Source organism: Leptodactylus fuscus, chromosome 1 (genome assembly GCF_031893055.1).
Source record: "Leptodactylus fuscus isolate aLepFus1 chromosome 1, aLepFus1.hap2, whole genome shotgun sequence".
NCBI lineage: Eukaryota > Metazoa > Chordata > Amphibia > Anura > Leptodactylidae > Leptodactylus > Leptodactylus fuscus.
This window is the reverse complement of record NC_134265.1, coordinates 248,870,611-249,447,326: the sequence shown is the minus strand read 5'-3', so window position 1 is coordinate 249,447,326 and position 576,716 is coordinate 248,870,611. Positions and strand designations below refer to the sequence as shown.

General features: G+C 40.8%; 1 protein-coding gene across 2 annotated transcripts; it reads left to right on the top strand.

The window, feature by feature from the left end:
• Nucleotides 1-248,313: 248,313 nt before the first annotated feature.
• On the top strand, nucleotides 248,314-573,478 carry UNC5C (unc-5 netrin receptor C). Of its 2 annotated transcripts, XM_075285559.1 has the most exons (18): nucleotides 248,314-248,898; nucleotides 317,126-317,161; nucleotides 452,907-453,128; nucleotides 474,698-474,841; nucleotides 482,933-483,036; nucleotides 510,238-510,418; nucleotides 512,863-513,030; nucleotides 516,150-516,314; nucleotides 532,062-532,127; nucleotides 537,455-537,646; nucleotides 539,909-540,253; nucleotides 543,420-543,507; nucleotides 557,889-558,057; nucleotides 561,181-561,414; nucleotides 563,898-564,047; nucleotides 566,314-566,478; nucleotides 568,478-568,659; nucleotides 571,989-573,478. In XM_075285559.1, the coding sequence occupies exons 1-18, from the start codon at nucleotides 248,784-248,786 to the stop codon at nucleotides 572,152-572,154; spliced, it is 2,892 nt and encodes a 963-aa protein (XP_075141660.1). In that variant the 5' UTR covers nucleotides 248,314-248,783; the 3' UTR covers nucleotides 572,155-573,478. The 2 variants fall into 2 exon arrangements, with proteins under 2 accessions (XP_075141660.1, XP_075141668.1); XM_075285567.1 differs by lacking the exon at nucleotides 317,126-317,161.
• Nucleotides 573,479-576,716: the final 3,238 nt, after the last annotated feature.

Here is a 576,716-nt window from a genome sequence, read left to right as displayed (position 1 = left end):
AAACCTGGGAAACGGAGGCTAACCCATACTGTAGTGTCATAGAGCATGTAGCTCAAATGCAGGATCGCATTTCAACAGTCATGCCAATTGTAAAAGAGCATCTGCAAAGAGCACAAGAGGCCCAAAGCAGAATTTACAATCATTCTGCCAGAGTACGAGAGTTTAATCCAGGGGACAGAGTCCTTATTTTGGTGCCTACTGTGGAGAGCAAGTTCTTAGCAAAATGCCAAGGCCGATATGAAATTGTGGAAAAAGTAGGGCCAGTCCACTATAAGGTTCACCAACCAGGGAAAAGGAAGCCTTTTCAAATCTACCATGTGAACGTGATTAAGCCCTGGAACCAAAGGGAATCCTTGGTGGCCTCAAATACAGAGGTGGGTGATTCGTTGCCACAAATCCCTCCAGTCCATGTGAATGAGACCCTTTCAGTGCCCCAACAACAAGAGGCAAAAGAGATCCTGCAGAAAAATAGAGTTTTTCTCTGATCTACCTGGGTGTACACACCATGTAGAGACAGAACCTGAGAGGAAAGTAAACCTTAAATCCTACAGAATACCACAGGCACGTAGGGAGGTAGTGTCAGCTGAGGTTAAACACATGCTGGAGTTAGGTGTAATTGAGGAATCCAAAAGTGAGTGGTCTAACCCAATTGTATTCATACCAAAGCCCAATGGTACTTGGTGGTTCTGCAATGATTTTGGAAAATTGAATGAGATTTCCAAGTTCCCATGCCCAGGGTTGATGAGCTGATTGAGAAGTTGGGTAATGCCAGGTACATAACCACACTGGACCTGAGAAAAGGTTACTGGCAAATGCATTTGTCTAAAGAAGCCAAGGAGAAAACTGCCTTTGTTGTTCCGGAAGGTCTGTTATAGTACAGGGTTATGCCATTTGGTTTGCATGGAGCTCCTGCTACCTTTCAGAGGCTGATGGACCAGATCTTGTGGCCACATCGTGACTACGCAGTGGCTTACATGGATGATGTGGTTGTTCATAGCCCAGACTGGGGAAGTCACCTCTGCAAGGTGCAGGCAGTACTGGACTACATAAGTGAGGCAGGCCTTACTATCAACCCTGAGAAATGTGCTTTAGGGCTGGAGGAAGCCAACTACCTGGGCTATGTCATTAGCAAAGAGGTAATAAAGCCCCAAATCAATAAGGTGGAGGCAATACAAAATTGGACAAGACCACCGACCAAGAAGCAAGTCAGGGCATTTCTTGGCATTGAGGGCTACTTTCGGAGGTTTGTGCCAAACTTTGCCTCTATTTCAGCTCCTCTCACTGACCTGACAAAAGGTGGGAAGTCAGTGATGATCCACTGGACAACAGAGGCAGAAAAGGCATTCCAGAGGTTAAAGCAAGCTCTATGCCATCAGCCAGTGCTGATAGCCCCTGACTTTAGGAAGGAGTTCCTGGTGCAGACAGATGCCTCAAATGCAGGTCTAGGAGCAGTGCTGCCCAAGGTTGTAAATGGTGCGGAGCATCCAGTGATGTACCTGAGCAGGAAGCTGTCCCCCACTGAGAAAAATTACGCCATTGTAGAGAGGGGATGTTTGGCCATTAAGTGGGTGCTGGATGCTCTGAGGTACTACCTCCTGGGGAGAAAGTTTAAATTGATCACTGACCATGCTCCTGTTACATGGATGAAAATCAATAAGAACAGAGATGCTAGGGTTACCCGATGGTTCCTGTCTCTGCAAAATTTTGTGTTTGATGTAGAACACAGGCCAGGGAAATTATTGGGAAACGCTGATGCCCTGTCAAGGGTGTATTGTATGATGGCCACAAATGCCCAGCCCTCCGGTCTGGAGAAGAGGGGGGGAATATGTAAGCCGATGGCTGGTCAGGTAATGGAGGGGGTGTACATCTCACCCAGACTACTCAGGTGGGTGAGATGAGAAAACTCCAGGAATGTCTGTTCTCAGCAGACAACTCTCGTCTGCTGAGCATTTTGGTAAATGCTCAGTACTGGGCTGGATTTTTGGGAATGACGGGTAGGATTGGTAGTGGGACCTGTCATTCCACCCCCTCCAGTCCACACTTTGGGGATGTTCTGGCAGTGACTCAGCTGCAGAAAGTCTCCTCGTCAAGGAGGCTTAAGAAGTCAGCTCCAGCAGCAACACTTTGGCAGAGCTTGGCTGGAGAGCTGATAGAGAGGTCATACTTTTGGAGCTGTGTCCTGAATGATTCTACTGGCTTTTGGATTTCTGTTATTCTAGGTGAGGTAACCTATTCTATGTTTAGTTAGAGCCTAGACGGGCAGGTATTTATTGTTGTGTTGTTTCCTTTTGTTGCTGCACTACCTTTTTTGAGTGAAAATAAAACTCTACTATTGTTTTGGACTAAAGAAACTGGACTTGTGTGTCTATGCGACCCCACCTAGCAACCCCAGACCCTGCCATAAGATAATAAAAAATGAGCTTTAATAAATTTTCTACATTTATTAACTTGAGTGGGTCAGTACTAGCCACTGACATATACGGAAATAGACATATATAGCAGTGGATGACATGTAAATACAGATAAAAGAATAATACAATACATAAAATAAAATGGGAACAAATGATAGACAGGAAACAAAACCAACATGAGTCTCAATGGGCCCTCATGGCGTCCAGGCTCAGAAATCCTTTTGTCGTCCCTCCTTTCCACCATGGGAGACTAGTCAAAGAGTATGTATCTCCTACATACTAGCCAGCACAAAGAGACTTTTGTCATCAAGTAAGAACCATTTAACTCTCCCAGTCTCCTTCCAGAGTGATATCAGGAGGTAGGGAAATCCAGCCCTCCCCCCCCCCCCATCGTGAAACCAAATAACTATGCACAGTCATAAGTCCTAACCAATTCATTCAGTCATTCCTGACTGTAGTGTCAGGCAAAGTGTATGATGGGGTTCGTGGCAAGATCCCCATCGTGTAGACACCAAGGATGACACCCCAATCCCTTTTGGGCAATAGGTTCAGTGTCTGGACCTTTTTCCTGCACCCAACAATACCGAGTCTAGATTTGGGGTGCTCATCTCCACCTTGCACACCCAAGTATTTTATCAGTATAATGATAGGTAGTTCCACTGAGGAATTATCAGAAAAACATATTTCCTACATTACTGATGGTCTCTTTATCATAACCGCTAAACCTCTAAAGTAGTTCTAAGTGCATTGCATCTTTAGGACAAACCATTTCTATATGCCTTGTCAGGCTAGAAACAGTTAATAAAGTGCTCTTTGCATAGCCAAGTAGAAGACATTGTTGGAATTGCGAATGGACATTTATTCATTTTGCCCCTTAGCATCAATTTCACTTGTTATTTAAATAAGAATATATTATTCATTTTATAAAGTATCTGCAAAATATACAGTTTATTCTAACAATGAAATTATTTGTGCTGCTACCTTTTCTTTGCTACAGACATCATCCTTGTTTGTTGCAACCGTACAAACACATTGATTTGTAGGAGATATTGTCTGTCAGAGTCAACATTTCTGTAAATAATATTTCTATAAATACCACATTCTGTCAGAGCTGCTGATAGTACAGGGATGAGTAGTGCTACATAGGCGTTGCTCATCTTTTACTACAAAATGAGCCTGTCACAGATCTACTGTGTCAGCCACTGATTGACTGACATGAAGAATAAGTTCATTGGCTGTGTATTATACTGTTTTATGCCCCAGATGTTGCAAGACAACATACACAAATCAGAACATCATGCTACATACCTCAAATGCTGGAGAATACCATACAACACAATTCATATGCTGCAGAACATCACAGTACATATCTCAGATGCTGCAAAGGGTCATAAACACACTTCAGATGCTTCAGAACATCATACAACACCTCCAAGAGGCTGCAAACCTGTTTGTGAAAGATGAAGGTGTTTCTTATCAATCACACTATTGCAGTATAAGAAATAGTGAACCCCTGCTATAAGTAATAGAATATTAGATGTTAATTTAAAGTTTAGTGTCTTTTATGATTGCACCTTTAGCATATAAAGTATAATATGGATCATTATAAATGATAATTGTAAAACATGAGCCCTCTCCATGTACCTTTTCACGCCTAATCACATACATGTACGTCATTTTGCGTGAAAGGATTTAATCACAAAATGCAATGCTGATAACAGTGACATATATTGCAACACGCAAGAGATGTCATAAGCTTAAGGAATCATAAACAACTAGGGTTGAGCAATCGGGATCGGAAAAGATCGGATTCCGATCGGCGATTGAGTAAATTTCACAATCTCGATCGGAATTCCGATCTCGATCTTTTACGCGGGATCGAGGTCAGAGGTTATTTCTCACAATGCTTTTCTACTGGCCAAGCATTGTGGGAAAAGCTAACAATGTTAGCTAGGTCCCATAGGAATGAATGGATGCAGCTGGCACACAGCCTGTGCCGGCGTCCGGCCGCTTAACCCCCTGTGTACCAGCTGCATCCATTCATTTTAATGGGAGACTAGCTAACATCTCTAGTAGCTAACACTTACCTCCACAGGTTTGGAAGGACTTGGAGGGGAGCACTCACGTCTCCCCACCCTGTACCCGCTCACACTCTCCTAAACCACAAGCCCCGCCTTCTGCCTAGGTCTGTAACACTAACCTGGGAGGCAGGGGCAGCGAGACGAGAAGAGCAGCGAGAACAGCGGGGACTGGACCAGCGGTAGCGCTTCTGTGCAGGTAAGTGGACACTAAGTGGAACTAAGTAGCCAGAGGATTTTACTACATAGCGTGGAGTCTAACAATTAAAGCGTTCAATTTTTAGACTCCATGCTGTGTAGTGAATAGGATCGTTTTTAAAATACGATCTTCGATTATTAAAAAAATACCATTGACTTGCATTGGGATCGGAATTGGGATCAGGTTCAAATGGAAAATGATCGGAAATAGGATTTTAAAAACGATCCTGAAATCTCAAGATCGGATCAACCCTATAAACAACGTAAGGTAAGTGTCACCAAAGTTTTTCACAAAGAGATATATAGAATTGCATCTCATAATATGAAAAGTAATGTCATTATACATTAAAGTCGTTACAGGACAAATAAATGCAGATAAGAAGGGAGATAAGAAGGGTGGATGAGGGGTAGGGAGGGCAGAGTGAAGGTAGGGGGGCAGTAAATGTGTGTAGGAAATACGTGAGAAACCTTTGGTTCTAGTGAGACAAAATGGGCTATAAAGTCAGGCAAAGGGTATAGAGTATATATATAGTCAGGGTTATTAGTTAGGAGATGGCACAATTTCTCAGCCAGGGGACCACACTCTCAGAGAACGTTGGGTTTCCTATTGGCCCAGCTCATCATCTCTTCAACTCTCGTTATCTGGTTTACTTTGTCCTTCCAAACTTGCAAAGATGGCATAGTTGTCTGTACAATGGGAATAATTACTTTAGCCTCTCGAATAGAGTGCAGAGATCCATCCTGGAAGGACAGTGTCGAGATTATGGCCAAGATAAAATGATCATTGCTGAGGACAAAGTAAACTTGTTTGCCTATGATTTTCTTTATCAGATCTTGAATCTAATCCAAAAAAGCTGTATCACCTCAGAGGAAATGTGTATGAGAATCTTTGTGTTTGTAAAGTCTCCAACAAAGATTTGAGTCTGCCAACTTGTATGCTTGTAACCAATCTGGGGATTTGTACAATATGTAGAGGAGTTTATATTGAGATTTTTGAAGTTTCCAACAGAGAATTCATAATCCAGTTTTGAGTTTGTCTTCTTCTCTTTTCTTGATCAGTAGCTTATAGGTCAATCTATATAGTTTATATTTCAAAATATAAATTCGAGAACAGACTGCAAAGAGACTTAAATAATCCCAGAGGTAGGTAGATAGGTTGAATTTGCATCATGTAGATGATTTTGATTTCCACATAAGACTGTAGTAGGCTCTTACTGCTGAACCAGGATAGGTAGGTCAGGTCTTAGGACTTAAGCCTTTAATTTCTTGCAGAAGAGGGTAAAAAATTCCTGGAGTACACTTTGTCAAGGTCACTGGCTTTTCCAGAGTTATGGAGAGTTGCATTTTAGGTCTTTTGCAATTGCAAGTGATATAGAGATGTTCAAGACTTGCGACTTACATACACTGAATGTATATTTGGATAGTTCCCCATAAAGAAACAACAAGATGTTAGTTCCGACGGCGTGGTTTGTAGCAACAAAGAGGGCTTCTTCAGCAAAGGCTTTGGATTGAAGTGTGTGTTTACCTACTCGAACACTGTGTATACGTGGCTGTTTGCAGTGTTCAAGTGTAAGGACAAAAAGGGTGAGAGATAGAGGACACCCCTCGCGGTTGGCTTAGGTGATGGATAAATACTTTGAGAGGGTATGATACCTTTCTTATGTTTCAGAGCCTGAGGGATACGGAGCAAAAGCACTTTTAATCTTTATTCAAATGAGGATCTTGTGGCAAAGAAGGTGTTTTATTCGGACACTTAGCACTGCTGCATCATCACTAAACACAACCATCGTACATTTAGCTTGTCCTCTTGGGCAGTGGGAATTGATCCTCCCACTGCTTTAATGTAATGGACAGCCGTAATGGAGAGCTAAGGTGAAATTATTTTAAATGTAAAGTTTTTTTCATGTAGTCCTGAGTGTGCTTGAACATACTGAACATGCACCATCTCTAGGTCACACCCTATACCCAGAAGAGATGGAGAAGCTTCTTCTCATCCAAGTATAAGAAAGAACTAAGACAGCTTGGTGCTTCTTTGCTCTTCGAGACTTTTTCTTTGCCGCCATGGCATGACTGCATGGTGTCAATGTCGGGAGTTCTAGAACTGTGATGCAGACAGTATTTCTAGGGATTCCATGTCTAGGTGAGACCAAGGAAAACGTTTGTTTTTGTACTGTGTTAGCCAGTTCTTTATGTGTTTAGGATGAAAGCTATCCCATCTTAGGTAGGTAGGGTGGTTAATTGGTTTCTTATACAGTGATGTCTCAATTTTGTTGTCCTGTATTTAAATCAATTGACTGCCCTACCTACCTAAGATGGGATAGCTTTCATCCTAAACACATAAAGAACTCCATTGTCTACAGCCAGGCTATCAGATACCATCGCATATGTTCAGACCCTGCAGATAGAGACAAACACCTTGGGGACCTAAAAAACACCTTCTTGAAGCAGGGTTACCATCCAAGAACAATTGAAAACCAAATCACCAGAGCCACCAGGATACCAAGATCGGAGTTATTAAAATACAATACCAAACAGGAAAACAATTGGGTGCCCTGGTTGTCACATATAACCCACACCTGGAGATGCTGAGAGGAATCGCACACAAATTACATCCACTACTGCAAAAAGACAACCGTTTAAAATCCATGTTTCCAGACCCCCCTCTCCTGTGCTATAGACAGCCACCAAATCTCAGGAATATGGTGATTAGCAGCTCACTGTCACCTCCAACTAACACAGGAACATTTCCATGCAGACAGAAAAATTGCAAAACCTGCCCTCACATCATGACCACCGACAAGATAAAGATACCAAATTCTAACAGGGACTATAAAATCCCAGGTACCTTCACCTGTAACACACCTAATGCTGTGTATTTAATAATATGCACCAAGTGTTCCACTGAAAATCTGTATGTCGGAGAGACTGGGCAGAAACTTAGAATGCGGATGAACTCACATCACCATACTATTAGAGAACAAAGAATGGACCTTTCCGTGTCAAAACATTTCTGTAATGAAGATCATAATATCACCAATGACATGGAATTTTTGGTTTTAAGAGGAAATTTTAAATCAAGGAAAGAGAGAAGTAATTATGAGTACAAGCTGATGACCTTGTTCCACACTCTCCAAGAAGGGATGAATCTGTCACATGGGTTATGGCATCCTACAGAAATCACTGAACTGAAACTGCCATAAAAGACGACTCTTTGAACTGATAAGAACATTGCGAACTGAGGAATTGTTTACTTGTATGTACCAATAACCAATAACCTCCTTCCACCCTCCCTCCTAAAATTCTATTCCTAAGTATCCCTCTGTACTTAAATATGCATCCTTCAGAAATTGTTTTTAAATCTACTTGCGGAAGAAGTCGAGAGCTTCGAAAGCTTGTAATCTGTCATCATTATTATTAGTTAGCCATTAAAAAGGTATCAACTACTGAAGACTCTCAAGTTTTTTGTTTTTTAGGTGAGTCTAGACAACTTAAAAATCTTTAGATGTATGCAAAACTAGCCTTCTACCCCCCAAAGATTCACTAAACCGAAGGGGTACAACTACACGCATTGAATGTTTCTGGAGCATAGCTCCTCCAGGAAAGGTTTCCTAATCCTCAGAGGGGGGCTACATCTAAGGGAGAGGGAGATACAGAGAGAGTTCAGCATCTCTCAAGACAATCACTGGTTTGTTTCTTGCTTCTAGCATGATGACCGCCGTGTTGATATAGGAAATTAGACTGCAGATGACATCTCATGGCGGATTACCCTGCTTAGATCTCGGTCTCAGGGCTTTATGAACTCTTTTAATGACCACATTTTTGCCCTTCAGAGCCCAACAGGTTGGAAAAGAGTGGTTCTGCCACTTTGGGAAGATCTGCTGACAGGCAGGACTCTGGGAGTTCTTTCAGCTGAATATTTCTTCTGCGGCTTCTATTCTCCTGATATTCAATCAGGTTAAATGAACATTCAATAAGTTCTTTATGTGGTTGGAGATGTTCTAATATGGACTTAGGATGGGCTTTCACACAGGAGTAAGCATCTTCCAAGTGACCTACTGACTGAATTTCGGCCTTAATGTCAGCCAATTCTCACAGAATAGGGGTCAATGCTCTGGTCACTGCTTTTTGCAGGAAGGGGCAAGAGTTATGTGAGGGACTGCTGTCCAACTGATCATAGTGTGCTGCACTGTCAGCTTCTGGTTCTTTACCTGTCTCTTGTTCCTGTCTGAGATTCAGCACCATTTTGAATTCTCCTTACTGTTTTGATGCCCTCAGCATTCCAGATAGATAATGTCATAATGTCACTACTTGAGGAGAGACCACCTTCTCAGGTGTGTGGAGTCTTACAAATAGCCCTTTTAGCTCCACTGGAGGATTATGGGAAGAATATGCAAATCTGTGTCCCAAATTGGAAATAGGGAAACAGTGCCTCTGTTTGCTGCCCTCTAGGGAGCTTCACATATATATATATATATATATATATATATATATATATATATATATATATATATATATATTTCATTCTAATAGGTTTCTCAAGACCTGAAAGGTAAAAATGTCAAACTAAAATCAGGCCACCATGTATAGCAAAGGGACTAAACCCTAAGACATACAGAAAGTCATCTTCCAGCATTCAGAAGACAAAAACAACCTGTGAAGGAAACCTTTAGCGAACCATGGCTGATGAATTGTTCTTTCCCTAGGCTTAGGATAAAACTTCCATAGATATAATCAGATGTATTAAATTATAAATCAAACAGGATAAGCAGCTTTATAAGGTATCAAATATGTGTAAGCAAAACAAGGTAACACGGGGGGGGGGGGGGGTAGGAAATGTTTATGCCATTTCTTCTGGTGGGAAAAAGTGAATCTCACTCTCCAGACAGTAATAAAACCTTCCATACAATAACACACTCCTACTGTGAAGGTAGACCATGTCTATTCTTATTTTTATACATGCGTTATACTGCTTAAGAAATTATATTTTTCTTTGTGCAACGTTTATACATTAAGATGGCGCCTGTATCCAGTACCGCACCCAGATGCTGACGCACATGATCGTCATGTGGTTTACAAGAAAGACAGTATCATTTCCTGGGAACTCGAAAGCTAAGAGATGTTGAAATTTAACAGCCAATGACTGATCGCCAGTGTATTCGGATACAAGACGTATATGCTTACAGCCTGCCTTTTTCTTATCTTTCTTGCATTCCTGTATAAAAACTGTAACTTCCTCAATAAACCTCAGTTCTGTGTGAATAGGCATCACGCTCATTGCATGGACTGAGATTGAAACTGCATCAATGTCAGTGTTTATCTTTGTCAGCGCGCACATGCATGATTGATTTGGAGCAGGTGACTGACCACTGTAAGTGACCCGTATTCTGGCGGGGGTTCTCCCTCAACAAGTGGTGCCGAAACCCGGGAGCATGGCCATAGGACCACCGCGGATGACCGACCCGCGCCAGACCCTGGACGTCGGACGGCGTCTCACCGACCCGAGGCCTGATCACCCTCATTAGAGTCACGGTAAGTGTATGCATATTCATATGAATATGTGTCATTTGCTTGTGACTGTCGGTGTGTCGTTGTCTGGCTAACAGGTGATCCAGTTGGATCGATTGTCCAGTCCGAGTGATACGGATGGGTGGGTCCTAGAGCCGTAGTCTGAACTTGTTTTTCCTCACGGTATATATATATCACCGAGTGTTCAGTCACCTGTGGTGCTGCAGATTCCAGGAAGTGAATTTCTTGCCCTCCTTGATATAGAGTAGTATATGTGATCTTTTTGGACGGTTGCAACTAGTGGTCCCTGGCACTAAGCCTTGCTGTTGTGTGATTTGACTGTTGATCCACTGCATGAGGCCGTCAGGGAGGAGGACGGGTGCAGTGGTGTGATTTGACTGGTGATCCACTGCATGAGGCCGTCAGGGAGGAGGACGGGTGCGGTGGTGGGTGTGATTTGACTGTTGATCCACTGCATGAGGCCGTCAGGGAGGAGGACGGGTGCTGTTGGATTGTTTTAGGCTTTTCATATTGCCCAGTGACTGCAACCTGTGGTCAGGGACCTGACAACAAGAGTCAGAAACCGGTAAAGGTGACTTTGTTGGTGGTGAGGTTGTGGGGTCACATATCCGTCAGTGCACAGGCGGATAAGCAATATCGGGACTTTGACAATGTTGCGGCTGTTCAAGAAGAAACATGTCTTGCCTGATGGGGATTTGATTTAGTTCGAATCAGGGAAGGCAAGAAATACGTGAAAGAAGCTTTGAGAATGTATAAACTGGCTGAGGTGCCTCCTACGGGCCGATTGCAACCTAGTATGTGGAGAAAAATGTTAGAAGAGTCACGGGGAGTGTTAGAAGATAAAGGTTTGCTGGAAGCTGCCCAAGCTCATTACAGGGTCGCAAGGACTCTAGAACGTGAGGGATATGAAATTGCTGAACCTTTGTTTCTTCATTTGGTTATCTGAAACTTGATGATAAAAAGAATATGCCGAGTATAATTGCTTGTGCGCCACTGCCCTAAAATGGCGCCGAGAGTAGTGGAGATGGGTGGATCTGTGACGTCCGTAGGCAGCTGAATCCTGAATTGCAAGATGTCTGTGTAGCCTGTGGATCTCCCCGCCCATCCCCTGTTGTCTCTTCTTCCGGACCAATGCCCAGGGATGGCGGAAGTGAGGTTATGGCTGTTTCCACTGGCAGCCATGTTAGTACACCCAGACCAACATCTCCGGCCCCCACCGTCCCTCAGATCACGCCCCCTTTATCCGGTGATTCCAGTGATAGCCACATCCAGTTCCTATCACAAACCCTCAAGCCCGGAAGAGGTCAAACCCCCGGTAGCCCCCTTTCCGAGTGTCTATGCCCAGTTCAGCTATAAAAGACCTCACTGTATACCACTATTATGATGTTTAGAGGATTATACGTTCAAAACTTTGGTTGGGATCTAGTAAAGAAAAGGAAAATTGGGAAGGTCTGGTAAATTTCTCTTAACTTCAAGTATAGTTTAAGAGATTCTGAACACTTGTGGTAATTACTAGAGTGAGGTTTGCTATGAAAATAAAAAATTGCGCAAAAATATTAATGTGTAACTTTGGTGTCAGTATACTAACTGCTGTTTGAGTTTTATTCCTATTTTATTTCTGTAGAGGGCAATCAAAGCATTTCAATTGACTGCCAAGAGCTTCAAGGTCGTTTTATCTCATAGACTGCCAGATGCTGGAGGACGCGCAGAGAAGACGAAACTTGGCTTTGTGCCAGCACCACAGTCCACAGTCTATGTATTATATCCAAAGAAGTGATTTAGTACAAAAAAAAAAGGGAGAAAAAAAAAAAAAAAAAAAAGGGTTAACCTGAGTAACGTATAATGACAATGGGTATACAGGGATATCCAAGCATATGATGTAAGGGTTATGTTTTGAATTATTGTTTGTCTGTTATTGTCTTTTAAACTGTTGTATCCACAAAAGAGCAAAAAGGTGATAGTGAAAAGTTTTGAATCTTCACAGCGTGGGTATGGGAGGTCACGGAGGGGGAGACGGCCACTCACCCTCTGTCGCCTCGCCAACCTACAAGTTGGGGTTTTACCTCAAGTGAAAATCTTTGTGCAAGAGTTCAAGGCATACAGAGATTGAATTTGTGGTATCATCTATGTATTACAGAGAATATTCTGATTTTTACTTGTTTGTTTATATATCTATGTGTTTATGTTTTATTTATGGGAGTGGGAAATAATGAGGTGAAACTTCTTCTTTGTGTCTTATCCCATAGTTATGTGTTAAAACCTATGTTGGAATTTTATATCCCGTTGTGTTCTGCTAATTATTCTAACGTGTCTTCTTCTTGTCTAAAAATTTACCATAAGAGACCAGAATCCTTTTCCTGAGCTTACTCAGATCACGGTTATGAGGGAAGGTAACTCATCTGGTCTGTGCCGTATTTTCATCTTTGTATATTATTCTTTATAATTTGTATCATACAGAAGTGTGCACAATATCACACTAGCTTCCGTTCTCTTCTTATGTAGTCACTGATCCCACATAGAATTGTCTTAGTAAAGCATTTGGTGATGCCTTCTTTAAAGCCGTACCCGACCCCTTAAGATAGTTGGAAAAACATATAGTGCTATAAGAGGGGTACGGTAGAAGGTTTTTCTTGTTAGGACTGTGTTGTTAGCAACACTTTGATCTTAAAAGTAAAATTTTAGGAAAATTCTGATAATCTGGAATTTTGAGACGTCCATCCAATAATCCGGAATATAGTGTGAAATTGTGTTAAACATGTATCTTAGTCAATGAGTGGTCACAATGTGTTAGATTATGTGAATCATGAAATGAATGGTTGAAAAATGTTGATGTAATGAAGAGGTGCCAGAAAGTGGCATGAAACAGGAGGTTTAAGTATGTTGCCTAAGTTTAGGATGTCAAAGAGATGGAACTTGGAATGTTGAAACATAAAGTGATGTGATAATATGCACATAATAGGATGGGTATCGGATTTTAGGGTGAAGCAAGTGGAAAGATTGCTCCAGCAAGTGAAGAGATTGCGCAAGAAAGTGAACATAGGTTGAGATAAGCTGATTGAAACCAGGATTGTCCCCATTGTAGGAAAACCGTTATTAAAACGTAGAAACTTAGTAAGGTGTCCGAATTTGAAAACGTGTATGTGTATGTTGATTGATAAAAAGACGTAGCACAGATTATATTTGTCATGATGTTTGATTTTAGGAAAAAGGAAAAAGAGAGAGAAAAATTCCTTTGTGTCTATACTAAGAGAGTTAGAAGTCACTCCCATACCTGTTGTGTAGTGTTCTATGTGTATGATTGTGTTGTGTGAACAGGAGATTGATTTGATCCCTCAGTTAATGTTTCTGCTTTCTTTGCTGATATATATATGTTCTGAATATGTACCTAACTTTATTGTATTGATATTATGAGATTGTACAAATGTGTTTCTGTTTCTTTAAGAGAGATTGCTGAAGTCTGTAGTCCTACACAAGACACAGCTATGAGATACAGGGGGGGGATACCCAGCCGCAGCTATGAGTGGGATGAGCAGCTATGTGAGCTGCAGCATGATAAGATCATACTGGCTCTTCTTGTATTGTCTAGCTTTGACCTTGCAGAGACTCCTGTGCCCCGTCAGACATGTATTTCTCTCACAGAACATGAAGTACTTTTGGAAAAAAAAAAAAAAAAGGTCCAGTCCACGTACATTAAGATTGTGTTAAAGTTCATTTCTCTGACAAGTCACATTTGCTTGCTGCATTAGAAGGTTTTTGTTTTGGTTTTGTTTTTTTTTTTTTTTTTTTTTTTTTTTCCAGGGGGGAAAGACAGCACAGCCATTGTTGTTTGTTTTCCAGCACGCCCCATCCTATTTGTTACCGTTGGCAGCTGCACCTATTCTTTCATTAGGGGTGACCATCTTTAGTATCCCAGTCCCTAGCCTCTTTCAGCTCTCACCCCACCTGTCTGTTAGGTCTTCGTGTTTAGAGAGCCAGAAGTTGTCGGGGCCAAGCTTAGCTTGGGAACAGCTGACCAACACCCGCAGGCAGGGCCTAGTCAGCCAGTAGCGCCAGGGAGAGTTTTCCTACCCCATTCCCATAGAGGTGCATGCAGCATTCAGTATATGGTTGTTTGGGCATTGACACAACCGAACCGTGATGTTATCAATACCTTAAAGGGGGGCGGGGGTGAAGAAGCCTAAGATAACTTTTAAAATTTTGCTGATATGAATCTATTGATAACTTTTTTGATTGAGCTCTATTATAGATGGTCTTATATTTGGGAAAGATGGTGAATCCTGCATCAGATATGCCACAGTCACCGTATATGAGGTAAACCAAGCGTAAGGAGACCTATTATGGGACTCCAAGGGTCTCAGCTGAACTTGAAGCCATCGCTTGAACATGGTACAATGTCTGAGGGTAGGTGTTGGATATAGTAGAATTATGGTCCGATCTGGAGGGCAAGAACTTTTGTGTGATGGAGACCCTGTGGCTGCTCATAGGTTGGTATAGTCAGAAGTCATGGCACACACCAAGGCTGATACGAAAGAAAGTAGAGGTAGCATGTGGGCAGACACTGCCACTAGCCCAGCTGCATAGGCCTAGGGGATATGTTTTACTGGTAAGACCCAAACCTTTTAGCTCTCTTTTCAGGTTTTATGACACTGATGCACCGAAGATGGTCCAGGAGGAAAGGAGACTTGGAAAGAGGATGTACAAGTCCTGGTGTCTGGTGGTAAGAGAGTATGTACTGAGAACATTGTTCCCACTTATGGCATAAGCAGCTTCTTACTAAGTGTACTGTTTAGAAGTAGCCATGTGTGACCTGGTGAGCGGAGGATGGGCAGCTGCAGGATTTAGCATCACTAGTCAGATATATATGTGAGCCCGCATGGCATGTGCTAGGCCAAAGAGCCAGGCCTGAAGCCCTTGTACCTGTTCCAGAGATTGCAGGTTGAGTATATACAGTGAGACGGTATGAGTACGTGCTTGTGTGTAGTTGTCTCCCTTCAGGATGGCTTGGGGCATATCTGGTGAGGAAAAACCATCACAAACAGTCCGTGTACAATGTCCACTAGTTCTGGGGCAGACGTGTCTACGCGTGTCATTATTGGTTACCTGAATCTATTGTCCATAAGTATGCAGTGTGTTGCACACTAAGTTGAAAAGAGGAAAATTGATATTTAGCCCTGTCTTTGGATTGTATTCTTTTATAAATGTTCCAGATGTAATATGTTGTGCTGACTGACTATGTGACGAATCATCAAAGACATATGATTAATGTATATTCTCGAGTTTTCCCCCTTTTCCCTCCAGATTCTAAGTCAGTGGAAGAAACCTATAAACTAAAACCCAAAGATTGGATGTTGATAAAGAGATGTATGAGATTCAATGGTCACTTCCGATTCCTGTTGATCGCCAGTACAGCTGTGAGAGTACAAGGAAAACCTTAAACCTTTGCCCACTTGATGATGTTCTTAAAAATAAATGGGACAATAAACTGTTAGAGGATATGGGCCTTGAGAAGAGAAAATTTGAAGACTGTTGGATCCATCTGAAATTATATTCCTGTTATGTTTCTATAGTTATTATATTCATATTGTTTATAGGTCTGACAATAGTCAATGTATATGCTTTTTATAAGATCTGAAGGGTATTTCCTTACGGTCCGGCAGTGAGAGATAGGGACAGACATCCCACCCTGCATTCCCTTTGTCTGGAGCTGTTTCAAGGGGGGACTATTAAGGTCATGTGTATATACATGTTGGTAACTATACCTGTTTTACTGCCAATGAAACATCTGGAGTCAAACTAGGCATATTTGGCTCTGACTTCTGCATGAAAAACTCTACCACACCCTCCTCCTCTCTCCAAAACCGACTAGCTATAGATATGATCACAGCAGAAAGAGGTGGAGTCTGCTCCATGATTGGTGAAGAATGTTGTACTCACATTCCAGATAACACTGTGTAGAAATTTCAGGGAAAGAAAAATATAATTTAGGGGGGAATGTGAAGGTAGACCATGTCTATTCTTATTTTTATACATGCGTTATACTGCTTAAGAAATTATATTTTTCTTTGTGCAACGTTTATACATTAAGATGGCGCCTGTATCCAGTACCGCACCCAGATGCTGACGCACATGATCGTCATGTGGTTTACAAGAAAGACAGTATCATTTCCTGGGAACTCGAAAGCTAAGAGATGTTGAAATTTAACAGCCAATGACTGATCGCCAGTGTATTCGGATACAAGACGTATATGCTTACAGCCTGCCTTTTTCTTATCTTTCTTGCATTCCTGTATAAAAACTGTAACTTCCTCAATAAACCTCAGTTCTGTGTGAATAGGCATCACGCTCATTGCATGGACTGAGATTGAAACTGCATCAATGTCAGTGTTTATCTTTGTCAGCGCGCACATGCATGATTGATTTGGAGCAGGTGACTGACCACTGTAAGTGACCCGTATTCTGGCGGGGGTTCTCCCTCAACACTACTTCTAAAAAGGGAACCAACCCAGCCTGTGATGTTAACATGGACAATGACTACTAGAGAAGCTTAGCCCCCACCATGTCGCCCCCTACACTTACCTCTCTGAGGCTTCTATTCAGAGAACATAAACTAAGCTGTGATGGAGAGGATATAAGAGCATATTCAGCAATATATTCAGACGTCTATTTAATTTACGAAATGAAATTCATTGCGGTGTAATTTCAAGTATATTCACAGTAAGATATATTTTTAGCATCCATGCATATGTTCATGTTGTTTACAATAAATCCAATAATGACTTCCCTAGTGTTAATCTGGAACATTTTCTATATTTTGACTGTATATAGCTCCAAGTCTACTGCAAGTCTCCAAAAACAGAATTAAAAAAAAGTCAGGCAGATTAAACTTTAAAATTTTTTCCATGACAGCAAATTAATTTTGAAGACTTTAGATAGACTCGGTGTAAGGCAAAGAAGTCATGGAGCGAAAAGTGGCAGTCTCAGTAAAAATCATCCATGTGTGACATGTTAATTTTACATGCTGGTAAAACAAGCAAAATTACGGACTTTCTACGTCTGAGAAATAACAAGTGGAAACTGTTTTCTTTCATACTCAGAATCTGATGTAATTAACTGCCGTGGTTACAATACTGTATGTGTGCACCGGGGAATGACCAGCATTGTGCTCATATAATGGGCTACTTTATTGTCAACCAATGTTATAGCTACTTCTGCTTATCATGAAAACAGCGAAAAATACTCCTCAAGTGTAAAATACTGATAGATTGTCACTTTCTAATATTGTCCTTTGTCCTCTGCAGTTCATTGAGGAACTCTGAAATCTATGGAGAGGAACACAAGACTTCCTTCTACAGAATTTTACATTTTAAATGGAATGTATCATAATTTTTTCTTTTATTTCTTGAAAACATATAGTAAATTATATTATCTTTTTTTCTGATCTGTTTTATTTTGAGATTGTAGATTTTTATTCACTTTTCTCTATGTGATTTATTTTTATTTGAAATCTAGGGAAAGGGGGTCATTTAACTCATATATATATATATATATCTACATGGTCAGTGGGGACTGACCCTGGGGGACTCTTTCTTGCTTATGGCAACTATAGGAAAGTACAATGCTCCGGATTCGGGCTGTACAATATCTTTAAAGACCCAGAATCTGTTGTAATATCACGTTGGATGTCAGAAAGGGGTTAAAACCTCGTATTGTCCTTCCCATAATTGCTGCTCCATATGCCATGGGTGGCATACAGCTTTCTGAATACTGATATACCCAAGGAAAGTCCCATATTCTCTGACACATTATAAATCATGGCCAAGTTTATTAGAAATATAATGAAGGCTAGGTGTCCTCTGAGCACATGCCATCAGGTGGTAAAATACAGGGGAATCCAAAAAGTGGAACGGCAGTGATTGTACTGCCAAGTTGGCAAGGTGTGATGTAAGGGTTGGTTCACACTAGCGCTTGTATTCCATGCGGAAGGAGTCCGCATGGAGACCCCCCCCGGACAGAATATAATCGCAATTGCAAGCGATGTGCTGTCAAAGCACATGGACCCCTTAGACTATAATGGAGTCCGTGCATGGAAAGCACATGGAGCCCATTATAGTCTAAGGGGTCTGTGTACTTTGACAGCACATCGCTTGTAATTGCAATTATATTCCATCCGGGGGGTGTCCATGCGGACTCCTTCCACACAGAATACAAGCGCTAGTGTGAACCAACCCTAAGTTGCAGAACTGCCGGATGCATATTGCTTTTTCCTTGACACACATTTCCTTAGGATTGACTGATGCTGGCATGGAAGTGGAAAAGTAGGAGAGACAGATGGCGATGATGATGAAAGCCACAACTATGTGCTAGGTGTGGATGCAGCCTGCCTACAAGGAAGATCATTTTCCCAGATATAAAAACATTCAAAAATAAAAACAATATAAAAATAAAGCTCTACATGTCACCTAAAAAAATACACACAAATTAATTGAATAACCCAAATGATAAAAATGTTATAGTCCTCAAACCTCACATACAAAAACATGAAAATATGTCTGGTCCTGACCCAGAAATTGGCCTGGTACGGAAGTGGTTTAAAAAAAAAAAAAAAAAGAATTAAAAAAAAAAAAAAAAAAAAAAAAAACCTTTTTGAAAATCCAGGTTGAAATTGGTTTGTTGTGAACTGGATCACTCATCTCTATTGCCAGTGATTCTGCTTCCCCTCAGCACCCCCCCCCCCCCCCACACACACACACACTTTAGTAGCTTTGGTAATGCCAAATATCTATTCGGACGTGCCAATAAAGCTTCTTTTATTTGATTTGATATAGTTTACAATATGGTCAAGGCCATAGGCAGCAATAGTCTGGAGCCAACTCGTTAAGATCTATGGGATAGTTTTCAACATATGAATTTGTTTTTAAACATTTTTTTTTTTCTGATGACACATTCCCGTTATATGTGGATTTCTGCCTCAGGAAACTGCTGCCAATACAGGAATAACTGCTCTATGTATGTATTGCTCTATGTTCTTCCCATAACTACTATAAAGATGAATGGGAGATATCAAAACTACGGTACATTTAACTAGACTATTTCCATAACAGTGAAGCTGCAGAAACAAAGAGTACTCAAACTTGTGTTTAGTTTCTATCATTGGGACAATTGTTGTGTTTATTTTTTTTTAGTTTTTTTTTTTTATTATTATTAAACTGTATTATGAAGAAATTAGCATATTATAAAAATGCAAACAGTCCCTGCAACTGTCGTAGCAAAATATTTGTTGGACTCAAGGGTAAAAATAGCTTGTAATAAATATTGTTAATGAAAAAAAAATGCCCATATTTTTACAGCAAGCTTTCATAAAACATTAAAAGAAGCTTAGCTCACGACAGGATTCATTTCAAGTATTAAAGAAGAAAGCTGCAAGGCTTGTAACTATGACATTATTATATGTGTGAGAAATATTTTCTGTTCTCAGACACAAAGCAACGAAACCTGGAATCATCTTAGCTACAGTACAAACAGCTGCCCTTTTGTAGTATATCACTTGTAATTGTACACACAGCTTTTTGTGTTGTTATCTCCACACATGTTACCATATAGACTGACTCTCTATTGATTATTTTAAGTTTATGCTGTGGTTTGCCCAGTTTGTTATGTCATTGTGAATCCCCTTTCTAGCAATAGATTCCTTATTTCTGTGATGGTGGTTAATGGCGAAGAACAGAATCATAAAATCAGTTACTACTTGTCTTGTAGACTCCAATCATTCTTTTCCATTTGTAGTATATCCTTTTAACTAAAAAAATATATATATATATATATATATATCTTAGTAATTCTTCAGTGGCCAACACCATAACTGCCAAAAACAGGAAGAAGCTTTCTTCCGCCATGTTTGTTTACTGTTCTGATGGAAGAAAAAGTTATTAAGGGCATTTCCTTCCCTTATTAATGTAAGCAAACACGAAGGAAGAAAGTCTTCATCTTGTGTGAATGGAAACAGATGTCAGACAGGGGAACTTATTTTGCATCTGTCACTCTATCGCTGATAATATCCATTGCTCTCATCCTAAGATGGATGAAAGCAACAGACATTTGTAACGGTATTGTGAATGTCCCCTAAGTCACATGCATCTATAAAAAGATGGATGGGCATAAACAGCAAAACACAACACTTTGACCCTCAAGTTAATGTAGAGCTAAACACAAGTTTAAAAAGGACTTTTCATGACCATCAACTACAGTTCATTTAATAGGTGCTGCTCCACTGATTCTGGAGCACTTGGATTTTTTGTCTGCAGCCTGTCACTGTACCCGAGCAATCAGTATGTTAGTTCTGGTTCCTAATATGCTATTTAGGCTCTGTACTGTCAGGTGGGCGGTGTCAGTAGGTGTGATTCTGAACTCTGACACTGTCCAACTCTGATTGGAGCTCAGAATAATCACACCCCTTGCCTGCTCCCATCTGACATTGCCCACCTGACATTACAGAGTGCAAGTCGTACGTGTACCAGTGTCAGTGAAAAACAATAGACTTACCCTTGAGAAAGATTACTTCAATGGCAGGGCTAAAATACCAAATCAAAGTTAAGTGTTGTCTTTTGTAGGCTGACCAAGGGACAATAAGGGCAGAAAAGAAGCCACTTCTCTCCAAGAAAAAAATCAAAGACAGACTGACATTTTGCAGGAAGTACAGAGATTGGACTGCAAAGGATTGGAGTAAAGTTGTTTTCTTTGATAAAATCCCTTTCTGTATGGGACATCTGGAAGAATGATTGTCCGTGGAAGGAATGGTGAGAGCTACCATGAGTCCTGAGTTATACCAATAGTAAAGCATCCTGAGACTATTCATATGTGGTATTGCTTTTCATCCAAGGGAAGGGGCCCACACACTTTTTTTTTATTGATTCTCTAGATGAATTGGAGAAGTCTTGAAAAATAAGTGTCAACACTGTAAATATTGAGCCTCTAGCATAAACTTGATGTACAGTGGGTACCTAAAGTATTAAGACCTCCCTGAGTCTTTTCAGGAATGATGCAATAAGTTTTTTATATCTGGATTTGGGGGTCTGCTGCCATTTTTCCTTCCAGATCGTCTCCAGTTCCATCAGTTTGGATGGTGAACATTGGTGGACATCCATTTTCAGGTTTCTCCAGAGATGCTCAATTCGGTTTAGGTCTGTACTCTGGCTGGGCCAGTCAAGAATGGTCACAGAGTTGTTCTGAACCCACTGCTTTGTTATTTTAGCTGTGTGCTTAGGGTCATTGTCTTGTTGGAAGGTGAACTTTCGGCCCAGTCTGAGGTCCAGAACACTCTGGAAGAGGTTTTCTTCCAGGATATCTCTGTACTTGGCCATATTCCTCTTTCCTTCAAATTGCAACCAGTCATCCTGTCCCTGCAGCTGAAAAACACCTCCATAGTATGATGCTGCCACCACCATGTTTCATTGTTGGGATTGTATTAGGCAGGTGGAGAGCAGTGCCTAGTTTTCTCCACAAATACAAGTTAGAATTAATGCCAAAAAGTTCAATCTTCATCTCATCAGACCAGAGAATCTTATTTCTCATAGTCTGGGAGTCCTTCATGTGTTTTTTGGCAAACTCTATATGGGTTTTATTATGTCTTGCACTGAGGAGAGGCTTCCTTTGGGATACTCTGCCATAAAGCCTGACTGATGGAGGGCTGCAGTGATAGTTGACTTTGTTGAACTTTCTCCCATCTACCTACTGCATCTCTGGTGTTCAACCACAGTGATCTTTGGGTTCTTCTTTACCTCTCTCATCAAGGCTCCTCTTCCATGATTGCTCAGTTTGGCTGGATGGCCAGGTCTTGGAAGAGTTCTGGTCATCCCAAACTTCTTCCATTTAAGGATTATGGAGGCCACTGTGCTCTTAAGAACCTTGAGTGCTGCAGAAATTCTTTTGTAACCTTGGCCAGATCTGTGCCTTGCCACAATTCTGTCTCTGAGCTCCTTGGGCAGTTCCTTTGACCTCATGATTAATATTTGCTCTGACATACACTGTGAGCTGAAAGGTCTTACTATATATAGAAAGGTGCTTGCCTTTCCTAATCAAGTCCAATAAGATTAATTAAACACAACTGGACTCCAATGAAGGAGTAGAACCATCTCAAGAAGAGTCAGAAGGAAATAGACAGCATGTGAGTTTAATATGAGTGTCCCAGCAAATGTGATATGTATACTGAGTGTACAGTAATGAGAAATAAAATGAACTTTTTTTCTTTTAGCAAATGGATGCAATGAAACAAAGAGTGAAACATTTAAAGGTGTCTGAATTCTTTCCATACCCACTGTATTTGTCAATAAATGAATAAATGTTTAAAAACTTATCAAATGCTTGTAATTGTATATCAGTATACCATAGAAACCTAAAAGATCGAAAAACAATGAACCTGTGATTTTTTTTTGAATATCAATATTTGTATCGGATTCATAACTTTTTAATATCTTTAAATTGAATATAACATTCTTTTTGTAGTTAAATGAAGTGATAAGAGAGACTTCAAAATGGATTTGTAAACTTCAGATCAATATATATATTAAAGTGAATTCTAATTCCTTGTGTTTTCCATATTATAAAACTGGATAACCATTGTAGAAGGATTGATGTGAATGCTGTTATTTCTAATGCCTATTTCTTTTCATTTCTAATAGTGAATATTCCTAATATTTATAATGAAAGTAATTTTAAAATTAAAGATAAGTTTGAAATGCAAAAGTCTACAGATCTCTGTGACATATTCTGATCTGCATGAATAACCCTTATATATTCACAGGATGTGAAATATTTGACAATGCATTTACATTTGCTAAGAGAAAGCTATTCTTGTCTGACAATAGCTATTGTATTCAAGGGTAAACAAAAAGTCATTTTATGAGGATGCAGATTTATAACAAATTTGTGCATTTCTGTAAACCTCTTTTTAAACTTACCTGATCTTTGAAGAAGTAGTTTAGGGATGGGCCAAGCAATATGCTCTATATCACATCTATTGCAATGCATTAGAAATGAACGTGCTCTGAACTGTACAAATTACTTCTGTCATAGAAATCTATCATATGCCACACAAAGACAGGTGTAATATAGAGAAAAGTATTGGGGCATTTGCATATTACACCCACCACAGCTTTTATGACATCTCATTCTAAATCCATAGGCATTAATATGGAGTCTTATGGGAAGATTTTCTACATGTTTTTGGAGTGAGTCTTTGGCAATTTTTGACAATTCATCCAACACAACTTTTGTTTCAGACTTTCCACTGCTCAAGAGTCCAGTGGCATTGTGCTTACCTCTCCATAAGATGCTTGGTGAGGTGAGGTTTGCCAAAATACTCTCTCTGCATCTGCAAAATTTTGTGCTGATGTCAATGACACAGGAAGTTTGGAGTTTGGATTTTTATTTATTTTTTACTGCATTATTTTTATTAATTTTTGCCTTAGTCACTTAGCATCTTTTTTTTTTTTTTTTTTTTAAATCCCAGTGAGAACATGACCCCTTTATTGTGTAACTTTGGCTGCGGGGGGGGGGGGGGGGGGGTACATTTCCTCCTGCAGTTGGGGTCAGCTTGTTATCAGTCATATGAATACATGGAGCTATTAACTACCGTGTAAACTCTATGATGATGTCTTCTACTAGAGGTGGAGTGCAAGAAAGGGGATGGCTGCACAGTAGATCTGCAAAGTAGAATCTGCAAAGTAGAATCTGCAAAAAAAGTAGAATCTGCAAAAAAATCTCTGCTTGTGGCCTGAAGCAACAGAATGGGGCTGAGACTGTAAACGCTGCTGTGGCAAGTCACAATTGAAAAGAGGGGTGAAAGAATGACTACTGGGGCTGGCAGGGCTGAATTGGCACTGAGGGGCACAAGAAAAAAAAATTCTGCTTGTGGCCTAATGCAAAAGAATGGGGTTGAGACTGTAAATGCTGCTGTGGTAAGTCACAATTGAAAAGAGGGGTGGAAGAATGACTACTGGGGTGGCAGGGCTGAACTGGCACAGAGGGGCACAAGAAAAAAAGGCTAACCGGGGGGCCTACTTGCACCCCCTCGCCAAGCTTCAGCTGGGGGAAGCCTCCACTCACACCAAGGGCCACAGGTCCAACTTCTACACCCAATACATGTAAGTCGCAGAGGGATCAGAGAGGACAGGGCTGTGGTTGGCCAGGTACTCACGCAACATGTGCCTATACTTTCCATCCTGGTGACACTAGGCCCCTCAGTGGTGGTAGTTTGGCCAGGTGGGGGGCATTAACGTGTCCCGAACCTTGGAGAGTGTTCCCCTGTTCCCAATTTTTCCCTATCAGTATGTCTTTGGAATATGGGATGGAAATCCATGCAAACATGGGGAGAACATACAAACTCCATGCAGATGGTTTTATGCCCTTGGAAGGATTTGATCACCAGGACTCCAGCGCTGCAAGGCTGTAGTGCTAACCACTGAGCCACCATGTGGCCCCTTCTCCTGGTGATTGTGAACCGGATGGCAGTTGTTAGCCTCTTTGAGGAAATCTAGGCGAGAAAGACATTTTCGTTTCATCTAGGATGGCATCCCTCACCTCGGACAGCACACCAAGGGAAGTAGTGACAGCTAGGGGCAGCATAGCGAGGTGCTGCAGCTGCCATCAAGCCTGGGTCTCCACAAGCAGAAACGCCAACATCTCCAGGGCCAGCAGTTTTGAGATGTGGCCATTTAAGGCTTGGGCTTGTGGGTGGGTTGCGCTGTACTTCTGTCTGCGATTAAACACCTGGGAGATAGAGATTTGCTGGGAAGAGGCACATGATGGTGCAGGCAAAAGGAGCAGAGGCAGGAAAAGGGGAGGGTGAGGGTGAAGTCCCCAAAGTGTCAGAGGTAGATGTGGAGGTGTCCTGGCTGGTGGTCTGGACTGCATCTCCAGCACTGGAAACAGCGGAAGAGTCAGTGTCGGCAACGCCGGCCGACAATTGTCCTGTGATTGCTCTCTCCCACTGAGTCCAGTGCTTGCCTTACAAATGATGGCGCTTGGCTGAGGTGCTCAGGTTGCTTTTCTCAGAGACCCTATTCAGTTTTGAGTTGCACAGTGTGCAAATTGCACTCAGTTTGTCCTCTGCACATATGTTGAAAAATCTACACAACATCGAGGGACATGGCCTCGATGGGTGACTTTTGGGTGAGTGGCTAGGACAGGGAACATCTTGGACCTTGCTGGCTCTGGCCTGGCTTCTGGGAAGCAGCTGTCCTGTGCCTCTGGACAGGCCTCTGCCTCTAGCCACCTTTTTGGTGCTGCACTTGCCACATATACACTGCTTTCCACGCTACACATCACCCCTGTCCAGGTTGGGTCGGTGGCCTCGTCGTCCACCACCTCCTCTTCCAATTGCTCACTCTCCGCTTACTGAAAACCGCACATAACCACAGCCTGCCCTGATGGCAACTGTGACTCGTCATCATCACTGAGGCCAAGAAACGCCGGTTGCGGGTCCACAATCACAAAATCGGCACATGGCAGATGCTCCAGTGTTTGGGCATCAGGACAGAGAAATTTGTCTGTTAGCTCCTTGGATTCATGAAGTGGTTGAACAGAGTCGAAGAGTGGAAAAGGACCCAAAAACTGCTTCTGGGAGGGGGCAAGGGTGGGATGACTCTGCTGGGAAGATTGGGCATGTTGGGAGGAAGGAGGACCAAACTGTTGGGTAGGAGGAGGAGTTGAGGTAGAGGCTGACTGGCTGGTGGAGAATGTGCTGGAAGCAACATCCGCTAGCCCTTGTAACACATGTTCCTGGTGCTCGGGCCTGGTCTGCATTGTACCCTGCACTCTGCTTAACGCAGCTGTCAAGTCAGGAATTGTGATGAGCGCATGCTAATGTTTGTTTAGGTTTAAATTTGTGTTTCTGTCCATATTAATGTACTGGAAAGAAGGTTTCCAAGTATTTTTCCACTTTCCTTAGAGGTTCTATTGAGTGTGGAAAGTGTCTACTTGATAGGCTGTGATAGTGGGGTAATACTGGGACTTGGGCATGTTAGATGCACCTAGGCATGCTTCCCAGTTGCATTCCAGAGGTGTTGGCATCATTTCTTGGGGTGTCATTGTGGACTTGTAGACCCTCCTTCGTCGAATTGTGGTTTCCCCTGAAACAAGCATTTTTTCCCCATATACTATAATGGGATTCGATATTTGGTTGAATGATTGAATATTGAGGGGCTGTTCAAAACGAATATCGAATATTTCACTACTCGCTCATCTCTAGATATCACCCATGTCTTTGTAAACTCTCCACTGATTGCTTTGACTGTACATGTTGTGTACTTTATGCTGCTTGCTTTTGCTGTAAAACATAATTGCTGTATTATATACCTTGTCTACCTATACAAAAATTTAGATAAAGAAAGTCCTACAAAAAAGTTGACATATTCGCATTATGTGTATGGGTCATAAAATCATTAGTCTATACTCTATAGCATAATATGGATTTCTAGTTCCACAATGCATTACCTAAAGTGACTTTTTATTATATCTGTCAAGGTCATAATTAAGATTGATTTTACTGGAAACAGAAATTACTAGTATTGTAATAATCTTGCAATGAGCAATTTGCACGGCAGCAATCTGCAGTTATAGTCAATATATACAAAATATCTATAGTTTTTAAATATTTTATGAAGCACTTCCGCTTAAAGACATACCATACAGGCAAACTATATAGCTGCTATGAGGTGCTTAGAGAAAGACGACCTAGTGTTTGTTGTGCCTATCCATATGACTGTAATGTCTTCTGTAACAAGGTAGTGGTATTTGAATATGCTTGAAAAAAAAATTGTGTTTTTTTTCTCAGAAACAGCACTATGTCTGTTCATGAATAGAGATGAGCGAACACTAAAATGTTCGAGGTTCGAAATTCGATTCGAACAGCCGCTCAATGTTCGTGTGTTCGAACGGGTTTCGAACCCCATTATAGTCTATGGGGAACAGATACTCGTTAAGGGGGAAACCCAAATCCGTGTCTGGAGGGTCACCAAGTCCACTATGACACCCCAGGAAATGATGCCAACACCTCTGGAATGACACTGGGACAGCAGGGGAAGCATGTCTGGGGGCATCTAACACACCAAAGACCCTCTATTACCCCAACATCACTGCCTAACAACTACACACTTTCCACATTCAAAAAAACCTCTATCAAAGTGGGAAAATACCTGGAAACCTTCTTTACTCCCCAAATGGATGGACACAAACCCCAATTTAAGCTCAACAAACAGTAACAACCACCCCTTTAAATCACGTTCCCCATGACAACCACAAATGGAATAGGCAATGGGAATTCCAAAAGCCCTCACCCTTAACTGTCATTTTGAGTGTGTGTGTGTGTGTGTGTGTGTGTGTGTGTGTGTGTGTGTGTGTGTGTGTGTGATGTGGTAAGACCTTCCAAAATTCACTTTTCTAGCCCTTAACATGAGCCCTTCCAAACAAAGTTACATGACCTTAAGCTGAGCTACCAGCAGAGATTGAGGCCCTTGGCATGAGTAGAGCCTTGCACCAGCAGTGTTTTTGGCACTTAGGGTGAGTTGAGCCTTGTACCAGCGTGTGTCCCTTAACATCAGGCGGGCCCTAAGTTCTGCGCTTTGCACAAAAGTTCCACATTAACTAGGCTGAATGGTACAAAGATTAGTAGGCCCGAGAACCAGGAACAGGTCTTGCAATGGCTGTCGGATAACGCTTAAAGCACATTGTCCACCAGCCAGTCAGCCTCTACCTCCTCTTACCCAACAGTCTTGTCCTCCTTCCACCCAAAATTCCCAATCTTCTCAGAACAATAACCCCAACTGTCCCTGCTCCCCAGAGCTGTTCTCCCTTCCTTTGACTGTACCGCAACCTGCCCCTCCATTTCGCGATTCCACGGACCTAACAGACGAGTATCTGTGTCCAGATGCTCAAACACTAGAGTCTCCTCCATTCCATCTCCGGTCGATTTGGTGGCGGATGACCAGCAACCCACCCTCATCGACGACGATGAGACGCAGTTGCTGTCAGGGCAGCCAGTTGACATGCGCATTGTGCAGGAGGAGGAGGCGAGACAGGAGTTGGAAGAGGAGGTGGTGGACGACGAGGACACCGACCCCACCTGGACAAGGCAGATGTCAAGCTGGGAAAGTAGTGTGGATGTTGAGGCAGGTGCAGCACCAAAAAGGGTAGCTAGAGGCAGAGACATGTCCAGAGGCAGAGGTCAGCTGCTTTGCCGAAGCCAGGCCAGACCCGGAATGTCCGAAGATGTTCCCTTTTGTACCCAGCCCAGAAAAACTCCCCCATCGAGGGCACGTTTCTTGAAGGTGTAGAGTTTTTTCAAGGAATGCGCCGAGGACAGATATAGTGTCGTCTACACAATTTGCCTCTCGAAATCGAGTAGGGGCCCTGAGAAGAGCAACCTGTCCACCACTTCAATGCACCGTCATTTGGAATCCAAGCAATGGAATCAGTGGCAGGCAGCAACGGCAGGACAAACGTCGCCCGCCGTTCATGCCACTGCCTCTGCTCACAGTGCTGGCGATGCACTCCAGAGGACGAGCCAGGACATCACTTCATCTGCCTCCGCCACTTTGTTGACTTCTCCCTCATCCTCCCCTGTTTCTGTCTTATCTCCTTCTCCTGCACCATCAAAGGCACCATCAGGCGCTTCTTTACAACAACCCACCATCTCTCAGACATTGGAGCGCCGGCAGAAATACACCGCTAACCACCCACCCACGCAAGCCTAGAACGCCAACATCGCTAAACTGCTGGCCCAGGAGAGGTTGGCGTTCCGGCTTGTTGAAACTCCCGCCTTCCCGGACCTGATGGCAACTGTGGCACCTCACTATGCCGTCCCTAGCCGTCTCAACTTCTCCCGGTGTGGCGTCCCCGCCTTGCACCAGCACGTGTCACTCAACATCAGGTGGGCCCTTAGTTCCGCGCTTTGCTGCAAGGTCCACTTGACCACCGACACTTGGACAAGCGCCTGTGGTCAGGGATGCTGCAGTGCTTATCTTTAATGACAGGCAGGGTGAATGTGGTGGAGTCTGTTCCCCGGGTGCAAACTGGGGTGGCCTATCTCCTCTCCCAGGCCAAAATTCATGGCAGGAGTAGACTGAAACCCTACGACGCTGCAACCTCCACCACAGCTACTAGCGGCAAACGCTAAAACACTGGTGTGGGGAGACGTCAGCAGGCGGTGCTGAAGCTCATCAGCTTGGGGGACAGACAGCACAGTGCCTCCGAGGTCAGGGATGCCATCCTGGCTGAGATGGCATTTTTTTTTCCCTGCTACACCTGGGGCCTGGCATTTTTACGCCTGTGATAATGGCTGGAACCTGGTAGCGGCTCTGGAGCTTGCCAGCCTCCAACACGTTCCATGTTTGGCCCACGTCTAACCTAGTGGTGCAAAGTTTTTTAAAAACATACCCAAATGTACCGAAGCTACTGTTGAAAATGCGGCGCTTGTGCGCCCACTTTTGCAAGTGCACAGGAGTCGCTGCTAGCCTAAAAACACTCTAGCAAGGCCTACATCTGTCCAAACACAGGCTGTTGTCCGTCATTCACACACGCTGAAACCCTACAATACCATATCTTGAGCAGGGTGTGTGAGCTGCACAGACCTTTGATGGAGTTCCATCTACAAAACCCAAGGGTTCCTCAAAGTCAGCAACCAAAGTTTCTGCACCATGAGTTTCCAGGGGTGGCAGAGTTATGGCTAGGGGAAGAGGCATGGATAGGGATGATGTCTAGGGGCAAAAGCAGTGTGGATGTGGAGGCAAGCTAAGCAGGAAAAACTGGGGGTACAAGCTAAGGCATGGACTGGGGTGATGTCTAGGGGCAAAAGCAGTGTGGATGTGGAGGCAAGCTAAGCAGGAAAAACTGGGGATACAAGCTAAGGCATGGACTGGGGTGATGTCTAGGGGCAAAAGCAGTGTGGATGTGGAGGCAAGCTAAGCAGGAAAAACTGGGGGTACAAGCTAAGGCATGGACTGGGGTGATGTCTAGGGGCAAAAGCAGTGTGGATGTGGAGGCAAGCTAAGCAGGAAAAACTGGGGGTACAAGCTAAGGCATGGACTGGGGTGATGTCTAGGGGCAAAAGCAGTGTGGATGTGGAGGCAAGCTAAGCAGGAAAAACTGGGGGTACAAGCTAAGGCATGGACTGGGGTGATGTCTAGGGGCAAAAGCAGTGTGGATGTGGAGGCAAGCAAAGCAGGGAAAATGGTGGCTAGAGGCAAAGGGATGTCCATAGGCAGCAAGGGCAAAGATGCAAAACTCTCCCGTTTCAAGAATTTTCCTGACTTGTTTCCCCACAAAACATTCCTGGGAGGAGGGCTGAAACACCACCCTCCTCCTCCTCCGCTGTTAGATTTACCCCAGCTACGAGCTGAAAACGCTGCAACACTGGTGTGGGGAGACGTCAGCAGGCTGGGCTGAAGCTCATCAGCTTGGGAGACGGACAGCACACTGCCTCTGAGGTCAGGGATGCCATCCTGGATGAGATGGCAATTTGTTTATCCCCGCTGCCCCTGGGGCCAGGTTTTTTAGCTTGTTGGAGGGCTCTGGAGCTTGCCAGCCTCCAACACGTTCCATGCCTGGCCCACATGTTCAATGTAGTGGTGCAATGATTTTTAAAAACATACCCCAAATTAGCTGAGCTAAGGGTGAAAGTGCGGCACTTGGACACCCACTTTCCCAAGTCTACAGTACCTGGAGCTAGCCGCAATACACTCCAGCAAGGCCTACATCTGCCTGAAGCACCTACTGTTGTGCGAGGTCACCACACGCTCTAACCCTAGATACCGTATGTTCAGCAGGGTGTGTGAGCAGCAGAGACCTTTGATGGAGTACCAGCTACAAAACCCAAGGGTTCCTCAGAGTCAGCTCCCTCACTTTCTGCACCATGAGTTTCCATGGGTGGCAGACTTATGGCTAGAGGCACAGGCATGGATAGGGGTGATGTGTAGGGGCAAAAGCAGTGTGGATGTGGAGGCAAGCTAAGCAGCAAAAACTGGGGGTACAAGCAGCCGGTGACATCATCACTGACAAGCACAGCTGTCTGTCAGCTGACAGGCTGACTTTCACCAAAATGAACAGACAATGGATAGACTCATCATATACATGTCAGTTACATGACAAATTTAGTGCAATTTGCAAGTCCAAGATGGTTTGGAGATCTGCAGAGAGGAATCTCACCACCTCTTGCGGGTGCCATCATTTGGAAGGCAAGCCCTGGGCTCAGTGGGTGAGAGCAAGCGCAGGATAATCGTCGTTTGGCCTGGCGGCCACTGCCTCTTCCACTGTTGACAGGGCTGGCGCTGCAGTCCAGACCAGGAGCCAGGACACCTCCACATCTGCCTCTGACACTTTGGGGAGTTCACCCTTATCCTCACCTTTTCCTGCCATTTCTCCTTTTGCCCGCGCCATCATGCGCCTCTTCCCAGCAACTCCCCATCTCCCAAGCCTTTCATTTCATGCTAAAGTACAGCGCAACCCACCCACATGCCCAAGGCTTCAACGGCCTCATCTCAAGAAATCTGGCCCAGGAGATGTTGGAATCCCGGCTGGGGGACACTCTGCCCTTTTTGGGCAGAGTGTCTACTGCGCCACCGCACTGTGCCGTCCACACCAGCACTTTCCCCCAAACATGAGGCGGTCCCTAAATTCAGCGCTTAGCCCTAAAGTTCCATGTGACCAGTTACGAATGGACAAGTGCATGCGGACAGGGACGCTACCTTTCAATTTGGGCACAGTGGTTGAATGTAGTTGAGGCGTGGACCGGGTCGCAAAATGTGGTGGCCTGACTTGTCTCCCCACACAACATTCCTGGGAGGAGGGCTGAAACACCACCCTCCTCCGCTGTTAAATTGACCCCAGCTACGAGCTGGAAACGCTGCAACACTGGTGTGGGGAGACGTCAGCGGGCCGTGCTGAAGCTCATCAGCTTGGGGGCCAGACAGCACACTGCCTACAAAGTGAGTCATGCCATCCTCGATGAGACGGCAATGTGGTTTTTGCCACTGCACCTGGGCCCAGGCATGTTGTCATGTGTGATAATGGCCGTAACCTGGGATTGGCTCTGTAGCTTGGCAGCCTGCAACATATTCCATGCCTGGGCCACGTTTTTAACTCATTGCTGCTAATCTTTTTAAAAAGGTACCCCAATGTTCCTGAGCTACTGGTGAAAGTGTGGCGCTTGTGCGGATAGTTTAAAGTGTATAGTTGCCGCTGCTAGCCTCTATGCACTCCTACAACGCCTGTACCTGCTGGAACAACGGCTGTTGTGCGACGTCTCCACACTGCTGGCACTAAACATATCATGTGTTGAGCAGAGTGTGTGAGCAGCACAGACCTTTGATGTAGTTCCAACTCCAAAACCCTCGGGTTCGTCAAAGTCAACTCCCTCAGTTGCTCAACCATGAGTGGCCATGGGTGGCAGACTTATGTGAAATCCCATCCCATCCATTGCACTGGACACGAAACATTAGCATGCGCTCAGCACAACTTCGGATATGGCAGATGCGTTAAGCAGGGTGCAGGGTACAACACAGACCAGGCCCGAGCACCAGGAACAGGTGTTAGAAATACTGCAGCATCTGCCATTTCCTTCCAATTTTGGGGTTTTGGACCCGCCACCGACTTGTCTGGACCTAAGTGGGGATCATGAGACACAGTTGCCATCAAGGCAAGCTGTGGTCATGTGCGGTTTTCAGTAAGGGGGCAGTGCGCAATTGGAAGAGGAGTTGGTGGATGACGAGGCCACCGACCCCACATGGACAGGGGTGATGTCTAGGGGCTAAAGCAGTGTAGATGTAGAGGGAAGCTAAATCAACAAAAAACCTGGGTAGAAGCAAAGGCATAAACTGGGGTGATGTTTAGGGGTGAAAGCAGAGTAGATGTGGAGGGAAGCTAAGCAGCAAAAACAGTGGGTAGAAGCAAAGGCATGCAAAACTCTACCCTGTTGGAAGACTTATTCCTAGGTCTGGAACACGTTAATGGCCCCCCTGGACAAATTACTGCCACTCAGGGGCCTAGTGTTACCAGGAGGGACAAGTATAGGCGCATGTTGTGGGAATACCTGGCCGACACCAGCTCTGTCCTCTCCGATCCCTCTGTGCTCTACAGCCTAAACTTATTTTCTCATCTTTTTTTCTGAACTGCACATCTCTTGCCTGCTTCCTTTGGGATCTTAGAAATGGTGGTCCACTTCCACAGATGGTAACTTCAATAGACAGTGTAACGGGAGTAGCTGAGGGATCGCTGTCTTAACCACTTTTTGGCACAAAATTAACTTCCAAAGCCAAATATGGTGCAAGTATATGATGCAAGGACACCTACACACCTATCTCTGACACATTGGGGAGTTCACCCTCATGCGCCCTTTTGGCCTGCACCATCATGCGCCTCTTCCCAGCCACTCCACATTTCCCAAGCTTTTCATTGCAGGCAGAAGTACAATACAACCCACCCCCATGCCCAAGCCTGTAACAGCCTCATCGATAAACTGCTGGCCCTGGAGATGTTGGTGTTTGTTTATGCTTCTGGAGACCCAGGCCTTCCGTCAGCAGATGGCAGCTGGGGCACCTCCCTATGCTGGGCCTAGCCGTTACTACTTCTCTTGGTGTGCTGTCTCTGCCTTGCGCCTGCATGTGTCCCATAACATCAGTCGGGCCCAGAGCTCTGCGCTTTGCTGCAAGGTCCACTTGACCACCGACACATGGACAAGCGCCTGTGGTCAGGGATGCTGCAGTGCTTATCTTTAATGACAGGCAGGGTGAATGTGGTGGAGTCTGTTCCCCGGGTGCAAACTGGGGTGGCCTATCTCCTCTCCCAGGCCAAAATTCATGGCAGGAGTAGACTGAAACCCTACGAAGCTGCAACCTCCACCCCAGCTACTAGCGGAAAACACTGTAACACTGGCATGGGGAGATGTCAGTAGGCCGTGCTGAAACTGATCAGCTTGGGGGACAGACAGCACAGTGCCTCCGAGGTCAGGGATGCCATCCTGGCTGAGATGGCATTTTTTTTTCCCTGCTACACCTGGGGCCTGGCATTTTTGCGCCTGTGATAATGGCTGGAACCTGGTAGCAGATCTGGAGCTTGCCAGACTCAAACACGGTCCACGCATGGCCCACGTTTTCCAACTTGTTGGTGCCATGTTTCTTTGAAACCTACACCATTGTGCCTGATATACAGGTCAAAGTGGGGCCATTTTCGTAAGTGAGAACTAGCCTCTGCTAGGCAGAAAACATTCAGAGCACACTCCTCTCATCTTCGCACCGTTGGCTGGCGGAGGAAGACGAGGGGGTTGGAGTGGCATCTGATGTCCCTATCCCACACGAGGCTAGAGGGTGCACTTCAGTGCATCCCATTGCTTCACCACAAATGGTGTGAAGGGGAGTGGAAAATGGAGGAAATGGAGAGTGACCCTTACAGTTGGGGCCAGCAAAGGCATGCCAAGTAACACACTGGCACACATGGCTGACTTCATCTTGGGTTGCTTTTCAACACATATTTCACATCATGAAGAACAAATAATACTGGATTTTTTCAAGCCTCGAACCCCGGTCTAGGTCTAATGTCTGTTCCTTTCTTATATTAGGGGAGAGGGAAAAAAAATTACTTCAGTGATACGTTTAGCGTACATAGACTGACTATTAATGTGTATCCCACTTAGTGTTGTTAGGGTTACACACCGTCACAACCTGGCTAAAGCTTCTATAGCTGTTAATAAAGTCAACATAACTTTACGGTATCCAAAAAGACAGCTGGTACCGACAGAGAGCAAGACAAATGTCACCCAAAGCTGTGAGCTCTGAACACCCACAGTGACTTTGGCGTCATCATCATTATAAGGGAGCGGGTGGTAATAAATAACTTGGCAGTGCCTAAAACCCAAAAAGCTTATACAACTATATTTACATTAAGATACACAAATGAAACTTTTCAGTAGCATGTCATGAGACAAGCTGATAAGCTCTTCCTTTGTGCAGTGCTATTTGAAAGTTAAACGCTGCCTTTATTTTAATTCTGGAGAAGGTGCAGACATTAGATTTAGAACATGTTGTCTTCATTGTCCAAATCCTCTATATAGGTAACGTGTTTTTCGGGCCGAGCTGTCTGGGAACGAGCTGGTGCAGCACTGACAACCTGGGTGAATATGGCAAGAGCCTGAGATGTAGGGTGAATGAATCCCCAAATTATTTGTGGAATTCCCAGTGAGACAATGGCACTGTATACCAGTATTAAAAATTGTGGGTGCACATAACCCCCATATATTCTTTGAATTCCCAGTCAGACAATGGCACTGTATACCAGTATTAAAAATTGTGGGTGCACATAACCCCCATATATTCTTTGAATTCCCAGTGAGACAAAGGAACTGTATAGCAGTATTAAAAATTGTGGGTGCACATAACCCCAATATATTCTTTGAATTCCCAGTCAGACAATGGCACTGTATACCAGTATTAAAAATTGTGGGTGCACATAACCCCCATATATTCTTTGAATTCCCAGTGAGACAAAGGAACTGTATAGCAGTATTAAAAATTGTGGGTGCACGTAACCCCCATATATTCTTTGAATTCCCAGTCAGACAATGGCACTGTATACCAGTAGTAAAAATTGTGGGTGCACATAACCCCAATATATTCTTTGAATTCCCAGTCAGACAATGGCACTGTATACCAGTAGTAAAAATTGTGGGTGCACATAACCCCCATATATTCTTTGAATTCCCAGTGAGACAAAGGAACTGTATAGCAGTATTAAAAATTGTGGGTGCACGTAACCCCCATATATTCTTTGAATTCCCAGTCAGACAATGGCACTGTATACCAGTAGTAAAAATTGTGGGTGCACATAACCCCAATATATTCTTTGAATTCCCAGTCAGACAATGGCACTGTATACCAGTAGTAAAAATTGTGGGTGCACATAACCCCCATATATTCTTTGAATTCCCAGTGAGACAAAGGAACTGTATAGCAGTATTAAAAATTGTGGGTGCACGTAACCCCCATATATTCTTTGAATTCCCAGTCAGACAATGGCACTGTATACCAGTAGTAAAAATTGTGGGTGCACATAACCCCAATATATTCTTTGAATTCCCAGTCAGACAATGGCACTGTATACCAGTATTAAAAATTGTGGGTGCACATAACCCCCATATATTCTTTGAATTCCCAGTCAGACAATGGCACTATATACCAGTAGTAAAAATTGTGGGTGCACATAACCCCAATATATTCTTTGAATTCCCAGTCAGACAATGGCACTGTATACCAGTATTAAAAATTGTGGGTGCACATAACCCCCATATATTCTTTGAATTCCCAGTCAGACAATGGCACTATATACCAGTAGTAAAAATTGTGGGTGCACATAACCCCAATATATTCTTTGAATTCCCAGTCAGACAATGGCACTGTATACCAGTAGTAAAAATTGTGGGTGCACATAACCCCCATATATTCTTTGAATTCCCAGTGAGACAAAGGAACTGTATAGCAGTATTAAAAATTGTGGGTGCACGTAACCCCCATATATTCTTTGAATTCCCAGTCAGACAATGGCACTGTATACCAGTAGTAAAAATTGTGGGTGCACATAACCCCAATATATTCTTTGAATTCCCAGTCAGACAATGGCACTGTATACCAGTATTAAAAATTGTGGGTGCACATAACCCCCATATATTCTTTGAATTCCCAGTCAGACAATGGCACTATATACCAGTAGTAAAAATTGTGGGTGCACATAACCCCAATATATTCTTTGAATTCCCAGTCAGACAATGGCACTGTATACCAGTATTAAAAATTGTGGGTGCACATAACCCCCATATATTCTTTGAATTCCCAGTCAGACAATGGCACTATATACCAGTAGTAAAAATTGTGGGTGCACATAACCCCAATATATTCTTTGAATTCCCAGTCAGACAATGGCACTGTATACCAGTATTAAAAATTGTGGGTGCACATAACCCCCATATATTCTTTGAATTCCCAGTCAGACAATGGCACTGTATACCAGTATTAAAAATTGTGGGTGCACATAACCCCCATATATTCTTTGAATTCCCAGTCAGACAATGGCACTGTATACCAGTATTAAAAATTGTGGGTGCACATAACCCCCATATATTCTTTGAATTCCCAGTGAGACAAAGGAACTGTATAGCAGTATTAAAAATTGTGGGTGCACGTAACCCCCATATATTCTTTGAATTCCCAGTCAGACAATGGCACTGTATACCAGTATTAAAAATTGTGGGTGCACATAACCCCCATATATTCTTTGAATTCCCAGTCAGACAATGGCACTGTATACCAGTATTAAAAATTGTGGGTGCACATAACCCCCATATATTCTTTGAATTCCCAGTGAGACAAAGGAACTGTATAGCAGTATTAAAAATTGTGGGTGCACGTAACCCCCATATATTCTTTGAATTCCCAGTCAGACAATGGCACTGTATACCAGTATTAAAAATTGTGGGTGCACATAACCCCCATATATTCTTTGAATTCCCAGTCAGACAATGGCACTGTATACCAGTATTAAAAATTGTGGGTGCACATAACCCCCATATATTCTTTGAATTCCCAGTGAGACAAAGGAACTGTATAGCAGTATTAAAAATTGTGGGTGCACGTAACCCCCATATATTCTTTGAATTCCCAGTCAGACAATGGCACTGTATACCAGTATTAAAAATTGTGGGTGCACATAACCCCCATATATTCTTTGAATTCCCAGTGAGACAAAGGAACTGTATAGCAGTATTAAAAATTGTGGGTGCACGTAACCCCCATATATTCTTTGAATTCCCAGTCAGACAATGGCACTGTATACCAGTATTAAAAATTGTGGGTGCACATAACCCCCATATATTCTTTGAATTCCCAGTCAGACAATGGCACTGTATACCAGTATTAAAAATTGTGGGTGCACATAACCCCCATATATTCTTTGAATTCCCAGTGAGACAAAGGAACTGTATAGCAGTATTAAAAATTGTGGGTGCACGTAACCCCCATATATTCTTTGAATTCCCAGTCAGACAATGGCACTGTATACCAGTATTAAAAATTGTGGGTGCACATAACCCCCATATATTCTTTGAATTCCCAGTGAGACAAAGGAACTGTATAGCAGTATTAAAAATTGTGGGTGCACGTAACCCCCATATATTCTTTGAATTCCCAGTCAGACAATGGCACTGTATACCAGTATTAAAAATTGTGGGTGCACATAACCCCCATATATTCTTTGAATTCCCAGTCAGACAATGGCACTGTATACCAGTATTAAAAATTGTGGGTGCACATAACCCCCATATATTCTTTGAATTCCCAGTGAGACAAAGGAACTGTATAGCAGTATTAAAAATTGTGGGTGCACGTAACCCCCATATATTCTTTGAATTCCCAGTCAGACAATGGCACTGTATACCAGTATTAAAAATTGTGGGTGCACATAACCCCCATATATTCTTTGAATTCCCAGTGAGACAAAGGAACTGTATAGCAGTATTAAAAATTGTGGGTGCACGTAACCCCCATATATTCTTTGAATTCCCAGTCAGACAATGGCACTGTATACCAGTATTAAAAATTGTGGGTGCACGTCACCCCAATATATTCTTTGAATTCCCAGTCAGACAATGGCACTGTATACCAGTATTAAAAATTGTGGGTGCACATAACCCCCATATATTCTTTGAATTCCCAGTCAGACAATGGCACTGTATACCAGTATTAAAAATTGTGGGTGCACATAACCCCCATATATTCTTTGAATTCCCAGTCAGACAATGGCACTGTATACCAGTATTAAAAATTGTGGGTGCACATAACCCCCATATATTCTTTGAATTCCCAGTGAGACAAAGGAACTGTATAGCAGTATTAAAAATTGTGGGTGCACGTAACCCCCATATATTCTTTGAATTCCCAGTCAGACAATGGCACTGTATACCAGTATTAAAAATTGTGGGTGCACATAACCCCCATATATTCTTTGAATTCCCAGTGAGACAATGGAACTGTATAGCAGTATTAAAAATTGTGGGTGCACGTAACCCCCATATATTCTTTGAATTCCCAGTCAGACAATGGCACTGTATACCAGTATTAAAAATTGTGGGTGCACATAACCCCCATATATTCTTTGAATTCCCAGTGAGACAATGGAACTGTATAGCAGTATTAAAAATTGTGGGTGCACGTAACCCCCATATATTCTTTGAATTCCCAGTCAGACAATGGCACTGTATACCAGTAGTAAAAATTGTGGGTGCACGTAACCCCCATATATTCTTTGAATTCCCAGTCAGACAATGGCACTATATACCAGTATTAAAAATTGTGGGTGCACATAACCCCCATATATTCTTTGAATTCCCAGTCAGACAATGGCACTGTATACCAGTATTAAAAATTGTGGGTGCACATAACCCCCATATATTCTTTGAATTCCCAGTCAGACAATGGCACTGTATACCAGTAGTAAAAATTGTGGGTGCACGTAACCCCCATATATTCTTTGAATTCCCAGTCAGACAATGGCACTGTATACCAGTAGTAAAAATTGTGGGTGCACATAACCCCCATATATTCTTTGAATTCCCAGTCAGACAATGGCACTGTATACCAGTATTAAAAATTGTGGGTGCACATAACCCCCATATATTCTTTGAATTCCCAGTCAGACAAAGGAACTGTATAGCAGTATTAAAAATTGTGGGTGCACGTAACCCCCATATATTCTTTGAATTCCCAGTCAGACAATGGCACTGTATACCAGTATTAAAAATTGTGGGTGCACATAACCCCCATATATTCTTTGAATTCCCAGTGAGACAATGGAACTGTATAGCAGTATTAAAAATTGTGGGTGCACGTAACCCCCATATATTCTTTGAATTCCCAGTCAGACAATGGCACTGTATACCAGTATTAAAAATTGTGGGTGCACATAACCCCCATATATTCTTTGAATTCCCAGTGAGACAATGGAACTGTATAGCAGTATTAAAAATTGTGGGTGCACGTAACCCCCATATATTCTTTGAATTCCCAGTCAGACAATGGCACTGTATACCAGTAGTAAAAATTGTGGGTGCACGTAACCCCCATATATTCTTTGAATTCCCAGTCAGACAATGGCACTATATACCAGTATTAAAAATTGTGGGTGCACATAACCCCCATATATTCTTTGAATTCCCAGTCAGACAATGGCACTGTATACCAGTATTAAAAATTGTGGGTGCACATAACCCCCATATATTCTTTGAATTCCCAGTCAGACAATGGCACTGTATACCAGTAGTAAAAATTGTGGGTGCACGTAACCCCCATATATTCTTTGAATTCCCAGTCAGACAATGGCACTGTATACCAGTAGTAAAAATTGTGGGTGCACATAACCCCCATATATTCTTTGAATTCCCAGTCAGACAATGGCACTGTATACCAGTATTAAAAATTGTGGGTGCACATAACCCCCATATATTCTTTGAATTCCCAGTGAGACAAAGGAACTGTATAGCAGTATTAAAAATTGTGGGTGCACATAACCCCCATATATTCTTTGAATTCCCAGTGAGACAATGGCACTGTATAGCAGTAGCAAAAATTGTGGGTGCACGTCACCCCAATATATTCTTTGAATTCCCAGTCAGACAATGGCACTATATACCAGTAGCAAAAATTGTGGGTGTATATAGCCCCAATTCTATTGCTAGGGGACTTGCAGGGTATTTCTGAGGTGAAGGTGGGGGGGCACACCGTTGGAACGGGGATTTGGGGTGTATATATGGGGTATACGGGAATACACTGTCAGTGTGTTCCATTTAGGATCCTGGGAAAGCTGGGTTGCGGCGATTGAGCCCGTCAGTGCCACGTTACACTGACAAGCTTCTCCCTGGAATTGAAGTTATATGTAAGCCCAATATATTCTTTGAATTCCCAGTGAGACAATGGCACTATATGGCAGTAGCAAAAATAGTGGGTGTATATAGCCCCAATTCTATTGCTAGGGGACTTGCAGGGTATTTCTGGGGTGAAGGTGGGGGGGCACACCGTTGGAACGGGTATCGGGGGTATATATCGGGTATACGGGAATACACTGACAGTGTATTCCATTCAGGATCCTGGGAAAGCTGGGTTGCGGCGATTGAGCCCGTCAGTGCCACGTTACACTGACAAGCTTCTCCCTGGAATTGAAGTTATATGTAAGCCCAATATATTCTTTGAATTCCCAGTCAGACAATGGCACTGTATACCAGTAGTAAAAATTGTGGGTGTATATAGCCCCAATTCTATTGCTAGGGGACTTGCAGGGTATTTCTGGGGTGAAGGTGGGGGGGCACACCGTTGGAACGGGTATCGGGGGTATATATCGGGTATACGGGAATACACTGACAGTGTATTCCATTCAGGATCCTGGGAAAGCTGGGTTGCGGCGATTGAGCCCGTCAGTGCCACGTTACACTGACAAGCTTCTCCCTGGAATTTAGCTCTTATAAGAGCTGTTGGTTGTCTTCTCCTTCCTATCCTAGCCTGTCCCTGCCTACCCAGAATCTAAGCCATAGCTAACTGGACGGAAACCTCCGTCCTCGGTGAATTGCAAGCTCAGAATGACGCGAACCTGGGCGGCGCTGTTCTTTTAAATTAGAGGTCACATGTTTTCGGCAGCCAATGGGTTTTGCCTACTTTTTTCAACGTCACCGGTGTCGTAGTTCCTGTCCCACCTACCCTGTGCTGTTATTGGAGCAAAAAAGGCGCCAGGGAAGGTGGGAGGGGAATCGAGTAATGGCGCACTTTACCACGCGGTGTTCGATTCGATTCGAACATGCCGAACAGCCTAATATCCGATCGAACATGAGTTCGATAGAACACTGTTCGCTCATCTCTATTCATGAACTGTGTTTGTTATTGCAGTTTAACGCCATTCACTTTAATGAAGAGGAATTGCAATAGCAGGTATAGCCTATAGGCAGACATGGTACAATTTATGGAAACATTACATATTTAACATATTTATGTTCAAAACCAGAATTCATTCCTGTTGAAATGCAAGAAGTGAAATGCAAGAAAAGGTCTTTCCTTTATAACATTTGTTTTTACTGCTGATACTGACTGTGAAAAAAAGCATTTAGGAGGCACACTGGCACAAATTTACAATGAAAAAAACATTATTCTGGTGTAATTTTCCCCAAAGTACTAACATAAATGCCATATACCTCTTCATAACTGACTTAGACCAGTTGCAGATGACCATGCTGCAACCAGCCTGCTATGAATTAAAAGGACGGGCTGTACATGGGTGACATGGGGATGCCCCCATCTGCCGCTTGTGCACAGGCCATGCTTCCGCAGCTCCTTTCATTAAATGAATAGGAGCCATGGAATCACAAACTGCAAAATAGTAGAGGAACAGGACCTGTCCTATCTGATGCGGCCCAGACTGTCGGCTGCATATTGGACTGTGAAGATAACAGTCGTGTGTATGAGGCTATAGAAAAGAATGGGTCAATGTGCTATCCGTAAAATACACTGATAGCACACTGACCCAAACTATGGTTGTCTGCAAGAGACCTCAGGCTCACACAGGAAAACACAGCTAAAAAACTGCACCGAAAAAATTAAGCAAAAATGCATTGAATTTTTCCACAGCATTTTTCATTGAGTTTTTGCTGCGTTTTTCTCAAGACTTTTATTTCCCCTATTAAATATTGTGGGGAATCGCTCAGGTAGATGCTTGTAACAGTGCAGGAAACAGGGACACAGACACTGGATTGCACACAAGTTCAGGCTTTTTTCACTTGTAGTGCATTAACTGCCTTTGCAAAGGCACAAATAACCAAAACAAAAATCTTCTCGGCTGAGAACTAACTTAAACATAAGGAAACTTTTCCCTGACTATACAGGAGACTGGCTACTAGACTCCCATCTTGGAGGCAACAACAATGGGTGGCACAGCACCTGCTTTGTAAGTTTGGTCTGAACAGATCAGCACTGTCAGTGTGGTGCCACAGTGCTAGTCCTCACACAGACTATTATCAGGCCTTAATTAGTTAGCTGACCTCCCTGGTGTGGGCCTTACCAAACACCCTTTAGCTGCCTGGCTGGGACATACCTGTCTTCCCAGACCATGCCCTTCACTCTCTCACATACCCCCCCACCTCAGTTCTGACCCCTCGGGGCGAACTCCATACACCAAACAATAAGCCCGGGACAAGGCATCCGGATTGCCTTGCAGTTTCCCGACTCTGTGCTCCACTGTGAACCTAAATTTCTGAAGTGACAAGAACCACCTGGTCACCCTGGCCCTTGTCCTGAGTCCTGCTCATCCAAGTGAGGGGTGAGTGGTTGGTCACCAGACGGAACTGCCTCCCAAACAGGTAATACCTCAGGGCCTCTTCTCCACTATGCTGTAGTTCTTTTCTGCTGGCGTGAGTTTCCTGCTCAGGTAGGTGACTGGATGCTCTTCTCCATTTACCTCCTGAGACAGGACAGCTCCCAGCCCTACATCTGACACATCCGTCTGAGCCACAAACTCCCTCCTAAAGTTGGGCGTAATGAGGATAGGAGATCCACACAGGGCCACCTTTAGTGCCTAAAAAGCACTTTTGGTCTGGTCATTCCACTGCACCATAATGTATCTTTTACCCTTTAGAAGTTCCGTCAGGGGAGCAGATACCATGGCAAAGTTGGGTATAAACCGCCTGTAATACCCAACTTGTTTGGTGCTCAGAGGTTGAGACTATTCCCGGATAGCGTCGACCTTGTTGACCTGGGTTTTGATTATACAACGGCCGATCACATACCCCAAATAGTGTGTCTCCTCCATCCCCAAAGCACGCTTTTTGGGGTTGGCAATCAGGCCGGCTGCTTTCAAAGAATCCACTACAGCTTGTACCTTGGCCAAATGACTCTCCCAGACATTGCTGAAAATTATGATGTCATCCAGATATGCTGAGGCGTATTTTCTATGAGGTTTCAACACTATGTCCATTAACCATTGGAATGTAGCTGGGGCCAGAACGGTCACACAACATAGTGAAAAAGTCTCTCAGGGGTGATAAAGGCAGTCTTTTCTTTGGTGCTATCTGTCAGGGGTACCTGCCAATATCCCTTAGTGAGATCAAGCATAGAGAAGTACCGGGGCCCTCCCAGTCACTCAATAAGTTCGTCCACCCGAGCAATGGGGTAAGCATCAAACTTAGACACCTCGTTTAGTTTCCTGTAGTCATTGCAGAAACACAACATCCCATGTGGTTTGGGAATTAGAACAATAGGACAGGCCCATTCACTGTTGGACTCCTCAATGATTCCCAATTTCAACATTTTCTGCATCTCCCCTGAAATGGCTTGTCGGTGAGCCTTGGAGACCCAGTACGGCCTCATCCGTACTTTCACATGGGGCTCAGTAACAATATCATGTTTAATTAGGCATGTACGCCCGGGTTGCTCAGAGAACACATCTGTATTCCTAGCTGCAAAGTCCTTGCACTCTTGTTGCTGTTTTTTGGTGAGGGTCTCTGATATTTCTACCCCTGCTGCTACCTCTGTAGTCCCAACTACAGCCTGTGGGGGTTTTACAGGAGACAATTTAGTTGGAGACCTTTTTGTAAGCAGACTTTCTTGGTTCCCTGTAAGGAGACTCTCTCTGTCTTTCCATGCTTTTTTTTTTACATGATAAACTTGTTCAGGTTTTCTCCTACCTGGCTGATGAACCTTGTAGTTCACTTACCCTATCTTTTCCATTACCTCATAGGGGCCTTGCCATTTGGCAAGAAACTTACTCTCCACTGTGGGAACGAGTAGAAGTACCCGGTCACTGGGTTTAAAAGTCCTTACCCTCGCTGACCTATTGTAAACACGGCTTTGAGTCTTTTCCCTGACTATACAGGAGACTGGCTACCAGACTCCCATCTTGGCAACAACAACCTGCATCCTCGGTCATGTGACGTCCCGGACGTCATTGAGGATGGCCGACACCACCGAGGACTGCAGGGGAGCTGGGGATAGGTAAGTAACATAGTTTTTTTATGTTGGTACCCCCCTTCAGTCTCCAATTATACTCTGGGGTCTTAAAAGACCCCAGAGTATAATAATTGTTCATGGGTGTCTACAGTGGGGCATAATACTGTATATAGGGGCCACTATGGGGCATAATACTGTGTGTAGGGATCACTATGGGGCATAATACTGTGTGTAGCGGCCACTATGGGACATAATGCTGTGTGTAGAGGCCATTATGGGGCATAATAGGGAGAGCAGGAATGCAGGGGGGTTGGTCGGGGTCTTCGGCGGGCGTCAGAATGGATGCAGGATGCGGGCCCATGTTAAAAGTTCGCCACTGAGCAGTATATAAAACCACATGTGCCCGAGGACATGAAAGGTCCTCTTTAAGATCACTAACTATAAGCACTAGGCATACAGAATGTGTCAATTTTACATTCATTAATAAAAAGTTCAATGATAGATTCAATTTACATGTTTATAGTAGGGATATATATACAATGTTTACACTGTTTATGGATTTTTTTATTGTGTTTATTTTAGCTCATTGATTACCTAATTGATGACTCTTGGCTTGTGAATAACATATTGAAGGTCCATTTATGCTACATAGTTGAACAAACACATTTTGTTGTAAAGACCATTGCTGTAGATTTGCTCTTTAGAGTTAAAATCTTTAATCAGTGATACTTCACAAACAGCAAATATCAGTAATAAAAAATATACTGACTCACCCTCCCTCGGAAAACAAACAAATAAAGTAATGTTAATGCTAGTAAATTAAAACATACATTTACTCTGCTTCTTTCATTCCAATTACTTGTGTTATTTATGAGCGCCATGAATTTGTATCCATTTTACAATTAAATCCCAAGACCAGTTACTAATGCCTTTAATACCTGTTTTTCATTAGTTCATATTAAACGAGTCATTGCCGCGGTTTTCACTCGAACAGCCTTCTCATAAAATCTGGTTAGGCATGATAGTGATATTGCATAATAAATTAAAAGTATTAAATCATGCAGAAAAAATCTGTCCATATCCGACCGCATTGTACATTATAGTTATTTATGGAGCTTACTTACCATTACCATTTCAATTTCTATACATTTAAATGTAAAAAAACGGCAATAGATGAAGTGGCAACCATACAGAAACCTTCTAGAAAGTCAATTTTCCTACTTAAAATGTAAAATACCCTTACCTATTTTACTTCCTGTAAAAAAGATAACAAGCAGTCAAGAAATATAACTTTACTTGCCATACTTGCAGTCTTACTTTGCTATTTGTAAGTTTATGATGACACATACTGTATTAGATATCTTATTCTGTGACAGTTTATTCTCAGACTTAAAAAACAATAAATATTTCACAGAATATTATCAATGTTATAAAATAGGCCCAGACAAGCAGCCTCCAGGGTTATTTTATGGCTTCTGCTGTTTACCTTCAAGTGCTCTCAGTGACCCCATCCACCAAGACAGTTTATGATTAGAGATGAGCAAACACTAAAATGTCCGAGGTTTGAAATCCGATTTGAACAGCCGCACACTGTTCGACTGTTCGAACGGATTTCGAACCTCATTATAGTCTATGGGGGGAAATGCTCGTTTCAGTCACACGCAAAATTCGATAAAATGATACTTACCAAGTCCACGAGTGATGGTCGGGCTGGATTCTTCTTGAAGTCTTCTCCCGGCGCAATGCCCCCGCGGCGTCTTCCGGCTGGAATTCACTCTGCCTAGGCATCGGGGCCTAGGCAGAGCCGACTGCGCATGCGAGGGCATGCCTGCACATGCGCAGTCGGCTCTGCCTAGGCCGGATGCCTAGGCAGAGTGAATTCCAGCCGGAAGACACCGCGGGGACGCTGCACGGAGAAGACTTCTAAAGGTAAGAGAAGAACCAGCGTTGATTGGCAGAATGTATAGCATTCTGTCAATCAACGCTGGTTCTGCATCAAACCTTAAACTTCGAACAGCTAGTAGTGTTCGATCGAGTACGAGTATTTTGAATGCCGTAGTATTCGATCGAACACCTACTCGATCGAACACTACTCGCTCATCTCTGTTTATGATAACTTCAAGCTTCAAACTTCAAATTGATCTTTATCCCTTTTTCATAAAGAACTATTAACCGGTTAAGGACCGCTGGCCGTAAATTTACGGCCAGCAGTCCTGGTCTCTAAGACCAGCCGATTGTAAATTTACGGCCGGTCTTCAGAGACGCTCTAGGCAGGGGGTGGGGCGGGGGGAGGGCAGGGGTTAGGTGTTACTGACACCTAACCACCCCCTCAACAACGTTCAGTCGGACTCAGTTCCGACTGAACGTTTTAACCCTTTCGATCGTGCCGTGAAACATCACGGCGCGATCGAAAGGGATCCGCCGCAGATTGAAGCTGATCGGCACCCCCCGCGGCGAGATCGGGGGGTGCCGATGTCAGTAAAATGTAGTCTGGGGTCTGGCCAGTGACCCCAGACTACCGGAGCCCCCACATACCTGGTTGATCCTGCCGACCAATGGAGGAAGTGAGCGATGTGTCTCACTTCCTCTGCAGCTTGCAGGACACGAGCAGGCTCATGTCCTTCTCGTGTCTTGCAAGCTACTATACAGAATCAGTTGGTGCTTTCATCATCAAAGTAAAAAAAAAAAAAAAAGTTTTAAAAAAAATAAAGTGTATGAAAAAAGTAATAAAGTTATAAAGCCCAAAAATCCCTTTTTTCTATACAAAATGAATTATATAAAAAAAGTACTAAAAGTTAATAAAAACAATGCATATTTGGCATCGCCGCGTCCGTAACAACCTGTACAATAAAACTGAAATAATATTTAATGTATACGGTGTACATCTGAAAAAAAAAAAAACGGAAAAAACCCGCCGGAAGTAATGATTTTTCACCATATCACCTTACAAAATATGCTATAAAAAGTGATCAAAAAATCATATGCACCCCACAACAGTGCCAATAAAAAGCGCAGGTTGTCCCGCAAAAAATAAGCCCTCAACCAACACTGTCAACCGAAAAATAAAAATGTTACGCCTCTCAGAAGATGGCGATGCAAAAATCACTGATTTATGTCCCCAAATGTGTTTTTGTTCTGCAGAATTAGTATCGCATAAAAATATAATATATGAGGTATCGCCGTTACCGTAACGACCCGCAGAATAAAGGGAACATGTTACTTTTACTGTGCGCTGCATGGCGAAAAATTTAAAGGGTACAACTCAATTCCAGGATTGATTTTTTTTTTTTTTTTTAAATCCAGCAAGAAAGAGTTAATAAAATGTATTCAGTATGTTGTAGGCACCCAAAAATGGTGTCATTACAAAATATATCACATCCCGCAAACAACAAGTCCTTATATGGCCGCGTCACCAAAAGAATAAAGAAAATATAGCATCTACCAATGTGAAGACAAAAAAAACCAAAATCGCCAAATTATTAGAACACGACTGGCTGCATCAGGAAGGGAATATATAAGCTGTGTCAGTGTACTTCAGGAGACACCCCAGATTTACAGCTTACAAGGGAAAGACACCAGAAGTGACCCCCAAAATGACCCCAGAGTGACTCCCCCAATCATAGGAGCTACTGGGACATAGTAGGCAATTTGGTGTTCCCAATGTCATCCGCACAGCTTATATATTCCCTCTTCGCCATCCGCTGTGCAGTCACGTCTGGGATACTAATACTCACTACACCCCCTGAGAAATTCTTTGAGGGGTGCAGTTTTCAAAATGGGTTCACTCCTTTGGGGAATCCACTTTTCTGGTACCTTACAGGCTCTACAAACATGACATGGCGTCCAGATACCAAACATCTGAATCTGTACTCCAAAAGCCTCATCGCGCTCCTTCCCTTCTGCGCCCTGCTGTGCGCCCAAACTGCAGTTTATGCCACAGGTATGACACATGTATGATACTGGTGTACCCGGGATAATGGACGTAATGTCATATGTGGAAATAAACTGATATTAGGGCACAGCCGGACACAGAAGGGAAGAAGGGTTATTGGGTTTTTGGAGCACAGACGGTTTGGTTTTTGGATGCCATGACACTTTTGCAGAGCTGAAACGCAAGTAAAGTGGAATCCCCTGATATGAGACCCTATTTTGGAAACTACGCCCCTGAAGGATTTATCCAGGGGTACAGACAGCATTTTTAACCCCCAAGTGTTGCTATAACTTATTATCCATAAATGAATACAAAGCCGATTGTGAGAGGTGAAAATGACAATTTTTCCAGGAATACGTCATTTCTGTGCATAATATGTGGTGCCCTACTTGTATCAGAGATAAACGCTCTAAAAGCTGTTGTGCCTGGGATACCACCCGCTTACCAGTTTTTGGAGTGTGTATCTCTGCTGACATAAGTTGGGCACAACATATCGGGTACTGAAATGGCGAATCTCTGGAAATTTTTCATTTTTAACTTCTCATTGTCAGTTGCGATTTCATTTCTGGAAACTAAATAAGTGCAACACTCAAGGGTGAAAAATGCTTGCTACGCCACTTGATAAATCCCATCAATCAGTGGGCTAGTGTCCAAAATAGGGTGACATGTCTGCGGATTCCACTTTATTGACAATTCAGGGGCTTTGCAAAAGTGACGTCCAAAAACCAAACTGTGCTCCAGAAACCAAAATAGCGCTCCTTCCCTTCTGCGCCCTGCTGTGTGCCCAAACTACAGTTTATGCCACATGTATGACACTGGTGTACCCGGGATAACGGACGTAATGTCATATGTGGGTATAAACTGATATTAGGGCACATGTATGACACTGGTGTACCCGGGATAACGTACGTAATGTCATATGTGGTTATAAACTGATATTAGGGCACAGACGGACACAGAAGGGTTATTGGGCTTTTGGAGCACAGATGGTTTGGTTTTTGGATGCCATGACACTTTTGCAGAGACCCTAAACTTGCCCCTACAAAATGGGGTTTACAGTTACCTCCAGGTCTCTCCAAAAGGAACATGGCCCCCAGAAAGTCCCTCTAAATCTGTGCCACAAAAGCTAAAAAGCGCAGTGCTCCTTCCCTTCTGAGCCCTGCTGTGTGCCAAAGCAGCAGTTTACACCCACATATACATTTTTTTGCCCCTCGGGATGGCCCCTCAATAGTTTTAGGAGTGCAGGTCTCTGACAACACAAAGTGGGTGCAATGTATTGGGCACCGAAATGGCAGATTTCTTTCAAAATTTAAATTTTCATTTTGGACATTCATTTTTTGGAAGCATTTTAGGCACAAAATGATAATACCCCTTGATTCATTCCTTGACAGGTGTAGTTTCTAAAATGGGGTCACTTTTGAGGGGTTTCCATTGTATTGGTACTTTAGGGGCTCAGCAAATGCGACATGGCACCTGAAAACTATTCCAGCCACATCTGCACTCCAAAATCCAAATAGCTCTCTTTCCATTCTGAGCCCCACCATGTACCCATACAGCAGATTATGGCCACATATGGGGTATTGCCGTGTTCAGGAGAAATTTTGTAACAAACTGGGGGGCTTTTAATTCTTTAACTACTTGCAAAATTAAAAATATGGCGCTAAATGGACGATTTATTGGGTAAAAAAAGTAATTTTTCATTTTTACGTCCCAATGTTAATAAAATCTGTGAAACAGCTGTGAGGCCAAAATGCTCACTATACCCCTAGATAAATCCTATGAGTGGTGTAGTTTCCAAAATGGGGTCACTTTTAGGGGGTTTCCACTGTATTGGTACTTTAGGGGCTCTGCAAATGCGACATGGGACTTGAAAAATATTCAAGCAAAATCTGTCCTTCAAAAGCCAAATAGCGCTCTTTCCATTCTGAGCCCCACCATGTTCCCATACAGCAGATTATGACCACATATGGGGCATTTCTATGTTCAGGAGAAATTGTTTAACAAACTTTATGGAGCTTTTTCCCCTTTATCCTCTTGTGAAAATGAAAAATTTGGGGCTAAATTGACAGTTTATTGGAAAAAAAGTAATTTTTCATTTTCATGCCCCAATGTTAATAAAATCCGTGAAACATTTGTAGGGTCAAAATGCTCACTATACCCTTTCATATGTTCTGTGGGGGGTGTAGTTTCCAAAATGGGGTCACTTTTAGGGGGTTTCCACTGTATTGGTACTCTAGGGGCTTTGCAAATGAGACATGGCACCTAAAATTATTCCAGCAAAATCTGCCATCCAAAAGCCAAATAGTGCACTTTCCATTCCAAGCCCCGCCATGTACCCATACAGCAGAATATGGCCACACATGGGGTATTGCCGTGTTCAGGAGAAAATGTTTAACAAACTGTGGGGGGCTTTTACTCCTTTATCCCCTTGTGAAAATTAAAACTTTGGGGATAAAGTGACATTTTAGTAATTTTTCATTTACACATCCCAATGTTAGTAAAATCTGTGAAACAACTGTAGGGTCAAAATGCTGACTATACCCCTTGATGAATTCTGTGAGGGGTGTAGATTCTAAAATGGGGTCACTTTTGGGGGGTTTCCATTGTTTTGGTACTCTAGGGGCTCTGCAAATGAGGCATGGTGCCTGAAAATTATTCCAGCAAAATCTGCTGTTCACACACCCAGTGTCACTCCTTCCCTTCCATGCACTGTTGTGTACCCAAAAATCAGTTTATGTCCACATGTGGGGTATTTCTGTGCACGGGAGAAATTGCATAACAAAATGTGAGATGCATTTTCTCCTTCAACCCTTTGTGAATGTGTTAATTTTAGGTCTAAATGAATGTATTAATGAAAAAAAATGAAATGTCTAAATTTCACTGCCATATTATTTTTATTCTTATGAAAAACTTAAAGGGTTAACAAACATCCCAAATGCTGTTTTGAATAATTTGAGGGGTGTAGTTTTGAAAATGGGGTGATTTATGGGGGTTTCTATTATACAGGCCTTTATAATTCCTTATAGAACTGAAGCGGTCCCTAAATAATTGGTTTGGGGAATTTTCTTGCAAATCTAGAAAATCGCTGTTACACTTGTAAGCCTTGTAACGTCCAAAATAAATTAAAAGACAATCAAAAGATGATGCCAATATAAAGCAGAGATATGGGAGATAATATTTATTCATGTATTTGGGTGGTATGACTATCTGCCTGAAAAGCAGAGAATTCCACATTTTGAAAATTGCAATTTTTTCCAAATTTCCATCAAATTTCCTAGTTTTTTTTATAAATAAATACAAAAATATTGATTAATATTTACCACTAACATGAAGTATAATGTGTTACGAAAAAAACAGTCTCAAAACCACTTGTGTAAGTTAAACCGTCTCAAAGTTATTGCCATTTAAAGTGACACATGTCAGTTTTGAAAAAAAAGGCCTGGTCTTTAACATACTTTTGGGCCTGGTCCTTAACCGGTTAATTTGTTCTAAAAATACCAATGCACCTCTAACAGCTATTATTTCTGACACCATAACACACATAAATGCTCAATTTCATCAAGCCTGTCTTCTTCATGGGGAGATGAGGGTAAGCTGTTGACAGCCTCCTTCTATACTAGTATACATATGTGCCCTTCCTTACTTTTCTTCTTGTTTGGATATGTCCAGGTATGTGTATCACATGTTAAACTTATTTCATGATGATTTCTCAAAAGTGTTATGGTAACTATCCTATGTGTATGCGTGTCCACTTCGGAGCATGTAATCTGTCCCAATATTGTTTACATGCCGGGTGCCGCTCTGCTCACTCACCATATTCTTGATAACTGCAGTTGTAGGGTACTGAAGCTGTATCCCTTTCAAGTATCTGACATATTGCTTCAGCACCCGTAACCGCCACTATGAAGAATTTGCTCTAGGAAGGGGATAGGGGACCCCAGAATAAAGATTGCACCCGGGCCCACAAGACTTTAGTAATGCCACTGAAAGTATTTATATATGTAAGTGATCAGGACAGGATAATTTTATTGGATTAAATTGAATAGAGGCTCTTGTACCTTGTTGAGATACCTCTACCCTGGATATACAATCCTGGTATATACCTGGTATCCTGCAGAACATTTGTCCACAAATGCTGCAGATAAACATTTAGATTCTGTACATTTGTAGGTTGCAATTCGGGCATGCCAGCCGGTCCCATAAAATCGCGATTGATGATAAATCTGGTGAATAGGCATGCCAAGGAAGTTGTGTAATTTTGCTGATACATTTTTGAGAAACCATGTGTGTGGGCAAGCATTAAAGAGGACCTTTCACCTCCTGGGGCACATGCGGTTTTATACACCGCTAGAAAGAAACAATGCACTGAATTCAGCGCACTATTGGCTTTCCCATCCTGTGCCCCAGGTAAAGAGCTATCGTTGCTGGTACCGTAGCTCTTCACTGTAAGAAAGGCGTTTCTGACAGTCAGTCAGGAATGGCCATCCGCACAGCAGCATCTATTGCGCTGTACTGTGAGAGCGGTGAGGAACGCCCCCCTCCCCTCCTCCTAATAGTACTCGTCCATAGACAAGTATTGGGGGGGGGGGGGGCATTCCTTACCGCTCAGCGTCATTGCCCCTTCTCACAGTACAGCGCAATAGACGCAGATGTGAGGAAGTGCGTTCCTACCGGAACCAATAGCTCTTCACCACACTGTCGGCTTTCTAGCAGTGTATTACACTGCATGTGCACCAGGTGGTGAAAGGTTCTCTTTAGCTGAAAAACACCAGTTGGAAGCCACGCCATGACAGGCAACATATGCAGCTGCAGGATGTCCAGCAAATATTGTTGAGCTGTTACTGTTGCTAAAATCAATACTAAGGGTTACTAAATGCTGTATGTGATGGCATCCCATATCATCACACCAGCATTTGGGACAGTATGTTACTTCACCACAAGAACTCCATACTGTAACCGTCATCGGTCCCAAAAAGAACATGGATTTGTTGCAAAAAAAAAACAATGTATTTCCAGTCTGTAGTTGTCCATGTGTTAAGAATCTGAGTGTGTAGAACTGTTCACTGTGGTTGTCTTTTTTAAGCTTGTTATGCCAACACATGCAGTTTTATGTACCTGTCAGAGCTCTGTTATGCTGAACCTATCAGAAGTTGAGGAGGGATATTTAATGTTTGTTCTTAATGCCCCATTGTCTACTATTAGTTTAATCATACTAGTTATATGCTTAAGCTCCGTCAGTGGCGTAACTAGGAATGGCGGGGCCCCGTGGCGAACCTTTGACAAGGACCCCCCCTCAAAGACCCCGACTGACCGACCGCTCCCTTTTCCCCCGCATTCGCTCACACACTATTATGCCCCATAATGGCCCCTGTACACAGTATTATACCCTATAGTGGCCCCTGTACTCAGTATTATACCCTATAATGGCTCCTGTACACAGTATTATACCCTATAGTGGCCCCTTTACACAGTATTATACCCTATAGTGGCCCCTAAACACAGTATTATACCCTATAGTGGCCCCTAAACACAGTATTATGTACTGTAATACATAATACTGTAATGTTTGCTGCTTGGGAAAGAAGGGGTTACAAGTGCCACATTCAGTGTCATTGAAGAGTGTTCTCACAGTTCTCACTTAAAACACTCTTCACAGACACTGAATGTGGCACTTGTAACTCCTTCTTCCCCAGGCAGCAGAAAGAGCAGCAGGCAGCTGCCAGCAAAGTACTGTGTGCTGACAGCCTGCCCTGCACACATGGGTTAAACTCACCAGTCTGATCTCACGTACAGGTTCATCTTCTTCCTGCAGGATGTCTCCGACCCTCCCCCATTGTCTGGATGCACACTGAGGCTCTCCCCTGTCTGGAACCCAACACCTTAGGTGGCCTCAGGCCTCAAAAAGTAAAATGTATTGTTTATTTCTTTTTTTGGCATATTAACTAGTGAGGGGGCCCGGGATCGCTAAAGTGTCGGGCCCTGTGGCAGCTGCTACCACTGCTACTGTGGTAGTTACACCACTGAGCTCTGTGTTTACTTATTTGTTTTGCTGTTATACTGACCTCGGCTTGTTTTTCTGGATAGCCCCTTGACTTCTGAATTTATTGTTGACTGTGAACTCTCGGATTGATCCTGGCCTAGATATGTTTACTTTTTAGATTGTGCTTTCCTGTTTTGATCTGCCTAGTGAGTATTGCTGTGAGTTCTGGTCTGATTTCAGATTTCAAAGCATCTATTTCTTTCATTAATTTTTCTAGGATGATTACCTGGTGTTACAATTCTGATGATACACAACTGGAATCTGTGGGCTGGGAGGAGCAGCAGGAAACAACACAGTAGAAGGCTTGGTCAGTGAGTAGCCGGGGTAAGTACACAGAGGTGGGTATTCAGACAGAGCCAAGGTCGATGCACAAGGTGGGTAGTCAGATGGAGCCGATGCACAAGCGGGTAAGCAGTAAGGAGAAGCAATATGGAAAGGGTATACCTCTGAGCTAGAGACTGGAGTTAATACAAAACTCAAGCGTGGGACTGAATGTGCTCTGGGTTTAAATAGGTCCCAAAAAGGAAGCAAGATGGCCGCAAACAGGAAACAATATGGCCTCTGATCTGAGACAATACTGGCCATCTTGTTTGTGCGCAAGGCTAGAGAATGGTGGCCTCTAGTGGTGAAAGTATAAAGTCCTTGAAAACAGTGGCCATTAGTGGAGATACTTGAAACAGCACTTTCACCAGATAATAAACACAGCTACTGACACCTGGGTCCAAATCCAGTACAAATTCAACTGGCTTTGTAGCAGGCTCTGATGAAGGATATTCTTAGCCCTATCTCCAGGCAGCATGGGATATTTTAATAGCTTGTTCTACTGCTCTCTGACATCTGTCAGTTACTGGGTTTTTTTTTTTACCTAACACCAGGTTTCCTGCTCAAAATTTTGTTCTGCTAGGCACCTATGTCCAGATAGTAGAAAAGAAAACTATGGGAGTTGCTTGTGCTTGTTGGAAGATTGAACAATCATCTCTACTGGTGGTCTGTCTGTACCATCCAAAGCCTGTTCACTATTTGTGTATGCCATCACATACCTACAGCTCCCAAGCTCCTAATAGCTAGGTCAGAATAGCCTTGGATAGTGGATGATTCATCAATACAACCAGCCTACTTTTCTCAGTCCAATAATGTACCACCTCTTAAAGTCTGTCAGTTGTGCAAAATTTCTTCAAGTGCATTGAAGAGGCAAGTCTAGCAGCCAACAATCTTTCACCAAGCAGTACACTACCCAAAAGTAACCACTGAGAGTATTTCATGGAGAAACAGGGAAAGCCCTTTTACTCGCTCTTGTCACAAGAGTAATTTACATATCTGAATGAGTCACAACTGTATGCAGGAATCCAACATTTCTATCTGGGTTCATTATTTTTGTCATTGAGTGTATATTTATGTCTATGTCTACACATATTCCATAATTGTATTGTTTGGTCCGTTAAGTGGATACTGCATGTGAGTATCTAAAATAAATTTTCCTGGTCAGCATTTCCTTTAGTTAAGCAGAATTTAAGCTCACTTTGCATTTCCAGCTGTCAATGTTTTTATTAAATTTCAGTATGTTTCATATGCAAATTGTTGTTGGCTGTCATGAGTCGTGCACACTGCTGAGTGCTAACTGTTTTTATTACTGATTGTTAGATATACCACAGATATCTAAATGAGCACATAGGAAAAGCATAAAAAGTTCAAGGTCTTCTATCTTTGTGGGAATGGGTATTTCTAGTGTTTTTAATACATTACCTAAATAATAAATTAGAACAGACATTTAACTGTTAACCTGAATTTGTTGTGACATATTATAACGAATTTAACATAGAGTATATCTGTTAGCTAACGAAAAAGATTAGAATGAATTGCTGAAAATAGAAAAGTAAAGTATGCAGAGGGATATATATGGATTGGACAAGTAGCATTTACTGTCAGGCCTTGAAGTCTATGGGTATGTTCACTCAGTAGAAGCTGGCACCAATTCAACCCCAAAATCAACACTACACACATTCTGCCTTGATTCTGCTTCCAATTATTTTCAATGGGAACCAGAGATTATAGTAGGAAGCTAGAAAAATAAGCATACTGCTCGATCATACAGCATGAGGCTCATGCTCCGCTTCTCTTTTCCCCTGCAGGGAGCCTTACAACTGGAGAATAAAGAGGAATCTTAGGAGGATGTCCACCTCAAATACTTCTTAATAGTCAGCTGTGGACTGAAGGGCCAGAGAATAAATAGGAATCTGAGGCAAATGTGACAATTGCAATTTTTCCAAAGATACGTAATTTCAGAGCCCAATATGTTGCGCCCAGATTGTGTCAGCAGAGGCACAGTTCAAACACTGTTAAGTAGCTAATCCTGATTACAACAGCTTTTGCAGTGTTCGTCTCTGATACAAGCTGGGCAAAACATATTGCAAACTGAAATTAAGTTTATCTGGAAAAATTGCTGTTCTAACTTTTAGCTGTACATTAATTTCTGGAAATAAATGAATGCAACACTTTGGAGTAAAAAATGTTCATTGAAACCCTGGATAAATTTTTTCATGGGTGTCGTTTCCAAAATGGGGTCATGCGTTAAGGGATTCAGCTTTACTGGTATTTCAGGGGCTCTGAAAAGGAGCATGGCATCTAAAGACGAAACCATTTAAATCTGTGCTCCAAAACACAAATAACTCCTTCCCTTCTGTGCCCAAACAATTTATACTCTCATATAACATTGCTAAGTATTATGCATACTGCATCCTGGTATCCTAGTGACCAACATAGTGGCCGAATAAGGAAGACATTGCTGCAGCAACTATGCTAAATTCAGCACCACAGAAAATGGCCCAATGGCAGCTACACTGCATAGGCTATAGGGAGAATTGCTTAGCAATCTATTAGCTGATTGAGACATGATATTTTATCAAGACAATATTTTCTCAAATTCACTATAGGGGGCTCTCTATTGAAATATCATTGTTCATCAAAAGTGCACAATTTAAATTCCATGACCAGAAGATTAGCTAATTTTTATGGAGATTTATTAAAAGTTATATTTTAGTATACCCATTGTTACTTAGTACACACACTTCTTTATCTTTCCTGTTGGGAGTGATTGTTTTAAATGTTATTAGTGGGTAAAATCTCCTTAGTCCTCGTTCACATCTGTCTTCGTATTTCGTTCAGGACCCCCAAATGGAATACCAAATGCATTTGCAAGCGGTGTGCAGTGAAAGCACATGGATCCCCATAGTGGGGTCCGTGTGCTTGCCGCCAGATCTCCGCAAGGAACATGCAGACAGGAAAGTAGCTCACAATCTACTTTCCTGTCTGCTTGATTCGTGCGGGCAGCATGGACCTCAACAGCCCGGGATAGGTCCAATTGCTGTCCTATTTTGCAGCCCGTGTTTCCACAGCTCCTATTTATTTAATGAAAGGAGCTGTGGAAGCATGGCCTGTGCATGGGTGGCACATGGGGACAGCCTAAGTGCTATATAAATGCCTTGTCTGACTCCAGAAGTAATGCTATGCCAATGGCTGGTCAGGTAATAGAGGGGGTATACATCTCACCCAGACTACTAAGGTAATGAGACTACTAAGGCTAATGAGAAAACTCCAGAAAGAATGTTTCTTTCTTTATTTCTTTATTTCAAAGTTCTGGTTACTGGGCTGGATTTTTAGGAATGGCAGGTAGGTTTGGTAGTGGGACCTGTCATTCCACCCCCCTCCAGTCCACACTTTGGCGATGTTCCGGCAACAATTCAGCTGCAGAGAGTCTCCTCAAGGAGGCTTAAGAAGTCGATTCCAGCAGCAGACCTTGGGCAGAGTTTGGCTGGAGCTATGTCCTTTTTGGAGCTGTGTCTTGAGTGATTCAACTGGCTGTTTGATTATTGTGATTCTTGGTGAGGTAACCTATTCTATGTTTAATTAGAGCCTAGCCCGGCAGGTATTTATTTTTGAATTGTTTCCTTTTGTTGCTGCACTACCTTTTTGAGTGAAAAGAAAACTCTACCTTTGTTTTGGACTGAAAGAAACTGGACTTTAGTGTCTATGCCACCCCACCTAGCAACCCCAGACTCCTGACAATATACTGTATATATATATATATATATATATATATATATATATATATACAGTATATTGTCAGGAGTCTGGGGTTGCTAGGTGGGGTGGCATAGACACTAAAGTCCAGTTTCTTTATATATGTGTATATACAGTCCTATGAAAAAGTTTGGGCACCCCTATTAATCTTAATCATTTTTAGTTCTAAATATTTTGGTATTTGCAACAGCCATTTCAGTTTGATATATCTAATAACTGATGGACACAGTAATATTTCAGGATTGAAATGAGGTTTATTGTACTAACAGAAAATGCGCAATATGCATTAAACCAAAATTTGACCGGTGCAAAAGTATGGGCACCTCAACAGAAAAGTGACATTAATATTTAGTACATCCTCCTTTTGCAAAGCTAACAGCCTCTAGTCGCTTCCTGTAGCTTTTAATCAGTTCCTGGATCCTGGATAAAGGTATTTTGGACAAACAATTCAAGTTCAGTTAAGTTAGATGGTCGCCGAGCATGGACAGCCCGCTTCAAATCATCCCACAGATGTTCAATGATATTCAGGTCTGGGGACTGGGATGGCCATTCCAGAACATTGTAATTGTTCCTCTGCATGAATGCCTGAGGATTTGGAGCGGTGTTTTGGATCATTGTCTTGCTGAAATATCCATCCCCGGCGTAACTTCAACTTCGTCACTGATTCTTGAACATTATTCTCAAGAATCTGCTGATAATGAGTGGAATCCATGCGACTCTCAACTTTAACAAGATTCCCGATGCCGGCATTGGCCACACAGCCCCAAAGCATGATGGAACCTCCACCAAATTTTACAGTGGGTAGCATGTGTTTTTCTTGGAATGCTGTTTCTTTTTGGACGCCATGCATAACGCCTTTTTTTTATAACCAAACAACTCAAGCGCTGGAGTCCTGGTGTTCAAATCCCGCCAAGGGCAAAAAACCATCTGTAAGGAGTTTGTATGTTCTCCCCGTGTTTGCGTGGATTTCCATCCCATATTACAAAGACATACTGATAGGAAAAAATGTACGTTGTGGACTCTATGTAGGGCTCACAATCTACACTTAAACAAAATAAATAAATAGAAACAGAGCAAGAGACAGAAAGCTGCAGGACTCTTTCAAACCCATTCATTTGAGTCTGGCCGTGAGCGTTTTATGCTCGCTGCGGCAAAACCGTTTTTTTTTTTTTTTTTTAAACGGACACAGACTCGGACATGCAGTACTCTGTGTCCGGTTTTAAAAAACATGGTTTCACCGTGGAGAGCATTAAATGCTCACCAGCGCTCACAGTCGGACTCGGCATGACAGGTTTCCGTCTTCTGCATGCAGAAGACGGAAACCTGAGAACGGACTGCCGAACGCTAGTGTGAACCCAGCATAAGGTTAAATATGGTCACAACCTTTCCTGCCTCTCTTAGGCCTGAGTGGGCCTAGAAGTGACAGAGATTTGTTAAGTCATACACCTGGCCTGGTCTGTATTAGTTCAAAGAGTGTGCTGCCAGACCAGGTCATAAAATGACAGGGAGTCTGGTCCTGGGATCTCATGAAGTCCCATTCTTGACCAGTTCCAGGCCCTTATAACACATGTTCCAATATAATATATTGATGACACATTAATAAGCAATATAGCCAGTAATGATAGATACTCAAGTGAGCTCTTTTCATTGTATGTTGGAGTGCCACTGGATTGAAACTGTTTGCTGGGATATCAGTTTGCGTGAACATTTACACTGGGCTGCAGTTGCAGGTAGCATGCAAGTAGGAGTGTCACTGAGTGATAAAGGGCCATTTCTGTGGTAGATAGATAGTGGGGCTGACAGTAAGTCACATCTGCCAGCTTGAATATGCATTTTAGAGTAATTTATACAGGGAAATTTTGATGATATATCATGCGAATAGATCTTCAGTATCAGAATTAGCCAAGGTATCAAGAAATCCCCAGAAATTTGGATCACAACACTTTTCAAACAATATATTAGTAAAGCATAACAATTAAATAACATGATTATTTATATATTTTCCACAGCGCTAACATACTCTGCGCCACTTTAAAGACTCAGTACTTGCAATCTACATTCCCTATCAGGATGTCTGTGGAGTGTGAGAGGAACCTAGAAAAATCCCACACAAACTCCTTGCATATGTTGCCCTGGGTCAGATTCAAACCTAGGACTCCAGGAAGCAAGAGCATAATGTTAACCACTGACCCACTATGTTACTGCGTATGTCTGTTTTAATGTTTTTAAACGACCACCCATTGCAAGATCAACAAATGTCAGGCATGTTTAATACAGCAATAAAGCCGCACAGAGTAGTGTACAGTGCACATTACTAGAGAGTACAAGCTATTGCGCATGTGAGATGTGGATGACTTGAATGGGCACACAACCACTACTGTCTCTTCTACCTGCCACTTCCTGGTTTTCAGCTTAGTCCACTAGAGATTTCTATGGATGTTGTACTTTCATTTCAATTATAGTTTGAAATGGATGCTTTAAAGGCTAGACTGAATAAATCTTTAAGATAGTTGTGCCACCCCATGACTCTTCAATCCTAGTTAGCAAACAGAGTTAGTGCAATATACATAGATGTAGACAAAGAAGGTCCAAGCACTCTTAGTAGATTGTGTATGCATATACAAAACAAATATATATATATATATATATATATATATATATATATATATATATATATGCATGCATAGACACGCAAGTCCAGTTTCTGTAGTCCAAAACAAAGGTAGAGTTTCATTTTCACTCAAAAGTATAGTGCAGCAACAAAAGGAAACAATACAAAAATAAATACCTGCCTGGCTAGGCTCTAACTAAACATAGAATAGGTCACCTCACCTAGAATAACAGAAATCAAAAAGCCAGTTGAATCACTCAGGACAGAGCTCCAAAAATATGACCTCTTTCTTTGGCTCTCCAGCCAAGCTCTGCCCAAAGTCTGCTGCTGGAGCTGACTTCTTAAGAATCCTTGATGAGCAGACTCTCAACAGCTGAGTCGCTGCTGGAACATCCCCAAAGTGTGGACTGCAGGGGGGATGGAATCACAGGTTCCACTACCAACCTACCTGCCATTCCTAAAAATCCAGCCCAGAAACCAGATCTCTGAAATAACCCTCAGCAGATAACTACATAGAGAAGATAGAGAGGGCACGGGGCTACTGCCACACAAACTGTTTAGAGAGAAAGTGCCAGTAAGTCTGTTTAAGAGCCACTGACAAGGCAGCATCAATTGAGAATGTAAATTAGGGTAACTAATAGGGTTGAGCCAATCTTGAGATTTCAGGATCATTTTTAAAATCTGATTTCCAATGATTTTCCATTCGAACCCAATCCCAATTCCGATCCTAATGCAAGTCAATGGGATTTTTTAATGATTGAACATCAGATTTTAAAAACAATCCTATTCACTACACAGCGTGGAGTCCAAAAATTGAACGCTTCAGAGGAGTGGACTGAGCACAACGGGGAGCGGCAGCAGTTCTGTGCAGGTAAGTTGAGCGATCAGGATCGAAATTACGTTCCCGATCTTTTTCAGGCGGGATTGGAACCCGATCGCGATTGTGAAATTTACTCGTAACTAACCTTAACCACTTTATGAGATTTGTCCAGAGCAAATCAGAAAAGATTCTGATTTGCTACGGTATATGAAAAATAAGACCTACCTTTTTTATCTTTTTATAAAAAAAGATAATATAAGACCCTGTCTTATTTTCAGAGAAAAATGGATTGAAACTATATGTATCACACTGATTGTGTAAGAGAAGTACCTTATGCTATAACTAAGGGGCACATTGCCCTGAAAAACGTAAGTGACGTATTACACCTCTATTTGAGTAGGATTTTTTTCCTTTTGTGATACATTATAAGCTCTAAGTAAACTGTTTGACCTTTGGATTCATTTGCACCTTCAAATGAAGACTTGTTTTCCGTGCATCAGGAGTCAGAGGTGGACTGAACCTGGATTTCATTAAATGCGAGTAGGCTGTGCTTTTATTATATATAAAAATATATACACATTTTATTTCCTGCTGTTTATATTTACATAATACAATGTACGTATTGCCATACATTTATACCTTCTCTGCCTCCCTGTACAGTTTTGGCAGTTACAGGACATGCTATTTTGCAAATGTAAAACTCTTTTGCTTTTATAAAGAATGGGTCAAGCATGCCTTCAGGGGCACAACCAGACCAAGCCTCATCTGTCACAGCTGTTCTCTGAGCAGAATGACCATATGGGGCTCAGCACTTTAGCTAGGAATTGAGATGGAAGAAACTAGTGATGTGCACTGAGTGTATCTTGAAATGAATATTGTAAGGATTCAAGCTATATGCTGCATATCTCTACAATGTCAAATCACAGAAAGGTGAATGTAGACACTTTTCTGGGAGATTGTATCCTTATTGGTTCGGAATGTAATCAGTACATACAGAACTAAAATTAGATGGTTTATCATTAACTAACATTCTTTTCATTTATTTATTTTTAGTAAATCACTTTTTATTGAGTTTTTACATTTTATATACAAACAAAAATAAGACAGTAAATAATAGAATCAGAATTGAACAGGTAATCCGTAAACACAAGGTTGTCACTGTTTTACACAAACCAGATAGATAATGAGTTTGAATAAAAGGGGAGTTTTGGGTCAGGGAAAAGGGGAAGGAGGGAAAAAGGGCAGGAGGGAAGCGCTAGAGAAATTAGAGAGAGTGAAGAAAGAGGGGGGAAGGAGGAGAAGGGGAGGTGAGAGGGAAAGAATGGGGGATAGAGGGAGAAAGAGAGAAAGAGAGAGAGAGAGAGAGAAAGAGAAGAGGGAAAAAAGGTCAGATAGAGAAGGCATGATAAGATAAGATGACCCTCTGCCAGAGTGGAGATTCCAGAAGCTCAGGAGATTGCAAGGAGTTGAAAGATGGTCCGAACTGATGTCGGAATTGCGAAACTGTAGCCAGGGCAACCAGAACATGAGAAATTTATCAAGGCAAAAATAGGACCAGATGAGGAGTTCCTCAAACCTGCCAATCTGGTCAACTTTTCCTATCCATGTGGAGATAAGGGGAGTAGAGGACTGCAACCAATACAAGGGTACAATCGACTTAGCTTATTCCAGGCGGGGTGTAGCGAAGTCTGTTTTAGATGGAGGAAGCCAGGTTGCGAGCAAGTGAGAATAATCATGGCTGGAGTCAGCAAAAGATGTGACTTTTCTGATGATAGATTGAATCTCTGACAAGAACGGGGCGATCAAACTACACTGTCACCAGATGTGCAAGTAGGAGCCTTTGTCTGAGTGGCATCTACAGCAGATGTTTGTGTCTGAGAGCTTGTAGACATGGAGATACTCAGGGGTTTTGTACCCCTAGATGATAACTTAAAGTGCATTTCTTGGAGCTGAGTACATGTGGAGAATCCATGGGGGTGGTTAAGTGCAAAGGAAATTTCGACTTCTGTTAAAGTTTTGCCTAGTTCTTGCTCCCATGAGGAAATACAAGTTGGTAAAGAGGGGACAGAACCAATAGCTAAGAGTCTTTTACAAAAGGGGAGTTTCCTGGTGAGGCAGGATCTAGAGAGGTACATTTTCTCAAATTGAGTTAAATCTCTGTTCAACTTGGAAGCATTTGAGAGGGAAGTTGCACACAATGAAAGTGATGGTAGTGGAGCTACGTGATCTTGGCATAAGTCAGTAGGGTCTGCAGAGAGTCAATAGATAGTGGCTTGTCTCCAATGAGAAGGTTGCTCAATGAATTGTGTTTAAGATGTAACCAGAAGTCTTCTTAAACCAATCCATCGTTAGGAGATAAGTGTAGGAGGAGGTCTGCTGGTACTACTTTGGAAAGCCTATGGAATAAAGCCTGTTGGAATTCTTTCCAGACTGTGCAGGGGCCTCTCAACAGAGAGGTAAAGAAGGGACTTTTGATCAGATCAGGTAGCCATAGCAAACGATTCCAGTCCCGGCCCTGCAAGATTTCAATCATGTGTCAGATAACAGTTCATTTAGTTGTGGATACAAACGTCAGCCAGGTTTGCAGAAGATTTGCCTTGTATGGGTTAGTAACATGTGGCACAGAGATGCCTCCTCTCTTTCTTTGCTGGGAAAGTACTCAATGTGAAATTCTCTCTGGTTTCTCTTGCCATACAATGTGATTGAACATGGGTCTAATGGTAAAGAGGAAGGTAGAAGACAGGTACATCAGTAGCATTAGTAAGATATATAACAATTTTGGCACCACATACATCTTCAGAAGGTTTTTCCTACAGAACCATGAAATATATGGGAGGTCATAGGATCAGAGTAGTTCAGATATTTTTTTCTTCAAGATAGAGAGTTAGAGTTAGAAGTTTCCTTCACTTTCTGTAAGAGAGAAGGCAGCAGATATATACAGAAGATTTCCGATTTGGAGATATTCACTTTGTAGTTAGAGATTCAGCCAAATTCAATTTGGTTGGTGACGGCTGGCAAACCCTGTACTGGGTTTGACACCAGGAATAGGACATCGCCCGAGAATGCAACTACCTGGAGCAATGTATGCCCCACCCCATGAATTCTGGGAAGTTGGTGGACCTTCTAAAGCATGGTCTCCAGAGTGAGAATAAAGAGTGTGGGGGACAAGGGGTGCCCCTGTTGTGTCCTATTTGTGATGTCAAAACTTGGAGACAACTTGCCATTCACCTTAAGTCTGGCAAGCAGCTGGGTATACAGAGGAAACTCTACATCCTACTGGGAGAAGAAGAGGCCACTGTGGAGATTGCTGTCCAATACGTGTCCAGCTGTCACCAAATAAGAGGAAGATGAGATGCATGGACTCAAACCACCCATCCCCCATGGACTATTAAACCCCCCTAAGCCCCCCATCACCTGTCTACCCCATACCCACCGACGCCCAAATGCCCCAAACAATAACGAGGAGACACTCAAACCCACGAACCCCGTACCCATCCCCCTCCACCACCCCCAACCTTCTTTCTGCTTTGGCAACACCAAACGTTCTATTCTTTGGTAATGCTAATAAAGCTCATTTGTATCTTGTATCTTGAGTTAAGATAGCCTTTATTAATAGATCGGGTATTCCAAAGGCAGATAGGGTATCTGCCATATAGTCCCATAACACCCTGTCCAAAGCCTTCTCAGCATCTCCACTGAGGACTAGTGGACTGTTGGTTTTGTGGGTCATCTCAATGGCATGTAAAAATCAATAGTCATTGTCCTTGCCCTCATGGACTTTTATGAACCCAAAATGCTTCTCATGTACAAGATTGGGTAAAGACAATTGCAATCTTTAGGCGAGTAGCTTGGTCCAGGTTTTGAGCTCCAAGTTTAGTAGCGATAAAGGGCGTTAACTGCTGAAAAACTATGGGTCCTTTCTTGGTTGGCAATAAGAGTGATATGTGCTTCTTGGGTCTGTTTGGGTAGAAAGCCACCTGTGAGAAGACTGTTACACAATATGAAGAGGTGCAGCAGAAGAACAGCAACAACCTCTTATAATAGGACAGAGGAAGTCTGTCAGCACCAGGACTTTTGCCCTGGAAAAGTAGCCAAGACCTTTTGAAATTCCGATACTGTGACTGGTTTAGTCAGCTTTTTGGCTTCCTCTATGGTCAACTGTGGGAGGGTAATTGACTGGAAGAAGGATGAAATCTGCGAGGAGCAAGAGAGGCAATCTTGGTTGGTTTAATTCTGCCAAAGGTTATAGAGATCTGTATAGAAACACTGGAAAGCTTCAGCTATTTTCAGAGTGGAGTCCTCATTAGTGCCAGAGGAGGTTTTTTTTTTTTTACCACTGAAATATAAGTTCTAGCTTTGGCCTTCTTAATCAGATGGGAGATCAGGCATCCGCCTTTACCTCCATGAACATAAAGTCGTAGCTTGTAAAAAAAAAAGAAGGTGCTTAGAGGCTTGCTGGTTGAAGATCCATTTCAATTTCTCCTTTAAAGAGGGGTTAATTCAGTTTGAAACATGTCTAGCCATTGGCATTTTCTCTCTATCGCAGCAAAGAATCTATTTCCTTTCGTCTAGCTCTCTTAGCAGCCGAAGCTTTAGCAATTAGTAAGCCCCTGACATAAGAATTATGGGTCTCCCAGATCGTGCCCACCAAAACATTAGGGGTGTTATTTAGCTGGAAGAACTACTGTAGCTTGGATGTAATTTCCTGGAGCAAGGAAGTACCATCTAACAATCGCTCTTTAAGGCACCGGGACCACTCATGGGGGGGGGGGGGGGTATTTCAGGGACCTTTAGGACACACTCATAAAGTCTATATTAGCGCTGTCTGATAACTGAGTAATCTTTCATTGTTGGGTGCAACAGGTGCTACACATCTAACAGTCTTGGAGACTCTTTGGAAAGCTACTTAGGGCTTTCTGTGAAACTGTAGATCTTCCTGTTGATGAATTGATATTGGGGTCCAGAGTGAGATTTAGACCCCTTCCCAGAATTATGTCACCTATGGCAAATAATTTAAGGTCGTGGAGGGCCAACTTAACTTTATAGATCTTAAGATCTTGATAGATCCTGATGGTGAGTGAGAGGTCTTTTTTCTCAGGAACTTCTCAAGGTCCTCCTGGTGTTTGTTCATTCTAGGGGTGTTGGGGGTCTCAAGCCCTCTGTCTCTTTTTTGTTTTAAACATGTCTGGGTCGAGTGATGTAATGAAGGAGTGAAAAATAGACTTGCAGCCATGGAGCTCTAGTGAAGCCATTTCAGTTTGTGGTCAAACTCCGCCCCCTAACATTCTTTAAGGTGACAGAAGAGTTATACAAGGAATGGAAGCCCAAAGTTTGTCATATTTGCAGAATCTTCAAATGGACAAGTGTAGTGTAGACATGCACCTGTCTTTTATTTTTTGTACTATTTTTAATAAATGTTTATATTATAATTGTTTATATCCTCTCAGTATCCAGCACTCTCATGGATCCTCTTCTGACCTCCTGGGTGATGTCATGAACCACCATATCAGTCAGGGTGCCCAATCACAAGCCTCAGCGGTAACCCTGGGGTACATGATGTCATTCAAGAGGCCAGCAGAGGACCCAGAGAGAGCACTGGATGCTAAGGAAAGGCTCAGAAGAAGTACATGAAAGGGAGTAAATCTGTTTGTTACATTTTTACACTTGCCCGGTTTGTAGGTGATGCACCTCCAAAGTTTTTGTTTCAGGTTGAACCCAAATATTTTGGAAAATTTAGGTTGAATCTTGTTTAATCTGAATGGTTCACTCATCTCTACCTTTAACTAAGACTAAAGCTGTTCTACACATTGTGGTTTGTATTTTCTCCTAGTGACATTCGTAGATCAAACCTGTATACTGTTATGGACTTCCTCTCTCTCTCTCTCTCTCTCTCTCTCTCTCTCTCTCTCTCTCTCTCTCTCTATATATATATATATATATATATATATATATATGTATATATATCTCCCTATATTATAAAAATGAATTTCTGTCTGTCTGTCTGTCTGTCTGTCTGTGCTCTAATGCGAACCAAACGACTGGACCGATCTTCACCAAATTTGGTACAGAGATACTTCAGGTATCCGGGAAGGTTTAAGACGAGACTCCAACTCGCTCGGACGTACCGTTGCTGAGATACAGCATTCCAAACACAGTGCCCCCCCCCCCATACCCAATACAAACCTGCAAGACTTTCACTCATATTCCAACTGCAATACACAAGGTCACTCCACATGCCCAATACAACACTGATATCCAAACTGAGATACACGCATCAGAGGATTAGATACACAGATCAGCACACAGTATCACACGCCAGAGAATTAGATACACGGGTGTGCACACAGTCCCACAAACCAGAGAATTAAATACGCGCTTCTGCACACAGTTCCACACACTGAAGGATTTGATACGTACGTCTGCACATGGTTCCACCTACCGAAGGATTAGATACAGGCGTCTACACACAGTTCCACACTCCAGAGGATTAGATACGCGCGTCTGCACACATTTGTACACGCCATAGGATTAGATACACGCATCTGCACAGAGTACCACATGCCTTAGGATTAGATACACGCGTCTACACACAGTTCCACACTCCAGAGGATTAGATACACGCGTCTGCACACAGTTGTACACGCCATAGGATTAGATACACGCGTCTTCACACAGTACCACATGCAGTAGGATTAGATACGTGCGTCTACACACAGTTCCACACGCCGAAGGATTAGATACGTGCCTCTTCACACAATACCACACAGGGGAAGATTAGATACACGTGTCTTCACACAGTTGTACACGCCATAGGATTAGATACACGCGTCTGCACACAGTACCACATGCCGTAGGATTAGAAACGCGCGTCTACACACAGTACCACATGGGGAGGATTAGATACGCGCGTCTGCACACAGTACCACATGCCGTAGAATTAGATACGCGCGTCTACACACAGTTCCACACTCCAGAGGATTAGATACGCGCGTCTGCACACAGTTGTACACGCCATAGGATTAGATACACACGTCTGCACAGAGTACCACATGCCGTAGGATTAGATACACACGTCTACACACAGTATCACACTTTGGAGGATTAGATACGCGCGTCTGCACACAGTACCACATGCTGGGGGATTGGATACATGCGTCTACACACAGTTCCACACACTGTAGGATTAGATACGCACCTCTTCACACAATACCACACAGGGGAGGATTAGATACGTGTGTGCACACAGTATCACACTTTGGAGGATTAGATACATGCCTCTGCACACAGTACCACAAGCCAGAGAATTAGATACGCGTCTCAGCACACAGTATCACACGGGGGAGGATTAGATACGTGCCTCTTCACACAATACCACACAGGGGAGGATTAGATATGTGCATCTGAACACAGTACCACACAGGGGAGGATTAGATACAGGACTCTGCATACAGTACCACATGCCAGAGAATTAGATACACGTCTCAGCACACAGTTCCACATGGGGGAGGATTAGATATGCGCATCTGCACACAATATCACATGGGGAGGATTAGATATGTGCATCTGCACACGGTACCACACCAACAAGGATTAGACACTTGCATCTAAACACAGTACTACACGGGGAAGGATTAGATACAGCTTTACTCCAGGTATCCATAACAACTGATCATAGGTTTTTCACTGACATCCAAAATGAGATACACATAATCACATTACGCTTATGGACATACACACAAACCACATACAAAATACACCAGTGCAAAATTGGACAATTCTTATGGGGCCAGTACACAAACATAAATTGTAATATACCCGTGCGAAGCCGGGTCCTCCCTCTAGTATATATATATATATATATATATATATATATATATATATATATATATATATTTTAGATATATATATCCTAATGTATTTTGCCAACCTAATATGATTCTGCTTACATTTCAATTTTGATCTGTCAACAGATTCAGTCAAGTAGATATCCTGTAGTCCTATTATAACATCTTAAATGGAAAATGTTTTGTAATAAATCATTGTGCATTTATTACCATAGCAATAAAATTAGTGAGCTCACTTGTTGATTACAGATTATTACTGTGAAGATAGATACAAAGGAACAATGTAATGTTTTCTAAGAAGTCTAGTGACATTGGTTGAAATAAGGCTAAGGTGCCAGGAGATGTCCAGCAACTAAAAAGCTCTGTGGGCCTCCAATCATTATACTCAGGGGTCGGAAAAGACCCCCCAAGTAAATTGATAGTGTTTGTGGGGTTCGTGGGCCCACAGCCTCACTTAACGATCTTGGCTCCTGCTCACCGTGGCCTCCGCAGAAGAAGCAGCACTGGCAACCGTGAGCAGGATTCAGGCTTGGTAATTACATAGGGCCATTACCTGCTGGATTTACTCCAGTAGGTAATGGACTATTTAAAAAAAAAAAGAAATCTGCAGCGATAGTGATCCCCTAATGTCCTGGGCCTTGTGGCAGCCACTACCGCTGCTACCCCGGTAGTTACACCCCTGCCTGGAAGTTAAATTATTATACTCTGATGTGTCTTGAGATACACTAGCATAATAAGTGGAGGCCCACGAGAGGTTTTGAAAAAAAAAAAAGTTATACTCACATTCCTTCACCTCTCATGGGCATCCTCATGGCATCTGGGCTCCCACAGGGTCCTCTTTTGGCCTCCTAGGTGACATGATGTGCCCCAAGCTCACTGCTGAGACTCAGTCACATATGACCTGCCGATGTCATGACGCTTTCATTTTTAGTTTTGTGACAAAATTATACGAACCAAAATGAATCTTCGAGCCAAACCACCCAAACATGACAGGAAACAAATCTTCAGAGGTTCACATATCTCTAGTCTTAGAGTATGTTTACAACAGTCAGATTTGTTGCAGAAATGTCTACCTATTCATCAACTTCTGAAAACCCCATTCAGATGATTGAAACAGACACAGCATTTATGCAAGTAATACTCTGTGTGTGAATATATCTTTATGTAGATACAATGTAAAATTTACTACCAAAGCTCAAATCTTTATAAAAAAAAAAAAATAAATAAAAAACCATTAGATGAAAGGCTTATTTATTGTCATCAAATTCTGCAATTTTTACAGAATATTCTCAAAGTACTACAGGAGCTCATCAGAATATAATACACCTATAATACACCTCTCTGTATGCTCACTCTTTAGATTCTCAAATTGCCATATAACTTTGCATAAATATAAAAAATTATCTCCCTGAAAAATTGCTGGATTTTGAAAACAATATTGAAAAATAAACTGCATCTTTTAACCAATGGATGAAGATCTTTTTCTTTAAATACCTTGTTTTCTGATATTTATTATCACCCAAATCCCTACAATGGTGATTCCCTGACCACTACATATAGAGAGCTACAAAAAATGAATGCATATATTTGCATGTAGTGTTTTGTGGCTAATTCTCACTTTCATACATGCATATATTTATATACTCACCCCACATAATGCTTAACAGCATGAGTTGTATGAACGATACTGAGAAATGTAGGCTCACAGCTGCGTTCAGTGGTATTGGCTGCATTCCTGCTGGATTCAGAATTAGCTTTGCATTAACTCAAATTGCTTTTCAGATTTGTTTCCTTTCTTTTTATATTTTTGAAAGCCATAGCTAACACTCCTATTTTTAAAGCTGTGATATTGTAAATAACAACAGGGTACATTTTTGTGCAGCAATTTCCTATTAATTTCAATTCATGAAGATGAAACAAGCATATTGATTTAGTAGAAGTCTATTTATTATAAGCCGACAGCATAACAGTTGACACTACAATGATGAAATAAGAAAAGTTACACAGGATCAAGTGGATTTACATTTCAGTACAGCTGATACTATGTCTGCTTCTGCTGAGTATTCTATATTCTTAGGAATAATAGACAAGCCAAGGATACTGTAATTTCTCACTAACACCTACAATCAGTAAGACATCTTTAAAGGGGTTTGTGCTGTTAGGAAAACAAGCCGAATGCTGGGTTCGCCAGTGTTCAGCATGACGGGGCACCAAAGGTCCCCCAAAAGCCTCCTTATAAATTGAGTGCCAGTGCACATGCATGACCAGCGCTCCATTCACTTTTATAGGGTTGCAGGGTTATGTTTTCAGCAGCACCATAGAAGTGAATAGAGCGCAGGGCAACATAGTGGCTCAGTGGTTAGCCTTGCAGCGCTGGAGTTCTGGGTTCAAATCCCGCCAGCAACATCATCTGCAAGGAGTTTATATGGGGCTCACAATCTACATTAAACAAAAGTGAATGGAGCGTCAGTCATACAAGTGCACTGGAACTCTATTCACAAGAAGACTTTAGGAGGACTTTTGGCCCTCCATCGTCCTGATTACTGGGGGATCTGGCAGTTGGACCCTCCAGTGATTGAACATTCATCCCCTGTCCTCTAGTTTGGGGATAAGCATCCACAATGGCACAGCCCCTCAGCGTCCAATATTTCCTGCAAACTTAGCTAGGACTGTACTCTTCATATTTCTAGTATGTTCTGGATTTATTGTGAATCAAGACACCTCTACCAGCAGTGCTGACAATTCAATCATTGGATGTAGAAGGTAGGTTAATGCTAAAAGATCCTTTATTACTATAGTTTAGAAATAAGCATTTCAGCTCCAGACCAGACCCATCATCAGTTTATACAGTCCTGACATAAAGTGAGATGGAAAATCTCCCTGTGCAATTTATATTCTAGAACTGATACTTGATTTAGTATTTTTCAAGTGGACTTCTCTGCAATTCCTCAATTCTATATATTTATTTATTTATTTATTTATTTATTTTTGCATATATGTATGGATCATTGGAGCTTCATTCTCAAAATATGCTCTTTCCTCACAGAAACCCAGGACACATAGGGGACTGAATGGTCAAGATTCTGCCTAACTGGCACTCTAATAAGCATCCTTATCATCCTGTAGCTCTCACAAAATGTTTCTGACTACAAATTCATTTGTTTTCATGTGCTGCATGCAGATTTTGACTACAACATGCTAGACTTGAAAGTAATATTCTGTTTTCCCTTTTGGCCTATTTGTACCCTATATACTCTCTGCAATGTATACTATATTCAAAGAATCAACTAATTTCAAGTAAAGATGGTCATAGACATTAGATTATGGTTAGCCAAACCCAACGATAAAGCAATTCAAAGATAAACTTCCTTTAATGCAAATCAGCCAGGCACTGTACTGGGAGTTGAAAAGGAGAAAAAAAATGAAAGAAATGTGACCACTCCAATATTTTAGTAAAAAAGACATGGAATGCACATCATAATATTGTACACTGATGTTTATTTCTCAGCAAAATCTACAAAAATGAAGATGAGGTTCCTAGTATACATATTGATCAAGGTGTATAAGTCCACTAGAAACTTCACGGAGACTTCTGTATAGCAGGTTCCTACTCTATTGAGTGTGGAGCTGCATGACGACCACCACTAGAGTAGCACAGTAGCTACAGGTTGCCAACCAGGCTCTGGCACAGCACTACAACATGGGTGTTTAAATTAAAGGGGTATTCCCATCTCAAGGATCCTATCTATACTGATAGCTTATGTAATTTGAAGACTTTTCCTACATATATTGTTTTAGCATTGCTGCTTTGTTTGCCTGCTATGTGAAACTATTCTTCCCATTGTTTCCACAGCGTTTCCATGGAGCCGTACCTGTCTGATAAGTAGGACAAATGTCATCAGTCACTGCTCTGTGGGTGGGGGCTGAGCTCTCACTGTTATATACAGCTGTGTCATCAAGAAAATCAGTTCAGCTAATTGCAATTTGCTAATTAAGCTGTGTCTATTATTTCTATGTAAAGACACAGATAACACTGAGTCCTTTCTCTAGAAGCATGTGCATTTATATTAGAGTTCTAGAAATCATTATAAGTATTGTGATGCTTCATAGTGTCCTGTTCAGCAAGCTGGGTTAAGTGGATTTGACTGTTTGATACAGGAATACAGGAAGTGAGAAGAAGAGATGGCAGGCAAAGCTGCTGAAACAGGGAGATGGAAAAACCCCTTTGACTAACTTCCTCCAGGGATTTATTCAACCTGAACCTTGGGAACTCATGTTCGATCGGATATTAGACTGTTCGGCATGTTCGAATCGAATCGAACACCGCGTGGTAAAGTGCGCCATTACTCGATTCCCCTCCCACCTTCCCTGGCGCCTTTTTTGCTCCAATAACAGCGCAGGGTAGGTGGGACAGGAACTACGACACCGGTGACGTTGAAAAAAGTAGGCAAAACCCATTGGCTGCCGAAAACATGTGACCTCTAATTTAAAAGAACAGTGACGCCCAGCTTCGCATCATTCTGAGCTTGCAATTCACCGAGGACGGAGGTTTCCGTCCAGTTAGCTAGGGGTTAGATTCTGGGTAGGCAGGGACAGGCTAGGATAGGAAGGAGAAGACAACCAACAGCTCTTATCAGAGCTAAATTCCAGGGAGAAGCTTGTCAGTGCGAATCGTCAGTGCGATTGAGCACTGACGGGCTCAATCGCCGCAACCCAGCTTTCCCAGGATCCTGAATGGAATACACTGACAGTGTATTCCCGTATACCCTATATATACCCCCGATCCCCGTTCCAACGGTGTGCCCCCCCACCTTCACCCCAGAAATACACTGCAAGTCCCATAGCAATAGAATTGGGGCTATATACACCCACTATTTATGCTACTGCCATATAGTGCCATTGTCTGACTGGGAATTCAAAGAATATATTGGGGTTACATATCACTTCAATTCCAGGGAGAAGCTTGTCAGTGTAACATGGCACTGACGGGCTCAATCGCCGCAACCCAGCTTTCCCAGGATCCTGAATGGAACACACTGACAGTGTATTCCCGTATACCCCATATATACACCCCAAATCCCCGTTCCAACGGTGTGCCCCCCCACCTTCACCTCAGAAATACCCTGCAAGTCCCCTAGCAATAGAATTGGGGCTATATACACCCACAATTTTTGCTACTGGTATATAGTGCCATTGTCTCACTGGGAATTCAAAGAATATATTGGGGTTACGTGCACCCACAATTTTTGCTACTGGTATATAGTGCCATTGTCTGACTGGGAATTCAAAGAATATATTGGGGTTACGTGCACCCACAATTTTTGCTACTGGTATATAGTGCCATTGTCTCACTGGGAATTCAAAGAATATATTGAGGTTACGTGCACCCACAATTTTTGCTACTGGTATATAGTGCCATTGTCTCACTGGGAATTCAAAGAATATATTGGGGTTACAAATACCCTCATTTCTTGCTACTGCCATATAGTGCCAGTTTCTGACTGGGAATTCAAAGAATATATTGGGGTTACGTGCACCCACAATTTTTGCTACTGCTATATAGTGCCATTGTCTCACTGGGAATTCAAAGAATATATTGGGGTTATGTGCACCCACAATTTTTGCTACTGCTATATAGTGCCAGTTTCTGACTGGGAATTCAAAGAATATATTGGGGTTATGTGCACCCACAATTTTTGCTACTGGTATATAGTGCCATTGTCTCACTGGGAATTCAAAGAATATATTGGGGTTACGTGCACCCACAATTTTTGCTACTGGTATATAGTGCCATTGTCTGACTGGGAATTCAAAGAATATATTGGGGTTACGTGCACCCACAATTTTTGCTACTGGTATATAGTGCCATTGTCTCACTGGGAATTCAAAGAATATATTGGGGTTACATGCACCCACAATTTTTGCTACTGGTATATAGTGCCATTGTCTGACTGCGAATTCAAAGAATATATTGGGGTTACGTGCACCCACAATTTTTGCTACTGGTATATAGTGCCATTGTCTCACTGGGAATTCAAAGAATATATTGGGGTTACATGCACCCACAATTTTTGCTACTGGTATATAGTGCCATTGTCTCACTGGGAATTCAAAGAATATATTGGGGTTACAAATACCCTCATTTCTTGCTACTGCCATATAGTGCCAGTTTCTGACTGGGAATTCAAAGAATATATTGGGGTTACGTGCACCCACAATTTTTTCTACTGCTATATAGTGCCATTGTCTCACTGGGAATTCAAAGAATATATTGGGGTTATGTGCACCCACAATTTTTGCTACTGCTATATAGTGCCAGTTTCTGACTGGGAATTCAAAGAATATATTGGGGTTATGTGCACCCACAGTTTTTGCTACTAGTATATAGTGCCATTGTCTCACTGGGAATTCAAAGAATATATTGGGGTTACGTGCACCCACAATTTTTGCTACTGGTATACAGTGCCATTGTCTGACTGGGAATTCAAAGAATATATTGGGGTTACGTGCACCCACAATTTTTGCTACTGGTATATAGTGCCATTGTCTCACTGGGAATTCAAAGAATATATTGGGGTTACGTGCACCCACAATTTTTGCTACTGGTATATAGTGCCATTGTCTCACTGGGAATTCAAAGAATATATTGGGGTTACGTGCACCCACAATTTTTGCTACTGGTATATAGTGCCATTGTCTCACTGGGAATTCAAAGAATATATTGGGGTTACGTGCACCCACAATTTTTGCTACTGGTATATAGTGCCATTGTCTCACTGGGAATTCAAAGAATATATTGGGGTTACGTGCACCCACAATTTTTGCTACTGGTATATAGTGCCATTGTCTCACTGGGAATTCAAAGAATATATTGGGGTTACGTGCACCCACAATTTTTGCTACTGCTATATAGTGCCATTGTCTCACTGGGAATTCAAAGAATATATTGGGGTTCCGTGCACCCACAATTTTTGCTACTGGTATATAGTGCCATTGTCTGACTGGGAATTCAAAGAATATATTGGGGTTACGTGCACCCACAATTTTTGCTACTGGTATATAGTGCCATTGTCTCACTGGGAATTCAAAGAATATATTGGGGTTACGTGCACCCACAATTTTTGCTACTGCTATATAGTGCCAGTTTCTGAGTGGAAATTCCCCAAATAATTTGGGGATTCATTCACCCTACATCTCAGGCTCTTGCCATATTCACCCAGGTTGTCAGTGCTGCACCAGCTCATTCCCAGACAGCTCGGCCCGAAAAACACATTACCTATATAGAGGATTTGGACAATGAAGACAACATGTTCTAAATCTAATGTCTGCACCTTCTCCAGAATTAAAATAAAGGCAGCGTTTAACTTTCAAATAGCACTGCACAAAGGAAGATCTTATCAGCTTGTCTCATGACATGCTACTAAAAAGTGTCATTTGTGTATCTTAATGTAAATATAGTTGTATAAGCTTTTTGGGTTTTAGGCACTGCCAAGTTATTTATTACCACCCGCTCCCTTATAATGATGATGACGCCAAAGTCACTGTGGGTGTTCAGAGCTCACAGCTTTGGTTGACATTTGTCTTGCTCTCTGTCGGTACCAGCTGTCTTTTTGGATACCGTAAAGTTATGTTGACTTTATTACCAGCTATAGAAGCTTTAGCCAGGTTGTGACGGTGTGTAACCCTAACAACACTAAGTGGGATGCACATTAATAGTCAGTCTATGTACGCTAAACGTATCACTGAAGTAATTTTTTTTCCCTCTCCCCTAATATAAGAAAGGAACAGACATTAGACCTAGACCGGGGTTCGAGGCTTGTAAAAATCCAGTATTATTTGTTCTTCATGATGTGAAATATGTGTTGAAAAGCAACCCAAGATGAAGTCAGCCATGTGTGCCAGTGTGTTACTTGGCATTCCTTTGCTGGCCCCAACTGTAAGGGTCACTCTCCATTTCCTCCATTTTCCACTCCCCTTCACACCATTTGTGGTGAAGCAATGGGATGCACTGAAGTGCACCCTCTAGCCTCGTGTGGGACAGGGACATCAGATGCCACTCCAACCCCCTCGTCTTCCTCCGCCAGCCAACGGTGCAAAGATGAGAGGAGTGTGCTCTGAATGTTTTCTGCCTAGCAGAGGCTAGTTCTCACTTACGAAAATGGCCCCACTTTGACCTGTATATCAGGCACAATGGTGTAGGTTTCAAAGAAACATGGCACCAACAAGTTGAAAAACGTGGGCCATGCGTGGACCGTGTTTGAGTCTGGCAAGCTCCAGATCTGCTACCAGGTTCCAGCCATTATCACAGGCGCAAAAATGCCAGGCCCCAGGTGTAGCAGGGAAAAAAAAATGCCATCTCAGCCAGGATGGCATCCCTGACCTCGGAGGCACTGTGCTGTCTGTCCCCCAAGCTGATCAGTTTCAGCACGGCCTGCTGACATCTCCCCACGCCAGTGTTACAGTGTTTGCCGCTAGTAGCTGGGGTGGAGGTTGCAGCATCGTAGGGTTTCAGTCTACTCCTGCCATGAATTTTGGCCTGGGAGAGGAGATAGGCCACCCCAGTTTGCACCCGGGGACCAGACTCCACCACATTCACCCTGCCTGTCATTAAAGATAAGCACTGCAGCATCCCTGACCACAGGCGCTTGTCCATGTGTCAGTGGTCAAGTGGACCTTGCAGCAAAGCGCAGAGCTCTGGGCCCGACTGATGTTATGGGACACATGCAGGCGCAAGGCAGGGACAGCACACCAAGAGAAGTAGTAACGGCTAGGCCCAGCATAGGGAGGTGCCCCAGCTGCCATCTGCTGACGGAAGGCCTGGGTATCCAGAAGCATTCTAAGATCCCAAAGGAAGCAGGCAAGAGATGTGCAGTGCAGAAAAAAAGATGAGAAAATAAGTGTAGGCTGTAGAGCACAGAGGGATCGGAGAGGACAGAGCTGGTGTCGGCCAGGTATTCCCACAACATGCGCCTATACTTGTCCCTCCTGGTGACACTAGGCCCCTGAGTGGCAGTAATTTGTCCAGGGGGGCCATTAACGTGTTCCAGACCTAGGAATAAGTCTTCCAACAGGGTAGAGTTTTGCATGCCTTTGCTTCTACCCACTGTTTTTGCTGCTTAGCTTCCCTCCACATCTACACTGCTTTCACCCCTAAACATCACCCCAGTTTATGCGTTTGCTTCTACCCTGTTTTTTTGTTGAATTAGCTTCCCTCAACATCTACACTGCTTTAGCCCCTAGACATCACCCCTGTCCATGTGGGGTCGGTGGCCTCGTCATCCACCAACTCCTCTTCCAATTGCGCACTGCCCCCTTACTGCAAACCGCACATGACCACAGCTTGCCCTGATGGCAACTGTGTCTCATTATCCCCACTTAGGTCCAGACAAGTCGGTGGCGGGTCCAAAACCCCAAAATTGGAAGGAAATGGCGGATGCTGCAGTATTTCTAACACCTGTTCCTGGTGCTCGGGCCTGGTCTGTGTTGTAACCTGCACCCTGCTTAACGCAGCTGCCATATCCGGAGTTGTGATGAGCGCATGCTGATGTTTCGTGTCCAGTGCAATGGATGGGATGGGATTTCACATAAGTCTGCCACCCATGGCCACTCATGGTTGAGCAACTGAGGGAGTTGACTTTGACGAACCCGAGGGTTTTGGAGTTGGAACTACATCAAAGGTCTGTGCTGCTCACACACTCTGCTCAACACATGATATGTTTAGTGCCAGCAGTGTGGAGACGTCGCACAACAGCCGTTGTTCCAGCAGGTACAGGCGTTGTAGGAGTGCATAGAGGCTAGCAGCAGCAACTATACACTTTAAAAACTATCCGCACAAGTGCCACACTTTCACCAGTAGCTCAGGAACATTGGGGTACCTTTTTAAAAAGATTAGCAGCAATGAGTTAAAAACGTGGCCCAGGCATGGAATATGTTGCAGGCTGCCAAGCTACAGAGCCGATCCCAGGTTACGGCCATTATTACACATGACAACATGCCTGGGCCCAGGTGCAGTGGCAAAAACCACATTGCCGTCTCATCGAGGATGGCATGACTCACTTTGTAGGCAGTGTGCTGTCTGGCCCCCAAGCTGATGAGCTTCAGCACGGCCCGCTGACGTCTCCCCACACCAGTGTTGCAGCGTTTCCAGCTCGTAGCTGGGGTCAATTTAACAGCGGAGGAGGGTGGTGTTTCAGCCCTTCTCCCAGGAATGTTGTGTGGGGAGACAAGTCAGGCCACCACATTTTGCGACCCGGTCCACGCCTCAACTACATTCAACCACTGTGCCAAAATTGAAAGGTAGTGTCCCTGTCCGCATGCACTTGTCCATTCGTAACTGGTCACGTGGAACTTTAGGGCTAAGCGCTGAATTTAGGGACCGCCTCATGTTTGGGGGAAAGTGCTGGTGTGGACGGCACAGTGCGGTGGCGCAGTAGACACTCTGCCCAAAAAGGGCAGAGTGTCCCCCAGCCGGGATTCCAACATCTCCTGGGCCAGATTTCTTGAGATGAGGCCGTTGAAGCCTTGGGCATGTGGGTGGGTTGCGCTGTACTTTAGCATGAAATGAAAGGCTTGGGAGATGGGGAGTTGCTGGGAAGAGGCGCATGATGGCGCGGGCAAAAGGAGAAATGGCAGGAAAAGGTGAGGATGAGGGTGAACTCCCCAAAGTGTCAGAGGCAGATGTGGAGGTGTCCTGGCTGCTGGTCTGGACTGCAGCGCCAGCCCTGTCAACAGTGGGAGAGGCAGTGGCCGCCAGGCCAAACGACGATTATCCTTCGCTTGCTCTCACCCACTGAGCCCAGGGCTTGCCTTCCAAATGATGGCACCCGCAAGAGGTGGTGAGATTCCTCTCTGCAGATCTCCAACCCATCTTGCACTTGCAAATTGCACTAAATTTGTCATGTAACTGACATGTATATGATGAGTCTATCCATTGTCTGTTCATTTTGGTGAAAGTCAGCCTGTCAGCTGACAGACAGCTGTGCTTGTCAGTGATGATGCCACCGGCTGCTTGTACCCCCAGTTTTTGCTGCTTAGCTTGCCTCCACATCCACACTGCTTTTGCCCCTACACATCACCCCTATCCATGCCTGTGCCTCTAGCTATAAGTCTGCCACCCATGGAAACTCATGGTGCAGAAAGTGAGGGAGCTGACTCTGAGGAACCCTTGGGTTTTGTAGCTGGTACTCCATCAAAGATCTCTGCTGCTCACACACCCTGCTCAACATACGGTATCTAGGGTTTGAGCGTGTGGTGACCTCGCACAACAGTAGGTGCTTCAGGCAGATGTAGGCCTTGCTGGAGTGTATTGCGGCTAGCTCCAGGTACTGTAGACTTGGGAAAGTGGGTGTCCAAGTGCCGCACTTTCATCCTTAGCTCAGCTAATTTGGGGTATGTTTTTAAAAATCGTTGCACCACTGCATTGAACTCGTGGGCCAGGCATGGAACGTGTTGGAGGCTGGCAAGCTCCAGAGCCCTCCAACAAGACAAAAAAGCCTGGCCCCAGGGGCAGCGGGGATAAACAAATTGCCATCTCATCCAGGATGGCATCCCTGACCTCAGTGGCAGTGTGCTGTCCGTCCCCCAAGCTGATGAGCTTCAGCCCAGCCTGCTGACGTCTCCCCACACCAGTGTTGCAGCGTTTCCAGCTCGTAGCTGGGGTCAATCTAACAGCGGAGGAGGAGGGTGGTGTTTCAGCCCTCCTCCCAGGAATGTTGTGTGGGGAGACAAGTCAGTCCACCACATTTTGCGACCTGGTCCATGCCTCAAGTACATTCAACCACTGTGCCAAGATTGAAAGGTAGCGTCCCTGACCGCATGCACTTGTCCATTCGTAGCTGGTCACGTGGATCTTTTGGGCAAAGCGCTGAACTTAGGGACCGCCTCATGTTTGGGGAAAAGTGCTGGTGTGGACGGCACAGTGAGGTGGCGCAGTAGCCAGCAGGCCCAAAAAGGGCAGAGTGTCCACAAGCTGGGACCCCAACATCTCCTGGACCAGAATTTTTGAGATGAGGCCGTTGAAGCCTTGGGCATGTGGGTGGGTTGTGCTGTACTTTAGCCTGGAATGAAAGGCCTGGGAGATGGGGAGTCGCATTGCAAAGTGTGTAAACCACACTCAGTTTGTCCTCGACCTATACATTTAGAAATTATCTCCCCCAGCGAGGAACGTGGCCTCGATGGGGGAATTTTTCTAAGGAAGCTAGAAAAGAGGGCATCTTGGGCCTTGCTGGCTCAGGTCTAGCTTCTGTCATGCAGCTGTCTTCTGCCTCTGGACATCCCTTTGCCTCTAGCCACCTTTTTCCCTGCTTAGCTTGCCTCCACATCCACACTGCTTTTGCCCCTAGACATCACCCCAGTCCATGCCTTAGCTTGTACCCCCAGTTTTTGCTGCTTAGCTTGCCTCCACATCCACACTGCTTTTGCCCCTAGACATCACCCCAGTCCATGCCTTAGCTTGTACCCCCAGTTTTTGCTGCTTAGCTTGCCTCCACATCCACACTGCTTTTGCCCCTACACATCACCCCAGTCCATGCCTTAGCTTGTACCCCCAGTTTTTGCTGCTTAGCTTGCCTCCACATCCACACTGCTTTTGCCCCTACACATCACCCCAGTCCATGCCTTAGCTTGTACCCCCAGTTTTTGCTGCTTAGCTTGCCTCCACATCCACACTGCTTTTGCCCCTAGATATCACCCCAGTCCATGCCTCTGCTTGTACCCCCAGTTTTTTCTGCTTAGCTTGCCTCCACATCCACACTGCTTTTGCCCCTAGACATCATCCCTATCCATGCCTCTGCCCCTAGCCATAACTCTGCCACCCCTGGAAACTCATGGTGCAGAAACTTTGGGAGCTGACTTTGAGGAACCCTTGGGTTTTGTAGATGGAACTCCATCAAAGGTCTGTGCAGCTCACACACCCTGCTCAAGATATGGTATTGTAGGGTTTCAGCGTGTGTGAATGACGGACAACAGCCTGTGTTTGGACAGATGTAGGCCTTGCTAGAGTGTTTTTAGGCTAGCAGCGACTCCTGTACACTTGCAAAAGTGGGCGCACAAGCGCCGCATTTTCAACAGTAGCTTCGGTACATTTGGGTATGTTTTCAAAAAACTTTGCACCACTAGGTTAGACGTGGGCCAAACATGGAACGTGTTGGAGGCTGGCAAGCTCCAGAGCCGCTACCAGGTTCCAGCCATTATCACAGGCGTAAAAATGCCAGGCCCCAGGTGTAGCAGGGAAAAAAAAAAGCCATCTCAGCCAGGATGGCATCCCTGACCTCGGAGGCACTGTGCTGTCTGTCCCCCAAGCTGATGAGCTTCAGCACGGCCTGCTGACGTCTCCCCACACCAGTGTTTTAGCGTTTGCCGCTAGTAGCTGGGGTGGAGGTTGCAGCGTCATAGGGTTTCAGTCTACTCCTGCCATGAATTTTGGCCTGGGAGAGGAGATAGGGTACCTCAGTTTGCACCCCGGGACCAGACTCCACCACATTCACCCTGCCTGTCCTTAAAGATAAGCAGCATCCCTGACCACAGGCGCTTGTCCAAGTGTCGGTGGTCAAGTGGACCTTGCAGCAAAGTGCGGAACTAAGGGCCCACCTGATGTTGAGTGACACGTGCTGGTGCAAGGCGGGGACGCCACACCGGGAGAAGTTGTGACGGCTAGGGACGGCATAGTGAGGTGCCACAGTTGCCATCAGGTCCGGGAAGGCGGGAGTTTCAACAAGCCGGAACGCCAACCTCTCCTGGGCCAGCAGTTTAGCGATGTTGGCGTTCGAGGCTTACGTGGGTGGGTGGTTAGCGGTGTATTTCTGCCGGCGCTCCAATGTCTGAGAGATGGTGGGTTGTTGTAAAAAAGCGCCTGATGGTGCCTTTGATGGTGCAGGAGAAGGAGATAAGACAGAAACAGGGGAGGATGAGGGAGAAGTCAACAAAGTGGCGGAGGCAGATGAAGTGATGTCCTGGCTCGTCCTCTGGAGTGCATCGCCAGCACTGTGAGCAGAGGCAGTGGCATGAACGGCGGGCGACGTTTGTCCTGCCGTTGCTGCCTGCCACTGATTCCATTGCTTGGATTCCAAATGACGGTGCATTGAAGTGGTGGACAGGTTGCTCTTCACAGGGCCCCTACTCGATTTCGAGAGGCAAATTGTGTAGACGACACTATATCTGTCCTCGGAGCATTCCTTGAAAAAACTCTACACCTTCAAGAAATGTGCCCTCGATGGGGGAGTTTTTCTGGGCTGGGTACAAAAGGGAACATCTTCGGACATTCCGGGTCTGGCCTGACTTCGGCAAAGCAGCTGACCTCTGCCTCTGGACATGTCTTTCCTCTAGCTACCCTTTTTGGTGCTGCACCTGCCTCAACATCCACACTACTTTCCCAGCTTGACATCCGCCTTGTCCAGGTGGGGTCGGTGTCCTCGTCGTCCACCACCTCCTCTTCCAACTCCTGTCTCGCCTCCTCCTCCTGCACTATGCGCATGTCAACTGGCTGCCCTGACAGCAACTGCGTCTCATCGTCGTCGATGAGGGTGGGTTGCTGGTCATCCGCCACCAAATCGACCGGAGATGGAGTGGAGGAGACTCTAGTGTTTGAGCATCTGGACACAGATACTCGTCTGTTAGGTCCGTGGAATCGCGAAATGGAGGGGCAGGTTGCGGTACAGTCAAAGGAAGGGAGAACAGCTCTGGGGAGCAGGGACAGTTGGGGTTATTGTTCTGGGAAGATTGGGAATTTTGGGTGGAAGGAGGACAAGACTGTTGGGTAAGAGGAGGTAGAGGCTGACTGGCTGGTGGACAATGTGCTTTAAGCGTTATCCGACAGCCATTGCAAGACCTGTTCCTGGTTCTCGGGCCTACTAATCTTTGTACCATTCAGCCTAGTTAATGTGGAACTTTTGTGCAAAGCGCAGAACTTAGGGCCCGCCTGATGTTAAGGGACACACGCTGGTACAAGGCTCAACTCACCCTAAGTGCCAAAAACACTGCTGGTGCAAGGCTCTACTCATGCCAAGGGCTTCAATCTCTGCTGGTAGCTCAGCTTAAGGTCCTGCAACTTTGTTTGGAAGGGCTCATGTTAAGGGCTAGAAAAGTGAATTTTGGAAGGTCTTACCACATCACACACACACACACACACACACACACACACACTCAAAATGACAGTTAAGGGTGAGGGCTTTTGGATTTCCCATTGTCTATTCCATCCGTGGTTGTCATGGGGAACGTGATTTAAAGGGGTGGTTGTTACTGTTTGTTGAGCTTAAATTGGGGTTTGTGTCCATCCATTTGGGGAGTAAAGAAGGTTTCCAGGTATTTAACCACTTTGATAGAGGTTTTTGGGCACCCTTATTAATCTTAATCATTTTTAGTTCTAAATATTTTGGTGTTTGCAGCAGCCATTTCAGTGTGTAAAGTGTGTAGTTGTTAGGCTGTGATAGTGGGGTAATAGAGGGTCTTTGGTGTGTTAGATGCCCCCAGACATGCTTCCCCTGCTGTCCCAGTGTCATTCCAGAGGTGTTGGCATCATTTCCTTGGGTGTCATAGTGGACTGTTCGAATCGAATTTCGAACCTCGAACATTTTAGTGTTCGCTCATCTCTAGTACTGAGCTCGTTCTATCCCTGGGTCACATGTCTCCAGGTAAATTCATCTACTTACTTCTCTCCCATTTTTACAGGTAGTTAGCTGTACTATAGGGACTGGAAAGCTATAATAAAGCCTCCATGGCACAGATAACTTACCTGTGAAACAGGAGAGGAGGAAAGGTGGAGGGACCCACTATAAAAATACAAATTTTGGAAAAGAGACTTTTTTTGAACCTTGTGACGTGCTAATATTCTAACATGTATTTGATCGCAAATGCATCTAGCTATACCTATCATATGATATTAATCATTTTACTGGAAGATATACATGAATGGGATGCACATATCAATGGTGACCAAAACTGCATGGTGAATATGAACTCATGAGCAAAAGTCATGAATACAAATAGGTTTAGTTGGTCAATGTAGTCACACGTAGACTATTAAAGAAAATAACTTATGAATCAATATGGGATCTGTCCTATATTGATATTAATGAGCTATTCTTATGGCACCCAGCACACCCAACGATTTGCTGCCAGCACCAAATTAACACAGAGAAAGACTGCTCAATTCTCTTTGCAATGACTGTACTAGGTTAATGCGCCTAAACTTCTGCCAAACCACTGCTTCCTATCATGGCATTGTCACAGGATCAAGAGTCACAACCTAAACAACCTGCGAAATATGCACAACCAAAACAACAAGAACAACAAGAGATTCTAAATAAAGTAATGAGCACTCTCTTAGCTAGGTAAGTAGGCCAATCTAAAAACATAACATCCATCCATTACTAAAAGGCACAACCGCTGCTCATTTCTTGCTAAAGTAGAGAATAAACATCCTCATTACTTGTCATTATGTGACATGACTGTAGCGAGAAAAGCATCTCTGTGCAGGTGTTACATATATCCCAGTGACCATGAGGATGTGGGCAGAGTCTATGTGCCCCTCATATAGGGATGTGGACATGGCCCCAAAGGCATGCAAACCCATGAGATAACATGAGCTATGTCTAGTAATATAAAATAAGTAGGGCATAAATAGCACAAAGATATGGAATATTGGTTATTTATGTAATCTATTTATTTATTATGACAAAATGAAGAGGAGGAGAGAAGAGGAAATAGTCAAAAGCCCTTACGACATCATTTCATTCCTTAGGCCCTAAACAGTGAGGCAATGAAGCTGTCACGATCAAAGACTGGTGAATGTTACCTCTTCTTTCATCCTCTTCATTTTTCAAGTAGTTGTATGGCTGAACACCACTGAGCTCTCCTTGAATAAGCAACTTAAACAACTCACTACTTACCTCCTGGGTTCTTTTAAGAATATGCCTCTGCTTCCTTAGTTTCATTGTTTCGTAAACATGATGGTAGTCTTACTTCTCCTATTTGTATTTATTTACTATATATACTGTATACATATATACACACACCTCACGACTAGCTTGCTGCAAAGACTTTCTTGGACTTCGTTGAAACGTTTCCAGCAATCTTTCTTAAATAATTGAGTTATCAGCTGCTAAAATGTGTATACATTTTTTGGGGACACCCTGTATATATATATATATACAGTCCTATGAAAAAGTTTGGGCACCCTTATTAATCTTAATCATTTTTAGTTCTAAATATTTTGGTGTTTGCAGCAGCCATTTCAGTTTGATATATCTAATAACTGATGGACACAGTAATATTTCAGGATTGAAATGAGGTTTATTGTACTAATAGAAAATGTGCAATATGCATTAAACTAAAATTTGACTGGTGCAAAAGTATGGGCACCTCAACAGAAAAGTGACATTAATATTTAGTAGATCCTCCTTTTGCAAAGATAACAGCCTCTAGTCACTTCCTGTAGCTTTTAATCAGTTCCTGGATCCTGGATAAAGGTATTTTGGACCATTCCTCTTTACAAAACAATTCAGGTTCAGTTAAGTTTGATGGTCGCCGAGCATGGACAGCCCGCTCTCAAATGATCTGAAAACAAAGATTGTTCAACATAGTTATTCAGGGGAAGGATACAAAAAGCTGTCTCAGAGATTTAACCTGTCAGTTTCCACTGTGAGGAACATAGTAAGGAAATGGAAGACCACAGGGACAGTTCTTGTTAAGCCCAGAAGTGGCAGGCCAAGAAAAATATCAGAAAGGCAGAGAAGAAGAATGGTGAGAACAGTCAAGGACAATGCACAGACCACCTCCAAAGAGCTGCAGCATCATCTCTTGCAGATGGTGTCACTGTATATCGGTCAAGAATACAGCGCACTTTGTACAAGGAGAAGCTGTATGGGAGAGTGATGAGAAAGAAGCCGTTTCTGCAAGCACGCCACAAACAGAGTCACCTGAGGTATGCAAAAGCAACATTTGGACAAGCCAGCTTCATTTTGGAAGAAGGTCCTGTGGACTGATGAAACAAAGATTGAGTTGTTTGGTCATACAAAAAGGCGTTATGCATGGCGTCCAAAAAAAAACAGCATTCCAAGAAAAACACTTGCTAACCACTATAAAATTTGGTGGAGATTCCATCATGCTTTGGGGCTGTGTGGCCAATGCCGGCACTGGGAATCTTTTTAAAGTTGAGGGTCGCATGGATTCCACTCAGTATCAGCAGATTCTTGAGAATAATGTTCAAGAATCAGTGACGAAGTTGAAGTTACGCCGGGGATGGATATTTCAGCAAGACAATGATCCAAAACACCGCTCCAAATCCTCAGGCATTCATGCAGAGGAACAATTACAATGTTCTGGAATGGCCATCCCAGTCCCCAGACCTGAATATCATTGAACATCTGTGACATGATTTGAAGCGGGCTGTCCATGCTCGGCGACCCTCAAACTTAACTTGAATTGTTTTGTAAAGAGGAATGGTCCAAAAATACCTTCATCCAGGATCCAGGAACTAATTAAAAGCTCCAGGAAGCGACTAGAGGCTGTTATCTTTGCAAAAGGAGGATCTACTAAATATTAATGTCACTTTTCTGTAGAGGTGCCCATACTTTTGCACCGGTCAAATTTTGGTTTAAAGCATATTGCACATTTTCTGTTACAATAAACATGTAAATGTACAATAAACCTCATTTCAATACTGAAATATTACTGTGTCCATCAGTTATTAGATATATCAAACTGAAATGGCTGTTACAAACACCAAAATATTTAGAACTAAAAATGATTAAGATTAATAGGGGTGCCCAAACTTTTTCATAAGACTAACTATATATATATATATATATATATATATATATATATATATTTATGTATTTATTTACATTTCTCAATTTGATTTTTGATTTAAATTTAAACCAAAGTATTTCCATGCTGGGTCTTGATGCTTTTTTTTTTTTTTTTTCAAAAAATTATAGATCATTTTTTTGTTTCAATAATAAAAACAAAAAAGGGGTTGTGGGCAGGTATACATCTTCCTATGTGCCGCTGCAATAAACTAAGCCATAGCTGTTCTAGGGAGGTAAGGAATTTCATTTTTTGTTTAGAAAATATTGCATTGCAAAGCCTTCTTATTCCTTAATAAATAAATGGGAACATAACCAAGTTTTCTTAGCCCACCAGAGACAATATATAGGAATGTTGCGCCCGGTCTTACTGTAATTGTTATCTGCCTATGTACAGTAGCTGTAGATTAAGAAAGGAACAAGACAAGGAAGACAATTGTGAACTGGGATATCAGAGCAATCGCATGCTGCAGATGGCACATTCAAGTGCCTACTTATGAAAATAGTTTGAAAGGAGAAAATTAGACTTGTTATAATCTCTACAGGCACATGGGGGAATCAAAAAATAAAAAAAAATGTATTATTCCAGCTTGTATATAATGCAGATGCATTCTGTGAAACTCATGCCAGCACAAACTTGGCAGTGGTTGTTGGAAATCTTCTTAATTCCCCAACTCAACTTTAGATCTTATTGAGGAAAACAGAGAAGAAAACAAGAACTGATAAATCTGGAAATGTTGTAAAATGATGTTTGATGCTTATCAGACAGTTGTATTGTATTCTTTCGGTTAAACTCTTGAAATGTTTGTCAGTGTTTGCATGGCAGTCATGTCGTGTGATTTAGTGTATCCTAACAGTATGTGATAATTACCGTTAGTAAAAATAAATTACATTTTATCAAGGTGCAACAAACCCACTGTAGCATTCCCATTTGCATATAAAATGTTTTTAAACCCAGTATAGGAAAATAAACGTGAAAATGAACTATAACTACAAACGACTTTAATCTTTCCTCTCTCTAAATGTGTTTCTCATCTTCTATCGCTTCAGGATTCATTTACATCAGAGAGTACAGAAGATGTTTCAAAGTCAGTAAATGATCAGTAAATGATCTGAAGCCACGGAAATGATGAACTCTCCATTTTTCGAAGAGATAGGAGGAGGAATTCGCCATTGTGATTTAAATTCAAATCAAACAATCCACTCAAAGGACTAGGACACTGTTAGTCATGCTTGGCAGAATATTTTCCAAAGCTGACCTCTGTTTTTCAGCAGACTGGCTTACACCTTTTCCCGAGGCTAATGGATTTTGGGATGAAAGTGATGTGCACAGGAGCTTTAATAGAAGAGCTCTCGTTTTCTTTTACAGTATTTTGCAATACATACCAGAGGCACATCAAAGTCAATTCCCCAGATGTGTCTGTCTTTCCAAAGATGATGGCTTTAGGAATGCTTTGGAAAACATCATTGCTTTCTAAACTCTCTGGTACAAAATATACAATTCTGCACTTTGGATTAGTTTCAACCCTTTATTTGGAAGGCCATCTGTGCTAACTCTTCTTATGAATCCAGGTTAGTATATAATTATAGTTATGCTAAATGCTTTTTAAGAGGACCCGTTAGATTTTCTGACATACCTGTTTTAGTAAATTATTGGATTCTCCATTAAATCATTTTTGGAGTCTCTTTTTTAGAACTCGGCATTGTGCCTCCATTCCTTTAGGCTATAGCCCCACTTTGCAGAAATGCAGCATTTTTTGTTGCAGTTTTTGCTGCGTTTTTTTTAACCAAATTCAGGAGTAGCTTACAAAGACCTTAGCCTTATTCCCAATAGAAATCAATGTAAAATTGATAGTATACTATCTTGATAATATAGTTCTGGGTGTTTACCTGCACACTCCAACACAGTCCAATCAATGTTGCAGTATCTGACCATAGAGGCTCACCCTTTGATAAGGGGCTATGACAACTATCAATATATTCATACATTCCCCAATGTGGGACTATTAAAGGATTATCTTTTTTTATACGAGGAGCAGAGGAATAGCACAACCTAAGGTACTAGGAAAATACGTTCCAGAATTGCTATTTCAGAAGGATTCTAAATATTTACTAGGACAAAAGAGAGCAGACTGGTCCTCCTCAATATCTTCCCTCTGTAGCGCTGGCAGCTTGCAACCACCGCAACACTTTCCATAGCCACAGCTGCTAGTGCTCTCACCTTACTGTTTGCTGCTGTCCTTACCCTCAGGGTCCACAATAGTATGTCTTCTGACCCTTAAAGTAGACTAGAGGTCCTATAAGCACAGAATAAGTGGATTGCTTGCTCTATGCCTATAGGACCTCTAGTCTACTTTATGGGTCAGAACTCAGATTTTCCAGCCCTAGCCAACTCCTGACTACCCAGTCCTATTTAAAGGGATAATGCCACAAAAAAAAGAATTATCCTTTATCCAAAGTCTGGTTGCTGAGACCACCACCAATTTTATCAATGGGGGGTGCTTTACCCCAATTGTGAATGTGGTCACAGCGAATCCCTGGTGGATGAAGGTGCACCCCAACTCCCATTCATTTCAATGGGAGCACTGGAGATAGCCTAAAGACAAAAGTTGGCTATCTCTGGTGTTCTCATTAAAGATAGTGGAAGCTGGGCAAGGATACTTCTGTGTGTGTACTTCTGAAGGCGCCAGCCTTCGCCATTGTTAGGATTTACAGGGCCTTAGTGTCATAACTCTGATTATCAGTAATTCATCCTCCATCCTATGAATGGATAATAAATATTTTTCATAGCATAATTGCTTTAGATTACCTCCTCAAAAGACTCTGTGCCTTAGCAAAATAGGCTCACAACTTAACTTGTTCCTGTAAAGGTATCTGCAATCTGATGGTTTTCCTGTTTATTGACTTTGACCTGTTTTTCTTACTACATATTTTTCTGTTCATCCTGATGTTCCTGATTCTTGTTATCGACCATGGCTTGGCTCTGATTTCTCAACCTGTGCTGTTCATCCTTTTTACCACTCTGAATGGATTCAGCCTGCCCATGAACTCTTCTTGCATTTGATCACACACTAGCCGTACATATGGTGCTTCATACCGGTGTCTCTCTGATCTTTTGCCAGCTGCCACCTATACCAGGACCACTCCAAGAACTAAGAACTTGGTAGTCTTACCACAGTGAAGTCAAAATCTCAGTACAGGGGTTAAAGAGTGAATGCAGAGAAGGTTACTTAAACAATATCTTTGTGGTAGATTTTTCTGTCTTTTTTGCGCCAAAGTCAGGAGTGGTTTGAACAGAAGGTAGAAATATATCGTAAGTACTTCCTACATATTTCCTATTCTTTTTTTTTTTTTCCATTCTTGATTTTTGCTGAGAAACAAACACAGCAAAATCTGCAACAAACAAAGCTGTGTCTCGGCAACGTGGTGCCTCAACCTGAGAGTGAACCAAAGTGAATGTGGTTACATAGCATGGTGGGTCTACAACCTGATGCCTGTTACACGTGTAATTAACATTACTGAACAGCAAGTTTTTAAGGACCTAGCTGCAACTTAACATAAAGTTACATTGGATGATATCACTCTCTGTGTTCCTCCATCTTAGAACAATCTGTACTATAAAATTATCACAGCAGTAATCATACAATATAAACAAAAAGAATTAAAAAAATTGCCAAAATGCTTGGTTATGTACCTCTACAAAAAAAATAACAAAAAGTAACAAAAAAGTCATCAAAATGAAAAAAAAAGCCCTCACACAGCTCTGTCAACAGAAAATAAAATATTTACAACCCTCTGAATATTGAGTATGTCACACAAAAACTATATAAATTTGGTTGAGGATATTGTCACTCCATAGGGAGAGAACCACCATTTAGGTGTGTGGAGTCTTATTAAGCCATGAGTGCTCCACTGCAAAGGAACATTGGAAGAATATGCAAATCTGATTTCCATGATGTAATTAGGAAGCCAGTGCCTCAAGAATGCACACCAATAGAGGGCACATTCTTGAGGCACTGGCTTCCTAATTACATCATGGAAATCAGATTTCCATATTCTTCCCATGTATGTAAATTTGGCAACAGAGTACTCGAATTTACCACTAAACTAAAGCATAAATAAACACTGTTTTTTAAAAGCCCTAAAAACTATTAAAACATTGAATTTTTTTTTTTTTTTGTTCAACCCACTATCAAAAAAGGGAATAAAAAGTTATGAAAGTGATATGAACTCCAAAACAGGACAAATGAAAATAGCTAGCCTACACCAAGCTCTTCCAGTTGTGAATATATGGTTATGGTTCTGAGAAGACAATAACATAAAATCAAGTAAATTTTTTAAGATTTATTGTGCAAAAGTAGTAAAACATCTGAAAAACAATATAAATTAATTAAGGTAATGCTATGTATGCTCCGCAATGAATGCCACGACACAGGACATATCTGTACCACTTTAGTCTCCTTCACTTCACCCATTGACTAATGTACTGTGATGAACATTTGCTGAGCATCAAGAACACCCTACAAATTTACCAGTGATAGAGATTTTCAAGCCATAAAATGCCACGTTTGCAAGTCTTCGTTGCAACTTCTGCCCAGTGCAATGCAAAGGGTGACAGTTGCAGCTAACACGCAACACTGTGAATTCTTCTACAAAAAGCTTCCCATTTTGGTGACATTTGCTGTGACAGAATAATACATTGCTACTGTAACTGGAAATTGGCAGTGACTATGTGCCTACAGCTAAGACACCATGTAGTGAGCCACAGACTAAAAGTGCTGTGGAAAAGACCATGGCGGAAACATATTGCTTTTTGTTCACAGTGTTTTTTACAGAAAGTCCGCAGAGTTTTCCTCTCTGTACTTTCTGTCCCTATTATACCTATATGGAAAACACCATCATTTCCGTAAGTATAATTCCCATTTCAGTTTATTTTCTATAATGTGGATGGGATTAGACAGAATCCCATCCACTTTGCAGGCACTGTAAAATGCTGCAGATACTGGAGCAGTGGAATGCCACATTCTTGCAATGTGGGGCCCAGACAAAATGTGGCTTCCTGTCAAGGTAAGTGATAGCACTTTTTGCTATGATAGAAGCTGTAGTCACCAGAAGTGATACAGTGCACAGAGCTGTGCTGATCGGAAGTATACAGCTAGCTACAATGGTTCTCTCTGGATACTGCTCAAGAGACCGCTACATAGTGTATGTGGCTGTGTATCTTCAGCAAGCACAATTTTGTACACTTTGTCAGGTTTCATTAGTCCCATTAGTCTGATATTGATGGCCTAGCCTATCATCATTATCTAACTTTAAGGAAAGGAGATGTAACTACTTCCAATTCCAAGTCTTGTTTTCCACAAGGAAAAACAAGAAAAATGTTCCACTCCTGGGTAATCCTTAATACCATTCCTACCTCAATGAAGCTTGCTATAGGGGTGGGGAAACTATTCTGTAATTCTTGTTCAATGCTATAATTTGGCTCAGATACCATATGATTACTGCTTTGCAGTTTGTCTCCCCTATTATAAACTTGACATGTCCTGTTGTTGTATCACTGACTAGGTGAATGGGATGCTAGCGCTGCTGAAAATTCTGCAGTCTATTTTTAGTGGTCTATTTCTCAGTATAGAAATGTAAAAAATATGTATATATATATATATATATATATATATATATATATATATATATATATACTGTATATATATATATATATATATATATATATATATATACTGTATATATATATATATATATATATTTACACTGTCTACCTATAAATATTTTGAAAACCCATGCAAATGAAGATATCTGCGCTCGTGATATATGTCACGCCTTCTGCCGTTAAAAAGTAAACAGAATTGGCATTAGTGCATTGGTATTAGTCGCATACAAGATGCCATGAAGTGCAGAGTTATCCGATTTTGAGAAAGGGGTAATTGTCTGGTACCACATGTCCTTAAGGGTCATAGCAAGCTAACTGAATTACCTAAAATCTACAGTGGCCTATGTGATTATGAAGTGGAAGGTGAACGGTGATTGTCAGAATGCGCCCTGAGTCTGAAGACCCCCGAAACTGGGAGATAGAGATCGACGAGTGCTGGCCAGAGAAACCAAACCCAACCGATGGCTCACATACACCAGGAGTTTCAACAGGCATCCGGGAGTATTGTGTCGGTCAATACCATCCGTAAGGAAGCATCTGCTGGGTTCTACCAACTATTGAATAGGAATAAATGTTGTGTTTTCTACCACAGGTGTCCAAATACTTATTGGTAGACAGTGTATAATGTGACTATGAATTTCTATAGTGATACAAAGACACAATTCCAGAGGTTATCTTGGGATATCTAGTACTTATTTCAGCCAAGCTACCAAATAGAAAATGATTTTATTGCAACACATTTCGTTGTCTACAGATATCTTTATATCATTTAACAGATGTTAGCTTCTATTATAATTTCGATATAAATATCTGTAATTATTACAGTTGCTCTCTAATATCAGTGTAATTTATATCTGCATAATAAGCATGTCTTAAAATTGACTCTTTCACTAAGACTTTGTAAAAAATTTCACAGCAGTGAAGTAAAACAGGTAATAGTCACACATACAGGTGGATGATTAACGTGATGAAGCGAATAGAACAAATCTCTTTTGCCCTTAGGTGGTATATTGCTGCTTTAACATAAGTATGCAATTAAGATCTAGCATTTACTCTAATGGCATTTTAATTACATGCTGATTTTAATTGCTTCTAGTTTATATTTTATTTCAAATATGATGGAAAAATAGCTCAAAGTATTTGAAATATTGCTATTATTGAAAGATCTGTTGGATATGGGAGAAAAAATGGAGACTGAATCTTTAAAAAAAACTTAATTACATACGTGAAAATGTCCCCTATAGATATCCCTGCAAGACTTTTAGCAAGCTACAGAAACAAGCAATGTTGCTAAAAATTTGCAGGCAGATGAGGGCACCCATTGTTCCCGGTGTCTTCCAGCATTACATCATTGCTAAAACTGGAAGTTCAAGAAAAAAGACAATGCTGAAAGATCAATGCAGAGAAGCAATGAGGCTCATGCAGCTCAATGGCAAGAATTGTGTGCAAGTCAACTGTGGGTATAAAAAAGTGATAAAATATTTACTCTGCCTACTATTAAAAAAGAAAACAATGACAATTTGCAATACTAATATAATGGAACATAGCATTAAATTTTGCAACTTTTGTACATTTCTAAAAGGCAAATCTGTCTAGTAAAGGAATGGATTTACCTTTAGGGATTTAGTATTCTCTTTTACAGATTCTGGCTTATTTATCAGCTTTCACGGGCTCCTGAATCAGTTATTCTTAGGTGTATTATTAGGGTTAGGGTTATTCTTAGGGTTAGGTATAGAGATGAGTGAAATGTTCGAGATTCGAGATTCGTTTCAAGTAGCCCCTCAATATTCGACTACTTGAATCGAATATTGAACCCTATTATAGTCTATGGGGGAAAATGCTCATTTCAGGGGTAGGCAACGTTCGATCAAATTATACTTACCAAGTCCACGAGTGAGGGTCGGGCTGGATCCTCTGAGAAGTCTTCTCCGTGCAGCATCCCCGTGGCATCTTCTGGCTCTGAATTCACTCTGCCAAGCATCGGGCCTGGGCAGAGCCGACTGCGCATGTCCACACTACAAGAAAATGGCGTCTTACAGTCAAAGCGGCCATTTTCTTGTAGTGCGGACATGCGCAGTCGGCTCTGCCCAGGCCCGATGCCTGGCAGAGTGAATTAAGAGCTGAAAGACGCCGCGGGGATGCTGCACGGAGAAGACTTCTAAAGGTAGGAGAAGAACCAGCATTGATTGGCCGACTGTATAGCATTCGGCCAATCAATGCTGGTTCAGCATCAAACTTTTCCATTCAAATAGCGAGTGGTACTCGATCGAGTACGAGTATTTCGAATACCATAGTATTTGATCGAATACCTACTCGATCGAATACTACTCCCTCGTCTCTAGTTAGGTATATCTTAATGTATAACTAGGTAGATCTAGTATTCTGTATCTTGGAAAGCTGGATAACAACCCTTGCAGAGCTGTGATGGGTGACATATTGAGTATGTAAAATACACATAATGCTGCTCTGATGCATTAATGGGGCAGATTTATGAAAACTCTCTGAAAGGGTAACTGCCTTATTTGCCCATAGCAACCACAAGACAACAAGGCAAACACATAAGAAATGAAAGCTGTGCTGTGATTGTCTGTTATAGGCAACTAAAATGTTTGTTCCTTAAAACAGTTTTCATAAATCTACCCTGTATCTATTGTTTCTATCTCTCATATAGTATCATGGTAATACAGCTTGTAGTCACCATTGCAGCTCCATAGTGTCGCTGTTCAAGGTCCTGATGGATGACAGATTCATCTTGATCTTGAAGAGACAAATTTGAAATGTAGTTATCCAGGAAAGCTGTGGAGCAAACTCTACTGAAAAGTACTAGGGCCACACTAAGTACTTGCATCTGTAAATGTTGTATCAGTGTAGCAGAGACTATGTTGATCTCCAATAAACCTCCACATTAGTTATCAACCAGCTTTGTAAAACATATAGAATGCAAATCTGTCTAATAAAATAGCAATATAGGAAATGGGAAAATGCCATGGTATATTTTCCCAGATTTGCCTTTTGCAAGCTTTGGGAATCCTGGTAGATTTCTTTGTAGCATTGTATTGTACACACAAATGAATCATGTAAATACAGCTGCCTGGATGTTATACTATGGTTGTGTGTACAATATAGAAAATATACAATCACATAATGTACCATATAAAGAATCAGTAACTTTGTTTCTACCACAATAATGTCTTTTGCTGTGCTACTGTAAGTCAGTGAAGTACAGTTAGCTGACACCACTATATGTGTACTATAACTGATGCCATTAGTTCTATTACTGGACTACTACTACCAACAAAAGCGTTACATTTAATATGTAGAAAAGGCAGACAACTAGGGCTGAGTGATCGGGATCGAAAAGATTGGATCCTGATCGGCGATCAAGTAAATTTCACGATTGCAATTTGGTTCCAATCCTGCCTAAAAAAGATCGGAAACGGAATTCTGATCCCAATCGCTCAACCGTAGTTACCTGCACAGAACAACTGCCGCTCCCCGTAGCTCGGGCTGTTGTTCTCTGTCCTCTCCTCTCTCATTCACACGCCGGCAGAGCCCCGTGCGCGCCCCCGCCTCCCTAGGCTACTAGTGTTACTGATGCTGGGAGTAGGCGGGGGCTTGTTGTGGCTTAGGAGAGTGTGGGTGGGTACAGGGAGGGGAGACTTGAGTGATGCAGATAGATGGATGAAGAAACAAGAACAGAGTCAAGAAACAAGCCAAAGGTCACACGCAATTAAATGGACAAAATGCAGGATGGAGAAACCCTTGCAGGAACCAGCTAACTGGAATCCTGAATTGTGTAGGCACAGTGCTATGGGCAGAGTAGCTAAAAGAAGACCAGAGCATTCTGAGATTTGCCATGAGGAACACAGGCGTACATGTTAACCCTCAAGTTGCTGAGAGGGAGAGTGTGCAGCAGGAGGACAGCTACTTGGAGAAGCACAGATTGCTTTGCTAGAGTAGAAGGTAACCAGTGCATAGGGCCTGCTGGCAATTGTAGGATGATGGTTAGCAGAGTTTTCAACTTATTCAAAAATCATATGTTGTACAGACTCGGATTTTATACATCGATCTTCTTTTATTAAGTGGAATAAATCAGAATGTTTTTATACAATGTTAGAAAACTGAACCTACATTTTAATTCTTTATTTCAGACAAAGGGGATTTTAACCTGAAGACAATCTGCTAGATAGTGTGTGTATCATGACATCTGTGAAGATTGTGTGCGGTCACTTTAAAAGCAGACCAACAATCTACCATTCTCTTTTAGTTTTTGCATTTTTATTGTTATTCCATACAGACTACTATGCTACCTCTCAATTGCAACATTGATAGAACATGTTTTGCGTTTATTATGGAGTATAATATATTTTTTGCCTTTTTTCCATTCTTTGCTTTATGCCTTTCTGTACATTTTTGTGATTTACCCAGATAATTTTATTTGATATCTGGGCTCTCTGTTCCACTTTTCCACATGAATGAAGATGAAGGAGAATCCACATAAATTGCATAAATTGTAATAAACAGGTTGATGTCTGTTTTTGTCCGTGGATGGGCAATAAGGAAATTGTAAAAAAACAAAAAAGGGCACATAAATTGTCAGTCAGCTTTTAACTGGTGTGAGTAAAAGGAGAATGCTCATTAACTGGTCTTCTTTGAAACCTTTGAATAAAGGTGTCCATACATCTTCAATAACTGAGGTCAGCCAACAGCTATTTCCGGTTCAGCCATGTGTGCATGTGTTCTCAATAAGTTGAGAAAAATTAGTTACTGTCAAACAACTCAATAGTGGGATCATTATTAGCAGCAATAACGACTGTCTTGTCAGATAGTAGAGCAGTTTCATTGGAAAAAAATGCAGTAAGACTAGGTTCACATCTGTGCCTGATCTCCATTCAGAGTTTCCGCCCCCAAATCCATTTAAAAATTATGGAGAGAAAAGTTCTGCAAGCAGGATTTTTCTCTCAGCGGTCTACATTATAGTCTATGGGGTCTTCTGTTGGTTTTCTGCATGTAAACACTTTTTAAGTAGATCTGGTTTCCGTTCTTCGAGTCCCTAAGCGGCCCCGAAGAACGGAAACCCCGAATGCAGGTGTGAACCTAGCGTAAGCCCGCTCAAATTGGTAGATGTTCAACCAAAAGCATCCAATCATATCAATCTCTTATTTTAAGCCAGTGGCCAACTGAAATTTTTCAATATGGCTACTCTAATTGTAGAAGACAAAAGTTGGAAGACAGTCATTGCGAACGGTTGTATTTTTAGAGCCGATTACTGGACTATTAATTAATGAATTAATTTAACTTAAAGGGGTATTCCCATGAATATAATAATATCTATATTTGTAGATAATTAAAAGTTAAACATTTTTGCAAATATAAGTAGTTAAAAATTCTGCAGAGTTTTAAAGAGTTCCTCTACTATCTTAGTGGTGACATCTGTTATCTTGATTGGTTGCTAATGGATATGACCACAAATGCAGAAACTTTCTATGGTCTGGGACTTGTCAGGAACCCAGTTATGATTTTCTTATTGTAGCAGGGTTATCAGGCAGGGACACTACATGTATGAGAATATATCCCGGCCACTATAAGGAAATCATGGCTGATTTTCTGACCTTAGAAAGTTCCTGCATTCATGGTCGTATCCACTGGCAACCGATCAAGACAACAACTTGTGACAACAAGATATTTAGAGAAAATCTTTAAATCTCTGCTAAATGTTTAATTACTTATATTTGCAAAAATGTTTATATTTTAATTATCTACAAATTTAAAGATAGTTATGTACATGGGAATACCCCTTTAACAAATATGGATTCAATATGACAAAACAACCTACATGCATCCATCCTCTCCTCTGGATCTTCTAGCACTGAGCTTTGTTTCCTGCTGCCAGGATATGTTACTATACTGTATCTGCAGCTATTTTGCATCTGTATACACATATTATCACTGCAGCCGATCTTGGGCACCTTCACTATACGGTGCAAGACTGCTGATGCCTGTGATGGGTGAAGCAGTGAAGTTTGTACGTGGAAATGTTACAATTGCAGAATTGTGAACAAATCTGAGGACCAGAGCTCCTCTCTAGAAGTGGAGGCAGGGAGAATGCCAGGGAGTATAGCTGTGTATTAAATCCCTACATTTACCCCAAATTTTTAAAACTTGAGCAACCCCTTTAATATGCTTATAAACTGCCCTACAATATAGATTATTCCCTGTTCTATTTAATGTACTTTTCTTAATGGATTTTTAAAATTTACAAGAAGGTTATTGCTTGCAGTCTTATTCACTTTATACACTAAACTAGAACTACTTATATTGGAATTAACCTAATATATTCACATAAAGCCATATCTTACAGAAATTTATGGTTTCTGGATTGGACATTGTTTAGCGTTTTAATGGTTTCATAGAACTGGCGAATGTACCCGCTGAAATCTCTACTAAATCTAATGACTATCCCGATGCTGAATGTTATAAAATGGGTTGTAAAACTATAAGGTATGTTCCAAGTTAGTCATCTGGATGTTCTATGGATAATGCATCAACTTAAAAATAACAATTAGTAATTCTCATCCAAAATTTAGTAACCAACTGTGATAACAAGTAAGGAATTCTGCTGTCACTGCCAAAATGAGCCATATGGAGTAATATGGCACAGAAGGTATGCCTTGATAAGTGTCTTTTCATGTCATCCCTGTCATTATATCATTCTTCATATTAATGTTTAACACATCCTCAATGAAAAGTAGGAAGATTATTTTTGTAATAATTAGTATGAGTAAATCAATCTTTAAGATTAACATCCAATGTATTCATGAATACTGTATAGCAAAGTGACAATATGTGACATTTAGGTAATTTCTTCCCATATGTAGTGTCCATTTTAATATGTCCAGCAGAACATGCAATACACAGTGGCAATAGTAGAGATATAGTATTGCTGATGGGTAAACAATGTCAGCTCATACACTTTAACACAATTGTCATGAGGTTTAATTATGCTATATCTATACATGTAAGAAACTATATGAAAAATGAGTGCTGAATTCAAAGAGCAACCCTTATAACAATAGCCAGGGAGTCAGCACAATATCTGTGCTAGCTATTTAATACTAGAGCTGATCTGGTTCTTTAACTATGGTAAACTTATGTCACATAACATACAGTCTGAATTACGGAGTAGGTGATTTGATTTCGCCTAAAGACTAGACAACCCGGGCTATGTAAACAGGAAGAGGACTGTCTGACCTTGTTTGGTCTTCTTCTTGCTATTGGCATCCAAGTTCCAAGATCATTTTTGATCCTTTCCTTTACTAGTTAGACTTTTGTGCTCCTGTCTTAACATTAATAATCTAACCTGTCTGTCCTTAGTTCTGGCTGCTGATTCTGCACCCTGTCCTTGGGATACCCATTCTACTGGTTCATTTAGCAAGATAGCCTCTTATAGGTCTTATAAGTGACTGGTCTTAATTAAAGGCAGCATAAATATATGTTAAGGAACACAACCTCCATTAGGTCAAGAGTGAAAAAACTTTAATGTACCTGTTGAAGTTCTTGTATTACTGTTGTTAAATGGTGACTGACATTAGCTTCACTTAACTTCAGATTAAAGTGGTTCTCCAGGATTTTTTTTTTACTTATGACCTATGCCTAGGATTAGAGATGGGTGACCCTCTCATGATTCGTTTTTAGCTTCCGGTGGCTCCGGTCCCAGATTTGTTTGGGTCAAACAAGTTTGGTAAATACACAACTTTAATTGGCTTAAAACTTAGTGTATGACGTGATTCCTAGGAACCCATCTATCCAATTTCTAGCTCTCTAAAGCAAACCTCACCAAAGCTATTTCAAACTGAAGGTGACATTATTATACTCTGGGGTTTCTTCAGACCCCAGAGTATATAATAGGTGGAGGCCCAAGGAAGGTGACAAAATTAATAAAAAAAAACTTTCATACTCACCTTCGACTACTTCTTTTGGGCCTTCTTAATGCATCTAGTACTCTTGGCCTTCTTGTTGATATCAAATGCCTAGGGGCACCACTGAAAACTGTGATTGGCCCTTAGAGGTGACATGGGTATGCCAAGTGTCATAATACTGGGTATACCCATGTGACCACTGATGGCTCAATCACAGGCCTCAATGACGACTCCTGAAGCATAATATCTACAGGAGAGCACTGGGCGCCAGGAGAAGGCTCAAAAAAGATAAACTAAGGTCAGTATAACTGGTTTTTTTTTTAATCCCCTGGGCCCCCACCTATTATACTCTGGAGTCTAACTAGTATAATTTGGCAGCCATATTAGTTCACTCGATATAAAAATCTCTATTTGTTTTGCAAAAAATCCTCAGCAATTTAAAATATTTGGGTCAAACCTGGCTCGGTATCAGTTGGTTCCCGATATCTAGTTAGGACAGGCCATAAATATCTGATTGGATGAGACAGCTAGTCAAGCCCCACATAAATCAACAGTTCTGAGGTTCATCTCATCCCAGTACTATACAGTGTAATGAGAATAGACATATAGTAATAGCTCCATGCACTGTATAGTACAGGACCTGGATGTACCCAACAGCTATCCTGTTGTATCAGTGTACACTAAAACTCCCTGCAAAAGCTGGGTTTTCAAAGCTTGTCAATCATACCTACAGAAACACCTGCGTTTTCCCTACAGGTTTAAATCTGCAGAGAAAAACTCAGCATGGGGCCACACGGTGGCTCAGTGGTTAGCACTGCAGCCTTGCAGCACTGGAGTCCTGGGTTCAAATCCCCCCGGGAAAAACATCTGCAAGGAGTTTGTATGTTCTCCCCATGTTTGCGTGGATTTCCTCCCATTCTACAAAGACATACTGATAGGAAAAAAAATGTACATTGTGATCACTACATGGGGCTCACAATCTACATTAAAAAAAAAAAAGCTCAGCAAACGAAAACCACAATGTGTTTCCACTTCATTGTTTTTTTGTTTTTTTTCCCCCTGCAGAGTATGTCTTAGCTGCTTTCCATAATGTGGGGCCTTAGCCTTAAGTAGTTAACTGCTTTATGGCCAAGGAAAAAAAATAGGTATTTATTAAGTGCCCTTGTGACACAGTTTGAGGCTAGGATTTCAAGCAAAAGAAAAAAAAAGAGGAAATGAAGGTCTTGTCTGTAAATCTTTAGTTGCTTATCTAAATGTTTAGACACAATGATGAATTATTGTGAGAAATTAGCTTCTAAAAAAAGCTGCAGCACACACACAGGAAATTCCCCCTCATCTCAATGAGGCACATGGAAGAAAATCCCTAATGAGTTTGTTTATTTAACTTTATCTAAGTATTTCTTGTTTTTCTTTTAGTGGAGGCGATGACTATGAAGGTCGGCAAAGATTATGGTATGTCTACTCAAGTTGACTGTGATCATCCATCATAAGAGAAACCTTGTCATATAGGTCAGCTGCACAATATCACTTTGCCATTGGAGCTCTTTGTAAAATGTTTAAAGTTAAAATGTTTAGTTTTTAGTTTAGATTGTTCTTCAGCTGTGCGCTTGCTATACGATTCTTATTTTACAAATAGTTCACGGCGTAGGAGAAAACAAAAGGAAAAAAAATCTATTTGAATGCAACATTTTCCCTTGACTGGGTCTATTTAATTTATTTAAAGTAGAGGCAATTGAATTTTTCTTCACTGTTCTTACATCCGCATGGATCAGTCAATTCTTGAGATGTAAGTAAATGCAAGTATGTAGGGAACAAACTGGTTGATTAGAAAGTCACTGTGTGAAATCACGCACACTTGGTCTTATACTTATGTGAATTTTTTTCTATATATATATTTCTTTCAGACTATTTTATAAATACCATGGAAACTACTAAGCGTTTGTCGATTTAATCCAGGTATACTTAGTATGTAACTTATAAATGCTGCTAAAAAAGAAATATAATTTTTTTCATCAATGCTTAGGTAATAAGAATTATAATATCTACTTTGAAGATTTGGTAATATGCTCTATATCATAATAGAATTTAGATGGAAATGCATACATGAAAGAAGTGGATATTGGTCTTAACAAAGTGCTTCTGCTGACCAGCCACATAGAGATGCAATGTGCATTAAGGAGCCAAGGGTAGTGATAATCTTAAAAGACAGCTGACTTTGAACAATCACCATTTAAAAGGCTCAAAGTCATTGAGAAAGAATACAAAGGGAAGACATTCCAAAGTCTTGGAGTCTGGAAGTGAACATTTGTGATAAGGGAGGATAATATTTGTAGAACAATGAGAGAAAGCACAAGGAGGGTGATAAAAATAAAGCTAAAGTTAGAAAGAGCAAGCAGGAGATGTCCAGGGGATTTTGAGGATATATCAAGTTTCCTTGCTGATATTGCATTAGTTTAGGGAAGAGAAAGTAAAAATTTGGTAAAGAAATAATTGCTCAAATTCGAAGACTAGAGAGGCCAGGGTCGTCAATTCTCAGTTCATCCAAATTTTGGTCCCCTGGATAGAGCAAATGAGTCCTGCTAACATGTATAAGTGAAGGAGTGCTCTTATGCATACCAAAAAGGACTTCTTACTCTTCCCCCAATTGACGTATTATCACCACTCCCATCCTCCTTCCCACTCCCATCTTCCTTACTCACATCTTCCTTCCCACCTATATCCATCATTCCACTCCGAATCTTTATTTCATTCTTACTCTTCTTCTTATCCTTTCTCCCCTCAATTCTTTGCTTTCCTTTTCACTATCCATATTCCATTCACTCAGAGGAACCAGTCCTTCTCTGGTTTCTCAGAGTCTTCATTTCTTCAAACTCCTCACTTACCTCCTGTAGAGTTTGCCAGGCCATGTGAATCCTTTTTGAGGGACCTGCAGAAGGAGTCTCCAGAAGATAGAAGGGCCAGCACTACAGTTACAGTATCCTCCCTCATCTTTACTCCCTTCTGAAAGTCGCATCTTTTTAATGTTTTAAATATACTTTAACTTAGTGTTGGAACCCTGTTAAAAAAATAATAAAAAATGTAATTGATATATCTTCATTAAAAATATAATTATTTTATCTTTTATTTTTATTTTGTATTTTTTTAATTAAAGGGGTTGTCCCATGAAAAGCTTCCTATCTATACTGCTAGTTTATGTAGATTTAAGACTTTTCCTAAATACATTTCTTTATCAAAACTGCTTTGTTTGGCCACTATCTTAATTTATTCACTTCATTGTTGACACTGTGTTTCTATGGCCACTGGGCTTATCTGCTCATTTCCCAAGTGATGTAGCCACCTGCTCTCAGGGGGGTGGGAGGGGCTGAGAAGCAACAGAGCTCCTCAGATAGGGGAGGTGGAGGTGAGAGCTGCGGGATTACTGTGCTGTCTTTCTTCAGCTTTTCCACTTATCAGTTGGTTTAATTGAATTTGGCTGATAAGGGCTGAGATAAGGAGTCCATTACCTCTGTATGTAATGCAAGCTGACTAAAATCAAGCTCTGCTACATCAGCTTCATACTGTGGTAATGCATTTACAATCAATCCCTCATTACTGACTGCAAACATAGCAGATAGCAGAGCAAGAGAAACCCCGTCCACCAATGTGCTGAGAAATCCAGGAAGTGAAGAGAGCACAGAGCCCTGCAGGCTGCAGAACAAGAGTTATGGGAATACCCCTTTAAATTGAGTATTTGAGTTATTTGAATTTAAAAAAAAATATTAATTTGTTGGCTCTGTGGATCTTCAGTTCAGCCTCTCCTGAAGCCCTAGGTGTCCAATGAATTGAACACACTTCAGGGCAACAGCTGGGCTAAATCAAAACCTAGAGAGAATTGGGCATAAGGATTTTATGTCTGCAACTCTTTAGCCCAGCCTCTCCTGCTGCTCTAGGTTTACAATGAATTGATCACACATCTGGACAATATCATTGGCCGGACTAGAGAACCACAGAGACAATATCCAAGTTTAGAGGGAACTGGGTATGAAGAGTTTATGTCTGTAGCTCTTTAGCCGTTTGGCCTAGTTGTGCAGTGAATTGATCACACATCTAGGCAAAAGTGTGGGTACATATTGTAAGAAATTGCATCACTCTCTTCTTTCCTATCTGAATGCCAAAGTGACACATGCATTCACAGCACAATTGGCTTACAGATATGTCAATCCAAACAGCTGCAAAAAAAAAATAAAAAATTAATCCGATACTTTATTAAATTGCGACAAACCGATGAAGAAAATTGATGCAAAAGTAATTTTCATGTCCAGTCTATCATGGTTGTCCTGGTGTGCTCTGATTAGAAATCACTCTAGGGCAAGCTGATAGTAAAAATTCAAAAACTGCAAAAAAATAAAAAATAAAAAACCTTCAAAATTAAATAAAATTATGAGAACATAAAATGCAATACACCAGCAATAAATAGTAACCAAAATTAATCATTATTACCATCAAGTTACAAAAATTCTACATTTTAAAATTAATGTTTAAAAATCTAATAAACATATAAAACAATAAAATATAAAAACCTAAATATGTTATACTTATGTTATACTAAAATATTACTATTGTTATTAAGGGAAAAAATAAACATTAATTTTGATTATTCTTAAAGAAAAAAAAAAGTAAAACAATGTGATAAAAAAAAAGTCTAGCTGTTAACAAATTTTTGAAAAACATCCAGTCCAAGTTCAAATCATCTCTCTGATAATTGTGTACTTGCCAATCAACCTATCCAACATTGGTCAGGAAGAACTCGGTAAATTGGTCCTGCATCCATTGCAGGATTACAACAATTGAACTTGTTCCAGCTGGATCCAGGCTTTCCAGTGTAGAGTCCATCTCTTCTGGGTCTATTGTAAGATGCTCTCTGACAATAAGGAAGTTGTGGAGGACAGTGCATGCCTTGACTACCTCATCAGCCCTCTCTGGTACAAGCTGAATAAACCAAGTAAAGATACTCCACTTTGCATTCAGGACGCCAAATGCACACTCCACTTGCCAGTTCCAGATGCTTTAGATATTGCCACACATCTGGAAGGTCTCATCACCAATGAGAGTAAATGGCATAGGTGGTCCATCAGTTCTAGGAAAGGGTCTTGGTGCTGGAAGTCCTAAATCTCCGTTCCACAGGGTTTTGGTTCTGGAAATCCTAAATATCCGTTCCATAGGAGAGATCTTGAACACTCTGTTGTAATTACTTTGAGCATATGTCCTCAGCAATTAAACCGTTCTGGCATCTGCAATGGATGATAGAGAAATAGTTCTTGAAGTTGAAGAACTCTGCCCCAGATCATGGAGTCTTTTGAATCCGTATGTGTTTCCTGTCTACAGTGCCAATGCAGTTTGGGAATTTGGTCACTTGCCATAAGGTTTCTGCAGCATAATTCAAATGCTGATTCGATGGTTCAGGGACGACTTCATCATGAAGGACAGCCCATAGGCTTGGTAAGTGTCCCTGACAACACAGCACAAGGTTGACTTCCCTCACCGGAACTGAAAATGTAGGTAAGTAAAGTTTTCTCCAGTTCCTAGGCAACTAAAAAATAAAATATTAAGAAGAATAGATTTTAATTATTACACAGAACTTAAAAGAATTCAAGAGAAATAATATATATATATATATATATATATATATATATGCACAGTATATATATATATATATATATATATATATATATATATATAGACATCTAATGCACTACCAATTTATATTGTGTACCATATCATTCCATACAAATTTTAAAACATTAAATTCTTTGAAAAAAGTTGTTTTATCTATATTGATAGTATTTAATAACAAAAATTCAATAAAACATTTATGACATAAATGGGCAACATTGTTAGAATAGATAAAAGTAGTTTAGGAATGAATCAAGTGCAGTTAGGAAAGGTCCTGTGTCTGCTTTCTGGAATGATATCACTCTTTCCATTAATAGTTTTCTTCCCCCCAAAAAAATCAAATAAGGGAGCATTCACACTTGCACTCCTACGAGCCCTGTGTCATTCCGTCGAGTTTCCGCCCTAAGCCCCAGAGAAACTGCATAGGGACGGCTTCCCAGCTTCATTCGAATGGATTTTAAAAGCAAACCGCCGCTGTCTGCCCACAGCCTCTCCGCGGGGAAATCGTTTTTTTTCCTTTTTGGTTGAGCACAAAGTCAAACATGCAGGACTTTATGTCCAGCCCAAAAAATCAGTTTCTCCGTGGAGGAGAAAAAAAACAAAAAACAGATCAAACTAAAACAGACACAAATGGACACTTTTTTGAAGGATAATTTTTGATCTGTCAACAAACAATGAATTATGGTCATTGTGTAACCACTCATGTCCTTTTTTTAATGAATCCAATGTTTTATTATATAAATTCACAAATGGGGGGACATATAGTACAAGTTTGAACATAACGTTACTGGCATAATAATAATAATAATAATAATAATTATATATATATATATATATATATATATATATATATATATATATATATTGTGTACAGATGAAGCAAAGTTTAACATTACATTGATAACGTGCAGCTTCATAATAACTTGTCACAAAAGACAATAAATTCCATGGAAATCTATTGAAAATGTCAACATTGAGCAACTGTTTATAACACCTCTTTCTAATTCCTTTGATTATTATTATTATTATTATTATTATTATTATTATTATTATTATTATTATTATTATTGTGATTACTATTATTATTAATATTCCTAGTATATTATTATTATTATTATTATTATTATTATATTAATATTCCTATTGGTTTGCAAAAAGGAGAAAAAAATAAGTATGAAAAAACCTTTATCAACTCAAAATAATGTAAACAAAAATAAAAAAACTAACTAGATATTGCTGAGTGCATATAAGATCAAGCTATCCAAAAATCATATCATATTATTATTATATATTATTATTATATTATATTATATGTCTCATTGTGCAAAAGAATGTGTTTGGGCAAATAGCCTTCCCCAGAAATAGGAAATAAAAAGTGATCAAAAACCTGTACATACCTGAAAATGGTAGTAAAAACTTCAACTTGCAGAGAAAATAAAGAGCCACCACATAGCAACTTTAACAAAAAAGTAAAAACATTATGGTCATGAGAATACACTGTCCCTAGGTAAATCATTTATTTTTCCAAAATGGTGCTTCATTTAGTAAAAATGGTAAAACATAAATAAAACCAATTTGACAGAAAGTCTGCAAACTTTCAGATTTACAAAAATGGAAGCGTTTTTATAATTGCAGAATTTCAGCTGTGGATTTTTTTCTGCAATATGTGGATAGGATTAGCCAGTATCCCATCCACTTTGAAGGTACTATAAAACCAAACCGCGCAATTTATGCTATGTGGGACTGCAGCCTAAGGCTAAGGCCTCACGAGCCAGAAATGCTGCGCTAAAGTGCTGCGGGAACAACCGCAGCGAGAACTCATCGCGGTTCTTCCCACAGCGCTTTGAACAGAAAGTTCATGGAGATTTCCTCCATGGACTTTCTCTTACCATTATATCTACGGGAAAGCCGCTGGCGTATCCGTAGATATAATTGACATGCTGCGATTTCCAAAACTGCACCGGTTTTGGAAATCGCAGCATATCTGCACTGCAATTTTTACCGCAAAGTGGGCATGGGATTCGCATGAATCCCATCCACTTTGCAAGTACTGTAGAATGCCGCGCAAATTACAGCATTTCCAGCCCATGGGGCCCCAGCTTAAGGGTGTTTTCTTTTATAGAAAACTTCAGCAACTCAGTAACTACAAAATTGGCATTGAAATTCAGCACCATACTCATCTCAGTCTCATTCAAGCAAGGACAAAGTGTCACATACAATCCGTCCTAGAATATGTCATGGGACTAAATGTCAGGGGGTCAATCCACTTCACTCACTCAATCTTGCATTCACCATTCACGCAAGCTGCACACTGAGTGTGAATCGCACCCCAACACAGTCCACACATCCAAAAACACTACTACCCAGATATATATATATATATATATATATATATATATATATATATATTTATGGACAACAAGATGACAAACAAGCAGAACAGCTTAAAAAAACATAGAAAGATGCAAGTAGAAAAGACATAAGAACCTTAAATTTAGATTAATTTTCTTTCCAGGAAATTTGTAGGAAATGTTTGGCTGACACCCATCTTACTCTCCATTGTCTTCACAGTCTCTTGTAAGATGAAACTCCTGGCTTTATGACCTGAGTCCTCTCAGTGATTTCCCACCTTCCTACTACCTGAGGTGGGAGATGAACTAATTCATCCTCATCTGCAAAATTTGGCACATGAATTGAAAATTCTGGATCCCTGCTGGCTTCTGAGGTTAACTCTGGGCACAACCTCCCCACTCTCTTAGGTCTGAGTGAGCCTGTGATAGAGCAGTGATAGAGAGTTGCCAGGAGATAAACCTGGTCTGGTCTTCATTACTTCAAAGAGGTTGCTGCCGACAGGGAGTCTGATCCTGTGTTCACAGGAAGGAAATATCCCACTCTTGTTCAGTCCCACACCATTATAACACACATGCCAACATAATGTATTGATGTCATAGGCATAAACAATAAATTCACTAAGGAATATAAACATACACAATATAATTCATTAATGATACTGTTAGGAAATTGCTTTGATGACAATTTCCCAGTAGCTGCTGGAAACCCTGGAGAAAGGGGCACAAGAGACAGTAAACCCTCAGCTGAAGCCCCCACTGTCCCTCCCTCGTACCAGGCACTATCTTATGTAATATCCTATGTAAACTTGGAGACGATCCCTTCCTATATATGACACACAAAACGCAGACAAGACAAACAACAACAAAGGGAGGTTAGCTAGCCAGGGTTCGGTAACAGTCGAGCAATGCAGTGCCAAATCGAAGTCCTAAAGAATAGCCAATAGGAAAAGCCAAGGTCAGGATTAAGAATACAAGTAAAATAACAGCAAGAGGAAGCCAGCAAGCACAAGGCAATAACAGGCACCAGTGTGAATGTGAGCCAAGACTAAATAGGGGAGGATGCACCTGCCCTGGACCTGACAGGAAGGCAGGCTGTCAATCACAGGCAAGACAAAATTTAACTACTTCATGGACAGAAGCAGACAAGGGCAGAAGACGGGTGTGGTGCAAATTCAATTAAAGAACTAGAGCCGTGTTCACACAGTGCAACCAAAAACTCTAAGCAAGGAACTAAACTGCACACGCCTCCTGCACCCATACACAAGTTGGATTCTTTCATCAGAGACAGGTCATCAACGCAGTCTATTGTGGCCTTAAGGAAAAAGCATATTTTTTATTAACATATTTCAAGAATCATAACTTATTATTATGTCAAAATAGCCATATGTGGGTTTGCTTTTTGTGAGATTTGTAGTAATTTTTTTTTTTTTTCATTTTTGTACGATAATTTTTGCACCACTTATCATATGGAAAAAATAAGATTCTAAATTTGTTCTGAGGGTTGGTAAGATTATAGAGATACCCAATATATTTCTGTTTTTAAAGGTTCTACTACTTTGGCACATAAAACAAACAATAAATAATTTGGAGGGGGTTGCATATTCTGAGACCAATAACTTTTTTTTCCATCAGTGGAGCTGTGTGATGGGCCTTTTTCCAGGATAAGTTAAATATTTCATTGGTGTAATTTTGCAATTCATGCCTCTTTCTAATCTCTTTCCATTTTTGGTTTAAACAAAAATGGCAAATGGATATAACTAGAGATGTGCGAGTAGTACTCGATCGAGTAGGTGTTCGATCGAATACTACGGTATTCGAAATACTCGTACTCGATCGAATACTACTAGCTGTTCGAAGTTAAGATTCGATGGAGAACCAGCATTGATTGGCAGAATGCTATACATTGCCAATCAACGCTGGTTCTTCTCCTACCTTTAGAAGTCTTCTCCCTGCGCAGCGTCCCCACATCCTCTTCTGGCTCTGCATTCACTCTGCTTACGCATCGGGCCTGGGCAAGGCCGACTGCGCATGTCCACGCGGGCGCGGGCATGCGCAGTTGGCTCTGCCTAGGCCCGATGCCTAGCAGAGTGAATTCAAGGCCGGAAGAGGACGCGGGGACGCTGCGCAGGGAGAAGAATCCAGCCCGACCCTCACTCATGGACTTGGTAAGTAGAATTTGATCGAATGTTGCGTATCCCTGAAACAAGCATTTCCCCCCATAGACTATAATGGGGTTCAAACCCGTTCGAACCTTGAACATTTTAGTGTTCGCTCATCTCTATATATAACTAATACATACAGGACTTTTATGTTTATTTTTAAAAACATGTAACAACATTTTAATAGGAGAAAGGTGTATTTTTAAACTTATTTTTTTTTCGATCCCCCTAGGTTTTTTATCAGTATATGGCTTGATCACTAGTTCTGACCTATTACAGAACTGTAACAAGGATTTTATTAGGACATGGCTCTTGCACTGTTGGACCCCCAGTTGCCATTGCCATCCATCATCAATGTTTGTAGCTTTAAGAAATCTTCTCTGAAAGATAAAGGATATAACATTTGTAAACACTAGAAAAATATCCACGTGTCAAATAATTCTGAAATATCCCAGACATTCTCACATAATTCTACAACCTTTCCAATGCCTGAAACTTAGTTTTGCTTAGTACAGTTATTGGATATTTTTATCCATGAACCTTCGGAGTTGTCTCATTTATCTCTAGCACTTCTATTCACCAGCAAACATCTGACTGGTGCTAAGCCCTGAAGCTGTTATAGCCAATTAACCTCTCCCTCTATTTCACAGTTATACAAAGAATACGCTACTGTTCTCAAGCAGAGTTACCCAAATAACACATTTGTTTTAGTAAATACTGTATAGTACATGGGAGTCTAAGAACCTAGGTCATCGAGTCTTTTTTGGAAACAGAACTCTATTAAGTCTCCTAAAATAAAGTGTATTAAACTTATTAGGTTGGACCCCCACAAAACTGAAAGGCAATGGTAAAAACAGCATGGCATAGAGATATTTGTGAATTGGTGTCATGACTGCCATACGCTATAGTTATGTGACATAACACTGCTTGAGGACAGGGCCCCATGTAACATAAAAATGAGCAAGATATTTCTTTTTCTGCTAACTAAAAAAATCAACTAGAAGAAAAACCTGTTTCTCCATTGAAAGGAATGGGAGGCAGGTCTTGTATGGACGCTCACTGCTAGAGCTCCGTCATACATTGCCCAAAGAAGCTGTTTTAGCCCTTATCTAGTGAACCATTATGGTCAGACCGAACAAAGAAATATCTGGTGACTTACCTGGCACTCCGAGAGCCACCCAACATCAAAGTGACATGCAGCGTTTTCTGAAGAAAAAAATCATCACAGTCTCCGTATCGGTCTCTTAAGATGGCGCCAGAGGAAAGGCGCAAACCTGAAGCAGGGGACGACTCCGTAACGGACATCACTGCGGAGGGAGGAAACGCAGATAAGTCCCTCATGCAGATCTAAAGTTCATTTTTACAGAAAGCACTAACAAAAGCCCTGAGCCGCATTCATTCCAAGCTTTCAGACATCCAGGAGAAGATAGAGACAATTGTCTACAGGGTACAGGCTTTAGAAGATGGCCACTCTGCTATACAGCAATATACAGAGTCGGCCACAGAGCACCTCATCCAACATAGAGAGCTAATAGATCGGTCCCTCACTCTCATAGAGGACCAGGAAAACCGCAGTCGGCGGCGAAACATCAGACCAGGATGTTGCATGCTCCATACTTGCTAAGAGACGTTTACTGCATCCGCTCTTGGAAGAACAACAAGCACATAATATCCAGTATGCCTGGCTATATTCTTTTGGCATTTCTACGACCATCTCAGGCAAGACGATTACCGTTCACACACCGAAAGACCTTGCTTTTGTCTGGTCAGTGTTAGACATCGAACCGATAGACATACCTTCATGGCTCCCGTCTTCTTCCTCCGCCATGCTACCGGATCTCTCTTCAATCCCATCCCTCCCGGAGACTGGAAGGCACCGCTCTCCAAAGACAAAGAAAACTGCAATGAGACATTAATCCTGAGTTAGATGCCCTTCCTGCCCGTCTCTTGCACATCTATGGGAGATAAGTACTTTTGCCACAGCTCGACGGGTTTTGACCATTATATGTTTTTTTTTCCTTCCAAATAGTATCAGGTTATTGTCCCTGTTGATCCACATTTATATACCTGCAACTATACCCAGCTCCAGTTAAGACTATATGTTTCTATTACCGGCGCGTCGGTGATTTCTTAACTGACGCCATGGAGTGACTTTACCTGTCCTGGCTATTTTCTTTGTGAAGCAGACATACCTCTTTATCCGATCGTGTGAAATACAGGTTTACATGACTTTATTTCTTTTCATTAGTTTCTTAGTTTCTCATGAGTCTCCTATTGTTACTAGGTTGACTGTCCGGAGTTGTATATCTGGACTTATCCCATTGCTGTTGCTCTTCTACTGATAGATCAGCCGCCTTTACCTTGTTACTAGTTTGTTATTGTACCTGTTATATTAAGTGTTTGGAAACAGCTTAGTCTTAGTCCTTTGCTGACCTGTTATGATGCTTCAATGTTCTAATTGTGTTCTGACGGCTTCTGACGGCATGTCACCAATCAGGCTTTACACTTTCTTACCCCCTCGCCTTATCCGGGCACTGTAATCTGATTTTCTACTTTACTAGTCTGGTAGTTTATGCCGTGTTATTCTTGTTAATTGATTGATATGATCGGCATCTGTACTAAATATTCATACTTGCATTTTTTTTTTCCTAGCTCTCTTTTCTCTTCCTTAAATGAAGGAGAACTCATAGTAGAGGGAGATCTTAACATAACGCTAAATCCAGTGATTGATTCCTCTTCTGGTAAATCTGCTCTAGCTCTCAGGGGTCTGAGGATAATTATCTCAGATATAATTGATTTGAAGTTGATAGACTCCTGGCATTGCTCCAACCTCTCCATGAGGGATTATACCTCCTTCTCTACCCCCATTTCTGATCACGCCCCTGTCACCACAGTATTTCAACTGTCCCATGTAACTAAACCCCAATGGTCTTGGCGCCTTAACGAATCCTTACTTGACGACCCTGATATCAGACTGAAATTTGCAGATGACTTCTCCTCCTACTTTTCTACTAATGACACCCCCGACATATCTGACACTCTTCTCTGGGAAGCGCATAAGCCCGTTATTAGAGGTCTTTTCATCTCAAAAGCCTCAGCTCTAAAGAAATTACACCAAGAAAAGGTTGATTCTCGATTATCACAAATCTTAGCCCTTGAACGTCAGCATAAATTGACCCAGCTACAGTCGACCTTATCTGAGCTCACTGAGTTAAGAGAGAAACTCAAATCTCTTCTAAATTTTACAGCTGCAAAAAGCCTTCTTTACTCTAAATCCAAACTGTGCGCGCATGGTAACAAAGGGGGGAAATTAATGTCAGCTATGATAAAGAAGGGGAAGGCCTCTACGCATATTTTGTCTGTTTCTACAAGTGATGGCCTTGAAGTGATGGATACGACACAGATTGCACAATCGTTTCGCAACTACTACGAAGGACTTTATAATCTGAACCATACTGACTCTTCAGTGGATAGGCATAATAAGACACTTCTTACTAGCGAATTCCTTTCCTCCCTAAATCTTCCATCTATAACTGATGAAGTGAAAAAAGCTCTCCTTTCTCCTGTCACAGAGGATGAAGTTTCCTCGGTCCTCAAGAGTTTTGCAAAACACAAGAGCCCAGGCCAAGAAGGTTTACCTCTTTTGTATTACCTCACTTTTCAGAAACAACTCCTCCCCTACCTGAATAGGTTTTGTAGTTCGCTGTTAAAAGGGCCAATGCAAGCCCAAAGGCAAGAAGCCCATATTACCCTTATATTTAAGGAAGGTAAGGACCCTAAGGCATGTAGCAGTTACTGACTGATATCACTTCTAAATATTGATTTGAAAATCTGGGCTAATATCCTAGCATGGCGCCTGAACCCTTTGCTGCCCTTCCTCCTTCGCGAAGAACAAGTTGGTTTCGTGGGAGAGAAGGTAAGGACAATACTATCAAATTACTACACGTCATCTCAATAGCGCGTAGAGGTAACATCCCCCTGTTGTTTCTGGGAGTCAACGCCGAAAAGGCGTTTGATAGAGTAAATTGGTCCTTTATAGTGGCTGCCCTACATGCTTTCGGTATCCCGCATGACTTCATCTGTGCTATTATGTCCCTATACTCCCACCCCTATAAGAGTCAACGGTATCCTCTCTGATAGTTTTAACATCACAAATGGTACCAGGCAGGGCTGCCCTCTTTCCCCCACCCTTTTCATCCTCACCCTAGAAACACTATTACAAAAAGTGAGACAACACCCAGGAATTCGAGGTCTTACTATGGGAGATTCTACGCTTCACACCACGGCCTATGCCGATGATGTCCTTTTTCTCCTCACAGACCCGGAGCAGGGTCTCCCCGCACTAATGAATATAATTGATCAATATAGTCAGGTTTCGAACTACAGAATTAACGCTGCTAAATCTGAAATTCTCAATATATTGACACCGCAAAATCTTGAGCAATCCCTGAGACAATCTTTCCCCTTTGTCTGGAAAACTACTTCTCTAAAGTACCTGTGGTTTCAACTCCCGTCCACTCTGAACAAAATTTATGACTTGAACTATACCCCCTTTCTGTGCTAAATTGAGTCCCTTCTCAAGAATTATGACTCACCTTACATCTCGTGGATTGGCAGAAGGAATTTACTGCAAATGTATGTTGTTCCAAAGATCACCTACCTTTTGCAAATGTTGCGGATAGCTCTTCCGAAACATTTCTTCCTGGCTATGAAACGACTCTTCTCCTCATACGTCTGGCATCTGAAAAGATCGAGAATCGCTCACTCGATCCTAATTAAGAAGAAAAATGAAGGAGGTATAGACCTTCCTAATATGGAATCTTACTACAGAGCAATACAGCTTTCCAGATGGTGCTCCTATACTACACCCACTAAGTCCAAACTTACCTCTGCCTTGAGACTTAAGCTCTTCGGCCCAGATTTGCTACGGGATCTTTGGCTATCCCTTCCTCCTCCTACGCATAATTCCAGACATCATATTCTCTTAGAAGGGATCTTTTCCACCTGGAAAAGTCAAAGACCATATTTCCCCCTCCGTCTCCCCCCTCCTTCCAGCCTCCCTCATTCCTGCAGTTCTATCACAGACATCCTCACTGACGGACGTAGAATTTGGTGACAAACTGACAAACCGATCCCTATCTCCGACCTCCAATCCCTGTTACCTATGGTCTCTTTCAACTTCCTACACCAAGCCCAAATTAAATCATCATTACTCCAGCTGATGACGGTGTGCTCACCCAGCAGAAAGCTCACACCTTTCGAGGCACACCTAAAGAAGTCTAGCTCGAACCCAATTTCAGTATCCTCCTGCAGGAAATTTCTCTACTTAAAGGGGTTGACTACTTTCAGACCAATATTGACAAACAAATGTACAATAAAAAGATATACAATTTCCCAATATACTTTCTGTATCAATTCCTCTCGGTTTTCTAGATTTCGGCTTGCTGTCATTCATTCTGTTACTTCTAGTGGATAAAACTCTGACCATGGTCATGTGATTTACGGTCCATGGTCATGTGATGAGCACACAGGTGCCGCTCGTTATAGTGACAGCCCAGTAATCAGACATCTGCCTGGTAATCAGCTGTGCACCTGTGTGCTCATCACATGACCAGGGACCATAAATCACATGACCATGGTCAGAGTTTTATCCACTAGAAGTAACAGAATGAATGACAGCAAGCCGAGATCTAGAAAACCGTGAGGAATTGATACAGAAAGTATATTGCAAAATTGTATATCTTTTTATTGTACATTTGTTTGTCAATATTAATCTGAAAGTGGCCAACCCCTTTAAATACCTCAACAGTCAAACCGCCTTACCTCCTGAACTAGGAAAAAGAAATGGGCCTCACCATTGATGATGACACCAATGCCATCCTTGCTAACTCCCATGCGTCCGGCTTCAGGAATCTCATTATAAGGTTTTATCAAGATGGCACAGATCTCCTGTATGGCTCCACAAACATAATTTGACTGACTCAGACCTTTGCTGGAGATTTCACTCTTATCCTGCAGGGGGATACTGAAATTGGGTTCGAGCTAGACTTCTTTAGGTGTGCCTCAAAAGGTGTGAGCTTTCTGCTGGGTGAGCACACCGTCATCAGCTGGTGCATCATGCACCCCCGGCATAATCACTAAAGTATGTGATTTAGCCTCAGTAGTTACCAAATACCATTAGGATGTCCAGAGAATTGAGGCAACATTAGTATAACTGTTTGTTATTATGATGATGAGAGAACCGCAGTTTATGTATTTGTGGCTGTTTACGTGAAAAGGGCCCAGATCGTCGATACTAATTATAGAGAAAATAGTCCAAAACATATTTGGGTAAAAAAATCACAATTTTGTTTTATGCAAAAATTTTATTTAAAAATATGTCAATTGTGCTTTCAATAAAAATTTTTTTGCTGTTTCGGACAATGTTACACCATAACCGTTACAATGATACCAAGAACTCCATATCGACAGTGTGGGCCCTTTTCACATAAACAGCCACATTTTTCTTTGATATGTATTGTTTTGTATACAAATTACCTAACCCTATTAGTCCTATGCTGTTTATGTTTGCTTTTGTGGTTTTATGTGTATACAAGGAGAGTTTGCCCTTTCTGGCTCCAGCCAACCAGTTTTATTACCCCTGGACAAACAGATGGCGCAGGAGGGAGGAAGGGCTAATCACCGTGAGCTCAACTCCAGACACAGCTTTCCCACAGCCAGGAAGACATCCTTCTTTCTCAGTATCCTGTATTTGGGAATAGGTGGAGGGGGCACCCTGGCAGGGAGGTGTGGCTGGACACTGGTCTTAATAGAGACCTCAGAATTTTCGTCACATCTATGGAGTCAACCAAGAGAGCTGGGTCTATTTTCACTACAGAAGATCTCCAAGCTCCTGAAACCAAAGACTCTTTTAGACCGGGACCACATGTGGCATAAACACCATGGTTTGGCACGGTGGAAACCCTGGTAGAGTAGAGTTGAGGGTAGACTGGAGGAGAGCAAGAGCATTTGCTGGGAGACCACAGAGTAGAGTGTTGCAGAAGTCTAAGGTGGAGATGATGAGAGAGTGGACTAACATTTTTGTTTCAGGATGAGAAAAAGAGTGAATTTTATGGATGCTTTTGAGTTTGAAGGAGAAGAAGGTGTTGAGAACTTGGATGTGAGACTTGAAAGAGAAAGAAGACAAGGCAACAGGCTTGTTGGGCTGGGGTATGTGTGACGTCATTAACTTTGATACATGGTTAGGAAGGGAAGCTGCATGAGATGGTGGGAAAATGATAAACTCTATTTGCTCCAAACTAAGTTTCAGAAAACAGATGGAGAAGAAGGAAGCTGCTAGACATTCTGGAACTCTGGATGGTAATGTCTGGGTAAGACAGATATATGTGAGTGCTGTCGGCATAACAGTAGTATTGAAAACCATGGAACTTGATGAATTGGACTAGGCCAAGATGAAGAACAATGCATTCACAGGACAGATTCTTGAGGGACACCTACTTAGAGATGGTGAGGTGAAAAGTTGATGTGTGAATGGAAGATGCTAAATGTGTGGTTGGTGAAGTATTAAAAGGTCAAGACTCTCCAAGTCTGTGATGGCAAGTGATAAGAGGAATTGCAATAAGAGGGAATGGTCAACTGTGTCGAATCAAAGGAAAGGTCGAGGAAGAAGAGAATATTCTTTTTAGCTTTCTCTCTGTTATGCTAAAAATCATCCATTTACCTATAAATATCACCTCAGAAGTCTGTATGCAAATTAACTGGCAAAAGTCACACTAGACTGTGACTAGAGAAAATGAGTCACACTGCGAAGATGGAGGGGCGATCACTTCAAATGACTCTGTATTGGGATCTGTAACTCCTAGAACCATGGTTCTTGTGTAACCAAACTAAGACTGAGCTCTCACATGTCAACGAAGTGAAGACACAGTTAGTTACAGAAACAGAGAGGGAGCTTTCACTCTCAAATGTGTATTTAACTGTTCCTTGCTCCACTTTTGGAGCACACAGAAGACTGAGCCTGATCGGGTTTTAAAGATAAGATTCTCTGTTTTAAAATTACACAGGAATCTTAGTGCTAGCAAACCCAACATTTCTGCATATGGGCTTAATGGTGAAAATCCTGGTGAGAGATTCCTTTAGTTAGAATGGGAACTTTAAGGCTTGGGCTCCACATGGCATAAACACCACAGCAAAAATTGTGGCATATTACAGTCCCTGCAAACTAGTGAATCCCATCCACACATTGCGTTGCAGTTTCGGAAATCGCAGCATGTCAATTATACCTACGGTAATGCTTTCCATAGGTATACAAGGTTTCCTTATAGCACTGCGTTTTTTCCCCGTAGTGCTTTTTGGCTCCTGGCCTGCTACGTGGAGCCTTAGCCTAAAGTGTTGTCTCTTGCAATTAATCCATGGGTGAAGGCACATCTGATACATGAAATTTGAAAAAATCCTAATATTTTCTAACCTGTAATCTCAATAAGTCAGACAAACCTTATTTGTACCATAAAATGTCGTTTAAAAAGATATTCTATTTATCATAAAATATTTTTTTGCCTCTATTCCAATTTTTTTTTTTTAATAAATGACTCTTCTGCCAGAGAAGTCAGTAATGTGTCCTCCACTAAATAGATTCCCTGTGCTGTGACAGTACATTATGTAATTGTATATACCTGACACTACCAATTTCTGGCAACAACACAACACTGACAGCTTAAATATAATCACTGCTCCACATTTGAAAAACATAACCTCTGAAAAACCCATCTATTCTGATTGATTTTTAATTCAATGAAAGAATATTTCCAGTTAAAACCAATTTTACGAAAGTATGAGATATTGTGCATCATGCAGAAGACAGTGATTGTAAATGCTGTCACATTTAAGGGAACTATATAAAAATGAAAAATATGAAAAGGCTATAATACACAGGCAAATGAATTAGGGAAATGTTATAGGGTAATATTAGGGGGTTTTCAGCTCTGGTTTTCATATTCCTTGGTCCAGAAGAGGGTGGACTTATTTTATGGTGAGATATGCAACTGATCATAAATCAATTCATCCTTCATCATTCCCTGGCGTGGATTCCAGATGTCATTCATGCCAGAAAATTGGTGTAAATTATGATACATGTGGTGGGGCCACTGGTCCTGACTACAGTATACCCTTGTCTTCTTGAAAAGAAAAAAGGACAATGCAAAAATGCTACGTATGGTTTACGTTGGGGATTCCCTTTGATGTCAGCTTTAATGCAATATATCTCTACATATGATATAGAGTAAGGGGGCATTCACACTACCGTCGGTGTCCGACAGGTAGTGTCCGCTGCTAATGTCCGTTCAAAATCTTGCACGGCCATTAGCAGCGGACACTAGCTGTGTTCGCGACATTCTGCATTCATTTAAATGGACATCGGGTACGTTGTTTTACACTCCCTGCCTTTCCTTAACTGTCCGCTGCTAAAGATGTCCGACTTTTCAAGTGGACAGAATAAACCTACATGTTGGGTTTTGCTGTCGCTTGAAAAGACGGACATCTTTAGGAACAGACAGTTAAGGACAGGCACGGAGTGTAAACCAACGCACCTAATCTCCATTTAAATCAATGCAAAATGTCACGGACACAGCTAGTGTCCACTGCTAATGTCCGTGCAAGATTTTGAATGGACACTAGGAGCGGACACTACCTGTTGGACACTGGCGGTAGTGTGAACACTCCCTAACAGTTTAGCATGTAGCATTCACTGAGATACTACTGTATATAGAGGGAAATTTATTATCAGTTTTAAGTCTGAAAACTCACATAGGCTGAGATTCCACATTGCGGAACACAGCTAAAAAATTCTGCGCAAAATATACATCAAAAATGTATTTTTCTTTACGTTTTTTCTTCCCATGTTGGGACCAGGGCCCCACTTAGTGTAAACCACAATGCAATTCTAGCAAATCCTGCTGAAATGCAGCAATTTCAAAAATCGTAATCCCTATAGGTATAATGGAAATGCAAAAACCTGCAAAGGTTTCCTTTCACTTTCTGTGAAAAGCGATGTGGGAAAAACAACGAGACTGAAGGCAGAAAATGTCTTCTACTCTAAACAGGCACTTTGCATTAAAATACACAGTTGCAGTTTTGGAAATAGCAGTATGTCAATTATACCTGCAGAAACTGCACTGGTCTATTTTTTCATCACTTGGATACAAATACAATTTCACAGATGTTAAAAATGAATCTACTGGCTTGTATTGGTTCTGTCCATAAGTGAAAAAGGCCAAAAATAGGACATGTCCTATTTTTTGAAGGACGCTATTCATGGATGCGTGAATATCACCCGCAAACTCTCATTGTTCACATGCCCACTTTTCACATGTGCATGAGGCTTTAGTCCCCTAGACCCCCTATAACCAGACATTTATTACCAATTCAGTATCCACATAATAGGTCATCAGTATGAAACATGCATTTGGGGCCAAAAAACCCTGTAAGGCAAAGGCCCTACGTTGAGGAAACACAGCATTTTCTCTTGCAGATTTTGCTGCAGTTTTTTGACCCAAAGCCAGGAGTGGATTGAGCAGAAGGGAGAAGTATAAGAGCTTCCTATATATCTCCCATTCCTTTTGTAGTCATTCTTGGATTTGGCTTGAAAAACCACATCAAAATCTGCAACAAAAAATGCTGCGTTTCCACAACATGTGGCCTCAGCCTAAGCATATTTGTCCCTCTACTAGTTGCTGTTTCTTCCAAGTGGCTCTCCAACTATGATCTGACCTCCGTTTTCTTCACCTCGTCTCCTCCTAAACCTTTAAGTACTATCATAGTGTCTATCATACACCTTCCAATGTTTGTTCCCCCATAATTCCACATTCCAGTATCTGATCAGAAGCTCCACCCACATACCTTTCAACCAATAGAATCAGAAATTGTGGTGTTGATTTGGTGGAGATTTGTTAGTTATGATGACATGAAGACCTACCGGTGCCTCACAGACATACGATAATAAGCATGTATCTTTGTTTTTAACGATTATGGACATGCTGCATAACTAATTGACTCATTTAATTAATTAATTAATTAATTATTGTGTTTCCTCTTATAGATTAGAAACTGTTGAACTCTGAACCATAATGAATACACAACCTGGTCCTTCTCGGTCTAAACGAGCCAGAAATTATTTTTTATAAAATTTTTGCTTTTTAGAATGTAAAACCAAAGCCAATTATATGGTAAGGTTTCTATATGAATGTAGGAAGTCTAAGGAAAAAATTTTTTTTTTTTTTTTTTTTAATTAAAAAAAAAGGGTGACAATCGAGGAATCCCACAGACACCTTATGTGTGAAATCCTAATGATAGTATCTAAGGGCTAAATAGGAAGCCTTCTCCTGCCCTGGGTGCCCTGGGTATGGCCTAATGTCAAATAGGCCACACCATGGAAAAGGAATACACAACTTTTTCAATGGTGCAACTCATGGACCAACTTAGTTCCACTTGTAAGGAATCATTACGTAACGCAGGTCCTGAAAGTGCCAAAACACTGACTGTGCAATGACTAACATTAAGTAAAGCAACATGAGCATAAATCACATCATCCAAAATAGTGCAAGTACATTGTAACATATGATATAAAATAACCAGTAAACTCCACTATGCCAGGTTTTGACACACCATCTGGGATAACACTGTGCTTTGTACTGCAACAGCTGAATTGTTGAAAGTGTGCACCCTCACCACCACCTTGCAGCCGCACCTTCCGAATAAAGAAGTAGTCCAAGGAGCACATAAATGACAGTTTTCATATCCCCATCTGTAATTTCTAAACCGAATGAAATTAGGCTTCACTTGTGGAGCACTTAGTATGGGAGGCAGGGGGTTGTGAATACCTGACACTTTTAACAGGGTTTTTATTTCATTCATTACTATTAGTTAATCAGATCACCACCCCATTCTCTTTTGAGCAGACTGTCAATTTCAGGAGAGGAGAACAGGCGTTTTTTGACTTTACAATAACACATGAATTAGTTAGCACTTAAACAAAAGCTACATTAGCAACCTAACAATATAACAGAGACAGATGGCTCCCGATTGTCAATTCAGCAACACAGATTAAATACATTTAATTTGCCATCTAAAGCATTTGTACCTTTAAATTCAATTATAGTTTATGGACAAAGCAAAACAAGGCTGGATACTGCACATTTCTCTAGGTAGCTGAGATACCTTATTGCCAAGGAAAAATACGAGAAACCAACATTATAACTGTTCATTAGCATAATGCAGAAACATGAGAATAAACTATTTATCAAGCTGGCGCATGAAACGTAATCATCAGTCAAAAACTAGTACCTGGACAGGCCTGCTATGGAAATGAATTGCTGCAGGAGTCACCTTTAAAACCATTATTACCACTTGGACGTTCCTAGCTAGTTCAGCATTTTCCTGTGGATGTAGTTTGATGCTATTCACTGGAGTAAAACACACACTAAAGTAATAATGCATTTCAGCATAAAGCATACATCATGTAGAAGACCATTCTCTGTGCATTAGGGTCAGCTAAAGAAACAACATTACTCATTTCATTATATCTATAGAAAGTACACCCTCTGTGAATTCTCCGTTTTTACATATAAGGACATAATAGAAAAACATCTGGTCCTTAGAAGGACTTAAATACATTATTGTCCGTAATATTGGGCTCCAGTTTACAAGAGGGACATATTATTAGACTGATAAATAGAGGAATTTTTGGTTAGGAATACAATCCATACATACAGAGGCGTAACTTGAGGGGATGTTAAGGGTGCAGTAGTACCGGCGCCAGGAGCCTTAAGGGCCCATAAGCATTGGTATAAGCATCAAGGTTGCAGCTTCCATCTGGCCCATAAGCCAAGGAGACCCGCAGATTACCCTAATCATACTAAGGTGGATTAAACTCTGTATTGATTTCCAGTATCGTAGCTATAGGGGATGCAGAAGTAGCAGTGTCTACTGTCCCTAAACCCTTAAAAAAAAACCTCTGCCAAAATATATACCACTATTCTAAATGGCACAATGGAAGAATGGGGCCCCATTACAAATTTTATTCTGGCGCCCAGGAGCTTCAAGTTGGACCTCTGGTGCTAAAGCTGTATACCTTTCAAATATCTGTGATACCGCTGCAGCATCCGTAACCATCACTATCAAGAATTCACTTTAGGAATGAGGTAGGTGGCCCCGGGCTACTGAGTACAAAGACTTTTCTAATGATCTTTTTACTTCTAGGCCAGTGACTGTTACAAGGGGACATACTCTACTCCTACAGGAAAAGACATTTCACCAGCAACATAGACAGATCTTCTTTACTGTAAGAGCAATGAGGCTATGGACTGTCACAGGAAATGGTGATGGTGAATTTAAAGAGGACATTTCATGTTCTCATGAATATGAGCTTTTATAGGTTGCTAGAAAGTCAACAGTGCACTGAATTCAGTCATGCTTGACTCAAGTACTGCAGGTGCTCAGGTCTGTGGCTGCAACACAAGTCCACATCATCACCCCTCTATCACTATGGCTGACAATTGGATGAGGTGTTTCGTGCTGATATGTTGTGTTTGTTTTTTGCCAGTTTGGTGTATTATGGCTAAACATATCCACTTATTCTTGGCTGTCCAAGGGACAGACCTTTAGTGGTTTATTCAGAAGTAACTTTGCAAGCTTAAAGGGGTTATCTACTAGAGATGAGCGAGTAGTGTTCGATTGAGTAGGTGTTCGATCGAATACTATGGTATTCGAAATACTTGCACTCGATCGAACACTACTAGCTGTTCGACGTTTAAGGTTCGATGCAGAACCAGCGTTGAATGGCAGAATGCTATACATTCTGCCAATCAACGCTGGTACTTCTCTTACCTTTCCGAAGTCTTCTCCGCGCTGCCTCCCCGCATCTTCTTCCGGGTGGAATTCACTCTGCCTAGGCATCCGGCGTCAGGCCTGGGCAGAGCCTACTGCGCATGCGCATGCATGCATGTGCATGCCCATGCATGCGCAGTCGGCTCTGCCTAGGCCGGATGCCTAGGCAGAGTGAATTCCACCCGGAAGAAGACGCGGGGACCCTGCGCCGGGAGAAGACTTCAAGCAGAATCCAGCCTGACCGTCACTTGTCGACTTGGTAAGTATGATGTTATCGAATTTTGCGTACCCCTGAAATGAGCATTTCCCCCCATAGACTATAATGGGGTTCGAAATCCGTTCAAACAGTCGAACAGTGTACGGCTGTTCGAATCGGATTTCGAACCTCGAAAAATTTTAGTGTTCGCTCATCTCTATTATCTACCTCTCTAAAATTGGTACCCTATCTTTGCATCATCAATTGTAGATCTGCCATGGTCCTGGGAGTTGCACTGCAACCATTTCTGACTGTGAGCACTGTTTAGGGTTGGAAATAGTAGGTTTATGGACAACTGAAAGCCACTGGAGGATCCTACACTTTGAGATTTGTGGCACTCTAAAAGCACCAGCAGCTTCCAATACCTATTTCCTGCTTTGCAATGACATTTTAGCAACTGTTCTATTAATACGACAAATTTGTCTGTTTGAAACCTTCCTCAGTATACCTTTCTCTACATGATCCCATCTGTGCTCTGAATCAGTACAACAATCACACTTAAATGTTTGTGAAATATCTAATGTTCTCATACCTTGCCCATTTGACACTTTTCGGCAGCAGAGAGAACCTTTTTCTTTCCCGTAGTGCTTGAAACCTATGGTCTGCTTAATAATGTGGACCATCCCTCTTAAGGCCCGGTTCACATCTGTGTTGGTATTCCATGCGGACTCCCCCAAATGAAATACCAAACGGATTGGCAAGTGGTGTGCAGTGAAAGTACATGGACCCCATAGACCATAATGGGGCCCAAGTGCTCTCTGCATGGAACATGTGGATAGAAAAGTAGTTCAAAATCTACTTTTCTCTCCGCATGTTCTGTGCAGAGACCGATGCAGATGTGAACCACGCCTCAATAGGTTTCCTTTAAGTGGGCTCACCTGGCAAGCTAATGGTCACAGAGCATAATGGGTTTCCTTCAAAAACAGTGTCACGTATGTCCACGGGTTGTGTTTGTGAAATATCAGGCACAACCCAATGACTAGTAGCACTGTTTTCAGAAGAAAGCAGCAATGTTATTTATATCTTGGACAACCCCATGAACTAGATATCAGTCATATGTGGTATATAGTATATATATTTTTAGCTAAACACCAATACACTTTACATTTGTGTATATTGTAGGGAGGATGAATGCCCATGATATCTTTGTTTTGCCACTGCCCAGTGATGTGTATTTCCCAGTCTCACTATAAAGCGACATTCTCATTATTTTAGTTTAACATGCCTCTTAACATTTACTGAGCGTGTTACAATGAACTGTGCTGGAAATACTCTGATAACTGATTTCACTGTCAATATCCACTTAAACGGCAGCTCTATAATTCAGCTCTGTAGTACTAACTAGGCTTTTTAAACAATCCATCAGTCAGAGCTTTCATAGGATTCCAGTCACAGAAGGCTTTTACGCTTTGTTTTTATAGGGTGAGTAATTCTGGTCAGTGCCCAGGCCTCTATAAATATGTTTGTTGCAGATTTTTACAATGGCTACAAATGAAGTTATAGAAGGAGAGTTTCTATTCCAAAATGGACATTCCTGTCACGTGGTCTTAAGACAGATTCATTATATCCTTATATCCTTGTTTTTGCTGGATGGAATAGAGAAGACGTCTCTGCTTTTCCTATCCAATGAAAAAATTGGACAGGAAAGCAAAAGGAAAAATATGCGCAGAGGACACTCTGTGATTTTTTTTGCCACAGACCGTTATGTGGGGCTTTAGCCTAAGCGTTTATGATTTTATGGGTGCCATATCGTGTTGCAATTCTGTATAGCTCATTGTTATATAGAGAAGCATGTTATCCATAGTCCATAAAGTCCATAGAATCCAAAAAATTAATTGAAGGATATTTTCTTTTAATCTAGTATTGTTCTGTTATATAACACACAGATAATTCACTAAATGTTGAAACATTGTAACAAAACCAAAGTGACTGGCAATTGTATGTCACCTCTTATACAGTAGTTATTGCCTGATTTACTGATATGGCAAGGATTAGTTATGCAAAGATGATGCGCAGCCAAGAAATATATTGTGGTAAACCCTCAATGAGAATCTGTTGACTGCTATAAAACTGGAAAAGATTAACAAATGAATTACTATTGTATAACATGGCAGAACAATAGGGTAGTACAACAATAGTAAATCTGATAATTGCTGTATGTAAGGAAACAACCACAGCAGGAATTTTTGCCTGGCAGCTAGCCTGGCCGATGGCAGAAAAATTTTTAGTTTTAGTTTTTTAGTCCTGCTACTAAGATCTCTCATCCGTTGCATTCTACAGGTAAAACTGGAAACCATTGTTTAATTTTTCTGCAATGTCACCATGACAGGTTCTCCAGAGAGAAGTCACTTTACTGTGTTTTCCAACTACGAGATAGAATGGGGAAGCCTATTGAATACAGACTACCTAATAAAGTATTGAAATTGTTCCTTTAAACCAAATAACCCATGCTGTGCTTCACATATCGATTTTTCAGAACCAAGAATTCCATGTAAAAGGTTCTAATACTGATGACAAGGTTTTCATTTTCATTTCATATATTAGTTTTAAGTAAATAATAAAGGAAGAACAAGCAAACTTTCATGGGTAAATGCATCTCATATAGCCTATCAAAATGCATATTGTTTGGAATAATGCACATTGTACTACAAATGCTGCTTTTCTTCCGTTCTATAGTTCCCATGTTTATAACATGCTAACTAAATAAATAACAAATATAATTCGATGGATGTTCGCTCTCCTGATTTGTCCTTCTGATCCCAAACAGCCTTGTAAGTTTATTATGGGTTCTGGTTTGATTTCCAATAGTGGACATGGTTTCTGTACAAATCACAGTGGGACTAGACAACCTAAATACCTGTGCCCTCCAGCAGAGAACTGGGAATTGCAGTTTTTTGCATGATAGGCGGGCTATTGGAGCAATTTATCTCTCCTGATGATCCCAAAACAAAAGGGGGGAATGCATTGAGAGAAAATGAATGTGACTGGAGAAAAGATACCTCCTAGCCAGTAAAGAACAGCAGGACTATAAAGAGTGCATGTGACTATCCCCTACCCAGGGAACTGGAGACTGACCAATACAACTCATACATGGGAGCATATACTGTAAGATTTTATTACATAGTAGTGGGGAATCTTTGTGCCCTGTCTAGTGAAGGTAACACTCACACTTAGTAGTTGATGTATAAAGAAGAAAATTTTTGTTTTTGTACCGTATTAGCCAGTGGGTATGAAATATAAAAAAACAAAAAACTTGAGAGTCTTCAGTAGATGATACCTTTTTTAATGGCTAACTCATAATGATGACACAATATAATGTTTTGAAACTCCCGGCTTCTTCTTCAGATATAACTAAGAACAATTTCTGAAGGCTGCATATTTATGTACAACAGAACACATAGGGATAAGATTTCAGGAGGGAGGGGGATGAGAAGAGGCTTATTAGTATATACATGTAAACAGTTCTCAGGTTCTTATCTTTATGGCTGTCTTAGTTCAGTGATTTCTATAGCATGACATGAACCCATGTGAGACATTCATCCCATTCTCCAGAGAGTTAAATAGGGTCATGCTCTTGTATTCATGAATCCGTCGCTGTTTCCTTGATTTAAAATTCCCTCTTAAAATCAAAATTTTCATATCATTTTGATATTATGATCTTCATTGCAGAAATGTTTTGGCACGGGAAGGTCCATTCTCTGTTCTCTAATTGTATGGCGATGTGCGTTCATTCTCATTCTGAGCTTCTGACCGGTCTCTCCAACATACAGATTTTCAGTGGAACATTTGGTGCACATTATTAAATACACTACATTAGGTGTGTTTCAGGTGAACGTACCTGGGATTTTATATTCAACGACGGATTCATAAATACAAGAGCAATATAATATATAAATTCAGAAAAGTCCTGGTACTGCAGCTGGCACTGGTGAAGGCAGTTGGGTGTTTGGCACAGCACCGTATAGGATGTAAGCAGTTAGTTCTACGGTTCTTTTGTTATCAGCCATAGCCTGCTATTTTCAGATATTTGCTCCAGGGCCTCTACCATAACTAGACTATTGTCCTGTGTCTTGAACAGTAAGATTTGGTTTTCGTTTCCCGACATGACATCTCTGATTCTGTTACATTGGCATTAATAGGGTGCAGGTTAGTTAGTAGCATTATATGCTGTAGTTACACAAAACTTTACAATGCCCCTTTCTGCAAAAGGTGGAGGTGGGAAAAATGCTTGAACGTTTTAGTTTATTTGCAGGATAATCCTACAGAGTGCAAAAACTATTTCAGTCAACAAAAACTGATGATTAAAACAAATAACATATACTACTGATTTTACATTTTATCCCATTGATAAAGCTATAATATATTAATGAGCTGGCTACAGGCAAGATGTTTTGGACTTTTTATACCATTTTTGCCAATATCGATGATTTTATGCCAAAAATCCTGTGGGTATGCCATAAGTGTCTTTTGTGGGAAAACCCCTTTAATTATTCCTCTCTGGTATATGAAATACAGGATTTTGTGATGTTTTATACACTATTAGGTCTTTGACACAATAGAAAATAATTAAAAAAGATTCATATTACTGGAGCTATGCAGGACAAATTGCGTAATGATCAAGTCTTTTGAAATTACTCATTGCTCTTCATCAATTGGTTGAATTTTATAGATGCTTGTACAGTGGTCCACATAAGCTCGCCATGCCAAACCCACCACAATGCAGAATACCATCTTATGTGTAGGGAGACTTCTTATCATTCCCTCCAGTGTCAGAGGGAAAGTTAAGGATCAGTTGGATTGTAACATTTCAATTACTTTTTTACTTAGGTAAATTGTCTCTATTTACTTATTTTACTTACCGTATATACTCGAGTATAAGCCGACCCGAATATAAGCCGAGGTCCCTAATTTTACCACAAAAAACTGGGAAAACTTATTGACTCGAGTATAAGCTGAGGGGGGGAAATGCAGCAGCTACTGGAAAATTTCAAAAATTAAAATGGTCAGAGTTTTTGGGTGCAGTAGTTGCTGGGTGCTGGGAAAGGGGAGGGGGTGTTTTGGTTGTCTGTCTGCCCCTTCCCTGAGCTTGAGGACTGTTTTTTTTTTCCCCACGTGGAATTCAGCCTGGCTGAATATAGGGTATCTGCAGTGCTCCTATTAACCCCTTCCCGATGCAAGAGGAGCACTGCAGATCCTATATTCAGTAGTCACAGGGATACCTAATGTGTATGTGTTTGACAGTCATTTTCTACTTTTGCATGTATTCTAGGGAAAGGGGGATTTAGAACTTTTTAAATTTTTTTGCACTATTTTATGGGAGACTCTATACATTAATATTGTGGCTGGTCATAGACCCCCTCCCCCCCCTCCCCTCCTAAAAAAAAATATATATATATATTTTTTTTTTTTTTTTTGCTGACTCGAGTATAAGCCGAGGGGGGCTTTTTCAGCACAAAAACTGAAAAATTCGGCTTATACTCAAGTATATACGGTACTTATATAGCTACTCTGTAGCATTTTACAGACATCATCAGTCACTGTCCCATATACGGCTCACAACCTACGTTTCCCTGTTAGTATGTCTTTGGAGTGTGGGATGAAACCAGAGTACCCAGCAGAGAAACCAGAAACCCACACAAACACTGGGAGAACATACAATCTCTTTGCAGATGTTGTCCTTGGCAGGACTCGAGCCCAGGACTCCAGCGCCACAAAGCTGCAGTGCTAACCACTGGGCCACCATGCTGTCTCTCTTCCCATACAGAACAGAAAATGCAGGGTCAAACTGAGGATACACATGTATGGGATGGTAAGATTGGATAGACAATAATCATCCAACTACTATCTTAAGTATATGACTTGTCAGAGAGTACAGCTACTTTAGTAGAGGAGCCTTAATAGCTGACTGAATAATCACTGTCTGGTTTCACATCAGTTCAGAAATGACCTTAATAACTCATTCATATATGAGTCACATTTTGTTGTCATTTGTCAATTCTGTTTAAAAATCAAACGTCACTTGATCCTAATATATAACTGTGACATACTGACTGGCTTGTCATTTGGATGATGGGATTTGGTTGGGTTACTGATGGGTCTGCAGGACAAGCCCTGGAAACCTGAAAGTTCCCAGAAGACCTGAAGACTATTTTTATATTTTCAAGTGGCTAAAGAAAGCATTTTCATCAATAACAGTACTGTGTATAAGAAATATGATAATATATTAAGTAAAATAGCTCTACATTAATACCATAGCATTTAGCTATAGACATGCCATGTATATAACAATGTAAGTTAGGGCTGGTTCACACTTGCGCCCTGTCTCCGCTTTGCAGGTTTCCCTCTTCTGCCCGAGAAATTGGACAGACGGTCAGTTTTCAAGTGAATGGGTTTGCAAAGTGACCACCCATGAGCATCCTCTTCCTCTCCATGGCGAAAGCATTTTTTTTTAAAGGACACAAAGTCGGACATGCACTTGGTGTCCGGTAAAAAAAAAACGGCTTCTCCACGGAGAGGCAAAAGACGCTCACGGGTGGTCACTTTGCAAACCCATTCAAGTGAATGGGTTGGAAAACTGACCGCCGGGTTTCTGTCTCCTGTCCAGTTCTTGGGCAGAATATGGAAACCTGCAAAGTGGAGACCGGGCGCAGGTGTGAACCCGTCCTGTCTTGTGTTCCGTAGTTTATTATTTTGGTGCATTATAATTTGCTTATACCTAGAGAATATCAACAAATTCTGACCAAAAATAAATTGTTGCAACTTAATAAAATAATGTGTAGTTGATAAAAAACAAACAAGAAAAACATAAAAGTTTTCATGACAAGAAGTGTAACTTGTAAGAAAAAGTACTCCTATTTGTTGCTACTGTGAAATTAGTACTAAGATTTACTAGGAAAGTGTCTGTAGTGGGTATCATGGTGGTATAAGGAGATACTGTCCATCTCACAGCAGCGACAATCACAGCTCTTACTAATCGGAGATAGAACCCTGCTATAGCTACAATAATGTTATGGAGCTTTTCACACCCAAGTTTCCATGCCGACACTAATGTGTAACAATGCGCATAATAATAATAATTTAATGCTGCTGGGAATGTCTGCAGAAAACTAACATAAAATGCAATAACAACAAGATTGATAACACAGAAAAATCCTTTTAAAACAGAGAATTGTATCAGCCTCATGGCCTCCCGGTATAGTGGGTTTCAATATGTTGAATGTCTGTTTACCTCCTAAAGTAATCACACATTCTGTTTACATACAATGTCACTAAGTCTACATAAATAGCTTCAGTCTGTAAGCCAAACAATGCTGTGATGATTTTCAATAACTAAACAACCGGACCCTCTGTGTATTCTTGCATTAAGACTGTGTACATGCAATTTTTGCTTTTATTTCCCTGTAGAGACTGGTGTATAAACATTTAGCAATTGAAAAGTATTCACATTTCTTGTTATCTTTCCTGCGGTTACTTGCATATTGTTTTATTAGCAAAAGATAACATAAATCAGTATATTATCTAGAATTTCTAACATTCTATACATTTTATATGACAAGTTACTACAATCTGCATTATAGCTCCTGTAATATTACATTTTTGCCAATTTCTGTCATTGGTAGTCACCGGCTAATCCTGGACTGTGGCTCACAAGCTAGTTTTCCTATCTCACAAACATATGGATGAGCGATATAAAAGCCCTATTACAGGCAGAGGATTGGGCCAGGTATTGAGAACTGACATTTCTAGGAACAATTGTTCATGATAACTGGTCCATGTAAATGTGCTGGCGTTCAACTGAAAAAATTTGAAAAAAACTTTATCTGGCAATCACAATTATTTACATGGCACAAAAAAGCGTACACCCCAGCTAAACAGAGAGCGCTGGTTACAAACAATTAATCTGTACGTTAGTAATTACCTGAAAAATGAGCAAAAAAGTGTTTATCTGGTGATCGCTTTCATGTATGTGGCACAAAACCAACTGTTCGGCATCAGCACATGTCACTGGTTAACCCTTTCATGTCTCTGTCAATTTTTGTTTTTGCATTTCCGTTTTTCCCTTCCCCCATTCCAAGAGTCATAATTTATCCATTTATCAGTTCATGTGATGGCTTATTGTTTTGGGGAAAATTATACTTTGTAATTGTACCATTCAATATCCTGTACAATGTACTGGGAAGCTGGAAAAAAAAATCAGAATGAGGTGGAATTGGGAAAAAAAAAATGCATTTGCGCCATTTTCTTATAGATTTAGTTTTTACGGCACTCACGCACGGTAAAAATGACATGGTATCTGTATTCTCCAGGTCAGTATGATCATCTAGATGCTAAATTTATATAGCATTTGAAATGTTTTGATACCTTGTAAAAAATGTAAAACTTTGCAAAATAGAGAAAAAAATGTTGTGTTGCCATGTTCTGACACCTGTAATTTTTTTATGCTTATGTGTATGGAGCTGGGTAAGGCGTCTATGAATACGGGACAAAATAGCGTTCTTATTGATATCATTTTGGAGAAGTTCTGATGGTTTGATCTGTTTTGATTCCATTTTTTTATAGGAGACAAAGTTTTGAAAAAAAAACGCCATTTGGCTAATTTGATTTTTTTTCCACACTGCACCATTCACCGAATGAGATAAATATTTTTATATTTCAATAGATTGAACATTTTGGATCACAGGGACACCTAAAATATTTATGTTTATTATTGCTTATTTACTTGTATATCTGATCTAGAGAAAAGGAAAGGGGGGGGGGTTGCCTCTGGCAGTGTGTAATAGAAGGGATATAATGATAAGCCTGGGAGCCTTCAATAGGCTCCCAGTTGTTATGGCAATCAATCACTATTCTCCGACGATGATCTGGAGAGTGGTGACTGTTCAAAGATGGCGGTGCCCATGGCACCAAATAAAGTACGGGCCATGTCTTTTTCTCTTTTTGGATAACTGAGCAACTCAAGTGGCCAAACTAGCCAATAGTATATATATGTAGCTGCTAGCACATGTTACAGAGCCCATTACAGTGAACAACTCTCAGTGTATGGGGTCATATAGGCAGCATGGCAGTAGATAGTGGGGATCTGAGTTGGAAGAGCAATATTCCAGGGAGAAGAAGCCCCTACCTCCCCCCCCACACACACACACACAAACACTGTGCGCCAACACCTTAATTTGCATAAGACTAAAAAGCTGTTTATCTGCAAAGCTAAGAAAGCAACATATATAACAAAAGTATGATGTTGACCACTGTATTATGCTCAGTAACATGGTGGTGGCAGCTGAATATTCTTGGGGTAGGCCGTAGTCCTCCTTACTTATTCTCTATAGCAGTATACATTACTTGACTGACTGCTAAGACAGTGATTGGCTGTGGTGATGATGTTCAGTAGAGTATAGCATGGTACTTCTCTACCAATGTGAACAAACACCAGTGAGGAGGACTGACATTATCTACTAGGGTGGGTGCAATTTTTACCATTTTGCTTTATATAGTATTTGTTTGGTTCCTCAAAGGATATCATGACTTTTGGATATGGGATGCCCCTCACTCCTTCCTAAAACCACCCAAACTACGGTAAATATTGACTTTAGAATAAATGCACAAAACACTTTATTTTGGGTGTGAAAATGACCACAGCTTTATTAAACTCACAGAAGTAAAATAATGACAGAAGGAGTCAGGTGAAGTGCTAGACCATTGGGATTCAAGAATACTGTGAGATCCCCAGCTGTCTGACATACAGCACCCGGCCAGACAGCAATAAATAAATAAAGGGGGAGGCACGCTCCGCCTTGCAATTCTAGCAGAGCCACTACACTTTAAGGACACCAACGACCCTGTGCTTAACCCCTGTTCCCGCCCCTGGATGATGTTACTGTTACGACATCCTTCAGGCTGGCCATTTCCAAAGCTCAACCTGTTCACCATCATCAAAGTCATCTCACAATTGAATATATAGAGCCAGATATCCAATTACAGTAACAAAGAAATGATACAATAATACATTAGACAGGAAAATGTGAAAAAAGCAAGTGTAACATAGTGATTAAAAGAGGACGGGTGGGCGGGCGGAAAATGCTTCATCCAGGTCTTGTGATGAGAAAGAGGATGAAGATGGATGAGACAGGAAGTGACATCTATTCCTTACTCCTCCCTCCCTACAGTAACACACTAAGCACCATATACTAAAGCTGAATATACACAGATATACAGTATACTCCTAAAGTTGAATATACACCAATATATACTCCTAAAGCAGAATATACACCGATATATACTCCTAAAGCTGAATATGCACAGATATATACTCCTAAAGCAGACTATACACCGATATATACTCCTAAAGCAGAATATACACCGATATATACTCCTAAAGCTGAATACACACAGATATGTACTCCTAAAGCTGAATTTACACCGATATATACTCCTAAAGCAGAATATACACCGATATAAACTCCTAAAGCTGAATATACACAGATATATACTCCTAAAGCAGAATACAACCAGATATATACTTCTAAAGCAGAATATACACAGATATATACTCCTAAAGATGAATACACACAGATATATACTCCTAAAGCAGAATATACACAGATCAAATCAAATCAAATAGGCTTTATTGGCACGTCCGAATAGATATTTGGAGATGCCAAAGCTAGTAAAGTGGGGGGGGGAGTTGTAGTCGAGGGGGAGAGTATGGGGGGGTTGGCTGATTTGGGGTATAACAGTCCGTGGAGTCTCATCTTCCTCTTAGTTGGTGACCGCTATATGGGGAGGTGGGGTTGGGTGGGGTGGTTGGTTTGGGGTATAACAGTCCGTGGAGTTTCATCTTCCTCTTGTTTGGTGACAGCTGGACACGTATTGGGCAGCGATCTCCACAGTGGCCTCTTCTTCTCCCAGTAGGATGTAGAGTTTCCTCTTCTCGTCTGCAGATATGAAGCCTGGGATGTGGGCAGAGAGTCTTTGGTAGTAGACGGCTCTCACAGCTGAGTATTTGGTGCAGTGTTGTAGGAAGTGGGTCTCGTCTTCTAGGGCCCCCTGGTCACAATGCTGGCACAGTCTGTTCTCCCGTGGTTTGTACGTCTGCCTGTGTTGCCCCGTCTCCATCTCCAGGTTGTGGGCGCTCAGTCTATACCGGCTCAGGATCTGTCTGTGTTTGGGGTGGGGTATTCTCTCCAGGTAGGTGACCATGGTGTAGTCCCTTTGCAGTGACTGGTACACAATGAGTTTCTTGGAGTTATTTATTGCGCTTCTCCATTCCTCGATGTACCGCTCTTTGTCTCTCTCAATGACTCCTTTTATTTGAGCCTTGTTCAGGTCATGTTGGGGTTTTTGGCTTGGCAGATGGCTGATACTTGGTTGGGGGGGATCAGTTTTTCTCGGGCTCTGTGGCTCAGCCAGGCTTGGTGGTGGTAAGAGCCAGAGCTGTTGCCCTGTATGTGAGTCCTGAATGATAGCGCCCTCTTCTGCATGGTGAGCCATAGGGGGAGTCTGCCTAGCTCTGCCCTGCAGGCCATGTTGGAGGTGCTGCGATGGACATGGAGCAGGTACTTGCAGAACTCCAGGTGATATATACTCCTAAAGCTGAATATACACTGATATATACTCCTAAAGCTGAATACACACAGATCTATACTTCTAAAGCAGAATATACACAGATATATACTCCTAAAGCTGAATATACACAGATATATACTCCTAAAGCAGAATACACACAGATATATACTTCTAAAGCAGAATAAACACAGATATATATACTCCTAAAGCTGAATATACACTGATATATTCTTAAAGCTGAACCAGTCTGTATAAATCTACACAACTACTGCATGAAGAAGAAACTGCAGGAGTTATTGGTTCCCGCATCCCAAAGTCATGTCCCATTTTGCTGATGGCTCCGGGGGTGTCTGAATATGCCGCATACATTATTTCATTTCTTACCACAGAACGGTCCAATCCTTATAATAAAGACCAATTTCCTGCACTGCAATGGAATTACATACTGTAGCACTGGCAGCGGCTCCATTTTTTACATACACTGTTTATGAAATCCTCCTATAATTTCTAATCATAAGATGTACTAAATGACAAGTTCTGCAGCGGCGTATCAGCAAACTCAGCTCTGCTACATCACAACCTGCCTTGGTTTCAAAATAAGTGCTGCAATAAGAATATAGCCTGTCTCAAAACGGACTCATCTTTGATCAGTTATTAAAGCATTTGTTTTCTATTCTTGTATTCTTGTAACTAAAAGCTACTTTATATAATGTACAGAGCATTATGAAACATGTACAGATTGGCATCGTCATCGAGGGATATGTAAACATTTAGTCTTAGCTTCATGCTTTCTAAAACCAGATTCTTTATTATTCCACTTGGCAGCACATGATCAAGAAGCTATAAAAAGCTCATAAAATCTCACCAAGGAGCTGTTTCATACGGCTGCAGAGCTAAAATCTGATTCCATCTTCTCAGCACTTGCAGAGCTCCACATGCTGTGAATGCTCCTCCTACTGGCGCTATGAAATACTGCAAGGATCTTCTAAATACAGTGAGGAGCCAAAGTAAGAACAGTTTGCTTTGCTTTTTCTACATTTTATGTACCTTTCTTATCCTATTCGATTTTTTTTTTTTTCTACATGGAAGTTTTAGTCTTGTATACTGGCCAGGGAAACAAAGGCACAAACCCATCAGACAATCAATATTTAATATATCAATATATATGTCAACCAACTGATATTGTAAAAATATTGTAAGCAATTAAAGGGGTCCTGTATTATTATAACTTGTGTTTATTTAAAATTATGCAAGAAGACAAGGTAAGATTTTAGGGACAGTGACTGTATGGGCAAATGCAATTCCTTACAGAACCTGACAGTGCCCAATCCGTGCTGCCGGTGTCGGACTGTAAAGGAACGCAGCCCTTTTAACATCCAGTTATCAATTTATTTATAAATTTCCAGTAGGAATATTTGGCTGCATTCACACTGCCGCTGCTGTCCGCCCCGGGGTGTCTGCTGTAAACCCCGGGGAAACCGGACAGCAGATGGCTTGCGAGCGGTCGGCTTTCAAACCCATTCATTTGAGTGGGTTTTAAAAGGTGACTGCCTGTGAGCGTTTTCACCCTCTCTGCCTGGAAACCATTTTTTTTTTTCAGCAGACACAGAATCCTACATGCAGAACTTTGTGTCCGCTGAAAAAAAACAGTTTCCAGGCAGAGAGGGTGAAAACACTCACAGGCGGTCATCTTTTCAAACCCATTCAAATGAATGGGTTTGAAAGCTGACCGCTCGCAAGACGTCTGCTGTCCAGTTTCCCCAGGGTTTACAGCAGACACCCCAAAGCGAACAGTAGCAGCAGTGTGAACGCCGCCTTAGAGGAATGGAATAATGCAGAGTAAGAGGGTGTTCACACTTGTACCCGTGTCCGCGCACTGAGTCTCCGTCCTACGGTATTTCCCGGGGAAACTGCATAGGTGTTCAGTTTTAAAAGCATTCGGTTTCCCACTGCAAAAAAAACCTATTCAAATGAATGGGTTGTAAAACTGACCACCGGGAAGCCATCCCCTGTCCAATTTCTCTGGGGAATAGGAGACATAGTGTGAACACCCCCTTGTAAGAAATGATACTACAGAACTGAGATTTAGTATTTACTAAAACAATCATGTCCGGAGTGGTAAAATATGTTCTTTAAAGACTAGGCAAAACTCGAAGAAGTCACAAAGGCATAACACAAGTCAATTCACAGTAGTAAATCTGCATTCTGGTTAATAATTACATGCAACTAACAGGATTAGGGTGTTTGGAGCGATAAAGGGTGTTTCTAGTGCAGCAGCTACATCATTGTTATTGAACCTACAGTTACCTCTCAGAGACATCTCTCTAAAGTGACATATTTAGCACAATGGTGGGGGTAGATATCAATTCCTCCCAACTCCCCTAGGAATAAGCCATTTAGCTTGAATTTGTAATGTGAATATGTAATTCAGTCCTGGAGCAGAATCTCTGCATAGTCAATGTGTGCAAGCATGGAAGATTTTTTCATCTGAATTAAACTTCTTTTTTTTTTTTACATCAGTAATTAACCACTTAGTAATGCAGAAATAATTTAGCAGTATTATATACAGATACTGTAAAATGTCACATTACCTGCAGTTAGTGAATAAGTACAGTGGCATCTAATAGTAGCATTAGTATCATCTGGCTGATGTCTACCAACACCAGATTAGGCCTTGTATTACAGCTGCAATCTGTGCTGGCAACTGCTATAGAGATATATAGGCACTAGAGATGAGCGAACATTAAAATGTTCGAGGTTTGATATTCGTTTTGAGTAGCCCCTCAATATTCGACTACTCGAATCGAATATCAAACCCTATTATAGTCTATGGGGGGGGGAATGCTCGTTTCAGGGGTAGGCAACGTTCGATCAAATTATACTTACCAAGTCCACGAGTGAGGGTCGGGCTGATTCCTCCAAGCAGTCTTCTCCTTGCAGCGTCCCCGTGGCATCTTCCGGCTCTTCATTCACTCTGCCAGGCATCGGGCCTGGGCAGAGCCAACTGCGCATGCCCGCACTACAATTGGCAATATTAGATTGATGGAGGTCCGACACCCCACTATCTAACTTTACTTATTTGCCTTTGGTACAGCCACTACAAATTGTATGGAGGCTTCTTCTTGTGGCTCCAAACACTATATAATACCAGGGTTGGTGCAGCCAAGAACAGCTGAATGGTGGGGGTACTGGGTGTCAGAACTCAATCAATCTGGTATTTATGGCCTATACTAAGGATACTGTAAGTTCTCAATATAAAGAAACTATTGGAATAAAGAAACTATTGGCCTTGAAAACTCATTTAAGTAACTTATACTTTTGTTTGATTTTGCATGATGTCAAGGATAGATGCCTTAGGTCCAAGTGTAAAGAAAAAAAAAATCATCAATAGATGCAAAAATCAAATACAAAGACATCCTGACATCAAGACGTAGGGCTAGCAAAGAAAATAGATTCACAGATTTGGGTTCATGATAAATCCCATAAGTGTTAAGCCATGTTCTCCCATAGCCTGTATTTTCCTATTTGCCAAAGAATTTGTAAAGGGATACTCTCTGGGGTAATGACCGGTGGCAAAAGAAAAAGTGCCCTGTTCCATTGTTGCCAAATATATGAAGAAAAGTATCGTCAATAGCAGGACAACTCCACTAAAGGACAAATGTACAGTTTATGTAATGAATAAACATACCAAATGCCATAAAGGTAGAGCTTCACTTATGAAACTCATCTACATTTAGGTCCATGGGGGAGGAAGAATCCCTCTATCACTACTATACTATAGTACTATACTGCTATACTAGAACATAAGGACAGGGGCTGTTATCCTGCATTGTTCCTGCAGAGAAAATGGATTCTTCTAACAAAAAATGGTTTCTCAAACTGGACAAACCCTTTAAGGAATAATTCATAAAATAAAATACCAGTGCTCTCTGGTCTTAAACCTTACACCTATATATGTGTAATGGTTAGAGATGAGCGAACAGTGTTCTATCGAACTCATGTTCGATCGGATATTAGGCTGTTCGGCATGTTCGAATCGAATCGAACACCGCGTGGTAAAGTGCGCCATTACTCGATTCCCCTCCCACCTTCCCTGGCGCCTTTTTTGCTCCAATAACAGCGCAGGGTAGGTGGGACAGGAACTACGACACCGGTGACGTTGAAAAAAGTAGGCAAAACCCATTGGCTGCCGAAAACATGTGACCTCTAATTTAAAAGAACAGCGCCGCCCAGCTTCACGTCATTCTGAGCTTGCAATTCACCGAGGACGGAGGTTTCCGTCCAGCTAGCTAGGGCTTAGATTCTGGGTAGGCAGGGACAGGCTAGGATAGGAAGGAGAAGACAACCAACAGCTCTTATAAGAGCTAAATTCCAGGGAGAAGCTTGTCAGTGTAACGTGGCACTGACGGGCTCAATCGCCGCAACCCAGCTTTCCCAGGATCCTGAATGGAATACACTGTCAGTGTATTCCCGTATACCCGATATATACCCCCGATACCCGTTCCAACGGTGTGCCCCCCCACCTTCACCCCAGAAATACCCTGCAAGTCCCCTAGCAATAGAATTGGGGCTATATACACCCACTATTTTTACTACTGGTATACAGTGCCATTGTCTGACTGGGAATTCAAAGAATATATTGGGGTTACATATAACTTCAATTCCAGGGAGAAGCTTGTCAGTGTAACGTGGCACTGACGGGCTCAATCGCCGCAACCCAGCTTTCCCAGGATCCTGAATGGAACACACTGACAGTGTATTCCCGTATACCCCATATATACACCCCAAATCCCCGTTCCAACGGTGTGCCCCCCCACCTTCACCTCAGAAATACCCTGCAAGTCCCCTAGCAATAGAATTGGGGCTATATACACCCACAATTTTTGCTACTGGTATACAGTGCCATTGTCTCACTGGGAATTCAAAGAATATATGGGGGTTATGTGCACCCACAATTTTTAATACTGCTATACAGTGCCATTGTCTGACTGGGAATTCAAAGAATATATGGGGGTTATGTGCACCCACAATTTTTAATACTGGTATATAGTGCCATTGTCTGACTGGGAATTCAAAGAATATATGGGGGTTACGTGCACCCACAATTTTTAATACTGGTATACAGTGCCATTGTCTGACTGGGAATTCAAAGAATATATGGGGGTTACGTGCACCCACAATTTTTAATACTGCTATACAGTTCCTTTGTCTCACTGGGAATTCAAAGAATATATGGGGGTTACGTGCACCCACAATTTTTAATACTGGTATACAGTGCCATTGTCTGACTGGGAATTCAAAGAATATATGGGGGTTACGTGCACCCACAATTTTTAATACTGCTATACAGTTCCTTTGTCTCACTGGGAATTCAAAGAATATATGGGGGTTATGTGCACCCACAATTTTTAATACTGGTATACAGTGCCATTGTCTGACTGGGAATTCAAAGAATATATGGGGGTTATGTGCACCCACAATTTTTAATACTGGTATACAGTGCCATTGTCTGACTGGGAATTCAAAGAATATATGGGGGTTATGTGCACCCACAATTTTTACTACTGGTATACAGTGCCATTGTCTGACTGGGAATTCAAAGAATATATGGGGGTTACGTGCACCCACAATTTTTAATACTGGTATACAGTGCCATTGTCTGACTGGGAATTCAAAGAATATATGGGGGTTATGTGCACCCACAATTTTTAATACTGGTATATAGTGCCATTGTCTGACTGGGAATTCAAAGAATATATGGGGGTTACGTGCACCCACAATTTTTAATACTGCTATACAGTGCCATTGTCTGACTGGGAATTCAAAGAATATATGGGGGTTATGTGCACCCACAATTTTTAATACTGGTATACAGTGCCATTGTCTGACTGGGAATTCAAAGAATATATGGGGGTTATGTGCACCCACAATTTTTACTACTGGTATACAGTGCCATTGTCTGACTGGGAATTCAAAGAATATATGGGGGTTACGTGCACCCACAATTTTTAATACTGGTATACAGTGCCATTGTCTGACTGGGAATTCAAAGAATATATGGGGGTTATGTGCACCCACAATTTTTAATACTGGTATACAGTGCCATTGTCTGACTGGGAATTCAAAGAATATATGGGGGTTATGTGCACCCACAATTTTTACTACTGGTATACAGTGCCATTGTCTGACTGGGAATTCAAAGAATATATGGGGGTTACGTGCACCCACAATTTTTAATACTGCTATACAGTGCCATTGTCTGACTGGGAATTCAAAGAATATATGGGGGTTATGTGCACCCACAATTTTTAATACTGGTATATAGTGCCATTGTCTGACTGGGAATTCAAAGAATATATGGGGGTTACGTGCACCCACAATTTTTAATACTGCTATACAGTGCCATTGTCTGACTGGGAATTCAAAGAATATATGGGGGTTACGTGCACCCACAATTTTTAATACTGGTATACAGTGCCATTGTCTGACTGGGAATTCAAAGAATATATGGGGGTTACGTGCACCCACAATTTTTAATACTGGTATATAGTGCCATTGTCTGACTGGGAATTCAAAGAATATATGGGGGTTACGTGCACCCACAATTTTTAATACTGCTATACAGTGCCATTGTCTGACTGGGAATTCAAAGAATATATGGGGGTTACGTGCACCCACAATTTTTAATACTGGTATACAGTGCCATTGTCTGACTGGGAATTCAAAGAATATATGGGGGTTATGTGCACCCACAATTTTTAATACTGGTATATAGTGCCATTGTCTGACTGGGAATTCAAAGAATATATGGGGGTTACGTGCACCCACAATTTTTAATACTGCTATACAGTTCCTTTGTCTCACTGGGAATTCAAAGAATATATGGGGGTTATGTGCACCCACAATTTTTAATACTGCTATACAGTTCCTTTGTCTCACTGGGAATTCAAAGAATATATGGGGGTTATGTGCACCCACAATTTTTAATACTGCTATACAGTTCCTTTGTCTCACTGGGAATTCAAAGAATATATGGGGGTTATGTGCACCCACAATTTTTAATACTGCTATACAGTTCCTTTGTCTCACTGGGAATTCAAAGAATATATGGGGGTTATGTGCACCCACAATTTTTAATACTGGTATACAGTGCCATTGTCTGACTGGGAATTCAAAGAATATATGGGGGTTACGTGCACCCACAATTTTTACTACTGGTATACAGTGCCATTGTCTGACTGGGAATTCAAAGAATATATGGGGGTTACGTGCACCCACAATTTTTAATACTGGTATACAGTGCCATTGTCTGACTGGGAATTCAAAGAATATATGGGGGTTATGTGCACCCACAATTTTTAATACTGGTATATAGTGCCATTGTCTGACTGGGAATTCAAAGAATATATGGGGGTTACGTGCACCCACAATTTTTAATACTGCTATATAGTTCCTTTGTCTCACTGGGAATTCAAAGAATATATGGGGGTTATGTGCACCCACAATTTTTAATACTGCTATACAGTTCCTTTGTCTCACTGGGAATTCAAAGAATATATGGGGGTTATGTGCACCCACAATTTTTAATACTGGTATACAGTGCCATTGTCTGACTGGGAATTCAAAGAATATATGGGGGTTATGTGCACCCACAATTTTTACTACTGGTATACAGTGCCATTGTCTGACTGGGAATTCAAAGAATATATGGGGGTTACGTGCACCCACAATTTTTAATACTGGTATACAGTGCCATTGTCTGACTGGGAATTCAAAGAATATATGGGGGTTATGTGCACCCACAATTTTTAATACTGGTATATAGTGCCATTGTCTGACTGGGAATTCAAAGAATATATGGGGGTTACGTGCACCCACAATTTTTAATACTGCTATACAGTTCCTTTGTCTCACTGGGAATTCAAAGAATATATGGGGGTTATGTGCACCCACAATTTTTAATACTGCTATACAGTTCCTTTGTCTCACTGGGAATTCAAAGAATATATGGGGGTTATGTGCACCCACAATTTTTAATACTGCTATACAGTTCCTTTGTCTCACTGGGAATTCAAAGAATATATGGGGGTTATGTGCACCCACAATTTTTAATACTGGTATACAGTGCCATTGTCTGACTGGGAATTCAAAGAATATATGGGGGTTATGTGCACCCACAATTTTTACTACTGGTATACAGTGCCATTGTCTGACTGGGAATTCAAAGAATATATGGGGGTTACGTGCACCCACAATTTTTAATACTGGTATACAGTGCCATTGTCTGACTGGGAATTCAAAGAATATATGGGGGTTATGTGCACCCACAATTTTTAATACTGGTATATAGTGCCATTGTCTGACTGGGAATTCAAAGAATATATGGGGGTTACGTGCACCCACAATTTTTAATACTGCTATACAGTTCCTTTGTCTCACTGGGAATTCAAAGAATATATGGGGGTTATGTGCACCCACAATTTTTAATACTGCTATACAGTTCCTTTGTCTCACTGGGAATTCAAAGAATATATGGGGGTTATGTGCACCCACAATTTTTAATACTGGTATACAGTGCCATTGTCTGACTGGGAATTCAAAGAATATATGGGGGTTATGTGCACCCACAATTTTTACTACTGGTATACAGTGCCATTGTCTGACTGGGAATTCAAAGAATATATGGGGGTTACGTGCACCCACAATTTTTAATACTGGTATACAGTGCCATTGTCTGACTGGGAATTCAAAGAATATATGGGGGTTACGTGCACCCACAATTTTTAATACTGGTATATAGTGCCATTGTCTGACTGGGAATTCAAAGAATATATGGGGGTTACGTGCACCCACAATTTTTAATACTGCTATACAGTTCCTTTGTCTCACTGGGAATTCAAAGAATATATGGGGGTTATGTGCACCCACAATTTTTAATACTGCTATACAGTTCCTTTGTCTCACTGGGAATTCAAAGAATATATGGGGGTTATGTGCACCCACAATTTTTAATACTGCTATACAGTTCCTTTGTCTCACTGGGAATTCAAAGAATATATGGGGGTTATGTGCACCCACAATTTTTAATACTGGTATACAGTGCCATTGTCTGACTGGGAATTCAAAGAATATATGGGGGTTACGTGCACCCACAATTTTTACTACTGGTATACAGTGCCATTGTCTGACTGGGAATTCAAAGAATATATGGGGGTTACGTGCACCCACAATTTTTAATACTGGTATACAGTGCCATTGTCTGACTGGGAATTCAAAGAATATATGGGGGTTATGTGCACCCACAATTTTTAATACTGGTATATAGTGCCATTGTCTGACTGGGAATTCAAAGAATATATGGGGGTTACGTGCACCCACAATTTTTAATACTGCTATACAGTTCCTTTGTCTCACTGGGAATTCAAAGAATATATGGGGGTTATGTGCACCCACAATTTTTAATACTGGTATACAGTGCCATTGTCTGACTGGGAATTCAAAGAATATATGGGGGTTATGTGCACCCACAATTTTTAATACTGGTATACAGTGCCATTGTCTGACTGGGAATTCAAAGAATATATGGGGGTTATGTGCACCCACAATTTTTACTACTGGTATACAGTGCCATTGTCTGACTGGGAATTCAAAGAATATATGGGGGTTACGTGCACCCACAATTTTTAATACTGGTATACAGTGCCATTGTCTGACTGGGAATTCAAAGAATATATGGGGGTTATGTGCACCCACAATTTTTAATACTGGTATACAGTGCCATTGTCTCACTGGGAATTCCACAAATAATTTGGGGATTCATTCACCCTACATCTCAGGCTCTTGCCATATTCACCCAGGTTGTCAGTGCTGCACCAGCTCGTTCCCAGACAGCTCGGCCCGAAAAACGCGTTACCTTTATAGAGGATTTGGACAATGAAGACAACATGTTCTAAATCTAATGTCTGCACCTTCTCCAGAATTAAAATAAAGGCAGCGTTTAACTTTCAAATAGCACTGCACAAAGGAAGAGCTTATCAGCTTGTCTCATGACATGCTACTGAAAAGTTTCATTTGTGTATCTTAATGTAAATATAGTTGTATAAGCTTTTTGGGTTTTAGGCACTGCCAAGTTATTTATTACCACCCACTCCCTTATAATGATGATGACGCCAAAGTCACTGTGGGTGTTCAGAGCTCACAGCTTTGGGTGACATTTGTCTTGCTCTCTGTCGGTACCAGCTGTCTTTTTGGATACCGTAAAGTTATGTTGACTTTATTAACAGCTATAGAAGCTTTAGCCAGGTTGTGACGGTGTGTAACCCTAACAACACTAAGTGGGATACACATTAATAGTCAGTCTATGTACGCTAAACGTATCACTGAAGTAATTTTTTTTCCCTCTCCCCTAATATAAGAAAGGAACAGACATTAGACCTAGACCGGGGTTCGAGGCTTGAAAAAATCCAGTATTATTTGTTCTTCATGATGTGAAATATGTGTTGAAAAGCAACCCAAGATGAAGTCAGCCATGTGTGCCAGTGTGTTACTTGGCATGCCTTTGCTGGCCCCAACTGTAAGGGTCACTCTCCATTTCCTCCATTTTCCACTCCCCTTCACACCATTTGTGGTGAAGCAATGGGATGCACTGAAGTGCACCCTCTAGCCTCGTGTGGGATAGGGACATCAGATGCCACTCCAACCCCCTCGTCTTCCTCCGCCAGCCAACGGTGCGAAGATGAGAGGAGTGTGCTCTGAATGTTTTCTGCCTAGCAGAGGCTAGTTCTCACTTACGAAAATGGCCCCACTTTGACCTGTATATCAGGCACAATGGTGTAGGTTTCAAAGAAACATGGCACCAACAAGTTGGAAAACGTGGGCCATGCGTGGACCGTGTTTGAGTCTGGCAAGCTCCAGATCTGCTACCAGGTTCCAGCCATTATCACAGGCGCAAAAATGCCAGGCCCCAGGTGTAGCAGGGAAAAAAAAATGCCATCTCAGCCAGGATGGCATCCCTGACCTCGGAGGCACTGTGCTGTCTGTCCCCCAAGCTGATCAGTTTCAGCACGGCCTACTGACATCTCCCCATGCCAGTGTTACAGTGTTTTCCGCTAGTAGCTGGGGTGGAGGTTGCAGCTTCGTAGGGTTTCAGTCTACTCCTGCCATGGCCTGGGAGAGGAGATAGGCCACCCCAGTTTGCACCCGGGGAACAGACTCCACCACATTCACCCTGCCTGTCATTAAAGATAAGCACTGCAGCATCCCTGACCACAGGCGCTTGTCCATGTGTCGGTGGTCAAGTGGACCTTGCAGCAAAGCGCAGAGCTCTGGGCCCGACTGATGTTATGGGACACATGCAGGCGCAAGGCAGAGACAGCACACCAAGAGAAGTAGTAACGGCTAGGCCCAGCATAGGGAGGTGCCCCAGCTGCCATCTGCTGACGGAAGGCCTGGGTCTCCAGAAGCATAAACAAACACCAACATCTCCAGGGCCAGCAGTTTATCGATGAGGCTGTTACAGGCTTGGGCATGGGGGTGGGTTGTATTGTACTTCTGCCTGCAATGAAAAGCTTGGGAAATGTGGAGTGGCTGGGAAGAGGCGCATGATGGTGCAGGCCAAAAGGGCGCATGAGGGTGAACTCCCCAATGTGTCAGAGATAGGTGTGTAGGTGTCCTTGCATCATATACTTGCACCATATTTGGCTTTGGAAGTTAATTTTGTGCCAAAAAGTGGTTAAGACAGCGATCCCTCAGCTACTCCCGTTACACTGTCTATTGAAGTTACCATCTGTGGAAGTGGACCACCATTTCTAAGATCCCAAAGGAAGCAGGCAAGAGATGTGCAGTTCAGAAAAAAAGATGAGAAAATAAGTTTAGGCTGTAGAGCACAGAGGGATCGGAGAGGACAGAGCTGGTGTCGGCCAGGTATTCCCACAACATGCGCCTATACTTGTCCCTCCTGGTGACACTAGGCCCCTGAGTGGCAGTAATTTGTCCAGGGGGGCCATTAACGTGTTCCAGACCTAGGAATAAGTCTTCCAACAGGGTAGAGTTTTGCATGCCTTTGCTTCTACCCACTGTTTTTGCTGCTTAGCTTCCCTCCACATCTACTCTGCTTTCACCCCTAAACATCACCCCAGTTTATGCCTTTGCTTCTACCCAGGTTTTTTGTTGATTTAGCTTCCCTCTACATCTACACTGCTTTAGCCCCTAGACATCACCCCTGTCCATGTGGGGTCGGTGGCCTCGTCATCCACCAACTCCTCTTCCAATTGCGCACTGCCCCCTTACTGCAAACCGCACATGACCACAGCTTGCCTTGATGGCAACTGTGTCTCATGATCCCCACTTAGGTCCAGACAAGTCGGTGGCGGGTCCAAAACCCCAAAATTGGAAGGAAATGGCAGATGCTGCAGTATTTCTAACACCTGTTCCTGGTGCTCGGGCCTGGTCTGTGTTGTACCCTGCACCCTGCTTAACGCATCTGCCATATCCGAAGTTGTGCTGAGCGCATGCTAATGTTTCGTGTCCAGTGCAATGGATGGGATGGGATTTCACATAAGTCTGCCACCCATGGCCACTCATGGTTGAGCAACTGAGGGAGTTGACTTTGACGAACCCGAGGGTTTTGGAGTTGGAACTACATCAAAGGTCTGTGCTGCTCACACACTCTGCTCAACACATGATATGTTTAGTGCCAGCAGTGTGGAGACGTCGCACAACAGCCGTTGTTCCAGCAGGTACAGGCGTTGTAGGAGTGCATAGAGGCTAGCAGCGGCAACTATACACTTTAAAAACTATCCGCACAAGCGCCACACTTTCACCAGTAGCTCAGGAACATTGGGGTACCTTTTTCAAAAGATTAGCAGCAATGAGTTAAAAACGTGGCCCAGGCATGGAATATGTTGCAGGCTGCCAAGCTACAGAGCCAATCCCAGGTTACGGCCATTATCACACATGACAACATGCCTGGGCCCAGGTGCAGTGGCAAAAACCACATTGCCGTCTCATCGAGGATGGCATGACTCACTTTGTAGGCAGTGTGCTGTCTGGCCCCCAAGCTGATGAGCTTCAGCACGGCCCGCTGACGTCTCCCCACACCAGTGTTGCAGCGTTTCCAGCTTGTAGCTGGGGTCAATTTAACAGCGGAGGAGGGTGGTGTTTCAGCCCTCCTCCCAGGAATGTTGTGTGGGGAGACAAGTCAGGCCACCACATTTTGCGACCCGGTCCACGCCTCAACTACATTCAACCACTGTGCCCAAATTGAAAGGTAGCGTCCCTGTCCGCATGCACTTGTCCATTCGTAACTGGTCACATGGAACTTTAGGGCTAAGCGCTGAATTTAGGGACCGCCTCATGTTTGGGGGAAAGTGCTGGTGTGGACGGCACAGTGCGGTGGCGCAGTAGACACTCTGCCCAAAAAGGGCAGAGTGTCCCCCAGCCGGGATTCCAACATCTCCTGGGCCAGATTTCTTGAGATGAGGCCGTTGAAGCCTTGGGCATGTGGGTGGGTTGCGCTGTACTTTAGCATGAAATGAAAGGCTTGGGAGATGGGGAGTTGCTGGGAAGAGGCGCATGATGGCGCGGGCAAAAGGAGAAATGGCAGGAAAAGGTGAGGATAAGGGTGAACTCCCCAAAGTGTCAGAGGCAGATGTGGAGGTGTCCTGGCTCCTGGTCTGGACTGCAGCGCCAGCCCTGTCAACAGTGGAAGAGGCAGTGGCCGCCAGGCCAAACGACGATTATCCTGCGCTTGCTCTCACCCCAGCCCAGGGCTTGCCTTCCAAATGATGGCACCCGCAAGAGGTGGTGAGATTCCTCTCCGCAGATCTCCAAACCATCTTGGACTTGCAAATTGCACTAAATTTGTCATGTAACTGACATGTATATGATGAGTCTATCCATTGTCTGTTCATTTTGGTGAAAGTCAGCCTGTCAGCTGACAGACAGCTGTGCTTGTCAGTGATGATGTCACCGGCTGCTTGTACCCCCAGTTTTTGCTGCTTAGCTTGCCTCCACATCCACACTGCTTTTGCCCCTACACATCACCCCTATCCATGCCTGTGCCTCTAGCCATAAGTCTGCCACCCATGGAAACTCATGGTGCAGAAAGTGAGGGAGCTGACTCTGAGGAACCCTTGGGTTTTGTAGCTGGTACTCCATCAAAGGTCTCTGCTGCTCACACACCCTGCTGAACATACGGTATCTAGGGTTAGAGCGTGTGGTGACCTCGCACAACAGTAGGTGCTTCAGGCAGATGTAGGCCTTGCTGGAGTGTATTGCGGCTAGCTCCAGGTACTGTAGACTTGGGAAAGTGGGTGTCCAAGTGCCGCACTTTCACCCTTAGCTCAGCTAATTTGGGGTATGTTTTTAAAAATCATTGCACCACTACATTGAACATGTGGGCCAGGCATGGAACGTGTTGGAGGCTGGCAAGCTCCAGAGCCCTCCAACAAGCTAAAAAACCTGGCCCCAGGGGCAGCGGGGATAAACAAATTGCCATCTCATCCAGGATGGCATCCCTGACCTCAGAGGCAGTGTGCTGTCCGTCTCCCAAGCTGATGAGCTTCAGCCCAGCCTGCTGACGTCTCCCCACACCAGTGTTGCAGCGTTTTCAGCTCGTAGCTGGGGTAAATCTAACAGCGGAGGAGGAGGAGGGTGGTGTTTCAGCCCTCCTCCCAGGAATGTTTTGTGGGGAAACAAGTCAGGAAAATTCTTGAAACGGGAGAGTTTTGCATCTTTGCCCTTGCTGCCTATGGACATCCCTTTGCCTCTAGCCACCATTTTCCCTGCTTTGCTTGCCTCCACATCCACACTGCTTTTGCCCCTAGACATCACCCCAGTCCATGCCTTAGCTTGTACCCCCAGTTTTTCCTGCTTAGCTTGCCTCCACATCCACACTGCTTTTGCCCCTAGACATCACCCCAGTCCATGCCTTAGCTTGTACCCCCAGTTTTTCCTGCTTAGCTTGCCTCCACATCCACACTGCTTTTGCCCCTAGACATCACCCCAGTCCATGCCTTAGCTTGTACCCCCAGTTTTTCCTGCTTAGCTTGCCTCCACATCCACACTGCTTTTGCCCCTAGACATCACCCCAGTCCATGCCTTAGCTTGTACCCCCAGTTTTTCCTGCTTAGCTTGCCTCCACATCCACACTGCTTTTGCCCCTAGACATCACCCCAGTCCATGCCTTAGCTTGTATCCCCAGTTTTTCCTGCTTAGCTTGCCTCCACATCCACACTGCTTTTGCCCCTAGACATCACCCCAGTCCATGCCTTAGCTTGTACCCCCAGTTTTTCCTGCTTAGCTTGCCTCCACATCCACACTGCTTTTGCCCCTAGACATCATCCCTATCCATGCCTCTTCCCCTAGCCATAACTCTGCCACCCCTGGAAACTCATGGTGCAGAAACTTTGGTTGCTGACTTTGAGGAACCCTTGGGTTTTGTAGATGGAACTCCATCAAAGGTCTGTGCAGCTCACACACCCTGCTCAAGATATGGTATTGTAGGGTTTCAGCGTGTGTGAATGACGGACAACAGCCTGTGTTTGGACAGATGTAGGCCTTGCTAGAGTGTTTTTAGGCTAGCAGCGACTCCTGTGCACTTGCAAAAGTGGGCGCACAAGCGCCGCATTTTCAACAGTAGCTTCGGTACATTTGAGTATGTTTTTAAAAAACTTTGCACCACTAGGTTAGACGTGGGCCAAACATGGAACGTGTTGGAGGCTGGCAAGCTCCAGAGCCGCTACCAGGTTCCAGCCATTATCACAGGCGTAAAAATGCCAGGCCCCAGGTGTAGCAGGGAAAAAAAAATGCCATCTCAGCCAGGATGGCATCCCTGACCTCGGAGGCACTGTGCTGTCTGTCCCCCAAGCTGATGAGCTTCAGCACCGCCTGCTGACGTCTCCCCACACCAGTGTTTTAGCGTTTGCCGCTAGTAGCTGTGGTGGAGGTTGCAGCGTCGTAGGGTTTCAGTCTACTCCTGCCATGAATTTTGGCCTGGGAGAGGAGATAGGCCACCCCAGTTTGCACCCGAGGAACAGACTCCACCACATTCACCCTGCCTGTCATTAAAGATAAGCACTGCAGCATCCCTGACCACAGGCGCTTGTCCAAGTGTCGGTGGTCAAGTGGACCTTGCAGCAAAGCGCGGAACTAAGGGCCCACCTGATGTTGAGTGACACGTGCTGGTGCAAGGCGGGGACGCCACACCGGGAGAAGTTGAGACGGCTAGGGACGGCATAGTGAGGTGCCACAGTTGCCATCAGGTCCGGGAAGGCGGGAGTTTCAACAAGCCGGAACGCCAACCTCTCCTGGGCCAGCAGTTTAGCGATGTTGGCGTTCTAGGCTTGCGTGGGTGGGTGGTTAGCGGTGTATTTCTGCCGGCGCTCCAATGTCTGAGAGATGGTGGGTTGTTGTAAAGAAGCGCCTGATGGTGCAGGAGAAGGAGATAAGACAGAAACAGGGGAGGATGAGGGAGAAGTCAACAAAGTGGCGGAGGCAGATGAAGTGATGTCCTGGCTCGTCCTCTGGAGTGCATCGCCAGCACTGTGAGCAGAGGCAGTGGCATGAACGGCGGGCGACATTTGTCCTGCCGTTGCTGCCTGCCACTGATTCCATTGCTTGGATTCCAAATGACGGTGCATTGAAGTGGTGGACAGGTTGCTCTTCTCAGGGCCCCTACTCGATTTCGAGAGGCAAATTGTGTAGACGACACTATATCTGTCCTCGGCGCATTCCTTGAAAAAACTCTACACCTTCAAGAAACGTGCCCTCGATGGGGGAGTTTTTCTGGGCTGGGTACAAAAGGGAACATCTTCGGACATTCCGGGTCTGGCCTGGCTTCGGCAAAGCAGCTGACCTCTGCCTCTGGACATGTCTCTGCCTCTAGCTACCCTTTTTGGTGCTGCACCTGCCTCAACATCCACACTACTTTCCCAGCTTGACATCTGCCTTGTCCAGGTGGGGTCGGTGTCCTCGTCGTCCACCACCTCCTCTTCCAACTCCTGTCTCGCCTCCTCCTCCTGCACAATGCGCATGTCAACTGGCTGCCCTGACAGCAACTGCGTCTCATCGTCGTCGATGAGGGTGGGTTGCTGGTCATCCGCCACCAAATCGACCGGAGATGGAATGGAGGAGACTCTAGTGTTTGAGCATCTGGACACAGATACTCGTCTGTTAGGTCCGTGGAATCGCGAAATGGAGGGGCAGGTTGCGGTACAGTCAAAGGAAGGGAGAACAGCTCTGGGGAGCAGGGACAGTTGGGGTTATTGTTCTGAGAAGATTGGGAATTTTGGGTGGAAGGAGGACAAGACTGTTGGGTAAGAGGAGGTAGAGGCTGACTGGCTGGTGGACAATGTGCTTTAAGCGTTATCCGACAGCCATTGCAAGACCTGTTCCTGGTTCTCGGGCCTACTAATCTTTGTACCATTCAGCCTAGTTAATGTGGAACTTTTGTGCAAAGCGCAGAACTTAGGGCCCGCCTGATGTTAAGGGACACACGCTGGTACAAGGCTCAACTCACCCTAAGTGCCAAAAACACTGCTGGTGCAAGGCTCTACTCATGCCAAGTGTGAAGCATGGGATTTTTCAAAAAAACAATCAGGTCTTGAATGATGAAAAGAATCCAAGGAGTTTATTTCAGGAAGTCCAGTTTTAACAAAAAATAATAATTCTTCAGAAAATCTCCATAATGTATACAACAAACACCTTGTACCTCAGGCTGCTGTAGTCTCACAAACTATCCATCATGTGAACTTCACCAACACATACCCAGCTTTCTGGGAATTGGAATCATTTTATACCTTAGACATTTCCCATAATACTCTGCAGTTTTCCCTATAAAACCCTGGAGTTGCTGCAGACTTGCCTCTTATAAGATCAGGGCGGACACACCCAGTGCAACTCCACTCATGCAGGTAAATATGCAAAAACACTTTATAAATCCATGTTAATGTGAACAGTTCCTTAGTGTTAGTATATGGTTCCCAGATGGTAAGACAAGAAATAGTAGGAAAATAGAGCATTAGGTGGCCAGCCTAATGAGGAAAGAAAGAAATAAGAAGCAGTAATAGAACATTCACACAGAGATATTACCAGATCTGGGGACTTATGTACCACCACTAAGGTTACAAAGAAGAAATCACATGGAAACATAACACAAAATAGTTTACCTCTTCACATTCCTCCCCCCTTAAGAAGAAGCTTGTCCTTCTTCAGACAGCTTTCACTTCAGCACCATACCTAGACAAATGATCGGCATTTTGGTGCTTGGACCCTGACCGATGTTGTATCTCAAATTTAAATGGCTGTAATGCTAAATACCATCTAGTTATTCTGGCATTTTTGTCCTTCATGGTATGAATCCAAGTGAGGGGATGATGATCCGTCACTAAAGTAAACTCTCTTCCTAATAAATAATAGCGTAATGCCTCCAATGCCCACTTAATCGCCAGCCCTTCCTTCTCGATTGTAGAATACTTTTGTTCACGGGGAAAAAGTTTCCTACTTAAATAAAGAATAGGGTGTTCCTCACCATTAATCTCTTGACTCAGGACTGCCCCAAGTCCCACCTCAGATGCATCCGTCTGTACAATAAATGGTTTGTCAAAGTTTGGGCTTTGTAAGACTGGTTCTTTACACAAAATTTCTTTTATTTGTTCAAAAGCTAAATCACATTCTGTTGTCCATATCACGTCCTCTCTACTGTTCTTTTTAGTTAGGTCGGTTAAGGGAGCAACGATAGTAGCAAAGTTTGGAATAAAACGTCTATAATAGCCAACAAGACCTAAAAAGGATCTGACCTCTTTCTTTGTGGCTGGAATAGTCGCAGATTGAATGGCTTGTACTTTGGATATCTCTGGCCTTACTTTACCACTACCCACAATAAACCCAAGGTACTTTGTTTCTTGGAATCCCAAAGCACATTTACGTGGATTAATTGTAAATCCTGCTTTCCCAATTTCAGTTATCACCTTTTCCAAGTGATACAAGTGCTCTTCCCATGATTTGCTAAAGATTACCACATCATCTAAATAAGCAGCACTGTACTCCGTATGATTCTTCAAGAGTAAGTCCATGGCTCTTTGAAACGTGGCTGGAGCACCATGAAGACCAAATGGCATGTTTCTGAACTGATACAGACCATTAGGCATCACAAAAGCAGTTTTTTCTTTTGATTTCTCATCAAGCGGAATTTGCCAGTACCCCTTACATAAATCTAGGGTAGAAATATATTCTGCACACCCCAATCTATCTATGAGCTCATCAATACGCGGCATTGGGTAATTGTCAAAACTAGATATAGCATTAATTTTACGAAAATCTATGCAAAATCTTATTGTCCCATCTTTTTTCCCAACCATCACTACAGGTGATGACCAAGGACTTTTAGAGGGTTCAATAACTCCCAATTTAAGCATTTCTTGAACCTCATTTTCAGCCTTACCCTTTAATTTTTCAGGTATACGATAAGGTCTCTGTCTGATAGGTGGATGATCTCCAGTATTTATTGTACGAGAAACTAAAGACACACGGCCAGGCTTACTTCCAAAAATATGTGAACTAGACCCAATAATCTTCCTCAGGTTACAATATTGCTCTTTAGATAACTTTGGATTCAATGTTACCTCTGACCAGTGAGCACAATTTTTCAACAAATCATAGATTTCTTCAGACATATCCTGTGAAGACTCTGCGACAATAGTACAGGTAGTGTTATCTTTAGGACTAACCTCTGGTTCAATCCAACGTTTTAATAAATTTACATGGTAAACCTTATTTTTTTGTTTTTTATCTGGGGTTTCAATTTCAAAGTCAACAGGACCTGTTTGTCTAACCACTTTATATGGCCCTTGCCATCTGGCCAACAACTTATTCTCACTGCTGGGAAGCAAGAGAAGAACCTTATCCCCAACTTTAATTGATTTATTTTTGGAATGTTGATCATACCATTTCTTTTGGTAAACTTTTGCCTTGTGGACATTATCATGAGCTACCTTAATCAATTTCATTAATCTCTCTCTCATTTTCAATACATGTTCTACCACATTTTTCTGATGACCATCTTTACCTTCCCATACCTCTTTAATAACATCCAAGAGTCCCCTGGGTCGTCTCCCATATAATAATTCAAAAGGACTAAACCCTGTAGACTCTTGTGGAACCTCACGATAGGCAAATAATAGAAAGGGCAACCATTTGTCCCACAGTTTTGGATCGTTATGTGCAAATTTCCTAAGCATGTTTTTCAAGGTTTGGTTATACCGTTCAGTCACCCCATCAGTTTGTGGATGATAAGGGGTAGTCCTGAGAGGCTGTATACCAAGAAGCTTATAAACTTCTAACAGAAAGGAAGATGTAAAGTTACTCCCCTGATCAGTAAGGATTTGCTTAGGTAATCCAACCCTGCTAAACACCTTCAAAATTTCCTCTGCAACTCTTTTAGCAGTAACTGTGCGCATAGGTATGGCTTCAGGATACTTGGTACAGTAATCAACAATTGTAAGAATGAAACGGTTACCTTTGGAACTTCTTTCTAGTGGACCGATAATATCCATACCCACAGTATTAAATGGTTCATCAATTATTGGTAAGGGTATAAGCTCTGCTTTGGGAGGAGCTGAAGCAGTGTACTGACATATTGGGCAACTACGACAGTAAGTAGTGATCTCATCATAAACTCCAGGCCAATAGAACCGATAGAGTACTCTGGCCAAAGTCCTTTTATAACCCAAATGTCCAGCAACAGGAATATCATGCGCTAATTTCAAAATTTCTGGTCTAAACTTTTTTGGCACAACTAACTGTTGCACTTGTTCTCCTGTTTTTGGGTGACTACACACTCTATATAAAATATTGTTTTCCACCAGATAATAGGGTGTAACAAGCTGCTTACCACTTTCTGCAACCACTTTACTGTTAGTTAAACCGTATTCATACAATGCATACAAGTCAATGTCCTGTTTTTGTTCAAATGTAATATCAGTGTCCCACAAGTCAGCATTTTTATACTTGCCATCCAGGGAAACTCTTCTCCTAGAGACATCCTGCTGTCCTGGAACTCTCAGAGGCTTTGATGATGGCGCCTCCATGATGTCCTCATGGAATGGGAAAATGTCCTCCAAAGTCTCACCTCTCTTGTGTGCCTTTGCTTTAGCTCTGGTAGTCACAGCAGACAGCTGGCTTTTCCCCACTAGCAAATCTTTGAATCCGGGTGTGGTTCTTCCAAGGATCACTGGTACTTGTAGTTCTGGAACAACAACTACTGGCATGGTAAAACATTTTTCATCCAACTGCAGGTCAATATTTGATGTGGAGTATTTTTTTGTATCTCCATGAACACAAGTAATTGGCACTTTGGGAGAGTCCATCTTCTGAGTTATTAGGTTCTCCTTTACCAAGCTTAATTTACTGCCAGAATCAAGCAAAGCATCCACGTTCTGTCCATTAACTTGGATTGGCAGCATGAAGTCACTGCTAGCAAAAAACAATCCAGACTTTGTGCCTTTAGAGCTTTTTCTGGGGCAAAATTTAGCTATGTGTCCCTTTTCTTGGCAAATATAGCACATTTTTTCACTGGTGACAGTTTTTAATGGACTTCTGGCTTCTTGACCTCTCCCTCCAGAGAAAGTTCTGAATGGTTTGGCTGGGCCAGTTGCAGACCTGCTTAAGTCTCTCTTTGCTAGGATAAAGTCCTCTGCCAAAGAAATAGCTTTGTCAGCATTTTTGGGCCGATGTTTTTTAACCCAAGCAAGAACATCAGCTGGAAGAATTTGTAAAAATTGTTCAAGTATGATTGCTTCACTAATCTGCTCAGTCGTCTTGTTGTCTGGTTTCATCCATTTCATGTATAAGTCTTGCAGGCGAGTAAAGACTTCTCTTGGACCATCAGTGTAGCTGTACTTGAGTTCTCTGAACCTCTGTCTGTAGGTTTCCTCACTGATGTCATATCGCCTTAGAATAGTCTCTTTAACCAAGTCATAGTTATTTGCATCATTCATGTTCATGTGGCTATATGCCAGTTGGGCTTGTCCAGTAAGATATGGCGCCAGTCTTACCACCCACTGTTCCTTAGGCCACTGACAGGTATGTGCAATTCTTTCAAATGTGGATAAATAGGCTTCAATATCATCTTCTGGAGAAAGTTTAGTCATGCGAGGGTCTTTCCAAGCAACAGGCGGTCTCAGGGTTTGAAACAGCTCCCTCCAGCGTTCATCCTGACGTCGCAATTCCTCGCAATTTCTCCTGGCTTCCTCCATTTGCCTTTTTTCTGCATTGATCTGCTGCACAGTTAACCATTTCATAAGGTCAGCAATGCTCTCTGGTAAAGTCTTTTCAGAAGGCTCAGCAACACTTGGAGTTAATGGAGCAGCTGTGGCTCCTTGCACTTCTGCATCCTCCTCTAGCAGTGCTCTCTGTCTGACACCTTGACTTTCCATATTCACCAGTTTCCTTGCAACAGTTCGCTTTGCAGACTTAGTTGGTGGCTTTGCATTAATACGCCAGGAACGTGTCTTGTACATAACTCCCTTGTTTCTTTAGGCTTGAGTACTTACAGCAATACTCCAAAAATCATCCCACTTCCCACACACCATATGTGAAGCATGGGATTTTTCAAAAAAACAATCAGGTCTTGAATGATGAAAAGAATCCAAGGAGTTTATTTCAGGAAGTCCAGTTTTAACAAAAAATAATAATTCTTCAGAAAATCTCCATAATGTATACAACAAACACCTTGTACCTCAGGCTGCTGTAGTCTCACAAACTATCCATCGTGTGAACTTCACCAACACATACCCAGCTTTCTGGGAATTGGAATCATTTTATACCTTAGACATTTCCCATAATACTCTGCAGTTTTCCCTATAAAACCCTGGAGTTGCTGCAGACTTGCCTCTTATAAGATCAGGGCGGACACACCCAGTGCAACTCCACTCATGCAGGTAAATATGCAAAAACACTTTATAAATCCATGTTAATGTGAACAGTTCCTTAGTGTTAGTATATGGTTCCCAGATGGTAAGACAAGAAATAGTAGGAAAATAGAGCATTAGGTGGCCAGCCTAATGAGGAAAGAAAGAAATAAGAAGCAGTAATAGAACATTCACACAGAGATATTACCAGATCTGGGGACTTATGTACCACCACTAAGGTTACAAAGAAGAAATCACATGGAAACATAACACAAAATAGTTTACCTCTTCACACCAAGGGCCTCAATCTCTGCTGGTAGCTCAGCTTAAGGTCATGTAACTTTGTTTGGAAGGGCTCATGTTAAGGGCTAGAAAAGTGAATTTTGGAAGGTCTTACCACATCACACACACACACACACACACACACACACACACACACACACACACACACTCAAAATGACAGTTAAGGGTGAGGGCTTTTGGAATTCCCATTGCCTATTCCATTTGTGGTTGTCATGGGGAACGTGATTTAAAGGGGTGGTTGTTACTGTTTGTTGAGCTTAAATTGGGGTTTGTGTCCATCCATTTGGGGAGTAAAGAAGGTTTCCAGGTATTTTCCCACTTTGATAGAGGTTTTTTTGAATGTGGAAAGTGTGTAGTTGTTAGGCAGTGATGTTGGGGTAATAGAGGGTCTTTGGTGTGTTAGATGCCCCCAGGCATGCTTCCCCTGCTGTCCCAGTGTCATTCCAGAGGTGTTGGCATCATTTCCTGGGGTGTCATAGTGGACTTGGTGACCCTCCAGACACGGATTTGGGTTTCCCCCTTAACGAGTATCTGTTCCCCATAGACTATAATGGGGTTCGAAACCCGTTCGAACACACGAACATTGAGCGGCTGTTCGAATCGAATTTCGAACCTCGAACATTTTAGTGTTCGCTCATCTCTAGTAATGGTAAATCTGCAGTGAATCTGTAGCAAGTCCAAAGCTAAATCTGCATGTGTAAGGCTATGTTCACCCCACAATTTTGTAAATCAGACAGGGAATCCATTTTAACACATTCTGGACACATGATGTAAAAGTAAAAATCATGGTGTCAGGCAGGGGTATGAAAAGGGCACAGAGTCTAATCCCTCTCCATGAACACTGGGTGCCAGCTGTATTATGCCACTAGCACCCGCAGCTTACAGGCACAATTAGCTACAGCACCAATTCTGGCTATTAACTTCTTAGATGCCATGTTGTGAATACAGCTTCTAAGCAGTTCCAGCATATGGACACCCCCATATTAGAGCAATCACCATCCTCCAGAACATTATAGGTAATGTTGATCCGTTGTTATGACATCCAGGAGCTTATCAAAGATTCTGGTTTTGACTGTTTCGCTTGCAGAGGCAGGTTTTTTGTACACTAAGTTCAGTTTGGTATATATACAATATACTGCAACAGAGAAGTATTGCAATTTATTGTACAAGTGACCAAAGACCTAGTGGGACTAAAAATAAATGTAAAAAATATCAAAATAAAATTCAACTGGTGTCAAAACCAGATACAAATGGTTTTTTAGCTCTTATAGCAGTTTAAGAAAAAAAAAAAATCAAAAAACAATTAATTTTGTTTTTCAGCTTGCTTTGGTTTGCATGCAATATTGTTTAAAAAAAACAACCTTTCTTTGCTGAATGAAATAGTACAGACCTATGCAGTGAATTTTTGACATCCATTTTTTTCTACAGAAAGCCCTGTATTGTAAAGCCCTGATGTTAGGCCTTGTTCACATCTGCGTTTGGTATTCCATTCAGGGAGTCTGCTGGAGGACCCCTCGAACAGAATACAGAACACATTAAAAAGTGGTGAGCAATGAAAGCACACGGACCCCATAGACTAGAATGGGGTCCGTGTGTTTTCTGTGCAGCGTCCGCATGAGACATGCAGAGAGAAAAGTAGTGCTTGAAGTACGTTCCGCTCAACATGCAGATGTGAACCAGGCCTAACAAACAAAGAGCATTCTATAGAATTAAGTTTAATAAAAAGCCAAAACGGAAAGGATTCTATAACCATGAGAACAGCACTTGGGAGCCAGAAGAAAAACTGGATAATCCGGTCAGTTATCTTTTTATTTCAAGAAAGAATGCTGGTACACTGTCACTGGGCCTGGCCTGTCATTTGAAAAAGCTGGGTTATCTCTCCTAAAAAGAACAACACTTGGGTGCCAGGTGAGAACCTAGACTCACCAGCCCACCATCTCTTTATGAGAGCAAATGCCATAAAAACATAGCATTGACAGAGTGACAAAATACAGAATTTCAAGAAACAATTCTGGCAAATTATCATTGGGCCTTGAAAAGTGATAAATAAAAATAAATCCCCATATGAAAGTATATGTGGCACCAAGGAGAGACATACTTTCAGTATGCCTATCCTGTCAGCTAGAAAAGCTGGACTATCTTCCAAGAATGACCAAGATATAGAAGTTGTTATTCTTCTTCCATCTCTCATTGCTTAACAAAAAATGTTTAAAGAGGACCTTTCATCAGATTGGGCACAGGCAGTTCTATATATTGCTGGAAAGCTGACAGTGTCGGCTTTCCCGATCTGTGCCCGGTGTAAAGCGCTATCGGTCCCGGTACCGTAGCGCTTTAGTGTCAGAAGGGGGTTTCTGACAGTTAGCCAGGGACGCCCTTCTGCCCAGCAGCGCCTATCGCGCTGTGCTGTGGAGCGGGGAGGAATGCCCCCTCCCTCTGCTCACACAGCTCGTCCATAGACGAGTATTATCAGGAGAGGGAGGGGGCGTTCCTCCCCGCTCCCCAGTACAGCGCGATAGGCGCTGCTGGGCAGAAGGGCGTCCCTGGCTAAGTGTCAGAAACGCCCTTCTGACTGTAAAGTGCTACTTTACCGGGACCGATAGCGCTTTACCCGGGGCACAGATCAGGAAAGCCGATAGTGCGCTGAATTCAGCACACTGTCAGCTTTCAAGTAGTATATAGAACTGCCTGTGCCCGATCTGATGAAAGGTCTTCTTTAACTGTGTTATATCTATATATAGACATAGCACAGTTACCCCAAACTTCTGCAATTGATTTAATGGCAGGAGCATGATATCTTATCTCAGAAGACAACAAAGCCAGTGAAAGGTCATTGGTCATTAGAAGCACATTTTGTATTGTCTTATCTGAGAAGATATCACACTGCAACAGTTTAACCAATTGCAGAAGTTTGGGTTAACTCTGCTACCTCTATATTTCAAAGAGATGTCCCTACTGTAGACACATTTGGTGGCCCGAGCCTCCTGAAAGTGCTTTAGAAGGCGACATACTTCTCTCATGAGGCTCCAATAAAGGATTTTAAAATAACACATTCTCCCTAAGGTTTGTGGCATGCAGCAAAAACTTACTGCCTTCTGCTGCTCAAGCAGATGCTCCAGCACGTGTCACATAATGTGCACTTTACCTTACAGCCATGAAATGAGGGAGGGGAAGTGAAAGCAATGACTGGCCCTGATGAAATTGGAGGGCTTATTTTCCAGTGATAATGAATGGATGGGTACTGGCTGGTGTTAAAACTGAGCCTGCACACAAGAGGTAGTGTCATTATTAGCTCCTGGTCTAGCTGTGTTACTGGATGATGTTCGCTATCACTCAAAACAGTGATGCAGTGGGTTATGAAAGCTATAGTTTCTATTCCTTATGTTGACTGTGTCATGCAACTTTCCCAATGTGGATGTATCCAAGGAGAGACCCACATGGTGATATCAAGCAGGGACAGCTTTCCTAAAAAAATAATAGAGGATATCCTCTATCGAGACCGTGTACATGCAATCATTTGGTGAAACACAGTGGAATCCACTAAATCCAGTAACTTGGCCAGGTGCAGTTAAAAGAGTATTCCGGGCAACATTATTATTATTATTATTATTATTATTATTTATTTTTTTTTTTTAAAGGTCCATTAGTGCCATTAATGGGATAATAAGTGCACCCTTTAGTAGTGTTTTGAGTGATTTATCTGATAGATTTGGAGGGGGCAGGTATGGGAGATTTAGCCAGGACAACCCCTTTAAGGTTGCAGAAGTAATGAATGATTGGGCACTTAATAATATTTCCTGGGAAGAATATGCAAATCTGACTTCCATGATGTAATTAAGATGCCAGTGCCTCAGGCATGCACACCAATAGAGGGCGCTCACTGAGAATGTGCAAGTTTATTTTCCATGATGTAGTTAGGAAGACAGAGCCTCAGTCAAACAAACCAATAGAGGGCGCTCCCTTTAATATTTTCTGGACACACACCAACTCCATTCTTCATACTATCTGGCTGCTAAAACTTCCTCCTCATCTGTGCAAAGTTAAATTCATGGTATGTCACTAACTTCCATCATCCTAATCATCTGATGTTTTCTTTGTTTGTAGTTGTATATTTTCTTCACTTCTAGTTTATGCTCAAAGCCATATATCTCCGCCCTTCACCTTGCCAAATAAGCCTACTTCACCACTCTCAACTCTTCTCTCTCCAATAACCATAAACAACTCGTTGACACCTGAGCTCAGTGCTCAAGACATTGTCATATACTTTAAAGACAAAATTGACAATCTCCATCAGGAGTTAACCCATTCTTCAGACATCAGTCCCCTTCACTACATTGTTTCACCACCAACTCCTCCTCCCTATGCTCCACTCTGTGGCCTCAGGTACACTGCTATCACTTGGTTTTCTTCCTATCTCTCTGACCACTCATTTAGTGTATCATTCACTGGTGCAATTTCTTTTCCTCTGCCCATTGCTGTTTGGGTTCCTCAGGGCTCGGTCCTAGGCCTCATTCTCTTCTCTCTCTACTAGGGTTGAGCCGATCTTGACTTTTCAGGGCGTCTCCCCGCCCTGTGCCTGCCCACACTCTCCTAAGCCACAAGCCCTGCCTACCTATCGCTTTAAACACTAACCTGGGAGGCGGGGCAGTGAGGCAAGAAGACTGCAGCGTGGAGCGGCAGCGAGGACAAGAAGAAGGAGGGCACCAGAGCAGCCATCTTTAGAGGTAAGTAGCTGCTAGAGATGTTTAGTTTAGCCTCCTATTCGAATGAATGGAGGCAGCCGGCGCGCAGGGGGTTAAGGCTGTGTGCCGGCTGCTTCCATTCATTCCTATGGAACTGCAGCGGAGCCTTCACACTGAGTATACAGTGTATACTCAGTGTGAAGGCTAAGCAAAGCATTGTGGGAAAAGATCACTGATCTCGATCCCACATAAAAAGATCGTGTTCGGAATTTTCTCGATCGCCGATTGGAATCTGATCTTTTCCGAACACGATCGCTCAACCCTACTCTCTACACATCCCCTATTGGATAAACAGCAGATTTGGCTTTTGGTATCATCTTTAAGCTAATGACATACAACTATATACCTCATCTCACTACTACAGTACACCAGTGACTCTCTCTCTGTTGTCTCTAACATCATCTCTTATTTTTATCTTAAACTGAACTTTTCAAAAACTGAACTTCTTGTGTTGCTTAAATCTACTAAACTAAAAAAAAATCCTGATATCTCCATTTTTGTCTGCAGTCTTACTATAACACCAAAGCAATATGCCCACTGTCTTGGGATTGAATTTGATTCGTATATCACCTTCACCTCATATATTCAGATATTTGCACAATCTTGTCACCTGCACCTCAAAAACAACCCTAGAATTAGATCTTTTCTCATAGTGGAAACATCAAAAACCTTCATTGTCGCTCTAATTCTATCTCATCTTGACTATTGCAATTTTCTTCTAATTGGACTTCCTCTTACTAAATTCTTCCCTCTACAATCTTTCCTGAATGCAACTGCCAGACTTATCTTTCTATCAAACTGGTATACAGATCTATCTACCTTGTGCCAGTCACTGTGCTGATTGCCCATCCACCACAGAATACAATGTAAAATGATCACACACAAATACAACTATAGTGCTGCACCTCCCTACATCTCTCTCGTCACTGTCCAGAGCCGTAACCGTCCTTTTTGTTCTGCCAATGACCGAAGACTTGCATCCACTGTTATCCAACATCTGACTCCCATCTCCAATATTTTTTAATGAGCTGCACCAGTGCTCTGGAATGCTTTACCCCAGATAATCAGATTGATACCCAAATGCAACAGCTTGAAAACGGCCCTAAAATCGCATCTGTTTAGGCGGATTTATCACATTATCTGATCACATTGTTCTACACCTCTGCACACTTAGCTAATATTTCTTATCCTTAGTTATCCTTCCTACGCTACTCCGCAGAACCTGCCCGCTTCATCTAGAAGTTGCCTTGTGCTCCCTGCACTTAGTTATCTGTATATTCACAGACACCGGTGAGTAACAGGTTCATACCACTTCAATTATATAACCTTATTTATTAAAAGGTGGCTGGACCATTGTATCAAACAGTACCTCTTGCGTCTCCTTACTTCCTCATAGATTGTAAGTTCTCATGATCAGGGCCCTCACTCCTTTAGCTTGATACATTATTTCTTTGTCACATTATAATGTCAAAGACCTTCCATGAACCCTCTGATTTGTACAGTGCTGCGGAATATGTTGGTGCTATATAAATAAAGTAATAATAATAAAATTATTATTATTATTATTATTATTATTATTATTATTATTATTATTATTATTATTATTATTATTATTATTATTATGAATGATGTGCATAGAGGAGGAAAAGCAGACAGAAATAATAGTGATAAAAAAAATGGCCATATGCTATGCAGAAAATTTGTCTGAAATCTATGGCAACAAATCGACAGATAGATTTCCTGTAAAGCACATCTCCAGCTATACACAACGTTTCATAAATGAATAGTGCATTTGAATATAAGAAACTTTGCAATCTATCTTATTAAGGATATCTGTTTCCTTCTCTCTCCAAGTGGTTAATTGGTTTATTGCTTCTGTGCACTGGTATCCTCTTATCTACAACCTTAGTGTTAATGAGCACAGAATAACAGAGTGTAAAAGCTGCAATTATTTGAGTGTGTTTTCTATCCTCCCTGTTCCTCGACTAATATGTCGAAAGTAACACATGTATTTAATAAACTATATTATAAATGGTCATTATATTAACCTGTAATATTCAATTATGAAATGTTGTCTATCAATGGAGGTATGTTTTAAAGGTGAAGTCTATTAAGATCAATGATGATCACAGATATAAAGGAGCAGTTTTAAACTACTGGCCCCTGTGGAGGTAGGAGGTGCTCAGTAGGTACTTTATGATAATGCTCCTTTAATTTTACTTCCTTTGTCTCTAGTGATTATTGCTCTGTCTGAAATCAGATCTATGCAGTTCTGGTCACATGGATTACCAATAAAACTGTGGACAGCAGTGATGATAATAAATTACTCCTATCTTTAACAGACCCTTGCAGAGCAGAAACGCAATATTTATCCAATTGACAAGAAAACTGAAGTTGTAAAATTGTAATGCATTCTAGAATATGTGAGATATATAAATTATAGAAAAGTATTGTGGAGAATCTCAGAAATGTTATATTTGCATTAATACTGTACATAGAATAATGGAGTGATAAATACAACAGAGGCTAATTCACAAAAATGTGTGGAAAACTAAGTATCTAAACCTCAAAAACAAACTACCACTCAATCATTACAATAAAATATAATAATTTTTATTAATATCCACTAAAATAAGGACATACACAAAACAATACATGATATAACAATACAGATGGGGAATAAATATCAATGTACTAGAATACCAAAACAGTCTGTAGGAGGGTGTAGAGTTGTAAAAATATATATTATATCAAAACTATCAAGGTGCAATTCATATAAGACCATTCAGTAGTATATTAAAAGGTGTAAAACACTATTGCAATAGTATGGTCATTGAAGTCACCACTAGATCATTAATGTTAATAGTACACTCATCACCTACCTACACTGTAAAAGGACCCGACGCGCGTTTCACCCACATGCATGGTGGGCTTCGTGCTGTTGGATCGCTGTGGCCCTTCTCCAGTGCTGCGAGAGAACTCATTTGCATAACAACGAAAACCGGGATTAGTTTGCAAGTTTGTAATACCTTAGCTTTCCTAGAGCCCTTAGGCTGGGTTCAGACAAGATTTTTTTGGACCTTGTGTTTGTGCGTGCTCAGTGCAAGTGTCCATCCGCGCGGTCGTTGTGTGTGAATACGCATGTTCTCTGTTCGTCCGCATGTGTAATGTGCATTCAGCTGAGTGTGTTTGAGTGCATGTGTGGTCCTTGCGTGTGTGTGTGTGGTTTGCATGAGGTATTTATAGGGTGGTGTTGTGGTATTTGTGGGGTGGTGTTGGTGTTGTGTGTGTCTAGAGTGCTCTGGTGTTTGTTTTGTGGCATTTGTGTGGTGTTGTGCTTGTGGGTATGTGTATGTGTGCTGTCTGTGTGATGTTTATATGATGTTTGTGAAATGTTTGTGTGTTGTGTGTGGTGGTGCGGCCCCTTTAGCAGCAACTCTTTGGCGCCATCGCTATAATCCATCCCGGTCAGTCACAACTGTTGTTTTCCCCTCACCACTTTTGCTTTCATTTTTCCCCATTATATGTATAGGGCCTAAAATTGGGGGCCCCAATCTCATGACGGGGGGGACGCTAGCGAAATGTAACATGCGCAGTATTCTGCTCCTGTGGGAGCGAGAATCGGGCGAGAATTGTGGATTTGTGTAGAGCAGACTACTACAGAATTTGAGTTTTATATATATAGATTAATAAAAATTATTATATTTTATTGTAATGATTGTGTGGTAGTTTGTTTTTGAGGTATAGAATAATGAAGGTAAACAATGATATCACAAATGTGCTTTTATAGGGTACTTTTTGTCTCAGAAAAGTTATAATACAGCTATTTCTTGAATTGTACATTGAATTCCCTTTCAGACAGACCTCATATTAAGAAAGCTGAGTGATTTTGCCAATCTAGGATGTAAGTAAACCTATTGATGGATCCTCTTTATGAAATAAACAAATCTAAATGCAAAGAATTGAATAGCGCTGGTCCTTGAATTGAATAGAATATCTATTTTGGTCTTTGAACATTTTGTTCCATAGCTGTAGAATTTATTGTATTTCAGTATTCTACCTCAAGAGTGATTAACTGTGACTGCTAAGAAAAACAGTACGACAGTAAATAAGAACGTCATTGTTTGGTCACTTGTGTCTCAAGTATGGATGACTCTTCCCCTTCCAACCCTATTGGCCAGAAGTTTCCAAATATGCATATTACTAGTTAAAGGGGTTGTCCTGGATTTGGAGCAACTTCAGGGGTTGCCTTTTGTAAATGAAGAAAAAAAAAAGAAGACATATTCACCTATACTCACTTCTGTTTCTCTCATGTGTCGGGGCTTGCAGCACCAGAAGCCTTGAGGGTCACATGACTGCTGAGGCCAACCAGTGACATCACTTACATACATTGCCGGTTCATTGCCAGTGATACAGATTGGTCTCAGCCACCATGTCAACCTCGAAGCTTCTATTGCATAAGGGATACAGGAGTGGGATCAGACAACAGAGCTCCGGGAATAGGCGAGAATGTCTTTTATGTATTTTTCCTTTTGCCCCCACTACAAGCCTATAAGGTTGCATCAGGTCCTGGACAACCTCTTTGTAAAAATCCAGTGAGGAAAGTGAATTGAATATTTTCATTACTGCTGTTATCATGTCATGATATTGTGTTGAATTGGTTTTAAGATGAACTACAATCTTTAAGAAAATCAGAGATCACTTAAGTGTGAACATTTCTGTACATCTTAAGTTAATTTATTGCAGAAAGAAGGCCCAAGAGGGACATCAAATATACAGACCTACATAATGATATAGGCATTTACTGGTTGCCCAACATGCAACCATTTGCATCTCACGTCCTTCCATAAGCAGGGTGGTGGGTTCAGTGTCAATACCATCAGCGGCGCACCTCCCATGAGGTGACCTGAAGCGACCGCTTTAGGCGGCGCTATTCCGGGGCCCCGGGGGAGGGCGGCATTTTTGCTGACCTAAGCCAGTCCAGGACAAGCTTTGGATTGGGGCGGCCCTGTGGATACAGCCCTGCTCCAGCGGTCACCCCTCACGCTCAGGCAGAGAGCAGGTCCTCTCCCTGCCTGCTCTCTGCCTGCTAACGACGCTCGCTCCGCTCGGCCCCCTTTCTACTCAGCCCCGCCCCCTCTGTTTGGCCCCGTCCCGCTCCCTCCGCTCAGCTCCGCCCCCTCCTCCGGGGGGTGGGGGGGGGGCTTTCTGACATCCGCCTCAGGCGGCAGAAACCCTAGGTTCACCCCCGAATACCATCTTTACAAAGTGTCAATTAGATCATCTAAAACCAGCGCTTAGAAAGGTGGACGTGTGTGCCAGGCCCCCATTGTGTCATAAACTCAATCTGTGACCACATACCACATGACTAATCTCTCTATAACACAATTGAAATACGTACTTGGCAAAAAAGTAAGTATTCTGTTTGATGTCACATCAACCCTGCATTCATTTAGTAACAGGCTTAGACTGTGTTTACATTTCAGCTGTTATTTCCATTGTTCTGCTCCATCACAGCAGCAGAACAACAAAAATCATGGCCGTGCTGAAATTTCTGAATGACACTAATGGGAGACTATAGTGGGGTCCATCAGGTTTCCGTCATAGTGACCATCATGCAGTCTGTACTGTCAATCATACATTTTTTTTTATGGAATGTGAATGGGAGGAGTATCAGACCTGTCAACAGGAATGTGAACATTGTCATATATTGTATGTTCAGAATTTTGTGCTTGCACACTTACTCTTTTATATATAATATTTTGTTATATATACATATAGATATATATTGTTACAACTGCAAAGCTTGAAATTTTCTAGATATAGATTTAAAACATAACAAGTTTGCTACATCCATAGGAGTTTACTGCATATAGTTTATACTGTACATTGAACTACATAATCGACCAGTATACAGTACCCTAGATTTTCCTAGCAGTGATTTATATGTGTTTTCAAGCAAGCATATGGTCTGAAAATGACTTAGTGTCACGTGATTTTCCATTTCCTGTAGGCAGAGCGGTGCACGGACTACATGTTTTATGGAGAATGAGAGTGACTGATACCCTCTTTAAACATTAAAAAGCTCATTTGTAATATTTGCGGAGAACACAGTGATTGAGAACATTTAGACCCTCTAGCCCACTAGCTGCAATGATTATCAGTTTACATAGGGAAATATTCTCGAATATCCAATTACAATTGGTCGAACGAGTGTAAAAGCCCATATGACAGCACTTCCCTTGCTTGATGTACTGGAGAATACATGAGACTTTTACTTTACTACTTTTTTAAGATGTAAAATTATTCCTTTCCATTTGATTGCTCGTGTGCTGATTCAAGCAGTAAATGTTTCCTGTAATCACTTATGAAAAATGTCAGCGTGTTTAAAGCAATGCGTGCTAAATAGAGATGAGCGAACAGTGTTCTATCGAACTCATGTTCGATCGGATATTAGGCTGTTCGGCATGTTCGAATCGAATCGAACACCGCGTGGTAAAGTGCGCCATTACTCGATTCCCCTCCCACCTTCCCTGGCGCCTTTTTTGCTCCAATAACAGCGCTGGGTAGGTGGGACAGGAACTACGACACCGGTGACGTTGAAAAAAGTAGGCAAAACCCATTGGCTGCCGAAAACATGTGACCTCTAATTTAAAAGAACAGCGACGCCCAGCTTCGCGTCATTCTGAGCTTGCAATTCACCGAGGACGGAGGTTTCCGTCCAGCTAGCTAGGGCTTAGATTCTGGGTAGGCAGGGACAGGCTAGGATAGGAAGGAGAAGACAACCAACAGCTCTTGTAAGAGCTAAATTCCAGGGAGAAGCTTGTCAGTGTAACGTGGCACTGACGGGCTCAATCGCCGCAACCCAGCTTTCCCAGGATCCTGAATGGAATACACTGTCAGTGTATTCCCGTATACCCGATATATACCCCGATACCCGTTCCAACGGTGTGCCCCCCCACCTTCACCCCAGAAATACCCTGCAAGTCCCCTAGCAATAGAATTGGGGCTATATACACCCACAATTTTTACTACTGGTATACAGTGCCATTGTCTGACTGGGAATTCAAAGAATATATTGGGAATACAAATACCCTCATTTCTTGCTACTGCCATATAGTGCCAGTTTCTGACTGGTAATTCAAAGAATATATTGGGGTTACGTGCACCCACAATTTTTACTACTGGTATACAGTGCCATTGTCTGACTGGGAATTCAAAGAATATATTGGGAATACAAATACCCTCATTTCTTGCTACTGCCATATAGTGCCAGTGTCTGACTGGGAATTCAAAGAATATATTGGGGTTACGTGCACCCACAATTTTTACTACTGGTATACAGTGCCATTGTCTGACTGGGAATTCAAAGAGTATATTGGGAATACAAATACCCTCATTTCTTGCTACTGCCATATAGTGCCAGTTTCTGACTGGGAATTCAAAGAATATATTGGGGTTACGTGCACCCACAATTTTTACTACTGGTATACAGTGCCATTGTCTGACTGGGAATTCAAAGAGTATATTGGGAATACAAATACCCTCATTTCTTGCTACTGCCATATAGTGCCAGTGTCTGACTGGGAATTCAAAGAATATATTGGGGTTACGTGCACCCACAATTTTTACTACTGGTATACAGTGCCATTGTCTGACTGGGAATTCAAAGAGTATATTGGGAATACAAATACCCTCATTTCTTGCTACTGCCATATAGTGCCAGTTTCTGACTGGGAATTCAAAGAATATATTGGGGTTACGTGCACCCACAATTTTTACTACTGGTATACAGTGCCATTGTCTGACTGGGAATTCAAAGAATATATTGGGGTTATAAATACCCTCATTTCTTGCTACTGCCATATAGTGCCAGTTTCTGACTGGGAATTCAAAGAATATATTGGGGTTACGTGCACCCACAATTTTTACTACTGGTATACAGTGCCATTGTCTGACTGGGAATTCAAAGAATATATTGGGGTTATAAATACCCTCATTTCTTGCTACTGCCATATAGTGCCAGTTTCTGACTGGTAATTCAAAGAATATATTGGGGTTACGTGCACCCACAATTTTTACTACTGGTATACAGTGCCATTGTCTGACTGGGAATTCAAAGAGTATATTGGGAATACAAATACCCTCATTTCTTGCTACTGCCATATAGTGCCAGTGTCTGACTGGGAATTCAAAGAATATATTGGGGTTACGTGCACCCACAATTTTTACTACTGGTATACAGTGCCATTGTCTGACTGGGAATTCAAAGAGTATATTGGGAATACAAATACCCTCATTTCTTGCTACTGCCATATAGTGCCAGTTTCTGACTGGGAATTCAAAGAATATATTGGGGTTACGTGCACCCACAATTTTTACTACTGGTATACAGTGCCATTGTCTGACTGGGAATTCAAAGAATATATTGGGGTTATAAATACCCTCATTTCTTGCTACTGCCATATAGTGCCAGTTTCTGACTGGTAATTCAAAGAATATATTGGGGTTACGTGCACCCACAATTTTTACTACTGGTATACAGTGCCATTGTCTGACTGGGAATTCAAAGAATATATTGGGGTTATAAATACCCTCATTTCTTGCTACTGCCATATAGTGCCAGTTTCTGACTGGTAATTCAAAGAATATATTGGGGTTACGTGCACCCACAATTTTTACTACTGGTATACAGTGCCATTGTCTGACTGGGAATTCAAAGAGTATATTGGGAATACAAATACCCTCATTTCTTGCTACTGCCATATAGTGCCAGTGTCTGACTGGGAATTCAAAGAATATATTGGGGTTACGTGCACCCACAATTTTTACTACTGGTATACAGTGCCATTGTCTGACTGGGAATTCAAAGAGTATATTGGGAATACAAATACCCTCATTTCTTGCTACTGCCATATAGTGCCAGTTTCTGACTGGGAATTCAAAGAATATATTGGGGTTACGTGCACCCACAATTTTTACTACTGGTATACAGTGCCATTGTCTGACTGGGAATTCAAAGAATATATTGGGGTTATAAATACCCTCATTTCTTGCTACTGCCATATAGTGCCAGTTTCTGACTGGGAATTCAAAGAATATATTGGGGTTACGTGCACCCACAATTTTTACTACTGGTATACAGTGCCATTGTCTGACTGGGAATTCAAAGAATATATTGGGGTTATAAATACCCTCATTTCTTGCTACTGCCATATAGTGCCAGTTTCTGACTGGGAATTCAAAGAATATATTGGGGTTACGTGCACCCACAATTTTTACTACTGGTATACAGTGCCATTGTCTGACTGGGAATTCAAAGAATATATTGGGGTTATAAATACCCTCATTTCTTGCTACTGCCATATAGTGCCAGTTTCTGACTGGTAATTCAAAGAATATATTGGGGTTACGTGCACCCACAATTTTTACTACTGGTATACAGTGCCATTGTCTGACTGGGAATTCAAAGAGTATATTGGGAATACAAATACCCTCATTTCTTGCTACTGCCATATAGTGCCAGTGTCTGACTGGGAATTCAAAGAATATATTGGGGTTACGTGCACCCACAATTTTTACTACTGGTATACAGTGCCATTGTCTGACTGGGAATTCAAAGAGTATATTGGGAATACAAATACCCTCATTTCTTGCTACTGCCATATAGTGCCAGTTTCTGACTGGGAATTCAAAGAATATATTGGGGTTACGTGCACCCACAATTTTTACTACTGGTATACAGTGCCATTGTCTGACTGGGAATTCAAAGAATATATTGGGGTTATAAATACCCTCATTTCTTGCTACTGCCATATAGTGCCAGTTTCTGACTGGTAATTCAAAGAATATATTGGGGTTACGTGCACCCACAATTTTTACTACTGGTATACAGTGCCATTGTCTGACTGGGAATTCAAAGAATATATTGGGGTTATAAATACCCTCATTTCTTGCTACTGCCATATAGTGCCAGTTTCTGACTGGTAATTCAAAGAATATATTGGGGTTACGTGCACCCACAATTTTTACTACTGGTATACAGTGCCATTGTCTGACTGGGAATTCAAAGAGTATATTGGGAATACAAATACCCTCATTTCTTGCTACTGCCATATAGTGCCAGTGTCTGACTGGGAATTCAAAGAATATATTGGGGTTACGTGCACCCACAATTTTTACTACTGGTATACAGTGCCATTGTCTGACTGGGAATTCAAAGAGTATATTGGGAATACAAATACCCTCATTTCTTGCTACTGCCATATAGTGCCAGTTTCTGACTGGGAATTCAAAGAATATATTGGGGTTACGTGCACCCACAATTTTTACTACTGGTATACAGTGCCATTGTCTGACTGGGAATTCAAAGAATATATTGGGGTTATAAATACCCTCATTTCTTGCTACTGCCATATAGTGCCAGTTTCTGACTGGGAATTCAAAGAATATATTGGGGTTACGTGCACCCACAATTTTTACTACTGGTATACAGTGCCATTGTCTGACTGGGAATTCAAAGAATATATTGGGGTTATAAATACCCTCATTTCTTGCTACTGCCATATAGTGCCAGTTTCTGACTGGTAATTCAAAGAATATATTGGGGTTACGTGCACCCACAATTTTTACTACTGGTATACAGTGCCATTGTCTGACTGGGAATTCAAAGAGTATATTGGGAATACAAATACCCTCATTTCTTGCTACTGCCATATAGTGCCAGTGTCTGACTGGGAATTCAAAGAATATATTGGGGTTACGTGCACCCACAATTTTTACTACTGGTATACAGTGCCATTGTCTGACTGGGAATTCAAAGAGTATATTGGGAATACAAATACCCTCATTTCTTGCTACTGCCATATAGTGCCAGTGTCTGACTGGGAATTCAAAGAATATATTGGGGTTACGTGCACCCACAATTTTTACTACTGGTATACAGTGCCATTGTCTGACTGGGAATTCAAAGAGTATATTGGGAATACAAATACCCTCATTTCTTGCTACTGCCATATAGTGCCAGTTTCTGACTGGGAATTCAAAGAATATATTGGGGTTACGTGCACCCACAATTTTTACTACTGGTATACAGTGCCATTGTCTGACTGGGAATTCAAAGAGTATATTGGGAATACAAATACCCTCATTTCTTGCTACTGCCATATAGTGCCAGTGTCTGACTGGGAATTCAAAGAATATATTGGGGTTACGTGCACCCACAATTTTTACTACTGGTATACAGTGCCAATTTCTAACTAGGAATTCAAAATGCGCAAGGCTCCCGGAAAGGGACGTGGACGAGGCCGTGGGCGAGGTCGGGGGAATGGTTCTGGGGAGCAAGGTAGCAGTGAAGCCACAGGGCGTCCCGTGCCTACTCCTGTGGGGCAGCAAGCATTGCGCCACTCCACAGTGCCAGGGTTGCTTGCCACATTAACTAAACTGCAGGGTACAAACCTTAGTAGGCCCGAGAACCAGGAACAGGTCTTGCAATGGCTGTCAGAGAACGCTTACAGCACATTGTCCAGCAGCCAGTCAGACTCTGCCTCCTCTCCTCCTATTACCCAACAGTCTTGTCTTCCTTCCTCCCAAAATTCCGAAGCTTTACAGAACAATAACCCAAACTGTCCCTGCTCCCCAGAGCTGTTCTCCGCTCCTTTCATTGTCCCTCAACCTGCCTCTCCACGTCACGATTCCACGAACCTAACAGAGGAGCATCTGTATCCAGATGCTCAAACACTAGAGTCTCCTCCATCTCCGTTCGATTTGGTGGTGGATGACCAGCAACCCACCCTCATCGACGATGATGTGACGCAGTTGCCGTCAGGGCATCCAGTTGACCGGCGCATTGTGCGGGAGGAGGAGATGAGACAGGAGTTGGAAGAGGAAGTGGTGGATGATGAGGACACTGACCCGACCTGGACAGGGGGGATGTCAAGCGGGGAAAGTAGTGTGGATGTTGAGGCAGGTGCAGCACCAAAAAGGGTAGCTAGAGGCAGAGGCAGAGGTCAGCAGCTTAGGCGAAGCCAGGCCACACCCGGAATCTCCCAAGATGTTCCAGTTCGTACCCAGCCCCGAAAAACTCCCACCTCGAGGGCACGTTTCTCGAAGGTGTGGAGTTTTTTCAAGGAATGCGCCGAGGACAGATATAGTGTTGTCTGCACAATTTGCCTCTCGAAATTGATTAGGGGCTCTGAGAAGAGCAACCTGTCCACCACTTCAATGCGCCGTCATTTGGAATCCAAGCACTGGAATCAGTGGCAGGCAGCAACGGCAGGACAAAGGCCGACTGCCGTTCACGCCACTGCCACTGCCTCTGCCTCTGCCACTGCCACTGCTGACTGTGCTGGCGATGCACTCCAGAGGACGAGCCAGGACACCACTTCATCTGCCTCCGCCACTTTGTTGACTTCTACCTCATCCTCCCCTGGTCCTGTCTTATCTCCTTCTCCTGCACCATCAAAGGCACCATCAGGCGTTTCTTTACAACAACCCACCATCTCTCAGACATTGGAGCGGCGGCAGAAATACACTGCTAACCACCCACACGCGCAAGCCTTGAACGCCAACATCGCTAAACTGCTGGCCCAGGAGATGTTGGCGTTCCGGCTTGTTGAAACTCCCGCCTTCCTGGACCTGATGGCAACTGCGGCACCTCGCTATGCCGTCCCTAGCCGTCACTACTTCTCCCGGTGTGCCGTCCCCGCCTTGCACCAGCACGTGTCACTCAACATCAGGCGGGCCCTTAGTTCCGCGCTTTGCACAAAGGTCCACTTGACCACCGACGCGTGGACAAGTGCATGCGGACAGGGACGCTACATTTCACTGACGGCACACTGGGTGAATGTAGTTGAGGCTGGGACTGCTTCCCAAACTGGCCCGGTGTACCTCGTCTCCCCGCCTAACATTCCTGGCAGGGACACGAGAAGAACACCCCCCTCCTCCTCCTCCTCCTCTACCGCCTCCTCCTCCGCCACCGCCTCCTCCTCCGCCACCGCCTCCTCCTCCGCTGTTAGATTGACCCCAGCTACGAGTTGGAAACGTTGCAGCACTGGCGTTGGTAGACGTCAGCAGGCTGTGCTGAAGCTGATCAGCTTGGGGGACAGACAGCACACTGCCTCCGAGGTGAGGGATGCCCTCCTCGATGAGACGGCAATATGGTTTGAGCCGCTGCACCTGGGCCCAGGCATGGTCGTTTGTGATAACGGCCGGAACCTGGTAGCAGCTCTGGAGCTTGCCGGACTCCAACATGTTCCATGCCTGGCCCACGTCTTCAACCTAGTGGTGCAACGTTTCCTAAAGAGCTACCCCAATGTTCCAGAGCTACTGGTGAAAGTGCGGCGCATGTGCGCCCACTTTCGCAAGTCGACAGTAGCCGCTGCTAGCTTAAAATCTCTCCAGCAACGCCTGCATGTGCCACAACACCGGCTTTTGTGCGACGTCCCCACACGCTGGAACTCAACGTTTCAGATGTTGAATAGAGTGGTTGAGCAGCAGAGACCTTTGATGGAATACCAGCTACAAAACCCTAGGGTGCCACAAAGTCAGCTGCCTCAGTTTCACATCCATGAGTGGCCATGGATGAGAGACCTTTGTGACATCCTACGGGTCTTTGAGGAGTCCACAAGGAGGGTGAGCTCTGAGGATGCGATGGTGAGCCTTACAATCCCGCTCTTGTGTGTTCTGAGAGAATCCCTGATTGACATCAGGGATAACTCAGATCACACAGAGGAGTTAGGGATAGCATCCGATCCGTCACAGCTGGAGAGTAGGTCCACACATCTGTCCGCTTCACTGCGTTTAATGGAGGAGGAGGAGGAGGAGGAGGAGGAAGAAGAGTTGTCCGATGATGTGATGGTGATACAGGAGGCTTCCGGGCAACTTCGAATCGTCCCATTGTTGCAGCGCGGATGGGTAGACATGGAGGATGAGGAGGAAATGGAGATTGAACTTTCCGGTGGGGCCAGAGGAGTCATGCCAACTAACACTGTGGCAGACATGGCTGAGTTCATGTTGGGGTGCTTTACAACCGACAAGCGTATTGTCAAAATCATGGAGGACAACCAGTACTGGATCTTTGCTATCCTTGACCCCCGGTATAAAAACAACATCTCGTCTTTTATTCCGGTAGAGGGGAGGGCCAATCGCATCAATGCTTGCCACAGGCAATTGGTGCAGAATATGATGGAGATGTTTCCAGCATGTGACGTTGGCGGCAGGGAGGGCAGTTCCTCCAGTAGGCAACCAAGTTCTCACCGGTCCACACAAACGAGGGGCACACTGTCTAAGGTCTGGGACACCTTGATGGCACCCCCTCGCCAAAGTGCCGCCACGGAGGGTCCTAGTGTCACCAGGCGTGAGAAGTATAGGCGCATGTTGCGGGAATACCTTTCCGACCACAGCCCTGTCCTCTCCGACCCCTCTGCGCCCTACACGTATTGGGTGTCGAAGTTGGACCTGTGGCTTGAACTTGCCCTATATGCCTTGGAGGTGCTGTCCTGTCCTGCCGCCAGCGTCCTATCTGAGAGGGTGTTCAGTGCAGCCGGTGGCATCATCACTGACAAGCGCACCCGTCTGTCAGCTGAGAGTGCCGACCGGCTCACTTTGATAAAAATGAACCACCACTGGGTAGAGCCGTCATTTTTGTGCCCACCTGTGTAAAGCACCCCAACATGAAACTCCATGTCTGTACTCAACCTCTCCAATTCCTCCGCATCCTCATACTCATCCACCATAAGCGTTGCACAATTCTGCTAATACTAGGCTCCCTCCACCCTGATTTCCCCCAACTCTGCTGGTTAGAGGCTCCCTCCACCATGAATTTGCCCAAACTGGGCTGTTTAGAGGCTCCCTCCACCATGAATTGGTCCAAACTGGGTTTTTTAGAGGCTCCCTCCACCATGAATTTGCCCAAACTGGGCTGTTTAGAGGCTCCCTCCACCATGAATTGGTCCAAACTGGGCTGGTTAGAGGCTCCCTCCACCATGAATTTCCCAAAACTTGGCTGTTTAGAGGCTCCCTCCACCATGAATTTGCCCAAACTGGGCTGTTTAGAGGCTCCCTCCACCATTAATTGGTCCAAACTGGGCTGGTTAGAGGCTCCCTCCACCATGAATTTGCCCAAACTGGGGTGGTTAGAGGCTCCCTCCACCATTAATTGGTCCAAACTGGGCTGGTTAGAGGCTCCCTCCACCATGAATTTCCCAAAACTTGGCTGTTTAGAGGCTCCCTCCACCATTAATTGGTCCAAACTGGGCTGGTTAGAGGCTCCCTCCACCATGAATTTGCCCAAACTGGGCTGTTTAGAGGCTCCCTCCACCATTAATTGGTCCAAACTGGGCTGGTTAGAGGCTCCCTCCACCATGAATTTGCCCAAACTGGGCTGTTTAGAGGCTCCCTCCACCATGAATTGGTCCAAACTGGGGTGGTTAGAGGCTCCCTCCACCATGAATTGGTCCAAACTGGGGTGGTTAGAGGCTCCCTCCACCATTAATTGGTCCAAACTGGGCTGGTTAGAGGCTCCCTCCACCATGAATTTGCCCAAACTGGGCTGTTTAGAGGCTCCCTCCACCATTAATTGGTCCAAACTGGGCTGGTTAGAGGCTCCCTCCACCATGAATTTGCCCAAACTGGGCTGTTTAGAGGCTCCCTCCACCATGAATTGGTCCAAACTGGGGTGGTTAGAGGCTCCCTCCACCATGAATTGGTCCAAACTGGGGTGGTTAGAGGCTCCCTCCACCATTAATTGGTCCAAACTGGGCTGGTTAGAGGCTCCCTCCACCATTAATTGGTCCAAACTGGGCTGGTTAGAGGCTCCCTCCACCATGAATTTGCCCAAACTGGGGTGGTTAGAGGCTCCCTCCACCATTAATTGGTCCAAACTGGGCTGGTTAGAGGCTCCCTCCACAATTAATTGGTCCAAACTGGGCTAATTAGAGGCTCCCTCCACCATGAATTGGTCCAAACTGGGTTTTTTAGAGGCTCCCTCCACCATGAATTTGCCCAAACTGGGCTGTTTAGAGGCTCCCTCCACCATGAATTGGTCCAAACTGGGCTGGTTAGAGGCTCCCTCCACCATGAATTGGTCCAAACTGGGGTGGTTAGAGGCTCCCTCCACCATTAATTGGTCCAAACTGGGCTGGTTAGAGGCTCCCTCCACCATTAATTGGTCCAAACTGGGCTGGTTAGAGGCTCCCTCCACCATGAATTTGCCCAAACTGGGGTGGTTAGAGGCTCCCTCCACCATTAATTGGTCCAAACTGGGCTGGTTAGAGGCTCCCTCCACAATTAATTGGTCCAAACTGGGCTAATTAGAGGCTCCCTCCACCATGAATTGGTCCAAACTGGGTTTTTTAGAGGCTCCCTCCACCATGAATTTGCCCAAACTGGGCTGTTTAGAGGCTCCCTCCACCATGAATTGGTCCAAACTGGGCTGGTTAGAGGCTCCCTCCACCATGAATTGGTCCAAACTGGGGTGGTTAGAGGCTCCCTCCACCATTAATTGGTCCAAACTGGGCTGGTTAGAGGCTCCCTCCACAATTAATTGGTCCAAACTGGGCTAATTAGAGGCTCCCTCCACCATGAATTGGTCCAAACTGGGTTTTTTAGAGGCTCCCTCCACCATGAATTTGCCCAAACTGGGCTGTTTAGAGGCTCCCTCCACCATGAATTGGTCCAAACTGGGCTGGTTAGAGGCTCCCTCCACCATGAATTTCCCAAAACTTGGCTGTTTAGAGGCTCCCTCCACCATTAATTGGTCCAAACTGGGCTGGTTAGAGGCTCCCTCCACCATTAATTGGTCCAAACTGGGCTGGTTAGAGGCTCCCTCCACCATGAATTTCCCAAAACTTGGCTGTTTAGAGGCTCCCTCCACCATTAATTGGTCCAAACTGGGCTGGTTAGAGGCTCCCTCCACCATGAATTTGCCCAAACTGGGCTGTTTAGAGGCTCCCTCCACCATGAATTGGTCCAAACTGGGTTTTTTAGAGGCTCCCTCCACCATTAATTGGTCCAAACTGGGCTGGTTAGAGGCTCCCTCCACAATTAATTGGTCCAAACTGGGCTAATTAGAGGCTCCCTCCACCATGAATTGGTCCAAACTGGGTTTTTTAGAGGCTCCCTCCACCATGAATTTGCCCAAACTGGGCTGTTTAGAGGCTCCCTCCACCATGAATTGGTCCAAACTGGGCTGGTTAGAGGCTCCCTCCACCATGAATTGGTCCAAACTGGGGTGGTTAGAGGCTCCCTCCACCATTAATTGGTCCAAACTGGGCTGGTTAGAGGCTCCCTCCACCATTAATTGGTCCAAACTGGGCTGGTTAGAGGCTCCCTCCACCATGAATTTGCCCAAACTGGGGTGGTTAGAGGCTCCCTCCACCATTAATTGGTCCAAACTGGGCTGGTTAGAGGCTCCCTCCACAATTAATTGGTCCAAACTGGGCTAATTAGAGGCTCCCTCCACCATGAATTGGTCCAAACTGGGTTTTTTAGAGGCTCCCTCCACCATGAATTTGCCCAAACTGGGCTGTTTAGAGGCTCCCTCCACCATGAATTGGTCCAAACTGGGCTGGTTAGAGGCTCCCTCCACCATGAATTTCCCAAAACTTGGCTGTTTAGAGGCTCCCTCCACCATGAATTTGCCCAAACTGGGCTGTTTAGAGGCTCCCTCCACCATTAATTGGTCCAAACTGGGCTGGTTAGAGGCTCCCTCCACCATGAATTTGCCCAAACTGGGGTGGTTAGAGGCTCCCTCCACCATTAATTGGTCCAAACTGGGCTGGTTAGAGGCTCCCTCCACCATGAATTTCCCAAAACTTGGCTGTTTAGAGGCTCCCTCCACCATTAATTGGTCCAAACTGGGCTGGTTAGAGGCTCCCTCCACCATGAATTTGCCCAAACTGGGCTGTTTAGAGGCTCCCTCCACCATTAATTGGTCCAAACTGGGCTGGTTAGAGGCTCCCTCCACCATGAATTTGCCCAAACTGGGCTGTTTAGAGGCTCCCTCCACCATGAATTGGTCCAAACTGGGGTGGTTAGAGGCTCCCTCCACCATGAATTGGTCCAAACTGGGGTGGTTAGAGGCTCCCTCCACCATTAATTGGTCCAAACTGGGCTGGTTAGAGGCTCCCTCCACAATTAATTGGTCCAAACTGGGCTAATTAGAGGCTCCCTCCACCATGAATTGGTCCAAACTGGGTTTTTTAGAGGCTCCCTCCACCATTAATTGGTCCAAACTGGGCTGGTTAGAGGCTCCCTCCACAATTAATTGGTCCAAACTGGGCTAATTAGAGGCTCCCTCCACCATGAATTGGTCCAAACTGGGTTTTTTAGAGGCTCCCTCCACCATGAATTTGCCCAAACTGGGCTGTTTAGAGGCTCCCTCCACCATTAATTGGTCCAAACTTGGCTGTTTAGAGGCTCCCTCCACCATGAATTTGCCCAAACTGGGCTGTTTAGAGGCTCCCTCCACCATTAATTGGTCCAAACTGGGCTGGTTAGAGGCTCCCTCCACCATGAATTTGCCCAAACTGGGGTGGTTAGAGGCTCCCTCCACCATTAATTGGTCCAAACTGGGCTGGTTAGAGGCTCCCTCCACCATTAATTGGTCCAAACTGGGCTGGTTAGAGGCTCCCTCCACCATGAATTTGCCCAAACTGGGCTGTTTAGAGGCTCCCTCCACCATGAATTGGTCCAAACTGGGCTGGTTAGAGGCTCCCTCCACCATGAATTTCCCAAAACTTGGCTGTTTAGAGGCTCCCTCCACCATTAATTGGTCCAAACTGGGCTGGTTAGAGGCTCCCTCCACCATGAATTGGTCCAAACTGGGGTTTTTAGAGGCTCCCTCCACCATGAATTGGTCCAAACTGGGGTTTTTAGAGTCTCCCTCCACCATGAATTGGTCCAAACTGGGGTTTTTAGAGTCTCCCTCCACCATGAATTGGTCCAAACTGGGGTTTTTAGAGGCTCCCTCCACCATGAATTTGCCCAAACTCTGCTGGTTAGAGGCTCAATCCACCCTGATTTTCAAAACAAATGTTGGTGCCAACCTCAACTTACTACAAGGGCCAAATTCACTGCTGGTGACAAGCTCTCCTCACTGCAAGTGCCAAATACACATGTTTCAAGGTGTTTTCCTACTGTCAGAGAGGTGGTATTGAGTGTGTAAAGTGTGTAGTTGTTAGGCTGTGATGTTGGGGTAATAGAGGGTCTTTGGTGTGTTAGATGCCCCCAGACATGCTTCCCCTGCTGTCCCAGTGTCATTCCAGAGGTGTTGGCATCATTTCCTGGGGTGTCATAGTGGACTTGGTGACCCTCCAGACACGGATTTGGGTTTCCCCCTTAACGAGTATCTGTTCCCCATAGACTATAATGGGGTTCGAAACCCGTTCGAACACACGAACATTGAGCGGCTGTTCGAATCGAATTTCGAACCTCGAACATTTTAGTGTTCGCTCATCTCTAGTGCTAAACAATGCATTTTAATGGGATATTTAATAGTCAGAAACTGTTACTCAATAAATAACTCGCTGTGTCCAGCTGCTTGTATATTCCCTACAACACTGTAGATAATGCGAGTCCTATCATTCATATCATACTGGTCGAAGGATACTGATGACATCAAAGGAGTAGCTCTTTGGTTAGTAGGCGTTTAGTAGCAATCACAATTGGGGCACAACAATTGGGGGCAAATAGTCTGCCTAGCTTCTTAATAAGGTTGCCACAGAAGATAAAAAGGGGTTTAGATTATTTTACAATACATTAACCAATTTCTGACACTTTTTTTTGTTCAAAGCGCTGTATGAGGGATTATTTTTTGTGGAAAAAATTGTACTTTATAAAGAAAAAAATAATAAAAGTTCTCCAAGAGATCTCAGAGAACATGGTGGTGGAGAGGTCACCACTTGATCGGGCATCTGAATGGTTAATGCTCATGATGAGAGGACATTGTGGGCATTGCCTCCGGTTCTCTGCTATGTAAAATTATGGAGACCCAGCGGCTATAACGCCCACTCATCTCCTGAGGAGGTGCCATGCCTAGAACATGCTTATATGTTTAAAGGGGTTAATCATGAAAACTCCACCGAGGTCCCAACTTTAGTACCGATTCTGCAATACAGGAAGCTCTACCTATGCTTTCTTTCTGGCACAGCAGAGAGCTTTCTTCCCATTCTGTGTGTTGGTGACATAATGAAGGACTGTATTGCTCAGTTTAATCAGTTCCCTTCTCTCTCCGAAGAACTAAGCCAGCTCTTTTATATGTATCACTGACACACAGAGAGAGGAGTAGCTTTCCTCGAACACAAGACCAGCACTAAATTTGGGACCTTTGTGCTTTTCTGAATTAATCTGGTGTATAAGAAGGTGTTACAATGGTTTTATGGTTTCTGGTCTGCTATACAAATATGCATCTAAAGTCATTGAAAGTTACCTGCAGTGCCCAGGTGTTTTTCACTGAATTCAATGGTAACCAATCTAAGCCTTGACTACCATTAAATGCTTGAGCTATAAGGTATTTCACATGGTTCTTCTAGGAATTACTTTGAGGCTCCTACAACTTCTTAGCCATTCATTGTTTCACGTAGGAGTCTACTGCCTAGCACCATCACTGACTGGCATCAAAGCAAGGTACCCTTTAAATAACAGTCCAGGTTATATCTACTGTACATCAGGGGTAGGCTACCTTCAGCACTCCCGCTGTTGTAAAACTACAACTCCCAGCATGCATACTTGCTTTGCTTATTTTGGACCTCCCATGGAAGTGAATAAAGGATGTTGGGAGTTGTAGGTTCACAACAGCTGGAGTGTTGAAGGTTGCTTTCCCCTGCTGAATATGCTGTATTATGCTAAGTAAAGGGCCTATGGGGCGGTAAATCAGAGATCCAAATAACACCAAGTTGCACACTACTTTCTAGACAGGATCCAATGTATGCACTTTAAAGAGGACCTTTCATGTCTTCACGCACATGCGGTCTTATACACCGCTAGAAAGCCGACAGTGTGCTGAATTCTGTGCACTGTCAGCTTTCCTGTTATGTGCCCCGAGGCAAGAGATACCGGTGCTGTTACCGATATCTTCACTGTCAGAAGGGCATTCCTGACAGTGTAGCTGGGCTGTGAGGAACGTCCCTCCCGACAGTATTGTCCGTAGCCCCGTCCGTAGTACACTGTTGGCTTTCTATCAGTATATAAAACCGCATGTGCCCAAGAACATGAAAGGTCCTCTTTAACTAGAATGTTAGTATGCATGCAATGTATAACGGTGGAGCACTATGTAATATTACACAGCCTTATGTAGCATTTGATCTGACCCAATTGTGTGGATTGTGTGCGTTGGGACATATTTCATATCACAATGTGTATACATTTCGATTTCTTCAGGGTTGGCTTTTATGACTGATAATGGCACATAATATTTATATGGGAATTATTGCATTGCAACCACTGAGTAGTTGATTTATTTTGGCTGCGTAGAATATGAGACCAAGCACCGGATTGGTGGTGGTGGGTTTAGTGCAGATCTTTGAGTGATGTTAGTAAATAAACTATATTGACTTTTCAGTCATTAGACTTTCAGGCAAACCAATTAGCCATTAAAATCAATATATAGTGGTCTCCATTTTAGGTGGTGTATGTGACTGCAAAATGAAGAGTAGCAGTCAGGATTATACTGTTTAATATGAAAGCTTTCCAAATGAATGGATACTTTAAGATAATTTATGAAATCAGTTATTCTATTCATGAAGCCAATTGCATCTTTATACTACTAACATATACATTTCACTACTGTTGTCGTTATGAGTGCTCTCAGTATAAAACTGAATTCACCTGACTAGCTGTGTTGGCATTTAGAGCAATCTGTTAAAATGGCACATTGCCCATTCTACAGGTTGGTTGTATCCTTGCCCTCGGGCACAGGTGCTAAGAAACCACAGGAGCCTAAGAACATAACATTGAAAATTCCATCACTTTCTGTCACAATAGCTAGGTGACAGCATTCAGGAAATGCAAACAGATACTTTCCTGGATACAATCTGTTGACAAATTTTGTGCCAGTGTGTTCTAATAAAAAGTAGCACTCAAGGGGCATAGCTACAAATAATATATTAGATAGAGTTTATATGAAGGATTACATTAACCAGTGATGCTGATGAATGCGAGTGCAAGTGCAGGGTCTAGCAAATTTTATCATAATTTTATGCACATTTTTTATGACATTATGTTAATAATATAGATTATAATCATGGGCACATAATCTTAGAACAGTGATATCTCATAATGTTTCATATGGTTAGCATTTTTTAATGTGTAAAATCATGTAATAAATTAAACACCATGTAAAATGTAATAAAACTTAGAATTGTCTGCTTTAACTTGTTTTATATAGACTACATAATATTCTGATCTATCCAAAGATTTCATTAATTCCAATATTTAAAACTTATGTAAACTGGAGATTACTACACTAAGAATGAGTTACTAAACTACCCAAGTTGCCATATTTGTATCTACAACAAACTACATTATTCTTAAACTAGGACGTATGGGAAAACAAACATTTTAAAGAACAAGATCGTATAAAAGAATTACTGTACTGTAACATCTAACTGCTGCAGAGGTAAATAAGAGCACAGCAAGAATCTAAATACATAGTAGACTGTATACATGATTGATGGACATATAGAGTAGTATACAAATCACAACTGCTTTACTGAGTACGGAACTGTGCATCTAATCAATCATGTTCATCATATATGAATATCAACATTACAAACTGTCTACTTCTCTTACAGAGTACCTTTCACGATCTCCACTATCTATAGTTCTTAGCATCTGTTAATAGGGGACACAGGTTCGCCATCAGGACAGTACTGGCACTACTGCCTGACCTGGACACAGCTGTAGTGTAAAGGGGCCCAGCAGCTAGCACCTACATATGCATGGATTTAACTGCTGGTATTGGTACCTGTGTGCAGTGGCCTATGCCCCTCTAAAGGTGTAAAGACTAGAGATGAGTGAACAGTAAAATGTTCGAGGTTCGATATTCGTTTTGAGTAGCTCCTCAATATTCGACTACTCTAATCGAATATCGAACCCTATTATACTCTATGGGGGGAAAATGCTCGTTTCAGGGGTAGGCAACGTTCGATCAAATTATACTTACCAAGTCCACGAGTGAGGGTCGGGCTGGATCCTCCGAGCAGTCTTCTCCTTGCAGCGTCCTCGCGGTGTCTTCCGGCTCTTCATTCACTCTGCCAGGCATCGGGCCTGGGCAGAGCCGACTGCGCATGCCCGTACTACAAGCAGACATGCGCAGTCGGCTCTACCCAGGCCCGATGCCTGGCAGAGTGAATTCAGAGCCGGAAGACGCCGCAGGGAAGCTGCACGGAGAAGATTTCTATAGGTAGGAGAAGAACCAGCGTTGATTGACTGTATAGCATTCGGCCAATCAATGCTGGTTCTGCATCAAACTTTTCCATTCGAACAGCGAGTGGTACTCGATCGAGTACGAGTATTTCAAATACTGTAGTATTCGATCAAATACCTAATCGATCGAGTACTACTTGCTCATCTCTAGTAAAGACATCACATCTTTGCTGCCTGATACCTTACTGTTGTTTCCTGTACTTTACACCTATGTATCTGGATAGTTAGAACCAGTGTTCCTAAGTCAAGCTTGCACCAAATAACTTAGTCCACCTGCCTCAAACAAACCTAATCAAGTAGCACAGTGTCTGCCCCCAGCCCCATTGAGTTAGGGTGGTGCCACACAATGTATGTGGCTGTAGTCCCTGGTCTGTTGTTGCTTTTACTTCTTAGCAAGTGTAACATCAGTTAATTTTAACTGTCTATCATTATGTGCCATACAATAAGAGTTGAGCCATAGGACGTACCTGGATGCCGCTATAGTCACATCCAGTCCCCAGCTGCCAGTGCTTTCACTTCTCTGTATGTGAAACACCACAACTGGTGTTGCTGTTACCATCTAGCTTGTAATTAAATATAAGCATCCAAAATTAGTAAAAACTGACACAACTACAAAGTCATTTTGAAATAAAAAAATAACTTTTAATGAAATAGTAAAAGCAAAAAAGAAAAAAAAGAAGAAAAACCCCATTAAAAAAGAATGTAGGAAGCTTATGCATTTCGGAATTTCGGAACGCATTCCTTATGACTAAGGAACATAACAGTTACGAAACGCTTAGGCTTTCTACTATTTTACAATGGTGTTTTTAATGGATTTTTGATAGGCGGTATCAGTCAAATGAGTCTTTTAGGTGGCTTAGATAGCTTTTGGCTTATGTAGAAGACTACTATTGCTCTTGACCTCTAGGCACATCCGTATTTGGGTCTACCAAACATGCATGTGTTTTGGGTGGTTGGTCAGTCCCAATAAAATTATCACAATTAGGCAATATTAATGTAATGTGTATGATCTCCATTATTAGTGTTCATTGTGCTGAACATCAGGCAGCATCCACATTTATACACGTTTTTCAGTAAAAATCACCGTGTTCACACATTATGTACAAATATTCTTGTTCCCAACAGCTTCGTTATAATATGATGAAAACTGTAAAAATATTTAGCAGTCTCCTGGGTATATGTGTACGTTACATGTCCCTCTTTCACACTGTTTACATATTTCATTCCCCATTTATCTGTCTGTCTTTTCAAACTCATTTGCATGTTGACTCCTTCTCATGTTATGCAAATGAAAGCTCTTATTGTATTTCATTAAGATTATCAGCAGGAATGTTTAATGCAGGAGTGCCCAAGCTAGTCCTACTCGAATACCTATATTACCTATGCCATGATACCATATTAATTAGTATGTGATTTATTAATAATTATATTACCATGTGCAAGCTACTTATGTCTTTCATGAAGATTTATCCCATGATATATGTTGGTATTTATTTTGATAATGGCATGACACATGAGCTATAATGGTGTAAATCTCATGGGTCTACAGATAGCATCTATCTATCTATCTATCTATCTATCTATCTATCTAAAAAAATAACAAATTGTAGCAGTACAGGATCTAACAAGATCAAGACCAAGCTCCTCACAGGTATTTAAAAAAAAAACAAAATCCAGGCAGCACTCAATTACATTATTCAACAATGCAACATTTCAGCTCTATCCGGTTCTATTCAGCTTGAGAAAGGCTGTAGTGACAAGAGCTGACACATTGCATGGGTGAATAACTTAACAGAGGACCCTCTAAGCTGAAGGCTGAAAGTGAAAGTGAAAGCAGATGGGGCAGAAGGACCTTAAAAGGGGAAGTTACTGATGACCACTAACAGGGCACTTACTGCATGTGTCTAAAAAAGGTGCCGTATATTGTGTGGGTGGCCTGTTAAGGGGGACATTACTGTGTGATGGGCAATATACCTTGTGGGGGGGTCAGGAAGCGGGTTGTTACAATGTGTGGAGGGCCAGGAAAGGCAGTATTATACCATGTCAGAACCAGGAAGTGGCGCTATACCATGTGGGAGCTAGTAAAAGGAGCTTTATATCATGTGAGAGACAGTAAAAGGGGCATTAAACCAAGCAGTAAATGGGGACCAGTAAATGGGGACCATGTGAGAGCCAAAAATGAGGGCTTTATACCATGCAAGAGCCGGGGAAGAGCATGTTATACTGTGTGGGGACCAAGAGAGGAGGAATTATACCATGTGAAGGCTAGTTAAGTGTTGCACACCTAATGAACTAACACTGGTGTGGTTGGGGGGGTTTATATTCTTTATTCACTTTATCTGTAATCATAAGGGACATGCATCAATATGGAGAGTAGGACCTCCCTTCTTCTTGCTATCTGAGGTGCACTACAATAAGTGTCCTTACATACTATCTAGTAGTTATACATTAGCATCAAGTTCTCAGTCATTCCTAACATCAGTGACTGTATCAACATATACTGAACAATACAATATGAGAATATAACAACAACATGGCTGCAGCAATTAATCACTGTACCTGTAATCATAAGGGACATGCATCAATATGGAGAGTAGGACCTCCCTTCTTCTTGCTATCTGAGGTGCACTACAATAAGTGTCCCACCAGAAACACACCTCTGAGATACATGGTCCCACTCTAGTGTCAGATTACAGGACCTGTAAACTGCTAGTCTGACACTAGGTAATATCCAAATTTTTGTGTGGTGGATCTTTCTGTATATATCTCACATTCTTCCCCACTAAATTAATGTCGTCCTCGACATTCCGCATTTCCACAATTATGTGGGTTGTCTTAAGGTACTTTAGTAATTGGGAACAATCAATTGGTGGTGATATCTCCAATAGAGGTCAATGCCTCATTGTGACATACACTCACCGGCCACTTTATTAGGTACACCATGCTAGTAACGGGTTGGACCCCCTTTTGCCTTCAGATTCAACAAGGTGCTGGAAGTATTCCTCAGAGATTTTGGTCTATATTGACATGATGGCATCACACAGTTGCCGCAGATTTGTCGGCTGCACATCCATGATGCGAATCTCCCGTTCCACCACATCCCAAAGATGCTCTATTGGATTGAGATCTGGTGACTGTGGAGGCCATTGGAGTACAGTGAACTCATTGTCATGTTCAAGAAAGCAGTCTGAGATGATTCCAGCTTTATGACATGACGCATTATCCTGCTGAAAGTAGCCATCAGATGTTGGGTACATTGTGGTCATAAAGGGATGGACATGGTCAGCAACAATACTCAGGTAGGCTTTGGCGTTGCAACAATGCTCAATTGGTACCAAGGGGCCCAAAGAGTGCCAAGAAAATATTCCCCACACCATGACACCACCACCACCAACCTGAACCGTTGATACAAGGCAGGATGGATCCATGCTTTCATGTTCTTGACGCCAAATTCTGACCCTACCATCCGAATGTCGCAGCAGAAATTGAGACTCATCAGACCAGGCAACGTTTTTCCAATCTTCAATTGTCCAATTTCGATGAGCTTGTGCAAATTGTAGCCTCAGTTTCCTGTTCTTAGCTGAAAGGAGTGGCACCCGGTGTGGTCTTCTGCTGCTGTAGCCCATCTGCCTCAAAGTTTGATGTACTGTGCGTTCAGAGATGCTCTTCTGGCTATCTTGGTTGTAACGGGTGGCTATTTGAGTCACTGTTGCCTTTCTATCAGCTCGAACCAGTCTGGCCATTCTCCTCTGACCTCTGGCATCAACAACGCATTTCCGCCCACAGAACTGCCGCTCACTGGATGTTTTTTCTTTTTCGGACCATTCTCTGTAAACCCTAGAGATGGTTGTGCGTGAAAATCCCAGTAGATCAGCAGTTTCTGAAATACTCAGACCAGCCCTTATGGCACCAACAACCATGCCACGTTCAAAGGCACTCAAATCACCTTTCTTCCCCATACTGATGCTCGGTTTGAACTGCAGGAGATTGTCTTGACCATGTCTACATGCCTAAATGCACTGAGTTGCCGCCATGTGATTGGCTGATTAGAAATTAAGTGTTAACGAGCAGTTGGACAGGTGTACCTAATAAAGTGGCCGGTGAGTGTATGTTCCTATAAAAATGTCACAAGTTACTTCTAGGTCCGTTGCTAGCTAAGAGACCTAGAAGAGCCAATGTTAGCACTGGTTCTAAGTAGTATTGGACCACCATGCATAACAATGCTACAACAATATCTGAACCTCATTTTATGAGGTGGAGATTGGTCAGGTCTAATTTTTGCATTAAATACGACCATATAACCTCACAGTTTCTATCGCTAAACAACTAGAAACATTGCCAAATAAACAAACTAATTGTAAACATAACAGTGCAATTGCTTTGAAGGTAAATAGTCTTTATATCCGCTCACAGTTCTCCAGAAAATATGCTGGTGGTAGGTACCATTCAGGTTGTTTCTCTTGGCCAATGGTTTTCACTACCTGTTTAGCATGAAAACTTCTTGGTACCCGACTTGGTTCTCCCATGGTATCATAAGTAAGTGTAACCGGCCTTCGCCTTTCTCTCGCAACAGAAGATCTTTTCAAAGTCTGTTGTCCTGAAATTTCTGTTTCTTCATCTGTTTCTGGGTCTGTTGATTCAGATGCCTCCATCCATACTTCTTCCTCTGGAGTTGTTGCAGATTCCTCTGATGACTTTTCTGATTCTGACAGTAGACCTTCAGGTGATGCCAAGATCTCTGATGAATTTTGTGGTTCAAATTCTGCTGCATCAGGATTAAGTTTACTGCCTTGTGCTGTATAGTTATCTGTTGTAGGTGAACTTAATGAACACATTTCATCTTCTTCATCAACACTATCAGTTTCATATCCTACATGTGATGTTGGTTTTGGTCGCTTTGCTTTGGAGGATCTCTCTTGGCCTAACAATTCAGCAGTCTGCTGTACATCTGGAAGATAGTCACAAGATAATAACAGATTACGGTGCAAAATCCTTGATCTGTTGCCACCTGACTCTGGTTTTACCTCATACACTGGACTGTTTTCGTGTTTTCTTCTCACGACAACATAAATCTTATCTTCCCAATAGGAGCGAAGTTTTCCTGGTCCTCCTTTCTCATGTAAGTTCTTCACTAGAACTCGACTTCCTGGAGTAAGTTCAGCACCATGACTTTTTTGATCATAGTATTCCTTGCTTTTACATGCTGACTTCTTTGCTGTTTCTGAAGCTATTTTATAAGCTTCTGCCATTCTCTTTTTCCAGACTGTAACATAATCTGCGTAAGTTTTGTATTTCTCTGATACTGGAGTGTCAAACATTATGTCAATTGGAAGTCTTGGTGAACGACCATACAATAGGTAGAAAGGTGAATACCCTGTTGCTTCACTTTTAGTACAATTGTAAGCGTGGACAACTTTTGACAAAGAGTTCTTCCAGTCTTGCTTTTCTTCCTCTGTAAGAGTTCTCAACATTGACAACAATGTATGATTAAAACGTTCAACCTGTCCATTACCCTCTGGGTGATATGGAGTTGTATGAGAATTCTGAATTCTGCAGTATTTCCCAAGTCTTGCAAATAACTGATTTTCAAATTCTCTTCCCAGATCATGGTGTAATTTTGTTGGACAGCCAAACTTTAGAGCAAAATCATTAAATATCTTGTCTGCTGCAGTCTTACCAGACTTGTTTGTGGTAGCATATGCCTGTGCAAACCTTGTAAAATGATCCATTACAACAAGAATGTACTCATATCCTCCTTTGCATTTTTCCAGATGCAGAAAATCAATCGATACCATTTCAAAAGGATAGGTGGAGACAATGTTGTTCAATGATGCTCTGGTTGGTTTATTGGGACGTTTGTCTTTTAGACACTTGCATTCTCTGGTGACATAATGCTCAATATCCTTCTGCATGTATGGCCAGAAAAAGCGTTCTCTAACAAGATTGACAGTTCTTTCTACTCCTAAGTGTCCCATTTGCTCATGGAGTTCTTTGAATACTGTCCTATGGTAGACTTTTGGCAGGACTAATTGTAAGTTATGGCTAGTCTTCCTATAAAGAATACCATCTGAATTGAGGTATAACTTAGACCATTCTCTGAATAAGGCAGTTACAGCTGGTGGTTCTGTTTGTCTCTCCTTCTTAGCCGGAAATCTATTTTGATGTTTGTAGTGTAGCAGTCTCCCAATGATCTTGTCTTCTTCTTGTGCTTTTCTGATAGTTTCTTTTGGGAGCTGGTTAATGCTTGCTCTGAGGCTTCGTTCAGCTTCTCCAGCCGCACTTTCTACAGTTACAGGGCACCACCATGGCATATGTTCCTCCTCTTGTATCTGAACTGCTTGGACAGTGCTACCAATAGCTTCCATGCTGATTTCTTGGGAACATTCCTTCATATACTGGTCAGGATCTAGTGGCATTCTTGACAATCCATCAGCGTCTGCATTTGCTTTCCCTGGGCGGTATTTAATGCTAAAATTGAAGTCTGCAAGTTCTGACACCCATCTATGGCCAGTCGCATTTAATTTTGCTGTAGTGAGAACATAGGTAAGTGGATTGTTGTCTGTATATACAACAAATGATGGACTATAGTACAAGTAGTCTCTAAAACGGTCACATATTGCCCATTTCATTGCCAAAAACTCAAGTTTCCCCGAGTGCAAATGGTAGTTTTTCTCTGCTGCAGTAAGAGTTCTTGAGCCATAACCAATAACTCTCAACTTGCCATTTTGCCTTTGATATAGGACAGCACCAAGTCCTTCCTGAGACGCATCACAGTGCAGTATGAATGGGATGTTGAAGTCTGGATATCCCATCACTGGTGGCTTAACTAACAAATCAATCAGTCTCTCCAGGATTTCTTGATGATGGGCAGTCCAATTGATGGGCTGATGTGCAGGAAGTTGACTTTTTTCCTTCTGTTTGGATCTATCTCTCTTTGCTTTCTTTTGTGTGGCTGATGGTGAACATGGCCCTGCTGACAGTAGATCATACAGTGGAGCGGCAATCCGGGAGAAATTTTGAATATATGTCCGGTAGTAAGACAGAAAACCTAGTATTTTTCTAAGCTCTCCCACTGTAGATGGAGGTTTGTTTTTCAAAGCCATTACTGGAGCAATTTCTGCTGGATCCATAGTATAGCCATCACCAGAGACAATCTTACCTAGGAACCGGACTTGTCTTTTGAACAGCTCACATTTCTTCGGTGTTAGCTTGATTCCATGCTGTTGGTAGCGCTGAAGCACAGTCCGTACATGTTCCACATGTTCAGTGAAAGACTTACTGTGAACCAGGTTGTCATCAAGATACGGTTGACAGATACTGTCTCTCAGTCCTTCCAAGCATTCTTCCATGCTTCTCTGAAATTCCGCTGGAGCTGAGCTGAGCCCAAAAGGAATACGGATCCATTCATATAATCCCCAAGGTGTTATAAAGGCTGTCAAAGGCCTACTGGATTCTTCCATAAATCCTTGGTGATAGGCTTTCCCTTGATCAAGCACAGAAAACCATGAACTTCCTGACAAACTATTCAGCATATCTTGGATTCTCGGTATAGGATGACGGTCAGGAACTGACTTCTGGTTTAGTTCTCTATAATCACAGCAGAGTCTCAAGCTACCATCTCGTTTTCTTACACATACTATAGGAGAAGAGTAGGATGATTTTGACTTTCTAATCCATCCTCTATTTATCAGGTCTTGTAGGTACTCCTTCACTTCGTTATGAAGCGGTTTCGGCACAGAAGTATATGTCTTCTTAACGGGGGTGGTGTCTTTTAGATTAATCTTTAATTGGAGTGATGGAATATATCCAACATCAGACTCATCTCTGGAGAAGGCATGACATTCTTCTCTTAACATCTGCCTTACTATGCACTGTTCGTCTGCATCAAGATGATCCATAGGAACCGGAGGATCCCATTCCTCTTTAACTGAAGACACTTCACCCTCTGCTTTTTCAACATTTTCCACTGTTTGTATGTTTGCAGTCAAAGAAGAAACTTGAACAGGTTTTATGCAAGCTGGGTATACCGCTTTGACTGTTTCCAAGTGACCCAACACGGTTTTTGGATCCAGTACAATATCATGTTTAGTGGGGTTCATTACTGGAATGGTTACCCGAGCATAGTTGTCATAAGGTACAATCACAACTGTCTCATCTGTATATATTCCCTCTGGTAACTGTGCAGTGTTACTTGGCACAAAGAGCTTTTCCTGGTTCTTCTTATGAGGTCCCACATGGACACCACACTTGACACCCATTATAGTACCTGCAGGAATAATGGTACGACGTACTCCAGTTCTTACCTCCTTCACAAATGTTTCTGCTTGGCTCACTTGGACGGCTTTTACCACCATCTCTGCTCTTCTTGTCGGCAGTGAAAATGATGCAGCCAGTGTACTCACCAAAGATGATGAAGGGATTTTTCTCAGGATGACTTCCTCAATCACATTATATCCAATGATTGGCTCTTCAGCTACATTATTGTCACTAGATACTAGAAAAGGCACCAGAAGTTCTATGTTGTCATTACCAGAGGACAGCTGAAAGGTTACTTCTATCCAACCAATGAAAGGAATTTCGGTCTTGTTTACCGCCCTCCCGCATAATGGTTCAGAGCCTAGTAATTCTTCCACTGCCCTTACTTCTGTTTGAGGAAGGTACTGCTGCCGCCAACTTTCATTGATGATACTTGCTTGAGCTCCAGTGTCCCATAATGCCTGAAGAACCCCATTTAGTTTACATAGGACCATACACCTTTTTCCTATTAAATTGATGAGTTTTCTTTGGCCTCTCGACACACTTTCACTCATCTGTAAGTTAGTTTTCGTGCACTTCCTAGAGGTGACTTGCTGTATACTGTTCTGTTGAAGCTCCAGTTGTTGGATACGATCACATACATTTTGGAAATAAGTATGTAGCAGATTTTCTTTGGCTTCCATACCTGAAGATGGCACTTTCTTTGGTTGGGACTGGGGCTTGGCACAGGTTACTGATTGTCCCTCATCAGCAACCTCCTGTCTTTTAACTGTGCAGATCTGGGTGCACAACATCCCCTAGCATAATGTCCTTCTTTGCCACATTTGTAGCAGTGGCGACATGTATGACCTTGATTTGATGTCTTGCAGGCCTCACAAATTGGATTCTGCTTATTTCTGGAAGTTACTTGGGATGAAACCAATCTTGGTTCTTGAGAAGTCTTAAGTAACTTTTTCAATTCTGACATCTCATTCCTCAGTTCTTTCACAGCCTCCTCCCAGTTTGTCACTTCTGTATCTCCTGAAAGTGGAACTTTCTTTGATTTTAGCGTAGGTGGGGCGGTTTGAGTTGTAGATGACTCTACTTTTGTAAGTAATCCTTGTTGTGTGGTACCAGCCTGCATTTCGCCAAGTTTGCTGATTTTGCTGGAAGAGTACTTCTTTAATTTCTGTTCCCTCTCTTGTTCCCAACTGGCAGCTTCATTCATTTTCTTTATTAATACGTCATCAGTGACAGTGGGATCATCCAAATAAGGTTTCAATTGGAATTTAATGTGTTCACTGAGCAGTCCTGTTCCTACTGATCTCAGGAATTTCCTTTGAATCAAATCTGTTTCAAATTTTTCCTCTGCTCCCACTTCTCTAGAGGCAAAGAGAAGTCTGTCCTTTAGTTCTATAGCCCTGAAGAGGAAATTTTGAGGAGATTCTTTGCTGTCTTGCGAGATATTTACCAGCCGGTGGTATAAGTCCGAGTTGCTCTCCTCCTTGTAGTGTCCTTTTAGGATAGTCTTCAGCTGTGGCAGTGTTAGATCACTTTTCATCTCTAACATATTTCTTATACTCAGGCCGGGGCTTATTGCTTTAACTACTGCCTCAATCACTTCTAATTCACTGTAGCCCTTTTGCAGTCCCATGTCTATCTGGTGCATGAGATTTGTGTAAGACAGTTTGTCTTTTTGACCTCTTTCACCAATTTGACCACTAATTTTAAAGTCTTTCCGTATTGTCATTTCTGGCCACATGTTCTGTGGAGAAGTCCTGCAGTAAGTCTCTCTCTCTGACACCTCTTGCTTTGCTTGACTTGATGTCTCAGAAACAAGGGCTTTTTCTAACAGTTTGCTAGATTCCTGGAATGCTTTCTGCAAAGCAAGGTACTGTGCCTTTAAATCTTCCAATTGAGTCTGGGTCTTAGTCTCTTTTGCCTGTGCCCCGACCTCTGCCTCTGAATGCAGATCTGTAATGAACTGTTTGCACTTTTGGAGGAACAGACAGGTAACATCTTCATCCTCTGTTTCTCCCACTTCATCAAGCAGTTTATTGATAGCATTCAGCAGGTGCCTGCGGGTTCTGGCTTTGGAGATTTGCTCCCCTGGCACTTTAAGATATTTGCTAACAGCACCCAGTTCATCAAATGTTAGATGCAGCAAGGACTCACTAATGTCATTAATACAGCTCTCCACATCCATTGTCAGTCTGCTGGGCAGGATCTCACTGAGGGGACACTCACAGGATATCACTGAGATGGCTGCACTTTACAATTGGTTCTTTTCTATCTCTTATTGAGTGAATTCTGCTCTGTATCTTCTATGAATTGTCACTCAATCCCATCCTCGTCGCCATTTTTGTTGCACACCTAATGAACTAACACTGGTGTGGTTGGGGGGGTTTATATTCTTTATTCACTTTATCTGTAATCATAAGGGACATGCATCAATATGGAGAGTAGGACCTCCCTTCTTCTTGCTATCTGAGGTGCACTACAATAAGTGTCCTTACATACTATCTAGTAGTTATACATTAGCATCAAGTTCTCAGTCATTCCTAACATCAGTGACTGTATCAACATATACTGAACAATACAATATGAGAATAGAACAACAACATGGCTGCAGCAATTAATCACTGTACCTGTAATCATAAGGGACATGCATCAATATGGAGAGTAGGACCTCCCTTCTTCTTCTTGCTATCTGAGGTGCACTACAATAAGTGTCCCACCAGAAACACACCTCTGAGATACATGGTCCCACTCTAGTGTCAGATTACAGGGCCTGTAAACTGCTAGTCTGACACTAGGTAATATCCAAATTTTTGTGTGGTGGATCTTTCTGTATATATCTCACATTAGGGACTTTATACTGTGTGGGAATGGGGAAAAGGAGCCTTATACCATGTGTGGGTCAGTAAAAATGACACTATACCTTGTGGCAATGGAAAAACAAAAGGACAGCGCTCTCAGGTCCAAAGGAATTTATTCAAAAAGAAGATTGCACAACGCAAAAACAGTGCCCATGGAGCGGTACGGTTAAATAGGCCGAGTAGCGCTCCGGATAGAGTTTATTTCTTCCTAGCTTGAGTGAAGCTCGATTAGTGAAGTTACGCACTTGATAAAGGGTTCCGACCCGAAACGCGGCAACTGTTTTTGCGTTGTGCAATCTTCTTTTTGAATAAATTCCTTTGGACCTGAGAGCGCCGTCCTTTTGTTCTTCCATTGGTGCATCCTCCTGGTTTTTGACCAGTGTTATAGAGACGTGCTGCCACTCTCACTCTGACGAAGCCTAATATTGCTGAAAACGGAGTAGTGAACGGAGTCACAACCCGATCAGGTGAGAGGCCACCAGGTCCTGAGTTCTTTTCATAAACACCAGATAATTCATCTATATATTTATAATAGACCATCTACACTATAAGTGTGCTCGGTGTCTCTCTATTCTCTACTATACCTTGTGGGGGACATGGCAAGGGATATTATACGGTGGTCAGGAAAGGTGGCCAGGAAAAGTTCTGTTAACCATATGGGGACCAGTTAAGGGGGCTTTATACCATGTGGGAGCTTGTAAAGGGCCCATCAATAGGTAAAGCTTTGCTTTGACTTTCTGCCACAGGGAGCTAATGGGCCGGAAAATTAAGATGAATCTAAGGCAGTATTCCACCTCAATTACTCTTAGCTTTCTGCCGTCTGAACAGACCCATACTCTTCCTTGAACCATTGAGAACTACATCCCCTAACAGCTCTATATCCTCAGGACATTCAGAGAGTTGTACTACCAAGCACTGTAGCATTATGGCAACAATCTCTTATTGTCAGTATACAGGAGTAGCAAAGTTGAGATTTTCATTTAGTAAAAGAAAGTTTTGTAAATGTACCATCTACACTTACTACTACTACTACTACTACTACTACTACTACTACTACATTCCCTTTATGATAAACAAGTATTGAGAGGTGCAATATTGTGTATACAAACTGTTTTCAATGGTTACAATGTAAATCAGCTTTGTACCATACATTTGGAACATGACATCATGTTCCTTGATTCACATGGAGTACAACATAAGTAAACCTCTGTATGCATAGGAAGGGATAAGCCACAGAGCCATAAGTCTCCTATACATTTGAATAGGAGACTTATTCAGACTGTAATACGGTTGTGTGCATGCTATGTCAGCCTTAATGGCTAGCATCTCGGCCTTCATGCTGCATCTATTAGGCCTTCCCAGACGCTAGGTCTAATAGGCTGCTTGGCAACATTTTGCTCAAATGTATAGTATGCTGTAATAAATATTGCAGTATATTATACTAGTGGTTGAACACCCTGTTGGGGAAGTACCCTAGGGTGACTTTAAAAAGGGTTAAAACTAGAGATGAGCGAGTACTATTTGAAACTCCCGTTTCGAATAGCACGCACCCATAGGAATGAGTGCGTCCGGTCGCTTAACCCCCTGCGTGCCGGCTGCGTCCATTCATTCCCATGGAAGCGTGCTATTCGAAACGGGAGTTTTAAATAGTATTCGCTCATCTCTAGTTAAAACAAATAAAATATTTAACATTCTAAAATAATTAAAATCACAGAAAACCTTCTCTTTTTCACACTTAAAGACCTGAAGTATTAAATTACCACATTATTAAACTACCACGTGAATGTGAGAGATGTTTTTGTAAACCTAAAGGGTTTTTCATGCAAAAATTGTAGAATACCGTATATACTCAAGTATAAGCCGAGTTTTTCAGCACAGTTTTTGTGCTGAAAAAGTGCACCTGGGCTTATACCCGCATCAATATGGTAATTGAAAATGTCACATGACTGGCTCGCAGTGAAAGACATGTGTGGGAGGCCGCTGTAGCAGCGCTGTTGCCGATGAATGATGTGGTAGCGCTGTCTCCAGGACCGCCGCAAGATGTTTCCAGAGCATCTTCTCTGCCTTGGAAACATCTTAAGGCGGCCCTGGAGACAGCGCTGCCTCACCACCCACCTATCGGCAGTAGCGCTGCTCCAGCGGTCTCCCACAGACGTCTTTCACTGCGGACCAGTTTAATTACCACTCGAGTCAATACGGTAATCGACTTGACCACATTGACTCGGCTGCAGTGGGCTTCCACTCTAGTCATGGCCCCCTTCCCCGGCTACATCACATGCCGGGTGACGTGGCCACATTAGCTCAGGCGCGCACCCGGCGTGTGTCGATGACATCTTACTGCATCTCAGCACAGGCGGCATCATCACGCCCCCTACGCTGAGACGCAGAAGCAGCCGCGGGAGAAGACAAGCAGCCGCGTAAGAAGATGAGCAGTGGCGGCAGAAGACGAGCAGCGGTGGCAGCGGGAGCAGCAGCGCGAGGTCGGTAAGTATGAGAACTTAATGTTTGTTTCTTTTATAATAGGCAGCTACCTGCTGGAGTATTCCCAGCAGGTATTGGCCTATTTACCAACCTCCCCGGCCCTGCTCACTGCCAACCCCCGCTTCACCTTATACTATAGGCCGCAGAGGCCAGCAGTGAGTAGGCCGAGCCCCGGCCGCGATCACACTGCTGCTATAATAATCGGAGCCCATGGGGAGGTGAGAGAAAATAATAAACAGTTTTTCTCACCTCTCCGGGATCCGATGTTAATCCTAGACAGCTTCGGGCCTATATGGTAATATCCCAGACATCACGTGATCTGGGATATTATCATATAGGCCAAAAGCCAGCGCTAGCAGTACCATATAGGCCCAAAGCCTGTGGTAGTAGTAATAGCCTGTTACTGCTAGTACAGGCTTTGGACCTGTATGGCAACAGGCTGTTACTGCTACCACAGGCTTTGAGCCTGTATGATAATGCCCCAGACATCTGGGGCATCAGGAGTCCCACAGGCCTCAATAGTAGTGCTCAGTCCAAACAAGCAGTCCAAACCAGTGGTCGAAAGAAATTGGAAATAGAGGAAATCACCAATCCAAGAAACCTAGCTTTATTTGACATACAGGGAAGCCAATACACTTGTTTTTTCTGTGCATCTTGCCATGTTTGTCAAATAAAGCTAGGCTTCTTGGATTGGTGAATGCCACCTTGTCAGTTTTCTTTTGACTGCAGAATTGATGCCCTATCCTATGGATAGGATATCAATTTGGAAAAACTTGATAACCCCTTTTATGGGTGTTGTATAATATGGAGACCCCATACAAATGAATTGAAATGAATAGTCCATCAAAAATATATCACTAATAATATCATACTTAAATTACTTTTATAATGGTGGTTTTCCTGGTTTATGGAAAATATACCAAAGTGTCTTGTAGTTTTTCTGATCACTTACCAGATGATGCCAATATAAATCAGAAGTTTCCAGCTTTCCCAGTGAAGTACAGAACCTTTGTTATAATGCTGCCAGTGTCGACTGCAGTTGGGATTACCACAATTCCTCTGTCCTCAACAAACATTGGGACAGATTTATTAGGACTAGTGTTTTTGTATACCAATAAAGGTCTTGACTTTCACATGGCAAGCCTGAATAATCGAGGGGCTGCAGCCTTTTAATAAATCAGGTCACACCCATGGTCAGAATACCACTTAAAATTTTAGTTAAAACTGCCATAAGTCATCATAAATGTGTCAACCTGAAGCATCCCTGTCCCAAGAAAGGGCATATGTGAAGTTCCGTACTACAAGGAGGGTGGAGAGGGTGGATAATCATGGTTCTATTTCTCAAGCAAAAGATAAACACCAGGAACATAGTAATTTGACATGTAAAACTAGTCACACCCACAAAAAATTCCCAAGTTATAAGGTGAGCACATACCATACATAAGTAAGCGCCTATAAATAATAAGCCAAACCAATTTATCAAAAATACATAATAAATAATAATAAATCTTTAATAAGCATAAAACATCCATAAAACATGTGAAAAAGAGTCCCCAGACAGGGGAATAAAAGTCATGATAACCCATGATGTATGAAGAGCATTAAGGGCTTTTTCTTCCGTCAAATGCTTGCGTCATATTTTTCACTTGTAGGTGAATGCAGACAAACATGGGGGCTCCGTTTACACCTTTTAATGTTCGTTGCTCTAATCCTATGACAATTGAGAGTTATGGATATTAAATAACAGCTGCCCTTAACAAGTATATAGCAATAATAATATCATTGCTAAAAAAAAAAAAAGAAAAAAAAAAAAAAAGGTACAATATCCCGTATTGTCAGACTAATACCTGAGTACAAACCAGTAAAGAATATTATATATTAAACCACAGAGGGCCACAAAGCAAAAAACCCACCACAAGCCTGACACATGTTTCACTATGGCTTCATTTGGGGAAGTTGCAGTGAAACACATATCGGGTCCATGGTGAGTTTTCTTCATGAGAGAACCCTTTAATATTTGGAGATCATAAAGTATTTTACTAGGCTAGAATGTATCATTCTCAAGAATGTGAATCACTTTCATTCACTGCAAATCTCCATTTACTTGGTTGCATCATGAAGTTTATAAAGGCTATGTCTGCTAGAAGACTGAAAATGACTGTAATCACAGCACAGTTTTATGATATGGTAGCTTGCAGCTTTCTTCTCCATAGGGAATAATTGAAGTTGCGTGGCGACTGTGATTTTAATGCGGTATTTGGTCAGTATGTAATCCTAGTCTCAAACACAGCAAATGTTACCCGTATTATTAAGCATTTCACATACAGTAAGTGTATTCAAAAGCTTTTCTTTGGTTTGCTCCCCTAGGTATATAAGAGCTGACAGCAAAAAATCTTTTTTTATTATGATGGCTACTGTTATCAGCTGGCAAACTGTAGTATTAGCAAGGTACACAGTTTCAGTTCATTTTTTCAGTGACATATTTTTATTTATTTGATTGTGTTATTTTTATTATTGCATGTTTTTTTCTTTTAAATCTGGGAAAATATAAACAAAAAGTGTTTGCTTTTCAGTTTTTTTTTATAGCACAAAATGCTACTAAAAATCTTTTAAAAATAGTTTTCTCTCTCTGTTATGGTAATATTTATTTGATATTGTGTCAGAGATTGCACTAGAACCTGTGATGGGGGTGTGGTATTGGCATATTATTTTTTATTTTTAAAATGATTTTGTTTGAATTATAATTTTTTGCTTTTCTATTTATTTATTTATTTTTGAAATTGTGTCCACATAAGGTCATAATAAACCTGGGCTGATACATTTAGCCCCAATTACAAGAGGAATGCAGCCTCCTGTCCATAACTGCAGAGCTGATCTGGATCGGTCCCCGGCGGATCATATAAGTCCCAGAGCTGTATACACACTAGTACATCCTTGCAGGATAAGAAAAGGACCCCCTATTGAGTATATGCAGAACTGGTTAAGGCTCTTTTTTACGGTTTTTACTGTGGTGGCTTTCATTGTTGTGTTAGGCCGGGTTCAGATGAGATTTTTTGGGCCGGATTTTGACACAGAATCCGAATCAGAATCTGGCTCGAAAAACCACCTCCCATTGAAATCAATGGGTTCCTTTTTCCGTGAGCAGTTTGTTGCCACTCGCAGGAAAAAGAAGCGATATGTCCTTTCTTCAGGCAACAGGCAACACTCCCATCCGACTAGGCCCATTCATTTGGGCCTAATCCGGAGCGGAATGCTGTGACTGGATGCCGGTGCACTGTATGCACTGCACCGGCATCCAGTCACGGATAGCTGTGTTTTGGACCAGATTCTGAGGCAGCCACCACCTCAATATCCGGTCCAAAACCCCCCATGTGAACCCAGCCTTATTGTAGATGGGGCTAGAACCTGTAACGGGCTTGACAGCGGCAGAGTGGAGTGTTTGGTTTTTTTCACACATTGTGCTCTCCATAAGGTGATAAAAGACCTTCAGGGTCCATTCACATGAAGTTTTTTGGCGAGGATTTTGGTGAGGAAAAAATCCACTTCAGGAATTAGGAAATGTTTTTCCTCGAGCACAGTGTATAGACCTTGAAAAAAAAAATGTTTTTCCATGCGGTTTTTGCCAATTCAGCACCCAATTCTGCGCCCAAATCTGCGATTTTCCACCTCCTATTGACTGCGTTGTTTTTTGCAGGTGGAATCCGCCTGAAGGAAGCTAACAGGAAAAAAAAGCTACCAGAACCCATAGAACTCTATGGGGAGGCGTTTCCACATGGATTCTGACACTGATTCAGCGCCAAAATCTCGCCAAAAAAATCAGTGTGAATGGACTCTCAGTGTCTATTAGACCTCACAGAGTTTCCAGCCCCCTAGTGGTAATGTGAGCAGTGGGCATAGAGGAACTGCCTCATGGCAGATACCATAGCTGAACACAGCGGTCGGGAAGGCAGGGATGGTAATAAACCATTTATGCTTTCCCTATGTGATGTTTGCCTTTAGTAATAGCCAGCATCCCATTCCTAAAGATGCAAGACTTTATGCAGCAGGTTAACCTTGGAAGGATATAAATGTCCCTGTACAGTTAGAGGTAGACCGCTCAGGTGTAAATAGGCGGCCCGGAACTGGTTAAAGGGGTTGTGTAAGACTTGAAAACGTCCTGAGAAGAAGAATGTTTTCAAAGCCCTCACAACCCCTTTAATATCTTAACAGAGATAAATCAGCAATGAGCTGTGTCAAGTAGAGAACGCTGCTATACTAAAGAAACTCATCCCTGGAAATTTGTATATACCATTTAGAATAATATATTATTACATAGCTTGGTTTTTATTATGATATTACTCTGTTAATTTGGAATCATCTTCCATATCTCGCCTTGGTGCACTTAATAAAGTCGCTATATTCACAGCTATAGTTTTCTTAATGCTCATAACATCACATAGTGTAGCACGCTCATAAATTATCCTCTTCAGCAAGGTGTCATGAAATGCCATATGTAAGCTACATGATGCCGTTGGGAGATTCACATCAAGGTTACAACGCTGCCTGCCCTCTGTTTTAGCTGGGACTATATGCTGTATACTGCTGCTTTAAAGATGTATATTTTATATAACTTAGGGAGAAGAAACTGTAAAGGATGTGCAACGTATATATAATTAATTGTCTGTTTTGTTTCCAAGTTGTATCAGATTTTACAGCGTGTTCTGTTTTCCAGTAGATGAGGTGAAGAAAGTACTTGCGCCTATGATGCTATTTCACATTTTACTTTTAATTACATCCACGCCTGTAAAAGAATAATGAGGTAATTCGGTAAAAGGCACAGTTTTTCCTTCTGTCTTACAAAGGAGTTATTGCTGTTACCTAGCCAACAATCTCCTCACAGATGTACTAAAGGAAAACATTTGCTTGCATAAACATAAAAAGAACCTACAAATAATCCAAGGCTGCTATAATGGCTATCAAACGACTCTTGTTTCCCATATTTAAGGATCACAGTCCCAGGAGCATCACCCCGAAAATAAAAAGAAATAGCTCGAAATAGAAGTCATGAATTTTATTCCGGCGTATGTAAGTTTATATGCTTTAAGGTTTGGTGGAGTTCCGCCAGTGACAATGGCCAATAGCAGTTGTGACATTAGCTCATAAGGGTTGTCATGTAACTTTCCACAAACTCTATAGAAGGTTCAGCCTTAGAAAAGTAGAAACAGGGAAACGTAACTTGGCATAATATGGTAGACTTATACGCCATTGAGGCCAACAACACTTACTGGCACTGTAATGGATGCCAATAGTGGTTATAACATTTGGAAATCCAGCATATGCTAGATCAATATAACTTGGAAACAGCTGAAAAGAATATTGAAGGTCAAATCAAGGGCGTAGTATACATTGAGTATAATGTGTGTGTGCATAAAGGCTTGCTGTTTAGTATTTTATGAGTAACAGTGGAACAACTACCTTGAATGGTGTGCTATAAGCAGTGGTGTAACTAGGAATGGCAAGGGCCCAGATTATAATGATCAGAGACCCAGGGGAGGATACAAACATAAAAAACACTGTTACTTACTAGAGATGAGCGAGTACTGTTCGAAACGGCAGTTTCGAATAGCACGCACCCATAGAAAAGAATGGACACAGCTGGCACGCAGGGGGTTAAGCGGCAGGACGCCGGCCCCGTCTGCGTGCCAGCCGGCTCCATTCATTCCTATGGGTGCGTGCTATTCGAAACTGCCGTTTCGAACAGTACTCGCTCATCTCTATTACTTACCTCTCTCTGGCTCCGCCGCACTCCCCAAAGAACTCTTCAATGTTGGACCAGACGTCACCTAACCCAGGCCGGCGCCACAACACATAATGACGCTGGCCTGGGTCATGTGACATCTGTGATGTCACCATACAGGCCCCATGCCTACCGGAGCACAGGAGAGGTAAGTAACAGTGCTTTTTAAGTAAATAGGGTCCATTACCTGCTGGGGCTACTCCAGCAGGTAACCGCCTATTATAAAAAAAACTCATCCACTGGGCCCCCTAATGTCCCGGGTCCTGTGGCAATGGCTACCACTGCTACCCCGGTAGTTACACCTGTGGCAATAAGTATTCATGTTTCATAATATCTTCTAATGACTTCAGAGAAGCCTATACTGAAGGCTATCCTGGGTTTTGTGGGGACCTATACAATCACAATCTATAATGGAGTAGTACGTATTTTTATCATACAATCCAGTATGTGGGCGATAATGGTTGTCAGGTTCCAGCACTGGGGCAGGGGACATTACTGTAAGTAAGTGCACGCTGATGCTATCATATGCATATATGCCTGTGTCTTTTTCTGAATATATTTATCTAGTATGACAATGACAATATTGATGTTAATTTTTATCTTAGTATAAGCCATCAATGTATGACTGTTAAGGCTAAGTCTACTAGAATCATTACCAATGTTAAATTGCCATATTAATCCAGGTCAACTCCCTATATTATTCTGCATTCTTCCTGACTCCTGAACCAAACCTGCACCACTATAGAATACAGACAACACCTTTCACAATGCTGCCCCTTTTCATGGTGGACGCCAAGACCAGTCTGAATCATTGCATCGGAACATTCATATGTGAAATAATTGCAACTTAATACTATACAATCAGCATCTAATCCCATTATAAGGGAAATGGTGGTCTCCTGGGGTAGAACACTGATTTTCTGATTTTCTAAGTTTCTACAGCACTTGTGTCTTTTTTTTATTGTAAGACTTCTTTCTGAAACTCTTCAGACAGAGGAAACTCTCTTGACATGGATCAGATAAGATCTAGACATAGATGAATCAGATGCTCAATGCTCACTGCTATTTGCTCTTTTTATATAGTATTTGTGTAGCTCAAATCAAGAGTCTTTAAGGGTTAATATAATTCTGACGTGTGTGTAACTTGTTTGAAGTCTGTTGTCTTTGGAAGGAACATAGAAAAAAAAAAACTACTATTAAAAAGAAGCTATACAGCCACTTGTATCATCATAGTATAAAATCATATACTAAAGCAATATTAGATCCGTGGCTGATTATTTCTTTCCTCCTGAAATCTTAAGCGGTCACTTCAAGTGAACGTGACAGCTACTCAGTGCATAAATATCATCACCCATTAAGTGACACAGCAGGAGCTCTCAGCCTATATATGACATATGACTGCTAATGCATTGCCTCATCGATCAGATATGACAACGCAAACAAAAATACAAAAATGGTTTGGAAGTCACTCCCTGACATCTAGATAATGGTAAAGATATACAGATGTAGCAGTGTTGCATTTGTTATTTCACCTCCTGTTATTCCCATTCAGTATGTAGTCACAGTGCACAGGGTATTCTTGTACTATGCTAGTACAACAGATATCCCTTCAATAGTGAGTGTTGTCTCTCACATTAGAAACACATTTCTGTGGCTTTATTGCAGTTGCTGTTTAGGAGTGTTCTCTCATTTTATCAAGTGAATTTGGGGTTTTAGAGCTCGTGCACTAAGTACCCAGCAGATCCTTGAGCATGAAACTGCATGGAAGAAGTATAACTACCGCTATGTACTAGACCTCTATTTAAGGGGGCATGCACATGATGTAATGCGGCGTTGATTTTGACACGTAAACTGGTGTCAGAATCAGCGCTGCAAATCAGAATCCCATTGACTTCAATGGGTTCCATTTAGCCCGCGTAACACATTGAAATCAATGGGAGGCTTTTTAACCCATTGCTTTCAATGTGTTACATGCGCTAAACGGAACCCATTGAAGTCAATGGGATTCTGTTTTGCAGCACTGATTCTGACACGAGTTTACGTGTCAGACCCAACTTCGTGTTACATCATGTGAATGCCTCCTAAGAGGTTCTGTTGCTGAGAAGTAATGCTTCACTAAGAATGCAAGTCGCTGGAAAAATGTCAAAAACTGGTTGTGATTAATTTTTTGCAAGTGACATTTTTGTCACATTTCTGAAAGTTGGAAGATGGGGTCTAGTCATGAACACAGAAATCACCAGCACCAAATTTACTTTTATAACAAAAATATCCATATAAATCTACCCCATTTATGAGCTGGTGTACATTTCTAAAGAAGCACTAAATCATGACTCTCCACCATCACAAGGATCATGAAGAACAACGTATAATGCCGGTCTTGGTGAATCTTTCTCACTACATCTATATTATTATATCCCATGGAATATTTGGTTCTAAAAGAACTATATTATTTTAGAGGCATACAAAGGGAGCATAACTTCATACAATTCTGTGGGTGATGCCTTACAACTCTAGGGTTGCATTCACAAAGCCAAAAATCATGGGAAACCTGGTCTGTGGTTGAGTGGTATTTTCCAGACTGAACCTAGCTGTGTGAATATAACTCACTACAATATTGTAAGTTATGATGCAGTGAGCTCCTTTTTGTCCAGACTACTACTGTACTGAACTTTTTTCATAGCCAATTGGGAGTTCATAATTTACTATGATGCAGCAAGTTCCATTAACACAGCCAAATTCAATCTGAGAAATATGCCTGAACATGAAAAGTAAAAAGGTTATGCCTTTGAAAAGATGGTAATGCAAAAATAATTCATTTTTAACCAACATAGAATTTTATCTTCCAATATTAGTAAAACATATCAAAATTAAGCATTGTTGTAATGGTACTGACCCACATGTTACTCATGCTGTACTGTGAACGGCAAACATTTACATTTCAAAAAATAATGCCAGATTTTATGTTTTTTTTTTTCTTTTTCTCCACCAGTAACAGTTATTAAAATGTAGTCAATAAGTTATAGATACTCCAAAATTGTGACACTGGAAAGAGCGTTCATCCAGCAAAAGTCAAGCTCCCATATAGTGACATCAATAGAAAAAAAATAGAGTTTGTACAATATAAAACCCATATATTGTCACATCATTAAGGGCAAAATTGGCTGTGGCAGGAAGTGAACATCTAAAAAGAAATGTATGAGCTGGGCAAGAGAACATGAGGGACACCCCAGGATTAGAGGGAAAAGACACCAAATTTGACCACCTTCAGAATCCCCCTCTCATTCTAGGATTTAGTAGAAAATTAGTGTTGGATTTAGTGCACCCAATATACTCCTCACAGATTATATTTACACTTTTCCTAATCTGTTGTGCACTGATTTCTGGAAAATGTTTTCATGGAATACTGTTGAGTCAAAATACTCACCATACTCCATGATAAATTGCATGAGGGGTTATGTTTTCAAAATGGGATCATTTCCTGAGGGATACCGATTTACTGGGCTTTGAAAGTGTGGGGTGGTATCCAAAACAAAATTATTTAAAATCAAATAACTCTGCTTGCCTTCTGTGTCCTGTTTTGTGCCCAAAGTGTAATTTATACCCACATATATGACACTAGCTTCTGCCAGTGACTTCATCTGTGTGTTGTTGGTGTCCTGTTATTGACACCTAGCTTGCTCAATTCTCCTCAGCTACTTATGAGGAGAAGTCTGTTGACTTCTGGCTAACTTCATAGTTGCCAATTTGGATTAAAGGGGTTTTCCCATTTCAGTGTGTCAGCACACTGCCTAGAGTGTATTTGTCTTCCTCCCACCTCCCTCTGGCTGAACAAGACACAGAACACTTTTGCAGATCAGATATGCAGAACCTTGTACTGTACACAGTGGACTCAGTGTTATCTGTGTGTTTATATAGAGTGATAACAAACCTGGCTTTATCAGCAAAGTACAATTAGCTGAGATTATTCTGCAGGCAAGAGCAGTTTAATATAATATATTACCATAAATTCATAACAGTTGTGAATTCATGTCATTCACCAGGATAAAAAAAAGTAGCTTATGTGTTAATCAAGGTTACAAACTGTCTATGTGCCAAATTTCATCCATATCCGTTCAACCGTTTTTGCGTGATCGAGTAAGATATCTGACATAACAATATCATTTATGTGGGCATATACTGGCTTTTGAGCACAGAGCAGGGAACAGAAGGGAAGGAGCACTATTGGTCCTCTACAGCACACATTTAGACTGTGTGGTTTTTGGATGGCCCGTGAAATACATAACTCTATTTTGGAAAAAAACACTGTTTGCGGAAGGAATTTTTAAACCGAATGTCAGCTGAAAGTGGAAACTTTATTTCTTTTTCAAAAATGCTCCATTCCACTGCCCAATATGTTGTTCTAAGATAGTGTTAGACCCACACTCCAAAAACTGTTTATCCGAGATAACCTGCTGAACAGTTTTTGTAGTGTGTTTCTCTATTGACACAAGCTGTGCACAATATATTGGAAATGGTGTAGATCTTTAAACTTTCAATTTTTACTTCATACTATCCACTGTGCATTAATTTTTGGGGTCAAAATGATCACTTAGCTTCTTGAGAAATTCCATTTCTAAAATGGTGTCAAATCTTCAGGGTTAATTTTTTTTTAAATTATATCTTGCGGCTTCTTCAATTGCTGACAATGAAGTATAAATGACCAAATTAAACCTCAAATGTATCTAGTTCTCCTTCATTTCTGAACTCTTTCATACTTCCTAAAAAAGATTAGGAGGAAATTAAGGGCTGAGGCCCCACATTGCGGAAACGCAGCTTCTTTTGTTGCAGATTTTGTTGCGGTTTTTTGAGCCAAGACCAAAAATGGCTACAGAGGGGATGGAGAATATATAGGAAGTTCTTATACTTCTCCCTTCTGCTCAATCCACTCCTGGGTTTGACTCAAAAAAACTCAACAAAATCTGCAACAAAAGAATCTGTGTTTCCGCAACATGGGGCCTCAGCCTTAGGGTATTTATAAAATCTGGAAACACAGCTAACTAGAAAGCTAACTTTTCACAGTGACACAAATGACACAAGTATATATCTAAAAAAAATATTTTCATTTTGTACTGTCTGCTGCACTTTGGGTTTTAGAAAGCATCTTTGGGGCCAAAATGATCATTATACTCCTTGATAATTTTTTTGAGGAGTTAAATTTCCAAAATAAGATGACTTATTCACACCTTCCGCTTTACTAGACTACACTTTTCAATGCCCAACAAATGCCTACTGGTGCTCCTTTTCTTCAAGTTCATTTTATTGGCTGTGTTATAGTTGAGATGCAAGATCAAATTCCAACAAAAGCAGAAACTGGCTGATGACAGAGAGCAAAAGAATAAGCTATTTAAAACCAGCATGACACTGTGAGATAGACACAGACCCCCAAACGCCTTCACCAGCGCCAGACGCAAGGCCAGATGGGCTTTGGTGAATTTGGCCGTCCGAATTATCACCACCAGAAACAGTACAGGAAAAACACGCTCCACTAACTGAAACCAAAGTAGAACCCACAATTAACTTACAGGACTGATAAGAAACAAGAGAATAATCGTCATCATCACTCTCGCTTTTAGTTTGTAAAGAAATTTATGGAAACATAAGAAGATACAATCTTTTGACACCACTCCTCTGACTCCACTCCTGAGTCACAATTAGATATGCAAAAAGAAAAAGACATGGCCCGCACATCCCAGTCTTATACATTGATCTAGTGCTTCTCGGCAAATTCTACAATACTGAACATGAGGTTCTTAGAATACATATTGATCAAGGTGTATAAGCCCACTAGCCACTCCACGGAGACCTCTTTATAGTGGGTCCCTACTCTACTGGGTGCAGTGCTGTAGAGCGATCGCCACAATCACAACACGGCGCCCACAGAGCGAGTGACCCAGTGGTCTGGCAACACCCCTGCCACCAGACCAAGCCCCCAGGCTCTGGGCCGCGCCGCCTCATGGCCACAGCACCACAGGAGCAGCAGACACCACGCAGCACCGCACCATGTGAACAGATCTCAGAATTTCCCCTTACCATATTGCCCCAGTCAGAGGACTGAGATCTAGTAGGTGGGTCCCTTATTGCAGTCTCCTGCTAATTAAAAACACCTGGGCAAAATTGGGGTATTACCATGTACATAATTATTTTTAATTGTGTAGATAATTAAAAGTTAAATGTTTTTGCAATTATAAGTAATTAAACATTTTGCAGAGTTTTAAAGATTTTCTCTAAATATCTTGTGGTCACAGTCTGTTGTGTTGATCGGTTGCCAGTGGATACGACCATGAATGCAGGAACTTTCTAAGGTCAGAAAATCCGCCATGATTTCCTTATAGTGGCCGGGATATCTTCTGATACATGTAGTGTCCCCGCCTGATAACCCAGGTACAATAAGAAAATAATGGCGTTGATCCTGACAAGTCCCAGACCATAGAAAGTTTCTACATTGGTGGTCATGTCCATTGGCCACCGATCAAGACAACAGACTGTCACCACTAAGATAGATAGAGAAAATCATTAAAACTCTGCACAATTTTTAACTACTTACATTTGCAAAAATGTTTAACTTTTAATTATCTACAAATATAGATATGATTATGTTCATGGGAATAACCCTTTAAAGATCTGTGTCAAGAAAGGCTTTTGTGCCGAGGTGATTTAGTGAGAGAGCCACCTAGACAACCAGGTATTTCCTTGTTTGTCTAAGAAAATTCTTTTATCTGCTTAGGTTACAATTTCTAGTGGTGATATTCCAGAAACTCAAATTCAGTAATACCCATCTGTCCTTGCGGCTTGTGCTGATGAAGGCGTTTGGTAAATTACCGGGGGTGTGTCTCTATCTCGCAGTGCTGTAATGATTTTACATAGCTTGTTGTTCTACTCGCTGTTATCATCCAGTTTGTGCTTTTGCTGTAATTTACTCTTGCATCACAACCATATCATCATCTTGCCACTGACTTACAGCAAGATGATATATAGTACTGCTCTCTTTTTGGTACTAGATAGATAGATAGATAGATAGATAGATAGATAGATAGATAGATAGATAGACTTGAAACAATGAACTGCAGGGAAAACCACACTTTAAAAAAAAAATAGAAACCCTGTTTTTATGACTCATAACATGTTTTCAAGAGAGTTTGAGATCTTGCACAGGAGGTTGCCATGGTAATGTAACTTGTGTTGGCTTTTAGACTTTGATTTATTTTAGGAATTTTTTAAATCAGTGGTGAGCACAAGAACTGTTCTACCCTGCTCAAGGGTGACCACGCTTATCATAGTTATTTTGTATTTTGTTCCTTGTGATTTGTTGCTTTCCTGATATTTTGCTGCAGAATTGTTGTTGTAGAAATAGAATATGATATTAGTTAGATAAAAAAAAGTTCCATGCTGTGATACTGCTGTTAATAGTGCTGCAGTGACCAGTCTCCAAAAACTGTAAACTCTTCTATTAATGATATCTGTCCTTTAGCTATATGTTGCAATTCAACCTGACAAAAATGAAATATAGACTTAAGGTTCAGTGCAGGCTCCATGCACGCTAACATATTGATGACTTGGTACCAAAGACAAGATTGGATCCCACAGTGTAAGATTAGGAAGGCAACATACACATGTGTTCTTACCCATTTAGTAATTTTTCCTGCCGTGGCCAGATGCTATATGGTTGTGAAGAGGATTTTTCAAACTCGGTTTATCACTGTGGAGTTTGTCTTGTTTTTAGATTGATTTTTTTTTTCTCTATTGACAGGTAAAACCATTACTGCAGCATGATTCCATAATGAAGCCTTTCATAGATACAGATCTAGGAACATTTTCTAAAATACCTTTTCAAAGCATACCTAAACTTTTACACTTTTTTTTTTTCCAAAAATCAATAGTGCGGGTGATAAAAATAAATTCTTTAATATATTTTTTATTAAAATAGAGCCTCTTTCTACACTTATTGTATTCCCTCTTTCTGTCCCGGATGTAATCTGTACAAAGTAGTCCGTTAAGTTTAAAGCTGCAGATGGAAGTCTATGGAGGAGGCAAGGTAGTGAAGAGATAACAGAGCCCTCTGCACTATACAGTGACATTTTTATGTCCCTCTCTGCTATGTGTGTTCCTTGTCCTCTTCCTCTTCATAGACTTCATTGTACACTCATCTGCCAGTTCACAGAGTATGGACAGGATATCTGAATGTAAAGAGTGATAAGAGCAGAGATAAGAGGAAGGGAATAATTAAATAAAGCATTTTTTAATAAGGTATATTGCTTGCTATCTTTATCTACACTATTTATTTATATAAATAACAAAGTTTTTTATGTCCACAAAGGAAGAATACACAAAGGGTTGGCCACTGAGTCTCCTACGACTGAGCTGCTGTATTGTTTACGAGTGGCTCCCCCCTCCACTCGTAAAGTCCCACATAGGAGGCAGCAACCCTGGCACATGCCACAGACACAATTTCTTCAGCGGTGCTCTAGGTGTGCCGAACGTCTCTGGAGAAAATCACGCTCACCTACCGATTTTCTCCACTTCAAATTTATGCTTAAAACATATAGTTCTGCCCTTTACCTCGCCAAGCAAGACTATTTCACCGCTCTCATCTCTTCTCTCTCCAGCAACCCCAAAAGGCTTTTTGAAACTTTTCACTCCTTACTCACACCCAAGGTACAGACGCCATTCACAGACCTTAGTGCTGATGACCTGGCCACCTATTTCCATGATAAAATTGATAAGATCCGTGATAAGGAAATAACTGCCCAAGCCCCAGGTGGCATTGATTCCCACACCTACCATAGTACGGACCCCCTCACCAACTGTACTTCAGACTGTCCATTCTCATCTTTTGAGCCTGTTATAGAAGAGGAAGTCTCCCAGCTACTTACTTCATCTTGCCCTACAACTTGCAGTAGTGACCCCTTCCCCTCACGCCTTCTCCAATCTCTGTCACCTGCTCTCACGACTTACCTTACTAAAATATTTAACCTCTCTCTCTCTCTCTCTCTCTCTCTTCTGGAATCTTCCCATCCTCCTTCAAGCATGCTGTTATAACCCCGCTATTGAAAAAACCCTCCCTAGACCCATCCTGTGCTGCTAACTATCGACCCGTCTCTAACCTCCCCTTCATCACTAAACTCTTGGAACGCTCCTTTCAGTCAGCCTCAACGACACTGCGTTCTCCTGGTTCTCCTCTTATCTCTCAGACCACACTTTCAGTGTATCATTTGCAGGCTCTGTTTCTTCCCCTCTTTCCCTTGCTCTTGGGGTTCCTCAGGGCTCGGTCCTAGGCCCCCTGCTCTTTTCTCTCTACAGAGCCCCCATTGGACAAACCATCGCCAGATTTAGCTTCCGGTACCATCTTTATGCTGATGAGACCCAGTTATACACATCTTCCCGTGACATCACCACTGAACTAATACAGAACACCAGTGACTGTCTTTCTGCTGTCTCTAATATCATGTCCTCACTCTATCTGAAAATAAATCTCTCTAAGATTGAACTACTACTGTTTCCACCATCTAATAGATCTGTCCCTGATATATCCATTATAGTCTCATTCCTGCTGCCTTGGGGTTATGTTTGACGCAGACCTTTCCTTCACCCCTCATATTGAATCACTCGCACGCTCATGTCACCTCCACTTCAAAAACATCTCCAGAATACGCCCTTTCCTTACCAGAGATACACTAAAGACACTTATTTTCTCTGATTCATTCTCGCCTTGACTACTGTAACTCCTTACTAATCGGTCTTCCCCTTACTAAACTCTCCCCTCTACAATATATTCTGAATGCAGTGGCCAGGCTCATCTATCGGTCTAGACTGGGGTGCTCACACTTTTTCAGCATGTGAGCTACTTTATAAACTGACCAAGGCAAAAGATCTACTAACCACTTCTTGTGGGCGGGGTCGGTACGGGCTTGTGGGTGGGGCCGGGGTGGACCTGTGGTTGGGATGGGCGTGTCTGTGGGCGGGGATGGGCATGTGGGCAGGGTCAGGTGGAGCATGAGAGCAGGAGACAGCGGCGTTCTGTGGCTGCCCAGAGATCCCCGGTGTCTGCTTGTTCACAGTTGTTGCACTTATATGTCAGCTCACTCACGTATCCTGAGGGGGCTCGATGCACCACTGGATCACAGTTGCTGTTTGGAAAGCGGAGGTGCACCCGGAAAATGACCTTTCAGCCTAAGGTTAGCAATCCATACTTTCAAGAGATGATTCCAGCAAACTCCGACGTATTAAAACTTAACATTTAATGCATGATTGTCCGGAATATGGTACAAAACAATTTAAAAAGTGCTCATGATTAGAGATGAGCGAACAGTGTTCTATCGAACACATGTTCGATCGGATATCAGGGTGTTCGCCATGTTCGAATCGAATCGAACACCACGTGGTAAAGTGCGCCAAAATTCGATTCCCCTCCCACCTTCCCTGGCGCCTTTTTTGCACCAATAACAGCGCAGGGGAGGTGGGACAGGAACTACGACACTGGGGGCATTGAAAAAAATTGGAAAAAGTCATTGGCTGCCGAAATCAGGTGACCTCCATTTTAGACGAATAGTGGATTTCAAATCCGGGTCATATGAGAATGTGAACTTTGTGACTATGAGACAGGGATAGCTGTACAGGCAGGGATAGCTAGGGATAACCTTTATTTAGGGGGGAATGTTATTAAAAATAACTTTTTGGGGCTCTATCGGGTGTGTAATTGTGATTTTTGTGAGATAAACTTTTTCCCATAGGGATGCATTGGCCAGCGCTGATTGGCCGAATTCCGTACTCTGGCCAATCAGTGCTGGCCAATGCATTCTATTAGCTTGATGAAGCAGAGTGTGCACAAGGGTTCAAGCGCACCCTCGGCTCTGATGTAGCAGAGCCGAGGCTGCACAAGGGTTCAAGCGCACCCTCGGCTCTGATGTAGGAGAGCCGAGGGTGCACTTGAACCCTTGTGCACCCTCAGCTCTGCTACATCAGAGCCGAGGGTGCGCTTGAACCCTTGTGCACACTCTGCTTCATCAAGCTAATAGAATGCATTGGCCAGCGCTGATTGGCCAATGTATTCTATTAGCCTGATGAAGTAGAGCTGAATGTGTGTGCTAAGCACACACATTCAGCTCTACTTCATCGGGCTAATAGAATGCATTGGCCAGCGCTGATTGGCCAGAGTACGGAACTCGACCAATCAGCGCTGGCTCTGCTGGAGGAGGCGGAGTCTAAGATCGCTCCACACCAGTCTCCATTCAGGTCCGACCTTAGACTCCGCCTCCTCCGGCAGAGCCAGCGCTGATTGGCCGAAGGCTGGCCAATGCATTCCTATGCGAATGCAGAGACTTAGCAGTGCTGAGTCAGTTTTGCTCAACTACACATCTGATGCACACTCGGCACTGCTACATCAGATGTAGCAATCTGATGTAGCAGAGCCGAGGGTGCACTAGAACCCCTGTGCAAACTCAGTTCACGCTAATAGAATGCATTGGCCAGCGCTGATTGGCCAATGCATTCTATTAGCCCGATGAAGTAGAGCTGAATGTGTGTGCTAAGCACACACATTCAGCACTGCTTCATCATGCCAATACAATGCATTAGCCAGTGCTGATTGGCCAGAGTACGGAATTCGGCCAATCAGCGCTGGCTCTGCTGGAGGAGGCGGAGTCTAAGGTCGGACCTGAATGGAGACTGGTGTGGAGCGATCTTAGACTCCGCCTCCTCCAGCAGAGCCAGCGCTGATTGGTCGAGTTCCGTACTCTGGCCAATCAGCGCTGGCCAATGCATTCTATTAGCCCGATGAAGTAGAGCTGAATGTGTGTGCTTAGCACACACATTCAGCTCTACTTCATCAGGCTAATAGAATACATTGGCCAATCAGCGCTGGCCAATGCATTCTATTAGCTTGATGAAGCAGAGTGTGCACAAGGGTTCAAGCGCACCCTCGGCTCTGATGTAGCAGAGCCGAGGCTGCACAAGGGTTCAAGTGCACCCTCGGCTCTCCTACATCAGAGCCGAGGGTGCGCTTGAACCCTTGTGCAGCCTCGGCTCTGCTACATCAGAGCCGAGGGTGCGCTTGAACCCTTGTGCACACTCTGCTTCATCAAGCTAATAGAATGCATTGGCCAGCACTGATTGGCCAGAGTACGGAATTCGGCCAATCAGCGCTGGCCAATGCATTCTATTAGCCCGATGAAGTAGAGCTGAATGTGTGTGCTAAGCACACACATTCAGCACTGCTTCATCACGCCAATACAATGCATTAGCCAGTGCTGATTGGCCAGAGTACGGAATTCGGCCAATCAGCGCTGGCTCTGCTGGAGGAGGCGGAGTCTAAGATCGCTCCACACCAGTCTCCATTCAGGTCCGACCTTAGACTCCGCCTCCTCCAGCAGAGCCAGCGCTGATTGGCCGAATTCCGTACTCTGGCCAATCAGCACTGGCTAATGCATTGTATTGGCTTGATGAAGCAGTGCTGAATGTGTGTGCTTAGCACACACATTCAGCTCTACTTCATCGGGCTAATAGAATGCATTGGCCAATCAGCGCTGGCCAATGCATTCTATTAGCGTGAACTGAGTTTGCACAGGGGTTCTAGTGCACCCTCGGCTCTGCTACATCAGATTGCTACATCTGATGTAGCAGTGCCGAGTGTGCATCAGATGTGTAGTTGAGCAAAACTGACTCAGCACTGCTAAGTCTGCATTCGCATAGGAATGCATTGGCCAGCCTTCGGCCAATCAGCGCTGGCTCTGCCGGAGGAGGCGGAGTCTAAGGTCGGACCTGAATGGAGACTGGTGTGGAGCTATCTTAGACTCCGCCTCCTCCAGCAGAGCCAGCGCTGATTGGTCGAGTTCCGTACTCTGGCCAATCAGCACTGGCCAATGCATTTCTATGGGGAAAAGTTAGCTTGCGAAAATCGCAAACTGACAGGGATTTCCATGAAATAAAGTGACTTTTATGCCCCCAGACATGCTTCCCCTGCTGTCCCAGTGTCATTCCAGGGTGTTGGTATCATTTCCTGGGGTGTCATAGTGGACTTGGTGACCCTCCAGACACGAATTTGGGTTTCCCCCTTAACGAGTTTATGTTCCCCATAGACTATAATGGGGTTCGAAACCCATTCGAACACTCGAACAGTGAGCGGCTGTTCGAATCGAATTTCGAACCTCGAACATTTTAGTGTTCGCTCATCTCTACTCATGATGACAAAAGGAGAAAAAAGCGTCTGGCTGACGTGTTTCGGGGTTTGAAATGTAGCCCCTTAATCATAGCCTCTGAGCTTGCCTGGGCTATTTGTATACACTTTCTATGCCCTACACTTAGTTTTGATGTATGATATAGTAATACCTATAGAGACAATATACCATCTGTGCATCTCATTTTAACTCAGTTCTTTCTGTACTGTACATGTATATTCTCCTCTATATGTCCAAACTTTTTAACAAGTTTTGTAATTAAATTAATAAAGTATGATCTAATTTAATTCAAATAGTGTGTGTGTATTATACTTTGCATATACACTAGATAAATACTAGATGTCATACTTACCTTTTTTCTTCTTCTATTGTTCACTGTGCAGGCTGAGAGTCATCTCCGGACACTGGCAGGTGGGGCTGCTGGTGAACAGTGGTGTAATTAGGAATCGTGGGGCCCCTGCACACAGAATTATGCCCCCATAGTGGCCCCTGCACACAGTATTATGCCCCACAGTGGCCCCTGCACACACTATTATGCCCCATAGTGGACCCTGTACACACTATTACGTGCCATATTGGCCCCTGTACACACTATTATGCCCCACTGTGGACAACCCATGAACAACCCAGGCAAGATACAAACATAAAAAAACACTGTTACTTACCTCTCCCTGACTCTGGCGCACTCACCGCAGATCTCCCCAATGTTGGACCAGATATCACCTGATCCAGGCCGGTGTCGCGACGCATAATAATGCTAGCCTGGACCGATATGACATCTGTGATGTCAACAAACATGCCCGAAGTCAGTTGGAGCCCATGAGGGGTAAGTATTTTTTATATTTCTTCACCTCTCCTGGCCCAGCGATCATTATATTCCAGAGTCTGAAAAGATCCCAGAGTATAATGATAGCAGGGTTTGTGGGTTTCAGGGCCCACACCGATTCCCGCTCCTGATCACAGCTGCCTTCGCAGAAGGGGAAGCACAGGCAGTCGTGAGCAGGAGCAAGGATCGGTAAGTAAATAGAAACCATTACATGCTGGGTTACTGCAGCAGCTAACAGCCTATTAAAAAAATAAATAAATCAGAGACCCACCGGGCCCTCTAATGTCCTGGGCCCTGTGGCAGCCACTACTGCTGCTACACTGGTAATTACACTCCTGACCATGAAGAGTAACATGATACTTCAATATGTGTCACATACATAGAAATAAAGTCATACAAAAAGCAATTATGTAATCATAAAAAGATGACTATCACACCTATAACACTGGCAGAAGAGGAATTCCTACATAAAGATAGACTCTCATGGGAATAGGACACATTTATGGAGCAGTGTACATGCTACCTGACTATTACTTGACCCCTATTCCTTCGAATTGGAGACCAATAGTCCCCATTCTCTTGAATGGTGGGGGTCTAAGTGGTCAAACCCCCAACAATCTGAAATTTATTATCTATCCTATGGATAGGGGACAATTATACAGATGAGAAAATATGACTTCTTTCATGTAAAATATTAGCTTATTTCTTATGTGTCGTTTGGTAATATCCTTTTTAGGCTAAGGACCCACATAGCGAATCGCTTCCAAAAAGAAATGCATTGTGGTTTTTCTCACAGTACTTTTCACAGAAAGTCTGCAGAGTTTTTCTGTCTCTAGTATAACTATACGGAAAACACCAGGGTATAATGACATGTTGAGATTTACAAAAATGCAACGGTTATTGAAATTGCAGCATTTCCGCAGCTTTTTTCTGCAATGTGTGGATGGGATTAGCCAGAATCCCCATCCAGTTTGCAAGTACTGTAATACACAATTTTTTTTTTTTTTTTGCTGGGGCCAAAATGCTGCATATTTGCAATGTCAGGCCTCAGGCTTAAAGGGATTCTATCATTAGAATCCCGTTTTAAGTTAAACCCACATCAAAATAGCCATAAAGAAAGGCTATTTTTCCCCTACCTTTTGATGTCTTCTTCATGCCGCCATTCCTTAGATACCCCGATTTTTATCCATATACTAATTCGTTTTCTTGCAGCACTGGGGGTGGTCCCCAGCACTCAAACAACACTGGGGGAGTCCCTAGTGAGAAAACTATCCAGCGCTGCCTTCTTCTTGTTCATCTCCTCCACCTCTTCCTCCTTGTCCTTTCAAATCTTCTTCAAAAAGTGCTGTCTGCGCATGTCAGTCGCCATTTTCCTGTGGCTGAACAGGAGAAGCCACAGGAAAATGGCAGGTGGACATGCGTAGTGGGCACAATCGGCCATTTTCCTGTGCCCAAACAGGAAAGAAGAGGCGGAGGCAGCGAACAAGAAGAAGGCAACGTTAGTTTTCTTGCAGCATGCGCCCAGTGCTACGACAAAACTAATTAGTATATGTATGAAAACTGGTATATCTAAGGAACGGCGACGTGAAGAAGTCATCTAAAGGTAGGGGAAGAATAGCTTTTCTTAAGGCTAATCCAATGTGGGTTTAGCTAAAAACAGGATACTAATGATAGAATCCCTTTAAAGTCAAGTGTTATATAATATCACTAAGGAAAGCCATGTCTGGCAATACATTCCCCTTGCAATGTATTGCTACATGCCAGACACTGGAATGAATGACCAACCATGTAGTAGATAAGAAAGCTCAGGGTAGGAGAAACTCCCCACTAAGGATCATAGAGAGAATCCTAAGTGTCCCCAGGATGTCCAAATGTTCTAACAGGACAAAGTGAAAGGAGTCATATTTTTTAGACAAATCCTTTAACTAAGAAACATAATTCTGGTACCCGTTGCTTAATACTGGGGATTATATGATTCATCTTCAGTTTTAACAACATACAATTTTTGTAAAGATATTTGTGTTTTTCACTTCTCAGTAAAAAAAAAAAAAAAGAAAGAAATTGACAAATAAAAAAGGAAATTTGCACATCTGGCATTTTGGGTGGTAAATGCTATGCATTTTGAGCTATGGTTTATTCAATTACTTTGAAAAATTCCACTCGGAACTAAGCAGCAAAGTGTTGGAAACTTTAATATAATTCGGTTATAGAAAATCCAGGGCTTTCTCAATTAATCACTCTGTTATCTGTTGCAGCTGAGACTCTATCTTCCTCTGTCTTCTAGATGGATTCTAAAACAAATTCCAGTCTAACGTCTCGCAATAATTGATTTTTATAAATGATGGTCAGACATAGTACATTTTCAGCTGTTTTTCCTAAACTTCAGTAATATGCAAGTAGTTTTTTATTCTTTATAACTAAAGCATCACATTGAAATAAATATTTGTATTACAAAAGTACAAAACTATTAATTACGTTTTTTGGAACTCCCCCTATGCACCGTAATAAATGGTCAATTAGAAGCTTTTATACATTTCTAAACCTACATTTGTACTACAAAGGTTTATGCAGCTCACTTTATGTTGGTTTCAAAAGGTTTATGCGCGTTGTTTTTTTGGAGTACGGCAGGAAGCCAAAATATTCAGACTAAACACTAGGAGAATATATAGATTTTATGCAGATTTTACCCAGGTCACAAGTGAAATTACAAACTCAGTGCTTCGAGGTAATAGCGTTTACCACTGAGGTGTCCGATCTAAATAGAAAGTATTATCTATCTATTTCTATAATTAGGGGACGGAATAAAGGCCATATACATGTTTAATAATCTCCATAAAATGTTGTTTATTCATTTATCACTGAAAGAAAATGCTTTTGTTATATGGGTGGAAAACTGACTCTTTCTTCCTTTGTGTCTTGCACATTTTCTAGTTCAACATGGCCAGATTATTCTTGGTTTCCACCAAGACATCATTATAAATCTTGGCCCCTTGCATGTGGTCCACAGCATGGTTTCCCTCTCACACCTAGTTCTTAGCTCTCATTCCAAGACCCCAACATGACTCCCCTTTCTATTTTCCCCCTTTATTGCTAGTCTTGACAAAACTTTCATATGCCAAAGTCTGAACTTTAAAGTCCACCTTTGAGCACCCTAAGAATGCCCATTTGATTATGGGTTATACCTAAAACCCATCACATTTGTAGTTCAGTTCCCAAGATTGTCCCAGCAAAATTGGGACTCTTTACATAAATGCTTGGCAACTCAGTGGCAGACTTAATTGATATGGCCTCTCTGCTCCAGTGTAAGGCTGGCCATTTTTCTCCCCAAAACCCCTTTCAAGACTCTTGATTTGGTAAATATAAAGGATGCGACACAACAAGGAGCTTCATCCACATTGGTCTCGTAGTGTATCTATGTCCAATGTGTGGTCTTTTCAAAAAATTTCCCATTCAATAATGAATTCAAAAATGTGTTTTTTGGTTGAATAAGGGGTTGGCTCCTTATAGAGATGTAGCTTTAATAGAGTATAATGGGAGAAAAATAGGTCACAGAAAATATTGATCTTTAAGAGGAGGGTCTTTTCAAAGAGTGGTCTTCTGGAACGGTTCACCAGATATATAATAGCACTTCTAGTATAAACCAGAAGTGCTATTATTAAACTCAGGGGTCTCTTCAGAATCCAGAGTATAAGAGTAGGCCCAGGGGAGGTGAGAGAATATAACAAACTGTTATACTTATCTTGAGTTAACTCTTCTGGTTTCTGACTGATATCGCACCGTGTCCTGAAGTCGGCGCACCCCACAGCTCAAACACAGGCCTCAGTGTTGATCCCAGGGCATCTCTTTTAGAAAGCAGCTCACCACCAAATTTAGCACGGGGCTATGCAATCACAATGTGTTATTCTACCCAACTGCAGTGCATCCCCAAATTCATGTCATTGTTGCTGGCAATACTCCCCAGTTGTACCTGGTGGGGGCACATCCTGCATATTATTTTCTGCTAGATATAGTAGAGCAGGTCTGTTTGACTGACTTTGGAGTGGAGTATGAGTATGAGTAGGGGAAGCAGACAGTTATGATAATGGTAACAGCGACCATGTGCAAAGTGTGGATGTGGTCTGCCTAGAAGGAAGGTCAGTGGGAGAAGGAGTAGGTCAGTCTTCCTCACTTTGTTTGCCAATATCAATTCTATTTTGCCAAATTATTATTTCCTGCTTACAGATTTTACATAGTGCCAGGGCAACACAGTGGCTCAGTGTTTAGCACTGCAGCCTTGCAGCGCTGGTGTACTGGGTTCAAATCCCACTAGGAACAACGTTTGCAAGGAGTTTGTATGGTCTCCCCATGTTTGCATGGATTTCCTCCCATTCTACAAAAGCACAATCCACATTTAATTAAAAAAGAAAAAAAAATAATTTACACAGTGCCATGGATTTGCCACTTGGTGATGAACAAAAAAAACTCCCACATGGGTGATGACCACACATACTGTAGCTACTACCACCACCACCAGCAGCACTGAAAATGTGTCTGCCAGTGCCACCACTACCACCACCACCACCTGAGCTCAGTTAAAGCATTGCTAAGAAGAATCTTCACAAGCACTTTTCTGAGTACAGTAGTCTACTTTCTTTAGTAAAGTCAGTTCAAACAATCTTTTATTAGCCTTTCCCCTACACTTTTATGACAGCTATACTTGAAATGTGAATTAGTTTTGAAAATGTCAAACTATTTTTTTATTTGTTCGCATGTTTCACTGAAAGTCCATTACATATACAGTATTTTTAGACATGATGTTACTTGAATGAGATTTTCACTCCTTCCAATGGTAGATGTACATGACAGTAACATCAGAAATTACTTTTAACATCTTCTTCAGAGTGCAAATGAAAGTCAAGGAAGAAGTTCCCCAGTGTGAGTGTTTCTTTGAATAATTGTCTGAATGTAATTTAAAGTGTTTCAATGTCACATAATGGAACAATCCACATTATGGCACAAATAAGTAGCACTGACTTTGATTTAATTTTTTTTTTTTTTAATTCTATCATTTACAGCATAACTTCGAATTTTCATGTTGGAAAAAAGTTTCAAGAGATCTGTACACTATTACAAGATTTAATGTGGGTTTCTTGAGCTGGTCACACAACTTTTTGTGATTTTTTACCATAGGGAAATGTTAATGATGCACCTTGGTAATTCCACAACTTTACCAAGACTTGTGTTTCCCAGTGGAATTAGCCTATTCCTTAATTTAACACAACAGTTAAATCCATTTAGTTCATAAAAACAATATCTTTCTTATAAGATGATATGCTTATTATACATCACTATTATTATAGGCCAGACAGACACCAAACCTACTAGATTTTTAGAACAGTAGAAGTTCTGAAAATAGCCAAGACTGCCTGCTTTTGGTATTCTCAGGACTCTTATTCAAACGAATACAAACACTGGTGCATGCACAGCCATTTCTACATTCACTCAGACAGGGGGCAGGGAAGCAAATGTGGGACTTTGCATCTACTAGACATTTATGGCATAGCTTGTTGTTACAGCCATAAATGTCCATAAGGGAAAATTCTCTTTAAAAAGGTTCATGACAGATACTAACTAGAGATGAGTGAGTAGTATTCGATCGAGTAGGTATTCGATTGAATACTACGGTATTCAAAATATTCATACTCGATCGAATAGTACTAGCTATTCACAGTAAATATTCGATTCAGAACCAGCGTTGATTGGCCGAATGCTATACAGTGTATAGCATTCGGCAAATCAATGCTGGTTCTGCAGCAGGCTCGTCCTTGCTAGTCAGGAGAGCTGGCAGCTTGCTGTTATGAGGAAGCTGACTTTTTCTCATAGGAATGAATTGACCAGCGTTGATTGACCAGTGTACAGCATTCGGCCAATCAACGCTGGTTCTGCCAGAGGCTTGTCTGTGAGGAGGCGGAGTCTAAGTTCGGACCACAGCAGTCTCCATTATGGTCCAATCTTAGACTCCGCCTCCTCACAGACAAGCCTCCGGCAGAACCAGCGTTGATTGGCCAAATGCTGTACACTGGCCAATCAATGCTGGTCAAGTCATTCTTATGAGAAAAAATAAGCTCCCTCGTAACAGCAAGCTTCCAGCTCTCCCGACTAGCAAGGACAAGCCTGCTGCAGAACCAGCGTGGATTTGCCGCAGGCTCGTCTTTGCTAGTTGGGAGAGCTGGCAGCTTGCGGTTATGAGGGAGCTTAATTTTTATCAGCGCAACTGCAAGCGCTGTGCAGTTAAAGCGCACGGACCCCATAGACTATAATGGGGTCCGTGCGCTTTAACTGCACAGCGCTCCTCCTAAACACTCTCCTTCTGCTATTCGTGGACTTGGTGATTCTCCTTTAGTCGAATAGTGGTTTCCCCTGAAATGACCATTTTTTCCCATAGACTATGATGGGATTCGATATTCGATCAAGTAGTCGAATATTGAGGCTCTACTCGAAATGAATATCGAATCTCGAATATTTCACTGTTCACTCATCTCTAATGCTAACACATCTGTTTATATATTGTGAAAGTGTTATTCATCTAAAAGGTCATTTAATGCTTAATATAGGCTGAAATCTAGACAGACAGTATGAAGCAAATCATTTCATATACTGTAAATGTCACAATGAAGTATGTCATGAGTTTTAGCTACACCATAAAGTAAAACTCCCTTTACTCTGCATAGTTATACCATAAAACTATCTGATAGTGGAAGAATTTCTACCAAAGTTTTCCTAGCAACTTTAGGGTGCCTGGTCAGCCCCTTCGTGTAGGGGGGTCTCTACATAGGGCAGTTATTGCATGAGAGCCAATAAAGAGGCTTTATAATGTATGGGGGTCGGTAAAGGGGGCAGCAAACTGTATGGAGACCAGTAAAAAGCTAATATACCATGTTGGGATAAGTAAGAGGGGCTTTATACCATATGGGTTCAGTAAAAGGTGATTTATATTATGTGGGTACCAGGAAAAGGAGCATTATATCATGTGGGGCACATTAAAGAGGACATTATACTGTATGGAAAAATGTGAAGAAGGCGATATACTGTGTGGGCGCATTCAAAAAGTTTAAGGGGCCTGGTGTTACACACCTGTTATAAGTATTGTATGTTATGTTAATGAACTTTTAATCTTTATTTATTTTTTTTTTTGGAATTTCTTTAATCTATGTTTTAACATCACCAAACTAACAATACAAATGCAAACTTATGTGCTGTACAACATACACAATAAATTATGAAAAGCTTTAGTGGACATGGCCTACAATAATCATACTAACCCTGTTAACAAATGGTTAAAAGAGGACAATGTAATTTTTTTTTTTTTTTTTTTGGTTTACAGGACAATGTAATTATACAGTCATATGGCTTCTAAAATCGAACATCTGTAAAACTTGGCCAATGAAATGCTCGGTATGTGCCAATGGACTAGATCTACATGGGCCAATGTCTTCCCCATTCCAAGTAGAACATGCTGTTTTCTTGCAATTATTTGGCTGTGAGTCCTACTGTGATAATAATCAGTGATATAAATTGAATAAAAGAAATAATAGTGGTTTTATAATGTCTGGGTAGGGGTGCTTCAATACCACCTAGGGCACATTAGCTAATTTTGCCAATTAGAATTAGCACCGACATTAAAAGTGAATGGGTATTGGCATTGCTTAGAAATGAAAAGTACATAGTGCACATCAAATTGTAAAGGAAGGTAAATATAATCTTGTTCTGACTGTCAGACAATGAAGGATTTAAGAATGAATATTGTTACTGCAGAATGTTCACTAACATTAACTTTAGTTTCATGTAGAAAGTAATAAGAAAACTATAATTTTTGGCATAGGCTAACTAGACAATACATAATTCAATACATGTATTCTTTATCCTGCCCTCAAATAGATTCACTGGCTGGTTTTTGATTTATGGTGTTATATAATATCGTATATGGCAGTTTCAGAAGTGTGAGTCCGTTAACTATGGAAATATAATGGATAATAGATCCAATTTATAAAAAGATATATGTTCTACAGTATGGCAGTAAGGATGGCTATTAGTATTGCAGTTGATGCTCATTGAGAATGTAAAAACATATTCAAGCACAATGAAGACAGCCTTATTGTTTTCATACAATAGTATGTTTCCCTTTCCAACCTGTACATTGGCTGAGCAGGTACAAAAATCATCACACTATTTTCTTTTGTGCGAGAATTGGATATAAAGAAGTGCTGAACTGAGTCAATATAAACTGATTGACAAAGAACTAATACAGATATCAGATTGCTGCAAAACTTGGCATGTAGCTACACATCAGTCAGATATGTAAATGAAATATGCTTATGTCATATAGAAAATGACAGTGAGCGTTTCACCAGGCCTCAGAGATTTGCCACTTTGCCAGGACTCTGGGACGCAAACTCCTTTTTTTGGAGATTCCTGGACATGCCAATCATAGATCAAAATGGAAGTACTGTAATAGAAAGAACTAGGTCCTGACTTTATGCCCAGACATATCTGAAGGTGGTATGGACTCTGCATTTCCTGCTTTTCAATCCATTACCATTATTGGCTAAAGGAAAATACACACACATATGAAAATAATAATAATAATAATAGTTGTTGTTATTATTATTATTTTTATTATTATTTTATTTATATAGTGTCAACATATTTTGTAGCACTTTACAAATCAGAGGACACATAAACAGACAATATGAGACATTACAATGTGACAAAGTAATAAACATATCGAATAGTAGGAGTGAGGGCCCTGCTCACAAGAGCTTACATTCTTTGAGGAGGTAGAGGGACACAAGAGGTCATTGGGCTTGTTTGCCACAATGCTCCAGCCATCTTTTAATAGAAAGGTTGTGTAACTGAAGCTGTCTGAACCCGTCACCAGCCAGTATCGGTGAATAAACAGATACTAAGTGCAAGGAGTGCAGTGTAACTTCTAGATGGAGAAGATAGGATCTGAGGAACAGAAGAGGAAGAACAAAAACAGTTATTGTTCTACATCTCCGCAAACAACATGGTGATCTGGTCACATGATAAGCCTGACCAAAGAGATGTGATTTTAGGACAGTTTTGAAGCTGCTGTAGTTGGGGATTAATCAGACTGTCCTGGGCAAAGCGTTCCAGAGCACTGGTGCAGCTCAAGAAAAGCCTTGGAGACGAGAGTAGGATGTTCAGAAAACAGAGGATGCAAGTCTAAGGTCAATGGCAGAATGGAAAAGATGGTCCCTTGATAAAGTCTATCTACTGGACGAAACGCGTGTCGGGCATTTCACACCACAGGCGGTGTGGTACATCTCTAAATAGGGGATATTATTGTGTCCATTGGTCATTCTTGGGTTGTCATTGTAATATCAGATGGAGGGATATTATTTATTATCTGCTTTTTAGTAATATTCTGGTGGTATTTTCCTTCTCCTATCTGTATATTGATTACGCAATTTTGACCTGGTAATATAATTCAGACTCCTTCATTTCCCCCTATCTTGGTTTTGTATCCATAGCCACTTGTGGTCAGGTTCTTCTGGGCTTTTGGCTCACTTTTTTGTCATATTGTCTTTCATCTTTTCTTATGTTTATTGTCATATGTTTTTTATTTGAAATTAATAAAATTTGTTAGTTTTATATATTTTTTGCGTGTGTATATTTTCTGTTATTTAGAAAGGAAAAGATGGTTAGAGAGGTAGACAATGACAAGAGGAAATATAGGGGGGCTCATCACTGTGGATGGATTTGTGAGCAGATGTGATCATTTTATATTATATTGTGTGATGGATGGGCAACCAGTACAGCAACTGATAGAAGGTAGATGCATCTGTGTACCGGTTTGACAGAAAGATGAGTCATGTGGCTGCATTCAGGACTAGTTGTAGAGTAAAATGAAAAGTATGAATAGGACTGAGTATTAGAAGGTTACGGCTACCCGTCCCCTGGTTTCACAGGTTTAAAAGAGGCAACAGTAATGCATTATAGACTTTCTTTGTTTTTTCCCAACAACAAAGCCACCATTACATAACTATACTAATGTGCTATTAGAACTGCATTACGAATGCATACATCTCCAGTTTATTAAATAATAGCCTATACTTTTGAGTGGCATTTAGGAAATCACTTCTGTAATTTATTATAATTACTCTTACCTGCATCACCGTTAAATATTGCCAAATCATTCTGTTCCAGCAAAACAGAAGAATGACACTTGGTAAAGGACAATAAGCATAAATCAATACTCAAGGTATTGTGGACCCTTTCCTGACAGCTTGTTTTTCAGCAAAATAATGTCAAACATATTTCTTCACTTTTTGCTGACACAATGCTTTGTTGCTGTCCTCAGTGTTAAGGGAAATAGCAAGTCATAGCTTATACATTTCCTAATGCAATGCAAATATTGTACTTAAGATTTTCTACCTTAAAGTGTGCCCACTTCATCTACATCGTCTTTATCAGCTTGAACACAACATCCAGTACAATGGGTAATACAAGAGGCAACTCCTTCTTCTGCCGTCTGTTTATTCTGACAACCAGTCATGAGAGACTCCCCTCCAATACCTCTATGGTCAGATTTAGAGGGTTTTCTAGTATCGGTTCAACTTAACCGCAGTTAGCGGCAGTGGGTTATGGAAAGCTGTATATCAATGACCTATCCTTTGGCCCCGCACCAATCGATTGTTCTGTAAGCAGAAACAAGAGGCTTTGTACACTGTGCAGTGACTGGGCCTGTAATGTCCGGCATGGTCACAGCACACTGCTCTGAGCCATCTGCTTCTGGCTCTGTACATTGTACAGAATAGCGTTTGATGCTATCCACAGTTTTATGGTATCCATTTGTAGGTTTGCAACCTATTCCCTGTAGATACCTGGTTCTTACTGTACTTACACTAGTACTCATCCTCTGAGTAGTTTAGGAGAAAACAGTTACCCACATTTACTTTTGGTTATTTTGTTGTATTTCCATTAGGTTTGGCTGTCTAGTCTAACCAAAACTGTCCAAATTTTAGACCAGATTAGCAAATCTGCCCCATGGTTTGATACATAATATTAAGGGGTAAATAGTAAAACCATAGACCTCCAAGACACATATTTTCTGCCATGCTCAACAAAGAGACTGTGGCTGGAAAAGAAAAATGACTTCAATTCCACAAAAAAAAAATGAAGACACAATCCTGGCACAAATCAAGCCAACTAATAAGGCGGTGAAAACTCAGACTAGAGATGCATTTTAGACTGTCTAGACAACTAGTAGGAAAGATTAGTGCATCTGCCAAACTACAGCACTTTGATGACATTGTGAACGATACCAAACATATAATAGAACAGATAGAAGAGACTTTAGCTCTATTAGTACATTAGTACATAGTACATTGTGGAGCATTTCTGATGTGTTGGAGGCCATCTTGAAGAACGTGCCATACATTCCTACATTAACCACTTCAGTATCGGGCCAATTTGTGGTGCAGGACCAGACACATTTTAGGTTTATTTTGTATGTGCGGTTTTGAGGGCTGTAACATTTTTCCCGTATGTCTCAGTCAACTATTTTTGCGTCTTTTTTCGGGGACATATAGGGCTTTATTTTTATGCTGTTTTTATTTTCAAATGTGTTTTAATTTTTTTTATATCCAGGAAAATATAAACAAAATAGGAGGGAAATTGTGACCGGTTTTCAATTTTTTTTTTTTGTTGTTTAATAACACAAAGTGTCATTGAAAAACTTTATAAAATAGTTTTTCCTCTCCGTTACGGTAATTTTTATTTTGTATGGTGTCGTTGAGGGTGGGGCTATAACCTTTAATAACAGCGTTTTATTAGCGTATTATAAAAAAAAAATATTATTTTATTTACTTTTTTTTCAACTTTTTTTATTATATTTTTATTTTTTATTTTTTTCAGATGGTGTCCCCATAAGGTGATAAGAGACCTTTGGGGCATCTGATCACTTTTTTTTTAGTACTGTAGGCTGATTTCTCCTATAACTGGGGCTGGTACATTTAACCTCAGATGCAGGAGGAATCCAGCCTCCTGCACACTGTATATACAGCTTACTGAGCTGATCTGGGGTCTTGTAGGGCCCAGCAGCTCTTCCCTGTCTTCTCTCTGGGAGCTCCGGCTGAAGTTACAGTCAGCTCCCAGCTTCAGTAGCTGCACGATCTCTGTGCAGCTACTGTGTTCTGACTGGAGGTACAGGTACGTCCTGTCAGAACTAGGCAACCACTTCCCGGACGTATATAGTCTATGGGCGGTCCGGAAGTGGTTAAAGGGATTCTCTCATTAGAATCCCGTTTTAAGCTAAACTCACGTTGGAATAGCTTTAAGAAAGGCTTTTATTCCCCTACCTTTAGATGTCTTCTCCATGCCACCATTTCTTAGATATCTTAATAATAATTTCTTCCAGCGTGCACACCGGAAGTCTCAGAGAGCACACTATGTGTACAGCACAGGCTGGTGCTAATGACTCATCTCCCTTCTCTCACACACACAGCTCAATGAGAATTCTGGTGCTTGCTGGAGGCTAATTAGCATATAAGTAAAAACGGTCTCATTCAAAAACTACTGAGGCGATTTACATACAAAAGTTAGATTTGAAATAGCCTTTCTAAAGGCTATGCAAATATATGTTTAGAAAAAAATGACTTTTACCAATGATTGAGCCCCTTTAAAGTGATGCTTTTTCTTTACTTCAATTAAAGTGTGAATACTTGTATGTTTTTTTCCACATGACCGCTGGAGCCAATCAGCGGTCTAAGAAAAGGGACATGGGATGTCACATACTGCTAGGACTTCTGGCAAAAGAAAGACCATCTCAGACACTTATCCCTCTTATCCTCTTTAACACTTTCCCAACATCCTCTATAAAAGGAAGATGGCATATACTTTGTCCCATTACAGGAAGCTCTGTTACAAGCTGCATTGCCCTCCTTTCCCTAGATCACATAGAAAAGTACATAGAAAGTGACACATGCATGTTAGGTATCCCTATGTCTAGAAATTTCCAGTCTACAAACTTATAAAAGTATTTTCCCCATACGGTGAACACTATCGTGGGAAAAATAAATCAAAAGAGCCAAACCACAGTTTTTTCGCTGTTTCTCCTCCCGTAAAAATTTGAATAAAAAGCAATCAAAGCATTATATATCCTAAAATAGGTATAAATAAAAAGTACGATGTAGAATGAAATACTTTTACTCTATATACAATAACTTTAAGATTGTATTCATTCTTTCCATTCTACATATCGGTACGCTCATCATATGGGGCTACAGCTGCGTGCTAAAGCAATCCCACTGTTGATATAAAGCCATTTAGTACAAATGTTTTACAACTTATATAAATAAATACACAACATCCTGCTCTTTAGTACTTTTCAGAAACATTCTGGAGATGCTTCTTTCACTGAATTTTTCCATTTCTTTCTTTATTTTTCAGTTCTATGGGTAATTTCACAGTAAGAGATCAAGAAATAGTTTGTCTTGTCAAACTTTTTCACCTCTTCCCTCCTTCAATGTAATGTCAATCGGTGTTACACTGAGGTTTCTTGGACCCACCGCAAGAGATGGTTATGAGGATCCACTCTCCATTGAGGGCAGATATTAGGGCTAGTTCACATGCAATTACGCATGTGCATGTTCCATCACGGCTGCCGCGACGGGATGCCAGTGCAGTGCACGGCATCCCATCACGGCTTTCCGCTCCGGATTAGGCCCAAATGAATGGGCCTAGTCTGGAGGGTGCTGTCGCGAGGCGGAATCCGCCTAAAGAAAGGGCAGCTCTCTTCTCTTTTCCCCTAGTGGCAACATGCCGCTAGCGGAAAAAAGAACGCCATTGGTCTACATAGACCACCATTGTGATTGGGCGTATTATGACGTGGATTTCCGCGACAAAATCCGCTCCCTCTTGCCCCGTGTAAATGGGGCCTTAAATCTGAGTCTGGGCCCAGTGCATACATCCCTGGTACTGTGGTGTTCCAGTACAACAGTGAGACAGTTCTACTCTTAGATCAAACCATGAGCAGAACAAGAAGTAGGGAAACGGGAGTTATTTCAATAAAAAGCAGTACTAATGTATCCACAAAACATAATTCATTGGTTTAAAAAAAAAACATAGAAACACTCTTAGTACATCCAATCAGAAGTTGCATCCAAGTGGATGGCACTGCTGTAGGTGTCAGGGTACATTAAGCACTCCCTATGTACTAAATTGAAACACACAAGTGAGGAAATGGTGCTATTCACATAAAGTAGACTTTCACTGCATGATAGATGCCCATTGTAACTCTCATCTATTCCTTATACAGTCTGCATGACAACTCAGGGGTTATTTTATCTCATGGGATCCTCATCTCCTGGTCAAGATGGTTGGCAACTTGGCAGATTGGCCATTTACAGCATGTACATCACAGCACAAAACAACTCCTCAGCCATCTGACTCCTTGCTAAACATTTAGTGTCCCTCACTATGAGACCTTGGGCCTACTCCCCAGTATTTCTGCAAATACAGCTCATGTGGCTCAGGCTCCTAGACAGAAAGCATTATGGGAAGTGTCCTTATTGTAGAGCCTCCACCTGGCTGCTCATTAACCCTCATTAATAGCCCATTATAATAGCCCACCTCTGCAAATCAAATGAAACACCCAACTTTCCAAAGACTTGTCTCTTCCGGCCTCCTTTTCTCAGGGTGAGGTACACACTTTTTTCTACTTCTAGTCACTCTACCACAATATACACTGGTAAGTAATAACCTTTAAGTCTAATATTGCCCCCTCATGGCGCCAAAACAACTCAACAGTCCCAGTGAGACAATGGAAATCTACACAGACTATACAGTTAAACTAAGCAGTCTTAAAATGTGCCAGATTAATGATAGTGCCTAATGATATATCTGTCACATTATTAGGCTAGTCTAACTATACATGTCCTATCAGTTGGCTTAGTTTATGATAATAAAAAAATGTGCCAAAATTGGTGCAACTTAGGCTTGGCCCACTTTCCAGGAAACCTACTTATTTCACATGAAGCCACTCTCTTTTCCCTATAGTGTCTAAAACACTTGATAAATATGGTGCAAAGCAATCCATTTCTTTTTGTTGAAAATTAGGTCAAAATTCTGGTGCATTTCACTTAGTAAATCTTCCACACTGACTCTACAAGACCTCTGAAAGTGTCCTGTGGTATCGAGCAACCACACTTGCTGTAGTACTATAAGTTTAAGGTTGGGTCTCTATGGATTGGACTTGGTTTTTCCAGCATATCCTACAGGTGTTCAATAGCTAGTCAAAGCTGCTCAGATCCTTATGCTTGTCCATTTTTCCTGCTTTCAAAACATAAGATTAAAGAACCAGACTTTACATTTGCTGCTTAATATATCCTACCCCTAGACTGGTGCCATTGTCACAAGATAATCACCTTTCTTCACTTCACCTATAATTCTAGGGTTGATCAGTATATAACTATATCTTCATTTATGTATGCAGTATTTGCATATAGTGTGATACATATATATATATATATATATATATATATATATATATATATATATATATTCACACATACCAAGGTGATACAACTATATATAGATACACAGCTGTCACATGCAGAGGCATACAGTAAGATTCAAGTTCAACAAAACATGTATGTTACATGGTGAATCGGTTAATGGGGGACATTCTGAAATCTCTGCTTTTAACACAAAGAGAACGTGTCTGCTACCTTTGCCTAATAATCCATGAATGTGAAGTCCTCCTTTAGTGTTCTGTATCTGCCTAACAGAGCCAATGCAGTTGCAGTACTATATGCATGAGGACATATTGCTTTCCCCAGTAATATTTGCAGATGATGGAAAGCTCCCTGTATTATGTTCTCTACAGTAACAACTCTCATGCCTCTAAACCACATGTAATGAAAATAATGATGTAAGTGCTGTAGTTTGACATTGTGTTGTCCCTAAGACTTCTGTGTACACTGTAAAACTATATAGTGTATCAGAGCTTGCACACTAGAGAGGATTGCAACAGTGTGACATTCATCCTGTTTACTGGCTTCAAGAAACACTAGAGACATCTTCTGAACGGAGACATTGGGGACGATTCCAGCCGCTAGTAGGAGCCTCTGGTGTATACACACAGCAGATTAATAATAACAGCCGTAATAAAACCAATACTAATTCATTTCTATGTGACTCTGATAGATTGTTTACTTTGGTTCTTCAATTAATAATAGCAGAATGCAGTCAGAAAAGTGTGCGCTATTCTATCCTATGTCATTTGCTGCCTAAATCTCTTAAAGAATAATGACAGTTCTTCATGTGTTATTTAATCAGTGGACCTATATTACAAGGGCTTGTCCGAGAAGGAAGATTGCCAGGCGGTGAAGTGGTAATGAAGCCGCTGCTGAGGCATACTCCCAGTGTAAAGCATTAGCATCTAAAGGGTTACATACAGATTAGCAGGGCTTTAAATCTTTACACTGCATTGTGGAAGGGGTTGTCTGTTTTAGAAAATCCATTTCCAAATATGCTGTTAGGGAATTCTGAGTAAATAGTCTTGAATCATTTAGGGCTCTCATCTAGTCACTAGCCAGAGCTTAAAGCGGTATTCCCAACCGATCAAGTGGCCATAAATGTCCACACTGGACCCTTTATTAAATTAACTACAAAGGAGACCCTGGCATGCTTTCACACAGGCAGCCCCTTTATTTCAATAGTAAATGTGAGATGCTTTTTCCACTGTGGTGGCATCACACAGTTGCTTACAGGTTCCCCAAAGTTACCTTGATGTGGACACCCTGAGACCAGCTTATTGTACGACAACCGTTCCAAGTATTTGTTGAAAATATCAATATGGCAAAGGGAATAAGTGTACCTGGATGATAAAATCCAAAATGAAAGGAGTCAGGACACAACACCAGTGGGCTTAGCCTAGTTTACCATATGTGAGAACCATTTTTATAGTTCTAGTGGAATTGTTTTTTATGGTACTTGGATAGAGAAATAGATAGATAGAGAGATAGATAGAGAGAGAGAGAGAGAGAGAGAGAGAGAGAGAGATAGAATGATAGACAGACAGATAGATAGATAGATAGATAGATAGATAGATAGATAGATAGATAGATAGATAGAAAGAAAGAAAGAAAGAAGATGAGCATATCTAAGAGAACTGCCCAGCTAAAAAAGCATAGTAAATTAGTATAATATTCAGCACATGATAGTTTGGAATCCTGTTATGGGATAGATAGATAGATAGATAGATAGATAGATAGATAGATAGATAGATAGATACAGAGATAGATACAGAGATGGATAGATAGATCTTGAAACAGGCTCTTGGAGCTGAACGTTGCAGTATGAGGGAATAAACCTCCTTCACTTTTTTTTTTTTTTCACTATTTCTGGTGTGCCACCTGCTTTTTTGGAGTTAGATAGATAGATAGATAGATAGATAGATAGATAGATAGATAGATAGATATGACAAGGATACATTGAAGGTGAATGCCCAAATGGCTACAGAATTTAAATAATAATCTGAAGCAAAATCTGTAGTGGATTTCTTTCACTATAAGATTTGTAAAGAAGCATTTATTGCTGCGACAACTTCAGACAACACATACTTTGATTTCATAAAAATAAACAGAAGCATCTAAACATATGTGCAATGTTGCAAGAATAACATTGAGAACCAAATATATCTATCTTTAGAAACCCTATCAATCACCTACCATTGTGCACAGTGTAATGTATCCCTTTGCTGATCACTAGACAGCATGTGGCCATCTAAGTAGCACACCAAGGTTCATATAAGTTGTGGTTCAACAACAGCTGTTGAACCACAGGTTGCCTAACCTTTAGGGGGTACTGCCCATATTTTATTGTAGAGTAGTTTTACCATTCTTATCTGGCTTGTCCTCCTTAGAACCTCTCCGTGTCGCTCCTCCATACAACACATAACAAAACAGTAGGTGAGTGTGATGTAAGTAATTAGTAGACCATGTTGAGAACATATTAGTAGGATATCATCTAGCAGCTGTGCCGCTTTCATGACTGTCAGAAGTCTTTCATAGAAAGAATGTATTACTACAAGCCAGACTCTCAGTACAATGACGCCTATAAAATACACATTACAATATCATTTCCAATAGAACAGTTTTGTATAGTGGGGTAGTAAGAGACAGAAAGGAAAATAGTGGCACAAATAACATAAAACAATCCATAACAAAGCAAATCTCTTGTTTTAGCAGTCTATTGTGTCTCTCATTCTACTCTATCCATCTATCTATCTATCTATCTATCTATCTATCTATCTATCTATCTATCTAGGAGAAGACTATGGTAATGACAATGTAGCAGATACTGCTTATTGAAAACCAAGAGACCCATACAATACTTGCTCTTGCACAGAGGCCTTCTTCTGTGGCCCCATTATCTATCTATCTATCTATCTATCTATCTACCTATTTAGAAAAAGACAATATAAAGAAGCACAGCTTAAGACCAACAATGAGTGCAGACAGTGGCGTAACTAGGAATGGTGGGGCCCTGTGGCGAACTGTTGACATGGGCCCTCCCCCAGCCACCTTCCCTCCAAGCAACTTCTCCCTCGACAACCCCGACAGACCAACTCCCCCCCCCACACACACACACACACACACACACATTCCTGCACGCAGTATTATGCTGGCTGCATAATGGCCCCTGCACACAGTATTATTCTCCTACAGTGGCCACTGCACACATTATTATGCCTAATAGTGGCCCCTGCACACAACATTATGCCCCATAGTGGCCCCTGTGCACAGTATTATGCCCCATAGTGGCCCCTGTACACACTATTATGCCCCTATGTGGACCACCCATGAACAATTATTGTACTCTGGGGTCTTTTAAGACCCCAGAGTTTAATGATCGGAGACCCAGGGAAGAATACAAACATAAAAAACACTGTTAATTACCTTACCACACAAGTAGGCCTGAAGCCTTCTGGAGCCAGTGAGTTTTGTGTTCCCTCACCCCCCCCCCTAGGCCTCCAATCATTATATTCGGGGGTCTGAAAAGACCCTCCCCTAGTATAAAGATAGTGTTTGTGGAGTTTGTGAGTCCACGACCTCACTTACCGATCCTGGCTCTTGCTCACGGCAGCCTCTGCAGAAGGGGAAGTGCAGGTGGCTGTGAGCAAGAGCCAGGATCAGTAAGTAAATAGGGCCCGTTACCTCCTGAGGTCCTCCAGCAGGTAACGGCCTATAAAAAAATTAATAAACTGCAGTGGTAACGACTATTGTCGGGGCCTCTACTGTCCCGGGACCTGTGAGAGCCACTACTAGTAGTTACGCCCCTGGACACTTATAAAATCCCCTGTAATCTCTAGTTCCAGAATTGTGCAAAAAAAAAAAAAAGTGGCACAAACAATATACAGATGGTAATGAGTCAGATTTAGAAGTCTAAATTTATGGGATACAAAATAAGCAAGTTCAGTTAAGGTATGCTATTCCTAGTTATAAAAACATAGCATGATGCATATGAATATTTCATTAAATATTTAATAATTATACTTTTAATTCAGCCACTACAAATTCTAGATTTCTAAGGAATAACTGGGCTGACATTTTAGCAGTAGGTTCCAATAATTTTAGTTGTGTATTGACTGCAATTGGTACATTTTATAGTAGGATTCTAATTTTAATATTTCATTGTTAGCAATGTAGTTCTTCTGTAGAGAAAAGGAAGGTAACTCCTTAAAGATCAATGCTTGGTTTTTCAGAAACCTAGTGACAAGCCAAGCCAAAATATCTCCTCCAAAAGGGAGAAAAATCTATCTGCAGACAGCAGTGTTGGGGTTATTGCCCTCATCAGTGTGAAGCGAGGTCAAAAAGGTGTGGTTCAGAAGGGGTATTATGCCTCCTTAAAGGGATTCTATGAGTAGAATGCCTTTTTCTACAAATACCACATTGGAATAGCCTTTAGAAAGGCTATTCTTCTCCTACCTTTGTTATTCTAATCCACGCAACCGTGTCTGAGAAATTTCTTATTTCTTGCTTATGAAAATGAGTCTTCAGAAAGCACAGGGGGCATTACCCCTGCACTCAGAAATCACAGGGGGTGTCCCGTGTGCTCCCTGAAGACTCTCCAGCGACACCTCTGTCTTCTTCCGCTGATGCTTCTCTGCCATGTCATCAGCCGTGTCATCAACCAGCAGAGCCAACTGTGCATGCCAGTTCGGCCTATTTCCTGTGGCCAAACAGATGCTCATGTAAGAGGCCATAGGAAAATAGCCAAACGGACATGCGCAGTTGACTCTGCCGACTGATGATGCCGCGGAGAGGCATTGGGGAAGAGTCTTCAGGGAGGAACCCTGTGCTTTCTGAAGAGTGATTTGCATAAGGAAGAAATAAGAAATTTCTCAGGAACAGCGGCACAGATCAGAAGAATAGCCTTTCTAAAGGTTATTTCGATGTGGTATTTGTAGAAAGAGGGATTTTAATGATAGAATCCCTTTATGTGCGTTGTGCAGAGTCAATGGTGCTAGAGGGGTCAATGTTGTGCAGGATCAATGGTGCTAGAGCAGGTTCATCTTTTTTCACCAAGGAGAATATTCTTATATATTCTTTTCTCATTATCTCATTCTCATTATCCTTAGCAGGGCATGAATGGTCCATAACAGGGATCAGCAACCTACAGCACTCCAGCTACTGTGACACTACAACTCCCAACGTGCTTTATTCCTTCCCAAAATAAGTAGAATAGACAAAACCAGCAGCACTCCAGGCACCGAAATGTCGCCTGTCTTGGTATAAAAACACTAATTTGAATTCTTATTGTCTGGAGTGCTGCTGGTTTTGTCTATTCTATCCAGCTATCTAGGGACAGATTGAGCTAATGACAGAAGCGCAGGTTTACTAACACTATGCATCGAAGGACAAGAGAGCCATATGCAGTACTTGTTCTTGCACAGGGCCCTCTGCTGTGCCTATCTATCTATCTATCTATCTATCTATCTATCTATCTAGTGACAAAGTCATCATACAGTTACAACCAAAAATCCCTTTTATTGTGCCATCTACAATACCACTATTGCAGAATTTCTTACATTACAGATATAAATGTAATAGTAATACAGTATATGTCAGCAGCAAAACCATTGCCACAATACTAATGCAAGCATCTAAGTCTTGGTAATCTTGATTATTACTGTAGTAACATGCTGCACATATAAAATGAATATCCTCTATTATTGAATTGGTATATACTATTAAACATTATATCTATGTCCTGCCTGTTAATACAGTAACACTAAAACAAGTAAAGCAGCACTCCTAGACACACTTCAGTACCGTGACATTTACACATGAAGAGTAACAAGGAGAATGTAATTGAGACATTGACCCCATCATGTTTTAAAATTGCACCCTCCCTCCCCAACACCACCATGAAGCCTATTTCCCATACTTGAAGAATTGCTATAATTACTGAAGGTGTCTATTTTGACTTCTATGTTAATGGCCTGGCCACTAACAACGGTGGAGCGTGTTCAACTTCCTCTGGGATTACTCTTGAAAAATTCTGTATGATAAATGTTGACCAAAACAAGGTGATATGGAGTTTGCTCCCATCTTCTCATAGAACACACACTGAATACATACAATAGCTCAGTTATATTAAAAGCCACATATTAATCATCAACAGGAAAGTTTTGATGCCAGTATCAGCATTTTCTCATCAATAATTTGTTGCATTAATATTTTTTCCAGTTCATTGGTAATTTAACTTTCAATAGAAACAACATTGTAATTCTGTACACACCCTGTGCAATATTCCGTCTGCATAATCAATGTCTACAATAACGTTAATAAGACTAGTGATCACAGCTAGCAGGTTTTTTCAAAATTAGATTTGGCCGGTTTGCTAAATTTTCTGAAACAATTCAATTCGATTTTGCGGCAAAATGCGTTAAAAACAGCTATTTCCTCGCAGCAGACAGTCTATAAAGTAGTGTAGAATGCTGTGCCTTGCAGTAACACACATGGGGAGTCTGTTGTGGTAGTGAAACAATACAGTGAGTCAGTGTGACACGCACATGACAGGCGTCGCTCTTAGGCCCTATCCATATCTGCGTTCAGGTTTCTGTTCGGGGAGTCCACTTGGGGACCCCTTGAACAGAAACTCATATGCTTGCAGCACTTTTCTTTCCGCATGTTTCGTGTGAAGACTGAAAGGAAACCACACGGACCCCATTATAATGGCAGTCAGTGAAGCAAGGTGAAGTAGGATTGTTCCTATTACTCAGACTGCAAAGACATACATTTCTCTCTGTCCTTTCCCTCCACTTCTAATGCTCTTTCCCTGAACTTAGACTGAGCTAAATATAAGTTATCAAGCTTTATTTTCCACATTCCCTAGTGCCTGCTGTCATCTCTCCCTGCACTGAGTACAATGGAAAATGCCTGATTCCAAGATGGCGGAGGGGATTTATAGGGCTGTGATCTCAAAGTACTGGTTGGCGGCTGATTGCCTGAACGCATGGCATTGTGGGTGATCCCACATTCCCACAGTTCCTTGCCCCTTGTCCTAACATGTGCAGTGGCCATTTTATGAAAAAATGTGATTCGTTACCACAAAGCATGAGGAAATCCATATTCTATGTAAATTGAATATTTCCTGAATTTCGGATCAAATTCCACTTTATCAGCTTCGATTCACTCATCTCTAATCACAGCTATGATGTGGCCCTTCCTTACCCAATCCCTTTTTTAGTGCAACTTTCCATAACCAGACCACAACACTGCATTGTAGTAGAATAATAGCACAACATGCCATCTTCTTTATAATGTTGCTCTTTTTACATATATTATACATTACAAATAGGTCACTTGTAGAGATGAGCGAGTACTATTCGAAACGGTAGTTTCAAATAGCAGGCTCCCATAGGAATGAATGGGGGCGGCCAGCGCGCAGGGAGTTAAGTGGCAGGACGCTGGCCCCGGCTGCGTTCCAGCTGCGTCATTTCATTCCTATGGGAGCGTGCTATTCGAAACTACTGTTTCGAATAGTACTCGCTCATCTCTAGTCACTTGTATTTCTGCTTTAGATTATATAGCAATAGGAATACAGCATTCAATAATTTAATAAATTATGCTAAGTTATCGTATGATCAAGCAAAAAATGTTTTTTGGGTGTGCTATTTACTAACCAAAATAACAACACCTATAACTAGGCTATTAGAAAAAACAATGACAACTAACATATCGATCCATGATAAACGTAAAGCTGTCAGGTCAGACATACAGTATGTGCTCATCTCAGCCAACTTTGTATTGCATGTGTTCTCAATCCGAAGAGGAAAATAAGCCACTCCAAGATTCTTCGGCCTGTTGATTACATCCCTTGTACACAAATGAAAAATGAAACATATTGAATTCTTCTCTCTTCCAAAATCTTTCACAAGATGGCAGCTATACAGATAAGATGATTGGTCAGCTCCGCTAACATTCACTGTGTATGGTCACCTTTACAGCACTGCTATCCACTTTGGCTCATGAAAGCAGGATCACCACTTTGGTGCCTATTTTGCATAGTAGGCAACAAAATTACCTGACTAGATTGCTCAGGAACTCTGGGGGCTAGAGAAAATTCTAACTGCAGATTCAGGGGAACGGCAAATTATAAAGTAAAGAGTTGGTGTATTTAGTCTAAGGTCCACTTTTAGGTACACTATTTGTTTTGTTTTTTGTTTTTTTAAATACATAGTGTCATATGTATGCAAAGGCATATGCATATTTCTGCAGTACAGTATTTATGTGCCCTAAACATATATTCCAAGTTAATGGTCAAACATGTAGCTTTGGGCTCCAGCGCCTTTAAACTAGAAATACAGTGAAGTAATAAAGAAAGTAAAGACTTGGTGTATTTGGTCTAAGGTCCACTTTAAGATACATTTAGTGTCATGTATGCAAAGGCATATGCATATTTCTGCAGTACAGTATTTATGTCCCCTAAACATATATTCCAAAGTTAATGGTCAAACATGTAGCTTTGGACTCCAGCGCCTTTAAATTACAAATACAGTCAAGTAATAGGAAATTTACTAAGTAAAAGCCCTCGTGACAGCATTTAGTGCATCAATGGCATCGAAACAATTACAACTAGTTCCGAAAAATCCATCAGATATGGTTGAAAATAAGTCTTTGATCACAATGATGTCACCACTATCTGGCAATCTGATGAGTTGAAAGCATTAACCCATCATGAGACATATTGAATGTATTGGTCATGGCTTCTAGTAGATGATCAAGGGAAATCATGCGGTTTATCATCGCTCATATAGGACACTATATCCATAGGAAACAAGTTTCGTCTGGATCTAAAATATTAGACAAATACTTTGTGTAGCAAAATGTGTCATCTCTGTGGCCAACATTATTTTGTAGGTGACTGTAATGCTGAAGATTTCAATTATGATGCATCAAAAAGTGAAAAGGCAAAAGAAATCTCATAAAACAGGCATGTGAAGGGAATGTAACGTATTTATTGGTGTGTAGCCCCTTCCCGGTCGCGCTGTGGCAGCAGAAGAGATTTTAATTAAGTGCAGGAGTAAAAGACAAATGTGTTTTTGTTGCCAGTGCTCAGACTGAGTGCTGATTCCAGATCCAGGGATCCATGTCTGCTCTTGCAGCCAGGGAGGTAGGGCTGAGAGAAGAGGGAGCAGGGTAGCAGGAGCTGACTTTCTCACAGTCTCCTTGTAACAGAGAACAGAGGCAGACACACATTCTCTCTGCCTTCCACATGCGTGTGCTCTCACACTGCTCCAGTGTACTACTAATGCTTCACCTCATGCTCCTCTACCTGCGCTCACTGACTCTATGGGCTTTTAGGATCCTAACTGGCTGTGCTGCACAACATCACAAAGATTTCTTTTCAAGATTTTAAAGCATCTCTACAATCATTCTTGTTTCCAGCTTGTTCTCACTGAACGGATTTCTTCTACTTTCTGACACATTGCACACATTTTCGCCTATCAATAAGGGATTATTAAGGCTGGGGAATAGCCAGGGGTGGCTGTTGCTATGATCATTTGGGTATGAGAGCTTTATAACTTAATAGAGGAAATAAATGTACTTTCAATTGTCGGTGTAACTACTGGCAGACTGTCACAGTGCTGAAGAAAGTGGAGTTTGCCCAGCTATAGTCAGCCAGCTTGTTGTGCCTTCCAATACCATGAGGAAGGGTCTGGAAACTGCCAGCTGCGGTCTAAGGCTCGGATACATCCTGCAAATGTGTTTCCTACCTGCCCTGGCCATACTGACTGCCAGCAGTACTTTCGCAGCTCAAGGTAAGAACTTATCACTGGGCAGGTAAGGGGAGAGGGCAATGGGTAAGGATGCCAGGCTGCAAGTCCTCAACGCATTGATGTCTTTAATATGTTTCTATGCATGTGTGATGAGTAGACTATCCTACAGTGTGTTTGAGTTCCAGACATAGAGCTTGGCTTCTGTGTCGGTGATGCTGCTAGTACAACCAATTTGCCAGATTGAAGATTTGCAGTGAATCAGTTTTGTTTGCCTTTCGGAGAGTCAATAGAGAAGAGAATTTTTCTATACTTTGTCTTTATGAGATTACGCAGCTCTAAAAGAGATTTGGGATGACTCACTTTCTGGGGAATCAGTGGAGAAGAGGATTTTCAGATCACCTAAAATCACTAAGTCTGTAGTAATGTTATAAGGAGTTGGTGAAGCATTACACGTTCTTTCCTCTCACTTTTAGCATTTGTGAGCGCAGCACTGAGCAGAGTATGGGAACTGGTCAGAGGAATGAGACACAAGCAGGGTATTCAGTTCATGATGTGCAGAGAGGAGGGCAGAGCTCTCGCCTCTAACTAGTCCCCCTGAACAGGGTGGTACCACACTGCATGCCAGCCTGTCTCCTCAATAGAAATTGGGCCAGGTATTACTGGGAGTCATTTATGATGCTCAATCTGCTGTGAAATATGTTCCATAGGAAATAAGTCAGGGCATCATTACATCCCCATTGCAGTCCATAGGCTGATTGTATTAATAGATGGCATATATATATATATATATATATATATATATATATATATATATATATATATATATATATATATTACACTCTCATTATATGTTCATAGATAGAAGGATTGGCTGCAGTGTTAAGGAGTCATTGTGGATTCCTTATCTGTATACAACTATCAGCTACAATGTATATACTCAGTATTCTCTAAGGCATGGTTTACAACTTAGTTAGTATTATGGTTAGACTATTAATAAGCTCCGATCTAAAATATATCTTTAAATCATCCCTTAACTATTGCACTGCACATCCAAGATCTTCATACCTTTTACAGTGCAATGCTTTCACAAACTTGCTGACATATTTATACATCCTGCAATATTAACACATAGTCAATTGCTAAACTGATAGTTTTATTGATGTAGTAGCACTTGAAGAGCCTTATGGTATGGGAGGCCCATTGTATTCTAGATATACTGTATTATCAATAAATAGCACCTTTAAGTGTCAAGGAAGTAAAGCCTAAGTTTCACTATGATCACTCCATAAGAATGTGTTCATCAGATCCTGAACTGAGCGCTGAGGGAAAAACCTAGTCCAGATATTCCAGCAATGATCTGTTTTCTGCAGATTTGTGATTGAAGTACGAGGTTAGATAATAGAGGCAGTAGCTGAAAATTAAGGCAGAATCAGTGCTGCGAGATTTCCAAATAGGTTTCCTCCTTAGATAAAATTCTTCAGAGAAACCAGGATGGGCTGGTGGGAAACAAGATCAATAAAGACAATCAGGCAAGAGATAAAGGGATTACTACCTTGAGAAGAGAATGAGACAAGAGAAGCAAGGCACATGTTTCCGCTACGCTTGGGCATGTGGATTTAAATTGATAGCTGTTTATCAAGTGTGTTTGATATCTCCCCAATCCCCCCCATGGATGTGATGATAGTTCTCATGGATTGTATCTGCAGAGTCCAGGGGCGCAGAAATTAAATCTTCTATTCTCTAACCAAAGGAAGCCTTTAAAGGCATGCAAACCCATTAGCTGTCAGCTTGGCTTTTAAATTGCTGGAAAACCTAGGGCTTTCCTTTGACATGTGGGAAATTGGGTATCTCTTTCATTCTTTATAACCCAGAGTGTCAGTGGTAGCAACGTATGTATTCAACTAAAGTATAATGTTTAGAACCCAATTTGGATTACATAGTGTTGTTTTGGGTTTTTTTAAAGAAAAATATTTGGGTATAAAATAAAAATATTACGTTTCAGGCGTAGTAACCATATAAGTACTTTATATATTATTACATGCCTATAATAGAGGAAGTCAGCAAGGACAAGGTCCTTTAAGGTTATGGTTCATTATTTGTTTGTTTTTTATGTTATTGAGAATGAATGCAATGGCTACACGTTCCACATTATAGTTTATAAAAGAGGACGTGAATGCTGGAATCTATGACAAGCATTTAGCTAAAAAGGACCTTGAGTCAAGAGACTTAGAATAAAAAGGTATATGAAGCAGAAAGCAGTGATGAAAAGAGATCCTTGAACACAGCCTTGTGGCCCTGATGAAAAGTAGTGGCTCGGTGTATTATAGATCTTACCCCTTCTATTTGCCTGTTCCTTACAGGTATACTATGCATTTTGTCTTCTATGAAGCTGCCTAGGCATAGAGTAAGACAGTGATCCAGGAGAAGCTTCTGTCATGACAGTAACTGCATATTCTCAAAGAGGTGGGAGCTATAACCCCACTTTATCACCAGTCTTGATCTGCAGACATGATGTCAGAAAGGTCAGAAGAGATAGGTATCAGAGTATCTTCCGCAGACATTACAAAGAGACCATACAGAAAGATGAAGTGCAGATTATTAAACTATGTGTATACCTAATGCAAGTAGTCAGTCCAACTTTTCTGGTTTTGGCTTTAATCTGTGTGGCCAATGCTCCAGTCGGAAGAGTAGAGTAGTTCTACCCATTGCCACATGACTGGTATACTACACAGCAATGGCAGAAAACTCCATAGAAAGTATGGAGTGGACTAGTTCTCCGTACATTCTTTATTGGCCTTATTTGAGTGCATTACTCTGCACTTAAGGAAAATATATGGCATCTGTTGATAAACTCCTTCAGTGCAGGGACTTGAAGCGAGTTGTTCCAGTGAGTGGGAGTCTGGTGCACAAAATAATGAAGAAGAGCAGATTTGTTAATGCTTGTGAGATAGCTGTTTTATGGTTCCTGGAAAAATGCTTAGACTTTTTTTTTTTTTCAGCTTAACTAAGCGTCCTAGATTTTTTAGAGATTTTCTCAAAACATTGGAAAGGGTATTGATGGGTGCGGTAGGTACAAGAAGGTAATAGTCATATACTGCTATCCTTATTTAAAAGCACAAAAAAAAAATGAATGTAAAATATTCATAAAAAATCATATTGGATTATGATTAGCTCATGATCACTGTACGTGAGGGAAATAATGGAAAAAGGAACACCTATAAATTGTTCTAACTGAATATATTGTAATATAGGTGCTAGACTGTAGTGTTATTTTTGTACTTTCTTAAATTTACTGTTATCACAATTCTCATAACTTAAAATTCTAGAGTTCAATGACACATTCAGCTCTGCTGCATATGTATAACGCAGTCATTCGGTGGTAAACATTGTTACCTTGAAGCCCTGGATTCCTGGTTTCTAATCTGATGAAGGATAAAATCAGCATGGAGATTGCATGTTCTTCCTGTGCTTGCATGGATTTACTCTCTATGCTGGTTTTCATATGGATAGGTTATTACGTTTCCTATGCAATGAATTCTACTGTGTAAGAAAGGGCCCTCCTGAGGCTAGGTACTGATGCTATTGTCTGTGTTCAGCACTGTGGTCTATGTAGGTGCTATATAAGTAAACTTCTGATACCCTTTCCCATAAATATTAGAAATATGGCATAGAAACCAAAATGGTAGATCAGTGTCATTAAATTTTAAAGTAGTTGTCCAGCCCCAAGTAAAATTTTTATACTGATGACCTATTGAGATGACAGAGCAAATGATCTGTGCGGCATCCGGGTGTTAAGAGAGGTTATCGGTATGAAAATTTGATATGGGGTTGGACAACCTCTTTTAGGTCCTTTTACATAGATGAAATACCAAGGACTTTGCTGCTAATGATATGCCACTATATTTTGATGAGTGATCGTGTTAACAATAACATGTCCCCTTTATAAACTGCACTGGATAGCATGATAAAGTTAAACAAGTGACGACCAATGTATTATTTAGCTTATTATGGGACTGAAGTCCCAGGTAAAGAGGACCTTGTAATCTTGTAGCCCTAACATCTTTCTTCAGAGTCTCTTACATGTATGGCTATTAAAGCATCTCATTGATCTAGTGTCAGAGAGGAACAAAAGACGGGATAGCCTAAACCTGATAACTCAATTATCTGCTGTCATGTGTGGGTTGCTGTTTTATCTTTACATTGCCAGTTATGCTCTTATTATTAACAATCCTTCAGCTCAAAGTCTTAGCACATCTGAGTGATGTTATAAAGCTCATCGCTCAAGATTTGCTGACAACTTTAAAGGGGGGGGCACTTTGCGGGTACAACTATGTTGTCAAGCAGGCAGATGTGTAAGGACAGCAGACACAAATTCTTGACCAGGGACAGGTGAGTGGTCTGTGCCTGCGAAGGAGCCAAGTTAAAAGCTTAATACGCTTGAAATGGGTGAGTGAACATTGCCTTGGATATTACCCTTGTGGTTTCATCATTCTGGATACAGATAAGAAATGTTTTCTCTGATTGACATGGAGGCAGGCAAGCTTTTCAGAGCTGCGATCAGACATGCTTTGCTTGCGCTTGTGTTTGATAGACAGAGGCAGTAGAAGCTTAAATATTATCTGGATGTAGATTAAAAGGCGAAGTTAAAGGAGGTGACACTTCATAGACATAACTTTAGTTGCTCCGTCTGACATTTGCATACAGTATTCTAAAGGGTGTGGTTAAAAAGATTCCATCATCTGACTTAGTACATTTTATGTAGAATTGCATATTGTGCTTTATACGTGTGTACACTGTATATAACACGTAACACCGTGCTGCTTATTTTTCATTGATTTCTTTTTATTGAGCCTATTATGAAACTATAGAGTGTGAAACCATTTCTTTTTCACAGATACGGTCTGGAAGCTCGGTGTAGAATCTCATGCATTACACATTATAAAGCAAGTCATAAACAGTGGCATTTGAACAAGATTCTGTGAAGAATATAAACACTGAATACATTTACTTGTTCTCATGAAGAAGAAGAGCACACAAATGTGTGTTAGAAAGCTGTGAAAGAAAATATGTACTAGATCCTAGGGAATTTTTACGTACTAAAATGGGATCTTCTGTTCCATATCCTCAGTGCTTGGCAAATGCAAAGAGCATCTCTCACTCCGGAGGACTTGTCCTGTCTTGTAATGCACAGACAATGTAATGATTAGAATGGACGTTGTGCAATGCACATTTTGCCCTGTGGTGGTGCTGCAGAAAAGCTAAACTCTTACTCCTAAGTTTCCCAACAGAAGGCAAATCACTGGGAATATTATGTGATCAACTTATTGTCAAGAGGCCTTTCTAACCAGGGATTATCCAATGCGAGGGACTGAGGTTACTAACTATATAGAAAGTAATGAAGGGCCATTTGTTTTGAACTGCCAGAATATGTTGAATCAGTTTGAGTTCTACATATATGAGTGCTATCCTCATATTTAGAATGTAATACACACTTGGCATTCTTGCCCTTTAAATCAAATGTAAAATTAGTAAGTTGTTCTGTCTCAACCACCCACCATACAGTTGTCACTAGTGACATCACAGTACTTGAGCCGTACTGTCACTTTATATGAGACACTCAAATAAATCAACTGATTGTTAAAGGTTGCCAACAAGATACATTGGGCCACATTTACTAAGTTGCTGCACAAAAGTGACCAAAAATGCTACTCAACTTGGCACATTTTTAGTACACTATGTATCTCAGCCCCTGTGCCCCTCTCAACACTATTTTAGACAGAGCTCAGAACACCAGATTTACTGTAATTGACACCTGAAAACTGGTATGAATTATACTATAAATCTATGCCAGTTACTGGGAGGAATAGATTCGAGATACACAAGAATTACCTAGTCATTCTGGTGAATCTTGCCCCTGTTAGGGCCCCTTCACACGGCGTAAGCGCTCGGCTCATTTTGAGCCGTACATGCGAGCGCTTCTAAACACTTCCCATTCACTTCAATTGGAGCGCTCATAAAGCCGGCTTTACCCGCGCTCCCATTGAAGTGAATAGGAAGTGTTTAGAATCGCTCGCGTGTACGGCTCGGAATGAGCCGAGCGCTTACACCGTATGAAGGGGCCCTTAGGGAATCAATTAAGGATTGGTTAAGTCTTAATAAACCTGCCCCCACATCCTCATGATGTGGCTGAAAACTGGGCGACTTATGCCAACTGCAACAATTATTCCATCCATTTATCAAAGACTGATTGATTGTTTTATGACTGATTATAGTTAATGGTAAAACCATGCTGCTGTTAAATGTAATGAATAAAATTCCTATGTGCACCAGAACGTATATGTATGTTCTGGTGCACACAACAAACTATGGTGTCCAATCTGAAGCAGAGCAGACGCACTGGCCACCAGCTGGTTCAGACAGCAGAGACCCGCCAGCATTGTCCCACAGTGATCAGAGATAACTGTGATCATGGACATTTAACCATTCATATGTCGTGGCCTCTTGCACTTTCTCTACTATGATTGGTAATGGGCTGTCTTGCATCTGAGGGAGACCAATTTTCATGGATTCCCCTTACATTGCAGTGTTTGGAGGGATCCATGTAAACGAAGTAAAAAATGAAGCATAACAAGTATGTGCGCTGACATCATAAATGGGCACCATGGCAAAACTAGTCTAAAAAAAGGTGCACCTATTATTATTATTATTATTATTATTATTATTATTGTTTATTTATATAGCACCATTAATTCCATGGTGCTTTACATTTGGGGGTTACATACAATACACAAAATATACAGGTACATATCATACTAACAGTGATTGGCTGGCACAGTGGGGTAGAGGGCCCTGCCCGCGAGGGCTTACAATCTTCGAGGGAAGGGGGTAGAGACAGAAGGATAGGGGAGACTGTTCAGAAGGCAGTGTGGTGATAGTGTTATTGGAGGTTGTAGGCCTTCCTGAATAGATGAGTCTTAAGGGCCTTTTTGAAGCCTGTGATTGTGGGGGGTCAGTCTTATGTGTTGTGGTAAGGAGTTCCAGAGTATGGGGGATGCACGGGAGAAATCTTGGAGACGGTTGTGTGAGGAGCGGATGAGAGTAGAGCGGAGTAGGAGGTCGTTGGAGGATCTGAGGTTACGTGTGGGCAGGTAGCGGGAGATAAGGTCGGAGATATATGGAGGGGACAGGTTGTGGATGGCTTTGTATGTTAGCGTTAGTAGCTTGAATTCAATTCGCTGGGCTATAGGTAGCCAGTGGAGGGACTGGCAGAGGGCATATGGCCAAAAAAGGGGCAGATGATAAATAGCCCCCAAAGACTTTCAGTCCCAGCTTCTAGCATTGTTATGCTGCTGGGTCACCCTGCATGAACTAGCTTCTGACTGTAGTTGTCTGGCACTTAGGCCACTGCCCAATTGTCTTGAGTTTGGATTGTTTGCTCAGTGTTTTTCTGACTAAACTTAAAGAGAATGAGCCTTAAGCAGAATTTATTGCATTTAAATGAATTTCTACCTTGTGTTATTTTTACCTTCCATAGAGAAAATATACAATAAAAGAGGAAAGATTTAATAAGAGATTATAATGTGGCTATTGAAGACCAGATTATATAAAGGAAACTGCAAAATAGCATAACTAATGAATTCAAATGCCTGTCTTTAACAGTAGTCGGTACTGCTCCATTGATATAGAAAGCCGTATGAGTCAGAGTGCAGATCAGCATGGCAGGTTAGCGACCACATCTGTGGCTGAGAATAGTGGGCAGGCATTAGATTGTCCATCATAGATGACAATGTGCCAGGAGGGGGTGACAGTTGGAGAGATCTGCAATTGTATTGACGTCTGCAGTTATGAACTTGGCACATAAAGCGCCACTGTGTGTTTTTCATTAGCAGTCTCAGCAAGTAGATCTTAAATGATGTCCTGTATTAAAGCAGAAAAGGAGCTACTCCCTTTCCCCACTCACAGTAAATACTTCTTTCAGTCTTTCAATTATGCATGGGATTCAAGCTTCCCTTGACAACACCTATTTTTATTCATTTGCATTAATGAAAACTGTGATATGGTTCCATATTAGGAAAGAACTGATTTCTGAAATATACTACCCTGCAGTCTATAGGAAAATGATCATACATCCACTACCATAAACAGACAGCATTGCAGCCTAGCAGATGCTGTAAAGCTGAAGAAACAGGAGCTAGATTACTCATTACTCCTGCCTTAGTGCTCCAGGCTAAGTGTAACCCTTGATGGGGTTAAGAGAGCGCAGACCTGGCAATTAAAAGCAGACAGTTACTTGGAGTGGAGCTGAACCTACATAGCTCAGATCACCAGTCCGGTGACATTGGAAGCAGGTGACCAGGCAGATGCTGATTATGAGGCAAGCCGAATTGCTGCAGGGCCTTGACTGCTTTTCTTCAGATCCAGAGAGACTGCTACAAGGTCTGCAAGAAGACCATGGCCATAAAGTTCTTGACAGGGACATAATTAGTTCAATATTTCCAGCTTACTTTACTTTTTCACTTCACGGTTTCACTGTGAATTTGATCCCAGTACTTGAGATGTTTCCCTACAACATAAAACATGGTTGTGTGCATAGGTTTTCCGGGTGCTTAGTAAGTAATCCTATGCTGCATGTGTATATACATATGACATTTGGGATGATTAGAAAATCGGCCATCAATTTCTTTTTTCATGGTCCTGAAATATATTACTTATATCTAGACAGCAATTCTGTGGTACAAATACACATGGATGCAATCAGCACATACATCTATTCTAAATATGGGATTTGGGGTGGTTATGGCAAGCTGTGCCCTAGAAATTTTAACCCCTGGTATAGTTCTCTTGCCCCTGGTATAGTTTTCTCCATGGGAGAGTTTTTTAGACATGCTCCGTGACCTGTACAGGACCAATGTATAGAGAGGGGAGTAGAAAAAATTGTTAAATCTAGTATTGTGACTATTGGATTCTGTATCTTCATATATATGATATATGTGCGGTCGATTAACCATACCTGATGAAGAGACCTAGTAGTCTTGAAAGCTTGCAATCTGTCGTCATTTTTGTTAGCCATTAAAAAAGGTATCAACTACTGAGGACTCTCAGTCTTTACACATGATATCTGTGATCATGAGTGTGCTGATTAGTAAGAGGACTGCTGCAAAGATAGCTACAAAAAACAGGAAGTCTCAGCATATTATTTGGCCTAGTGGACAATGCCAGAACTGCAGGAGCTTTAAGATTTTTTTCTTTTTAAAATAGATAACATAGTTTATTAAAAAAAAAAAAAAAAAAAAAAAAAAAAAGCTCACCTTTTAATTTATTTATTTTTTCTATAAAGATAAAACTTTATAGAAAAAAAATAGGTAATTTTCTGGCAACACATTCCCTATAAGGAAAAATTATTCTTAAAGGGAACCTGTCTGATCTACAGATGACATGAGATAAATTAGGAGCTGTTGATGAGATTGATATCCCATTTTTTGGGAGCGATCCAGTATAGGTGGACTGTGATTGACACCTATCAGTACTTACAGTCATTGAGTAAGACAATACAATATAGTATTACATGCTAACTTTCAGAATAAAAACTGGCCTAGTCAAATCTGCCATTCCAATGGATTATAGAGAGAGGTTCCAATAGGAGGACCCACCTCTATGATACGATAGGCCCTAATGAAAAGAGGTTGTCTCAGTGAGAATTTATTTTTTACCTATGTAGACTTGAAATATCTATGGCCTCCTCTTTTACTACTCATGTGCCACACTAATATTATTTGCTTTTGTTCAGCATTGTTGTACTTTAGATGACCATCAAAAATATCAAACTGCCATCAAAAATCTGACAGTCCCCTTTATAAATCAATGGGGTCTGAACAAATAAATCCATCATTACTGTCATACTGTAGCTTGGTTATGAATGGACACCATAACGCCATATTGTGCAAGGCCTTACTGTGACTTGATAAGCCCTTTCTCATCTGGTACATCTCATTTGTTTGATGCATTGTAAGTAACATACAGTTGATGGATCAGTGCTATTGGTAGACGCATTTCAATCTATACTCGGAAACCATTAGAATTATGTTATTATGTCTACTTTATATAGTGCTTTTTCGCAATGCCATACAATCACAGAATGTCCATCACATGTGCAGTAAATCTTTAGTGCTGTGCTAGGTTGTGGTTATAACATACAGCATGCAATGTGGTATATATATTTTTTTATCATGCCACTTTAATAATATATAGGACAACTGTATATAAGTCTATGTTTATATGATATATTGGGAAAGGTCTCTTCAAGTAGGAGAAAAAAAATCAGCATCTTGAAAGTGCTTGATGCGTAAAATGTGAATTATAACATGAGAATGGCGTAATCTTTTGGGGATACACTTTAATTAAGTGCCTACACGTTTCTTGTTTCAGAAAGACTTAATTATCTCAGTGTTAAAAAAGGACCATTTTATTTGGAGATCTCGCTCTGAAGTGTCTCGTGTGTATCAGTCAATAAAGCACTGAGCTGCAGATCACTGCAAACTCATAAGACTGCATTAAAGCAATGTTTTCAGCCGCATGCAAATGAATGTTTGTCTGTGCCAGTCAAAAATGAAGAATGAGCATAACAGGCACATAATGCATTGTTAGGCCAATAATTGTGCAGTAATGAATGCTTGTCCTCTAACCTCACCCAAGCAAGACACAACATCTTTTATTGGTTTAACCCCGTAGTCCCAGGGCACCACTATAGAATCAGGCATAAGAGACCCCATTGTACTTGCTGTAGAAGTTACAGCTAGATTTCTAAATGTTTATATCTTTTTTTTAAAAAAAATTTCCATTTATATCTAGGACAGTATGTCATTGTTTCACCCATTGAAATCTCACTATACTATAAATAATATGAATTTAATGTCTTTGACAGGATTCCCAAATAAGTAGTCTGGATTTAAGGGGGAAAGGAATTCCTCAATCCAGGCTTGTGCCACATACCCCGATCTGCAACTGGAACAGGGTGTGGAACGGAGCCGGCCATGGCGGAGACACTTTGGCCCAACAGATTTATTATAACTTTCACCAGTTTTCTGGAGTGAGTTATAATAGAAATCCATGGCAGTTGCCACAGCCTCTTCATAAATCTCTCTCCCCGTGCCACTTGGGCCATTTATTAAGACTGAAGTACGATAAGCCAGTCTTATGTACTATAGATTTATACCTACAACATATTCACAGTAGAACTGACCACAGAGACCAATCAGATTTTAGTGGACTAATATAGGGCGTAATGTAAAAATACTAAATTATTTCAAAATGGTATACAATACATGCTATATAAGTACTTATATGGATGCAAAGAGGCCATGAATAGGAACAAACAATCTCTTGTAGGTTCTTTTATACTTTCCACTGGGAGTTTCGGCTTCTCTACAGCTATGTGTAAATGGGACTTTATCTTTAGGGCTCATTCACACGGGGCAAGAGGGGGCGGATTTTGGCTCTGAATTCACATCAGAATCCGCCCCCTCATAATAGCATGTTCCCGCTCTCGGAAAAAAGAAGCGAGTTGCGGTTTCTTCAGGCGGATTCTGCAGCTGAACCAGCCGCAGCATCCGCCTCGTGGCAGCACCCTCCGGACTAGGCCCATTCATTTGGGCTTACTCCGGAGCGGGAGGCTGTGACCGTTGGAAGCTGCGACAGTCGCGGCAGGCATATTTTGGTCCTATTCTGACGCGGCTTCCCGCATCAAAATCAGGACCAAAATACGTCCCCCTTGCCCCGTGTGAGCTAGGCCTTAGGGTTTAAGAGAAATTGTGCAATGAATCAACAGTATAGAGAAAGTCAATTTTTTCTTATCCTATTTCTGTTCATATTTTTTAATTTACCTATGTGTTATAATAATTGCAATACAGGTAAGAGCTAGCTCACATGAACCCCCCATACACTAGCATACTGGACTTGACTGAGCATCTATATGTCCTGAATGGGGACAGAGGAGTTACCTGCTGGACAAGTTTGGCGGTGGCTTGCAGTTTATACAAATCTGCTGTTGGGGAAAGTTTGAAAAATCCTTCACACATTAGATGGTTAGTTGGTTATGCCGAAATCAGCAGTTATGGCTGACAATGATCTAATGCTTGTGCCCAATTTATTTCTCCCCATTATCTGAATTACTATTTATTGTACAGCACTTGGTGGAGCTTTGTAGTCAAGTCTGTAATAAACTTTCAGACATAACAAAGCTTCAAATAGTCGAGAAAAAATCTATCTATCTATCTATCTATCTATCTATCTATCTATCTATCTATCTACAAAAACTGATGGCAAAATCTATCTCATAGTTTCCTATTAGGACACATTGGTCTCAATAGTCCGGTGGCATCAGTTGTGACAGCAGATGTCTTTCTGCATCAGACACTAACACGCCTTGCGTACATTGGTTTTATGTCCAGGTATGTCTGACAATGCACACCAGACCAATGTAGAGAGTGTAAACTTTATCATCAATTTGTCTAACTCAGACATAAAAAAAAACTGGACAGACATAAGTGATATGTGTCATTTCAACCTTACCTACCACTTAAGATCAAGTTCCAGTAGTATATAATTTAGTTTTATATGAGTGTTACTTGTCAGCCTGGCTTTAGTGTATTCACAATGGCTATGATTATTGTAGATCTAATCTGTAATTACAATGTTATTTGGCTCTTGCTTAAAAAACAATATTAAAAAAATAATTGTTTATTGATTGGCCACAATGTCATAGACAAACATGTTCCTGGCAACTTCACTTCACTCTCATGTGATTTTGGACTGCATATGTTGGCTTGGGTGGTTGACAAGGAGCTGTTGCTCAGCCGAGAGCTCATTGTAATACTGGGCACACAATTTTACCGCCATTCATTAACAAAATGGAGTGAAGATCTGCCAGACCTGCCAAGTCCTTCTTAAAATGGTTGTTGCAAAATAGACTTTTATGACATGTAAATCAGAGAGCAGCTTTCTGTAACTCTCATTCATTTCATGGAAAATTACTACACATGCTCAACCATGTCTCTATTATGGACCAGAATCAACTCATTTTCTGACTCTTCAGAAATCCCTTTATTTGTTTCCCTATTGAGCCTTGAGCATAACTTGGTACCAAATGACCAGAGTCGAGAGACGCCAATCTGTAGACCGCTGCTTCAGGGTTATTTCCCATTATTAGTATAGGATAGTGGCTGGATGGATGAGAGGCCTTTAACAGAACTCTCTGGGACTGGGAATACCGAGAACGCTATGCAAATTCTTCTATTAAAGGTCCTTCATACATGACTTGAGTTATGTCCGTACTGTGTCTGGTTTTATGCCATGACATTTTGCACATGACCAGCAAAAGTTCTCGGCCTGTGAGGGTTTCCATTTGGTGACAGGAAGCAGAGACCTTGACTAAGAGGAGAAAATAAATCAAAAAGTTCTGTGTATTACGAAGTTACATAAAGCAAATGGAGAAATCCCTTTAAATTCCTATTGAATGTAGTTTTGTGACAAGAAGGCTGCTATATATTCACACCATAAACTTTGAAGTGCTGGCTATTGCTGGATTTTCTGTAGAGTATTTATTGTTTGCCATTAAAACAGGCACTTGAAGTTTCCGAATATCATCAAGACCAGACCATCCTTCAAATGTCTTTGTTTTTAAGTAGGCAACAGACATAAACTGATTTATGTTCAGAGCTGCTTACAGAACAGCGCACAGCATTTGACTTAGGGTATCATATGAACCAAGTCAAATTTTTTGAGTCCCACGACTAATCAGCTCCATAGATGTCTCTTTCATGCCCAAAGAACCAAAAGATAAAGGAAAACAATTGTGCTGCACGACTAACATTTCACTAGAAATGCCTAAGTCAGAATTTATACTACATTTATATTCATGCCTCCTATTTCTAGGCATAAGTACATCCTAATAACACGAGTTTATACTGTTGAAATACTTGCAGTCATCGCTATAGATACTAAATTAATTTTGAGTCAAAGTCAAAGTCATCTTGTTGGAATGGTTTCAAGAAGACTTATGGTGGCAAAAAGTTCTTTAATGAATGATGTCTTCACTTTGCTTCGGAACTTCTGACGCAAGCATTGACCTAAAGATCCCCATTCACCTTCAGTAGTTGTTGGTTGAACAGTCAACAGTGATTCCTCCCAAATGGTCATACAAGTGTACATGTGTTTTCAATTGTGAGAGAAGAGTAAGTCATTGCCAGGCTCCTCTTTTCTCCATTGAGAACAAGAAGACTGGGTGTTAAAACTCTAGGTGCCCAATTTTTATGTCCCCTGACACCATGTGTCAGGAGAGAATTGGCGGCCCACCATAGTAAAAACATAAGATAGTTGGCCTGTCCTGAAAAAAAATCAATGGACTTGGCCTACTTTTGATTTTTGTGCACGTTTAGTTCAAAAATTCTTACACTGATTTTGAAACCTGTGTCCCATATGGTGTAGAAACATAAAAGCTTATATAAGTGTACGAGGCTATGCAGCAAGAGAAATGGTGTGCAAATAAATGTCCGGACTCACGATTGTGCATTAACATATAAAGTTGCCCTATAAAGACTGATCCTCTGTAAACTATTTCATGAAACAATTAAGTATGACTAATAGTAGATGCAAAAAATGTGTTACTGAAAGAGCTGTAACATCCTTGGCCTCTCCTTTCCGCAGGCACATGCACTTTTACAACAAAACAGCTGTGTCATCTACAACCATTACATAGAATATGGCAGTGGCCCATTAGTTTTGAATAGGCCAGACAGAGTTTCACCTTACACTGTAAACATGACCAGCTCTTTGATGTTAAATATAAATGTATATTAGGAGAAATGGCCTGCATTAGTCATTTGGCACAGGAGACACAGCAAACACTAAAATGCCCCCATTAATTGTTTTGCATGAATAGTACTATCAGCCATTTCATTTTAATTCAGCGAAAATAGATTGAATCATTAAATCTACTGAGCAAGAAAGTTCACCTCCGGAGTTGACACTGGTTATTACGAAGACTATTTCCATTCCCTACTTCACATGGTACAATAAAGCGTGTATAATAAAAAGTCTCATTAGCTTTAAACTGCCTTGATTAAATTAATTACTTGGGCCCCATAAAATGAGGAAAATGTGTTGATTTGTAATCATTGTTAAAGGGTTATAAATTATAAGATGTCTCATTAACAGGGCATATAAATTAAAGCCATGCAAGCACCTGACAAAGGGTGTATACAGCTTTTTTTTCTAAGGAGCAAACACAAGACAGAACTTAGAATTATTAAGCAAAAAAGCCCCACGTTGCGGAAACGCAGCTTTTTTGTTGCAGATTTTGCTGCGGTTTTTTGAGCCAAAGCCAAGAATGGCTACAAAAAGAATGGGAAATATATAGGAAGTTCTTATACTTCTTCCTTCTGCTCAATCCACTTCTGGGTTTGGCTCAAAACAACACGTTTCTGCAACGTGCGGCCTTAGACACTTTTACAACTTGTGTGAAAGAGAGAATGGCCAATCTGGAAATAGGCATGACCTCACAGGAAAGGACATGGTCTAAGGGCCCCTTCACACGGCTCGTAAAGCCGGCTTAACCCGCGCTCCCATTGAAGTGAATGGGAAGTGTTTAGAAGCGCTCGCGTGTACGGCTTGGAATGAGCCGAGCGCTTACGCCATGTGAAGGGGCCCTTAGATACAACTCTATCTGCCAAAAATGTACCAATAATAAGCTGGTGTAACAATATGCAAGATTTATTAAACAGCGACAGATTTTTTGATAAATTTGGCGCAGTTTAAAATTGTCTAGTCAAAACTTGCATTGACTAAAACTCAGATAATGTCATTAAATCTTACCCATTGTGTTATACCTAATGCAAGAACTATAGCATGGTATAGGAGTTTCTATTTGTTTTTGTTTCTCAAGTGTTTCATACTCTCTCTCTTTCGAGGTTCTAAACCAGGCACAACACATTGTATAAATGCTCACAACACAGCTGACCCATAGCAAATTATTACACATAAATTAATCATATTTATTGCATATCATCTATAAATCCACCATAACTTGAACCTTGGCCCTAATACAAAAATCTGTAATAGGACCCTTTACCTACCCTATGTATGGTCATTGGTTGTGCAGGATTTGCAGTAAAATCGCATGACTATCTCAACCGTGACCAAAATGATTCCCTTTGAACATGGATAGTCTTTCTTTGATTACAAAAAAAAACAAAAAAAACCCAGATATTTGTTGTTGATCTCTGCCACAACTCTCGTGATAAGGAGTTTTTAGTGATTAGACAATCCCTTTGAATGTTTTTTAGGGTGTTTAAAAATAAGCCTAACAGTAGGAAATGTAATAAGATAATCAGGGGCGTAACTAGCGGAGTAGCAGCAGTAGCAGCTGCCACAGGGCTTGGTACAATAGGGTGCCCAGCGACAGCCCGCTACCGCTGCAGATTTATTTATTTTTTCTTTTAATTGGCTGTTACCTGCTAGAGTAACCCCAGCAGGTAACGGGCCCTATTTACTTACCAATCCTGGCTCCTGCTCATCACCCTGCCATTCCTAGTTACGCCACTGAAGATAACCTATAAAATCACCCAAATACAGTGCCAACACTTCAGTGGTCCCTGCTGGTCTTCATGTATTTGACCCTCAGTTATGACATCACACAGATCCGTGTAACTGTTGCCGCCAGTCATTAGCCTGAGTAGTTTTCTGCCATACATGTCAACATTATTGCTACATTGTATCACTACATTGGTCATGCGGATATATGGCATTTCATCACTGCAGCAAAGTAAACAAAGACTGTAAGGTGTCAATGCTGGAGTAGCAAGGTATTTAACTCATCATATGTTATATAATCAATGATGTTAAATTACTTTACCATAAAGCTCCAAAATCCTTGCACTGTATACAGAAAACTAAGAGGTAAGAGCTAGTGCCACCCAATATTATTGACCTACACAGTTACTATCATTTCTTCCAAACACAATACACTAAAGCTTGTCATGCATCAGTAAGAAATACATCATAGGTGATTTCAGATTTGAGAAGGACGCATCATGGCGGGGTGTCAGGACCACTTCTTTATAAATAGGTGATGACCGGTATCAGTGTGATCTTGACCCATTGTGCCATGGACCCTGTCCAGTGTGTGAACGCATACTTCATTATTTGTAAAAATGCTTCTTAGGCCGTCTCTCACCACCCCCTCCTGTGAGTGCTGAACAGAACAGCAAATGTTTAAAAGCTCTGAGTCAACATTGCCTGCTGATCAGGTTTCTAGTTTTGACAAATAATTTAAAAGCCAAATGTGCACCCAAAAACTGATACCCTCTATGTATTTCATCTTGCTCATCTGTCTCAGAGGTTTATTGATGGTGCTCCTTTTATTGTCATGTGTTGAAACCTGCTGACAAAACTATCAAGCAGAAACAGAGCCAAAAAAATCCCATGATTCATTGCTCCAAGAGTTATCTTTGCAGATGACAGATTTTTGCATCTTAACCTGCCTGAAAATCTAGCCTGTGTTCAGCATTCACTTTATTAAAATGATTTCCTACCTAAATTCCTTTGAGATAAGCCCTAGAAAGTAACCAACTGTGTTACTGCAAATATTTATCTACCCGAAAATGATTCAACATCAAAGCATATGCATGTATTATGGTGGAAATCCCTCGTGCCCCGCGTTTGTGGTTATGCTGCAGAATTAACATGGCAGACATTATTTCAATGCTTCAGTCAAATACTGTAACTGTTTGATCACTAAGCAAGTTGATCACAATCGGCTCAGTCGTGGCTTATGTTTTATTATGCTGTATTCTGAATTGAGCCTTCAGGATAAGTCTTTTTTTAGACATATCTAGTAATGATGTATATTTGAGGAAAATATTCAGAACAAATATGTAAACTCTCCTGGACAGCGTAATGAGGCATTGTACAGCATGCAATACTGCTAGTTGTTTTATACACACCACACACATTATTATTAAATAGACATGCCTCCTGTGCTGGTTTAGATATATACAGTCCTATGAAAAAGTTTGGGCACCCCTATTAATCTTAATCATTTTTAGTTCTAAATATTTTGGTGTTTGCAGCAGCCATTTCAGTTTGATATATCTAATAACTGATGGACACAGTAATATTTCAGGATTGAAATGAGGTTTATTGTACTAACAGAAAATGTGCAATATGTATTAAACCAAAATTTGACCGGTGCAAAAGTATGGGCACCTCAACAGAAAAGTGACATTAATATTTAGTAGATCCTCCTTTTGCAAAGATAGCAGCCTCTAGTCGCTTCCTGTAGCTTTTAATCAGTTCCTGGATCCTGGATGAAGGTATTTTGGACCATTCCTCTTTACAAAACAATTCAAGTTCAGTTAAATTTGATGGTCGCCGAACATGGACAGCCCGCTTCGAATCATCCCACAGATGTTCAATGATATTCAGGTCTGGGGACTGGGATGGCCATTCCAAAACATTGTAATTGTTCCTCTGCATGAATGCCTGAGTCGATTTGGAGCGGTGTTTTGGATCATTGTCTTGCTGAAATATCCATCTCCATTGTAACTTCAACTTCGTCACTGATTCTTGAACATTATTCTCAAGAATCAGCTAATACTGAGTGGAATCCATGCGACACTCAACTTTAACAAGATTCCCGGTGCCTGCATTGGCCACACAGCCCCAAAGCATGATGGAACCTCCACTAAATTTTACAGTGGGTAGCAAGTGTTTTTCTTGGAACGCTGTTTTGTTTGGACGCCTTTTTGTATGACCAAACAACTCAATCTTTGTTTCATCAGTCCACAGGACCTTCTTCCAAAATGAAGCTGGCTTGTCCAAATATGCTTTTGCATACCTCAGGTGACTCTGTTTATGGCGTGCTTGCAGAAACGGCTTCTTTCTCATCACTCTCCCATACAGCTTCTCCTTGTGCAAAGGGTGCTGTATTGTTGACCAATGCACAGTGACACCATCTGCAGCAAGATGATGCTGCAGCTCTTTGGAGGTGGTCTGTGGATTGTCCTTGACTGTTCTCACCATTCTTCTTCTCTGCCCTTCTGATATTTTTCTTGGCCTGCCACTTCTGGGCTTAACAAGAACTGTCCCTGTGGTCTTCCATTTCCTTACTATGTTCCTCACAGTGGAAACTGACAGGTTAAATCTCTGAGACAACTTTTTGTATCCTTCCCCTGAACAACTATGTTGAACAATCTTTGTTTTCAGATCATTTGAGAGCGGCCTGTCCATGTTCGGCGACCATCAAACTTAACTGAACTTGAATTGTTTTGTAAAGAGAAATGGTCCAAAATACCTTCATCCAGGATCCAGGAACTGATTAAAAGCTACAGGAAGCGACTAGAGGCTGTTACCTTTGCAAAAGGAGGATCTACTAAATATTAATGTCACTTTTCTGTTGAGGTGCTCATACTTTTGCACCGGTCAAATTTTGGTTTAATGCATATTGCACATTTTCTGTTAGTACAATGAACCTCATTTCAATCCTGAAATATTACTGTGTCCATCAGTTATTAGATATATCAAACTGAAATGGCTGCTGCAAACACCAAAATATTTAGAACTAAAAATGATTAAGATTAATAGGGGTGCCCAAACTTTTTCATAGGACTGTATGTCCCCTATATGAGATTGATTTTTTAAACTATTAATCTTCACATATTGAAGTGTAGGTAGTTTGTTTGACACTGCACTCTTAATGCATCTACAGATTTCTATGTGTGATTGTTGTAATACTGTTTTGTACACTACTATACATGTTGCTTGTAATTATTGATATTGTATTTTTCCCCCTCTCTCTTCTTTTATGTCACTCTTTTAGACTGATGAAGGGACAAGTTCCCGAAATGTTAATGTAGCACCTTACAATGAATTGTGAATAAATGTTTTTTGCAGAAAAAAAATGGAGTGCTATCACATTTTTTATATGGTTTCCACTTGGGAGTTGGTCAGTTCTCAAGTGATCGTACATCCGAATTAATTTTGTCTTTTGGAGTTTTGTCCTTTATCTTTAATTTAGTCTTTTTGAGTCAAGTGCCACCCTGTACCCTATTTTTTCAGAGTTCTTCAAAGATCCACATACTTTTGAAACTGTCAGATTAAGACTAGAGTTTCGTACACCAGTAGGGTTGAGCGATCAGGATCTGAAAAGATTGAATCACGATCGGCGATCGAGGAAATTTCATGATTATGATCGGGTTCCGATCCGGCCTAAAAAAGATCGGGAACAGAATTCCGATTGCTCAACTTACCTGCATAAAAGCGCTGCCCATGCCGCTCCATGCTGCTCTCGCTCCTCTTCTTTCTACTGCGCATGTCTGCAGAGCGCCGTGCGTGCCACAGTTTGTGCCACCGTGCATGCCACAACAAGCCACGCCTACTCCCTGCATCAGTAACACTAGCCTGGGAGGCAGGGGCACATACGGTGCTCTACAGACATGCAAAGAAGAAAGAAGAGAAGCGAGAGCAGCGTGGAGCGGCAGGGGCAGCGGTTCTGTGCAGGTAAGTGGACAGCAGGGGGGACTTACGTAGCTGTGGTATTTTTTAATCACTACACAGCGTGGAGTCCAAAAATTGAAGTGTTCAATTTTTGAATTCCACGCTGTGTAGTGAATAGTTTCATTTTTAAAATCTGATTTTCGATCAGTAAAAAATCCCATTGACTTACATTAGGATCATAATTGGGATGGGGATTGGATGGGAAATGATCGGAAATCGGATTTTAAAAACAATCCTGAAATCTCAAGGATCGGCTCAACCCTATACACCAGTCTTACCCCTTGTTCACATTTGCATTTGGCAATCCATTCGGGGATTCCGCATGGATACCAAATGCATTGGCAAGTGGTGTGCAGTGAAAGCACACGGACCCCATAGACTATAATAGGGTCCATGTGCTCTCCGCGTGCTGCCTGCACGAATTATGCGGATATGAAAGTAGATTACGAAGTACTTTTCTGCGGACACCACGTGGAGAGCACATGGACCCCATTTAGTCTAGTTTCAATGCACACATGCTTGCCAATGCGTTTGGTATTCCATTCGGGGGGTTCCCATTCGGACTCCCTGAATGGATTACCAAATGCAGATGTGAACAAGGGGTTAGTAAAGGTCCCGAGAGGTGTGGGACTCTGGAACTGTCATCGATTTGCATGATAACTGTTCCCGCACACATATGCACAATATGATAAATGAGGTACAGAACAGGGATGTGGTGCATGTTTGGCACAAGAGCCTTGTACCAAATATGCACCACATGATCATCTCCCCACAACAGAAAACTGGAATAGAGGGACTGAACTGTGTAAAACAAGTCAAAGGGAACAGCCCCCACTCTCATAAAAATGTTAGTTTGTTGTGTTTTATTCTAAACCTCTCCGTTGTATGTTTAAAAGCTTTGGAAAATCATATGAATCTGCAGAGCTCTTTTCCCTTTGGGAACATCAATACTATTCTAAAAGAACTTTAGACTGAGTAAACTATGTTTGACCTAGGAAAGATAACCAGGCTTTAATGAAATTTCATCACAAGAGAGTTTGTGCCATTAGCAAATAATCTGATTAGCGTCTTCTATGGTGACAATGGTGGCGAAATGTAAAGTAGCTTGTGTTACAACAGGGTGCAACTATTTGATTACTAAAATCCAAATTGGAGTCAGCTGTGCCCACTAATGTTACATTAACCATTTGTCTTTCCTTTCCTCCCTTCCTCCTACCCTTGCTAAACGATAACCTCATCTGAGTAAGATCTGTAATGCTTTCCTGTCAGCCTGTGCTAGTAATTCATTTCTCAGAGCGTATAGGATTGTGGAAAACAGACAAGCATAGACAAAGTAAAGGGGTTTTTTTTGTTTGTTTGTTGTTGTTTTTTTAAATTCTCAGTTTTTATTGAGTTTTTTTTTTAATTTATAGAATAGGTAGAGGTTGTGTCCTGTAACATGCAGTAAGCCATATTTTGCTTTATTCAAATTTGTCCAGTTTTATCACTATTTCCAAATTAACAACATAAGCAACATTTAATAATGCATTTATATCTATTATCTTGTACCATCAAATCTATTATTGTGCATGGTTTGTAATATAGAGCTGTGTTCACACAGTATTGCTTTGGAGCAGTTTTCAAAGTTAAAACTGACAGTGGATCTAAATAAGATCACTAAGGACTGTTCACATGAAGGAACTTGGAGAGGAATTTAAGGTGCTCTTTCTCTCCTAATTTTGACCCTGTGTAACCCACAGCAGAAAACCAAAGCAGATTTTTGCGGAATTGCTCACTTATTCTTGGAAACAATGGGGTTAATCAGCAGTAGTCTTGTGCAATGATTTCTATGGCTGAAACTGCCAGACAAACCAGGAGAAGATCAAGCAGAACACTTTTCCTTTCAGCATCCTGAAAAAAGAAGTATCAGTAACGGCTTCCAATTGAAAACAATGGGATGCAGATTCTGGGTGTAATTTGGAGTAAATATTAAGGCAGAATGTGTCTCAAAAACTGCTGCAAATTGCTCAAACTATATGTAGAAAAACTGGAAATTTGCATAATTGACGCTAGGTTCACACTAGCGCCCGGAGTCCGTTCTCAGCTTTTTCGACAGAAAGCTGTCAGACCGGGTCCGGGCCGTGAACACTGGTGGATGTTTTATGCTCTCCGCCGCGAAACCGTTTTTTTTAAAAAAAATCGGACACAGAGTACTGCATGTCCGACTCTGTGTCCAATTTTAAAAAAAACGGTTTCGCGGCGGAGAGCATAAAACGCTCACCGGCGCTCACGGCCGGACATCTTTCAAACCCATTCAAATGAATGGGTATGAAAGAGTCCTGCAGGATTCCATCTCCTGCTCATTTTTGTGCAGGAAACGGAAACCTGCATGAATGGAGACTGAGCGCAGATGTGAACGAGCCCTAACAGATATTTATTATCCTTTTGTACAACCCCTTCTTAGATTGAAACTGCCTTTGTAATGAACTAATAATGGTCATAGGTCCATCAGTTCCTAAATCAGGAGTCCCTTCTCATTGGCATCCATATGTTTTAACTGGGTTGTCCAGTTGAGTTAAACCCCCTTCATTGAATAGACATGGAGTCTAATTTACATCACAAATCCACCACTATTTCTGCTGTAATTTCCTTATATCCGACATTGCAAACGGTGAAACCCACAATAAATCTGCATCTAAATTCAGAAGTAAGACATGCAGATTTTTGGACAGATTTGTCCATGACATAAAATTGTGCCATGTGTTATTCTAATGGAGATCAGAGACAGGGACATTATATTTGAATGATGTACCATATAGCCATTGGCGGTGTTAATACTTATGCAACTCTGGGGTCTTCTTGCTCGTGTGGGTCTTCTCAAAGTGTTCAGCTTTCCTCCAACTCTCCAAAATTCACATAGTGATTGGTTAATGTATTGGCTCTAAAATTGGGACCAGTATGGACAGAAACTTATGTGAGTTGTTTTGTAGTGCTGAATACTCTGCAAGTAATGGGAATCAGTATACGTAATGATGGCCTGGCTTTGACTACATTAGAGTAACACTAGTGTCTCAGAAGGAATTCATAGTGGCAACAGAAAAGTAACGCTGGCGTTCTTCAATTCTACTTTCACTTCACAGCTAGAGATGAGCAAAGACTTTGCTGTATTTGTATGCAACCTGGAATCTCATCTTGACTATCAGGCTTCCAACAAAAGTTTCCAAAGTTCTCAATTCTTCTCACAGACGCTCACCTTGGGACCTTACTAACAGCAATGTGTTGCTAGCTGTAAAAAAATATGTGAAAATATTACCATAAGTTGTTATTTCCCGTTTTTTACAGATGTCTTAAATAAAACTAAAGGAAATGTTTTAAGCTCAACAAACATTACAGAAAATAAAAGAATTGCATCACGTGAAGCTTTGTTAAGTCATTCTGCTTAGGTGATTTAAGGAGTTCCTGTAATGAGCTTGAATGATGTAAAATGTGCTCTGCCTTCTCCAAAGTGCCAGCATACATGTTTATATTGGAAAGCTTAGTGAATGAAAGAAAATAACTTAGCTGCTTGGAATGAGGTTAACTGCAATCCACTGGGAAACAGTACAAGGAAAAAGAGGCAAACCATTGGGCCTGCAAAAACACTGCTTCATTGTTGGAACCTTTCACAAGTATGCTATTAAGAGGATTTCTTGATATACCCATCTACTAAATGCAGCTATTCATGCAGAACTTCTTCTAGCTTATACTAAAGTACTATATATAGTATATAGATGATCCAATAACATAATATAGCTCATACAAGATCATCTATATTTAAGAATCAGATTGCATATGGTCCAAAGTTACACAAGTATAGTGTACAATTTAGGATACAGTAACTTTCCTGTTGTTGGTACATTTCCTTGCCCATCTCGCTTTACTGTATTGTGTCATGATCAATTCATAGATTACTCTTGGTTAAGCTCTGGCTATGCGTAGAAGGTGTCCTCATACAGATATTGCATTTTTCTTGCCATTCTTCTTGGCTCAATAAATTGTGAGATATTCTGTCACAGGATGCCTATGCTATATGTGTCTGTGTACTGCCGCCCTATGTCTGGGTTTTGATATAGAGCTTATCATGGGTAGTACATTGTAAAAAACGCATAAAATAACTGATGTATTAAAGATATGATAGGAGGATCTCAACAGCCAACCCTAAAGGCCATTTGTAAGGCATTAGAAACATGGGTTAACAGTGTCTATGGTAGTAATATGTGTAATAAGATATACAGTATGTTGTCTTGGGCTAGACACATGACAAAATACTGGATATAAGGCTGTTGCTTCTCAGTGCAGTTCTCTGTTGTATTGTGTTTCAGGTGGTATGACTTTAAGATTAAGGTCACAAACGCTATAACTGAAATATTGTGTTCCTAAATCATTTATTGGCTGAATATTCAATCGGATAACTCATACATGGGTGTTACAAAGTGAGGATTGTTTAACTGTGCATACAACAACTATAGGTGTAAAGAAATTTGTAAGTGAGGGCCATTTCTTGGAGCCAGGCCTACAAGAAATGAATCTCAATATACTAAGAGGGAGTGATCGTTTGGGGCAGTGGATATGATGGATGTATCTGGAAGGCATGCTATACATAGAAAGGTTGGAGTATATGCTATAGCATTCAATCTGCCTAGCATTAGTGGAACAGCTGTGATACATATAAGGGGCTCTATGCGAATGACCGCTTTCATGCTATATATCTTAACCTTCTGTTAAGTCTAATATAGCACGCTATCATGGCTGCCTTTTGTCTATATCATACTGGAGACAGTTATTTGCGTAGAGAGTCCTGGGAAAATAGTGATACTCTCTTTTTCCTAAACAATTTAGTGGACTTTTTAATTAAAAATAAATCATGCGTCAATAGCAATTTACCAATGTTTTAATATAAATACATTAAAAGTGATATTTTATTCTTACTTTGCTCTATTAAGCCATTGAATATTTGAACTTCATATTCAAGTAGAGGTTTCAGTGTATAAACAGGCTATACTTCCAAACCTATACATCAATCTGCTCTTTTTGCTCTATAACATGCTGCCCAAAGATTGGGCTGTATTTGTCATGTGAAGGGTTCCCTCTAAATTTACCGTGGCTTTACATATTAGATTAACTGCTTAGGCGTGCTGAGTTTTACATGTCGCATCCTTTGGTGCTCAGGAGAGATAAGCTGTTGCCAAAAGTGTCTAGCAATGGTCAACTCAATTCTTAGCCACAAAAAAAAACATGCATGTAAAGAAAAATGGTGTATGTTAACCTTCATTCATGAGATGCAATTCCACCCATTCCACCCAATTCTCATTCCAAAAACTCTTTATCCTGAGTTATATACTTTTAGTGATTGTTACATCTCATAGCAGAGAGTGCTAGACCTTACTTAAGTTATACAGCATAAGAATTTGTTTGCAGCAAATGATCGAGGTCCACCAGAATTAACATAATATTACATAATAAGGATTGCAAGTGTATGGAAGCCATTTATAAGAGAGATCACAACCTGGGGAGACATTTCCATCTGAATCTGCTACTGTTGGTTACGATTTGTGAAACATATGGGTTTTGAATGATATTAAGTAGTAAGAACATTTGACTTTTACAACCCCTAAATGTTTTAGAAACTATGTCCACAAAGATCCTTTAGAATGTAATATATGCCATGTCTGATCTAATAACTGTTCAGTGTTCTAGTAAGGGGTGGGTGGGGGATCCAAAGGAAATAACCCTGACTGAGGTTTGGCAGTTTAGCCATGTAAATCATTTCCATATGCCAAGAGTGGGATTCTGGGTGCATTGTAATCACAGTATGCATACTTGAGCATTTGCCTATGGATAAGATTTTTTTGTGGGGGTGGGGTATGAATAAAAGAAGCTTCTAAATATTGCAGAAAGTGCAGTAGTCATTGGCCATTGTTAGAAAAGCTAGCTCATATGATATACTTTGTGTATCTCAGGTATATGTTTATCCAGGAAATCCTCATCGTGATGTTGGGGAAAAATAGGTGACTGAAATATACTTTAAAAGGAACCAGTCCATTCTACTGACAGTAGGCACAATGTATTCAAAAATAAAAAAAAATAAAAAAAAAAATGCATAAAGTAGCTCCCCACAACCTCGCCCCATCACAAGTTCTAACTGGTGACACAACAAGAAGTAAAAATGACTATAAGGCTGAGGCCCCATGTTGCAGAAACACACCTTTTTTTTTTGTTGTAGATTTTGTTGTATTTTTTGAGACAAAGCCAGGAATAGATTGAGCAGAAGTACGAAGTTTAACTCTTGTCCTTTGATGCAAAAAACCGCAACAAATTATGCAACAAAAAAAGCTGTGTTTCTAGCCTAATAGACATTTCCCCTCTGTTTTTACTTACTTTTTCTTTGATAATAACCCCTTAAGGACCAGGCCATGTTTTGGTTTCGCATTTTCGTTTTTCCCTCCTCACATTTCAAGAGCCATAACTTTTTCATTTTTCAGTTCACAGAGTCACATGATGGCTTATTGTTTGCAGGACAAATTGTACTTTGTAATGGCATCATTCAATATGCTGTGCAATGTACTGGGAAGCTGGAAAAAAATTCAGAATGAGGTGCAATTGGAGAAAAAATGCATTTGCGCCATTTTCTTATGGGTTTAATTTTTACAGCGTTCACTGTTTGGTAGAAATGACATGTTACCTCTGTTCTACGTGTCAGTACGAACGCGGTGATACCAAATTTATATAGTATTTGAAATGTTTTGATACTTTTAAAAAAATGATAAACTTTGCAAAATAGAAAAAAAAAATTGTGTCATCATGTTCTAACACCTGTAACTTTTTCATATTTCCATGTATGGAGCTGGTTGTTGTGTCTTTTTATGCGGGACAAGATGTCGTTTCTATTGATAACATTTGGGGAAAGATCTGATGCTTTGATCACTTTTTATTCAATTTTTTATAGGAGGCAAAGTGTTGAAAAAAACGCTTTTTGGCGGTTTTTATTTTTTTTGCCGCTACGCCGTTCGCAGTACGGGATAAATGTTTTAATACTCTAATATTTCGGGCATTTTGGAGCGTGGGGATACCTAATATGTTTATGTTTAATGTTCTTTAATTACTTTTATAGCTAATCTAGGGAAAGGGGGGTGATTTGAACTTTTATATTTTTTTTATTTTTTTAATACTTTTAAAAACTTTTTTTTTTCTTCTGTTACATTTATGATCATACCCCTTAGGTACCTTGAAACCTAGGGGGTCTGATCGCTCATACTATTCACTGCAATACTACAGTATTGCAGTGAATAGGAAAATCGCAGCACTTCTATTAGACGATGCCTCTGGCATCGTCTAATAGATCTCGTGCAGAGACAAGCCTGGAAGCCTTCAATAGGCTTCCGGCTGTCATAGCAACCGATCACCGCCCTCATGTGACGTTCAGGAGGGCGGCGATCGGGGAAACATGGCGGCGCCCGTGCCGCCGGCGCCGTTTACACACTGCGGTCACGTTTGACCACAGTGTGTAAAGGGTTAACAGCAGCGATCGGCTTGGGCACCGACCGCTGCTGTTAGTGGCAGGTCCTGGCTGTATTATACAGCCGGCATCTGCCGTGTATGGAGCGAGCTCAGCGTGTGAGCTCGCTCCATACATCCCCATGCGACCCATGACGTACAGTTACGTCAAGGGTCGCTAAGGGGTTAAAAAGAAAAAATTTAGAAGACTAAAAACAACATAAAAATAAAGCCCTATTGGTCATTGAAAAAACAGACACAAAAATTATTTGCATAACCCATAGGAAAAAAAATGTTAAAGCACTCAAAACCGCATGTACAAAAAAATCTAAAAATGTGCCTGGTCCTGAACCCGGAAAAATGGCCCCGTACAGAAGTGGTGAAAGGGCTTTTCCACATTAGATATGTTTTATAGATGTGGTGACAACTATTGGAAAACAGAGACTCCTAGACACAGAGAGAGAAAGAAGTAGCCATGCATGCTGCATTTTTTATTCAAGTCATGGGAGTTATGAAAGCAGCCTTACCTGGCAGAACATGGCCAATGTATACCAGCTAAGACTCCCACCTATTAGAAATGTAGCGAATAAACCGGTATACAAGATATGTCTAATGTGGAAAAAATATGAGATGTGCATTGATGTATACAGTACACTGAGTGGCGGAGGGACATCATAGCGATGCTTCAATAAAACATCTCCATTTGGAGCAGTTTTGGGTGTTACTTTTCATCTATGAGTAGTATTTCCCCAATGATATGAAATGCAGAGAAACCAGACACTAAAGAGGTTAATGCATTATTTAGGTAGAATTCCGTTTCACGTTTAATGCTGCGCTATGACACTGTATCCCCCACATTAGGGTACTTCATCTACTGATAGCATTCGACTCTGTCTATACACATGAGAACATTATGAAATATGATTCTGTCGAGGATTAAACCCGATGATAAAATTACGAAAATAAAGAATTAAGTATAAAAATATGTTATTGTATGAAACTTTACTCTGCGCCAAGGAGTGCGGCTTTTCTTCACAAACAGAATCAGAGCTTTATTCATTTTCCAGTCGGAAATGTATTGCTAATGGGAAGGAAATATTTTCTTTCACTAACAGGGTGTACACAGCTCTCTATTACAAAATCACTCACAAAGGGAGCTGGCTAAAGCAATGTGGTGACTTTTCAAAGCCTCAGTCACTGAGCTATCCGGATAACCGCACATTTAGTGACCTTGGGTTGTTTTAGATTGGGTGACAGTCACTAAATCAAGGAAAAGATTCTTTGAATAACACACTTGAGAGGCAGATCTTTTATATAAAGGGATCATTCTCGCTAATAGCCAGTAACTGTTCATAACCCCGCTGACATTAAAAGTCCATTAGCTAAGCCCAGTTTAAACAGCAGCTGATGCTATGTCATCCAAATGTATACAAGATACAAGGGAACGGGGGATTCTGTCATTTTTCTTAATCTATACTACTTACCCTGTTGTAACTTAAGCAAATATTGGAGTCTGGTGCTTAATGGGGTATGGTTAGTAAACAACATGAAGTTCTGGTTTTCATTGCTTTCTTTCATAAAGACTAAGCACAGGAGATAGCAGGTTTACATTTAGTGCAGTGCGCAGAGGGGTTATGTTAGAAGATGATGGCCATTAGATGCCTTTCCTTTTGCTACCCCCCACCCATTATTTAACGTTAAGCCCCTAATTGTTCATTCATCTTCAAAATGTTCAAAATGTTAGGAAAGGGCAGGGCAGCAGGGCATACCACCACTAAGTCTGGCGTCCTCTGTTTTATGTCAGACTACACTAGTTGTGTAATAATGAAACAATCAAGTGTAATATTTCATTTCCTTTATGAAGTATAATAATACTAATAACAATACTAATACTGCTACTACTACTAGTACTAATAATAATATTATTTCTGAAAATATACAATATTTAAGACTACACAGATATAATTGCTCCTTAGCATCTGTTCCCATTGTATCCAAGGCAGAGCCCTGAAGTCATAGAGAGTGTTTTAGGGACTACCAGGGTAAGGTGGTACAGCCAGAGAGGCAACAGATGCTATAGATTTACTTACTCAAGATGGGCTGTGAAATAAACTGCTAAACTACCAGCCACCAGGAACTGTGGTAACTTCAGCTACCTGTCCCCAATTTGCAGCATCAGAATGCTCAGTAACCATGTGAAAGTCAGAGACATCATAGGAGTGGAGTCTCTTCTGATCTCTCCAGTTAGAGTTAAAGACAGGCTGTCATCTGACAGCTGAGTTCCCACTCAAGGGTGATATGGGACACTCATAAAGCATCTATTCTCAAGTGCCATAAAAACACAGTTTTCCTAAATATATTGGTGTAGAAATGCTGTTTTGTTTGCCTGCTATTTGAAATTATTCCCCCCAATGCTTACACAGCATTTCCATGGAGCCAAACCTGTCTGGTAAGACAGGACAAATGAAGTCAGTCACTGCTCTTTGGGTGGCTGAGTGCTCTCACTTTTTACTACAGGTCTGCCACTCTGCAAGCAGGACAATGAGTTCCGCTATTTGCAATTTGCTGATAAATCAGTGTTATCTCTCTATGGATAACATTGACTCTGTTCTCTCCTATAGCATGCAAGTTTGTTTTTCTCTCCAAACTTGTGTAATATAATATACATTTACTGTGCATATTATTTGATCTGCATTTAAACTCAATTTCTACTAATCATAATAAATAATCTCTCATGGTAAATGCAAAGTCTATATTTTGCTATTTCATAGTGTCCTGTTCAGCAAGATGGGGAGGGGGGCGGCTTTGACTGTTTGATGAAGAATACAGGAAGTGAGAAGAGACATCAGGCAAAGCTGTTGAAAAAGGGAAATGGGAACACCCTTTTAAGGACTACCTTAAAAAGGCATATTGGTAGATAAAGAACCCATGTAACATGTCAGAAGGATACATGGCATGTTTATGTATAAAACCATTGTGTTCCTGTTACAATATGGCATAGGGTAGATTAGTCAGTGTGTATGAGAGCGAGGACATCCTAATCCCCATATATGCCAGCAGACATGAAGATTACTGTTAAATGCCATTAGAATAGTCTATACAGAATGTTTGGTGCACAGTGAGGTTTTTAGTGTATCTAAATCACTTGGAACTGTTAGCAGAGATGAGTAAAAGCTATTGTTAGAGATGGGCTACGTCACTATAACTAATTACTAATTCTCAGGAAATGCTTTCAATGCCATTCTCTTTTCAGGCTGATTTTCCCCCTCCTTCTATCATAAATGTTACACAATACTGTGTACAATACAATATAGGTCACATTACTCATACTACATGAACCTATAAAAGAGAAAGTTACTTTTAACTATGGATTTCCCATAATAGTTCCATATCTACTAATTGTTGCAGTACAAGTGGGACTTGGTTCCTATACATAGAAAATAATAACGTAGGTTTTTTAGTTGAATATTTGTCAAGGTGGCATGCTGGGTTAAGAAATGCTGACACATGATTCTTACAGCGCTGTGCATTTTTGCAAGATATCCCATAGGACTTCAGTCCCAGGGTATTGCCATACATTTAGCAGGATGATGCAGTCTTGCTGTGTGTTCTTAGACAGTTTCTCTGCAGATGCAGTGATACAGCTACCATCTTATCTTATTAATTGTATAATTGGCAGCCCTATGTTAAATATTTAGGCTGTTAGTTTTATGGTCCCAAAGCTCACATGACATCTAGGCATTTAGAAACGTAATTTTAATTTCCCGATTTCAACCTCAGCAAGGTAGATGCTATCTCTGAAAACTGCTATTTATTCCTTAAATTATGCAGAGGCCCCAGGCTTGAGGCTTTGATGAATAATGTGCCCTCGGGCTTAAAGCTGTGATTGAGCTGAAGCATTACAGTGAATTCAGGACTTTGGATGATGCTATCTATGGTGCGATCCAAACCCTCAAGTTGTTCCATATTTAGCTGTAAAGTGACTTTACTAGTGTTGTATTTTTCTGTCCCGTTTCTATTAAATTGAATTTTATACAGTTATGGAATTTTCAACTTTTTTTTATTGTATTGTGTAGTCTTTGCCATCTTACCCTTGAGCAGTTGTAAAGGTTTAGAAAAAGTTTCTTCTCTTTTGCAGAAACAGCACTGCTTTTGTTCATGGGTTGTGTCTGGCATTGCAGTGAAACCTGAATGTAATTTCTTGCATAAAGAATTGGTTGCAATGTTATAGCTATATGACATTTTGGAATCCTTTGCCTGATTGGACAAGCAAAGGATTATATAATGTATTCACAAATCACAGTATAAATATCGGTCTAATGTCAAGTTTAGAATAAAATGAAAATGTTTAAATGTGCATTAATGGAATGAGTTAGTTAGCTATTTGACGACTAAATTGCCAGCGAGCGCACAATCTATAGCGGAGAGGCACATGTTGATTGGTTTCTGCCTCCTGCTCTTAGCCAGGCTCCGTAACGATCAAGGCATTGTTCACTTTTCATGAATCCCACTTAAAAGGTTTTACTCGGCCTTGCGTAACTACAATTCCTGATGCATGAAACTATTTAGCTGCTAACACATGATTTAATCAGTGTAATGGGCATTTTGCTTGGATTCAATTTCTATTGCATCAAAATGCACAGTAAAAGAGAGCAGTGAAATATGATACAGAAGTTTCAATGAAAATCGGAATAAGCAAAGAAAACTGGAAGTGTTACAGAAGACTTTCCATCAAACATATGCTAGAAGGAAACAAAAAAGTAACATTTGCTGTAAAGTAATGTCATTATTAACCTGTTTTTGCATATGAGAACGGGTTCACACCAGCATTGATTCTCCGTTCGGGGGATTCCGCTCCCCTCTGTGCTTGAAATATACAAACAGAGCTTTTCTCTCCACATTTTTGCCCTTTTCTGGCAGAAACCTGGCGGACCCCATTATAGTCTATGAAGTCTGTGGTAGTCTTTAGAGATGAGCGAACACTGTTCGGATCAGCCGTTCCGAACAGCACGCTCCCATAGAAATGAATGGAAGCAGCTGGCATGTACACTTTGCCAGTGGCCGGTCGCTTAACCCCCCGTGTGACGGCTACGTCCATTCATTTCTATGGGAGCGTGCTGTTCGGAATGGCTGTTCAGAACTGTGTTCGCTCATCTCTAGTAGTCTTTAGTACTATTTATTCTGTATGTGAGGCTGGCCAAAACTTATACAGCCGACAACAGCTGAGCAATGGACTAAAATTTTTATAAAAGGAATTGTTTGGAAACAGCTGAACAAACTGGATTGATATCCAAAGAGTTGCTTTCAAGTCAATGTGAAAAAATTTCCAAAATGCGGCCTCCAGTGGGAATCCACTGAAGATGAAGCATTACATGGACACATTTTCAGTACCACCAATGGTGCACATATCAGATTCGCATACAACTGATATAAGTAGACAGAGGAATGTGTTGGGCTATACTTCCCATGGACATTGTTTTAAATTTGAGTTGGCCTTCTCCCATTTCCTGCAAGGGCTTGGTGGGTTTCCCCTTCAAACATCTTTCTATAGGCCAATTACTTTCACCATTGACTAGTAACAATGCATTCCTTATGGAGAGTAGAGATTTATACAGGATCTCACCCACCAGTAGTAAAAGACATAAGACTAGGTCCTTTCTCCATAACATCCCCATAGCCAAGGGCATAAAAATCGCAGTAGCAGTGGTAGTGACTACCACCAGGCCCAGGACGGTAGGTGGGCCTGCGGCAGCCGCTACCGCTTCAATTTTTTTTTAAATAGTCCGTTACATGCTGGTGTAACTCCAGCAGCTAATGGGCCCTATTTACTTACCGATCCTCGCTTTTGCTCACAGCCACCGGCGCTTCCCCTTCTGCGAAGGCTGTGAGCAGAAGCTGGGATCAGTGAGTGAGTCCGTGAGCCTGCGAACCCACAACCCTTACCATTATACTCGGGGATGGGGGTCTTTTCAAACCCCCAAGTATAATGATCGGAGGCCCAGGGAAGGTAAGGAAACATTAAAATCACTGTTACTTACTTCTCCTGGCTCTGGCAGGCTTTTGGGCCTACTTGGTGACGTCACAGACGTCACATGGGCTGTGGCTTGTGTCTTTATGTGTCGCAACACAAGACATTGAAAATGGCTGACATTGGGGAAACACGGTGGCTCAGTGGTTAGCACTGAAGCCTTGCAGCGCTGGAGTCTTGAGTTCAAATTTGCCAAGGACAACATCTGCAAGGAGTTTGTTTACGTGGATTTCCTCCTGTACTCCAAAGAAATACTAGGAGGGAAATATATAGGGCTCACAATCTACAAAAAATCAGCAGGGAGTGCCCAGGATAGGTAAGTAACAGTGTTTTTTATGTTTGTATCCTCCCCTGGATCTCCGATTATTATACCCTGGGGTCTGAAAAGACCTCAGATTAGAATAATTGTTCATGGGTGGTCCACAATGGGGCACAATACTCTGTGCAGGGGCTACTATGGGGAATAATATTGTGTGCAGGGACCACTATATGGCATAATACTGTGTGCAGGGGCCACTATGGTTCATAATACTGTGTTCAGGAATGTGTGTGTGTGTGTGGGGGGGGGGGGGGTCGGTTGGGGTCTTCTGAGGAGGGAGCCATGTCAAATGTTGGCCACGGGACCCTGCCATTCCTAGTTATACCACTTTCCATAGCAGTACACCTTTGGAAATGTGCTGGCATTAAGCAGACTAGGAAGGGACTCTTTATTAGCATTAGATGCATTCTACTCTATGCATCTTCTATCTATATACACATAAAACTGTCTCACATCTATGTTTAAATAAAGTAAAATAATGTCTGCAAGTCACTCAAATTGACTAATTTATATCTGTAATGTATATATAATCACACATTTCATGTAAGGAAAACATACATTTTCCTAACGTTTTTGAAGAAGCAAAATACATTATTATTGTAACATAAAAATATAGTTGTGGGAAAACCTGCTGTTAATAACATGCGGCAATGTTCTGCTCCCTGTGATTCACAAATGACATATTTTATATCACTAACAACCATTAAGTCTGTTATTATGCCTTTTGCTTGCACTAAATATACAATTGTAATAAAGAGCTGTGGTTGTACCCTATGTTTAAATGCTAGGTCTTTCTGGACCAAACCTTCTTCATTGGCACTTTTACATTGTTGGGGTCGGGATCAGAATAAATGACTTATCCATACTGTTTCAGATCTTTTTTTTTTTTCTTTTTAATCATTTTACTTATGCATTTATACATTTTATATTGTTTTTGTATTTGCTGTGTTATTGTAATATCATGTATGACTGTAAGCCATTGAAAACATTGTCTCGGAATGATGTGCTGAGAAGCCTGTGCAAATAAAATGTTCATTAGCCTTCCACATTCAGCATTTCTAAGAGCTGGACAGAATTCAGAATGCTTTTAAGCAGCTTTTATTTAACATCTAAGAACATTTCTGTGACGTGGAAATAAAGAGCAGACCCACACAAACTCATTCCACATGTTTCCTTGTCTGTGGCAGATAATATAAATTGTCACAAGCCCTTCGTCTTGTTTGGCTGTGACCGTTTCAGAATTTATTCAGTGTGTTTTGGAAGAAGGACTATAATTATGTTTTATTTCCAAAAGAAAGAGTAACATTTTCATAAATTTTGGGAATGCTTTCACTCCATGCCCTCCTGTGGTGAAGGATTAATATTTCTCTCATTCTCACAGAGGAACACTTACTTCTCTGACCTAAGGCAATTCCTGGGATATTTTGTTCTATTTAAATCCCCGCAGTGGGGCTGCCATGTGTAAGATCAAGCTGCTGAGTTATAGGTATTTGGAAATGGAGATATCTGGTGGGTACTGCTTTAATAATTATGGCAAATAGCTCACATCTTACACAATGCACCACTGATATGGTCCTTCTCAAGACTATGTTGGCACCTGGATTAGAGCTACAGTATAGTTGTATAGTTTCTATTTTTGATATAATTAACGCTTAATGATGTTATAGTCAAAACAACTGCCCAATTTAATCTTGGAGGATTCTATTAACACTTAATGGCCCATTTGCATTCATTGCATATGTAGTTTTCATGATGCTCTTGGTTTCTTTTGGACAACCAAAAGCATGTAGCAGAAACAAAACTTCAAAGGGTATGTCCAAGCTTAGAAAAACATGGATGCTGTCTTTCAGAAATGGCGTCACAACTGTCCATGGCTATGTCTGTAATTGCAGATCGGCTTATTTGAAGTGAATTGGGCTGAAATGTTGAATGTAACTGCTGAATGTAACTCACATAGCCTTTGGACAGTCATAACACTGCATTTGAGGGCAACAACCACGCTAGTTTTGAAGAATATCTTTAAATTTCTGAATCCCAATGCAAATTCAGTGTCAGGGTAAAATGTATAAATGGCACAGTGTTGTCTTATGCGGCAGAGAGGTACGTAACTGTAGTGTCTTCTGATGCAAGAACCCAAGTGCAACTGCTACCTCTGAGCCCACTGTGGCTTATAAAACCTACAACATTTCATCACTATTTGCAAATAAAGAAATACTATGTATGCTACTGTATATAACCAAAGAAATTTCCGGCACTCAATGGGTATGCTTCCAAAGGTGAAAATTTATTTTAACAAAAACGTTTCGGTCTAGAAGACCTTCGTCAGTTTGTCGGTAGGAGATATGAGTAGTAGGAAGCCAAATGTGGACATGTGGGAAATCCAGGAAATGAAGATGTGCACATCTTCATTTCCTGGATTTCCCACATGTCCACATTTGGCTTCCTACTACTCATATCTCCTACCGACAAACTGACGAAGGTCTTCTAGACCGAAACGTTTTTGATAAAATAAATTTTCACCTTTGGAAGCATACCCATTGAGTGTCGGAAATTTCTTTGGTTATACTAATATGGCAGTGAGAGGCCATTTCCGAGCACCAGCATAACACCGAGTGACGGTTCCTTATCTATAGAATGCTACTGTATATAGTTAGTCCAACCATGGGCATACTTTACGCCCCACCAGTTCTCTCTCTCGTTATTTCTTAAAATTAAGTTATAGATATGTAATGCCTGTATAAGGCAAACAAGACCTCAACCAATATGGAGAAATTATTCTATTGTTTGTGGTATTTGCATTAGACAACATGTATTATGTAATACAGTAACTCACACCTTTAACAGCTTATTGTGGTTGAAAAACAGATATAAGGGTGCATTCACACTAAGTATACACTGAGCTGATTCTGAACGTAAAACACGCTCAGAAACAGCGTGTACAAAGCATATCCCATTCATTTCAATGGGAGCCGGCATACATGCGCTCCCCATTGAAATGAATGGGCTGCTTTTTTCCCCTGTTGCTTTCAATGTGATACGCGCGTATCACATTGAAACCAATAGGGAAAAAAGCAGCCCATTCATTTCAATGGGGAGCGCACGTATGCCGGCTCCCATTGAAATGAATGGGATATGCTTTGTACACGCTGTTTCTGAACGTGTTTTACGTTCAGAATCAGCTCAGTGTATACTCAGTGTGAATGCACCCTTACATATATATTCTAAATAACATAACATTATTTTGTGATTTATTCGTCTACACCATATCTCCAATTGAATTAGTCATTCATTTGAAATAATCATACTGTTGCGCATCAATAGTTTAATTTCAAGTTATCAAATGAGATAGCAGGGGATTTAGAAATGTGAAGATGATGTGACATCTTGCTAGTAAACACCTGTGAAGGTCATTTTGAAAATAACAAGTTTATGTACAAAAAACCTTAAAGAATACACCCAGTTATAAACAACTTTTCATAAATGAAAAGTTTAGGAGAAAATAATATACTTTGTAATATATCTTATTAAAGGAATATGTTTTCTTCTCCACTTTTCAATCAATTACTTTCTGCATATTTGTCTATGCTGAGAGGAGGGGGTAGAAAAGACACTCAACTAATTGCTGCTGTTACACTCTGCTGTTCCGTACTTTTTTAACAATGCTAAGTTGTAGATAACAGTCTGATAATACACAGAATGAGACAATAAAACCATTAACGAGTGAGCAGAAGAATTTTGATCAATCCTTCCTTGGAGTTGTTTGTGTGAGGCTGCAAATGGACATATGGATATAATGCAAACAAAGATTTCAGATTGATGGAAAATTAAGGAGAAGAACAGCTTATTAAGTGCTGATTTATACAGAAATATTTAATAAGATATAGTACACCCTCATCCTTTATCTGTTCTCAGCAGTTGATATACAGATAAAGAAGCAGGAAGAAGCCATCTCTGTTACTGCAGTTGTCAATAACTTGCCATTTACTTCATTTGGAGATCAGCTGCAGTGGCTTACTTTAACCACTACACATACAACAGAGCTGTCTGCTTCCTGTCCCATTCTCTGCACATAAGATGCTCAGAACAGCTGATTGATGTAGGTGATGTGTGTTGGACCCCCACTGATCTGCTGTTAGGGAATTATCCTTATGATAGATGATCAATATTTTTAGCACAGAAAATCACTTTACGACCAGGCTGAGTTTTTAGCTGTGAAGCCCAATGCACAACTAACCTCCTTAAGATGTGTATGGAGTATAAGGTACCTCTAAAATAGTCCACTGAATGCTGAATCACCTCTAGGGGAGAATATCACCTTAATACTATGCTATACGGTGGCACTATATGGCTACATACTGTGTACTGTGTATAGGCTCGGTACATGGCTTTGGAGTATGCATGAGCCCTATTCTGCCTTATACCAAATAAGATTTCTGCCAGATCGTAAAAATATGAATTTTACAATCTCCTGATAAAAATCCCTTTTCTGCTTGCTATAACTAATACCTCACACACGGCCGTGAACATCGAATGCCATTTTAAGGGACTAGTAAGCAATGCTATAACTTATTTCATTACAACAGCAAAGAAACACAACACTGAATAGATTTATAGTTTTATATGAATTTCTGCTATCAAATCAATATAGCTTTTATATTTCTGTTAACATCAGCGAACAAGCCATTTTTCTTCTTGTCATGCTGTGGCTGAAACTTAAAACATATCCAGTATATATAAGGTACATGTAGACCTTGGAGTGTCTTAAATTTTATAGTCGGTGCCATATTGTAAAACCATTTCTTTATTAGATGTTTTGTATAAATATTAACTATTGGTCTGTTGTGCAAAATAATACAAGACATTGAAACTTAAAGGAAATTTGTTGCAGTGAAAGTGCAACCAGTGCATCTTCATCTGGGCATTTATTAAACCAATGAGACCCTCACTTATCAGACATCTGACATATCCTGTAGTTATTCCATAAATGTCTAAAAATTAGAGCAACCCTTTTTAGTTATGGTTCCCAGTAGGTGACTTGCATGATTGTTTTACATGTGTAAGTATGTCTGCATAGATGTCTGCATCACCATTAAAAGGGCATATAAGCTCAGACCACCTATCTATTAATCATTTCAGCCACGGGCAGATTAAGAGGTGCCATGTGCCCCAGCATGTTCATATTGGCCCTCCACACAGTATAATGACTCATATTGGCCTTCCACACTATAATGTCATATATTGGCCCTCCACACAGTATAATGTCCCATAACGGCCCTCCATACAGTATGATGTCCCATAGCAGCCATCTGCACTGTATAGTATCCAAAAGTGGCCCTTCCATGCACTATAATGTTCTACAGTGGCCCATTCACATAGGATAATGTCACATAGTGGCCCCTCCTCAGAGTATAATGTTCCATAGTGACCTCCATAAAGGATAATGTCCCACAGTAGCTCCTACAAACAGTATAACCACCCCACAAACAGTGTTACATACCCCCCCGAGGCTCCATGCAGCATCAACGTGGGTCCATGTCCTCTTTCAGTCTCTTCTGGATTTCTGAATAAGGGCAATCACAGGCCTCAGCAGCAACTGACATTATTCAGAAGACTGGAAGAGGCCCGAAGAGAATGGAGTGCAGAAGAAGTCAGTAATACTGTTTGCTATGTTTACTCTCCTTCCCTGGGGTTCTGTTAATTATAGTATAGTACTAGTAGTTCCAGTATGGACATGTTCAGTCTGAAAGAAACTTTTTGTGAATCTTGCAAATATTCACAAGATGGATCTCTGCAAGGTTTGCCCAACAAATACTCTGTTCCACAATTTGAATTGTACCCATTGTTCCATTTGGCTTTTCAGGATAAGCTTTTATGTGTATGTACATGAGGAGTAGCACAATTCCTGGTCATTATATGACAGATATTTCACATTATGTAATAGTGAAGACACTATTTGGATTTTTAATTGCTCTCTGAACTGGTGGGTGGAGATTACCTACTATGTACTGTGCACAGTGTAAAGGTGGAATTTCCTCTATAATTGTCTCAAACGCACTTAGAAACAGACCCAGAATCATGCAGGACATATAGAGAGAGGTAAAGCCAAGTACTGATGTAAGTAAAGTAATAATAATAATACATTTTATTTATATAGCGCCAACATATTCCGCAGCGCTGTACAATTTGTATGGTTCAAATACAGACAGAAAGATACTTTGGTTGTGGCAGAAGCTCCCATTCAGAGTCTATTTCCCTTATCTCCTATACTACCTGCTTATTCCTCCTCCTCCCCTCTCCATAGACTTCTATATACATGTAATCTGGGTCATGTTACCTGCAGTCTGAATCGAGACACACACACACAGAGCAGTGATTTACAGTCTGAAAAGTATTTCTTCTCAGATAAGATACCTTACAAAATATTATTGTCTGCGCTATAAGTTTGTTAAAACAATAGCTCCTATGAGTTAAAGCATATCTTGCAGCCTGTCAGGCTGCTCTAAATAGTAACCTGTACGCTGATGACCTGGCTTTCACCACAGAAATCTGTATTTACAGGGTGAGTAGTGCTCATTAGACAACCCCTTTATTTCCTAACTGAAATGGACTCTAGTATAAACATTTCCATTATACGTAAACTATTGGAAATATTCAGTGATAATAGTGAATATGTGTCTAGTATACGCAAAATGCAATATACAGTAAACTGTCCGGTATAATTCTGTTTTCTGGCTTAGGAAGGCCCAATTCTTTTACTCTTAAAAGCTGATTTCACCCCCTTTCAAGGATGGACAACTAAACACTATAAATATTTCCTTTCAATTTTCTGGCCCACTGTTCCAGGAAGGACGTTTATATCCAGGATTACACATTTCCGCGCAAAATTGTTTGCCTGAAGACTGAGAAATTGTAATTCCAACACAACTAAAATCACAGATCGCATAAGGTTGTTGTAACAGCAGCTATTAGGTTGGACGCTTTAATAATATCGGCGGCAGATAATGGGAAGCTGTACGGGAAACTTTCTGTCTGTAAAAGTTTAGTAGCAAGAAAGCTATATTTCTGCACATAATTGCGCTCCTCAATAGATGTACAATGTCCCTTTCAGTCTGTTTGCAATAAAATGGATTGAATATTGCTGTGACATAAAACAGAGGAAGTGGTTAGGAGACAGACCTATAATTATCAACAGCAGGTGCCCACAGAGGAATGCACGAGTGATTTCTGAGTAGATAAATACTGGCACAGAAAGACTTCAAGGCTATCAGGCTCAACTTAAAGACAGCTGAGTGCAGAGATGGGCCGACCGTATCTACAAGAAGGGCTGATGTTGATGTTTAGTATACAGCTTGAGACAGCACAATACGTTGCATTGCTTTGTACTGCTTCTTTGAATCTTTTTCTTCTCATAAAATAATACATTTTAAGACTACAGAAGTACACACTGTTATCTCTGTGCACACTGATGTTTATATAGCACCAACATATTTCACAGTGTCGTACATGGATTGTAATCATTGTTGTCACTCAATAATCCTAACACTTCCTATCTCACACACACATTTTTTTGGCTGCGTACTTAGAACTGAAACTCTTTTATGGGAAATACCGGTAAGGGTGAATTCACACTTCGGATACACTGACTGATTCTTAACGTTAAAACAAGTTCAGAATCAGCGCGTATAAAGCAGATCCCTTTCATTTCAATGGGAGCCGGCATACGAGCGCTCCCCATTGAAATGAAATTTTTTCTCTATGGGCCTCTTCACACGGCGTAAGCGCTCAGCTCATTCCGAGCCGTACATGCGAGCGCTTCTAAACACTTACCATTCACTTCAATGGGAGCGCTCGTAGAGAAAAAAATCAGCCCATTCATTTCAGTGGGGAGCGCTCGTATGCTGGCTCCCATTGAAATGAATGGGATCTGCTTTATACGCACTGATTCTGAACGTGTTTTAACTAGAGATGAGCAAACAGTGTTCTATCGAACACATGTTCGATCGGATATCAGGGTGTTCGCCATGTTCGAATCGAATCGAACACCACGTGGTAAAGTGCGCCAAAATTCGATTCCCCTCCCACCTTCCCTGGCGCCTTTTTTGCACCAATAACAGCGCAGGGGAGGTGGGACAGGAACTACGACACTGGGGGCATTGAAAAAAATTGGAAAAAGTCATTGGCTGCCGAAATCAGGTGACCTCCATTTTAGACGAATAGTGGATTTCAAATCCGGGTCATATGAGAATGTGAACTTTGTGACTATGAGACAGGGATAGCTGTACAGGCAGGGATAGCTAGGGATAACCTTTATTTAGGGGGGAATGTTATTAAAAATAACTTTTTGGGGCTCTATCGGGTGTGTAATTGTGATTTTTGTGAGATAAACTTTTTCCCATAGGGATGCATTGGCCAGCGCTGATTGGCCGAATTCCGTACTCTGGCCAATCAGCGCTGGCCAATGCATTCTATTAGCTTGATGAAGCAGAGTGTGCACAAGGGTTCAAGCGCACCCTCGGCTCTGATGTAGCAGAGCCGAGGCTGCACAAGGGTTCAAGCGCACCCTCGGCTCTGATGTAGGAGAGCCGAGGGTGCACTTGAACCCTTGTGCACCCTCAGCTCTGCTACATCAGAGCCGAGGGTGCGCTTGAACCCTTGTGCACACTCTGCTTCATCAAGCTAATAGAATGCATTGGCCAGCGCTGATTGGCCAATGTATTCTATTAGCCTGATGAAGTAGAGCTGAATGTGTGTGGTAAGCACACACATTCAGCTCTACTTCATCGGGCTAATAGAATGCATTGGCCAGCGCTGATTGGCCAGAGTACGGAACTCGACCAATCAGCGCTGGCTCTGCTGGAGGAGGCGGAGTCTAAGATCGCTCCACACCAGTCTCCATTCAGGTCCGACCTTAGACTCCGCCTCCTCCGGCAGAGCCAGCGCTGATTGGCCGAAGGCTGGCCAATGCATTCCTATGCGAATGCAGAGACTTAGCAGTGCTGAGTCAGTTTTGCTCAACTACACATCTGATGCACACTCGGCACTGCTACATCAGATGTAGCAATCTGATGTAGCAGAGCCGAGGGTGCACTAGAACCCCTGTGCAAACTCAGTTCACACTAATAGAATGCATTGGCCAGCGCTGATTGGCCAATGCATTCTATTAGCCCGATGAAGTAGAGCTGAATGTGTGTGCTAAGCACACACATTCAGCACTGCTTCATCAAGCCAATACAATGCATTAGCCAGTGCTGATTGGCCAGAGTACGGAATTCGGCCAATCAGCGCTGGCTCTGCTGGAGGAGGCGGAGTCTAAGGTCGGACCTGAATGGAGACTGGTGTGGAGCGATCTTAGACTCCGCCTCCTCCAGCAGAGCCAGCGCTGATTGGTCGAGTTCCGTACTCTGGCCAATCAGCGCTGGCCAATGCATTCTATTAGCCCGATGAAGTAGAGCTGAATGTGTGTGCTTAGCACACACATTCAGCTCTACTTCATCAGGCTAATAGAATACATTGGCCAATCAGCGCTGGCCAATGCATTCTATTAGCTTGATGAAGCAGAGTGTGCACAAGGGTTCAAGCGCACCCTCGGCTCTGATGTAGCAGAGCCGAGGCTGCACAAGGGTTCAAGTGCACCCTCGGCTCTCCTACATCAGAGCCGAGGGTGCGCTTGAACCCTTGTGCAGCCTCGGCTCTGCTACATCAGAGCCGAGGGTGCGCTTGAACCCTTGTGCACACTCTGCTTCATCAAGCTAATAGAATGCATTGGCCAGCACTGATTGGCCAGAGTACGGAATTCGGCCAATCAGCGCTGGCCAATGCATTCTATTAGCCCGATGAAGTAGAGCTGAATGTGTGTGCTAAGCACACACATTCAGCACTGCTTCATCACGCCAATACAATGCATTAGCCAGTGCTGATTGGCCAGAGTACGGAATTCGGCCAATCAGCGCTGGCTCTGCTGGAGGAGGCGGAGTCTAAGATCGCTCCACACCAGTCTCCATTCAGGTCCGACCTTAGACTCCGCCTCCTCCAGCAGAGCCAGCGCTGATTGGCCGAATTCCGTACTCTGGCCAATCAGCACTGGCTAATGCATTGTATTGGCTTGATGAAGCAGTGCTGAATGTGTGTGCTTAGCACACACATTCAGCTCTACTTCATCGGGCTAATAGAATGCATTGGCCAATCAGCGCTGGCCAATGCATTCTATTAGCGTGAACTGAGTTTGCACAGGGGTTCTAGTGCACCCTCGGCTCTGCTACATCAGATTGCTACATCTGATGTAGCAGTGCCGAGTGTGCATCAGATGTGTAGTTGAGCAAAACTGACTCAGCACTGCTAAGTCTGCATTCGCATAGGAATGCATTGGCCAGCCTTCGGCCAATCAGCGCTGGCTCTGCCGGAGGAGGCGGAGTCTAAGGTCGGACCTGAATGGAGACTGGTGTGGAGCTATCTTAGACTCCGCCTCCTCCAGCAGAGCCAGCGCTGATTGGTCGAGTTCCGTACTCTGGCCAATCAGCACTGGCCAATGCATTTCTATGGGGAAAAGTTAGCTTGCGAAAATCGCAAACTGACAGGGATTTCCATGAAATAAAGTGACTTTTATGCCCCCAGACATGCTTCCCCTGCTGTCCCAGTGTCATTCCAGGGTGTTGGTATCATTTCCTGGGGTGTCATAGTGGACTTGGTGACCCTCCAGACACGAATTTGGGTTTCCCCCTTAACGAGTTTATGTTCCCCATAGACTATAATGGGGTTCGAAACCCATTCGAACACTCGAACAGTGAGCGGCTGTTCGAATCGAATTTCGAACCTCGAACATTTTAGTGTTCGCTCATCTCTAGTTTTAACGTTCAGAATCAGTCAGCATATCCGAAGTGTGAATGCACCCTTAAAGACACATTACTGGACTGTTAAAAGGACAAACATGTTTCTGGACCTTTGATTTTCTAGGCTCTGAAAACATATATATAAATATTTTTTTTTTAATGTAGATTGTGAGCCACATATAGGGATCACAATGTGCATTTTTTTTCCTATCAGTATGTCTTTGTAGAATGGGAGGAAATCCACGCAAACACAGGGAGAACATACAAACTCCTTGCAAATATTGTTCCTGGTGGGATTGAAACCCAGGACTCCAGCACTGTAAGGTTGTAGTGCGCTACAGCTACCATGTTGCCCCGCCTAAAAACATATTGAGATATTGTAAAGCTCATTCAGTGCCCTCTGTCGGTGACTTAACGCTGCATGTGAGGTCTTAACTGTATTTATTCATTTAATTAGTCATATATTAGTCATATAGTCATTTATTTCCCTTTTCCTTTCCTATTATTTATGTACATTTATGCACCATGGTTTGTCAGAGTTTTGGGTGATGTGGTACCTGTGAGTGTCACAACTTCCTTCGTTCTCTTACATTTCAATGGAAACCAGCTGTGGGTAATTTCCATCCTCCTCAATATTAGTACCCTCCAAGTATCATGACAGAAATATGCCTTAAAGTTGGCCATACACATAAAATCAATGTCAGGAAAACTCTTATATGGTTGACAGATATTTTGGTCAAATTCCCCATAAATTTCTGTGCTCAGCTGGGTGTGCATGTTTATCTCAGTAGGAGGAGGGAACATGTTGAAAAGGTTTTCCCTGCCAACTTACATCAGACAAATAGTTGGCATGCAATTTTTTGAGGAGCAGCCAGAAATGGTTCAAAAGGAATGGGGAATATAAAGGAAGAATATATACTTCTTCCTCCTAGTGGATCCACTTCTGGTTTTCACTCAAGAAACTACATCAAAAACTACAGTGGTGTTTTCCAAACACCGAGGGGAATTTAAGATTGACTTATCCTTTGATAGTCTAAATCAATTCCTTCGCTGAGGAATGCGTCTTCGTTTGTGTCTTCTGGTCTCCACGGCAAAACTGGTCTGACTTTGTGTCCGGTTAAAAAAAAAAATGTTTCGCTGCGGAGGGCAGAAGATGCTCACGGGAATACACTTTGCCGTGAATGGGTCTGAAAACTGTCTGCTGGTTTCCATCTGCTGTCCAGTTTCTTGGGCAGAAGACAGAAAACTGAAAGCGGAGACCGGGCGCAGGTGTGAACCCATCCTCAATCTGGTTTCTTACTAACTCAGGTGCAGCTTTTGAGGTCCTGTGCGCTAGAAATAAAATCTATGCCAGTCAGCGTACATGTCAGGTATAACTCACTCCAGTTTTCTGGCGTGAATTATAGTATATTTGTTGGGCTGAGCTGTCCTCAAACCATCTTGGTCCGTTCTATTCTAAAAATAGGCACATATTTGGTGCAAATCATGGTTGTCCACCCAAGAGGTGTCATACCATTATTCTGATGTAGATCAGATAATAAATTCTCCCCACTTTGTACAAAATCTCCCTAAGACAAAAGCAAGGAATTATTCTCAATAGGAGTTATATACTCTCCCTTAATGTTTGGATTTATAACAACATTGGATACTCTCCCTTAATGTTTGGATTTATAACAACATTGGTTTATAGCATTCCTATATGTAATTTCATTTCTGCACAGTTTGGGGGATGGAAAATGTGCATATTATCTGCACAAAGATCTCCCTGGCGCACACGTCTCAAAGTCAAGTCTACAATTATTAAAACAAAAGAGCAAATTCAAAGCAGCATTCCAAGAATCCATGCAACCAGCACCCTCTTGTCTCTCCCCAAATCACCGGTTACCTGAGAACACATATCCTGATCGTAAATCAAACTTCTCCCAGTAAGGCTTAACATATGTACAATCATGTGAAAAGATCCAATTACATGGTACACTGTTGACTTCTGAGACAACTCCTTAGAAACACAAAGATATACTACCAGTCCTGGATAGAGACCTACTTGTTCCAGAACACATTTTTGACCTTACTTTTTTTTTTTATTTAACTGATTTAGTAGACTTCTGTTTAAGCAAATCCTGTTGAATAGCAGACCCATATTTTACTATTAGATTGAAAGAAGATGTAACAATAGGCGAGCATTCATCTTCAACAGCAGCTGTTATTTACAGCTGAATATGTAATTTTACTTTATGGGTCTACATGGTTTGTGAATTGTGATACCTCTCTGACTAATTATATTGCAGTAGTGACTTATGAAAAAAATCTGTGTCACCCGTGTGCCACCCGTGCATTGTCCGTGTTTCTGCAGCCCCATGCATTAGGTTTAATGAGCATGTCTACAAAGCCGACAGGAATAGGACCTGTCTTGAGTTTTGCTCTCAGCTCCATACACTGGATGGGGAAATTATACAATTGTGTGTATTGGCTTGCAGAGATGAATGGATCACTAGGCTAGCCATATTGTGGGGATAACGTCTATCCTTAGGGAGAGACCACCTTTCTAGGCTAGCCATGAAAAACTCGGCTAACACAATGACTGTGCGCACGGTCATGTGCATGAGGCCTCGAGAAATTTATGTATGATTAAGACCTATTGACTATAATTGGACTCTATATTGTATTTATATATTTTGTCAAAATATGGTAGAAAACTAGATCAAAAACTGATAGATATATATATATATATATATATATATATATATATATATATATATATATCCAGAGAGAGAGAGAGAGAGGGAGAGTGTTTCCAGTATTATATCTTCTAGATCTCCATAGAATATAGTCTAAAACTGGCCATGCACATTAGAAACATACTCAACAGCTATTCCGCTCTACCATCCATACACAGGCACAGCCAGTATGTCATTGTACTGAGTTGGCAAAGAAGTATCTGGCAGTGGATTAGCTCACTTGAGAAAAGGGATAAGATCTGTCGAAATCCAGCAATTCTAATCTTTTCTCCTCTAACCTCTTCCCCTGGAGTTCGACTCAGGAGATCGTCTAAATGGTTGGCCAGCCCCACCAAAATCGAGGGGGGGGGGAGGTTCATCTGAACTTAATCTAATGTGTATGGCCATCTTAAAGTAGTAATAGCAAGGATGCCTCTAATCCAGGTCACATTTGTTACAAGCCATGTCAGTATATTGGCTTCTGATAACATTATTGTTCTCCAGCTCTGTCATTGAGCATAAGTTAGCATAAAAGCCCAATAAACTTTCATCTGCAAAGACTGCAATAAACTGCTAAACAAAAGCCTGTTTAAATAACACCCAAGTCTCTGAAAGGTAGATTATGTCCATAAAAGAAGTATTAAAATGCATCCACAGGATGCACATTGATATTATTACTGCTTTAAATTTGATGTCTTTATTTTAGCACTCGTCCTTACAGATGGCTATTTTGTTAGAATAGACTAGTTTGGAAAAATTCGAAGAGTAGTTTTTACAAGACAGAAGCACATAGGCTTGTAAATCTATTACAGCTGGACTGAAAGCACGCAGTTTTTTTACAGCTATCTATTGATTTTCAATTTTCAAGCATCCTAAAAAATAAACAAAGAATCATTTTTATATATTTGTTTGCTATGACGTTATTGATTTTTTTTTATGAGCCAATAATGAAATCTATAGAAGACTAACAAGACTGTATAGTTAACCTTGGCAGAACAGCAAGTCCATTTTATGGAGCTAGCGGAGAAGATAATACACAGTTATCTGTTTCTGGCTTTGTACGCATGAGTGACCAGACATATATCACCAGGATTTTTATGATGTAGTGTTGCAGTGCAATGATTTTTATCTTTTTATTTACAAATAATTATTTTTTGTCAATTTTTTTAAGTGTGCTTATTAAAAGAGCATATTAAAAGCCACGTTGGAAATATGGTGGTAACAACACTAGTGAATTATCTATGTAAGTCACAAACCTAGTATTAGTTTCATTCATCAAAGCGTGCTGAAGGGGAATAATGGCTCAGACTTACCAGTACTATCTAAGATTGAAACATACTAAATAATTTTAAAATGCACCAAATTTATCACGAATTCTAATGCTGTGACTTTCGCATGATAAATCTGGTGCGTTGTTAGACGGTCAAACTTTAAACCACCTATGAGTTGGCTTAGTTTCCATTAAAAAAAAATGTACCAAAGCTTTGGCCATTTTTTGACACAAGTGTCACACTCACATTTAAAGCCTTGCCCCCTTTCCCAAGAAGCCCTACCCACTTATTGGTAACAGTTAATAAATGGGATGTAAAACATTTGCAACAGGGTTTTGAAGTAAATTTTGTTGGTACATTTTCATTAGTAAATCTACCCCAATTTGTTATATATATATTACAATATTTTATTATTATTATTATTAATAATAATAATAATAATAATAATAATAATAATAACGTATTTGAAGGTTGGCAGGTTGTGAGCACAAATATCTCTATAGTATAATCTGTAAAGGCCATAAAGAAGATTTAAAGCAATTTAAAGCAATTTAAGCTTATCCTTCATCTCAAAGAGTTGTCACGTTAACAACCCTTATCTCTATCCACATGGTTGGAGATAAGAGTCAGGCTGGTTAGAGTTCAACTTCTAGGATCCCCACTGATCACATCCTGAAGTCATCTATTGATAAGATATGATTACATTCTTGCGTCAATCATTGTGTAATCAGAAATATTAATGGTGTGTATGACCAGTTACATATTGTACAGTGTTGTACACAGATTGTCACCAATCACATAAATCCCTGTCTCTAAGGCATATCACACACATTAGATAGCTGTCAGTGAACAATTGTTTGGTCTTGTGAGTCTACCACCACCATCCAGCTTATACAGCTCATATATGCAAATTAGGCATTTGGTGCACTGGGGGAGGGCCTTCGGTATTAGGAGCACTGCTTTTGCTCCTCAAGTAAGATGGGTGATATAACAGTTGAGGGATAAACTCTTACTGCATAGGGTTGTGCTGGCAAGAGTTGGTAGGAGTCTGAGTGACAAGAGCAGTTCTCTCGGGAGCTGAAGACCTGCCCAAGATGCACTAACAGTCTGATTTGTAAAACAAAGGTATGCTATTTACACCCGTAATGTGCTCTGTGTCATGGTGGTGATAATTGAATATACTTGTGTAGACTCCCTTTAATCTTAGCTAGTCATTAGTCATTACCTGGTTAAGTACCCAGTCATGTATTGTAAATGCATCATGCAATCTGGTGTCTTTTCCTGTAGACCATTACAATAGTTAATAGTAAACTTAAGGTACAGTATCTCTGTTCCCAATGTGTGTGGGCCTCTTAAGATATACCTGTTTATTATTCTGTCACATAGTGATAAATACAAGAAGGTTTGGTTTTGCTGCTGATCTTTCATCTGTGTGTATTTGGTTAGACATTAGCCGAGACAATTTCAGATAAGGGCCAAAGGGTTGGAAGTTCATGCATATTCTAGTCCAGCAGACTAGGAGGAATTGTAGAAGACGATAACTGCTGGGGCAATTGTTTGCTTTTCTGAGTGCTGCATTAGCCTTTAGAAAGATCCTATTGATTTACTTCCTCAAGTGATTATAGGCTAGACATTACCATGTTTTCTCATTCCTTATGACGTGGCTTCTCAGACATCCAGTGGTGTATATTGCAGTCTTCCTTGTCATTTCCAATAGCATTCTTATGTGTGCACTTAATGAAAGTAAGGTGGGTATATAATGCTTTTCATGAATGTTAGAATTGTGCTTGAAGTCTGTCATATAGCCAAGACTCTTACATTATTGAAGTAGAAAAATGGGACAGTCGTGTTACATGAATTTTCATTTAGAAGTTCTACCCTTCCATTGTTTTTGGATGTCAAGGGTAGTAAAGCAGATATATGTGTCTGTCTCTGATAATCTTCATAATGCAAAGGCTTTGTGAATTTCCATGTAAATAGAAGATGTTTCCTTTACCTACAGTATAATGCCTGCACTTTGATTTTTTAGGATTTTCGCTGTGTGATCTCTGAAGTTGTAAAATAATGTAGTATAGCTCATTTTACATACTATGTATAACAATTTAAGTGAGTTGTAATAGTGATATATCCTTGGGCACATGGAATATTCAGCTAGTAGAGCAGTCATATAACTAGTTGGCTATTTGATCTATTCTTGACAAGGGTTTAAATACTTGACAAACAACCTACTAAGGTTGGGGCCTTTGAAGATGGGCAGCCCCAGCTCCACTTACTTCCAATCTGCCAAAGCTGGCCATACACCCTCAATAACTTTCAGTTATCAGGTTTTCCTCTTGACTCCCCCAGACACATGCACACTTGATTTGACTGAGTGTGGATATGTTCTCAATAGGGAGAGGAGAGTAAACCATTGCCAGACATCAGCAGAGGATTATCTCCCATAAGAACAAAGGATTTGGGTGGAGAGGGTTAGTACATCCCAAACACATAAGATTGTTGTTTCGTCTCTCTGTAATCAAAGAGTTCAGCTGACTTTGGGTTTTTTTTTCTTGTGAACCAGCACAGAATTCCTTGTTACCAAACAGGAGGAGAACTGGGATGTAAAAAGGAGCCCACAACAGTTGGGTTATTTGTAGTGGGGATGGACATTAACCAAAACTTATTAATGTCTGATTCATTGTTGTCTCGATTACTGTAACTCTCGTCTAAGGGGGCGTTCACACTACTGTTGTTGACCGTCAGCAGTGTACGTAACTAATGTCCGTTACAAGATTTTAGAAGCTGAACACTAGCTGAACCATCAGTAATCCGTTAAAATTTCCATTAATTTCAATGGGATTTTATCTTTTGTCATTAGTGTCTGTTTACACCCAATCCCTTAGAAGTCCATTTTTTTCCAGTGGACAAAAAATCCTACATGCACGACTTTTGTGTTTGTTTGAAAATGATTATTATTACTGTTATTTTTTTTAACATTGAAGTTTTAAGTTACTGTCTGTTATTATTATTATTTTGAGCCCATTTTTTCTGTACATGCTCAGAAATCGGAAACAAAACAAAAAAACGGACAGTATAAAAAACAGACACTGACAGTAACTGATGCTAAATGACAGCAACTGATGCTAATGTGTCCGTTTTTTTTTTAATTTGATCAATTAAATGGATCAGTTAAAAAAACGGACACATTAACATCAGTTAGGGCGGATTCACATGTGCACCCCGCTCTCTGCTTTCAGGTTTCCATCTTCTGCCCGAGAAACTGGACAGGAGATGGAAACCGGCAGTCATTTTTCAAACCCATTCATTTGAATGGGTTTGCAAAGTGTCCACCCATGAGCGTCCTCTTCCTCTCCACATCGCAACCATTTTTGTAATCGGACACAAAGTCGGACATGCAGGACTTTGTGTCCAGTTGAAAAAAAAAAAAACGTTTCGCTGCGGAGACCACAAAATGCTCACAGGCGCTCATGGAGACCGGTGAACCCACCCTAAGTGCCCGTTAATGTCTGTTATGATAGGTGTCCATTTTTGGGGGGTTTTAATGGACACCTTCATAACAGAATTCGACAGTACTGTGAACCCTACCTAATCAGTTTTCTCCTCACCAAAGTTTCTCTTCTTAAGCCTATCCTGAATACAGTAATAGCTGCTCATCTTCTGTCCATCTGATCCTCCAATGCCCCTAGCCTGTGCCAATTCCTGTGCCCATTTACTTCAGAAGGCAATTTAAACTTCTCCTGCTTCCCTCCCGTGACACTCACATGCCCTATTGTAATTCCTTCCCCTTTTAGATAAAAACATAGAACAGGGACTTGCATAAAATGTGACTGTAGACTGATCCTGACCCATATCTTACTTTTCAGAAAACCGCATTTAAATAGGATTCATGAAAGGTATTGAGAAAGGAAAAAGCTGTTCTCTGCAGGGAATGTGAAAACAAATGCAAAAGCACTGTACATTTCTCCGAAGTTTGCTTCTTCACAATAAAAGATCACTTTATATTAAATTGCAATCATTTTGTCAGAAAATATCCCACTCAAAAGCTTATCCCAGTACACTCTGCTCAGATCTCATGCCGTCAAAACTAATCACTAAAGGGTAAAACTAAAATCACAAATATCGTTGTTCAAGTAATGTGGAGATCAAGTGAATTTACATTGCTCCTCAAAGACTCCACAATGTGGCTCAGGGCAATACATGATGACTGTGACTGATTAGGCTGATTTCTCAATGCTTCTTGGCAAGCATGTAAAATTGAGTGACTTTTGATATATTGCATAGTCCATATGTCATGCACCTTGAGGTTTATTGTAATGGGAACCCCTAGAAGGACTGTCCTTGTTCTTTATTTAATTAAAATCAACCCCCATTCATGATTATTCTGTCCCTTGTGTTCTTAATTTTATCAAGAATTTGGCTGATCCTGGGCCTGAGACTGTTCAAAGCACACTCAGCGAAAGGAGCTGGGAAACTGGTTGCAATTTAGCATTTTTAAGTTACGTTTAAGCACCCAGTGCAGATATACTCGTAGTTAGATCTTACATTTCCCAGTTGTTATGCCCTCAACAATTATTGAAAGACTTCTTGGTTAGAATAAAATCAATGGCAGGTCATGAGCAACTGCGCTATGTTTATGAGGATTAGCGGCAGACTTAGAAAACAGAGGATCCTCATCACAAAACTAAGACGCTTCTCCAGATGCCTGCTGGATTTTTTTCAACCTCTGCATTTTCAACCCATGTGAAGATGGTTAAATATATTCAGTGAATGTTAGAAAAACCCACCATTACCACGAGGACTGGCTTGAGTCCTAACTCTCCCCTAATGTCACATGTTAGGGAAAGAATAGTACATTTGGATTTCCATATGTCCAGTTTTTATGGGGCGGGGGGATTCAGCGGAAATAAGCTACCATCAGATGTTTTTGCTGCAACTTCTTTCTCTTCTCTTATTGTGAATACATGTACAGTCACCCAAGCCCCTTATGCATGTAAATGGCTGGATCAGTGAGCCAAATGAGCATTCAGAACACCACTATCTAAGGTGCATTGCCAACTTAAAAGTAAAGATGATATTTTTCATTATTTTTCCTAGTGATGCAGAGTCTGTTAAGAATGGGACCCCTTTGATAAAGAAGACAAGTAGGGCCCAACAGAGCTATCCTCCCACCAAGAATTTCAAAGCATTCTCATGTTCCTCCTGTATATCATGCATGGTTTTATGTTAGTTAGTAATGACCAATTATTTCTAATCTCTCTTTATTGATTTTTAGAGTTAATGGGGACAAAAAAGGCAATAGCATGAAATATGATAGGCAGGCCCATCACACACCCCAACAAATTGGGTCAAACCAATTGATATAGTCATATATGGATTCCAATTACAGGGTAAAGGGGGCTTACTACAAGTGGCCACTAGCCCCTAGATGCTCAAACAAAATGGTGGATCAGATGAGATATAGGAAGCTTATAATGGCCCTTTACATGCACAGTGATTCATTGTAAGGTGTTTGTCCTAATACAAGCCAATGAACAGTATAAGGGTATGTCCGTACAGATTTGTTGCTGAAATATTTGTGACCATCCCATTTACCTAATGGGGATTGCAGTAATCATATGCAAGCAAAGTTTTTCACCACTCAAAAAAGTCACAGAGGAGGTTATTGGTTTCATCATCGCTCATTGCAAAAAAATTCCAATAAATTGTAAAACTTGTTAGCCATTTTTTCCAACTCTTATGACCTTAAATAAGTAGATGACAGCAAAATATTAAAATGTCAGTTTAATCCTTCTATAAAATTTATATGAAATTGATGCAAGGGATGCTTTGCGAGCTAGTGAGAAGCCATCTTCTGGGATGTATAATTTAATTTTAGTGTTTGCTTTCTAAAACCAGTTCTCAAAATTTATTTTAGAAGTGTAAACAAAATGTCATGATAAGATTGTTTGCCCTTTTTTTGAAGTTTTGTTTTCACAGTCTCAATTGTCATATGGGCTTATTTCTTAATCATACATGCAAAAGTTGCACATCTTGCAGTAAATCGCTCAGCCCCTATGGAAATAATGGTTTGGAAAAACAAACAAAGTCTTACCAGCAGATGCTACCCCTTCTCCAATAATTAATAATTAAACATCAGCCATATTGCTTAACCTTTCCAATTAGTTTTCAGAGGAACATGCGGCATATCTGCAAATTGATTCCCAAATCCCCAACTTGTCTCATCATATTCATGATAATGGTGGTAAAAAAATATTAAAACAGATAAATACTTAAAAAAAATAAAAAATTATTGTACTTGAGTATTTATCACGGACTCTTCTGCTTCCCATTGGTGCCCACTAGACAAACCCAGCATTTCGAGCATGCGTTTCCCCCAGGTATGCTATTGCTAAACATTATATAAATGTAACATTGGCAGTACTATAGTGTACACACTTGTAGGGAAACAGACTTACTATAACTTGTAAATAGAGATGAGCAAATATTGAACCCTATTATAGTCTATGGGGGAAAATGCTCGTTTCAGGGGTAGGCAACGTTTGATCAAATTACACTTACCAAGTCCACGAGTGAGAGTCGGGCTGGATCCTCTGAGCAGTTTTCTCCTTGCAGCGTCCCCGCCGCGTCTTCCGGCTCTGAATTCACTCTGCCAGGCATCGAGCCTGGGCAGAGCCGACTGCGTATGCCCGCACTACAAGTGGAAATGCGCAGTCGGCTCTGCCCAGGCCCGATGCCTGTCAGAGTGAATGAAGAGCCGGAAGACGCCGCGGGGAAGCTGCATGGAGAAGACTTCTAAAGGTAGGAGAAGAACCAGTGTTGATTGGCCGACTGTATAGCATTCGGCCAATCAATGCTGGTTCTGCATCAAACTTTTACATTCGAATAACGAGTGGTACTCGATCGAGTACGAGTATTTCAAATTCGAATACCTACTCGATCGAGTACTGCTCGCTCATCTCTACTTGTAAAGACTGAGAGTCCTCAGTAGTTGATACCTTTTTTAATGGCTAACAAAAATGATGACAGATTGCAAGCTTTCCAGACTACTAGGTCTCTTCGTCAGGCATGGTATAACACAATTTCTGAGGGCATAACTTATTTCAGTACACCATTTTAGAACAGCATATAGATTCAGTATAATGGGAATGAGAAATTAGAAACACATTAAAAGAAAGAAGTCCATAAAAATGTAATTGAAAGGAAACCAAGTCTTCAGACAAGGAACAGAGGTTTAGTTGCAAAGTTAAACTGTACTAACAGATTGGAAGAACAAAGAATTGATCGGTTGAGTCCTGTGCCCTTTGCTCAAATAGACTTTCTCAGAATTTTCCAGGAGTGACTATGTAATCTGTGGATCATAGACTTTCTACTTATTTTTCTACTACTACTACTAACTACTGCTACTACTACTACTACTACTACTACTATTACTTCTTATAATTTGAATGAGGCTGAAATCACACTAGTAGATATGGTTGCGTTTTTGGAAATCGCAGTATGTCAATTATATCTACTGAAACTCCGGTAGTTTCCCTATAGATATAATTGAAGCAGAAAGTCTGCAGAGGAAACCTCTGTGAATTTTCTGTGGAAAGTGCTGTGGGAAGGTTCACGATGCATTGCCACCACAGTTTTTCCCGCAGTGATTTGCATACTGCGGCATGCTACATGGAGTTTTGGCCTAACAGTATGGCCAAATGGAATACATTTCTCGGGAATCTGTGGCACATCACTGAATCTTACAGGAAAAACTGAGCTACTTGCAAACTTAACAAAACTTGGTTTCATCTATGGATTTTTCAGGAGTTCATTATATGTACCCTGTTTCCCCGAAAATAAGACACCCCCCCCTTCACCTTCTGGATCACATACAACCGGCAGTCATGCCGGCACTCCGCTAATTGTTCCCCGCTTCGTTTGCCGATTGTTCCCCGCTCCAGCCACTGCATAAAACATCCCCCGAAAATAAGAAAGGTCATATATTTCGTTAGCTAATTAATTATAAGAACATGTCTTATTTTTGGGGAAACAGGGTATGTCTTCTTGGCAGATGGCGCACTGCTCCATGATGGCACTCCGATGTTGATGGGTGTATGCAGATGCTTAAGGGGGAAAAAGTAAAGACATTAAATACTGTATTCTGCACCATTTTGTGGACCAAATGTGGCCATTAACATGCCTCGCATGTGCTGTTTTTTACAGATCCAAGATATTAACAATTATTTTAATTTGGCTTAAAAAAAAATTTGTAGTTCGAAACACGTCCATAAAATCTGTGGAGAACATGGACACCACACAACAGTAAATAACAAATGTCTGAATATGCCTTTATCCTTTCCATTATACGTACCCATTACTTGTTGACTTTCTGATTCATTTTCGTTTTGGCTTCTATGAAATAATTGATATTCCCCCTCCCATTGGTAAAACTGAATTATAATGTGAGGAAACAGGTCTTACAATTCAATCAGATGATAATTCTCCCTGTTCTCCCAGTCATTACTGGAATTTAACCAAATAAAGTGACAGACACCATTTAGCATATCTAATGGGCCTGAATTCTGCGACTTTAATCTGCCTAATCCCCAACTGCTGCTTGTAAACAGATTACCACAGAAAATCTAATTTTGCTGAGTTTCTTGCACTAGGTTGTATACACTACATGTTTTGGTCTCTCTATTGTGTTTGATGGCAGACAGTGAGCTATGTACATCTGTTCCGCTTCGCTCCATTTGCATAGTTTATGCTGCAAGGTTCACGTCATGTCATGTAACAATAATGTCATGTAACAATAATGTGGTTTATATTCCAATCATCCTACTATGCAAAAAGTAAATATATCAGAAAATATTGATGGGGTAAATGATACCCATATTTAACAACATATTGTGCCACCTGACCAAGAATCAAAGAAAGAAACAGTATAACAACCAGTTGTAATATTGAGGATTACAAGTTCGATATTCATGCTAGACTTGATATTATACGTGGTGTGAAGGGGCCAAACAGAAATTACACATAACTGGTATCATGGTGTTGTGTATGTGATTCATTTGATCTTTACTTACATAGTGCCACCATATTCCACAACGACATCATTGAATGTCCCAATTAGGTCTCATCATGTAAATTCGCTATTACTGTGTCCTTGGCTGGATCGAAACTGCAAGCAAACAGTACTCACTACCCTGTTTCCCCGAAAATAAGACATGTTCTTATAATTAATTAGCTAACGAAATATATGACCTTTCTTATTTTCGGGGGATGTTTTATGCAGCGGCTGGAGCGGGGAACAATCGGCAAACGAAGCGGGGAACAATTAGCGGAGTGCCGGCATGACTGCCGGTTGTATGTGATCCAGAAGGTGAAGGGGGGGTTGTCTTATTTTTGGGGAAACAGGGTATTCGTAGTACTGTCAGGTCCACAAGGGATGAGGTTTTTTGGTCTTTTATTATTTTAGTTTAATTTTATTTTAATTAGATTTTTACCGTACAGCAACCATGTGTAGTGAATGAATACCGAAAACAATTGACTAACTACAAACAGTATTTATATGACAATGTTGGGTGATTTCATAGCTTTTGGTGTGCTTTGGGTGTGGTACAAAGTTTTCATTCAGCTTTTGCATTAGACTAAGACTATCTTTTTTCCGTGCAGTGTCCAAGTCATGCGGAGAGAAAAGTATTTCAAGCAGCACTTTTCTCTCCACATGATTCGTGCGAACACGGCACGGGAAACTGCTTTCATTGCTCACCGCTTTTTAATGCGTTCAGTATTCCGTTCGAGGTGTCCCCAAGACTTCCTGAATGGAATCCCGAACACAGATATGAACCAGGCCTTAGAAGAGCAGAAAAAGAGATTTCTCATGAATACATATTACTGTAATATATACATAATATTGTAGTTATGTAAAGTGTGTTGAAATGACAATGCCCATATCAGTCCAGTGATACCTGGGGAAAAAATCAATAGCTGTAAATTTGTTCTTTGTGAGCATGGTCTAAAGGTTCCCATGCACATAAAGGAAAAGTTAGATAAAGCTCATGAGTTTAATGCACTGCCTACCAATAAGTATTTGGACACCTGTGGTAAAATAGAAAAACAGCATTTATTCATATTGAATAGTTGGTAGACCCCAGCAGATACTTCCTTACGGATGGTATTGATCAACACAATACTCCCAGATGCCTGCTGAAACTCCTGGTGTATGTGAGCCATCGGTTGGGTGTGGTTTCTCTGGCCAGCACTCGTCGGTCTCTATCTCCCAGTTTTGAGGGTCTGCCGAGTCGGGGCACATTCCGACAATCACCGTTCACCTTCCACTTCCTAATCACATAGGTCACTTTCAATTTTGCATAATTTAGTTCACTTGCTATGTCCCTTATGTCCCTTATGGACAACTCTGCACTTTGTGGCATCTTGCATGCAACTAATGCCAATACACTAATGCCAATCCTGTTTCCTTTTTAACAGTGGAAGGCATAACATACATCACGACCACAGATATCTTCATTTGCATGGGTGTCCAAATACTTATTGGTAGACAGTGTATGTTGCCACTATACAAGTGAGCAAAATGAATCATATACAGTCCTATGAAAAAGTTTGGGCACCCCTATTAATCTTAATCATTTTTAGTTCTAAATATTTTGGTATTTGCAACAGCCATTTCAGTTTGATATATCTAATAACTGATGGACACAGTAATATTTCAGGATTGAAATGAGGTTTATTGTACTAACAGAAAATGCGCAATATGCATTAAACCAAAATTTGACCGGTGCAAAAGTATGGGCACCTCAACAGAAAAGTGACATTAATATTTAGTAGATCCTCCTTTTGCAAAGATAACAGCCTCTAGTCGCTTCCTGTAGCTTTTAATCAGTTCCTGGATCCTGGATAAAGGTATTTTGGACAAACAATTCAAGTTCAGTTAAGTTTGATGGTCGCCGAGCATGGACAGCCCGCTTCAAATCATCCCACAGATGTTCAATGATATTCAGGTCTGGGGACTGGGATGGCCATTCCAGAACATTGTAATTGTTCCTCTGCATGAATACCTGAGGATTTGGAGTGGTGTTTTGGATCATTGTCTTGCTGAAATATCCATCCCCGGCGTAACTTCAACTTCGTCACTGATTCTTGAACATTATTCTCAAGAATCTGCTGATACTGAGTGGAATCCATGCGACCCTCAACTTTAACAAGATTCCCGGTGCCGGCATTGGCCACACAGCCCCAAAGCATGATGGAACCTCCACCAAATTTTACAGTGGGTAGCATGTGTTTTTCTTGGAATGCTGTTTCTTTTTGGATGCCATGCATAACGCCTTTTTTTTATAACCAAACAACTCAATTTTTGTTTCCAAAATGAAGCTGCCTTGTCCAAATGTGCTTTTTCATACCTCAGGCAACTCTATTTGTGGCGTACGTGCAGAAACGGCTTCTTTCTCATCACTCTCCCATACAGCTTCTATTTGTGCAAAGTGCGCTGTATAGTTGACCGATGCACAGTGACACCATCTGCAGCAAGATGATGCTGCAGCTCTTTGGAGGTGGTCTGTGGATTGTCCTTGACTGTTCTCACCATTCTTCTTCTCTGCCTTTCTGATATTTTTCTTGGCCTGCCACTTCTGGGCTTAACAAGAACTGTCCCTGTGGTCTTCCATTTCCTTACTATGTTCCTCACAGTGGAAACTGACAGGTTAAATCTCTGAGACAACGTTTTGTATCCTTCCCCTGAACAACTATGTTGAACAATCTTTGTTTTCAGATCATTTGAGAGCGGGCTGTCCATGTTCGGCGACCATCAAACTTAACTGAACTTGAATTGTTTTGTAGAAAGAAATGGTCCAAAATACCTTCATCCAGGATCCAGGAACTGATTAAAAGCTACAGGAAGTGACTAGAGGCTGTTATCTTTGCAAAAGGAGGATGTACTAAATATTAATGTCACTTTTCTGTTGAGGTGCTCATATTTTTGCACTGGTCAAATTTTGGTTTAATGCATATTGCACATTTTCTGTTAGTACAATAAACCTCATTTCAATCCTGAAATATTACTGTGTCCATCAGTTATTAGATATATCAAACTGAAATGGCTGTTGCAAACACCAAAATATTTAGAACTAAAAATGATTAAGATTAATAGGGGTGCCCAAACTTTTTCATAGGACTGTAAATGTGTATGGGTGCCACCTGACTCTATCCCAAAAATTGATGTGGAAAGTAGATATCAAATGTGTTGATTTTACCACCAGAAGTGAAGCCATCTAGCTATTGTATGACAGCTATTAGCTCAGTTACCTTTACCATTCTTGGACACTGCTAGACTGTGCAGATCTCAGGATTCAAACAATATTGAGTTCAATACTGTGCCTCATGAGGTCACAACTGATGGCACCCAGAGTGCCTGTGACTCTGTGGTTCTATACAATACCACACAAGGACTGTCCTGTATTCACGATACAGTTTAATGTGTGCACCTAGTGTGGAGGTTCTTCCATTATTTGTATTGTCTGCTCAAAGAATATAGCTGGATTATTAAATGGAGGAAAAGTAGGGTTTCTAATCAGTCCCAGATGTCATGACTGGTTCAGTTTTCAAAGTCAGCGCAACCATATTACAAGTCCTAGTAAACATATAAATATGTAGGGAAAGAAAATATTTATATGGCTAAATTGAGTTTAATGTACAAATACTGCATAAATCCATGTTTACTGCATTTTTTTTGCTCTAAATCAGCCGTCTGTAGTACATTTATGCCCTGAGTAAAGATCTAAATGCTAACGTTCAGGCTGTGTTTAATTTTATAAGCAGTTTGTAAATGAGAGACTGTTTTCTTTCGATCGTGGTGTAACATGAGTTATGTGCCCTTCCTCTAAAAGAAATAAAGTAACAAAAAGGCAAATTCTTTCTTTAGTGCTAACAGTATTGCCACATTTATGGAGGCATATCATTGAGGTTTTTGTCTATGAATAGATTTCAACTGTGACTCAAACTTAGAGCTTGTTTTTAAGAATAATTTAATGAATTACTGGAATAGCAATTTACTAATGTAATTGTTAGAGATGAGCGAGTAGTGTTCGATCGAGTAGGTGTTCGATCGAATACTACGGTATTCAAAATACTCGTACTTGATCGAACACTATTAGCTGTTCGAAGTTTAAGGTTTGATGCAGAACCAGCGTTAATTGGCAGAATGCTATACATTGCCAATCAACGCTGGTTCTTCTCTTTCCTTTAGAAGTCTTCTCCGTGCAGCGTCCCTGCGGCGTCTTCCGGCTGGAATTCATTCTGCCTAGGCATCCAGCCTAGGCAGAGCCGACTGCGCATGCGCGGGCATGCCCTCGTATGCGCAGTCGGCTCTGCTCAGGCGTCGGGCCGGGCAGAGCTGACTGCGCATGTCTGTGCATGACCGCACATGTGCAGTCGGCTCTGCCTAGGCCCCGATGCCTAGGCAGAGTGAATTCCAGCTGGAAGAAGACGCGGGGATGCTGCGCCGGGAGAAGACTTCAAGGAGAATCCAGCCCGACCGCCACTTGTGGACTTGGTAAGTATAATTTTATCGAATTTTGCGTACCCCTGAAACAAGCATTTCCCCCCATAAACTATAATGGGGTTCAAAATCCGTTCGAACAGTCGAACAGTGTGCGGCTGTTCGAATCGGATTTCGAACCTCGGACATTTTAGTGTTCGCTCATCTCAGTAATTATATTTGCCGACTGTTCCATGCGAGTCCATTCCAAATTATACAGCACCACTGTGGACGGTATTCGGGATCTTGTAAACTATGGCTATATTTACAAGGAACCTACCAGAAATGTGTACGTGTAGCCCTAAAGAAAATATGGGTCCCTCCTTCATCTAGGGGGAGACCTACGCAAATACTGATCAAAATTGCCTAATGGAGTATTTTAAAAAATGGGTTTTAAAATCCAAATTGTGCTAAATATTCTTGGATCATGCAAAAAAGATTAGTTCAAAGATCCAGTAAAACAGATGTTTGGAATAAATGTAACAATACAGAAACTGCAGAAGAGCAATCTGTAGATAATACATATGAAATATGGGAATATAAGCGCTACTTATAGTCTGGCTTATGTTCAGCAGTGAACGTTTGGGAAAAAGTGACACTACAGATATTTGTGTAATGTCTGTACATTTTGAAATATGTTACAGCAATGTGTAGACGGAATGGGTATTTCATTTTACTTCCAACTACAAATGACCTTGCTTTATTACATAATGGAAAACTGTTGGCTGCAATGTTTATGACAAACTGAAATAGGAAAGAGACTAAAAGGGGGGGAAAATGATCTTTGACTATTACACCATTAAAATGCTTGATTTAAGGTGTATTAGACAGCTAAAAAATCTGATGTATATGTATAGACACTTTAAATTTGCTTAGACTCTTTCTTAGGCTGAGGGCCCACATTACGGAAACGTAGCTTTTTTTTGGTCATTCCAACTTGGTTGACAAGTCTTCGACATGTAGCTTTTTTGTTTCAGATTTTGCCATGGTTTGACCAAAAGCCAAGAATGGTAAATATGTGGGAAGTATTTGCGATTCTACCTTTTATTAAATCCACTCCTGGCTTTGGATATAAAAAAAAAAGCAGCAAAATCTGCATCTGTGTTTCTGCAAAGTGAGACGTCAGCCTTAGGCTAAGGCTCTTTGTAGCGAGCCACAGCTAGAAAGCCATGCAGAAAAGACCATTGGGGGAACGCATCACGTTTTTTTATGCAGTGCTTTTACATAAAGTCTGAAGAGTTTACCTTTGCAACCTTTCTGTTCCTCTTATGCCTATACAGAAAATGCTGGCATCTCCGTAGATATAATTGACATGCTGCGATGGACATAAATGCAACTAATGGGTGGGATTAGCCACCTTGCAGATACTGTAATATGTAGCGATTTTTTGCCGCAGCGTTTCCGCGTGTTTGCAACAAGGGACCTTAGTCTTAGGATGCTTTCACATACAGTTTTTATTTTTGTAAAACAGCACTGTAATTTTGAGCCAAATCCATGCAGTAGGTGGATCCAGCTGGAATGAGAAGTACAAGTCCTTCCTTCCTTATTTTTTTTCTTGATTCCTTTGAATCTACTCCTCGCTTTGGCTCAAAAACCTGCATGAAAAAACTAGCAATCTGCTTACGTGCACAGATCCATGAGCGTTTATAAATCCATATTCAATGTGTATATTCTATGTACAGAGCTGACAGTCTTAATACCATATAAATGAATCATTATAAGGTCTGAGATTTATTTCTGTAATAAAAATGTAATAATAGTGACCCCAGTGTCTTGCGACCTATCTCTGCATTAGTGATTGTTTCTATATCTGTTGTCTTATGCTATAGTTTTGGGTATACTACTCTCGCAGGCAGCGCTCATCAATATTTAGCAGGCAGCTGCTTCCATACAGTTTAAGGCTTCTGCTAATTTGACAAGGTCAGAAGTGGCATCATTCACATTACAAAGAATTGCAGGATGTGAGGCTAAGTTTTCCTCAAATTAATCAGTAAATCATTAACGTCTCTGTCACTAGAAAAGTATCCTAACTACTGCCACTGTCCTAGTCAATCAATAGTGTTAGATAGGGGATACAGGTCCGTATCTCCCATAGGAACAACTAACCCTTTTTGCTAATTCCATCCTTACTGATAGAGAATCTGCTCTAACTCCTCAGTTAATCCCTTTGTTCAATGTATGTATGTGATTAAACCGTACAGTTTATTCAACGTTGTGTATTATATAGCTGTATATATGGCCATACAACCAGGTAATGTGAATAGCACGTTAAATAGTGTATGTCTAGAATAGAGAATCTAAAGCCAATTCTGAAGTCAGCTGAACACCATGTCTATTTTACTGTAAAGCAGCCCACACACTTCCCTTTTTACAGCACAGGGTGTTTTATAGAACGAGGCTGATAACATAAACTCATAGAATCATACAGTATTAAGTCCCTTTTCATAGAAGTGCAATGAACCTGTCTTCTGTGGTCACAGACGGTATTGGATATCTCAAAATATCACCTGTAAATACTGCAATTGTCTTCAGTTCTAAAAATGTCAAATTAAAATACTCAGGTTATTCTTCTGTTTCTGAGAAGGTGACAATGGCCAACATGGCTGCCATCCCAACATTCACATGTGTATGTACATAGCGTCTCCTGAAACTATGCATAAATATGCAGTGATATGACCCCACCACCAAATGTAATGGCTACTATGTGGGAAGTCACCCAGCTTTCCCAGAAACAGAGCTTTGATTACTTCCCCTTTTTTGCACTTGGGGAATCAGCCTTAGGGCTAGTTCACACGTGGGCAAAGGGGAGTTTTTTGACAGCGGATTTCGCTTCAAAATCAGCCCCTTTACAATGGAGCCCTATGTGAACAGCTAGCTTTTTTTTTCCGCTAGCTTTTTTTTTCCACTAGCTTTTTTTTTCTGCTAGTTATTTTTCAGCTAGCAGAAAAAAGAAGCGACATGACCTTTCTTCAGGCGTTTTCCGCCTGAAGCAATAGAAGTGAATGGGAGGTAAAAACCGTGCGTTTTTTTCCGCGCATTTTTTTGCAAAAATAAGCGACGCGGTTTTTTGCAAAAAAACGCGCGGAAAAAAAAACGCTAGCGGTTTTTTCAACCCATTCACTCATATGGGAGGGGAAAACAGCCTGGCTTTTTTTGGAAGCGGTTTTTACAAAAAAAGCTCCAAAAAAAGCTTGGCAATGTAAAAAAAAAGCTTCCTAATTAGGAAGCGTTTTTTTTCAGGAGCAAAATAAGCCAGGAGGTTTTTACGTGTGAACTAGCCCTTAGGGTCCATTCACAAAGAGTTTTTTTGATGAGGAATTTGGCGAGGAAAAAATCTGCTTCAGGAAATTTTCCAATTCCACTTGGATTTTTGCCAATTCCAAACCATTTTTTTTTTTAACCAGACAAAAAGTCGGACATGCAGCACTTTGTGTCCAGTTAAAAAAAAAAAACAGGTTCACGGCGGACATGTACAAAATGTTACGAGCGCTCAGGTTTGAGAACTGGCTGTCGGGTTTCCGTCCCTGTCTAGTTTCTCGGGGCAGAAGACGGAAACCCAGCAGGATTGCCTAAAGCGGACATGGGCCCAGGTGTGAACCCGCCCTTAGGGTGCATTCACACTGAGTATACGCTAAGCTCTTTCTGAACGTAAAACACGTTCAGAATGAGCGTGTACAAAGCAGATCCCATTCATTTCTATGGGAGCCGGCATACGTGCGCTCCCCATTGAAATGAATGGGCTGCTTTTTCCCTATTGCTTTCAATGTGATATGTGCGTATCACATTGAAAGCAATAGGGGAAAAAGCCTCCCATTCATTTCAATGGGGAGCGCACGTATGCCGGCTCCCATAGAAATGAATGGGATCTACTTTGTGCGCGCTCATTCTGAATGTGTTTTATGTTCAGAATGAGCTGAGCATATGCTCAGTGTGAATGCACCCTTACAGTGTTTTGCAGTATTTTTTTTTTTTTTTTTTAAACTACATATGCAGCGATTTTGATCTTGCCATTTTTGTTCCATTTTTGGTCTTTTTGCTCTGGTTATGATGTTCCTCGTTGCCATTTTCTTCCCATAGGCTTCTCTATAGAACTTGATAAAATACATTACATTTATAAATGTCACCAAAATTGCTTGTGAAAAAAAGCAACTAAAACTGGCTAAAACTCTGTGAACTTGGAATTTTTTTACAAGCACAAATAAGTGTGTGAAGGATCTGTTAAGAGTATTTGGATTCACTAACAGTCATGTGCGGCTCCCATACAACATAGTAGAAGTTCCTTAATGCGTCTAATTTTACTGAAGAGTTTGCTCTTTATTGGATGTGACCTACTTATCACGACAGGACCAATAAATTCTCAAGCAGTTTGTCCTCAGCATGATCTCCCTGCACAAGTGAGAAGGCCTTTCTAGTAGTATGTGGAGTTTGCCGTTACTTTGCAGTCTGTTCTATCTTTGTAAGATTATACTCCGGCTCTCACTGAAGTTTACAAAAGAATGAAGAGTTTACTTCATAACTTTGATGTCAATTGTCAACCCCCTAGTGTTTTTGTGCAATTAAAGGCCTCCAAGACAGGAGTCTCAAAGATCTAACTTATCATCACTCGCTCATGAAAAACGACTCCAAAGCCTTAGCTGGTTACGCATATTTCTATTCCACGCAACTTTCTGCATTTGGTTTTCTTGAAAGCATCTACTGATTGACACTTTAGAAAGCTTCATTACTGATTTCATTTACAGTGGCATAACTAGCATTGGCTCATTGCACACAAGGAAATATCTACAGGTCACTCGCAACGTGCTTCAACCCAAAGAGAATGACATGTACTGTGTCTATCTCCCACTGCCTTATTGTATATCGAGATTGTACAAATGTTTGCAGTAAGTGAAAGGAAATGTATAGCCATGTGTGGGTGGATAAAACCAGCTCCCATCTAGTTACTTTGTTCTGCAGTGGGGTGAGAAGTGTGCGTTCTTAGCATTCTCAATACATAAGTCGTTTACTTCTTTGTAGACATCATTGACCTTTAAGGAGAAACTTCCCCCATTTCTGGTGTATTCAGAACCTTTTCATTATGTTACATGTTCTACAATACTATATACAGTATATACAGATGGAGGCTTTTTTACCTTGAATCTGATAACTTGCTGCATTGTAATATCTCAAGACAAAAACATAAGCAATATAGGCCCTACTTACCGTTACCTTTGTTTGGTATTAAATAGATATTATTTACGTCAAGTTAGGTCAGAAAGATTGTATTGTCAGAAGTAGTGACGTGTAAGATAGGCCAAAAAATAAAAGAAATATTTAAGGACTTGTTTTCTGCCATATATATATATATATATATATATATATATATATATATGTTATGTGCCATCCCTATTTCACTCACTTTCATGTACCTATATCTACAAGATGCTACTGTCATTGTTCATAAATTGTTCATATACAAAGACCATAGCACCACTGAACTTTTGTATAAATGATATACGTCTGTGTTTTATTACAGAGTTTCCTAGACCCGGCCAACAGGACCCGAGACCAGGTCAGTTTATAGTAAAAAGAATTTAATTTCTACGTCTTATCTATATGACACTTGCATTTACTTCCTAAGCTCACAGGATTTATCCAATAGTAAGTAAAGCAGAACCATTCCCTGCGTGCAGATCTTAGACTGAGATTATTATTTTGATCAAATAATATTTATTGAAATTTTTGTAGTACAAAATTGACGATACTAAGCACACTCAATTTCAACCCACTGTTTCCCTTCAAGCCAACAACCGATATTATTTGTAGTGGATCCCCCCATCTTATGTCTGGTCACTGGACCTCCACCTGGCAGTAGAAATATCTCACAGGTTTAGTTTATTCTCCACTAATATAATATTAGCAGAAACGTGAGCAAATCCAATGGAATTAGAATAGGTAGTTTATCCAAAGGATGGGAGAGGATGTGAAGTAAAGGGGTATAAGCGTACTTTTGGAACCTTGTTCTCCTAATTATTTCAGAATAAGGTAAAAATAAAAACCCATAAGGCATGAGCCAAATTGCCCCTGAAAAAATCCCTTTTGTTGGCACATTCAAATAACTCTGTATTAAGGATAAGCAAATCGATTCAGATAAAACTGGATTCGAGCTGAATTTTCCAAAAGTCTCAGGCTTTATCCAGAACTGAAAGTTTTGTGGTTTGTCACCCACAAAACACTATTATATATGATCTCCATAGTGGGGGCCCAGGGGAGGTGAGTAAAAATAATGAGTTATCCTAAACTAGCTTCACTTCTCCTGGGCATCCTTGTAGTCCCCCAATGGCCTCTACAGGTCTCTTACAGCCTATGGCTGATGTCACCTGCCCTTGGATCACCTCTGAGGCTTATGATGGGGCCTCAGTGGTCACATAGGGCACACAGACATCATGACTCTTTGATCTGAAATGAAACGGAGGACTGAACCTCACAATTATTTGTTGAAATGAATCGTGTAAGGTTAGCACATCAACTTTCCAAACAAGAACCTAATTTCCTTAATGTTATTTTGTGCTAAGAATTATGTCATCCTATTATGAATCCATCATGTACTACTGCTATAACCATCTCCTGGGGTAGAGTGGCTTCACAGTTCCCATGGTAAAAAGCCTTGCTCCAACCACTGAAAGGGTTGCTTACGCACAGTCAATTCTCATCATCATATACATTACTAACAGTCAACACATACTTCTCAGCAATACCGGACAAATATAACTTGATTTCCGTAAATTGAGGGATAAATAAGATAAACTAGTGTACAAGCAAATGGAATTAACAGATACAATAACACACCATTTCCACTGGAACTGTAAGCGCAGACATTGGGATGTCAAGAGAAATCAACGTGAAACTTTTTATCTATGTAATGCCATGTTTATTAGTTTTCCATTTTCCTCTGCACAATCAGATGTTAAATAACTTTTTATGCAATTGACCCAAATGTATGTGTATCAGCAAGGGAGATTAGACTGTAAATCCCACTCTTAGCAGGGACAGATGTAAGTAACTATATACTGAACTGGATACAACATGATCATAAAACAAAGACATCAATGTGTAGATGTCTACAACTTCTAGTGGTGAAAAAACATGTATCGTATTAGTTATTGTGTGCCAGAATAATACCTTATGTGTAGGGCAGTCTTCACGGGAGTACAGTTGTAGGATAGATTCAAGGTTAATGGAAGGAAACAAATGTGCCCTAAAAACACAATTGGTAGATGACATGTCCTGTGTACATGATGCATTATAATCCCTATATGTAATACAGTAATGGGAAATAATACAATAAATTCTATCCCACTGTTAATCACACCATTAAGTTTGTAGATAGTGCTGTAACTCACAGTTTCTAATCCTACCCCTGTGCTTGTCTGTCTTTGGACCATATGTCTCTGGGTTTAATTGCCGCTAAACCAGGCGTTCCTTTGTTTTCCTAAACAAATGAATTCTACGTTCTAGCATTCCATACTCTTTTACGCGGTGACAGCCCAGAATTGTCTCATTGAGTGACGTGACCCTAATTACGCCATTTGTAATTCAGACTCCACGAGATGCACATTGTGAATAGGCTCTAGTAGCCGGCCCTTTATATTGTAATTATAACTGCGAGATGAAAGGAAATAATCATAGGTACTATGGTTTAACTAGCAATTTTACAGTCTAGCTCCAGTCTCTTACTGAACAGTTCATGTTTATGGGATTACTGTAGCATTAAGACTGCTTTATTTTTACTGCTTGTATTGCATTGTGTATAGTGTAAGCACTATGTAAATGAATCATTGTAATACAAAGGGAGGAAGAAATGTCAGAAAGAACCTGACATCATATAACTAGCGCTTGCAAATCATTTTGTCAATACTTTTTGGTATACTTGCATGAATATATTCATACTGATAAATTTTGAGTATTGAGTTTTCAGCATTTTGAGCAATATCCAATTACAATGGAGACATTGTACATTACAAATAATTAGTCTGTATCCCTGACCGTGGTTTCTGTCCTACAAGTAATACTAATGAAGAGCTGGATGGCTATAACTACACCACATAATCTGTCTGTACGGACCCTGATGAGAATATGGTGGACAACATACCAATTAGTGTGGCCGCCGCTTACCACTGGAAATGGATTCATCAATATAGACTATTGGTTTCTGCCCAAGTACTGACAAGGGTCTCAGAAAGGGTCTCTTAACTCTATGTTGTTCTCATAACTGCCATCTTTATAAGCATGAGGTTACTTGTGCCCTGCTGTTTCCACCCATTAGGTAAATCTGGGTGTGTGCAAATTCAACACAGCAATGCAATTTATTTTTTTATAAAATAAAAAATAGAAAGGTATTGAAATGTATTTTATTTATATTTTTATTTCAGACATACATTGAGCCCCGATTGTCATTATTCCTGTAATAATAATACTGTAGATTGGTCAATTACTTACTACAATATTCAGCAAATAAGTGTCTGCAAAATGGTTATGTGGGCTGCCATCTTGCCTTAGCTTTTCTTCTGTTCTGTTATTGTTATATAGCATTTATTGATATTCTTTACAGCAGTCTCATGGCCATAAGCAGCAATAGACTGGAACCAACACATTGAGGTCTATAGTTGAGTTTTCTAGACCTGCTTTGTTTGGGGATGTGTGTGTGTGTGGGGGGGGAGATAGACTGTGACAGCATTTATCAATAATTGATGTAATGATGGGTCACTATGGGTGTTATCTAAAGAGGTTCTGTCTTCTATTGAAATCCTATATATGATGCAAATGAGGTGACTGCAAAGAAAACCCCTACAGAATTGGCAAGTATCAGTCTATTTAGTAGAATCAGTGGCCAGAGAAAAGTTGTAGGATTTAGTACGCTTTTATATATAGATAGCGGCATGGAAATTTAAAATAATATCCTGAAAAGTTCTTTAAAAAAATATGTTTAACATAAAAACTTGATATTAAAGATCATTTTTTGTGACAGAAGTTACGCTAGGTTTACACCTGCATTCGGATTTCTATTTGGGAAGGAGGGGGTGTCTGCTTCGGGACCCCCAAACGGAAATCTAATCTGCTTATTAAAGTGTTTACCTTCGTAAACCCACAGACCCCACAAACTATAGAGGGGTCCGCTGGGTTAGCTGCCAAAATAGGAGGAAAATGCTGAGATAAAAGAAACAAGTGTGAACCTAGCCTTACTTTTAGTGCTGTGAGTAGACTCTATTGTACCTTTATCTGTAAAATCAATTGTTCTGTATTTGCCAGCCCTGGAGCTTCAGGGATTGTCTATCTGTGGACTGTTTTGCTGTGCCACAGGGACTGAGGTTTTGTCATGACTTAACTTCATTTGACTAGGTGAGTGTGTATCAATTTTGGATTTTTGTTTGTAACAAAAACTCTGTTTTAAGTCTGCAATGACACAGTGGAATTTCATAGAAAAGGAAGCAGGCTTGAGGAAAAGTGTCTGTTGGGTTGCTCTCCTCTCTGTCCCTGCTTAACTGGCAATTAATCCCCATCTCAGATGTTAGTAAAACTATATTTTCAGTGAAATACCGCAGTGTTTCAGAGTAAAACATAAGGGTTGGTGCATCAAAACTTGCATTTGCCATATCAGTCTTGACTAGAGATGAGCGAACACCGTTCGATCGAATAGGTATTCGATCGATTATCAGGCCGTTCAAGATATTCGTTCCCAATTGAATACCAGGCAGCATACGCAGTAAAAATGTGTATCCCTTCCCACCTTCCCTGGTGTGTTTTTTGCACCAATAACTGTGCAGGGGAGGTGGGACAGGAACTACGACAACGGAGGCAGTGAAAAAAATTGAAAAAACCCATTGGCTGCCGAAAACATGTGACCTCCCATTTATAAGAATGGCCACCGCCATATTCGCCATTTTTGCGGTCAGAGATAGGGAGATAAGCATATTTGCTGAGGACTAGATAGGCATTAGCTTCAGATAGGCAGGGAAAAACCGAAGAGCAACAACAGCTCTTCTCAGAGCTATACACTGCAGGGACAGGAGTCCAGCTTTCCACGGACAGTGGAACACAGGGATACAGAACAGTTACTTGTTGCTATATATGTGCACACCAGCTTTTGTTAGGGGTGTCCCCCCACAAAAAAGCAGGAATCCACAGCAGTTACTTCTTGCTATATACGTGACAAACAGCTTTTCTCTTACGTGTCCTCCACAAAATAGCAGGAATCCACAGCAGTTACTTCTTGCTATATACGTGACAAACAGCTTTTCTCTTATGTGTCCTCCACAAAATAGCAGGAATCCACAGCAGTTACTTCTTGCTATATACGTGACAAACAGCTTTTCTCTTACGTGTCCTCCACAAAATAGCAGGAATCCACAGCAGTTACTTCTTGCTATATATGTGACAAACAGCTTTTCTCTGGGGTGTACCCCACAAAATAGCAGGAATCCACAGCAGTTACTTCTTGCTATATACGTGAAAAACAGCTTTTATTAGGGGTGTCCCCCCAAAAAAAAAAAAAAATAGCAGGGATCCACAGAAGTTACTTCTTGCTATATACGTGACAAACAGATTTTCTCTGGGGTGTATAGACCATAAAAAGGCCATTAGTATACATCAGAAAATGCGTAAGGCTAGTGCAAGGGGACGAGGACGGGGGCATGGAAATGCAAGGTTGCGCTCAACCAACAGCGTCTATTGTGCCTACTGCTCTGTGGCAGCAAGCATTGCGCTTCCCCACAGTCTCCGGCTTGATGGCCACATTAAGTAGGGTGCAGGGTACAACCCTAAACAGGCCCGAGCACCAGGAAGAGGTGTTGCAATGGCTGGCGGACAATGCTTCCAGCACATTCTCCACCAGTCAGCCTCTACCTCAACTCCTCCTCCTAACCAACAGTCTGGTCCTCCTTCCTCACAACATGCCCATTCTTCCCAGCAACCTAATCCCACCTTTCCCACCTCCCAGGAGCTGTTTTCTGGTCCATTCACTGTCCCTCTCTCTGTCCCACCACGTCCTGAAGCACCAGAGGTAACAGATGAGTTGCTGTGTCCTGATGCACAAACACTGGAGCATCCGTTATCTCCGGTTGTTGTTGTTAACCAGCAATCAGCCCTCAGTGACGACGATGACAAGACACAGTTGCCATCAGGGCAGCCTGTTGCCATGTGCAGTGTGCAAGAGAAGGAGGAGGAGGAGCCGAGAGAGGAATTGGAAGAGGAGGTAGTGGACGACAAGGACACTGACCCAACCTGGACAGGGCGGATGTCAAGCGAGAAGAGCAGTGTAGATGTGGAGGGAAGTGCAGCACCAAAGAGGGTGGCTAGAGGTAGAGGCATGTCCAGATGCAGAGAACAGCTGCTTCACCAAAGCCAGGCCACAGCCAGCAGGGCCAAAAATGTTCCCTCTTGCAGCCAGCCTAGAAAAACTCCCACATCGAGACCACGGTCTTCGGTGGTGTGAAATTTTTTTAATGTATGTGCGGCAGACAAATGTACTGCGTTTTGCACACTCTGCAACTCGAAAATGAGTAGGGGCTCTGAAAAGAGCAACCTTACAACCACTGCCATGCACCGTCATTTGGAAGGCAAGCACTGGGCTTAGTGGCAGAGAGCAAACGCAGGACAACCGTCGTCCGGTGTTGCCGCCACTGCCTCTCCCACTGTTGCCAGTGCTGGTGCTGCAGTCCAGACCAGCAGCCAGGAAACCTCCACATGTGCCTCCACCACTTTGGAGGCTTCTCCGTCATCCTCACCTTTTCGTGACTCAGCTCCTTCTCCTGCCTTAGTTCCTTCTCCTGTACCTTCATGCGCCTCTTAACAGCAACCCACCATCTCCAAGACTTTTGAGCGCAGTCAAAAATAGAGCGCTACCCACTCCCATGCACAAGCCTTAAACGCGCACATCTCCAAACTCCTGGCCCAGGAGATGTTGCCGTTCCGGCTTGTGGAAACTCAGGCCTTCCGTGACCTGATGGCAAGTATGGCACCTCTCTATGCCATCCCTAGCCGTCATACTTCTCCTGCTGTGCCGTCCCCGCCTTGCACCAGAATGTGTCACGCAACATCAGGCGGGCCCTAAGTTCCGCAATTTGCACAAAGGTCCACTTGACCACCGACGCGTTGACAAGTGCATGCGGACAGGGACGCTACATTTCACTGACGGCACACTGGGTGAATGTAGTTGAGGCTGCGACCGGGTCACAGTCTGTGGTGGTCTACCTCATTTCCCGCCCAACATTCCTGGCAGGGGCTCTGAACCACCACCCTCCTTCTCCGCCTCCGCCATCACATCGACCCCAGCTACCTGATGAAAACGCTGCAGCACTGGCGTGGGAGATGTCAGCAGGCTCATCAACTTGGGGGACAGACAGCACACTGCCTCCGAGGTGAGGGATGCCCTCCTCGATGAGACGGCAACATGGTTTTCGCTGCTGCACCTGGGCCCAGACATGGTCGTGTGTGATAACGGCCGCAACCTGGTAGCGGCTCTGGAGCTTGCCAACCTCCAACACATTCCATGCCTGGCCCACGTGTTCAATTTAGTGGTGCAACGTTTTTTAAAAACTTATCCAAATGTACCCGAGCTACTGGTGAAAGTGCAGCGCTTGTGCGCCCACTTTCGCAAGTCTACAGTAGCCGCTGCTAGCCTCCGAAGCCTCCAGCAACACCAACATCTGCCAGAACACTGGCTGATGTGCGACATCCCCACACGATGGAACTCGATGTACCACATGTTAAGCAGAGTGTGTGAGCAGCAGAGACCCTTGATGGAAAACCATCTCCAAAACCCAAGGGTTCCTCAGAGTTAGCTCCCGCAGTTTCTGCACCCTGAGTGGCCATGGATGGCAGACTTATGCGAGATCTTGTGTGTCTTTGAGGAGTCAACCATGAGGGTCAGCTGTGACGATGCACTCGTGAGTGTCACAATTCCGCTCCTGTGTGTGATGCGAGAATCCCTCATCGCCATCGGGGATAATGCATTGGACGCTGAGAAGTCGGGCATAGGAGCACAACCATCCCAGCAGAATAGTCAGGGCACACTCCACTTCACAACGTATATTGAGGGAGTAGGAGAAGGAGGAGGATGACGAAGTTGCAGATCTCATTGTCACACAGGAGGCTAGCTAGGAAGTTCATTGCGTCCCATTGTTGCAGCGCAGTTGGGGTGAAATGGAGGAGGAAGAGGAGGAAATGGAGAGTGACCATTCCGGTGGGGGCAGCCAAGTGATGCCAAGTAACACTCTGGCACACATGGCTGAATACATGTTGGAGTGCTTTTCATCTGACAAACGCATTGTCAAAATCTTGAAGAGCAACAACTACTGGATTATTGCAATCCTCGACCCCCGGTATAAAAATAATGTTTCTAATTTTATTCCAGTAGAGGAGAGGGCCAGTCACATGAGTGATTGCCACAAGCAACTGGTGCAGAATATGATGGAGATGTTTCCATCAACTCTCATTGCCGACAGAGAGGAGAGTTCCTCCAACAGGCTTACAACTGCCATCCGGTCCACACCCGGCAGGGGCACACTCTCCAAGGTCTGGGACACATTAATGGCACCCACTCGCCAAACTACCACCACTGAGGGACCTAGTGTCACAAGGAGGGACAAGTATAGGTGCATGTTGCGGGAGTACCTGGCCAACCCCAGCCCTGTCCTCTCCGATCCCTCTGCGCCGTATACTTATTGGGTCTCCAAGTTGGATTTGTGGCTGGAACTTGCGCTGTACGCATTGGAGGTCCTTTCTTGCCCTGCCGCAAGCATGCTTTTGGAAAGGGTCTTCAGCGCAGCCGGTGGCATAATTACGGATGAGCGCAGCCGGCTGTCAGCTGACAGTGCTGACCGGCTGACGCTGATAAAAATGAACAGCCACTGGATACACCCATCATTTTCATGTCCATCGGTGTCAAGCACCCGGACATGAAGTTTCATGTGTGTGCTCACCCTCTACAATTCCTCCTCCTCATCATACTCCTCCACCATCAGCGTTGCACAATTGTGCTCCTACTAGGCTCAATCCACCCTGATTCCCCCCAACTCTGTTGGTTAGAGTTTCAATCCACCCTCATTCCCCCAAACTCTGCTGGTTAGAGTCTCAATCCACCTTGATTCCCCCCAGCTCTGCTGGTTAGAGACTTAACTCACTCCAAGGGCCCAAAACTCTGATGGTACAAAGCTCTACTCACTCTAAGGGCCTAAAACTCTGCTGGTAAGACGCTGAAGTCACCTAAAGGGCCTCAATCTCTGCTGGTAGCTCAGCTTAAGGGCCTGTAACTTAATTTTGAAAGGCTCACATTAAGGGCCATAAAAGTGAATTTTGGAAGGTCTCACCACATCAAACACACACACATACACACACGCACACACGCACACATCCACAATGACAGTTATGGGTGGGTACTGTTGGATTACTCATTGCCTATTCCATCTGTGGTTGTCATGGGCAACATGATTTAAAGGGGTGCTTGGTAATGTTTCTTTAGCTTGAATTTGGGTTTCTGTCCATCCAATTGGGGAACAAAGAAGGTTTCCAGGTATTTTCCCACTTTGATAGAGGTTTTTGAGTGTAGAAAGTGTGTAGTTGATAGATAGTGATGGTGTTGTAAAACTGTGACTTGGGCTTGTTAGATGCCCCCAGACATGCTTCCCCTGCTGTCCCAGTTGCATTGCAGAGGTGTTGTCATCATTTGCTGAGGTGTCATAGTGGACTTGGTGACCCTCCTGAGTCGAATGGTGGGTTCCCCTGAAACTATGCATTTTTCCCCATAGACTATAATAGGGTTCGATATTCAATGAAATAGTCGAATATTGAGCGGCTATTTGAAACGAATAACGAATATTTTACTGTTTGCTCATCTCTAGTCTTGACCCATTTTCTAAGATTGTGTTTAATTTAAAGGGGTATTCCCATGTACATAATCATATCTATATTTGTAGATAATTAAAAGTTAAACATTTTTTCAAATATAAGTAATTAAAAATTCTGCAGAGTTTTTTGGTGGTCATATCCATGGCAACCGATCAAGATAACAGACTGTCACCACTAAGAAAGTTAGAGAAAATCTTTAAAACTCTGCAGAATTTTTAATTACTTATATTTGAAAAAATGTTTAAAATAATTATAAAAAAATAATTTAAAAATAATTATGTAGATGGGAATAGCCCTTTAATGCCTGTCTCCTTATAAATTAGGCATCATTTATGCCAAAAAAACTGTCATAGTTCATGACATAGTTCTTTGTAATGTGGGCGCCTCACTGTTTTATCCTGTTCTGTTAGGGCTGAGACTGATGACCGGTTCACCTTAAATTGGATTAATACGGTTCACCTTAAGTTGGATTAATACCATCATCTTAAAAATTAACCTTATATATCAAAAATGGATTTTGTCAATAGCTGCCGATCAGAAGTTACTAAATTGTTCTTTTCTTTGTTTTCTTTTTTCATCACAGACCTATATTCTATAGAATTCCTGTTGTTTACATAATTGCATGGAAATTAGTCTACATTCTGATGTATTCTGTCAGAAAAACCACTAAAAATACATTTGCATTAAAAGATTCACAGCTTCGCACTTTTAGTTTAAAGTTGGGTTAACAAGAAACATCTAGTTTTGCATTCTGTATAGAGACAGAAAAAAATGTGTTCTGGCTTTACATAATCCTTTAAAATGCACAGGGCATTAAAGAAAGTGGTTTTCCTTCCTCTGGGTTCCTTATCCACTCTATAGCACACTCACTGCTTCCATCTTGCACACTCAGAAGACAGCTAAGTTCTGTGTAGGCAGGTTAACATCACATCATTAATGGCTTTCAAACTTTTCCTTGTGAAGGGCAATCATAGAAATGTACCTGAGATGTAATAGCTGAATGTTACAGACACAACAGACGGTGTGTAGGTGTCGCTGCTGATTGATGAATTAAAAAAGTGCAGCTTTTTGACAGATTAACATTGCCGAATGATTCTAATGAGCTCTTATAGCTGTCCTTATTATTTTGTACCGAACACAAAGTTTAGGTTTGGATTTCAAAGTTTTCAGATCACGTGACTAAATAAAATGTATAGATGTAGCAGAGTTGAGTCAGTCAAATGCAGCAACACAGAGCTGTCAACTTATTGAGATAATAACGTGGAAGACTGGAGAGACAAGTCGGGATTGACAGGGCTGCATGTACAATATCTCTTAAAGGGGTATTCCCACGCCGCATACTCACCAGTCTTCACTGCTGTAAAATCTTCTTTCTTCCTGGTTTCTTGCATCATTTGGAGTGCAGGGTTTCACATGCAACCTGCCGTTTAGCTCCGCCGCCAAATTATCTTGTAGCTCCGCCCACCCATATTGGACTATGAAGTACAGGCAGGAGCAACTCCATTCTGTGTTACATACAGGGACTGCCTGTCTCTGCCATAATTAACACAATTGAATTAGCTAACCTGATAACTGGGAGAACAGAAGACGAGTTCAGAAATGAAAGCAGCTCCTCTCCCCTATCTGATAGCAGGGAGGTCACATGGTGTAGACACAGGAATAGCTAGAAACACAGGCTCACTCCCGTGCACTTAGCCCCTCCTCCCTCCCCCCTGAGAGCAGCAGATACATCAGTTGACTTTTGAGCACATAAGTCAAGGGCTGTGTCAACAAAGAATTGAATAAAGTAAGATAGTGGACAAACAAAGCAGTTTTGCTGAAGCAGTGTATTTAGGAAAAGTCTTACATCCACATTAACAAGCAGTATAGATAGGATCCTTGTGATGGGACAACCCCTTTAAGAATTAGTGTGTTATGTCTTCTCCCGAATGAACTCCTGCGCTGTCCTCTGGCCTCATTATACGGTGCTGGAGGCATGTCCACTCATGATTATCTACTCCCAAACTCTTGTCATTCTGTGATGGAACTGTTAGAGTTAACTTTTGCGTGCTTGTGATTGACAGTTTATCTGCCAATCAAGCCTGGAGAAGGTTCTGGACTTCCTTGAACTGGCCATCAGCCCACATATGGTTAATGGCTATTGTGTCTCAGACCTTGCTAAGTGTTTCCCTTGCTCTTGTATTGTATTTACTGACCTCTGCTTTTTGGCTACTCTGTTGGATTGTGATTTGGTACTGTTTAGTCTCTATGGTTTGTTGTCATGTCCTGATCTGTTGATCACTTATCTAGTGTAGGTTTGTCGTTCAGTTGTCCCTGTCATTAGGACAGTTGCGGCAAATAGGTAGGGACATGGAGTGGGACTAGGTTTAGATCTCACTATCTATGTCTTCTCTTTCCCTAGAATTACCTTCAGGCAATTCTAACCGAGTGTACTTGAAGGGTAATATGGTGCTTGCTACTGAACAATGCCAGGATGTTGCATAATGCACTTGCTGATTATAAAAATACTTTTTTGAAACTCTTCATTGCTAATGGAATTTTGCCTAACAAAAACATTTGCATTAAAAAAAATCTACAATGTAAGCATGTTATGTTTGATTTTACATAGGGCTGCAGGTGATATCGAAATGAGGGGTTTCCTTGCGTCTGAACTAATAAAAAGAAATTGATAGCTGTTACAGTGACGTGTTGTACAAGTTCTTCTATGGACAGTCAATGTGGACCCACTACTGCTTGCTGTAATCCAGAGCTGAGTCATGTCATGCTATGCTTGGCTGCAGAAGTGACATGTCATTCAAATAGATGACCATACAAATCAACACCCCAGGACCCTAAATCCTTATCTAAAAGGGAAATATATAAATATACATATCACTTTTTAGATCATAGTCATACAATTTTAAGCTTTGGGACCTGCCATCTGCAACATGTATTTGCTGTTTATAATACTGATATCTTCTTCTGCAGAAGATACATGTAACATGGTTGCAAACCCTTATAGCTAACTACCCCACTATTAGCCACATATTGAAATCTCCTTTAATTCACAATAAAAACACAATTTTGAAATACCAGAATCAGTACTTCTACATTTGTACATGCTAGAGAAGTTACTGATACAGACATAATTGCAGTGAGACAATACAAGCTGCATTTACCACATTATTATTAAGTAAAAATATGGGATAAAAGGGCATTTTTAAAGTAATGTTCTATCGAATATCCCAGAACCATTGCTAGTTCAGATGCTAACTCAGAGGACAGTAAATCGTAATGTCTTTATATATGAGTTGTGAGATTTGATGAAAGTCATGTAAAACAATGAACTCTTTCAGAGCTTGGATAAATCATGGTGCAGTTGCTGAAAACTCTCCACGGTTTATTTTCTTAGGACTGCGTCTAACCCTGCTTGCTCATAAAAGCTTAACTATGAAAGGAAATTGGTCAAGAAGTCTTGAATTGGCTTTTTATCCATTGACCTGTGTTTGGTATATCTGATGACCTATTAGACCTTGGCATCTCAGTTTCCATAGGTATAATCAATATACTGTTTTAAGTCTACTAGGTTCTAGTCAGTCTTTACTAATTCATTTTTTTCCCTGTGTTAGTTAAAGTATATTAAAGTCACATATTGTTTGGGAAATCCTGTATCACATTAGTCTACCGATGGACTGTCACCTGTATCAACGCACTGATATATACTGTACATCAAGAATATATGAATACACATCGAGCCTTCAAAAAACAAAACAAAACTATTTCTTAGTCAAGATGGCAGGTGGAGCAGGATCCCCTAAAAGTTCTGCTGTTATCTAATGTCTTCAATAGAGGAAACAACATTTTAAAAGATATTTACACAGATAGGTGGCACCAAGGTATCTTACGCTTACTTATCTCTTCCCTCGGTAGAAATTATCGGACAATTCAATACAGCAGAATGGAATTTTTATTGGGGGAGTTGTAGAAGATCTTATCTTACATCTATTGCAATTTTAGCATACCTAAATTATTGCTTTGATTATGGGGATATTGTCACTCCTTAGGGAGAGACCACCATATAGGTCTGTGGAGTCTTACAAAGCCATTTTCGCTCCACTGTGGGGGATTATGGAAAGAATATGCAAATATGTTTCCCAGGATGTAAAAAGGGAAATACTGCCTCTGTATGCTGCCCTCTATGGGAAGCTCCCTTGAACATCATGTCCGACTTTATTTAATCGCTTGCGGTTGATAAATATACTATAAAGACAAAAGTATCTCGACACCAACACATTACATCTAAAGGGGCTTAGTGTCATATGAAGGAAGAGAATCTCCTCTTTCATATGACACCAAAACATATGCCTAACAGAAGCATTTCCCCATTCAGAAGACATGCTTACTAGGCTGACTCAAACATTTACATGTATGGGAGAGTCAGGAGTGATAGCCAAACCAACTTTCAACAGTTATCTGAAGTGAATGAATTCTAGACTTCCATTGCTCTCAATGAGTACTTTTTTGTACCATGGTTACAACAATTCACAATGTCAACTGCATTTCAACTTGAGATGAGTGCACTGTCAGGACTTGGTGGCGCAGGTCCAAGACACATTTCAGGTCGAACAAGTTCAGTATGAACCAGACCTTAAAATGGATTAACACTTAGTGTAGAACACTCACATGGCTACTAGAAACCTATATATCCAATTTCTAGCTCACTACAGGAAACACAGCCAAAGTTATGTTATGTCAAAGTGAAAATAACATTATTATACTCTGAGATCAGACCCCAGAGTATAATAAGTGGAGGCTTAGAAGAGGTGTAAAAAAAAAGTCATACTCACCTTCTGTTACCTCTCTTGTGCCTCCTTGCAGCATCCAGCAATCTGTCTCCGCATCCTCAGTATCGTCTGGTGCTCTCCTGTGATGTCATGTATCCAGGGTCACCACCTATGCTTGGGCCTCAACAGTGACATTGGCACACAGAGTGTCAGGATGAATCTCCATTTGCTCGGTTTCATTAAAAATAAAAAGACACAATTTGGAATATTCAGGTCAAGCCCTGCTTAGTACGAGTCAGTTTGCCAATCTCTAATTTCAATTATTAGCAATAATTCTTATATGTGTTGCCAACTTTACTTTGATGATGCAATAGGTAGATTCATAACAAAAGTGTGATGCAAGGGTCCCATGAATCCTGGGAAAAAGGACAAGAGTAAACTCAATCTGAGATTACAGTGGTCATACTTCCATCTATCATGTGTTTTAGCATTGCTATTTGACATAATATAGACGTTCATCATAGGAAATATAATCCCATTTCCACTAATTGCTCTGCCGATAATACCATTGATTATAGATATTCTCCACTTCAGACATCCCTGCTTGTTAGAAGCGACATTTGGTAATAAGTGTTCAATTTCTCTGCAGCACAACCACAGGGGAAGTGATGCATAACACTGTGTCCATTCACATCAATGGATTGCCTGTATAAGGTAGGGCAGGACAGGTCCTCCAGATCAGGATATGTACTTTATAGCTGCTCTCCACTCCAGCAAAGACAAGAGGATCCTGAATTCCCTTATATGTTATTTGAAGGCAAGTTTTGTAAATGAGACAACCCTTTATATTTTACTGATAACCCCACTTGGGTAAAGCTAAAGCAAACTGATTAGTTTCTCATGCTCCACTGTAGTTTTGCCCACTTTAAGTCATTTTTTTATGATTTCCATATTTAACATGTTTGAATACCAAGTACTATTTTCTGCTTAGTAGTTTAATATAGTTTATGTCTCATTTGATTAATATGGTTAAAATTAATAAACAATTGAACAAAATATTTGCAGGGATGGGAGAATTCATGCAGAAAAAGTTGAACTTCTGTACTTGTGAAGCACATGTTCTTGCAAACACTGAATTCATTTAATCTCTTCTTGATGAAACATGATGTCATTTTGTGGAAGGTGCGGACATGAGATGGGCGGCTGTTCCAGGACACTGGTAATAAATATTTAAACCTCTGAAACAACTTTCACATCAGCCCTGCAAACTGTAAATGAATGCTGTGATGTCTCTACAAGTCTGCACAGACTAGAATGGATTGCGTAGTTAAAGGGCTACACGATCTAGAGTATGACGCTTACCATATGAAATGAGATAAATAAATATGGATGATGTATACATAAATATGAGATAGATAGATAGATAGATAGATAGATAGATAGATAGATAGATAGATAGATATGTAATAAACAGATATGAGATAGATCAATTAAATCATAGATAGAAAAATACATTTGATGGATAGATGGATACAACATATATCGGTAGATAGCTAGCTAGATAGATAGATGAATCATAGATAGATAGATAGATTAGATAGATAGATCGATAGAACATAGATAGACAGATAGACATATAGATAAGATAGATAGATGATAGATAGATAGATAGATAGATCACAGATAGATAGATCATAGATAGATAGATGGATCACAGATAGATATATATCATAGATATTGATAGAAAGAAAGATAGTTCTACATAAATAGAGATAGATAGATAGATAGATAGATAGATAGATAGATAGATAGATGATAGACATGTTCACTATGTGGGAAATGCTTTTGTAGATTAATAAATATAAATATAAATACATAGCTATAAATAAATAAATAAATAAATAAATAAATAAATAAATATAGTCTATAAATTTAAAAACTCAATGTACAGTTACTTTGACTATAGTCCTGACTTGAACTGTAGCCTGCAAACATGTTTTGTTATTTATCAGTGAAATTCCACAGCTTACTGCTAGAGGAAACCAAGAACACTGTTTCATTCAACTGAAAGCAATAAGGATGTTTCTTTCGTCACTAAGACTCAGTTCTGTAAGCTCCTAAAAGGTAGTTTGGGGAATTTTTCTTATTGACTTCAATGGAAGACATTTGGCCAAACACAGTTTAAGCTGCTTGTAAATTCTAGACAAAATCAGTCATTCCACAAACCCCAGTAGAGGGACAAATAAATGTGCCCGCCACATAGTCCTCTGGAACTTGTTTACAGAACTTTTCAGCCTCAAGGTATAGTTGGAAGTAATTATGAAAGATATAGGGCTGCTGGCTTGAATGAACATTTGTCCTCAGCACTCATGTGAAAATGAGAATTGGGAGGAAAATAAACTCCACAATGTTTTCAATCTAAGGTCAGTAACCAAGAATGTCTAACTAGAGACTCTGATAAATTACCAACACAGATTGGTTCCTTTTAGCATGAAAAGTCCTTAAGAGGAGAAACCTTTTTACCAGCAAATAATATTATATCAACATTAGTTTGACTTGTTTTCAGAGTTGTAAAAGCTATTTTCTGGGAGCAGTGGAAGTAAAAGAGCATGCCAAGCTCAAAATTCATTATTTATTTTATTTATTTTTTGCCCCAAGATAATCCAACTAATGAAGTTTTATTTAGCAGTGAATACCTCAAGCACAGATCATACCTGCATCATGAGCGTAAAAAAAAAAAAAAAAGTACCTCTGATAATTCTTTTGCATTTCTTAAGGAGCTACTTGGCGAGTTAAAAACTCAGAAGCCACAGCGCATAAGAGAGAGGACTGATCATATCACTATATAAACTGGATAAATAAAACCTTAATATACAGTAACAATAACATTATGTTAATATATTACCTAGTTAAGTATATTGTAGAAGCATTACACCAGTACTATTATAATCTTATTATTTCATTCACTTTTATTGCAACATCATATTCTGCACAGCCTACATTCCCTATCAGCATATTTTTGGGAGGAACCCCACACAAACACAGGTAGAACACACAAATTCCTTACAGCTATTGGCTTTGGTTAAATTTGAACCTGGGACTCCAGCGCTGGATGGCCGTAGTGCTAACCCCTGAGCCACCATACTGCCCAATTATTGCCAGACTACGCAACTTCTGGCCCAATACATAACATATCACTCACTCTTCCAACTAAAAAAGAACCAATTCAGTCTGCCCATTCACTATTGAAGGACTACCATTACCAATTCACAGATCTATGTGTTTAAGTGGGAGAGACATCACAATGTTACATATAGAGGGTAAAGACTGCAAGCAAACTAATGCCCCACAACCCTATTAAATGGTCTGAAATGGTGGGCTAAAGGCTTAGCAGCTTGGATAGATAGCACTCTTATTCCCAATATCATTAACCGAGAACAGATGGGTTTAGTAGGTGGCAGACAGTACAAGGATAACATTTGCAGAGTTGTACAGCTAATCGAATAAGCTAAGCACAAAGAAATAACCTTTCTCTTTCTTGGCACAGGAGCTGAGAAAGATTTTGATACAGTTGGCTGGCAATACTTGATATCAGCTTTGGAACATTGTGGCTTCATCCACACCATACTGGTGGTTTACACCTGTCCCAGCTCCAGAGTTAGAGTTGATGAAATACTTTTTAAAGTCCATATAATTGATATGGAGACCCTGCTACAAAAATCTGGCAGGACCCTGTGATACATGGCCTTAAAGTAGGGGACCACATACACACTACTGAGGCTTCTGCAGACAACCTGGTAGTAATCATGACAAACCCATCTCAATTAGAAATGAGCGAACAGTAAAATGTTCGAGGTTTCGAGTAGCCCCTCAATATTCGACTACTCGAATCGAATATCGAACCATATTATAGTCTATGGGGGGAAAATGCTCGTTTCAGGGCTAGGCAACTTTCGATCAAATTATACTTACCAAGTCCACGAGTGAGGGTCGGGCTGGATCCTCTGAGAAGTCTTCTCCGTGCAGCGTCCCCGCGGCATCTTCCGGCTCTGAATTCACTCTGCCAGGCATCGGGCCTAGGCAGAGCCGACTGCGCATGCCCGCACTACAAGCGGGCATGCGCAGTCGGCTCTGCCCAGGCCCGATGCCTGGCAGAGTGAATTCGGAGCCAGAAGACGCAGCGGGGAAGCTACACGGAGAAGACTTCTAAAGGTAGAAGAAGAACCAGCGTTGATTGGCCGACTGTATAGCATTTGGCCAATCAATGCTGGTTCTGCATCGAACTTTTCCATTCGAATAGCGTGTGGTACTCGATCAAGTACGAGTATTTTGAATATCGTAGTATTCGATCGAATACCTTCTCGATGGAGTACTACTCGCTCATCTCTAATCTCAATCCATCACATATTTATTAGTTGTTTTTTTTATGTTGCTTACTTGTATAACGCCATCATATTCCGCAGCACTTTATATACATTGTCCCATGTAGGCCACACAATCTACATTATACTTGACACAACTCCTTACTAGTTATGGCGAGATCTCAAACTTTATAGGTAATTTTAATAACTATGAAGTATTAACTATAGCTATTCCTAATGCAATCCTTACTGTAGTGCTGAACCAATTCATCTATAACTTACCTAGGTATCCAATTGACTAGGGATACCTCACAAGTTTAGCAACTGAATTATGCTCCACTATTGCACACATATAGTTAACTTCTCTGTAAATCCAATTTATGTCTTGGTTAGGACATAATAACCTGCTTTAAAACAATTATTATACCTAAGTTTTTATAGCTACTCCAAGCCTTACTGATATGGCTTCCAATATACTTTATGACACTAAAGATTTTTTCTAAATTCCTATGGCATCCTGGCAGACCCAGGATTTAGTGCAGTTTCTTATATCACACACCTTCACTTACCAGCATAGGTATATCAAATATCAAGTTATACTGCGGCATGATGTAGACAGAATTTCTAACTGAAGTCTCAATACAGTGACAGTGTGAAAGAAAGCTACAACACGTATTCATACAATGACACCAGGCCATTTCTAGCTGAAGAATGGAACTGTTTGTATTGTTAGGGCTGTTTAAATAAAGTTATACTATTAACTGCAGTGTGCGGAGATAGTGATGTGCAAACAATGGCGATATGAACAATCACTGTATTATAGCATTGTCCAAAGAGACCCAAAGGAACTTGGGTACACAGGCTGATTTTGTCAATGTAAACACCACTTAAGGTTGGAAAGGGACAGTAATGTATATGTTTGGTCTTTCTACTTCACTTCAAGAGGGTTAGGTTTCAGTGCTTCTCCCAGGCCCCCTCCCAGCACTACTGCTCTTGTCCAGATCAATGTCAGTAGTTAAATGGATCAGTTATTTGAAAGCTGTCTGTTGACCTTCTTTCATGATTGATTGCATGGAAAGTGCACAGGAGTGAAGTTTCCAGCTAAGAGAGCAGCCACCGCTGACTGCTTTTCCCTGATTTTCCCCGTAGACCGGTAGGGTTTCCCACAGAGGAATAGACTGCCTCCACTGATGCGTGGCCTGGAAGTCTCTCAAGTAACCATAATGAAGCTGAAAGGTACTTCTTACCATCTCTCATGGCCTGAAGGAATTATTGATGAAGAAAGGGACAAGGGCTAGATGTACGCTTGCCTTCTGATCGCTCTCTGACACAAGGTCTGGAACTGCGGCCTATAGTCATGCCAGTGAGTGTGTAATAGCATCGCCTCAGGGCTTTGGCTTTTATAATCTACCAGCTGCAGAAATGTATCTGTAGGTAAAAATTGTAAAAAGCTTGACCTCATGCTGTAGTGCTCCCATTGGGGACAGAAGTATTAACTAGATTTTTTTTCCCTCTCTACATAGCAATTTAAAAACATAATATGAAAAATGTTCTTTCCTGCTCACGTCTGATCTAGACTATTTCCCAACACATTTCAGAAGAAATAGCAAAATAAGCACTTTTGGAAATAAGTTTTTGTAATAGAACTGTTTAGAAAAAGAAACTGCGCAAAGCGCCAGTCTCTGTTATGCCGTAGTGTTCTGGAAGTGACAGGCTGCTACTTTGAAATATCCATTAAGTATTTGTTCACATCACTAGAAGTGGCTGGTAAGTGGGACATGTAAGGAGGAAAAACACATGTAAAATAATAATCCAAAAAAAAAACACATAGGCAGAAATCAAAGAGAGATCTTCAAAGTAGCCTTCCTTTTCTTCTCCATTTCTGAGTGGCACTTTACACTTTGTTTCATTAGCTTTGAATTCTAATTAGCAGCCAATAATTTACACAGGTAGCTAAAAATCTGACATCTTACCTTAAAAGTGCGGAACAAACTACATCTGCCGATAGAAGCAACAGTACTGTAACTGTACTAATGAAAACCAGGCGGCTTTATGGTAAATTCTCAAATTCTTATTGCTACTTAAAGCAGCAATGGCACTACTTAAGATATTATTAAGATGTTGTATTTTTATGACCCTTTACATATTTCCAGACAAATATAAAAGGACTAAGTAGACAGATATACTAGGTGTTTATTTGCTAAATAATACATGCAGTTTTGTTAGCGTGTAACTCATTTTATATTTATTTTCTTACTGTTGTGTTGGGAAGGGTGAACATTTTGTAATATAGTTTATTAACCTATCAAACTTCCTTTTAATAGAAAACAGGCTGTACAGTTCCCATTAGCAATAAGCTAACTACGCATTACTAGGGAGACTCTGTCTGCATACCTATACTCAATGCAACATGTAGAGATGAAGCATTTACCAAACGGGATAGTGATTTCAAATGGCTGCACCTCCGGTTTTATAGCATCTAGAAAAATGAGATTCTCAGCTTCCATAAGTACTAGCTATAATAGAATGAAGAATGAATTGCTGCATATTAAGTACAAATTCCTGACTGTATTTTTAACTAGTGATATATCAGATTCTGTTATAACTAGTATTTCAATCTTGCCGTGATAATCTCAGCTTTCTTGTGATACCAGAACAACTTTTCTAGGTGGTGTAAAACTGGAGATACAGCCCCTTTGGTAAATGCCTCAGCTCTACAAGCTGCATTGAGTACAGGTGTAGAGATAGAGTCATCCGGGCAAAGCTTAGCGTATTGCTAAAGGGAACTTTGAATGGCTGTATCTTTACATGCTGGAAAATGAAGCTCCTCCCTTTGGTAAATGCTTCAGCTCTGCATATTCACAATACAAATGTCTATCTCTCTCTCTCTCTCTCTCTCTCTATTCATTTCCTTATCGTAGATTTTCTATTTTAATGAGGTTTTCCAGGCTAGAAATATTGATGGATCTTTTGTAGATCATCAATATCAGATTTGTGGGGGTCTGACACAGAAAATGGAGCAAGAAGCAGACAGTTGTGTTCTTTGGACAGTGGCTTGCTGCAGATCAGCTCCTATTCTCTGCCATGGGAGCTAAGCTGCAGTGATTCAATTCAGCTGCTTCATTTTCTGAGTATGAACAATGATGACATATGGTTCTAAATTGGCTTCAGAAACTTCACGTTTATACTGTCTCTTTCTCTGTCTATCCATCCCTATCCATCCCTGCCTAATAAGAGGTTTGCAGTTGCTATATTGTAGCTTACAATTGATGTTTTAGATGATTACGTTCTCCAATCAGCAATAACACAATCTATGTAAGGTTTGGGGGACAAGTACGCTTACTTCTAAGATGATTTAGAGAGATAACAAAGATAATGCTACATTATACAAAATTTGTAAACTTAGACTAATCTTGCAGCTTTACTTGTATGGCAAAAATAGGATGACTGTTTTTTATCAAGACAGATCTGTGCTTGTTAAAGAAAGGTAAAATAAGGTGAGAATTAGCTCCAGATGCTGTACAATGGGTAACATCTGCTGACTACTACATTCACCTACACTCCTAGTCATCTGATAAACCGCAATCACATCATAAGCTATGCTCATAGCCTATTATGTTAAATGATACCTGAATTTTCATGAAATGTTGAGATATGTGCAGGGTCTTACTGGGCAGTCAGTTCATAAATGATGTCATATCGGTTTTTCTGCTGTTAATAATCACATTATGGCTGCAGGACAGTTTACATTTCTCTGTCAGGCAAGGAATACGCACAATAAGGAGCAATTTGCCCCATCTTGTATATTACTGATACTGTTGGAGATATACAATAACAAAGAAAAAGCTGAGAAAAGCCCAAGTGACCGTAATATAGGAATTTCAGGAACACTGCATTTTAACCCCTTCCCAACATATACTAGTACAGCGGATGCCGGGTGTTTAAAGATGGCGGCTGCTCAAGAGCCGGGCGGCAACCATAGCCAATGGGTGTCTGTTGTTTTATACAGCAGACACCTAGCGCTAATGTCCGTGATCAGTGCCTGAACCGTGGGCATTAATCCTTTTGGCGCTTTGGTCAAAGCTGACTGAAGCGCCATTTTTACCAAAAATTAAAATAGAAAAATGCCTGTAGCAGGAAGGAGGTAAAGATATATTATAAAGTTTTCTATTTTCACTTTTACTGTTGGCCATGTGACTACTTCAGTTGTATTTGACTTATCAGTTCTTTTTAGGAGAAGGTATCTGCTGCTTATTCTGCTTTCCTCATGCATGTTCATTCCTGTACTTTATATAGGGTCAGGATCCCACTATCTGAAGTGTACCTCAGTAGCATTACAGATATAGATATACATCTGTAGCAGAAAGTTGGGGGTGTAAGGAAGTAGAAACTACAGTACGAGTATGACTATACAACAGGGATAGGGAACCTTTGGCTCTCCGGCTGTTGTGAAACTACAACTCCCAGCATGCTCCATTCACTTCCATGGGAGCTCCAAGAACAGCAGAGCCAGTATGCATGCTGGGAGTTGTAGTTTTGCAACAGCTGGAGAGCCGTACGTTCCCTACCCCTGCTATACAAGAAAGCAAATCAAGGAAATGCAACTTTTCTTACTCTTATGAGTAATACCCAAAGTTGGCCCATGTCAGTATCAGGGACTTACACAACCATTAAATGTCAGATACCACAGCAATAAAATAACATTGGATTCCAATTTCTTTGTAATTTTCCAGTTAATTCTTCTATCACCGGAAAAAATGCAGCAACTTAACATTTCCCTGGGCCATCTACCAGCTGTATATTTATTACTATGAGGACAGAGGTCTTTACTTTACTTCCACTTTTTCATTTGGCCTTTATGAAATAGCTTAGAGCAGCAATATGAGAATATTTCAGTACGTCACCGAAATGAAATCCTAAGCATTTAGTAACGTAACAGATATTATTCTTGTTTTTTGGCCACCTCCCAATTAGAAGCTTCCACATTCCAAACCTCTCGTCAGCCTCCTAAGTAAGTACATAAATTATGGTAGCACGTCGACATAATGGTGTAGAGTAATGGTTTATGAAATTACCTGTACCAACAAATCATGGAAAAGTCCAGCTAATGACGGACTTACTGACCCAGAGAATAAAACGCCAGCCATATTTTAGAACTTGGAGGCTAATGTACTTCCATAAATGGAAAGATTTTGGCATACATTCAAAGCAGGTATTATACAATCACAGGATGCATTTTACTAATATGATGACGAGTATAACCATTATGTATTATTATTATTACTATTGTCATCTAAAATTGTGTTCAGTATTGTGTACAGTTTTACCCTAGTATACTTTCCATCAATAAAGTATGATAGTAAGTAGGTAGAGCATATCGGGAGGCCTTCTACGCACTCCTTGGCATGCAAACTGCTGTATTGTGCACAATTATAGGCACTTTGTATAGTTTCTCTGTACACCATATAAATGAGTTGACTTTTAGGTTAAAGGGGTTGGCCACTTCCAGATCAATATTGAGAGACAAATACTTTCTGTATTTGTCTTTCACATCAATCTTTCACACTTTTCTAGATTTTTGCTTGCTGTCATTCATTCTGATTATTCCCAGAGGATAAAAATCAGTTCATGGTCATGTGATATACAGTTCATGGTCATGTGATGAAAAGTCCATGGTCATGTGATATACAGTCCATGTGATAAGCACACTGGTGCACAGTTCTCATTACTAGAGATGAGTGAGTAGTATTCGATCGAGTAGGTATTCGATCGAATACTACGGTATTCGAAATACTAGTACTCGATTGAGTACCACTCGCTATTCGAATGGAAAAGTTTGATGCAGAACCAGCATTGATTGGCCGAATGCTATACAGTCGTCCAATCAACACTGGTTCTTCTCCTACCTTTAGAAGTCTTCTCTATGCAGCTTCCCTGCGGTGACTTCCGGCTCTGAATTCACTCTGCCAGGCATCGGGCCTGGGCAGAGCCGACTGCGCATGCCCGCGCTACAAGAAAATGGCCGCTTTGACTGTAAGTCAAAGTCGGCTCTGCCCCGGCCCGATGCCTGGCAGAGTGAATTCAGAGCCGGAATATGTCGCGGGGACGCTGCATGGAGAAGACTTCTTGGAGTATCCAGCCCGACCTTCACTCGTGGACTTGGTAAGTATAATTTGATCGAATGTTGCCTACCCCTGAAACAAGTATTTCTCCCCATAGACTATAATAGGATTCGATATTCGATTCGAGTAGTTGAATATTGAGTGGCTACTCGAAATGAATATCGAACATTTTACTGTCCGTTCATCTCTACTTATTACTGTTCAGTGACTATAATGAGAAAATATATTGAAAAATTGTACAACTTTTTATTATACAAACAGTGACATTTCTTTTGCAATATTGGTCTGAAAGTGGTCAACCCCTTTAAGTATACCTCTATGCCTAATAACAAAATGAGTATGAATCTGACAAAAGGTCCTTTCGAGGCTTCCATATGATATTACAGGTGTATATATGTACAGTAGGTTCCCATAGACTTTTGTGGATGCTGTATTATGACTTTATGTATCTCAGAACTTGTATATAGCTGTAATACCAGCTATTGTATAAGCAATACGAGACATAACATATGTCTGATTTAAACACTGGGTCATTTCCTGGTGACACTTTCCCTTTAAGTAGCAGGAAAAGTCTCAAATTAAGTTTCCCTATAAGGTGCAGTTGTAAAGAACCTTTGAAAAGAAGACTCTCATAAGTGGAATATCTTAGTACCCCAGTTATTGTACCAGACACCCATTCTTGTTACATGGAGCACACAATTGTTCCATAGTTTAGTGCTGTCAGTTTCCGCTACACTTTGCCTTATGCTGTGAAATGTACGTATTTAACAGTAGCCATAGTGGCTTTTTTAAAGGTTACACTATACTCATAAAGCCAGTTTGCCGGCGACCAGTGGGTAAGCTTTTCTCCAGAAGAAGGAATGCATTGTTACTTTATAAAATACTTCTTATTGGCCTGTTTAAAATTTGATCGTTCTATTTCTGGTTTTAAAAATAGATCACAGAACCTGACAATAGATGTTTTTAAACCCTCAGAAATCCATGTCTACATTATTTATAGATCCTTTTCTGTTACTGTGTGCCACTCCTGATAAAATGTTCTAGGATAGCTGTATTACTGCACTGCAGACAGACAATCTTCTGCTGGGATGCAATCGGAGAGATGTTAGTATATTAATTTTAATGAGACAGTCTATAGATGGCAAGTAAAAGATGAATCTTTGACATCTTGACGATCCTCCCAGACATGGTCTGTGCTGACATACTCTTTAGTGAGTAGCTAATTGGAGTAGCATCACTTGATTAAACCGCATAGGCACGGTGACATAGCCGAGATCATTTATTAAATGCTAAAAAGGTGTACAATGACTTTTTCTCAGATAGGCACAATTCTAGGATTTATTATCACCTTTTAAAGGAAGGGACAAAAATGGAGACATTGTAAAACCAAATGTGTCATTTTCAGTAATCTTCATGATATCACAATGTATTACCTGCGTTTTTCATTGCACGGTAGTAAGATTGAATACATTATCTTAAAATATTACCTTATTATCATGTGTAGAAGAAGGAGTTAAAGCGTTCCTGCAGTTATAAACAACTTCATAGATGAATAGTGTAGGCGAATATAAGAAACTTTGCAGTATATCTTATTAAAGAAATATGTTCTATTCTCCACTATTTAGGCTGAGTTACTTTCTACAAAACAGTCTATGAGCATAAACCACCGAAAAGAGAGAAAATTATGGCCAAACACTCATACCACAGCAAACCTATATAAAAGTGTAAATTTTATTAGCAAATAAATAAAACTAAACTAAATAAAACTAATCACTATATATATATATATATATATATATATATATATATATATATATATATATAGGACAAGACAAGCAATAGCAAGCACAGTGACAGACCACTGCATAATGTTTGTGGCAAGAGTGTTTGGCCCTCTTTTTCTGTATTTTCAGCGCCCTATGCTTATTTTTTAGCCGACAGGTTGTTATGAAGGACAACTGTAGTGTTGTGGATGACTACCAGTGCTCCAATATGGTCAATGTGTCCATGGGATTCATTCACATTCCCAGTGTTAGTTTTGTTATGTTATGAGTCTTTGAAGGGGGGGGACGAGCCTGCTAGAAAACATACTTAAATAATTGCTGCTGCTATATTGTAATTGATGCTCATTTAATACTACTAGACTTGTAGATAAGAGTCTAATAGCGACCTTCTACTTCACCCCTCCCTTCTCCATAGAGTTCTGTGTTCTGTGTGTGAGGCTGAATATGAAGAATCCAATAAATTGGTGGATTTGGCTGTCTTTTTTTCTTTAGTGATAGATTAATAACTATGACTAGCAGGTAACACTAATGTAAGAGCCATACCAATTATATCTTTAAAGGGAGTCTATTATTATAATATACACATTTCTGACTGATGGCACATTGGAATAGCCTTTTTAAACGCTATTCTACTTGTACCTTCCTTTCTAAGTTCCTCCCCGCTGTTTCTGATAAAATCAATTTCTTCTGTTATGCAAATTACGATCACAGAGCATCGGGGGTGTTCCCCCTGTCCCCCAAGCACCCCCCCATGTCATACCTCTCCACCGCCCCTTAGCTGCATATGTTCACTCCCCTCCTCCTCTTTGCCAGAACTTCTGCCTTTTACAGGCATTGGACGCAGCGCTGTACATATATCAAATCTTGCGCATGCGCAATTGGCTCTACCACTTTGGGTTTGTGCAGAGTCAATTGCGTATGTCCAGGCAGCCATTTTCCGATGGACTGCTACACGATCATGCTGGCTATTTTAAAAGGCTATTCCAACGTGCCATTAGTTAAAAATGTGTTTTTCTAATGATAGACTCCCTTTAATAGGTTTTGCCCTATTAATAGGTACCCATCTCATGGAACATGCAGACCAATCTGCAGACCAAGCAGCTGAGCAGATTAATGGATAGATTTGTAGAAAAAGATTCAGTATAACCTGTCATTTATCCATTAAATTCAGTTTTTTTTTATATTGAGAAATAAAACAAGTGGTCCTATCAATGATTGACAGCTATCTGTGAATGAACTGCCATAGACGGAAGAATGTCAAACCCTGATAGGACTTCCCTCCGTGACTTCTTAACATAGAAAGAACCGAGATTTCAATGGATAAATGACAGGTTATACTGAATTTTTTCCCGTAAACCTGTACATGAATGTGCTCAGCTACTTCTGCTCTACATGATGCCTACAGATTGGACTGCATTTTTCATGTTACAGGTTCCCTTTAATATTATGTGTGGCACTACTTGTCATCCTACAAAGTAGCTCATGACATACTATACAAAAAGTTGTGAACATCTGCTATATACTATGCACCTTGTAATGTAATGGTTAGTAATAGTTTCCAGGGCATATGAGATAAATGCGGACTCATTTAAATGTGTCCAGTAAGATTGTACACTTTTGCATTTCACCATTTCATTCCAGGTTCTGCCTATGATTTGTTGGCAGCTTTCGTACAATATTTTCATTTCATATTTTATCTACAATTGTACATAGGACTGCACTATGTACAAACAGAATAAAGATAACTGAGAGAAATCAGGGTCCTTCAATATTGAGAGTTCCAGTATGACAATGGCTATAGTCTAATAAATGACTAGTCTTATTGTTTAGATGCAGGCAATTGTTAGACATATGTTTAAGCAGCGCCTTGTTTTTCCATCCATGGCACGTATCACTCCCTATTGAGCAAAGTGCCCTCCGTGTACGGACATTGCTGTTAGGTTACTTGGTTTATAAAGAAAGAATAGTGAGTCCATGAGTAGCATAGCCCCTGTAACATAATGTATTATTCTAGCGGACAAACATCTAATAGACTTAATTGGACAGTGAATGTGAGCTAGTAAGAAGGAGGCTTGTGTCTCGGTACAGCTTATGCTATGTCTTATCAGTCAGTGTGTTGGTGATGCAGAAGACTGGTCAGTGCAGCGATTCCCAACAGGTGGTCATAAAAGACGGCAAGCAAGGCTTCATATGGTAGCCTGGCAACAGTTGGCATGTGAGACTTGTCTCAGCTTCCCACTGATATCCAGCATACTGAACATGATTGTTTGTGCTATTCTAGCAAGGAATCATGGCATGGAAAATAAGAGATATCTGATAAAATGGACTGGATGCAGTATGCGAATGAGCCATACTCATTCCATGCCATAGTGTCATTTAGTCTTATGTGTTCACAGCCGGTTAATGGATTTATTTCTAGGCAGGGAGCAATCTTAGATACAAGCAGCTGCCCCTCTTCTATAATTTCTTACCTCTGTGCCATACAATTACAGTACATCTTTCTTACATGTGTTTAAACATCTAGTAACTGAGCAGAACGAGAAATAATAATCGGTGAATTTTGCTATTTCAGTTCTGCCTCCAGTATTTGTCAGTATGTGAGAATGGCTAGTACTGGCCAATGCATGCAGTCATATTGGCTGACCCTATGGCAGTGGCGGATCCAGGGTTTGCGGGGCCCTGGGCAATTGACTTTGGCGGGGCCCTACGCGCAGCGTGCTGCAGCAAATTAGGCCCCGCCCACTTTTATGTTGACTCCGCCCATTCTCATTCATTTTTCATGTGATTCCACACAGTATAATCCTCCTACAGTCACCCGTAAATTATATGTTCCCCCTCCATCTCTCCCCATTTTCATATACACCCTTCATCTACCCCTAGTTTCATGTCCCCCCCTCTATCTCTGTCCCCAGTTTCATGCCATTCTCCCCCTTTATCTGCCCACAGTTTCATGTCCCCCCCCGTCTCTGCCCCAGTGTCATGCCATTCTCCCCCCCTTCATCTGCCCCAGTGTCATGCCATTCTCCCCCCCTTCATCTGCCCCAGTGTCATGCCATTCTCCCCCCTTCATCTGCCCCTGTGTCATGCCATTCTCCCCCCCCTTCATCTGCCCCAGTGTCATGCCATCCCCCCCTTCATCTGCCCCAGTATCATGCCATTCTCCCCCCTTCATCTGCCTCAATGTCATGCCGTTCTCCCCCCCTTCATTTGCCCCAGTGTCATGCCGTTCTCTCCCCCTTCATTTGCCCCAGTGTCATGCCGTTCTCGCCCCTTCATCTGCCCCATTGTCATGCCGTTCTCCCCCCTTCATCTGCCTCAGTGTCATGCCGTTCTCCCCCCCTTCATTTGCCACAGTGTCATGCCGTTCTCTCCCCCTACATCTGCCCCAGTGTCATGCCGTTCTCCCCCCTTCATCTGCCTCAGTGTCATGCCGTTCCCCCCCCCTTCATTTGCCACAGTGTCATGCCGTGCTCCCCCCTCCATCTGCCCCAGTGTCATGCTGTCCCCCCCCTCCATCTGCCCCAGTGTCATGCCGTTCTCCCCCCTCCATCTGCCCCAGTGTCATGCTGTTCTCCCCCCCTCCATCTGCCCCAGTGTCATGCTGTTCCCCCCTCCCCTTCATTTTCCCCCCAGTTTCTTTGGGCCCCCTCCATCTCTGTCCCCAGTTTCATGCCGTTCTCGCCCCACCACCTTCATGTTCTCCAGTGTCATGCTGTTCCTCCCCTCCCCTTCATTTGCCCCCCAGTTTCATGGGCCCCCTTCATTATGTTCCACCTTAATATTTAATACAAAACAAACACTTACACTCACCTTCCATCACTCACCTTCCATCGTTCCCCTGACGCTCCTCTCTCTCACTCCAGTGCAGTCACATACGTGATGCAGGAGCTGTGACCTCAGCTCCTGCTTAGCTCCGGCCTGGCTTGCGTGTGTAAGCGTGATGTGATGACGTCATCGTGCCTACACATGCAAGCCGGGCCGAAGCTTTAAAGCAGGAGCTGATCTCACAGCTCCTGCATCGCGTATGTATTCCAGCTCATCGGCGGACGGACGCCGATGAGCTGAAATCGTGACAGGCAAGTGCCGGGGGGCCCCCAGAGGCTCTGCGGGCCCCGGCACTTGCCCAACTATGCCGACTCCGAGGCTGACCGGGACCATTTTGTTAGGGCCGGGCCGCGGGGCCCCGCTAAGCGCGGGGCCCCGGGCAGTTGCCCGGCTCGCCCGGCCCTGGATCCGCCCCTGCCCTATGGGCCAAATAAGCTACACTGACAATGTTTTGCTGCACTGATTACAATGGATACTAACTGTGTTACTGGGGGACCCACCTATCACCTTCAACACACTAAAGCTGGTTAAAAATCTCTTATATAATTTCCTAAACATATTACCTTTGCCATCTGGTGCACTGGGGTGAGACAATTTATGATAGACAACCTTCCACTGTCAGAAAGGAGAAAATGGGAAAGGTAAATGCTGCACAAATGTTCAGATGGGAAATGGTTAATCAGGAGAGATTATGTAAGGGATCCAAGCTGAACTTTTGCACCAAGGCCTTTTGGTATGTCTCTTGTTCATACAGATTTCTGTAGGGCATCAAAAATATTAAATTCTTATATAAAAGTCTTCATTAGTTCTGTAATGTCTCTTTGGTCCAGGATTCAGCATTACCTGTCACTGACCTGATGTAAATTGCCACCAGTATGGTTCCTACTACATGCGCCCCTTCCTCCATGTTGTGTCATAAGAGTTAAGACAGCTCTAAATAATGAGAAATATGTAGATTCCCTTTGCTTAAGGATCAGGGGGCAGCCAATACTTTCTTGTATCATACAAGTAACAGAAGGGGGCGCATTCATATCAGATAGCAACCGTACTGCAGGATTGCACATAGATATGGTCAGAATTTTCTGAAGCAACATCCATATTGTTATATCATACCAAGTGTGTTGAAGCTACTTGATTTAAAGATGAAAGAGAGACTTTTGTACTGAAGTATAATAATTTTTAGTAAAAGAAAAACCAGTGCCAAATAATGCTAAATATACTGAACTAGAGTCGCACTAAATAGATGACTCATTTTTCAGCATAAAAATGTGCAGTTAATAGACAGTATTTAGTGCAGGAAATAAATTGCTCCTAGAAAAAATCCATAATATCACATTGGCCGTGTTCACACAATCTAAAAAATAAGTCATAATTTGATGTGCATTTGAACTGGAATCTTGGCAGAAATCTAAAGGTGACCCTTGGATTCCCGCCATGGTTTTCTAGTCTATACTGCCAAAGATGCTTCAATGGGGCCGATCAGCTTGTGGCTACCTGCAGCGATTCTGCCACTGTTTATTTGCAGGAACTATGGCATGGAATTGACATGTTCATTTGTTCTCTCTGTGATACAGATTTCAATTCACAGCTCAACAAATTCAGCTAGTTTAATCTTAGACTCTTTCATTTCATCCAAAATAATAGGATATAGTATGCATATATATATAAAATTTGCATGTGACCATAACCAGAAAGTCCAAGTCCAAGAATATTTATATATATATATATATATATATATATATATATATATATATATATATATATACTATGAGGAAAAAACACAGCAAAAGCACTTGGGTTTATCACTGCTATTCCACTGCGATTTTTATATTTACATCCGAATTTCAGGAAATATTCGATTTGCATAGAATCCAGATTTCCTCATGCTTCGTGGCAACGAATCACATCTTTTCCTAAATTGGCTTGATGGACATGTTAGAACATGAGGCAAAGAACTGGGAATGCGGGATCACCCATAATGCAATGCGTGCAGCCAATCAGCACTCAGCCAGCCCTGATTGGCTCTACCTATGGTATTGTGGTGAAGGCTAAAACTAGAGATGAGCGAGTAGGTATTTGATCAAATACTACGGTATTCAAAATATTCGTACTCGATTGAATATTACTAGCTATTTGCAGTAAATATTCGATTCAGAGCCAGCGTTGATTGGCTGAATACTATACAGTGTATAGCATTCGGCAAATCAATGCTGGTTCTGCAGCAGGCTCGTCCTTGCTAGTCAGGAGAGCTGGCAGCTTGCTGTTACGAGCGAGCTTACTTTTTCTCATAGGAATGAACTGACCAGCGTTGATTGGCCAGTGTACAACATTTGGCCAATCAATGCTGGTTCTGCCGGAGGCTTGTCTGTGAGGAGGCGGAGTCTAAGATAAGACCACAGCAGTCTCCATTGTGGTCTGATTTTAGACTCCTCCTCCTCATACACAAGCCTCCGGCAGGACCAGCGTTGATTGGCCGGATGCTGTACACTGGCCAATTCATTCCTATGTGGTGTCCTTAGCAGCTACAGGACACCACACTACCCGATGGTGTCTCGCTAGACATCCAGGCTGGAGACTTTGTGCTAGGCCATGTTGCTATGGTAACGTGTAAACTATAGGGTAGTGCGACGTCCTAAGCAGCTACACCACTATGCAGGCTCTATGCAGCCACAAAATAGCTGTTTTCTAACGTAATTCACCGCAAATTAATTAGGATCGAATCGAAACTTTTCGCAACATTCAGCGAATTTTTTAAAAATTCGCTCATCTCTAATTCTGACCTTATATCTATATAAATCTATGGATGTAATATCCAAATTTGATTATGAACTGAACTACAACTCCCAGCATGTTTTGCCACCCGTAGAGACAAGTAATAGTAGGTTGTGCTTGTACTTGTTGTGTACTTGTTGTTCCTCACACCCACACGAGCCTCCAGCACTAATCCTCAGCTGACATTGTCCAGAAAATGGATGTTTATAGCTTTCTGTTAATATTATTCCAGCTCATATTAATCATTCTACTTTGTCGGTAATTTTAGCAGATGGAAAGTATAATGACTCGGAAATGAATACAGAAAAAGTGAAGGAAAATTTCTGAAATGGAAAAAACGAAATTAAGTTACGATAGTCGTGTGCATTCAATAACATACTCTGCTATGTAAATTACTCATCAGGAGAACAGAATGGTAGTCTGGCTTGTTTAATAGGACAAGGTGGAGTTTTCCATCCTATACAGCTGGGTTAATTGATATTTCCGTATGATGCTTATTAGTGGCACTATGTGCATTCATGTTTGTGTTTTTTATACATATGTCATTCTCCATAATGTATAGTCGGCCACACTTTAAAAACTAAGGTTCTCTTTGAATTATGAGTAGCGCAGATGTATAGTTGTATCTTTATGAATGAATCCTACCCAGAGTCTAGGACATTATCAGCACCAAGGTCTTTGCATCCAGATTATTCAGAGGGCTTGTGATGTGGGTGTGCTTTAGATGGTGCATAGGCACAAGCCTATTTTCTTACATTATTCCATTTCTACATTGGCTTTAAAATGCACAATAAAATCCTTTGTGAATTCTGGAGACTCCACTAAGTAGAACTGCAACAACTGTGAGAACAAATGAGAGACATTTTGAAAATGTGTTTCCAAAATCCCATTTTTTTTCCTCAGACTGGTGACTGATAATCCATTCTTAAAGGGGTTATGCCATAGAGAGCATTTACCCTCTAGGCATAAGATAGAGGATAAATAGCTGATCAGTGGGGGTCTATAGACTGTATGAAAAAGAAAACCTCGAAGATTTCTTCAAAGGAGACTATTCTCTATCACAGAGGCCTCTTCTCATTGCTTGCGCTACAAACTTCTCTAACTTCACCAAGTCCAAAATAAAGGCCTATATTTATTAAAGTGGTTATGCTATGAAGAATATTTATCCTCTATCCATAAGATAGAGGATAAAAAGCTGATCGGTGGGGGTCTGGCCACTGAGACCTGAACGCATCATGGCTTAATATAGGTGTGGCCCTGCTGGATGGGAGGCATCCATACTTGCTTTCAGTTTAATGGGAGCTCCAATGATAGTTGACTGCTATACCTCAGCTATTTCTGGTGCTCACAATGTTGTACAGCAGTCGATTATCTTTGGAGCTCCCATTGAAGTAAAAGCAAGTGCAGATGCCTCCCATTCAGCACGGGCACATCTACATTCAATCTAGCTACATTCAGGTCTCAGTGGACAGACCCTCACAGATCAGATACTTATCCTCTCTCCTATGTATGCAAGATAAACATTCTTTGTGGCATAACCACTTTAATAAATGTGGGCTTTTATTTTGAACTTGGTGAACTTAAAGAGGACCTTTCATCAGATCGGGCACATGCAGTTATATATACTGCTGGAAAGCTGACAGTGTGCTGAATTCAGCGCACTATTGGCTTTCCCGATCTGTGCCCGGTGTAAAGCGCTATCGGTTCCGGTACCGTAGCGCTTTAGTGCTCACACAGCTCGTCCATAGACGAGTATTATCAGGAGCGGGAGGGGGGAGTTACTCCCCGCTCCACAGTACAGCGTGATAGGTGCTGCTGGGCAGAAGGGCGTCCCTGGCTAAGTGTCAGAAACACCCTTCTGACTGTACAGCCCTTATTCTTGGCTCACAATCACATTGGTGCTTGCTATTGCCTTGTGCGTACTGGCGTTTCTCTTGCTGTTTGTTACTTGTATTCTTATTCTTGACCTCTGTCCTACTCTTTGACTATTCTCTTGGATTTTGATTCTGTACTGCCTTGCTCGACTGTTACTGGACCCTTGGCTAGCTGATCTCCCTTTTTGTTGTTTGTCTTGTCTGTGTTCTGTGTTGTCACTTATATAGGAAGGGCCTGTCGACCAGTTGCCACCTATTGCTTAGGATAGGACAAGCAAAAAGGAAGGGACAGTGTGTGTGTGGGGGGGGATTCAGCTCAGAGCTCACTGTCTATTTTGTCCCTCCCCCCAGGGTTCACCAGCAGCTACCAGGGAATTGCTCCTATTACAATCCCCTTACAATTATACTGCAAAAAGTCATGCCAACCTTTTTTGTTGGTCCTGCCACATTTCTCAAGTACAGAATATGCTTTGACTATACAAACCATTTTTAGAGCGGTCTTACAGGTTTTTTTTATTGATCCCTTCTGTACACAGCAACCTTTCTTGAAAATAGTGAGGGGGGTTTTATGTTCCATAGGTCAACACCAATAAGTTTTTGTTTGCACTAATATTTTTTTAATAATTTGATCAAATATTATAACACAGTAAAGTCTATCATTTCCAGCTTTCCAAACGTAATTGTTTCTCTGCTTTATTAAAAAATGATTTAACTAAATTGGATGGAAAGGGCAAGATTGTAAGCTGTATAAGTAATTGGTGGCACAGGGCACAGCTTATTTCCTCATATTGAAATATTACCCAGGCAAACTTTGCACAATGAAAACACAACTCGTTTTCATCAAGTGTTTATAGTCCATTTCACAAAGCGTATTCAAGATCAAAGGGAGCAGATAAGAACCATGAATGACAGCTTCAGACATAAATCATTGGTACAAATAAAGCAGAGCATCACTGAACAAAGTCATATTATTTTTAATTTTACAACAATCATAACGTCCAAATATCCATATAAATTCTTATTAATGAGATAGATTGCTTCTGCTGGGGACAGCTATCTGATGCACACTGCTCTGTATGCAGATTTGTCTGATAATAAACCCTGCAGCATTTCTCTTGGTGGAAAATGATTCTCAAGCGATTCGCAGATTATCTATTTGTCATGCCTGAGTGCTGCCTGCAACAGCAGTTTGCTAATGTGCTATTAGTCAGTGTTATTAACCCATGTAAATGATTGAAAGGTATACCCATTTGATGAAAGAAATAATCTTCCTGTTGGAGAACCAGTGTCAACTCTAAAGAAGTCTCAATGAATAAGAGGTTTTCTGGGTTATACATAAGAAATGGGCACCATGATCAAATCAAGAAAATTCTGTTCAGAAAATAATCTATTTCTAATACAGTGAAATATTACACAACTGTATCAGGCAGTCTGTCACCAAGAAACTTGTATCAAACCATCCACATTGCATATCAGACATGTATGCTGAGCCCCATAATACCATTAGAAAGTCCAATGAATGCAAAATGGACTGGAATTTTCTAATAGGCAAAAAATGTTCAAGTGCAATGGAGGGAATTGCAGATGCTCCATAGTATTCAGGTTTAAAACACATGGCACATCCCATTGCACTTAAACCTCATTTACATATTTGTAAAAACATTTTTTTAAGGACATGCTGCATATATTGAACTGTTTGTAGGTATGAGGGGCTTAGCTTAAAATGCACAGTAACTGTTCCATGATGGCAGTCTCCCTTTAAAGTCACTGCATTGCAGCGCTAGAGTCCTGGGTTTGAATCCTGCCAAGGACAACATCTGCAAGGAGTTTGTATGTTCTCCCTGTGTTTGAGTTGATTTCCTCCGTACTCCAAAGACACACTGATAGGGCAAAATGTAGATTGTGAGCCCTATATGGGGCTCATAATCTACGTTAAAAGAAAAAAAGAAGGGTTTGGAATCATGTAGAATAGTTGTGAAACTTATAGAAAATGCTTCCATTTTATTGCTATGTTGCTTAAAAGTATAAAAGAGTATTCATAACTAGAGATGAGCGAACAGTAAAATGTTCGAGGTTCGATATTCGTTTCGAGTAACCCCTCAATATTCGACTACTCGAATCGAATATCGAACCCTATTATAGTCTATGGGGGGAAAATGCTCGTTTCAGGGGTAGGCAACGTTCGATCAAATTATACTTACCAAGTCCATGAGTGAGGGTCGGGTTGGATCCTCCGAGCAGTCTTCTCCTTGCAGCGTCCCCGCGGCGTCTTCCGGCTCTTCATTCACTCTGCCAGGCATCGGGCCTGGGCAGAGCCGCCTGCGCATGCTCGGGAAGCTGCACGGAGAAGACTTCTAAAGGTAGGACAAGAACCAACGTTGATTGGCCGACTGTATAGCATTCGGCCAATCAATGCTGGTTCTGCATCAAACTTTTACATTCGAACAGCGAGTGGTACTCTATCGAGTACGAGTATTTCGAATACCGTAGTATTTGATCGAATACCTACTCTATCGAGTACTACTCGCTCATCTCTATTCATAACCTAAATGGTCAGCAAACTGTGCAGGAATCAACAAGAAAGGAAATGATATGAAACTGTATATCTTATCTGCTCTAGTTGGGCTCTTCCCTGCTCCTCGGGTCAAGCGCCCAGCACCCAGCAAACCCAGGTAAATGCTAGGGACCATTGACCTCATGGGTTCCACTGCTCAGCTGAGAATGGAAAACATCAGCTTTATTAACAAAGCAGCTTTATGCTAAGACCCCACATTGTGGAAATGCAGCTTTTCTGAATTTTCTCAAAAGTTTGTAAGAAATAGAATGGAAGAATGGCACAATGTCTGTAAGAAATAATAATGAAACTTTATGGGAATACTCATATTTGCTAAAACAGACAGGTTTGAATTTTTATTAGGTACAAAGAGACAAACAGACGGGGTTCCCTTCACTTTTTCTTTATTGTCACTTTCCCCTTCAAGCAGAGACATAATGAACCAGAAATAGGAGTCTCCTGTTCCTGTCAACTAAATCAAGTAATCTATAGAGCCAGCTAAAGGGGACTGACAAAATTGGATAATTCCTTACACCCTTGAAAAATGGCACTGATAATGAAAGTTATTGTCATACTTTGCTTTTTTTTTATACATCTTACCATTTCCTTCATTCATATCTATAGTTGTTTTATACAATTGTGCCTTTAAAAAGAAACCTCAATTGATTTTGAGATATAGAGTGTTACAATTTAGCTTCAAGGGTGTCATCTAAGCTCCCACGGTACAAGATACATGAAAAATCAAAAGTGCAAAAAAAATAAAATAAAATGCAGCAACATCTGCAACAAAATACCCTACATGGAGCCTTAGCCTTAATATAGAAATATGAGTATAACTATAGTCTATGTATTTCCCATTCTTTCTGTTACTATTATTGGCTTTGGCTCAAAAAAGCAGTAAAATCTACAACAAAAAAAGTTATATTTCTGCAAGGTGGCGCATCAGCCTAAGGCTTAGTCCTCATATAGCAAGCTGCAGCCAAAAAGCGCTGTGGAAAAGACCGCGGCAGAAATGCATCACACTTTTTTCCGCCTTTTTTTTTTCACAGAAAGCCCACAGCATTAAACTTTCTGCCTCTATTATATGTATGTGGAAAACACCTGCATTTCCGTAGGTATAATTCCCATGCTGCGATTTACAAAAACATAAACATTTTTGAAATGGTAGCATTTCCACTGCAGATTTTTTTTTTGCACTGTTTTGATCACATCCACTTTGCAGGTGACGTAAAATGCAATGTTTTTTTGCCACGGCTTTCCACCATGGCCGAGAAGCTGCATTATTGCAACGTGGGGTACCGGTCTAAAGAGTTTTTCAGTGTAAATAGAAAACCCAGGCATGGTTGGGATGGTGAAAAACAAAAAAAGAAGATAATCACCTACCCCTTTCATTCAGACATCATGTGTTCTGTTTCCTTTGGGTCCAGCCAGATGATAAGTCCTGTCACATCATCAGTACCCCACATGTGACTGCTAAGGTCAATGAAAGCTTGCAGCAGTGATGGGAGCTTTAGCACTTTCATTCCAGCATCAGAGGGAATGGGGTACACACCACCCAAATGAAGGACTGTGTTAGGTCAGTATAACTTTTTGTTTGTTTTACCGCATACCTACCCTCCCCTGGGTTTTGCATTTAATCTGGAGAACCACTTTATTCCTTTTTATCATCTTTGTAAAACCATCAGGACATCCGGAGATGCATTTATGTGTTCACAGACTTTGATGTTGTTTAAAAGTTAACTTTCTTCCCTTCCAAATAATGAATACAATTACATGTTATTATCAATTTTTATTATTAAACTCTAAAACTTGGTCTTCTGAGTGGCGCCACAAGTGTCTTTTCAAATCCTTAGTGCTAGAGTCAATGAAGACCAAATAAAGACTTGCAGAAAGTAATTTAGCAAAAGATTAGCGATAAGCAGTTATATATTTGAGATATTAATTTTTAATATAAATGAAAGAAGCTCATTTTTGCTGAAATTGTTTTTGCCTCAAAAATTAATATAATATCTTTTTATATTTTCCCATTTACACACCTTAAAAAAGACTTGTTGGACAAAAAAAAAAATAATTTATTTATTACCGCTTCCTATTTGTCATTTGATTTACAATATAATCATGTTTAAGCTATTGAATTGTTAGTTATTTGTTTTGGGGGGTTATTCTTAGTCTTCAAAGTTAAAAAATTCATATTTTTTCGTTGTCTTTCATTTACAATAAAGGATTGTTTCCTGAATGAAATCTGTGATATATTAATAAATATAACATCTGTAGAATGCTGTGAAATATGTCGGAGCTATATAAATGATTAAAGATAATCAAATGGGAAATATTAAAAATAATATGATGCTCTATATTGTTTACACTGGTCTACTTTTTGTCTTCCTTTGAGAAGAGTTTTTTTTTTTTTACTTTGTTTACTAATTTAGTTTTTGTTTTTTTTTAGTTTAGTACACATAAAATTTTAGCTGACATTCTTTATGGTTTCATTAAGAAAACAGGTGGCCTAAAGGGACAACCTAATAGGTTTTTAAGAGAGCTGCCATTGATTTATTGAAACTCATGATTTAAACTCAACAAATAAAAAAAAAATAATATATATATATATAGACTATATATATAGTTTCAACCTTTTTTGTTTTGTGCATATATATATATATATATATATATATATATATATATATATATATATATATGTGTGTGTGTGTGTTCTGAAAAGGTTGATAGTAGATTAATCAACACAAAGCTGTGATATATATAAGCTTATATACAATACATATATATATATATATATATATATACACACACACACACACATATGTACAGTATATATATATTTAAATATTTACACATATATATATATATATATATCCTGTTTCCCGGAAAAAAAGACAGTGTCTTATATTAATTTATCTTCCTTGGCGGAGCACCAACATGACTGCCCTCCTGGACTGATTGTAGGTGGTCCAGGAGGTGAAGGGGGGTTGTCTTATTTTCGGGGAAACAGGATATATATATATTTATATATATATATATATATATATATATATATTTACTGATTTATCACTTCTTTGTGTTGATTAATCTACTATCAGCCTTTTTAGAACATGGGGAGGTTAACTGTAGCTTCTATTAGACCGTCCATAAAAAAAATCTCCTTTCACATTATCTACCTTATCTATCATCTCATCAGTTCTCTACATGCATTTACATACATTACCCGGTAAAGATTTCAAGAAAAAATGTAAAGTATATTTGCGTTTTGTAAATTTGACGTTGGAATTGCTTTTAATACATTTTAGTCACCGCTTAGTAATTTAATAGCATAAACAGCACACTAAAGTAATAAAAGCTACTGAATGAAGCCAATGAAAGAAATCAATTATATAATGTAAGCGTATGGGAATAGTAAGTCATATGCATACTTATAGTTTGCCTTGTAAAAACATGTGAAATGAGGATTCTTGCACATGGTATCCAACTTTGCTATATTGTTCATGACAGCTCTAGACATTAGATACAATACTTAAGAAAGTTGGGATTAATTTAACAGATTGTTCTATGGTGGGCCGGACTTCTTTTCGCTTGAATTCCTTTAAACCTTCCTGTTGAGTGCTTTTGTTGCTTTTTAATTTTTTATTGTTTTCTTAGCTTAACCTGCAGCTGACCCATACTGATTTCATTTGACACTGTGCCAGTTTATAGTAATGCATTTTCTGACACTGTGTAGAAATCATTCTGTCAGCTTGGTGTCTTCAGCGTCAGCTCTAACAGCGATATCCCTTGGTGAGGACCAAAGAACGGCTTCACATCTTCTTTAATTAATATCACCAGGCTAACAGATTTAACAGATCCTAAGTTCTATAAAAGGATTGTGAAAAAAAAGTCCAAGAACTGGTAAAATTCTTTTCTACGAAGGACACAATTGCAAGTGTGATGCATCAAAGAAGTTTACTGTCGTGTTAAGATTTTTGACAGACATAAGATCAGTAAAAGACTATTTTGTAAAGAAATTGCGTCAACGCTAATATTATCAGTGTAGAATTATAAAAACCATCCACTGCTCTAGTTCTTCGTGTTAACCTTTTCCAAACTGCTTTGCATAGCATTTCTGAAAGTCATAACATAAAAACTTCAAAGACAATCATTTTGCATCCTGTTATAACTTTTATCTCATGGCATGGATGACGTCAGCCATAGCCATTAAAGTAAAGTACCTTACATCCGCTTTCTTTGGTTTATAGAAAATCTTAAACTTGTTACATGTAAAATGCAGTGAAATCTACAGGCAGCATGTTATAGACCAGGAGGAGCTGAGCAGATGTATATTTGTGGGAGAGATTCAGTATATGCTTGGTCATAGAAATGAGCTGTCAATCCCTCATAGGATCACCTCCTTGACTTCTCAGCAAAGAGAGAAAGGAGATTCCAATGGCCAAATTGAAGGTTATGCTGAATTTATTTATTATCTATAAATTAATTTGCTTATCTCCTTCTGTTCTTTAACATGCTGCCTACAGATTAGACAGCATTTTTCATTTCAAAGATTCGCTTTAAGTCTCTGACACTAGGTTCACACCTGCGTTCAGCACTCCGTTCTGTGCTTTCCGTCTTCTACATGCAAGAAGATGGAAAGCACAGACCGGGTCCGGCTGTGAGCAGCGGTGAGCGTTTTATGCTCTCCGCCGCGAAACAGTTTTTTTTTTAATCCGGACACAGAGTACTGCATGTCCGACTCTGTGTCTGGATTAAAAAACCCGGTTTCGCGGCGGAGAGCGTAAAACGCTCACCGCTGCTCACGGCCGGACATCTTTCTCACCCATTCAAATGAATGGGTGAGAAAGACTCCTGCAGGTTTCTGTATCCTGCTCTGTTTTATGCAGGAAACAGAAACCTGCAGAACGGACACCTGGCTGCAGATGTGAATGAGCCCTGACTAGTTTTAACCTCTGCTAAGTGGATTAGTCTGCCTATTCTTCTTGAGATTTCCAGTGGAAGCAGAAAAGATGCCCATAAACTTTTAATAGCTTTAATCAAATGCATCTTCAACTGACAGCTATTCCTCCTGACTCCAACATAACATATATGCTTGGTTGTGCCAAGCATGTGTTCTTAAAAAGGACCTTTCACTACCTTCCCAATCCAAGTTCTTAGCACCTGTTAATAGATGGTGCTCCACTGATTTCAACACAATTTGATTTTTTTTCTAGCTCTTCCCCATTCCTGAATAACAAGTACAGGTAGTTTTGGTGCCTGATGTACTATTTAGAATCTGTAATGTCAGATGGGAGCTGTCAGGCAGGGGTCTGTAATTCAGAGCTCCAATCATAGACAGCCAGTGTCAGAGCTCAGAATAACACCCCTTACCTGTTCCTGCCTGACACCACCCTCCCGACAGTACAGAGTCTAAATAGCATATGATGCACCAAAACCAATAGAATCGATTGTTCACGAATGGTGGGGACTACAGAAAAAAATCCAACTGTGCCAGTATCCTATTAATTGATGCAAAAAGTTGGACTTGTTGGAGGTGGTAAAAGGTCCTCTTTAATGGATAAAGGCGAATAAGACGCTGCCAATTATCTCCCTAATACCTCTTTCCTCTACCATTATCTGTATAGGGAAAGTCAGTAAACCCACATGCACATCGGGTTTGGCCAATTTAGAAATGTGTCCATCTGGTGTGGACTTTGGACTTATTTATCAATCAACGTGAAGTTAAAACTGTTATCTTCCATGTGTCTAAATGTTTACTATGGCTCGCTCTGTATATAAAGAAATCCCAGTAGGTAACCACACTTTGAGGTCATTGCTAATGATGCAGAATACAACTAATTTCTAGAAAGAATATAAATAATCGCTCAATATTCTTTGAAACATATCCTGGAAGTTAGTATGGATTAGAAGTAGGACCAACTGCCACCGTTAATTAATTTGTTGTTAATACTGGTATTTAAGCATTACCGAAAGCTATGATTTCACTAAATTAGAACAGACAAGAAAAGCTTTTATAGAATGCAATTATACTGCATAGGAAAGCGCTTAACATATTCATCAGCAGTGATTGCCGTGTTTTCCTACTCACCACTTTATCTGATATTTTATAAGAAATCAGCAGATTGAATGATTTGGCATGGCAAAATGCATTATTTGCATCAAATGTAGCATAAAATAAAAGAAGACTGGAAAGTCACAGTATAACAAGTATATCTTAAGTTGAGCATAATAAACCTTGAGAGAAGGCAGCAGCAACAAGCAGCGTTTTGTTCTTTAATTGGATATTACAGATTGCACTTTTAATCAACCCACACAAATAATCTACTTCATTTCAGGCTTTCAAATCAAAGCAAAGATATTATCTGGAACAGCACGGATGAAAGTTTGCAGCTATAAAAGAAAGCACAGTACAAAACGCAGAAAACAGCTTCTGCTAATAACTTTACTTAAGGAATACATACTTTAGAAGAACACTAGGAACACCAAATAATAATGCTTGTCACTGTCAGTGCCTTCTACAAGGCTTCTTTACATCCATGGTCAGCATACTATCTAAGGGAAGCTAGACAACCAGCAGCCGGTTTACCGGGATTAGAGTCACAGTGAATTCATACGTCACTTCCATTTTCGAAAATGGAAAAAGAGTAGAATTTTAGAGCAGAGAATACAATTTTTAAAGATGTCTGCTATGTATGTATATTACTATCATCTATCTATCTATCTATCTATCTATCTATCTATCTATCTATCTATAGATCGATCTATCGAAAAGTTCAAACTAAGAAAGCACCAGCAAGATACGGGTGCCAGTCTCAAGGTAAAAGCAAGTCCCAATATGCAAAAAAAACAAAAATAGGTGGTAGATAGATGATAAATGATTGATAGATAGATAGATAGATAGATAGATAGATAGAGAGATACAGTAGATAGATAGATAGATAGATAGATAGATAGATAGATAGATAGATAGATAGATAGATAGATAGAGTCCTATGAAAAAGTTTGGGCACCCCTATTAATCTTAATCATTTTTAGTTCTAAATATTTTGGTGTTTGCAGCAGCCATTTCAGTTTGATATATCTAATAACTGATGGACACAGTAATATTTCAGGAGTAACATGCATTAAACCAAAATTTGACCGGTGCAAAAGTATGGGCAACCTTATCATTTTATTGATTTGAATACTCCTAACTACTTTTTACTGACTTACTGAAGCACAAAATTGTTTTTGTAACCTCACTGAGCTTTGAACTTCATAGCCAGATCTATCCAATCATAAGAAAAGGTATTTAAGGTGGCCAATTGCAAGTTGTTCTCCTATTTGAATCTCCTCTGAAGAGTGGCAGCATGGGCTACTTAAAACAACTCTCAAATTATCTGAAAACAAAGATTGTTCAACATAGTTGTTCAGGGGAAGGATACAAAAAGTTGTCTCAGAGATTTAACCTGTCAGTTTCCACTGTGAGGAACATAGTAAGGAAATGGAAGACCACAGGGACAGTTCTTGTTAAGCCCAGAAGTGGCAGGCCAAGAAAAATATCAGAAAGGCAGAGAAGAAGAATGGTGAGAACAGTCAAGGACAATCCACAGACCACCTCCAAAGAGCTGCAGCGTCATCTTGCTGCAGATGGTGTCACTGTGCATCGGTCAACAATACAGCACACTTTGCACAAGGAGAAGCTGTATGGTTGAGTGATGAGAAAGAAGCCATTTCTGCAAGCATGCCACAAACAGAGTCGCCTGAGGTATGCAAAAGCACATTTGGACAAGCCAGCTTCATTTTGGAAGAAGGTCCTGTGGACTGATGAAACAAAGATTGAGTTGTTTGGTCATACAAAAAGGCGTTATGCATGGTGTCCAAAAAAAACAGCATTCCAAGAAAAACACTTGCTACCCACTGTAATATTTGGTGGAGGTTCCATCATGCTTTGGGGCTGTGTGGCCAATGCCGGCACCGGGAATCTTGTTAAAGTTGAGGGTCACATGGATTCCACTCAGTATCAGCAGATTCTTGAGAATAATGTTCAAGAATCAGTGACGAAGTTGAAGTTACGCCGGAGATGGATATGTCAGCAAGACAATAATCCAAAACAACGCTCCAAATCGACTCAGGCATTCATGCAGAGGAACAATTACAATGTTTTGGAATGGCCATCCCAGTCCCCAGACCTGAATATCATTGAACATCTGTGGGATGATTCGAAGCGGGCTGTCCATGCTCGGCGACCATCAAACTTAACTGAACTTGAATTGTTTTGTAAAGAGGAATGGTCCAAAATACCTTCATCCAGGATCCAGGAACTGATTAAAAGCTACAGGAAGCGACTAGAGGCTGTTATCTTTGCAAAAGGAAGATCTACTAAATATTAATGTCACTTTTCTGTTGAGGTGCCCATACTTTTGCACTGGTCAAATTTTGGTTTATTGCATAGTGCACATTTTCTGTTAGTACAATAAACCTCATTTCAATCCTGAAATATTACTGTGTCCATCAGTTATTAGATATATCAAACTGAAATGGCTGTTGCAAACACCAAAATATTTAGAACAAAAAATGATTAAGATTAATAGGGGTGCCCAAACTTTTTCATAGGACTGTAGATAGACAGATAGATAGATATAGATAGATATAGATAGATATAGATAGATAGATAGATAGATAGATAGATAGATAGATAGAAGACAGACAGACAGACAGACAGACAGACAGACAGATAGATAGATAGATAGATAGATAGATAGATAGATAGATAGATAGATAAGCAAAAAAAAATACGTAGTGCTCCATTGGAAACAGTGAGAATTGTGGGTTTTATGGGTTTATTGCCCCATTTTTTGCATTTTTGTATGGGGCAATAAACCCGGAATCTTCACTACTACATAATCTTCATCTACACTAATTTTTTTGCCTATCTATCTATCTATCTATCTATCTATCTATCTATCTATCTATCATTTATCAAAAATCTTTGTAATAAAGTGATACAGTATATGCAATGTCATTAGTTGGTAATGCTCAATTTTTTATTTATTTTTTGTTATGGGGACATATGGTCAGTACCTAAGGCTTTCATCAATCCACTCCTACAGAGCTGCTCATCTATCTATCTGTCTATCTATCTATCTATCTATCTATCTATCTATCTATCTATCTATCTTTCTAGCTATCATCTCATATTAATCTATCTCATATTAATCTATCTAAAATCTCTTTATCGTACATTAATCTATCTATCTATCTATCTATCTATCTATCTATCTATCTATCTATCTATCTATCTCTATCTATCTATCTATCTATCTATCTATCTATCTATCTATCTATCTATCTATCATCTCATATAGCAGCAGTAGCAGATATTAATCCCTTACTCTGACTACCCCAGCACCTCTGCGATTACTTTTAAATCATTGTTTCCACTGTACTGATCTCTGTCTCTCTAGATATATACTGTATCACTGAAATTTCCCCATTGTGGGACTAGTAAAAGATTTTCTTATCTTATATTATATATATTTTAGAAGGCCCTCTCTACGGTTGTTAGCATATTCACAAAAGCAAATATAGCATCATCATTGCTTTCTATATCAAGGACTTTCTTTCATATCATATTACCTGACCCGCAATTGATGCTTGCAGGTCCTTCACTCTTAATTGCTTTGTCAAAATACACCATTAGGTGACAGCACTCATGTGAGCTGTATTAGCCAATAGAAACTCACAGGTCCTTGACTCTTAATAGCTTCCTTAACAATACAGCATCATTCACTCAGTGTTCTCTGTTATCACCCATTATCAGAAAAAAGCACTTACATAACCTGTATACTTGCATACTGTTGTTCTCTTTTATCATGCATTATCTGAGGACAACCATCTCATGGTCCATATCACTGCCATACAGTGTTATCAAAGAACAATTGTTCTCTGTTTTCATCCATTATGTGAAACTGTACTGACATAACCCATATACCCTCACCCACTATTGTTCACTGTTATCAGTCATTATCAGAAGATTGTATCCAAAGGATATGTACACAATGTATACACGTGTGTGTGTGTGTGTGTGTGTGTGTGTGTGTGTGTGTATATATATATATATATATATATATATATATATATATATATATATATACAGTTCATCACAAACATGGCCTGTATTACACCAGAATCGACATTCAATAGGTAGAGGATTTGCCACTTTTTACCTTTTTATTTGCCAGTGACAGCTTGTGCACTTCACTATATAATCCACCATGGCAAGGTAACGTAGAGTAGTCATCTATGCCAACCAATCACATTGGTACTTGGACAGATGACACCAGATTGGTTGCTATAGGTAACTGCCTCATTTTAATTTTCTAATACTTTAGATAAATCATCCTCCATTAAACCTTATGGTTTTTCAGCACATATTAAAGTTTTCAGTCCAAACTCTTGAAGAGCGGTGTTGACTTCAGGACTAGTCTAAGGAACATTAGGTGCTTTCTCTAGTATATAATAATTGTATACACCGTGATATGTGATTCTTTATTATCTTGTGAGATTTAATAATGCGAACTATAAGATGAATGGAGAACCTAATGGGGGAGATGTATTAAACTATCAAAAAGAAACATTGTCTTATTGGCCACAGTGACCAATAACAGCAGAGCTTTCATAAGAATAATAAAAATTGGTTCTTTTACCCAGTGTTAATAAATCTGCCCCAGTGTGTTCAATAACTTCCTTGTTTTAATTTTTCATATAGGGAGAATTATAGTTGTTCTAAGCTTTGCAGCTTTCAAATACCCTTGTGGTGAAGGCTAGATTGGTATTAATAATAGCAAATGTCAAACAGTATTTACTTGATATTTCTATGAGATCTCCATTGAGTAAAGTTATATTGTGTGCATACAAACGTAGTGAAAGTGTTAATAAAAGAACATCTCTGATGAACATCATGGAAGTTACACTCTATAAATGAAAGGACAGTGACCTTTTCTTTTCTCACTCTTGACGAAAAAGGCAAAAAAGACAACAATGCAGAACGGCTGACATTTTAGTGTGGAACTGATTGAACAAAGTTCTAGTTTAACCCTGGTAGTAAAGAAGCAGAAATATAAAGACAACGAAATGTAGGTGAAATGGAAATGTAGAAAAAAACAGGACAAAGGTTCCTGGAGGCAGTCTCCTGTAAAGCATCATTGTTTTACACCATCCATATCATCTATGATTTTGGCAAATTTTAATCTTCAGGTCTCCTTGAATTAGACTTTTCCAAATCCTATATCTACCGTACATTCATGTAGGCTGGATTGACAAACCAACCTAATGCTCCTCAAGAAATTCATTAAAGCCCTTTGCAGTTCTTCTGTCAATTTTAGAAGTGCTGATATTCAAAGTATATGTGTACAGTAGCCATATAGAGGTTGACTGGCCCTAAAGCAATAAGGCCCTTTTTCAGGTGCTGCTTGACATCACCATATTTCTAACCAGAGGTGTAAATTGAAGCTCGTGGGTCCCCAGTGCAGGATCTATAATGGGGTCCCTTGTTACCCTGTGCTATTTAGAATAGTGATATATTTTTGTGGCACAGGGACCTTTGGCGTCCCCTTAGGGTCCAGGGCTTAATAGTAACTTCTACCACTGTACCTCCTATAGCTAAGGCCATCTTCCTAACCATTTGCAACTCCATTGTCATGACAATACGTTTTTCACTCCTATGTGTCCTAACACTGTGTAAGAATCATTCCTGTCTAGGTTGTCACTAACATGTGGACAAGACCAAACTTGTGTTATATATATATATATATATATATATATATATATATATATATATATATATATATATATGTACTGCAGCATGACTAATACTTTATAGTAAACACAAATTTCCCCTTATACTGTAATTCTATAACTTGTTACCTTGATAGACTGTTGGACAGTTGACTTTCTGAAGTTTTCACCTTTGAAATTTCAACATCCAGCACCATATTTTTGTGTTACTGGTTTCTCTATCAGAAAGTTCAAGCAATACTTAGTGCTTTGTTAGTGGATGTGAGACAGCAGCAAGACTCTCTGAAAGGCAAGACAGTAGTACTAGCTAGAAAAAAAAATGAGTGCTGCTCCTTCCTTTAGCAGGATGAACACAATACTGCACTTAAAGAGGACCTTTCACGTCCTCGGGCACATGCGGTTTTATATAGCGCAAAAAAGCTGACAGTGTCAGGAACACCCTTCTGACAGTGAAGAACTCTCAATAATGGCACTAATAGCGCTTCACCCGGGGCATATAATGGGAAAGCGCGCTGTCAGTTTTATAGCGGTATATAAAACTCCATGTGTCTTAGCACCTGAAAGGTCCTCTTTAAAGATGCTAAAGACAAGGTGGTCTTTTATGTAATATTGAAGGTAGCTACACAGCAGCCAACAAGTCAATATTTATGCATAATGATACCAATGCAAAGAAGGTAGCACTATTCCAACAGATGGTAAAAGTTGTTCTGTTTCTTACTGCTGATAGTTGACCACATCTTGAATTGAGAAATGAATTCTGGTTGAGTGATACATTTTACATTTTTCATCTTAAACTAAACACTATATAAACAGTAAAAGGCCTTGACACACACAATATACCAACAGTGTTATGTTCCATTGTGTGAATTTCCTATATTGCTAGATAAATAGAACAGACTGGACAAGATATACTTTGTTGTCTGTTTTTTAGTTACTTTCATTGAATTAGTTGGATGACAGTGATGTGTGAACGGCTTTTGTATAAAATTGTCTTATGCATATAAACATATTTATTCATTGGAGCAAAAAGAGGTTTCGCTCTAGTCAACTATTTGAAAACTGATAGAATAAAGCTGAATTTAAGATTCCATGCTATGAACTGCCTACCGGCCTACCACTGGGATTTTGTTTTAACAATTTTTCACAAAGTCATTTGTATAAGAAATCTTTTTTTCTCTTTCCTGTTTCTCTTAATTCTCTTTCTATTCCCCACACTCATCACTGGAGTTTTACCCCCTCTTGCTTGCTTTCCAGCCCAGCTGCCAAGAAACTGTGAACAAATTTAATGTCTGAATAACTACTTGCTCTGCCAGTGACCTTGAAAAATTACTTTGTGTCATTAAAAATTCATAGAAATGAAATTTTGCGAGCAGACAGGCACATGCAAAATTAGTACTTGTTGAAATGTGGCAAGAGTCAGACAACCTTTTGAACTAAGGATATTGTAATTCCTCTAAACATGGGTCAGCCTTCTTTTACATAACTTATAAAGCGTTTTATTAGGCTTTAGAATATGAGAATAAAATGAATGTTTTTAATAAATACAATCTAAACAAATAAGAGACTTGCTCCGGAGAAGGTTTTTCCAGAGTGATCAAGGGCATCTAGGGGTCACAAAACATGGTTTGGGATTATAAATATGCACATTATAACATTAATATTTTAACAGACGATTTTCTATTTAATGTCTTGGTAATCAAGTTTTTTTTATTCAAATAAAGATAGGGAGTAACAAGCAAATATGTCCATCATTTATTCAAATATACCTCCTTCATCTCATATCATGTGCTCTTTACTTCTCACTTGAAGGTTAGAAAACCGAGATCATTTTTGCACAATCAGAAGTATTAAAATTGTTGACAAAATGCCCAACCTCCCATTGTTATAAGATTTTATTGCTACCAAATAAATTTGACAGAAAGTTTAAGATGGTGAAAGGTTGGGAAAAAAGTACAATATAGATGCATATCTTAAATATATTGTAAAAAGATTAGCCATAACGTATATTCAAAAATAGCCAATACATTGTTAATAATTCTTGCAACAACATTTTTATGATGGCACTGGTTAAGGCTGTGTTCACATTGCGTTGAGAGCTTCCTTTGGGCATTCCATTACCCTTGAAGGTAAGAAAGTTACAGCCTTCAGCTTTTGGCACAAATAATGTAAACAGTAAAGCGTAATCATAATTTCAGGTCATAAATTCAAGATCGCCTGCAATATGTGTAAATAAGGAGTAGCACTGTATATGGCTATTATGTGACTTGCATCCTGTGCCAATCACCAGTTTTCTCCTCTGCAGGATCTTTGTCAGGTTTTATGACCTAGTGAATAGAGATTAGCTATTCTAGTATCTTACACACAGCACGCATAGAGACAAGGAAATCCTGTTCCCTGTCTATCTTTAGTCTGCACTCATAAGCGGCAGCAGTATGGAGGATATTATACAGCAGTAATTTGCAGTATAGGTATGGCAGCAGCAGTATGGAAGACATTATACAGCAGTAATTTGCAGTATGGATGATATTATACAGCAGTGATTTGCAGTATGGAAGACATTATACAGCAGTAATTTTCAGTATGGAGGATATTATACAGCATTGATTTGCAGTTTGGAGTACATTGTATAGCAGTAATTTGCAGTATAGAGGACATTATACAGCAGTAATTTGCAGTATGGGGGACATTATACAGCAGTAATTTGCAGTATGGAGGACATTATACAGCAGTAATTTGCAGTATGGAGGACATTATACAGCAGTAATTTGCAGTATGGAGGACAATATACAGCAGTAATTTGCAGTATAGGTATGGCAGCAGCAGTATGGAAGACATTATACAGCAGTAATTTGCAGTATGGAGGATATTATACAGCAGTGATTTGCAGTATAGAGGACATTATACAGCAGTAATTTGCAGTATGGAGGACATTATACAGCAGTAATTTGCAGTATGGAGGACAATATATAGCAGTAATTTGCAGTATAGCTATGACATTAGCAGTGGATTGAATCATTGAAACATTTGCTGGGAACAGTTGTGCCTGTGTCTGTCTCTAGCAATTCCTTTTCCCTTTCCCCTTTTCATAGATTTCTATGGACAGCAGAAGTAACTTAGTCCTTCAGTGAGCTGTTAACTCTCATTCACTGATGATGCTTTTGAGCAGTAAATTAAGAGTAAGTTGTCAGTACAGAAGGCAGGAGAGAAATGGGCATATTATAAATAAGTGACCTTTTTCTGTAATAAGATATATTACAAAGTTTCCTATCCTTTACTTGTACTATCAATTTATGAAAAAAAACAAAAAACATTACTCTTTAATGGACTGTATTGCCAGCAATGGGGTTAACTGAGATACCTGTTGGAAAGTAGGTCCAGTATAGCTATAATGGCTGGGTTATAAACTAAACCTTGGTGTTCATATATGCGGGAAATTATTTCACAGCGCCAAATCTATATACAAGTTAGTCTCCGATGTGCTGTAATTAACCATGTTGTGTACAATAGTCAGGTTCCACGTAGCCTGTTTCAATATGTTGGTTGAATGCCCAGTAATTGAGAAGTCAATAAGCGAAAGCTTTTGCAGAGCTATTGATTGACATCTAAGTTCCGGATCACATGTATGAGCCCTGCCAACGATAAAAGTTTAGCTTAGATCCTGAAACGATGGAAAGTATAAATATGTAATGCGTTCTCATATCTATTTCCACAAAATTATTTCCATGCGTTAGATGTTCTTTGCTTTTTGTACATGCAATATTTAGCTATGTACTAAACAAAGAACTAGTCCTTTCTATTACTGTCTAGTGTAAATCGATCATGGTATTTATGGTAAAATATAACAGCAACTAAATTTCCATATAACTGAAAAATAAAGCCTCTCTATAACAGACAATGAACGCCTCAGTGGCATTCTAAGGGCTTCCTCTACCCATTTAGGGCCACCCATCTGTGCCGAAGTATCCCCTAGTCAAACCCCAAGTGGTGTGAGATGGTTGGAAGCTACAACTTCCAGAGTCCATTATCACCTCTGGACGTGTAGAATGATAATGGAAGTGACAGAGGTGCAGCTGAAAATTGGTTCTTAATATTTTATGTGTTAAGGCTGTGGATTGCAAATCTCACACTGCTCTGCAGGGAAATGAAGTGTATGTGCATATGTGGCTTTCCATTGCTTACACTTATTCAGCCTCTAGGAAAGTCAAATGTATTATTCTAGGGCCAAAGCATTCCTGACATGTTAGGTAATATGCAAAAGAACAGCATGATACAGTGAAGTGAGGGGGAGGCAAATTGCCTGCTACACCATATGCAAATTTAAACCAGCAATAGCAAAAATACCTTATTTTAAAAATTAATATATTTATCTACAGTACAACTGTACTGCATGAGGAGTTCTGTAAAATTTTTATGACCTGGAGACAATTAAACTTGAGGGAAGGCAAGAAAATACCATGTTGTAGGAAGCTTTAGGGATCAGCATAGCAATTATAAAAGTCAAACAAGAGCAAATAACTATGCAAAAAACGTAATCTGCATTATGATTATAGATTCTAGCGCATGTAGAAATTAATAGGTACTGAGAGTAGAGGAAATAGAAAACAGAATTCATCGGTAGCATTTACAGATCTATCTAAAAAGTAAAATAGCCCAATCTCCACTGTGGAAAAAAAAAAAAAAAAAAAGTTAAAAAAACACCACATATGGAACTTAACAGGGGTCTTTGTCAAATGTACTGATACCTGGTGTTTTTGGCTCAAATAAATATGTTTCCATTGTTCTACAGAATGCTGGCGGAGATACTATCTATCTTTGATCTATCTAATACTGTACATTGTTTTCATGACTTTCCACAGGAACGTCTGCTGGGTGATCCTAAATCTATCACAGTGCACAAAATAAGTGTATACCAAATTTAACCCTATTGTATCTGTATATACCGTAGCTGAGCATTTTGTCTGAAGTAGGTAGATGGGTGTAGCAAAATTATTCCATTGTATGCTGTGTATAATGGGTTTTCTTACTTAAAAGGGCTTCAGAATGTACAACATCCTGAATGTGCACTTTCTTATTAATAGTAATAGTCCTGCAGGCCTGATATTTCAGGAAATTTACAAACAAGGTATACTATATGTTACATACTCCAGACCCAAGTGAACCCTTCCCAAAGCTCTTTAAATGGCACAAATGGATACTGGATACATACATTGATCAGTGTGCCATCCGTATTTGCGGATCCACAATAGTGAACAGTATTTTGTGGACTACAGTCGTCTGCAAGGAACCAAAGAGTCAAGTAAAAGTTGGCTGTAAATGCTGATTAACCTCTTTATCTGTCAATTTAAAGGAGTTGTCAAGGAATAAACACTTTTTCTCTGGAGGTCAAAAAAGGTAAACAATAAAAAAAAAAACAAAAAAAAACCATACCTGTCCCAGGTCACTGTCTGGTCCCGAAGCCCCCAGGACTTGTTCTGGCAAAATTCCCCACCATACGGACCGCTGAGGCCAATCCTTATGGAAAGGACAAGGGACATCACTTGCATATGTCACCTGTGACATATTGGTTCCTTTCCTTAGCCCACTGGCGGGGCCCCGTGGCGAACTTTTGACATGGCCCCCCCCTCCTGACCGACACTGAAGACCTTGACCGACCGACCCCCACCTCCCCGCCGCATTCCTGCGCGCTCTATTATGCCCCATAGTGGCCCCTGTACAAGTATTATGTCCCTCAGTGGCCTCTGTACGCAGTATTATACCCCATTGTGGCTCCTGTACATGGGATTATGCCCCATAATGAACACCCATGAACAATTATTATACTCTGGGGTATTTTCAGACCCCAGGGTATAATAATCGGAGACCGAGGGGAGATACAGAAATAAAAAAAAAGTTACTTACCTGTCTCCGGGTCCACTGCAGTCTTTGGTGGTGTTGGCCATCTTTAATAACGCATGGATGTCACATGACATTTCATGCCATCCATCCATCTGCCCCCAGTTTCATGCACCCCTCATCTCTAACCCCATTTTCATATCCTCCCCTCCATCTCTGCCCCTAGGTTACTGTTACTCCTCAATTGCTCCACACCACACATACATACACACTCACACACAAACACACACTCTCCATCCTGCATCTCACATCCCCCCTCCCCTTCAGTACTTAGCACCACATCTCTCCTTCTCTTCATCTCTTGCAGGACTGCACAGGCTATAAAAATACAGCCACCTAGTCATGTAATGGCTGATGTCACACTATGTCCTTCAGCACAAGCTTTCCCCACTCTTATCGCAGTTACAACAGTTTGTCTGTTATAAGAGCGGGGGTAGCGGGGGTAGTAGGGGTAGCGGCTGTCATTGGGCCCCCTAATGTCCCCGGTCCTGTGTCAGCCACTACCACTGCTACCACGGTAGTTACACCCCTGCTCAGGGGTCAGAAAAGACCCCCTCCCCCCCCCCCCCCCCGAGTATAATGATAGCAGCGGTAGTGGCTGTCACTGGGCCCCTAATGTCCCTGTCCCTGTGGCAGCTGCCTCTGCTGCTATCGCGGTAGTTACGCCACTGGATAGATAGATATGTGGTGAATAGATTGATATGTAGATAGAAGCATAGAAACTTTGAAAATTGATGGGTGAAAAAGATCACATGGTCCATCTAGTCTGCTGTTATATAATTGTTTGTGTTATGTTAGGATAGACATGTTTTAAATTCGCTTGCAGTTGACTTCCCAACAATCTGCTGGATCTGCGGCTTGAGATAGATAGATGACATAGGTTGGCATTCCCAGAGACCATCAGGTCTTAAAGGACTTCATAATGTTTGGAAAGATGATGCAACTAATTTATTAACTGGTGCCTTAGCTTGCAGCTTTATTACCCAGAAGTCCACCTGCAGCTCTTGAGCTGTCATTGAAGATTAGTGTCCAGCTAAAATATGTAAATATAGATGAATCATAGATGATGCTGAAATACCGTTAGCCTGTATATTCCGAGGCACCTTCTGAGACTTGCTTCAGACACTTACAAATATTTGAACAAGAGCCAGGGCAATACCAGTTGGTTTTAATTCACAGGTCTTATCTCCTTGTATAGGTTTTCTATTGCGCTGCATAAAAGAAAATTAAATGCAATAATGCAAAGGTATATAAGTAATATATAGTTTCCATGAAGTTTAGCAAGCAGTAAGGGGATAATTAAAAAGAGAGAAAAGCCGGCACTGCCGCTGCCTGACTCGTTCTCGTATCTGTAGCCTTTTTATGGCTTTCTGTTCCATGCTTTGTTATTTCCATAAATATCAGATTTCATGTTATTTATTTTAGTGAGCCTTTATGGCACTTTTTAAAGCCCTTCAGTACAGCCTGCTTTTTCTGAGATTTCTTCCAATGATCTGCAGAGTACCTTGTTTGACATATGAACGTTTAGCCGTGAGTGATAGGCCATTCGCTTTTATGAATGCTGCCACATGGCAAGGCATTCTGGGAACTCCATCATTCCAATGTCTTAAAAGCAAAGAGAAATATGTTGTTTCAATTCAGTTGTTCAGCAGTTTCAGGTGATATTTTAAAATATGGCTTCTGTCTGCAGCAGACCCTCTAAGTGAATTCATTCTGAGCTGGCAAATATACTGTACAAATAACCAAACTAGCCAGATCCAGCAATTAAACAAATATATGACGGTGAAGGATAAGTGGCCATTTTGGATTTTATTTTAGCTATGGAGCCTTTCACCACTTATTAATCTCAAGTACCTTAAAGGGGTTGTCCAGGCTAAAATTGTATTTTTTAATTACGTAGGGGAGGTGAAAAAAAAAAAAAAAAACGCTCCGGTGCCCACTAGTGTGGTCCAGTCCTGGAGCTCTGTTGTTTACTTCCGGTGACAGTCCCCGCCCCTCACGTGACCGCTGAGCCCAATGTCGGTGAGGGATACGGGACGTCGCAGCCGGTGAGGACTTCCGCAAAAGAAGACAACAGAGCGACAGGATCGGACCACGCTGGGAGGACACCAGAACACCTGGCGTTTTTTTTCACCTCTCCTAACCTAATTAAAAAATAATATTGTAGACGGGACAAACTATTTAATTTGTTGTTAAGCCTGATCGACACCAATAAGTAGAATTATCCCTATAGATAGTAGAAAAAACTACATGATGGTATACAGTATCTCAAAATCCCATGTAATAGGATATGAGGCAAGTGGTCAAGTATGGTAATATTACCTTATGAGGAACATCTTCTAAACCATATACATTTGATCTGTTAACAAAACCCTAAAAGTGCATAAATCAGAACCCAAATGGTTAAGACCTGGTGACAGCTCACCTCAGAGGACCAAAAAAAACTAACAGATTTTATGGTATTTAAAGGGGTATTTCCACTGTACAGGTTTCTTATCAAAGTATTTTTAAAAATATTATTGGTACCTATAGAAAGAAATTAGGCCAAATTGTATAAGTCCATTGAAATTCCCTTTCACTTCCTTATAGATGTTAAACAGATCAGGGCTATAAAACCATGTATGTGCCGCCCTAGTAGATGTGACAGGCCCAGCGCAGAAATACTTTCTGTTAAATGGGTTTCTCACAAACCTTATTGGCCCATTTACAGGCACAGCATGGAGTTTTGCATGCCACCATTCTCCCACACAACTGTGCAACCTCTGTGCACTGCTATTATTACATCACAACTATCATGCTGTTCCCCTACACTACAGTGTCCCGGCATTAGAAAAGCTAGCAGATGGGGGAACAAGCGCGTCCACTATCTCACAGCTGTTGGTGGTCATTACCTTGGAGACTAAACAGGCATAATACATCACAGCATGGGCACAATTGTTGAGCAAAAATCTTTATTCTACAGTGTTTTTCTGCGGTGTGAAAACAAATCATAGGGTGGGAGAGTTATTCTTTTTTCTAAATTTCATATTTTGATTTACAGCGTGTAACAATGATATACAAATATAAAAATGCCTTCAATTATGTGTAAAGGAATTGACTATTATACATTCAGTCCTAAAGTCTGGTAAATCTAACAACCTTAAAAAAGTAAAATAAATAAATGTATAAATATATATATATATAGAGAGAGAGAGAGAGAGAGAGAGAGAGAGAGAGAGAGAGAGAGAGAGTTTTATTTTGCTGTTACATTATTATTGCTGTTTTTATTTTATTTGAACACACCCGCTATCATACAGTGGGAACATTGTATCTGGCGTCCAATGCAGTAATGATAACATTGTTGTACATTTTCTACACGTTGTGAGAATATAAAATAAAAGACTGTAAGAAGAGCAATAGATGAGATCTAGTACCACTACCTGATTAACGGCTGCTCTATGCAGAACTAGGCCAAGTACCTAATCCCCCTTTTTGATCTCTAGGAGAAATATGCCTTTTTGCTGATGACAAGATCAGAACTGTCATTTCAAGGGTTACCAAAGTGATTAAGTATTCTAGCTGATGCCGAGCCTGTGGTACTTATATAACACAATGCATGCCACTTATTTCTCTTTGGCATTTCTGCTTGGTCTCTGCTGTACATTAAATGAAAATCCAAAAAAAGGCCTTTCCTAGTGTGGTAATTGTGTTTTTACAGAAGCGGACATAACTATTAAAAATATGCACACTTAAACAAAGCCGATAGCTGCCAAATGACTGCACATTGCTAGTTTTACTGACACTTTGCACCGGCTTGGCTGTAAAGGGAGAAGTAGCAGCCAGGATATAGAAATACAAGAATGCAGACACTTGCTGTGATACTGGCACTTTATTTAAAAGGAAGAAGGTCAACTGCATTGTTTTAGTCAGTCTGTAGATCTATCTACAGTATCTATCTATCTAATTCTATCTATCTATCTATCTATCTATCTATCTATCTATCTATCTATCTACAGTATCTATCTATCTATCTATCTATCTACAGTATCTATCTATCTATCTATCTATCTATATCTAATCTACTGTATCTATCTATCTATCTATCTATCTATCTATCTATATCTAATCTACTGTATCTATCTATCTATCTATCTATCTATCTTATCTACTGTATCTATCTATCTAATCTACTATATTTATCTATTTATCTATCTCTCTATCTACTCTATCTATCTATCTATCTATCTATCTACACTATCTATCTAATCTACTGTATGTATGTATCTATTTATCTATCTACAGTATCTATCTATCTATCTATCTATCTATCTATCTATCTATCTATCAATCATCTATCTTCTATCTATCTAATCTACTGTATCTATCTATCTATTACATGTCTATCTAATCTACTCTATCTATCTATCTATCTATCTATCTATCTATCTATCTATCTATCTATCTACTCTATCTATCTATCTATCTATCTATCTATCTATCACTATATTTTTAGATCTATTGTGGCTACAGACCATGTACAGTGTGTTTGTGTGTAGATGACTCTTTCTACTTTTGTATCCACCTTGTAGTTTTATAGCACACTGTATTTACACAATTGAGTATTTTCACATATATCTTTACATTTATATTAAACATTCTCTCACCTGTCTAATATGAAAAGATCTACTAAATACTAGTAAGACATGGTATTCTCCCTACTCTCATCCTTGGCTCTATTGTTCCAATGAAAACTGCTGGCAATCACCTCTGAAAGACAATAACTTTGAGGGCAGAATAGGTTGGAAGCAGACAGACGTAACTGATCCCAGTGGCCCAAAGGATGACACACGATGAGCTGTGCTAATGTAATCTCTGCACATATCACATGTTTCCTGTGCATTATCCATTTCTGTATCGTTCTCAGTGGCCGTACATTACTCTGCTGGTTCTAATACAATTTCAATTGACTTTCTAAGTGCACACCCTGAGCTCTTTTCCATAACTTATATCTCCAATGCAGTTTAAGACTTCTCTCTGCCAAATAAATAAACTAAATTTGGAAATCTTATTGACATACTCCTATTCTGGTGAAGAACAACCGTAAGATATTAAAGTGTCTGTGCTGTTGTTGCCTATTAAAAGCTAGGGTTGGGGCCGATTACAATTGCACGAGTGAGATTATATACAGAATAAATACAAGGAATTTCTTCTTTTTATTAGTTATCATTCAATGATATCTTAAAGGCATTTTCATGTGTTCTTTTTTACTATTGTATGTTCCCAGTATTGTACATAAAATTGGGTCTAATTTTGAGACTTCACTAATATCATATCAGGCTAAAGTCCCACATTGTGGAAACGCAGTGTTTTTGTTGCAGATTTTGCAGTGATTTTTGGAGCCAACGTCAAGAGTTGCTTGAAAAGGAATGGAAAACATAAAGGAAGCTCTTATACGTTTCTCTTCTGTTAAATCCACTCCTGACTTTGTCTTAAAAAAATGCAGCAAAATCTGCAGCAAAAAATGCTGCAATTCTGTGGGGCCTTAGCCTTAAAGGGAATCCTATTGTTGGTCTGCATTTGTAGCTAGCCCATCAAAGTTTAATTGAGGGTTCATTTTGGGGACCCCCACTGATCAGAAGAATATCCTGTAACCTCCTCATATGATCTACCCTTTTATTAATTTATTTTCACTGCTAACCTTGAAAAATCTAATCCTAGTTAGGCTGGAATCACACATGCAGTTTTTGTGGCAGTTTTTGTTTATCTCTTCGTACTAAAGCAAGGGTTAGATTCCTATAGAACTTAAACTGTGAAGAGGTGACTGATATTTCTTCTCTCTTTAGTATTTGGTGAATAAAAATGGTATAAAAACTGCATAATTCCAGCCTTATAAAATGGTCTGACTAAATGTAGTCATTATATGTATATTATTTGAACCCGCCAAACTCAGTTAGAGAAAAAATGTATTCTCCATAGCTAAAAGATTCGGTTTAGGAATAGAAATCTGCATAAAATTTTAATGACCTTTTCGTACATCAGAAGCGTTTATAAGAATATTATCTATATCATCTGTAAAGCAGGAGCAGAATACAACAACCAGAAACACTGTAAATGTGTAAATAATACGTTTTTAAGGCTGTTGTCCCTCGAAACAAGTCAAACGGGAGGGGGTCAAGGGAGAGACCCTTACGATTAGTACACATCACCAGGGTACAGCAGTGTGACTGCAGTTGCTCCTTCAAATTAAGGAGGCCATGATTAGGAAATCCATTGTCATACCTTATTAAAGTGTATATAAAATGGATGTCTATAGAGATGAGCGAATACTATTTGAAACAACATTTTCAAACAGCATGCTCCCATAGGAATGAATGGATGCAGCCTGCGCGCAGTTGGGTTAAGCGGCCGGACGCCGACGCTGGCTGCGTGCCATCTATAGGACACCTACTGTATCGTAACCAAGACTATTTTAAGTGCCAATTTCTCAATTGTTCTGATATTCCAATATATCTCATTAACCTTATTAACACCAATACAATGTCTTGGATTGGAATCAATTATGCCCCTTGGTAATTCTCACTTTTTTTTTTAACAAAACAATTGATAAGTATACATATAAAATATTGTATCCATTTATATAGCAAACCATTTAGTCTTTTGGGAACTCTAAAGTATATACACAAAAGAGCTGTGGTAATAAGAACATTTTACTATCAAGCAATCAGCGCTGGGAGTCAGAATTTTTAATTGGCTTGTTTAATAAAATACAATAAACTTATTTTAGTCATCAGTGTGCTACAGTTATGCAAATGCAACAATTACAGCTGCATAATTTATGAAGATCAATAGAAAACAGTGAATATGTGCACAAATTATACTAAACATTTAACTGAGAATTTATTACACACACAGAGAGTGATTTCCTAGGAATAATGCGGTATTGACTTAAAGCGTACATCACGTATTCCTACTTCTTTCCATAATAAGACAATACAACAGCTGCTTTTAACAAAAACTGTAAAAATACACAGCAATTCGAAAAGTTCTGAAAATTAATATATCTAAGTAATATTTCTTTATAGAATTTATACAGATATATAAAATGGTTCTGTGTCCAAATGAGGTCACATAGTGACAGTAATGACATATGTAGACTCCTCAGGATTTATTTTACGGATGTTATTCCACCCCCACTCCCATCTATACAAATGAAAATTGTATTTTATCTAATATACCACACACTATGGGTATATCCACACAGCAGATTTGTTTCAGAAACGTCTACAATTGTTCCATTCATTTCAATGGGGGCTTGCAGAAACCTATGGCCCTAAAACATTCTTATTTAGATGTTTTTCAGGCACAAAAATATCCACAGCAAATCTGTGGTGCATGAATATGTATTAACCATGCCAGCTTACATCCAGTTTGCCATGCCCTGTACAGAACTGGTGGTATAGTGTAGTTGTGTCAGAAAGGAAAGCCACCGGATGTCTATACCGGAACCCAAACTCTAGTTGGCTTGAATGTAGAAGTACAAGGTAAGGTACAGTTTAACGTTGCAAAAATCTTAATGCATGACTTCAGTCACCTAGATTTTTCATGAGGTGATAGGTATCACTCCTATTCTCAAAGGCGATGGTTCTTCAGACAACATGGACCGAACAACCAAGCAGATGAACTCTTATGTAAATGAAGGCCACTCTCATATAGCCTGCCATCGCTTCAGCATCACACTGCAGCTAGCACAGGGTCATTCCTTTGGGACATGCCTAAAAAAGTCCTTCTGGGGTACACCATGTGGGTACAACCATATCCCACCTTACACTTTATACCTGCATAGAAATCACAGCATGACATTATCAATGGAAAGACAGCACATTACCATATCTGTCAGTGACATAACCATATCATTGACTAAACACCATGTTATACCGTTACACAGGGGTTGCTAAAATGTTTTGGCCAAAGACACTGATCACCCACCTAAGGGAACCAAACTAACTTCTGACCTTTTTACAAATAAGCCTTTAATAGGGGATAGTGGAACAATGACTAAAATGATGGATTACAAATCAGTGGCCAACCATTGTCGATCAAAAGATGGTTGCCCTCTACTGTTGCACATGGATTTGTCTCAGAGGAAAGCTTGCTATATCATCCATGTAAAGGGACTGTCTTTAGTTTTAAGAAACAACAAGAATTTCTTCTAGAACCAATTTAATAGAAATCCACATCACTTTACAATATGTAAAAATATGTCTTTTGATCAGATACATCACTGAACATGTTCTTACAAGTTAAATATCAGTCTTGGTTCACATCTGTGTTTGGTATTTCATTCGGGGAGTCTGCTTTTGGACCCCCCAAATGGAATATCAAACCCATTGACAGTGAAAGCAGACGAACCTCATAGACTATAATAGGGTCTGTGTGTTTTCCGCGCGGTGTCTGCACCGAACATGCAGAGAGAAAAGTACTTCAAGATCTAATTTCCTCTCCGTATGATTCATGCGGACACCGCGCAGAAAGCACACAGACCTCATTATAGTCTATGGAGTCCGTGTGCTTTCATAAGCTCACTCCTTGTCAATGTGTTCAGTATTCTGTTTGTAGGGTCCCCAAGCGGACTCCCTGAACGGAATACCGAACGCAGATGTGAATCAGGCCTCACTATGAAATCTCAGTCATGCCATTAAAGGGTTAACAAGTCACTACATTTTTTTGCTTCCTAAAGTTTTATTTTCTGATGAAATCAGCATTTCTAAAATCCTCATTATATGGTAAAATAACTTCTATTAATTAGAGTTAAAGGGATGCCGATATATAATTGTCACAGTCTATGAAATACTCCAAATATCTTTCCACAAGATATTCCTCATGTACAGTTACATTGTCCCCGCCTGGTTGAGATATTAAATTACAATATATTTGTTTATGAAAAAAATTAAATAAATGAACAAAAGTGGCGAGGGTGTAATTGAAATGAGAAATGTTCACATACATGGAAATGTTTTCTTAACAGATTGCTGCAGAAAGCTGCCTCAAGCTTTTTTGATTAAATTAATGATGGAAGTGATAAGCTCCATTAACGTTTCTGTTTCCGGAGGGAAAATTTCCATAGTGTTCCACCCTGTTTTACGTCCCCTGGAAACCTCATGTTCTGAGATAGGATTGTTAATTGAGGCCAGTGCAGGGCACAAGGACGCTCCGTTTTATTAGTATGCAAATGAAGGCACGGAAGTATCATCCTCCATCTCTACAGTAATATCTAAGATAGTGATATCTTCAGCAGTTAACCCCAATGTTGGTTAGAAAGGTTGATGCCCTAGGTAAGGATCTTGAACTTCTTTTTTTGCCACATTATATCCACTATAATATATCTGCTACCTGGGGACTGTGCTATGAAATGTTAGTTGTCAGGGCTTAGAGCTATATAACCAGGACCGTGAAATGAGCATATTGAGATGTGCACAAAGCGTGCCAAGATCCATTTGCATTCCATGGGTAAACATAACTTTATATTGAATTAGTAGAAAAATAATTTAAACAAAATATATTAAAAGTCAGGTTCAAATGACATTACCAATTAGCGGTAAAATCGCATGTAAGTGCAATGTCAGGTAATCACTGTGTCACTATTACGTACATGTATTGTTATTAGTTAATTTTCAGACTTCTCTTCTATTTATTTTGTTTGCTATAGTTAGCAAGAGATTTAGTTAGAGTTATTTTTTATTACTATCTATCTATCTATCTATCTATCTATCTAGAATTTTAAATCAATATGCGCCAATCTATGAAACTAAGGTCTGCCTACAGGCACAAACAAATCACATAGAGGGAGGAGGCAACGTGGGGGATGCAGCTGCAGTTTCCCACTCTTTAAGTGGAATAGCATGAGAATGAGAGAAAGTTGCATAGTTCAGGGCACACTGCACAGCTCTTACATCAAATAAGAAATTCACAGAAACCAGCATAAAAAAATATTCCAAAATATACTAGGTTAGACACAACATTTCATGCTGCACTACATCTAAGGAACAATTGTGATTTTGTTTTCTAATGACAGGTTCATTTTAATGAAGGTGACCCACTATATTCGGGAATCATGGCAATGCCTAGTAGAGAAGCTACAATACTCGTAGATGAATGCCTCATGAAGACAATTGAAGCTATTTCAATTACTCTGTATAAAAAAGATTTGCCCACAAATAATACTTATTCCCATCTACTGATTAAGGGATAAATGATTAATTCCTACGAGTCCCACTACTGGAGACTCCACTGATCATGAGTATGGAGGAGTTTTCTGTATGGATGTGGCAATAGTGTAAATGTATGCATGCTACTCTATTCATTTCTACTGTTCTCAGCTACCTCCTTCAGTCCCATAGATGTGAATAGAGTATTGGCCATGAGCTATTACTTTTTAACACGGGGGCGCTCAGGGGCCCCCATTGTTGTGATCACTGTAGGGCCCTATATCTCAAGATATCAGTGGTGGTTTGGTGATAGCTCTAAGTATTAAGTTAGCGTTGAAGCTGCTGAATAGAAGACATCGTAATATCTACAATACTTAAAGAGGACCTTTCATGTCCTCATGAATGTGTGCTTTTACATACCCTGGTATGTGCCCCATTGGTGGAGATGTAAGTGCCATTCATTTCAGCACCAATATCTCCTCACTGTCAGAAGGGCTTCCTCAGCTCAACGTCATTACTGGGTGGAAAGGAACGCCCCTTCTGACAGTACAAGGCTATGTTAGGATACTGTCAGGGGGGCGTTCCTCATAGCCCAGCGATGACGCTAGTAGGCTGAGAGGAACTCCCTTCTGACAGTGGGGAGATATCAGTGCCAAAACTAATGAATATCTAATAACATCAATATCTCCACCACTGGGGCACATACCTGGAAAGACAACAATGCACTGAATTCAGCGCAGTGTTGGCTTTCTAGTGTTATATAAAACCACGCATTCATGAGGACATGAAAGGTCCTCTTTAATACCTTGGATACAGCAGAACCCATGCCTATATTGATGACTGTCAGTGTATTAATATTCACAATGTAAACTGTATACTTTTAATCTGTTGCTGCATTTTATCTTCGCAGCCATTTTATTAGATCTCTGTGAAATGAGTCAATAAAACAAATGTCTTCCTGTAGAGAGAAGCTATTCATTGGGTGTAATGAGATACTACAGGGCAGGTTTTTACAACCCCACAATTTGTTTTTCCATTTTCTTTATGTGTGGTAATAGTTCAGTATTGCATTAATAGTCACCTAGTACATTCAAACATTGTCTTACTTGGCGATAAACCTATCAGTCCATCAAATATATTAGTTATTAGACTTTTATTACTTAAGGCAAATGTAGATTTCTAAAAGGCCATGTTACCATTCTTTCGTTCACAGTATTAAATTGACTCTAGCTTTATACTCAGTGGTTGAAACAAAGTTTATTCAGTTTCAGCAAATAGATGGGATTTTTTTTTGTATAATGAAAAGTTATGCAGTTTTATAATATACTTTCCATATCAATTCCTCCCAGTTTTATAGGTCTCTGCTTCCTGTCATTCTTTGCTTCCTTCCAGTGGATAAAAATTAGTCCATGGTCATGTCATGTCATGTCATGTATGGCAGGGAAGGAAGAGGTTAACCAACTCTATAGATGTGAAGAGCTCTGCAGTTGGGGACCTCTTCTAGTTTCCTCTCCACTTGGGAACTTTCGTACCTACCCACTCGCAGAGATCCTAATCCCCCTGTCCTTGTTTATATATGGCTTCCATAGGCCTATTTGCCCCTCTTGGTACCACACATGCACTTGCATAACTTACTCTGTATGTACTTCTCTGGTTTTACTTAAGCCCACCAACTGCCCCCCTCTCTTCCCCTCTCTTCTTTCATCTTGTTATCTGTTATTGACTTATTTATGTAGTCAGATGATGTGGTACTTGGTTTCACTACATGGCCTGTATGTATCTCTCCCATACCATTTTATCTCTTCTGTTTGTTCTTTTATGAAAAAAGTCATGTCCAGGATTGGCCTTCTCACTATAGGACACACAAGAATTAAATGGGAAAAAATAGATCTAAAATTTTAGAAGAGAGGAAGATAACCCCTTTTCTTATCACTTACTCTTATCAGAACCCATGCTCTCAACCTTACGACAGTTGACAGATATAAGCTTAGTGGTGGTCCAACTTGAACACCCCCACCACTCAGGTGATTGAACAGAGCAGTGCCATATAACAGGTGCAGCTATGCACACATTCATGGAGAGTTATTAAGACCAACACATTGTATGTCAATTGTAAGTGGCTCTGGCCTCTTATTAAATCTGATGTATTTCAGGAGGTTGTACACCAGAACTCTACTTCATCCAGGGACTTTTGTAGATTACCATTATACCTTATGCCAGTTTATGTAGGTAAGTCTTAAGAGATGTTATTTATTTTTATCATCAAGACCAATTTTATAAGAAGACAGATTTTTCAAGAAACTAAATGAAATAAATGAAAATTACCAGCAAAATATTTATCCAAGTGGTAAATAAATTCAAGAAGTTACTCACGTACAGTGCACTCCTTGCAACTGTAGACAATTCATATGTGTCAATGTAAAACAATTAACCCATTGTAATTGTACTATTTCAGGTACTTATGCTCTCTAATAGGCTATGTAATGAAGTATTGATCAGAACACTAATCTGAAGGAAATTAATAACAAACTATCAAAGCACTTTGCCGTGAATTCCTTTCTGCTCCTTCAATCCTGTACTAAATGCTGGCATTGCAAAGAATGTGTGTGCCCTTGAGCCATAACAATCAGACATTTTGTACTGCTTGATCCAATTTCAATGACCTTTCAAGGCAAAGCCACTTTTTGTCCTCGTCTAATCTCTGACAAATGGAAATCTTGTTTGTCCTGCATGGAGGTTTTGAAAACTTGTACTCGGTATTTATTCTACATACACCAATTCCTGTTTGCTATTTTCATTTAGTAAATGTTGGTATTTATTAAATTATTTATTATTAGAATCGCAAATGGAATTATGGTATTTATTTTGTGACAAACATACTGGATATGCCTCGGTGAAATTTTATAAACAAGTTAAAGGTCAGAAACCCAAGAGGAACTTGTAGCATTTTCAATTCTTGGCATTGTCAATAATTTACCTGCTACTACGGCATTCTTGCTGAAAACTTATAAAGCAAACATAGATTAGAACGGGTTCAATCAGACGTGTTATTACATCATTTGTTTCCCCCCTGACAAATAAATTGGCTCTTGTTATCTAATCCCATTAGCTGGTTTCCAGGGAGTCAGGTGAGATAATGAGTGGTTAATCATCATGTATCTTCCTTAGCCTAAGGTATGGAAGAGGTTTACACACCAGCTTTCTTCGACCACGTACTGTATATGTGGAAAGAATCAACACACTTTGTGGGCTGCCTATAACAAATGATTATCTTATTAATCTACAACAGTTATCTGATGCCCTTGGGCATGTCGTTCCAAAAGTAGCCTGCATTTAGCCTGCTAGCACTCTTTTTTCTAACATGCATGGTTGCCTTGTACTGTACATCCTTGTACATTATTTCTTTGTTTATTTCGGCATTGATATCTGGCATTAATGTAAAGGAATGTTCATTAGATTCATGGTGACACATAATGTACAAGGATTCAATGGGATATGTATATTTCAGAAAAGGAACAAAAACAATGACTAATATATTATATTCAACACAGATGGTTATACATATAAATGTATTATGGCTCCTTATAACAAATTTTATGTAGCCAAAATTCAGCATCCAAATAAATCTTTGGTGCTCGTACTGTTCCTATTGTATAACTCTGAGTTTATATGCAAGGATGAATAGTTTATTCGGTTAAATTTGCTATGAATATGACAGAAACACAAGGATCATGCATTAGATGATATAATAGGGAAGTCAGAGGAAATAATAGGGAAATAAGTTTTATTAAGTCACTTCGATGATTGTTCTTAACCTACAAATTTTGACAGGGCTGCACCTATTCTTTGTGTTTCCTGAGGCGAAAAGTGCAAAAGTTCCCCCAAATAATATCCCTAACTTACCTCACTCTAAATAACAGAAGATAATTAGAATTACCTCCAGCATACAGGATAAGAGACGTGATATTGTGTACTGTATCTATCTATCTATCTATCTATCTATCTATCTATCTGTCACAAGATGCTAAAATTTATACCTAACATAGAAGATAGGAGAAGTTGTACCATCCATATAAGCAGAATAAGACCACATACTGAGAATTAAACCACCATAAAGGACAAGAAGTGGTACTGTGCAGTACCTAAAGAGGGCAAGAGAAGTAGTACTGTGCAGTGTCTCTATATCTAGGGTAGTAGAGGTACTACTGTACTGGATATTGGCTGTAAACACAGGCCAGTGTAAGTAGTACTATAAGCTGTCTATATAAAGGCAAACACATACTGTACACAATGAACACAACTCACATATACATAGATCACAGCATAGACATATACAGTGCTGTATTTGCTCCCTTACAGATTTCTTTAGTTTTTGCACATTTGTTGCACTTAACCATTTTAGATTTAGATCAATCAAATCTGAATATCAGACCAAGATAACCTGAGTAAATACAAAAAACAGGGGGAAAAAAAACTGGTCCTATATGAAACAACAATTGGCCCTCTATGAATTAACTGTGATCAACCACTTTTTAGGAAAGCTGAGCTCAATTTCACAAGCCACACCCAGACCCGATTCTAGAAATGTAGAAGCAAGAAATCACTTAAATAGACTCTGTCTGACAACATGAAGTAGGAGAAAATATCTCAAAAGCAACACATTATGCCCCAATCTGAAGATATTCAAGAACAGATGAGAAACAAAGTCATTGAGATTTATCATTGTGGAAAAGTTTACAAAGTCATTTTAAGGTTTTGGGATTCCAATAAACCACAGTCCAAGTTTCCTGGGTTTACAATGGAAACCCCAGGGTGGACAGCAACGGTAGTGTGAATGCCCCCTAAGAAGTCCTGAAGTGGTGGTAAAGCTACACATGTGACAAACAAGTACAGCTGCAGATAAGACATAGACAAGGGTGTTAGGATTTCAAAGGGAAAAGTCAAGTTCAAATCTAAGGCAAGGAGTTGTGTGATGGATACAACACCTATCTTGAGCCACCCTATCAGTTTTTATTTACATCAATATCAACCATTCAATATACCACATTTACCTGTCACAACAGAGTGTCACCCTGCATGCGCGTAACTTGTTTCAACATCTCTTGTCATCCATGCATTACAAAGATGGGCATTGATCTGAGTGGTCACCATGCAGTACATCACATCCCCTATACCACCTAAATATATCTGACCAAACAAGGCCACTCATATCATAAGCATCCACTTGCTGAGAGCTGAACTTGGGGTGATCAATGAACATCATGGCACCTGCAATCTAAAAGGGGAAATCTCTGAGACACTCCCTTTAATCCATGACTGGATGGTTTTGTCTTCACAAGCAATTAATTGAAACTAGCTGAACCTTGCTGCTTACATGATGGCACCAAAGCCATTTTTTTCTTACTGCTATATTTCCTAGGTGTTTCTTAAGAACTCAATATTATGCTTGTCAAGTTGGCCACATTGGGAATAAGTTTGAAATCCATGTGATTTGTTTCTATAAGGAATAGACTCAGAAAATGAAATGTCATTTTCTTTTTTCCTGTCACTACAGCTTCAACATGCAAAGGTACAAAGGACAACAGCATTTCCTTGCACGGTCGACCAACCCAAACACATATGGGTCAGTGCTTGCAGTGTGTAGTCTTGACAGTGTATTTGAAGCATAAAGATTCTCCTTCTCCCTAAGCTTGTTTTGAATATACTGAAAACCTGAAGACGTTTTCTCCTGCTGAAGGTTAATCTGATATTTCATACAACCTGCGTCGTCTTCAAAAGTTCATTTCTTTATCAGTGGCTGAATGTAAAACAGTAGTTCCAGAGCGACCTTTACAAAAGGATACCATTATCATTTAGTCATTTTGTGTTGTGACTTGGTACGAACTACAGTCTGCGCCGGGAAACTGAGTTAGTTATATTGATTGTAGGAAAGAATAACTAATCTGTCATGCAAGACACTAGAAAAGAAAATGAACGATATTAGAATCAAAAGATTTATCCTTTTATCTACTGACTGAGCTCAAAGAATAACGTCTACATTGTGTATCCAATACTATAGATAGTACCTTCAGTTTGTATGTCCATAGGGTAATTTATTGGATAACTACATTCTTCTGCAATTTCCCAGTATCACACTACAATAGGCCAATCTTAATTCCCAATTTTCCTGCAAAAGACTGTGTTAAATCTGACCTACATTTATGTGTAAACTATACGGTATGTAGTATTCCAATTGGTACAAGTGCAAGGAGTTGCATTCCCTAACCTTGGATACTAGACTGTTGCAGGGGCAGTCCTTAGTCTACTGATCAAATTAGTATTAATGTATCCAGGGACTATTTATTACTACCTGCCTGGGTTCTATATGTGTTGACTTAGGGCTACTGAGCTGGATCTGAGACCATATCAAGTGATCGGAGTCAGTACTCTCCCCTTACTCCCTCCTCTCCATGTTCAATGGAAAGGTAGGCCAAAGACCTTGAAGGGAACAACCACACTCAGGTCCAGACTCAAAACACAGTCAGATGAACTTCACTCAGATTTTATTAGTAAAAACGCACAACACGTTTCAGGCCATAGATAGCCTTTTCTCAAGTGCAAATAACACAGCTTGTTGGCATGTATCTTCATGTTCAATATTATTACATGTATATACGGAACTGAAAGACTCCATCATTGTAATAGTAAAAACAGCCTCTGTATATCCCATTAATACCATTGAACACACAGATATCTACAGCATATTTATGCATTTGTCCAGATATGATCTATTATAAAAAAAAAAATCCTTAGATTATATAATTTTTAAATTTCACCCAAAAGATAAAAATGTGTTAAAAATATTAGCAAATCAGAAGGTAAAGCAATAGCAGAAGTTATGCGATTTACGTTGTATTTCTGTACATTTACTTAGAGGGGGTCTTGTTCTTCATTGAGGAGACACAGCAGTGTATGGAGACCTATTTTTAGGCAATGCTCCCTAGGAATAAAAATCTTCGCATTAGCATAAGAGTTATTTTGTTTACATTTACCTACAAGGCAATCGAGCTGAGACACAATATCAGACATAATCCCTAGACATGAGAGGTACTGTTTTTATAAAAAGCAGATAGAAGCTATGCAGAGGCACATGAAGTCCTGAAGCTTCATACACTTCCTTCTGGGGGTCCATCACAGAGATTTTCATCTCTTAGAATAAGTGGTTCTAAGGGGGAATAGCTGCGTAATGGAGCATGTATCAATTGCATTAGAATTTGATAGAAAAATGAGCCTCTGTATGAAATCAAAAGCATACAGAGAAGCAGTAGGACCTCATGAAAGCGTACGGGTACTGCATTAAGGCTCCGTACAACTGGGCACTTAGAAACCCTCAGACGCGTGTCTGAATGAAACCTACTGTATCATTAGTAGTCATCAGAAATAAATGTATTTTCAGAATAAAAATTAAGCGTTTTGTTTTTTTAAAAAAAAAATATATTTTTGATATTGTTCAGCGCCTTTATTTTTTATTATGTCCAAGCAGGTAATAGGCACTGTGTGCTAAAACACATCTTGGCGAAAGCGTTTTTCTTTTTTTCTTGCTCCTTTTTAAACAAAAGCCTAAGGGTGCCATAAAGATAAGTATTTTGTGAAATAGAAGCTGAAGAGCGCAGATACAAGTTGTAGTTTAAAGGTGTAAAGGAAAGAAGTCATCCTTTAGAATTGCCTTTTTACTTGAACTGAGTAGGATCCCTTTTATTTTACCATCTAGGTCTGATCTTACCCCTAATACAGTATATTGGGTAACAATATATCTAAATAGAACAAGACAAAACATAATATACAATTTTCTAATATCTTATTCGATAAGTTTTTTAATTGTAACATGAATTCCTAAACTTCATGTGCACTCATTTTGTGTCTACAACAGTGCATGTGACAAATGTATGAGCTTTTCTGTACCATCCCTCAGTATGTTGACCAAGCTGAGAGCCATCTGGGTATGTTTTTCCTTCCTGTGAATTTTCTTGGCACCAAAGTACTTGTGGATGTAATGTGCTGTTTGATAGAGGAAGACAAGTGATCGAGATCTGAATGGACTTCCATTGTAAATAGCTTGATCTTAAGTGAACTGTGTATAAAACTCATTATGCTTATCGCATCATCTCGTTGGTTTTTTTTTTTTTTTTTGCTAATTTTATTCTATATTTTTGTTTTGCTTTTTAAGGTTTATAAAGAAAAAGCAAAAAAAATATTATATATATATATATATATATATATATATATATATATATATATATATATATTGTGCGGAATGCAAATCCATAAGCTGCTCTCTATGATGGGGTCTGACATTGAGGGACACAGTTCTTTTAGGTGGAGGAAGCCTTTATCTTATGGCTTGGTTCACTGATTTTCCAAATCTCCTTCTTATGTTATTAGGCTTTTCTTTGAGACGGAGCGCTCGCATGCATGAGCATTGATGGATCCTTCATCCTAGTGATTAATGTTGATCCTAATACCTAGATTCCTATAATTATTGATATGTCAGAAGATAGAAAGAAGTACTAAACATACAGTATCTAAATTATATGTAGTCATGTCATCTTGTCATTATCTTCAGTCACAAATATTTATTTTTGTAAATTCTCAGAAGTGTTTATGAACTAGTGAATAATGTGAAGACGTTTCCAGATTTTCAGGCAGCAATACAGATGTAACAAACTTATTAATATACTGTCATAAGTTACCACCCTGCAGTGTCTAGTTATAGTTTGCTACATCTATACTATTGATGGGCACTATAGACTAAACCTAAAATGGTAACTCAATTCTATCTATAGAAGGTATTTACATGGATAGGAGATGTAAAATAAGATAGATTTTAATATTAGTATCTGATTTAGTTGTTATTTATCTTATATGTAATAAAGTAATTTCATTTATTTACGTTTTTATATTGAGAACTTTAAACCGAAAAATTCTGTAACTTACAGCTTAGTCTCTTTCCCATAGTGACAGATATAAATGTGACCTGAGCCTTTGTTTCGGCGATATTGCAGAATTATACAGATCTCCGGCAGGGCTTAGTCTACAAAGTGGTAGAATTAATCACAATAGTATAGATCTGCTAATAAGAGTTATTCAAGGCAAGCTTTGAGATGTTGCCTCCTTTTGTCCACCCCTCTGGGCATCCTAAGAACTAACACTCCTGTTATTTTGATGGAATGATCAAGACCTGTGTTATCCTATGCACTTAATTCTACTAATGTGTAAATCAATTGTAGCAAGGCGATACGGCACAGATGAAACTAATACGTAACAAATGGCAGGTTCCATTTCCTATAGCAGGTCACAGTTTTATTAATGAAACAATGGAAGAAATACTTAGGAATATATAATAAGGGAAAGCTTGTATTCATTTTTTAAAATTTTATATGTTTGTAAGATGACATTATTTTATCTCTGAAACATGATTTTCTTGAGTCGTACCATTTTAATGATCCTTATCTAATATTGAGGTGCATTTCATCTTAGTGTCCTTACTTTAATTTTTAGTGGGAACATGTTGGTGGCAAAGAGATCAGAGGGGGTTTTAAAACATTAAGAGAACAATGCTCACCTCACCTATCCTCTATCCCTGACTCACCTATCCTCTATCACTGGCTCACCTCACCTATCCTCTATCATTGACTCTCCTCACCTATCCTCTATCACTGATCCACCTCATCTATCCTCTATCACTGACTCACCTCACCTATCCTCTAACACTGACTCACCTCACCTATCCTCTATCACTGACTCTCCTCACCTATCCTCTATCATTGACTCTCCTCACCTATCCTCTATCCCTGACTCACCTATCCTCTATCACTGGCTCACCTCACCTATCCTCTATCACTGACTCTCCTCACCTATCCTCTATCACTGATCCACCTCATCTATCCTCTATCACTGACTCACCTCACCTATCCTCTAACACTGACTCACCTCACCTATCTTCTATCACTGACTCACCTCACCTATCCTTTATGATTGTCATTCCTACCATTATTGGATCTCCACTAGATTCTACTTCCTGGTCCCATCTCTACACACAGGAAATGCCTGCTTAGTCAATTACTGGCTAAAACAGGTCAACAATACAGTCTTTAATGGCTGAGCAGGCATTTTATGTATACGCCTAGATGGGACCTGATAAAATAATGAACAACAATGGTGAGGGATATTGGCAAATTATATTGATGGCCTATCCTATCTATGATATCAACAGGGGTCTGACACTTGGAACCTTCACTGATCAGCTTTTCTTACTAGCCACTATGTAGAGAACCGAGCCTGAATTAGATAGTTACTGTATGTTCTCTGTATATTGGCTGTGCTGATTTACTACAAATTCCCTTCCATTGGAGCTGAACGGCAGTAGCTCAGCACAGCCACTACACAGAGAAAAGAGCTATTTGCTTCCAGCGCTGTTCTCTGTATAGTGACTGGCGAGAACAGATGATTGACAAGGATCCAGGATTGTGGACCCCAACCAATCTGCTATTTGTTTTCTCATATAATTTTATTGAAATTTTTCATTAACAACACTATTTACAATTTACAAAGTATTGTTCGAAAACAGGTTGTAAGCAAAAAAAAAAAAAACGGAGTAACAAACAGTATGAATAGTGTTCAAGAGGTATCTGGTATTTCAAATAGGATAACTAGGTAAATGGTGTAGACAGAAGAAAAGGGAGATTAGTGGGTGGTAGTAAGGGAAAGGGGATAAGCACCAAATACTAACTTTGAATGAAATGATGACTGCCTAGACATTACAATGTAATGTAAAATGGGGCTTTCTACAAACATAATATTGATGATCTATCTTTAATAGAGATGAGTGAACACTAAAATGTCCGAGGTTCAAAATCCGATTCGAACAGCCGCACACTGTTCGACTGTTCGAACGGATTTCGAACCCCATTATAGTCTATGGGGGGAAATGCTCGTTTCAGGGGTACGCAAAATTCGATAAAATCATACTTACCAAGTCCACGAGTGACAGTCGGGCTGGATTCTGCTTGAAGTCTTCTCCCGGCGCAGGGTCCCCGCGTTTTCTTCCGGGTGGAATTCACTCTGCCTAGGCATCCGACCTAGGCAGAGCCGACTGCACATGCGCCTGAGCAGCCAAAAGTACAGTATATGTACTGTCCTCTAGACTCCAGAAACAATTCCAGAAATTAAAGAAACATTGTAAGTTCAGGGCTATCTTCACCTTAACAATCACAATTGCATGTTAATATAGTTACGAGGTAGCATGGAATAAAGATGTAAGTCTATCAAGCTCAATTGTTTTATACTTGTAAACCCCAGCTGAGCCAGAGCAAAGCAAAAGCAAATCTTTTAATGGCAAACACCCAATCCTTCTTGGCAATCCATCAATCCATCTTATCCCTGGATCAACATTCTATATTAATAATAGTAACCCTGCATAGTTTTTTTATTATCAGATTGAATAAATTCTGTACCTGCAATACGTTGCAAACCCCAGAGTAAAATAAAAAAAAAAAAAAAAAAACATATGCAAGGCATATTTTTCTTAAGGATTTCTGTACCTGGATGTATATTATAGATCCATTTTAAAATGTATGTGTCCACACTACCTTCATATGCCTGTGATATGGCAGGGCCAGCTCTGTCCTGGGGAGCCCCCTGGACCCAGTACAAGTGGTGGTTTACAGAAGGACACTGTCTGTTGTGAGCTCCATGCTGGATAATAACTCCCATCCCATGTATGAGACTGTGACAGCACTGGGCAGTACTGTCAGTCACCAACTGCTTCACACCAAGTGTGAGAAGGAGCGCTATCTGAGTTCCTTCCTCACAACTGTGATCAGGCTGTATAATCTACATCAGGCTAAGTAAAGATCACTCCGCACAGAGAACTAAATGATCCTGAAGTCTTTCTTTCTTTTTAGTTGCTATGACTCCTAGTATCTTTTTCTATCTGCTATGAACTTGTATGTGTTCTTTCTTGTAATATAGTACTGTATTATCTATGCTGCTGTAACACACTGAATTTCCTCATGGTGAGACTATTAAAGGATTATCTTATCTCATCTTATGTTTGTTTTTTTTTTATGTAGTTTGTGAGCCTCACATAGAGCTCACAATGTACATTTGTTCCTATCAGTATGTCTTTGGAATAAGGGATGGAAATCCATGCAAACACGGGGAGAACATACAAACTCCTTGCAGATTTTATGTTATCTTATATATCACATTCAGATAGTAGCTGTGTCTTTGTACCATATGACGACACAAAGAATGCCTATGGATCAGTAAGGACGGGTGAACACCTGAGCCCAATCTCCGTTTTCAGGTTTCTGTCTTCTACCGACAGAAGACTGAAACCTGGCAGACAGTGTCCGGCCGTGAGCACCTGGGAGCATTTTGTGCTCTCCGCAGCAAAACAGTTTTTTTTTTAACCAGACACAAAGTCCTGCGTTCCCAACTTGCCACGGAGAGCACAAAACGCTCACAGGCACTCACGGATACTTTCCAAACCCATTCAAATGAATGGGTTTGAAAAATGACTGCAGGTGTCCATCTCCTGTCCAGTTTCGGGCAAGAAATGAAAAACGGAGCCCAGGACGCAGATGTGAACCCTAATATCGAATTGTATGAATTCTGTGTGCCGCACTGCAGATCCATTGAATGTGAGGCAAATAATATTTTCTAAACCCTCTAGACAATAAAGCAGATATGTTCGATTATATTGCCTTACTAATGCCAACAATTCTGAATATCCTCTAACTGAAGAAAAACATTGAACCATCATATTAAATTTACCAACCGTTTCTACCATTAGCAGTTCGTATCAGAGCACAAACCATGGCTCAAACAGTAAAAATCCTTCTGCAATCTGAAAATAAATCTCTTTTCTTTCAGCTGCAAAGCATGACCTTTTGTTCTCAGAGGGGACTATAAATCTAACAAATTTTCTCCAAAGTTTTGCTAAGGATCAAAGTCATCATTTCTTTCCCTTCTTTATCTCCCCTTGGCCTTTAGGACCTTTTAAGGGTTAGATTGTCTAGGGTTTATTAAAATAAGGATTACTGACTGTTTATTTAGTCCCACGTCTTGATTTTTTCGGATTGACTCAGATAACAAAATGGCTGGATGAACAAATGCTGTGTTCACACAATATTCACCATTAAGATTTATTTATTAAATTTACAATGTCAAAACTTTTCAGTATATGATATAGTGCACACAATACAATAAGCTATATCATAGAAGTAAGTAGAGAAGAGGAAACTTTTTATCTAACAAGGCGTGCATACATATTAATTATTAATGTGCATAGATGTATATTTAGGATGGGAAACAAAATTAAAACATAAGCATTTTTCATAAAGGATTGGCCCATCTTCAATTTTTAGTTTCTTGAATAATGTACACAAGCACGATATTTACCAAAACATATAGTGTTCAAAGATTGGAAAGGGTGTAAATTTCATAGCAGAATCCTGTGTAAGATAACTTGCTGTTGTCAGCCAAGCCCCCTGAGGAGCAATAGATGAAAAATATTAAGACTCTAGCTCCTTCAATAAATTCCTACATTGACTTAGTTGGAAGAAAACTTAATAAAGTATCAACAATATATAAACACTACATATGTAATGTTTCACATTGCTGCAAAAGCTGCCTAGTTGTATATTTGTTGCTTACTTTAATGTTCTTTGGTTGCAAAGTGTTCAGACTTTCAAAGAAATTTGGTTATGAATATTGTTCTTAAAGGGATTCTACCATTAAAGCAACTTTTTTTCTAATTACCATGTCGGAATAGTCTTAAGAAAGGCTATTCGTCTCCTACCTTTAGTTGTGGTCTCCGTTGCTCCGTTCCTTAGAAATACTGGTACTTACCGGTATGCTAATGAGGTCTTGGCAGCAATGAGGGCGTCCTTCTTCTTCATCTGCCTCCTCCCCTTGTCTGTCGTCTTCTTTCATCGTCATGTCTGATGCCTGCGCAGTCGGCTCTGACAGCGAGACCCTGTTAGAGCCGACTATACATGCCGGCCGGCGGACATATTTCCAAGGGTGCAATTGCGCATATGCGCAGTATGCTCCTCACATCTTCACCGAACAGAGTGTTCTGCGCATGCTCAGTAAGGTCCGTACAGCCCTCCGACGCCTGGATGAGTTTAATCGTGCGTAGGACATGAGCGTACTGCGCATGCGCGCAATTGCAGCCTTGGAAATATGGCCTCTGGCCGGTATGCGCAGTCGGCTCTAATAGGGTCTCGCTGTCAGAGCCAACTGCGCAGGCATCAGACATGACGAAGAAAGAAGACGACAGACAAGGGGAGGAGGCAGATGAAGAAGAAGGACGCCCCCATAGCTGCCAAGACCTCATTAGCATACCGGTAAGTACCGGTATTTCTAAGGAACGGCGCAACGGAGACTACATCTAAAGGTAGGAGACGAATAGCCTTTCTTAAGACTATTCCGACGTGGTAATTAGAAAAAAAGTTGCTTTAATGGTAGAATCCCTTTAAATATTCTTTTTTTCCTATGCTTATTGCTATTAAAATGAAAGAGTAGAATTCCTGTTTTGTAGCTTCTTGTAGATCTAGATGGACTATTTGTGATATCTCCAATTGAATGTCCACTTACTATGTTGTTTTTGGGACCTATGTTCTATACTAATTCATTTCTTAATATATTTTCAGTTATCTCTGAAACATGATTTTATTGAGTTGTACCATATTAATGATCTTTCTCTAATATTGAGGTGCATATCATCTTAGGGTTCCTACTTTCATTTTTAGTGGGTTGCACAGTGGGAACATGTTGGTGGCAAAGAGATCAGAGTGGGTTTTAAAGCATTAAAAGAACAATATTCACCTCACCTATCCTCTATCACTTACTCACCTCACCTATCCTCTATCACTGACATTCCTACAAGTTACTAGATACATTCTGATTCCCTGCATGGACATAAACTTAAATGGTAAAACCAAGTCTGCCTTAAGCCACTAATATAGGGAGCCTATAAGATTCCTGTATACAGTTTATAAAAAGTAAGAATTAAAAAAAGTATATACCATAGTAATCTCATAATCTCCCATAGTAGTGGTGATGGGCAGCCAGAATTTTATCATATAACTTTAGTAAATGGAGTTTAATCAAAAACAAAATGGTGTTTTAGGGTAGACATTTACTTTAAGGTTATCCAGTTTAATTTATTTGGTTATGTCAATTTGAAGATAAGACATTAAAGAAGTTATTGAACTCCTGAAATTTTTTTTTTTATAAAATAATAAATGCCATGCACCCTTCTTCAACCCCTGTCAATGCAGTTCAGACTTCCTGATGGTCTTTCTAATATTTTGCTATATTGGTCATATGTCCTTAGTGCTTATGTCCTGCATCATCTTTCAGTGATATAAATCATGATGCCAATACTTCATCATGTGACCACTGAGCCACTGATTCACTGGTCACTTGCCAAGCTCTTGGGAACAACTACCACCGGACTTTTGGAGCAACTGTGCGAGTTTACAGGGGTATAAAAGGATCCGTTTTGCTTTTTTCGGTTATTTTATAAAATGTTACCATTTTGTCTTCTTTTCAGAAGTCAGGTAACCACTTACAGACTGTATATAAAAAATACCCTTAGCAACCAATCAGATCATTGTCTGACTTTTCCAATTTAGTTTGGAAAAGTTATAAGTGATTGGTTGTCTACATTTCGCAACACTGAAGAAACAAAAGCGTACAAATATAAGAGTAGATCAACTCCAAAATAGAATGTAAAATATTGGCAAAAAAAAAAAAAGGAAAACAATTAAAAGCAAGTAATGGACTATTCAGTCAGGGATACAGACAATATCAAAAATTTGCACCTTGGCAAAAATGTATTTTAAAGATGAACAGAAGAAGGGGAACACACCCCTAAGTGCATAGCTGACCGTAAAGTAAGAAATAAAGTGCATTTAGTGTTAATAATCTGAAATATAAACACAAAAAGGAAACTAAAGCAATATGAAAGAAACATGATAAATAATTGTGTGTAGAGATGAGCGAGTAGTACTAGCTGTTCGAAGTTAAGATTCGATGCAGAACCAGCATTGATTGGCAGAATGCTATACATTGCCAATCAACGCTGGTTCTTCTCTTACCTTTAGAAGTCTTCTCCCTGCGCAGCGTCCTCGCGTCCTCTTCCGGCTCTGAATGCATGTGCAGTCGGCTCTGCCCAGGCCCGATGCCTAGCAGAGTGAATTCAAGGCCAGAAGAGGACGCGGGGACGCTGCGCAGGGAGAAGAATCCAGCCCGACCCTCACTCATGGACTTGGTAAGTAGAATTTGATCGAATGTTGCCTACCCCTGAAACGAGCATTTCTCCCCATAGACTATAATGGGGTTCGAAACCCGTTTGAACAGTCAAACAGTGTGCGGCTGTTCGAATCGGATTTCGAGTCCCGAACATTGTAGTGTTCACTCATCTCTAATTGTGTGCAATAGCAATATCAACAGATACAGATAAATCAATATATAAATACATTACAATACAAAAAAAATCACAAACACAAAAGAGAACAGCCTGAGCAGGTACACAGAATAACACAGTGATCAGTATGGGATCCCTGAAAAGAAGGTCTAATATCCAAACCCCCATGCGTATCGTCCGCTAATTGGCTAAATGTTTTTTGCCAATAAAATTTAGATATTTTACATTATATTTTGGGGCTGATCTACTCTTATATTTGTATGCTCTCTTTTCTTCAGCGTTGTGCATATTGTGTTGCGTTCTTAGCATACATAAGTTGAACCCACATATAATAAATGTATTTTTGGTGGTGTCCACTTTGTCATATACTCTGTATTGGTTGTCTACAGTGACACTGTTTTTATGTCTGGGTCCAGTATCATTTACGGCTGTAAATTTTGTAGCTTTCATTTAAAGATTATAGATTAAATATGCGAAAATTGTTCATGTGACGTCTTTGAATGAGATTTGTGGTGTTTTTATGTAAATGGTGCAATGTATTACTGTTTATTAAACCTGCTGCATCAGACTAACCATTACCCCTGTTTGACTTTGTATTATTAAAGAGTATCTATCATTTATACAAATGTCTGACATATTATGATGACATAGTAGAAGTTTTGATCAGTCATGATACAGATGATGAGATTCCTACTAATCACTAAAGCGAGAGGTTAAACTCCTTAGCAGATCACTGTGCCCCTTTGTTGTGCCAAATGACAAGCCGAGCCCTGCTAGCATTACCCAGGGGTCAATTTTAAGTGAAATTGTACCTGTGTTTGACTTTAATATATTATATTTCTCCAATATTTCATTCACAGGAGCACTTATTTTGACCTCTGTCTACAGTATCGTTTTTCAAAGACTCCAAGAAATTCCAAACATTATATTACAGCGGTTTTAATAATGTTCCCAGGTGGTGCAGTAATAAAATATTTGACATCATTTCAGCTGTAGCAGTCAAGAATGTAGTATGGGCAAGGAGGCAGACATGATACGTGCATACATGAAGGCATATTGTAGAGCGGTGTATCAGGGGAGCAGTGTGGCCTGCTAGGAGTGATGTCCGGCTTGTCCTGCTGCTGTGCTCTGAGGTGTGATGATGTGAACGTCTGGAGGTTTTGGTTGTAGGCCCAGATAATCTTTGCCCTTTCATTTAGTTCTGCTTGACCTACTTATTCAGTGACTGAAACACTTTTAATGTTGCTCTCAAGATGTTTCTAGCAGAACATGTTCGTATTGTTATTTCATGAAAATGAAGTCAAATGTTTAATTTTAGAAATTCAAGTCATACAGTCTTACATAGTCTTAAAGGTATACATCAATAGCTGATGATAATTCTACCATCTATCTAGCCGTCTACTACATATATCGGGTATGTTTGCTTGTGAGCCCAAATTATTACTAGAAACTTTTTGATGGATCAAATAAGCTTATGCTTTAAATCCATCCAAATATCAATTATACGTGTTTGTTATGTTCTTAGAACATTACGCACTCATTCTCTAAAGTGAATTTTGGCACAGAATGAACATATCTAACACCTCTCATTATGGAATTTATGACTCATGAATTTTGTTATTTTCATAATTATAAACAACCAAATCTGTGCCAAAACCAATTATGTGAAGGCAAGGTAATTAACCTTGCAGAGTGTATCTTTCATTATTTCCTGTGAAGATAAATATTCACATTCACTGGTAATTTGGAGCTTAGAACAAATGCAAATGTTTTCATTCTAGAACTGGAATGACATTTTGGCCCCAAATAAAGGTGTACCAGTTTTAAGAATGGATTTGCTGATACCATAACTACGAGGCATATTCATTAGAACTCGCTGCTAGATTCCTTTTACTTTTTATTGTAATATTTGTATATGATATGACTCAATTAGGAATATATTCAGCTTTGAAAAAACACTTTGTAACTTTGTACCGTGACAGGTCAAAAAGAAAATGATCCAGCTTACTGGTCCAGCTAAATAATGTAAACCGACTGTATCATCATCCAATATGTAACTACACTGTCTAACAATAAGTATTTGGACACCTGTGGTAGAATAGAAAAGCAACATTTCTTCATATGTAATAGTTGGTAGAACCCAGCAGATGCTTCCTTACGGATGATATGGATCGACACAATACTCCCGGATGCCTGTTGAAACTCCTGGCGTATGTGAGCCATCAGTTGGGTGCAGTTTCTCTGGCCAGCACTCGTCGGTCTCTATCTCCCAGTTTTGGGGGTCTGCAGACTCAGGGCACATTCTGACAATCACTGTTCACCTTCCACTTCGTAATCAGATAGGTCACTGTCAATTTTGGGTAATTTAGTTCACTTGCTCTGTCCCTTAAGGATCAACCATTTCTGTGGTACCCCACAATTACCCCTTTCTCGAAATCAGACAACTCTACACTTTGTGGCATCTTGCACATAACTAATGCCAATGTTCTTTCCTATTTAATGGCGGAAGGCATGACGTACATCATGAAAGCAGATATCATCATTTGCATAGGTGTCCAAATACTTATTGGTAGACACCAATATAAGCTCCAAGGCCAAGCTTAGAAACGATGATAGAAAAAAAAAGTTCTTCCCCAGCAACAATACAGACAAAAAGACTGAGTATCACATGTAAAACTAGTACATGCCTAAAAGGCCCCTGGTGCGTGAATATGGGGTAGTCCCAAAAAAAAGGTTGTTATACCGAAATGCCTGTAACATAAAAATATATGAACAACTGGAAATTACTAAAAATTATATACCTGAGGAATACCTAGAGTTTCAAAAATCTAACTAAAGTACTTTTACAGAAAATAGAAAACAAGTAACCTGGCAGGCCTGTGAGGCCCCAGGTATGTGTCCGCCTGCCTTAGCTGGGGTCACCAGGAGGTCAGATCCATTACGGAATCCCGTCCTGGCGGACCCCAGCGCTAGTGGGAATGCATCCTTACTTTGCAATAAACTTTGAAAAGTATTTTTTTTTAGTTATTCCATGATAATTGTAAACAGGCCTAAAAGGCCCCAGGTGCGTGAATGTGTAGATTTCTATGGGTACGCGTTCTAGGGTTAAATGAAGTAGTAGCACTCCACTGGTCCACTTAAATTTGTCTATAACTGTGAATAGATATATGTTTGCCATAGGATAAGCCTTTTTATAACAAGTTACAGTACAAAATAGTAAAACATTAAAATAAACTAAAATTCAAACTTGATATACAGCCCCTAACACCACCACCTTACCTAACACCCATGACTGTATTCAACACTGTATACAGTGTTATAGTCTTTGCATCACCTTTTGGAACAAACCAACTTACATAATGTATTATTTATTTGCACCACATAGGACAAATGTTTGCTTTAAAAAGGGGGGAAAGTTTTTTTGGCACAAAATAATGATGTGTGAATTGGTGTTACAGGAAAGTGTCCAGTTTCCTATATGGATTTACAGCATCTTCAGACTCCACACTTGATCTATTAGACAGGGACAATCTTTTAAGGTCTATGCCTGGTATGGTAGTACGAAAGTCTGGTAGTCTTGCTTGTACAAAAGCTTCAACTAATATATTCAAAAGTAGAGCAGGGTTAATGGAGCCGCACCTTTAAGGGAAAATTATTTATGAGTCAGTGATTAGCACAAGTTTAGAGCATATTGCGAAATCCCTGTTACTCAGTGTAACTAGGCAGGAACAAATCATAATGGTTCCCTATTACCATAATTTGAGTCTTGTTTAAATTCAAAACTGTGCTTACGGCCTTGAGGCTTGGAGAAAGGATCTGCATTGAGTAGTACATTATGAAAGCAGATTGCCTGGAATTCACTTTTCATACTCCATAAAATTCTTTGTTAATTTGGACGAACAGCTGTCCACATACATAATAATATACCGCAATCTCATGTCAATGCCCTTCATTTAAAATGAATAAGCAAACATTTCAGAAACACGGCATCCAATGATAGCTTTCGGATGAATTGTAAAAACCACATGGCTGAAATTAAAACAGTGTTTCATTTATGTAAGAGTAAATAGTAGGCACAATATGGTCTTCAATTGTCAAATGTAACTACAATGGATGCATGAAACATATGTACAACTAAATAAATCTGTTGCATCCAGAGTACACAGTATACAATGAATAGTAATGATAGTATTCGATGATAATAACAATGGTATCTTTTCATAGGTACTTTTAAAGCCTGACCTCTATAATAAGTCACCATAGGGACAGTCAGGAATTGAAAATCGTATGTGGTCGCAGTGTTCCCATGACATTTTGGAGCCTACAGCAGCTAGCTATTATACATTTTTTTCTATCCCTCTATCCAGACTTCAGCATCTCTGTACAAGGCTAAAGCTGGGAGAGAGAATCATGTTGCTGTTAGTCACACTATCCTTGTAGCTCCAGCATGTCATTTTGGCCAGGTAGCCAGGACTTTACCATGGTGCACATACAGTGGGGCAAAAAAGTATTTAGTCAGTCACCAATAGTGCAAGTTGCACCACTTAAAAAGATGAGAGGCGTCTGTAATTTACATCATAGGTAGACCTCAAGTATGAGAGACAAAATGAGAAAACAAATCCAGAAAATCACATTGTCTGATTTTGTAAGAATTTATTTGCAAATTATGGTGGAAAATAAGTATTTGGTCAGTAACAAAATTTCATCTCAATACTTTGTTATACAGTATATCCTTTGTTGGCAATGACAGAGATCAAACGTTTTCTGTAAGTCTTCACAAGGTTGGCACACACTGTTGTTGGTATGTTGGCCCATTCCTCCATGCAGATCTCCTCTAGAGCAGTGATGTTTTGGGGCTGTCGCTTGGCAACACGGACTTTCAACTCCCTCCAAAGGTTTTCTATAGGGTTGAGATCTGGAGACTGGCTAGGCCACTCCAGGACCTTGAAATGCTTCTTACAAAGCCACTCCTTCGTTGCCCTGGCGGTGTGCTTTGGATCATTGTCATGTTGAAAGACCCAGCCACGTTTCATCTTCAATGCCCTTGCTGATGGAAGAAGGTTTGCACTCAAAATCTCACGATACATGGCCCCATTCATTCTTTCATGTACCCGGATCAGTCGTCCTGGCCCCTTTGCAGAGAAACAGCCCCAAAGCATGATGTTTCCACCCCCATGCTTTACAGTAGGTATGGTGTTTGATGGCTGCAACTCAGTATTCTTTTTCCTCCAAACACGAAAAGTTGTGTTTCTACCAAACAGTTCCAGTTTGGTTTAATCAGACCGTAAGTTCAGTGAGCATTGTGTGCTGTGTGTAAACAGGGGAAGGTGAGAGTCATCATCATCATCAGCAGCAGCAGCAGCCTTCCCTGCTCTCACCAGACTCACCCGTTTTATTTCATAATTCTCACTCTGTTGAAGATAACTGTTTTGATTTGATATACTAGTGGGGTTTTTTAAAAAAAAATATTTCCTGTTTCCCTTTCACTGGCTTTATGCCAACTCTCATCACATGTACACTTTCATCAAACAAATGGTTTCTTTCTAACAAAGTGGGATCTTTTCCTTTCTATACTGGAACATATTGTGTAACACGCTAATTGGAATGAGTAAGCCAGTCCATAAAAAAATCAGCATTTTTCTAATGAGTCATAGGTATAAGGTTACTGCTCTGTCAGAGGAATAAAAGAATGAATGACTCTTTATAAAGCTGCAGTATTGTACAACAATTCTATTACATAGTGCAGAAAACAACAGCACATTACAAAGTCTTTGTGACAGCACACACTGGATGTGTTGATACCACTTCATTGGGATATGGCACCATTCGGTGTTACAGCCTTCTAATATGATAACCAGCAGGTGATAATACTTGGATGTAACAGTGATGGGGCCACAAGAAGAATGACACCGTCCTGCTGTAAACGGCTTTGTGGTAGGGAATCTGCAGTAGCAGTGTTATTTGGACAATGGAGCATTTGACAGCTAACACATCACACAGAGGGTACTCCAGGGAAGCCGCTCACTCACACTTTTCCATGCAGTCAGGCAGTGAATAAATAGGAGCATCACTCTTACTTTTATATGCAGTCAAGCACTGATAAAGAGCTGCCTAAACAGGAGCATCATTTTCCAATAAAAAGTGGCTATTTATTCTACTGATAAAGCATTGTCGGTGGCTTTGTCTCTTGTGCTTTACTGTATGTCCTAGTAACAAAGTCGAAAAAAAATGGGATACATTGGTTATTCATCCGCAGTTCAAGGGAGAGAGAACTGGATTAGGTGATAAAAAATATACTATGTTTAGACGGTTATATTTATTGATGGCAGGTGACTCAACAATTTATTTCACAAGTAACCTCCATCTGACGTAATGTGATGCAGATCCCACAACCATTCACATTGCCTATAGGTATGTTGCTGGATTGTTTGTCTCCCTATTATGCATCTTCTATGTTAATGATAATGTCATGGTATATACCTATTTGATCATAGCCATTTTCACTTTAATGGGACTCAATCTTTAGAATCCCTTTTTGACTTATCACCACATCGGAATAGCCTTAAAAAAGGCTCTTCTTCCCCACCTTTAGAAGTCTTCTCCGCTCCACCGTTCTGTTGATATTTCTGGTTTTCAATGTATACAAATGAGTCTCCAGACAGCACAGGGGGCATTCCCCAGTGCTTAAACAGCACAAGAGGCATCCCCTGTGCTGCCTGAAGACTCTCCAGCGACACCCTCCATCTTGTTCTCAAGACCGTCTCTACACCGCATGTTCATCAGAAAGCGCCGTCTGCATATGTCCGTTGGCCATTGTCCTGTGACCGAATGGCCAATTCTATAAGAGGCCACAGAAAAATGGACAACAGACATGTGCAGTTGGCGCCTTCGGATGAAGACATGGCATAGAGTTGGTCTCCAGAAGAAGATTGAGAGCGTCGCTGAAGAGTCTTCAGGCAGCACAGGGGATACCCCCTGTACTGCTTGAGCACTGGAGAATTCCCCCTGTGCTGTCTGGAGACTCATTTGCATACATCAAAATATGGAAATATCAATGGGACAGCGAATAAGGAAGAAGCGAATGGGAAGAATAGCCTTTCTTAAGGCCATATAGACAGCTTCTCTGTATGCTACTATACATTATTAAATCTATCTATTAGCCTTCACCTATGTTAATATTCATTTTTGATCTACTTTTTTTTCTGTTAAAAATTCAGTGAACTTGATACTTAGTGGTTTATATAAAATGATGAATAAGATAATTTCTCACTTCATTAATCACTTAAGTGTTTCAGTAGGAGGTATGTATTATTTCAGGCTTGCAGAAGCGTAATAAGGCTTTTGCCAGTTCACATTGAAATTTGCAGAACTAAGTTAAAATAAGAATTATCTCTAAAGTTTGTCTTAGAAAAATCTAAAAATAGTAATAAGGTTTGTTGTAATGTAAAATAAAGGTAGTTAATATTATTATTTTCTACAATTATTTTGTAACATTTGTTTAGAAGGCTCATAAATCGAATTATTCAAGTACGTTTTAAAGGGCAGCAACTAAGAGTATATGATGGCTTACTGGTCAGTAAAATTAAAAACACACAGTAACCAAATAACAGTGCTGCTATATACATAAAGTAATCTGTAATGTATAGAGATGAGCGAACAGTGTTCTATCGAACACATGTTCGATCGGATATCAGGGTGTTCGCCATGTTCGAATCGAATCGAACACCGCGTGGTAAAGTGCACCAAAATTCGATTCCCCTCCCACCTTCCCTAGCGCCTTTTTTGCACCAATAACAGCGCAGGGGAGGTGGGACAGGAACTACGACACCGGGGGCATTGAAAAAAATTGGAAAAAGTCATTGGCTGCCGAAATCAGGTGACCTCCATTTTAGACGAATAGTGGATTTCAAATCCGGGTCATATGAGAATGTGAACTTTGTGACTATGAGACAGGGATAGCTGTACAGGCAGGGATAGCTAGGGATAACCTTTATTTAGGGGGGAATGTTATTAAAAATAACTTTTTGGGGCTCTATCGGGTGTGTAATTGTGATTTTTGTGAGATAAACTTTTTCCCATAGGGATGCATTGGCCAGCGATGATTGGCCGAATTCCGTACTCTGGCCAATCAGTGCTGGCCAATGCATTCTATTAGCTTGATGAAGCAGAGTGTGCACAAGGGTTCAAGCGCACCCTCGGCTCTGATGTAGCAGAGCCGAGGCTGCACAAGGGTTCAAGTGCACCCTCGGCTCTGATGTAGGAGAGCCGAGGGTGCACTTGAACCCTTGTGCACCCTCGGCTCTGCTACATCAGAGCCGAGGGTGCGCTTGAACCCTTGTGCACACACTGCTTCATCAAGCTAATAGAATGCATTGGCCAGCGCTGATTGGCCAATGCATTCTATTAGCCCGATGAAGTAGAGCTGAATGTGTGTGCTAAGCACACACATTCAGCTCTACTTCATCGGGCTAATAGAATGCATTGGCCAGAGTACGGAATTCGGCCAATCAGCGCTGGCTCTGCTGGAGGAGGCGGAGTCTAAGATCGCTCCACACCAGTCTCCATTCAGGTCCGACCTTAGACTCCGCCTCCTCCATCAGAGCCAGCGCTGATTGGCCGAATTCCGTACTCTGGCCAATCAGCACTGGCTAATGCATTGTATTGGCGTGATGAAGCAGTGCTGAATGTGTGTGCTTAGCACACACATTCAGCTCTACTTCATCGGGCTAATAGAATGCATTGGCCAGCGCTGATTGGCCAGAGTACGGAATTCGGCCAATCAGCGATGGCTCTGCTGGAGGAGGCGGAGTCTAAGATCGCTCCACACCAGTCTCCATTCAGGTCCGACCTTAGACTCCGCCTCCACCAGCAGAGCCAGCGCTGATTGGCCGAATTCCGTACTCTGGCCAATCAGCACTGGCTAATGCATTGTATTGGCGTGATGAAGCAGTGCTGAATGTGTGTGCTTAGCACACACATTCAGCTCTACTTCATCGGGCTAATAGAATGCATTGGCCAATCAGCGCTGGCCAATGCATTCTATTAGCGTGAACTGAGTTTGCACAGGGGTTCTAGTGCACCCTCGGCTCTGCTACATCAGATTGCTACATCTGATGTAGCAGTGCTGAGTGTGCATCAGATGTGTAGTTGAGCAAAACTGACTCAGCACTGCTAAGTCTCTGCATTCGCATAGGTATGCATTGGCCAGCCTTCGGCCAATCAGCGCTGGCTCTGCCGGAGGAGGCGGAGTCTAAGGTCGGACCTGAATGGAGACTGGTGTGGAGCGATCTTAGACTCCGCCTCCTCCAGCAGAGCCAGCGCTGATTGGTCGAGTTCCGTACTCTGGCCAATCAGCACTGGCCAATGCATTTCTATGGGGAAAAGTTAGCTTGCGAAAATCGCAAACTGACAGGGATTTCCATGAAATAAAGTGACTTTTATGCCCCCAGACATGCTTCCCCTGCTGTCCCAGTGTCATTCCAGGGTGTTGGTATCATTTCCTGGGGTGTCATAGTGGACTTGGTGACCCTCCAGACACGAATTTGGGTTTCCCCCTTAACGAGTTTATGTTCCCCATAGACTATAATGGGGTTCGAAACCCATTCGAACACTCGAACAGTGAGCGGCTGTTCGAATCGAATTTCGAACCTCGAACATTTTAGTGTTCGCTCATCTCTAGTAATGTACAATATAATATGTAAACACAATTGTGATGCCTTCAGCAACAAGAGTGGTGTGACAACACAAGTAGCGCACACCTAAGTTTAGAAACGTAACGTAAAACTGCTGGACCCCAACACTAAATCTCTATTGGGGTTTCCAAATATTATGTGTCATTTAGAGGCATATTGTATGTGGTTCCAGACTCCAGTAGCTACGCCCCAGCCTAAGCCCAGGTCTTACATTTCTATAGTCATGTCGCTGTATTTTTACATCTTACATTATTAGGTGCTATGTAGAGATGAGCGAACAGTGTTTGATCGAGTACATGTTCGATCGGATATCAGGCTGTTCGAGATGTTCGATTCGAGTTGAACACCAGGTGGCAAACTCACTAAAAATTCGATTCCCCACCCACCTTCCCTGGTGCGTTTTTTGCACCAATAACTGTGCAGGGGAGGTGGGACAGGAACTACGACAACGGAAGCATCAAAAAAAAATCGGAAAAAGTAATTGGCTGGCTAATTCAGGTGACCTCCAATTTATACGAATGGTGGATTTAATATCCGGTTCATATGAGACTGTGAACTATGTGACTGTGAGACAGGGATAGATGTACAGGCAGGGTTAGCTAGGGATTACCTTTATTTAGGTGGGAATGTCACTCACCCAGCTCTTTGGCACTCTATCTGGTCAGGATACCTGTGAGCTTGCGATATGCGTGAGCTGACTTTTTCCCATAGGAATGCATTGACCAGCGTTGATTGGCCGAATGCCATACAGAGTACAGCATTTGTCCAATCAACGCTGGTTCTACCGGAGTCTCATCTGTGAGGAGGTGGAGTCTAATATCGGACCAGAGTGGAGACTGCTGTGGACCGATCTTAGACTCCACCTCCTCCGGCAGAACCAGTATTGATTGGCTGAATGCTGTACTCTGTATGGCATTCGGCCAATCAACACTGGTCAATGCATTCCTATGCTGAGATGTAGCAGTGCTGGCCGTGCGCTCAGCTCTGCTACACCAGACATGCAGCAAAGCTGAGTATGCAGCAGGGATCAGCGCACACTCAGCTCTGCTACATCTTTCATGCAGCAGAGCTGAGTGTGCAGCAGGGTTCAGCACATCTTTGATGCAGCAGAGCTAAGTGTGCAGCAGGGTTCAGTGCATCTCTGATGCAGCACAGCTGACTGTGCAGCAGGGTTCAGCGCACACTCAGTTCTACTACATCTCTGATGCAGCAGAGCTGAGTGTGCAGCAGGGTTCACATCTCTGGTGTAGCAGTGCTGGCCATGCGCTCAGCTCGGCTGCATCTCCGGTGTAGCTGAGCTGAGAGCACGGCCAGCACTGCTACATCTCGTCATAGGAATGCATTGACCAGCGTTGATTGGCCGAATGCCATACAGAGTACAGCATTCGGCCAATCAACGCTGGTTCTGATGGAGGAGGCGGAGTCTAAGATCGGTCCACAGCAGTCTCCATTCTGGTCCAATCTTAGACTCTGCCTCCTCACAGACGAGCCTCCAGCAGAACCAGCGTTGATTGGCCGAATGCTGTACTCTGTATGGCATTCGGCCAATCAACACTAGTCAATGCATTCCTATGGGAAAATCCCGACGTAATACAGAGACTTGGGCATGTTAGATGCCCCCAGGCATGCCTCCCCTGCTGTCCCAGTTGCATTCCAGGGTGTTGGCATCATTTCCTGGGGTGTCATAGTGGACTTGGTGACTCTCCTGAGTCGAACAGTGGTTTCCCCCTAAACGAGTATTTATTCCCCATAGACCATAATGGGGTTTGATGTTCGATTCAACAGTCAAGTATTGAGCGGCTACTCGAATCGAACTTCGAACATTTCACTGTTCGCTTATCTCTAATGCTATGTAGTAATATAACATCGTGATCATGTATTGCCTGTCTGTAATTTGGTGTCTAACTCCAGTCTAATTCTATTATTTCTTCAAATATGCTTTTAATAATGAATTGTTTAGTTATTTAAAAACTTTTTATTCACATTTTCTCACATCCAAACTTCCATCTGTATCTAAGATTATGAGCCAAGAAACCACTCAAAACAGTATCTTGGATCCATTTGCCTCTGTTCTATTTTAGTCATTTTCATGACCTTAACGCCTTAAAGTGGCATATACTGGTGACCAAGACAAAATCAATGACAGTAGAAAGGAAAGGTAAACCTCTTCTGTATCCCTTTAGATATTCTTTAAAATGCAAAGTTTGATAAGGTTTAAATGAACTTGAACTTCACGTCTCAGAGGAGACTGTTTTCATAGTAGTCAGTACAGACTTTCCCTTACTAAGTGTAGTCAATAGGAGTTGACACTATAAAGAGAGAGTTCATATTAACACATCTGCTGCGATTGCTTAAGTCAGTCGATACAGCTGATCTTTAACCTGCAGCGAATCCCAAAGCTGTTAACGCCATTATTTTCTGCTATGCATATGTATCATAGCCTTACATGAGCTTGCAGCAAAGGTACAATGCAGATATAATACCTTGACTGGAGAAGTGGAGCTGGATAAACTAAGCCAAAAAACTTTTATGTACTACAGAACACACCTCTTACAATGTATAGGTATGTATGAGTTAGGCTATATTAAAGCTATTTAGTAAACCTTATTAGAAGGGGTTTTAGGCCTTATTCACACAATTGTCATGAACAGCATGGTATGCATATGGCTGCACTAAAATCAAAGAAATGGCAACCAATCACAGCACGGTTTTCATTTATCAAAAGCACTATAAAAAATGAAAGTTGTCCTGTGATTGGTCGCCACGAGCAACTGGAACAGTTTTCATAAATCTGCTCCAATGTATATCTATGGACTTATTCACATGTCCCTCTTTTCAATGGACTGAGTCAACAGTCAATCAAAAATCAGAATCATATCCTGTTTTTTGTCCTTTTCACAGATTACCGTGTAGATATCCATGCAAATTGACTGCGAAGACTGACTATTTAATACTTGTTTCATGGCCAATTTACATCATTGTTGCACACAATGCATATCCAGATCACAGGGAGGTCACACATAGACAAAAATAGGGAAGGTAGCATATTAGTGATAAATTGTTGTGTTGTGCTCAGAAAGGCTGCTTTGTGCTATTAGATATACTTATTAGAGATGAGCGAACACCGTTCGATCGAATAGGTATTAGATCGAATATCATGGCGTTTGATGTATTCGTTCCCAATGGAATACCACGCGGCATATGCAGTAAAAATTTGTATCCCCTCCCACCTTCCCTGGTGCGTTTTTTGCACCAATAACTGTGCAGGGGAGGTGGGACAGGAACTACGACAATGGCGGCAGTGAAAAAAATTGAAAAAACCCATTGGCTGCCGAAAACATGTGACCTCCCATTCATAAGAACGGCTGCCGCCATATTCGTGTCATTTCGCGGTGAGAGATAGGGAGAGAGACATATCTGCTGAGGGCTAGATATGCATTAGCATCAGATAGTCAGGGAAAAACCGAAGAACAACAACAGCTCTTCTCAGAGCTATACACTGCAGGGACAGGAGTCCAGCTTTCCACGGATGGTGGAAAACAGGGATACAGAACAGTTACTTGTTGCTATATATGTGCAAACCAGCTTTTCTTTGGGGTGTCCCCGCCCCCCCCCCCCCCCCCCCCACACACACACACAAATTTGCAGGAATACAGAGCAGTTATCTCCTGCTATATACGTGCAAACCAGCTTTTGTTAGGGGTGTCCCCCACAAAAAAGCAAGAATCCACAGCAGTTACTTCTTGCTATATACGTGTAAACCAGCTTTTCAGGCAGTGTGTCCCAAAACAGGGATACAGAGCAAGTAGGTCCGGCTATCCAGATATCCAGGGTGTGTACCCCCAAAACCTAGGTGGGAGACACCAAAATTCAGTCAGGCTATGTACACTCAATCCAGATATCCAGGGTGTGTACCCCCAAAACCTAGGTGGGAGGCACCGAAATTCTCTCAGGCTATGTACGCTCAATCCAGTTTTTCATGGTGTGTACCACCAAACCTAGGTGGGAGAGTCAGAAATTTAGTCAGGCTATGTACGCACAATCCAGTATTTCACAGTGTGTACCCCCAAAACCTACCTGGGAGAGACAGAAATTCAGTCAGGCTATGTACGCTCAATCCAGTTTTTCACGGTGCGTACGCCTAAAACCTAGGTGGGAGAGACAGAAATTCAGTCAGGCTATGTACGCTCAATTCAGTTTTTCACGGCACGTACCCCCAAAACCTAGGTGGGAGAGACAGAAATTCAGTCAGGCTATGTACTATCAAGCTAAGTGGGAGACACAGCAATTCAATCAGGCTATATCAGCTCAATCCAATTTTTAAGGGTCTACCCCCCGAAGCTAAGTGGGAGACAGCCATTCATTCAGTCAGGCCATGTATGGTCAATCCAATTTTTAAGGGTCTACCCCCCAAAGCTAAGTGGGAGACACATTAATTCAATCAGGCTCAATCCAATTTTTGTTCAATCCAGTATTGTTTGCTCTCCATGATGTGAACTATGCCTTTGTCTCTTGAAAAGCAACCCAACATGAAGTCAGCCATGTGTGCCAGTGTGTTACTTGGCATGACTTTGCTGCCCCCAACTGTATGGGTCACTCTCCATTTCCTCCATTTTCCACTCCCCTTCACACGATCCGTGCTGAAGCATTGGGATGCACTGAACTTCACCCTCAAGCCTTGTGTGGGACAGTGACATGAAATGCCACTTCATCCCCCTCATCTTCCTCTGCCAGCTAATGGTGCGAAGATGACAGGAGTGTGCTCTGAATGTTTTCAGCCTAGCAGAGGCTAGTTTTCACTTACGAAAATGGCCGCACTTTGACCAGTATATCAGGCACAATGGTGTAGGTTTCAAAGAACCTTTGTACCAACAAGTTTAAAACATGGGCCATGTGTATAACAGGGGGAGAGACAGAAGGAGAGGCGTTCGGTATTCCGTTCGGGGTGGGGGGACGCAGATGTGAACGCGAACGCAGATGAGAACCAGGCCTAAGGGAGGATCCATCAGCAATTGGACACTTCCTGTGGATAGGGGATAAGTGTCCTTCCCTAACAGCACAACTCATTTAACTTGTGACACATATCTGGATATGTCCCATCCAGAGGACATGTAAGGAGGGACACATCTGCAGGTAAACAGAGGCTGAAAATTGTTGCTTCTACCTTCTGCCACTGCTAACCTATTATGCAGCGCTGTGCAGATATTTCATTCACTTACATCAAAATGGGAACATTTCTATATGATGCAGAGTAAAAGAACAACTATGGCTGGTTTAGGATTTTTATTTTTTTTTATTAAAAAAAAGTTGTCCTTGTGCCCTTACATTTTTTGGGGGAGGGAAGCAAAAAAAAGATATAATTCTATTTCACACTACTAAAAGTAACTGCTCCTGAATTGGCTGAGGCCTCCTCAGTTGGTACTGCCATCACCACCGGTGCCATGTCACATCATTAGAACATATAGCTGTTGTTCCAAGACCCTGGAGCTTTATGATACGCCCGTGACTGCTATGACTCTATTCACATAACGTAGTGTAGAACCTAAGCCAAGGTCTCAATGAGTTATACTAAAAAGTGTCATAATGTGTAATGTTTCTACCGCAGGGAGCCAAAGCGAAACTTTCACAATGTGCTGATCTAGATCAAAAATACCATTCTCAGCTTATATGAACCTTGTGTCCTTAAATAAAATAATGCTGCAAATGTTATGTCATGTTCTCTGTGCTGTAATTTGGTTAATACGTATAATAAGTGCTGAAAAGGTCTTACGCTCATTAAACCTCCTCACAGCCTGTGATAAATAACAAGACAGCTGTTGTAGTAGTAACGTAAGTGCAGAGCGTCGTAATATATTAGCTGCTACTTAATACAAGCCGCAGTTAGATACAAATGCTATGCCATTTATGTTATTATAGCCATTGTTTAAAAGGTAAACTCCAAGTTCCTTGTGTTGTTCTAACTGTTCATCACTCGCTTCATTATATGCAGATGCCTGCTGCTTATTATCAACAGCCACAATCTCCTTATAATAATGTTTAAAGGACTATTAAATGGAAAATGAAATGTCAGACAGTAGACATTAGGCGGTGTTAACGTCCGCACCCCACACCGTGCTGCGGTGTTATTATTCTACTCTTATTATTCTACTATAATACCGTATCATTTTCTTTCACTATTATATTTTGCAGATGGCAGTATTTAGTCGGTTAAAATATTGTCCCATTCAGGCATGGATATATGACTATCTTCTCACTAATTGTTTTATTTATTACTAGTGAAAGCAGCAAGGTCATTTTTGATGTTGAGCTTTGTGGGTGTGTGTGCAGTGACTGGAGAGGACAGCATTTATGTGCAGTCTGGTGGAGCCTGGCGGCTTCTTGTACCGAGCACTATCTGTTTGCATCATAGATAACACTGCCACTGAGATGGATGTTTTTATGTAGAGAGTTTTCATAAGGACATGTGTAGGACTTGTATAGGAAACTATACACCTGATAGACTTGATATACTGTGTTATGTGTCAGTCACATTTTCATGCAAAATCTAAGGCCAGGATTACATTGTAACATTTTTTTTAACACAGTTGATTAGTTTTAACAATTGAACAACAGCTGCAATACTGAATAATTCTCTGAGCTGTATGGAATCTAGTAGACCGCCATTGTTATTCAATAGTGACAGTCAATCAGTAGTGCTACAATAAGTTACAGTACAGACCTGGCCTTATATGGTTACAATCAGAGTCCATTAAGTGACCCCAGAAGGGGTTTTTAATAAAAATGTCCAAATGTCACAACCCCTAACCCAGATGATGATACTTTTTTTTTGTTAAAATGTAGATTGTGAGCCCCACATAGAGCTCACAATGTACATTTTTTTTCCCTCTATCAGTATGTCTTTTTGGAATATGGGATGGAAATCCATGCAAACACAATGAGAACATACAAACTCCTTGCAGATGTTTTTTTTGCCCTTGGTGGGATTTGAACACCGGGACCCAGTGCTGCAGGGCTACAGTGCTAACCACTGAGCCACCGTGTGGCCCCTCTAATGATACATTTTTATGCAGCATATTTGTTGCAAAACTTTCTGCCATTGTTCTCTTCATCTGGGAATTGCAGCAATCCATGTACTCAACATAATAAATAACCCATTCAGATAAATAGAACTTATTTTAAGTCTTATTTTTGGTACGTGTGACTATTCTCAAACATATCAACCCACCTAATCAATAGACATCTATGCGTAGATTTGATGGCGACATAAAATGACATTTTCTTATAAGAGGGACACCACTATGTCTATGTATGCTATAATGTAGGGAAAACTCAATAGAAAGGTTTTCTTTAAAGATGGCTGCATTTTTTTATTTTCTCTTTTGCAAAAATGTCTTAACCAGTTTATGTGAACTTAATTTTTTCTAGACCTCTACTTGTATTGTAGGTATAAGGTGGGTCATACTTCTGATGTAGATAAGACAACTACTGTTAGCTGCCAGCGAGGGGGCATCAGGACCTATGTGGTCAAGCTAGTCATTGACATTAACTTTATCCTGCTTCTTTGACAAGTTATGCAAATGGGTGCTTATGATTCTGACATTCAGCTGTAGCCCTGCTTGATATGGTTTTGGGATATTGGGGCAACTGGTAACCACTGATGATATCACGTCTGGTAGTCTATTTAGATGGAACCAATGCTTGATCCTTTGCCTGGCTTTTGCTCTTGTACCTTATAATTGTGAACTTCGATCTTGGTTTAGCCTAGTTGTTAGATACTGCTCCTACCTCACCCTTGGGATTTTGTTACCCGTAAATGTTTGTTTCATTCTTGTCTTTGATTGCTCTTGCTGTCTAGTGTCCTGTCTCATCCATTGACTTGTCACATCCATACCATTCTCATAGTGATGGCTCTTGAACCCATTCCTCTCTACAGTACTGCTCTATCAGTGGTGAAATTGAGGAGACTTCTGAAGCTCCAAATACTCTAACTAATACCATAAATATACTGACTTAGGAACTCCACTTCTCCAGTAAGGCCAAATGCACACAACATTATTTTTTTCTCATGGTGGAGATCATTGTTACATGGAATGTGCAATGCCTTTCTATGTCCCATGCACATGACTTTAATTTCACAGTTCTGCATGGGGTCTGCGTAAAACTCAGGATAGGTCCTATTCATGTCTATTTTGTGGTCCCGGGTCATTAGTAAGAGTGTATAGATCCATGGAAATCAGAGGGCACGTGCATTTGTTATCTATTCTGTTTCTCCATGGACCCATACATACATGAGTTCGCATGTACCCTTATAGACAATGGGATAGATTTATGTATTTGTCTAAAAGAAAAACTGTCTTCATCACCTATAGTGACCAATGAAAATGCAGTTTTTATTTTTCCAATCACTATACAAAATAATAGCTGGACTGTGATTGGTTACTGTTGCCTTGCAGCGCTGGGTTCCTGATCTAAACCATGACAACATCTGTATTTGTGTGGATTTGCAAAATATACCAATATTTTAACTGTCTTTCTAAAAATTACCCCTAGTGTGTGTCAGATATGGGAGAGGTGTTTGTGTGTTTAAGATAGGAAATTTAGCTTGTGAACCCCAAATGGGTATATTGTCTTATGCCAGCAATGGCAATTTCAGTATAGTACTGCTAAATATGTAGATGATGTATACGTACTAGAAATAAATATATATGCAATGGAAATAAAAATATAAAGCAGATGATGGTGTTGATTTCAGAGAATATCTTCCATATTTCATTGAGAGCTTATCTCATCCGGAGCTTTTATCTGTACTAATGCTGTTCTGTTTACTGCATACATTTAGGCTCATTTGGCAGAGAGCATTAAGATTCATAGGGGGAGAAAACAGCACATTTGACTTAGTATTTAATCAAGAAAAGAATATGCAGTGTAGTTACAATTCTCACGTGAATATGTTAGTGTCATCTGGGCATCAAACCACAGTTCCCAAACTCGAGAGCAGTTGTTCTCTTAAATTGATTAAGCAATTAACTTTAGGTAATGTAGCCTGCAATATTTTAATTTCAATCTAAATAAACCGTATCCTTCCCTTTGCCTTTTACAGCTTGACGTTGAAAAGATGAAATATGTATGCATCTTCTGGTTTTCCCTTCCTTGAAAAGGGTCAATAGTTTCCTAATGGAAGCAGTCAATAGCAATTTCTCTTAGCAAGCTCAACAAAATTAGCATCAAACAAGCATCTGTATTGGGCTTTATAAATGACATGGTTGTAGACATTTGTGGATAGTGAAACCCCAGATTGTTATTCTGAGAACGCCTGCAATGTGTAACTTGATACAAAAAAAACTGAAAGAAAGGAATGGTGTTAGAACCAATAATAGGGTGAGAATGGGTGGATCAAAATGGTTCCCACCTCCAAAAAATCCACAAGCGTTAAAATATGTTTATAGCAAATATCAACAGTCTAAATATTTCTAACCCTAATCCCCCTTTAAGGGCTGCATGAGACTTTTAGCCGACACCAGTGGTGTAACTACAAGGGTAGCGGCGGTAGTGGCTGCCACAAGGCCCAGGACTTTTTTGTTTGTTTGTTTTTAATAGGCCATTACCTGCTGGAGTAACCCCAACAGGTAATGGGCTTTATTTACTTACCAATCCCCCACTCCTGCTCACGAGAAGCAGAGGCAGTTGTAATCAGGAGCGGGTATCGATAAGTGAGGCCATGGGCCTGTGAGCCCCACAAACACTATTATTATACTCTGGGGTCTCTTAATGATCGGAGAGCCAGGGGAGGTGAGGGAACTTAAAAAACACTGTTACTTACCTCTCCGGTAGACTTCAGGCCTATTTGGTGATGTCCCAGACATCACGTGGGCCGAGCCTGCATCATTATGCATCACGACGCAGGGCCAGCTCATATGATGTCTAGTCAATCATTGAACATGGCCGATATCATCGGGGAGGGTACCGGAGCCCAGGAGAGGTAAGCAACATTGTGTTTTATGTTTGTTTCCTCCCCTGGGTCTCCGATCCTTATACTCTGGGGTCTGAAAAGACTCCAGAGTATAATAATTGTTCATAGGTGGTCCACATTGGGGCATAATACTGTATGCAGGGGCCATTATGGGGCATAATACTATGTGTAGGGGCAACTATGTGGCATAATACTGTGTGTAGGGACCACTATGGGGCATAATATCGTGTGCAGGGGCCACTATTGGGCATAATATTGTGTGATGGGGCCACTATTGGGCATATTATTGTGTAGGGGCACTATGGCGCATAATAGGGTGTGTTGGGGCCACTATGGGGCATAATAGTGTGTACAGGAATGCAGTTTGTGAACATGGGGGAGAGGGGGATCGGTTGGGGTCATAGTGGCAGGGTGGATGACATTTGTTCGCCTTGGGGCCCAGCTATTCCTAGTTACGCCACTAGCTGACACTATGGAAGAACAAATCTAATTAAACAGTATTTTTACTTTTCCTTCTTATTAAGACATTGATGTAACCAGGCACAATGGAAATAAAGCACACAGTTTATATGCAGTATTACTTTCTATTTGGTACCAATTATCTTGTCATCTTGTGCTATCTGAGGTTATACTGTCCTTACAACTACATGCATACTTACTGCAAAAACAATCTGAGTTCATCTCTGCTACATCTGTAGGTTTACAGCATTTTCCAGAAATAAACGTTCTAATAAGTACAGAAAATTCTCTGCTGGAACTACTCTCATCCACATTTTATAATAAAGGAGAACTTGGCTTGTTCTGTATGCTATTGAGGCATTTTTTTTGCAGAAATTCTAATTTCTCACTGCCCATAAATATTTTTATAGCTTCCTTCCACCCGCAGATAAAGTAGAAATAATTAACAATGAGCGTAAACATATTTGAACCTAGTTATTGCCGCTGATAAATAACCCTACGACAAGGAGATATCCTGGTCATAAAGCGATGTCTGTGCTGCAGGGGTAGTGCCGGCAGCCTATCTGGTTGTCACTGGCTTGCCTCCCTTCAGTTCTCATGGGAGCGATTTAGACTCTCTCTCCCGCTATCTTAAAATAAGAAGCTTCTATTTTACTTAATTAAATATGTGTTCAAATGTCAAAGGAATAAAAATAGTTTTTCTCTGGAGTGTATCAACCTTTGGAATTTGATTGCTGAATATATACACTTTTCTCATAATTAAAGATCATCAAGATTTTACACTTGTCATGCACTTATACAAGGAATAAATGGAATTCCGTCAAACATCTTCCAGTAAGCACGCACCGCTCCTGTCTGTGTAGCTGAAGTTCACTCTGTAATTTTATGAAACAAGCAACTCATAATCAATGTTTTTCATTTCACGTCTGCAAGACGTAAATTAGATATAACAATATTTGTTGAATGACTATAACCAATCTTCATAAATTACATGGAACTAAACTGGTAATAGGAGGGGATTGAGGAACAATGCATCTGTTTATTTTGGTGTTACAGTGCCAAGTTTGTCATTAGGTATAACTTAATGTAAAATTGCATTGTGTTATTTGTGATTTTCCATAGAACAATGGGTAACCATACTGTAGTGACCTAATAGGGATATCCCAGTTAATTCAAGTTAAAATGCTGATCTTTAGGGTTAGTGTCAGATTGGGGTACTTACTAGAGATGAGCGAACACTAAAATGTTCGAGGTTCGAAATTCGATTCGAACAGCCGCTCAATGTTCGTGTGTTCGAATGGGTTTCGAACCCCATTATAGTCTATGGGGAACAGATACTCGTTAAGGGGGAAACCCAAATCCGTGTCTGGAGGGTCACCAAGTCCACTATGACACCCCAGGAAATGATGCCAACACCTCTGGAATGACACTGGGACAGCAGGGGAAGCATGTCTGGGGGCATCTAACACACCAAAGACCCTCTATTACCCCAACATCACAGCCTAACAACTACACACTTTCCACATTCAAAAAAACCTCTATCAAAGTGGGAAAATACCTGGAAACCTTCTTTACTCCCCAAATGGATGGACACAAACCCCAATTTAAGCTCAACAAACAGTAACAACCACCCCTTTAAATCACGTTCCCCATGACAACCACAAATGGAATAGGCAATGGGAATTCCAAAAGCCCTCACCCTTAACTGTCATTTTGAGTGTGTGTGTGTGTGTGTGTGTGTGTGTGTGTGTGTGTGTGTGTGTGATGTGGTAAGACCTTCCAAAATTCACTTTTCTAGCCCTTAACATGAGCCCTTCCAAACAAAGTTACATGACCTTAAGCTGAGCTACCAGCAGAGATTGAGGCCCTTGGCATGAGTAGAGCCTTGCACCAGCAGTGTTTTTGGCACTTAGGGTGAGTTGAGCCTTGTACCAGCGTGTGTCCCTTAACATCAGGCGGGCCCTAAGTTCTGCGCTTTGCACAAAAGTTCCACATTAACTAGGCTGAATGGTACAAAGATTAGTAGGCCCGAGAACCAGGAACAGGTCTTGCAATGGCTGTCGGATAACGCTTAAAGCACATTGTCCACCAGCCAGTCAGCCTCTACCTCCTCTTACCCAACAGTCTTGTCCTCCTTCCACCCAAAATTCCCAATCTTCCCAGAACAATAACCCCAACTGTCCCTGCTCCCCAGAGCTGTTCTCCCTTCCTTTGACTGTACCGCAACCTGCCCCTCCATTTCGCGATTCCACGGACCTAACAGACGAGTATCTGTGTCCAGATGCTCAAACACTAGAGTCTCCTCCATTCCATCTCCGGTCGATTTGGTGGCGGATGACCAGCAACCCACCCTCATCGACGACGATGAGACGCAGTTGCTGTCAGGGCAGCCAGTTGACATGCGCATTGTGCAGGAGGAGGAGGCGAGACAGGAGTTGGAAGAGGAGGTGGTGGACGACGAGGACACCGACCCCACCTGGACAAGGCAGATGTCAAGCTGGGAAAGTAGTGTGGATGTTGAGGCAGGTGCAGCACCAAAAAGGGTAGCTAGAGGCAGAGACATGTCCAGAGGCAGAGGTCAGCTGCTTTGCCGAAGCCAGGCCAGACCCGGAATGTCCGAAGATGTTCCCTTTTGTACCCAGCCCAGAAAAACTCCCCCATCGAGGGCACGTTTCTTGAAGGTGTAGAGTTTTTTCAAGGAATGCGCCGAGGACAGATATAGTGTCGTCTACACAATTTGCCTCTCGAAATCGAGTAGGGGCCCTGAGAAGAGCAACCTGTCCACCACTTCAATGCACCGTCATTTGGAATCCAAGCAATGGAATCAGTGGCAGGCAGCAACGGCAGGACAAACGTCGCCCGCCGTTCATGCCACTGCCTCTGCTCACAGTGCTGGCGATGCACTCCAGAGGACGAGCCAGGACATCACTTCATCTGCCTCCGCCACTTTGTTGACTTCTCCCTCATCCTCCCCTGTTTCTGTCTTATCTCCTTCTCCTGCACCATCAAAGGCACCATCAGGCGCTTCTTTACAACAACCCACCATCTCTCAGACATTGGAGCGCCGGCAGAAATACACCGCTAACCACCCACCCACGCAAGCCTAGAACGCCAACATCGCTAAACTGCTGGCCCAGGAGAGGTTGGCGTTCCGGCTTGTTGAAACTCCCGCCTTCCCGGACCTGATGGCAACTGTGGCACCTCACTATGCCGTCCCTAGCCGTCTCAACTTCTCCCGGTGTGGCGTCCCCGCCTTGCACCAGCACGTGTCACTCAACATCAGGTGGGCCCTTAGTTCCGCGCTTTGCTGCAAGGTCCACTTGACCACCGACACTTGGACAAGCGCCTGTGGTCAGGGATGCTGCAGTGCTTATCTTTAATGACAGGCAGGGTGAATGTGGTGGAGTCTGTTCCCCGGGTGCAAACTGGGGTGGCCTATCTCCTCTCCCAGGCCAAAATTCATGGCAGGAGTAGACTGAAACCCTACGACGCTGCAACCTCCACCACAGCTACTAGCGGCAAATGCTAAAACACTGGTGTGGGGAGACGTCAGCAGGCGGTGCTGAAGCTCATCAGCTTGGGGGACAGACAGCACAGTGCCTCCGAGGTCAGGGATGCCATCCTGGCTGAGATGGCATTTTTTTTTCCCTGCTACACCTGGGGCCTGGCATTTTTATGCCTGTGATAATGGCTGGAACCTGGTAGCGGCTCTGGAGCTTGCCAGCCTCCAACACGTTCCATGTTTGGCCCACGTCTAACCTAGTGGTGCAAAGTTTTTTAAAAACATACCCAAATGTACCGAAGCTACTGTTGAAAATGCGGCGCTTGTGCGCCCACTTTTGCAAGTGCACAGGAGTCGCTGCTAGCCTAAAAACACTCTAGCAAGGCCTACATCTGTCCAAACACAGGCTGTTGTCCGTCATTCACACACGCTGAAACCCTACAATACCATATCTTGAGCAGGGTGTGTGAGCTGCACAGACCTTTGATGGAGTTCCATCTACAAAACCCAAGGGTTCCTCAAAGTCAGCAACCAAAGTTTCTGCACCATGAGTTTCCAGGGGTGGCAGAGTTATGGCTAGGGGAAGAGGCATGGATAGGGATGATGTCTAGGGGCAAAAGCAGTGTGGATGTGGAGGCAAGCTAAGCAGGAAAAACTGGGGGTACAAGCTAAGGCATGGACTGGGGTGATGTCTAGGGGCAAAAGCAGTGTGGATGTGGAGGCAAGCTAAGCAGGAAAAACTGGGGGTACAAGCTAAGGCATGGACTGGGGTGATGTCTAGGGGCAAAAGCAGTGTGGATGTGGAGGCAAGCTAAGCAGGAAAAACTGGGGGTACAAGCTAAGGCATGGACTGGGGTGATGTCTAGGGGCAAAAGCAGTGTGGATGTGGAGGCAAGCTAAGCAGGAAAAACTGGGGGTACAAGCTAAGGCATGGACTGGGGTGATGTCTATGGGCAAAAGCAGTGTGGATGTGGAGGCAAGCAAAGCAGGGAAAATGGTGGCTAGAGGCAAAGCGATGTCCATAGGCAGCAAGGGCAAAGATGCAAAACTCTCCCGTTTCAAGAATTTTCCTGACTTGTTTCCCCACAAAACATTCCTGGGAGGAGGGCTGAAACACCACCCTCCTCCTCCTCCGCTGTTAGATTTACCCCAGCTACGAGCTGAAAACGCTGCAACACTGGTGTGGGGAGACGTCAGCAGGCTGGGCTGAAGCTCATCAGCTTGGGAGACGGACAGCACACTGCCTCTGAGGTCAGGGATGCCATCCTGGATGAGATGGCAATTTGTTTATCCCCGCTGCCCCTGGGGCCAGGTTTTTTAGCTTGTTGGAGGGCTCTGGAGCTTGCCAGCCTCCAACACGTTCCATGCCTGGCCCACATGTTCAATGTAGTGGTGCAATGATTTTTAAAAACATACCCCAAATTAGCTGAGCTAAGGGTGAAAGTGCGGCACTTGGACACCCACTTTCCCAAGTCTACAGTACCTGGAGCTAGCCGCAATACACTCCAGCAAGGCCTACATCTGCCTGAAGCACCTACTGTTGTGCGAGGTCACCACACGCTCTAACCCTAGATACCGTATGTTCAGCAGGGTGTGTGAGCAGCAGAGACCTTTGATGGAGTACCAGCTACAAAACCCAAGGGTTCCTCAGAGTCAGCTCCCTCACTTTCTGCACCATGAGTTTCCATGGGTGGCAGACTTATGGCTAGAGGCACAGGCATGGATAGGGGTGATGTGTAGGGGCAAAAGCAGTGTGGATGTGGAGGCAAGCTAAGCAGCAAAAACTGGGGGTACAAGCAGCCGGTGACATCATCACTGACAAGCACAGCTGTCTGTCAGCTGACAGGCTGACTTTCACCAAAATGAACAGACAATGGATAGACTCATCATATACATGTCAGTTACATGACAAATTTAGTGCAATTTGCAAGTCCAAGATGGTTTGGAGATCTGCGGAGAGGAATCTCACCACCTCTTGCGGGTGCCATCATTTGGAAGGCAAGCCCTGGGCTCAGTGGGTGAGAGCAAGCGCAGGATAATCGTCGTTTGGCCTGGCGGCCACTGCCTCTTCCACTGTTGACAGGGCTGGCGCTGCAGTCCAGACCAGGAGCCAGGACACCTCCACATCTGCCTCTGACACTTTGGGGAGTTCACCCTTATCCTCACCTTTTCCTGCCATTTCTCCTTTTGCCCGCGCCATCATGCGCCTCTTCCCAGCAACTCCCCATCTCCCAAGCCTTTCATTTCATGCTAAAGTACAGCGCAACCCACCCACATGCCCAAGGCTTCAACGGCCTCATCTCAAGAAATCTGGCCCAGGAGATGTTGGAATCCCGGCTGGGGGACACTCTGCCCTTTTTGGGCAGAGTGTCTACTGCGCCACCGCACTGTGCCGTCCACACCAGCACTTTCCCCCAAACATGAGGCGGTCCCTAAATTCAGCGCTTAGCCCTAAAGTTCCATGTGACCAGTTACGAATGGACAAGTGCATGCGGACAGGGACGCTACCTTTCAATTTGGGCACAGTGGTTGAATGTAGTTGAGGCGTGGACCGGGTCGCAAAATGTGGTGGCCTGACTTGTCTCCCCACACAACATTCCTGGGAGGAGGGCTGAAACACCACCCTCCTCCGCTGTTAAATTGACCCCAGCTACGAGCTGGAAACGCTGCAACACTGGTGTGGGGAGACGTCAGCGGGCCGTGCTGAAGCTCATCAGCTTGGGGGCCAGACAGCACACTGCCTACAAAGTGAGTCATGCCATCCTCGATGAGACGGCAATGTGGTTTTTGCCACTGCACCTGGGCCCAGGCATGTTGTCATGTGTGATAATGGCCGTAACCTGGGATTGGCTCTGTAGCTTGGCAGCCTGCAACATATTCCATGCCTGGGCCACGTTTTTAACTCATTGCTGCTAATCTTTTGAAAAAGGTACCCCAATGTTCCTGAGCTACTGGTGAAAGTGTGGCGCTTGTGCGGATAGTTTTTAAAGTGTATAGTTGCCGCTGCTAGCCTCTATGCACTCCTACAACGCCTGTACCTGCTGGAACAACGGCTGTTGTGCGACGTCTCCACACTGCTGGCACTAAACATTTCATGTGTTGAGCAGAGTGTGTGAGCAGCACAGACCTTTGATGTAGTTCCAACTCCAAAACCCTCGGGTTCGTCAAAGTCAACTCCCTCAGTTGCTCAACCATGAGTGGCCATGGGTGGCAGACTTATGTGAAATCCCATCCCATCCATTGCACTGGACACGAAACATTAGCATGCGCTCAGCACAACTTCGTATATGGCAGATGCGTTAAGCAGGGTGCAGGGTACAACACAGACCAGGCCCGAGTACCAGGAACAGGTGTTAGAAATACTGCAGCATCTGCCATTTCCTTCCAATTTTGGGGTTTTGGACCCGCCACCGACTTGTCTGGACCTAAGTGGGGATCATGAGACACAGTTGCCATCAAGGCAAGCTGTGGTCATGTGCGGTTTGCAGTAAGGGGGCAGTGCGCAATTGGAAGAGGAGTTGGTGGATGACGAGGCCACCGACCCCAAATGGACAGGGGTGATGTCTAGGGGCTAAAGCAGTGTAGATGTAGAGGGAAGCTAAATCAACAAAAAACCTGGGTAGAAGCAAAGGCATAAACTGGGGTGATGTTTAGGGGTGAAAGCAGAGTAGATGTGGAGGGAAGCTAAGCAGCAAAAACAGTGGGTAGAAGCAAAGGCATGCAAAACTCTACCCTGTTGGAAGACTTATTCCTAGGTCTGGAACACGTTAATGGCCCCCCTGGACAAATTACTGCCACTCAGGGGCCTAGTGTCACCAGGAGGGACAAGTATAGGCGCATGTTGTGGGAATACCTGGCCGACACCAGCTCTGTCCTCTCCGATCCCTCTGTGCTCTACAGCCTAAACTTATTTTCTCATCTTTTTTTCTGAACTGCACATCTCTTGCCTGCTTCCTTTGGGATCTTAGAAATGGTGGTCCACTTCCACAGATGGTAACTTCAATAGACAGTGTAACGGGAGTAGCTGAGGGAACGCTGTCTTAACCACTTTTTGGCACAAAATTAACTTCCAAAGCCAAATATGGTGCAAGTATATGATGCAAGGACACCTACACACCTATCTCTGACACATTGGGGAGTTCACCCTCATGCGCCCTTTTGGCCTGCACCATCATGCGCCTCTTCCCAGCCACTCCACATTTCCCAAGCTTTTCATTGCAGGCAGAAGTACAATACAACCCACCCCCATGCCCAAGCCTGTAACAGCCTCATCGATAAACTGCTGGCCCTGGAGATGTTGGTGTTTGTTTATGCTTCTGGAGACCCAGGCCTTCCGTCAGCAGATGGCAGCTGGGGCACCTCCCTATGCTGGGCCTAGCCGTTACTACTTCTCTTGGTGTGCTGTCTCTGCCTTGCGCCTGCATGTGTCCCATAACATCAGTCGGGCCCAGAGCTCTGCGCTTTGCTGCAAGGTCCACTTGACCACCGACACATGGACAAGCGCCTGTGGTCAGGGATGCTGCAGTGCTTATCTTTAATGACAGGCAGGGTGAATGTGGTGGAGTCTGTTCCCCGGGTGCAAACTGGGGTGGCCTATCTCCTCTCCCAGGCCAAAATTCATGGCAGGAGTAGACTGAAACCCTACGAAGCTGCAACCTCCACCCCAGCTACTAGCGGAAAACACTGTAACACTGGCATGGGGAGATGTCAGCAGGCCGTGCTGAAACTGATCAGCTTGGGGGACAGACAGCACAGTGCCTCCGAGGTCAGGGATGCCATCCTGGCTGAGATGGCATTTTTTTTTCCCTGCTACACCTGGGGCCTGGCATTTTTGCGCCTGTGATAATGGCTGGAACCTGGTAGCAGATCTGGAGCTTGCCAGACTCAAACACGGTCCACGCATGGCCCACGTTTTCCAACTTGTTGGTGCCATGTTTCTTTGAAACCTACACCATTGTGCCTGATATACAGGTCAAAGTGGGGCCATTTTCGTAAGTGAGAACTAGCCTCTGCTAGGCAGAAAACATTCAGAGCACACTCCTCTCATCTTCGCACCGTTGGCTGGCGGAGGAAGACGAGGGGGTTGGAGTGGCATCTGATGTCCCTATCCCACACGAGGCTAGAGGGTGCACTTCAGTGCATCCCATTGCTTCACCACAAATGGTGTGAAGGGGAGTGGAAAATGGAGGAAATGGAGAGTGACCCTTACAGTTGGGGCCAGCAAAGGCATGCCAAGTAACACACTGGCACACATGGCTGACTTCATCTTGGGTTGCTTTTCAACACATATTTCACATCATGAAGAACAAATAATACTGGATTTTTTCAAGCCTCGAACCCCGGTCTAGGTCTAATGTCTGTTCCTTTCTTATATTAGGGGAGAGGGAAAAAAAATTACTTCAGTGATACGTTTAGCGTACATAGACTGACTATTAATGTGTATCCCACTTAGTGTTGTTAGGGTTACACACCGTCACAACCTGGCTAAAGCTTCTATAGCTGTTAATAAAGTCAACATAACTTTACGGTATCCAAAAAGACAGCTGGTACCGACAGAGAGCAAGACAAATGTCACCCAAAGCTGTGAGCTCTGAACACCCACAGTGACTTTGGCGTCATCATCATTATAAGGGAGCGGGTGGTAATAAATAACTTGGCAGTGCCTAAAACCCAAAAAGCTTATACAACTATATTTACATTAAGATACACAAATGAAACTTTTCAGTAGCATGTCATGAGACAAGCTGATAAGCTCTTCCTTTGTGCAGTGCTATTTGAAAGTTAAACGCTGCCTTTATTTTAATTCTGGAGAAGGTGCAGACATTAGATTTAAAACATGTTGTCTTCATTGTCCAAATCCTCTATATAGGTAACGTGTTTTTCGGGCCGAGCTGTCTGGGAACGAGCTGGTGCAGCACTGACAACCTGGGTGAATATGGCAAGAGCCTGAGATGTAGGGTGAATGAATCCCCAAATTATTTGTGGAATTCCCAGTGAGACAATGGCACTGTATACCAGTATTAAAAATTGTGGGTGCACATAACCCCCATATATTCTTTGAATTCCCAGTGAGACAATGGAACTGTATAGCAGTAGCAAAAATTGTGGGTGCACGTAACCCCCATATATTCTTTGAATTCCCAGTCAGACAATGGCACTGTATACCAGTATTAAAAATTGTGGGTGCACATAACCCCCATATATTCTTTGAATTCCCAGTCAGACAATGGCACTGTATACCAGTATTAAAAATTGTGGGTGCACATAACCCCCATATATTCTTTGAATTCCCAGTCAGACAATGGCACTATATACCAGTAGTAAAAATTGTGGGTGCACATAACCCCAATATATTCTTTGAATTCCCAGTCAGACAATGGCACTGTATACCAGTATTAAAAATTGTGGGTGCACATAACCCCCATATATTCTTTGAATTCCCAGTGAGACAATGGCACTGTATAGCAGTATTAAAAATTGTGGGTGCACGTAACCCCCATATATTCTTTGAATTCCCAGTCAGACAATGGCACTGTATACCAGTATTAAAAATTGTGGGTGCACATAACCCCCATATATTCTTTGAATTCCCAGTGAGACAATGGAACTGTATAGCAGTAGCAAAAATTGTGGGTGCACGTAACCCCCATATATTCTTTGAATTCCCAGTCAGACAATGGCACTGTATACCAGTAGTAAAAATTGTGGGTGCACATAACCCCCATATATTCTTTGAATTCCCAGTCAGACAATGGCACTGTATACCAGTAGTAAAAATTGTGGGTGCACATAACCCCCATATATTCTTTGAATTCCCAGTCAGACAATGGCACTGTATACCAGTAGTAAAAATTGTGGGTGCACATAACCCCAATATATTCTTTGAATTCCCAGTCAGACAATGGCACTGTATACCAGTATTAAAAATTGTGGGTGCACATAACCCCCATATATTCTTTGAATTCCCAGTCAGACAATGGCACTATATACCAGTATTAAAAATTGTGGGTGCACATAACCCCAATATATTCTTTGAATTCCCAGTCAGACAATGGCACTGTATACCAGTATTAAAAATTGTGGGTGCACATAACCCCCATATATTCTTTGAATTCCCAGTGAGACAATGGCACTGTATAGCAGTAGCAAAAATTGTGGGTGCACGTCACCCCAATATATTCTTTGAATTCCCAGTCAGACAATGGCACTGTATACCAGTAGTAAAAATTGTGGGTGCACATAACCCCCATATATTCTTTGAATTCCCAGTCAGACAATGGCACTGTATACCAGTATTAAAAATTGTGGGTGCACATAACCCCTATATATTCTTTGAATTCCCAGTCAGACAATGGCACTATATACCAGTAGTAAAAATTGTGGGTGCACATAACTCCAATATATTCTTTGAATTCCCAGTGAGACAATGGCACTGTATACCAGTAGTAAAAATTGTGGGTGCACATAACCCCAATATATTCTTTGAATTCCCAGTCAGACAATGGCACTGTATACCAGTATTAAAAATTGTGGGTGCACATAACCCCCATATATTCTTTGAATTCCCAGTCAGACAATGGCACTATATACCAGTATTAAAAATTGTGGGTGCACATAACCCCAATATATTCTTTGAATTCCCAGTCAGACAATGGCACTGTATACCAGTATTAAAAATTGTGGGTGCACATAACCCCCATATATTCTTTGAATTCCCAGTGAGACAATGGCACTGTATAGCAGTAGCAAAAATTGTGGGTGCACGTCACCCCAATATATTCTTTGAATTCCCAGTCAGACAATGGCACTGTATACCAGTATTAAAAATTGTGGGTGCACATAACCCCCATATATTCTTTAAATTCCCAGTCAGACAATGGCACTGTATACCAGTATTAAAAATTGTGGGTGCACATAACCCCCATATATTCTTTAAATTCCCAGTGAGACAATGGCACTGTATAGCAGTAGCAAAAATTGTGGGTGCACATCACCCCAATATATTCTTTGAATTCCCAGTCAGACAATGGCACTATATACCAGTAGCAAAAATTGTGGGTGTATATAGCCCCAATTCTATTGCTAGGGGACTTGCAGGGTATTTCTGAGGTGAAGGTGGGGGGGCACACCGTTGGAACGGGGATTTGGGGTGTATATATGGGGTATACGGGAATACACTGTCAGTGTGTTCCATTCAGGATCCTGGGAAAGCTGGATTGCGGCGATTGAGCCCGTCAGTGCCACGTTACACTGACAAGCTTCTCCCTGGAATTGAAGTTATATGTAAGCCCAATATATTCTTTGAATTCCCAGTGAGACAATGGCACTATATGGCAGTAGCAAAAATAGTGGGTGTATATAGCCCCAATCCTATTGCTAGGGGACTTGCAGGGTATTTCTGGGGTGAAGGTGGGGGGGCACACCGTTGGAACGGGTATCGGGGGTATATATCGGGTATACGGGAATACACTGACAGTGTATTCCATTCAGGATCCTGGGAAAGCTGGGTTGCGGCGATTGAGCCCGTCAGTGCCACGTTACACTGACAAGCTTCTCCCTGGAATTTAGCTCTTACAAGAGCTGTTGGTTGTCTTCTCCTTCCTATCTAGCCTGTCCCTGCCTACCCAGAATCTAAGCCCTAGCTAACTGGACGGAAACCTCCGTCCTCGGTGAATTGCAAGCTCAGAATGACGCGAAGCTGGGCGGCGCTGTTCTTTTAAATTAGAGGTCACATGTTTTCGGCAGCCAATGGGTTTTGCCTACTTTTTTCAACGTCACCGGTGTCGTAGTTCCTGTCCCACCTACCCTGCGCTGTTATTGGAGCAAAAAAGGCGCCAGGGAAGGTGGGAGGGGAATCGAGTAATGGCGCACTTTACCACGCGGTGTTCGATTCGATTCGAACATGCCGAACAGCCTAATATCCGATCGAACATGAGTTCGATAGAACACTGTTCGCTCATCTCTAGTACTTACCTGTATCCAGCTAGATGCAAATATTAGTACCTCCCATTCGCATATTCCTAAAACTGTACTGATGCACTTTTTTCAGTATAATCCTGCTAAGCAGCCCTTACCTTGGACAGTTTATGTCCTGTGGTCCACTCAGTATCCCACTGACTCTCTATTTCATTAAACTAGGACCCCTTAGCTCTTTGAGCAAAATGATTAGAGATGGAAACCCTGTAGTGACAATAAGAAGACAGGGCCTGCGAGGGAGGACACTAGTTAGCTTGCCTTATGCCTAAATGAGACTTTAGCCACCCAATATTCTATCCAGCTTTTTATATTGTAGCATAGAATGCTTGAGATGCTGTATGCTGTTTATCTACATGTAGTACAGTCTACTATACCATGCACCACACTCTAGCAGGGGATGGGATATCTAGGGTCTTACTTAGTCATCCTCCTGGGTCAGGTATCCACTTGGCTATTCACCTTCTCCTCTGTCCGAGTCTGGGTAAGGTTCTGAGCGGTGGGACTCATTCTAATCAGGAGAACAGGAACCCTTGTAACCGCAAATGAATGAATCAGCTGGTTATTATGGCTGCCCCGATTCACTTTACTAGCTTCCTCCAGAAGCCCCACAAAGAATGAATGGATTAGCACAGCTCATGGTCAACCTGGTACTCCAGCAAGATGGGGAAACCTCAATTTATGTTATCCGTAATATACCATATATATTAAAGCAAGTCAGCAGTTTGTGGTGACATAAAGTATAACACCATGACTACAGATTTAAGTGTATTAATAGACTGTTGGAGAAATGTCTTTTCTGAATTTCACTATAATTTTTGATTCCCACCCACATGCTGAGATATACTTCATCAAATTCACTGTCTACTCATTATATTACCTTGCGTGATGCCCTGTATGCCACTCAATATGATTTTACTTTTTAAAACAGTGGCATGTCAATGTAAAAATCCATTATTTTAATGTATTGTAAGTTAGGACACATAATACATCGTTTCCCTTTTTCAATTGTAAGGTACTTCTCACCTTGCATGTAGCATAGCTGTCACATGACTGTATAATAAGTGACACTGATGTAGAGAATGGTAATTAACATAAAGGAATATTCTAAAAGTTTAGGCAGATGTGAAAAAAATGCTGCAGTTTAGGAATACCAATCAAACCAGTCGCTTTCCATGTGTAATTTCATATGCAGGGGTCCCAATTTTCCACCCCAAAGGCAGATGTTGGGAAAAAGAAGAGTCAGACTTATTTGATTTTATTCTTAAAGAGGACCATTTACTTTCAAACTCATCACATCCTAAAAGGGGTTGTCCCATCTCAAGGATCCTATCTATACTGGTAGCTTATGTAAATTGAAGATTTTTCCGAAATATATTGCTTTAGAAATGCTGCTTTGTTTGCCTGTTATGTGAACTTATTCCTCCCATTGTTTACATAGCGTTGCTATAACCACAGACCTGTGAGATAACACAAGTGATGTCACTTAGGGCGGGTTCACACCTGCGTCCGTGCTCGCTTTAGGCAATCCTGCTGGGTTTCCGCCTTCTGCCCCTAGAAACTGGACAGGGGACGGAAATCCGGCAGTCAGTTTTTAAACCTATTCAAGTGAATGTCTGCCATAAAACCATTTTTTTTTTAACCGGACACAAAGTTAGACATGCAGGACTTTGTGTCTGGTTAAAAAAAAAAAAAAAACTGTTTCACTGCAGACAAGTACAAAACACTCACGGGCACTCACTTTTCAAACCCATTCACTTGAATAGGTTTGAAAAGAGACTGCCGGGCTTCCGTCCCCTGTTCAGTTTCTCGGGGCAGAAGACGGAAACATAGCTGGATTGCCTAAAGCGGACACGGGCGCAGGTGTGAACCCGCCCTTACTCAGTGCGGCAGGACTCTCAGTTCAGTTAATTGCAGTTTGCTCTGTGTAAATACACAGATAACACTGAGTCTATTCTCTACAAGCATAAGTATTGGTTTACTGCAGTGTCCCATTCAGCCGAGGAGGGGAGTGGAGGGAAGAAATACAGGAAATGAGAACAAGAGACTGCAGACAGACTGCTGAAACAAGATGATGGGAGAACCCCTTTAAATAGGTGCTGACCCCTTGATTCTGTTACAACTGGAATTATTTCACGAGTATCGACCCTTCCCAAGCAATCATTTCCATTAATGTCAACACAATTACATTCCCTACTGTCAAGTGGGTGGTCCTAGGCTACAGAAAGACAGGAACCACCCACCTGATAGCGGAGAGCACAATTGTACTTAACCTAGCAGCAATGGTTGTTCGAGAATGGAAGGGAATTGAGAAAAATTCCAACTGAGCCAGAATCAGTGGACAGAACCTACTGAAGGACGCAGAGAGTCAGAGGAGGTGATGAAAGGTTGTCTTTATGGGAGATAGGCTGCTTCCACTCCCTATTGCCAACTTAAGCTTGCTACTTTAATGGGATTGTGAAGCAGGAAAAATAATTTGAAAGGACACAAAATTCAATTTAACAATAAAAGAAGTGATATATTGCCTCATTGATCCCTCGCCATTTCTATTCCTTTTCCTATATTTATGGGGGGTACCCTCTGATCCGTACTTCCTAGTCCATTTTGACAGACTTGAAATTCCAGAATATACTGGGCCTCCCTTGTATCCATTGACTGTACAGTCATGTTCTGGCAGGGATCTGGTAAATGTTGGAATGGGAGCAGCAATAAGGAAATAAATAATGTTTCTTTTTTGGACAACTCCTTTAGGCTGGTTGTCCATGTGGTATAAACAATGCAATTTGGCTGCGGCAGAAATGCCACGGGAAAAATTGTGGCATTTTAATGGATGAGATTCTAGCGAATCCCATACCCACTTTGCGGGAAAAAATGCAGTTTAAGATACGCTGCAATTTCCAAAACCAACGTGGTTTTAGAAAATTCAGCATGTCAATCATACCTACGGAAAAGCCGGCGGTTTCCCCATAGGTATAATTGAAACAGAAAGTCCGTAGAGGAAACCTCTGCAAACTTTCTGTCTAAAGCACTGCGGGAAGAACCGCAATGTGTTGCCACCGCGGATTTTCCCACAGCACTTTTTTGCAGCGAGGGAACCCGCAGGGCCTTAACCTTAAGGTCTTAATGTATGTCTTATGACTACACTTGAGTTAGAACACTCCTTTATATCTGTTTCTCTTAAGTTGTAGTCTTCTCATAAGCAGCTGCTAAGTAACAGCAAAAATATGAGTACGATAAAAGGCATATATGTATCATTTTAATATCATTCCTTCATGTTGCTATAGAAACAGTATGAATGGTAATCCAGACATTTCACATACGTAAACAGGTTTATGCAATGATAGAAATTAGAAGGATTTTTAGCACTGAGCACTCTTCCTAGCTCATGCCATAATATTCATTATTAATGACATGATCTGCTGCTAAGAATAATGTCAAATTATTTCCAGATACACTTGTGGCTTTCTATTTCCATACGCTTATACGCTTATTGTAAACTGACTCTCCCAGCATTCAGAGCTGGTGACATGAACACAATAAGGAGTTGTAATCCCTGATTTACAGGGCTGTGGGCAGTTCTATAGGAAAGGACCTGTGTCACAGGTGAATTACTCGGCTTGTTTTGTTGTCATTAAGCGCCATAACATGAATTGCTTTTCTTTTCAGTAATCAAGGACAAAGCCATGCATGCACTTACTATTGATCCCAAGGCCAACAAGCTACCTAGTCTATTGATCGGAGACCGAGCTAAAAGCTGCACGTGGTTACAAAGCGAATATCAACTACATGCATTATTACTTCATGCTGGAAAGATCTAAAGATTTGCCTAAGAATAACTTGGAAGAAAGTTTAACTTTCTAGCTGTGACAAAAAAGCATTGTATAGTGCAATAGGGCTTGTTCATGTGCTATTCCCTACTAGATGATATAACGTAACCTGTGTTCTCGCTAGTCAAACTTTAGAAATGAAGTATCTATTAACCCTTCACCAGTATAAGGCCCCATTAGATGAGATCTTTTGTATCATGTCTCATCTAATCTAAACTGATGGATATGTTATATATACTAATTGTCTGCTAAACTGGGAGCTTATGACACCCTAGAAACTGAGACATACACTCACCGGCCACTTTATTAGGTACACCTGTCCAACTGCTCGTTAACACTTAATTTCTAATCAGCCAATCACATGGCGGCAACTCAGTGCATTTAGGCATGTAGACACGGTCAAGACAATCTCCTGCAGTTCAAACCGAGCATCAGTATGGGGAAGAAAGGTGATTTGAGTGCCTTTGAACGTGGCATGGTTGTTGGTGCCAGAAGGGCTGGTCTGAGTATTTCAGAAACTGCTGATCTACTGGGATTTTCACGCACAACCATCTCTAGGGTTTACAGAGAATGGTCCGAAAAAGAAAAAACATCCAGTGAGCGGCAGTTCTGTGGGCGGAAATGCGTTGTTGTTGCCAGAGGTCAGAGGAGAATGGCCAGACTGGTTCGAGCTGATAGAAAGGCAACAGTGACTCAAATAGCCACCCGTTACAACCAAGGTAGCCAGAAGAGCATCTCTGAACGCACAGAACGTTGAACTTTGAGGCAGATGGGCTACAGCAGCAGAAGACCACACCGGGTGCCACTCCTTTCAGCTAAGAACAGGAAACTGAGGCTACAATTTGCACAAGCTCATCGAAATTGGACAATTGAAGATTGGAAAAACGTTGCCTGGTCTGATGAGTCTCGATTTCTGCTGCGACATTCGGATGGTAGGGTCAGAATTTGGCGTCAACAACATGAAAGCATGGATCCATCCTGCCTTGTATCAACGGTTCAGGCTGGTGGTGGTGGTGTCATGGTGTGGGGAATATTTTCTTGGCACTCTTTGGGCCCCTTGGTACCAATTGAGCATCGTTGCAACACAAAAGCCTACCTGAGTATTGTTGCTGACCATGTCCATCCCTTTATGACCACAATGTACCCAACATCTGATGGCTACTTTCAGCAGGATAATGCGCCATGTCATAAAGCTGGAATCATCTCAGACTGGTTTCTTGAACATGACAATGAGTTCACTGTACTCCAATGGCCTCCACAGTCACCAGATCTCAATCCAATAGAGCATCTTTGGGATGTGGTGGAACGGGAGATTCGCATCATGGATGTGCAGCCGACAAATCTGCGGCAACTGTGTGATGCCATCATGTCAATATGGACCAAAATCTCTGAGGAATGCTTCCAGCACCTTGTTGAATCTATGCCACGAAGAATTGAGGCAGTTCTGAAGGCAAAAGGGGGTCCAACCCGTTACTAGCATGGTGTACCTAATAAAGTGGCCGGTGAGTGTATACAAGATCCTATGTAACGGAACGGTTGATTGTCTTTGTATGGGAAAGGCATATTTTGTCACAGTGTATAGTCTGATGGCTTTTGATATAGTGTATCCATTATAGTTGTGGTAAGTCTGTTTATCATGCTCAAAGTATAATGTGTGCATATAAGGTGTACCAGTATTTCAGACTATTACATGACTTAGACCTAGCAGTTATCCCTCTTCAGGCTCTGCCTGTAGTTTGCATTTCTCTCTCAGATGGTTGCCATATCCTGCTCACAGTAAGTGAAGGAGAATATGTTCTACAGCTGCTTCTTTTCACTCAGAAACAGCCCCAGGATAATGCAGGACATATATAGAGAAGTCCTGAAATTTACTGATGTGAATAAAGTATTTTGGTTGTGATAGAAAGTGTCAAATTAAGCCAGTCTTTCCTCTCTTATCTCCTTTACTCCTCACTAGTTTCCCTCCCCCCACCTCAATAGACTTATTTAGAGATAGGTATTTTGAATCAAGTGACATGCATTCCGCCATCAGACAAACATACAGTATCCGAATGTTCAGAGTGATATTCATTTCAGTATTGGAGAGGGACAGAATCAGCTTGATAAGAGCAGAAAGAGGTATATCTCTCTGCTACTATATATCCCAAAGTTTCTTATAATTGCCAGAAATATTTATTTATGCCATGTTTGTTGAATAGTCAGCAACCAGTTATTTATGTGTAGACAAGGAATATAACTATATGGGGTTTGGAGGTCACATTATGGATCTCAGGTCTACTATTGGGAATTTCAGAATCTCATACAGCCAAAGAGTCTGGTGTCCTCCATTACTATGGATGGGGAGGAGTAGGACACAAACTGTCAGAGCCTAAATGGGAGGGCAGGATGGAAAGTGGCTTTGTTGGGGAAAGGGGAAGAGACTGGTTGGCAGGGTACTCTAATAGGGAAGAAAGAGATAAGGGAACTGAAAGTGATAACAATGGAAGAGAGATTATACACGTGCACAAAAACTTGCAATTTTCCTACAGTTCTGGCATGGACACATTACACAAAGTTGTCTCTGCTGCTTTCATAGTACACACATTAGGCTGTGTGCACATCTGAACTACAAGCTTTGTTAGGATACAAATTTTGTCAAAAATCAAAGATAGAATAGTCAAGCAAACTGAGAGATGCCATAGCGGAAGCATGACAGAACCCATTAGAGTTATTTGGGTCCATTGGCTGCTGTTCCAGCATTTTTGGTATTTTGATATTCTGCTCCTGTAAAAGGATAGACCAAGGGAAATACTAGTGTATATGTGAACAAAATTTCACATGCATTTTCAATGTCGTCAATCATATATTACATGCACATGTTGCAAACACAGATTAACATATCACATGCATTTCATTTTCCAACCTATGTTGGTCACAAGAAGCGATGCATATAATATGTGCACAGTAGCGGTGTGTTTGCCCTGTTTCTCCTAGTATTCCTGTTAGCCGCCTTAGCAGGTGGTCTGGACCTGCACATTTCTTCCTCACACTTGTTCCCAACTCAGAAAGCCTGCCAACTTCTTTGCATAGTATGTGAGAGCTATGATTGTTCAAGGAGAGTAGCTCCAGAGGAGATGCCAGTATAAGAAAAATAATTGACTAAAGGCACAGAATAGTTGAAAACGACAGTCACGCATGCACTGGCACCTTGTTCTCAGGCTACACCCCACACTCTGTCACCATCCTGCACAAGCATCAGGTCAGGAGTTAGAAACTTTCTAACAGTTACTAAATGTCAATGGAGCTGATAAATATAAAATACCAGCACCAACCTCTAGGGGAAATTATCAACTAAAATCCCAATCTAGCCTGTATTGGAGTAGAGATCGGGCGGACTGAGCAGTGGTCCCGGCACTGTCATACACCCACTCCTCAAAGGAACTGCGGAGTTATTAACCAAGGCACCACTGAGTCGGTCGGGGGGGGGGTATGTCAAAAGCTCCCCTTGGGGTCCCGCCATTTCTAGTTACACCACTGCCACTGAGGCATTTTTGAAGATATATTTGGATAATTTCACACTATTCAGGTACACACCCCTAAAGACAAAGCAGTGGACAAAACTGGATGTTAGAATACTAACTTTAGATTATGAAAATGAATAAAAGTGTCGTTATTATGTGAAATTTCAAAACTTCAAAACTAACTTTACATTTTTCTAGTTCTTAGGAATAAAACAAAACATATTTAAATGTATTTTATAATGATATGGTGAAACCAATAAATTAGGCGGAATACATTGCTTGTATTATTTCTCCCTAGTACATAATGCTCTACCCATTCCTGTTAATGCTTCCTCCCACTTAACCGTTCATGTAACTGAAGTTTCAGATTGAAATTGAAGAGCTTGATATGTTTGGCCTGCAATGCCATCAGAATTATGTGTAAAACAAATTTAGGTTGCCTGGGTCCCTGCCAGATTAGATTAAGATTTAATATCTTTCTGCAAAGAAACTGGCACTGCAATTGCAAGCGATTACTTCAAGGAAAAGAAGTCTGCTTTACAAATTTTATTTGAGTACAGTGAACACTAAATAAATAAAACTTTACATTATCATTTAGTCTGAACGATTTAATCTCTGTCCAGGTCAGCTTCATCAATGTGAACCGTAGTGATCCATAATGATACGCTGACTTTTCATGATACATGAAGCAGATTCTAAACCTCTGGTGCTTCCCCTCTACCCAATAATTGCTCTTATTTGTGGAAGTTTTGAAAGGTCTTAAAAATGAATATCCTCTTTTAGCCAAAACTCAGCCAAGAACTAATAAAAATTGTAATAAAAAAAAATCCTTCACCCTAATGAGCATTGGCATTTTGTATTCTCCTAGATTACATTGCAAGGCAGCTGTGGCGTATTAAATATTGAGCACATTGGGCTCTGCCATGCTTCCTGCAGGGCAAGAGGCCAATAAAATTATCCATTGTGACAGTCTGGCAGAAGAGCTTTTTTTTTTTTATTGAAAAACATTGCATTGTCCAAATCGAGTTGGACGGGTTGTTAAATTTCCTAACAGAGGAAGGAGGGCCCATATCCTGTGTAGGCACATCAGATAAAATAGTCTGCTTTGTTCCTCATCTCATGGAATATAATAAAGGGCTTCCAGATTCTTTCTTCTGTCATTCTTTTTGTCAAAATTAAGTAATAACTGTCCTCCATTGGAGAACACGAGGATTAACAATAAAGGACAGTTCACAGGGACTATACCATTATTCAGATCCTACTGACTGGCAGCAACAAGGCGTTACAGAATTGGTTCTTCATACCCTTTAGCTGATCATGGGTGACAGTCTAATAGTCCTTTTTGTTAGGAGAGGAGTGTGAAGATGCCACAAATAGATCACACATATATAATTGCTTTGAAAACAAATCTGTTAGTCCCACAATGTCAGAAGCTGCATGGTATTCATTGTGACTCCCTCTTTTCAATTTCATATGCACTTTGTTGGATCAGAACTTGCATTTTGGGACATTTTTGTGGACAGTTCATGAAGGGATGCTGTTACATTCTTCCAATGTGACATTGTGTCCTGAGGGAGATTAGACAGTCCTCTTGGAAAATTGCACCCACTGCTACAAAATAGGACAGTGCTGCCTGTCTACTGAACAGGGCATCTCAAGTTGTCACTGTATCTCATGCCATCAATTAATTTGTAATTTGGTAGATTAGGAAAACATTACCGCAGCACCATTATAGAAGTATAGAAACAAAACATAAACCATAGGTCCAACTAACTGGGCCAGGACATTGTAGATGGCGAGTATATGGGGTGGTGCAAAATAATTCAAGAACCATATTGTCCATACCTTTCAATACTCCAGATAACTAGTACTGAGGATTTGTTAGCAATTGTATATCACACTTCAAGCATTTATATTTCCCAGATGAGGATGAACACTCAGTCAATCTGTACATTTACTAATACCAGTTTAATACCCCAAAGGGAGAATATTTTCCTAGCCATGACCATCACACAAGTATTATATAGGTTATTTATAAACCTACCGACATTTAACTGCCCTACATTTCTATGTAAAAGTATACTGTTGTAAATACACATGCAATAGGCCACTGTCTCTGTAACATCTCTGCCTGTTCGGGTCACTGCACCACCCTCTGCTCGCATGCTGCGGCGCAGGAGGCGGGTGCAGTTTGGTTCTTGGATTAATGTTTTTGGTCGCACTGTGTGAACTCGGCTCTAGTTCTGTGATTGCATTTGCACCACACCCGTCTTCTGCCTATGTTGCCTCTGTCCATTAAGTGGTTAATCTGGCCTTACCCTGTGATTGACAGCTGCCTTTCTGTGAACTCCATGGGCGGGTTCTTCCTCCCTATTTAGCCTTGGTTCCCATTCACACCAGTGCTTGTTATTGCCGTGTGCATACCTGCTCTTACTGTCCCTGTTTTGCTTATACTATTATACTTGACCTTTGGCTTTCCTCATTGACTATTCTCTTGACTCCGATTTGGCACTGCATCGCTCTCCTGTTACCGAACCCTGGTTAGCTGACCTCCCTTTGTTGTTGTTCGTCTTGTCTGCGTTTTGTGTTTCACGTATTAAGGGAGGGACTGTCCTTGTGGTTGTCGCCTATTACCTAGGATAGGGCCTGGCAATAGGAAGGGAAAGCGGGGGGCTTCAGCTTAGGGCTCACTGTCTCCTGTGCCCCTCCCAGGGTTTAACAGTTCTGGGAATTGCTGTCTTAGCAATTCCCTTACAGTCTCGCTTTAGTCCAAACACCTACAAATGGAGTACATGATACTAGATCCAACTTCATTAGCCTACAGAGTGTTTGTACAGAGTTTTTTTATGCCCGAAAATGTGAATAACATATCATAACTAGTGTTGAGTGAATAGTATTCGAAATTATTTGTCGAATACCTCGCTCCCATAGGAATGCATTGAAGCGACCGAACACCAAGGGGTTAAGCGCAGTAAATATTTGATGGTTGCTAACACTCATTCCTATGAGAGTGATGTATTTGATGAATACTATTCGATCAATGATAATAATAACACAAGAATATTAAAGTATGGAGACTTGGATTAACGTTGACCAAACCCGCCAATTTTGGCAGGACCATGCAAACCATCTAATGTAAATGGTGGTATTTTGACACTAACCTGATTGCATATTTTAGGGAAAAGAGCATATTGGATGTTAATATTGACAAGCAAAACAAGCTGCCGCCAGTGGAGTCGGTCAGTGACCTCTTGCCACTAACAGGCCCATGAAAACCAAGTGTGCATGTGTTCCAAATGCAGATTGCTGGTAGAATTTTTTTTCCAAAGTAGCAGGAATGCTGATCAAAACAGTCTTAACAGTTTTACTAATTTACTAGTAAGCTTATATTTTGGCTTGCTGCCCTTGTTCCATAAAACCTTCACCTGTTATCTTGAAGTATTACCATACACTCAAAGTGAGGGGAAAAAGTCTGTGCATCTTGTAATGGTTCATGGGTGGTGAACCCCAACATTTTGCAAAGAAAATCATATGGACGTTATAATAAGTGGAGTGGTTACTATGGAACACTGTACTGTGTGGAGGGGCTACTGTGAGACATTTCAGTGTGTAAAGGAACCACTATAGGCATTATAGTATGTGGAGAGTCTAATATGGGACATTATATTGTGTGAAGGGGCCACTATAGGGAATTATAGTGTGTGGAGGACACTATAAGTGATTATACTGTGTGGAGGGGTCACTATGGGAAATTATAATGTGTGGAGGGGCTACTGTGAGACATTATAGTGTGTAGAGTTATCACTAATGGATATTATACTGTGTAGAGTCCATATGGAGCATTAAACTGTATGAAAGGGCCCCTATATGGCATTATTCAGGCAGTGTGTGGAAGACACTATATGGCATTATAGTGTGTGGCGGCCACTATATGGCATTATAGTGTGTGGAGGTGTCATTATAGGGCATTATACTAAGTGGAAGGACCACTATGGGACATTATACTTTGTGGAGGATCCACTAAGGGACATTATTTTTAAATAGGTTCAGTGCCGCACCTCCCAGGAGGCGACCTGAAGAGACCGCTTCAGGAGGCGCTATGTCAGGACCCCAGGGAGGGCGGCATTTTTGCTTACCTAAGTCAGTCCAGAACAAGCTGTCCTAGACTGGTTTAGCACCGAGCGGTGGATTGGGGAGGGCACTGAAGCAGCGCTGCTCCAGCAGCCTCCCCTCACACTCAGGCAGAGAGCAGGTCCTCTCCCTGCCTGCTCTCTGCCTGCGAACGCCCCTAAGCCCTGTCCCCTTTGCGTCGCCCCACCCCTTTGCTCTGACACGCCCCCTCCGCTCCGCCCCTCCAGTCGGGGGGGGGGGCTTTCTGTCGTTCGCCTCGGGCGACGAAAGGGGTAGGTTCACCCCTGAATAGGTTTTCCAGTAATTAGTTCAAAATATTCTTTTCCTATGTTCTTCCTCTAAAACCTAGATGCATCTTATCATCAGGTGCATTTTATAAACAGAAAAATATGGTATTTTCATTAAAATGGACCATACCATTCCACTGTGAAATTATACATTATAAAAGGAGACAATGACATGTGACAATGTTGTATGGCTTCCTTTTAAGCCTTTGCAGAGCAGAGAGATAAATGAAGGAGTAAAACTCCTTTATGCCATGTAAAGTGCACAGTGCTTTGTATCCTATAACACCTTTTAACACATTCAGTATTTGTGCTGATAACTTTCAGCAGCTCATTCCTGACATGGCCACTATTGATTAAAAATAAGATAGGACTGAAAGATCTTGGTGATAATAGAAAGTTAACTTATTATAACTTTAACTGAATGAGGAATTGAATTTAGGTAGACAATATAATAAAGTAAAAAACCCATTTCTGCTGATTTAAGTTTCTGGATGATAATGTGCTGATAAAGCTTTTATAGCAGAACATACATATAAAGGAAAGATAAACACAGTGATAAATCACCTCCTGAGCTCCTCACCCAGATACTAGGCAGAATATATCGGGTACAAGATTTGTTTTTCCTTTTTTATTACTCTTTTCAGCAGTTTGTGTATGTCTAGGTATTCAGAAATTTCATATAGTTCTACTTTAGTAGTGACAGAACAATATCTTAATACTAAATCTGCTGACCATATGACCATTTATTTCTTTAGACACACGCGCACAGTTCTACATTTTTCAGAATTTTGGATTTAGTGTTCTACAAAGTCTATACTATCTTTCCATGTCTAAAGCTTTATTGGTTTAATGATCAATGGCTGTGTGACGTCCATTTTTTTAACAGACGTCACATGGCAGAAGCCGTGGCCCTAAAGTCAGACTTTCAATAATCAAAAATTGTTGACGTACAGTATGTTAAGGGATAGACAATCATTTTACTAAAAAACAAGTGTATAACATAACCGTAAAGTAAGCGTTCCTGTTCTAAATTTATTTATTTTTATTTTTTCATCCATTGGCTTTGCACGGTGCCTTTTTGGTATGCACTGTGTCCTTCTTACTTGACCTCTAATATCTGCTTTGCATAAAGAATCCTTGAAGCACCGTCAGTGAAATCACAACAATGTCTTGTTTTAACAGAGTGTCCTTTCGTCCCCAAATATAAGTGCTTTCATCATGGAAGCCGCAGGACTCCTGTAGTGCTATGTATTATCTTACTGAAAACTCCTCTGTGGCTGTACAAACACAAGTTTGCAAGATAAAACCTGAGCTGAGAATTTCCCATTCTAAATTGTAGTTCACATTTCTGATAGCTGGCTTCATGGTTTTGTAGTGAGATGGTTATCATTTTATAAAGGCTTTATTTGTTTGTGTGCCAAAATTCTCCAAAATGTACACAATTTGAAGTTCTTTGGGATAAATTACGCATAGACAACAGAATTTTTGTCTTGCCGTAACTTGAAAAAGCTTCAAAAGTCTCCAAAAATGACCATGTTTAATGTAATGGGTCTGTGTTAAGAATAACATTGTAGCATGATGGACTTGTGTAATAGGATATAACAACAATGCAGAATAAGTTCCTATTAGAATAACATTCTAGCCTTCAAAGTAAACATCTTTGTACTATACTGTAGGTCATTTTGTACATTTTTTAGTTGTTTCTGAGGCCTGGTTCACATCTGAGTTCCGTATTCCATTCAGGGAGTCCACTTGGGGACCCTTTAATGGAATACTGAACACATTGACAAGCAGTGAGCAATGAAAGCACACGGACCCCATATACTATAATAGGGTCCTTGTGTTTTCCGCACGGTGTCCACATGGAACATGTGAAGAGAAAAGTACTTCATGAACTACTTTCCTCTCCACAGGATTCATGTGGACACCGCGCGGAAAACACACAAACCCCATTATAGTCTATGGGGTCCGTGTGCTTTCACCGCTTGTCAATGTGTTAGGTATTCCATTTGGGAGGTTCCCAAGCAACCTTGTAAAGTGTAGTGATTAAAAATATTCCACAATTTTGTGCATACAGCCCATGTGCAGATTTATATGTCTCAGTGTTTTCTGACAACAAACATCCTTTGTAGTCTGATCCTGCAGTTATATTGCCTTCTATCTGCCTCATACTTATTTTTAACATTTGTTCACAAAATAAGCAAAAAGTATAGGATACATGGAAGAGTTTATGATCAAGAAAAAAATCTATATAGGGTTTGTTTGTAGTCAGTCACCATAAGATTAGCAATGAACAAAACTGTACGTAACTTTATTATATATTTTAGTTCAGGAAAGCTAACATTATATCACACTTTTGTTGGTGTAATAGGTTACATTAACTCTGTTTGTTAACTTCAGCTGAGGCTAGTGTTTGTTCAATGCATAGCCAACTCCTAGATATTCATTAACTGCGATCTAACCCCCCACTTATCACTGATAGCTTTTCTCTATACAGTGTATAGGGACATAGGTGCCTATCAACTTCAAATAGGTGAGGAAGGCAGTAGCTTATAAATAGCAAAGACTAAGCAGTGCATGTGTTGCAGAGAGAGGATCCCACCCTCAGTCCACCCTCAGCTGACCCTCAGTCCACCCTCAGCTGACCCTCAGTCCACTCTCAGCCCACCCTCAGCTGACCCTCAGTGCACTCTCAGCCCACCCTCAGATGACCCTCAGTCCACCCTCAACCCACCCTCAGCTGACCCTCAGTCCACCCTCGGCCAACCCTTGGTCCACTCTCAGCCCACCCTCAGCTGACCCTCAGTCCACCCTCAACCCACCCTCAGCTGACCCTCAATCCACCCTTGGCCCACCCTCAGCCGACTCTCAGTCCACACTCAGCCCAAACTCAGCCCACCCTCATCTTCCTTTGCAGTTGATTAACAGTAAATTGTATGGACACTATTGCACCAACAAAAGTAAGGGACCCAGCACTGGAATAACTTTGTTTGGGGGTAAGAATGTGTGCAGAGGGACTACAAGCAAGCAAAGGGATAATGAAATGGCCTAATGGTCATTAAAAGATGGGGTAACAAACAATACGCCTTTATGTGCCAATAATGGAGGACCCTTTTGATATATAATAAGGGTCCCCTCTTTTCTATGCATGCCAATGATCATGATAGGGATAGCTTCAGATTAATTAACTTAGTCAGTATTTTTATCTAGTATGAAAACCATAGTAAGATGATGAATTCCACTGCATAAAAAACTCATCTCTGCATCTATACTGCAATAACAGTTTTTGCTCTGCTACATCTGTATTTAGCCTTTAAAAATCTTAGCACAGCATCTTAATATATTTGCATATGCAAATGTAAAATTGTAAAAAAAAAAAAAAAAAAGTTCCTTTTACTACTCATTAACCTAATATATTAGCCACAACATGTGGCCAATTATCCCTTTGACTCCTAGATGCCGGTGCTGAACTGAATAACTCTTAGATACACATTAATACACAAGCTGTCTACTGTGCAGAGGGAATAAAACATCAGTATATCCCAGACAGACTGTGTGACTGTATACAGTGAGAACACTGGAGATATTCAGCTACTTACCCAGTACAAATGTTTCTTTCTGGATTTCAAAGAGAGATACATTTTTTAGTAACTTGGCTTGGGTTAGTGTAAAGCCGAGTCAATATTTATGTTTTCATACAGAATAGGATGGACTGTAGGCTTGTGAATGAATTGCTGTATTTGTAATGTGAGATGAAAGGTTTATTAGCGGCTCGGGGGTGCCATATATTGAACCAGTTTTAGTTTGCGCCCGTTCCATGTCCTTCTTTAATTACGTAGATGTAAGCTGGGTCAGAACAGTGCCGCAGCTTCAGGGCTAATGTGGCACAGAGAGGGAAAGTATCTAAGACTGGATTGAAAAGGAAACCCTACTCCTTGGAGAATTGACCCAGTGTCATGCGTTATGACTGCTAATGGATGCTGCTATATGGATGCTTCAAATAAATCCTTTTATTACCACATTTGAGAGGACATATATGTGTTTCTGCTGGCTAGAGATGGAAAATTCAATAGCAGCATTTACCTCGTGATACTTGTAGAATTGGTGTATTTTCTATTGTGCCAAGAACAAGAAAGATAGAAAGAACTTGAACTCCTAACAAAAAGGATTCAGCCGTCATTGTAATTCTGTCTTTATGCAATGACATATAATCATTTTGAACATGGAGGAATATTATATTTGTAATTCATCTTGTAAAAATATGTAATATGAAATGATCACTGAACAAACATATTCTATTGAAAGGTTTCCTCAAAATTAAGCAGGTCCTGGGGTCACAGTGATCAGTTGGAATCTGCATAGGAACAAGTATTTCATTTCTCTGCAGTGCCCCCAGAGGAAAAATAAAGTATTACCAGTGTTTCAAAATCAATTTACTGTGCATGTCTTATATGAATGCGGTAAGTCCTCCAGAACAAGACATGAACCCACATTTAATAACAGTGCAGAATAAGATTAACCAGTCTTAAAATGTGCCAGGTTTATAGTAATGATTGATTCTGGGTGGTAAATCTGGTGCACCATTAGACTGCCTACAGTAGTCAAACTTTATACAACCTATTGCTTTGAACAAGATATATGCCAGACTTTTGGTTTGGTTGAAGTGCACATTGTTGCATCTTACACCATGCCCATGTTTCATAGAAGCTATATACCCTTATAGAGCTCGACTTTTAAAAACGGTCTCAAATTCGATTTACTTTAAATAAATATAAAATATGGGTATTTTATTTGATAATTCGGGTGGAGTCAGCATATTGTTATTCCTCATCATTCTCTTTATAGCCACTTTCAGCCCTAGCTCTAATAGATGAGGATCCTGTAGAGGAGACAACTTATTAACTCAGAAGAGTTCACAATGGTTTTCTAAAGCAGACAACACCTTTATAGTAATACAAAAGGAATAACAGGTCTCATAATCCACAAATACAAAAAAACCCTGAAGAACACCAAACACTATAATTGTTCTAAAAAATAACAAATTCCATATAGCTCAAAATTGATCTTTAATAAATCAATATCTATTATTAAATAATGCAAAAAAATTAAAAAGCCCATTATAGCAAATATTAACATGAAATCCAATTTACACAAGTAACATTTGATAAAGCTTTTTACCCTTTATCACCAAATTGTATTTTTTTCCGGATAAAGCCAAATTGCTCGCCATTGCTCTACATCTACAATATCATCAGTTTATATAGTTAGTCCACTTATCTATTTTTGTCTTTTTTCTTGGTGGTTAGATCTACATGTAAAGCAGAGTTGGGTGTTCTGGGAACCCTCAAAAGGATCATGACATCTTTACATCTTCACCTTCGAATTTGATTTAACTTATTTCACAACCATTCGAGATATTGATGACTGTTAAAAGCAAAATTCTCTTGAGCATAATGCTTTCCGCACAGCTATTCTAGCCTCAGACCTCTACAACACAGGCTTGGCAGTTAATAAGCGCAGCGATCAAAGGTGATCCGTTGCTGTAACAGCACCACCACCTGCTCATACTAATTTCACAAGGTAATGCCGAGGCTTCCTGGGAGCCTTAATGTGAATCAAAGTATACATGTAGCTCACAGTAAACCAAACTGCACAATCCGCAATGCATCTTAATCTTCTGGAGCGATAAGCAAGCAGATGCATATAAAATTAGGTTTCTTTCAAATTGAAGATGAAGATTCACTCGCTAAAATACATTTTGAGTAAATTTGCTTTATACTTCATCTGGGTGTAATGGACACTATATTTTAAAGACCAAAAAGGCAGTCACTTACTCGTCATTTATAAGAGAAGTTACATTTATTTGGGGGTAAATCTGAAATGATACTTTCTGTCTTATAAGAATACTAGCATTAAATTATGATATAGAAAATCCAAATGAGAAATATTATGTAAGGCAGGGATATAAATGTTTTATAGTATGTCGTATGCTAAAGATCTGAATCTGCAAATGAGCTATAAAGCTATGGCCATGATATATGATTGGACAGATATTGAATAATGGTGGGACACAATACAGTCCAGCTAGAACAGGTTCAACTTTTGGTGTACTAATCTTAGTCATTCCCCAAACATGAAAGAGTTGCACATCTATAGATTTGTCTTTTTATTATTGGACAAGTCAATTGTGTTAATGCTGTAGTCAACCAATCACTTGACATTGCCAAAGCGGCACATAGATAGCCCAAAAACAGCCAGACTGGAGATCATCTCCTTTTGTATAGCCAGGACTTCTATCAGAATTTCTGTGCCACACACAGGTATATAGTCTGGGCCCAGATGAAGTTGCATAGAAATCATGGAGCATAGAAAACTGAAGTTTTGAGCAGGGATAGTTGCAAAGCTGTAGCAGAATGTTGCAGAAACAATCCATAAGCTGAGGAAGTTGGTAAAGTTGGAACTTCTATCAATGCATAAACTATTCCAAGTAGCTTCACTTGTCCACCATCTCTTATTCCTAAGTCCTACTCCTAGGAAGTAGGAATAACTAATGTAAAAAGCTGGTGTATGCTGTCAGTGCTGGGGGAGAGTACATGGACAGACAGACAAACACAGCATGTTTTTTCCTGTACTCACTCACCAGGTTGGCAAAGCATATGTGTTCTAACGGCACAGTGGCTGTGGTAAATTCATTACAAACCTAATCCCATTATCTTTCCAAATATATCTGTCATTCAGCTTTGGAGCCCCATCTTCATGTAAATCACTGTTAAATATATATGTGTGCAAATAAAACATACTTTGGGCATACTTTAGCTTGCTTGGGCTTTGACCTCAGCTCTAGATTCTGGGGCAAAGATTTTTTCCCTCATTTACATGTAAATAAAACTACAAATTATATGAAAATGGGGCTCCAAAGCTGAATAACAGAGGCATATTTGGAAACTGTTAAATCACCCTTAAGGTCTTCCTGCTAGTTGTTTGACTCTCCCACTAAGGCTATGTTTACACTAAGGAATATGACGCTGGTTTTGAGGTATATTCTGCTGGTCTTCCACCCTCATAGATATGATTTATTCAAGGTGCCAGTCATATGATAATGTGTGGTGCAGAGCTCTGGTTAACAGCATAAAGTGACGTCCATGCAGGAGGGCTGTCCAGCTCTATATACATGCACCTTAGTAGTACCAGTAGCCCGTATACACTCAACCAACATAAGGTCCTGGCTGCATCCTACAAAAAAATGAGTTAATGTATAGAGATGAGCGAACAGTGTTCTATCGAACACATGTTCGATCGGATATCAGGCTGTTCGATGTGTTCGATTCGAATCGAACATCATGTGGCAAACTCCAAAAAAATTCGATTCCCCTCCCACCTTCCCTGGCGCTTTTTTTGCACCAATAACAGCGCAGGGGAGGTGGGACAGGAACTACGACACCGGAGGCATCGAAAAAAATCGGAAAAAGTCATTGGCTGCCGAAATCAGGTGACCTCCATTTTAGACGAATAGTGGATTTCAAATCCGGGTCATATGAGAATGTGAACTTTGTGACTAAGAGACAGGGATAGCTGTACAGGCAGGGATAGCTAGGGATAACCTTTATTTAGGTAGGAATGTTATTAAAAATAACTTTTTGGGGCTCTATCGGGTGTGTAATTGTGATTTTTGTGACATAAACTTTTTCCAATAGGAATGCATTGGACAGCGCTGATTGGCCAGAGTACGGAACTCGACCAATCAGCGCTGGCTCTGCTGGAGGAGGCGGAGTCTAAGATTGCTCCACACCAGTCTCCATTCAGGTCTGACCTTAGACTCTGCCTCCTCCGGCAGAGCCAGCGCTGATTGGCCGAAGGCTGGCCAATGCATTCCTATGCGAATGCAGAGACTTAGCAGTTCTGAGCCAGTTCTGCTCAACTACACATCTGATGCACACTCAGCTCTGCTACATCTGATGCACACTCGGCTCTGCTACATCAGATGATGTACATCTGATGTAGCAGAGCCGAGGGTGCACTAGAACCCCTGTGCAAACTCAGCTCACGCTAATAGAATGCATTGGCCAGCGCTGATTGGCCAATGCATTCTATTAGCCCGATGAAGTAGAGCTGAATGTGTGTGTTAAGCACACACATTCAGCTCTACTTCATCGGGCTAATAGAATGCATTGGCCAGCGCTGATTGGCCAGAGTATGGAATTCGACCAATCAGCGCTGGCTCTGCTGGAAGAGGCGGAGTCTAAGATCGCTCCACACCAGTCCCCATTCAGGTCCGACCTTAGACTCCGCCTCCTCAGGCAGAGCCAGCGCTGATTGGTCGAATTCCGTACTCTGGCCAATCAGCGCTGGCCAATGCATTGTATTAGCCCGATGAAGTAGAGCTGAATGTGTGTGCTTAACACACACATTCAGCTCTACTTCATCGGGCTAATAGAATGCATTGGCCAACCAGCGCTGGCCAATGCATTCTATTAGCGTGAGCTGAGTTTGCACAGGGGTTCTAGTGCACCCTCGGCTTTGCTACATCAGATGTACATCATCTGATGTAGCAGAGCCGAGTGTGCATCAGATGTGTAGTTGAGCAGAACTGGCTCAGCACTGCTAAGTCTCTGCATTCGCATAGGAATGCATTGGCCAGCCTTCGGCCAATCAGCGCTGGCTCTGCCGGAGGAGGCGGAGTCTAAGGTCAGACCTGAATGGAGACTGGTGTGGAGCGATCTTAGACTCCGCCTCCTCCAGCAGAGCCAGCGCTGATTGGTCGAATTCCGTACTCTGGCCAATCAGCACTGGCCAATGCATTTCTATGGGGAAAAGTTAGCTTGTGAAAATCGCAAACTGACAGGGATTTCCATGAAATAAAGTGACTTTTATGCCCCCAGACATGCTTCCCCTGCTGTCCCAGTGTCATTCCAGGGTGTTGGTATCATTTCCTGGGGTGTCATAGTGGACTTGGTGACCCTCCAGACACGGATTTGGGTTTCCCCCTTAACGAGTATATGTTCCCCATAGACTATAATGGGGTTCGAAACCCATTCGAACACTCGAACAGTGAGCAGCTGTTCGAATCGAATTTCGAACCTCGAACATTTTAGTGTTCGCTCATCTCTATTAATGTACATAAGGTATATGAAGGAGCTATCCAATAATTACACAAAATGCAGTGCAAAATGAATGTACAACTTATTCTGGCATATCTATTGCCAGTTTTGCATCTGGGAATATGTTACATACTAAGTGGTAGCTGTAGCCAGGTCACATAAGAAAATCTATAAATGTAATTATTAGTAATATATTCTCACTCTCCCCAGAGAACTATCACATTACTTCTAATAATTTACTAAACCTTTTGCCTTTCAAGTCTGTTTGATCGAGTCATTTTTCTCCAATGATTTTAAAGGAAAACATTTGAACATGACGGGAACAAAATGCAGAGTCAAAGCTCCATTATAGGAGGCGATCTAACAATAAAACTGCATACAACATGAAAAAATCTACTGCATAAGGTTGATATGTGCTGTCTAACTGTATATTGTAGAAACTAAACCTACACAGCTGATCAAGTGACAGCTAAGCTCTGCCTAAGTCTAAGTCTATTGCAAGTAATGCATCGTGTAACCTACTAAAGGAAGGATTTATATGTTTCCATTCTACAATAGTAATCATATGACCTATTTCTTTTACTACAGATGATGACTTCTTTCATGAACTACCAGAGACGTTCCCATCAGATCCGCCGGAACCGTTACCTCATTTTCTTATTGAACCTGAGGAAGCTTACATTGTGAAAAATAAACCAGTAAACTTGTACTGCAAGGCCAGCCCGGCCACGCAGATCTACTTCAAGTGCAACAGCGAATGGGTTCATCAGAAGGACCATGTGGTGGATGAAAGAGTGGATGAAACCTCAGGTACTTGTCATCTCATTTTCCTCATGCATATACTCATACTAGTTTACATATTAAGTATACATAGGGTGCATATATTTATCATTCAGATTATTCATATAGTGAAACAAGTGCCAAATAATACTCATAGCTTGACTGCTTGGTAGATTGAAAGATAAATCTATAAATTGATAGAAGTACTGTATCTATCTATCTATCTATCTATCTATCTATCTATCTCCTATCTATCTATCTATCTATCTATCTATCTATCTATCTATCTATCATTTATCCATCTATCTTTGTTTATTTATTTACTTATTTATCTACCTATCAATGTCTATTTATAAAGAAAAAAACAAAAAAAACTCTGCACCATTTATAATATATCTTGTTACCCTTTGAAAGAAATACTGTCGAAGATTGTAAGTTGCTGATAGTGACAAAACACACTAAGGGCAGATTCACAAGTGTCCCCAGTCTCCGCTTTCGGGTTTCCGTCTTCTGCCGAGAGAAACTGGATAGGAGATGGAAGCCTGGCAGTCAGTTTGGGTTTGCAAAGTGACCGCCTCTCCGCAGAGAAACAGTTTTTTTTTTAACCGGACACAAAGTCCTGTGTGTCCGACTTTGTGCACGGTTTCGCCATGGAGAGGCAGAAGACGCTCACGGGTGGTCACTTTGCAAACCCCAAAACCCATTCACGCAAACCACCAGTGTCCGTATGCAGTCTTTCCACAGGGAAACATTTTATTTTTATTTATTTTTTTTTTTGCCGGACACCAGCGGTTTGCTTTTAAAACCCATTCAAATGAATAAGTTTTAAAACTGACCACTGGGAAAATGTCCCCTTTGCAGTTTCTCTGGGGCTTATGACAGAAACCCAGTGGAATAAGACAGGGCTCACAAGGGTGCAAGTGTGAACGCCCCGTAAGTCTCTTCCCCAGCATGACTGCCCTCATGTGACTGGCCAATGTTTGCTATGCAGACAGTGTTATTCTTGTATAAACACTGGTTCATACTCCTTAACAGTCAGAAATAGGCAGTCCAATACTAAGAAACTTGATACAGGTATTTTAACCTAAGTAAATCATTCTACATGTAAAGGCAGCACATGGATATTTTATGCTAGTAGGCTAGCTCATCCAAGACAAGGTCCAGGCACATGCTGAATAGATTTGCAAACAAGCTTTTGTGGATCTGCTCCCGGGGACACTTCAGTGCAGGGTATACAGCAGTATGGAGTATGAACATATGCTTCATTTAGAAATTGATGCAGAACCCTATTAAACACTGAAGGATAATTGATGGTTGTACTTTGTATCTCAATGTCCCAAATATGATGCAGTGGTAACAGATGATCAGAAGTGAAATACTGATTTCCCATAAGCAATTAGTACAAACTAAATTTGCAAGGAAATCCCATAATTGCAAATACTATACTCCCTATACAATTATGTAAGCTGACTGATCAGAGAATACAATGTGCAGTAACTCACACTGCGTAGAAATTCTATATCACTAAGCACATGATGTCATTCACATAGAGGCATGTAAATGGATACACTTGGGCAGATGTGCTAAAGAAAATGCGTCAGAATTCTGTTGAAATTTACCCCATTCATGCTTCACATCTAATTTTTTTTACAGGGGCAGATAAACTAGGTAAAGATATTTCACAACATGTACCGATCAGCTAAGAAGTGCATTGATCAATGCTTGTTCTGCATCTACTTTCATTGTCCATCAGCAGTACAGAACTTATTAGATAGAGTCATGTGTTGACAACAAAAAATTATTTTTGTCCTGCCCAAATCAGCAGATCACTTTATGAATGTGCATCAAGAGATTCTGGAACTATTAGACAGGCCACTTGTCAGGAACATGTTCTTGTATGAGTGCCCCATATAACAGAGCCTTAATACTGCCTAAGTGTTAGCTAGAGCAATCTTAGACAAAGACAGTCTTAAACTGTGCCAGATTTTTGTTGCCACTTTTTTGTTGGAAACAAAGTCAACTAATAAGAGGTGTAAAGTTAGACAACTGGCCCTCTGTATTAACAATGTGTATTACCATTTCTTCCAAGTTGGTATTTCAAAGACATATAGATCCTTCCTGTTCTCTTAGAACAGATTTGATCTTCTTCGCATTGCACATGTTTACAACGTTAGATCAGAAAATAATTTTAAGACATTTGCGAAAAAACACTACTCAACTATATAATAATATAACAACTATATAATAATATAACAGCCTACCTTCTGTGAACAGATCACAATAAGTCAACCCAAAGATGAGAGGGTTCTTTAAAAAGTGCTTTCAGCTTTTGTAGTCCTGGAGTGATGACATCAACTCCTATTTCTAAAGAAAAACGTTGACTGTAGGGGTGGGGCTCTAGGAGCTATTTTGTACCATTATATGGCTTATATACATCAATATTTTAACATTCTCCTGTTTTACAAGACATAATAGGAAATAGACAGTTTTCCAACAGTTTTCCTTCATCTTTTTCATTCACAGTTCCCTTCTCCATAGACTTCTATGGTCATCATGTAATCTGATGAGACTATGAGCTGAAAGCCCATCTCCTCTCACAATGAATTCATAGTTAGTGGACAGTTCAGTAAGAAAAAAGAAGAAAAGAGAAGAGGACAAAAGCCTGATATTTGTAGAAAGAGGCATTCCTCTGATAAGACACAAATGTAGCAAAGTTAACCTAGACTTCTGCAACGGGTTAAACTACTGCAGCATGATATATTATCTCAGAAGACAACAAAAACCAAAGTAAAGTAATTGAAAAAATGATTTTCCAATGAGTTTTCATTGGCTTTTCTTGCCTTTTGTAATAACATATAACACTGCAGGAGTTTAACCAGTTGCAGAAGTTCTGGTTAAATCTGCTACATTTATATATATTAAATAACTATATTGTATTTACCGACACAGATTCTTGAATGTAGAGTGGCCCTTTAAGTACCCGCTGCCTTTAACTGGAAAATTAACTTTTCTTGTCGTGCACTGGGGCTTTGCTATGACTGGTCAGCACACAGTGTTTTTGTTTGTTTTTTTCTTTTTTGAGTGTTATAAACAATATTGTCTTTTATTTTTTTTTATAATAAAATATAAAGACGAAGATTTACTCTTCTACCTCAACATCTATTTAGTTTTTTCCCTAAATCTTCAGAGCAGCTTCTAGCTAATATTGTCACCTTCCCGACTTGGCAGAATCCTTAGATCATCCTTTCAACATCAATATGCACGCTAGGTGACTAGACACGTGACAGCCTTCAAAAGAATAGCTAAGGCTTGTTTTGGAGCCACCAAGAAGTAAGCTAGAGACACCGCTGCAGCAAACAGCAGGGGGGATCGCAACAAGCTAGCTTTATTTATTCTCTTTCTTTACATATTATTAGCTAGACTAAACTTAATTGGCAATTCATTAACAAGTGTTTTATTGAATTATGTTTCCTATGCCAATTGTATATTTTTTTTATTTGTAGTCATTATTGCACATTTTATTTAGTTTATTATTATTGTTTTATTTAATATTTATTATATTATTAGAGATGAGCGTAAACTGTTCGATCGAATAGGTATTCAATCAAATATCAGGCCGTTCGAGGTATTCGATTTCAATCGAATACCACGCCGCATACGCAGTAAAAATCCATATTCCCTCCCACCTTCCCTGGCGCGTTTTTTGCACCAATAACTGTGCAAGGGAGATGGGACAGGAACTACGACAACGGAGGCATTGAAAAAAATTGAAAAAACCCATTGGCTGCCTAAAACATGTGACCTCCCATTCATAAGAACGGCAGCCGCCATATTCGTCAGATTTGCGATGAGAGATAGGGAGAGAAACATATCTGCTGAGGGCTAGATAGGCATTAGCTTCTAGTAGGCAGGGAAAAAGTGAAGAAAAACAATAGCTCTTTTCATAGCTATATACTGCAGGGAGAAGAGTCGAGCTTTCCACAGGCGGTGGAAAACCGGGTTACAGAGCTATTAGTTCTTACTATATACGGGCAAACCAGCTTTTACAGGGGTGTCCCCCACAAAATAGCAAAAATACACAGCAGTTAGTTCTTGCTATATAGGTGCAAACCATCTTTTCTCAGGGGTGTCCCCCCAAAAAACAGCAGGAATACACAGCAGTTAGTTCTTGCTAAATAGGTGCAAACCAGCTTTTCTCAGGGGTGTCCCCTAAAAAACAGCAGGAATACACAGCAATTGGTTCTTGCTATATAGGTGCAAACCAATTCTGCTCCTACTAGGCTCAATCCACCCTGATTCCTTCCAACTCTGCTGGTTAGAGTCTCAATCCACCCTGATTCCTTCCAACTCTGCTGGTTAGAGTCTCAATCCACCCTGATTCCCCCCAACTCTGCTGGTTAGAGTCTCAATCCACCCTGATTCCCCCAAACTCTGCTGGCTAGAGACTCAACTCACTCTAAGGGCCAAAAACACTGCTGGTGCAAGGCTCAACTCACCCAAATGGCCTAAAACTCTGCTGGTAAAAGGCTGAAGTCACCTAAAGGGCCTCAGTCTCTGCTGGTAGCTCAGCTTAAGGGCCTGTAACTTAAGTTGGAGGGGCTCACGTTAAGGGCCATAAAAGTGAATTTTGGAAGGTCTTACCACAACACACACACACACATCCACAATGACAGTTCAGGGTGGGTACTGTTGGATTTCCCATTGCCTATTCCATCTGTGGTTGTCATGGGCAACGTGATTTAAAGGGGTACTTGTTAATGTTTCTTTAGCTTAAATTTGGGTTTCTGTCCATCCATTTGGGGAAGAAAGAAAGTTTCCAGGTATTTTCCCACTTTGATAGAGGTTTTTTTGAGTGTAGAAAGTGTGTAGTTGATAGGCTGTGATGGTGGGCTAAAACTGTGACTTGGGCTTGTTAGATGCCTCCAGACATGCTTCCCCTCCTGTCCCAGTTGCATTACAAAGGTGTTGTCATCATTTCCTGAGGTGTCATAGTGGACTTGGTGACCTTACCACCAGGTTGACCACTTCCAACCATTTCACTAGCTTCAGTTTTGATCACTCCATTACTCAACCAATCACTCTGCAAGAAATAAAAGGGATGCAGAATGGAAGATTCAGGGATAGTCCAGTTTGAGTTAATGGTAATGGATGGTATATGGTACATGACCCATGACCTGTAAAGGCCCACTTTGGGCAAGGACAACTGAAATGTACAGGCAGCAGACTATCCAATGTTTTGTGACATACCTGTCAAAGCAAGAAATATTAACCCCTTCCCGCTGATGGCATTTTTTGATTTTCGTTTTTCGTTTTTGACTCCCCTCCTTCTAAACCCCATAACTTTTTTATTTCTCTTCTCCTAGAACCATATGAGGTCTTAATTTTTGCGGGACAAATTTTTCTTCATGATGCTACCATTAATTATTATATATAATGTACTGGGAAGCAGGAAAAAATTCAGAATGGGGTGGATTTGAAGAAAAAATGCATTTCTGCGACTTTCTTATGGGCTTTGGTTTTACGGCGTTCACTGTGCAGCCAAAATGACATGTCCCCTATATTCTGTGTTTCGGTACGGTTCCAGGGATGCCAAATTTATATGGTTTTATTTACATTTTGACCCCTAAAAAAAATTCCAAAACTGTTAAAAAAAAATTTTTCTAAAAGTCGCCATATTCCGACAGCCGTAACTTTTTTATACGTAAGTGTATGGGGATGCATAGGGCGTCTTTTTTTGCGGGGCCGGGTGTACTTTTTAGTTCTACCATTTTCGGGAAATGTTATTGCTTTGATCACTTTTTATTCAAATTTTTATCAGAATCAAAACAGTGAAAAAACGGCGGTTTGGTACTTTCGACTATTTTTCCCGCTACGGCGTTTACCGAACAGGAAAAATATTTTTATAGATTTGTAGAGCGGGCGATTTCGGACGCGGGGATACCTAACATGTATATGTTTCACAGTTTTTAACTACTTTTATATGTGTTCTAGGGAAGGGTTAATTGTGTGTAATAAATTCAACATCTTTTAGGCCTTTTTCACACGTGTGCATATAATATACGTGACATATACATTTTTCGTGGATGCTATACATACTCATTCATTCCCATGTATTTTTTCAGACGCCTAGGACTTTTGCAGACTGCAGGTCCGTAAAAACACAATAGAACCATGTCTTTTTTTTTCACTATGGGTGCCTTCACACGATGTAATGTGCAGAGTGATCGCAAAATCACGGCCGCAAAATAACGTGGCGTATACGATCCTAACTCCCATTGAATTCAATGGGAGCTTTTACGGCGCGCAAACTCTCACACGCCGTATACGTGCCAGATCACGCTGCACGTTACATCTTGTGAAGGCACCCTAAGGGTGCAAATTCAGCACCATTTTCCTCCGTGTGAATACACCCTAATGCTACTGCATCACATCAATGAAAGTCTATGGGTTTGGGTGGGGTGCAATCTATGAATAACATGGACTTCACACATCTGAGGATGTGGACATGTGTATGGGGTCTTAAAGTGGATCTTCTATCACACTATAATGTCTTAAATAGGGAAAAGGTAGTATAAGGACAGGACATTTTTTCTCTCCTATTAGTCAAAACAGCACAAAGTATATTATTCCATTTAACTAATGGGGTGATGAAAGAATACACTAAACACATAATTTATGATTGGTATATTTATGACCAGTGCACTCCCATCTCCTCATAGTTTGTTCCTGCATACATAGCTGGCCATCGATCACTCTGCAGAGGATGGGGGATGCTATGCTCATAAATACACTGGACTCATTCTGATGGAGAGGACCTGGCTCCATATTATGCCACTCTTACATAGGACACTATAGTCTATTGGGACTTATCCAAATGAATGGGCACCCATGTAATGAGCAGTAGCCATTCTATAATCTACACTAGTTAGACTTAGTTGCTCTCTATATGGGCAGGGGTTATCCATTTACAGTAACCCTTTCATGCAAAAAAAAGTATACAAATCCAGATTTTTTTCATTAGATAGTTGAATTATGAGCAACATTGACCTCAGAACTTGTTTACAAGCTTTACTCAACTATCTGCTTTCTTATGGAAACAGCAAGTTCCCCTCCGACATCTATTATAAGACAGATTAATAACGCAGAATATTACATTCATGTTGTGTTTTGTAGCAATTTTGAATAGTTTGCCTATGTAGTCTTCAATATAAATAGGATCTGTCCTTTGCAGTTTGCAGTTTCTGCTGAAGTTGTAGAAACCAGATTTGTTTGCGAGAAAGCAGATTCCTGTCGTGGGATTTGCACCTCCGACGAGTGTAATTATTCAGGGAAGTATCCTTTAAAGACGTCTTTGGTCTTGGGCACATTGCGTCTGTTTCCTTGTATTTGTACAGAGCCGTCAGACGCACTATGGATTGTGTGTACTGTAAGTATTCTGAATTCAGAGAAAGTGTTGCTACTAAATCAGTAAACTGTTTTTGTAATTGGTATCACACAAGGCTACTGAAAAACAAGAAGACAATTAGACTGGAAAGCTTTCTCCCCATTAGCTTGATTTAGACTTATGTGCTGCTGTTTCTAAAACGTTGCGGATTCTTTTACCCAACATTGTCATTTCAGCTCTCATTAGTGCCGCATCTCAAACTGAGTCGTACCTAAATGTGATATACTGCATAAAAAGGAGGTTATACAGGAAAGCTCTAATGTCTGCATGCCTGCTATAAGACTATGATTTAGATTTGCAGATTTTTAGACAACTAAATCCAAGAGAAATCCTATCTGAAGCCAAGCAAAATCCCATAAACTAGCCTGGACTGGTTTACCATATGAGTTGTACTACAAGGATTGCACGATTTTAGTAGATCACTTCATTCCGATCACTAAAAAAACCCAGGTATTTTAGCATTCTTAGCTGAGCCCTCAAAATTTATTACTTTGTTGCCCTATCTAAGAATGGCGAGCTATGAAAATCCAAAAGATCAGGTTAGGAAAATACTCAACAATGAGGAAGTGTTTGTATTTGTCAAAGCTTAGGGCTCGTTCACATCTGCGTTGTGAACTCCGTTCTGCAGGTTTCCGTTTCCTGCCTAAAACAGAGGCAGGAGACGGAAACCTGCAGGAGTCTCTCTCACCCATTCATTTGAGTGTTTTGCGCTCTCCGCCGCGAAACCGGGTTTTATAATCCGGACACAGAGTCAGACATGCAGTACTCTGTGTCCAGATAAAAAAAATCCGGTTTCGCGGCGGAGAACATAAAACGCTCACCGCCGCTCACGGCCGGACCCGGTCTGTGCTTTCCGTCTTCTGGCATGCAGAAGACGGAAAGCACAGAACGGAAAGAAGAACGCTGGTGTGAACCTAGCGTAATATCTGGATATCTGGGGGTGCTGGCTCTTTAGAAAAAGTGATAAAAAACCACAGCTTCTCAATATTTTTCTACTGGGGCCTAACCAGTCAGAACATGGTGATGCCGGGACCTTACCACTCATTGTAGTCCATCCAAAAGTTTACATTTTTCTCTTGAACTCAATACAACCTTATTGTGCATTATTTTCTACCACCTCCCCATTCATATTCCACTGTCACCACCATGTTACAGAGCACATTACAGTGATAAACATCAAACCTTTGTTATGTATGTCACTTCTGTAGATTTGGAGAAAAAAACTACAAAATATTATGCAAATGAGGCAGTTGGTGCACTGGGGGTAGGCCTTCAGCTCCCTAGTGCACTGCTCTTGCTGATCAAATACGATAGATGATGTTAAAGCCATGGGAGGATCAACTCTCATTGCATGGGATGGCAGAGCCAGAGGATGGTAGGGTGGCAAGAGCAAAGCCCAAGGGAGCTAAAGGCCCACCGTGCAACAAGTACCTCAATTGCATACAGCTTCAAAGCTGGTTTTCTCCACATCTACAAAAGTGACATAGATAGCAATGGTATGATGTTTATCACTGTAATGTGTTCTGTAACACAATGGTGTCAGTTGAATACCCTTGAGGAAACGGGTAGAATGCCTATAAGTACCCCCCCTACCAAACAATTGGTTGGTACCTCACAGCCTAAGAACAAGGATGCCTTAATAGACTGGTATCTAAGGATGAGCAAAGCAATTTGAATAGTACCCAATTTGACCTGAATTTTCTGAAACTTTTGTGGCTCTCTACCACGACCTCAGAGTATAAGTAGAGGCCAAGATGGCAAGAGTAAAAATAATCCGCTACTGGGAAGTTAGAGTCAAGGAGCTCTACTACTCATACTGTATATCACTAATATTGCTATTATAAAAATGTAATGGCGGGAGGAGAATCTGGTACAGTTACGTCTTGTTCAAGGGGTTGTCCTAGATTAGAAAAAGATCTGCTTTTGTCCTCTCACGTACCACCACATTTAGGCTGTTATCACAGTTCAGTTCCATTTACTTGAATAGAGATTCATAGGCAATCATAGACACAGCCCGTAGACCTCAGGAAAACAATGCAGACCTTGTCCCTACCAGTTCCTCTGTGTTTCTAAATGTGTGCTTGTCTTTCAGTGCTCTTACTTCCAGAATGCCGGCTTAAAGTATTTTACTCAACTTATGATTTAGCACATATCTAATATTATTGTCTTGGAATGGAAAATGGAAGTACTATAGCTTTATTTAATACATAGACAAAGAACTGTCAGGCTGGAAGTTTGAAATGAGTTAATAGAATCTGAGACTAAAATGTATGAGATTTGTAATATTAGATACCTGAGAGGTATCATCATAGTTCGGCATTTAGTTAGACGACTCCAGAAACGCTCCAAAACAAGCAGCTTTTATTGCTTTTTCATGTTCAGCTGTGCATAGGCTACCATATGTCATTCCTAACTTACTATGTGTGAATTCTTTCTTCTTGACTGGAGTAAAATAATGTAGTCAACTCGTGTCTCCTGGGCTTTGTAGGTTAATTTACCTGCCAAGAGTGCAGTATTAGCTATCTGGTAGAATAATAGGTTTACAGGGAAAAAAAGGATGCAGCTGTTCCTAAATTGGTTAAAACAACATATATATTCAAGGATTGTCATGTACTGCCATCCAGCGCAGAATCCTTCATAGATTAATGTTATATTGCTAGAGATAAAGTGCAATACTGTGCTATATCATTGGACACTATCTCTGATAACAGAGATGTAGCCTTCTTTGTTCTTGCATAGGTTAAGAGATTGGAAAGTCGGGTTCCATGTTGAGGGTCATGTAATAATATAATTTATACATTGTGTAATACAGTGCAGGTGCTAGTACTGCAGATGTGTCCTCCCTTACTTCTTCTTTACTAGACCTGTCTATATAGAGAAAACTTGATTCTGTGTTATGCCAGCACAAAGGGATACACTACCGATCCTATCTGCGTATATGTATAGCCACCCAGTTAGGGGAAGGAGTGAATTTGTAGGCTCTCGAGGCTTTGGTTAGCATGTCATGATATTGTGTTGAACTGAGAAATTGCAAATGGTAATGGCATCAAATCTATATTTACACTTAATATAGGATATTCATTTTGACTATAGCATTTAGGCACATGGACGGCTCATGACAATTAATATATATGGTATAAATTATGCTATCTGTTACCAAGAATAGTCTCAAATACTCAAAAAGCAAAAGCAGGTAGTGCAAAGTTATATTGACATTACATAGTCATTTAACAACATATGGGGTCTGATGAAATCCTTTCTGAGTTGCCCCTTACCCTCCTCTATCATATAGGAAGTGACAGAGACGACGCTCGCCAACCACTGGAGACAAGGAGTGACTCATTGCTTTTCTATTAACTTACTGTCTGGATGTGGAGCATCAGACAGTCACCAACCCGTAAAACATGGTTACCAAGGGATTTACACACACTCAGACATACACACACTTTTTTATAGTGCTTTTCTGAATTGTGAAGAAGTGGTAACTGTGGTTTCCTCCCTACAAAACTGCTCATTTTATTTACTGGCACAAACACAAACTTGTTAATGGCATGTGTCTAGAAATATGGTATATGTGACTATACAGTAAATGGAATATACATTATCCATAATCTTGGTCAGTCTAACTGAAGATCAGCAGCCATGGAAACATTGCATGGATATATTCTGCTTCTTTAAAAGCTGTAACCCATCCATTTACTTAATATTAATCCAAGCAAATTAACGCTTTCTGGTTTTTGAGTGCGTTAAGTCCAGATATACAGATATAGCAAAGTTAACCCAAACGTCTGTAATTGGTTAAATTACTACTGCCTGATATCTTATCACAGAAGACAACCAAGACACAAAATTCTTTTTTTCAATGAATTTTCATTAAACAGTAGTTATATAGAGAGCAGACATATTTCTAGTAGTGTAACTAAAGTCTTGTGAGCCCTGGAAATTTTGACCAAGGCCCTTTACCCCCCCCCCCCCCCCCTAAAATGTATTCTTGATGGCAATGGTTATGGTTGCAGCAGCAGTATCTCAGACACCTGAAAAGGGATATAACTAGAGATGAGCGAGTACTGTCCGGATTAGCCGATCTGAACAGCACGCTCCATAGAAAGGAATGGATGCACCTGGTACTTCAGCTTTGACGCCGGCCGGCCGCTTAACCCCCCCCCCCCCCCCCCCCCGCCGGCTATGTCCATTCATTTCTATGTGAGCGGCTGATCCGAACAGTACTCCCTCATCTCTAGATATAATTACAACTGCGGTTATCAAGAATATGGTGAGTGAGCAGCCAAGTGCCTGGCATGTAAATGATGCAGGGAGTGGCTTTCTCTGGGAAACAGCTGATCTGTGGGAGTCTAAGAGGTCAGTGATTATTCAATACCTGGGACTCCTGCTGATCAGCTGTATGAATTGGCAATAACATTGTGACCCCTTCGCTATTGACTGTGCAATGTAATTACAGTCTGTAATAATATCACATGGCTGCTATAAAACAGATGGCGTGTGATTTAAATAGTGAAGAGACCCCAAACAGTATAATGCTCTCCAGAGCCCCACCACATTGAATAATCCTTCACAGTGGCCCCACACAGTATAACATGCTCTCCAAAGCCCTCCACAGTATGATGTTCCTCTGTGGTCCCGCACAGTATACAGTATTATGCTCCCCATAGTGACTCTACAACATTCAATGTACTGCCCAGAGGCCCCTACACCTAGTATAATATGATGCATTGAATATTTGTGAGGCTCGACCTTCTGGTCTGTTTCTGTGCCGTTATTGTAGTGGGTGTCAAGTAGAGGCTCAGGGGAGGTTAATAAAAGTAAAAAACACTTTCACTCACCTTCCTTCCCCTCTCCTTGAAAAAGATGGATAGATAGGTTCTGCCGATAGATAGATAGATAGATAGATAGATAGATAGATAGATAGATAGATAGATATGTAAAGAATATTTTATTGCTTTCAATTATTCTCTCCATTTTAAGTTTCCATTTTTTTTGTTTTTTTAAATGTAGCCCCACATAAAGCTCACAGTGCACATTTTTTCCCCCCCATCAGTATGTCTTTGGAATATGGGATGCAAACACAGGGAGAACATACAAACTCCTTGCAGATAGTTTTTTACTCTTGGTGAGATTTGAACACCAGGACTCCAGCGCTGCAAGGCTGCAGTGATAACCATTGAACCACCGTGTGGCCCTGAAAGTTTCCATTTTTATGGTTAGCGGATGCTACTGTTACATTTAGGCAATTGCTACACCTAATATATTCATTAGCTTATGAATGCTAGTAGTATATTTGGTGATGAAGTCTCAGTAATCTATAGGAGCGCTTCTCTTAATGACTTTACGGTCCTCAGCTTTGAATTATAATGGTCTTGCATTACTGTTATGTAACCAGTTGTCACAGTTATTGTCTAGAGATACTGCTCTTGGAACAATAAATGCAGTGCTCGACGAGAGGTGAACCCTTATATGCACTTTGGCAGAGCACCTGAAGTCCTTGTCAAAATGATATTTCATTTGACAGCAACCTGGACAAAAGAGCTTTCAAAAGAGATTTTTTTATGTGCCAAGTTCCCTGGTGTGTGGCAGGATGTTCTGCAGGTCCTAAATGCAGGCTGAAAACAAACATAATATTCTTCCTACTTATTCATGTTACAAAACATCTAGAGCCAAATACAGAAGCTTAATCGATTTTGGTAAGAGCTCTGAAGTTTATTGTTGTGACACTTTACAGCCACGCAGTAATGGACTGTGCTCTGGTTCACATAATACTAGACAGGGGACACTAGTTAGCTCAGCAAAATCTAAGCATCAGACAAATCCCTGTAAGTCTAACTTATACAGTACATAAATATATTAAAGGGACTATACCTGCTAGATTTTTTTTGCTAATGGAACCAGATACTAAACCATATTCTTATGTTTTGATTTTTTATAAATTTCTTTTAACCACTTCAGTACCGGGACAATTTGTGGTCCAGGACCAGACACATTTTTGGTTTACTTTGTATGTGCGTTTTAGAGGGCTGTAACATTTTTCTCATACGTCTCATTTAACTAATTTCTGCGTCTTTTTTCGTGGATACATAGGGCTTTATTTTTATGTTGTTTTTATTTTCAAATATGTTTTATTTATTTTTTTATATCCGGGAAAATATAAACAAAATTGGAGGGAAATTGTGTCTGGTTTTCACTTTTCTTTTTTTTAAAAAAAATTTTTAATAACACACAGTGCCACTGAAAAACTTTATAAAATAGTTTTTCCTCTCCATTACGGCAATTTTTATTTTATATGGTGTTGTCAGGGGTGGGGCTATAACCTTTAATAATGGCATTTTATTGGTGCATTATTTTACTTATTATTTTACTTATTTTTTAAATTATTTTATTAAATTTTTTTTATTCATTTTTTTTATTTATTTATTTTTTTCAGATGGTGTCCCTATAAGGTCATAAGAGACCTTTGGGGACATCTGATCACTTTTTTCTTTGTTAGGGAGGCTGATTTCTCCTATAACTGGGGCTGGTACATTTAGCCTCAGTTGCAGGAGGAATCCAGCCTCCTGCACACTGTTCTTTACACTTACAGAGCTGATCTGGGTCCTGTAGGACCCAGCAGCTCTTGAAAGACACTGATCCCGGCGGATCATGTGACCGCCGAGTCAGAGGGCGGCCACATCATGGCGGCGCCCATAGCTGTGTATACAGCGCTCATTAAGAAGGCAGGGATGGGAAAAAACCTTCCCTGCCATCTCTCTGGGAGCTCTGGCTGAAATTACAGCCGGCTCCCAGCTTCAGCAATTGCAACAAGGCAACCACTTCCCAGACGTATATAGTCTAATGGCGGTCCGGAAGTGGTTAAGGTAGATTGTGAGCCCCATATTGGGCTCACAAACTACATTTTTCCCTATGTTACCCTAGGATTTTTTTCTTTTGGAGTATTTCAGAGGTTTTTTGTTTCGAGGTATGGGAGGAAATTCACACAAACACAGGGAGAACATACACACTCCTTGCAGATGTTGTCCTTGGCATGATTCAAACCCAGGACTCCAGTGCTGCAAGGCTGTAGTGCTAACCACTGAGTCACCATATTGCCCCCATGTTTTTTTATTTTCTGATGATAGTTTATTTATTATATGTATATTATCTTTTTAGAGCGGCTACTCTGCTCTGTTAACAACAGTTGAAGGATACTTGTTACAAGTTTTGTGACCCCTATACCATGTCCTTATGTTGCTGGGGTTTAGGGACCTAAATCTGCTAGTTTTGTTACCAATCATTGCTCTTATTGCATTTAAAAGTGCTATATGAGAACAGTTTTCCTACTCATTCCATAGGCTAAATCTAGTATTTCATGTTCAGTCCCATAAATCAGGTTGCACTGCAATACTATACATGGCTAATAGACAATAAATTTGAAATTGCAACAACTTTGTATACTTAGGCTTACAATAATATTATTGTCAATTACTAGAATGAAGGGAAGGAACAAAAGAGAAATCTAAGCCCTCCAACCTTTGGAGGAGTCCTGGAAGTGATGATATGGCCCTCACAGAGCCGTGACTCAACATCATCAAGTCTATCTGGGGTTACATGAAGAGACAGAAGGATCTGAGTAAGACTGCATGCACAGCGAATCTGTGGTTGGTTCTCCAAGATGTTTAGACCAACCATCCTACAAAAACTGTGTAGAAGGGTACCTAGCAGAACTGATGCTGCAAAGGCTGATCACACCAAATATTGATTTATTTAGATTTTTCTGTTGTTCATTCAGTTTGCATTTGTTAATTGACAAAATAATAAACTTTTATTCTATTTTCTAAAGTAATCTTAATTTTCAGCATTTTGCCACAACTGCTTAAAACTTTTGCACAGTACTGTAAATTGATCTCACCGGTTCCCATCCTATAACTTTTTGGGTGTTTTTCTTTTCTAAGATTACCACCCTCTGTCTTACAAGCACTGACATGCCTTTACACCCTGTGCTGTGCATTGAGATTCATCTGCAGCTTCTAACTGCCTCAAAAGCGCTTCAATTTTGCATGAGCAGTAATCTGGAGACTGGGAAGCATTACTGAGTGCTGACAGCCCAGATCATTAGAGAGAGCATGTAAATCCTCTGAACCAGAAATAAAAAGTGCACAGATTTTCTTTGTGAGTCGGTTACCACAGTTTTAATGCAAAGCTCAAACCTCTGGCAGCTATTATCCAGCCTATTATTTTTTATTTTCTCTTCCCCATGTGGATTTTTTATAAAAAAAAAAAAAAAATCACACCTTCCAGAAGTGTGAAAAGTATTTTAATTTGAACCTTTTAAATTAGTGTCAGTTTTAGCGGCAGAGAGATATCGATTATAAGGCATGGTTAGGGGGCTGGTGTCAAGCATTGAAAGATATAAATCTGCCTCACAGTGAACAAATACGAATGTTTCCCTAGATTCAACAATTGTAATGCAGCAATATAAAAAATTGCCATATAAAATTTTAATTTTGCCAATGTAAAAAGTGCTGATTTCTAAATTTAGTCTGTTTCACCTTGGGTATTTTTGCTCCTGTGTACCGGTAGGACAGATGGAATTTACGTCCATTCCCTATTCTGTTAATAGGGACTAAACCCCACCCTATGTGTTTTTATAAAAGATAACTCTACCACTAAAGACAGGAGATTTGCGCTGCTGTTAGGACTAAGTAAAGACAAATTAATGATAGAAATTAACACTTCCCTTTCATCCTACCAGCATCACAGTATGTTAGATTGGCAAGAAGTAACCCTGTTGCAAGGGCAATCTAGAGTAACAGAATTTATGAGTGACCGATCAAAGGGGGTGGCTATGAAAACTGAGAATTTAATCTTTAGCAGTTGATAAATGTCAAATGTGAACTTGCACTGCAAATCTGGTGTGGAGGGACCATGAAGTAGAATCTGATCTAGTAGGCCGAGCTCTAGCAAATCCACAGGAAAGGACATGGTTAATCCTGGCACATAACCTGCCCCAGTAGGGGTAATGGACAGGCCACCACTAAGGACAGAAGTACTGAAATATCGCTTGTCCTTCATCAGCAATGCTACACACTCAGATGCCAAGTGAAAAACAGCTCTCCTTCAGCTGAAAGCCACCAAAGGCCCCAAACAAAAGAGACGGAGGGAGAAAATAAAGCGTCTGCCCTGCAGACTAAACTGCTCCTGGAGAGCATGGCAGATGACATAAAAATAAAAGTTTAAAAACCAATTGAATATATATTGGAACTAGAAAAAAAAAACTGAAAAGCATTCATGGATTTCTTTGTGGAACTGAAAAAAACATATGAAATATAATACACAAGCATCTGCCCGCGACTTCGTCTGCAGGTTGGCGTGGGCGCTGAGCAGCTATTATTTAGCCAAGTCATGTTGGTGAGGATCCATCGTGCGGCCTGCAGCCTCCCTTGCGCACCCCCACCTCCCTCGCTACCTACCGCCTGCTCCTGGCTTCCCCCTCTCACCCGCGCACCTGCCCCCTTCTCCGGTGTGCCCATATATATATTGGGTGCAGATCATATCAATTCTGCCAAGGCCCAGAGCCACTGAGAGGACAAAAATACCTCTGTCATGGATATCAGAACTCTATTTGCAAAGTGATGGTTGGTGGTCTTTTGCACAACCATAACTGAGTGACTATGAAATAACTACCATCTCTGGTGTTTTGTTCAAGTATTGAAGGCCATGAGGCCTAGGAACATCAAACTATTCTGCTGTCATAGCTTATAAGAGTCTTGAATTTCCTCAGTCAGTCCCAAATTTGTGATATACAAATTTGGGGGTAGAGCTTACAAAGTCCCATCCATGAACATGTAGTTGCATTGAAGCATGTAGTCTTCCTCAGATCCTTCTGTCTCTTCATGTAACCCAATTGTGATAGTGGAGCATGATAGAAAACTATAGACAGTCATTTCCAAACTGCACAAAAACCAACCAACGGGATTCTACATTCTTTTCTAATAGCTGCAATTCGGCTTTAGTTGATTTACCAATTGCCATACCTGGCTTGTCACTTTTGGCCTACAACTTACATTTCATTGTGACTGTGACATAAATTTTCAAGTACATCAAAATGCTTTTAGAGTGGCATCAATAAATGCCGAACCCACAGTAAAAATCATTTAAAAGGCTACAGGCGTTCCAGGACCTTGAAAACCAGAGACAAGCTGTATTTTAATTTTTCTTGTGTTACATCTTAATGACACATTTATTTATATAGTGATGTTGCCAGCAACTCATATGATTGTACTATCTTGCCAAATGTTGAGAAAAACATTAGGTTTAACCTTGGTGATGCAGTTGCTGGTATTCAATGAATTTCAAAGTGTATGTTTCTGTGAACTTAACTTACATAAACTGAAATTTTTACCTTGACTTTTCTCCAGTGATAATACAGTGTATTGTTTGTCCACAATTAAATAGGTAAAAACAAGTACAAAAAGGAGAGGCCTAGATTGTACAAATGTTCAAAATGAAAACTCGATATACAGACAGCAACATATAATATTCATTTTATGAGGTTCAAGAAAATCTCCCGCCATCTACGTTCATACTTAATCATTGCTTCATTCACTTCTTGGAGGTGGGCTTGTGAAATTACTGATCTGCAGTATAAGGTTGAAAGGGTATTCCCATCTAAAGTGAGGTGGTTTTTGCAACAGCATTCCTCATGGGTCAAGTCTTCCTTGGCTTTGAACCACGGCATTTTTTTCTAAAGAAAAAACTTGCAAGATAAATTGGCTTACAATCATTGAGAACTTGCATTGCAGGTCAGTTTGCACAGATGGTTTCTGTTGCGTATCAACTCATTTTAGCAAAACCTTGTCCTATATACTGGTGCCATACATCTCAGAGGATTAGCCACGGCTGGTAGTTAACTTGCTAACTCCCTTGTGGACATAGTCTTGAGAAGTGGCTAGTCAACAGCTTGAGCTTCTAATGAAAAACGAGAAGTGTCATAGATTGATTGTACCGTAGTTCTGATCTAGTGGATAAGAGCTAAGAAGCACCTGGGGGAAAACTAGATTATTTTCTAATCCAGGACAGTTTATTTAATGTAATGGTCGTGGTTCTAAGTGAGTCTCCACTGTTTAAGCATAACAACTAGACAGTGAATCCCTGGAGTCACCATAAAGCCACACTGCTTTTGTCACATACAGTATATGTAATATAAGGCAGAAAAATGTACAGGATGAAGGAATACCTGCTTACAATTCAGTTATTATTCAATATTCGATTGAGTAGTCGAATATTGAGGCTCTACTCGAAACGAATATCGAATCTCGAATATTTCACTGTTCGCTAATCTCTAGTAATTATTATATGATTATATAAAAATAATAATAGAAATAATAGAAGATATGCCACCAGACCCAATGACATGCATCATCTTATAGGTGCTGTCACCCTGAGTATTTGGATGTTTTGTTCAGCCATTCAAAAAAATCTAAGACATTTTTAGTATTGAGGCAAATGAAGGTATACCAGCCAAGTGGACGGCAACACTTTAATCCCTCTGTGAGTCTTGGAGTCTCTGTGTACTGTAGTGTAACTTCCCACTTGGCTGGTATACCCTAATTTGCATCAACACTAAAAAGACTTATATCTTTGGAATAACTGAACAGTATTGGATAAGCGAAACATCTAAATGCTCAGGGTGATAACGTCTGTCACATGAGGTTTGCTATTGGACTTTTGTGACTTGGTGACAGTTCTTCTTTAAGAATGAAGCAGATGCTATTACCAAGATCCCTTTGCACCAACATGCCAAGCACTTTCTGTGCTGTTATATAGCTCTTACAGGAAATTTCTAGGGACATCTTACTATTAAGCTGATCCAAGCCAAGAGAACAAAGTTCCCTCCTGGAGGACATTCTAAAAATATTAGAGCTTTTCCCAATGCTAACATTACTTAGAGGCACCTCAATTTGTACATATGGTAGATAACCTTAAACTGCATACATATTATCCATTATCTCAGCTGTATTCACTTTCACTGCAAACTGCTCGTTGGCTTTTAGCAACACTGAAAGTTTTCGAGGCATTGACACTGCAGCACCATCCTTCAGATCACAAACCTAATTTTTTTTTCCTAGCGACAGTTTTCGAGTTTTCCACTTTTATGTAAATGTCTGATGCAAGGTGACTGTGCATTCGACTGCTACTAATGTAACTCTGATATTTAAGTACCTCAACTCCCAAACCACCAAACTGCTTTGAACTTGCTTGTTACCCTCATTATTAAAACATTCCCATAGCATGCTGGAGAAGCTTGTTTCTCGTGCTTGCTGTTGGAGAGGTTGTCAGGTTAAACACACATGCTCTTTGAATTTATATTTGTGTTATCAACAGTTTTTCAACTTCTTTTTCTTCACCAAAGGCATCAAATTGCTTTCAATTTGCCTTTTGGGAAGCATGGCGATGCACTCCAGAGATGCATTTTAATTTTTATGCTCTTTTTTATAGGATATTTTAATAACTTGTAGTAATTAGTCACAATGATAATGCATGTTTATATATTTTTCTGAAAGAGCTTGCTATTTGCATATATACCATATTGGTTAATTATGTCGGGAGGTGATAGGTGGAACGCATCTCATTAAAATATATTCCCCGCTGAATCTTTCAGATATTATATGCTCTATTAGCTGTTATGTGTGGAAGTGCACAAGAATGTCCGCATACAAACAGTTAGTGCACAACGGCAATTAATGGCCTGCCTTGTGAATAGGCGCTCTCAATGAGCCTAAAGAGAAATCAAAGCATTGGCTTGGCTTTTGATAGCTGTTAGGATTCTTGGTGCATCACAAATAGGAACATTCATCCCCAGGTTTGTGTAGCTGCAGCCTTAGGTTATATGACGCGGTATCCTGAAAACTGTGAAAGAGCCCTTTTATCCTTGTTGATATCCGTGTTTCTGTTATGCTTTCTTTTTTTATAAACCAAGTATTTGATCAACAAGTTCAAAGCGAGATGCATAACGGCGTTATATTAATACACCGCAATTTACATCTCTTTCAGTGATGTATCAAGAGCTTAGTGTTAGGAAAACTGTGATCGTACTGACTGGCTACAGATATCTGCTATAGTAGATTGATAAAAGTCTGCTTTTTGAAGATACTGATAAGGATTGTCAATTATCACAGGCAGTAGAACCTTAAAGGAATTGTCCTGGTTTAGAAGAAAGGGTCATTTCCCAAGAAAAGTGCCACTCTTGTCCATTAGTTGTGCCCATTATTGCCACTTAGCTGTTTAGCCCATGCCAAGAGGACTTTTCAATTCCTGCACCAAATCCAATTTTCTGCATTTATTCTGACCCAAGGGTATATTTTTCTCTAGCGATCACCATTCCTGAGCAATCAGTACAGTTAATGTTAGCTCCCAATATGCTATTTAAGATAAAATAATCCTTTAATAGTTCCACCATGGGAAAATTCAGTGTGTTACAGCAGCATAGATAATCCAATCCAAAAGTAATATAAAATACAAAATACGAGTACTAAAAGCTCCACGGTAGAGGCATTACAATGACAGTACAGATAAAAAGATAAAGGTAAAGAAGATAGTAGGAATGATATCACAACTTCAGGATCTTTAAGTTCTGTGTATGGAATGATCTCTGCTTAGCTCGGTGTTGGTTGTACAGCCTAACCGCAGCAGGGAGGAAAGACTTCCGATAACACTCCTTCTCTCATTTGGGGTGAAGTGATCGGTCACTGACTGTACTGTCCAGTGCTGTCACAGTCTCATACATGGGATGGGAGTTATTCTCCAGTATGGAACTCACCACGGACAGTATCCTTAGGCAGGTCATCCTAATCTGGAGTCATCTTCCTAACAGTAGAGAGCACCATTAACATATTGGGTGGTGAATCTAACAGAAATGATTGCTTGGGAACATCGATGCTAGAGAACCAAATTCCAACTGTTGAAAATAGAATTTTACGAAATTATTGCGCTCCATCCTGCCATCATTAATCATGGGAGAATTTGGTTGATGCTAATTTAAAGTGTATGGACACCTTTACATTTAGTGATGTCATGCTCAGCTGTTATATATTACTATAATAATATGTTAATACCATAATAATTGCTGTGTGCTGTCATAAGTAATTTCCCAGTATGTTTTTTGCAGGTCTCATAGTCCGAGAAGTAAGCATTGAGATTTCACGACAACAAGTAGAAGAGTTGTTTGGACTAGAAGATTACTGGTGTCAATGTGTTGCCTGGAGCTCAGCAGGAACTACCAAAAGCAGGAAAGCATATGTTAGAATAGCATGTGAGTATTCACAATAATCCTAACGTCATTACATACTAGTTCGTACAGCATTAAATGCTTAATTAAGATATTAAGATATTATAATATATATATATATATATATATATATATATATATATATATATATATATATATATTATATTTGTAAGTCAATTTGTTTTCATGGAGAGGGTTTTTTCAGAGAAACAGTGCCACACCAGTTCATGGGCTGTGTCTGGTACTGCAGCCCAGTCCTGTTTAGGTACTATACACGTTCTATGGACAGGAGTGGCACTGTTTCTGATTCTTAGCAACACTGTAAGCCTTGCCTGCTTCACTGTTTTTGTCCAGTTTACAGAACTTAGACTGGCCTCTACTAGTAATGCTTATATATTCCCAATATACTATGTCTGTATTATTCCTCCTATACTGCTCTCCTATTCATGTATTTGATCTATATTATGTGTGGAAGCCTTCTGATTATATCCTAAGATATTAGGGCAAGAGAAAGGATCAAGCATGTATATTTTCATCATGTCTGATCATTTTATTCTCTATCTGGGAGCGCCAGTTCAGATCCCATGCACACGCTGCCAAGCCTATCATGCATTTGTGTAAGGGGTTTGGAGGAATAGTCACAGGCTACAGTTAGCCAACAACTATTGAAGGTAAAACCTTCCTTAACAACCCCTCTTCTACCATTAGTCAAGTTCACTTTAATAAGTCTTTTCCTAGTTCATGACACATTTGTAATACTTAGGCTTACCTTCACAACCCTATTGCATCAGATGTTTGTATAGCAGAGGAAGCAATAGAATTCTCTTCCCCCACATATTCTTTGCCTAGGCTTTTCAGCATATTTCTACCATATAACACTGCGAGTACTACTGCATTAGGAAGTAGCTGATAGCAGACAGAAACTGATTGGATTTTTGTATAGGAAGAAAGCGTAAAAGAGAAAACATTTTACCATGCATAAACATGGTGATTTACCTGTGCTGTAAAACTCTAAGGCCACAAATAAACTGCTGCTTGGGCAGCTTTATTGTGTAATAGACTCAGCTTGTTTTTTGGAGCTTGGCATTTTACCAATAAACATTTAAACATATGGTCAGACAAGGTCACTGTATATATCAGCGGCGGAGTGGCCACAATCGCTCTCCGCCAGTGATGAGCCTTTAATCTAATCCATTAAGATAGCATGTAGTCCTTGCTATGATCAACAGAAGTATATCAGAAGATGTGAGGGCTGAATATGTCTTATTGAGTAAGGGGGCGTTCACACTACTGTTGGTGACTGTCAGCAGTGTCCGTAGCTATTGTCTGTTATAAGATTTTAGCAATGGACACTAGCTGAATCATCAGCAATCCGTTAAAATTTCTATTCATTTCAATGGGATTTTATCTTGTGTCTGTTAGCGGCCGTTTGTGTCCGTTTACACCCAATCTGTCAGAAGTCCATTTTTTTCCAGCTGACAAAAAATCCTACATGCAGGAGTTTTGTGTCTGTTTGAAAAAATGGATTCTTGATGGACGCCAAGTGCCTGTTATTTTTTTTTTAACTTTAAAGTCTATGGGCAATGGATTCGTAATGGCCATCAGTTACTGTCCGTTATTTTGTGTCCGTTTTTTTCTGCACATGCTCAGAAAGCAAAGACAAAATGAAACAAAAAAGAAGACAGTATAAAAAAAACCAGACACTGACTGACAGTAACTGAGGCTAGTGTGTCCGTTTTTTTTTTTTTTGTTTGTTTGTTTTTTAATTGATCCAATAAATGGATCAGTTGAAAAAACAGACACATTAACATCAGTTAGGGCAGGTTCACACCTGCGCCCGGTCTCCGCTTTTAGGTTTCAGTCTTCTGCCGGACAGGAGATGGAAACCCGGCAGTCAGTTTCCTGCATGTCCAACTTTGTGTCCCGTTAAATAAAATGGTATAGATACAAAAAGGCAGAAGACGCACATGGGCGGTCACTTTGCAAACCCATTCAAGTGAAGGGGGTTGAAAACTGACTGCTAGGTTTCCATCTCCTGTCCAGTTTCTCTTGGCAGAAGACAGAAACCTGAAAGCGGAGACCGGGCACAGGTGTGAACCCGCCCTTAGTGTCATTTAATGTCTGTTATGAATGGTGTCCGTTTTGGGGGGTTTTTTTAATGGACACCTTCATAAAGGAATTCAATGGCAGTGTGAACCCTGCCTAAAAGTATGCAAGCGTTACAGTCACAAATAAACTTTGTATTAGCTCCTCAGCCCACTCTGCATACTATGTGTGTAGGCACATACAAGCCCAAAACTAAAGAAAACTGAAATTACATGATAATGATAATTTCTGTCAATGCTTCACTACGCTGACCCTGTAGGTCATGATCATGTGATCTAAAAAATAATAGGACCTCTCAGATCTCAGGATATGTCTATTTTAGAACATCTTTCTTTTGAATTCTGCATTGTGCCATTCCTCAGGTTACTCTTCTAGGAAATATATTAATAAATGGACAATTGGGTGGGTGTCCATATGGCCCTGACATTGCCCAATAAAGTACTACCAGTGTCCAATTGTGAAGGGATGGAAATGACCCTGTTGTCAATTTATTCACAAATATTTAGGAGGTATAACAGGGGAATAGCATATAAAAAGATGCTCCGGAATACTGTATATCAGGGGATTCAATATACAATCAGTAAAACTAACTAGGAAACAACCAGTAAGTAAAAGTAACTAGAATGCAGAGACAAGTGGCAAGCTTGCTAGAGTCTGTCGCAGTCAGGACATGTACAAGACACATTGCTTATATCAATTCTGCATTGTTCACCTTCATTTTTCCCATAGAGAATAGTGTGGAGAAGCTTTTTGTGGCACTTTTATAATAGAAATCCTTCCTAATCCAATTCTTTATTTTAATATGAAAAGTGGCAATATTTGATATATTCACAGTTATCTTTTTGTTTTCGAATTTACAAAAGAAAATACTTATTCAATCCGGAGTACATATCTCCTCTTACAAGAGCTTAAGGAACATTATTTCTGCAGCTTTCTGTCTTTTGTCTGAATTCATAATGCTCTCATTTGCATTGCTATTGTCCAGCCTTGCTGGTATCTACACTACACTGTCCCTTTGTGTAAATGCTTGTAACAGTCTGAAGAGTTGGAGAGATTTTAATACATGAAAACAAGTCTCATTGACGCAAAGCTGCTGCCGTAATAAAAAGCAACTCACACAGTTTTCCTATTAAGTTATTCATTAATATAAAATGTGCATATGTTTAAGCTTCAGCAGGGACTTGGTAACAGGGGGTGCACAGGTAGCACTTACATACAGGCCAGGGTGCCTAGTAGAGCCTTCTGCCACATACCAGTAATACAAATGGTACTTGGGAGGCAAGATTGGAACTGCAGCATGTTATTCTATATAGTAGGTCATATATGGTCTTTTACATCTCAATTACAATAACATAGACCTTTATAAGCATGTAAATATGAATATCTCTGTCTGGTCCCATAGTGCCCTGGGCTTGTTCTGGCAGAAGTCCAAACTGCACGTGACCATTGAGGCCAATCAGTGGCCTAAGGACAGAACATGGGACATCACAGGTGATGTATATGAGTGACGTCACAGGTCCTATCCTTAAGCCACTGTTTGGCCTCAACGGTCACGTGCAGTGGGGACTTCTGCCAGAAGCAAGCCTTGGGGCTCCACAGGTCCAAAACAGTGGGCTGGAGCACCAGGGACGGGTAGGAATGTTTTACTTTTACTTTTCACCTTACCTGACTTCCAGAGAAAAAAATGTTTTTCCTGGACATCTCCTTTAAGCCATACCCTCTTCCTCTTTAAGCCACATCCCTTCCACTAAGACAGACCCCTTTTCAGACAAGGAGCAAAATGAGTTTAAGACAAGTAATAAATGTAGTATAAGGCGCATATGCTAGGTTTTTTTGCATCGTACAGTCACCGAGGTTCTTTGTTTTTCCTTGTAGACTTGTGGCCTCTCTGTACAGTCACTGGGGTTCTTTTTTTTTTTTTTTACTTGTAGACTTGTGGCCTCTCTGTACAGTCACCGAGGTTCTTTGTTTTTTACTTCTAGAATCTTCTGGTCTCTCTGTACAGTCACTGAGTTCTTTGTTTTTTACCTGAAGACTTGTGGCCTCTCTGTACAGTCACTGAGGTTATTTGTTTTTTTATTCGTAGACTTGTGGCTTCTCTGTACAGTCACTGATGTTCTTTGTTTTTTACCTGTAGGCTTGTTGCCTCTCTGTACATTCCACATTTTGGCTTGATGATATAATTAGCTCGCTTTACTATAGGCATTAAAACTTTTCTTTTCTATTGTTGTGTAGGATTGAAAAAAACTGATTTCATCCTCCAGAGAGCCGGCACTCTAGGACTATAGTCCATTAAAACAGAAAAAACGTATTGAACATTTCTGTTCATTGAGCATGTAATAGAATTAACCGAGGAGTAATTTGAATGTGTGAAGAATGTGTCTGCCGCAGAAGATGCTTATATTTATTTAATAGGAGGTCAGCCACATGCCATGAAATACCTCTCTAGACACTTTTAACCCCAAGGGAGACTTCATCAGCATTATTTAAAATGCTATTTAACAATTTAGGACTATAAGTGCCGCATAGACGTATCTCTCTACATAACAGGAACATTTCATATGTCCTATATAGAGGTATCATTCTACATACCAGGAACATTTGGCCCTTAAAGCGGTCTCACTCTCCATGCAAGGAATACATACATCCCTTATAGATATATCACTCTATAAGGCTGGAAAGTATGTACTTTATAGATGTAACATTCTACATACCAGGAAAATATGTCCTTTATAGAGGTATCACCTTACAGGCTAGGAAAATATGTTTGTTATAGCAGTATCACCTTACCGGTTAGGAAAATATGTTCGTTATAGCGGTATCATTCTACATACTAGGAGCGTAAAATCTTTATAGAGCTATCACTTTACATGCTAGGAACATATGCCCTTCATAGAGGTATCACTCTATAGGTCAGGAACATATGACTTTTATAGAAGTATCACTCTACAAATCAGGAACATGTGTTCTGCTTTTCTGATTGTAGATTTATTTATTTTTTTCATAAATTTTGGAAATTTTTATGGGAGCTGCCATTTTGACTGAACTGTTTTTAATAATATTCAGAGATATGCTGTACAGCAGCCTTCCAGACCATAGGATCCTGTAGTCAACAGAGTTCCCACTAACTTCTATGGGTCAGTGGTCTAGGCATACTTTGCTGATGTGACAGGGAGGGAGAGAAGGTAGTCTGTATTATCTGCATATACATGAACGACCCAATCCATTTAAGGCTACAAAATGAATATCACATGTGTTCCTGTTTACAAGCAGTATAACCTATCTACAACCTTTCATCAAAATCAGCATGCTACACAAATATGTCATTGTACATGAGGTTACTGAATTGTATAGTCATAAACACAAATGTCCTTTACAGTTCCCAGTGAGCTACACAAAGAGATCATTGGTATCACATGTATAAGAGATAAATGGTCACATTACATGTACCAGTAAACCATCAAAACTCCAGACAAGAAAGGATATTACATTTCATTGATCGCAATACCATGTGTTCATAATGACTGCAATGGTAACATCTGAGAAGGTATGACTTAGCTAAAATATGAATGCCAGTAGTGGGTCAAAAGGTTATTCCTTTCCTGTGTAAATCAATGACCCGCAGATGGCAGTTAAATAAACAGACGTCTCTAATGCAAATCTAATAAATAGTTCATTACGGCTACTACTAACCTTTATACTTACATATGGAAAGAAACTGGTGGAATTCCAGCATGTAGCTTCTAAATGAGAGCCATCTGGTAACTTTACACAGTGGCTACATAGAAATGCACATTTCTGTTACGTATCCTTATGTTAAATTATTTTAGTGAATACTTGCGTTCCCTATAAAGTAGCAATATTGGGACAGCTTTTCTTAGGTATCTGCTTTATGTTGTTCCTAATAGATATATATGAATAAATTGACAATTAGGTATTAATTTTTAACTTTCAATTGGGTGTGTATCTACACTATCTGTTAGAATTAGTTAGACAGTTTCAGAGTGTGTTAGCAATGTATTAATGGATTTCCAGGAAGATTAACAGAGGTACACCATATTGTAGAGTGGAATGAAATGATGACCAGCATTGTTATTGTGTTAGAAATACAGATTGTGTATTTATTCAAACAGACATGGCAGGAGAGACAAGTCCTCTTTAACATAGATTCTAATGGTAAAGGAACAATTACTTATCATCAATAAAGAGTAAATATGAGATTGCAACCTATATCTCGAAGCTTATAAGTAAAAGTCTGTTTTGTGAATATAATAAATCATATCTGAAGCATGGATTACCGGTCTATGTAGAGTCACGCTATTGGAAGCATCACTTTTCTGCTGTCCTCTCATATACAGATCAGATAGTAGGATACGCCACAAAAAGAACTTTGTTCTGCCTTTGCAGTTTTGCGCTGAATGTCAATATCAACCAAGCTCTTATCTGAAAAGACTGAGCTTTTGCGCCTGGATTATTTTGATCCCACTGCCCAGTCCTTGTCTGCCATTTCGTTTCACTTATATAATCAATGCATACAATTGTATAAAGAGTCTTTATGTTTTGCAAGTTTTCAGCCTCACTTAGGATATGGATCCTTTAAGATTTCTTCTACTGTCTGCATATCACCGGTTACATATATCTATTGGCCAACCATCCATGGAGAATTCAATAAGAAATGCTCTATTGTGGCATTTGACTTTTTGTTTAATGTAAACTATCAACATTGACATTTAACTTGTGTCTGACATCCTCTATAGTTCAGCTTCCCAGCTTATAATTGAACTCTCTGTTCAAAGCATATGGGCTTTGACAGTGTTTGGAAATGATAAAAAATGATGTAAACTGGCTATAACTCATGTGCATTTTAATAAAGACAGTTTTCTAGAGTGAAAAATGTACTTACTTTATAGCATTTTTCTCGCATTCTATTCACATTTTGTTTTTACTTTATATTCAATGTATGCTACAGGAAAGCTGGATGTATCTCCAAGCCTCCATGCACCCAACGTATGCCAAAAGACTGTCCTTTTGGCATATGCTGGCCCAGTATGCATCAGCTTTCCATTTTTCTACTATACAGAAAAGCGTAGGTTGGTACACTTTCCTAAAAAGTAAAAAGTCAGTAAACCACTGCAAGGAAACAAAAAATCTAAATGTCAATAGACCCTTAGTTTTATACTTCATTTATTATGTATAGGATACAATCTATCCTAAAGCAATAATTGTCCACCCAAGTCATTGCAAAGAACTTCATCTTCGGAAGACTCACCACGGCTGTTACTAATGTATTGGCCTCCATGTTAAATCTGATGACCCCAGAGTAGCTTTATTCTCTTATGGTAATGCCCAGATAAGACAACCACTTAATATTAAGGTTAAAAACATCCTTTTGTAAGGAAATATCTCTAATTATTTATTAGTATTATTATCTTAAAGGGATCCTATCATTGGGAAACCTCTTTTCACTAACATCACATCAGAATACCCTTTAGAACAGCTATTCTCCTGCCTTTATTTTTCTGTTCCACTACATGAAAATGACCAACTGGACATGCACAGACAGCTTTGTCCAACGTGAAATGGCTGAGCCGAATGAGCATGTGCGAGACTTGAATCCCGAACAGAGACTTGGTGGGTGCTGACACTGAGGAAAGGCATCAGCACAAAAAGAGAGAAGTGTCGCTGTATTTTCAAAAGAGTGTTTTCTTTGAGCACAGGGGACGCCCCTTGTGCTTTCTGAAGACTCATTTGAATAAAGAAGAAAAATGAAAGTTCTCCAAAACGGTGGCGCAACAGAAAAATAAAGGTAAAGAAAGAATAGCTTTTCTAAAGGATATTCCGACGTGGTGTTAGTGAAAAATGGTTTTCCCGATGATAGAATCCCTTTAAGGATGATAAATAATGCGTGTTTGTTACTTTAATGTGAGCTTTCTAAGTCTTAATAAATACAGCTGATATGATAGAACTGAACATTAACCATAAATTCTTCTTCATTCTTCTTCTTTCTAGATTTAAGAAAGACCTTTGAGCAGGAGCCTCTGGGAAAAGAGGTATCTTTGGAACAAGAAGTTCTTTTGCAGTGCCGTCCACCTGAAGGAATCCCAGTGGCTGAAGTAAGTGCCAGAGTAAACTTCTAGCTTAAAGTTTAGTAAATCACTGTATCCCCATAATATAACAATTCTGGGGAATCTGTTTACAAGTGTCTGGGTTGTGCTGATCCTTGGTTATTCTATTGTATTAAACAAATAGATAGAAGATAGATAGATAGATAGATAGATAGATAGATAGATAGATAGATAGATAGAAGATAGATGATAGATAGATAGATAGATAGATAGATAGATAGATAGATAGATAGGAGATAGATAGATAGATAGATAGATAGATAGATAATAGATATAGATAGATAGACGATAGAGATGATAGATAGATAGATAGATAGATAGATAGATAGATAGATAGATAGATAGATAGATAGATAGATAGATAGTCATTCGTATATGATGTGATTACTTATGACAGTTGCACTTATTTCTTCACACCCCAGGTGTTTTTATACTGATAACCTATCCTCAGAATTGCTCATCAGTATTTGAAAGGTGGGGGTCTGACCATAAAATCTGCACCAATCTACTAATTCAGCTCCATCTTTTCTCCAAAATTTATAGAGATATCAAGTTCTGCTCAAGTAACAAATGCAAAACTCTAGTACCCTGGCACCACTGCTATAGTGGACTGGGCTACATCTCTGTGCCTGCTTGAATAGAAGCAGATCTGTATGAGGCAACATACATCTCTATAGCTTCTGGCACGCAGAGGTAGCTACAATTGATTATTGCTGCAGGGTCCAGATGTCAGACCGTCACCAATCGACTTTTAATGACCTATTCCATGGGTAGGTCATCAACATGAAAAATAGCTCCTTAAAACTTTTGAGACCCTTGAGGTCACCGCTATAGTGATTGGCTTCAGTGGTCATATGACTATGTCAAAACATCAAAGCCAGAGTGGAGAATCAGTATGGTAAGTTTGTTATTTGGTAAAAGCTCAAATGATGGGGCTGGACAATAATCAAAGTCTTAGAAAACCTGTAAATGGGCTCCTGCTGACTTTGAGCTATTTAGAATAGTGGTATATTGTATGTAGCACAAGGACCTTTGTAGCCCCCTCTTGTTTCACGGCCCAGTAGTGACTGCACCCCTAAAGCTACACCCCTGATCACAGTTAAACAGAATCACCTTTTAGATCTGCATTCCCAAATACATATGGGTTAAAATGACAAGTAGAAATGCTGCCTCTCTACCAAGTGAAATTCCCAAGCCTCATGACAAACTTTGATCCACTTCAAAGTGATATACTTTTCTTATGTACTCTTTGAAGTAGAAGGAGGAATAAGCAGAGTAGGTTAGATAGTCATTAATATAATTTTACCTTGTTTGTAAGGTTTATGTCTGTACATAAGCTGTTTCTCCATTTGGTTTACCGTTGTCGCACTCATTCTGATGATGATATCTTAGTTTCTGCTTGTTAGAATAAAATGAAAAGTCTTTTCTGTTCATAAAAATAGGCTAAATCTCTTATCTAAGAGCATGGATTAGATGAAAATGTAAGAAAAATATCCACCAGCAGCTTACTGCTATATAGAGGGGTTTTTTTTATTTCTAATATAGTTGCTGATCCTTAATACATTTTATGTAGCAGGTCATCTTCACAACAGCTGTAATGTTAATCTCTTCTGTAGCCTGATCTTATCTATTTCCCCACATACAGGGACATGTTCACCTGTTATAGAAAAGTATTATGTGGTGAGAATGAAAGAAGCAGGCTCCTTCTTGTGACATGTTTTCTGATGCGAATGTTATAGGCACTTTGTAATACGCTTTTTATGGTCCCATGGAGATAAGTAGAAATGTTTATCTAATGTGGTCGATAATTTCCTCACCTATTACAAATGACCAATATAAAAAGCCTACTTGGGCTGTCATAAATATTTTAGTTTATAACAGATTATTACTTTTACTTTGACTTGGCAGCTTCTGATACTCATTTTCTACACCCAACAATATAAAAAAATGACTTGGCTACATTATAATAATATTTTCCAAAAGGCTGTAAACTGTTACATGTTCCATCTATAGTAAATCTGTACATATCATTATATTTTAGCCTTAAATATTGGAAGGTTTCAGTGTCTACATCCATAGGTTTCAAGATGCTAGTGGTCACATAACGTATGGGGGCATTTTCACACATGAGCTCCTGTGCGCCCTGTGTCAATCCGGCGGGTCTCCATCCTATTCCCCGGGAAAACTGTATAGGGGATGGATTCCTGGTGATCAGTTTTAAAACCCATTCATTTGACGCTTGTGACCGTATGCAGCCTCTCTGTGGGGAAACCGTTTTTTTAGCTAGATATAACATCGGACATGCAGGATTTTGTGTCTGGCGTAAAAAAAATGGTTTCATACCGTTGCATACGGCTGCATACAGACACACTGATGGTTTGCTCTTAAAACCCATTGAAATGAATAGGTTTTAAAACTGACCGCCGGGAAGTCGTCCCCTATTCAGTTTCCCCGGGGAATAAGACAGAGACCCGGTGGATTGAAGCAGGGTGCACAGGGATGCAAGGGTGAATACCCCCTTACTTGAGTGGACGCTTCCATAGCTGTCAGCAGCTGCAGGTGCTGAACACACTCTGAACAGTGCCTAAACACATCCAGCACCTGCACAGAATCTGCTGTCAGTATGTTCACATGCACTATAGACATTTAGTTACTGCTCATAGAAAAGGATGCATTCAGGGACAGACATCAAAAGTTTTAGGCATATATGATAAAAAAAAATGCTGTAAAGTAAGGGAGTCTGCACACAGAGTTTACGCTCGCTCATTCTGAATGTAAAACTCGTTCAGACCCCATTGACTTGAATGGGTGCCGGCATACGCGCGCTCCCCATTGAAAGCAATAGGTAAAAAAAAGCCTCCCATTTATTTCAATGGGGAGCGTGCGTAAGCCGGCACCCATTCAAGTCAATGGGATCTGGTTTTTTCGAATTAGTTTACGTTCAGAATGAGCAGAATGAGCAGAGTGTAAACTCCGTGTGAAGGCTCCTTTAGGCTAAGGCCCCACGGGCCGTATCCGCAGCATTAAAGCGCTGTGGGAAAAACCGCTGCGTGAACGCATTGCGGTTCTTTCCGCAACTCTTTTAAGATAAATTTCAGAGTTTTCTTCTGCGGATTTTCTCTTAACATTATATCTACGTGAAAGCCGCCGGTGTTTCCATAGATATAATTGACATGCTGCGATTTGCAAAGCCACAACGGCTTTGCAAATCGCAGCGTGTCTGTGCTGCAATCTTTTCCGCAAAGTGGGGATGGGATTCGCATGAATCCCATCCACTTTGCCTGCACAGTACAACGCTGTGATTTTTCCCGCAGCATCTCCGCTGCGGACAAATCGCGGCGTTTCCGGTCCGTGGGGCCCCAGCCTTAAAATGCATTGAAGAATAGAAGTCAATGGAGAAAATAGATGTCTAATTCACATCAATATTTCCTGTGGCCACCCTTTGCTTTAGACATGATGAGATATGGTTCCCCAATAGCCAATAGCTTAACATCTTCGAGTCTGTCTGGGATTACATCATGAGATCTGATACTGTTTTGAAGGTAAAGGGTGGTCACACCAAATATTGATCTTATTTAGATTTCACTTAATTTTTTTTTAATTAACAAAAATAAACTATTAACACACTTTATTTTTTAAGCATTCTACTTTGCAGTATGTGCAGTGATGATAAAGTGATAAAGTGATGAAGCCCATATCCTTTAGACATTTACTCTACATTAACATTTACATTAAGTCATTCATACACCGCCTCAAAATGTGTCTCAGTCAACTCACAATAATCCCTGAACACATCATTGGAACAAGCATAACTTGTGCAGTTTATTCTAGACTTTTACTTATCTTTTCAGAACAGAACCATAATGAATGACTACATGATAAATAACTGCAGTCTAGATGCCAAATTGACTTGAAGAAGAAATTAATGTATGAATGTTTCCTATTTGTTTTCCGTCTTAATTCTCCAGTGTGCACGTTACAGGTGCAAAGCTTAAAGAACCTTGTTCAAATGAAGGCGTCCCAGATTTGCACTGCAGGGACAGCTCAGAATCCGCCAACCAAACTCTTTGATAATGAAATAAGAAATGATAAAGATTTTCCTTTAGTGTGATAATTAGTCAGCGAGGCTGTGACTGCGGTGTCAGTGCGGCCCAGGTGGCTGGTGAGTGCGTCTTAAGAAGACGAGGATGTAAAGACTTATATGAGGTGGTAATGATTGTTCCTTTAATACTTTATAACACACTAGTACACTTTGTCAAGAAGCAAGGGTTCCTGATTGCCAGCTAATTGACTTAGAATTGCATTTGTACCAGGGCTTAGAGCAGGCACCAATTAACACTTGGCAAACTAAAAAATGCATGCACATTTGACTTTCAAAAGAGCCATTCTCGATTTTTTTCCCTAACTTTTGAAGTCATGCAGAAGATCAAACATCCAGATTTGAGAGCAGCTTAATGGTTCTTCCTTGTAGACTCTTTTCAATACTATTAACAACACAAAGGAGAGAACACTAATGAATATGAATACCGTAACTCGCTTCTTATTAATGCAGTGTGCCAAGGCTCGGAAGGTAATTTAAATAAAAAAGATGTCAGGTAACTTGCCAGATTTAAGGATGAAATAACAATTCCAACAAATTTACTGGTTGAAAAATTGTGTTTGCGACACAATTGTCTGATATTATGTGTACATGGCTAGATTTGGAGGAGGGAGATTAGCTCTTATATGAAGTAGGCACTCTTCTATGAATCTTGCAAGAAACAGACCAAGAACATTTGCAGAAACTGTAGTTCATTTCTCACAGTGTTAATTTGGATCACTGTGCCTCAAGGGCCTCCTGGTTGCAAGAATTAAGTAAGATCATGGATAGCTATTCATAGTAAGCCCTGAGGCTTGACAACCATTGAAAGTCAAGCTATCTTTTCTCCTTATGATCCATGCTCGTTCGACCAAGTGACTTGAGTCAATTGGTAGATGTCTCCCAGCAAAACTAGCCATGAAAAACTTGAATCTGTTAAAGCCATATCTGGTAAACTTATGGCATTTAGCAAAAAATGCACTTTAAAAAATTCAGGATGGGCTAATAGTTATTCTGTCATATACAAATAAAGCATACTGGTTCAATGTATAACCAAGTGTCCACTTAAAGGGATTTTACCATTAAAAAAATGTTTTTGTCACGTTGGAATAGCCTTAGGAAAGGCTATTCTTCTCCTACCTTTAGTTGTCTTCTCCAGGCCACCGTTCAGTCAAAATTAAGTTTTCCGTCGATATACAAACAAGTTCTCTGACAGCACTGGGCGCGGTCCCCAGCGCTCAAACAGCACTGGGGGTATCCCCAATGCTGCGAGAGAACTCTTCAGCGCCACCTCCATCTTCTTCTGGAACATCCTCTTCATGCGTCTTCTTCCAGTGCAGGTGGTGAAATTTGTAGGCCTCGGGCAGAGCCGACTGCGCATGCCCACAGGCCACAAGAAAATGGCCGCTTACACATTTTTCTTGTGGCCTACAAGTTTCACTGCCTGCGCCGGAAGAAGATGCATGAAGAGGATGTTCCAGAAGATGATGGAGGCGGCGCAGGAGAGTTCTCTCACAGCATTGGGGACACTCCCAGTGTTGTTTGAGCGCTGGGGCCCGCCCCCAGTGCTGCGAGAGAACTCATTTGCATACTGACGAAAACTGGATTATATACCAAACAGCAAGAAGACATCTAAAGGTAGGAGATGAATAGCCTTTATGTATATTTTAATGAAAAAAAAATGGTATGCTCCATTGGATGCTTTATAATGGAGGCACCACAGGACAGCATATAAAGGGCACACTGGTATCACTCAGTTTTCCGCCATGCAGGCTATTATACCATAGTGTATGTAGAATTAATAAGTCCCTTGTAAGGTATTTACATTAGCATCATGACTTTTTGTTCTATTACAGAGCTATTTGTAATGGATTCCAATGAATCTTATTGGAACCCATTGTCTTATAATGTAGTTTGCCAACACAGAAACCAGTACCAAACGCCATTACCAACCATTATTTATACTGCTATTTTAATATGTTCCGTCTGTTGACCATTCTGTAAACTAAAATCACTCTAAATTGACCAAAAGACAATAATTATCTCAACATTACATAAAATTCACTATACAGAATCAACAGGTCCATAGTAACACACATATAAACCAATGTGCAGCTCTAGTAGTTAGACTGATATATTTCTAGAAACACTTTGTTTAAACAAAGATTATGTGATGCTTCGTAAAAAGAATGAATTGTATATTCTCCGTAAAGATTCATTTTATGTAGGAAAAGCATCTTGTCTGCCTTCCAGTGTTTGACGGGAAAATTGAACAACAAGAATGTACTTAACTGGTGGCAGTTTTATTGGGAGAATAAAACGCCATTGGCAGATGGTAACGCCTTCAAGCAGCCAGTGTCAGGTGGCTCTTGCGTCTAATTGATTATTAATATGACTTCTGTTGGATGTGTTTATTGAGGACAGCTTATGTTTTCTTCCAGTTAGCAGGCTTTTAATTGGAACTTCTGCCTTATATCACCTAAAGGCGTAGCTGCTGCAGAGCCTCCAAGAAATCCCCCAATGGATTTGTACCTGACATATTCTCTTATTGCAGTTATTACAAGTATATTATTATTATATAATAGGACATTGGTTAATGGTAAGATGAATTGGTGTCACGCACATGATTTTTGTAGAAGTTATTGCAACAAAGCCAAAACTAGATCCAGCAGGAAGGAGAAAGTCCATTTTTTATATTTCCCAATCTTTTGGAATCTACTTCTGGCTTTGACTCAAAAAAAAAAACTGCAGAAAAACTGCTCCGAAAAAACTATATGACTCCAGCCTTAATTGTACCATCAGTCACCCTGCTCAATAGACTACGAGTTTAATAAATGTGCCAAAATACTGTATATAAAGGTTATCCCATTTATTTCAAAGTGAAAATCCAACATAGTCAAGAATACAACGCTACTACGTCCTGTTTTAATTGAATGAAACAAAATAGGATTCAACAAGATCAGGAACAAAAGGGGAATTTCCGAAGTCTCCATTGGTTTCATTTGCTCCAGATTTATTCAGTATAGCATGTTGTTTTATAAACTTGGCACATTTATACATTTAACACTTATGCTCTGAGATATCGCTCCATTTTCTATGCCACACACTCAGTGGAATGAGATTGCAACAATTTTTGCAACGTTTTAAAAAGTTGCAGTTGATAAACCTAGAGGGCAGACAGCTAGACAGACTAACCATGCACATTTTCTCACCTTCTTTTCAGAAATGGAGTAATGTAAAAATGCAAAATGTCACACAGTTTCATGCACATGAGCTCAAAAAGCTACCAAATTCTACTTTGCAACTTTTTTTTTCATATACCAGAATACCACAGTACAGTCCGAAGACACATCATCAAGACCTTAGATAGTCTGTAAGGTGAAGGGTTAACCTGCTTAGTAAGCAACCTTAGGTGGGGGATTTGTAAACCACTATATATGCGGAGTTTCTGCCCAAGAAAGGTTAGCGCCCCTTTATTTCTTCAATGCTATTCTGATTTGCGATGACTTTCTTCATATGATGTGTAGAGGCAATGGCTTAGGAAAGAATATTGATTGTAGCTGGGTGAGGGAAGAATATTGATTTGTGCCAAGGGGAAGTTCTTGGAGACATCCAATAGTGTGACCTCACATTGACTGTCTCATTACGCTTCAGTTACACTGGGGCTAAGGCACGCTATTTAAAGAGGACCTTTCACCACCTGGGGCACATGCGGTTTTATATACCACTAGAAAGCCGACAATTTACTGAATTCTGCGCACTGTCGGCTTTCATGATCTGTGCCCCAGGTGAAGAGCTATCGGTGCTGGTACCATAGCTCTCCACCGTCAGAAGGGGATTCCTGACAATCAGTCAGGAACCCCCTTCCTCACAGCAGCGCCTATAGGAACGTTCTTCCCCGCTCTCACAGTACAGCGCTATTGGCGCTACTATGAGGAAGGGTGTTCCTGACTGATTATCAGGGACGCCCATCTGACGGTGAAAAGTTACGGTACCGGCACTGATAGCTCTTCATCTGGGGCACAGATGGTGAAAGCCAACAGTGTGCTGAATTCAGCGCACTGTCGGCTTTCTCGCGGTGTATAAAACCACATGTGCCCCAGGTGGTGAAAGGTCCTCTAGAGCAGACTTTGCCAATGTGGAGTCTGTTCAGTATGGCAGGTCCACATCATTCTGAGGAGTAGTAAGAGTTGTAGATCTAGTCTGTGAGACTGGGAAAGTGTGGTCTGTCTGAGAAAGAGTGACACCCAATAGCTCAAGGAAGTGTGTCTTGGGTGCTTAGGATTGTTGACTATATGTGCAATATCATGTAGGTTCTTATAGCTCTTTTGTCATCTACAATGAAGATAAGTTTTGCTTCCAGTCTTACACAGCGTCTAGTAGTTTCCTTTTTGGCATGACTGCCCTACACAACACTAGCAGTACTGCATGGGGGTATAACAGTTTGGCGTATTGATGATATGCCCTGTATGAACAATGATAAGAACAAATATTACTATCAAATTAGAAGCACGTGTTCTTCAGGAAAATGCCTGTAAGGATTCATAACAATTTATCTATAGACTCTACATGGTCTGGGAATATAATCCATTTTCTATCAGAGGGATTAATAATTTCGTAGATGCTGGGGTTAGTGTTGAAATCTATATGTTGCAGAGCTGAGTTTTTTGGTCTATTTCTATTACTGAAAAGAATTATTTCTCAGATAGTGGTATTCATTTTAAGATACAGATTTATCAAGGTTGACTTGATCAGATTATTAAGGCCTTAATTTGCTCTTTGCATTAGCTCATATTGATATCTTAATGTGTCATATGAAACTTACTATATTGTCCTAAAGAAAAGGTCCCATTTTAGCCCTTTATGATATAATCACTAAACCTGCATTTATTTCCAGAATGGAGATCGCCGCCCTCACCACACATAGTGAAACATCCACTTTGATTGGATAGGTCGCCGGGGGTTTAGTGCTGTCTCCATTCACTTTTGTAGGAGCCCCGAAAATAGCTAAATCGGTGATCTAATCCATAGACAGTTTAATAAAGGACAATTTCAGACACCCGCCACCCTCCACTGCTAAACTGGTTTTAAACCTGAAATCTGTGTTATATCTGTTTCAAGACAAACTGCAGGTCACATGACTCGGATTACATACGTCTATAGAAGCCTATGGAGACGGAAGGAGTGTGAAATTTTGGAGAGACACACAAACAGAGACTACAAGCAGTTATAGGAAACCTGACAGGGTTATTTAGGGCACTAAACTCCCCATAGGTCACTATGGACCAGTGGTTTAGCATCCTAAATTGCCCTATGCTAATGCTTTCTGTGGTCATCAGCTCCTGTACTCCAGGCATCTGCACAGCTCTCCCTAAAGCTAGAGTATTACAGTTTGGGTGCAGTTCACATGCACTGCGCAGATCTGCGCAGGTGCTGAAAGCTCCAGAGATGAGTTGGATGAGATTTTTGGGCTCATAGGTAGGTAAATATAAAGGGGGTTTTTTTTGTTTGTTTTTTTTAATGTGGCCATCAACATAGTTAGAATTAGGGTATTTAGGGCACTTATTCACCATAAAGTTCCCTTTAATGGACTGTTATATAAACTTACTAAGTACTTTACGCATATCAGTAAAGGCCAGTTCTTCTCTGCATGCATCCTGCATTATTCTGGGGCTGGTTATGGGTTAGTGGGAGACAGGGAACAGATTCTCCTCTACTCCAATGAGCTGTGTTTGTCAGCTAGTCTCTACCCACCATTTCAATGAGAACTACAGATAGAGCTTACAGAAGGGAAAACTGCTAAGCAATTACGATATCAAGTCATGTAATGGACAGATACAGTGTTACTTCTTATGTACACACATTGCAGCTTATCCTGAAAAGTCACAACAGAAAGACGTTAAGGTGAGTCTAACTTGATGGGTAGCGTGAACAGCTCCTGACATGTAAGTCTGGCATGTATACATTATTGGACGGTAGTGAATGACCAAAATATCTTCTCTCACTATTCATCTGCTTAAATGATGACATAAGTGCTTCCAAGTTGAGATGTCGAGCGGACAAAGGCTAAAAGCTGGCTAATTGTTACTTTGCACGTCTGCTGCTTCCTATTCATTCTTGACATAGTGAGTATTTTTCTAGGTTTTCTAAGTTGTGATCATTATTTAATGTTGGTGACATGCACAACAGCTTGGAAGTTGTTATCGAAATCACATGCTGTCCAAAGTTGATGACTCACCACTCAGTCATTATGTGCCCCCTCCTCACATATGACTGCATTGGAAGGGTTTATCATATTTCAGCATAGAAAATTCATACTCCATAGACATCGCTAGCTTAGGTAAAAAAAAAAAAAAAACTAGCATCAAATAAACTGCATACCTAAACATTATCAGTGTCTGATAGGTGAGGCAAGGATATATTAATATGTCAGAAATGTTCTGGTTAACATATACAAAACCCATTTTCACAGCTTGATTGACAGTCAATGATAGAATAGCCTTGTAAACGTTGGCCCTTATGCCTTGAATATTAATGAAAAGCGTGTGACATACAGGAGATCTTACTTTACGTGACTTTTATTTCCCAGCAGATATGTGAAACTCACAATGTAAGTTGAAAGATCTAAAATAAAAAGTTTCATAAATATACAATACATGAAAATTGTAGGAATTGTAGGCAGTGCTCAGCTGGAGAATGCATTAGTTCATTCATATCAAACACAAGTCCATTTACAATATTAAGATGAAACCAATGTCTGAACATTTATCCGATAAGTGATAAACCCCTTACCACATGAGCCAGAGCGCAGACCCAACCTGCAAGGTTAGCCATTCATTTGTATTTAGGGTATGGCCAGTGGCACATTTCCCTAACAATCTGAATTTCAGTTTGGCAAATGACCACTACTCTTCCTTAGCAATGCATTTTGGGAGCTGAGATAACAGTGCAAGATATACAGTCCTATGAAAAAGTTTGGGCACCCCTATTAATCTTAATCATTTTTAGTTCTAAATATTTTGGTGTTTGCAACAGCCATTTCAGTTTGATATATCTAATAACTGATGGACACAGTAATATTTCTGGATTGAAATGAGGTTTATTGTACTAACAGAAAATGTGCAATATGTATTAAACCAAAATTTGACCGGTGTAAAAGTATGGGCACCTCAACAGAAAAGTGACATTAAAATTTAGTAGATCCTCCTTTTGCAAAGATAACAGCCTCTAGTTGCTTCCTGTAGCTTTGAATCAGTTCCTGGATCCTGGATGAAGGTATTTTGGACCATTCCTCTTTACAAAACAATTCAAGTTCAGTTAAGTTTGATGGTCGCCGAGCATAGACAGCCCACTCTCAAATGATCTGAAAACAAAGATTGTTCAACATAGTTGTTCAGGGGAAGGATACAAAAAGTTGTCTCAGAGATTTAACCTGTCAATTTCCACTGTGAGGAACATAGTAAGGAAATGGAAGACCACAGGGACAGTTCTTGTTAAGCCCAGAAGTGGCAGGCCAAGAAAAATATAAGAAAGGCAGAGAAGAAGAATGGTGAGAACAGTCAAGGACAATCCACAGACCACCTCCAAAGAGCTGCAGCATCATCTTGCTGCAGATGGTGTCACTGTGCATCGGTCAACAATACAGCGCACTTTGCACAAGGAGAAGCTGTATGGGAGAGTGATGAGAAAGAAGCCGTTTCTGCAAGCACGCCACAAACAGAGTCGCCTGAGGTATGTAAAAGCACATTTGGACAAGGCAGCTTCATTTTGGAAGAAGGTCCTGTGGACTGATGAAACAAAGATTGAGTTGTTTGGTCATACAAAAAGGCATTATGCATGGTGTCCAAAAAATAACAGCATTCCAAGAAAAACACTTGCTACCCACTGTAAAATTTGGTGGAGGTTCCATCATGCTTTGGGGCTGTGGCGCCAATGCCGGCACCGGGAATCTTGTTAAAGTTGAGGGTCGCATGGATTCCACTCAGTATCAGCAGATTCTCGAGAATAATGTCCAAGAATCAGTGACAAAGTTGAAGTTACTCCGGGGATGGATATTTCAGCATGACAATGATCCAAAACACCGCTCCAATTGACTCAGGCATTCATGCAGAGGAACAATTACAATGTTCTGGAATGGCCATCCCAGTCCCCAGACCTGAATATCATTGAACATCTGTGGGATGATTTGAAGCGGGCTGTCCATGCTCGGCGACCATCAAACTTAACTGAACCTGAATTGTTTTGTAAAGAGGAATGGTCCAAAATCCCTTCATCCAGGATCCAGGAACTGATGAAAAGCTACAGGAAGCGACTAGAGGCTGTTATCTTTGCAAAAGGAGGATCTAATAAATATTAATGCCACTTTTCTGTTGAGGTGCCCATACTTTTGCACCAGTCAAATTTTGGTTTAATGCATATTGCAGATTTTCTGTTAGTACAATAAACCTCATTTCAATCCTGAAATATTACTGTGTCCATCAGTTATTAGATATATCAAACTGAAATGGCTGCTGCAAACACCAAAATATTTAGAACTAAAAATGATTAAGATTAATAGGGGTGCCCAAACTTTTTCATAGGACTGTACAAAGCACAGTTAGGCCGTGGAAACGCAGCTGTTTTATTGCAGATTTTGCTGTTTTTTTGAGCAAAAGTCAGGAGTGTATTGAGCAGAAGGGAGAAGTATAAGAGCTTCACATTTATCTCCCATTCCTATCGTAGCCATTCTCGGCTATGGCTCAAAAAAAAACGTAGCAAAATCTGCAACAAAAAAAGCTGGAGACTCAGCCAAAATCTTATCTGAACTCTTAGGGGGCATTCACATGGAGGCTTTTTAACTTATTGATTTCAATGTGCCGCGTGTAAGACGGAACCCATTGAACTCAATGGGATTCTGTTTTTACAGTGCTGTTTCTTCATATGAGTTTTATGGCAAAAACAGCATCACAAAACTCTGTGTGAATGCCCCCTTAGGAGGGTCAGTGAGATTCCTACTTACTCCGCCTACACTCAGTGATTGACAGTCTTCTGTGTCCATACAGTAATACAGAATAAGATGCCTATCACTGCAGGACTCTGTCTGTCCTAGAAGTCCCATCAAGATTTTGTTAGGGGTGACCAGCTTTTGTTAGGGGTGTCCCCACACAAAATAGCAGGAATCCACAGCAGTTACTTCTTGCTATATACCTTAAAAGCAGCTTTTATTAGGGGTGTCCCCCCAAAAAAATAGCAGCAATCCACAGCAGTTACTTCTTGCTATATATGTTCCAACCAGGTTTTATTAGGGTTTCCCCCCACAAAATAGCAGGAATCCATAGCAGTTATTTCTTGCTATATACGTTCCAAAGAGCTTTTATTAGGGGTGTCCCCCCACAAAATAGCAAGAATACAGAGAAGTTAGTTCTTGCTATATATACGTGTAAACCAGCTTTTCAGGCAATGTGTAACCCCAAAACAGGGATACAGAGCAATTAGGTCCGGCTGTGTACGCTCAATCCAGATATCCAGGGTGTGTACCCCCAAAACCTAGGTGGGAGACACTGAAATTCAGTCAGGCTATGTACGCTCAATCCAGATATCCAGGGTGTGTACCCCCAAAACCTAGGTGGGAGACACTGAAATTCAGTCAGGCTATAGACACTCAATCCAGATATCCAGGGTGTGTACCCCCAAAAACTAGGTGGGGCACACCGAAATTCAGTCAGGCTATGTACACTCAATCCAGATATCCAGAGTGTGTACCCCCAAAACCTAGGTGGGAGACACTGAAATTCAGTCAGGCTATGTACACTCAATCCAGATATCCAGAGTGTGTACCCCCAAAACCTAGGAGGGAGACACCGAAATTCAGTCAGGCTATGTACGCTCAATCCAGATATCCACGTTGTGTACCCCCCAAAACCTAGGTGGTATACACAGAAATTTAGTCAGGCTATGTACGCTGAATCCAATTTTTAAGGGTCTACCCCTCAAAGCTAAGTGGGAGACAGCTGTTCCTTCAGTCAGGCCATGTATGGTCAAACCTGTTTTTAATGCTGTACCCCCCAAAGCTAAGTGGTTCAGTCACACTGCCATCTGGTGAAGGAAGGCCTAGGTATCCAGAAGCATAAACGCCAACATCTCCAGGGCCAGCAGTTTTTAGATGAGGACGTTATAGGCTTGGGCATGTGGGTGGCTTGCGCTGTACTTCTGCCTGCAATGAAACGCCTGGGAGATGGGGAGTGGCTGGGAAGAGGCGCATGATGGTACAGGTCAATAGGGCGGATGAGGGTGAACTCCCCAATGTGTCAGAGACAGATGTGTAGGTGTCCAGTCTGGTGGTCTGGACTGCAGCACCAGCACTGTAAACAGGGGAAGAGGCAGTGTCGGCAAAGCCAGGAGACGATTGTCCTGTGTTTGCTCTCTCCCAGGGCTTTCCTTCCAAATGACAGCGCATGCAAAAGGTGGTAAGGTTGCTCTTTTCAGAGCCCCTACTCAGTTTAGACTTGCAAAGTTTGCAAACCGCACAAAATTTGTCACATAACTGGTGACACTAGGCACCTCAGTGGCGGTAGTTTGGCCATGGGGTGCCGCTAGCCTCCTGTGTGACAATGAAATCATCTGCCACTTCATCATCCTCCTCTTCCTCCATCAATATATGCTGTGAAGCGGACAGGAGTGTGCACTGACTATTCTGCTGGAATGGTTCTGCTCCTATGCCCGACTACTCAGCGTACAATGCGTTATCCCTGATGTGAATGAGGGATTCTTGCATCACACACAGGAGCGGAATTGTTAAAATCAGTAATGCATCATCAAAGCTAACCCTCTTGGTGGACTCCTCAAAGATACGGAGAGATCTCGCATAAGTCTGGCAACATGGGCAAGTTTTGCATGAATGATTAGTACATGGAAAATCTTTGGCCTTGCTGCCTCTGGACATGCATCTGTCTCTAGCCACCATTTTTCCTGCTTAGCTCGCCTCCACATCTACACTGCTTTTCTCGCTATACATCACCTCTGTCCATGCCTCTGCCTGTAGCCACCTTTTTTGCTGCAAAGTCTGCCTCCATATTTACATATCATTTGTGCAATTTTTTTCCTCTCCTGTACCAGAACAAACGATGAGATTTTTAACTTATTCCGGGGGTCGAGGATTGCAAAAATCCATTATTGTTTGCTCTCCATGATGTGAACTATGCCTTTGTCTCTTGAAAAGCAACCTAACATGAAGTCAGCCATGTGTGCCAGTGTTTTACTTGGCATGACTTATAATGAGCTTCTAACCAGTACAGTTGGGGGAATCAGGGTGGATTCAGCCTCTATCCAGAAGAGTTTGGGGGCATTAGTGTGAATTGAACCTAGTAGGAGCAGAACTGTGCAACGCTGATGGTGGAAGAGTATGAGGAGGAGTAAGAATTGTAGAGGGTGAGAACACATATCAAACTTCATGTCAGGGTGCTTGACACTGCTGGCCCTGAAAATTATGGGTCTATCCAGTGGCTGTTCATTTTGATCAGCGTCAGCCGGTCAGAACTGTCAGCTGACAGCTGGCTGTGCTTATCCGTGATGATGCCACCGGCTGGGCTGAAGAGATTTTCTGATAGCACGCTGGTGTCAAGGCAGGAAATGACCTCCAATGCATAGAGCGCAAGTTCCAGCCACAAATCCAACTTGGAGACCCACTAAATGTAGGGTGCAGAGGGATCGGAGAGGACAGGGCTGGGATCGGCCAGGTACTCCCACAACATGCGCCTATACTTGTCCCTCCTGGTGACACTAGGCCCCTCAGTGGCAGTAGTTTGGCCAGGGGGTGCCATTAATGTGTCCCAGACCTTGGAGAGTGTGTGTTAGGACTGTGCGGCAACTGCGGCCGAGGGGTCGGGTCGCAGCCCGTCTCTCTGCGGTAGCGTATTGCCGCCTGTCACTTCACCCTTGTGTCGGCAATCAGGTTTATCAAGGGTTAAACCCTCTTGCAGCCGGCGGGTGTGGTCAGGCTGTGATTGACAGTTGTATCAACCAATCACCTCCGCCTTGGGCAGCTGGCTTGGCCGAAAGTGGACCGCCCTTTCCCTTTATAAGGAGGGAGGTTCCTCAGCCCGCTGCCTTAATGTCAATTCACAAATGCACTGCGTGTGCTCAGGATAGCTAGCTAGCTAGTTAGAAACTTTGTTAGGCAGTATTGCAGTTCAGGTAGAACTCTATTTCCTAAAAAAGGAAAAATACTTTAGTTGGTAGCTGCTTGGTGTGCATCAGGAAGCCACTGTGTGCACACTAGCTATTGTGGACAGTCTAGCACCAAAGTGCTGTCTAGACTGAGTCCTTGTGCGGCTGCTTGGACCTACACAGGCTGCTGTGATTGTACAGAGCGAACTAGGGTGTGTAGAGGGCTGGCAGTGACGTCTAACTGTCAGACCCAGTTCACACCAGGGCGCTTCTGTGGTCCAGAGCCCAGCGGGCTCCTTTGGGTTTCTTTTGTTAGTTTTTTTTAATAAACCCAGCAAACCATAACAGTACATTAAGGACAGAGCCCCGCCGCATAATGGATTCCCATGCTCATTTGGCGAATCTGGTGAGCAGCCTGAATACCCGCCTAGCCACAGTAGAGCGTCTGCTGCAGCAGTCTCCACCAGCTGCCTCCAGTGACATTTCCACACTGTCACAAACTTTAGTTCAGGCTATGGCTCAACTAGTGTGTAATCTGCCGACTCCTGCAGCGTCACCGTGTCCTCTCTTACCGCCGGAACGGTATGCAGGTGATCCGAGCGGTTGTAGGGGATTTATTCACCAGTGCACCACATATATTGAGGCATGTCCCAGCCTCTTCCCTGAAGAGAAAGCTAAGGTGGCCTTTGTAGTTTCGCTGCTTCCGGAAGAGCTTTGACCTGGGTCACCCCTTGAAGGAACGGGGCGCGGCAGAGTTGGCTACACTAACCTCCCTGCTTGAAGCACTTCGTTTGGTGTTTCATGGCCCTGTGCCCCAGTCCACCTATGCATCTCAGCTCTTGCGGTTGCGACAAGGGAAAAACTCGGTCGCTAATTTTGCCATCGGGTTTTGAACCTTAGCTTCCGAACTGGACTGGCCAGACAAAGTTTTACTGGCTATTTTTCGGGAAGGTTTGTCCTCACACATAAAGGACGAATTAGCAGGCAGGAAACCGTCTGCCTCTCTCGCCTCCCTTATCAACACGGCAACACGTGTTGATATACAATTATCTGATAGAAGAGTGGAACGGGAGGTTGAATATAACCTAGGGCCCAAGGGGGGGGTCTCTAAGCCCGTTGTTGCCCTGCCAGTTGAGGGGTCCACGGAACCCATGGACACCTCTCAAGTTTTCCCTTCTGGTGGCAGCAGAAGGAAAGCTAAGGGGGTGGTCTGTTTCTGTTGTAACCAACCAGGGCACACTGCCCCTCAATGCTCTAAACCACCGGGAAACGAGTCTGTCCAGTACCTATCAAGGGGGGGGTTACTGGGCACGCTAAAGCCCCTTACTCGTATCCGGTTCCCAGTAGCCCTTAGGCTTGAGAATGGGTGGGTCAATATTAGGGCATTTGTTGATTCTGGGGCCATGGGGAACTTTATTTCAGAAAAATTCGCCCAGGAACATGCCATTCCTATGAGGGCACTTGAGACCCCCATTGACATAACGGTGGTCGACGGGTCACTAATCCACTCACGGATCCGTTTTGAGACTCCGCCTATTTTTCTACAAAGCGGAGCACTACATACCGAGCAGCTCTCCTTTCACGTTATAGAGGGTTTAGCTGATGCGGTATTGTTAGGTCTCCCCTGGCTTCGCCGGCATTCCCCAGTTATAGACTGGAGGCAGGGGGAGATCATTAGTTGGAGTCCGGAGTGCCAGGAGATATGTATGATACCAGTACAGCCAGCCGTCTCTCCAGTGTTGCCTCCGGAACTGGAAGGCTTGCCCCCTCAATATGCAGGGTTTGCAGACGTTTTTTCCAAAAAGGCAGCTGAAACTCTGCCAGAACACAGATCTTACGACTGCGCCATAGATCTGTTGCCAGGGGCTACGCCACCTCGGGGCAGGGTTTACCCTCTCTCCCTTCCCGAGACTCAGGCGATGTCTGATTATATTAAGGAGAATCTTGAAAGGGGATTCATACGAAAATCCTCGTCTCCCGCAGGCGCGGGCTTCTTCTTTGTAGAGAAGAAAGATGGCTCCCTTCGCCCGTGCATAGATTACCGTGGTCTAAATGCCATCACAGTGAAAAATAGGTACCCCCTGCCCCTCATTGCTGAACTATTTGATCGGTTCAAGGGGGCCACCATTTTTACCAAATTAGACCTACGGGGGGCGTATAATTTGATACGTATACGCAAGGGAGATGAATGGAAGACTGCGTTCAACACCAGGGACGGTCATTACGAATACCTAGTCATGCCTTTCGGCCTGGCCAATGCCCCCGCAGTTTTCCAGTCATTTGTAAACGACATCTTCCGTGACCTCCTGCAGACCTCAGTGGTGGTATACTTGGATGATATTCTTATTTTTTCATCTAATATGACTGACCACCGGCGAACAGTGCGCATGGTCCTTTCGCGCCTGCGTGACAATCGGCTTTACGCAAAGCTAGAAAAATGTCTGTTTGAGCAGGAGAGACTGCCATTTCTGGGGTATATTGTGTCAGGCGAAGGCCTCCAAATGGATCCTCAGAAGCATGAGGCAATCCTCAAATGGCCGAAGCCTCAAACTCTAAAGGCAGTTCAGAGGTTCTTGGGTTTTGCAAACTATTACAGACAGTTCATTCCACACTTCTCCACACTAGTAGCCCCTCTTTCGGCTCTCACCAAAAAGGGAGCTAGCCCTAATAATTGGACTCCCGCAGTAGAACAGGCCTTCTCCATGCTAAAGCAGCGATTTGTAGAAGCGCCCGTTTTACACCGACCAGACGTGTCTAGACCTTTCTGTCTGGAGGTGGATGCGTCTTCCGTGGGAGCAGGGGCTATGCTGTTCCAGAGGAACAGCGTTGGGAAAAAGGTCACATGTGCCTTCTTTTCCAAACTCTTTTCCTCAGCAGAGAGGAATTATTCAATTGGTGACCGTGAACTCCTAGCAATAAAATTGGCATTAGAGGAGTGGCGCCATCTTCTGGAGGGGGCTGCACATCCTGTGCACATTTTCACGGATCACAAAAACCTTACCTATATTCAGTCTGCACAGAGACTGAATGCTCGCCAGGCGCGATGGGCACTTTTCTTTTCTCGCTTTAATTTTGTGTTACATTATGTACCTGGGGAGAAAAATTTGCGGGCAGATGCTCTGTCCCGCTCCTTTGTCAAACCTGATGAGGAGGAATCTGAGGCCAGACTAATCATTCCCTCTGAAAAACAACTGGTGGTCAACCCAGTGAATCTAACTCGGGTGCCACCTGGGAAGACTCTGGTCCCTCTCTCACAGCGACAAGAAGTGTTGTCGTGGGGACATGCGTCCTGTGTCGGAGGACACTTTGGTCTCCGGCGCACCAGGGAGTTGATCTCCCGGCACTACTATTGGCCCTCTCTTTCTAAAGATGTGCAGGCCTTTGTGCGAGCTTGTGACATTTGCGCTCACAACAAGCCCTCACGCCAGCATCCAGCTGGTCTACTGCACCCTCTCCCTATACCAGAATCACCTTGGCAAATCGTGGGTATGGATTTTGTCACAGACCTGCCAACGTCATCAGGCAGGAAGGTAATTTGGGTGGTGACTGATCATTTTACCAAAATAACTATCTTAGTGGCGTTACCAGGGCTGCCTTCTGCCAAGGAGTTGGCACGTCTTTTTATTAGGCATGTCTTTCGGATTCACGGTATGCCAGAAAAGATAGTTTCTGATCGAGGGTCGCAGTTCACGGCACATTTTTGGAGGGCACTGTGCCAGTTGATGTGCGTGGAGTTATGCCTGTCGTCGTCCTACCATCCCCAGTCTAATGGTCTGGTGGAGAGGATGAACCAGACTATGGAGACCTACTTGCGTCACTTTGTCTCCTCCCGCCATGACGATTGGGTGGAGCTGTTGCCATGGGCAGAGTTTGCACTTAACAATGCGGTGGCTGACTCCACGGAGAAAACGCCATTCTTTATGCTGTATGGTCGTCATCCGCGCATCCCTCTGCCCATCCCGGTGATCTCTGACGTGCCGGCTGTGGCCGATTGGGCCGCGCGCGCCAGAGAGGTGTGGGATCAGGCGCAGGTCTCCATGAGTCGAGCCAAGGACAGAATGAGGGCGACAGCTAACGTTAGACGCAGGCCTGGGATGGAATTGTCCTCGGGGGATCGTGTCTGGCTCTCTTCCCGCCATCTCCGTCTCCGGGTTCCTTCACTGCGGTTTGCTCCGCGGTTTGTGGGTCCGTTTAAAGTCCTGTCCCAGGTAAATCAGGTGACATACAAACTGCAGCTACCCAGGTCTTGGCGAATTAACAACTCCTTCCATATCTCTCTCCTAAAACCTCTGGTCCTAACCCAGTATTCTAGGCGCCTTCCAGAGGAGTCGGAATCGCCTCAGGATGATTTTGAGGTCAAAGAGATAATGGATGCCAAGACTATTCGTGGTAGACTGTTTTACCTGATTGACTGGGCAGGTTATGGTCCAGAGGACCGCACTTGGGAACCTGCAGATCAGGTTCACGCTCCACGACTTGTGGCGCAATTTGAACGGAACCGGAGACGCATGGCGTCGATGCGCCGTGGAGGGGGGGGTAGTGTTAGGACTGTGCGGCAACTGCGGCCGAGGGGTCGGGTCGCAGCCCGTCTCTCTGCGGTAGCGTATTGCCGCCTGTCACTTCACCCTTGTGTCGGCAATCAGGTTTATCAAGGGTTAAACCCTCTTGCAGCCGGAGGGTGTGGTCAGGCTGTGATTGACAGTTGTATCAACCAATCACCTCCGCCTTGGGCAGCTGGCTTGGCCGAAAGTGGACCGCCCTTTCCCTTTATAAGGAGGGAGGTTCCTCAGCCCGCTGCCTTAATGTCAATTCACAAATGCACTGCGTGTGCTCAGGATAGCTAGCTAGCTAGTTAGAAACTTTGTTAGGCAGTATTGCAGTTCAGGTAGAACTCTATTTCCTAAAAAAGGAAAAATACTTTAGTTGGTAGCTGCTTGGTGTGCATCAGGAAGCCACTGTGTGCACACTAGCTATTGTGGACAGTCTAGCACCAAAGTGCTGTCTAGACTGAGTCCTTGTGCGGCTGCTCGGACCTACACAGGCTGCTGTGATTGTACAGAGCGAACTAGGGTGTGTAGAGGGCTGGCAGTGACGTCTAACTGTCAGACCCAGTTCACACCAGGGCGCTTCTGTGGTCCAGAGCCCAGCGGGCTCCTTTGGGTTTCTTTTGTTAGTTTTTTTTAATAAACCCAGCAAACCATAACAGTGTGCCCCTGGTGGGTGTGGACCAGATGGCAGTTGTTAGCCTGTTGGAGGAATTAGTCTGGCAACATGGGTGAGTTTTGCATGAGTGGCTAGTACACGGAAAATCTTTGGCCTTGCTGCCTCTGGACATGCCTCTGCCTCTAGCCACCTTTTTTGCTGCTGCGCTTGCATCCACATCTACACTGCTTTCAGTGTGCTGTCTGTCCCCCAAGCTGATGAGCTTCAGCACGGCCTGCTGACATCTCCCCACGCCAGTGTTGCAGCGTTTCCAGTTCATAGCTGGGGTCGATTTAATGGTGGAGGAGGAGGAGGGTGGTGTTTCAGAACTCCTGCCAGCCTCAACTACATTCATCCGGTGTGCTGTGATGGAGATGTAGCATCCCTGGCCACATGCACTTGTCCACGCATCAGTGGTCAAGTGGAACTTTGTGCAAAGCGCAGAACTTAGGGCCTGCCTGATGTTACGGGACACGTGCTGGTACAAGGCTCAACTCACCCTAAGGGCCAAAAACACTGCTGGTGAATTTTGTTCAGTTCCAAAGGACTCTGTGTTTAGATTTGGCTCAGTCGCAGCTCCAGAACATGCCTTTGAAGGCACAGTTTCCTTTAGTGGCTCCATCTCAGCAGGATGATGATGGTGAAGCTTGGTTAAATCTGGTGTCGGAAGGGAAAGTGGTTTCTGATCTACATCTAAAGTACTGCAGCATGTTGTTTGGACTATTAACACTTGATCAGAACCCTGTAGAGGTAATGTAGAGTCCCATATTAGAGGACCATTACTGGTAGTAGTGGTTACAGCCAATTCTCCACCTTTGCGGTCCTCTAAATAAAAGTTACCCCGAAGACTTGATGCCATAATGTTATCAATTTCCCAATCAAAATCAAGGTCAATGTCTGGGTCCTCAGTCCAATCCACTGCATCAATCCAAAACAATGAGAGTGATGGTTCTGGAACCACTGTTTTAGGGGCTAAGAATTTTAAAGGGGTTAACACTCTGCTGGTGCAAGGCTGGAGTCACCTGAAGGGCCTCAATCTCTGCAGGTAACTCAGCTTAAGGGCCTCTAACTTAATTTGGAAGGGCTCACGTTAAGGGCCATAAAAGTGAATTTTGGAAGGTCTTACCACATCACACACACACACACACACACACATCCACAATGACAGTTCAGGGTGGGTACTGTTGGATTTCCCATTGTCTATTATGTCTGTGGTTGTCATGGGCAACGTGATTTAAAGGGGTGCTTGGTAATGTTTCTTTAGCTTAAATTTGGGTTTCTGTCCATCCATTTGGGGAATAAAGAAGGTTTCCAGGTATTTTCCCACTTTGATAGAGTTTTATTTGAGTGTGGAAAGTGTGTAGTTGATAGGCTGTGATGGTGGGGTAAAACTGTAACTTGGGCTTGTTAGATGCCCCCAGACATGCTTCCCCTACTGTCCCAGTTGCATTGCAGAGGTGTTGTCATCATTTGCTGAGGTGTCATAGTGAACTTGGTGACCCTCCTGAGTTGAATGGTGGGTTACCCTGAAACGAAGCATTTTTCCCCATAGATTATAATGGGGTTCGATATTCGTTCGAATAGTCGAATATTGAGCGGCTATTCGAAACGAATAACAAATATCGAATATTTTACTGTTCGCTCATCTCTATTCAGGAACACAATACTGATACCAAACATTATATTACAGGACTTCATGCTATCTTTTCTGATTATTGCAATAATTCTATAGATATTCATAAAGGGACTCATACATACATTAGTTGGTGGGAATTTTGTCTAGTGGGTCAGTCATGTCCATTGTATAAAATTTTCACCTGCAACCTAAAACATGAAGTGGAATAATCCATATTCCAGACATATCCTCTGAAGCATTGGTTCCATTATCACTCCTTAATAGACATTTAAGTGACTGTCTGTAAGAAGTGATAATGGATATCACACTTAAATGGAATATTCCACATTGTTTCTATAGGATGTGATCCCAGAGAGACAAGAGGTGCAAATTCCGCTTTGTGTTTGGAAAAAAAAAAGACAGGCATAGCTTGAGAAGATGAAGAATTATTTGTTTATGTAAATCCATCTTGTGGCCGCTGTAGTATTGCTTATTCATGTGGTATACTGTGAGAGAATGTAATGTTATCTGTCTTCATATACTGTAGCGTTGACTTCCTGGTAGATTTGGCATAGATAAGAACAAGTTACTTGGCAGTGTGTCAATAATGTAATGAACTTTTTTGCTTTGCGCTATATTTGCTTCTACCTTTCACGGATGACTCCGTTTTGGGCATGAGAAATCTCTTAAATTAGAACACCTTGCCCTGACAATATGTGAATAGATAACAGCCATCTTCCCCGCACTGCAGTTAGCGCCTGCTGGAAGACAACTACTGAAATTTGGTTTTGATTGCATTTGGATCTGGCTGCTTTTCAATAACTTTATTGGTCAAATTGAAGAGCGCGTACAGAGACAGACAAGTGTGGTGACAAGTGCCATCTCTGTATTACATGAAGAACTGTTTCAATTAACATTAATGTAGGAAATGAAACTCTGTAATTACTCCGACAATCCTACAGGTCTCTGTTTCTAAACACGGGGTGTCTGCCAAAAGTGCTCAACTTCAAGATGACATTAGCTTGGCGTGGCGGCGTTTACATCTGATAATTGCTGTGCTATGGCTCTTCTCATTCCTATAATCACTTGTTTGATTAATGTATCCGTACGCCTTTATTTATGTCATCAGATTCGGCTCTGGATTGCTTTTATTCTCCTTTTTTCCTCTTGTTTCAATGCAGCGATTGTACATGTCCTAGGGCTATATAGACCCAGTGTAGACAGTTAGCTGCCGCTTCCTCTCCTCTTAGTTACTTACGCTTATATAACACTTCATTTTCGTGGCATGTGGCAGTTTTCCTTTGTTAATTGGAACAAATGTGCCAATTATGGAGATTCATCTCTTGATACCAATCAATGAATAATTAGACATAACACATCTGTCTCTGAATGGAGGAAGGAGGTGAGTGCAGACAAATGTACTTGGAACAACTGTGTGAAATTTGTGCTTGTGTACCCAGCGTTTGCCAAAGAAGCACACTGGGTACTGTTCATCCCACGTATTTTGATGGATTTAATGAGAATGTCTTGTCTTGCTTAAGCTATGCTATTTTTCTCATTGCAAAGCAATATTAAAGGGAAATGTCACCATGTTCTCACCTATGAAATAGACATGGCAGAGTGGACCGATTTAGCACATAATGCAATGGGTTCTATGTTTTGATTCTGTACTCTGCTAATGCCACTGACAAGAGGAGATTACTCTTGTCACAGCACTACTTAGGGAGCGTTCACACTTGCGGCCTGTCGGGTCTCTGTCCTATTTCCCGTGGAAACTGGGCAGGGGACGACTTCCCGGCAATCATTTTTAAATCCCATTCATTTGAATGAAAAGTTAAAGCAAACCGCCAGTGACTGTATGCAGCCTCTCCACGGCGAAAGTGGGGGGTTTTTTTGAACGAACTAAAAATCCTGCATGTCCGACTTTGTGTCCATGCAAAAAAAAAAAATGGTTTCCCTGCGGAGAGGCTACATACGGACAACGGTGACGGATGGACACAGGCGTAAGTGTGAACGCCTCTTTAATGTGCGATTGGTAGAAAACTTATATAACCAGAAGACTGATAATGCTGTTTTTCTGGAACTACTTCAGGGTATAACTAACATAGGCAGTGGCAAAGTATCTAGGTCTCTGATATACCTGTGGCAAAGACTTTATATGATATAAAAATGGTAACATCCATCATTTGGTAACAGACCACTATAGAGGTATGTGAACCTTGGTTAAGGACTCCAATTTCTCATATTAGCAGTACAAACAATATCACAATATGCTAGCAAAACATTTTACAATCTGCCTTTCATCCACCCACACACACCTAGACACATGTAGGATAGCCAATATATCAACTATATGATAACGTGTCACAAAATCATGTTGTTATTAGAAAAAGTGCTTAGTTAGTAATTCACATACAGTATCTGGATCTGTCCAGCCATGAGGACACATAAGGAAGGACACAACTGTACTGCTATACGTTTATTTTCACAAGGGTGAAAGTTGTATGTTTTTCTGATAAATAAAAGATGAATATCCTCATTTACATTGGTGACATTGGTAAATTATATATTGACATCATGCCATATTGATATCATGACTATGTTGTGACTCAACATGTAAATTTTCTTACTTGCTAATTTAGAAACTTTTGTATGGCAGTTTTTTGTTATATAGCCTTTGATAAATTGCCCTATAAATGCCCTATAGTGTGAAAGCGATTGCCCTATAGTGAGAATACCTTTCTTGTGGTAAAGTGCAATTTGGCAGTAGAGCAAATCAGCTTTCAATGAGTTGTGCATTTATCTGGGGCATGACTGTGCCAGTCAGAGCATGGGCTCACTATGCCTCTAACCATCCTATAACAGCATATAAGTGGTTTAGAAGAGATTTTGGTGGTGGTAGACTCACTTTGAACTTGATCAAGTGTTTTACAATTATTATGGCAGGTAATGGCTCATGTCAATTGTAGAAAAAGCTGGAAACTTCTCTAAATAGTAGAAAAGGGTAATGGAATCCAAAATATAAAATGTCTCTACTATGTGATGAGTAAACCCAGCCTTAGGCCTGGTTCACTTCTGCGTTCAGTATTCCGTTTAGGGAGTCCACTTGGGTCCCCAAATGGAATACCGAATGCATTAAAAAGTGGTGAGCAATGAAAGCACACAGATCCCATACAATATAAAGGGGTCCGTGTGTTTTCCGCATGAGTCATACGGAGAGAAAACTGCAGACACCATGCAGAAAATTTACGGACCCGCTATAGTCTGAGTCTGTGTGCTTTCATTGCTCACCACTTTTTAATGGGTTCGGTATTCCGTTCGGGGGGGGGGGGGTCCCCAAATGGACTCCCCGTACAGAATACCGAATGCAGATGTGAACCAGGCCTTACATATTAGTTTGCTGTAGGGAATATATCTATATTGTGACTGTTTATAGCATAGACTAACTTCTGGTGACAGTCTACACTAGTTTACATATAGAAGGCTTTACTTACACATTAAACTAATTGAGCTGATGTTATTTTTTCCCGTGCTGCCTTTGAAGTATACATAATACAGCAGAAAACTCTCTGTGAAGTACAAGAAATAAAACCTGGATGAATGTTCTCATTAGACAAGTGAACATCCTGCTTGCTCCTTCCTTGTTTTTATTTCACTTGCACTTTAGATTAATAGTTTCATCTATTGCTAATACTAAAACATTCTATTTAGGATGCAATTTACATAGATAGAACCTTTCCAGATAGCGGCTGATGTGTCACACAGCTCAGCAGATAATACATAAAATTAACCAATTTACGGAAGGCAGAGCTATTTATTTATGACTCGGGAGCTTTGCATCTATTTGTTCTGCCTTTATTTGTGCTGCTAGTATCAATCTACTTCAGGACATTGGCCTATTATTAATGGCTTATGACAAGACTGAAGAAGTCATTTATAGATTTTTGCTCACCAGTGCGCTCTTGGCCACCGCACTGAGCCGAAAGCTGTTCAGCTCTGCAATTACATGCACAGTGATCATTAAATTGTTTCCAAAATATAATATTCTTGCAAAGTGAAAAATGTGCAATAGAACGGTTTCATTTACTGATATAAGTTTTGATGGAAATGCCAAGTAGACAATAATATATTCAAATGCATTCTTTTATAGGTGGAATGGTTGAAAAATGAGGATATCATTGATCCTGTAGAAGATCGGAATTTCTACATCACAATTGATCATAACCTCATCATCAAACAAGCACGGCTTTCAGACACTGCCAATTATACATGCGTTGCCAAAAATATTGTGGCCAAGAGAAGAAGTACAACAGCAACTGTAATTGTATATGGTAAGGCATTGATGAATTTCTCAAAACGAATATCTAGAGGTGTCTAGACATTGTATGAGCTGTTCAGAATATCTATAGGAATATAGAGCTGTAGATGAAACATTAAATCTTTAGGATTCATAAATCTTTAGGGTGAACCATTAAGGTTCATTTATAAGCAAAATATTTATGGCCTTGGAGCATGCACCCTGTGAATATGCACTAATATAGACGGACACATACTGAGCCAAAACATATAAATCCTTAACCACACCAAGCATAAAAATGAACAACGATGATGATGGTGATGATGATGATAATAATAATAATAATAATAATAATAATAATAATATTTTTTTTCAAGTACAATACTGATGAGTCATTGTTTTATATTAATTATTATCTGTTAACTACTTATGTGTCATTTTATTTTTCTACTTAACAATAATAATGATGATGATGATAATAATAATAATAATAATAATAATAATAATAATAATAATAATAAATTTGTTTATATACAACTTCATCAAATAAAATAATGACATGTCATTGACTTTTTTAAATATTATCTGTTTATTAACTACTTTATATGCCATTTTATTTGTATTCTTATTAATCATCAATCTCTTTATACTGTATATGACTTTCCATCAAATACAGCATTATTATTTCTCTGACTGATGTGTTATTGAGTTAAATTCATTGTTATCTGTTTATTAACTATTTTATATGTAATTTTATTGTTGTTGTTGTTGTTATTATTATTATTAATAGTAACAATTAGGAATTACCTAAAGACAGCAAGCCCTATTAACCTTAGGATATGTTCACATGAAATAAAATACATGTTGGAAAAATCTTATGTTTATTTTTAGCCATATCCACAGCAGAAATCCAAGATTGACTGTCAAATTTCTGCTATGGTTTTACAGTTAACAATGTCAATCCTCCTGCCTATTCTATACAGGTTTATGACTACACCTTGTAGCTACTCACCACTGTTTTCACTCTATGAAGAATTGATGTGTTATTCTTTATTCTTCAACTCTGAACTCAAATCAGAATGCACTAAAATGAGAATATAAACCATTATGGCCTGAATTTAATGATAGATAGAGTTATAGATTTATCACAGTGACTGATGCCGGATAGTAAATCTGGAGTATCTTTAGCCTGTCTACTTTACATTTATACCACTTTTTTTTTGGCTTGGTTGAGTCAGGTCATTTCAACACTATTTTGGTACCTAATGGTGTATTTACGCCATACCCCTTCTTCTGAGAATCCGCACCCATATGTCTAGAATGTCCAAAAGTTTTCGTAAAACTAGACACACATGATACACCAAAGAAGCTCCACGTAGCCCTAAAGGTGTAAAATAGATGCACCATGTTTATGCTACTATCTAGTCATAACTGGGGTTGAGCCGATCTTGAGATTTCAGGATCGTTTTTAAAATCCGATTTCTGTTCATTTTCCATTTGATCCCGATCTCAATTCCGATCCCAATGCAAGTCAATGTGATTTTTTTAATAATCGAAGATCGGATTTTAAAAACGAGCCTATTCACTACACAGTATGGAGTCTAGAAATTGAATGCTTTAATTGTTAGACTCCACACTGTGTAGTGATTAAAAAATTCCCCAGCTACTTAAGTCCCCCTTGCTGTCCACTTACCTGCATAGAAGCGTTGCTGCTGGTCTGGTCCCTGCTGTTCTCCCTCCTCTTCTTGCCTCTTCTCGCCTCACTGCCCCTCCTAGGTTAGTGTTACAGACCTAGGAAGAAGGCAGGGCTTGTTGCTTAGGAGAGTGTGGGCGGTTACAGGGAGGGGAGATGTGAGTGCTCCCCTCCCAGTACCCGCCCACACTCTCCTAAGCCATAAGCCCCGCCTTCTTCCTAGGTCTGTAACACTAACCTAGGAGGTGGGGGCAGCGAGGCGAGAAGAGCAGCAAGAACAGTGGGGACCAGACCAGTGGCAGCGCTTCTGTGCAGGTAAGTGTTATTAGCTACTAGAGATGTTAGCTAGTCTCCCATTAGAATGAATGGACGCAGCCGGCGCGCAGGGGGTTAAGTGGCCGAACGCCGGCACACAGCCAGCTGCATCCATTCATTCCTATGGGACCTAGCTAACATTGTTAGCTTTTCCCACAATGCTTGGACAGTAGCAAAGCATTGTTGGAAATAACCTCCGACCTTGATCCCACCTAAAAAGATCAGGATCGGAATTCCGATCGTGATCATGAAATTTACTCGATCGCCGATCGGAATCCGATCTTTTCCGATTCCGATCGCTCAACCCTAGTCATAACCACAATAGTAAATCTGGGCCTATATGAACATACTCTTACAGCAGAAATGGGGTGAAGGTAGGAGCTCTTCAGGAGAGGAATTACAGCATTTCTGCTTTACTGTGTCATAGTATGCTTTTTAATAGTGTATCGTAATCATTTGTCTATTTCTAGTCAATGGTGGTTGGTCCACATGGACAGAGTGGTCTGCCTGTAGTAATCGGTGTGGAAAAGGTTACCAGAAGCGTACAAGAATGTGCACAAATCCTGCTCCACTCAATGGTGGAGCTGTCTGCGATGGTCAAAGTGTCCAGAAGATAAGCTGCACTACCCTCTGCCCAGGTAATAACATGAAATTACAGAAAGGTTTACTCTACATTTAAACATGAAACCATTTTGCCACTTTCTGGTCAACGGGATTCCAACTGGTCACCAAAAGAATAAAGCGGCTCAGTATAAAGGTGCTGGACTGCATGGTGCAGTATATGGAGTAGAATAAACCACATACATCTTAAAATTACAATTTTAAAATATTACATTTAACTACATTCTGCATTTACCAGCTAAAAAAAGAATTTCTACATTAAGGGATTGTACCACTAGGGATACATTCCCTATCCATAGGTCTCACTGGTTGGATCCCCAATTGACAGTAAAACAGATGCCTGAAAGTTCCCCATATGCTGCGTGTGAATGGGGCTGTGGTGTGCATGCATGTGTATATGTGCATGCAGTTGAACCCCAATGACCAGAATCGTATCCACAACCTGAGGATAGGGGATAAGTGACAATGGTGGCACCATGCCTGAAAATGCAAATAACTAGGTAGACATTCACACCAGAAAAATGCAAGCATGACTGGATAATATACCAGGGGCTGCTGGTAGGCTGGTCAGTACCCCGCACCAATAGTAAAAATCCAATACACCTTACAAACACCAATACACTCTAAAACTCTTGAATCATAAAACTCAGTCCTGTCTTTATAAGCCACCTTAAAGGGGCTCTATCAGCAAAATCATGCTGCTAGAGCCCCACATATGCGTGCATAGCCTTTAAAAAGGCTATTCAGGCACTGTAAAAGTTAAATTAAACTACCCCCCCCCCCCCCCCCCCGTTTTAAAATAATAACTTAAAAAAGAATGTTCTCTACTTACGGAACGTGCACCCTGGGCGGGCATTCAGGGTGCGCTGTCTTCTTCTTCCCCGCCTCTTCTTCCTCTGATGTCTTCGGGTGCCGTCCTCCTCCGGCGCTTGCTCGCGGACACTGATAAAAAAAAATAGCCCGGGCGCATGCGCAGTAGCACGCGGCTTCTACTACGGCTACTGCGCATGCGCCCAGGCTATTTTTTTTTATCAGTGTCCGCGAGCAAGCGCCGGAGGAGGATGGGACCCGAAGACATCGGAGGAAGAAGAGGCGGGGAAGAAGATGAAGACACACCCTGAATGCCCGCCCAGGGTGCACGTTCCGTAAGTAGAGAACATTCTTTTTTAAGTTATTATTTTAAAACGGGGGGGGGGGGGGGGTAGTTTAATTTAACTTTTACAGTGCCTGAATAGCCTTTTTAAAGGCTATGCACGCATATGTGGGGCTCTAGCAGCATGATTTTGCTGATAGAGCCCCTTTAAGGCTAAGGCCCCATATAAGGAGCCACAGCCAAGATGCGCTCACAATTTCTTCCAATGCACCACTCACAGAATATCTGCAGAGTTTTCGTCTACTTTGTGCTTCTGCTTCTCCTATACAGAAAATGCCATTGTTTCCATAGGTATAATTGATATGTTGTGATTTACAGTAACACAAATGTATTTAAAATGGCAGCATTTCCATTGGAGATATCTTTCTGCAATGCCAGAATTAGCCAGAATCCCATCCACTTTGCAGGTACTGTAAATGGTGGCATTTATTCTACGTGGGGCCCCGGGCCTAACAGAGATCTTCAAAAACAAAGAACTACACTCACCGGCCACTTTATTAGGTACACCTGTCCAACTGCTCGTTAACACTTAATTTCTAATCAGCCAATCACATGGTGGCAACTCAGTGCATTTAGGCATGTAGACATGGTCAAGACAATCTCCTGCAGTTCAAACCGAGCATCAGTATGGGGAAGAAAGGTGATTTGAGTGCCTTTGAACGTGGCATGGTTGTTGGTGCCAGAAGGGCTGGTCTGAGTATTTCAGAAACTGCTGATCTACTGGGATTTTCACGCACAACCATCTCTAGGGTTTACAGAGAATGGTCCGAAAAAGAAAAACCATCCAGTGAGCGGCAGTTCTGTGGGCGGAAATGCGTTGTTGATGCCAGAGGTCAGAGGAGAATGGCCAGACTGGTTCGAGCTGATAGAAAGGCAACAGTGACTCAAATAGCCACCCGTTACAACCAAGGTAGCCAGAAGAGCATCTCTGAACGCACAGTACGTCGAACTTTGAGGCAGATGGGCTACAGCAGCAGAAGACCACACCGGGTGCCACTCCTTTCAGCTAAGAACAGGAAACTGAGGCTACAATTTGCACAAGCTCATCGAAATCGGACAATTGAAGATTGGAAAAACGTTGCCTGGTCTGATGAGTCTCGATTTCTGCTGCGACATTCGGATGGTAGGGTCAGAATTTGGCGTCAACAACATGAAAGCATGGATCCATCCTGCCTTGTATCAATGGTTCAGGCTGGTGGTGGTGGTGTCATGGTGTGGGGAATATTTTCTTGGCACTCTTTGGGCCCCTTGGTACCAATTGAGCATCGTTGCAACGCCAAAGCCTACCTGAGTATTGTTGCTGACCATGTCCATCCCTTTATGACCACAATGTACCCAACATCTGATGGCTACTTTCAGCAGGATAATGCGCCATGTCATAAAGCTGGAATCATCTCAGACTGGTTTCTTGAACATGACAATGAGTTCACTGTACTCCAATGGCCTGCACAGTCACCAGATCTCAATCCAATAGAGCATCTTTGGGATGTGGTGGAACGGGAGATTCGCATCATGGATGTGCAGCCGACAAATCTGCGGCAACTGTGTGATGCCATCTTGTCAATATGGACCAAAATCTCTGAGGAATGCTTCCAGCACCTTGTTGAATCTATGCCACGAAGAATTGAGGCAGTTCTGAAGGCAAAAGGGGGTCCAACCCGTTACTAGCATGGTGTACCTAATAAAGTGGCCGGTGAGTGTACTTGTTACACTCTAAACACTACATACTGGATCCAATCCACCAAAATGAAAAAGACTAACAAGTAGGTGGTCTCTACATGACCATGTGTTTTCTGTAAGTGCAGGGATCCAATTCCCCCCAGTGTGAGTGAGTGAAAGTCCAGGTGTAGATTCAATAGCAATGAAGTGAAATCCTTTCTTCTTGAGGGAATCTGGTAGCATCCCACATGCTCTCCCAGGCTATCAGAAGACTACAGATTCTTTTTGTGACGTCACAAGCTCTCTGTACGGTCTCTCTTTCAGAGGATGGTGAATGGACAGCATGGAGCAAATGGTCAACCTGTGGGACAGAGTGCACACACTGGCGCCGTAGAGACTGTGCCAATCCACCACCAAGAAATGGAGGGAAAGACTGTGAGGGGCCTGTATTACAGTCAAAGAACTGCACGGATGGATTATGTATGCAAAGTAAGGACAAGACTAAAGACTAGCTCTATGCCCTGTCTATTCTTTACTACCATCACAGTTCTTTATTAATATGTATAGTTTTAGTTTTCCCACTATGTAGTCCTTTTGTGTGTTTGTGTCTATACTAAGAGTCAGAGGTGTAACCTTAAGCTCCTGGGCCCCAATGCAGTGTGTGTAATGGGGCCCCTACCCACCTTGTGCCATTTAAAATAGAGGCCCAGTAGCTACATATCTACATATATCTAGTCTACATATGAAAAACAGTTTGTGTTTATATATGTTTCACCCATATTTTGCACACCTACTGTAAATGGATCTACAACTAGAACATGCTCCAAATAGTAGACAATGGGGTTCCTGACTTGGTGACCCTGTTGATCTCTAAGGTAAAGTAGCAGTATCAAGAGGAAAGCCCTGTCTCCTGTTGTCTTTCTGCCTGCATGGTGAGCCTGTGCTATAGACGGCTAAACCATACAGACAGATCTTGCTCACATTGCTCCTAGCATTGCTGCCATTTTGATGTACTGATTGGCTGGCGACATCAGTGAAGCATTGATATTATACCCTAGCCGTCCGTGTCTGTATACAAACAACCCCTTTGATGAAGAATTGATAAAATCTACTCCTCGTCTTAAAACCTTTCTCCAAGTTGTTTTCCCCTGAAGTGTCCTGTACTACTTGATGAATGCAATAAAACACATACTGTAAAGGGAAGACTGTTTATGGAAATGTATTATGTATTTTCTAGATTTGCCTGTTTCCTTGAATGCATTTACATGACATGAGAGAAAGAGAGGTTCCCATTACCATTATTCTTTCATAAAACTCTATAACACAGTATACCGAAATGAAAAACCCAGTTGAATATTGGCACTCTTAGCCCTAGGGTGTTTCCAGTGCCTTAGTGTCTGGGTTTAATGGTAATATTTTAATGGCTTCCTATATACAAGTCAGAAACGTATAATCCTGCTCTATGATCCATCACTGCTGAGAAGATTGATTTGTCATGCTTTATAGCTCTGTCTGAAACTAACCAGTTGCTTCGCTTTTCCTCTGTCTTTATTTTTTTTTATCTCGACTCTATTTCTCTGCAATGTCATTAGTTTTGTCACTTTTATATAATAAGTTCAGCATTTCATATTTACTTGGTTCCTGAAGGGGGTAAGAGCGATCATCAAGAATAGGTTACAGGAGATTGCACGCACTGCTGTGTACAGATTACAGGACAGAGAGCAGCTATGAAGGCGAGCTTGCAGGGCGGTGTACGATGACATTTGTCTCTGTGTACTCTATTACTTTTCATATAAACTGGCTTACTGATTTGGAAAGTGATAAATAAATGTTAGGGGTTTTTTGGGGTTTTTTTCCAACTACTCCATTTTGAAATGCACTAGAAGAACTATCTATCATTCTATCTATCTATCTATCTATCTATCTATCGATTATCTATCACCTATCTATCCACCTATCTATCTATCTATCTATCTATCTATCTATCTATCTACCATCTATCTATTATCTATCTATCAATCTATCTATGTCTATTATCTATCTATCTATCTATCTATCTATCTCTCTATCTAACTCTCTATCTCTCTATCTATCTCTCTATCTATTCATTATCTATCTATCTATCTATCTATTGATCACCTATCTATCTATTATTGATTGATCTATCATCTATCTATTATCTATCATCTATCTATCTATCTCTAATATCTATCTATCTATCTCCTATCTATCATCTATCTATCTACAAGTGATGTCAGGATTGACATGTTCGGTTCTTGCATTAGTTTCCTATTATTGATCTATCTTTCTATCTATCCATCTATCATCTCTCTATTATCTATCTATTTATCTATGTATTATCTATCAATCTATGTCTCTATCATCGATCTATTATCTATCTATCTATCTATCTATCTATCTATCTATCTATGTCTCTATCTATCATCTAGCTATCTCCTATCTATCATCTATCTATCTATCTATCTCTATTATCTATCTATCTATCTATCTATCTATCTCCTATCTATCATCTATCTATCTATCTATCTATCTACAAGTGATGTCAGGATTGACATGTTCGGTTCTTGCATTAGTTTCCTATTATTGATCTATCCATCTATCGTCTCTCTATTATCTATCTATTTATCTATGTATTATCTATCAATCTATCTATGTCTCTATCATCGATCTATTATCTATCTATCTATCTATCTATCTATCTGTCTGTCTGTCTGTCTGTCTGTCTGTCTGTCTGTCTATCTATCTTTCTAAGAAGTGAAAAAACGGTGTAAGTGTAAAGTTGAAGATTAGCCATCTTCTAGTTTGGCTTTGCACCCGATTTGTATGCTGTGCTGCTTCTGCATTTTTATCTATCTATCTATCTATCTATCTATCTATCTATCTATCTGTTATCTATCTACAACTGATGGCAGAATTAACATGTTCTGTTCTGCATTAGTTTCCCTATGGCATTTCCTTACCAGGCTGAATGAAAAGTGCCAGACGTATAAACCCATAATAAGAACATATATTCCTATTATCTAGGGCTAGTTTACTTCCAGTATATCTATTCTTTATATGTGACACATCAACATTCCTATTGTGAACTTCCCGGGGTATAGGGTGCATCTCCTTATTTTCTGAATAACTTAAAAGGGATTATAGGAAAATGTGATGTTCTTTTTAAAATGTAATATTTTCCTGCATGTGAATATGCAGTTTCAGTTTACTATAGTGACAATAGTGTGCCCTTATATAAGAGACAATGTCAGTACTTAATAGAAGTATACACACTCCCTGATATTTTAAATTCCATAGTGCAATAACAATAATTAACATTTTAGAACGCAGTGTGTTTCCACAGTTTTCCCCAACTGAGCAAGCAGAGAAGTCTTTAGACCTGAAGCCTTTCAAACATAACCCACACTTCTGTACTGTAATTGCTTCTCAATGTATTTAGAAAAATAAAAAAAATACTACACTGGTTGTATTATTAGAAGGAAAAAAAGAAAAGGGAAGAAAAGCCGGGACTAATTTCTCTGCACCCTGGAAATAGCTTGCGCCCTCACAGTCTGTTTAATTTCACAGCATGTATATTATGCCTGTGTGAACGATTATTTTGATAACTGCATAGAATAAAAATCCAGCTTGAAAACACATTTTCATTTTCCCTATTATCTTTTTTTTTTTATTGATCCATTTTCCTTAAACTATTCCTGACAGCATTGCCTCAGATACAGGAGGAAATAACGTTCACTTTAATTCAGAATATAGAGGCACGTGTGTAAGGAGGCTTTAATTGGATTATTGCTACATTTGGCTCCTGATTAGCGGATCCATCAGTGCTTCATTAATATCACTGTGACAGATCAATATAGCCTTTTATTAGGCTGTGTATTCCGCCATAACTCCGCAATCTATTCCGATATTGATTTCTGTTTGGAAAGGTGTTTTACCCATAAAGCTGTAGCTTTGGTTTCATGTTCAATATGGTGTTTCTGTAATGTCACATATATGCTGACAGCCCTATTTCTTTAAGAACTACACAGAGTTGTACTGGTGAATTCAACATCTGCTACCATAGCCCTTACAGCCTTATATCTACTACTATTTAGCAATCTAGTCCAAGAAAAGGCAGCACTCTATATAAATCAAAAAGTGGATGCTTATCAGACATCGGCTGCCTTAAAGCATGTATCTATGAGCTACAAGAAAAACATATTGTCTTCTCTTAAGTTAATGATTTTCAGTAAATAAGCTGGTGTTCCCAAATTAATATTGGTTATGCTGAACTAGAACTAAACAGTACATAGTGGATGACTCGCGTAACAGAATAAAAATGTGTAGAGCGTAGAGAGTAGAAAGTTCTGTTCATGAAAATGTTGTTTCTACAACATGTCCATATCTATCTATCTATCTATCTATCTATCTATCTATCTATCTATTTATCTATCTATCTATTCCATTTCTTTCTCTTTCTTTCTTTCTTTCCCATCTATTTACCTATCCATCTATCTCACCTGCGATACCTTTGCCACAAGAAACAGGCTGAGGCCTGGTTCACATCTACATTCGCTATTCTGATCAAGGAGCACCTTTCTTTCTGCATGGTTCGTGCAGACACTGTGCGGACAACACACTGATCCCATTATAGTCTATGGGGTCCGTGTGGTTTCTTAGTTAACCACTTGTTAATGTGTTCAGTATTCCATTTGGGGGGTCTCTGAACAGAATACCAAACGGAGACGTGAACTAAGCCTGAGATGAGAGAGAGAGAGAGAGAGAGACTTTTTTTTGCAGGAAATCTGCTTACTATCTATGAGTTACATTACATTCCAGCAGCAATAGTACAATCAGCTAGTCTGAAGGACACAGACTCTCCTTACTATCACTGTTAGGGAGTGTTCACACTACCGTCGGTGTCCGACAGGTAGTGTCCACTGCTAATGTCCATGCAAAATCTTGTGCGGACATTAGCATCGGGCACTAGCTGAGTCTGTGACATTTTGCATTGATTTAAATGGACATTGGGTGCATTCTTTTACTGTCTGTGGGTGTCCTTAAGTGTCCGTTCCCAAAGATTTCCGACTTTTCAAGCGGACAGCAAAAACCTACATGTCGGGTTTTGCTGTCCGCTTGAAAAGTCGGACATCTTTGGGAAGGACACTTAAGGACAGACACGGACTGTAAAACAGCGCACCCGATGTCCATTTAAATCCATGCAAAATGTCACGGGCACAGCTAGTGTCCGATGCTAATGTCCGCACAAGATTTTGCATGGACATTAGCAGTGGACACTACCTGTCGGACACCGACGGTAGTGTGAACGCCCCCTGAGCTGAAGACAAGGAAAGCTGTGTGGACACAAGCAAAGGCTTCCTGTTTTCCCATCTTGAGCGTATTGGTTTCCAAAGACATACTTTCTCTAGTAACAGATAATGAACAGCAAATTGGGAAGGAGCAATACATCTAATGGCCAGAACTTTTAGATAGTATACAGTATTTCAGACAGAAAAACAGCAATATTTTTTAAAAAAAGGTACATTACATTCTGGCTCAGAATCACATGAGACTAAGTTGTCTGAAAAGTTAGTGACCATTTAAAGAGGACCTTTCATGTCCTCAGCACATGCGGTGTAATATACCGCTAGAAAGCCAACAGTGTGCTGAATTCAGTGCACTATCAGCTTTCCCGTTCTGTGCCCCAGCTGAAGAGCCATCAGTGCCGTTACCATAGTTCTTCAGTGTCAGAAGGGAGTTTCTAACAGTCTGCCATGAACGCCCTTCCTCACAGTAGCATCTATCTTACTGTACTGTGAGAGGGGGCGTTCCTTACCGCCCAGTGATGACGCTAAGTGGTGAGGAACGCCCCCCCCCCCCCCACTCCTGACAGTACACGTCCATAGACTAGTACTGAGGGGGGAATTTCTCACCATTTAGTGTCATCGCTCGGTGATAAGGAACGCCCCCTCATAGTACAGCACAATAGACGCTACTGTGAGAAAGGGCTGACTGTCAGAAAAGTCCTTCTGGCACTGAAGAGCTACAGGAACAACAGTGATAGCTCTTCACCCGGGGGCACAGAATGGGAAAGCCGATTGTGTACTGAATTCAGCGCACTGTCAGCTTTCTAGCGGTGTATTATACTGCATGTGCCTGAGGATGTGAAAAGTCCTCTTTAAGAAACTGAGGAGTCCCAAAAAGCTAAGTTTCATTATTAGATATAGTACCGGTTTATAATATTTCAATTCCCTTTAAAGTAATCCCATCTAAAGCAAACACATTTATACCAAATTTCTAGTGTTTCCTTTTTTATTCGAAGCTCTTTAAATCCCAGATTTCATGACTCACTGTAATTGTTCAGCAGGCTTGCCCTGGACACAAATGTGTTGTATCTTGAATTCTGCAAGTAAGATGAATTTGCAGTTTACATTGAGAGATTGTGTTTTTCTGCCTGCTGCCACATCACAAATCGGCTTGTGCGGCTCTGATCCTATTTTACAGTTCTTGGCCAGTTGCGTGTTGCAGTCATGCAGAGAATGGGTTTGGAACTATGAATTCAGAGAGTTTGGAATTGACTCCAAAATTCCACAGTAAATACTCAGGGGTCCCCTGAACATCTTGGCCCATTTACTATGGCCCTGGGGACTTTGACAGTTTTGATTATATTAATTTGTTGCTAATGTAGATTTCCATTGTAAATGTAGCAGTGGATCATACACAAGCCAGTTGCAGTCTTGATTATCTTCCTCATTTTCCTTGATCACACTCCAATTATTCTCTAAAATGATTTGTGTATAATTCCAGTTTTCTCCTGTAATCATCACACTCACTGATCTAATAAAGCAAGTAATAGGATGCAGCATCCTAGCTGGAGCCAGCATTACATCTCAATCCAGTATTTAGAGCAGGGAGAGCAGCTTCCAGATTTTGTATGTGCCGGTGGGATTTTTAGTTTTTTTGCTTATTGTGTTTTACATGTATGCTAAAAAGTATGACCAAGGGATAGAATATATATATATATATATATATATATATATATATATATATATATATATATATATATATATATATATTGTAAGCCGATGGCTGGTCAGGTAATGGAGGGGGTGTACATCTCACCCAGACTACTCAGGTGGGTGAGAAGAGAAAACTCCATGAATGTTTGTTCTCAGCAGACAACTTTTGTCTGCTGAGCATTTTGGTAAATGCTCAGTATTGTGCTGGATTTTTAGGAATGACAGGTAGGATTGGTAGTGGGACCTGTCATTCCACCCCCTCCAGCCCACACTTTGGGGATGTTCTGGCAGCGACTCAGCTGTAGAGAGTCTCCTCGTCAAGGAGGCTTAAGAAGTTGCTCCAGCAGCAACACTTTGGCAGAGCTTGGCTGGAGAGCCAACAGAGAGGTCATATTTTTGGAGCTCTGTCGTGAATGATTATACTGGCTTTTTGGATTTCTGTTATTCTAGGTGAGGTAACCTATTCTATGTTTAGTTAGAGCCTAGCCGGGCAGTAATTTATTTTTATATTGCTTCCTTTTGTTGCTGCACTACCTTTTTGAGTGAAAATAAGCTCTACCTTTGTCTTGGACTGAAGAAACTGGACTTGTGTGTCTATGCCACCCTACCTAGCAATCCCAGACCCTGACTATATATATATATATATATATATATATATATATATATATATATATAGCTGAATTTATTTTTTTAAATAAATGCATAATGTAGGTGAAAAGAGACACAGTTTTTCTTCATAAGACACCTGGGTTAATATCCAAGACGTAAGATTTTTTCCAGAGCATCATACCACCAGTTTGTCTTTCTCCTATAGTATATTCTGGAGCCATTGCTTCTTCAGGTACCACAGGTGACACACAGGCACCTGGCCATCCACATGATGTCAAGGAAAATGTGATTTTTATATCAAGGCTTCTTCTTCCATTACTTATAGGGAGTCTGTCAGCAGGACTATTGGTATCAAACGAATCACAGTATCATGTAGGCCTACTTCTACACTTTCCAAAGATGTCTTTCATATGGATCCTTTTTATCTAGATGGGAGAATGAATCCCCAGCAGGAGAGGACTTGTCCCAAAAGTGCTTTTCAGCTAATTTTCATAAGAATATAATGCTGATGTTCATAAAATGGAGCTGCAATGCAGAATAAAGACAAAAGACATCTTTGAAAAGTGCAGAAGCAGCTCTGCAAGGTACTATCATTTGTTTCATTTACTTGCTGACAGACTCCCGCTCAGTTCTCGACTATTATGTTGTACTGAGTGTATACTTTACATCAATGTATTGCGGTACATTGCACTGGGTAAGAGCAGATCCCAGCTTCAAGCTCCCTTGTGCAACACGAAAAAAGAAAAAAAATTAAAAAAAAGTTTAAGAAGATAAAATTCAGGTTTAAAAAATAGACAAATAATAAAAAGTTCAAAAAACCCACCTATTAATTTAAAAAACACATAATATAAACAAAATAAGATGAATAAACATGTCAGGTATCCCAATATGAGTATAAGTCCGCACTATCCAAAAACAGCATTATTTATCTCATATAGATAAAGAGCAAATAAAGAGGCCTTACATATCTCGTTCAACAAAACAGTAAAAAATTATAGGCAACAGGACATGGTGACCCCAGGAAAAATAATCATTTTCAAAAATTATGTTTTATTAGTAAATGAAATAAAGCATAATAAAATAAATATGGTATCACCATTGCCGTAATGATTCGCCAAAGTTGCCATGCAATTTTTTAAGCAGAGGGGTTTTCACACAGACCACCAAAAAATTAATAAATTATTTAATAAAAGCTAATTAAAACATTATCTGCACGCCAAAATGGTGCCAAATAAAAGCACAACTCGTCACGCAAAGAATAAGCTCTTAGATATGTCGACAGAAAAATCAAAATGTTATGAATATTGGAAGGCAGGTTAGGGCGGATTCACATCTGCGCCCTGGTTTCCACTTTCAGGTTCCATCTTCTGCCCGAGAACCTGGACAGGAGATGGAAACTAGCAGTCACTTTTCAAATCCATCCATTTGAATGCGTTTGCAAATTGTCTGCCTGTGAGCGTTTTGTGGTCTCCACGACGAAACCGTTTTGTTTTTTTATAGATTGTGAGCCCCACATAGAGCTCACAATGTACTTTTTTTTTCCCTATCAGTATGTCTTTTTTGGAATATGGGATGGAAATCCATGCAAACACAGGGAGAGCATACAAACTCCTTGCAGATGTTTTTTTTTGCTCTTGGCAGGATTTCAACACCAGGACTCCAGCGCTGCAAGACTGCAGTGCTAACCACTGAGCCACTGTGTGGCCCCAAACCTGTTTTTTTTTTTAACACAAAGTTGGACATGCAGGACTTTGTGTCCAATTAAAAACAAAAAAAAAAAAAAAAAAAAAGGTTTAGCTGCGGAGACCACAAAATGCTCACAGGCGCTCACGGGCAGACAGTGTCTGCCGGGTTTCTGTCTCCTGTCGGCAGAAGATGGAAACCTGAAAGAGGAGGCCGGGGCACAGATGTGAACCCGCCCTAAGGAAAACATGAAAAAAGTCCCAGATTATTAACCTACAAACCACACTGTATCCTTGAATGGTCCAGTTCTGATGCTTATGTGCTCATTGTAGGCACCTTGGGAGGTGGCTACACAATCCTATAAGCTGTAAGTTGAAAAGAACGACAATGACAAAAGCTTAGCAAATTACCTATCAGTAAATTCTTGGCATGTTGAAAAAAAATACATGACAACACGGGAGAACGTACAAACTTCATGCAGATATTGCCTTTAGTCAACTTGAACCCCAGACCCCAGCACTGCAAGGTAACAACCCTGCAACATAGCCAGCATTCATTGCTTCCACATCAGAAGGACAATACTTAGTACAACACTAAATCCTATTCATTTGATTTGTTCAGTATATACTTGTCCACTCAGTTTTCTGGAGTCATGACGGACACTGTGTTTCCAAGTGGCTCTCATGACAGACACAAGCCTTTGTTAACATTATATCACATAGATTTATCATGACCCAAGTGAGAGGTTGGTGAAAAATATCCCTAAATTAGGAATACATTATAATACATGAATGTGGAAGCATTTAACTGTATTCTCTGTAGAATTTTTCTCTTTCCTTCTCATTTACAGTTTAATGATAATTGCTCTACTTTTCTGAGTTATGGCAGGCCATAAAAACTTATATTCAGTGGCTCAATAGTAGATGATTAATAGTCATTTTATCCTTTAATCAATTAAAAGCTTAGGCTAAGCAGCAAATGTCAACTCCCTATATGCAAGTCTATAAATCAGGGGTTCATATATGACTAAAGAACATGAAGCATTGCATTGGTGTCTATGAGATAAAGTTTTGTTTTTCTAATTTCTAAAGTCTTCGATATTTATTTTATTTGGTTTTATCTGGAAAATCTATCAACTTGTCTCGTAATTGGTCCTTTATGTGCTGTAGGTCATGATACATAGATAGATAGATAGATAGATAGATAGATAGATAGATAGATAGATAGATAGATAGATAGATAGAAATATAGATGATAGATAGATAGATAGATAGATAGAGATATAGATGATAGATAGAACTATAGATAGATAGATAGATAGATAGATAGAGATATAGATGATAGATAGAACTATAGATAGATAGATAGATGATAGATAGATAGATAGATAGATAGATAGAAATATAGATGATAGATAGATAGATAGATAGATAGATAGAGATATAGATGATAGATAGAACTATAGATAGATAGATAGATAGATAGATGATAGATAGATAGATAGATAGAGATGATAGATAGATAGATAGATAGATAGATAGATAGATAGATAGATAGATGATAGATGATAGATGATAGATAGATAGATAGATAGATAGATAGATAGATAGATAGATCTATAGATAGATAGATAGAACTATAGATAGATAGATAGAACTATAGATAGATAGATAGATAGATAGATAGAACGATAGATAGATAGATAGATATAGATGATAGATAGATAGATAGATAGATAGATAGATGATAGATAGATAGAGATATAGATGATAGATAGATAGATAGATAGATAGATAGATAGATAGATAGATAGATAGAAATATAGATAGATAGATAGATAGATAGATAGAGATGATAGATAGATAGATAGATAGATAGATAGATAGATAGATAGATAGATAGATAGATAGATAGATAGATAGATAGATAATAGATAGATAGATATTCATTAATATCAGGTGAAATGACCATGATGATTGGCTGGATCTTTCAGCCAATCATACATCCCTCCGGACTCTCTGCACCAAGGCATGTGGAATGTGGTTTACGTTACAGAAATACTATTATATGTTGCAACAATTGCTGAAATCCATACACATGCCCTGAGGATTAGACAGACATCGTATTTGCAGGAATGACAAGCAATCCTTTTCTATTTTGTTTGATCACTTCAGTCTTCATCACAAAATATTTCCCATGTTCACACTTCACACGTAAGCTGCTCTTACCATTATGTTTTTGTATTAAAAATTTACACTTTGCATCCAAATTTAGGGAGTTACTTGACAACTGATATTTGAAACATCTGTTATTTCTATTTTAACATTTGCATTTGGTAAACTATTATAAATGACGTGCACATAGCGTTTGCTATACAATGTTTGTTAGCGATGTGACAGGCTGTATATATCATTGTATGTAATGAGATGATATTAAACAATGCATTAGTGTGAACTGATGGAGTTGTGAGGATTGAATAGTGGCATGGTAATATACTATGGCATTTATGGCTCATGTACTGCCATGAGTGGAATCATTTTATAAAGTGAATGCATGTTTCTTGTGATCAAAGATGACTTTATTAAGAAGACTACAATTAAAATTATGTTTTTAGTTATCCTGGAAGAAGTTTAGTGTTATTTTTTAATAATTAAAATTAGTATTAATAATAAATATCTATGACAATTATGATTCCAATACTAAATAATTGTATATGCTAAGCCTTAAACATATGGCAGAGTTAGACTCTATGTGCCACGATACAGTGCTCAGATGCCATAAACTGGAGATATTTATCTCAGTAGCTCCATAATTCAATATGACATTGCTATAATGCCACAAGTAGTTGTGTATGGAATCAAAGACATATGTAGGTACATTAAGACCCCAGTACCTCCATGGATGCCCTATAATGGCTCCATACAATACTTACAGATTATAAATCCATTTGCATGAGGTCTATAAAGATCTCTTGTAAAAAACAAAAAAATTAAAAATAAATCCAGTGAAACCCTACACTACTCTGTTCTGCCATGGTGAATATAGCCAACTAGCTTCCAGATCCTTCTCAAAGATAGAATTTGCAGAATTTGTGCCATTAGACAGAAAGCATGGAATCAAGGCTAGGTCAATTTTAGCTTAGTCAATTCAATTTTTGAAGATAAGACATAAGGCCAATTCATTAGCCAGGTAATATTTTCTATACCTGTAGGGATAATTTGTCAGGTATATTGGACACAGTCTTAATGAGTAGTATTCATCTGATGGACCCCATTACCTATTGCTGAGTGCAATGTGACAACACTCTCCCTAACATGGTTATCACAGGAAGAGCAGCTGCTACATTGTTATACAATTAGCAGGAGCCAATTAGCTTTACAGTTTGTCATATTTCTGCCGGTTCTGCAAGTAAGTGACATCCTTGTCCATACTTGTTCATGAATTTGATAAAAGGTGCACAAAGGAATTGTCATGAATCTCAATATTGCAACCAGGAGACGGTCCTAAGTCTTCTACACATGTATATCATTAAGGCTCTCTCCTGTCGTAATTATCATATAATTATAAGTGTGCATTAATTATAGATGTGCACACAGTATGTAGTGCTTTGATGATTAAACATATATTTTTACATCCGCAGTAAAGACGCTGACACATTTAATAACAGTATAATCATGGCTAGCCTTAAGCCGAGATGAGCAGATAGATCTGCTGTGATTATCAAGTAATGAGGCACTTCTGTGCATGAAATATCATATTAATTGTCTGAAATTGATTTCAACTGGACTTGTGATCAAACTGAAGGCAAAATATATCTATGAATGCACTTGATGTACCATAGTGGTTACAATCACTTAAAATGGCTTTCCAATGTTTCATGTTTTGCAACTATTATAGAATTTTGCCCCCCACCATCAGTCATTATTTTCAATATTCTATTAAACTATTTCTAAAAGTATAGCTGTCCTAGTAAGGTAGCGATCATGGGCGACAACTAGAGATGAGCGAACACTAAAGTGTCCGAGGTTCGAAATCCGATTCGAACATCCGCACACTGTTCGACTGTTCGAACGGATTTCGAACCCCATTATAGTCTATGGGGGGAAATGCTCGTTTCAGGGGTAGGCAACATTCGATAAAATCATACTTACCAAGTCCACGAGTGACGGTCGGGCTGGATTCTGCTTGAAGTCTTCTCCCGGCGCAGGGTCCCCGCGTCCTCTTCCGGGTGGAATTCACTCTGCCTAGGCATCTGGCCTAGGCAGAGCCGACTGCGCATGCGCGTGCGGCTCTGCCCAGGCCCGACGCCTGAGCAGAGCCGACTGCGCATGTGCGTGTATGCGCGTGCATGCCCGCGCATGCGCAGTCGGCTCTGCCTAGGCCGGATGCCTAAGCAGAGTGAATTCCACCCGGAAGAAGACGCGGGGACGCAGCGCGGAGAAGATTTCGGAAAGGTAAGAGAAGAACCAGCGTTGATTGGCAGAATGTATAGCATTCTGCCAATCAACGCTGGTTCTGCATCGAACATTAAACTTCGAACAGCTAGTAGTGTTCGATCGAGTACAAGTATTTTGAATACCATAGTATTCGATCGAACACTACGCGCTCATCTCTAGCGACAACCACTAATGGCAGTCCGACACATGAATATGGAATAACTGTATATTATTATATATAATCATATGCCCCTTCTTCTTCCTTTCTACTGGACTGTCAGCACATCAGGTTTTATTGTACAGGACTGTAGTTTTGTCACTCTATTTGTGAACCAGAGGCATCAGGGTGAACATTGCTATGTATAAAACCCAGATGAGAGCCTGTTTGATATTGTTCTGCAGATCATGGAACTAAGGAAGGTAGACAAAATCTCTCTGGGGGCTTCCAGTGGCATAACTAAAGTCTTGTGGGCCCCAGGGCAATCTTTTGTCCGGGGGCCCCCTACCTCATCCCTACAACAAATTCTTGATAGTGATGGTTATGGGTGCTAAGGAATTTAATCCACCTTAGTGTGGTTAGGGTAATCTGTGCGTCCCCTTGGTTTATGGGCCAGATGGAAGCTGCAATCTCAATACTGATGCCAGTGGTTATGGGCCCCATACGGCTACTGGGCCCAGTGTGACTGCACCCTCTATACCCCCTCAAGTTGTACCCCTGGGGGTTACCTTACTCTTCATAGAGAGTCTGTGACAACCCCTAACATATCTGTTTTAGTAAATAATTGTATCCCCTTCAAAATTACAATTTTGGATCAACTTTTTTTATAACTCTGCCTTGTGCTGTTCCCCTATTACTCTTCCTAGAAATAAATTGATACCTGGATGTTACCTGTAAGGGGTTTGTCCCTACACATTCTCACACAGTCCAATCAGAGCTGGATCCTATAAATACACGCCCCTTTGACAATGGTCAATTTGTTTATAGGAGGAAGAACATAATGCAGTTCTAAGAAAAGAATTGGTATTCCATTCAGATTACAAGCACTACTAGACAAGACATGTCTTGGTCCTTAACCATAGACCACAACCTCGTAAACAGATAAGACAACTGCAAGGCCTACTATTAATATGCCCAGATACAGCATGAGTGTCAGATCTGTGTATTACATGGACAATCCATTGATGTTTCTATTTCCTCTGTAGTATTGTGCCCCATAATCTTTCTATGAGTGGAACATTCATGAAAATTCATTGTGTTAACTGGGAATCTCTTTTATTCATTTAGTTGAAATAAAAAGATACCAGTCTTTGTGAAGATGAACAATTGTGTCCTCATGTATTAACAAGGAGAGGAAAGAGGTCTTTCATCCATAATAATGGATCTGAGACCTTGTTTTACTCTTTTGAGTGCACTCTAGACATTAAAAGCAGATGTCAGATTAATGTCTATAGGCACCGTGCGTCTTGTTCATCAAATACCACCCGTGTGCCTGTGCTGGTATTTTATCTTACATCAGCCATATTGCAGGGATCCATGCAACGTATTCACTGGATATTTCTACCTTACAGCTTGTGAAAAATGAATACATCAGGGAGACAATTATTTTATCATGTACCAATGGTCATTAAAGGGGCTCTATCAGCAAAATCATACTGATAGAGCCCCACATATGCGTGCATAGCCTTTAAAAAGGCTATTCAGGCACTGTAAAAGTTAAATTAAACTACCCCGCCGTTTTAAAATAATAACTTAAAAAAGAATGTGATCTACTTACTGAAGGTGCACGCTGGGCGGGCATTCAGGGTGCGCCGTCTTCTTCTTCCCCGCCTCTTCTTCCTCTGACGTCTTCGGGTCCCGTCCTCCTCCGGCGCTTGCTCGCAGACACTGATAAAAAAAAATAGCCCGGGCGCATGCGCAGTAGCCGTAGTAGAAGCCGCGTGCTACTGCGCATGCGCCCGGGCTATTGATAGAGCCCCTTTAAGCCCAGTCTCTGCCAATGGAGACTGTAAATTAATCGTAGTGCATTTTTATCTCTCCTATTGTGTTTGTTAATGTTCCCATGATTCTTTGCTGGTATAAAATAGCAGAGTTGGCATGCACCTATATGAATGTATATGCAAAGAAGAATCTACAGAACAGACAGTATTGTCTTTTTAGTAATCACATAGGATTCCACTTGGGTGTATGAGAATTTGTGCAAAAATAAATCAATGTAGTTTTCCATGCGCACATCAGTCTATTAAATATTTCATTTTTTTTTTTTTTTTCATTTTTTGAAACTAAACTTTTTAGTTGAGAGTCAATAGTTGTTTTTTAGGATCTAATGTGAATACAATCGCCAGGCATTTGATCATTTTAATCTTCAGCCTTTCATCCTTTAATTCAACCTTTTAGATTTTCGTTATTTTTTGTCTTTTTTACGTTTTTTTATTTAATTCATATGATTTGTTTTTCCTTTGTTTGTTTTCTTTTGTTTCTTCCTTTTAAGGCCCGATTTTCCCTCTGTCACCCCGAACAAATGAGCAGAAAACACAGAAGGAGTTTGGATATCCTTGTAAGTTTTGTTTGATTTTTTTTTTTTGTTATTATTATTATTAGCATTATGGTTTTAATTTATATCTTTATAATAGTATTGAGACAATGTACCGTACATGGTGATATCACAGTACAGGAATAATGCATATATTGATGTCACATTACTATAATAAACACGGTAATGTCATAGTACAAAAATGATCTACACCAGGGGTAGGCACACTTCGGCACTCCAGCTGTTGTAAAACTACAACTCCCAGCATGCATACTTGGTCTGCTGCTCTTGGAAGTTAATGGCGCATGTTGGGAATTGTAGTTCCACAGGACCTAGGTGCCGAAGGTTGCTGACCCTTTTTCTACAGAGATATATCACAGCACTACACTGTGTACACCGTGATGTCCCAGTACAGAGATAATATACAGTACATAGTAATGTCACAGTACAGAGATAATATAGACAGTGATGTGATGGTGCAGAGAGTTGTTGGGCCCCATAGTAGCTGCTATGTCTGCATACCCATAAAACAATCATAGTTGCCTTATCTCTTTAACACCTTTGTTGTTTCCACAAGTCCATTGCATAAAGATTCTGAATGTTTACTGCAGATGAAGATGAAGTGTTGGTAAATAGAGAACAGACTAAGACAGAGACATATTGTATGGTAGAGCTGCAAGTATTGTGCTGATCATCAGTATCTGTCATCTAGAATAATAAAATAACAGACTTTCAATAGAAAAGAATGCACACGGTGTAGCTAAGTATTAGTCTATGAATAAAGTATATATTAAATGGTAAATCATCCATTTTACGTTATATAGTGGCAAAGGGCTAGATTATTTGTAATTTCTCATGCATGTTCACATTTTTCTGCCTGAGGCCAGCCATAGCTTTCTTGCACCAATATTGCATTGCGTTATTCATTCATTTACATGATAGAAAATTAAGGTTACTACGGAATTGAAATATTCATTTTTTTTCTACAATGGTTACATGAATATTGTAAATGGGTAATGGAAAGCAAGGAACATGACCTCTTATTTAATATATATATATATATATATATATATATATATATATATATATATATGTATATATATATATTAGTGCCTATGTATGCTATTAGAATGGCCCTTACACTGTACATTTTTTTTTACATGAGTTCGGGAACCTTAAAGGGGTTGTGTCCAGGATAAACTGATAAGTATCCCCTAAGCTAAAATCCCTCCCCCCACCTAACTTCTAATTTACTTCTATTTAAAAAATGTATAATTACCCATATTCCTGGAGCGGTCATGTGACCGCTCTGGGACACGTTCTGATAATCCTGTGACGCTTCTGAAACAGAATGTCAACAACACTCTTCCCCCTCCACTATCCCCATCAATACTCACCAAGCCTTCCTGTGTCCAAGGAACGGACCCCCCCCTCCCCCCCCCCACACACACACTTCCTGTCTTCTAGCAGTGGGTGGAGTAGGTTAGCTAGGAAGAGGGGGGGGGGTTGTAAGGGGGCTCAGCAGTTACCAGAGACACCCAGAAATCACTCCAATAACTGCTAAAGGTATTTGGGTGCACTTATCAACCCATCACTAGCACTAACAGACCTTTATAAAATTTAAATAAAAGGATTTTCTGCCCGAAAACCCTTTTAACTACAGTACTTGCTCATGGAAAAGTTAGACATTTAGAAATGGTGCTTGTAACAAAATCAAGGTGGATAATACAAACTACTATAAGCGTAAGATCACTACAGTATGTTACATGCCATGTTATTTGTATGAGGAAAGATAAGTTAAAGAAAACATAGAAGAAAAGATAACTATAATGCTAAGTCCGTCTGCCTGCTATTGTGCCATAGTGTTCAATATAGAAAATCTGACAGTGGCAACACGGTGGCTCAGTGGTTAGCACCGCAGCCTTGCAGCACTTGGGTCCTGGGTTCGAATCCTGCCAGGAACATCATCTGCAAAGAGTTTGTATGTTCTCCCCGTGTTTGCATGGATTTCCTCCCATTCTACAAAATGATACTAAATGGAAGAAAAATGTACATTGTGATCCCTATATGGGACACACAATCTACATTGAGGAAAAAAAATATAGAAAATCTGGCACATAAGGAACACATTTGAAAGTGGCCATATTCTTTTTTGGAAATATAAAAACAAATAAAAAAATCATCATTACCATTTATACCCTTATCAATGATACATTATCTTCTGACATTTCCCAAATAATAAGGGACACACCCTTTTGACAAGTGGAATGGTACTGTTCAGTAGTAAATGTAGTAAAACAGAGGAACTACACAGAGCTTTTAGAAAAGATGATCTAGCATTTTATTGGGAAAGTTCTGTAAAAAGACAGACATGTCACGAAATCTCACAAGACGTCTTTAAAGGAAGACTGAAGGCAAAGCTGATTCAGTGTGTGGGCAATTTATGGTATAGGAAATCTCTATTCACTGAACTATAAAATCCTGTGTCATGGTCTGGTGCTGGAGTACTAGGTGTAACCGAGAATGCTTATATGAGAGATTAGAACCCTTCAGTATAACTGGAAGGGGAAGGGAGGGAGGGAGGGCAGGGGATCTTCATGAGTATCTGCTCTGGATACAGTAACACCTGTAGAATATTGTTCTTGGGTTCCGGACACTTAGGAGGTCTGTTACTCTGTTCTTGTTAGACATTAGAATTTTATATTTTGTGGACCTTTTTCCATGGTGGCCTGCAATCAGTATGCCGGTAGCCTGTGATACAGTATATTAACCTTTGGTGTTTTGTATGCTTTGGAACAATTCTCCCTGCAGGAGATTCCACTCCAGAAATAAACTAGATTACAGTAGGCACACATTAGAGAAGGTTGTTAATATATCAACACATGGACCTAAAATGTGCCAGCTGCCATTTGCATTGAATTAGTTTTGGAAGGAAATGCAGAGTAATAGTCCTCTCATAATATTCTCGAAGGCATGGTCATAAAGCACATTTAAATGCAGTTCAGATGGCTTTTACTATGCACTGGCCATCTTCTGGCTCCCTATTGCACAACATGTTCATTAATGATACTTGTATCATATGTTCCGTCCCCCTGAAAACCATTCTTCATGTTTTTTGATTGTATAAAGCATACTGCTCTAGATGTATCAGCCAAGTTTATGCTGTTCTCATTGTCAGACGCTTGTCATTTCTAAGGCAGGTTTACTGTAGTGCACTACTGGTAGTAGAAACCCTCGTGCATGTAGTAATACTCTATACTACCAGAGCCCTTTCCTCAGAACAAGCCCCTTTTTGGACAGTTTAATAAGTGACTTCTGTCTAAGCCTGTAATGCGTCCGACTCCTAGACAATGAAATTATATTCTGCATGGATATCCCACTCAGTGCACAGATATTGCTCATCACACAGATATTAACTCTTTTTAGAAGACATTTTCACAGTGCTATGACTTCTTGGTATGTCTTCTGTAATGTCAGAGGTTCACTGCCCAAAGGCCTCTTTTTTTGTAAAACAATCATGTTTTTGCGCAATTTCTTCTATTTTACCAAGGCATTCCTTGCCATTATGTTGTCTTATCACAGAGGCATAGCTAGGTTTTCTTGATTCAGTTTAGCATCCCTCCCCCTATATGTGACACAGAGAGATCGCAGTGTTGTTCTGCCTCATTTGCAATTAATAAGAGTGATTGTGGTCACATTGTGAACTGCCTGATTTCTGCCAACTGCGTCACAGCCACTTAAGGGTCACAAGATGCACAGCCAAAAAGACTCTGTGTAGCAGATGGTTTAGGACCATTAAACCGCCAATGCAACCTGTTTTTTGTCTCTGGAATAGGGGAAGAAAAGTTCCCCTCAACTACATTTCATTTGTGTATTATATAGACATGTTTGTCAGTCATAGTAACAGGTCACCATTATATTGCATACTTCTCTTCTCCCAGAGGAGACTATGCTGTATAACAGTGACCCATTACATTACTTACTCTGTATAATACATAATTGAATTTGTTATAAAAGCTTAATGCTATGTTTGTATATATTCTTCTATCAAACAGAGATGATGGGGTTAAGTGCAGGCATGGACATCTCTTACCTCCTGAACTCTCTCAGGATCTACTTTAAAGAGGTTGTCTGCAGACTGTTCATTTATCTGGTCCTAGGGATCACTGGTTGAACCTGAAGGTTCTGATGTCGTCACAACCCTCAGGCCGGGGTGAACCAAGACTCTCTGCTCCCTGAGGTGGAGTGTAGAAAGGCACCCCCCCCCCCTCAGAAAAAAAAACACGTGAAAATCTTTGGTTGGGTGATGAGGACCCCCAAATTAGGACACACCCCCATTAACAGATTAAGAAAATCTCCTTATTTGGCACCAACATAGTATAACACTCCCTTTTGTTTGGCCCACAACAGGATACATGGCCACCTTTTTCTGGCCCACCACATGGTGCATGACCCCCCTTTTTTTGGTCCCCACATGGTATACAACCCCCTTTTTCTGCCCCTTCACACAGTTTATGACCCTCTTTTTCTGACTCCCCACATGGTATATGTCCTCCTTTTTCTGGCCTGTCACACAGTACATGACTACCCTACTACTTTTTTTAGCTCCTCACAAGGTATATGACCGCACATTTTATGCCCCCCCCCCCATAGTATATGACCCCTTTCTTATGCCACCCCCACAATATATCACCCCTGTCTTATGGGCCCTTCAAAATAGATCACCCTGTTTTGCACTCACACAGTATATGACTCTCTTTCTCTCTTTTTTTTTTTTTTTTTTTTTTTTTTTTTTTACCTCTATACACTATATGAGACCCCTATTTATGGACCCCAGACAGTTTATGACCCCTGTTTACACCCACCACACACAGTACATGACCCCTTTTGTAAAGCTGTATGTAATGTCCCAGCGTACTTCAGCATTGTGACATAAGTGTAATACCACCTGGAGTCGGCAGCGAAGGGTGACAGGACAGGAGCGTGGACAGGTGAGTCAAACTTATGCAATAACATAATAAGTACATTTTGAAAAATGCTGCGGTTCTATTGATGCTCCAGTTGGGGAAATGATAAAATATTCATTTCCTATATAACATTAATATCCTTAATATTACATTTGCTAAATGGGTTTAATTAAATACATAGTTTTAGAATAAGATAAAAATATTGCATTCTATTAATTACATACAATATTAGATTAGTTACATACAATATTAGATGCGTAAAATTTAAATGTATGTTAAACATAATCTATTATTATCTAGAATGTCTTTAATGTGAAACATTCAATCTTAACAATTTAGAAATCTAAAACGTTCCATTAACACCAATATCATTGCTTCTTCCAGCTGCTCCAAGCTCGGACAATGTCGCCCTTTATGTTGGCATCGTCATTGCTGTGATCGTATGCCTCGCCATCTCTGTCATTGTAGCTTTATTTGTCTACCGGAAAAACCATCGAGGTTTTGAATCTGATATAATCGATACTTCTGCGCTTAATGGTGGATTCCAAGCAGTCAATATTAAGGCTGCAAGACAAGGTGAGTGCTTATATGAACAGCTTTGTGATATAGGAATTTGGATAGCAGTTTGTATTTAGAGATGAGTGAACTGATCTGGTTTGTTACACATGAATCATTTTTATACTCACGGGTCACTTTAGGCCCAAGAGTATAATAATCAGCGCCCAGGGAAGCCACAGAAGAAAAAAAACAAAAAATACAATCTTATACTCAATCTTATACTTTCTCATTCAGTCTTCTTTGCCGGGGTCCCCACCATATTCAAGTTGCATTGGGTGGAAAAGTGTTTTGCAATACCCAGGCAAACTAAGAGCTAGTTCACACAGGGCAAGAGGGGGAGGATTTTGGTGTGGAATCCTCCTCAAAATCCGCACCCTCACAATAGAGGTCTATGTAGACCGCTAGCGTCTAGTGGAAAAAAACGTCTTCAGGCGGATTCTGCGGTTGATTCAGTCGCGGCGTCTGCCTCGCGACAGCACCCTCTGGACTAGGCCCATTCATTTGGGCCTAATCCGGGGTGGAAAGCACTGCACCGTCATCCCGTCGCAGCAGCCACGACGGAATGTGCACGTGCGGAATCCCCGTGTGAACTAGCCCTCAGGCAACACCCAAAGCCTAAATAACAGACATATATGAAAACTGTAGAATCACCTCTACAAGGTACTGGGATTAGCTTTATAACCAATTTACTGCTGACAGTACCTTATAGAATTTTCTTATGAATATTTCTTTTTTAGCAGATAAAATGCATATTATTAAGAATGCAACAAAAATATTACAAAATAATCAAATACATTTAACAATAATAGGACTCTAAGCCGCCTCATAACTATCTGGATCCAAAGGTTGGGTAAAGCATCACTAAATCCAGCATGGGCACAAACACAACACAATCACAGCTGATAGAGAAGTGTCTATATGGGCAGTTGTGCAAAGAGACAGCGTAATTACAAAGGGGAAATATGGATGTGTCCATATGTTGTACAGGCCTCATCTGAAGGCCTGACATTTCAGGGAAATTATATCTGCCACTCAATAGCTAAGGTGCCAGTTTCCTTTCTAAAGCAGACTGAGCAGAAGGCTTTGAAGAGAATGTTTGTGGAAATTATTGGTGTTGTCTCAAGCTGCCATGCTGCGTTCTTGCAATGTGTCACTAAATTGACTCCAGTTATGTCAGATTTGACAGCAAGATTTCTCTCATATTTGACAGAACAATCAATTTGGTCCAAAATTTGAATAAGAAATATTTTTCTTCTCCAAACATACTTTTGTATCTTGTTTGTGGGAATATGTCATTGTCAAAGAGAGGAACAGCTAGCGACTATTACTGTACATCTTCAGAATCACTCCTCCCGAATTTTGTTTGTATAAAAAGCAAATAGCTTTTAGTTTCCACATGTTGAGTCAGAATAGATGACATGTGAATATGTTCCACATGTGCCGTCACGCAGGAAAAACAGAAGACTGCGAAGAAAGGCATCCGTAAATGTCATGTGCTTCATTTGCGAAAGGTTTAATAAGCAAATTAAATTTCCTCATCACATAATGGCTTTCAGGGGAAGTACGGTAAATTGAAGATGAACAGCAAGTACTAAATCTTACTGACTGTTTTCTCTCCCATAGTGCACACTATCAGGAAACTGCTTAATTCAATGCGCTGGCTATATTCTACATAACATATGTTTACTAGGCACAGCCAGAGCTGTATTTACTATAGGCATCTACACAGCCAATGAATCCATTTTTTATATTACATCTTTCCCAGAGACGTGGCACTGCAGGAGAGATATGTGTCTTGTCCCCAGTCATATAGCACATACTGTGTACATATGCATAGGAGGACATGGATTGATTGGCACAGGCTCCGTACATAGGACAGACACCACTAGGGTACCTGGGAGAGTTTACTCAAACATGAACTTGTTCCTTGTACCTTCCATCAAAGACAGATTTAGTAGACTGATTGCATTCATGTACGTTCTGTTGTAAGCCAATTCCAATCTCTTGCCTACTGTTTCTGTACCATGATATTGGACTCTGTGTGTATTCATTTATCCAACTGGTGAAGTTTCTGAGGCCAGACGACTTTAAAGGAAGAATTCTAGAAAGAACAAACAAACAAACAAACGTTGCAAATATAATTTAGTATCTAACCAGTAATTTTTCAAATTTGAAGTATTTCAAACAAATCTGCAATTGTGTAATGATATATTTCTGCACTGACATCATATTTAAGTAAATGTGTTAAGTTTCTCATCATGGTTTCCTTTGTGTCTTCAGATCTCTTGGCAATTCCTCCAGATTTAACATCTGCGGCAGCAATGTACAGAGGACCTGTTTATGCTCTGCATGATGTCTCTGACAAGATCCCAATGACCAATTCTCCTCTCCTTGACCCACTTCCTAATTTAAAAATCAAAGTATATAACTCTTCTGGTGCAATAACACCTCAAGATGATTTGTCGGACTATGCTTCTAAACTTTCTCCTCAAATTACACAGTCCTTACTGGAAAACGACACTCTAAATATGAAGAACCAAAGTCTTGCAAGGCAAACAGACCCTTCATGTACTGCGTTTGGAACCTTCAACTCACTAGGTGGACATCTTATCATTCCTAATTCAGGTAAGGAAAAGAGTATAACTGACCAAATTATGGATGATAGCAATGGCAACTACCACAAGTTGAAAATGGAAGATAGTTTCTTAAAATCATTGGTAGCAGATACTAAACATTGTCCAATTAGGATTATCTGCTGCTCTGCAATGGGCAACATGGTGGCTGAGTGGTTAGCACTGCAGCACTGGAGTCCTGGGTTCAAATCCTGCCAAGGATGACATCTGCAAGGAGTTTGTTTGTTCTCCCCATGTTTGTGTGAATTTCCTCCCACACTCCAAAGACATACTGGCAGGGAATATAGATCGTGAGCGTATATGGGACATTGTCTGTAAAGTGTTTCAGAATATGATAGTGCTATATAAGTAAGCACAATAAATAAAATAATAATACATAGTGTATACCAATATAAATACTCCTAAAACTTCCTACTGGATGGTTGTCAGAGTCCATCAATTTTTATTAAATCCACCACCGGTCTAATATTTATATGGGCTACAACAGGTCCAGTTTTATAGAGAATGGAACGTGCTAGTAGAAATCTTTAGACAAGTCAGAATTTCCAGTACAATGTATAAATGGCTGACTGACCCAGTAAAAAAAGCTAAGCCAGTCACCGTCTTGTCAGAGCCAGTACATACACTGTTGGCCAAAACTATTGGCACCCCTGCGATTCTGTCAGATAATACTCAGTTTCTTCTAGAAAATGATTACAAGCACAAACTCATTGTTATTAATATCTTCATTCATTTTGCTTGCAATGAAAAAAACACAAAAGAGAATGAAAAAAAGTCAAATCATTGATCATTTTACACAAAACTCCAAAAATGGGCCAGACAAAAGTATTGGCACCCTCAGCCTAATACTTGCTAGCACAACCTTTAGACAAAATAACTGCGAACAACCGCTTCCGGTAACCATCAATGAGTTTCTTACAATGCTCTGCTGGAATTTTAGACCATTCTTTTTTGGCAAACTGCTCCAGGTCCCTGAGATTTGAAGGGTGCCTTCTCCAAACTGCCATTTTGAGATCTCTCCACAGGTGTTCTATAAGATTCAGGTCTGGACTCATTGCTGGCCACTTTAGAAGTCTCCAGTGCTTTCTCTCAAACCATTTTCTAGTGCTTTTTGAAGTGTGTTTTGGGTCATTGTCCTGCTGGAAGACCCATGACCTCTGAGGGAGACCCAGCTTTCTCACACTGGGCCCTACATTATGCTGCAAAATTTGTTGGTAGTCTTCAGACTTCATAGTGCCATGCACACGGTCAAGCAGTCCAGTGCCAGAGGCAGCAAAGCAACCCCAAAACATCAGGGAACCTCCACCATGTTTGATTGTAGGGACCGCGTTCTTTTCTTTGAATGCCTCTTTTTTTTCCTGTAAACTCTATGTTGATGCCTTTTCCCAAAAAGCTCTACTTTTGTCTCATCTGACCAGAGAACATTCTTCCAAAACGTTTTTGGCTTTCTCAGGTAAGTTTTGGCAAACTCCAGCCTGGCTTTTTTATGTCTGTGGGTAAAAAGTGGGGTCTTCCTGGGTATCCTACCATACAGTCCCTTTTCATTCAGACGCCGACGGATAGTACGGGTTGACACTGTTGTACCCTCGGACTGCAGGGCAGCTTGAACTTGTTTGGATGTTAGTCGAGGTTCTTTATCCACCATACGCACAATCTTGTGTTGAAATCTCTTGTCAATTTTTCTTTTCCGTCCACATCTAGGGAGGGTAGCCACAGTGTCATGGGCTTTAAACTTCTTGATGACACTGCGCACGGTAGACACAGGAACATTCAGGTCTTTGGAGATGGACTTGTAGCCTTGAGATTGCTTATGCTTCCTCACAATTTTGCTTCTCAAGTCCTCAGACAGTTTTTGGTCTTCTTTCTTTTCTCCATGCTCAATGTGGTACACACAAGGACACAGGACAGAGGTTGAGTCAACTTTAATCCATTTCAACTGGCTGCAAGTGTGATTTAGTTATTGCCACCACCTGTCAGGTGTCTCAGGTAAGTAACAGGTGCTGTTAATTCCACAAATCAGAGAAGCATCACATGATTTTTCAAACAGTGCCAATACTTTTTTCCACCCCCTTTTTTATGTTTGCTGTGGAATTATATCCAATTTGGCTTTTTGACAATTCTTTTTGTGGTTTTCCATTGAAGACAAATTAAATGAAGATAATAATACCAAAGAATTTGTGATTGCAATCATTTTCTGGAAGAAAATGAGTATTATCTGACCGAATTGCAGGGGTGCCAATACTTTTGGCCAACACTGTAAAAATAGGGGATAGCTTAGCTTTTACAGTCCCGTTCACACACAGCGCTGATGATAGGACAACTGACAAAAAACCGTCGAGCTCAAACTAGATGTAAAACTCTCAGAACTTGGACTAGAGCGAACATCTGGACATTGGAGCACTATGGATAGCAAATATACATATATCAATAAGATGCAAATTTGCTAATTTTGCACTTTTAATGTTTGTTTTTTACTTGACAACCCCTTTAAAAGATAACATTCAAGACTAATTTTACCATATCAACTAATGTGAGGATCATCTGATAAGAAACTTTTCTATTAATGTGCATAGCCACCTTTAAAAATTTCCATGCAAGACATACATACATACATACATACCTTCTTTAGTATAAAATCAACAACATATATTAAACATTATGTACCGGCTGCTTTTGACAGATATAAATAAACCAAGCGGTGAACCTTGAGTGCTGACCGAAAAATAAAAAGCCATGACGGCTGTAGCTTACGTAAACCTAAAGGCATCTTTCCTTTTTTCAGATAAAACAAAAATAGTTCAAAAATGGAACTTTTCTTTATTGTTCGCTTCCATTGTGTGTGTTGTGAGAATGTAAGAGTGAATGTTTATGTCTTTAAAAAAGAAAAAAATGTTTCTTTTATAGCCCGTTCCTACCATTTCACCTTATACCAATTATTTTGCTTTTGAGAGCCATAAGTAGGACTTCAATCGCCATGGCAACATTTCTCGTCTTGGCTTTAAGGACTTAAATCCAACATTGCCCTGTAAAATGAATTCTTTTTATGGAAACATAAATGTAAGCTTGAAACATAAATTGCCTGTCTTCCCCTTACAAGTATCATTTCCTATTATTTAATTGATTTCTCTATTTGTTTCTTTTATCTTTCCATTCTTTAGGAGTGAGCTTGCTGATTCCTGCTGGGGCTGTTCCTCAGGGAAGAGTTTATGAAATGTATGTGACAGTGCACAGGAAAGAGAACATGAGGTAACTGCCTATGCTCAAATGTCTTGCTAATCTGAAAAGATCATTGCGGCAACACTGGTGGTCAATTCCTCTCAAACAAGAGCAAATCTGTGTCTTTGATGATGACTTGAAAGATTTTGTTCTACTTGTGACCTTCATGCTTTAACATTGGCCACCCATAGCTGTATTTCTATACTGGAGATTAGAGATGAGCGAACACTAAAATGTCCGAGGTTTGAAATCCAATTCAAACAGACGCACACTGTTCGACTGTTCGAACCCCATGATAGTCTATGGGGGGAAATGCTCGTTTCAGGGGTACGTAAAATTCGATAAAATTATACTTACCAAGTCCACGAGTGACGGTTGGGCTGGATTCTCCTTGAAGTCTTCTCCCGTCGCAGCGCCCCCGCGGCGTCTTCCAGCTGGAATTCACTCTGCCTAGGCATCGGGGCCTAGGTAGAGCCGACTGCGCATGCGTAGTCGGCTCTGCCCGGCCCGACACCTAAGCAGAGCCGACTGCACATGCGAGGGCATGCCCGCGCATGCGCAGTCGGCTCTGCCTAGGCCGGATGCCTGGGCAGAGTGAATTCCAGCCGGAAGACGCCGCGGGGACACTGCACGGAGAAGACTTCTAAAGGTAAGAGAAGAACCAGCGTTGATTGGCAGAATGTATAGCATTCTGCCAATCAATGCTGGTTCTGCATCAAACCTTAACTTTGAACAGCTAGTAGTGTTCGATCAAGTACGAGTATTTCGAATACTGTAGTATTCGATCAAACACCTACTCGATCGAACACTGCTTGCTCATCTCTACTGGAGATTCCTAATTGGGACAAGGGGTGTAACTTGAGGAGGTGCAGAGGGTGGAGTCGCACCGGGGCCCAGGAGTCTTAGGGGGCCCATAAGCACTGGTAGAAGTATTGAGATTGCAGCTTCCATCTGGCCTGTAAACCAAGGACACCCACAGATTACCCTAACTGCACTAAAGTGGATTAAACTCCTGTAATAATCACTATCAAGAATTCACTGTAGGGATGAGGTAGGAGGTCCTGAACAAAAGATTGCACCAGGGCCCACAAGACTTTAGCTACGCCACTGATGGGGACCAGAAGTTTAAGTCTTTGTGCACACAAACCTGGCAATTGTCGGTTTTCTAGGTATATTCTTTAACAGGTAGCACACTCACCCATCATTTCCTATGGTGTCACACGCATGCCGTTTATTATCATGGGTGGGGGGCTTGTGGGGGGCTTGGGAGCAAAACTCAGGTCACATCCTCTTCCTGTCCTTTTTGTAGCCTGGGACCACTGTGGTGATATGGGTCCATAATGGGCACAAAAACCACATGGATTCATCATGGATACCATGGACCCGCAGATGCTTACAGTTAGCCTTTTCCTGACTCTATACTCGTTCTGGCATCTGATCATGTGAAGGTGCTTCCTATAACTACAAGTTTGATAAGATCAGAAAAAAACATTAAAATAACACATTTGAGTGAGAAAGTAAAGAGTCACTGAACATTGCTACAAAGTAGCAAAAGCCAAAATACTTATAGGATTAGAAAAAAGCTTTAATCCAAAAACAATGTCACATATGTTAACAGGTTGAGTGTGATATGGAAGCTCAGCGCTATACAGTCATAACCCACAGACACTTATGGCACTGTTTCTGGATGAAGACAGCCATGTTTTTCTACAGCTACAGTATAGTATACAACCCTTTTAATATAGTTAGGTAATGTGTATTATAAACTCTTTAAGGATTTCAGTATCATTTTTCACAGGGAATGCTACTACATATAAAAAAGAAAGAAACTCTTCCCCTGTTTAACCCCTGTTGCTCCAATGACACCTCCCAGTGGCCCCTGACAGTTTTTGCTGTAGCAGTCACATGCCCCTCGCTCATGTGAATGGCATGTGACAATGCAGCCAATCTATTGACTTGGTAGTCCTGTGCCCTACATGCTACCTTATACACAAAGGTCATTGACTGGCTGTAGTAGTGACATGAGTGTATATACATATACACATGACAAAGTGAACAGAGACCAGTAAGGATCACCAGATCAGTGTTGCAAGGGAATTAAACAATCAAGTCTTTTTTTTTTTTTCATATATGACAAACATATGACATATACAAAAAAGTCACAGCACAGGGGCTATTGTGGAGTTGTGTCTGCTATACAGGAGCTCATCTGTAACACCAATAGGGTCAGTTTTTCATGGGAAGCCAATTTGCAGTTCAATTTATTTTTGGTTTGCAGAAAGAAACCAACCTGAACACACTAAGAATGTACAAGCTCCATGTAGATACTGCTCTTGGTCACAGATGATTGTTTTCTCATCCAAAATAGAAGCAGCACCATTATGTCTATGGGCACCACTAGATACTGCTAGACAACTTGTACACGAAATAGAAACAGATGTTTTTTTTCCTTGCTGAACATTTCTGTTCCCATGAGATAAAACAGCATTGTGATAAAATTCCTATAAACTGATACATGGTAACATTATACATCACCTTTAAAGTGATTAAATCCCACAATGCACTGTAAATTTCTGTGCACAGATTATGGTTGGTCTTTCGAGAGTCACCTAGCGATGCAGAGAAGGTAAAATAGAAAAAAATAAAAATAAAGGTCCACGTCTGTAAATGAAACATATGAATGTGAACAAAGGGATCTAAACTTTTGATGTCATGTGTCCATGGGAACAGAGGAATCTGAGATAGAAAAATGTTTTAAATTAATTTACACCATAGTTCACCTTCACAGTCATTGACACAATGCGCTTGATTAAAGGATTTCTTCTGACAAGACAGACTGTGCTGATGAGCGGATAGTCTGGCTATGTTCTTTTCAATCTCAAAAGGAAACCTTAAATCTCAAAGGCAGCATTGCAATTGTGTAATTCCATATACCTTTATTGTACCAATTTGTAGAATTACATCATTTTTTCAGAAAGTGGTCTATACTATATATATGTCTTGTGAGGAATACAAGTTCACAGAGTTCACAGAGTTCACGGAGACTCATTTGAACCTCAAAATCACATTGCATTAAAAAAAAAAAAAAAGCAACTTTACTTCATGTCTGACTTTTATTACCTACTAGCCTCTACCCATGACTTTGTTTGCGTGTTGTTGGTGTCGATGATCCGCCTATATTTAGCAAATTGCAGCCGTCGACGGTTTTCCTGCTTCAGCGTTTCAGCAGTTTTTAAGCTGTCCTGCTGCTGAACTTGTTCCTCGCACTGTGCCTGTGATTGTTCTGGCATCTCAGCAGCTCACTGGGACGTCATATGAATGTGTTGTTGGCGCCAATGTTCCCCTCAGCTTCGCTTAAGGAGAACTCTGTTGAATTCTGGCTACCTTCATAGCTCTCATTGTTTTAGAATTTTGCGACAAATTAGATTTTCTTTTTCCCGGCATGTTTAAAGGGGCTCTATCAATGGGAAAAGTCATTTTTATATAAGCAGATTCTTGCATAGCCTTTAGAAAGGCTATTTCACACCTGCCTTTTGTATGTAAATTGCCTCAGTAGTCTGAATAAGTAGTTTGAATAAGTCTGTTTTTATCCATATGCTAATTCGCCTTCTTCGTGCCCCGGAAGTCTCACTGTGCACTCCTCTCTACTATTCTCTATGTGTATGCACAGCAGTGGCCGCTGTGCTGATGACTCATCTCCCTGCTAGCATACACAGAGAATAGCAGACACAGACACTTCCGGTGCATGGAGAAAGCTTATTAGCATATGAATAAAAACTGACTTATTCAAAAACTACTGAGGCAAATTACATACTAAAGATACGTGTGGAATAGCCTTTCTAAAGGCTATGCAAGGATGTGCTTATATAAAAATGACTTTTCCCAATGATAGAGCCCCTTTAAAAGTAGCAAACTACCAATTTGGATTAAAGGTGTTTTCCCATACAGTTTTTCAGCAATACCTGGAGCAGATCAGATAATATGCAAATGTGCGTACACAATCCACCAAGGGTTAGCTTCGTGTTTACACAGAGAGATAACAGACCTGGCTTTATCAGAAACTGTGATAAGCTGTTGCAAGAGCAGTATAATATAGTATGTGAACATAAATTCATAACAGTCGTGAAGGCATGTCATTTACTGGGATTAAAAGCCAGCCTATGTGTTAATCCAGGTTACAAACTATCTATGTGTCAGATTTCATTCAATTCCGTTCAGCCGTTTTTGCATGAGTGACTAATAAAAATCCAAACATCCAAACTTTCACATTTATAATATTAGGAGGATAGGATTTTGTGCTGCCATTTTTTTCCCTTGACTTCCCTTGATTAGGATAGATAGATAGATAGATAGATAGATAGATAGTTTGATGATGTGAGATATGTGAAACAGATAGATATAAAACACGTGATAGATAGAATGACATAGATGAAGAAATCTTATCATAGAGCACAACAAAAGCCAGCTATTGAATGAGTTAATGTTCTGTGACACAATGGAGAAGATAAAACTAATATTGTCCAAGTTTTAGGCTGTGCAAATTTAGATGGGCCAGTCTTAAACTGCACCAGAATTTCCAAAGTGTCTGATGCTGATTGAAATCTGACAAATGTTTATATTTAGATTGTTTAATCTAACTTTATATCACTTATTAGCTGGATTACATTCCACCAAAAAAATCTGACAAAATTTTGGTGCAGTTTTGGCACATATGTTTGGTGCACGTTGCATGGAAACAAATGGTGTAAGCACCTGTGTTGCTTATTAAGCCCCACTTTTGGCTAGCCCCACTCACTTGTCAACCAAGATGCAGAAACTGTAAGAAAGTATCAAAAAACACATAGAAAATGAGGTGTATGTAATTTTTGGACTAAATCTGCAGATGACGATATAGATTGATAAATACATAGATTTGTAGACAAAAAGTCATTAACTTTCATCATCTATGCTATATGTGTTATAGTCAGTCTCCCCTTGTTTGGGTTATGAACTGCAGCCTGTCTGAGGTTTATTTGCATGTAACTATATTGGATTGGATTCATGAGCGGATACAAATTTATCACCTTCAAAAATTGGGTAAATTGAGAAGAGCGTGAAACCTAAGAAAGCAGTTTGCTAGTAAAGAGTTATTTATACAATGAATATAATAGTTAGCACTCAATGCAAAGAATACAATAGTTAGGGCAATGGTAAGTTCTAGATTGGTGGCAGTATAATATTATGTGTGTTTAAAGGGGTGTATGGTCAAATTGGAAAATCCAGAGGGGTGAAATAAAAATAAAAAGAAAGGATACTTTCCTGCTCCTCCATTGCAATGTTAGGTCCTTCGTTCCATCCATTGTTAGCACTGGTTTGGCCAGACTGAAGGGGCTCAGATTACAGATGCAGCCAAGCACTTACCTCTGCATTGACACGCTGCATCCCATTGACATATTAGCAGTGAAGTCCTCAGAACCCAATATGTGACTGTTGCGACCAGTGATTGGCTATACCGGCCAACTAAGCCCCTCCATTTCCAGCCCAGCTAGTACTGGAATGTGAAGTATTGCAGGAACTGGCGCTGCAGTGAAGGACCAGGAGTATCCCTTCTCTTTTTATTTTATCCCCCTTCCCTTTCCCAAACTGGAAAACCCTATAATGGTGTCTCACCTATAATCTCATAACCACATAACTTTCATATATTATTTTGCTCTTTCCATACGTTTCAATTGCATCTGTCCCTTTAAATAGATGTCTCAGTAACAACATTAACCGGCTGAACTTTCTCCGTATGTCTCTATTGTATAAACTGCACTCTCCCGGCTTCTTCATGTTCAGTAACAGAATTATATGCTTGGCTATTTTTGTTCGACTAGATCAATGCGGCAAATTATTATTCAAGTGGCAGTCCTGCCAAAACTTATTATTTTCATGTGACTGTGTAGTACAGACGCATTCTTCACAATGAATTGGTTTATAGACACAGTCTAATCTTCTTACATCTCATCGAAGCATATACTGCATTGGGAGCCCATCCAATAGTGAAATGTGCGACTCTAAACTTCCAGAGCTAATGTCCTTCTGACCTACTTCATTAACCACTTCTGGTAGAAGGCATTTTATACACTAGATCAGTCATTATTGGAAAGACAATATAATAGCCATATTTACAAGCTCACAACATTTCCACAATCCGGCATAGTTATTACTGGAGTTTTGTAATGGGTATAATTTATAGAATGCCACCATATTCTGGAAATTTTAGTAAAAGAAAATCTTTGATGTGTTGAGCAATCCATGCGTACCTTTATTTTACTCTTGTATACATGTATAATATATAGACATTAGGCCATGGCGAGGTACGCAATAAATGCAACAAGTAAATACTGAAATGTACTGACTCTACCAAATCAATTCTTACAACAGAGGTTGAAGATCTGGTTTATCAAATATTCCTTGCACATTTGAGAATTGTTAGCAGTTGATACACATTGGCTTTTAGGATCAACATATAGATTTTTATGGTTATTTTTGAGAAGACCTAACTCAATTGTCTTGAACTTATTCTAAGTATTGTCTTTGTAAACAATTGCCATGGGGACGTACAACTGGACCCCATGACAAGTAGGTTCTATTGGCAAAAATAGTGAGGTTAAAAACTTGTAAACTTTATTGAAAATGGTTAAAAATACATATATGTAGTGATATTACCAACGTGAGAAATTAACACCTTGGAATAATTATCCCCAGTATGTAGTATTCCACAGTATCCTACTTACTACTGAGGACTAAGGAGTCAATTGTAAAGACACACCCTTTATCATTCAGTTGATGTTCATTCAACTATGTCTGTTAAGGCCTGGTTTACATCTGTATTCGGTAATCCGTTTGGGGAGTCCACATTGGGACCCCCCCAAAAGGAATACCGAACACATTGGAAAGCGGAGAGATTATGAAAGCACACGCACCCCATAGACTATAATGGGGTCCGTGTGCTTTCTGCGCAGTGTCCGCACGCAACATGTGGACAGAAAAGTACTTCATGACCTACTTTCATGTCCGCATGACTCGTGCGGACAGCATGCAGAAATCACACAGACCTCAGTATAGTCTATGGGGTCCACGTGCTTTCATAAGCTCTCCGCTTCCCAATGCGTTTGGTATTCCATTCGGGGGTCCCCATGCGGACTCCCCGAACGGATTACCGAACGCAGATGTGAACCAGTCCTAAAACAGGATTGTGCATATTAAATATCAAGATTCACAATGTTTAATTCTAGAGGAAGATAAGCAGCTAGACATGTCTGGTAGTAACTTACTTTGCTTGACCAAACCTAACATGCCTGTGTAATGGGGAGGGGTAGGAATAGCTGTCGACAAATATTGAATGGGTATGGCCATCTTTAGACGTACAATTTTTTGTTAAGCCAAAAATATCCCGAGGGCTCTTTAACATGAATACTGTGTGTTGGATAGTGTAGGGTATTGTTATTTTAAAACTTTTTATGGTACAGTTCTTTGGATGGTATGTATTGTAGGCATTGGGAAGTTTTGATATTTAGGCATTTTATGGAGACATTATTTATAGACTACTGTATATGGCCCTTTTCACTGTGCACTGTACAATATTGTTGTATAGTTGTACACTCACCGGCCACTTTATTAGGTACACCATGCTAGTAACGGGTTGCACCCCCTTTTGCCTTCAGAACTGCCTCAATTCTTCGTGGCATAGATTCAACAAGGTGCTGGAAGCATTCCTCAGAGATTTTGGTCCATATTGACATGATGGCATCACACAGTTGCCGCAGATTTGTCGGCTGCACATCCATGATGCGAATCTCCCGTTCCACCACATCCCAAAGATGCTCTATTGGATTGAGATCTGGTGACTGTGGAGGCCATTGGAGTACAGTGAACTCATTGTCATGTTCAAGAAACCAGTCTGAGATGATTCCAGCTTTATGACATGGCGCATTATCCTGCTGAAAGTAGCCATCAGATGTTGGGTACATTGTGGTCATAAAGGGATGGACATGGTCAGCAACAATACTCAGGTAGGCTTTGGCGTTGCAATGATGCTCAATTGGTACCAAGGGGCCCAAAGAGTGCCAAGAAAATATTCCCCACACCATGACACCACCACTACCAGCCTGAACCGTTGATACAAGGCAGGATGGATCCATGCTTTCATGTTGTTAACTCCAAATTCTGACCCTACCATCCGAATGTCGCAGCAGAAATCGAGACTCATCAGACCAGGCAACGTTTTTCCAATCTTCAATTGTCCAATTTCGATGAGCTTGTGCAAATTGTAGCCTCAGTTTCCTATTCTTAGCTGAAAGGAGTGGCACCCGGTGTGGTCTTCTGCTGCTGTAGCCCATCTGCCTCAAAGTTTGACGTACTGTGCGTTCAGAGATGCTCTTCTGGCTACCTTGGTTGTAACGGGTGGCTATTTGAGTCACTGTTGCCTTTCTATCAGCTCGAACCAGTCTGGCCATTCTCCTCTGACCTCTGGCATCAACAACGCATTTCCGCCCACAGAACTGCCGCTCACTGGATGTTTTTTCTTTTTCGGACCATTCTCTGTAAACCCTAGAGATGGTTGTGCGTGAAAATCCCAGTAGATCAGCAGTTTCTGAAATACTCAGACCAGCCCTTCTGGCACCAACAACCATGCCACGTTCAAAGGCACTCAAATCACCTTTCTTCCCCATACTGATGCTCGGTTTGAACTGCAGGAGATTGTCTTGACCATGTCTACATGCCTAAATGCACTGAGTTGCCGCCATGTGATTGGCTGATTAGAAATTAAGTGTTAACGAGCAGTTGGACAGGTGTACCTAATAAAGAGGCCGGTGAGTGTATATGTATGGTTGTAATTTGGGGTTGCTGTGTATACCGTTTTCAATGAGCCAACCTTGGATCACCAACTATTGGCACTCCAGTTGCTGTTGACCTACAACTAAGGAAAGGCCATTAATATTAGAAACCCTTTAACCTTGGATGCTCTAAGAAATGAAGATTGTATTCCATGTTGTCCGGAAATGATGATCACGTTCCCTGTTGTAAGGTAGAAGCCCCTTGTGAGAAATTTCATGATATGTGGTTTAGATGGTCGGAATATTTTATAGGCATTCTTTCAGTAATTTTCAGAATAGTTGTACAACTTTTTCCTTGGCTTAGTTATTTTTTATGCATCCAATGTACTTCATAACTACAAGGGTTCAGAAATAACAGCTTTTGTACTTTGTGGCACAGACCCATTTTAGTTTTCCATTCGACCATTATTTTTATATCTCTAACTTTAGAGAAGAAATCTTTCTTTTTCATAGCATTACCTTGCTGACATTCTGTTGCGGACTCGTGTCACAGTATAATTTAATGTTCTTATTGTAATGTGTGGCTGCCACTGAATGAGATCCCTGGTGATCTTCACTTTGCAATGCTCTTGTCAAGATGGTCTCTCAAGTCTCGACTGTAGAAGTAGCGTTGAGGTCATAACAGTCTATAAAAAACATTGTTTGGATTATAACAAAGAAAGAGCCACTTGAGCTAAACAATGCCAAGAAATACACCTAAAAGTAATATGGCAAGAGGCTATTCCACTTTTATCACATGATACATCAAACAAAACGCAAAACCGAAGCCACTTCATGTGAAAAGTCTCCACAATTAGCTTTTGTTCATCTTTTTAGAAACGATAGAAAGCGATATATTCAATAGTACCATTCTAGAGATGTAACCATTGCTAGCTTTCAGTTGTCATAGGGATCACTCTCAAATTGTGTACTTTTGTGTTATATTTTGAGTATATTAAAAAGAACAAAGCGCCTTAGTTTTTCATGCTTTGCCGTTATTTTACATTGTGCCTGCACACAATAGGTCAATGAAATAGATATAACACACCACTTTTTATGGAAGATTTATTCAGTGATACAGTTCAGGATTTTCTCTGAAATATGGCCACACCATTGCACATTCTACCTGGAAGGCAGCATAGGTTCCTGTATTACTTATTTATTTCCCATTATTAATAAATTACTGATGTATTCTATGGTGCTCTAAACAGAAGGAATTCACTAGGATCACCACACGTCCTCAAAGCTGTTCTTAGACTCAATTCCCTGTACAGTAATGAAGAAAACCCAAGGAGCCAAGGAGCACACCCATGGGTTCACATACATAACAAACGCACTCTATGCATATTGATGTAGTAGGAATAAAATGCATGGGACCAGAAGTGTTAGACAATAGTTGTAACCACATAATAAACATATTCTCATGATATTGTATGAATCTGCTTGATATAAAGGAATACCCTGAATATAAACCATACTCTGTGCTATGCAGGGCCTGAAGAAGTGATTCATGTAACCTGACTCCCCTTATTGTCAAACAGGCTATTTAATGGGTCATATCTTGAGTTATATAGGAGCTATCTATAGGTGGCATTAGAGAGATAGTTTTTCTTCCTCCTTATGGCAAGGCAATTTGCATAGTTTTCCCAGAGAACATTGTCTATTAGATTCCCTATTCTATTTGGTATTTCCGCAATGAGCAAACCTGAAAATAGAAAATTAAAGAGACACCCTATGGCATGTACCCTGCATTCACTGTGTAATACAGTGTGATAGTTGTTCCATTACTTTAAATTCAGATAAGTGTAGATATAGGGAGTATAATTCCAGACACACACTTTGCAGGTGCAAAACAAAAGCAATATTAACATGCAGGGCCAGTTTTAGGCAAAGCATTGCCCTGGACAAAGTTAAATCTGGGAACCAAAGGTTACCAATAACACTGGTATTGAGTCAATTCTCAAGGCAGTGCTGCATTTCCAGGGTAGGGTCTTGAGCTCAGAGGGCAAAAAAGATTTGAAAAAAAAAAAGACTATTTTGATAAAATACCGCTATACCAGGGAGAATTATTACCACTATACAGATGACTACTGAACAAAATGTATAATATGAATACCACTTCTATCAATAATACACAATATACAAATCTCAGATATTAAAGTACCTCCAGACAATACATGGACCAAGTTTCATGGGATAACAGTGCCCATACATTTATCCTAATAAAAATCAGATCAATTTAAAAAAGAGATTTAATAATACCCCCTTTCTGCCCCACAAACAGTAATAACAAGCCCTTTTTACCTGCACACAATAATAAATGAGCACCTTCTTAGTTATTATAAATAAATAATAATCTCTGCTTATACATATTACAAAACTGTAATTCCTAATCCGTTCCTCCAGTTAGGAGGTGAATACCCTCAAACTAAAGCTCAGAGTCTGCACTTTAAGCCCATATTGATTATATATCTGTATCTTGAATATGATTTGGCAAACAGCTAAAATGCCAAAACTTAGGTCTAGAAATATTTGGACAGTGACACAACTGGATGCATTTTATGGATTTGGAGCAGAATTCAATAATTAAAACCATAGTAAATCCTTACAGGACTCCTAGCAAAGACAATGAAAGTCCTTCTGTGTACATACACTTATACAGGGAAAGCTGTCAATCACTGTTTGTGGGCAGAGTAAGCAGGACTTTCCTAGGAGTTCTACCTGGATTTACTCTGCCTTTTACTCATAAATTGGGTTGAGCCGATCTTGAGATTTCAGGATCGATTTTAAAATCCGATTTCCAATCATTTTCCAGCCGATCGCGAAGTTTGCTCGATCGCCAATCGGGATCCAATGTTTCCCAATCCCAATCGCTCAACCCTATTTATGATATATACATGAATAGGGTTGAACCGATATTGAGATAACCTCTGACCTCGATCCCCCCAGAAAAGATCGGGATCGGAATTCCGATCATGAAATTTACTCGATCGTCGATCGGAATCCGATCTTTTTCGATCAACCCTACTCATAAATCCTACTCCATATCACAAGAACCTATATATCACCCATCTTCACTTCCTAAAGTTTGATTTATATCTAAGAGTCAATGCCCAAATTACAACCTTTCTAAACTGAGCAGACTAGTAGAACACTAAAACCATTTCTCATAGTACTCAATGCTGCTTTAATAGTCAAGGACAATGAAGCCTCTCCATTTTATTATCTATATCAACATGTCAGAACATTTTGATCAGTTTTAATATTAGCCTTCAAACTTGCTCGCAAATTTTTTTTGTAGTGTCTGCATGAGTTAAGTCATGGTTGTCACACATCTCTACACGCTATTGCTCATCCATATTTGCTATGTCTACAAACATTTTTATCATTTCTCCTTAACACTGGTTAGATGACCTTTGGGATATATTGATGTTTGTGTTATGTCTGGTATGGCAGTCATAGCTTACAATTGCACAAGATACACTAGATGCTTTTTGTTCTCACTACAGTACCTAAAGGGAAAGATCCTGTGACACTAAACTATCTGGAGTCAGACAGCCATATTATCTATGGATAAATAAAGAATTAATTATGGTCTAGACAAAACAAATGACTGCAGGAATCCTAATGTATGACTCACATAGGAATAAAAGGCAACAAAATGAGAAGCCGTTTATAGGAAAGGTAGTAATTGTTAGCAAAAGAATTTCTAGACAATATCGATAAAATGTGTTCAAGAAACGCTGTGCGTATTTCGCTGAATGAAGAATGTCATACTCATGATGTTCAGCAACTACCAATCTACTTATTGCACGCTATGGTTGATATGCTTTTCTATGTACATGTCATGTTATCAATTTACAAATATAGAATGTGTTTGTCACCATCATGGACACATTCATTAAAGATGTGGTGACTTAATTATACTTATTATTCCATTACTATAATGGAGAGGGAATGCTAGTTAAACAAAAAACATGAAAAATGGGAAAAAATAGACTAAGAGTTTTACAAAAGACAGGTAATTTTCAATGAAGACAAAGAAGGCACATTGCGAAATTTAGTCTTGATGCAGCAAGACATTGAATGACAATAGAATGTCTAAACATTACGTGCATGTAAAAACATTGCAAAAAAACCTTACAAACAATGTCAACTTAGGTGTAACAAAGATTAACTAATAGGAAGAGGATAGGAGAGGGAAAGGAGTTTAGGGTATCACCCAGGCTGGACGGGTGGGTGGTGGAGGAGAACAGTAGGTCACAGTGGAAGGTGCAGGGAATCTGTGGAGAATACATATTACTCTAGGTCTAAATATATGAGTCTTAGTCTAGGTTCACATCTGCGTTCGGTTGTCCCCAAGCAGACCCCCAAACGGTAATTCCCTTAAAAAAAGCAGTAACTTGCGGAAACCCACGGACCCCATAGACTTTAATGTGGTGTGCCTGGTTTCCATCTAAAAAGGGTGAAAAATGCAGACTCTCCAAATTTTTCAAGCGGAGAGGGGAACAGAATCCACAGATGGAGAGCCAGCACTGGTGTGAACCCAGTCTTAGTCAGCAGAGAGCTGAAATGCTTCCCAAGGTAATAGCTTCATGCATTGGGCTGAATTCAGCAATCAGAGACTCCATGCGACTAAGGGGGCGTTCACACTAGCGCCGCTGTCCGGCCATTGTTATTCTGTTAAAATTCCAGGAAAAACAGCTTGGGGACGCTTGCATTCAACCATTCATTTCAATGGGTTTTTTTAAGCAAACCTCCAGTGTCCATATGCAGCCTCTCCGCTGTGAAACCGTTTCTTTTTGCACAGACACAAAGTCTTTCATGTCCAACTTTGTGTCCGTGCAAAAAAAAAAAAAAATGGTTTCATGGCATACGGACACAGGTGGTTTGCCTTAAGAACCCATTGAAATGAATGGGTTTTTAAACTGACCGCCGGCAAGCCGTCCCTATGCAGTTTTTCCAGGAATTTAGGCAGAATCATGGTGGACAGGTCAAGGTGCCAGTGTGAACGCCTCATAAGATGAATTTTCTGGAACTTCCCCTCCGTTTTGGTTTACATTTTCCCAGATATTAAAACAAAAAATATGCAATAATAAAAATGATATAAAATAAAGCTCTATGTAGACACAAAAATTATTGGAATAAACCAAACAAAAAAAAAAATGTTATCGCAGGCAAAAGAGCATGTATGAAAATACTCAAAAATGTGTCCGATTATACCAGGAAAAATGACTAATATTCAAATGGTTAAACTTCACCTGCCAAATGATCAAGACATTGGACTTCTGGAACAAAATGCTACGTAAAGATTGAACTGTCACTTGGGATCACTGTTTTGGGGGAGCTGACATGTTTTGTCATCTAGTCTCCAGAAGCAATTTTTTGTGCTTGCTGTGATCTCCCTAATCCATAGTTTTGTGGGGCACAATTATCACTTATTACACGACAAGTCAAGAGTGTCTGCCAAATACAAGAAGCTAATAGTTGACCGATGTAGTGATTGGTTTATTCCACAGTTTTATGTCTAATATGTTTCTCACATTCTAACTGGTATGTTATTTACTACAGACCACCTATAGAAGACAGCCAAACCCTCCTAACCCCAGTAGTATCTTGTGGACCTCCGGGCGCACTGATGACAAGACCAGTCATTATAACAATGCACCACTGTACAGAAACAAACGCCGAGGACTGGAAGATCCAATTTAAGGAACAGTCTATACAAGGACAGTGGGAGGTTAGTGTCCTAGTCTGTCTATCAATCTATCTATCTACTATCTATCTATCTATCTATCTATTCCCTAGTCTTTTAATAAATTATTTTCATTCATATTAAATATCAATACTTCTGCTATTCACTATGAAGATCCATATGATATAATCACTTGGGTACATATTGCAATCTCAACACAGAGAACACGTATAACTCTACTAACGTGCCGTAATCTAAGTTCGGTTCAGAACCCGTTTTCCTGTGTTTCAGCCTAATACTGACTATAATTTGATATCTATAACATGTAAGATTAGAAACTTTTTTATGAGTAATATTTGATTTCTCTCTATATGAGAAAACAATGGCCATTTAGGCCACATGAGACATTGCTGGCTGCAAGCACTGGGTAAAAAGGCCACTATATTTTTTGGGTATATGTACTGTATATTTGCCTTGATGCCTTCAAAGGCTCACTACATTTTTCCCTCTTGAGTTCAAGACCAACCAAAACATTATGTAGCTTCTTATTTTTGCCTTTACCTATTGGCTGATAGACTGTGTAGTTTCAGACAGAATGGTATACTTGTCACTGCTGACACCTAGTGGCCAAAGTCTGTAAAGGCAGTTCATGGTTTTCAAAGTTGGAATGACTTTAGTCTCCTGTTAATCGGTATTAATTCACATATTATTCAGTATTAATTTACTCACGGTGTATGATGTTTGTAAAATAAACCAGGCAATGTAACAGACAAGGTAATGTATTATTTCACTGATTTGTGACAATACTCTTAACTAATGGAAACTATGTACAAATATACACTTTAAAGTTTTGCTGGAGCAACGGTACATTGGTACGTTCTCAGCACCAAAGCAGATCAAGCATCTATTTTTGTGAAAGATTTTGTTACTCTTCCTCCCAATTCCACCTACTCCCTTATACATTGACTTCTTTACCAGTTATCACCTACTATCTCCCCAATAACAAGCACAACCAATAGACTACGCTTTCTATATATACAGCCATGGAGTTATTTACACACCGCTCTTCCATCTTCCCTGGAAAGGACAGGTAGTCACTGGTAAGAGACTTCCCACCTGCTCCAGTTACATAGACTGTGCTGAAATCTATTACAGGTAAGAGCACAATGTAAATTTGGCCATATGCAGTAAAAGGACGCCTTTCCTAGACTATGTTCTCAATGGGTAGAGAGGAATACATTGCCCCTAGACACCACTTGTTGCAGCAGTGTGCACAGAGGTTGTCACCCAGCTTTCCCATCACTGGGTACAATGAAGAAGCACCTGAATTAAAGAGTAATATATCTTTTTATTGGGTAGAGACTTCTTAATGTAATTCAGAACTTTCAGCACATAATTCTATGCAGTATTTTCTGAAGTGAACATCCATTATTCCCTCATGTGAAATCACTTTACATATTATCCAGTACATTTATGCAAACTGCAATGTATTTTCAGAGAATATTTTCCTCTTTATGCTTAGAGTTCACATTTAGTAATGAATTAGATATGCGACTCTCCTACAACTTGCAGACATTATCTTGTTTCCTAATGTCTTTTTGCTTGTGAGCTAAATTTAATCTGTAAACTCTGGGAGCAGTCGCTGATTGACTTCTGAATACATTAAGACTTGTGTTGTTTTTCATGAATTAATATAATGTATCAGTGGAAAGGAAGCCGCTCCATTTCTAAATCACTTCCTCTGATTTGCTTTCATTAAAGCTTCTATCATATGTAATGTGAATATTCAAATCTATGTTGGTGTCTCTATTTTTATGCTAAAATTATAATGCAACAAATTTAGAACGAAAATGCAAACGCATCAGCTGTTTATTCATTGGGTAATTGAAATCATCTATAGAGATACCTAAATTTAAAGGTGTCATAAGAGTCACATTTATGGGTCCTATAAGGTCATCATACAAAGGGTTTGGTTTACAGGAATACTCTGGGCCATACTGATATCTAATACAGGCTTTGCAAGGCTCCGCAGTATTCACATAGGTCCTGCACTAGGGTGGCAGATTTACAAATACTATCTAAGCTACATGAACACAAATGTGTACACGTACAAGTCTGCATATAAACAATATAGTGCATGGCTGTTATCCATCTGACATCTGTGCCCTCCACAAATCAATTAATTTCACAGAAACAGGACCTGTCCTGAGTTTTGCCTCCGGGCTCATGGCCCCCCACCCTGACCTACAATAATATATGGTGTGTGTATGGGGCCATAAGTGCGCTAGCCATAGCTAGGACACTGACAAAGTACATATTTGTGTACATGGAACCTAAAAGTTACACAGTGCAAACTTAAGGTCAGTGCACACACACTCTATTCACAGAACTCTATTGGGAGGCTTTTTCTGGAGGCTGATTTTGAGGCGGATTCAGCGTCAAAATAAGCGCTAAACAAAACTCTGTGTGCACTGACCCTTAGTCAGTCTTAAACCTTGCCAGTCTAATGCTGAATGACAGATCTGGAGTATCTTTAGACTGTCTAGCCTAACTTTACATGATCCATCCATTGTCTTATTTTCCCACAAAAACTGGGAAAATTTTGATGTATTTTGGCTCAAGGTGGTTCACTTTAAGTATCCTCTTTCTCCCAACAAGACACACTTATTTTTCAACAAAATCCGCTCCCTTTACAGACAAGGCGCAGAAAGTGTCTAAAACAGTTCCAATAAATGTGGTGTAAGTGTATGGCAGCTTTTTGTACAGATCACAACATAATTCTGGAACATTTCTAATAATAAATCTGCTCCAGTGTATAATATTTTACCTGGAGAACTCATTAGACTCCTGCCTGTATGACTGAATAATCATAAAGCTACAAGTTGTACTTACTATATTCTCCTTGGTAAGCCAAAAGTTACCCTCATAGGATCATCTATGTAGTTATAGTTCTTAAAAATGAATTTTGACATTACACATATGCATGTACATGTCTGTGTATTTGCTACTAGTATCAAGTGTCTATAATTCTAGTATTGGTGTAACATCATACAGTAGACTATTAGTTTTGTAAATTTGACCAGTTAAAGACTTCTATTACAGCTTCTGATATTCCTCTATCTTCCTTTATACATTTCTTGTGTATACTCATTTTCTATGTTCCAACAGGACATAGTGGTTGTTGGAGAAGAGAACTTTACCACGCCTTGTTATATCCAGATGGACTCAGAAGCCTGCCACATACTCACAGAAACATTAAGCACCTATGCACTGGTGGGACAATCTACTAGCAAATCTTCAGCCAAACGACTGAAGTTAGCTATATTTGGTCCAACAACCTGCACATCTCTGGACTACAATATTCGGGTTTACTGCTTAGATGATACTCAGGATGCCCTGAAGGTACAAACACCAGTTATATTCCATAGATTTAGTTTCTATAGCTAATAGGGAATGTGTTGTGTTCCTTAAATGATCTATTATTTAAATCATATATTTTTAAGATTTTTTTTATTTGATTGGTTTAATTTTTCATGTCACTCTCTATATCTTTTGTAAACACAAAATGCTGCAATTTTCATTAATTCTAATAATAGACTTATTCTTGCCAATTCTGTGGGGCTTTGCTTTGCTGCACTAATTTGCATCACAGACAATAGAAGATAACACCTTTATAAATAACACCACTGACCTATCACTGCATCCACTAATGACAATAGATGGTCACAGCTTCTCTACTCCTCCTCCCTGCACTGAGCATGTCTAGAAAACTCCCCCATACAGTTCAATAAGTCTGTGTCAGACAATTGCTGCCGATGCCATATATAATATGACTAAATACTGCTAAACAGAGGGTTAGCTATAAGATATGCAGAGGCAGCAAATGTCTCTCTGACACATAAAATATACTACTATTCTGAAGGGCACAAGGTATAGTCAGAGGCATAGCTACATATTATATTGAAGGCTCCCAGGTCTGGTATACATTTGTATTACAGGCTGCTCTGTACAGCCTGTAATACAAGTGGTGCAATTTTACAATGCATTACAATGCATTGTATTTGTGATCAGACCCACTGTGGCTCAAGATCCCCAAGGGGCTTAATAGTGACAGTAAAAAAAAAATAAAAAAAATAATTAAAAATTCAAATCACATCTGAAATATGAATAAAAGTTTGTTTTTTTTTAAAAAAAAAAGTGAAACCCATCCACATTAGGTATCCCTGTGTCTGAAAATGTCCAGCCTACAAAGTAAAAATATTTTTCCCATAGGGTGAACGCTGTAGGGGGGAAAAGAAATCAAAGAACCAAAACCATAAAAAAGTTATTGGTGTCGGAATATGGCAACTCCAAGAAATATTTTTTGCAAGGTTTTGAATTTATTTTTAAGGGTTTAAAATGTAGAAAAATATATAAATGTTTCCTGGTACATTGTATGGAGTGTTAAAAGGTACCACTAAGAAGTACAGTTTGTCCAGCAAACCCTATGCCCCCACTTTATGGCTGTGAGTGGAAAAAAAAAAAAAAAAAGCTATGGAGTTTGGAAGGTGGGAACTCAAAAAACGACACATACATTTTTAAAGTGCTGATACATTTCTTTTAAATAGACAAAACTATTGTGATCCAATTGTGGTCCCATTATGTCTGTTATGTATATTTATGTATATAGAGTACAAGTTTGCAAGGCTGCATTTGTCATAGAGAGTCTTCTAGAGGTGGCCATACTGAACAGGGGCCTGGAGATATATGCGCTCACCACTATCCCTATTTATTTACTCTCACTAATCACAAAGCACTGTAGGAAGTAGCAATCTCAAATAGTGGAGTGGCTGTCAAGTGACAGCTGCTTTATTGTCATTTTCTTGCAATATAAAAGATTATTGCATTGCTGGCAGGCAACGTACATAATTAAAACACCTCAGTCTCAGTCAACACTTACTCAGTTCAGGACCCATACTGGTTTGATTATAGCGCCCCCTGCTGCCGTATTTACTTCTCTGTCATGTTTATCCTATTTATTCTGTAATCAGTGCTATGTAGATGATATATTATATATCTATAAAAACAGTGCAACACAAAATGTTATAACAAGACTTTTGAAGAATATTTCCCATTATGTGGAAATGTCACCTCTTTGCCCCTTTCTACCCATCATTTAGCTGGGACTACAGGCTTTGTAAAAAGAATTTAGTGAGACATGGTGCTCTAAACTCAGCATAAAATCCATTTTATTAGTGCTCATTGATAGGTGACATCTTTTATCTAGTTCTTGAAACTAACCAAGCAGTATAACAGCTGTTGAGGTGTATTATAGGAGAAAGCATTGCCTCATTTTGTCTTGAGTCTTCTTTCACAGTTCAGCAATGAATGAATCTCTCACACCTTACAGCTAATATATTAGCAATGTCCATATACACTATCACCATAAAATAATCAGTCTATAGCAAAAACTGAAAAAAAAAGTTGGTTTATTTGATAAATGAGATATTGTGGTCATAACATGAGATATAAGGTAAAGAAACATAATACTGTTGATTGATATTCTGGATGCAGCGAATAACTGATTCATGTATTATCGTCTTGTACTTTCTATAAGAAAACGTGATTTGATCCATCTCAGACTGAGTCCTCAGAAGGGGTATTCACATATTCAGGATGATATTGCTGTACAAGACAAAGTAGTTATATAAACTGAGCCTTTAAATGTGGAATTGTGCGATCTTCTTGGCTTTTACTATCTGAATTTTTTTTTCTTTGAAATTACACTAATGAATATTTTAGTTGAAATTTTCTGCTAGGAAAGATCTGGTGTAACATAATGTCTCAGTATCATTTCATACAAAGGAGCATTGGGTATAATAACTTTTCATTTACAAAAAACACAGGAAGTCTTACAACAGGAACGGAAAGTTGGAGGACAGTTACTGGATGAGCCTAAGACGCTTCATTTTAAAGGAAGTACTCATAACCTCCGCCTCTCTATTCATGACATCCCCCACTCCCTATGGAAGAGCAAACTGTTAGCTAAATATCAGGTAAGTTATTCAATGGCAATCTCTTCTCAAATACTATTTACGGTGCCCTTCCATCATCCGTTGGGTGAATAGGAAGACTCCCATAAACATAAACCTGTCTTGCAGAAATCAACAGATTCAGCTACCAATGCAGTGCCAATGTTCACTCTCTGTCTGAAGTGTAAAACCATATTACATACTGTTTTGCAGAAGCCTTAACCAAAAGTAGCAGATTATCTTAAATATATTGTAGATTTTAAGTAAGATTCTTGTATCAAGATAGTATATAATAAATAAAATGTCTGCGCAAAGAACTTCTGGTCCCCCTTGATAACACTTCCCTTACCTGGCACCTGCTGTCGCAGCTTCTTGATAACACTTCCCTTACCTGGCACCTGCTGTCGCAGCTTCTTGTTCTCTGAGTAGCAATAAGCCATATAAGAACCAAGGAGATCTCTCTGATCCTGACAGTATTGGAAGGTACTAATGCTTCAGAGGCATCTCAACCAGGCAACCAGAACTGTAATCTATACAGATCATTATAAAGCCCGTGATAAAACTGAGCATAAAGAGCACCTGAGTATATAAGCTCTTTTTAGGCCTGGTTCACATCAATTACATTCAGGGAGTCCGCATGGGGACTCCCCAAACGGAATACTGAACACATTGACAAGCTGTGAACTTATGAAAGCACACAGACCCCATAGACTATAATGGGGTCCATGTGTTTTCCGCATGGTGTCCACACTGAACATGCAGAGAGAAAAGTACTTCATGAACTATTTTCCTCTCCGCTTGATTCGTGACTCACCGCTTGTCAATGCGTTCAGTATTCCACTCGCAGGGTCCCCATGCGGATTCCCCGAACGGAATACCGAACACATGTGAACCAGGTCTGACAGGCAACAAGTAATACAATACCACGCAAAGATCAAGTTTTTAATGTCCATATACTGTACATTTACAGACACCCATATTCACCCATATATAGCTATTTACCAACCTCCAACTATAACGTAATGTATAGCAATGTAAATCTATTTTCATTTATATTGTAGTTCACAGCCATATAGACTGATGCATCATACTCTGATCATGAAGAAGATATACAGGAAATATCTAAGGACCATTCTGACCTTTAATCATGTCAGATCTTTGTGTAATATTCTAGATGAACGAAGCAATTTGTTCCAATTTTAGTTCTGATTCAACCGGCAAATTGGTTGCTGATTCAGTCCAGTTTATTTTGTGGATTTGGTTAAAATGATTTGACAGACCTGTACAATGTAAGGATTCGGCACTTAGCTGACTCCATAGTTGTACTGGGCACTATTAATGACGTAGCTGTGAGCTGTTTACTGTGCGGGGGGAAATACTTTCTAAAAAAAAACATTTCTAGAAAATGAAACATACAAGTAATCTTATCGGGCTACAAATATCCTCATAACACTTCTGTAGAAAGCCACTCAACATAATGGACGAATGTAAGTGCCCAGTCACTAGACTCTGAGTCCTTTCCTATCTGATTTGTGGAATGTCCAGCATTTTACCATCTATTACTCACAGGTGTTTGCCTTGGATTTTCTTAATGCTTATGTACTAGGCTTATTATCACTTAGTGGCCTGGACTGTGTCTATCTTCACCATCAGCTACTTCCTTTCCTTATTTCCCACAATCATCTTTAATAATTCTGCTGGCCTGGCCAAGGCAGTTACCCTTGGCAAGAGTTCAGCAGCATTGTGTGAGAAGCTCAGTATGGATTAGATATAGTGCTAGTTCAGCAACTTCTTCCCATTGCCTGCAGGCTGAACAACTTCTCTTCAGCGCTTTCAGCTTCCATTAACCAGGTTTCACTCCGTAGCCCATCGCTCCCAGGGGAGCTGAACACTGTGCTCGTAATGTGCTAAAGTAATACAGGCTGAAGGCAGAAGTAGAAGATTGCCTCTACTGCAGAGGAGCAGACTCCTTGTGAATAACAAGAGATGGCCCTTGTAGTACAAGTTGTATTTTTATTGGCATGGTGTCTTCCACTTCGTGGCTTGTGTAATACAGGCAGCTACGTGTGCAATGAGAGGAGGGAAGGTTTGCAACAAGCTGATCTTCTAGCCACAGGCCTCCAAAACTCTGCTGAAGAACATCTCATGAGTGTCTTGCCTTTCAATAATTTGTTTCTGATAGGAATTGACATCCTATTATATAAATGTGTGGAAGTTATAGTATGTGAACTAATAGTTTTGGGGGGGTTTTTTTCAAAATTTATTTAATTCCAATGGTTGTATTTTGCAGGAAATTCCTTTCTATCAGGTCTGGAGTGGATGCCAAAGGAATCTTCATTGCACCTTTACTCTGGAACGCTTCAGCCTTAGCACCACGGAGCTGTCCTGTAAACTATGTGTCAGGCAGGTGGAGGGTGAAGGACAGATATTCCAGCTGAACTGTATAGCATCAGAGGTATGGCAAGAGAGTCATCCATTGGTGATAACTTCAAATATTGCAGAATTTCCAATGAAATATTATTTATATTGGCAGGTGTAGGTAATGAAACCTGATGCCAAAATTAAAGTTTATTTAGCTGTAAATACTTATAACTTCATTATTCATTGAACTTTGTTGTTCTATGTATTTTCTTCTACATCATATACTGTGATACTGAGCTGTTGATACTCTCTCCTTTAACTTCTTAACAATGAGGCCTGTTTGTCACTTAATAACCAGGTAATTTACACTAGGTTCACACTAGCACCATTATTTGGGTCCGTCAGGGCACCTGAGCAATGGAGAAGTGGACGACACACTGAGCACGGTGGACTCCATCGACTATAATAGGGTCCATGGGGTTTCTCTTATCTTTAAACTGAAACTAGTGGAGGAGAAAGTCCATTTTCCTCTGCTGATTTTCAGATTGCAGATGTGAATGTATCCGTAGTCAACTTCTTCTATTCATTTTTTCATTCTAAGAGCCATAACTTATTAATTTTTTTTTTTGAGTGATGGGCTATATTTTTCAATGTCACCATTTTAGGATACATATAATGGATTGGTTCAGTTTTATAACATTTGGGTGGTAATGTAAAAAAATATACATATATTGTGTCTTATACTCTTCTTGACCCTGCAGGAGGGGTTCCCTGGTGTGGTGAGCTACTTGCCTCTTAAGCTACAGAGATGACGAGCAAGTGATAAAAGAGTGAGACTGTGTTACAGCAATTGCACTTGATCAACATCATCTTTGATAAGCAGCTTCAGTGACAGCTGGCTGAACATCAGTGGTGGAACTACTGCAATAGAAGCCATAGCAGCTGCTACAAGGCCCACAACTTTAGGGCCCTCTGCTGCTTTTATTCTCTTGTTAATAAAAATAAACTGTTACCTGCTAGATTACTCAATAAAGTAACAGCCGCTACTTACTATTTATTTATCCCTGCGCCTGCCTCTTCCGTCTCCACATTCCCTTTATCCTCCAGGAGGTCCTGTGCGCTGCACTGAATAGCATCAGTGATGTCTGGACACTGCTCAGCATCAGTGACGTGGTGTGCAACACACAGGGCCCCCTGGAGGGCTGAGGCTGATGGGAAAGCAAAGGTGACAGTGTACAGAAGTGGGGATTAGTAAGTAAATAGCAGCCATTAGCCGAAGCCTAAAGTCACTTTGTTGGGAACTTTTTGTATGAGGACCAATAAAGGGGTGGTATACTGTGCATGAAGATGGTAAGGGGGGAATTTATAGTGTGGAGGCCAGTAAAGGTGGCAGCATACTGTTTTGAGGCCAATAACGAAGCAATGTATTGTGTGGGGGTAAGTAAGGAGAACTTTATACCATGTTATACCATATAGGAGCCAGTAAAGGGGGCTTTATACCATATGGGGGCCAGTAAACAGGAAGTTGTACCAGGTGGGGTCACAAGCGGAGGCATTATACTTTCTGGGAGCCAGAAAAGGGAATGTTTTACCATATGAGATCCAGTAAAGTGAGCGTTATACCATGTGGGTACTGGTAAAGGGGCTTTATACCATGTGGGCACCAAGAAGGGGTCTCCTATTGCTTGTATATTTTTATGTGTCTATAGATATTAATTAGCAAAGCACATCATGTCTATGCTAAACACAAAGTACTGAGCTAATTGTACAGATACCAAGTTATTAAGAATCATGCAGATGCTTGTCCGATCTTCCTGCATATTGTTGGTACAATTAACCCTAGGTACGTCAGGGCTGATGTAATTGTAACAAGCACAGGCACAGACTTAGCATCCAAGGACCAAGATGTATGGTTTAATGGTAACTCGGCTATAAATATTTGATTTAATTTCAGCAGACGAGAAATACGATGCTGGCTGAGAAAGTATTGGAATTTAATTCTGGGACTCTGATAAAGTAGAAATAAACTGCATGCACCAATCCATATCCAGAAATCGTCTCCAATATAAATTATTTGTTTGTTCTTTGTACAGGAACCGAGCTGTATTATTGATTATCCACTCATGGATTCAGCAAGTACCATAACGACTATTATAGGACCAAGTGCTTTCAGCATTCCTCTAACTATTCGGCAGAAACTGTGCAGCAGCTTAGATGCTCCTCAGACACGAGGTCATGACTGGAGGATGCTCGCCCACAAGCTCAACTTAGACAGGTCAGCATTCTGCTGATAAACTTCTGATTATTTTTTGGATGATGACAAAATGCATATGTAGTACTTTGCCACTGATTCTGGAGCATATACAGTTACATATATACTGATTCTGGAGCATATGCAGTTACATATATACTGATGCTAGAGCATATGCAGTTACATATATACTGATTCTGGAGCATATACAGTTACATATATACTGATTCTGGAGCATATACAGTTACATATATACTGATTCCGGAGCATATATAGTTATGATAAATGTTAGTTCTGTTTTCAAAGCTCTTCCTAAACTTGAACCATTTGACAGCCCGAAGTTCAGTTCACATCTGTGAAATACCGTATATTCTATCATTTTCCTGCACTAGGCACTTGTTGGCGCTCAAACATATTAAAATGTAACAGGTGCTCTCAAAAAAAAGCAATTTACTGGATTGAGCCAGTACTAAGCCAAACCATTCAGTAGGAAATAGGTTTATATTATTGTGAAAACGGCACTTGCCCAGGTCAGCAAAATTTAAGGGCAAGCACGGAAATGAGTTTAAGCCATTTTATTATTTTATCTCTGTATTTTAGGTTTAGTCCTACTTTTTCAATAAAATAATGGGTGACAGGCTATTGGAGAGCAGAAGATTAGCATGAGAAGTTAGTGATAGCATTCACTAGGCCCCAAATAATATTAGGCATCAATATAAGCTCTTAGCTGTGATGAATATTTACCATTGAAAGTCATTGTGTTTTGCCTTAGTTTTTGGAACCTAAAAAGGTCTAAAAATAAAAAATGATTAATTTCTTAATATATCATTTTAGGGCTCTGTTCATCTGATAAAGTCCTAAATATCTCCTGCATAGATATAGACTTAAATGACCATTAACATTTCAGCAAGCTTTACCTAAATAAACAATTCAGGCAATTAAAAAAGCTTTATGTATCTCATCAGAGAAAAATGCCTCCGGTTTTTTCCCTGCTGCTCCCTCTGCTAAAATGACTTTACCTCTGAAAATCTGTGCCATATACATTTGAGGACAAACTGCAGGTCACATGACTCAGATTACATGTTTACAGAAGTATATGGAGAGTGGAGAGGGACAGTGTTTAGTCTGATCCTGGGGCTAAGAAGTATCTTTCTACCACAACCCTAGCACCTTATTCAAATGAGCACATATCACTACTTCTCTCTATATGTCCTACATAGTCCTGCTTCTGAGTGAAAGAAAGACAGTTATAGAGCAGATTTACTCCTGTTAAAAAATGAATTACCACAGCATTATAAGTGCAGCCGCCAAAGAATCCAAATGTCCCAAATATTGATAATGGAGCTGGTACACATACCACTCTCTCTACAAGATGTAGCCTACAGGCCAGTGGCGTAACTAGGAATGGCGGGGCCCCGTGGCGACCTTTTGACATGCCCCCCCCCCACCCGATGCTGAAGACCTTGACCAACTGACCCCTAACACGCCCCCCCCCCAGCACGCGCATTTCTGCGCACACTATAATATCCTATATTGGCCCCTGCACACAGTATTATGTCCCCATAGTGGCCCCCAGTACACAGTATTATGTCCCCATACTGGCTCCAGTACACAGTATTATGTCCCATTGTGGACACCCATGATCAATTATTATACTCTGGGGTCTTTTCAGACCCCAGAGTATAATAATCAGAGACCCAGAGGGATACAAACAACAAACTACTGTTACTTACCTATTTCCCGACTACCCTGCATTCTCCGTCACTGTCAGCCATCTTTCCTGAGACATCATGTGACCGGGGCCCTGCGTCACGGATCATATGACATCACGCAAGTAGGCTGAAGGAGAGATAAGTAATACAGTTTTTTATGTTATCTTACCTCTCCATGGCCTCCGATTGTTATACTCGGGGGTCCGAAAAGACCCCCGAGTAAAATAGTGCTTGTGGGGCCCGTGCCATCACTTACCAATCCCAGTAACGGCCTATTAAAAAATAAAAAATAAATGTAGCGGCTGTCACCGAGCCCCTAATGTCCTGGGCCCTGTGGCAGCTGCCTCTGCTGCTACGCCGGTAGTTACGCCACTGCTACAGGCTGTCATAAACATAAGTGTTAATACTAATACTGCACAAGCATATTAGGGACAGTTACACACAAAGTAATTCAACAATACTTACATTGTAGGTATACTATATAGTCATCATAGGCTATCCAGGAGATAAACTTTGGTTATTACTGTATGAGTCCCATGCTTATAACAGTGAGCGTCAAATTCCTTTAACTTGTATCATTTGCCTCTTCACTTAGTTTCTCATTTGCCCCCCATACATGTTCTATCCTCGCTAGTCCAGGCTTCTGGATTCACAGCAACTTTCCACTTTAACAGCAAAGAGTGCCAAGCGACCAATTTGACTGATATCTCCCCACTGTCAGAAGGGTAGGCCTTACAGTCTAGCGTCATTGCTGGGCTATGAGGGATGCCCCCTCTGACATGACAAGGCTATGTTAAAGTACTATAGATAGAAAAAAGGGGGAAAAGGAATTATACTCAGCCCTCCTGCAGTAGTCCGTCTTAGATTTTTCTTTTTATCTCCATTTGACTTTTAAATTCTTGCGACACCTTGCCCGGATGAGGAGCTCCCTCGGCATGGAGTGAAATAACCAACATAGAATACAAAGGATCATCCAGCAACGAGATAAGAAAGTCCAATATAAGTCTTCTTTATTTCTTGTTATCGCAATGTAAATAAAACAGCACGCAATGCACAGGAAAAGCCTGCGTCAGACAGACGCGTTTCAGATAACAATCCAGACACTGAGGAAGGATTGTTATCTGAAACGCGTCTGTCTGACGCAGGCTTTTCCTGTGCATTGCGTGCTGTTTTATTTACATTGCGATAACAAGAAATAAAGAAGACTTATATTGGACTTTCTTATCTCGTTGCTGGATGATCCTTTGTATTCTATGTATGTTAAAGTACAGTCAAGGGAGGTGGGGCAGGTGTTCCTTACAGCCCAGTGATGATGCTAGAGTGTAAGGCCTACCCTTCTGACAGTGGGGAGATATCCGCGCTGAAATTAACGGCATTGATATCTCCAGCACCAAGGCACATATTGGAAATGTGTACTGAATTCAGTGTTGGCTTTCTAGCGATATATAACACCGCACATTGATTAGGACATGCCTCAATTGAGGCGGAAATGTTGGTAACTATACTTTCTACACATACTTCCTAAGTTCTGACTTCAAGGTGTACAAACCACAACCTAAGTTTTGTAGCAAATACTATAGAAATAATTTTTTTTATCAGTTTACATATCTAACCCTTTTGTCTCTTTATCTCCCTGTGCAGATATCTGAATTATTTTGCCACAAAACCTAGTCCAACTGGAGTAATCCTAGATCTGTGGGAAGCGCAGAACTACCCAGATGGCAACCTTAGCACACTGGCTGCAGTCTTAGAGGAGATGGGCAGACACGAGACAGTGGTATCTTTGACAGGAGAAGATAAATATTGATCTTTAGTAGGAAATACGAAGATGGAGAAACTGAAAAAGATAGTTCCAATTACCAAGTTCTAAAGACACCCTATTGAAGAGGAATACTGACCAATGAGTTTTACTACTTCTAGAAAATGTACTTTGATATAAACCTTTGTATATTAACGCTAAATGAAAAAGAAAAAAAACATGCAAAGCTGTATCTCAAATATTATAAACCAACCTGATGCTCATTCAGTGTGTGGCTTGTTAGAGGATTTTACAGTTTCCTAGGAAACGAAATATATTGCTATCCAGATACATGGATAAACTTTCTATACAATCCCAGCTCAAATGGACATTGTTTACATCCACTAATGGACAGGGGTTATTGATTCTGTCCCGTGACTATTTCTATTTTGTGCAAGCCATCTAAGTGACAATAGTGTGCTTTTCCAGGGTATTTTAAGGAAAGCAACGGTATTTTTTGTCAAAGAAATTTAGATTGGGTGTACTGATCACTACACCTTGTGTCAAATAATCCCCCTGCCCTGGTTGTCTGTCCTATGTTCTTTCATTCAAGCAAAGAGCAGGAAATCCACTAGTCCAGTAAGTTGGCATCAACGTAGGTGGCGAACAAGATTTTTTTTTTTTGAAAAGAAAAAAAATTTCAGCGATATCACAATCAATCAATATCATCTGAGTGGAGATCTGGCACAGTGAAAGCTGCAATTGCTGAACACCTATGTGTTCCTAAAGTAATGCTTCTACTCAACATTGATGTTAAGCTGACATATACATTGTATATATATGGTATTTCAGTGGAACTTCCCACCTTTCCTACAACAATGGATGTCAGGAAAGAAAGGAGCATGCCTTCCTTTGTTCTCATGGAGATAAGTTGCCTCAAAAGGAGTTTTGCTGCAACTTACTCCCTCTCCCCAGCTTGCCGAGCTGGATTGTGTTTGCATATGGGGAGGCAGGAGAGATAGTTGTCAGCCAATCGAGATCATTCAGCCTAATGTTATCTAATGTATTTAGGCACCTTTAGGAAGCAATGGTGACAGTTAGCTATTGGTAATATCACCTTATGCTTTGATCATCATTCTACAACATGTGCTTTGTTTTATTTGCCTGATGTGTTTGCTTTTTTTACTATTTATTATCAGTTACCAGAAAAGTCTATTCAGTTCTTCAGCTATGAAATATGAATTTTGGTCAGGTATAATTGTCATAGTCAATGTAGGTATCAAACAATGTTTTCCACTTTTCCTTTTCAAGTCTTTGAGACACGACTTATAATTTTGATGTACAATTGTAGAAAAGGATATATAGTAGATCAGGGCTTGACTGCCTATAAAAGACGTGGGGCTATGCATTACAGTCAGGAGTATTGAGTTCTAGGATGCATCAGTCATTGATTCATGCACATAGCCATGTGCACCAAGTCACATAGAGCCATTACAACTCTGAACTATAGTGATGTATGCACTCCTTCACCACAGGACAATACCTCCATATTATCCTATAAAAGCAATACCTGTAAGGAAGAAGGCCTCCGCAACATGGCATGCAATAAAACATGCCACCTTTTATAATTAAAAAATTGAAGTCATGTGGAGGGTTTTTTTTGGGCCTATAGATTTCTAAGGGTGCCATATTGCAGATCTAAGTAGCACACAGGGTTGTATCTATAATGTGCTAAGCCCTTAACTAAGACTTCAGACCAGACCTTGAAATCAAACCCCAGTTCAGACCTCAAAATCTGCCTCAGATCAGACAGATAAACAGATATTTGGCTTCTCTTTTCTTTAAGGCTTTGTATTCTCCAATGTCCTGACACTAGCCATCATTAGGAACTTGTGTGCCTGGCCCTGGACTATGAAGTCTGGCCACAACTGCAAACACAGAGGCCCCCCCATACCAACACCACTCATACCACAGAACTATAATATGGACATGTGCATGAGGGCTAAAGTCGAGCAGTCGTATAACTTTCTTAAATGTCTTAGGAGAAGATGAGAAAGCTAAATCAGAATACAGTTATTAATCAGAGTAATGAATGGCTTTCCAATTAGAAAAATGTAGAAGAGCGAGGATTCTTATCACAGCTCCGTCCTTCACATAATAACTGGCCTTAATGTGGTGGGAGAAACATCAGAATCATTGAATGAAGGACAATTCCATTAAGGACACTAATGTTATCTGCTAATAGCATTTATTAGACTGGACAAACATTCAATGGGGCAGGAAAATATCAGGATCTAGGTTATATTTTACATGTCCATAGATGAGACCCAGGGCATTGCTATTATAATAAATTGGTCTTAAAGTGTAGGCTGCTTTATCGTAATTACTTAAAGTCCAGAGCCAGCTGACAATTCTAAATTACGGATTTTGGCCAAAAAGTTAAAATGAATAGAAATGAGCTATGCTGAATGCTTTGATATTAAGTTATTATATTGAAAATAAACTGATTACAGAATTCTTTGCCATCAATGTTTATTTTCAGGGCTGAATAGTATAATGTAAAAGTATTATGAAAATCACTTATGAAGATACATGAGCGCCATATTGTCTATCAAAATATAGTCTAATGTGGGGGAGATTTGACCAAGACACTATAATTTCCAAATTGCTACATATCCTTGAATTCTTTTGCTGTTTATATGTTTTGAGCCACTGACTCAGATGAGCATAAAAAAGTTAGCGAAGGCAAAAGTAACATTTCATTGATGCGCAGCATATTACACAAGCTAGATCGTACAGTGCAGGATATTGCTGTGACCAAACTGGAACACTCCATAAACCACATACTGTCCAAGATCATTCTATATTTAGGGTGCCCTCTAGTGATCATAGGATGCCATTACTTTTTTATTTTGAATCATTCCACGTAAACATTTTTATACATTATGTGTGAGCAAGATTGTGCCTATCACAGGCTTTTTTTCCACAATTTCTGGCTTCAAAGTTGATATTATCTTACACATTACGCCAATTGTTATTTCATCAGAACATATTGCATTGGGGACGCTGTTACAGGTTGCTTGCCTTTATAAATCCATTTGCTAATAAAAATAAAAAAAAATACAAAAATACCTTTAGCAGGCATGTGGGCCCAATATACATATATTTTTTATTTATGTTGTGTATATTCTTCCTTTTGCTTTTTTTATTATTTTTGCTTTAATTTATCACCCCAATCTATTATTTAAGTGTGTACTATATTAAACAGTGCTTGTGCTTTTCCAATACAGTGTTCTTAAATGTCATCTTCTGGAAGATGTGACTATTATACATGAACAGTATATGGGCATACAGATATTGTGGCCACCTGTGCATTGCTGCCTAGGATATACTGCACCATATTTTATTGTAGACATATGCCTTTTATTGAATATTTTATGAGAATCATGTAATTTGGAAATATACAGGTCAAGAGCTTTTCTGATGCTATAATAAGCTAGCGTACTTTCAGGTATTCTGTGCCGCCACACTGACGTCTTAACATAGCGTTGCAATAAAAGGCTCCTGTATGTTTGGCTTCTCATTAAGCTTCCTAACAGGCTAGTTAACTAATTACGAGAGATTCTGTCTGAGTTCATAAAATTAAGGAACGATCAATGCTTTGTGACAGGATACAGTAATAGAATCAAGGTATTATCTTGCCTTTCCAAATTGGGCTCATTAAGTTAATACACTCATTAAAGGTACATTCACTCTGGGAGACACGAGACTTACTTTGTAGCTATTTCAGAACTCCAGCTAACATTTATTAAGTGGCCCCAGCTCTTAAACATAAATGTATCCAATACATAGAGACAGATGGGAATAGTCACAGAGATTCTTATAAGGCTTCCTGCCAGAGGACATGAAGCTGTTATATGCAGCTAAGTCCTGGATATCCTACATATTACATGCAGCGCGTTTGTCAATGAATAGTAAGCCTGGTAAGGTAGATAAAATATATCATAATCACAAATATATCAAATGTATTTCCATGTAAAATGTCAGCATGCATCCTGAATATCAACAGTGAACGCTTCACTGCTAGAGATCCTATGAATAATAGCAGTATCATTTTGCTATATATAGCTAAAGGGTATGTGTCCCAAAAATGGACTATTTTTAAACCAGGTTTGTGTGAAACATATTTTTAAGTATTTTTGATTTTATTTTTCATTTTTCATGTCACTATATATATATATATATATATATATATATATATATATATATATTTTTTTTAAAACTACTATTTCCAGCAATTTTCACTCTAGCTACTAAGCCTAATAATAGAAGGCCACTTGCCAATTCTGTAGGGATGTTCATTGCAGCATTCATCCACTTATATCTCAACCAAAACAGACAGGATCACAACACATCTACAGAGTGACCCATCATTCTATCCATTACTGACAATAGATGTTGCAGTTTATCTACTTCTTCTCTCTGCACACAGCATGTCTAGAGAACTCTCCCATAGACCTCAGTGATTTGGCTCCAGACCATTGCTGCCTATGACCATGACTCTGCTGAAAAGAGCAGATGAAAGGCTTTGATAAGATGACAGTACCCATAATCATGTATAGAAAATAGAA

Bases quoted from the DNA above. Each gene is read 5' to 3' on its own strand.
- UNC5C (XM_075285559.1), top strand. From the start codon at position 248,784: ATGAGGAAGGGTCTGGAAACTGCCAGCTGCGGTCTAAGGCTCGGATAC. The intron at 474,842-482,932 runs GTGAGTATTCAC...TCTTCTTTCTAG, and splicing joins AGCATATGTTAGAATAGCAT to ATTTAAGAAAGACCTTTGAG. The intron at 566,479-568,477 runs GTATGGCAAGAG...TTCTTTGTACAG, and splicing joins TGAACTGTATAGCATCAGAG to GAACCGAGCTGTATTATTGA.